Source organism: Homo sapiens, chromosome 18 (genome assembly GCF_000001405.40).
Source record: "Homo sapiens chromosome 18, GRCh38.p14 Primary Assembly".
Classification (NCBI taxonomy): Eukaryota; Metazoa; Chordata; class Mammalia; order Primates; family Hominidae; genus Homo; species Homo sapiens.
In genome coordinates this window covers 11,619,207-12,090,501 of record NC_000018.10, presented here as the reverse complement: position 1 = coordinate 12,090,501, position 471,295 = coordinate 11,619,207, and the positions used below count along the sequence as shown (strand labels likewise).

The window sequence follows — 471,295 nt, the reverse complement described above, 5'->3', positions numbered from 1 at the left end:
TGGAACAGAAAGGAGGACTCACAAGTACACCCACACACCAAAAACCACCTGATCTTTGATAACATCCAGGAAGATAAGCCATGCAGAAAGGACTCTCTATCGAATCAATGGTGCTGGGAAAGTGCACAGCCACGTGCAAAGGAATATCCCTGGGCCCTTACCTTCACCCTATACAAAAATCAACTCAAGGCAAATGAAGGATGCCAATGGAAGGCCTTGAGCTATAAAAATCCTACAAGAAAACCTGAGAAATACCCTTCTTGACATGGGCTTGGGCAAAGAATTGATACGGCTGAGTTTCCCAACAGCAACGCCAAAACAACAGGGCTTAACAAGTGGAATCTAATAAACTTCTGGAAGAGCTGACTCAGAGCAAAAGCCATCACCAAACAACTGAACAGACAAGCTACAGAATGGAAGAAAGTGTGTGCAAACTGTGTATCTGACCAATGTTTTATAACCAGAATCCTATAAGGAACGTAAACAAATCAATCACCTATTTTTGTGCATTTTTAGTAGAGACAGGGTTTCACAATGTTGCCCAGGCTGGTCCCGAACTCCTGAGCTCAAGAGATGCGACAGCCTTGGCCTCCCAAAGTGCTGGGATTACAGGTGTGAGCCACTGCGCCAGGCCAAGTATTTAACCTCTTTATGACTGTTTCTTACATTTGGAAGTGGGGATGCTGTAAGTACCCAGCCTATAGAGTTATTGTGAGAATTAATGCCTCACATATATACAAATTTATACAGCTATACTCTTAGAACAGTACCAGGAGCAAAGAAAGTACTGGTTAAAATTTTAGCGATTATTAACTACTACAAATACTATTACTATTATAAATAGCATATGATGTATTATTACTACTATAGTTATCTTAAAAATCTAAAATAAAAATTTTAAATAATATTCTAATGTAATCTGTCAGGGTTAGGGTAGAACCAGTTCAGGGCCAGGGCCAGGGCCATGGCAGGACCAAGGTCAGGAACAGGGGTCAATGCCAGGCCAAGGCCAGGGCTAGGGCCAGGTCTGTGCTAGGGCCAGTGTGAGGGCCAAGGCAAGGTCAGGGCAGGGCCAAACTCAGGGCAGAGGAGGGTACAGCAGGCCTAGAGTAGCACAGGGCGAAGGCAGGGCAGGGCCAACCAGGGCAGGTCTATGGCTGGGGCAGGGCCAGGGCCAGAAGCAGGGTAGATGTAGGGCCAGGGCAGGGCCAAGACAGTGGCAGCTCCAGGGCAGGGCCAGGGTTAGGACCACGGTCATGTCCAAGGCCAGTGCCAGGAAAAGGGGAAGGGCAAGGGCGGGGCCAGGACAGGTACCTGGCAGGGCCAGGGTCTGGGACAGGGCCATGGTAGGGCCAGGGCCACAGCCAGGTCTGTGCTATGTCCAGGCCCAAGACAAGACTAGGGTGAGGGCTAAGGTAGGGCCAGGGCAGGGTCAAAGCCAGAGTAGGGCAAGGACAGGGCCAGGGCAGGGTGATGACACAGCCAGAGCACGGCAGGGCATGTGGTGCCAAAACCAGGGGCCGACCAGTGCCAGCTCAGGGCCAGGAAAAGGCCAGGGCCAGGACAGAGCCAAGAAAGGGTCTGGGTCAGGGCCAGAACCACAGCAGAGCAGGGCCAGGGCCAGGGCCATGGCAGAGTCAGGGCAGGTACTTGACAGGGCCAGAACCAGGCCATAGTGAGGGCAGGGCAAAAGCCAAGGCAGGGTCAGGGCAGGTCCAGGGAGGGGCCAGCGCCAGGCAGGGCCAGGGCACAACCAGGGCAGGGTAAGGCAGGGCAACAGTACCAATGGGCCATGGCAGGGTGAGGTCAGCGCCAGGAGAGGACAGAACAGGCAGGGCCATGGTGTGGCCAGGGCAGGAAAGAGCCAAAGCAGGGCCAGGACAAATCAGGGCGAGGACATGTCCAAGGCCAGCTCAGGGCCAGAACAGGACCAGGACCGTGACCATTGGCAGGACCAGGGTCACGACAAGAGACAGGGCCAGAGCCAAGGCAGGGCCAGTGCAGGTTCAGGGAAGGTCCTGGCCAGGGCAGGGCAGGACCGGGACAGGCCAGGTAATGGTAGGGCAGGTCCAGGGCAGGGCCAGGCTGAAGGCCAAGGCCTTGCCCAGAGCAGAGCCAAGGCAGAGGCAGGGCCACGGCATGGCAGAGCCAAGGTAGCACAGGGCCAAGAAAAAGCCAGGGCAGTTAGGAGCCAGGGCAGGGCCAGGACATTGCCAATACCAGGGCAGGGCCAGGGAATGGCCAGGGCAGAGCCAGGACCATCACCATGGCAGGGGCAGGACCAGGTTTGGGGCAGGAGCAAAACACGGGCAAGGACAGTGCAGGTTCATGGTACAACCAGGGTCCAGAACAGGGGCAGGGCAGGGCCAAGGAAGGGTCTGGGCCACGGCAAGACCAGTGACAGGGCTGGGGCTAGGACGGTGACAGGGCCAGAATCAGGGGAAGGGCCAAGCAGTGCAAGGCCAGGGTGGGGCCAGGCATTTCAGGGTCAGGGCCAGGGCAGAACCAGGGTAAGGTTTCAAGCAGGGAAGGGCCAGGGCCAGGACAGGAGCAGGGTCTGGGGTAGGGCAAGGGTAGGGCCAGAACAAGGGCAGGGCCAGAGCAGGGTAAGGGTCAGGGCCAAGGCCAGGGTAGGGACAGGATGAGAAATATGGCAGGACCAGGGGTAAGGCCAAGGCCAGGGCTGAGTCAGGGCAGGGAAGGGCGTGGTATGGCCAGTGCAGGACAGGACCAGAGCTGGTCCATAGACAGGGCAGGGCCCATGATGCCAAGGCAGGGCCAGGCTAGTGCCAGGGCTGAGGCAGTGTCCGAGGATGTCCAGGGCACAGCCAGGTCCAGAGCCAAGCCAGGGAACAGCCAAGTCAGGGTAGGGCAGGGCAATGGCAAGGCTGGGTCACTGCCGGGACAGGGCAGAACAGGGCAAGGTGATGGTAGGGGCAGGGCAGGGATAGGCCAAGGCAGGGCCAGGTCACTTCAGGGCCAGGACATCTCCAAGTCCAGTTCAGGGCCAGGGCCAGGGCTATGGCAGGACAAAGGCCAGGGCAAGGGCCAGGGCCAGAACCAGGTCTGGGCTACGGCCAGGTCCAGAGCACGGCCTAGCCAAGGCTAGCGTGAGGGCCAAGGTAGGTCCATGGCAGGGTCAAACCAGAGTAGGACAAGGGCAGGTCCAGGGCAGGGTGATGACACAGCCAGAGCACGGCAGAGCGTGTGGTGCCAAGACCAGGGACCGACCAGTGCCAGCTCAGGACCAGGACATTTCGACCATGGCCAGGGCAGAGCCAGGAAAGGGTCTAGGTCGGGACCAGGACTAAGGCGGAGTAGGGCCAGAGCCATGGCAGAGTCAGGGCACGTCCCTGGCAGGGCCAGGTCCCAGGCCAGGGATATGGCAGCAGCAGGGACAGGGCCTGGATAACGGTCAGGGCCAGGGATATGGAAGGACCAGGGTCAGGGCCAGGGCCTGGGCGGGGCCAGGACAGGGCCAGAACCAGGCCATAGTGAGGGCCGGGCAAAAGCCACGGCAGAGTCAGGGCAGGCCCATGGAGCGGCCAGTGCCAGGAGGGGCCAGGGGACAACCAGGGCAGGGTAAGGCAGGGCAATGGCACAACTGGGCCATGGCAGGGCGAGGTCATTGCCGGCAGAGGGCAGAACAGGCAGGGACATGGTGGGGCCAGGGCAGGGACGGGCCAAGGCAGGGCTGGGACAAATCAGGGCCAGGACATGTCCAAGTCCAGGTCAGGGCCAGAACAGGACCAGGACCATGACCTTTGGCAGGGCCAGGGCCATGGCAGGCCCAGGGTCAGCACAAGGAGCAGATCAGAGCCAAGGCCGGGCCAGCACAGATTCAGGGAAGGTCCAGGGCAGACGCAGGGCCACAGCCTGAGCCAGGGAAGGGCCAGTGCAAGGGCAGGGCCAGGGCAGGGACACAATAACACAGGGCTAAGACAGGGCCAGGGTGGGGCCAGGGCAGGGTAGGGCAGGGCCAAGACAGCCAGGTAACAGTAGGGCAGTCCAGGACAGGGCGGGGCCAGGCTGAATGCCAATGCACCGGCCCTCCCTACAAGGCTCCTGCCACCTGGCCACTGCCGCAGCTCCACCACTGCCATAGGCCTGCCCCCACCCTGGCTGCTGCCACCTGCCTTCCTAGTGTTGCCACCCTCCTACCTCTCTGGCATGCTTCAGTGAGGCGAGCTGCAGTGTTGCAACCTTCAGTGTATGGCAGGTGTCTCCTCCTCCTCCTGGCATGGAGCAGCTGGGCAGACAAAGCCAGAAGAGCCTAGAGGAAGATGCAAAGGGTGGTAGCGTCAGAGCCTCACCTTGTCATGTGAGCCACTGGGTGGCAGAGGCCAGTTTCAGCAAAGGCACTCACACCCAGCCTCCAAAGTCCAGCCTCTCCTTTTGGCCCAAGCTAGCCAGGAACTGGGGCCTAAGGTGGGTGCTGGAGACACCACAGATCCCAGCTCCCCACTCCACAGGAGCCGCTGGGCCCACCGGGGCTGCACTCCTTGTTGAGCAGGAGCAGCAGAAACTCAGAGATCAAGCCAACCCTCTGCATCCAGGTGCCAATTCCCATTCTGGACGCCTCCACGCACAGGGCCCTGTTCCCTGTGGTGTCCACTACTCCATACCCAGAGGTGCCAGGCAGGCTCTGTGGCACAGACCCAGAATGCACAGGCCCAGTAACCATGGCAGGTGTGGGCTCTGCCATGCTTAGGATTCCCACGGAAACACTGTGCACCTGCCACACTCCAGTATGAGCAACAGGAGGTCGCCCTCTGGAGTGTGGAGTCCAGGGAGAGGAGAATTGCTCCTTCCTTGGATGCCACCACTGTCGCTGCCACCTCTACCAACCACCGCCAGCAGTGCAGCCCCCAACAGCACCCAACTAGCCCCCCTCCATGGCTAGTCCTGCCTCAATAGCGCCCCCCACTTCCACCCCCAACAAAGCCGCCAGCAGCATAGTACCTGATTAGTGCCCCTAACCTGTCCTCCTCCACGGGCACTGCAGCCCCAGAGAGCACCCATAACCCACTCCCCGCCATGGGCAGCACAGCCCCATATAGTGCTACCAACAGGTACACCCAACGCAGGCAGTGACACCTCTGAGAGTACCCCCAACGCACCCCCCACTGTGAGAAGTCCAGCCCCAGATAGCCCCTGTCGTACCACTCTGGTAGTGCTGCAGTCTCTGTCGCCGCCACCACCAACCACAGTGAGGCGAGCCGCTGCGCCACAGGCTCTAGCCTCCAGCTGCCAGGCACAGAGCAGCTCTTGCTGACGGCCGCCTCCTACCACTTCAACCACGCTGCTGTCTCCATGGCCATCTTCTTTGACTACAAAGGAATAAAACTAGATATAAGTAAGAGAGTGATTTTGGAAACCATACAATCACATGGAAGTTAAACAATCCATTCGTGAATGAATGACTAGTGGGTCAATGAAGATACTAAGATGGCAATTGAAAAATTTCTTGAAACAAATGGTAATGAAAACACAATATACCAAAACTTATGACACACAAAAAGCAGTAGAAAGGCAGAAATGTATAGCTATAAGTGCCTACCATCCAAACAGAAGAAAAACTTCAAATAAACAATACACCTTAAACAACTAGTAAAGAACAAACTAAACCCAACATAAATAATAAAGATTGTAGCAAAAATAAAATTGAAATAAAAAAACACAAGACTAAACAAAAAGTTGGCTTTCTGGAAAGTTAAACAAAATTGACAAACTTTTAGTCAGGCTAACTAAGAAAAAGAGAAGATTCAAATAAATAAAATCAAGAGATAAAAAAAGGAGACATTACAACTGATGCTTCAGAAATGCAAAGGATCATAACTGCCTATTTAATAGGCCAATTAATTAAAAAGCCTAGTAGAAACTGACAAATTCCTAGACGCATACAATCTACCTAGGTTGAACCATGAAAACATCGAAGACCTGAACAGATCGGTAACAAATAATGAGATTGAAGCCATCAGAAAAAGTCTCCCAGTAAAGAAAAGCCCAGGAACCGATGGCTTCACTGCTGATGGCTTCACACCACACATTCACAGACCTAGTACCGATCCTACTCAAAGCTATTTTGAAAAACAGGAGGGCAGACCTAGTACCAATACTACTCAAAACTATTTTGAAAAACAGGAGGGAATACTTCCAAACTTATTCTATGAGGCCATTATTACCATAATACCAAAATCAGACAAAGACATCAAACAAGGAAACTACAGGCCAGTATCTCTAATATTGATACAAAAATCCTCAACAAAATGCCAGCAAATCAAATTCAACAATACATTAAAAAGATAATTCATCATGACCAAGTGGGATGTATCCCTGAGATGCAAGGGCCATTCAACACAAAATCAGAGGGATACACCATATCAACCGAATAAAGGACAAAAACGGTACAATCGTGTCAATTGAAACTGAAAAAGCATCTGATGAAATTCAGCATCCCTTCATGCTATAAATAAATCATCAAAAATCTGGATACAGAAGAAACATACCTCACCATAATAAAAACCACACGAGAGAGACCCACAGCTAGAATCACATGGGATGGGGATATATGGAAAGCTCTTCCTCTAAGATCTGGAACATGATAAGGATGCCCACTGTCACCACTGTTACTTAACATAGTACTGGAAATCCTAGCTGAAGCAAAATCCTAGCTAAAGCACACACCAAACCGTCCCCCTCCCCGCACCCCATAGCGCCCTCAACCCGAAACATCCCACCCGCCCCCGTGGGCAGTGCAGCCCTGGATAGTACCCTTAACCCTCCTCACTGCTGCCGGCAATACAGTCTGGGATAGTGCCCCCAACCCGCTCCCCGCCGAGGGAAGTGCAGCCCCAGATAGGGCCCCCAATTAACCAATAGTGACATTTTACTTTGCCAATATTAAGATGATCTTCTGTTGAAATTTAGCTGAAATCTGTTTAACCCCAGAAATGGCTGAACTAAAACTGTAGAATTGATTATGACATATGAGGTGATGAAGCTGACCTACGTAGGGATGAAATGACATAGTATCTGAGATCTTCTTTAAAATGTTTCAGCCAAAATAAATACATAAAGTAAGTGTGGCAAAGATTTATTGGAGCTGGGGAGTGGATGAGTGACCTTTTTCTGCTATTATCTCTATTTTTGTGTATGTTTGAGATGTTTGATAATATGAAAGAAGGATCAAGGGAAAGATGCTTTAGAAAAAGATTTCACACGGAACTGAAGCTGTGCATGACTTTCCATTCTTTAAGTTGGCCTGTGGGATTTGACCATCCCAAATCAACTTCCCGCAATACCTTAAGAATGATGAGCACTTACTGAGACAGCAAACAGCGATGGTGCTGATGTGACTGGAAGTGTAGGTAGAGGAATAAATCATCCTTGAATCATGTAACAAATGGCAAAGAAAGTGCTACCACAGTGGGTCTGGTGATGTGCTATTCTCTATTGCTACAATAGAAATAATGCATTTTCAAGTATTTTATTATTTCCTTTATATCCTTTAAGTGCTCTGTCAGCTTGATCAATACAGAGAAAAACACATTTTCACTATGATAAAAAGAACTAGTCAAAACCTACTGTGAGAGTAAAATAAAATTAAAATGACTTTTTTTCTTTCAATAGCCTTATTTCCATTGAAAGTTTGAGATAAGATGCTAAATGTCACAGGTAGAAAGCTGTGCAAAATTCTGCGCTTCAATTCCAAGGGTAGGTGGTTTAGAAACTGCATTGACCGGCCAGGTGCAGTGGCTCACGCCCGTAATCCCAACACTTTGTGAGGCCGAGGTGGGCAGATCATCTGAGGTCAGGAGTACAAGACCAGTCTGGCCAACATAGTGAAACCCCATCTCTACTAAAAATACAAAAATTAGCGGGGTGTGGTGACGGGTGCCTGAGATCCCAGCTACTTGGGAGGCTGAGGCAAGAGAATCACTTGAACCCAGGAGGCAGAGGTTGCAGTGAGCCGAGATCATGCCAGTGCACTCCAGCCTGGGTGACAGAGCAAGTCCCTGTCTCAAAAAAAGAAAAGAAAAGAAAGAAGGAAGGAAGGAGAAAAGAGAAAGAAAGAAAAGGAAAGGAAAGGAAAGAGAGAAAAAAGAAAAGAAACTGCATGGACCTACCAGCACATTTTCTGATGTTATAATGAGTCTATTTTTGTTTCTTTTGGGGAGATGCTGGTGTGGAGATGCTTTTAGCTAAGAAAAACATCATCTTAGATTTTCACTTAAAGCTAAAAAGATCTAACAATTTTAATAATTGGGAAGACATCAATACAAATATAAACTTTTCTGTACTAAAACTGTAGAATTGATTATGACATAGGAGGTGATGAAGCTAGGGGAGAGTCAACCATTTCCTGGGATTCTCTAATTCTGTAACTTACTTTGTGTACTGTTTTACAGTTCAAGAGGTGTTTTCACATCAATTGCCCCATTCCATCTTTATTTCCACTCTGTGTGCAGGCAAGGCTTTATGAAGTAATGCTCTACAAAGAAACTGAGGCTCGGAGGGGCAAAATGATGACTTGATCAAGGTCATACAGTTACCAAAATGGTGGTGACAGGACTATTGATTTATAATCAATAAATTACTTAGAAGAAATTACTTAAAAGACAAGAGTAACTAAAATGGAGACATGCCAACCCTTGCTTACCTTTCAAAGCCGATCTGCCGGAATGTCTTTTCCCATGTTGAGCCTGTAATGGAAGGGAGAGACATAATCAGGGCACATCAAGGACTCAGATAGTTTTGTTCGGCTTTTCCACACACGCTAGATATTTGGTTTTATGTTTAGGTAGGATGACTGGTTTTTCTTCAAATGCATTACTCCCCACCTCCAGTCCCAGATGGCCTTTGTAGAGTACAGAAAATTTAATAAAAAGTCCGCATATACAGAAGTCGAGTCCACATAGGGATTTAAGTGCATATAACCTGCAATGTGGCCAGCCGCAATGGCTAACGTCTGTAATCCCAGCACTCCGGGAGGCCAAGGCAGGCAGATCACCTGAGGTCAGGAGTTCGAGACCAGCCTGGCCAACATGGCGAAACCCTTTCTCAACTAAAAATACAAAAATTAGCCGGGCATGGTGGTGGGCACCTGTAATCCCAGCTACTCAGAAGACTGAGGCAGGAGAATCACTTGAACACGGAGGCAGAGGTTGCAGTGAGTCAAGATCGCGCCATTGCACTCCAGCCTGGGCGACAAGAGCAAAACTCCATCTTGAAAAAACAAAACAAAACAAAACAACAACAACAACAACAAAATCTGCATGTGACAGAACTCTCCATGCCAACCCCTCTGGTAAAGCATTAGGCCACGCCAATAATTCTCTAAAAATCTAAGTGTGTCCTGCTCAGCAAAATATGGTGGAACTCTCCTGTTAAACATAATCAAACAGCTGTACGTTCTAAAATTCAACTTGTAATTTTGTGGAGCAATCTGGAAAGCCAGGTGACACTGAAGTTCCAACACATCACCCACCATGCCTTTATCTTACCAGTGTTGACCACAGAATTCACATTTCCTTTTTTTTTAAGCTAAACATGTTAAATCAGAAGAACACAAAAATGCTGTTCCAACTGATATCAAGAACAGTATATCCAAATCCATAAGAGAAGGACAGCTGGGTATAAAAAAGATGTTATACAATTTTTCTATGTAATATTTCTTCCCTACGTCACAGGCATATAATAATTTTCTGAGTACCTGATATAAGGAAAAGTGCTAAATTTTAGGAAAACCTTTTTAATAAAAATTCGGCATTTACCAAAAGTAAGGATTTGTGCTAACCCGTGCCATTTGTTTACATTTTCCTGATGCTTAGTCAATGGTAAACATATTTTGATTTCAGTAACTATTGCAGGTAAATACCCATCTACCCCTAAATTCATAAATTGTGTTGTGCACTAGTTGCTTGATAATCACAGCAGGTAGTTATTGATAATTACTGCCTTTCTGATAGAGTTACTTCTGTCAATAGGAAACGGTGGGTTCAGCACTGAGTCCCCAGCTAAAAGGCAGCTGAAAAGCTACCTGGCTTCTTTTCCTAAAGTCAAATTAAACTCGTACGGTGCTTAGGTTTATTTCTTGAGAACTCTGCCTCAAAGGCTTCATCTTCGGATGGCCAGTGTCTCCTAGACATTAGGCTTCCTCAAGAGGAGTAGGAGGCCCCAGGGCCAACTCTCTGGCCTTCTCTAAGGACTGAACTAGTCCCAGGAGATCATGATCATGGGGTTTTGCCAGGGGACCTGGGTTCATACTAGTTGGTCATGATGGAGTGTTTTAAATAATTTTGATAAATAATAAAGGACTAAATTTCGGATGTGGATTAGACACACAAACACATTTAAAGCAGATTCAGGCTTATATTCTCACATGAAGTCACTCTTCTCCGGCTGAATTCCAATGTGTTTTGCTGAGTAGGAGTAAAAAAAAAAAACACAGAGTTTGAGCTAACCAGCCCAGGAATTTCTCTTGGCCCCTGGCCCAGGGGAGTGGGTCCCATGTGAATGTCTTCTGACCTGTGAGTCACATGCAAAACAATTAAGAATCCCTTTTTCAGGAATTCTTTTTAAAAATATTGTTATTTTTAATTGACACATAATAATTGCACATATTTATGGGAACAGTGTGATATTTTGATACATGTGTACGATGTGTAATTCTCAGACAATTATTCTGCCCCTGAGATCCTAGCAATTAAGAGACTGGCAGAGAATACATAACCTGCGGAAGCCACAATGTGTTCAAGGCCAATGACAACTGCCTGCCTAGACTACAAGGTGGGAGAGATGAGAGTCTCCTGCCAAAATGAGAACCAGATGGCCAAGCACAGGCCAAGTGTGGAGGGTCCCCAGAGGGAAGGATTGGACGGTGAGGAGGTTGAGATGCTGCTCGCCTTGACTTCTCTTGCTTCATGGAAGAAACAAAGCACCTTTTACATTTTTCTGCATTTCCATTGTTTTCTAAGATATTTTCAGTATTATTCCTATTTTTTGTTTTTAATAGGTTCAATTTTTTTCTTAATAGGTTCCATTTATTATTCAGGTAAATTTTTTAATTTAAATGATTTTGCTATACTACATTGTCAGGCTTTTTTAACAGGGAGTTTTAATTTAAAAATAAGCCCCACCTTCCTATTTCTGTGAAATGTAAACTTATTTAAACAGGCAGGACAAGTCAAAAGGTTTCGATGCAAGACACTCAGTACTCCTGAGAATAAACATTAGGCCACTCAACCAGGCACAACAGCAGTGGCAGAACGACTTCTTTCTATTCACCAGAAATCAACTTAATAATTTCAGTGTCTGACATACCACAGGCTCATCATTTTTTGCCATTGATACTTTCCTAACCATCTTAACATGCTAGGTATGAGACTAGATATATTAAAATATGGTTTCTGCCCTCAAACTCCACATACCCTAGAGGTTTGGATTTTTATGCCTTTTGTGAGCACTTAATCATGATGAAACAAGAAACACACAATAAATGGAACAGACATGTCCAGATCCTTTGGCACCACGAATATTTCTGGCAGCCCATTATTCAGTTGCCAGGGAATTCTTTTAAAGCCATTAACCATGCTTTACATGGTAAGGTAATACTATTCACTTTCGCCAAAGCAGTCCAACAAGGGGAAAGAAGTAGCTGGCAGACTTCATTGATTCAACACTTTTTAAATGAGATTTATAATATAGAGAAGTTTAAAACATGTTGTATTTTTCAGGGAAACCGAAACAGCAATAATAATTAAAAGGAAAATATATAGCATGCAGAATGGATGTCCAGTCATCTCTCAGTATCCACAGGGAATTAATTCCAGGACCCCTGTGGACCCCAAAATCTGCAAGTGTTCACATCCCTGATCTAAAACAGTGTAGAATTTGTATATAACCTAGCATCCCCTGCATACTTCAAATCATCTGTAGATTAATTATAATACATAGTAATATATATAAATGTTATGTAAATAGTTGTTATATTGTACTTTTTTTACATTTGTAGTGTTTTTATTGTTGTATTTTTTTCAAATACGCTTTTTCAAATAATTTTGATCTGAGGTCAGTTGAATTTGTGGGTGCAGAACTCATGGATACGGAGGGCCAACTGTAATTCATAGAAGGGATTTTTTCCTTTCAAATCTTAGATGAAATAGTTAGAAATAATGAACTGTGATTCTTCACTTTCAGAAACTGTCCTTTGCAGATCCAGTATCCAGTCAACAGAATTGAAATGCAGAGTGGAAGATGGCAGAGTCCAGACACGGTAAACAAACCTTGGACTAAATTGCATTCAGCTGCAGAGCAGGTCCCAGTGTCTACCACGTGTGTCCAGGGTGACAAACCAGCCTTTAAGCTCCTTTCAGGTAGGATGTTTCCTCCTGAATAAGTAAACCAGCCATCGCTCCTTTACGAATGAATCCAGCTCTGCCTGTCCATTCTCCTCTCACCCTCCCTCTTCCACCCTATCTACCTATCAACCTCTGTGGCTTCCATTTTCCCTCCTCTCTAATAACATTGCTGCACCACAATTAGCTACATGGGGTCAAGATGGAACCTCTGCCAGTTTCTGCACCTATCTGGTAGGAAGCTCTCTCTCCTCAGCTGCCAGAAAGCCAGGCTCACCCATGACCAAGTTTGCTGCCACATGCAACAGCCTGTGTGTAAGAGGGAAGAATGGGTCACGTGTGCAGAGGGAAGCAGGGATGGAGAGAGGAGGCTGACCCCTCATGGCATCCCCATCTGCCTCTGTGCACTCCATCAGGATGCCCTCGCCTTCCCTCACTTCCCAGTTACAGGGAAGAAAAAATAACCTGGGTCACCTATTCTCATTTTAAGTCGGGGCTCTGATACCTGTATCTCAAAGAGCACTCAAGATAGACAATGAAAATAAGAACAATTCCTTGAGCATCCAAATTTTAGGTTGTGAGGAAAGCATGTTTAACAATTTCTAGGCCGGGCGCGGTGGCTCACGCCTGTGCTCCCAGCACTTTGGGAGGCCGAGGCGGGCGGATCACAAGGTCAGGAGATTGAGACCATCCTGGCTAACAAGGTGAAACCCCGTCTCTACTAAAAATACAAAAAATTATTCAGGCGTGGTGGCGGGCGCCTGTAGTCCCAGCTACTCGGGAGGCTGAGGCAGGAGAATGGTGTGAACCCGGGAGGCGGAGCTTGCAGTGAGCCGAGATTGCGCCACTGTGCTCCAGCCTGGGCGACAGAGTGAGACTCCGTCTCAAAACAAACAAACAAACAAACAAACAAACAATTTCTAGCCATCTTTAGTCCTATTTTAAATCAAGAGTGGCATTTCCCCCAAATTAACATAGCAATGAAATAGTTTACGGTTATTAATCCCTTACCAAGTAGGTGCTAGCTTCCTATATATTAGCTAACTTAAGCTTCTCAAATACTCTGTGAAATTAGTACTATTACTACATCCCCTTTTCAGGTGAGGAAACCAAGAGTTAGAGATTAGGGACCCCAGAGCCAATGTTCTTATTTATTCATTGTATTGTCTTATCTTGGGGACTGTGTTCTAGTCTCCCCTTCCTTCTCCATATTCCTGTTTTTATTCTCCTCCCTATCATGCGTCTTCTTCCTTCTACCATCTGGTTATAATTAAAAAAAAAAAAAAAAACTGGACCCCTGGCTCCCTCCAGGCCCAGAGCAGCCGCAGAGGACAAAGGAGCACGTCGGCGCCGGGGAGGGCCGGTCCTCCGGCCGCCATGAGGCTCCGGGCGCCACTGGGCCCGATCCGCGCTCCTGCTCGCCCGGGCTCTGGGGCGGCCCGCTAGGCCAGTGCGCCGCCGCTCGCCCAGCAGGCCCCGGCCGGCAGCATGGAGCCGCCCGGACGCCGGCGGGGCCGCGCGCAGCCGCCGCTGCTGCTGCCGCTCTCGCTGTTAGCGCTGCTCGCGCTGCTGGGAGGCTGCGGCGGCGGCGGCGGCGGCGCCGCGGCACTGCCCGCCTGCTGCAAGCACGATGGGCGTCCCCGAGGGGCTGGCAGGGCGGCGGGCGCCGCCGAGGGCAAGGTGGTGTGCAGCATCCTGGAGCTCGCGCAGGTCCTGCCCCCAGATACTCTGCCCAACCGCACGGTCACCCTGATTCTGAGTAACAATAAGATATCCGAGCTGCAGAATGGCTCATTTTCTGGGTTAACTCTCCTTGAAAGATTGGACCTCCGAAACAATCTTATTAGTCGTATAGATCCAGGTGCCTTTTGGGGACTGTCATCTCTAAAAAGGTTGGATCTGACAAACAATCGAATAGGATGTCTGAATGCAAACATATTTCGAGGACTCACCAATCTGGCTCGGCTAAACCTTTCGGGGAATTTGTTTTCTTCATTACCTCAAGGAACTTTTGATTATCTTTCCTCATTACGGTCTTTGGAATTCCAGACTGAGTATCTTTTGTGTGACTGTAACCTACTGTGGATGCATCGCTGGGTAAAGGAGAGGAACATCACGGTACAGGATACCAGGTGTGTTTATCCTAAGTCACTGCAGGCCCAACCAGTCACAGGCGTGAAGCAGGAGCTGTTGACATGCGACCCTCCGCTTGAATTGCCGTCTTTCTACATGACTCCATCTCATCGCCAAGTTGTGTTTGAAGGAGACAGCCTTCCTTTCCAGTGCATGGCTTCATATATTGATCAGGACATGCAAGTGTTGTGGTATCAGGATGGGAGAATAGTTGAAACCGATGAATCGCAAGGTATTTTTGTTGAAAAGAACGTGATTCACAACTGCTCCTTGATTGCAAGTGCCCTAACCGTTTCTAATAATCAGGCTGGATCTACTGGAAATTAGGGCTGTCATGTCCAGACCAAACGTGGGAATAATACGAGGACTGTGGATATTGTGGTATTAGAGAGTTCTGCACAGTACTGTCCTCCAGAGAGGGTGGTAAACAACAAAGGTGATTTCAGATGGCCCAGAACATTGGCGGGCATTACTGCGTATCTGCAGTGTACGCAGAACACCCATGGCAGTGGGATATATCCCGGAAACCCACAGGATGAGAGAAAAGCTTGGCGCAGATGTGATAGAGGCGGCTTTTGGGCAGATGATGATTATTCTCGCTGTCAGTATGCAAATGATGTCACTAGAGTTCTTTATATGTTTAATCAGATGCCCCTCAATCTTACCAATGCCGTGGCAACAGCTCTACAGTTACTGGCTTACACTGTGGAAGCAGCCAACTTTTCTGACAAAATGGATGTTATATTTGTGGCGGAAATGATTGAAAAACTTGGAAGATTTACCAAAGAGGAAAAATCAAAAGAGGTACTTTTCTAAATTCAGATTTGTAGCATACAGTGTCAACAAATGGTAGTGTGACAGAGTTCAATCTGTATATTTTAAGGCCTGTTTATGTTTATCATATTTGAACTAAAAGCACGCTTTTAAATTTCCAGAATTTTGTGGAGATACTTCTGCCTCTTCTCTTATAATGACCTGTTTGTTACTGGGACTGGGAGAGATGAACTCTCAGTTCCTGGACATTAAGGTCCAGAGATATAGCAGAGGTTGCTGGTGAGAAAGTAGTGCTCTGCCTCCACACTGTGGCTTAGGCAGGGCTGCTTAGCTCAGCCTGCTGGATTTCTCTTCTCCACACACCCCTGAGCTCATCTTTTGTAACGGGAGTTTTAGTCACCCAGATCTTGTAGTAAATTCCTTTTAATTGTCCTTGTAATGTCCTAGAGAAATGAGAGGCTGTTTAGGCGCTTTTTTGAAATTCAAAATGATTGGACTATATAAGTTTTAAAAATGCAGTGAATTCTACAAGTGGTGTATTTTACCTTAACGGGACCACATTGAAACCATGATATGCTTGTCCACATGATATCTTCTAGGGGAAAGAAATTGACAAGCACAGTTTACAGAATGAATGAGCAGCAAATTAATGCTTTGAATAATTTTTAAGGGGCAGAATTATTGTGTTCTTAAGCTTTATGTTTAAAGCTTTGTGAGAACTTTATATGTACAATTTCTTTTGTGATATAATCACTTATAAAGAAATGAATTATAGAGGTAGAGGGAACCTCAAGCAAGTTGTAAACTGAAGCCCACGCTTAGGTTAGGGCAGGCCTGAAAACAGAACCCAAGATCCCTGACTCATCCATAAGAGTTTTCTGTAGCATCACATTCACCTTCTCATACAATGTGGCCCTGACTTGCAATTCTAAAAGTGCTTTGTATACAACTGTGGGGAAAACACTGGGCTGAACAAAACCTGCATATTTCTTTATGTAGAACTTCTCAGATCCATTAATATTGCTAAAATGTAAATAATAAGCCTTGTTTTCCTAAATCATTCTAATATATTTTTATATATCAATTATATATACACACACTTATATATCACATATATATTCTAATATATAATATATATTTAGATATATCTAATATGTATATCACATATTTATATAACTAATATAGATATATTCTTATATATAATATATATATAAGAATTAGTATCTTGCATTCTGGTAATAAGTTTTTGGAACTGTGGCCCTAGTGCATTAGGCACTTTACTTGATAGGATGTAGTTATTAAAGGAAGGAAAATAGATATATGTATATAAACGAGACTTAGGCAGATGGGCCACCTCACTTGTCAGCGGGATAATATTTCATTGGTTTTCTGAACTTCAGGGGCCATGATTTTCTAATAACTGCTCCTGATACTTGTGTCTCCAGGGCACAGCCCACTTTCCTGCAGTGAATGTTCCTTGCACTGGGAGAGGCCGTTTGGATTCTGGCTCTGTGATTAATATTGTGCTCCATTGTTGCTTAAGATGATGGGTTAGCTGCCCACAGGATTAGCAGTCATTTCTGGGAGTGGGATGTTTCTAGTTACTAGAATAATTGTAATGACATTTGGAATGTGGACATGGAAGAACATTCGCCATCGAAGAATACATATTTATGATGTGACCCTGTTTTGCTCACCTCTCAACTTGAGCAACATGGTGTCCAGAGGTGTATGTTGAACTGTTTGCCAGCGTGTGGAAGAATGGTTGACTGCGTTGACGGGTTTCTTAGGTGGAAGCATCGTATTGAACTGGAAGTAGACGTGATTTCATTAGTTATTAATTAACCATGGGCTTATTCTTCATTTATCAAATGGGGATGCTATTTTCTCTGTATAATTTGAAAAGTGTATGTGCACAAATACAGGTGAACAATTTTGCAAAATAGTTGCAAAGCTTGGTTATCATTTTATTAGGTTATGAAATAAAACATTTTTATGACCTCAGATGCTAAGAAGGAAGTCCTTTTAAACAATCACGAGTGCATCAGTTACTTCTGTAAAAATTTACTGTGAAGAAGATTGCTGTCACTTTTACTGGTTAACATAGGACAGAAAAGTTATGGTTATCTTTGGAAGCAAGTGATGGCAACTTATTAACTGTCAGCACAAGAAACAGGAAAATATTCAGGATTGAATAATTGAGATATAAATGTAATAATATTGTGTGTGATGCAGTGACTGACATACAGTTCTTTGGCAATTTGAACCACAGGCCATAGGTTTCACCATTTATTAGTGTAGTGAAAAAAAAATTAGGAGGCTTAAGGGCTTCATTTTAAGTTAATTACCACAGCATAAAATTATGCCAAGTTATCCTAAAATGCACCTAGCTTAGATAGAGAAATAATTAATTAAATTGATTTTTGTATTATGTCTGAAAGTTATTCTTTTATGGGTGATTTCATAACTAAAGTACTGTGGGGAAATAGCTTTTTAATCTGTGATTGAGCCTGGCCAACACAAGCTGGCACTCTGTTGTCTCAGGATAGGCATTAAAAGCTCTCAAACTGCCAGATCTAAGTGATATATTTAGTGGATCCTTTTAAAAACAGTTAAAGGTTGTCTGTCAGGCATCAGAAGTGTCTGTTATGTATTTACTAAAGTGATTTTTCTTATGAAAATAGTATGTGTATTTTATAAGATGGGAAAATTAAATATAAAGATTAGATCTGAAAAAAACCCACCTTTTTTATTCCACAAAGTTTTAGTGTCTGATGATGAATTCTGGAAGCCTGTGAATGCCTATAGAAGTTCTCTGTCATCAAACCTCCTTGCACACGACCTTCCATCCAGGCCCTGAGAATTCTCCTGTGTTAATTTTGTTTAACACTCCACAAGCACAGGGAGAGTTCGTTCTGTACAAATATACATAGCCAAAGGTCATTCACTAATATACTCTCAACAGCTGATGGAAAAAGGGCAATTATTTTTTATTTCCTCTAATTTTTCTGCAATAGTGGTTTAAAACCATAGGGCTTTGTTATTACTTGAAATCAGACATCTGAATTCTAGTAACAGCTCTGCCTCTGGTTATCTTTATTTCTTTAGACAAGTTACTCTTCGGTCTTTCTCCTCCCTTAATATAACACAAAAGGGTTTTTTTGTTTTGTTTTGTTTTGTTTTGAGACGGAGTCTCGCTCTGTCACCCAGGCTGGAGTGCGGTGGCACGGTCCCAGCTCACTGCAACCTCTGCCTTCCAGGTTCAAGCGATTCTCCTGCCTCAGCCTCCCGAATAGCTGGGACTACAGGCACGTGCCACCATGCCCAGCTAATTTTTGTATTTTTAGTAGAGACGGGGTTTCACCATGTTGGCCAGGATGGTCTCGATCTCATGACCTCTTGATCTGCCCACCTCGGCCTCCCAAAGTGCTGGAATTACAGGTGTGAGCCACCGTGCCTGGCCACAAAAGGGTTTTTAACAGGCTCCTTTCATTTTGCAGTTTTATATTTTCATGAACATCATCACTGGAAAAGCAGACATCTCTGTCTTCATATTGTAAATTCATTATTCACTTGGTCATCATGTTTCTTCATTGATTACTTTTACCAATCATTCTTTCAATTGATTCATTACTCAATTTTTACCACAGAAAAAAGTAACTTCGTTTTCCCTCTAGGTTACTTAATGTAGTGGTAAAACTGGTGGTCAAAGGAGGCACAGTTTTCATCTAATTCAACAGTTTTTCATGAAGCATGTCTCAGCCGCTGAGAGCCACCTGAATGTGGACCTGCCCCTCTGCTTCTTCAAAATAATTAGCAGAAAAGGATTAATAATTCATGGAAGTGGTGGTTTTTTGCCAGCATATTCCTATAAAAAGGGAAATATTTTCACATACTGTAGGGGCTGCCAGGCAGCTGAACATGTGGCCTGGCACGGAAATTGGTGATAAAACTAAAATATCAGGAAATTGTACCACTCATAACTTTTCTGCCAGAAGCTTCATTTACATTATTTTTAACTCTTGAGAGAAAAAGATTTTCATATCTAATCAAAGGAGCCAAGACTTTTTACCATGCATTGAACATTGAATTTTAATGTGAAATTCTAGGAGAAAAATAGATTTTTCTTCTCAATTAACCAATAGTGACATTTTACTTTGCCAATATTAAGATGATCTTCTGTTAAAATTTAGCTGAAATCTGTTTAACCCCAGAAATGGCTGCTCTAGTGGATGATATGTACTCGAGTAACACAATTTTCTCAGCAAATTAGTAATTTCAGCCTTTTGGGTTAAATGGTGAGATCTATAAAATTTTCCAAGTCCTATTTCCCACACGAGATTTATCATTAATAGATTAAAAGTAATTGTAAAAGATAGAGGTAAGACAAAACATTATTTATCATCCCTTAATTAATAGTTTTCATATTTAATGACATTATTTTTTAAAATATCATTTTCACATCTACCTAATTCCCTTGCAATGTCTATTTTCCCCTGATCTGATCATAAATATCTAGATGGCACCCCCTTAAGTATATGACAATTGCTGTTGTTTATATTTTGCTTTTTATCAACCATGTATCCTTTGTCAGTTTTCATAATGTCTTAATATTTTATCATTGTATATGAAGGGTAGGTGATCCCTTCATAAAAGACAAAAGTCAGAATTCATCAGTCTCACTATCAACATGTGTTCAACAGTGCGCTTTTCAAAATAAATAGCTTTATATTTTTCCTTATTTGTAAAATATCATGATTTACAAAACATGAAAATACTAAAAATCTTTTATTTTTGCATAGACACTCCCACACACTAAGACCAGCACATATAAAATACGACCACTCTATTGTGAATCCTGCTTTAATTACATATTAATATATAATTAACTGTATGTCTATAAATATAGTCATGTAATCACTTTACTGCTTATATAGTGTTCCATAATTTAACAAAATTTAATTTCTGATTAATATGTAAATTTATATCTACAGTTTTGCTATTATACATAAGAATGCGATCAGCAACTTTACCTATATCTTTGAACATTCATTCAATTATTCCTTTAGGGCAAATTCCTAGAAGTATGATTACATGTATATGTAAAATTTTGATTAACACTATCAAAATTCTAACCCTCAAATTTATTCAAATATATGTGCTCAATTGAATTGAGTTTTTATAAAGCTGTTTTATCTTTTACAAAACATTTTATCTTAGCTTATATTTTTATAATTAGTAATAAATTTTCTTAGATTTGTCAGCAATTTTAACATTTTATTGGTGTGTTGTATGAATTGTCTCTTCTATTAGATGTTTGTCTTTAATCCTTTAATCCCAAATATGGCATATCTGCAGCCAAGACATTTGCCCTTTAGGTTAAAAATTTCATATACTAACTTTCCTGAACAGAAATGATGAATGTTTATCATTATTAATTTTTACCATTTTAGCTTTTGAATTTTTCAATTTTCTTTTGTTGTCCCAGTAAGTGCAAACAAATATAATATTTGTTTTTTGGCCCTTAGCAATTTTTTAATATCCAAATAGCTGAACTCCAGAAGGTATTGAATGAGCTCAACACATGTGTTATGCCCTCATTTTGGGTTGGCCAGTCAGGCTGAAAAGACCCTGCCACACCTACTCACTCTTTGTAGAGACTAGGGCAGGTCTGTTCACAAACATCCATGCTTCAACACTCTCATCTATGCACGGAAGGTGCTGCAACACCTTAACATTGTTTCTTTCCAAAACTTACTTCCATATTACTCTCAAAAGAAACATGAATCCTAAATAATTAACTCCATCATCAAATAATGAATTTTCCAAGATAATCCTTGACTACAGGATTTCTGGTTTAAGATTGGTTCTGATTGGCAGTCTATAACGCTTCCTCTACCAATTCCCACTAAAGTAGATGTAGACACACTGGAAAGTAGACACACACACACACACACACACAGAGTAAGTTGAGCTACTAGTAAAAATCCCTTTAGGAATCTTAAATAGAATCGTAAAGGAATTTTCACTAGTAGGTCAATTTAACTGAATTGCAAAACTCAAATGATAGTGTTGTATGTATATGTCTCCCATGGAAACCAAGCAAACAAGCCAGCCTTAAAAAAGATACAAGTATATTTCATTCTTTTCCCACAGCGTTCCCCCTAATTCAGAAACACAAGATTCGCACTAAATAGAAACTGGGCAACTGTGTCCTTCCTGAATAGAAGCCTCCTTCTGAGAAAGCCAGACTCTTGCTCTTATCATTATTATGATCACCCCACCTTCCCCTGACTTCTATTATCTTTCTACATCTAGTCCCACTCTCAGAAACAACGGGGCAATTGGGCGGTAAGAGAGTGTGTGCATAGCGTGTTTGTTGGGAATCATAGAAAGAAAGAAGCCAACCCCCACAGCCCAGTGTCTTTTAGGAGATACGGCACTCGTCAGCAAAAAGTTATCGGAACAGTTAGGGACTGAAAATTCCTGGCAATATCCAACATGAACACCGGAAATAGCCTAACTATGCAGTAATTATAAAATGTTTATATATGCTATTTAAATATAGTGGGTAGTATGTGACATTAAAATTAGATTTTTGATAAAATGTGATGAGAAGAAAAAAAGCCACCCTGCGGCCGGGGCCGGAGCTGGAGCCGCCGTCTGGAGCTCCCCCGCGCGGACGATGCCCGCGGTGCCCGCCCGGGGCTCTGGGCTGTGAGGCCTGGGGCCCGGGGTAGCTATGGCGTCGGCGAGCGCGGCCCGCGGCGCCGCCTGACAGGTGTGGGCCCCGGCGGCGGCGGCGGCGCGGAGCAGCACGTACGCCAAGAGGGGCAAGGGTTCGGCCGTGCCCTCCGACAGCCAGGCCCGCGAGAAGCTGACTTGGGATGCCCCACCCCTCCACAAAGATGACTGTCCCCTCTGCCCAGCCTCTGGGTCATTTTGGAGAAGAGGCTCTTCTGGCCGCAAGGTGGTTGGCGCTGTACGTCTATGAGTACCTGCTGCACATCGGTGCCCAGAAGTCAGCCCAGACCTTCCTGTCTGAGATCCGATGGGAGAAGAACATCACGCTGGGGGAGCCCCCCGGGTTCCTGCACTCCTGGTGGTGCGTCTTCTGGGACCTGTACTGCGCAGCGCCTGACCGAAGAGAGGCCTGCGAGCACTCCGGCGAGGCCAAGGCCTTCCAGGACTATAGCGCTGCAGCCGCCCCCAGCCCTGTGATGGGGAGTATGGCCCCAGGTGACGCAATGGCCGCAGGCCCCACGGCAGCTGGCTTCTTCCAGGGCCCCCCCGGCTCCCAGCCATCCCCCCACAACCCCAATGCCCCCGTGATGGGGCCTCACGGTCAGCCCTTCATGTCACCGCGCTTCCCAGGGGGTCCCCGGCCCACCCTGCGGATGCTAAGTCAGCCTCCCGCAGGCCTCCCCGGCTCCCATCCCCTCCTCCCTGGCGCCATGAAGCCCTCCCCACGAGCCCAGGGGCATCCGAGCATGGGCGGCCCAATGCGGAGGGTGACGCCTCCTCGCGGCATGGCCAGCGTGGGGCCCCAGAGCTATGGAGGCGGCATGCGACCCCCACCCAACTCCCTTGCCGGCCCAGGCCTGCCTGCCATGAACATGGGCCCAGGAGTTCGTGGCCCGTGGGCCAGCCCCAGTGGAAACTCGATCCCCTACTCCTCCTCATCCCCTGGCAGCTACACGGGACCCCCAGGAGGAGGTGGGCCCCCTGGAACACCTCATCATGCCTAGCCCTGGAGATTCTACCAACTCCAGTGAAAACATGTACACTATCATGAACCCCATCGGGCCGGGTGCCGGCAGGGCTAATTTCCCGCTCGGCCCTGGCCCGGAGGGCCCCATGGCCGCCATGAGCGCGATGGAGCCTCACCACGTAAGCGGATCCCTGGGCTCGGGCGACATGGACGGGTTGCCGAAGAGCTCCCCCGGCGCCGTGGCCGGCCTGAGCAACGCCCCGGGCACCCCGCGGGACGACGGCGAGATGGCGGCCGCCGGGACCTTCCTGCACCTGTTTCCAAGCGAAAGCGTAAGCGACTGCTTCGACTCTCCCCCCTCCAGGGCGGTGTCAGGCGGGAGGGGCCTGGCGGGCAGGCCCCGGCGGGGCGGCCGGGGGGCCAGAGCAAGACCGTGACAGCGGCGGGCCAGTACTCGCCAGGGATGACCATGAGTGTGTGATGGGGCGGCAGCCCCGGGCCTCTGCGGGCCTAGGCTTCTGCCCAGCCTCCCTGCTCAGGGTGAGGGGCTGAGGTCACACCTTGGGCACCTGGACTCCTGGCCAGTCAAGGCTTGCCCAGCTGGGAGGCCCCACACGAAAGATTCTTACCATTTTATTAGAAACGCAAGGACCTCAGAGACGTTCTTTTCTGTATGGACCCTTTCTGCCATTTGTATTTTGTCCCAGAGAGAAAGGCTCTTTGGGGGGCCCCTCTCCCCAGGACGTCAGGGGGTGGGGCCCATCGATAAATGGAAGCTGGTTTTGGTTTTTTGGTAAAAAAAAAAAAAAAAAAAAAAAAGTGATGAGAAAACTCAGACACAGCCTTCATGCAATTTTGCTGAAAATATAGTGAACATGCTCTTACAACTCATTCATACCCAGGTTTCCATGACTTCAAGTTTTGTGTTCTTTTTCTGCTACTTCAGTAAGAGTATTTAGAGACACAAGATGGCCAATCATAGAATCTGGGGGAAATTAACAATATTTAAAGAGCAGATCAAGAAAGAGGAACTACTTAAGACAACAAAAGGAGGTATGAGAATGTGCAGGCCAGGCACGGTGGCTCAGGCCTGAAATCCCAGCAGTCTGGGAGGCCGAGGGGGAGCGGAGCACCTGAGGTCAGGAATTCGAGACCAGCCTGGCCAACATGATGAAACCCTGTCTCTACTAAAAATACAAAAATTAGCCTGACGTGGTGGTGGGCACCTGTAATTCTAGCTGCTCGGGAGACCGAGGCAGGAGAATTGCTTGAACCTGGGAGGCAGAGGTTGCAGTGAGCCAAGATCCTGCCATTGCACTCCAGCCTGGACAACAAGAGTGAAACTCCATCTCAACAAACAAACAAAGAAGCAAACAAAAGATGTGCATGGAGGAGTTTTAAGAAAGAGGGAGTCAAATCTAGTAGAGGCCAGCTTTGATTAGAGGTGATCATTCATCACAGGACTTTTGGAGAAAATTGGTGACGTGTATCAAAAAAGTTTCAGTGGAATTGTGGAAAAGATAAGTGTGATGGAGCAGTGAGTTGTGAACTAAATGAAAGGTAGAGAAGGGGAGACAATGAGGACAGACTTCTCTTTTAAAAAGCCAGAAAAAAAACGGAGATGGAAAGGGATGAGAATGCAGGTGGAGGTGAGACAGACAAAGAGATGAGGTGAGGCCAAAGGACAAGGTGGCCCTTTAGCGCAAGACTCATGGGAGTCCTTATAAACTAAAGGGTAGGAACCAGGGGCTGAGCAGAGGCTGACAACACAGAGGAAAGGACGTTTCAAGATTCCTTAGTAGCTGAGTGAGAAGACCCTGAGCACTGGTGGAGGAGCATGGCATGAACAGACAGAGGACTCTGAGAGCAGACGAAACAGAAGACGACTATCCTGGGGCCAGATGTGCAGCAGGGGATGGGCAGGAAGGCGGGGAGTTCAGACAGGACTCATAAGCTGTGAGTGCATGGAGAGGCAAGCTGGCTGACTGCGTATTTGCATAAATGCAGTTATTATAAAATCCATATATAGATTTTACTTTTCAAAGAACTATAACACACAGAACACCAAAACTATACAAAATAAAGCCATCTGTTTTAGACAATTTAGAAAATACTTAAGCATATGGCCGTGTTCTTCATTAAGAATAATAGACCTTTACTGTGTAAGTCTGAAATTCTGAGCTGCCTTTGAACGGGCTCCATGATACGCTCTGAAAGCTACTTTAAAAACAAACCTCTGATACCCATTGGTTTATTTGTCTTCTGTCTCTTTCTCATAAAAGTTGACTATAGAAGACATTTCCAGTAACTGTGATTTCAGTGATTTCAAAGCTAAATGAATAGGAGTTTCCTGCACCATCTCATAAGCATTGCATTTGCCCAGAAAACTGCTTAAACTTGACTTCAGACTTTTACTACACTCTGCTTCTGTAATGGATCAGTTCTCTGGTTTATATGAAATTCTAACAGGCTTGCATAAGCTTTCATCCTACTCATTCTTACATGAACTTCATGATATAATGAAATAAAAATGTAATGAGATAAAAATCTCTAAGCAAATTACTTCCTAAGTGGCAAATCACTAGAAAGTGAGAATTGTTATAATTCCGTCCGTACTCCACCTCCAGGGATGTGCTTTCAGGAACAAAGACAGATCTCAGTGTTCCAGTGAAGCAAGAGTGGCTGTGACCGTGGTCCAGTGCAGCAGAGGAAAGACCTATGTCTGAGCATGAGGCCATGTTAGAGAGGCTCCTGGGGTTTGGCTCCTCTTCCTGCCTCACCCCTTCTACTTTGAACCCCTGCCCCAGTTCACACCCCCTCCACTGCCCTTCAGGAGTAAGGCACACTGCACACACACACACACTACACACTCATACACTGTACACACACACTGTACACACATTGCACACTCACACTGTACACACACTGCACAGACATGCACACATTGCATACACATGCACACTGCACACACATGTACACACACTGCACACATGTACACACACTGCACACACGTACACACTGCACACACACAGTGCATTCACACATGCACACTCCTTCTGTGTGTTTCAGATGCTGCCAATGCTGTGGGTGCCCTGGGGGAGACAGGGTCCCACAGGGTCAGCAGGGAGGACTGGCGCTGGTGGTCTGAAGGGCTCCCGGGCTAAGTGTGAATCATAGCAGGGCAGGGCTGGGGTTGGGGAGAGGGAGAGGGGCCATGAGAGGGGTGTGGCGTGGGGACGCTCCTCCTCCTCACCCCTGTGGTCCCCTCAGATCTTCAGGGTCAGCAATGCCAAGCTGGAGCCACAGGCCAGGCCTTCCAGTCCTGTGACTGGTGAGTGACTCGGATAGGGCTGGTGAGGGATGAGGGCCTGTGTCCTAGGGCAGTGAGCTGAGGCCCTGGAGGAAGTGGGAGGCGATGGGGAGAACTTGGTCTCACCTCTGCCTGGAGAGAGGGACTTCCCACAGGACCCCCAGGGCTTCCTGGCCTCAGGGGCGATCCTGGAGCCAAGAGAGAGAAGGTGAGTGACACACACACAGCCAGGTGTCACTCCATCACCCTCAGCCCTGAAGCCTATGGGACCCTGAGGCCCCTGCTCTGCTCCAGGCCCCCAGCACCAGGCCATGGGGTCCCTGCTCAGGGAGGGCCACTCAGAGACCCTGTGCCCTGTCCCTCTCTGTAACTTGGCCGTTCTCCCCCATGTGTGTGACTCCTCCTGCATCCCCCGGCCACCTGCTCCCTTCTCTAGGGGTACCCAGGTCTCGTTGGACTGATCAGGTCCCCAAGGAGGCAGGGAAAGAAGGGAGATGGGGCCTTCCTGGCCCTCAGGGCTGCCCTTGGCAGAGAGTGAGTGGTGAGTAGAGGGCCTGGTGGGATTCAGATTGGGGGTGGGGAGGGGTGGGGTTGAGACTCAGCTGTCAGGGAGGGAGCAGAGGCTGGGGAGGAGGTGGGAGGAGGATCCAGTTGAGCCAGCCCCCTACCTTCCCTAGGGTATTCCGGGAGCATCCAGCCCCACTGGTCCTGGAGGGATCCTGGTGTCTCCGTGAGCACCGCCCTCTGTTCCTCCAATAAATCCCGAGTCCTACTGTTTTCTCCCATGACCTCCAGCATAACACGCTGAGACCTCAGGGTCCCCATTTGTCCTCACACCTCCAATGCTTCCTCCCCATACTTCCTGGGCTCCAAAGTCCCCAAATACTCCAATGCCTGCCCCTGCTGTGGTAACCCAAGGCTCCTGTGGACTCAGGACCTGGCCTCTGCACTCCTCCGAGTCCCGTCCTTCCCCTGCAGTGACCGTTCCTCATCTCACAGGGACCTTTGGGCCCAAGAAAAGCCAAAGGAGCCACAGTGGGTGACCCCATGAGCTCTGACCTTTGCCCCCTCCCACTGGGCTTGAAACTGTCTCTCCAGGGCAAAGAGACCCCCCAGGGAGACCCTGATCCCCAGCCAGGAAGCTGACTGAACGCTTCTGTGACCTTGATCCCATGTGTGACCTCTTGACCTCTCTATGACCTCATTTACTCCTTTGTCAGGGCCCAGCTGGACCCAAGGGACAAAAGGATGTCCAGGGCCCTTCAGGACACACAGTGAGTTAGGAGTCAGGGCTCCCAGGACACCCAGTGAGTGAGGAGTCAGGACACATTAACAGGATCATGAAAGCATAGCTACTCAAGTAACTAAATAATTATGCAACTAATTTTTTCCTCATCACTAAAACATAGTTATGGACAGATTATTTTTAAAATACAACACACTAACAAGTAGTTTATCCTTAAAACTCAGTTATGGTTTGTTGTTTGTTAAGGCCATTGCTTGGGAAAAAGAAAACAGGAGAAGGAACAAGATGATGATACCGAGAAGAAAACACAGACTGGAAGGAAGGAAAAAGAACAGGGGAGGGAATTAGAAGGCCTATTATGACACCTTTTTCCACTCCCTGATTCGTGAAATTTGAATAAGTCCAATATCAACAACAAAAAAAAAAGCAAAAAGATATACAAGTAGTCACATCCTAAATTTTGTTAATAGTGAGATAATACCGAGGGGGGCGGATCACCTGAGGTCAGGAGTTTGAGACCAGCCTGACCAACATGGCGAAACCCCGTCTCTATTAAAAATACAAAAATTAGTGCCCATAGTCCCAGCTACTCTACTTGGGGGGGGGGGCTGAGGCAGGAGAATAGTTTGAACCTGGGAGGCGGAGGTTGCAGTGAGCTGAGATCACACCACTGCACTCCAGCCTAGGTGACAGAGTGAGACTCCATCTCAGAAAAAAAAAAAAAAAGAGTGAGATAATATGCTGACACTCACACCTGGCTCATGCAGAGGAGGGCTCCCTCCAGAGACTGCAGGAGAAGGGGGAGGACTCTTCCTTGCCCTGGCTGTTCCTCCCTCGCTTCCACTGAGGCACCCGAAGCTTCCTACCCACCCAAGTCCTGGCCGGGCAGGCCCTGCAGTGCTCTTACTGCCCCTTCCCGGCCCCTAGACTTGCTGCTGCTGTCCCCACCAGCACTAATGTCAGTACAACCATCGCTACTGTTGTCCTCAATGCACTGGCCCGAGCTACAAAGCTCCTACCACCTGGCCACCGCCGCAGCCCCAACCCTGCCACGGCTGCAGCCAGCAGTCCTCCTACCACTCTGGCGCACTGCAGTCTCCGTAGCCACCACCAACCATTGCGAGGTGAGCAGCAGCCCCAGGCCATCAGAACCACAGCGGGTATGGAGGCCCTGCCATGTTCAGGATTCCCATGGAAACGCTATGCACTCCCTGTGCTCGAGCAGGAGCAGGAGGAGGTCACCCTCGAGAGTCTGGAGTCCGGGGAGAGGAGGAAGGCTCCTTCCTTGGAGGCCACTGCTGTTGCTGCAACCTCTGCCACCACCAGCAGGGCAGCCCCTGATAGTACCCCTAACCCGCCACCCCACTGTTGGCCCCAGGATAGCACCCCTGACACCCGGCCTTCACCACTGCAGTTTAGCACCCAACAGTGCCTCCAACCCATCCCCGCCTCGGACGTTGCAGCACCAGATAACTCCCCCAACCTGCCCCCTCCCATGGGCCATGCAGCCACGGATAGGACCCCCAGACAACACCACCCCCCACCGCTGCAGGTAGTGACGCCCCTGCTCCCCGCCATGAACAGTGCAGCCACAGATCCTTAAGGCCCCCAACCCACTCCCTGCGATAGGCAGTGCAGCCCCAGATAGTGGATGGCACCACCAACCATCCCCCAGCCACGGGGAATGACGCCCTGGATAGCACACCCAACCCGCACCCCACCACAGGCAACGTAGCCCCTGATAGCGCCCCTATCCCATATGCCGCTGCCGGCAGTGTAGTCCCCAACTGCCGGCAGTGTAGTCCCCAACTGCGCACCAAATTCAACCCCCACCACAGGCAGTGCAACGCTGATAGTGCCCCTAATTCACCCCCACTGACTGCAGTGCAGTCCCCCTCCAGTGCCCACAACCCACCTCACCACCCCGCCTGCCACTGGCAGGATACCCCCAAACTACCCCTTGCCATGGGCAGTGAATCGCCCAATAGTGCAGCCAACCCACCCTCTATCATGGGCAGTCTGGCCCTGATAGCGCTGGAAAACCCCCCACCAAGCACCTCCCTGCACCCCCCAACCTCTCCATCCCCACCCCCGCCACCAGCCATGTAGCATGCGATACTGCCCCTAACCTATGCCCTGCCATTGGCCTTGCAGCCCCAGATAGCGCCCCCAATAAGCCCCCCACCATGGACAGTGCAGCCCCAGATAGCATCCCCACCCCGCTGTGGGCAAAGAAGCCGGATCAGTCAGAGCCCCGACCGACCAGTCCCCACACCCCTACACCGCTGCCAGTGTAACCACAATAGTGGCCCCAACCTGCTCCCTGTTGCAGGAAGTGTAGCACCCATAGTGCCCCCAACCAGCTCTACTGCTGCCGGCAATACAGCCCAGGATAGTGCTGACAACCACCCCCCCACCGCCCCCCGCAGTGGGCAGTGCAGCCCCAGATAGCACACCTAAAGTAGTGACGCCCAGGATAACACCCTAATACACCTAAAGTGGTGCTGCCTGGAATAACACCCCAACCAGATCCCGGCCGTGGGCAGTGTAGCCCCGGATAGTGCACTTACCCCATTGCCTTTCTATACTCTGGCCGGCTGCAGTGTGCATTGCTGCCACCAACCCCAGCTAGGCGAGCCAGTGAGGTGAGTCAGTGAGGCCACCCGCAGTCCCGTAGGCTCTAGCCTCCAGCCTGCAGTAGGTGCCTCCTTCCTCTCTTCCTTTAGCCAGGCATGGAAGTAGCTCTCGCTGCCAGCTGCCTCCTACCACTCCATACGCTCTGCAATCTCCATCACCGTCACACACCATGCAGATGCAAGCCCTGGTGCCACAGGCTCCAGCCTCCAGAGTGTGGCAGGGGAGTCCACTTCCACCTTCTCTAAGCTGCAAACTGAGTGGCTGGACAGGTTGACAAAGAACAGCCTGCTACGGCGGGACTCCCCCTTAGCATGCATTATATACTGAGGTTATGCAAGTGAGGTTCCTGGATTGGATGAGAGAAAACTGCTAGACCTATTCTAATTGAACTTTATTTTCATGTTCTGATTGGATGAGAGCAAGTCTTAGAATAACCAATCAGAACGAGAAGATAAAGTCCAATCAGAGTTGGCCTAGCTGTTTTCCTTTCATTACAATCAGAACATGTAGTTTATAAACTTGGTATATAAAGCATGTTAAGGGGTCACGCCATAGCTGCTGCATTCCCAGCTTGGAGTAGGAGATGCCCTCTGCTGCATGCTGGAGGCTGGAGCTTGCGGGACTATGGCTGGCCTCGCTGGCTTGCCTTGCTGGCTCGCCTTGCTGCGGTTGGTGACAGGGACAGACACTGCAGTCTGCCAGAACAGAGAAAGGCAAAGGGGTAGGTGCGCTATCCAGGGCCGCACTGCCCGCAGCCTGGGGTGGGTTGGGGCCCTATCTCAGGCATCACTGCCTGCCTTGGGTGGCTGGTTGGGTGCGCTATCTGGGGCTGTGCTGCCTGCACCAGGGGGTGGGTTGGGGGCCCTATCCAGGGTTGCACTGCCCTTTGCAGGGAGCAGGTTGGGGGTGCTATCCCAGACTGTATTGCCGGCAGCAGTGAGGTGGGTTAAGGGTACTATCCAGGGCTGCACTGCCCGCGGGGGCAGGTGGGGGGTTTTGGGTTGAGCGGGCTATGGGGTGCTGCAATGCCCACGGTGCAGGGAAGGGGAAGGTTTGGGTGTGCTTTAGCTACGATTTTGCATTAGCTAGGATTTCCAGTACTATGTTAAATAACAGTGGTGACAGTGGGCATCCTTATCATGTTCCAGATCTTAGAGGAAAGGCTTTCCATATATCCCCATTCCATGTGATTCTAGCTGTGGGTCTCTCTCATGTGGTTTTTATTATAGTGAGGTATGTTTCTTCTGTACCTGGTTTTTTGATGATTTATAGCATGAAGCAATGTTGAATTTTATCAAATGCTTTTTCAGTTTCAATTGACATGATCATATGGTTTTTGTCCTTTATTTGGTTGATATGGTGTATCACACTGATTGTGTGTTGAATGACCCTTGCATCCCAGGGATACATCCCACTTAATCATGATGAATTATCTTTTTAATGTATTGCTGAATTTGATTTGCTGGTATTTTGTTGAGGATTTTTGTGTCAATATTAGAGATACTGGCCTGTAGTTTCCTTTTTTCATGTCTTTGTCTGATTTTGGTATCGGGGTAATAATGGCCTCATAGAGTAAGTTTGGAAGTATTCTGTCCTGTTTTTTAAAGTAGTGTGAGTAGGATTGGTACTAGGTCTGTGAATGTGTGGTGTGAAGCCATCAGCAGTGAAGCCATCGGTTCCTGGGTTTTTCTTTACTGGGAGACTTTTCCTGATGGCTTCAATCTGATTACTTGTTACCACCGATCTGTTCAGGTCTTGGATGTTTTCATGGTTCAACCTAGGTAGATTGCATGAATCTAGGAATTTGTCAATTTCTACTAGGCTTTCCAATTTATTGGCCTATGAAATAGCCAGTTATGATCCTTTGAATTTCTGAAGTATCAGTTGTAATGTCTCCTTTTTTTGTCTCTTGATTTTATTTATTTGAATCTTCTCTCTTTTTTCTTAGTTAGCCTGACTAAAAGTTTGTCAATTTTGTTTAACTTTCCAGAAAACCAACTTTTTGTTTAATCTTGTGTATTTTTTTCATTTCAATTTTATTCCTGCTACAATCTTTATTATTTATGTTGGGTTTAGTTTGTTCTTACTTTACTAGTTATTTAAGATGTATTGTTTATGTGAAGTTTTTCTTCTGTTTGGATGGTAGGCACTTACAGCTAAAAATTTCTGCCTTTCTACTGCTTTCTGTGTATCATAAGTTTTGGTATATTATGTTTTCATTACCATTTGTTTCAAGAAATTTTTCAATTGCCATCTTAGTATCTTCTTCAATGACCCACTAGTCATTCATTCAGGAGTGTATTGTTTAACTTCCATGTGATTGTATGGTTTCCAAAATTACTCTTCTTATTGATATCTAGTTTTATTCCCTTGTAGTCAAAGAAGATGGCCACAGAGACCGCAGTATGGTTAGAGTGGTAGGAGGCAGCCATCAGCAAGAGCTCCTCCTTGGCTAGCTGCTGGAGGCTAGAGCCTGCGGCCCAGCGGCTCGCCTCACTGTGGTTGGTGGTGGTAAGCGCAGCGCCCCTTGCAGAGTTTATCAGATCCCCCATTGACGAAGGCTGCAAGGCAAAGACCCCCGCTGGGCCACCATGCCTGACCTGAAGATGCAGGAGGTGAAGAAGATCTGCTATGAGTTGGCCCTGGCTTACTTCCACCACGGGCAGGCTGAGATTGAGGCCCTGGCCACCCTCAAGGTGTGGGAGTTGTGTCACACCTATGGCAAGCCAGAGGGCCCCAGAGATGCCTGGAGGGCTGTGGCCCGGGATTTCTGGGACACCGTGGGCGAGGAGGAAGGAGGTGGAGCTGGCAGTGGTGGTGGCAGCGAGGAGGGAACCCGAGGGGTGGAGGTGGAGGACCTCCAGGCCCACATCTGCAAGCTCATGGGGATTCTGCAGCAGGTGAAGCTGCAGAACAGCAGCAAGGACTGGGAGCTGCAGGCGCTGCAGGACCGCATGGTCTGCATGGAGAGGATCATCCCCCTGGCCCAGGATCATGAGGATGAGAATGAAGAAGGTGGTGAGTTCCACTGGGCCCCACCTGAAGGATGAGAGGAGGCAGCCCCCAGTGACCACATGCCCTCAGCCTGGTCCCCCTCACCACCACTGTCAAGCTGGGAGTGGGTGTCGCGGCTCATAGAGGAGGACCCTGCCTTCCATCGAGGTCACCTTTGCTGGCTTAAGCAGGAGCAGCTACAGCTGCAGGGACTGCAGCGCTGTGAGGGCTGGAGCGGGGGTGCTGCACAGGCCCCCAACCCGCTTTGTAACCCCTCACGATGCAAGCTGCGCTTCCCCTTCAAGAGCAATGCCCAGCACTGGAGTCCTGGCCAGGGATGGGGAGCGGGGAGGCTCCAGCTCCACCCCTTCCCCCTGAGGAGGTCACTCCCCCTCCAGCCACCCCTGCCCGCAGGCCTCCAAGTCCCCGAAGGTCCCACCATCTCCGCAGGAACTCCCTGGAGGAAGGGGGCCAATCCTGGGGAGCGGGTTCTGCACAGCCTGAACCCCAGCACTTCTAGGCCAAAAAGCACAACTTACATTCAGCAGCCCCAACTGTACCCAGCCCAGCGGCCCCCAAGACCCCGCTACTCCCCATACACTACTCCCCCACAAATGAGATGGCAGCGCTCTGCCCCTGACCTCAAGGAGAGTGGGGCGGCTGTGTGAGTCCCACATCCTGGGCAGAGGGCCTGGTGGAGTCCCTTGCTAGGAGAAGGGAAGACACCTGAGATGCTGCTTCCCCCAGAAGCACTGGGGCAGGGAGGCTCAGGAGATGAGAGAGAAGGTCCGAGCAGGTGATAGAAGACATGGGGGAGACCGAGGCGGAGGCTGAGGAAGAGGGCGCGGAGTTGCCAGGAGCAAACCAAAGTGAAGGGAGAGGTAGGAAGCTGCCTCGGGGCCACCCCTTGCAAGGGAGCGGGTCCCACAAATGCTGCTATGGGTGAGGTGGGGGCTAGGGTGCTGCATAGCCAGTGTTTGAGTTTCTTTTCAAGTAGGGGAAAGGGTAAGAGGACTGAGAGTGAGACAAGCTCTCCCCAGCCTCTGTCCGTCTGGCTGTCTGTGGTGGTTTCTGTTTCTAAGGAGGCATGGTGGGATCATAAGTCATTCCCCTCCCCTTCCAGGCCTCCTGCTATATTTGGGGACCTGACTGGTTTGGCTGGAGTCCCAAGAGGATGTGGGCCCTTTAATAAAGGATAGCAAACGGGGAAAAAATATAACTTATTCTTCCATTTTCCTCTTGACAGGCATTTTATAAATTTTAATTTTATGTCTAGTAGTTTCTTCATTTACCATTTTATATTTTTGTAGTGTTCACTCTGGTTATTACAGTATTCATTTTCAACTTTTTTTCTCTACCTTAAACTAGGATGTAGGAAACAGGACTTTTCTACATCACAGGCAGTGTAAGACTCTCAAAACAGTTTAACTTTGTTTACCCTTATCCTGCCTTTTTTGCCATTGTTCTGATATACTTGGTTTTTACGATTGTCAGATTCTAATAGACATTACTGTAGTTGCGTTGAATTTCCTTTTCAGGTTTCTTCATTCCATCCTGCAGTTCTGTTCTTCCATCAAATATTATTTTTCTCCAACATGAAGAACTGTAGTATTTCTTGTTGTGCGTTGTTTACTGTTGTCACTTTTTTTTTTTCAGTCTTTATTTGGAAAATATATTTATTTTAGAAGAGTGTCCTTGAAAGGTTTAGAATTTTCTGGTTGCCTTTTTGACTTTTTAAAATGTCATTACATTTTGATTTTCTCATTTACAAGTTACCTGTTCAAAATTTGTGCACTGTCTTCTGACTTTCATAGTTTCTCTTGAAATGTTTGCTGTCAGTTTGGCTGTTGAGACGGCCTACTTCTATCATTAGTTTATACAATTTATTTCTCTGCTAGGTAAGAGTGGGATAATTTCATACTGTGTTAAGGATAAATTTCTTTCTATGCTCGGAATAGGAATTCTTTGATATGTGTTTTCTGAACATCTTCTCCCACTCTGGGTTGCATTTTTATTCTGTTTATCTTTTGATAAAATGAGTTCTTAATTTTCATAGAGTATGGTTGATGTAATTTGTGCCCTGTTTAAGAAGTCTTTGCCTATTCTGAAGTCATGAAGAAAAACTTTTTATGGCATTTTCTAAAACTTTTTGCTTTAATTTCCAAATTTAGATATGTACACTGTCTAAGATGGATTTTGCTTACACTTAAGATGGCAATAAATCTCATTATAATGAACCTAGAACAATTTATTGAAATTATTATTTTTCTGAAACCTTGTCATGAATCAAGTGTCCATATCCATGTGGATCTATTTCTGAACTCTCTCTTTCCTGTTCTGTTGATGCATTTGAAAATCCTTACACCTATGTCACACTACCTTAACTAGAAATACCAAACATTTGTTGTATTGAATTCATAATCTGTTTCTAAAACTATATTTTTATTTGTATCTTTCTGTGTACATAATTGTTTTACTTTATTATTGTAAGAACTTTTAATAATATTGAATAAAATTGGAGATAGCAGGCATCCTTATCTCGGTCTTAGTTTTTTAGTTAAACACTTTCCATATTTCACCACTAAGTACTGATGTTTGCTGTAGACATTTGTAGACATCGTTTTACCATTTAGAAAATTCCTTTCTATTTCTAGTTAGCCAAGAGTTTTTTCTCATGCTTTTCTGCATCTACTGATATGATCCTATGATCATCTCTTGGTTTTTAAAACTATTTATTGTTACCTATATTTCCACATTTCAGAAAATTCCATCATGGTTTCCATGGCCTATTCTTTTTTTAAGCCTGTTAAAAGCCAATTTACCCTCAGATTCTATTCCTGATTATTTTCTTTTCTCAGTTCCCTCACAACCTTCTGATTCACTCTTGATGGGCTTGAACACCACTAAATTATCAATGTCTCTCAAATCCTTATTTTCATTCTTGATCTCCATATTATGCTTCGAATTTAGTATATTTAAGACCCATCTTGCTGGAATACTGTGTTTAATCTATTTTTCCCTGATTTTCCTGGCTTACTTTGTGACTCTAGTATCTGAGCCACTGTTCATGGGGATCACCTGAGGAAACATTTTTTCCTCTCCATGAATTGGTTCCCACGTTTTGCTGCTCTCTGTCTTCTATTATCAGTGCCCTATTTTCATCCCAGTTTCAACTACAGTAGTTTATGTAAAGGGTCTTGTTTTATACTTTATCTATTCCCTCCTCTCTCAAGAGAATTGCTTCTATAGAGGAAACCTGGCAATGTGATTTCATTCTATGCTTACGTCTCACCTTCTGCTCTCCATTTTCCATAGCAGTGATCCCTAGAAGAGGCGTACACTTAGAGGATCTTCAGAAAGATCCAACTGGTCATCTCCTATATACTCTGCAGAAATTTCAAGTATAACAGTTCAAAAATCTTTCCATTTTCTACACATCCTTATTGTCTCTGAATTAAAGGATTAGAACCCAGAATACATATTGCAATAAAATAAATAAAATATTAGGCTGTTTTCTTCATTTTAAAATCCAAATAAGAATTATTTATAATAAATGAATTTATTATTTATTTTTATAATTTTTAAATATAAATCTGTAATGCTGAATAATATTCTAGAAAATAGTAAATGATCAAATGCTTTGGAGTCTGTTGCTCTGTAGCCCATTCCCTGAATACTTCCCTGGCCATTTTTCTCATGAAGGCACCAGGCCATATTCTCATCTCCTGTGCTGTTTGCCCTTTTGCTAATTTTTTACGTGCTGGAGGCCCCCACCTTTGCCTGTGCCATGGCTCTGTGCTTATGAAGGACACAGCATACTAATACTTCAACCAACAGCTGTGCTTCCTCAGTGAAGCTCAAAACAGAACCAACTTACTTCCTTATTTATAGAATTAGCCAATCTTCTGTGTATTTTCACCATTGTAACATATTTTCTTACCAGACTTTATGCTCCATGAATACAAGAAGGTTTTTAGTAATCTTAGTATTTCCAGAAATTATAATCGTTTCAGGTATGTTGTGCAGACTTGATAATTTTTTGCCTCTAAATGAATTCACAGAAGTAGCACTAAACACATAAACAGATGTTCATGTATATTAAATGTTCTGTGGTTTTAAAGACTATTAAAAAAAATAAAGCAAGATTAGACTGAGTGGGCTTCTTGAAGGAATAGTCATGGGAAACTTTACTGAGATCAACAGAAGAGCAGAAATTTGACTGAAATGACTGTGAGACATGAGGATTCTGCCTCTTTTTAGCAGGGGTAACAGCAGCTGCTAGCCATGGGCAGGAATGTGCTTGGTGGTTTTGAGGAATAACAAAAAAAGTCGCAGTGGCTGAAGGGAGAAGGCAGGAGGTGATGTCAGGAGGCAGTAGACTCCAAAGGTGAGCCTATCGTAAGCTTTATTCAGTAAATTCATTTTATTCTTAATTTAGTGGTAGATTTTCAACAAATGAGCAACGTCTGGTTTATGTTTGTATGGGAGTTTTCTCTATATTTCTGTATATTTTCTCTATAGAGAAAATACTAGGCAGGGCATAACATATAGAGCTCATTAAGGAGCTGTGGTCGTTTCCCTCCTGAGTGATTGTGGTGGCTTGGACAAAACCGAAAGGCCTAAAGGGAATGAGACGAGATTTGATTCTCTCAATATTTAGAAAGTGGGGTGATAACCATATAACGAATATTTGTAACATCAGAGTACCAGAAGGAAAGGAGAGAGGTATTTAAAGTATTTTAAAAAATAATGGCTGAAAATGTCCCAAATTTAGCAAAAGTTATGAAACTACACATTCAAGAATCTGAGATAACATCAAATAAGATAATTTTAAATAAATCCATGGTGAAGGCAAATCATAATTAAATTTTTGAAAACTAAAGACAAAATCTTCAGAGTAACCAGAGATAAATAACACATTCCCTACATAAAAGAATGGCAGATTTCTCATCTGAATCCATGGTGGCCAGAAGGAAGTGTAGGACATTTTCTCAGATACTGAAAGAAAAGAACCATAACAAAATTCTCTATCTTTTGAAACTATATTCATGAACAAAGGGAAATAAAAAGCTTACCAGACAGGAAAACTAAGAGAAAATGTTGCTAGCAAACCTACCTTTAAAAAGATGACTAGAGGAGGTTCTCTAAATAGAAAGTATATAACGCAGGAAGGCTGGGAACACAGGAAAGAAAGAACATTGGAGGTTGGCAGAAATAGGGGGAAATGTAATAGAATCTGTTTCTCATGAGTTTCTGACATCATATTTGATGTTTGGAGAAAAATGCTCTGTATGTAGAGGAAATACTTAATTCTATTTAAAAGGGGGGAGGGTAAAGGGATCTAAGTAGAATGAAGCTTTCTACATTTCACTTGAAGTGGTAAAATGCTGACTAATAGACTGTGATAAGTTACATATGCACACTTTAATATCTAGAACTGCTAAGAAAACGATAAAGAGTATTGTGCTTAGAAACACTGCAAATAAACAAGATGGAATCTAAAAAATGTTGATATAACCAACAGGAAAATAAGAAAATGGTAATAGATGAATGAAAAACCGAGAAAACAAAACAAATAAAATAGCAGCCTAACATAGCAATATTTATCTTAAATGTAAATAATCAATGTGTATCAAAATACAAATTGACAGAGTGGAAAGAACAAGAAACATAATTCTAAAATATTTATAGGAAATTCATAACATAGTTAACAACATGAGTTGATAAAGAATAGAAAAAGATATACCATACAAACATTATTCAAATCAAAGTAAGAGTGGCCCCATTGATATCACATAAAGTCGACTCTAGAGCAAAGAAAACTCGTGGGCAAAAAGATCACTATATAACGATAAAAGTATCAATCCAACAAAAATGCAGTTATCCTAAATATGTCCCCACCAAACAAAAGAACCTCAAAGTACACAAAATAAAACTGACTGAGCTGAAAGGAGAAATAGGCACATTTTAAATTCTAGTTGTAAGTCTGACCACCTCACTCTCAGCAGTTGGTAGAATCACTAGGCGTTAAATTACTAGCAGACATAGAACAGGAGAGCACCATCAACCAATAGGGTAGAAGCAACATTTACGGAACAGTGCCCAACAGCAAAATATACACTTTTTCTCAAGTGCTCATGGACTATTCAGGAAGATAAACCATATCCTGGGCCATAAACCAACCTCAGCAGGTATAAAAGAACTGAAATCATTCCGAGTGTGTTTTCTGGCCATAATGAAATGAATCAAACTATGAATTAATTCATAGTAGAAAGACAACAGCAAAATATCCAACCACTTGGAAATGAAACAACAGACTTCTAAATAATATTTGGATCAAAGAAAAAGCCTCAAAATAAATTTTAGAAATTCATGGAATTGAATAAAGCCCTGCTGATAGGGAAATTAACAGCACTAAATGTTAACCTCAGAAAAGAGGAAAGGCCTCAAAACGATAATTAACTTTCTACTTCAAGAAACTAGAAAAACAAGGAGGGACGGGACAAGGTTGTGGCTGATCCCAGAGAGGTAGTGGCAGCCACCGAGGCAGAAAGTGGGACTGGCGCACACCCTGAGCACATCGCAACCCCTGTGCACCCAGCTGTGAACCGGGGGAGCCAGATCAGAGGCCGGTGCCAGCTGGGCCAACTCCAACAAGGACACATCCCTAGCTGTGGGTAGTAAGTCCAGTTATAAATTTTTCTCCCTTCTTCTGTGGATAAGCTGGAACAGATCCCTGAATTGCACTGATACCGAAGATGCGTGCATTATAGAAAATTGTTGTCAAGCACCTTAGTGGCCATTTTGAACCTCAAAGCTCAGAGGAAGCTAAAGGTTTGCCACTTGAAAAAGGGAACTGAGATCTGCAACTACAGCTACTCCAATAAGATAGTGGCTGTGGAGCTCCAAAGGCAAAGGCTAATAGCGTGCCTGGGAGATCCTTTGCACTTCCACAACATTTGGGACTTGAAGGTACTGCCTGGGATCAGGAGATCCTCCAAGCCCTGCAGGCTTGTGAGCACTACCAATAGTTACTTGGCCTAGGCAGGGAGTGCTGTGACTTTTCTATTTTAAATTTATACAATTTATTCAGCAAAGTAATGAGATATTGTGGTTGCAAGTTTCAGTATTTGCCTAGCTTCCCTTTTCATTTTGCAGAATTAGAACAACCTCAAATACTTCAAACTGCATTCCAAACCAACGCATATAGCAGCTAAAGTTCTGAGGGCATTTAAGTGGAGTTATTCTATGAAAGATCATTTTAGATTTTTTGGAGTGGTGAAAGTTTAGGATGGAAATGAAAAGGTAAAAATATTGTATCTGCTCTGCCTTTTCAGGATTTCAGGTTTTTTAACAGAGGAAGGGTGAGAGATGCCTGTTTCCAGGTCATTGTGCCATGGTCACACCTGTTGAATAGCTTCCAAAGGGGGTTGGTCAACTGACCATCTGCAGTGAAATGCCCTGATATTCCTGGGTTGGCTTTACAGCAAGTCTCTAAATGCTGGGAGCACATAGTCAGTTCTCACTGTGCAGACTTTTCTAGAGGAGCTAGTGTGTAGATTGTATTGTTACTAGGCAGAGGGAAAAGGTGAGGAGGATAAACTTTTCTTTAAAATCTCTTATATGTCCATCCTGGACCCTCAGTCATGTGGGATCCCAGTCATGCCATATTGGGTGTGCTCCCAAGTGGAGCAGGCTGCTGTTTACCAAAGAGAGAGAAGGGCCATGGCAAGAGGCAGTCTTGACCTGCCCCACAGGCTTATGACACGGGACCAGAGGGGTCTCTCTCTGTCTCCTTCCAGAAACCAGCTTTGGACTCCATCTCTGAGGGGGCATATTTGGATAAAGTGAGTGTTAATGGAGGAAAAAAAATGTCAAAGGGTACATGATAGATTTAGAACCCTGAGCTGGGGTTTCCTGGTAATCAAAGAGAGAGTTGCATTTCAAGTTCTGTGTGAAGATATTATTAGTTTTGGTGCCTGCCTGTTGACTTTTACACTTGTGGTGATTTGGGAACTCTAATTTACTTTGCCAGGTTTCTTTCATCTTTCTCTGGGATTGGTAGCTCTAGAAGATGTTGGCAATTTGCTTCCTTCTTTCAGCCTCAGTTTTCTGTTTAAAATGAGGCAGTTTGGAAGGGTGGCCTCTGAAGTCCTGGAGCCATCAACCCCTGCTCCCCTTTGGGTGACCCTGGCAAGGCTTGGCACTTTCACTTCCAGACACAGAAAGCTCTGTGCTTACCTGGGTAGAATCTGATGTGAGCACCCCATAGAGGGAGGACTAAGGATTCGTGGTTGAGAAAAATGAAAAGAGTTTATGTGGGTTTGCTGAGTAATCATCATGGGAAAATTACTCATGTCTATTTTTCCTTTGCTTATTTCATTGCTATAAGCATCTCTTTCTCTTCCCTTACACTTTAACCCCCCTGAGTCCCATCAAGTCCCAGTGTCACTGGCAGGCCTCAGGCATGTGCAGGTCCGGCAGGGAGGCAGGGAGAGCTAGAAGTACTGAGTTGGCCATTAGTAGAACTCTTACTGCCATGCCAGGAACCTAGATGGAGACTGCAGAGTGGATGGAACGGTAGGAGGCAGCTGGCAGTGAGAGCTGCTCCATGCCTGGCTACAGGAAGGGAAGAAGGAGGAGTCACTTGCCACAGGCTGGAGGCTGGAAGCTGGAGGCTGGAGCCTGCGGCACCACTGCTCACCTCGCTGTGGTTGGTGGCAAAGACTGAGACTGCAGCCAGCCAGAGCGTAGAAGGGCAACAGGGTATGTGCGCTATCCGGGGCTGCTGGTTGGGGGTGTTATTCTGGGCGTCACTACTTTAGGTGTGCTATCTGGGGCTGCGCTGCCTGCATGCTACGGGGAGTGGGGGTGGTTGGGGGCACTATTACCCTCTATACAGCTGGGGGCTGCGGGGCTGGCCGCTTGAGGGCGCTATCCGGGGTTGCACGGCCCTTGGCAGGGAGCAGATTGAGGAAGCTCTCCTGGGCTGCACTGCCTTCATTGGAGGTCGGGTTGGGGGTGCTATCCTAGGCTGTATTGCTGGCAGCAGTGGGGCAGGTTGAAAGTGCTACTGAGCAGGTTGGGGGCACTATTGGGGTTACACTGCCGGTGGTGTGGGGGTTGGGGGGACTGGTGGGGCACTGACTGGTCTGGCTGCATTGCCCATGGTGGGGAGCGAGGTGGGGGTGCTATCTGGGGCTGCACTGCCCACGACGGGGGGCTTGTTGGGTGCACTATCCATGGCTGCACTGCCCATGGTGGGGGGTGGCTTGGCAGCACTACTAGGACTGCAATGCCCGTGGCAGGGGATAGGTTAGGGGCAGTATCTTATGGTGCTACACTGCCAGTGGGGGACGGGGGGGGTGCAGAGATGTGTAGGGGGGTTTTCGGGTGCTACTGGGGGCCAAACTGCCCATGATAGAGGGTGGATTGGGTGCCCTATAGGGGGCTACACAGCCCATGGCAAGGGGCAGTTTAGGGGCAATACCCACAGCCGGTGGCAGGCAGGGTGGTGGGGTGGGTTGTGGGCACCATCAGTGACTGCATGGAAGTCAGTGTGGGCAAGTGAGGGGTGCTATCAGCTGCTGCACTGCCTGTGGCGGGGATCGGGTTTGGTGCACTATCAAGGACTACACTGCTGGCAGCAGCATATGGGTTAGAGGCACTTTTGGGAGCTACACTGCCCATGGTGGGGTGTGGGTTGGGTGCGCTATCCAGGGTGTCATTCCCCAAGGCTGGGGGATGGTTGGGGGTGCTATCCACTATCTGGGGCTGCACTGCCCATGGTGGGGTGTGGGTTGGGTGCGCTATCCAGGGTGTCGTTCCCCAAGGCTGGGGGATGGTTGGGGGTGCTATCCACTATCTGGGGCTGCACTGCCCATCATGGGGAGTGGGTTGGGGGCCTTAAGGATCTGTGACTGCACTATTCATGGTGGGGAGCAGGTTACAACACTTTCTGGGGCATCACTGCCCATAGTGGGGGGTTGGTTGGGGGTCCTATCCATGGTTGCATGGCCCACAGCAACGAGCGGGTTGGGGGCACTATCGGGCTGCATTGCCCATGGCAGGGGGCAGGTTGGTGGCACTATCTGGTGCTGCAGTGTCCGAGGTTGGGGGCTCTATCAGGTGCTACACTGTGGCAGCGAGTAGGGAGCGGGGGCGTTAGGGGCAATATCCCGGGGCTATACTGTTGGCAGCAGGCAGCAGGTTAGAGGCACTATCAGGGGCTGCCCTGCTGGTGGCAGCAAAGGTTGCAGCAACAGCAGTAGCCTCCAAGGAAGGAGTCTTCCTCCTCTCCCCGGACTCCAGACTCTGGAAGGTGACCTCCTCCTGCTCCTGCTCGAGCAGGGCAAATGCACACTGTTTCTTCAGGAATCCTGAGCATGGCAGGGCCCCCACACCCGTGGTGGTTCCTGGGCCTGCACCCTCTTACTCTGTGTTATGGAGACTGCCTGGGACCCCTGGGCCTGCAGGACAGGGAGTAGCAGACACCACAGGGGGATGGGGCTCTGTGGGTGGAGGCACCAGGATCGGGAACCAGCACTTGGGTGGGAGGGCTGGCTGGGTCTGAGTTGCTGCTGGTTCTCCTCCCCAAGGACAATAGCTCTGGGGAGCCCAGCAGTTCCAGTGGAGTGGGGAGTTGGGCAATGCGTTGTTTCCAGTCCCCAGTTCCTGGCCAGCTTGGGCCAAAAGGAGAGGCTGGACTTTGGAGGGTGGGTATGAGTGCCTTCAATGAAACCGGCCCCTGCCACCCAGTGGCCAGCATGATAAGGTGAGGCTCTAACGCTACCACTCCCTGCATCCTCCTCTAGGCTTTTCTGGCTTTGCCTGCCTAGCTGCTCTGTGCCAGGAAAAGGAGGGTCACCTGTCGCACACTGGAGGCTGGAGCCTGCAGATGGCCTACGGCTGCCGCTTGCCTTGCTGCATTTGGTGGCTGCTATGGAGACTGCAGCATGCGGTAGGAAGACAGCTGGCTGTGGCCATGGCAGGGGCAGTGCTGCGGCAGTGGTCAAGATGGTAGGAGCCTTGTAGGGTGGGCCAGTGCATTGAGGGTGACAGCAGCAGTCGTATTGCCATTGGCACTAGCGGCGGCAGCAACAGCAAGTCCGGGGGCTGGGAAGGGGAGGAGTAGGAGCACTGCGGTGCCTGCCCAGCCAGGCCTTGGGTGGGTAGGAAGCTTCAGGTGCCATACTGCCTCAGTGGAAGTGGTGGAGGAACAGCCAGGGCAAGGAGAAGTCCTCCCCGTTCTCCTGCAGTCTCTGGAGGGTGCCCAATTCCTGCTGGCGCATGAGCCAGGTGTGAGTGACAGCATTATCTCACTGTTTTGGTTTTCCCCCTGAGATGGAGTCTTGCTTTGTCACCCAGGCTGGAGTGCAGTGGTGCGATGTCAGCTCACCACAACCTCCACCTCCTGGGTTCAAGCAATTCTCCTGCCTCAGCCTCCCAAGTAGCTGGGATTACAGGCATGAGCCACCATGTCCGGCTAATTTTCTATTTTTAGTAGAGATGGGGTTTCTCCATGTTGGTCAGTCTGGTTTTGAATTCCTGGCCTCAGGTGATCTGCCCACCTCAGCCTCCCAAAGTGCTGGGATTACAGGCAGGAGGTACTGTGCCCAGCCAAATTCTTTCTTGCATGAGGTCCAAGAACTCGCTCTTGAGGTCTGGATCAGGACCCCTTTCTGATAATACCTGTATTGTATTTTGGAATTACATAACTTGCTTGGTTTCACAGGATCACAGCTGGAGAAGAATTTTGCCTGGGAATGACTCATACCTTGAGTCTCAACCATATGTGATTTAGATTATATTTATTTTTTATTTTTATTTTTTTGAGACAGGGTCTCACTCTGTTGCTCAGGCTGGAGTGCAGTGGCACAATCTCTGCTTACTGTAGCCTTGACCTCCTGGCTCAAGTGATCTGCTCACTTCAGCTGGGACTGCAGGCCTGCACCACCACTCCTGGCTAATTTTTAAAATTTTTTGTAGAGATGGAGTTTTGCCATGTTGCCCAGGCTCATCTTGAACTCCTGAGATCAAGTGATTCTCCCAGGATCACTTGTGGGGGGCTCCCTAAGTGCTGAAATTACAAGTGTAAGCCACCGCACCCAGCCTGAATGATATTTAGATGAGACTTTGGACTTTAGGTTTTAGAGTTGATGCTGAAAGGAGTTAAGATTTTTCAGGTTGTAGGGATGGACTGAACGTATTTTGTATGAGAGAAGCACATGAATTTTGAGGGGTCAGGGATGGAATGTTGTTAAAAACTGAATGTGTCCTTCAACATTCATTTGTTGAAAGCCTGATCCCCATGTGATGGTATTTGGAGGTGGGGCTTGTGGTGGGCAATTAGGGTTAGATTAGGTGGGGCCTTCATGATGGGATTAATGTCCTTATAAAAAGAGAGACACACAAAGTTTCCTCCCCTGCATCTGTATCTCTCTCCATGCATGCACCAAGGGAAGGCCAGATGAGGACAGGGCCAGGAAGAGTGCCCTCACCAAGAATCTGACCATGCGGGCCCCTGCAACTTTCCAGAACAGTGATAAATCAGTGTTTGTGGTTTACATCACCATCTACGGTAATTTGTTAGAGCAGGCCAAAGTGACTAAGACGCTTCCCCTAGGTCCCAATAGTTACTTGTTTAGGATGAAAGTTCTCTAAAAATCCTTTCAAATGCGAAAGTTTTTCCAAACCAAAGGATAGCCCCAGAAATATACCTTTTGTATACGTGACTTAAAACCAATAGGCCTTTTTATGGCTGAACCATGGATAGCCCAGGTGTCCCCATGAAGGGTGCAGAAGCTGCAGCTTCCTTAATCCAGAGTCAACTCCCAAAGATGGCCAGAGAGAAAGAAAGCACAAGCCCTCGTTGTCACAGGCATTAAGAACAGTGTTTCTGCAAACTTGTCTCTGGTCTCCCACAATCCTGAGCTGCCTCCAGTCACACAAACCTGCTAATCCGTGACACCAGACTGGTGATACTGAGATGAGACTTTCTTGGTCAATAAGGCAACGAGGGGACAGATGACAGAGGTCCCTTATGGGCTGAGAGACCTTATTGAGACAAAGTCCCCTGAGAGCTGGAACAGTCGGACAGAAAATGTTCCTCGTGCAGCCCTTTCCTGACAGCCAGTCACATCCACATGCAGGCCAGGGATCCGTGCTCCAGCCAGCAGAAAGCCAGGGAGAGAACTCTCTCACCAGATCCATGCCATGCTGTCAGGACACACAATAAAACAGAAGGAGAATTTCACTGGACTTTTCAGAAATTGGTGACCCACAGCAAAATGGGTCCAAACAGATGCTGGTCCAGTGAGAACCGTAAGATCACCAGTGTGTGAGGCCGGGTGGAGCAGAGGCTGCTGGGAGAACCGTAAGCTCACCCGCTGCTGGGACCTGTGCCTGTGCTCTCCCCTGTGACCAATGACAGAAAAGACAGAGGAAAACAATGGCTGTCCCTGGGAGGAAAGGACCCAACACATGAGTGCTGAAAACCGAGTTCACAAGGGTCACCCAAAGAACGAGCTCTTCCAAAGATGTTCTTCTACTAACTCGAATTTGGAAAGGGAAATACAAAGATAGACTTTTTACCACTCTCGCTCGACCAGATTCTGAGCAGAATTGTGGGGGGCTGGTGTGGTAAGAATTCCTCCTTTCGTCAGCGTGGTCAGTGTCGAGAGATCTTGGTTGCACCCTCAGGAGTGAGCCCCAGTCATTCCTTTGCGGCTGCCAAAACTCTCTAACTGGAAGAACTTTTCCTCTATCCTCTTATGTTCACTGCCTGGGGCCCTGTGAATTAAACTTTTTTAAAAAACAAATTAACAGGGAAAAAGGCAAATATTTTTAAAAAAATCACTGGGCACGGTGGCTCATGCCTGTAATCCTAGCACTTTGGGAGGCTGAGGCAGGTGGATCACCTGAGGTCAGGAGTTCAAGACCAGCCTGGCCAACATGGTGAAACCATATCTCTACTAAAAATATAAAAAAATTAGCCAGGCATGGTGGCAGGCGCCTGTAATCCCAGCTACTCGGGAGGTTGAGGTAGGAGAATCGCTAGAATCCTGGGGATGGAGGTTGCAGTGTGCCGAGATCTGCTATTGCACTCCAGCCTGGGCGACAGAGTGAGACTCTGTCTCAAAAAAAAAAAAAAAAAAATTACGTGGCTGAGTGCAGTGGCTCACATCTGAAATCCCAGCACTTTGGGAGGCTGAGGCAGGGGATTGCTTGAGACAAGGAGTTTGAGACCAGCCTGGGCAACATAGCAATACCCCATTTCTACAAAAATAAACAAATTAATAACAAAAATGTTTAAATAAATGTTTTATGTGCATGAGAATTTACAGAAAAGAAGTGAAACTCAAAAAAGTGGTTAGACTCGGGCTTACCTGCCATTTTAACAGAGAATAGGAGGTTTGGGCTTCATGGATGGGAAATCATGAAGAAGTGGCTAGGAACATATGGGGGATGCTAACAGAAGGTGACGGTGAGTTTAGCAAGGTTTGTTCATGCTCACTCCCTCTCCAGTGAGAAGAGCCACTCTCCCCTCCTGGCATGGAGAGAGGGGGCACCTTCACAGGGGAATTTATGCCCTGCTTTCACACAGAAAAGGGGAGGGCAGACAGCTCGTCCTGCATGTGCCCATTCTCAGTTTCCTCAGCTCAAAATAATCCTTATGCCAAAGTGGCATATTTGGGGGTGTATATTCAGTATATAAAGCACTTAGCACAATTCCTGGCCATATTGAGTGCCTATATTAAACGTTTCTTATTACTTTTTTGTTTACCATAGTTAGGTTCTGAGCTGGGTGCTGGAGTTACAGTATTATAATGACATCATTCCTGTCCTGAAGAAGTTGACAATTTGAAGCAAAGGGAGACAAACATGAACACAAACAGGTACACAAGGTCATCAGTGTTCCATGCTGTAGAAACACAGCCGAGTGCTGGGTGCACAGAAGGAGCAGTGCATTATGTTGGGGTGGGGACTCTCAACATAGCTGCAGTGAGTTTTGATCACCACTATATTGTTGCCTGAGTGACACAGCGAGACTCATCTCAAAAGAAAAAAAAAAACACAAAGATCGCCTCAACCTCCCAAGTCTCAATCTTCCCATCTCAGCCTCCTGAGTAGCTGGAACTGCAGGCACATGCCACCACACCTGGCTAGATTTTCTATTTTTTTGTAGATATGGGGTCTCGCTATGTTGCCCAGGCTGGTCTCAAACTACTGGGCTCAAGCAATCCTCCTGCCTCAGCCTCCCAAAGTGCTGGGATTATAGGTATGAGCCATCATGCCTGTCTTGATTATCTTTGATAAAAATGGAGGTGATTCTAGAGAGAAATTTTGTTTCAGTGGAAAACTACAACCCATCCTGGTGGGTTATCAAATACTTGTCATGTTTACTGTCTTTGAGTTATTTTCACCTCTTTGTAAACTGGATCTGGCCGTCTTGTGCATGTTGTCAGTAATGAGTGTTTCCAGTATTCTCCCCTGTCCTAATTTGGCATCACTGAGAACTAAAACTGCCCTTTTCCAGAAACCCTGAAACCTGAAGCTGAATCACTCAGTGTAACTTTAACAGAATCATCACCACAGCAGTTTGGGTGACTCAGAAAGTTCACCAGAGCACAATCCTCCAAGCGCCAGGAAATAACAGGACTGCGATGCTGTAACTGCCATCCTCATTCCGCTATGTAAGGATCCTTGGAGACCAATATCTAGAAATCTGAACTAATGGCCCTCTGAACTTAGAAACAGGATCTATAGTCAGCACCGATGGTTAATCTTTGTATTTCTTTTGTATCCATAGAAATGCCCTCATTCAATGCCTGATTGCTTGCACACATAAAGACCCACCTTTGGGGGTGCCCCACCCCCACCTGCACCACCACCTCCTGAAATGAGACACAGCTGTTTAACTGGACTGAGATATTCCCAGGGCAGAGAGACTGGTTTAATGGGAACAATCAAATAACTTCGCTTCTGGAATGTGACACATCATAGAGAAGTTTCAGACAGGGAAATGAAGGGCCTAAATGATGCCACTCCACAATATGCCATTGTGGCATAAGGATTATTTTGAGCTGAAGGTAATGGAGGATCCACAGGTGCTGAAAGAGTTCTCTGTCTTCTCCTTTTCTGCCTGAAATCAGATCATAAATGCCTTCTTGTGAAGGTGGCATAAAGTACCCTGTGAAGGTGTCCCCCTCGCCCCCACCAAGAATAGAGTGGCTCTTATCACCGGAGTTAGCACCAAGATGAGTCCACATAAACAAGCCTTTCTGAAATAGCCTTGTCTTCCATCACCTTCCCCAAATACTCCCCAGTCACTTCCCAGTGCCTTGTCCTCCCTCAAGGTCAAATCCTCTTTTCTTTGTTAAAGTTATCAGCCCCTGAGTCTCGCTGCTTCTTTGAGTTCCACTTCTTTTCTGTGAATTCCTATGCACATAAACATTAACAAAAATTGTATACTTTTTCTCTTATTAATCTTTATTTTCAGTGTAATTTGCAGGTCCCCATTAACTGAACCTAAGAGGGTGGAGGAAACATTTTTCCTCACCAGCAATATATCTCTCACTTAATCCTTAACCTATGAATAGGTACCATGATTATCTTTATTTCACTGATGATGCCACTGAGGCACAGATAATGTAAAAATCCTGTCCAAGGTCTCTCTCATAGCTAGTAACTGATGTAGTTGGGACATATTAAATAAATGATGATTGGCATGTTCAGTCGAGTTAAATAAGATTTTTCTGAGTGTTCTGGGAAGATTTTGAAAATAAAGCCATGGCTCCGTTCTTCAAATATTTATTTAATTGGCAATACTTGTTACCAACACAAAATTGCACACGTCAGTGTCCGGAAGCATAACTCAGATTCCATCTTATACTTAGCCAAACCTGATTAAATGGTTTCCCAAAGTTACTGTTGTAGCCATACAAAGACAAAAACAACCTCTTGTCAAATCAGAAGAGCCACAGAAAACAAGAGAGTACCTCAAAGTCAACCAGTGACTGCTGAAAAACATCTATCCAGAAAAAAAAAAAAGAAAAAAAAAAACAGGCATGGCTTTGGGAAGAAGACATGAATTTGAGATCTAGCATGAGGAAGTATGGAGAGGGAAACTGGTCTAAAATACTGTTACATTATAAATTCACCACTGGCCAAGTGTCATGTGAAAAGACAGATGAAGGACTATGAAGAAATTAAAACTGATTTGCTCAGACAGTGAAGACTGAATGTGTTTGTAAAAGCTTCATACATGGACAGTTAAATATGTTGATCACTGCATTTTGTTTGTAACTTGCTGGTCATTGATGTTTCTTAAAACTGTTGTTTAAGGCATTACAGGTATTTTTCTGCAACAGTCAATATGAGGATTTGTACTACAAGAGATAAAATATATGCTATCATTGTTTTTTGTGTGTTTGTTTTTTGAGATGGAGTTTTGCTCTTGTCACCCAGGCTGGAGTCCAATGGCGCAATCTCAGCTCCTGCAGCCTTGGCCTCCTGGGTTCAAGAGGCTCTCCTGACTCATGCTCCTGAGTAGCTGGGACTACAGGCGTCTGCCACCACACCTGGCTAATTTTTGTATTTGCAGTAGAGATGGGGTTTCACTATGTTGGCCAGCCTGGTCTTGAACTCCTGACCTCAGGTGATTCGCCTGCCTCGGCCTCCCAAAGTGTTGGGATTACAAGTGTGAGCCAACGTGCCGGCCTATCAATGTATTCTTTAAGCATCTTTTTATTTTGATAAAATGTAAATTTGTTTAACCCTGCTGCATGCAATAACTCAGCCCCCAAATCCTGTTTCAATTTAAAAAACAAAAACAACACCCTCTTGTCAAAAACTTGATTAAACTCTGGGTGAACTAGTTTTCTCACTTTTTTTCTCATCAGGCTTAAATTTTTATTGCATATCCTTACTTTAGCCATGGACTGAGTTGGTATTTTTTGGTTATGCACTCACAGCACGGCACAACGCATGGAATAACGGCATGTGTTCCGTCACAGTCCCCGCTGTCCTGTGCCCCTGCCATTCGCGGATACAGCCGAGCCCCACGGTTAAGCTCCTCCCGACCCAGGGACAAATGGCCTCGCCCAAGGGCGCAGGACGAGTCCCAAGCCCAAGCCATTCTGCAGGGCCCTGACCAGAGGGCGTCTGCGGCCTCGCGTGCTGCGCAGTTCTTCCGCTCGGACAGCAGGGGGCGCGCTGCCCTTGGCAAAGAAAGCCTCCGCGCCCAGCGACCAGCACCCAGCGCCCGCCTATACCGCCGCGCGGGCCGGTACCGGGTCAGGGCGGCGCGGAGCGTGGGTTGCAGAGACAACCCCAAGTGGTGGCTGGTCCCGGCGAGTCTGTTCCCGTTGTGCTGTCGCCTCGCAGCCCAGGGCTCCCTGAGAGTGAGGAGAAAGCTCAGGCTCCCAGGGCGGGCCCGCTTGGTCCCGGGAACTCGGGAGTCACCGCCGTCAGTGTGACCGGGTCCGAGAGCGCGGGTCGTTGGAGCGCAGTGTGGCCGCCGCGTGGGGACGTCTTGGGGGAGGTGATGGCGACGCTGGGGGCCGACCCGGGGCACCGCGTGGTCCCAGACAGCTGCGCCCATCAGGGCAGACGGGCGCCCCAGCCCCTCAGTCCAGCCCGGGCCCATCCTGCTCCGGGCTGCGGGGACTGGGGGCGGGCCGCCCGGGGGCGGCCTGGGGCCTTGGAGATGTGACCCAGGTGACACGGACTCTGGGACCACCTGCCTCTCACACCGGGGTGCCCGAGTGCCCTCATGATTTGAAGAAGAGGGAGACAGAGTCGGAGCCCAAAGCATCTAAAGGCCGCGCTGGCAGCACGCACCCACCGGGAGGAGATGACGAAGCCGCCCTCGCGTCTGAAAGCGCCTTCCTTCTACGCGTGCAGGGACGCGCCTGGCAGCGGCCCACCCTGAGGCTGCAGGACAGGAACCGGTCCCCCGGATTCCTCTTCCTCAGGAGCCCTTACAGAGTCCACACAGCCGGCTGCGAGGGAGGACAGAGCCCACTCACATCTCCACGTGTGGAGGCCGCCTGGCCTGGAAGCTCATTCCCTGCAGAAACCAGTCTCTCCAGGAGCCCCAGGGTGCCCCTAGCAGGAATCACCACACCCATAGCATAGCTCTCTTCCATTACTTAGTGATGGCGCCTCCCAAATCAGCTTCCCCCTGCCAGCCAGGAGCTGTTTTCGCCATAGGCACTATTGCCTAGTAGGCAGCTGGGACATTCCACCTTCGCCTTCTGCCAGGAGAACAGGTAGAAGGCCAACTGCATTTAGTTCAAATAATGCAAAAAGGGAAACATTGTTAAACTTTTGCATACGAATATTGATTTTATTAAAATCTGGAGATATCTTTTTTGAGACGGAGTTTCACTCTTGTTGCCCAGGCTGGAGTGCAGTGGTGTGATCTCGACTCACTGCAACCTGCGCCTCCCAGGTTCAAGCGATTCTCCTGCCTCAGCCTCCCAAGCAGTTGGTATTACACGCGTGGGCCACCATGCCCGGCTAATATTTTTGCATTTTTAGTAGAGACGGGGCTTCACCATGTTGGTCAGGCTGGTCTCAAACTCCTGACCTCAGGTGATCCACCTGCCTTGGCCTCCCAAAGTGCTGGGATTACAAGCATGAGCCACCTCACCCGGCCTAAAATCTGGAGATATCAAACCTAAATATATATTCCCTTCTTTTACAAAGTGAAAAAAAAAAACACAAAAACTAACTCTATAGAATGTGAAAACAGAGACATATCTTAATAGTAACACATGTTAAGTGCTTTGATTCAATTCCTGTTGTTGAAACCCAAAAGCAAAAAAACCCCAAAACCTTTGAGAAAGCTGCTGGTACCAAAATGGAGTCACTTACATTAAACTCCAGCAAAATGGAGTGGTGGGAGGCCATCAAGAAGCCCTCACGCCCACATGCCTGAAACAGGACTTATCCCAAGACTTTCCTGCACCCAGACCAGCATCACGACTTAGTGCAAGGACTTCTTGAGGCCGCAGTATTCCAGATCTGCCACCAGCACGCAACACTGACCTGGCAACAGCCGCCTCCCCCAATCAACAGAGCCAACTCCTGCAGTGAGCTTCTGTCACCTACGAGCCTTGTTTCAAAGCCGCTCATGTGTACATCTGTTTGTCTTTAAAAGATTCCTCTTTGGCTAGGTGCAGTGGCTCATGCCTGTAATCCCAGCACTTTGGGAGGCCAAGGCAGGCAGATCGCTTGAGGTCAGGAGTTCGAAACCAGCCTGACCAACGTGGCGAAACCCCATCTCTACTAAAAATACAAAAATTAGCCGGGTATGGTGGCGAGTGCCTGCAATCCCAGCTACTCGGGAGGCCGAGGCAGAAGACCCACTTTAACCCAGAAGGCAGAGGTTGTATTGAGCCAAGAGCAGAGCGAGACTCCATCTCAAAAAAAAATAAAAATAAAAATTTATCTTTGCCACGACATCCCTGGATATGCCCTGATCCATCATTATAGCACACACATCCTGAACTATAATCCCTTGCCTAGTCCCAAGTGAGCCCATTTGTTCTGGGTCCTATCTGAGCTTCTTTTTAGCCTGACACCTGCACAACTGCTGCGTGTGGTGACTCACAGTTACTAATATCTCAGTGAAACTCTTCTCCAAGCCAAGGGGCCCAACAGACTTGGCCCTCCGTGCACAGGCAGGCCTGATGCATGGGAGTGGCTGGGAGCCACCACCCTGTCAAAGGCGGAGACCTTGGAACCACCTGATGGCATTCCAGACTTATAGGTGGATAATTAATGACTTCACAGCATGGAAACTTCCAGTTGGCAGCAGTTGCAGGCCATTCTGACCCTTACTGAGATGGTTTTTGGGGAACGTGGTCCAGATGGTGGATGTGACACTCTCAGCCGGCACAGGTATGAGGACTGAGGCCATCCTCGGGCAGGGGCAGGAAATGGAGGATTGCCAGCTGTCTGGATCTGGGCAAGGGCTATGAGGTGGCACACCATCCAACCTGAGCAACTCTTGGCCCTACACGCCAGCTCCTTCCCCCAAGGTTGGCAGGGGATTCCCTGTCCAATGCCGTGACTTTTCTAGTGTTGGACGCACCAGACATGCCTGCAATCTACCACAAAACTAGTGACTGGTGAGACCTGGAGGTCAGAAGGTTGGAACAGGTGATTGCTAAGGGACATCCCCTTCTGAGATTCCATTATTCAGTCCGAGAAGCCCACAGGAGACACTGTCAAAACCCTCCAAATTACTTTCTGCATAGACATATCAGATCATTCTACTGGAGGGCAACCCTATAGCATGACTGACAACCATGACATTCTCACCGAATAGAGATACACCTGCCACCTGAGGGCTTCCTCTCCTCTCACTTGATGATGGTTAGAACCAGCTCTCCAGTAGAAGGACTGACACACGCAGTATCACAAGTATCCTCCCCGTGTTTCCAGCACAAAGTTTGGACTGCTCCACATGGTGCCCAAGGCCCCGAGTTGGCCTATGTGTTTAAGCATCACCTCCCCAACCCTCCAAGCAACAAGATGCCTCCTGCAGCCAAGCAGAACCACGTGTTTATCCCACTGCAGCCCTAGCCATTTCTCTCTGCCTCTACCTGAACATCCTGCTCCAGATCCTTTTCCCCACCCCCCTCACATCTCCAGCTGGCCTGCTCGGTGCTGTCACGCGGGCACTGTGAGCCTGCAGAGTCCAGGGGGTTCCTGGAGGTCAGGGCTCCTGTTTACCTATGCATCTGGTAAGACGGGACATGTGACTAGTGACAAACTGAAACCTCTGCTCCTTGTGAGATGCCACACTCTGGGAAGTTGTGTGGCTACTTCTTGCATAGGAACTTGGGCACTGGAGTCACCCCTTAGGATCTTCCCATTCCCAGAGGCCAGCGGTGTTGTTCCCCTCTTCTTCCAACTTCAGGTTCAGATTTTGGCCTCTCCATTCCAGTTTAGTGATGGTGGCCCTGCCCCACGGGCTCTGCACTCCTGGCTTTGAAGCTGCAGTTCCAGATCCTTTGCAATAGCCCCTTGCTTTTGTCCCCTACGTCTTCATCTTCCATCTGCGTCACCCATCCCACACTCACTGCTTTTGTGGGGTTTTTTGTTGTTTTTTTCTGAGACAGGGTCTCACTCTATCACCCAGGCTGGAGGGCAGTGATGCAATCTTGGTTCAGTGCAACCCCTGCCTCCTGGGTTCAAACGAGTCTCCCACCTCAGCCATGTAACTAGCTGGGATTACAGGTGCACGACACCATGCCTGGCTAGTTTTTGTATTTTTAGTAGAGACAGGGTTTCACCATGTTGGCCAGGCTGGTCTTGAACTCCAGACCTGAGGTGATCTGCTCGCCTCAGCCTCCCAATATGCTGAGATTACAGGTGCTTTTGTTTTAGATCTGCTGTGGGCTGTAGCTGACTGCAGTGACTAAATGGTAGAGAGGCCTGCCCAGGCGACCCCCAGGATGCGACATGGCTTGTGGTGTTTGGGGCATCCAGTCCTGGCACTCGGTGATGCCATCTACATGGACTTCTCATCTTCATCTTCCTCTACAGGGGCCTCTACAAGTGACTAGCTTCACTCCACCCTGAAGCCTTCACTCACACAAAGAGGAAGCAATTTGTGGGGCTGAAACTGGGAAAGGAAGTCCAGGGCAGAGAAAGAGGCAAGAAGCAGTTGGGGTGAGAAGCCCTTGACTCTGGGTCCTCTGTCCTGGCTCCTGCAGTCTTTCTGCTCTTCTTGTCCATCTGTTTGATGTGGTCACGTGCATGCACTATTTCATTTGATCCACACAGTCCTGGGAGGAGTGCAGTTTAATTCATTTTACAGAGGGGCACAGAGAGGCTAGGCCAGTACCTCAAGTTTACCCGGCTGCTGAGTGGCCCCCTGTGCTGACATGCATAGCCCCTGCATGTCCCAACATCTGCTGGGGACAAAGCGCTGGTTCAGATGGCCTGGTGCCTCCCCAGATCATCCAAGTTTTAGGCCACTGATTTGGGCCTCTGCTTATGTTTTCAAAAAGCTGCTCTATTTATACATTGCCTCCACAGAAAAAAGCAATGATGAATGTGGTTCCTACTGGGAAAGCTATAGGATGTATTTTTCCAGCCCGGAAGTCCTGGGTATGGATGATAGAACTGATTGTAAATGGCTTAATAAATCAGGCAAAGCCTGTCTAAGCTGTGGTATAATCTAAATATTTCTAGTTTTCTTGAATAACATTTGGTTATTGGAGACATCATGATCTTTTCATGCTTTAATAATATATTTAACTGTAAAAAACAAAAACAACAAAAAACCAACCACAGTTGATGTGTATGGAAAGTAAAATCTGGAGACCCCCAAACTCACTATGCCCAAGGGAAAAGGTAAGCTTGGAAGCTGAGTCAGGAGGAACACCGACCTTCCTTTTGTTCCTCAACAGAATGGCTAGAGATAGAAGGCAGTGTCTTCCCAGGTGGCCTCTCTCACCCAGACGATGTAAATTAACAGCATATCTTCCCGGTGAGGGATGAGAGGAGAGGAAAAATACCGTCTCCCCCATGTAACCCACTGTTCCGCTTCCCCCTCCTTGCCTGCAGTATGTGGATTAACGAGCTCTAATCAAGGATGAGACCATACCCTCTTTTGTTTTCTTTCCTCTTTAAATACTGAAGCGCCCAAAATCCTTTTTGGAAAAAAGTGCAGACCACAGATCCTACAGTGGCTTGTGTCCTTTTCCCAGGCACATCCTCAATCTTGGCAAAATAAATCTCAACGCTGACTGAGACTGCCTCCGTCATTCTCTGGTTTCATGGTACTCTCCTAGGTGTCGTCCTGGGACATGCTCCCAACCCTGTGAGGGAGGCAGCCAGACCCCCAGTACAGACTTCACCTGGCACCAAAAGAGAGCTGACATGGCCCTCTCAAGGCCACACAGCTACCTGAACATCAATCCGCGTCCTGACTCCTGGTCTGAGTGGTGACAGTGATGCACTAGGACAAATGTTTTACTTTTTATTTGGGATTGGATCATAAAGGCAGCAAAACATTTGATGACTCATGTCCACAAGACACTCAGTGAAAACTGTTGAAATGAAGGGAAAAAAAAATGAGGGCAAGTATCCTGAAGCCTATGAGTGGAATTCAGAATGAATGTCATCACCAGTGATAGATGAATATCATTTTGTAAGAGGTCTAAATGACATAGCAAGCAGTTTTGCTAACTCTGAGGATCACAGAGGTGAGCAGCCCATTTCGTTTCTGGGAGGCTTGTCCAGGGATGAATGAGGCAAGCCCGCAGGTCCCCACCTTGGGTGCCTCTCTTTTCTCCAAGGTTCACTCTGCTTCTCCTGAAGCCGCAGGGATGACGCTCATGCGGAATACTTGCTAAAGGCAGCCTGAGACTCCGGACAGAGCAGAAGCAGAAGCAGAAGCAGGAGTCAGCTCAAGCTCCCTCAGGGCCTCCTGCTGTCCTGACCCAAGGGCTGGGAGGGCCTTTCCTGAGGTTGGGGAGGGGAGCAGTTCTTTCTTTTTGTTTTTTTGTTTGTTTTGTTTGTTGAGACAGGGTCTCGCTCTGTCACCCAGGCTGGAGTGCAGTGGAACAATAATGGCTCACTGCAGCCTCGACCTCCTGGGTTCCAGCCATCCTCCTGCCTGAGCCTCCCAAGCAGCTAGGACTACAGGCACGCACCACCACACCTGGCTAATTAAAAACTTTTATTATAGAGACAGGGTCTCATTCTGTGGCTTAGGCTGGAAATGCAGTGGTGCAATCATAGCTCACTGTAACCTCAAACTCCTGGGCTCAAAGGATCCTCCCACTTCAACCTTCCAAGTAGCTGTGCACCACATCCATCTAGTTTTGGGTTTTTTTTTGTAGAGATGGGGTCTTGCTATGCTGCCCAGGCTGATCTGGAATGCCTGGCCTCAATCCTGCCTCAGCCTCTCAACGTGCTGCGAGAGTTATTTTGTTGAAGAAAACTTCCAGATATTATTTGACTAATAAGCACTACATCTCAAAATCCATGAGAATGTAAGAAATTTCTTGCACATCTGTATAAATACTCAGATCTGTTTTGAGTAGATTCTGAGAAAATTAAGATGGGCTAACGAAGGCCTAAAGGAATAATCAGCAATTTGGAGAAACATGAGCATATTTTAAACTCATTTAAAAAATCCAAACTATTTATTGAAAAGCTCTACTAAACAAAATTAGTTCAGACAAAGCAATAAGATGACGAATCAAGCTCTCTCCAGAGATGAAAGAAAAGCCAGTCTCAAAGATGACTATAACTAACGCTGTTGCTGGAAAGACAAGGGCACCGAGCCAGCCCTGGGAGAGGCTCCACTTCTTCAAAGACAAAACGATTCCAAACGTGGCAGGACACAGTGCTCACCCTACAGTGAACCTCTGGGAATATGTTATTTTTTAAATTCAGTTAATCTTTCTTCTTTTTTTTTTTGAGACAGAGTCTCCTGTCGCCCAGGCTGGAGTGCAGGGGTGCGATCTCAGCTCACTGCAACCTCCACCTCCCGGGTTCAAATGATTCTCGGGCCTCAGCCTCACAAGTAGCTGGAATTACAGGCATGCGCCACCATACCCAGCTAATTTTTGTATTTTTAGTAGAGATAGGGTTTCATTATGTTGTCCAGGCTGGTCTCAAACTCCTGGCCTCAAGTGATCCACCTGCCTCGGCTCCCCAAAGTGCTGGAATTACAGGCATGAGCCACCGCACCCAGCCAAGACTTTCTCATTCTTAAACTTCAGGAAAGATGTCTGGCCAGCCAGTTAATAGCCTCATTAGAATTATTCTTACATACCATTCCGCCTCCTAAAGAGAAACAAGTAAGGCCCAGTTTCTCCTCTTTAAACTGATCACAGATTGGCCAGGTGTGGTGATTCAATCCCAGCACTTTGGAAGGCTGAGGTGAGAGGATCACTTGAGTCCAGGAGTTTGAGACCAGCCTGGGCAACACAGTGAGACCCCATCTCTACCAAAAAATTTTTAAAAATTAGCCTGGCATGCTAGTGCATGCCTGTGGTCCCAACTCAGAAGGCTAAGGCAGGAAGATCACTTGAGTCCTGAGGTCAAGGCTACAGTGAGCTGTGATCACACCACTGCACTCCAGGCTGGGAGACAGAGCAAGACCCCAACTCAAACAAAAACAAAAAAGCTGATCACAGAAACAACAGCTTTCAGAGATTAGTTTCCTTCTGTCTGTCCCATGTCTTGGCTTCTGAACACTCACATGATATTACTGGGGTCGCCTTCAGGGTATTCATCAGAGGCAGCAGCTGGCACACACTGGACTTTGGGTTTCATTCGCATGGACTTTGGGTTTCATTCGCATGGACTTTGGGTTTCATTCGCAAAGCTTCCTGAGAGCATAGATCCACAGCAGTGGATGAGAGCCACAGAGTTGTTTGGGAATCAGGCGACATGCTTATAGAGGAAACAGATACACACAGGGCCATTATTTTGATTTATTGCATTCTGAAGTACTCCGGGGGGAGGGCCTGAGAACGATCCGCTTTATCAGCAGTTCTAAAGCCTTATTACCTGAGATTTATATTCTGGGGGGAAAAATCAAGATTGGATTATCAATACGTATTTCACAGGAGATTTGAGTTTTGGCCCTGACAGAAGAACACGTACTAACCTGAAAAAGGCTACGTGAGATTAAAGAGAGAAACAGCTAAACACCAAATCCTGGTGAGAGAGACGTCGATTTAAAAGGCCAGCCACTCACTGTAGCGTGACAACTCCCTCTGGGGTAGCCAGGAGCAGAGCGTGAGCCACTGGCATGGAGCGTGGGCCACGAGGGCCACCTCCCCAGGAGCCCACAGCAGCCCAGGGAGGCCTTGGGAGCAGCTTTGCCTCAGCCGCAGTCACTTCTCATCATCCCGCCCATAGTTAATCGTCTGTAAGGCCTGAGCTATGAGCATCGCCATCTCCCGGGTGCTGGCCGCAACCACTCTGCAAGCCATGAGGTCGAGGGGTCCACCTGGGGACAGACAGAGAGAGCCAGGCATCCGGGTTACCAGAGAGGGCTGAACAATGTTGTGTAACAACTTATCCCACATGCACACAGCACAGGAAATGGCACATGGAACCGTGCCCAAGCCCCAACACTCGTATTAAACAGGTGGTCTAGGAGTGAATTCGGCAAAGAATAGAGGGATGGAGCCTCTCCCGCCCCACCCCAGTGTGAATGCAGTCAAGGGCTGCACAGAACAGAGTGCGGCTCTGAAGCTGCCACTGCCTTAAGAGATGGAGAACATAAAAGTCCTAAGAAATGCAAGCAATGGGCTAGACCCGAACAGGGGAGCTGCCCTTCTCAAGCTTGACTGTGCACAGGGGTCAGCCAGGGGCTTGTGAAACCAAGGCTCTGCCTCAACAGGTCTGGGTGGGGCTGAGGCTACCTGCCCACAAGCTCCTGGGGGTGCACCGCTGCTGCGGGACCCACACTCGAAGAAGCTCGGGCAAGATGATAAAGCCTTGCATCTTCCTGAGGGATATGAAACAGCTCTGGATGCATGGGCTGGAGACCTGCTTGCACATACGTGAGCCTTCAGGTGCTCTAGTGGTAAAATCAGAGTGATGGGGGCTTTAAAATATGGAATGGAGGCCGGGCATGGTGGCTCAGGCCTGTAATCCCAGCACTTTGGGAGGCCGAGGCGAGTGGATCACCTGAGGTCAGGAGTTCGAGACCAGCCTGACCAACATGGCAAAACCCCATCTCTACTAAAAATACAAAATTAGCTGGGCATGGTGGTGAGTGCCTTTAGTCCCAGCTATTCGGGAGGCCAAGGCAGGAGAATTGCTTGAACCTGGAAGGCGGAGGTTGCAGTGAGCCGAGATCATGCCATTGCACTCCAGCCTGGGTGACGAGTGAAACTCCGTGTCAAAAAAAAAAGAAAAAATGTGGAATGGGGTCGGGCATAGTGGCTCATGCCTGTAATTCCAGCACTTTGGGAGACCGAGGCAGGCGGATCACGAGGTCAGGAGATCAAGAGCATCCTGGCTGACACCATGAAACCCCGTCTCTAATAAAAATACAAAAAATTAGCCAGGCATGGTAGCACGCACCTGTAATCACAGCTACTCAGGAGGCTGAGGCAGGAGAATTGCTTGAACCCGTGAGTAGGATGGTTGCAGTGAGCCGAGATTGTACCACTGCACTCCATCCTGTGTGACACCAAGACCCCGTCTCAAAAAAAAAAAAAAAAAAAAAAAAACAGAAACTCTGGGGAAGGTGGGAAATTCAGTTGGTGGGGACTTCAGGAAGTGCCCCACCCACAGTGTCTCTCAGTCTAGTTTCTGCCGCTGCATTTCAGGGACAGGAGAGCTCACCCGAAGTGTCTATCACGATGCCGCCTGCTTCTCTGATGATGACTGTGGCAGCCGCCAGATCCCAGCAGTGCAGGCCAAACTGGTAATAGGCATCCGCGGCCCCTGAGGCCAGGTGGCAGAGTGCCAATGTGGAGCTTCCAATCACTCGGACCCTGGGGAGAGGGAAGGGAGGACAGATGCAGGCGGGAGTGGAGCCTTTTCTGTGGTGTGCAAGCCGACTTCAGCCAGGTACCCCGGCTGGGCATTTTCCCTAGTGAAAAATGAAGCACAGCACTTCTGCCAAAGCTCTGGAGGCTGAATATAGGGCCTGGAGCCACCAACCAACAGGCCTCCGCCAGACGCAAATGCCTTGTGCCATGACAGCTCCCAGCTGACCTAGCTACTGAGCACCTGAGATGCAGCAACCAGAGAATTGAATCCTCCTCTACTGAACGTGACATTAAGTGTCAGTGGTCTCACATGGCTAGGGCTCACAGCACAGCCCTACTGGGAAGGCAAGAGACAAAGAGGATTCACTGGGCTTTGATAAACCTGTCTGACGCCAGGCCCCCTCGGGAAGGACTGTAAGTATTTGCACCATTCGCTGGTTGAGCAGCATGAGGTCAGTTCCATGGATTCTGATCAGAAGCAACACAGGTGCCCACGCATCTCCAGAGGCCTGGCTATAGGAGTATCTACTGCAGGCGGGCCCCTCACAGGGCTTCCCTGAGTCTGATGTTCATGTGCCCCTCCCACTCTTTCCACGTCAGGCTTCCTCCTCAAATCCCAGGGGAGTTTTAGCAAGTCCGTGTTCCGTTCTTCCTCCTCGGGCTGCAGGGTGTTCCCCGAACTGAACCTCCTACCCATGCGCCTTGGCATGCAGCAGCCGCTCCATGTTACTCAGGAACAGCTTCAGGGTCGCAGGGTCACGTTTGGGGCCAATTTCTGTCAGAACCAAGGCCTTTGAGAGATCTGCAATAAAAAGAATTTCCTGTCACCAGAAAAATCAAGTCTTGGTTCTAACTAAGGAGTACAGGCTTCCAACGTGAGCCTTTCTTTCTCAGAGTAAGGATCATCTTTCGACTGGTTCATGCTGAATGCTTTTTTGATATCTATGTTGAAAACTAAGGATGGACCGGGCACAGTGGATCGTGCCTGTAATGCCAGCACTTTGGGAGGCTAGGGAACAAGGATCACCTGAGGCCATGAGTTCCAGACCAGCCTGGGCAAGATGGTGAGACTCCATCTCTGCAAAAAAAAAAAAAATTAAAAGTAGCTGGGCATGGTGGCACAGGCCTGTAGTTGCAGCTACTCAGGAGGCTGAGGTGGGAGGATTGGTTGAGCCCAGGGGTTCAAGGCTGCTGTCAGCCATGATTGCGCCACCACATTCCAGCCTGGAGGACAGAGCAAGTCCCTGTTTCTTTAAAAAAAAAAAAAAAAAAAAAAATCACCATCATTCAACCAAAAAGAAAAGCAAAATGACTCCAAACTGGGAACACTCAATGTTTGGAGGGAAAAAATGCTTCATTAATCGTCTAACTGCTGCAATCGCAACGATAGAAATACCATTTTCTTGGAGAAAGCAACTTTTAAATAATGCTGCTTTGGAAAGGGAAGCTGCAGGAGTGAGCCCTCTGGATGCAGGGGGGTGCCGACACCTGGAATTCATGGCCTGCCGTTTATGTAACAGCAGGCGAGGCTGCCAGGGCTGGCAAGCCTGGCTCAGGGCAGGACGTGACCGGGATTCTGCTCCTGTCCCTGACTCACTGCTGGGGATCAGAGCAGTTTGTCCTTGTTGTGCCACACACCCAAACACAGCCAAACTTCGGTCATGTCCCGTCAGGCCTCACTGCCCGGGCAGGACAGTGCCAAACCAGGTGTGCTCCATGACAAAATAAAGCCACTCCCAAAGTCGGGGGAAACAAATCCTATCACATTACTGCACTCAATGGACCCAGTTCTGTGTCACCACTTTCAAATTCTCCGCTCACCCAGGAAATCTCTCAGCCAGAATCCAGGTCCAAGTGTCCCTTTTCTTCCATGGAAACTCTCATTTTACACCTTAAAGCACTTTCTGCAAAACACCTGGCTCCACACCAAAGCAACCTGCCTGCCCTCAGGAGGTCCAGATCATTCACCGCCGGCCATGCCCAGCACTGAAGCTGAGCTATGAGGGCACTCCTGCCCTGGGACTGGCAGCAGGCCCTCCACAGATACCACCTGAGCCCTGCAGCTGCCACCCACAGCTGGGACAAAAGGCGGCTGTTCCAGGTGCTCCCTAATCCACACAGGATCTGCAGACAGGCTCCAGCAACCCTTCCATTCCTTACCCTCCAAACCCCACCCTCACCTGGCCACAAACAGATGGTATTTTTTCCGGGGTGGGGGTGGGGAAGGCTTCCATTAAAGAAAGAGACATCAGCAGACCCAGGCTGAGTGGGCACTCGATAAACAGTTACTGAATGAATGAGTGCTTTCCCTCAAATGCCAGCGCTCAAGAAGGTAGGATTGGAGTCTTTGTTTTGATTTGGTTCATTAAATTACTAGTATTTTAATTTATGGGAGAAATGTTTGAGGCAGAATTTTGTTGGCTAATCTAAGAATCTAAATACTATATACAATACTGATTTTGGGGGTAAACTAATTCTGAATTACGAATATTTTAGTTAGAAATGCTCTTTTGGTCGGGCGCGATGGCTCACGCCTGTAATCCCAACATTTTGGGAGGCTGAGGCGGGCAGATCACCTGAGGCTGGGAGTTCAAGACCAGCCTGACCAACATGGAGAAACCCCATCTCTATTAAAAATGCAAAATTAGCCAGGCATGGTGGTGCATGCCTGTAATCCAAGCTAGCAGGAGGCTGAGGCAGGAGAATCGCTTGAACCCGGGAGGCGGAGGTTGCAGTGAGCCAAGATCACACCATTGCATTCCAGCCTGGGCAAGAAGAGCAAAACTCCATCTCAAAAAAAAAAAAAAAAATGCTCTTTTGAAATATAATAATATGGTAATCTGGGGAATGCGTGTTAAATTAAAATTAAAAAATAGAAATTGGACTCACAAGAAGAGATACAGATGGCAAATAAGCATATAGAAAGATGCTCCACATCATATGTCCTCAGGGAAATGCAGATTAACAACGAGACAAAGCCAGGAGCATGGCTTACGCCTGTAATCCCAGCACTTTGGGAGGCTGAGGCGGGAGGATCAGGAGTTTGAGACCAGCCTGGCCAACATGGTGAAACCCCGTCTCTATTAAAAATACAAAAATTAGCCGGGTATGGCAGCACGTGCCTGTAATCCCAGCTACTCAAGAGGCTGAGGCAGGAGAATCGCTTGAACCTGGGAGACAGACGTTGCGGTTAGCCAAGATCACACCACTGCACTTTAGCCTGGGTGACAGAGTGAGCCTCCGTCTCAAAACAACAATAACGAGACACCTCTACACATCTGTTAGAATGGAGAAACAACACTAACTACAACAAGTGCCAGCCAGGATGTGGAGCAACAGGAACTCGCATGCATGGCTGGTGGAAATGCAAAATGGTGCATCTGCTTTGGAGGATAGCTTGGCAGTTTCCTACAAATCTAAACATACTCTTACCATACCGTCCAGCAATCGTGCCCCTTGGTGTTCACCCAAGGAGTTGAAAACTTGTTTTCACATAAAACTTTCACACCAGTGTTAAGAGCAGATTTATTCATAACTGCCAACACTTAGAAGCAACCAAGATGTCCTTTAGTAGGTGAATAAATAAACTGTGGTACATCCAGACAGTGGAATATTATCCAGCACTTAAAGGAAATGAGAAAGCATGACAAGATACGGATGAACCTTAAATGCATATTGCTGGGTGAAAGAAGCCAATCTCAAAAGCTACACACCGTATGATTCCAACTCCATGACATTCTGGAAAAGGCAAAACTATGGAGACAGTAAAAAGATCAGTGGTTGCCAGAGGCTCAGGGGAGGGAAGAATAGGCGGAGCATGGGGGGTTTTTAGGGCAGCGAAAATATTCTATATGATACTGTAATGGTGGATGCCTTACAACACCAACAGTGAAGCCTAATGAAAACTATGAACCTTGGGTGATAATAATGTGTCTCATTTTAACAAATGCACCATTCTGTACGCGATGCTGATGGATGGGGAGGCTGTACGTGTGTGGGGACAGGAGGTGTATAGGAACTCTGTCTCTCTGCACCTTCTGCTCAATTTTGCTGTGAACCTAAAACCGTTACTCTAAAAAACAAAGTGAAAGAAAGAGGGAGGAAGGGCAGGGAGGGAGGAGGGAGGGGGAGAAAAGCAAGGGAGGAAAAGGAAAGAAGGGAAGGAGAAAAGAAAAAAATGGGATGGCTTGCATGATACTTTGGCCAGGAAAATCAAGGAAGAATGAATTGTCCCAGAGGAGGCCATGGGGGACAAGAAAGTGAAGTGGCAGTGACATCTTGTCTAATCCCACCCTATTTCTAATGTACTCATCTAACAACTTCAAGTCATACAAGTGCATACAATGCTTTTGTGTTTTTTTGAGATGGAGTCTTGCTCTGTCACTCAGCCTGCAGTGCAATGGTGCGATCTCAGCTCACTGCAACCTCTGCCTCCCAGGTTCACGCAGTTCTCTTGTCTCAGCCTCCCAAGTAGCGGGGATTACAGGTGCGCACCACCATGCCCAGCTAATTTTTGTATTTTTAGTAGAGACAGAGTTTCACCATATTGGTCAGGCTGGTCTCAAACTGCTGATCTCAGGTGATCAACCCATCTCACACAGTGCTTTTTAAAAATGATTTTATAGCTTATTCTGTTGCTCACTCTTTCAATATAAAAACATCTCATATACATCTTTTGCCATCAGTATCTTACTCTTAACAGCCGCACTCTATTCCATCTGGTGCAATAACTGCAATTTATGTCACCATTCCCCTGAAGATGAACAATTTTCATTTTTATTGTAAACAATGCTTCATAAACATCTTTTCTATAGAGGTTTATACAGTCATACTGATTTTTTTCGAGATAGATGAACACAAGTGGGATTTCTGAATCAAACGGTGTGCATATTTTAGGTTTTGATATAATTTTCCAAATTGCCCTCTGGGAAAGCTGAATCAATTATACATACGCCCCCTCAACCCTACTGGGCTATGAGGGATCCTGTACTATTTCCAAGTCCCTAACAGGCAGGCTCACCCTGGAGGTACACTCTAAGAGTGATTTTCTCTGAGCAGTAAAATCAGGACAGTGAAATCCTAACACACAGGGCACTTGCTGGCACCAGTGTTAATGACCCTGGGAAGAGATGAAGGAAGACACTGAAGATTTCTCCCCAGGAACTAGGAAGCTGAGCAATCAATTTCCATTGGGAGATAAGCACCTACTCTTAAAGGCCTCACCCAGTCTCCCCACACCTGAGGGCAGAGATGAGCACAGGGCGGGTGGGTGGAGGAAAGTCCGCCAGTGCCAGCCTAGACAGGCAGGTACTCCCCATGCCAGGGCTGGTGTAGGAAGCACAGAGATCTTCCAACCAAGTGCCCTGGGGTATTTCACAAAGGGAAGTTAATTTGTGTGCAAGAAACAGCAATTTTTCACTTGCTGACAGTGACCAGGTCCTCACTCTTCCTGACAGGCCTGTGCGAGCACTTCCCAGCCTACGTGCCACTGCCCCGTGCAACAGATGAGAAACCCAAGCTTGGAGAAGCGACATGAGCTGCTCAGGCCATGGAGCCATTACATGGTGGGGCCAGACTTACACCCAAGCTTGTCTGGTGATTGTGTGAAGGCAGGGGTTTCTTCCATAGTTTTCCTGTTTGTGAAAAGCTTGCTCTGAATCCAGCACCTTCTTCTTCTGGCCACCCTGAATTAATTCCTTCTCATTCTTGCCAACATACGTTTTCCCACATGAAATCAAGAACAGAGTATAGGCTGGGTGCAGTGGCTCATGCCTGTAATCCCAGCACTTTAGGAGGCCAAAGCAGGTAGATCATTTGAGGCCAGGAGTTCGAGACCAGCCTGGCCAACACAGGGAAACCCTGTCACTACTAAAAGTACAAAAAAAAAAAAAAAAAAAAAAAAATTAGGCAGGCGTGGTGGCACACATTTGTAATCCCAGCTACTGGAGAGGCTAAAGCACAAGAATTGCTTGAACCTGGGAGGCAGAGGTTGCAGTGAGCCAAGATCGTGCCACTGCACTCTAGCCTGGGCAACTGAGACTGGCTGTCTCAAAAAAAAAAAAGAACAGAGTATAAAGGAGGTCTGAATGTTGCCACCTAAAAGCAAAATGCTTTCTACTGTTTGATTTTGCTCCAGATAAGGGGGAAAAAACTTATGACAACCCCTACTTAATATTATCTTATGATTATTTCTGACTAGTTATCCACAATTACTATGATTTTTGTATTTTATTACCCTTTGTCCTATATTTACCATATCTTAGGTCTTAAACGCACACACACACACAAATATATATATATATATATATATATATATTCTTTTTGAGATGGAGCCCCATTCTGTCAGCAGGCTGGAGTGCAGTGGTGCGATCTTGGCTCACTGCAACCTCTGCCTCCCAGGTTCAAGCAATTCTCCTGCCTCAGCCTCCCGAATAGCTGGGATTACAGGCATGCGGCTAATTTTTTTTGTATTTTTAATAGAGACGGGGTTTCTCCATGTTGGCCAGGCTGATCTCGAACTCCTGACCTCAACTGATCCACCCACCTCGGCCTCCCAAAGTGCTAGGATTACAGGCGTGAGCCACCGGGCCCGGCCTAATGTATATCTTTTTAATTTCAAATATTCTGTGATTTCATGGGAAGCAGGGAACAGGGAGTTCTTGCTTAATAGGTGGAGTTCTTATTTGTAGGAACAAACATTTTGGAGATTATATAGTGCTGATGATTGTACAACATTGTGACTATAATTAATGTCATTGAATGGTATGCTGAAGAGTAATTAGAATGGAAAATCATATTTACATACATTTTACTACAATAAAAATATCTCATACATTTTGAAATAGGACATCTCTGTTTATTCTTTCAATAAACAGATTTTAGGATGAAAATGAATAGCCAGTGACTTCCGACAGTTTGGAAACCCTTGCTCTGGTTGAGCAATGCTAAGAGTATGCTGTCTTAGGGGAAACTTTACAACTCAAATAATGAGAGAAGTCATTTGAGTACACTGAAATACGTACTCATGAGCTGGGCGTGGTGGTTCATGCCTGTAATCCCAGCACTTTGCAAGGCTGAGGTGCGCCGATCGCTTTGAGGTCAGGACTTCAAGACCAGCCTGGGCAGCATGGCGAAGCCCCATCTCTACCAAACATACAAAAGTTAGCCAGGCATGGTGGTGTGTGCCTGTAGTTCCAGCTAGTCGGAAGGCTGGCTTTGGAGAATCACTTGAGCCCAGGAGCAGAGGGTGCCGTGAGCCGAGATCAGCCACTGCACTCCAGGCTGGGTGACGGAGTCTCAAAAAAAAGAAAAAGAAAAAAGAAATACGTACTCACAGAGTAAGAGGCAGTTGTGCTTTAAAGCCTATAAAACATGCCTGTGGCACAAGCTGGTTTTGTTGGATATATAACTTCTGTGACTACACTTTCATCAGTGTGTTGTTTTGGAGGTTTTTTCTGAGACAGGGTCTTGCTCTGTTTCCCAGGCTAGAGTGCAGTGGTGCAATCATAGCTTCTGTTACCTTGAACTTCTGTTACCTTGAACTCCCATGTCAGCCCTCTGAGTAGCTGGAACTACAGGCATGCACCACCACACCCAGCTAATTTTTAAATTTTTTGTACAGATTGGGGTCTTGCTATGTGGCCCAGGCTGGTCTCAAACTTCTGCTCTCAAGTGAACCTCCTGCCTCAGCCTCCCAAAGTGCTGGGATTACAGGTGTGAGCCATCGTGCCTCGCCTAACAAGGCCAATATTTTAATACTTCACAAAAACAATGAAGAGGGAGCTCTAGAACCATGAAACTACAAATGCTGTCTGGAGCCCCCACCCCCGCCCTCCAAGCCCCCAAAGCCCAGGAATCCAATGTCAAGTAACAGTAGGTAACCAAAAAGAACTATGGTTGAATCCCACACACAATTATCCTAAGAAAAAAAGAGTGAGGAGCAGAGTAACATGTATATGCCAATAAAAGAATTTTGCCAAAAAAAAGAAATCTAACCACAAAATAGGAGTAATAAAGAATATCAGGAAAAAAGAGCATAATCCAAATCACAGGTCACAGAACTTAGGAAAAATTACATAAAGGAAATATTTCAGAAAAGAAGACAAACTAAAAGGAACATAATGAATAAACACAAGAGATTATGCTTTGCAGGAAATTGAGGGTGAAAAAGAGGAAACTTTTTTAAATAAGATAATTGGTGGAAAAGATAAAAAGAGTACAAGAGGAAATGATAGTGAAAGCCCAACATACATTCAAGTCCCAGAAGACAAAAAACAAAGCAACACAATTGGGAAATAAAAAAAATATTAAAAACTGTAATTCAAGAAAACTCTTCTACAATTTAAAAAAAGAGGCCAGTCACAGTGGCTCATGCCTATAATCCCAGCACTTTGGGAGGCCGAGGCGGGCAGATCACCTGAGATCGGGAGTTCGAGACCAGCCTGACCAACATAGAGAAACACCATCTCTACTAAAAATACCAAATTAGCCAGACATGGTGGTGCATGCCTGTAATTCCAGCTACTTGGGAGGCTGAAGCAGGAGAATCACTTAAACCCAGGAGGTGGAGGTTGCAGTGAGCTGAAATCTCACCACTGCACTCCAGCCTGGGCAACAAGAGCGAAACTCCATTTCAATCAATCAATCAATCAATCAATCAATCAATAAATAAAGGCCGAGTGTGGTGGCTCATACCTGTAATCCCAGCACTTGAGGCCGAAGCGTGTGGATCACCTGAGGTCAGGAGTTTGAGACAAGCCTGGCCAACATGGTGAAATCCTGTCTTTACTAAAAGTACAAAAACTAGCTGGGCATGGTGGTGCATGCCTGTAATCCTAGCTACTCAGGAGACTGAGGCAGGAGAATTGCTTAAACCTGGAAGGTGGAGTTTGCAGTAAACCGAGATTGTGCCACTACACTCCGGACTGGGCAACAGAGCAAGACTGTCTCAAAAATATATATATTTTTTTATTTTTTTGAAAAATCGTATCTAACACTGTAAGCCTGACAACTTTCCAACACTTCAAGAGCTCTCCTGAGGAGTGGTGATATTAATATGACATTTTTAGTATTTTATTAAAAACTACATCAGCACTTAGAAGCGCTGAAAATCTCAGTGAAACCATTTCCCAAACGACCAATACATGATGTTATAAAATCAACAATGAACAAAAGATCCATTCAAAGTACAAGATAGCCCAATGGATTTCAATGTAACTGAGTACCAACAAATCCACTAGATTTCACACTGCAACTAACCTTTAAGAAATCTCTACTTGGCCAGGCGCGGTGGCTCACACCTGTAATTACAGAACTTTGGGAGGCTGAGGTGGGTGGATCACTTCAGGTCAGGAGTTTGAGACCAGCCTGGCCAACACGGTGAAACCTGATCTCTACTAAAAATACAAAAAAAAAAAAAAAAAAATTAGCCGGACATGGGGTGCGTGCCTATAATTCCAGCTACTCCGGAAGCTGAGGTGGGAGAATCACTGGAACCTGGGAGGCAGGGGTTGCAGTGAGCCAGGATCACACCATTGCACCCCAGCCTGGGCAACAGAGTGAGACTCCATCTCAAAAACAAAAAAAATTGCTACTTTTTGAGTTTTGGTTTGATATCAAACAAAAATGCCCTCAGTTATCTGAAAAGAGATTTAAAACACTTCTCCTTTTTTAAACTACGTATCTATGTGAGGTTAGACATTTTTTAAGACATCAAAAACAGGCTGGGTTGGTGGCTCACACCTGTAATTCCAGCACTTTGAGACGCTGAGGTGGGAGGATGGCTTGAGGCCAGGAATTCGAGACCAGCCTGGGAAACCTATCGAGACCCTGTCTCTACAAAAATATTTTTTAAATTATCCGGGCATGGTGGTGAGCACCTGTAGTCCTAGCTACTTGGGAGGCTGAGGTGGGAGGATCATTCGGGCCCTGGAGTTGGGGCTGCATTGAGCTACGATCACACCATTGCACTCCAGTGTGGTCAACAGAACAAGACTGTCTCTAAAAAATAATAATAATAATAAAAGACACCAAAACAACTTATTATAACAGATTGAATGCAGAAGCAGATATGAGAATCTAGTTGTCTTACATTAAGCCAGACATAAAGAAATTTGGAAAAAATGTAAAACTATCCCACTCTCCTCACTAAAGCTTTCTTATTTTGGAAAATATGATTAGTTCCCATAAAAATATATTATTCACGTTAAAATGTAATGAATTTTTAATCTTAAAATGAATTAATAAATGTTTTAAAGGCCTTCAGTAATTTTTTTAGGAGTATGAATGGGTTTGTCCTAAGATCAAAAAGCTTTAAAAATGCTATACTAGAGAATGTACTTCACACAACCAGAATGACTGGAGAAGCATCAGCACACAGGACAGTGGTGGCGTTAAATCTGTACCCACCTGTGGAACCATGACTGAATGATGGCTTTGAGGTGAGAGCGTGGCACACAGTGGCTGGGTGCTATCCCAATGAGGATGCAGCACAACCATCCAGAGGTGGACAGGTGACAGAGAGAGGACATGACCCATAGAACAAGCTTGTCAACTGTTACTGAGAGCAAAGGTTATCTTTTTATTTTTTTAAGAGATGGGGTTGAGGCCGGGTGTGGTGGCTCATGCCTGTAATCCCAATACTTTGGGAGGCCCGGGCGGGTGGATCACCTGAGGTCAGGAGTTCAAGACCAGCCTGGCCAACATGACAAAACCCTGTCTCCACTAAAAATACAAAAATTAGCTGGGCATGGTGGCATGCGCCTGTAATCCCAGCTACTTGGGAGGCTTAGGAGGAAAATCACTTGAACCAGGGAGGCGGAGGTTGCAGTGAGCCGAGATCGCCCCATTGCACTCCAGCCTGGGCAACAAGAGTGAAACTCCATCTCAGAAAAAAAAAAACAGAAAAAAAAAAACCCAGTATAACTCATTATCGACTCTATATTTTAAAAATATGGTCAGGTGCAGTGGCTCACAACTGTAACCCCAGCACTTTCGGAGGCCGAGGCAAAAGGCTCACTTGAGGTCAGCAGTTTGAGACCAGCCTGGCCAACATGGTGAAACCCCGTCTCTACTAAAAAATACAAAAAAATTAGCCAGATGTGGTGGCGCATGCCTGTAGTCCCAGCTACTCAGGAGGATGAGGCAGGAGAATTGCTTGAACCTAGGATGTGGAGGCTGCAGTGAGCCAAGACTGCACCACCGCACTCCAGCCTGGGTGACAGAGTGAGATCCTGTTTCAAAAAACAAAACAAAACAAATAAAAAATACGTACTTCCTAGCACAGTCCAGTGAAAAGGCAACAAAGACTGACCCAGGAACAGGAAGTCCCCCCAGAACGCAGACTATGACCTTAGGAGGCCACTTTCCATAAAAACGAGACAATTGGAAATTTGAACACTGATGGGATTATTTGCTGATTTTAGGGATGCATTTTGGGTAGAGAGTGATATTGATGATGTGATTGTATTTGTAAGAGAGCAGTCTGTTTTTGGAGACACGCTGAAGTACTGACTAGGAAGTGACCTGATGCCTGGGATTGGCTCCAGGCAGCTGGGGGTGGCGGGAGCTGGTGGACACACACGAAGCAGGCGTGCTGCCATGTGAGGGGTCATGGGGCATCATTTTGCTTTTTCTGTGTACTTTGTGTATGTCTGAAATTTGCATGGTAGAATTTGAAGAAGCAGCTAATAAAATTCTTGCCTTCTTCTAATCCTTTACCTCTATCCAGTGCTGTTTTTTAACTTGTGAGTTGAAGATATTCCAGCAAGGCATAATAGAAATAAGAAAGGGGAAGCCAAGGGAAGCAGAAAGAGAGAGGGAGAAAGAGAGAGAGATTAGTGGTGCTTGTTTTAATGACTGTGTCCTCCAGAAACAAGTCCTAATTTTAACAACGGGGCATGACTTGATTGGTTTTGTGCAAAGATTCAAGTTTCTTCTTTGATAATGGTTCTCATTTTAGGATACTGTGCCCCAGGCACTATGCTGGGTGCTTTATATGCGTAACTTATTTAATCCTCTCGGTTATTTTTATTATCATCAGCATCCCCGTTTTCAATATGAGGACTGAGATTCAGAGAGGTTAAGGAACTTGCTCGAGTTCTAGTCACCTTAGAAAGTGGCAGAATCGGCCAGGTGTGGTGGCTCACACCTGTAAGCCCAACACTCTGGGAGGCCGAGGCGGGTGGATCACTTGAGGTCAGGAGTTTGAGACCAGCCTGGCCAACATGGTGAAACCCCGTCTCTACTAAAAATACAAAATTAGTCAGGTGTGGTGGTGCGCACCTGTAATCCCAGCTGCTTGGGAGGCAGAAGAATCACTTGAACCCAGGAGGTGGAGGTTGCAGTGAGCCAAGATTGTGCCACTGCACTCCAGCCTGGGTGACAGAGCAAGACTCCATCTCAGAAAAAAAAAAAAAAAAGCGGCAGAATCAGGATCTGAAATTGGGTCTGCATGGTGCCAAGAGACCGTGCTGCTGAAGAGCATGCACTGTCACCTCCTGAAGTCCATCTACCCATAGGAAAGAAAACAACCATGGTAGAAAACACGTGGAACCGCCTGTCCTGAATGGGCCAGTTTAGGTTTTCACTGATTCTTTTTGGCCTTTCTCCCATATGGAGGAATTTGGTGATATTTTATAGCATTGTGAGACAGGTACTGTAGGGAACAGAAGAATACCAGACAAATGAGAGAAGCCTCAGACTAGCAGCAGCTATCTGCTATGCATTTTATCCATCAGAATTTTTCTAAAGTCACAAATGAGTTTCAGAACATGAGCACTTCATGTTTCCTTCATTCTACGAAATTACCAGGCCTACTGGGGGCCACATAAAGGGGCCCTGGACAAAGCCCTTGCCCTAGTGGAGTTGGTGCTTGAGCTAGCAGCCTGCAGGCTGGGAGGACGCAGAGTTGCAGCCTGACTGAGCTACACGGGCGGGCAGCCAGGATGCCAAGAGCATGTTAATAGAGTTCAGTGTTATAATCCAGTGAAATATAGAGCAAAGTTCACCCGAGCATGCTTAGTAGCATGCTTCCTCACCACCAGTTACACAATGAGGCTGGAGTGGGCACCTCCTGGCACGCACAGCTGTAATTAAAGCTACTTTTTTCACTGCCAAACAAAACACTTCTGGAGAGGGAAGGTGAGGCAGGGCCAGAGGCCATTCCAAGGCCTCTCTGGGATCAGAAGCTCTAACTGGTGAGTCCAACTGCTGGTTGCCCCTCAGAGGCCCCCATGACTTCTCCCTTCCCCTGCTCTGGGCTCTCCTGCAGCCACCTCCTCTCCTTTGCACAATCTTGCCCTTCGTGTCCCTCACACAGTGGCGGGCCCTCTCCTGACACCTCATCCATCCTGGCCCGCCACTTTCCTGGCCGCACGGGCTCACAGCAGCAGAGATGGGCCATGGCCATAGCTCCTCTCGCTGCCTCGAAGGCCATCTGGGCACACAGGCATCAGCCAGGGAGGAAAGAAGTAGGAATAAATAGAGACAATGAAGAAAGGTTGCCAGGAAAGGAATTTTTAAGAGAGGCTGGAAGTGGGTCAAGAGGGGAGGCGGCAGGGAGGCTGATGGGAGAGCAGAAGAAAGAGTGTAACTGGCAGGGAATGAGATGGGGGGCCCTGCATGATGTCCACGCCAGAGACACACAAGGCAGAAACAAGCAGCAGTGCACTTCCGCCTTTTCAAACCCAGACATGCAGGTATTATGGAGCTTGTAAAATCTCCCATGCAGCTGCTGCTAGTCTGAGGCTTCTCTCATTTGTCTGGCATTCTTCTGTTCCCTACAGTACCTGTCTCACAATGCAGTTAAAATATCACCAGATTCATCCATGTGGGAGAAAGGCCGAAAAGAATCAGTGAAAACCTAAACTGGCCCATTCAGGACAGGCGGTTCCAGGCAGTATGCAGGGAATGGGAACCCCTCTCTCAGAGCCACTGGATGACCCTGAGATTCTGGGCTAAGGAAATCACGGCAGGCCATAACTGCAGAGGGGCTAAGGTGCCTCTTCACATGACTCATTCCCCAGGATGGCTCTTCTCACAGAAGCTGAAGCCAGTTACTGTTGTGCACACTCAGGGGCCACAGACTGCACCTGGGCAGCAGTGCCTGGGCAAAATCGGGACCACCGAGGTGTGCCGGGTGCTCTGAGGGGAACAAGCACCTGGCCTCGGGCTGCTCACCCAATCCCACTACAACCAAATCGTGACTGCGACTGGAGTACTTTTAGCCTGAAAGATGAGGGATGTGAGCGCAAAGCAGAATGAGGTTATTTAAAGCTCCTGGCCACGTGAACAAAAACACTAACATACAGAACTGGCTCCATTTCCAGTTCATCAGGGACACGATGTCCCTAAAAAGAGATGACACCATCAGCAAGGGACCTCCACCACCGTCCCACATCATGGTGGCTTTGGCATTCTCCTTTCACACTTTTATTTCAGAAGTAAACTGAGACGAGCGTTGTGAAGCCCACCTGTCTCCCCGGAGACCCGGAGCCGCTGGCCATTGCAGAAGGCGCCCCGACCCCGCCGGCCCGTGTACAGCCGCTCCTCTGTGCAGTGGTAAATCACTCCGAATTCAAGCTGTGGGCGGCAGAGGCAGGACAGAAAACAAAGATGGTTCACTCGTTTGATGTGGGAAAAAACATTGTTATTCAAAGATGAAGGCTGCGCTAGGCGTTAGGATAACACATTACACTGTGACAGAAATTACCTTTCCAAAAGGAACTGAGAAAAAGCAGTGCCTGCATTTAAAATGAGACCTGGACATAAAAGCAAGCTTGCTTTTGCTAAATAAGTACAATTTTAAAATATATTCAGACAAACAAAACTTTAAAAATTAACATCATAATCAAGTATTAGTAACCAGAAGTTATTGAAAAAGCTTAATTTTTTAGAAAGGCCCCTTTTGTTGCTGAAAAAAAGAATGTTACTTGTGACTCTAACCAAACCCCACAAGAAATCCTCAAAATTGCTGATGTGTGAAGAATGGAGAATGCATCTGTAAAGCCAGCGGAATCTCAGAAGCCCAAGGACAGCCCCAGCGAGGAAGAGGCACCGCCGCAGACTGGGGACTGATCCGTGAGCAGGCAGTGCGCTGAACAGTGGCCCGACTGCCCCACATCAGGGAACAAAGCATCAGACCACAGCCTCCCAGGATGAAGCAGCAAAAGGAAGAGGTCAGCGTGGAAAAGGACGGCAGCCCACGGCCGCGTGCCTCTGTGATCTTTCCTCTACCGACTTTTCACCACTCAGGGTTAACAAGGGCCAGCATGCTTGCTTAGCAAGTTAGCCAAGTGTTCACCTCTCTGGAAAATTAAAAAAACACCCTGGCCAAATGCCTTAGGAAAGCCTTGGCTGGCCCTGGGGTGAGCACAAACACCCTAGAGTGGACACCCCAAGCTACAGAGAAAGGGTTTATTTCTGGCGGTTGGAGGCGTCATTCAGTCAACGCTTTTTCAGAGCCTGCAGGTGTCTGGCAGCATTTCATCATCCTTCCCCTTCCGGTACCCTGGCTTTAAAGGAATCCTCATGACCAGGTCAGTCCTAGAATTCGGCTGGTTCCTGAGGCCTGTGAAGAGCTCCCAGAGTGCAGAGGAATGTCCCCCACTCCCATGGGGAGGAGCCCACCACGAAAAGCCAGGAGCTCCCGTATTCAGTGTAGTAACATAGGACAGACCCTAGCCAACCCACAGAAGGGCCAAGGACCTAGCCAGCTGTTCCAGCAGCCCCTTCACACAGTCACAGAACATCAATCAACCCCTGAAGTACTGCTCAGCCTCCCACCCACTCTGGGCACCACAATATTATTTAACAGAGAAAGACGTCAATCATTGCATCCTTAGACAAATTACAGTATTACAATTCTTACTTATCTTCAGCTTAAGTACTTTGAGATACTTTAGTACTTAACTTTAAATACTTCAACTTAAGTACTTCTCTCAGCTCCCCTGCCAGGGAGTCTGTGCTGAGACTAAGGTGAAGCTGCACAAATGCTGCTCTGAAGCAGGGCTGCTTTTGAGAAACATGCAGCCCTCGGCCCTATTTAAATAAAACTGTTTCAATTAGAAAGAAATTAAGGCTCTTCTCAGTGCTGCTGCTTGAATTATTTAATAAGCTTTAAACCTCAGCCCCACGCCTTCCATGCAGGTCGCACAACACTGTGTAGTTCAGAAGGTCTATGGGAACCATGAAAGAGCTATGTTCTCATGCTAATAACCAGAGGAAGATAAGAAAGAATTATTAGAATATTGGGATTGAGGATGCTCTCCAAAACTAAGTGCTCCTTTTAGTTTGTGAGATCACACGCTCTAGGGGTCAGCTGGAGATGCACTTGGACCGTTCACTTAAGACTTCCGCTTCCACAGCAGTGTCACAAATAGACCACGGTTGACACGAGGCCAGCCCTCCACGGGGGACAAGGGCCAGCCACGGAGCCCCACCCCGCACACCCCAAAGCCAGTCTGGACTTGTTTATTTTCTCGGATTTGAAACCCACAGGCTTGGATTTGCCAGTCATGATTAAGGCACAGGGCAAACAGCAAACCAGGCGCACAGAGGCTGAAGCCAGAAAGGAAGGATGGCCAGAGGGAGCCCAGGGAGGGGCCCTGGGGACCTGGGCCACACCCGCACCTCTTGTCGAACAGCAAATCCAATGCTAACCGCCACAGTCGGGAATCTGCAAAGGAAAATAGAAAGGTTTACTCTCTGGAACAAGAGCGGCAGCTCTCGGGAGCCTGTGTGCTGTGCGGCTCCCCGCAGGCTCAGAAGGACCTTCCTACACTCTGGGTGGGTTGGTTGTTTAAAAACTACTTCCCACAGTTTCACTAACTGCTTCCAAGACAAACAGAATAAACTGACCATGTCGTAAGACAGTTAACCTTGAAAGAAAACAGCACTGTGAAAGTCACATAAGACTGATGTAACTCAACAACCCTCTGAAGCCCAATTAGGAAGGATCTCAATCATCTGTTTTCTGGTTCTCCAGACCTAAAGGGACAGCAGAGCCCTCCCCAAAGGCCAGACCCAGTCCCAGGTGGGGCGCCAGGCAGGTGGTCCCAGAAGGCACCACAGCCTCCCCATGGGGGCCAGTTCTGAGCCACAGCTCACCCTGTGGCACTGCTAGCATCCCTGCCTGAGTGCCCAGTAGCCAGCTGCAGGGACAGCCACGGCTGCAGACAGTTTTCATGATCAGTTTGCCTGCAGTTTTGTGATTCTGCTATTGCCGCTCAATATCTTCAAAATAATCCTTCCTTTATAGGGAGATCACTGGAGCTTAAAAACAGGCAGGAAAGGCTGGGTACTGCAAACTGACAGGAAAAATGCAAAACCAATTGTACACAAATGCAACTCTGACTGCCAGGGTGTGTGGGACCTTGGGATGAGCCGCTGGCTTCCAGAGCAAATGCACCATGTGCCAGGCCTCACGCTTGTTCCAGTGCCCAGGAGAGCTTTCTCCCACTGCTGTGGCCCAGCACTGGTGGGCACAGGGGTGAACAGGCGCCATCTGAGTGGCAGATGCTGGTGGCTTTCGGATGTCTTCAGACCACAACAATCACCACAGCTATAGCGTGGGGTTCAGGAACTGTCAGGATCAGCTCTGGAGACTGTTCTGAAATTGCTGCTCTTTTCCCAGTCACCTCCCCAGTACCAGGATCCCCCCAGGGGTGCAGACAGGAAAGCACTGGAAACTATGTCTCTGGAGCCACTGAAGACCCTCGAATGGACGTGTGGCCTTCACCATGTGACGGGGCTTCACCTGCCATGTCACCATTATGAGCACCCTGGAACCACGAGCAGGCAGAAGTAATGAGGCTCCACTCAGTGACATACTCTGGGGAGGAGAGCCCTGGGAAGGATCATGCTTTAGTTGAAATGAGAGGAGAGATTGGTGACACATTTGCTGGCACCAGATGGCACGACTCCACTGCCTCGAAAGGGTCACCTTATGTAGGCACAACTGAATTCTCGAGGCAACTCACCTAGAAAAAGGCTGTGCTTAGCATGGAATAACTTCATGTTTTACATATAAACATGCCATCAGAGGCAGATCATAAAGGAGCCCACACCCGGGCTCTGCTCACCCTTCCTGCTTAGCGCGTGCAGCCTAGTGTGCTGGCGTGCACTGTGAGCGCAGGAGCTGCAAGCCACCCGCCCATGGAATGGGAATCTCTCCAGGGTTCTCCAGAGCTGGAGAACCACGCTCCGTTTAAGCCACATCATGCTCTGTGCCCCAGGCCCCCAGCCACCTGTGCGTGTAGACAGGCAGCGCAGCACCATCACCTGCCACTGCCAGAGAACACCTGTGGTCGTGTCCCTGTCACCTTTGCATCCTGTCACTTCACCATCCCCGAAGCTCCATTCCCTTCACCTCCCCACACGGGCCCTTCTGACCTCCCCAAACCTCCTGCTTTTTGTAACCACAAGGTTTGCTCTCATACAGGAAGCTGGCTCTCAAGTCTCACCTGTCACAGGCCACTCTCTACACCTTGGGCTCCGGGCCACTGTGGGGCAGCACAGGCTTTGTATCCCAACCTCACCTTTTTCTCCAGTGGGGGTGGGGTGTGAGGGGAGTCAGACTCCTTCAAGGGGTCCTTGTTAAATGCAACCCAACATTTTTAACATAACAAACTGGTTTTTAAACAAGTGCAGATTTCCTAACATACTCCAAGAGCCTCTCACAAACGGAAAACCTTATTTTAAAAATATCAAGATCTGATCATCTTTCTGATGAGACTATGAGTGTACTATAGGTTTGTTTATATATTCCTGCCTTAAAAAATGCTGCTTTTGAAAAGACAAAACCTCACAGAAGAGGACATGTTAAGCCCTGCAATGGAGGCGATCCCTGCTCAGCTCACCTGTGCACAAAATTGCAGGTGCCGTCGATGGGGTCGATGATCCACGTCGGGCTGTGGGTGAGCACACACTTGGCCCCAGAAGCCGCGGCCTCTTCTGCAATGAACCTGCAGTGGAAGAACCCAGCCTGAGAAAATGCACCAAGGACACAGAATAACGTGCCTGAAATTGCTTCCAGTCCCATTAAAGAAAAAGGTGGCACAGCAAACAGATGTCATCATGGTTTCTCTGGGTCAAACAGAGGCAGAGTCTTTAAACAACCATGTGCTTTTTGACCTGCCTGCCAGCGGACCTACTCAGCAGGATTTAGAAAACAGAGTGACACCTCAGTGCCAGCGTTCAGAAAGAGCACCAGGGAATTCCAGCAGGCCAGGCAGAGAAATGCAAGCGTGAAGAACACTGGAAAACAGATCTTCTGAAGCAAAACTAAACTCGATTTTAACTTCAGTCTGTAGGGGAGGAGGCTGATGAGATATGACCAAGCAAGGTGGCCCAGGACTCTGACTTTGATTCTCCCAGTCAATGCTGATACCTGGGCACCGAGGGGTTAAATGTCACTTGCAGCTGAGATCTCCCACGTCTGTACCCAGCCTGGCTCACCTGAACTGCAGACACAGGTGACAAACAGAGCCCCCCCGCAGCTGGTTCATTTCCCAAAGGTGCCCTTCCTGCCCTGGTATCTGACTTCCCTGGTTTTTTTGTTGTTGTTTTTTAAGAGATAGGGTCTTGATCTGTTGCCCAGCTGGAGTGCAGTGGTATCATCATAGCTCATGCAGCCTCAAACTCCTGGATCCAAGCAATCCTCCTGCTTTGTTCTCCCAAGTAGCTGGGACTACAGATGCATACCACCACATTCAGCTAGTATTTTTATTTTTGTAGAGGTGGGGTCTTGCTACATTGGCCAGTCACAAATCCAGCTTCCCTCTGGGAGCAAGCAAGGGTGGGGCTGCAGGAAGGAGAGAGGCTGGGACGCTCCCTGCCCCATGTGCCCTGTGCAGGCTCCACTCCTCCATGTGGCCTGCTTGACACATTCCTGCTAGAGGGACATGGGCGGCCTGCTCCTGCACTCTGCAGCAGGCCCTGGGCTGGCCCCTCCTTTGTAATGAGTCCCTCTGCAAACAAGGCCCCCTACAATCCTCACTTGAGTGTGCGTCTGTCCTGCTAGGAACCTGACCGAGACAATGTTCTCTCAAGATTCACCTGCACAGAAGGGAACTCCTGGTTTTCTCTACTTGCCTCTACCTCCACGAATGGCAACTCCCAGCACCCCCTGCTCAGGCCAAAAACAAGGGAAAGCACTCTCGCCCCATGCACTGTCACCCTTCCTCCTGCACCCCACCCACACGCAGGCCCACACACACAGGGAAGATGCTGTGGTCAGGTGTATTCGCAGCCCACCTTCTGCAGGCTGGTCCCTGTGGAGCTGGCCGCTGTTTACACCTTCCAAAGGCATTCTCAGGATCAAAGAAAAGACTAGATCTAAAGCATTCAGGGCAGTGCTTTTGACACTCTTGGACTGTCCCAAGTTCACTAAGGGTGAGGCCTTGGGCAGGCGCTAAGCAAACATCTGTTCTGTGCATGACTATGTGGCCTTGCCGAGAGGTTTTCTATCCAGTTCCTGTGCCGGGTTCACATGTGTACTAGAGAAAAAGGAGACCTGCAGAGAGTAAGAAAAAGAAAATAAGTGAAAAACAAGCAAGGCGCGGTGGCTCACGCCTGTAATCCCAGCACTGTGGGAGGCCAAGGCGGGCAGATCACCTGAGGTCAGGAGTTCGAGATCAGCCTGGCCAGCATGGTGAAACCCTGTCTCTACTAAAAATACAAAAATTAGCTGGGCGTGGTGGTGGGCGCCTGTACTCCCAGCTACTTGAGAGACTGAGAGAGGAGAATTGCTTGAACCCAGGAGGTGGAGGTTGCAGTGAGCCGGAGGTTGCAGTGATCCTAACGTTGCAGTGAGCTGAGATCACACCGCTGCACTCCAGCCTGGGAGAGTGAGACTCCATCTCAAAAAGAAAAAAAAAGAAAAAGAAATAAAAATACAAAAATTAGCTGGGGGTGGTGGCGCACGCCTATAATCCCAGCTGCTTGGGAGTCTGAGGCAGGAGAATCGCTTGAACCCAGGACGGGAGGGATGCAGTGAGCCGAGATCATGCCATTGCACTCCAGCCGGGGTGACAAGAGTGAGATTCCATCTCAAAAAAAAGAAAAGAAAGAAAAGAAAAAGAAAAGAAAGAAGGAAGGGAAGGAAGGAAGGAGAGAGAGAGAAATAAAGAAGGGAAGGAGGGAAGAAAGGAAAGAAAGGAAAGAAAGGAAAGAAAGAAAGAAAGAAAGAAAGAAAGAAAGAAAGAAAGAAAGAAAGAAGAAAGAAAAAGAAAGAAAGAAAGAGAAAGAAAGAAAGAAAAGAAAAGAAAGAAAAGAAGGAAAGAAAGAAAGAAGCGTCCCATGTTCTGGTGTTTGGTGTATTATCCACTGTGGTCATCAGCCTCCTGGAAGCCACTTTCCCCGCACGAACCATGTGGTCTAAGATTTGGCATCAATGAACTTTTGGATAAGGCTGGAGACTTGAGTGTGAATGGAAAGACTGAAATGAAAACCTCTGTGACCGCTCAGCGCCTTACAGTAGCCAGTCACCGCATATGGCTGCTTACATTTGAATTAAATAAAGACTTCAGTTCTTCAGTCTCATGAGCCACCTTTCAAGTGCTTGGCAGTCACGTGGGTGAGCGGCTACCACTGTGGACACAGCAGATGTGGGCCACCCCTGCAGCAACAGACAGAGCCGCTGGCAGTGCTGTCCTCCCACCGAGATGCTGAGAGGCAACAGCAGGCATCTCATGGTATTCGATGTCACTTTTTTTTGGAGACAGAGTCTCGCCCTGTCGCCCAGGCTGGAGTGCAATGGCGCGATCTCAGCTCACTGCAACCTCTGCCTCCCGGGTTCAAGCAATTCTCCTGCCTCAGCCTCATGAGTAGCTGGGATTACAGGCGTGCGCCACACGCCTGGCTAATTTTTTTTATCTTTAGTAGAGATGGGGTTTCACCATGCTGGCCGGGCTGGTCTTGAACTCCTGATCTCGTGATACGCCCACCTCAGGCTCCCAAAGTGCTGGGATTGCAGGCGTGAGCCACCACGCCTGGCCCGATGTCACTTTTCTATGCACGGGAGCTGCCATACACACTGTAACCACCCTGGTCCCCATCCACTCTGGGACCATCCTTCCACTGCTGGGTTATGAAGTTCATGCCTGGGATGCAGAGTCATCCAGCCCCTCCATTTTGCTGATAAATTATCTAGAAATACAACCCTGGGATACGACAAGTGCACGCATACATCATCTCAGGCTGTGCGACCTCCTCCCCGGCCCCCTGGAGAAACCCACGAATAAGCAGGGGCTTCTGAGCCAAGAAGACCAGGTCAAGTCAAGCCAGGAGCACTAAGCAAGACACCCAAGGAATCATCAGCTGTTCCTGGAGAGCCTGGGCAGGCTCAGTCTGCCCCTGGAGCTTTCAGCCTAGCCAGGCAAGGCAGATGAGATGCAGTGAACCCAGGCTTCTGGTTCTTCATCTACACTGCACGCCTTGCTCCTTGCAGGAACTGCCTCTCCACTCTCAGTTGTCCACATGCTTCTAGGTCAGGTGATGCACAGGCCCACCAGCCAGAGCCCCTGCTCAGGAACTGGTGCTCCCCAAACAGATCTAGGAGGAAAAATGGTGGGTAGAAGCCACAATGGCAGCCGGGGCAGGGGGTGGAGAGGCTGCCTCCTGACAACAGCAGCCTGCAGGAGACACACAGGTGATGATTCCACTTAGGGCGTGATCATAAGTGCTGTCAGCACTGCCAGTTTTCCTAGAAACTTCAGGCACTAAATCTGTTTTTCCATGTCTTCTGTAGCTATGTGACTTTCCTCTTCTGTAATGGCTTGCAATGACGTTTTTAAAGAAAACGCTCCACACCCTGAAAACACACATACAAGGAGCAACTACGAAAGCTTAAACTGGGCACAAGGTTGACAAAGCAGCGAACAGATATGACTCAGGTCCAGAGGGACTAGAAATGACTCAGGCACAAAGGTAAGTTTCTAAGAAACTGAGGAGGAATGTGCAATTCTTCTCCTTTTTAAACCTGACTTCAAGTAGGAAACTGAAGCGGTGGAAAGAAAACTGCCAGTGAGCCCTGAAGGAGGAGGCAGTGTGGGTCTGCAGGCACTGACACTCCACACCCAGGACAACTCACGCTGCAGCACCCAGACCACCCACGCGGCATGCCCACGTGCCTCCCAGGACACTCGGGAGCAGGAGCTCTGTCTGTTCATTCGCCAGATGCGTGGGACACCCTTTAGGGAAGTCACCAAGCAGCTTGTTTTCCCAGCAGCAACTATTAATATAAGTTAATTTGTTAACAAAGCTTCTGCTGTGTGTAACCTTTATTATTTATCTATTTGTTTTTTAGGTTTCATTTAGTGTAACCCAGCAAGTACTTTTAGAAATTTTTTTTTTTTTTCTTGGAGACATGGTCTCGCTTTGTCAGCCAGGCTGGAGTGCAGTGGCACAATCATGGCTCACTGAAGCCACAAACCACTGGGCTCAAGCAATCCTCCTGCCTCAGCCTCCTGAGTAGCTGGGACCACAGGCATGCATCACCACACCTGACTAACTCTGCCTCACATTTTTTATGAGAATAACTCTAAGTACCCACACTGAGCACTGGATGTTTTTCAGCAGCTGATCATTCATACCCTAGAGCTGTCTTCCTCATCACCCACCTTGTGTACACCTCTGCCCATGAGACTGCCTGCCCGCCTACAAGGTGGCACGAGCATCCCCCTTCCCACCTGCCTCATGCTTGTGGGCAGCAGGGAGCAGGCTTCTGCACTGTGTGGCTGCAGCGGTGTGAAGGCCAGCAGAGGCGTGAACCGTGCTCGGTCTTTGGAGGCACCAAAAATACTTCCCTGGTACATGGGAAGAGATGCACAATTTTTATTCACTTAAACCTGATTTTACTCATGTAGGAAGCTAATACCTGTGAGATGAAAGACAATGTTTTACAGCTGTCTGCAGAGGGAGTGGGGAGAGTCTGCTCTGCAGACATGACTGTAGACAGATGTGTGAAATCATAAAGACCTTCCTAAAAGCCACTGGAACATCTACATAGAATCCACAATATAGGCAGGGCACGGTGGCTCACGCCTGTAATCCCAGCACTTTGGGAGGCTGAGGTGGGTGGATCACTTGAGGTCAGGAGTTCAAGACCAGACTGGCCAACATGGTGAAACCCCGTCTCTACTAAAAATATGAAAATTACCCAGACATAGTGGTGCATGCCTGTAATCCCAGATACTTGGAAGGCAGGAGAATCGCTTGAACCCGGGAGGCGGAGGTTGCAGTGAGCAGAGATTGCACCACTGCACTCCAGTCTGGGCTACAGAGCAAGACTCCATCTCAAAAAAAAAAAAAACCCACAATATAAATAGGAAAAAAAATGCACATGACTAAATTTAGGGAAAAAAAGAACATTCCATACGTCTATCCAATAGACAAGAGGAAAATAGCAACTGGATTAAGGCTAAAAGTTTGGTAATAAGTTATTATAGAATATTATATCCTACTGCATAACTTAACCACTTTTCTTTTTTAAAAAATAGTTTTAACAAACCCTCCTTATAATTTTGACAGCTGAGTGCCTTTAAGCCCCTTTTTTCTTTCTTTCTTTTTTTTTCTTCTGGCTACTTAGTCTGTTTAGTCTGTGACAAGAAGGTCAGGATCATCCCTGCTGTCCACAAAGGAGATGATTTATGATACTCTGTCCCCATCTTCACAAGCCACTGCCCAGTGGGAAAGCAGCTGGATGTCAATGTTCAGCTGGTGGTGGCTGGGAGCATGTTTTTCCCATGTCAAGGATTCTGTTTGATGTTTTGCTTGACTCACGCATTCAACAGACACTGCTCTGTGCTGGGCACTGCAGGGCAGCAGGTTACATGGGGGCTCTGGAGCAGGGCTGGGAAGACAGCTAAAAACACTAGACCCTTGAGCTGCTGACCTCATCTCTGGGCCTAGGCCAACCCAGAGAAGCTCCAACAGGCTGCTCCACAGAAGGGACAAGGACGGGGTTTCTATCACTATAGCTCAGGGATGCTACTGAATCTTTTCCAAGTAGCTACACTTGTATCTCACTCAAAATCATCATCTGAAAACAGGTTTAGGCGCCCCACAAAGCCAGGGCATGGCAGGAGACAGCTATGTGGCCAAGGCCAACAGCACACTCCAAAGACCCAATCTATAAAAACCCGGCCTTACCATGCTGCCTTTTTTTTTTTTTTTCCTTTTCTTTTTTTTTTTTTTAAGATGGAGTCTCACTGAGATGCCCAGGCTGGAGTGCAATGGTGCAATCTCAGCTCACTGCAACCTCCACTTCCCAGGTTCAAGCGATTCTCCTGTCTCAACCTTCCAAGTAGCTGGGACTACAGGCATGCGCCACCATGGCCCAGCTAATTTGTTTTCCTATTTTTAGTAGAGACGGGGTTTCATCATATTGGCCAAGCTGGTCTCGAACTCCTGATCTCAAGCTATCCACCCACCTCGGCCTCTGAAAGTGCTGGGATTACAGGTGTGAGCCTCTGTGCCCAGCCCTGGTTTGCTTTTTGTCATGTTACGAGTTAAATGCTGGGACTTCAGGGATGACCATGGTCAGGTCCCTCATTCACAGGTGAGGAGTTCGAGGCCCTAAGTGGTGAGATTTGCCAAAGCTGCTAGGGCCAGTGACAGAAGCAATTTTATTTATTTATTTTTTATTTTTTGAGACAGAGTTTTGCTCTTGTTCCCCAGGCTGGAGTGCAGTGGCGTGATCTCAGCTCACTGTAACCTCCACCTCCCAGGTTCAAGCGATTCTCCTGCCTCAGCCTCCTGAGTAGCTGGGATTACAGGCACGCACTACCATGCCCAGCTAATTTTTTGTATTTTTAGTAGAGATGGGGGTTTCACCATGTTGGCCAGGCTGGTCTCGAACTCCTGACCTCAGGTGATCCACCCGCCTCGGCCTCCCAAAGTGCAGGGATTACAGGTGTAAACCACCGCGCCCAGCCTATTTATTTTTTTGTTTTGAGGCAGGGTCTCACTCTGTTGCCCAGGCTGCAGTGCAGTGGGGTTTTTCATAGCGGCTGCATCAATTTACATTCTCACCAACAGTCTGCAAGGGTTCCTTTTAATCTACATTTTTTTTTTTTTTTTTTGAGACAAGGTCTTGCTCTGTCACCCAGGCTAGACTGCAGTGGCAGCATCACAACTCGACCTCCAGGACTCAAGCGAGCCTCTCACCTCAGCCTTCCAAGTAGCTGGGAGCATAAGCGTGCACCAGCATGCCCAGCTGATTTTTTAATTTTTTTGTAGAGATGGGGATTCACCATGTTGCCCAGGCTGGTCTCAAACTCCTGGGCTCAAGCAATCCTCTGACCTTGGGCTCCTGAAGTGCTAGTATTACAGACATGAGCCACTGCACCCCACCAGAAGGAAGTTTAAACCTTATCATTCTTTGATTCAGTCTACACCTGTCTTCCAGGTCAAGGAGCAAACCTTTGGATTTCATGGATGAGTGAAATAAAATAATAAAACTGGGGAGCCTGTATCAGGTTTTTAAAAAAATGTTATTAAGTCTATTTTTAATATCATTTCATGAAAGACTAAAATCAAGGAAAGAGAAAAGCTCAGAATAAAAGTCTTTCCTAAAGGAGGATGAGAGGCAACTTCAAATTAAATATATTGTTTAAGGGATATATTTAAATACTTAGAAAGCAGAAAAAAATCACAATGTCCTATTTTACAATATGTATACAATTTTCTCTCATCACAAATTTATCAACTTTTCTATGATCTAAAATACAATTAAATCCCCAAAATTTACTTTCTTTTTAATCTTAGTCATTGGCAAAAAAAACTCACTTCACATAAATATGTTGAAAAACAACTGCATTTGATGTCAATTTTTGAGGCACACTGAGCAGAGAAGAGAACAGCTGCTTTCACCGTGTCCACACATTCACCCTCAGAGCTAGGGAAGATGGGGGTGACACACAGACTGGGGCTGTCCGTGGTGCAGCCACAGTCCACTGACTTGTGGGCTAGAGCTTGGGAACCCCAGATTTCAATCACTGATTCCTGGACAGGTGTGTGGGTCTGACCCTACCAGGGGGCCTTTTCAGAGATGGAGGCTGGTGTTCAGCCCGGGCACGCTCCCAGGTAAGCCTGTCTCACCCTACCTATAATCCCCTGCTCTGCATCATGGTTTTCCCAAGGAACTCTGGAGTCTGGCGGTCCCTGGCAACCCTAAGGCCTCAAGGGTGGAGGGAGGTACCTGTGCTCACCCCATAATACATTAACTTTTACCTTGTGTACACAACAGCGAGTATCTAAATTTACCTTTTACAAATGGAACCAACTGCACACATTAACCCAACAGTGGGTTGCGTGCAATCTCAGAGTGCAGTTTGTCCAAGTGACCTGACTGAAACACATCACAGCCCCAATAACTTCACTGTGCCTGATCCTGCATCTCCTCCAAGCCTTTACCAGACCCCACGCAGATGAGCCAGCCCTCCCATGCCACGGCCACACGGATCATCACCGCAGAAACCTCTAGGCCAATATGGTTAATAAAGGACCTGGAAACAGCCGGCTCGTTACTGCAGCATGCTTCCTCTCAAAGAATCCATATGATAAATTCTTTTGCTATTGCCCTTTGATTAAAATTAGGTTTATTTATTTATTTTTCGAGACAGAGTCTTGCTCTGTCACACAGGCTGGAGTGCAGTGGTGTGACCTCGGCTCACTGCAACCTCCGCCTCCCAGGTTCAAGCAATTCTCCTGCCTCAGCCTCCCGAGTAGCTGGAATTACAGGCCCACGCCACCACACCCGGCTAATGTTTGCATTCTTAGTAGGGACGAGGTTTCACCATGTTGTTCAGGCTGGTCTTGAACTCCTCACTCGTGATCCGCCCGCCTCAGCCTCCCAAAGTGCTGGGATTACAGGTGTGAGCCACCCTAAAATTAGGTTTTAAAAGGCTTTTTAAAAATCACAAACACTGGGGCCGGGCGTAGTGGATCACACCTGTAATCCCAGCACTTTGGGAGGCCGAGGCGGGCGGATCATGAGGTCAGGAGATCGAGACCATCCTGACTAACAAGGTGAAACTCCGTCTCTACTAAAAATACAAAAAATTAGCTGGGCGTGGTGGCGGGCACCTGTAGTCCCAGCTACTCAGGAGGCTGAGGCAGGAGAATGGCGTGAACCCGGGAGGTGGAGCTTGCAGTGAGCCAAGATCACGCCACTGCACTCCAGCCTGGACGCCAGAGCAAGACTCCATCTCAAAAAAAAAAAAAAAAAATCACAAACACTTTACACCCTATAACTACTGTAACCAATTCTTGGGATCCTGACCTCAAGCAGAGTAGGGAAATAGGAAGTTAGAGAAGCTTAAACTCAAAGGTTGTCAACAAAACAAACATGAGCGACTGGCAAACAGAAATTCAGAGGGAGAGCTGGTAACCTTGAGATAACCTAACAAGTTAGAAGGAAACGACGGGAAAAAAAAAGAAGGTAAGTGTTTAACACTCGCTTGTTCTTTCATTTATATAATCATTCACAGAAAAAAAAAAAAAAAAAAAAGAGCCAGGTGGAGTGGCTCCTGTAATCCCAGCTACTCAGGAGGCTGAAGCAGGAGGATCACTGGAACCCAGGAGTTCAAGGCTGCAGTGAGCTATGATCATGCCACTGCACTCCAACCTGGGCAACTGAGCAAGACCCTATCTCTTAAAAAATATATAAAAATAAATGTAAAGAAAAGTATTTTAAGCCTACCATGTGCTGAATGGACACTGAGGGAGAGTACCATCTATATTTCTGCCACCTAAGTCCATCTAAACCTGGAACCTGACAGTTATAATACCCTACAGCCAGAAATCCAATAACTGGTATTCCAGTTTTAAGAATCCAACATCTTTAAAAGATTCTATGTAACGAAGAAAAAAGATCCCTTGCATGGTCTTCAGCATTTATACTGCAGAACTCTAGAGGTGAGAGAGGGGCCTTAGAGCCCCCCAGAGTTAAAGAAGATGTCTCAATCTGGGGTTCATGGCTCCCTTAAAATGCTATGCAAAATGCTGTGTAAATATTTTAATTTTTCTGAACAAAAGATTAATAGCTAGCATCAAATACTCAAAGGGTGACCCCAAAAAGGTTAAGAGGTGCTCATACAGGCCTCTTGCAGGGACAGCTCTGGGGCCCGGCTGTGGCAGCCATTCCCACTGCGCCCTCTGGCCTGGGCGAGGGGGCGTGCATCACTAAGCACTAGTGGTGGGCCGGGGGCCCCACGCGGCTGCCAGTGCCACTTGGCATCCCATCCTCCTGGGAAAGTTGCCCAGGCAGCTGAACAGGCATAGGCCACCAGGGGACATCACCACTCCAGGCTTCTTAGGGTGGGTCACACTTCTAGTGGGTCCTTCCAGAAATAACAAATGGTTGAGTACAGGGGTGCAAGGAGCTTTTCCTGAGCATGTGTTGTAAAAAGAGCTGCTTCAATATTCACAAGAGGATGCATTGACGTGATGGTTGTTAAGATGACAGTAAAAAGAATGAAAACAGGGCTGAGTTTGCTTACTAAGTAACTGACAAATCGCAGGTTAGGCTGCGTGGCTTAGGGCTTCACGTCTGGCCACATCAACAAACAGCAGAGCCCCCTGACCCCGGCAGACCCTGCATTCTCTATGAGTGTGGCCAGGGTTACTGGGGGTGTTTCCCAGAGGAGTACACCTACCTGTGTGAAGGAAACCTCTCTCGCAACTCAGAAATAATTAAATCTTCCACAAGGTGATCTGTTTCTGTCACAAGATCTGCAGCTGATGTTTTTGTTGAGACACGTTTTTCCTCAGTAAGGGCTTTTCTGATGATCTGAAATAAAAGTACGGGATTTGGGTTAAACATGCAAACATCCTCCTCCCAGGCAAAGGAATTATCCACTCCTTCGAGTCCCCTCTGTATTCAGCCTGCCATTGGGTGGGGGGGGGGGGGGGGGGCGGCGGGGGCAGCAGGTGTGGCTCTGTGGGTCACTGACTTCTTGCATCATTGACCTCAGAGCTAATATCACAGCCTAGGCTCTCTGGGTTTCTAGTGAGCCTTAATGACTCCACCATTATTCTTTTACAAGAAAAATTATTTCTCCATTACTTGAAATTATTTCAAAATTATTTTGTTGCACCTGTGAAACAACTTCTCTTCGAGTAAAAGAAAAACACAGGGGTTTTGAAAAGAGCATGAAACTTCCTCTGTAAGAACGGCCCAAAACAAGATCATGTTACACACCTGTGCCCTGTATAATCCCATGAATTCAAATTTAGGAGATTTCAGTGTAAAGTAAAAGCTTATTTTCCCTAATTCACTTTATCCCATGAAATGGGATATGCCCTCGAATCTGATTGTAAATGTTCCCACTGAGAAACCCGGGAGAGCTAAACTGTGTTTCAGGAACCATGGCCAGCTCTCACTGCGCTCTGGGCTGGAGCAGCATCAGCTGTCTCAGAGTTCATGCAAGGATCCACAGGGCTGAGCTCCGACACAGGCTCCGCAGCTGTGCAAGCTGCCAACACACTGGTCTAAACCCATCACAGCTATACATAGGAGCAAGGACTGGGATGGTCCCAAGAACCCCAGGAAAACCCAAACAGGAAGGGATAAAGAGTGGCTAATCAGTCCCTGGACAACTCCAGAGGGACCAGTTCTGGTCCAGCCCAGGCCTTTCTTCTCCTTTTTGTTTTGTTTTGTTTTGCTTTGTTTTGTTTTACAGACTGGGTCTCTCTGTCACCCAGGCCGAAGTGTGGTGTCACAATCACAGCTCACAGTAACCTCTAACCCCAGGGCTCAAGTGATCCTCCCACCTCAGCCTCCCCAATAGCTAGGACTACAGGCACATGGTACTGCACCCAGCTCATTTTTTATTTTTTGAAGAGACAGGGTCTTGCTATGCTAGCCAGGCAGATCTCAAACTCCTGGGCTCAAGCGATCCTCCCACTGCTGCCTCCAAAAGTGCTGGGATAACAGGCGTAAGCCACCGCGCCCAGCTCTTGCCCATTTCTGTCTGTCTTAACAACTTGGTGTCTCCCTCATCATGATGACAAAGTCAGGGCACCTAAAAACGAACTCAGAGCCTTCTTCCTAAACTAGCTACATCCCAGAATCCTGTATTTCTCTCAAAAGGACCATCAATTGGCCAGGTGCCCGGACGTGACATCCATCACGTCTTCTGATAAGCACACACCAAGGACCCGCTCATGCCAGGCCCTGTGCTGCCAGAAGAAGCACACGGGGAATTCTACAGAACAGGCAGGAGCCCCCGAAACTCAGCCTCCCATGTGCTCCTCCCCATACGGGGCTGCCTGCTCTTCTCACTGCCTACATCCCAGAGCTGGCCCACGCTGTACTGAGCCAAGGCAGTTTTTGTTTTAATCTTGGTTGCAAAAAAAACAGATATATGTTATAGAAAATTCAGAATGTGATAGGTCATACCAAAAAAAGCATACAGCGTCCACATAGCCATGTCCACTGGGTAGCCATAACTCCAGGACTTCATATTCCTATGACAGCCTCCAGCTCCCACTGCCCAGGCCCTGCCTCTGGCCAGGGTTTCCTAGTTCCTGCTCATTGCCACCAGGTCAATTTTCTCAAATCACCAATTTGCACACAGGACTCTCAACAAATCAAGCTCCACAGGCCTTGTCTGTGAATCTCACACTCCTCACATGTGGCTCCCGTAGCATCTGCCCATGGTCCAGGACCCTCAACCCTGAGCTGGCCAGACAGGCCTTCGGCACAAAGCTTGTCTCATGTATGGCCACGGTGATTCCTGATGTGTGTGTGTCTCTGTTGTGTACCTGTAAGTGTGTGTTCATGTGGTATGGGGGGAGTCAGGGTGTGTGTCTCTGTGTGTATCTCTGTGTGTGTGTGTGTGTTGCTGTGGTGTGAGAGGATGCAGGGTGTGTCTGTATGTCTATCTCTGGGTGTGTGTGTATCGGTGTGGTGTGGGAAGATGCAGGGTATGTGTGTCTCTGTGTGTATCTCTGGGTGTGTATGGATTTCTGGGTGTGTGTGTGTGTTGGTGTGGTGTGGGGTTGTGGGGAGTGTGTGCATAGAGCTGGGGTGAGAAAGGCAGCCTAACCAGGGGACACAGCCCCAGAGAGGATATGGCAGCAGAGCCTCTGGGATCATCAAGGAAGGGCAGACTGTGCTGCACAGGTCTGACTGGGGTCTGAGAGCTGCATTTCTGGTAAGCTCTATGGTGACCCTGATGCAGGGGTGCTCACTTCAGTAGCATGGAGCTAGAGCAGAGTCTCAAACTCCCACGTGAAGAGAGCCACTAGGAGACCAGGATGTTCCACCTCAGCGGGCGGGGTGGGCAGGTGGTGGTGGGTTCTGAACCCAGGACCACCATCTGAGAAGACAGTGGCTTTACTTCATGCTTGTGGCATCCCCACATGGGGAGCAGCCATAAAGCTACCTGCAAGGGTGGCTGGTATTCCACTCGTCCACACTTGCAGCCTCTACGCAGCAGCTGGATGGGGAATTTTCAGACACCAATTACATCACATCACTGTACTGCAGAAAATGATCCAACGGCTTCCCGCTGCTCACAGAACACATCCCAAACCCCAGGGCCCTTGGGAAACTCCAAATCCCAAATCCCAGGGCGAGCCCTTCACAGCTCACCTCCGACAGGTCAGCCCCAAGTTGCTCTCCTGCTGTGCTCTGGGGTTTTCTCACTGATCCTAACCAAATCTGTTTCTGCCCCCAAGGACTTCCTGTTTTCTGATCCTTCTACAACTTACCATATCCCATCTGAAACCATCCTTCCTGTCGGTTTTGTTTTTGACTGTCTCTCCCAGGCAGGAGCTCAGAGGGCAGAGCTCTTTCTACTTCCCTTCGTCCTTCCTGTCTGTTTTGTTGTTGACTGTTTGTCTCTCCTAGGCAGAGGCTTCTGAGGGCAGAGCTCTTTCTGCTTCCCTTCTGTACCCCTAGCATCAGGAATGCTCCCTGGCATTCAGCAGATACACATACAGCAGGTACACAGAGTTCTTTGAAAGAATGAATAAAACACACATTGGGCTGCTTGAATAGACTGTAACATTTTTCCAAACGGGAACACTAGTGTCTGTGTGAGTGCTGACCACCCAGGTCCTTCTGTCTGGCTGTTTTTCTGGTTGCCCTGTTGAAAAGATCCAGTGCTTCCATCCACAAGTCCCACCTCCTGGAGCTAGACCAGATCTGCTTCCTGCACTCAGACCCACTCTCCCGGCACAGCCAGACGCACTTCCTAAAACATGGTCACGGTGACCATGCGTCTCCCCAGCAGAGCACTTGGTGGCGCCCTGTCACTATGTGGATAAAGTCAAAACCCCTGAAGGGAGCATAAAATAGCTTCCAGATTTGCCCTTGTAGCAGAGACCATTTGACCCCAAACGTCCAGTCTCCCCTTCTTCCTTTTAGGAACAGAACCTCCAAGTTGGAGCAAGCACAGAGCTGCCTTGCAATCTGCACACCACGCGGATACGTGTGGCCTCAGCACCAAGTTCTGCCCCAGAGGATGGGACTGAAAGCAAGACCTGCAACTTCCGAGTCACATCCTCAAAAGGATACTGCCTTGCACTTCCTCGTGTCCCATTCCCCCTCACCACAGGCTACAAAGTAGGTGTGGTGCTGCCCATGCAGGAAGAAACACCTCGGAGCAATGAGGGAGGACAAAGCTGGATCCCTGGATGACTTTGTGGAGCAGACCACCCCACCCCATACCTCTTACTAACTAGACTTCCCCTGCTCCTCTTACTGGCCTCTGTGAAGAAACCAAACAAACCATCCACTCAGCAGCTGCGGGCCTTTCCCGACCCCTTTCTCAGCTCCCCTCCCCTCCCCTCCGAGCTCTGAGAATGCCATGGCCCTGTCACATGGAATCATTAACCCTGGAGTCTCCTGATGGAACCGCCTCAGCCAGCCCACTGTCCTCCTCCTTCATGACTCAGTTCAAACATCACCTTCCACATGAGGAGCCTCCAGCTTCTGCGGGCAGAGGGGCACTCACCCAACTGTGACTACAGCACTTACACAAGCCACCAACTGGCACCCACAGCACTTATCACTCCATGTGTCTGCTCAACCAGCCTGGGTAAGGAACCCTACCCTCTCTGTCTCTGTCCACCTCCAACAGGCCATGGTGCACCCTGCATGGGGGCTGCCTCATGGGGGTCTCCAGGAACACCTGCTGAGTGAATGCATAAAGAGTCCTTGGCTGCTGCACACTGAGCTCACAGTTAACTAAATGCTAGAAGATTTTGTAATATGTCCTTTTGTGTCACCTTATCGAAGCTCACTGGTATTTATACACTCAGTTTTCCACATTCAAAACATACACAGCTGTGTGTGTGGAGGAGGCGGGTGCTGGGGGCCCTTGGGGCAGCTTGGAGAATGCTGCAATCTGGGTGTGTCCGCCAGGAAAACAGGGCCGAGTCATGGGTTACAGAGTGGGAAGAGTGGATTCAGAGGCAGGATGCTGTGTTGTGTTATGCTCTGTTGTTATTTTTCTCTTGAGACAGGGTCTCTCTCTGTTGCCCCAGATGGAGTGCAGTAGCGCAATCTTGGCTCACTGTAGTCTTGACCTCCTGAACTCAAGCAATCCTCCCGCCTCAGCCTCCCCAGTAGCTGCAACTACAAGCACGCACCACCACACCCGGATCATTTTTATTTTTATTTTGTAGAGCTGAGGTCTCACAATATTGCCAAGGCTGGTCTCAAACTCCAGGCCTCAAGTGATCCTCCCGCCTCGGCCTCCCAAAGTGCTGGGATTAAGACGTGAGCCACTACACCTAGCCTTCATAATCTTTTAAAATATTAACTGTTTTCTGCTTTTATTAATATTTATTATTGCAGTTTCTCTGATGACTTTCTTTGTGAGTGTGTCATAAGGAAGGCCATGGGGCTCGAACATGCCTGTACCTCCTACCAGCAGGGCAGGTGACCCTGTGGCCAGCCTCTTCCACTAGACCTGGCCTCACAATCGGGCTGCTGTCTTGCATCAGGTGTGCAAGGCCCTTCACACCCAGCCAGGGCAGCATGCCCCATGCCAGGCTCAAGCCCCCTCGAGTGTCCTCCCTCCTGTACCTCCATGTCTTTGGACACGATCCCTTGTGCCTGCAATGACATCCCTGGCCACCTTCTGCCTGTCTGTGCTCTCAGCCTCCATCTACTCCAGCACAGCTGCTCCAGGAGGTCGCCCGTGTGGCCGTCCGCCCACTGCCCTGGCTGAGGCCCCTCTTCCTGGGTCAGCTACTGCACAGTCCACTGTACTTGGTCACTGCCCTGTCTCCTCCACTGGGCCATGCACTCCTCCAGGTTGGGAGCTCTGCATTTCATCCCAGTAGCTCCAGGAACTACCCTCACCCCGGCAGGGTGCTGATGCCAGCGACATGCACCCATATACACCAGATAGGGCTCTATCAGGTGTACTCGGGGGCCTTGCACACATGGGGGCTGCGCCAGCTAGCTTCCTTCAGTCACCAACAGACAATGACACTAAGCTAACCTAAAAAAAGTCAGAAGCCTTGTCCTGTAGCTCTTCATGAAGATGGGTATGAAAAATTCCCTTCCAGGATGTAATTCTTGTTTTCAGCAGTTTCATAACATCAGTGGGAGTAGAGAGGGATAAAGTACACTCCAGAATCAGACAGCTCTAAATTCAAATTCTATATGGGTTCTCATGGCCTTCATTTCCTCTTCTGTAATAACAGTGTATCTAACACATTGGGTTGTTTTAGGAATCACATGAGGTATTGTATGAAAAGGTCTTGGTCCACAAACTTATTTACACACAGAACCTCACCAGTATCAGTTGTGAGAACATGTATCTGAGAAAATCTAATGACTTTTTCAGCTAATTTTTGTATTGTTACAAAAAATAAGAACCTACCGTACATACAATGTACACGTTGCAAATAGGATGCTAAAATACTAGGTTAAGAAAAGTTTAATTCACGAATTGTCCTATGCTAAGAGAAAAAGTGAGGAAAAGTGCTGTATTTCTAAAATCAGTAAGCGAGACTCAAACAGCCCTGCCCTTTAGCCAGGATCACGTCCACAGGGCGAGGGAGCACATGGGGTTGCCAGGTAAGGTCCCGCTGAACCCCTTTACCACGGCTATTTTCCCTCAGTCTTAGAGATTTTAAACACTCTCACTCCACCAGCAATGAGTTAGGTATCCTGGTTTTTAATTAATGTTTTTCAGCTACTCGCTAACTAAGCATGCACTTCACAGACCCCCCTGGCTCGGGTCTCTCCTTCCAGTAGCATTCTGTTAATGTATAACATATAAAATATGGGCCTGAAGTCACTGAAGCCTGAATTTCAAATCTAAAAGGAAAGGTCACCATCAACCAGCTTCAGAGACATCCTAGGCTAACATATTCATGGAGACGTCCAACTATCTTTCCTGTCTCACCCCATCTTGTTCTTGTGCTCCTGTCCCCATCCGACCTTTATGCCAGTCACTGCAGGGCAGCTGGCATGTGCTCTGGAACCCAGGCCCTGTGCATCATCCACAGAGCAGCACGCCGGAGCCTTGCCAGAGTGCAGTTTCAATAGGAGATGTGTCTTTCCCTCTGTCAGGTCAGGAAGATGTGGCCACTGGAGGTGTGCACCTGACGACACGCCCCATGTTTATGCTTCCAGATTTACTGCAACACAAGTGAATGTGTTGTGATGGTTAATTTTATGTGTCAACTTGACTGAGCTACGTGGAGCGCAGATACTTGGTCAGACATTGTTCTGGGCTAGGCGTGGTGGCTCATGCCTGTAATCCCAGCACTGGGAGGCCGAGGCAGGCAGATCACCTGAAGTCAGGAGTTCGAGACCAGCCTGGCCAACATGGGGAAACCCTGTCTCTACTAAAAATACAAAAATTAGGTGGGTGTGCTGGCACACGCCTATAATCCCAGCTACTCAGGGGGCTGAGGTAGGAGAAACGCGTGAGCCCAGGAGGTGGAGGTTGCGGTGAGCCAAGATTACGCCACTGCACTCCATCCTGGGAGACAGAGCAAGGCTCCATCTCAAAAAAAAAAAAAAATTGTTCTGGGTGTTTCTGCGAGGGCATCAGCATCTTAATCAGGAAAGTAGATCCCTCTCCTTCCTGTGGGCAGGCCTTGTCCAACAGCTGAGGGCCCAAACAGAATGAAAAGGCTGACCCTCCCCCAAGTAAGAGGGGGTTCTCCGCAAATGGCCTTGGGACTCTGTCCACATGAACAACTCTTCCTGCCCTATGGCCTTCAAACTGGAACATCAGCTGTCTCTCCGCGTCTCCAGCTGCCAGCCCACCCTGCAGACTGGACCCACCCACCTCCTGCCGGTCCTGTTTCTCTGAAGAACCTGATACGTGTGACAATCAATAAAACCTAACAGTTCATCGGGTACCCAGGTAATAACACGCCTATCACATGGTGTCATGTGGCACATGTGGTCAGCAGTTCACAGCTGTTGATGCGTCACAAATCTCTGTACAACCTCAACCCTGGGAGGAAGAGGAGGAGCTGGTCCAAGCAGACGTGGCTCCCAGGCCAGCCCACCTCAGGCTCTCGAATCCTCAACGCCTCCTTTAGTCTCGTGGCTATTTTTCCCCTCACCTTGATCTCTAGTCGCCCTCCGCCCTGACAAGGCACTGGCACCTTCCATACCAATGCCAGCAGCCACCCGTCACCCACATCCCAGCTGCATTCCCTGTGTTCCAGGGCCCGTGGCCTGTGGCCCCTGCCTCCCCTCGTGGCTTTCCTCCTATCTCCCCACCATTCTGCGGCTCATCTCCCTCCCACTATTCCTTGAAAGTGGGTGTTTGCAAGCCCTCGGACCTGCCTTCAGCAGCTGAGCTTCCTGGAGATGGCCTCCACCTCACACCCTGCCCAGCTCCACGGCCTGAGCTCAAGCTTACAGAGCGCTTCTTCTGCCCCGTGCTGTTCTGAGCAGTTCACATGTACATTTATTCCACACAGTAACTCTGAGGACAGCAAAAATTATTCTCCACGTTAAAGATGAGGAAACGGAGGCAAAAAGAAATGGAGAAAGTTGCCCAAGGCCCTGCAGCTGTAAGGTATAGGGAAGGGGTTCCCAGCACCACAGTCCAAGTCCACCATCGCTAAACAGAGCCGACCCCACGGCTGGAGCCGTCACAATTGATTACTTCCTAATCCCTCTCCAGCTCACATTTCTCTCAAAAGCAATGAGAGCCAGCCAGCTGCATGAGCCAGAAACCCAGAAGTCCTTTATTCCTATGTCTCCTTCAATGTACGACTCATCAAGTCCACCCCAACTCACAGCCCCCAAGGGCCACACCCCATCAGTTCGAGCAGGACACCCACCTGCAATTCTGCCCTCCACACGGGGCCCCCAAGTCCTGACCTCTCCCACCTCAAACTTTAGCCAAAGTGCATTTCTTGGAGGTCCTTGGTGCTATGTTCTCTTTTGCCCCTTCTGCTTTCATCTTCTCTATTGGCCCCGACCCCTCCTCTTCTCTCTCCCCTCCCCAAGCCCATCACCTAACCTTCCTAGCTGACTCCTGCTTTTTTTCTAAAGACACACTCAGCTGTGACTTCTTCCAGGAAGCTGTCCACATCCCAGGTGCTGGGATGGCCTCCCAGTCCGCCTGCACACTGCAGTGACTGGCCAGGTCTGCACCTCCTCCATCTCTCACATGAAAGGTGAGCCCAGGGGCAGGGCGCCAGCCTGCAGAAGGCCTCCTGCAGCGCTCATGGCAGGCTAGGGCAGAGCTGGGACAACGGACACAGGATCCTGAGACTGGCTCAGCCTAGAGACCAAAGCCTTCCCTCACTCCCACAGAAGAGAGAAGACGCAAACCAGGCTCCAGGCTCCTGTCTCCACTGGGCCCAGGAGGAGGCCAGGAGAGAGGGAGGGGCCTAGACTCCGGAACTCCCCTCTCCTTCTCAATGTCTCAGCTCCCCATGCCTTTGAGCTCCTGCCTTCCTCCACCCCTAAAGCTCGAGGAGGGGGCCTGTATCTCACTAGCAGCCTCTCCATCCTCTGGCTGAGTGATTTCACCCACCCTCCTGCCCCAAACTCCAAAGACAGTAATCTCCCCTGGGCAGCGCTTCATTGGGGTGAGCAAGTGACAAGCTCAGGGCCACAGAGTCCAGGACTCACTCTCCCCGTGGGGATGAGCCATCTACCAGCCTCTCCTTAAGGGGGCACAGGTGGGACCTCACTGGCACCCTGGAGTGCCAAGGGCTGGGATGAGGCTGCCCAGAGGCAAGGGCAGTGCCTTCTGCCCTCCCCCTTCTTCTGAGACAGCTTTTGTTAGCAAAATGGGTAGGAAATGATAGGGACCTCTCAGATAGGGTCAGGAGCAGTGGGCCTCGGACCCTTGGAGACCATGTACCGACCCCCACCCCACCAAAGGGACAGCTGCTACTCTGTGCCTGCCAGCTGCTGTCTCACAGGAATTCTGTCTCTGCTGATGTTTGAAATGTTGTTGAGTTTTCGAATTTCTCACGTAGGCTGACCCCACCCTGCAGAGCTAAGCAAACACTGCAGGTGTGGACCAGGCGAGGCAGGAGCTGGAGGCCATCACCACCGCCTCCTCTCCCCCTCCTGCCTCCTCTTCCTCCAGCGACAGGTGCGCTCAGCCCAGGCAGGAAGAGCAGGGAAGCCTTTTCTGGAGAAATGAACCACTTCAGAAATGACCTCCACAAACTGGCATTTGTGAGGCTCCCAAGGAGGAAAATGGGAGCCTGACCTGAGCTCATCCGACGGCAAAGCCCATCAGTGGCCAAGCCTGCTCTCCTCCTGTCCGGGACATGGCCCTAAATACCATCTCCAGGAATATGACTTCCACACTGCATCTCTGCCGTCAGCTTGGGTGCAAATCCAACATCTCCACTTAGTGAAACCCCGTCTGTACAAAAAATTAAAAAATACATATTATCCAGGCATGGTGACACATGCCTGTAGTCCCAGCTACTCAGGAGGCTGAGGTGGGAGAATCACTTGAGCCCAGGAGGTAGAAGCTGTGATTGCACCACTGCACTCCAGCCAGGGAAACAAAGCGATACCCTGTCTCAAAAAAATAAAATAAGAAATCTACTGGCAATTCGAGCTTAACCTGCACAGAAGAGAACACTCGACTCTCAGCTCCAAACCTGTTCCTCCTGCAGTTTTGCCATCTCGGAAAGTGGCAAATCCATTCAACCAGCTTTTCAGGCCTAAACCCCTGAAGTCACCCTTGGCTCCTCTCTTTCTCTCACACCCCACATCCAACTCAGAGGCTGTCATCTCAGCCTCCAAAGTAAATCTTCTTCACCACCTTCTTCATGCACCCCAGTCAAATCCACCCTCATTTCTCACGTGGCTTCCTATCAGATACCTGATTCTGGTCTCCCTAGTGTCCCACAAAGGACCTCATGCAGCAGCCAGGGTGGTCCCCTATATAGAGTCCTATAAAGCCCCACACAAGACTCTGCCCCAAACCTCCCCTCACATTCAGAGTAAAAAGGCTAAAGTCCTTTCCTGAGTTGTTAATGATTCTTTGTTGGATGAATAAATTTATAATCAATGTGTTATTACCATCATTTTAAAAGCAAATAATATCAAAGAAGCCAATAAACAGCTGGGCACAGTGGCTCACGCCTGTAATCCCAGCACTTTGGGAGGCCAAGGTGGGTGGATCACATGAGGTCAGGAGTTTGAGACTGGCCTGGCCAACATGGTGAAACCCCATCTCTACTAAAAATACAAAAATTAGCCAGGCGTGGTGGCACATGCCTGTAATCCCAGCTACTCGGGAGGCTGAGGCAGGAGAATTGCTTGAGCCCGGGAAGCGGAGGTTGCAGTGAGCTGAGATCGCACCACTGCACTCCAGCCTGGGCGACAGAGCAAGACTGTGTCTCAAAAAAAAAAAAAAAAAAAAAAGCCAATAAACATGTGCATTTAACTTCATTAATTATCTAAGAAACGCAAATTAAAACTACAATAAAATACCAACTCAAGCCCATCAGAATGGCTACAATATAAAAGACAGACCATACCACATGTTGTGGAAGACGTGGGGAAAAGGGAACCCTCACACACTGCAGGGTGGAGTGTAACTTGGTACATCCTCTTTAGAGAACTACTTGGCAGAATTTACATTCCCAATGACACAGCGATTCTACTCCTACTATTAATAAATCCCCAACAGAAATGCACACATAATCAAAAGACATGTGCAAGAAAGTTCACAGCAACGTTACCCGTATTAACTTCAAACTGGACATTATCCAGTTTGCTCAAGAGTTGAATGAGGCCAGGCGCAGTGGCTCGTGCCTGTAATCCCAGCACTTTGGGAGGCCAAGGCGGGTGGACCACTTGAGGTCAGGAGTTCTAGATCAGCCTGGCCAATATGGTGAAACGCCGTCTCTACTAAAAATACAAAAATTAGCCAGGCATGGTGGCGCATGCCTGTAGACCCAGCTGTTCAGGAGGCTGAGGCAGGAGAATCACTTGAACTCGGGAGGCAGAGGTTTTGATGAGCCAAGATCACGCCACTGCACTCCAGCCTGAGCGAGAGAGCTAGACGTCGTCTCAAAAAATAAAAATAAATAATAAATAAAACAGTTGAATGAATAGTGATGTACTCACATAATAAAATACCATGCAGCGGAAGTTCCCATTGTGCCACTCCAGACTAGCAGCATCTATGTCAGCTGGGAATGTTAGAAATGCGTATTCTGGTGCCCACTCCAGACCTAGTGAATGAGAAACCCTGCGGTGGGACCCCATTTGCCTTAATAAGCCCTCTTGGGCTTCCAACACAGCCAAAGCTGGAGAAGCACTGCTCCACAGCAGCGACCCAAGGAGTGTGACCACACCAAGGAGATCATGAAAAATCCTGCTGGGAAGATGGATGGCTCACAATAGGTATACAGAAAACTAGACAAATGCAAAGCAAAACAAAACAAAACATTCTTTAACGAAAATACAAGTTGCATTAGAAAGAAAGGAATACACTGCCGGGCTGAACCATGAGTTACATCTGCATGGCCATCCGAACATGGACATGGACACCCACAGAACCACACGGGCAGGGCCACTACACGGCGTAACACAGAATAATTCTGTCAACAATGAACAACTCAAGAAAGCACGACAGAAGCATATTACTTAGAAATGGGTGTAACTCTCAGAAAATTGAGAACAGGGACTCCGGACACAGGACAAGGGGTGAGGAGTGTGGGCCAGGTGCTGCTGTTCTTCATCATGTGCTTTCAGTGTTACGTCACTCATTAAATTCCCGGTGTGAATAACCAGCAAAAAGGAAAATCACAAATCAAAACAATACTGTGTTGGTAAAGCCAGATGGACAAGTGGGGACACGGGTCCAGAGCCCACCAATGTGCCTTCTGCCCTGAAGAGCCAGAGGTAGACAAAAGAGTATTCATATTCCAAGGACCCACTGTGTGGAGGGCACACCACCAGGCAAGGATAAATAAAGTCATGAGGAGTGCCAGCTCAGCAGGACCAGGTGGGGCACTGGAAAGACAGGGAAGGCCACCTGAGAAGCGGTCCATGAAGGAAGGGGCTCAGGAGCCGGGCTCTGGAGACAGGCAATGGTTTGCATACTCCATAGGCCAGAAGAAAGGCAAGAAAATACAACATGTGTTTTGCAAACACCAAGCAGAGCGACCAGATCTGGCCGGACAAGGGGACGACAGGCTCACTTCGCAAGGCCGGGCCTCGGGAAGCATAACCTGCAAGGGTGTGCAAGGCCAACTAGAGAAGGGGGAAGTCTGCGGTCCTGAGGTCAGTGCTGGGTTTTTCTTTTTCTGCTTTGTCCTGAGATTTTGTTACAAGTAAACAGAGATGAATTTCCTGTGAAGCTAATGACGCTTAAGCATCAAGGCCCCCACTTGCCTGCAAGGGACCCTAACAAAGTGTTCACAAAGCCGTACACAAACCCCTTTTGTAATGGGCAAAAGTCAGCTGTTTTGACTGTAGATCTAACCTTGTGCCTTTCCACTTAAACTGTCCTTCCATCAGACTTTGCATCAGGTGGCACTGGCGTGGATACAGCCAGTGTGGGCTAAAGATAAGCTGAGTAGATGAACTAACTTTGCTTCAATAGGGTTTGCAGTCACATTTCTCTGTAAGTTACTGAGAGCCATCCAGTGTAGAAAGGGCTTCCAGGCATACTCCCCTGTCCATCACGCCGACCCACCTGGCATGGTGACAAAAACATACAGGACCAGAGGAGCACATGAGGTGGACACAGACACTGGCACTGAAAATGTGTGGATCACAAAAATAAACCAGATTTCAACTGCACAGAGCCAGGAGCAAGTCTGTGAAAAACAGACTCACTTACAACTAATGTATAAAAAAATTCATAGAAGGTTCTCAATTTGATGACATCCTAAAAATTTATAAGCCAATTGTTACCAGTAACAAGTTTGAAGCCTAAATTTTCTAAATTATCAGTAATAAATTTCAATAAGCCAAGCAACAGGAAATGCTGAATTTATCTTTCTATTCTCCCCATATAAAGTATTACAAAATCATTATCATTCAAAAGATGCAAACAGTATGAAACCAGAAAAAGGGCAAAAAGTATTACGGAAGTATGAGAAGCAGTGAAAGAATTGTTATTTTTGTGTATTTCGTGATATTTGCAGTATTTCTTAGCACCTTAGAAATTTATAGATGTGATTGTTCTTATTCTAAATAACTTTTATATCTAAGTTTGAATTTGTAATTTTGTATTTTCTCTTTTTTTTTTTTTTTTTTTTTTGAGACAGAGTTTCGCTCTTATCACCCAGGCTGGAGTGCAGTGGTGCAACCTAGGCTCACCACTGCATCCTCCACATCCCAGGTTCTAGGGATTCTCCTGCCTCAGCCTCCTTAGTAGCAGGGATTACAGGCGTGTGCCACCACGCTCGACTGATTTTTGTTGTTTTTTTTTTTTTTTTTTGAGACGGAGTCTTGCTCTGTCGCTCAGGCTGGAGTGCAGTGGCACGATCTCTACTCACTGCAAACTCCGCCTCCCGGGTTCACGCCATTCTCCTGCCTCAGCCTCCTGAGTAGCTGGGACTACAGGCGCCCGCCACCACGCCCGGCTAATTTTTTGTATTTTTTAGTAGAGACGAGGTTTCACCGTGTTAGCCAGGATGGTCTTGATCTCCTGACCTTGTGATCTGCCCACCTCGGCCTCCCAAAGTGCTGGGATTACAGGCGTGAGCCACCGCGCCCGGCCACAGTTTTTGTATTTTTAGTAGAGATGGGGTTTCACTATATTGGTCTCAAATTCCCGACCTCAGGTGATCCACAAGCCTCAGCCTCCCAAAGTGCTGGGATTACAGGCTTCAGCCACCACATCTGGCAAAGTTTGTATTTTCTTAAAGAGGGCCCCCTAAATTGTCTAAGTTTCTGGCCCAACAGAAGCTGGTTCAGCTCCGCGGGGGGATTTGAAAGGCAGAGCTGTCTACAATACTTCTGTTCACACATCACACAAAAGATGACAACCATCCACATCAGTGAATACTGTCATCTGTACTTGGGGTGGGGCTGTGGTCACTCCCTCCCCAAAAGCCCAACAGCCAGGGAGGAGGCTCCCGTCACAGTGTGGGTGGCTGGAACTAGGAGGGCAGGGATGATCCCCACGGTCACGGAAGGAAGAGTGGCACAGAAGCATGGAGGGGGCAGGTGAGGGAATTGGGAGCCTGGGACAGGGAAGCCTGCCAGAACTGGGGCAGAGGGGAAATGGAAGCAGTTTCTCCAGGGCCACCTTGAGCGGAACCAGTCTAAGAGAGAAAGGACAGTGCACCTTTATCTCTTGGAAGGTCTCTCCTTCGGCTCCCTCACCTTTCCGCATCTAGAACACAGACTCCATCTCAGGGGCAGCTGAGAGCAGCGAACAACAGAGTGGTAGAATGCTGGGTGCTAGTGAAGGGTGAGCATCTGGGGGCCCTGCGACTTTGCCAACATGCTCTTCACTAAGGAGAACTCCAAAAGGATCACCACTCACGACCTTTACACCCCGAACCAGGTCATCTGGCTAAAGGATATGTTTTCTCCAGTCAGCCCCCGATTGCATTAGAAGACAATCTGTCCCTCTTTACACAGGTTCCGATGACCTCGTGTGGCTTCTGTTTGTCCCAGCAGCAGACCTTCAGGCCATTCCCTCAGCACTGCCCGGCAGGCAGGAAGCATCAGCATAATGCCTGAGGGGGAGCCCCGGGCGGCCCGGGCTTCCTGACCGGACTCCTAATGGCAGCATCTTTATTGCAACCCTCTCCAGCGTTTAAAAAAAGCTTTTTTTGTTGCTGGCAAGTTGCAAAAACATAAAATATCTCTTAAGTTAAAAGTCATAGGAGCCTTAGAACTGTTCCTGCTCTATTGCAAGCTCTTTATGCACATTTGTTAAATAATAACATAAAATTTTAAAATCTTCTGTTTCTTCAAGGATCTAAATTTGAAAACCACAGAAACTCCTAACTTAGCTCGCCAGGGTTTACACAGCAATGTCTGAATCCTAAGCTGGCTTTTCACTGCCTCAAGGAAGAAAAGTTTTACAGTAGAACCTAAAAGTTCCTAAATATCTGGCTGATGCTTGCTCTGGAAGGAAAGCTGGGAGGCAGGGAAGGATGGAAGGAGAACCCGTGTTCCATGCACACAGCAGCTCTGCTTTCCAGGAAGAACGCTTGCACTGAAGCTACAAGCTTCATCTGCCTTGCAGGAAGGTTTAGGGTCCTCCTTTTCCTACAGGAGGGAAAGGTCAAAGGGTGGAGTTTCGCAACACTCTTAAATTCATTCATTCTTTACGGTCTGAGGCTTGGGTTCTTCAAACTACAAAGGGAAGGAAGGCCCTTCAACAAAAAATGAGTCTACTTAGTATTGCAGATTAATTTTTAAACAGGATTAGAGGATTTGCACCAAGGTAAAGCACTATCCACTTTATGACGACTCACTTCAAATTTAAGATTGATAACAGTCCGATTTCAACATCTAGGGAAACTGGTAGAGCATTTTCGGACTGTCAGACCTCAAAAAAGAAAACAAATGTTTGAATATAAAAGGCCAATCTGCTCTCAGCACACCTCCTGTCTCTAAAATCCCCGAAAACAATCACTTTTTTTTTTTTTTTTTGAGACGGAGTTTTGTTCTTGTTGCCCAGGCTGGTGTGCAATGGCGCGATCTCAGCTCACTGCAACCTTCGCCTCCCAGGTTCAAGTGATTCTCCTGCCTCAGCCTCCCAAATAGCTGGAACTAAGGCACGCGCCACCATGCCCAGCTAATTTTGTATTTTCAGTAGAGACGGGGTTTCACCATGTTGGTCAGGCTGGTCTCGAACTCCTGACCTCAAGTGGTCCACCCGCCTCGGCCTCCCAAAGTGCTGGGATTACAGGCGTGAGCCACTGCGCCCGGCCCACAATCACATCCTAAGAGACAAACATGGAGTAAGCCATCTTACAGTCCTGGGAGAACCAACACTCGCTTGCCTACCACTACCGTCGGTGTGTCAGGCACTGCTAAAGGTACTGAGGAAAGTGGAAGGAACAATCACAAAAATGAAAAAGAGAAGAGAGGAACTGCACTCCATTTTAAACTCTGCTCGCTGGTTTTCGGTAGCTCTGCGGCTCGGTTTTCATCCTTCCGGGCAGTGTAACAAGTTCCTCCTGAACTCTGAGTCCGTGGCCGTCGCGGAGCTGAGCCACTTTCAGGGTGTGGGTCAGAGTAAGTTTGGGTTGAGGATGCTGCAGCCAGGACAATCAAACGGCAGCCCAGCCAGATCCCCACGCGGCTGGGGCTTAGCCCCGGGCTTCCTACCGCGAGCTGAATCCGTTCATAGGTCCTTAAAAATCAACAGCCCCGTACGCTACCCCTGGAGAGATTTCTACATTCTGACCACTCACTCAAACGCAAAGGTCACGTTAGCCGCTGAACTCCAAAGCAGAGGGGCTCGCCGCCAGGGCTCCGGGAGTTGGAGAAGGGCGCGGGAGGTGTGTCCAGGACACCAGCACAAAGGCTCCTTTCACCGCTCCGCGCCCCGCGCCCTCGGGTGCGGACCCTGGGCGCCCGCCGGCTGCGCGCCAGGACCCCGCCACTCCAGGCGGCTCCCAAGGCCCACGCGCTTCTGCTCCGCCCGGACTTCCGAGCCCAGCCGTGGCGCTCACCTGTCCTGCCCGCAGCGCCAGCTGCACGGCCGCCTGGAAGCACTCCTCCCAGGGGCCGGCCGCCAGCGCCGCCTGGTCCTCGCCGCTCGGCTTCATCGCGGCCTCGCCGGGCCCCTCCACCTCCAGCCCCCCTCGGCGGGACTCCGGCTCCCACCGGATCCCGCCGTCCCGCCGCCAGGCTCCACACTCCCTGTGCCTGCTCCCGCAGCTCTGTGCCTAGTCCGCCGCCCGTCCCACACCTGCGCTGGCGGGAAGGGCAGCCAGCGGGCCGCGGGAGCCGTGCGTCCTGCTTTCCGCTCCCCACCCTCCGCCCCGCCCCGTGCCGAGCCCAGCCCAGCTCCCCGCCCCGCTCCCCGCCCAGCTCCCTGCTCCCGCGTCCGGCCCCGCTCTGCATTCCCCACCTCGCCCCTCGCAGAGCTCGGCCCCGCCCATTCCCCCCTCTTCCCCGCCCCTTGACGCTCCCGGCCCCGCCCCGCACCCGTTGCTGCTCCTGGCCTCTTCCCGCGCCGTGCCCGGCCCCGTCCTGCACCGCCCCTCCCGCTCCCGGCTGCGCCCCGTACCTGGCCCCGCCCCTCTGGGCTAGCCCTGAACACAAATCAGTGCCGAGCCTGGTCCCTCTCCGCTCCGCGCTTTACCTCCAGCCCCGCCCCTGTGGTGCAGCATCACCCTCCCCGCTCGAGGCGGACCCAACCCTGCTCCGCCGTGCCCCGTCCCGCAGCGCGCAGAGCGGGCTCCAACTCCTCTGAGCCTCGAGCCCCGCCTCCCTCAAGTTGAGCCGGGCCCGTGTCCAAGCCCCGCCCCACCGCCGCGCGCTGAGACAGGCCCCACCCCCGGCTCGTGCAGAACTCCGTACTGTTCTGGGTCAAGCGCGCGGAGGGCGGCTTGGGCCACCGCAGAGCTGGGAGGGAGGAGCTAGGAGCGGCTGTTTTGGGGGCCCGGGGCAGCTACTGTCTGGGTGGGACCGTGCGGTGCCGGCCCAGCCCCGGAGGTGCCGGGGAGCGTCCCGTCCGCGGATCCCCGCGCACGTGGTGCCGGGCGTCCCTTCATGGTCTGTGGCCGGATTCGGGCTCGAGCGCCAGGGGCGGCTGGGCCAGCACCTTCCGACCGGTCGCTTTTTGTTCGCGGAGGCCGCTGGGCGCTAGGCGTCGTTCTCGGCCTCGCAGGAGCTCAGACCGCCGAGCGCACAAGGCCGCAGTGTTCCTGCAAGCGGCCGCCCCGCGCGGCAAGTTTGGTCGCAAACAAGCTCTCCCTCCGCTAACCCCAAACACTGCGAGGACAGCGGCTGGACTTTATAAACTCTTCACACCCAAAACTCGAATTTGGAGACGGAACTGTGATTGCGATGAGCCTCTGTAGTGAGGAATGACCTTTCCAACCTTGGATTCTCTTGCTGGCCCATGTAAACATAAATAGGAGGCATTTCCCGAAAGAGTGGCCGCGTGGTTTCCAAGGTTAATTTCATAAGCCGCTCTGCCTGCCCGTTTTATAAAAGATGCTAACCCACGTAAAATTATTCTGGAGTGCCACTTCGGAGTCTGGGAGAATAATGGGAGTTTGTACAAGAACCTTGATGGGGCATTTTTTACACACTTAACCTAATAATGAAATTAAACGTTTTTAGTTTTTGAGTACTTTATGCTGAAACACCTTGTGGAGAAACTTTAAGTGTACCGTATAAGAGACAAAAAGTACAAACAGGAGGAATTACAAACAGGAAATACAAACACGCAGATATGGGTACAACTTTAGGGACTCTGGCCTCACCCAGAGCCCTAATCCTACGGCTCAGAAAACTAGACCAATTGCCCTGCCTCCCACCACGCCAGTTTGGGGCAGCTAAGGGCGCACTCCCCTCCATCTTTTTTGGGTTCTTATGTTTTTATGATGTTTAAGACAGAGGCCGGGTGCGGTGGCTCACGCCTGTAATCCCAGCACTTTGGGATGCCGAGGCGGGCGGATCACGAGGTCAAGAGATCGAGACCAGCCTGACCAACAAGGTGAAACCCCGTCTCTACTAAAAATACAAAAATTAGTTGGGCGTGATGGCAGGTGTCTGTAATCCCAGCTACTCGGGAGGCTGAGACAGGAGAATCCCTTGAACCTGGGAGGCTGAGGTTGCAGTGAGCCGAGATGGCGCCACTGCGCTCCAGCCTGGCGACAGAGTGAGACTCCGTCGCAAAAAAAAAAAAAAAAAAAAAAAGACAGCAGGACTTCAGAATGCACTTAAGATTGTGCTGTGAATGCGTTACTTTAAAAGAAATGCATTCTCTTGTTGATTTTCATGACAGGTTTTCATTAGCGGTCACTTCCAACACCAAGCAAACAAAGAAGTGGCAAAATGTCTCTTCCGCCTCTTCCCAGTTCTCCTTTCTGAACACCTCTGCCTGTGCTCCTGGTACTGTCACCCCATCTGGAAGCTCAGTTATATCTTTAGATAAACTTTCATGATAGATCCCAGCTTATCTAAACAACTGGAAAAAGAGTTAACTTTCTTTCCCAAATGACATATCTTAAGGCAGCGTAGTGTGGTTTTTAACAGCATGAGGCTTTGAAGCAGCCAGGTTTCCTAAATTAAAATATTGGCCTCTCTTCTTCCTTACTGTGTGGATTTGAGCAAGTTAAAAATAACCGGTTTTGCCTGTTTCTTCAACTGTAAAGTGGTCTTTGTAACCATTGTATGGGTTAATGTACTTGTGCTTGGAACGTATGTGTTTGCTATTATTATTAAAGACTGGTCATTTATGCACCAGTGTGGGTAGCCTCAAGCAATCAGCATACCGCTTGGCACCCAATAGGTGTTTAATAAATATCTGTTCGGCCAGGTGTGGTGGCTCACGCCTGTAATCCCAGAACTTTGGGAGGCCGAGGTAGGAGGATCATCTGAGGTCAGGAGTTCAAGACCAGCCTGGGCAACATGGTGAAACCTATCCTCTACCAAAAATAAACAAAATTAGGCAGGCATCGTGGCATGTGCCTGTAGTCCCAGCTGCTCAGGAGTCTGAGGCAGGAGAATTGCTTGAACCCTGGAGGCCAAGGTAGCAGTGAGCCAAGATTGCACCACTGCACTCCAGCCTGGGTGACACGAGCAAGACTCTATCTCAAAAAATAAAAATAGGCCAAGCGCGGTGGCTCACGCCTGTAATCCCAACACTTTAGGAGACAAAGGTAGGCGGATCACGACGTCAGGAGATGGAGACCATCCTGGCTAACATGGTGAAACCCTGTCTGTACTAAAAATACAAAAAAATGGCCGGGCGCGGTGGTTCACGCCTGTAATCCCAGCACTTTGGGAGGCCGAGGTGGGCGGATCACAAGGTCAGGAGATCGAGACCATCCTGGCTAACACTGTGAAACCCCGTCTCTACTAAAAATACAAAAATTAGCCGGGCGTGGCAGCGTGTGCCTGTAGTCCCCAGCTGTGGGGAGGCTGACTCAGGAGAATGGCGTGAACCCGGGAGGCAGAGCTTGCAGTGAGCCGAGATTGCGCCACTGCACTCCAGCCTGGGCTACAGAGCGAGACTACGTATCAAAAAAAAAAAAAAAAAAAAAAAAAAGAAAGAAAGAAAGAAAAGAAAATGTAGAGGAAAGTGGCCGGGCGCGGTGGCTCAAGCCTGTAATCCCCGCACTTTGGGAGGCCGAGGCGGGCGGATCCCGAGGTCAGGAGATCAGGACCATCCTGGCTAACACAGTGAAACCCCGTCTCTACTAAAAATACAAAAAATTAGCTGGGCGTGGTGGAGGGCGCCTGTAGTCCCAGCTACTCGGGAGGCTGAGGCAGGAGAATGGCGTGAACCCCGGAGGCTGAGCTTGCAGTGAGCCGAGATTGCGCCACTGCACTGCAGCCTGGGTGACTGAGCGAGACTCCTTCTCGGAAAAAAAAAAAGAAGAAAGAAAAGAAAATTTAGAGGAAAGAGTGCATTATTTTTGCAATTAAAAGTTGATTTCAAACATTAAGCAAAAATTGTTACGATTTTACTGTAACGGGCCCAAATCCTGGTCAAAGAATCGTGTATCTACAAATGTGATCAATATCACCTGCATCTCAGTAGAAATGCCCCCAGTCAAATGGCAAAGAGCATCAACGCTTTTCCCATTCTAAAATATTCCTTGAAGGGCCCTCAATCTGTATCATTGACCACCCAGATTGTCTACTCAGAGACCCAAAATATTAGACAATTATTTGTACAATTCAATCCACATAAATAATGTTTTGTTACATAGATAATGGAGAAGCTATTTTGGCTTGGATAATTTGATAATTTTCCAGAGCCGCCCATTTTCCTTTGTGTGTATAAAAATCCAGATTTAGTTTATTAAGTTCTGTCTTATATTTATTATAAGCCCCCTTACTACAATTTTTTTTCTTCATGTTTGGTCATCAGTAATAAGAGAACAGCTGGCCACCATCTGCTGCCTAAGAAAAAAGACATATATTTATTATATCCTTAGGAAGACTCCTAAATTACCCAGCTAATTTTCATTTTTTTTTTGGAAGAGATGGGGTGTCATCCTTGTTACTCAGGCTGGTCTCGAACTCCTGGGCTCAAAAGATCCCCACCCCCTCCCCACCCCGCCTTGGCCTCCGAGAGTGCTAGGATTACAGAAGTCAGCCACCACACCCGGCAGAAATCAGCTTTTTCTAATGAATAATGCGTATCACTCATGCGTCAATGATGACTCTCTGTGGAGATGTAAAATATTCTTCCCCAGCTGGCCTCCACCACAGTCTGCACACTGTCTCCTTCAGAGGCCCTGGAAGCCACATGAACTTTCCTTAAGCCCCTAGCGTACTGCACTCTGCCTTGAAAAACTGTATCTTAACTACCCCTCCCCACCCCCCACCCTAGGGCACAGTCCTTCTGGTGAGGCTCTGGTCACCAGAAGGCCACATGCACAGTGCCTGGGTCAGGGCCCAAGAAGCCAGGGCAGTGGCAGTGAGAAGGTGAAAGGACAGTCAGGACAGACTTTATGTCCTTATTAATCTGGGAGTTCCCTCCCCTCATGTTCTTTATGGAAGAAAGCAGAGTCTAAATAAACAAAATGTCAGGTAGTGTTCTTTTCTTCCATCCACTTCTCCAGCTTCCCCAGGTTACCTTGAAATCTGATCTTATCTCGGCCGGTGAGGTGGCTCATGCCTGTTATCCCAGCACTTTGGGAGACTGAGCCTTGTGGATCACGAGGTCAGCAGTTCGAGACCAGCCTGGCCAACATGGTGAAATCCTGTGTCTATAAAAATGCAAAACTTAGCCAGGCATGGTGGCAGGCGCCTGTAACCCCAGGTACTCCAGAGGCTGAGTCAGGAGCATCGCTTGAACCCGGGAGGCGGAGGTTGCAGTGAACTGAGACTGTGCCATTGTACTCCAGCCTGGGCAACAGAGCAAGACTCCGTCTCAAAAAAAAAAAAAAGTCTAATCTTATTCTCCAGGGCCAAGACATGCTGACTTGGACATTTGAGGAGCTTTTTTGTTTTAGCTCATCTAAATCCCTAGAAGTTGGTTGAGAATAATGTCTGACCATCCTTAAACCGAAGTGTGGAATATTGACATTAGAAGCTGAATTGTACCACCCCACTCCCTGCTCCCAAATTTATATACTGAATTTTGAATCTCAGAATGTGCCTATATTTGGAGATAGAGCCTTTAAAGAGGTAGTTAAGTTAAATTGGGTTCATCAGGGTTGGCCCTAATCTGACTGGTGTTCTTATGAAAAGAGGGAATTTGGACACAGAAAAACACACCAGGAGTGCATGCACACAGTGGGAAGGCCACGTGAGGACCAGTGAGAAGGTGGCCATTGCAAGCCAAGGAGAAAGGCCTCAGAAGACACCAACCCTGCTGACTAATCATTTTTTTTTAATTTTAGATGCAAAGGGTACATGTGCAGGTTTGTTAAAAGGGTATACTGTGTGATGCTGATGTTTGGGCTTCTAATGATCCTGTAACGCAAGCAGCAAACATAATACCTAATAGGTAGTTTTTCAACACTTGACCCCCTCCACCCTCCTTCCTTTTGGAATCCCCAGTGTCTGTTGTTCCTATCTTTGTGTCCGTGAGTACCCAATATTTAGCTCCCACTTATAAGTGAGAACATGCAGCATTTGTTTTTCTGTTCCTGCGTTAATTTACTTAGGATAATGGCCTCCAGCTGCATCCATGTTGCTGCAAAGGACATGATTTCCTTCTTTTTATGGCTGTTTAGTATTCCATGGTATATATGTACCACATTTTCTTTTCCTTTTTTTTTTTTTTTTTTTTGAGACAAGGTCTCCTGCGTCACCCAGGCTAGAGTGCTGCAGCAAGACGATGGCTCAATGAAGCCTCAACCTACCACCTCCCAGATTCAAGTGGTCCTCCTGCCTCAGCTTCCCAAGTGGCTGAGACTACATGTCATCACACCTGGCTAATTTTTTTCATTTTTTTCTAGAGACAAGGTCTTGCTATGTTGCCCAGGCTGGTTTTGAACTCCTGGGCTCAAGTAATCCTCCTGCCTTGGCCTTCCAAAGTGCTGGGAGACATGAGCTACCACGCCTGTGAACCACCCTGCCTGGCCTCCCACATTATCTTTATCCAGCCTGCTGACACCTTGATGTTGGACTTTCAGCCTCCAGAATTGCAAGAAAGTGCATTTCTGTTTTTAAGCTGCTTAGTCTGTGGTGTTTTGTTACACAGCCACAGCAAACTGATACAGCTGGACCCAAGGAGATTTGTCTTGGGCATCAGCACATTAGGGGTTACGAGGCACTCTTCTCAGCCTAGAGGCCTTGAAGAAGGCAGCAAGGAGTGCAGAGCACTCTAGGAACCGAAAATCAGTGCCAACCCTCCTACTCCCCAACCCAGCCAAACTGCTCAGAGTCACTTATGCAATAACTGGAGTCAGCCAGCGCCACAACTTTTCACTAAACTAAGTCAGATAGATGATTACAAGAAATGCTCTGCATTTAAATATCCCCCAACACTGTGCACAGCCCCATAACCACGAACAATTCTGGGAGTCTTTGCTAAGCAATAGATATAAAAAAAAATCTGCAGGGTTATTTCTACTTATTTATTTCCACTATATAACCAGAGATGCCCTTTATTCTACTCTGGAAAATCCTCCCAAGTCATTATTTTCCACTGAGGAAGGGGTTAATGTGCTGGTCATTCCTCCTCCTTCTGAGTGTAACACAGTACCAGATACTCCCTGAGAATTCACATGGTATACTCTGGCTTTCAAAACTTTGCAAACTTTTTTGGGATTCACATTTCTTCTTTGCTCTGCACTTCAGCCACTCCTTATGGGGATTCTATGCCTGTGGATCCCACATTCATAGATCCTGGAGACTACGAAATTGTACTTCAACAATTGGTGATACCTTCCATCTGTTAAAAACCCTATCCTGCAAGGCCTTGGTCCTAAAAGAGAATTTCCAGTATTTTTCTTTCTTTTTTTTTTTTTTTGAGATGGAGTCTTGCTCTGTCGCTCAGGCTGGAGTGCAGTGGCTTGATCTCGGCTCACTGCAAGCTCTGCCTTCTGGGTTCACGCCACTCTCCTGCCTCAGCCTCCCGAGTAGCTGGGACTACAGGCGCCCGCCACCGTGCCCCGCTAATTTTTTATTTTTTGTATTTTCAGTAGAGACAGGGTTTCACCGTGGTCTCGATCTCCTGACCTCGTGATCCGCCTGCCTCGGCCTCCCAAAGTGCTGGGATTACAAGCATGAGCCACCGCGCCCAGCCTTTTTTTTTTTTTTTTTTTTTGAGACGGAGTCTTGCTGTGTCACCAGGCTGGAGTGCAGTGGCATGATCTCGGCTCACTACAACCTCCACCTCCCAGGTTCAAGCGATTCTCCTGCCTCAGCCTCCTGAGTAGCTGAGACTACAGGTGTGCGTCACCACACCCAGCTAATCTTTTGTATGTTTAGTAGAGGTGGGGTTTCACCATGTTGGCCAGGTTGGTCTTGATCTCTTGACCTCCTGATTGGCCACCTCAGCCTCCCAAAGTGCTGGGATTACAGGTGTGAGCCACCATGCCTAGCCGAATTTCCAGTATCTCTAATCCCATGCACCTGAAATTCTCCACAACACTTGAGTTGAAATTAACGATGCTAGCCTAGCAGATGGTATTTTGTAATCCACACTCAGTTGTACAACCTGTAACTGTCTTCATTTACCCACAACCAAACTTCCTTTTCTCAGCTCCCTTCCTGCCTGATAGCAGAAAACTCAACCTACTTACTTCCAGACAACTCAAGATGTGTTAGTGATTTTTTAGACATTTCAGGTTTAAAATTCACTCAATGCAGGCCTGCAAGATGGTTTACGCCTGTGATCCCAGCACTTTGGGAGGCTGAGGTGGGTGGATCGCTTGAGGCCAGGAGTTCGAAACCAGTCTGGCAAACACAGTGAAACCTCATCTCTACTAAAAATACAAAAATTAGGTCAGGCACAGTGGTTCACGCCTGTAATCCCAGCACTTTGGGAGGCCGAGGTGGGAGGATCACCTGAGGTCAAGAGTTCAAGACCAGCTTGACCAACATGGTGAAACCCCATCTCTACTAAAAATACAAAATTAGCCGGGTGTGGTGGCACATGCCTGTAATCCCGGGTATTTTTGTGGCTAAGGCAGGAGAATTGCTTGAACCTGGGAGGCGGAGGTGCAGTGAGCTGAGATCACGCCATTGCACTCCAGCCTGAGCAACAAAAGGGAAACTCCGTCTACAAAAAAAAAAAAAAAAAAAAGATTAGCCGGGCACGCCTGTAATCGCAGCTACTCTGGAGGCTGAGGTATGAGAATCACTTGAAACCGGGAGGTGGAGGTTGCATGAGCAGAGATAGAGCCAATGCACTCTGCACTCCAGCCTGGGCGACAGGGCGAGACTCTGCCTCAACAAATAAAATAAAATGCAGTCAATTCCTCTTTTTCCTCGCAGGTCCCTGCACCTCAGTCCCTGCTGTGTCCTGCCCCTGCGGATGCTGAGACTGGACGTTCCTGTTTTGGCCCAGTTCTGCTGGCCTCTCCTGAGTGGCCCCTGACACACTGGTCCGCGATCGTGCTAGTCTCTTCTGTCCAGGGGGCCCCTGGGCTTGCCACACTCCCTGGGGCGCCGCAGCCGTAGGTCCGGGGAGGCTGCGCACCGCTGGGCCTGGACATTCTCTCTTCGGCTGCCGCGCCACTCCCCCGATGCAGGTGTCCTGAGGAAGGAAACCAGGAGCTTGCCTGTACCCAAGACCCGCAGGAATGCGGCCCGGGCCCTAAACGTTTCCAGGAAAAGTCACCTTCTGGCACAACCCTCACCCTCACCTTTGCCTCTGCAGGAGGGGAGTGCGCGTGGGCCTGGATGTTCACCTGGACTGGGATCTAGTTCTCCCGCCTGCTTTGCCGCGCTCTAGCCTCGTCCCTCCAGCCCCTCTGCACTTCCGTCTACGGGGCGGAGGAGAGACACAGGCTGTGCTGCAGCGTGTCTATTTTTTTTCTATACTTTTAAGTTCGCGGCAAAATTAAGGGGAAAGTACATATACCCCCTGCCGTATCCGTATTATTTCTTTTTCTTTTTTTTTTTTTTTTTTTTTTTTTTTGAGACGGAGTCTCGCTCTGTCGCCCAGGCTGGAGTGCAGTGGCGCGATCTCGGCTCACTGCAAGCTCCGCCTCCCGGATTCACGCCATTCTCCTGCCTCAGCCTCCCAAGTAGCTGGGACTACAGGCGCCCGCCACTACGCCCGGCTAATTTTTTGTATTTTTAGTAGAGACGGGGTTTCACCGTTTTAGCCGGGATGGTCTCGATCTCCTGACCTTGTGATCCGCCCGCCTCGGCCTCCCAAAGTGCTGGGATTACAGGCGTGAGCCACCGCGCCTGGCCTTATTTCTTTTTCAATTGCATTATTTCGTTTGTCAGCATTAACCCAAGGAGAAATGCTTTGTTCCCAGTTCTTAAGAAAAATGCCAACCCCACTCCCACTTTCAGGGTAATTTACGCCTCAAATCTCACTGCCTGCATGAGGAAGGTTCCTGGGATTGAATATAAATGGAGGTGGAAATATACTGACAAATTCTCCTGCCTGCCTGTTTTGTTTTGTTTGTTTTGTTTTGGTTGATTTTGGGTTTTTGGAGACAGAGTCGCCATATGTTTCCCAGGCTGGTCTTGAACTGCTAGGCTCAAAGGATCCTCTTACCTCAGCCTCCACAGTATTTGGGATCACAGGAATGCACCACAGTCCCCGGCTCTGCCCGCTCGTATTTTAAAACTGGATTCTTTGTCCTGGCACGGTGGCTCATACCTGTAATCCCAGCACTTTGGGAGGCCGAGGCTGGCAGATCACTTGAGGTCAGGAGTTCGAGATCAGCCTGGCCAACACGGTGAAACCCCGTCTCTATTAAACATCAAAAAGTAGGCCGGGCACGGTGGGTCACACCTGTAATCCCAGTACTTTGGGAGGCCGAGGCAGGTGGATCAGTTTAGATCAGGAGTTCGAGACTAGCCTGGCCAACATGGCAAAACCCCCATCTCTACTAAAAATACAAAAATTAGCCGGGCATGGTGGCGGGCGCCTGTAGTCCCAGCTACTCAGGAGGCTGAGGCAGGAGAATCGCTTGAACCCGGGAGGCGAAGGCTACAGTGAGCCGAGATTGCGCCACTGCACCCCAGCCTGGGAGACAGAGCAAGACTCCACTTCAAAAAAAGAAAAAAATAATATTAATACAAAAAGTAGCCAAACATGACGGCATGTGCCTGTAATCCCAGCTATTCAGGAGGCTGAGGCAGGAGAATCGCTTGAACCCAGGAGACAGAGTTTGCAGTGAGCAGAGAGATTGCACCATTGCACGCCATCCTGGGTGGCTCTGTCTCAAAATAAAAAAATCTTTTAAAATGACTGTTTTCAGGCAAATATTTACCTGCTTTTTTTTTGTTTAATCAAAAGCTTATGTTCCATTTGCAAAGGTTTTTGTTGTTGTTGTTGTTTTCAGACCTAAAAAGGTTTGTTATGTTATTGCGTCCAGTTTTGGTATGTTTTACTACAGATAAAAAAGGAGAAAATTGCCCCTGGGACAAATGTGTATGATGATGCATACAAAAATGCTACGAAGTTACTAGATAACATTTGAGAAGAAAACACAGTGAGACTGTGCTGCATTTGATCCACTTATCAACACGCTTGACATTATGAAGTGAGTGGAACAAAGACCAACATGACTCAAGGAGATTTATCTCAAAACTTTGTGTCTTCATTACACAAACACCCTTTTTTGGAAGTGTTAATGCCTGCACTTTCTTTTCCAGGTCATTTTGGCAACTGCAGAAAGGGGGCAGTTAATGCGCTCAGCCCTCCCAGGCTTCCTTCACCATTTTTAATTTATCCTTCTTTGTTTAGAATACTTCTTCTTGGCTGGGCATCGTGGCTCATGCCTGTAATCTCAGCACTTTGGGAGGCCGAGGCAGGAGCGTTGCTTGAACCCAGGAGTTTGAGAACAGCTAGGGCAACAAACTGAGACCCTGTCTCTACAAAAATTCAAAAATATTAGCCGGGCATGGTACACGCCTGTAGTCCCAGTTACACTGGAGGCTGAGGCAGGAGGATTGCTTGAGCCCAGGAGGTTGAGGCTGCAGTGAGTTGTGATCACACCACTGCACTCCAGCCTGGGCAACAGAGTGAGACCCTGTCTCAAAAAATTAAATAAATAAATTAAATAAATAAATAAATAAATAAATAAAATGGAATTCATGGCAGCTATCAAAAACACTCATATTTTCATCAAGGCAACATAACTTTTAAAAATCTGATCTGAACTTAAAAATAGAAAATGCTGTGTGTGTGTGTCTGTGTGGAGGACAGGAGAGAGAGAGCAGAAATTTGCCACATATCTTTCAGAAATATATAGCTGATTGAAGAAAGCTGGTGAATACAGAATCTCATTACGAATTTCCGTTGCTGTGAGGCCGGGCGTGGTGGCTCACACCTGTAATCCCAGCACTTTGGGAGGCCGAGGTGGGCGGATCACCTGAGGTTGGGAGTTCAAGACCAGCCTGACCAATATGGAGAAACCCCGTCTCTACTAAAAATACAAAATTAGCCAGGCATGATGGCGCATGCCTGTAATCCGAGCTACTCAGGAGGCTGATGCAGGAGAATTGCTTGAACCCGGGAGGCAAGGTTGCAGTGAGCCGAGATCGCGCCATTGCACTCCAGCCTGGGCAACAAGAGTGAAAGAAACTCCATCTCAAAAAAAAAAAAAAAAAAAAAAGGATTTCCATTTCTGTGCCGGGTGAGGTGGCTCATGTCTCATGTCTGTAATCCCAGCACTTTGGAAGGCCATGGCAGGAGGATCACATGAGCCCAGGAGTTCAAGACCAGCCTGGGCAATACAATGAGAACAATGAGACCCTATCTCTACCAAATTTTTTTTTTGTTTTTTTTGAGATGGAGTCTCGCTCTTGTTGCCCAGGCTGGAGTGCAGTGGTGCAGTCTTGGCTTACTGCAACCTCTGCCTCCTGAGTTCAAGTGATTCTCCTGCCTCAGCCTCCTGAGTAGCTAGGATTACAGCTGCCTGCCACCATGCCTGGCTAATTTTTGTATTTTTTAGTAGAGGTGGGGTTTCACCATGTTGGCCAGGCTAGTCTCAAACTCCTGACCTCAGGTGATCCTCCCACCTTGGCCTCCCAAAGTGTTGGGATTACAGGCGTGAGCCACTGCGCCCGGCCAAATTTTTTTTTAATTAGCCTGGCGTTGTACTGTGTGCCTGTAATCCCAGCTACTGGGGAGGCTGAGGTGGGATGATCACTTGCGTGTGGGAGGTTGAGGCTGCAGTGAGCCAAGATCCCATCACTGGACTCCAGCCTGGGTGACAGAGGGAGAACTTGTCTAATTTAAAAAAAAGAAAAAAGAAAAAGAGAATTTCCATTTCTAAGGCAGCCGCCACTACTAAGCACATTTTTTTTTTTTACCTTGAAGACGAATATGAGACTCAAATGAGATACGCACATTCTACTTGTCTGTGTCTTAAAAAGAAAATATTATAGTCAGCACCAAAATTCGAGTCTTTTCTGCCAGGAAAGGGACCCAATTTAAGGGGGAAAATAAATATAAATTTCAGATTTCTGCATGGATACATCCTCATGTATATCATTTGTTCATGTAGTCACTCATTCATGTACTAATTCAACTAATTCACTCATTCATGAACTAATTCAATCCAAAGTGCTAGGATTACAGGCATAAGCCACCACCTCTGGCCCAGAAATGGAAATTCTTAATGAGATTCTGTGTTTACCAGCTTTCTTCTATCAGCTATATATTCATGAAAGATGTATGGCAAATTTCTTCTCTCTCCCTCTCTCCTGTCCTCTACACACACACACACACACACACACACATACGCACACACACACACACAGAGTATTTTCTATTCTTCTATTTATTCAATGCACATTGGTCTTTGGTGGTTAGGGAAACAAGAAGGGAAAGTGAGATGTAGGATTCTATATTATCATCACTCATTTCATTGGTAGCCCTGCACACTAAGGCAGGCACCATCTAGGGTCCCAAATTGAGTTAGAAGTGTAACTGGACAGAAAAAAATACTATGTAGGATACAAGAGATGACAAGGCTGCTGGGTGGGCCTAGCAACAGATTGTCATTAGAATGGGCTTGGAAATTAGTTTGCAGAATCTGGGGAAAAAAACAGATGAGAGATGCAGAATTTAATCAGGTAACATTGTCAGATCAGTCATTGTCGTATCAGTGAGAGTAGGAAGAAAGTGAAAATAATGCCGAAGTCTATTAGGTTCCGAGGTCTTGGGCAGAAACCTCACCTTCTGTGAATTGAGATCCACTGTTCCCTGAGGGGATGAGCCTCTTATCCCTGGGAGGATGTAGCATTAAGCAAAGAAATACTAAAGGGACTCAAACTCACATGCTTAATATCTCCATGTTAAAGAACTATCGGTATACAGTTGGTAGGTTCTAAGGGGTTCTTACAGGTAAGTTTTGCAATTCAAGTTAAAATATGTAATTGAGGGCTGGGCGCGGTGGCTCACACCTGTAATCCCAACACTTTGGGAGGCCGAGGCGGGTGGATCACAAGGTCAGGAGATCGAGACCATCCTGGCTAACACGGTGAAACCCCGTCTCTACTAAAAATACAAAAAATTAGCCGGACGTGGTGGCAGGCACCTGTAGTCTCACCTACTCGGGAGGCTGAGGCAGGAGAATGGCGTGAACCTGGGAGGTGGAGCTTGCAGTGAGCCGAGATAGCACCAATGCACTCCAGCCTGGGCAATAGAGCGAGACTCCATCTCAAAAAGAAAAAAAAATATATATATATACACACACACATATATATATACATACATACATATATATACACATATATATACATATATACATATATATATACATATATATGTAATTGAATGTGTGTGGTTTGTTCCTTTTGTTGTTTTTTTTGTTTTTGTTTTTGTTTTTTTTGAGTCGGAGTCTCGCTCTGTCACCTAGGCTGGAGTGCAGTGGCACGATCTTGGCTCACTGCAACCTCTGCCTCTTGGGTTCAAGCAATTCTCTGCCTCAGCCTCCCGAGTAGCTGGGATTATAGGTGCCCACCACCATGCCCAGCTAATTTTTGTATTTTTACTAGAGACGGGGTTTCACTGTCTTGGCCAGGCTGGTCTTGAACTCCTGACCTCGTGATCCACCCGCCTCAGCCTCCCAAAGTGCTGGGATTACAGGCGTGAGCCAACGCACCCGGCCATTCCTTTTGTTATTTTAGAGACAAGGTCTCATTCCATCCCTAAGGCTGGAGTGTAGAGGCTGCAGCTCACTGCAGCATCCAACTCCTTGGCCCAAGCGATCCACTCACTTCAGCCCTCCGAGTAGCTGGCACTACAGGTGTGCACCACCACCTCCAACTAATTTTTAAATTATTTGTAGAGACAGGGTCACCAATTGCTGGACTCAAGTGACCCTCCCACCTCACCTCCCAAAGTGCTGGGATTACAGGCCTGAGCCACCACACCCGACCAAATTTGTGATTTTAAGATGAGATTTTACTAAAACATTTAAATTAAATTAAATGTTAAAACATTTAAGTGAGGCCAGACGTGGTGGTTCATGTTTGTAATCCCAGCACTTTGGGAGCTCGAAGCGGGCAGATCACCTGAGGTCAGGAGTTCAAGATCAAACTGACCAACATGGCAAAACCTCGTCTCTACTAAAAATAAAAAAATAAAATAAAAATAAATTAGCCAGGCATGGTGGTGCACGCCTGTAATCCCAGCTACTTGGGAGGCTGAGGCAGGAGAATCACTTGAGCCCTAGAAGTGGAGGTTGCAGTAAGCCGAGATTGTGCCACTGCACTCCAGCCTGGGCAACAGAGTGAGACTCTGTCTCAAAAAAAGAAACTAGCATTTAAATGACCTTAAGTTCACCATATTAATGCATTTAATTTGTAATTATCAATGTTATTTAAAAATTTTTGGCCAGGTGCAGTGGCTCACACCTGTAATCTCAGCACTTTGGGAAGCCAAGGCCAGAGAATTGCTTGAGCTCAGGAGTTAGAAACCAGCGTGGGCGACATGTCTCTATTTATTAAAAAAAATTAATAATTTAAAACTTGGAAACATTTTGTCTAAGTGAGACGATTGAAGTGCTTAAAAGTAAATTATTAAATATATAAAAGCATTTAATATGTTAAAGCACATGTAACAATATTTGCAAATAATCAAATTATAAAAATCACTATTAAAAGTGATTGTTGGCCGGGTGCGGTGGCACACGCCTGTAATCCCAGCACTTTGGGAGGGCGAGGCAGGTGGATCACCTGAGGTCAGGAGTTCTAGACCAGCCTGGCCAACATAGTGAAACCCTGTCTCTACTAAAAATACAAAAATTAGCTGGGGGTGGTGGCAGGCGCCTGTAATCCCAGCTACTCGGGGGGCCAAGGTATTAGAATCACTTGAACCCGGGAGGCAGAAGTTGCAGTGAGCTGGGATGGTGCCATTGCACTCCAGCCTGGGGGACAAGAGCAAGACTTCATCTCAAAAAAATAAAAAAAAAAGTGATTGTTGGCCGGGCGTTGTGGCTCACACCTGTAATCTCAGCACTTTGGGAGGCCGGGACGGGTGGAACATCTGAGGTCAGGAGTTTTAGACCAGCCTGACCAACATGGTGAAACCCCGTCTCTACTAAAGATGCAAAACTTAGCCGGGCGTGGTGGTGCACGCCTGTAATCCCAGCTACTCAGGAGGCTAAGGCAGAAGAATCACCTGAACCCAGGAGGCGGAGGGTGCAGTGAGCCGAGATCGCGCCATTGTACTCCAGCTTGGGCAACAAGAGCGAAACTCCGTCTCAGAAAAAAAAAAAAAAGTGATTAAAAAAAAAAATTTTTTTTTGGCCGTGCGTGGTAACTGACGCCTGTAATCACAGCACTTTGGGAGGCTGAGGCAGGCGGATCACTAGGTCAGGAGATCGAGACCATCCTGGCTAACAAGGTGAAACCCCGTCTCTACTAAAAATACAAAAAATTAGCCAGGCGTGGTGGCATGTGCCTGTAGTCCCAGCTACTCAGGAGGCTGAGGCAGGAGAATGGCGTGAACCCCGGAGGCGGAGCTTGCGGTGAGCCGAGATTGCACACTGCACTCCAGCCTCGGAGACAGAGCAAGACTCTGTCTCAAAAAAAAAAAAAAAAAAAAAATTTGAGACAAGGTCTCACTCTGCCACACAGACTGGAGGGCAGTGGGTTCACTGCAGCCTTGAACTTCCTGGGCTTAGGTGATCCTCCCACCCCAGCCTCCCAAGTAGCTGGGACTACAGGTGGATGCCACCACACCCAGCTAATTTTTGTATTTTTTTTGTAAGGACACGGTTTCACTATGTTGCCCAGGCTGGTCTTGAACTCCTGGGCTCAAGCAAAATGCCTGTCTTGGCCTCCCAAAGTGCTGGGATTATAGGCATGAGCCACCATGCCTAGCCAATTGTTAAAATTTGCTAGAAGGAATGTGAATGAAGTGGAACTAAAAACTCTTTTAAAATCAAATATTAATTTTTAAGACCAAGGCATCTCCGAATAATTTTTCCTCTGCACAGAAAAACATCCTCAAGGGTACTGAAAAATGTACTGACTCCTAAAACTCTCCCAAATGTATTTCTCTGGGAGTGGTGGTAGTAGGGGAACCATCCCTGAGGCAGAGAACTGAGTATATTTTATTTCTATTTATAGGAGAGTTCTACTGAAGTTGTTAATAAAGTTAACTTCTAAAGTCAATTCTACTGCTTCCATATTTGGAAAAAAAACCCTCCGTGTGTTCATGAGCATCATTCTCAAGTCATCTGTATTCCAGAGCTGAATTCACCTTTTGTTTGGCTATTTGCAAAGATTTCTAACATTTCTAACAAATGACATACATAAACCCTAAGATTGCTCACATTTTAGGCTTCTTATTTCACACGTGTGCAGTTTTATACTAATATTAACTTTGTGTTCCTATAAAAATGTTTTGCTTACAACAAGGGCCTGTTTCCTAGCATTCTGAATAGTTTTGTGATGAAGGGTGAAGACTTTTGGAAAAAGCTCAAAAAGAGAAAGAGAGAGCAGTCCCTATATCTCAGGAGAATGAGCAAGGAGATGCATTCTGAGGCAACAGTGTTAAGGTTAAGCCAGAGTATGAACACTGAGGTGTCAGCATCCTCCCAGCAGGAGGTGCATTACCAGAGCTAGCCAGGGGCCTCTTGTCTTGGCTACTGGAGAGCGTGAGGAGTGAGAGCACCAAACCATGCTAATTCCACAGGCTACCGACCTGAAGGGCCTCCCAGACTACCCTGGGGAAAGCTGTAAATGTGCTGCTAGGCTTCAGATTTAGGTAGGGCCAAAGAGAACACGTTCCTTATTTTGCAAAGGCAAGCACATAGAAAGTAACCATCTAGGCCAGGTGCGGTGGCTCACACCTGTAATCCCAGCATTTTGGGAGGCCGAGGCAGGCGGATTGTGAGGTCAGGATATCGAGACCATCCTGGTTAACACGGTGAAACCCTGTCTCTACTAAAAATACAAAAAAAAAAAAAAAGAAAGAAAAAGAAAAAATTAGTTGGGCGTGGTGGCATACGCCTGTAGTCCCAGCTACTCAGGAGGCTGAGGCAGGAGAATTGCTTGAACCCAGGAGGTGGAGGTTGCAGTGAGCAGAGATCGTGCTACTGCACTCCAGCCTGGGCGACAGAGCAAGACTTTGTCTTAAAAAAAAAAAAAAGAATAAAGAAAAAAAAGAAAGTAACCAAAGTAACCATGCACTCACTAGGCATGGTGGCTCACACCCAGTACTTTGGGAGGCCAAGGTGGGAGGTCCCCTTGAATCCAGGAGTTTGAAACCAGCCTGGTCAACATAGCGAGATCCATCTCTACAACAAAAAAAAATAAAGAAAGAAAGTAAGTAACCTGGAAGGATTCTGAAACTCCCCTAGCAGGATGGTCAAGGAGTTTATATCTCTTTATGCTTCACTTTGCTGGAGAAGCAACTCAGTACCACTGGTATTTGTGCCACAATTACTTTAAAGGTATCTAAAATTAGTATCCACCCCCCACACCATACATATAAATTATGCAAACATAAGTAGGTGATTGGAAACATTTATTTTTAGCCAATTTTGCAAAATTAAAAGACCAAAGACATTGTCAAACTAGTAGAGTGAGCCTAATATGCCTTAAATGAATAAAGAGGATTCAAATGAGAAATACAAGAAAATACAAATAGTAGATGATGCATTTAGTTAGCAATGATTTGTTGTTTAAACAAAAATATTGTTTTGGATCAACTTGTTCTCAACCAAATTATTTTGGATCCAGTGATCTGACACACAAAATGCAAATGAGGAAGGGATGCAAGCCAATGATCCAGAATAGGATCAGATTTTCCAACGGCATAATGTAAACTTTGTCCAAAGGCTCATGGGACTTTCAGTGGGTGGATTTAATGTTGTGGGGGGAGGGGGGGCAGTGCAAGAGGAGGGATAAAGGGTCAGTGCTGCCAGGACTTGTCTAGTCCTTCCACACCCTCTAATCATGATCTGCAGGCTCTTTGCAGCCTGAAAGATCCTCTGACTGATAATATTGTGGCTCTGATAATCCTATGACATTACTAACTCCTGGTTGCTCCAAGAAACTTTCCTTCTTTATCAAATTCCAAGCTTCTCCATAAGGAAGGCTGTAGCAGGAACAGAGAGATGTATGCAGTACTGAAAACAGCAGTGGCAGAAATGATTCAAAGCTTTCTTGCCTTCTAAGAACACCAAAAATTAAATTTATTTAAGAATAAATATCCTGAGACTGCTGGGAGGGAGAAAAGGGCATAGAGACTTGTTTTAGAAACATGATTTATCAGGCAAACTGCGCACTGTCCCCTTTTTAATGGCTCAGGATGTTGCAGAAGAATGGAACATTAGTATATTATGCTGAAATTTTGGTTGGGCGCGGTGGCCCACGCCTGTAATCCTAGCACTTTGGGAGGTCGAGGCAGTCAGATCCCCTGAGGTCAGGAGTTTGAGATCAGCCTGGCCAACATGGTGAAACCCCGTCTCTACTAAAAATACAAAAATTAGCTGGGTGTGGTGGTACGTGCCTGTAATCCCAGCTACTTAGGAGGCTGAGGCAGGAAAATCACTTAAACCTGGGAAGCGGAGGTTGCGGTGAGCCGAGATCATGCATTTACACTCCAGCCTGGGCAACAGAGCGGGACTCAGTCTCAAAAAAAAAATATATATATATATATATATTATAATATATTATAATATATTAATATGTAATATACATTAATATATTATAATATATTAATATGTAATATATTAATATATAATACATAATATACATTATACATAATATAATACATATATACTATATATTTTTATACATATTATATTTTTATATAAGTTTATATATTATATATTACATATAAATGTTTTGTATATTTTTATAATTTTTAATATATAATATATAAATATACATAATGTATATATAATCCTAAAATTTTAATTTATTGAAATGTCTTTTTTTTTTTTGAGATGGAGACTCACTTTGTCGCCCAGGTTGGAGTTCAGTGGCACAACCTCGGCTCACTGCAACCTCCGCCTCCCGGGTTCAAGCAATCTTCCTGCCTCACCCTCCCGAGTAGCTGGGACTACAGGCGCCTGCCACCACGCCCAGCTAATTTTTGTATGTGTATATATATATATATATATTTTAGTAGAGATTGGGTTTCAGCATGTTGGCCAGGCTGCTCTCGAACTTTTGACCTCAAGTTATCTGCCCACCTCGGCCTCCCAAAGTGCTGGGACTACAGGTGTGAGCCACTGTGCCCAGCCAATTTATTGAAATGTCTTTACTTCTCTTAGTACATTTATTCTTCTTAGGTGGTGCAAAGAGTGATATAAATGAAATATAGATCCAGCTTAAATCAATTCGGAAAGCAAAATGCTAGAAGGCTCTTCTTTTTCCAGGCTCTGAGCCCCATCCCCAATTCTCATCCAGCGGCACCCCCATTGCTGAGAAGCTTCCCAGGCTCTGTCGCTGGGCCCTCTGATAATAACCCCCTGGACACACACCCACTTCAGGGCGTGTAGGTGCGTCTGCACGCGTGCGCGCGCACACACGCACACACACACACACACACAAACACACACTCATCCTCTTCATGGAAAGCTCTTTCTCTTCTGGCTTGGAATGAAACCTAGCTCTCTCCATAAGAGTCTCTGGAAACTCATAAGCATCCCCAGGGCCAGGGATGCGTGAGGATGGAGCAGGGTGGCGAGCAGAGGGAAGTGATGGCCCCTCCTCTCTCCACCCTCACAGGCTCCATCTTCATGCCAGAGCCCTAACTCCTCTAAGGCCCCTGCCATTCAGCAATTTCGCTGCCAGTGGTGTTAACGTCAAGGCCACCAGTCCTGCTTCTCAGCGAGATAGTATGGGAATGGGACGTGGCTTCTACTTCATGTTGTTTTTGTTTTCTTTTTGTTTTGTTTTGTTTGTTTGTTTTTTTTGAAAGACTTCACCTGCTTTTTATTGTGTTCTCTCTCTCCAAAACTAAGATATTTTACGTATTTTCTAATTGGTTCTAGATTTCTTTTTCTTTTTTTTTTTTTCTCTTTTTTTTCTTTTTCTTTTTTTTTTTTTTTATTGATCATTCTTGGGTGTTTCTCGCAGAGGGGATTTGGCAGGGTCATAGGACAATAGTGGAGGGAAGGTCAGCAGACAAACAAGTGACCAAAGGTCTCCGGTTTTCCTAGGCAGAGTGTTTGTGTCCCTGGGTACTTGAGATTAGGGAGTGGTGATGACTCTTAACGAGCATGCTGCCTTCAAGCATCTGTTTAACAAAGCACATCTTGCACCGCCCTTAATCCATTTAACCCTGAGTGGACACAGCACATGTTTCAGAGAGCACAGGGTTGGGGGTAAGGTCATAGATCAATAGGATCCCAAGGCAGAAGAATTTTTCTTAGTACAGAACAAAATGAAAAGTCTCCCATGTCTACTACTTTCTACACAGACACAGCAACCGTCCGATTTCTCAATCTTTTCCCCACCTTGCCCCCTTTTCTATTCCACAAAACCGCCATTGTCATCATGGCCCGTTCTCAATGAGCTGTTGGGTACACCTCCCAGACGGGGTGGTGGCCAGGCAGAGGGGCTCCTCACTTCCCAGTAGGGGCGGCCGGGCAGAGGCGCCCCTCACCTCCCGGATGGGGCGGCTGGCCGGGCGGGGGGCTGACCCCCTCACCTCCCTCCCGGACGGGGCGGCTGGCCTGGCGGGGGCTGACCCCGACCTCCCTCCCGGGCGGGGTGGCTGCCGGGCGGAGACGCTCCTCACTTCCCAGATGGGGTGGCAGCCGGGCGGAGGGGCTCCTCACTTCTCAGACGGGGCGGTTGCGAGGCGGAGGGTCTCCTCACTTCTCAGACGGGGCTGCCAGGCAGAGACGCTCCTCACCTCCCAGATGGGGTCGCGGCCGGGCCGAGGCGCTCCTCACATCCCAGACGGGGTGGCAGGGCAGAGGCGCTCCCCACATCTCAGACGATGGGCGGCCGGGCAGAGACGCTCTTCACTTCCTAGATGGGATGGCGGCCGGGAAGAGACGCTCCTCACTTCCCAGGTGGGATGGCGGCCAGGCAGAGACGCTCCTCACTTCCCAGACTGGGCAGCCAGGCAGAGGGGCTCCTCACATCCCAGACGATGGGCGGCCAGGCAGAGACGCTCCTCACTTCCCAGACTGGGCAGCCAGGCAGAGGGGCTCCTCACATCCCAGACGATGGGCGGCCAGGCAGAGACGCTCCTCACTTCCCAGACGGGGTGGCAGCCGGGCAGAGGCTGCAATCTCGGCACTTTGGGAGGCCAAGGCAGGCGGCTGGGAGGTGGAGGTTGTAGTGAGCCGAGATCACGCCACTGCACTCCAGCCTGGGCACCATTGAGCACTGAGTTAACGAGACTCCATCTGCAATCCCGGCACATCGGGAGGCCGAGGCTGGCAGATCACTCGCGGTTAGGAGCTGGAGACCAGCCCGGCCAACACAGCGAAACCCCGTTTCCACCAAAAAAATACGAAAACCAGTCAGGCGTGGCGGCGCGCGCCTGCAATCGCAGGCACTCTGCAGGCTGAGGCAGGACAATCAGGCAGGGAGGTTGCAGTGAGCCGAGATGGCAGCAGGACAGTCCAGCTTTGGCTCGGCATGAGAGGGAGACCGTGGAAAGGGGAGAGGAGAGAGGAGAGGTGAGAGGTGAGAGAGAGGAGAGGGGAGAGGGGAGAGAGGAGAGGGGAGAGGGGAGAGAGGAGAGGGGAGAGGAGAGAGCTTTGTTTTGTTTTTGAGATGGAGTTTCACTCTTGTTGCCCAGGCTGGAGTACAATGGTGCAATCTGGGCTTACTGCAACATTCACCTCCCGGGTTCAAGCGATTCCCTTCCTCAGCCTCCCAAGTGGCATGCGCCACCACACTTGGCTAATTTTGTGTTTTTAGTAGAGATGGGGTTTTACCATGTTGGTCAGGCTGGTCTTGAATTCCTGACCTCGGGTGATCCACCTACCTCAGCCTCCCAAAGTGCTGGGATTACAGGTGTGAGCCATCGTGCCTGGCCCCTACTTCATGTTTAAGATGCCTTTTACTTGAAAAATTCTAGGAAATTACCTTACGAAACCTAAATATCAAACCAGGGTGTCCAGTGTGCCACCTCAGGAAGGAATGCTGAACAATTGATTTACATCTTGTTGCTGCTGGCCAGGCCACAAGGGGACCCTTGACACAAGAGAATCATGGCAGCCAGATATGCTGACCTGCATCCTGTCCCCTCAGTGCTCCGCCCTACTCCTGATATCAGTTCCCACACTTTGCCTAATAAAAAAGCTTTATTTGGCTAGGATTACAGGTGTGAGCTACCGCACCCAATCCTTACTGCATTTTCTTTTCTTTTTTTGAGACTGAGTCTAGCTCTGTCGCCCAGCCTGGAGTGCAGTGGCACAATCTCAGCTCACCACAACCTTCGCCTCCCAGGTTCAAGCAGTTCTTCTGCCTCAGCCTCCCAAGTAGTTGGGATTACAGGCACACACCAGCACTACTGGCTAATTTTTATATTTTTAGTAGAGATGGGGTTTCACTGTGTTGGCCAGGCTGGTCTTGAACTCCTGACCTCGTGATCTGCCCGCCTCGGTCTCCCAAAGTGCTGGGATTACAAGCGTGAGCCACTGTACCTGGCCCCTACTTGCATTTTCAATAGCACTTCACCTGGAGGATTATTTCTCCCTGAAATTCTCTTGTTTGTTTTGGGACATCAGTCTCTGCTGGTACTCTTTGCACTTCTCTGACTACTGCTTTTCCAGTCTTCTGGGAAGTGCTTGGTTCTTTGTCCTCGCCCCTTTTTGGTCTAGACCCACTCTATTTACCATGTACTATGTACTGACCAAGTGCTGTGTGTTCACAGATGTGCTCCAGACAGACTTAAAGCACAGTCCCTGTCCTCAGGGAAATTTCAGGGAACTTGCAGTGTGGAGAGAAGTAGAATGTAAGGGAATCATTGACATACAGTATGACATATGAAACAACAGAAGCCTTTGTTTAGTCCAGAAGTTGTGCAAAAGACAGGGTGGACTCTCCCTGGAGCAAGGTCTGGGAAGGCTTCACGAGGGAAATGAGGGTAAGAATGGCCTTCACAAATAGACAAGGATAGAAAAATTATTTCAGGCAGAGAAAACATTCCCAGGGCAATGCAAAAAGGTAGGCGGAAGTAGATTCACACAAATAGAATTCTGAGCAATTTGCAAATAGCATATTCCTCTATTTCCATGATTTTCAACCAGGGCAATTTTGTCCTGCCCAGCAATATTTGGCTATGTCTGGAGACATTTTTCATTGTCACAACTTGGGGGGAGTGAACATCTAGTAGTTTAGTCGTTGGAGGCCAGAGAGGCATCTAAACACCCCACAATTCACAGGACAGGCTCTCACACAAAGAATTATCTGACCTAAATGTTAATAATGCTGCCATTGAGAAGTCATGTTCTATTTTCACTCCAGTGTGAGGAGTCCAGCTCCAGGCCAAATTCTATGTGTGATTTTTCAGACCTGACCGTAGGTGGTTATGTTAGAAACAAAATGCTTGTTCCTCAGTGCCGCAAAGAAATAGCACTCAAACATAAATTTAATTTTCTCAGCAAGGCAATTTTTACTCCTACAGAAGAGTGTGACTTGTGAATCAAGCAATGGTGAGGGCACACCTGGACAAGGGAGGGGAAGGGGTTCTTATTCCTGATGTAGGTAGCCCCTACTGCTGTGTCATTCCCCTGTTGGCGAGGGTGGGATAGCACAGTCTAAGCTAATTCTGATTGGCTATTTTAAAGAGAGCAGGGGTAACAGCCAGAGTGGCCGGGTGGGTAGTTTAGCAAGAAGGGTGGTTACTCCGGATGATTCAGGTGAGAGCAGGTGACCGGGGTGACTCATGTCAAAGCAGGTGACCAGGGGAACAGATGTGAACTACTGATTAGAACTGGCGGGAAAGTTGTTTACTGAAACTAGAGGCAAGGGGGCGAAGAGAACCAGGAAGTTAAACTTTAAAATGAAGAATCAAAGAATAAGAGAGCTGAACATACTGACATACTGATTCTTTGAAGAGAAACTTGGAGTTCACTATATCTAACAGTTACAAAGGTATTTACCTGGCAGGTCTCTGAGGGCTGGGGAGCTGCACCTTCCGTCCTAGCCTTGCTGCATAGCTGGTGCATTGCAGTTGTACAAGGGAGTTGCAGTCAAAGACTCAGAAGCGACCTCCCACCACCACCCCCAAGCTGGGTTCTTAGACACATCTGCAGGCTTAGCCTAGGTACCTCCATTTTGAGGTGAGGGGAGGTGCCTCAGGTGAGACCACCTTTTTCCTTTTATAGATATATAAAGTATATTTTATATATATATATATATATTTTTTTTTTTTTTGAGACAAAGTCTCACTCTGTCACCCAGATTGGAGTGTAATGTCATGATCTTGGCTCATTGCAACCTCTGCCTCCTGGGTTCAAGCGATTCTCCTGCCTCAGACTCCTGAGTAGCTGGGATTACAGGCGCCCACCACCATGCCCGGCTAAGTTTTGTATCTTTAGTAGAGACAGGGTTACACCACGTTGGCCAGGCTGGTCTTGAACTCCTGACCTCAGGCAATCCGCCCCCCTCAGCCTCCCAAAGTGCTGGGATTACAGGCATAAACCACTGTGCCCAGTCATTTATTTTATTTTTTAAAATAAAAAATAGAGACGGGGTTATACCATGTTAGACAGGCTGGTCTCGAACCCCTGACCTAATCAACCCACCTCAGCCTCCCAAAGTGCTGGGATTACAGGCTTGAGCCACGGCCCCCCTTCTCTGGGGCGCTTTGAAGACGTTTTCCCCTCTGGGACACAGTGTTTGGTACTTTTCCACTCCTAGCCCTTCCCCTCTCCCTCCCCAGGCCCCCAGATCCTGGCAGCTGAACCGGCTCTGACTCAGCTCTAGACATAGTCACATTACGCAATTATTTGGTTTTCTTTGTCTTTGAATCTAGCAGGCACTTAATGATTTTAGAATTGAATGAATGAGAACATGTTTTCATTTTCCAGATGACAAACCTAAAAGAAGTCATTAACAGGATGATAGAATAAGGCTTTAAGAAATTTTGTGGACAGCTTGGCAAAGGAAAATGAAATTTGGGCAAACATAAAATCCTCCATTTAGGCCTACTAAAACAGTAACCGTAGAAGTGTGGAATGCAGCTGTTCTAGGAATCAGCATATGGAAGTGCTAGGACTCCCTGATATTTAGGAGCATGTGTGAGGCAGGAAAACAGGGTCTGGAGGCAGGGAACATAAGGCAGGGGACACTTCGGCTATCACAGGAAATATCCTCTCCACAGTAAATTATTTTACAACTTTACTTCATGCTCTTCATTTACATAGGGCACACCCCTTTCCAAAAATTCTGTAATGGGGCCCTTGAGCCCCTTTGCTTGGGCCTGCTGCCACACTGTGGAGTGTACTTTCAATTTCATTTTTTTTTCTTTTTTCTTTTTTGAGATGGAGTTTCGCTCTTGTTGCCCAGGCTGGAGTGCAATGACAAGTTCTCAGATCACTGCAACCTCCACCTCCTGGGTTCAAGCGATTCTCATACCTCAGCCTCCCAAGTAGCTGGAATTACAGGTGTGAGCCACCATACCCGGCTCTATTCACCATTCTTTAGAAGGGCCACTGACCACAGGGAACATGTGTAAGGAATCAAATGAGTGAATTAGGATGCTTATCTTGGAGAAGGCAAGAAACAGCAGCAAAGAGCAAGATGATATGAAGAGTTCTCAGGAGGAAGGGCCTGAACAAAGCTACATTTGCTACAACTCTCATGGAACAGAAGCTTCCAGGCCACACACTGACATGGGCCTCTTGTGAGCCTTCAACCTAATTTTGTGTTCATAATTGTTATTCTTCTTCCTGAAAAAGGGCTTCCCAAATTGAATACGGTTAGCCCACTAACCAGTTCTGGGTCCACCCTAGAGCTAGAATGAGTCTGCCTGACTCCGTAACTCCTTAGGACAAAACAAAGGCTAATAATTGAAAATTACACTGAGGCAGCTGGGCGTGGTGACTTACGCCTGTAATCCCAGCTGCTCAGGAGGCTGAGGCAGGAGAATGGCATGAACCCGGGAGGCAGAGCTTGCAGTGAGCCAAGTAAGCCACTGCACTCCAGCCTGGGCGACAGAGCGAGACTCCGTCTAAAAACAAAATTACACTGAGGCAGAACATTGCTCAAGATCTGGAAATTCTCCCAGTCAGCTCTATTAAAAATTGGGATGGGCTGCGGAAAACCCGTGAGCATGTCACTGGAAGTCTTCAAGTAGGGGCAGAGTGATCGCCTGCAGGATGTTGTAAGAGGAGCTGATGATTTCTTCCAACTCCAGGAATCTGAATCTCTAAAATAAGCTGTAGAGCATTTAGAAATCATATTTTAGCTGGGCATTATAGTGGGCACCCCAAGTTCAGACATGTTGTTAGCATTGTTTAAATTGCTGTAGTACTATAAAGTAATGCAAATACATATTCAAACGTATTCAATATTTCAGAATGACCTTTTCTCAAACATTCACCATTAGGAAGTTACTGAATTTAATTGGCAATACACTCCTAATCTCCCACTCTTCTAGCCATGCTCTTGGATACTGGATTCCTTGCTCAAAAATAGCCTAGGTTGGCCGGGCGCGGTGGCTCACGTCTGTAATCCCAGCACTTTGGGAGGCCAAGGCGGGCAGATTACGAGGTCAGGAGATCGAGAGCATCCTGGCTAACACGGTGAAACCCCATCTCTACTAAAAAATACAAAAAAAAAAAAAAAATTAACCAGGTGTGGTGGCGGGCACCTGTAGTCCCAGCTACTCGGGAGGCTGGGGCAGGAGAATGGCATGAACCCGGGAGGCGGAGCTTGCAATGAGCCGAGATCACGCCACTGCACTCCAGCCTGGGTGACAGAGCGAGACTCTGTCTCAAAAAAAAAAAAAAAAAAAGCCTAGGCTGGGTGTGGCGACTCATCCCAGCACTTTGGGAAGCTAAGGCAGGTGGATCGCTTGAGCCCAGGAGTTCGAGATCAGCCTGGGGAACATGACGAAACCCCATCTCTACTAAAAATACAACAACAACAACAACAAATAGCAGGACATGATGGCACGCACCTGTAGTTCCAGCTACTCAGGAGGCTGAGGTGGGAGGATCACCTGAGCCCAGGAGGTGGAGGCTGCAGTGAGCTGTGATCATGCCACTGCACTCCAGCCTAGGTGACAGAGTGAGACCGAGACTCTGTCTTAAAAAAAAGAAAGAAAAAGCCCAGAAGCCCCATCCCAACAGCTCTGTCATCATCATTGCTGCCATGACAGTCAAGTGCAGCAGGTCCTTGGTCTTTCAATGCACGTCAGATGTATCATCACAGTGAACCGCTGGTGACAGTTTGACTGATAGTGATGACGCCATGTGCTGTAGATTACTAATGTTCAGTTTCCTAGTAGAAAGGAAGTCAGCACTGTGATCAAGCCAAAGACACCTCCATACAAATCCCGTGATCTAATCTATGAGAGTCTGTTTTCTTGGACCTCATACCCATGACATCAGTCATGGTCCAGTCAAGAAAACAGAAACAATCTTAGCATTTCAATAGAGAAAATTTAATATAAGAAATTGAGGCCGGGCGCAGTGGCTCACGCCTGTAATCCCAGCACTTTGGGAGGCTGAGGCGGGCAGATCACCTGAGGTCGGGAGTTTGAGACCAGCCTGACCAACATGAAGAAACCCCATCTCTACTGAAAATACAAAATTAGCATTGCGTGACGGTGCATGCCTGTAATCCCAGCTACTCTGGAGGCTGATGCAGGAGAATTGCTTGAACCCGGGAGGTGGAGGTTGTGGTGAGCTGAGATCATGCCACTGCACTCCAGCCTAGGCAACAAGAGTGAAATTCCATCTAAAAAAAAAAAAAAAAGAAAGAAAAAAGAAAGAAATTGGTGAAGCAGGCAGGGCGCGGTGGCTCATACCTGTAATCCCAGCACTTTGGGAGGCTGAGGCAGGTGGATCACCTGAGGTCAGGAGTTTGAGACCAGCCTGGCCAACATCGCGAAACCCCATCTCTACTAAAAATACAAAAATTAGGCCGGGCGCGGTGGTGGGTGCCTGTAATACCAGCTGCTCAGGAGGCTGAGGCAGGAGAATTGCTTGAACTTGGGAGACAGAGGTTGCAGTGAGCCAAGATCATGCCACTGCACTCTAGCCTGGGCGACAAAAAAAAGAAAAAAAAGAAAAAAAAATTGAGAAAGCAAGTAAAAGGGCAAAAACAGAAAACTGAGACAGCAAGGACCTTAAAGGCAGGAGGCAGTGTGGAGGCCAAAGCAGCTCCACCACAGACGCTGATCCACCATGTTGGCTTGTGATTAACTCCTATTCCCAGAAGCCTCTAAGAGTTCCAGTCTATGTGTTGTTCCTTGTGTAAGAGCAGGTACTTTACCATAAATCCTGCCCTTAGGTCAAACAACCGTGATATCATATTTCAATTGTCCTACACATCTCTTCTGAAGCATCTACACCCTTTCCCGATGGTGTGTAAACCCTGGGTCTGGGGATGATGGCGCAGGGTCTACCATCTCAACTCGCAGTGACCAGAGACACAAACCTGGCTTCTGTTTGTAAGTCCCTATTAAATGTTTCTTTCTAAGAAACTGGATTTGTCAGCCTCCTTTTTGGGCCTCTCAGCTTCCTTGGATTTGGGAGGCAGGTTTGCATAGACCTGCTCACCACAAAACAGGTAGCTACCAACCTTAGGGTTGGGGAAACAGGGGCAGAGGTTGAGGTTATCAGAACCTGGAAGCTGGGAGGAGGAGTGTCACAGAGCTGGGAGCTGGACCTCTGTGCAGGACACTGCTGCAGCTGCCATGGCAGGCTCAGAGGGGGACTTTAAGGAATGGCTGGTGCTATGACCCCTGCAGGGCACAGAGAGTCTGGCTCAGAGTGTGGGGAGAGCTGGAGGGAGGCCGACAAGGACAGCAGGTGAGCAGGTCCCTTCTCCCTCTTCCAGCCCCTTCCCCCACCATCTCCTTCCCGCACTCCTCCTGCTAGATTTTAACAGGAGTCAGCTGCCAAAGGGAGATAAACGTGTCTGCAGAGTCTTAGCCTCAGCATCAAATTGCAGAGCAGGGGTGGGTTGTTTTGAGCTGAGAGACAAACGCTTAATAACCAGCACAACAAGGCTGGGCACGGTGGCTCAAGCCTGTAATCCCAGCACTCTGGGAGGCGGAGGCAAGCTGGATCATGAGGTCAGAAGATCGAGACCATCCTGGCTAACACAGTGAAACCCCGTCTCTACTAAAAATATAAAAAAATTAGCCGGACATGGTGGCACGTGCCTGTAATCCCAGCTACTTGGGAGGTTGAAGCAGGAGAATTGCTTGAACCCGGGAGGCAGAGTTGTAGTGAGCTGAGATTGCGCCACTGCACTCCAGCCTGGGCAACAAAGCGAGACTGTGTCTCAAAAAAATAATAATAAATAAATAAATAAAATAACCAGCACACGACCCCTGCCCACACACATAGGACAATGTCTGGACTCCTTGGGGTGGCTGATGCAGCCCCTCCTGACCTGGCCTGCTCCCCAGCCCTCCCGCCTCCCTCTCTGAAGGAAGCCTCTTTCCTGTCTCTCTAGATCTGGCAGTATTCACCTCCCTTGGGTTCTGCTGCACCTGCTCAGGTAACTATGAAAGCACCGGAAACGCTTCTCATTTATTGACTAACACATCTGTTTCCCCTACTAAAATTCCCAAGCCCTGGCCAGGCACAGTGGCTCATGCCTATAATCCCAGCACTTTGGAAGGCCGAGACAAGAGAATCACTTGGGCCTAGGAGTTCAAGACCAGACCTGGCAACATAGCAAGACCCTGTCTGTACAAAAAATTAAAAAATAAAAAACTTAGCTTGGTGTGATAGCACGCGCCTGTGGTCTCAGCTACTTGCGAGGCCGAGATGGAAGGATCGCTTGAGCCCAGGAATTTGAGGCTACATGCCATTGCACTCCAGTCTGGGCCACAGAGCAAGATCCTGTGCCTTAAAAAAAAGAGTATTCATTTAGCCCAGGGGATAGATTGCACACCTCAGCCCTTCTAGTCTGGGGTACCAGGCATAAGATAGAGACCAGGTCTAAGTCTTGGATCTTATAATTGGAAGAGAAGTGACCTGCTTCTTTGCCTTAGATTTTTTTTTTTTTTAAACAAGGTCTCACTCTGTTGTCCAGGCTGGAGCTGGAGTTTGGTGGAATGACCTTGGCTCACTGCAGCCTCAACCTCCCCAGCTCAGAGATCCTTCCAGGTCAGCCTTCTGAGTAGCTGGGACTACAGGTGCACACCACCACGCCCAGGTAATTATTTAATTTTTGCAGTGACGGGGGTCTAGCTATGTTGCCCAGGCTGGTCTCAAACTCCTGGGCTCAAGTGATCCTCCCACCTTGGCTTCCAAAGTGCTGGGATTACAGGCATGAGCCACCCTGCTGGCGGGGCCTTTTTTTCAGAATGATTATTTTCTATTGTTGAGATGTAGCTGATGTGAGCTGGCTTCTTGGTAGTCTTGAAATAGCCTGTATTTTTTACTACAAGCAAGTTATGTCACACCAATTTTAATTTTTCCTCTCCCAAGAAACACAAGCAGTCCATGAGTGAAAGCAGCCAAGGGGCCCTGAAGAGGTAATACAGATTGTAGACCACTTTAGTAAATACCATGAGTTTGTTTTCATGTATCTAATTTACCTTCATCTTTACCAAGAACTTTTTTGTTTAAAACACTCTTGTCCTGCACTAAGATTTTCAATATATTTCCCTCCCTTTTCTGAGCTATTAGCCTCTCTCTTCTCTGAGACGGAGTCTCGCTGTTACCCAGGCTGGAGTGCGGTGGCGCGATCTCGGCTCACTGCAACCTCTGCCTCCTGGGTTCAAGCTCTCCTGCCTTAGCCTCCTGAGTAGCTGGGATTACAGGTATGCGCCACCAAGCCTGGCTAATTTTTGTATTTTTAGTATAGACGGGGTTTTACCATGTTGGTCAGGCTGGTCTCAAACTCCTGACCTTGTGATCCACCCACCTCGGCCTCCCAAAGTGCTGGAATTACAGGCATTAGCCACCATGCCCAGCCCTATCTTCTTACCAATTTTAATGTGCCGTACTGTATGTGATTATCCCCAACCAATTGTTTAAATCATATAGTCTAGCCTATTATGTGAATGGGCACCTACCTAAATCTTGAAACTCTTCACCTAGGTTGCAATTATATTCCCCTCTCCTTTAAAAATCCTTATATGTCTCATTGATTGTTCTTCCAGATTCATTTACCAACCACCACACTCTATTAGAAGCCAGAGTTTATGGGGTTAGAGCTGGAAAACTGACAAAGTAAATTTCCTTTAGTACCTCTCATAACATCCCAAGTCAATATGATGCTTCATGTTAAGCAGTGCAATCACAGCAAGTAATAAGATTCTACATACCAAACCACATTTAGCTTGTTGTCTTCGAGTTTTTGGTAGAGCCTTGTGCTGGGGGTGGCAGGAAGAGAGAGGGGACACAGCATGGCCAGTGCTATATAGCATGGAATGCTTTTAACAGAGAACAAAGTGTTTGTACTAAAAGGCAGGAATCTGGGGCTCAGTAGGTGTTGAGTAACTGAATTGCTATGAATGATTTTCCGTCAAAATCTAAATAACATTCCAGCCTTTGCCAGCTTCATAGGGGAATTAGATAGTAGGAATGCACTGAGTTTGTGCTCCTGGGAAGACTCCACGATTGGGGGAAGGAAGGCAACAGAAATGAGGGCAGGGATGTTGTTTATCTCCGTCCAAGCACAGGAGGCCCCGGGTGGGATGACAGGTGGGATGACCTCCGTTTACTGGTGGCCCAAAAGCACACCTATGCCTTCAGGATGAAGTGCGCTCTGCTCCTCACCCAAAGGTTTATTTCTGGAAACCTTTAACTGAAGTACATGCACATTCAGAAGAATACATGTATCCTGAACATACAACTCACTGGACTGTCACAAACTGACCATACCTATGCAACCAGCACCAGGTCAAAAAGATATTATTTTATTTTAATTAATTTATTATTATTATTTTGGAGACAGGGTCTGGCTCTGTCTCCCAGGCCGAAATGCTGTGTCATGATCTTGGCTCACCGCAACCTCCACCTCCCGGGTTCAAATGATTCTCCTGCCTCAGCCTCCGGAGTAGCTGGGATTATAGGCGTCCGCCACTATGCCTGGGCTAATTTTTGTATTTTTAGTAGAGACAGGGTTTCGCCACATTGCTCAGGCTGGTCTCGAACTCCTGACCTCAAGTGATCCACCTGCCTCGGCATCCCAAAATGCTGGGATTATAGATGTGAGCCACCGCGCCCAGCTAAAAAGATATTTTAATAATATGAATGCAACTCTGCATGTGCATGAAATGCAAAGGTGACAGGGTGTTATGAAAATGTCTCCCTTCCCTCTATTTTCTAGTCACCCAGATTTCCTATTAAGAAAAAAAAATTGTCATTAGTTTCTTAACCAATGGGTTTTAAACCAGACTTCCTGACATCTGTAAGATCTTGGCTTGGGCTCGCGGCCTCGGTGAGGCTGGAAGGGTCTTTGTGTGAGCTCAGGACGGCGCTGGACAGGTGGGCCCTGGCTCCAGCTCCGGCTGCAGCGTCTTCCCCGCGCTCCCGAGCCTATCCCTCGGGCGCCGGCCTGGGCTGTCCAGCGAGAGGGGCGGAGGGGCAGGGCCCCGGGCTAGGTCCAGGCCCGCAGCTGGCATCAGGGGGGGCCTGGGTGGGAAGACCGGTTGGGGTGGGGGTGCACAGACCCGGGGAATCTGAGACGCAAGGTTTCCGGCTCTTGGCCGCTAGTGAGGAAGGCTCGAGGCCGATCCTGGCCCAAAGCAGGGCGCCGGGCCATTGTCAGTCCTGGGAAGGGGGATTGGGAGGAGCCCCAGAGGGGCGGCCATTCCCTGGGGCGGCGTGGAAGGGAGGCAGCACCTCCAGGCGACAAGTAGAGCTGGGCCCTGGCGGGCTGCCACGGGGGTGTCTGGCAGTCTCTCCTGGGTCTAGGGCTGTTCCTCTGAGGTCACGAGGTGGTCCTTCGGGTGTGTCTGGGGTAAGCCCCTCTAGAATCTGGGGGCGGCCTCCCGGGGGCCATACTGCATCACGTAGTGGAGGTAAGCAGAAGCCCGTTGGGGAGGGCCCGCGGTGCTTCTGGTTTGAAGATCTCCAGGAAGAGTGATTTTAAAAAATAGCCTGACTGACGTGTAAAGAACCCTATCAAGTACCGTTTGCTGAGTCATGAGTGCCTGTTCAAGTTCAAGCCTGAGAACGGAGGGAAGGGGTGGGTGAAAAAGGACTCGCCAACGCCGCGGCGCCTCTAAGCTGGTAAATACGGCCGGCCTGAAGTGGGCCAAAGGTCGCCGCCTGAGGGACACACAGGCCCAGGCCCAGCGGCTGGCCTGAGTCTACGCGGTTTGTGGTTCCTCCTTAGGAAGCCAGATATGGCACTTTCACTTTAAAGATAAAGAAAACGATTTTAAATGAAAATAATTTTTTTTTCCCTTAAGGGGTGTACACTTTTACTTGGGTCACCTTTTGGTCTTCTTTCTTTTAATAAAGAAACCCAAAAGTATGATCTCTCTCAAGTTTTCTTATGTAAAAAAAATGTATAATTTTATTTTGTATAGAGACGAGGTCTTGCTCTGTTGCTCACACTAGAGTGCAGTGGCTCAATCATAGCTCACTATGGGCTCCTGGGCTCAAGCCATCCTCCCTCCTAGACCTCCCGAAGTGCTGAGGTTACAAGCATGAGCCACTGCACTGGCTTCTCATGTTTATCTATTATCTGGTGCCAACAAAAGGAGCTATTTTAACTCATCAGCATTGCAGTTAGTTTTGAAGCTGACCATCCGATAGATGTTTATGGACAGTTCAATCCTGGGCTATGTAATTTTGGAAATAAAATGATAAAATTGTTTTTCTGATTCTATGGTTTATCTTCTAGTTGGGAAGATAAAACCAGCACGTGTAATGTAATACATGACAATGGAAGATTCTACGTAATTAAGGGTTAACTCTGAAATCAGAAGACAAGTTTTCCAAGACTTGGGAAGGTGGAGAGATCAGAGATCAGTGAGAGAACAAAGAATCGGGTAAGTATTTCAAGAAGAGGCGCGTCTTACAGTGTGGATCACATTTCTGTATGGGTGAGGTGGCTCACGCCTGTAATCCTAACATTTTTTTTTTTTTTTTTTTTGTGACTGAGTCTCGCTCTGTAGCCCAGGCTGGAGTGCAGTGGTGCAATCTTGGTTCACTGCAACCTCCGCCTCTAACACTTTGGGAGGCCGAGGTGGGCGGATGGCTTGAGTCCAGGAATTCAAGACCAGCCTAGGCAACATGGCGAAACCCCTTCTCTACAAAAAATACAAAATTTAGCCGGGCGTGGTGGCACATGCCTGTGGTCCCAGCTACTCAGAAGGCTGAAGTGGGAGCATTGCTTGAGCCCAGGAGGTTGAGGTTCCATTGAGCCATGATTGCGCCACTGCATTCCAGTCTTGGTGACAGAGTGAGACTGTGTCTCAAAAAAAAAAAATTCTGTGAGTACTTGCTGGGTTACACTAAATGAAACCTCCTGGTTGATAGCTGAATGCTACGCACGCGTGCGCGTGCACACACACACACACACACACACACACACACGGTACAGATGGGGTCTCTCTATGTTGCCCAGGCTGGTCTCAAACTCCTGGGCTCAAGCAATCCTTCCTCCTCAGCCTCCCAAGGTGTTGGGATTACAGGCATGAGCCACTGTGCCCGTCAATAATAATTTTTTTTTTTTTTTTAGACGGAGTCTCGCTCTATTGCCCAGGCTGGAGTGCAGTGGTGCGATCTCTGCTCACTGCAAGCTCCACCTCCCGGGTTCACACCATTCTCCTGCCTCAGCCTCCCGAGCAGCAGGCGCCTGCCACCACGCCCAGCTAATTTTTGTATTTTTAGTAGAGTCAGGGTTTCACCGTGTTAGCCAGGATGGTGTCAATCTCCTGACCTCGTGATCTGCCCGCCTCTGCCTCTCAAAGTGTTGGGATTACAGGTGTGAGCCACCACGCCCGGCCCAGTAATTCTTTATATTACTCACTCTTTTGGAATAACTGGTGTAGCTTCTCTCTCTTTATTGGACCCTGATAAGAGAATCACTTAGTATTAATTCTTTTGTGTTTGGCTAACATCATCATCATTTTGTTGGTGAGACTCAATCAAATTGTTACAGGTGATGCAGGATTTTTTGCCCCTTAGCTCAGATAGGTCTGGGTTCTTGTCTCATGACCAGAAAGAAGTACGCATGTGGACACTGAAAGAGTAAGGTGGAAAGTTTTATTGAGTGATTAAACAGCTTTTAGCGGGGAAGGGACATGGGGGTGGTCCCCCTACCTCAAGGCAGGAAAGTTCTCAATATGGCTAAGCCCGGGGCTTTTTGTGGGCTCAGAATAAGGAGTGTGTGATAATTGGTTTGTGAGTATGCAAAATGGGTCAAAGCAAAGACACCACTCAAAGGTGGGCATGACAGTGTAGAAAGCCAATTAGGAAAGGGTAGGTATATGTAAAATAGGTGAAGGATGGAGATCAATCAGAGGAAAGTGCGCCAAATGGGAAGGCAGGCTGTCCTTCTGGCCTGAGCATTTAACTTGCAGCTTGGCTTTCGGGCTTTAAACTGCCTTCGGCTTGGAGGTGAGGTTTCACCAGGGACTTGCCCCTATCTACCTAGGCATTTGGCTGCTTCCTGTCTCTGTCACGGGTAGCTATAGTTCATGAATGTTCACAGCTGTGTAGCACTGTACTGTGTGAACACACCACCATTTATTCACCTACTCTTGGTAGACAGGTTAGTTTCAGGTTTGGGCTATTATATACAACGCTGCTGTGAGTATTCTTGCACATGAGCTTTGTATACAATGCATATTGTATGTATTTCTGTAGGTGTATCCTAAAATGGAATTCTTGTAGCATAGGGTATGTGTACCGTCCTTTAGCAGATCATGCCACATGGCTTTCCAGAATGGCTATACCAATTACACATTCACCAGCAGTGTAATGAGAGTGCCCATTCTCCACAGCCTAACCAGTTCCTGACATGTCAGACTATAAATTTTAGCTATTCTGGTGCACGTGTGGGTGTGTCTCATTTTATAAGTTATCTATTTCTGCATAATAAATTATCCCAACATTTTTTGGCTTAAAAACTTGTTACCTCAGTCTCTTTGGGAGTGACTTAGCAGGGTGGTTCTGCTCAGAGTCTTTCATGAGGTTGCCGTCAGCATTGATATGGACAGCAGATGGAAATACTGGGTAGAAGAGAGCAGTTTCCTGGCAAAAGCCCCACCCTTGAGCCTGGAAACCCGCAGCCCTAAATGAGAACGGGCACTCCTGTTTTCATGCCCACAAGTTGTCTTTTGGCCCACCATGCTGCCCATCCTATATCTATATAAACCCCAAACCCAGGGCTTTACAAGGAGATAAACAGAAGTGAAGAAGAATGGCAGAACAGCACAGCAAAGAGAAGAGAAGTAGCATCTGAACGCCAAGAGGAGTTCGGTTGGGGACAGTCAGAGAGGAGGTGGGCCACTAGATGGCCAAACTCCAGGGGAAGATCATCTTCCCACTCCATCTCCCTTCCAGCTCCCCATCCATCCCACTGAGAGATAAAACCCCCACATTTATCCTTCAAGTCTGTGTGCCACCTAATTCTTTCTGGACACCAGACAAGGATCTGGGTACTAAGAGGGCACTGAGCTGGTTAACAGTTAAGTTGACTGCGGACAGCAAAGCTGAAAGAGCACACTGTAACACATGTGTGCTTTGGGAATCTCAGACACCCACCCCTGGACACTGCCGTGGGGCTGGAGCCCAGGGCCACTTGCCCCATCTCCTGTACTTGCTCATCTGCGTGCTCCCCACCCCATAAGGGGTTTGAGTGCACACAGTGGCCGAACAGATGAGCCACGCCCCTGTCACACATCCTGTGAGGGTGTCCGGGAACTCTCCCTTTTCAGCATGTTGTCTGGGGCTGAAGACTTGTCCAGGGCTGAGGGGCTCCCTCATGCAGCACTTGCCAGGGGGCCCCTGTTCCTTGCCACATGGCCTCTCCATAGGTCTGTTCAACCAGATCACTGAAGGCTGACAGTGTCTGTTTGCTTTATTCTAACTGTTAGAAGAGCGTCTAAGGTTAGCCACTCTCAAGGGGAGGGGAATTGGGCTACATCTCTTGGTGGGAGAAGTATCAAAGAATCTGTGGGCATATTTTAAAGCCATCACACTCATTATGGTTTTATTTAATTAATTAATTTATTTTTTTGTAGAGTCAGGGTTTCGCTATGTTGCCCAGGCTGGTCTTGAACTGCTGAGCTCAAGCAGTCCACCCGCCTTGGCCTCCCAAAGTGCTGGGATCACAGGCATGAGCCACCATGCCCGGCTCTCATTATGGTCTTAGTTTATTTTTTTAATTTGAGACGGAGTTTCATTCTTGTCCCCCATGCTGAAGTGCAATGGTGCCATCTCAGCTCATTGCAACCTCCACTTCCCGGGTTTAAGCGATTCTCATGCCTCAGCCTCCCGAGTAGCTGGGATTACAGCCGCATACCATGCCTGGCTAGTTTTTGTATTTTTAGTAGAGACAGGGTTTCACCATGTTCGCCAGGCTGGTCTCGAACTCCTGACCTCAAGTGATCCGCCTGCCTCGCCCTCCCAAAGTGCTAGGAGTACAAGCATGAGCCACCATGCCCAGCCTTGGTTTTAGTTTATAATTGGTTACTAATGGCCAGGTGCAGTGACTCATGCATGAGTCATAAAAAAATTTAGCAGGGTGTGGTGGTGGGTACCTGTAATCCTAGCTATTTAGGAGGCTGAGGCAGAAGCATCGCTTGAACCCAGGAGGTGGAGGTTGCAGCGAGCCCAACCACGCCATTGCACTCGAGCCTGGGCAACAACAGCAAAACTCCGTCTCAAAAAAAAAAAAAAAAATATTGGTTACTAATGAAATAGAGATTGTCCATGCATATATTCTCTTTGGTTAAGTGTCTGTTCAAATCTCTCACCAATTTTTCTGTTTAGTCTTTTAAGAAAATTGATGTGTATGAGTTCTTTCTATATTCTGGGCACAAGCTCTTTGTCAGAAGTATGTGTTGCCCAGGCTAAGCATGGTGGTGTTACAGGAAAGGGAACTCGATCCAGACGCCAAGAGAGGGTTCTTGTTTCTTGTGAAAGAAAGAATTGAGGGCGAGTCCACAGTGGAAAGCAAAAGCAAGTTTATTAGAAAGTAAAGGAATTGGCTGGGCGTGGTGGCTCATGCCTGTAATCCTAGCACTTTGGGAGGCTGAGGCGGGCGGATCACGAGGTCAGGAGATCAAGACCATCCTGGCTAACACGGTGAAACCCCGTCTCTACTAAAAATACAAAAAATTAGCCGGGAGTGGTGGTGGGCGCCTGTAGTCCCAGCTACTCGGGAGCCTGAGGCAGGAGAATGGCCTGAACCCGGGAGGCGGAGCTTGCAGTGAGCCGAGATTGCGCCACTGCACTCCAGCCTGGGCGAAAAAGCGAGACTCCGTCTCAAAAAAAAAAAAAAAAAAAAAGAAAGAAAGTAAAGGAATAAAATAATGGCAACTCCGTAGGCAGAGCAGCCCCGAGGGCTGGTGGTTGCCCATTTTTATGGTTATTCCTTGATGAAATGCTAAACAAGGGGTGGATTATTCATGCCTCCCCTTTTTAGACCCTACAGGGTAATTTCCTGATGTTGCCATGGCATCTGTAAACTGTCATGGCGCTGGTGGGAAGGTAGCAGTGAGGACAATCAGAGGTCACTCTTGTGGCCATCTTGGTTTTGGTGGGTTTGGGCTGGCTTCTTTACTGCAACCTGTTTTATCAGCAAGGTCTTTATGACCTGTATCTTATGCTGACCCCCTATCTCATCCTGTGATTTAGGATGCCTTAACCGTCTGAGAATGCAGCCCAGTAGGTCTCAGCCTCATTTTACCCAGCTCCTATTCAAGATGGAGTTGCTTTGGTCCACACACCTCTGACAGTGGGGTTACATGACTGTAATCCCAGCACTTCGGAAGGCCAAGGCAGGAGGATTGCTTGAGCCCAGGGGTTCAAGACCAGTCTGGGCAAGATGGTGAGACCCTGTCCCAACAAAAAAATTTTTTTAAATGTATATTTAGCTGGGTGTAATGGCATGTGCCTGTAGTCCCAGCTCCTGGGGAGGCTGACTGGGGAGGATTGCTTGAGCCTGGTAGGTCAAGGATGAAGTGAGCCATGGTCACACTACTACACTCCAGCCTGGGCAACAGAGTGAGACCCTGTCTCCAAAAAATATATAATAATAATAATAATAATAATAATGAAGTATGTGTTGCCCATATCTACTCATTCATGGGTAATCTTGAAACTGCCTTTGCAAAAGTTATATCCATGAGAAAATTATAACGGTAAACTAAGCTAGCCTAACCTCCATCTTGCCTTTCCCTTAATTATTCCCAGATTATTGGACTAAGCTAACTTTGGAAGACCTTTCAGCTGCAGTTTAAATAATAACAGGCCTTGCCCAAAACTCAGCTGCTTTTGTAAAGCTAATTGGAGGCCATCACGCTGAGAGAGGAGAGGAGGCTGGGTCCTGCTAAGTTATTCAGAATGTTATAAAATATGATACATCCCCAGTTACTCCTCCAAATAACACCATTCTTGAAGATTGGCCTTTTGAGATATCTTTCCAGGTTTTTTGCATGTCTGACACCCATGGCTCCACCTGGATGACAACCCTTGCTCCTGTGGCTGCACCTAGAGTCGACCAGCCCACAGGAGGACCGCTTCAACCCACTATGATTTCATCTCTGCCCCCAACCAATCAGCAGCAAGCACCTGTTACCTAGCACCCCCCCTCCCCAACACTGCTTCCCCCAAACTGCCTTTGAAAAACCCCTAATCTGATGGGGCGTGGTGGCTCATGCCTGCAATCCCAGCACTTTGGGAGATTGAGGCGGGCAGATCGCGAGGTCAGGAGTTCGAGACCAGCCTGACCAACATGGTGAAACCCCGTATCTACTAAAAACTACAAAAATTAGCTACTAAAAACTACAAAAAAGCTACAAAAATTAGCTGGATGTGGTGGCACGTGCCTCTAATCCCAGCTACTCAGGAGGCTGAGGCAGGAGAATCGCTTGAACCCAGGAGGTGGAGGTTGCAGTGAGCCCAGTGGGTGACAGAGTAAGACTTTGTCTCAAAAAAAAAAAAAAGAAAGAAAAAGAAAAAAACCCCTAATCTACGAGCTTTGAATGAGATGATTTGAGTACCAATTCCATCTCCCAGTGTTATGGCCAGCCTTGTGTCTATTAAACTCTACTACAATGCTGTGGTCCTTTCTTTCTTTCTTTCTTTCTTTCTTTCTTTCTTTCTTTCTTTCTTTCTTTCTTTCTTTCTTTCTTTCTTTTTCTGAGACAGAGTCTTGGTCTGTCACCTAGGCTGGAGTGCAGTGGTGCAAACTGGGCTCACTGCAACCTCCACCTCTTGAGTTCAAGCAATTCCCATGCCTCAGCCTCCCGAGTAGTTGGGATTACAGGCATGCGCCACCACCCAGCTAACTTTTGTATTTTTAGCAGAGATGGGGTTTCACCATGTTGGCCACCTGGTCTCGAACTCCTGACCTCATGATCCACCTGCCTCAGCCTCAGCCTCCCAAAGTGCTGGGATTACAGGCGTGAGCCACTGCACCCAGCCTGTGGTCTTTCTTTATGCAGCGAAGAACACCTCAGGTAGCTACAAATTTTTCTCTTTATACTTTTCAGTGTTTTCAAATTCCTTGCAATTAACATATATTAATTTATATTTTTAAATATATTTAAAAAGTAAAGTTTTGCTAGGTGCAGTGGCTCACACTTGTAATCCCAGCACTCTGGGAGGCCTAGGCAGGTGGAACACTTGAGGCCAGGAGTTGGAGACCAGACTGGCCAACATGGTGAAACCCCATGTCTACTAAAAATACAAAAATTAGCCAGGCATAGTGGCACACGCCTGTAATTCCAGCTACTCAGACTGAGGCACAGGAATCATTTGAACCTGGGAGGCAGAGGTTGCAGTGAGCCAACATCGTGCTACTGCACTCTGGCCTGGGTGACAGAGGGAGACTCAGTCTCAAAAAAAAAAAAAAAAGTAAAGTTTTGCCAGGGTGGTGGCTCATGTCTGTAATCCCAGCACTTTGGGAGGCCGAGGTGGGCAGATCACGAGGTCAAGAGATGAAGACCATCCTGGCCAACATGGTGAAACCCTGTCTCTACTAAAAATACAAAAATTAGCTGGGCATGGTGGCATGCACCTGTAGTCCCAGCTACTTGGGAGGCTGAAGCAGGAGAATCAGTTGAACCCCGGAGGCAGAGGTTGCCGTGAGCCGAGATCATGCCATTGCACTCCAGCCTGGTAACAGAGACAGTCAAAAAAAAAAAAAAATAGGGGCTGGGTGCGGTGGCTCACTCCTGTAATCCCAGCACTTTGGGAGGCCGAGGCGGGCGGATCACGAGGTCAGGAGTTCAAGACCAGCCTGACCAACATGGTGAAACCCCGTCTCTACTAAAAATACAAAAATTAGCTGGGCCTGGTGGCGCACGCCTGTAATCCCAGCTACTCAGGAGGCTGAGGCAGGAGAATCACATGAACCCGGGAGGCGGAGGTTGCAGTGAGCTGAGATCGCGCCATTGCACTCCAGCCTGGGCAACAGAGTGAGACTCTGTCTCAAAAATAAATAAATAAATAAATAAATAAATAAATAAATAAATAAAATAAAGTTTTAGTGGCAGTTGGATATAAGAAGCAGACTACAGAGGGTTAAAACATTGATGGGTGTTTGGGATGGAAGGCAGTAGGTATTGGCAGGACAGCTATTGCACAAAATTATTCATTGACCTGAACATTCTCAATTCTTGTTTCTTTGGAAGTTATAAAGGCAGATATTTAACATGCTTTAATTAATAAAGTTCTTTTGCACTTTCGAAGACTATTCGATGGATAACACATTCCGTCCCCTGCCTTCCCAGCGTGGGCTGCCTCTGGCCTAGAAATGCAAATGTTTGCTTGTTCGTAAAAAATGCGTAGCCGAGAGCTTCAAAATGTGAGCAAGAACATCATATTTGTTTGCAAGTAACTAGCAAAGCAGCAGAAACATTGGCTGACTCCAATAATCTTTAATCATTATCCCCTTCCCTGCAGTTTCCTTCAGAAACCGTTTACCTGTAATTTGTTAGGAGACAGCTCTGAGCTTCTCATTATGAGCCCTTCACTAATTCCACCAGCTCATCAAAACATTTCAGATATTCTAATTGTTGGTACTTTGTCATCCTTTGGGACTTAATCTAAAACTCTGTCATGAGAGAATTTTCTTTTTCAGAGCTAAAAATATTGTGAATGGAACCATATTACTGGTGAGGTCAATACATGCTCCTAGACTGTTTAACATGAGAAGTAAATTAAAAAGCCTCCAGATTTTGTCTTTCCTAGTTAGCCTCTCTTGGAATCCCATGAATGATTTCTTTCCTAACTAAACACCTTACCTGGTTAGGATCTACTGTTCAATTGTCATATGAAGAGGAAACAGATTGGCTTCCCATCACAGCAGAGGGGCCACTTGCGCCATCTGCTGGGGACATTGCTAATCATTTTATAATTTCATGAGGTAATAGGCTCGATTCAAGTGAGTTCACAACCTGATCACTTTCAATATCTCCGACTAACAGCTATTTGCTCTGAGACCCTCCGTCATTAGATTATGTTTCAGAGTATAATTTAGTTTTCCTTTCAGTAGATAAAAATAATTTTAAGCCAAAATATGCAGAGTTATCCCAGTCACTGTCTGCTGTCACTCCAAAGGATGCCCTAAGGAGGGTTTAAATAATAGAGTTGAAAAATAGCTAATTTCTTTCTTTCTTTTTTTTTTTTTTTGAGACGGAGTTTCACTCTTGTTGCTCAGGCTGGAGTGCACTGGTGCCATCTTGGCTCACTGCAACCTCTGCCCCCAGGGTTCAAGCGATTCTCCTGCCTCAGCCTCCCAAGTAGCTGGGATTACAGGTGCCCGCCACCACGCCCAGCTAATTTTTTGTATTTTTAGTAGAGATGAGGTTTCACCATGTTGGCCAGGCTGTTCTCGAACTCCAGACCTCAGGTGATCCACCCGCCTCGGCCTCCCAAAGTGCTGGGATTACAGGTGTGAGCCACCTCGCCTGGCCAAAAAGTAGCTAATTTCTTTAGGGCAATCACAGTGGTGTGCGTGTGTGTGTGTGCGTGTGCGTGTGTGCGCTTTTCCCTCAAACTGATGTCACTGACTTCTTTCCTTCTTCCCCTTTTGTTTCTTCTTCTTCTTTCTTTGTTTTGCTCTTTCCATTCTCCCTCCTCTTCTTCTCCTCTTTCCCCCTCCTTCTTCTTCTCCTCTTCCTCTCCCTTTTCTTTTTTTTTTCTTTTTTTTCTTTTTTTTTTAGGGATGGGAATGTGCTCTGTTGCCCAGGCTTGAGTGTAGTGGCTAGTCACAGGTGCAATCATAGCTCACTGCAGCCTTGAACTCCTGGCCTCCAATGATCCTCCTACTTCAGCCTCCTGAGCAGCTGGGACTACAGACATCTGCCACTGAGCCTGACTTTCTCTGTTTTCTAATTATCAAAAAACATCTACTGGGAATCTTGTCTCCAGGTTACACTATGATCTCCCAGGCATCTAGAACAAGACCCATGAGTGAAATACCTCTGTGTATATTCTGTTAGCAAGCTTTGCAAGCTCCAAAATTGTGGCAGAAGACAGTGACATGCCCTGGGGGAGGGAGGTTGGCCAGATAGCTCAGAGGTCTTAGGGTGCTTGGGTGCCGGGCTCAGAACTGGCCAGACTGTTGGGGCCTCTGCTCTCTGGAGAGCTGGAAAGGGTAGAATCAGGACCTGGGCTTAGAGTGTGCACACTTGGTCTAGGATTTGTCTTCAGGATCAATTATTTTCTTGACAACCATCTGGTTGCTTTCTGCTGAGCCCTGCATTGGCACCGGCATTCCTGCTCCTCCCCAGCCATGGTCCCACACCTGCACTCTAGGCCCCTCCACCCCTCCCCTGGGAAGCGCCCTCACTGTGTGGTAGTCTGGACTGTTCGACTTCTTGGCCTGGTAATCCCTGGCTTTCAATCCCTGGGCCCAAGCCTGCTCTGCCCATGGCTGAACTTCGCCAGCTCTGCCTGCTCAGGGGAGGAATTTTTTTTTTTTTTTTTTTTTTTTGAGATGGAGTCTCGCTCTCTCAGACTGGAGTGCAGTGGCACAATCTCGGCTCACTGCAACCTCCACCTCTTGGGTTCAAGCAGTTCTTCTGCCTCAGCCTCCCGAGTAGGTGGGACTACAGGTGCACACCACCATGCCCTGCTAATAATTCAGGAGAGGATTTGACAGTAAGTTGATTCAGGGCACATTACTTTCTTTGCTTGGTTACAGCTGGAGCCAGTTTGTTCCAACAGTTAGTAACTTTACATCTTTGATTTTCCTTGGGATGTGACTGCAGTGTTTCCACAGTTATGGCTCCAGTTCAGGAATTTAAGAAAATTGCTTTGTGTAACATGAACTGGAAACTAGCGAACTAATTTCTTTTCTTTTTTTTCTGTTTTTTTTTTTTTTTTTTTTTTTTGAGACGGAGTCTTGCTCTGTCGCCCAGGCTGGAGTGCAGTGGCGCGATCTCGGCTCACTGCAACCTCCGCTTCCTGGGGTCAAGCCATTCTCCTGCCTCAGCCTCCCTAGTAGCTGGGATTACAAGCGCCCACCACCACACCTGGCTAATTTTTGTATTTTTGGTAGAGACCAGGTTTCACCATGTTGGCCAGGATGGTCTCAATCTCTTGACCTCGTAATCTGCCCACCTCGGCCTCCCAAAGTGCTGTGATTACCGGCATGAGCCACTGCGCCCAGCCTAGTGAACTACTTTCATAAACTACAGACCTGCTTCTTTGTAGAGTGAGTTCAAATGATGTCTGGGAAGTGATCAGCACTTGGATCACAGAGGAGTCAGGACTCTCTGTGCTTACTTCCTGCTCACGGAGTTGGGAAGTTTTAGCACTTTCAGTTGTTGCTACATAGACGGAATGTGATTACACCTCTACTCTTGACAGTTTTTAGAGATAATATTGGAGCATCTCTGTGCTAAAATCAAAAGCAATCTTTTTGTCTTATATTTATTTTGTAAAGTTATAAAAATAATTTTAAATACTATCAACTGAGACTATTCGCTCTTCAGAGGAAATTGTTCCAGTTTTTCTTGAAGGTCCTTACTTTATTCTTCTATTTTTCTTTTCCTTTTTTATTTTATTTAATTTTTATTTATTTATTTATTTATTTATTTATTTATTTGAGACGTAGTCTTGCTCTGTCACCCAGGTGGAGTGCAGTGGCGCCATCTCAGCTCACTGCAACCTCTGCCTCTCAGGTTCAAGCGATTCTCCTGCCTCAGCCTCCTGAGTAGCTGGGGCTACAGGCACCTGCCACCACACCCGGCTAATTTTTTGTATTTTTAGTAGAGATGGGGTTTCACCGTGTTAGCCAGGATGGTCTCAATCTCCTGACCTTGTGATTCGCCTGCCTCAGCCTCCCAAACTGCTGGGATTACAGGCATGAGCCACTGCTGGTCTCTCTTCCTTCCTTCCTTTCCTTCCTTCCTTCCTTCCTTCCTTCCTTCCTTCCTTCCTCCCTCTCTCCCTCCATCCCTCCCTCCTTCCCTCCTTCCCTCCTTCCTAGACAGAGTTTTGGTCTTGTTGCCCAGGCTGGAGTGCAGTGGCCCAATCTCAGCTCACTGCAACTTCTGCCTCCCAGGTTCAAGCAATTCTCCTGCCTCAGCCTCCTGAGTAGCCGAGATTACAGGCACTGCCACCACGCCCGGCTAATTTTTGGTATTTTTAGTACAGACAGGGTTTCACCATGTTGGCCAGGCTGGTTTCGAACTCCTGACCTTAGGAGATCCACCCGCCTCGGCCTCCCAAAGTGCTGGGATTGCAGGCATGAGCCACCGCGCCCGGCCCCTTCTGTCTATTTTTCAAAATGATACCTACTATTGTTTGAGCAAGTGTTTTGGCAGCCAGCTATGCTCATATTTTTTGCATTTATTTTGCTAAGGTACAGTCAGTCCATTACACTAGATATTTTTATAATTATACATAATTACTACAACAAATTAAATAAACTAAAACTTTAAAGGCATTAAAACACAAGAGAGTACTTTCTCTGAATTAGTGGTGATGGCAATAGTAAAGAAACAGGCTGGCCGGGAGTGGTGGCTCACGCCTGTAATCCCCGCACTTTGGGAGACAGAGGCAGGCGGATCACGAGATCAGGAGATCAAGACCATCCTGGCTAACACGGTGAAACCCCGTCTCTACTAAAAATACAAAAAATTAGCCAGGCTTGGTGGCGGGCGCCTGTAGTCCCAGCTACTCAGGAGGCTGAGGCAGGAGAATGGCGTGAATCCGGGAGGCGGAGCTTGCAGTGAGCCGAGATCGCACCACTGCACTCCAGCCTGGGCGACAGAGCGAGACTCCGTCTCAAAAAAGATAGAAAGAAAGAAACAGGCTGGGTGCGGTGGCTCTCACCAGCACTTTGGGAGGCTGAGGTGGGTGGATGGCTTGAACCCAGGAGTTTGAGACCAGCTGGGGCAACATGGTGAAACCCTGTGTCTACAGGGGACACAAAAAAATTAGCCAGGCATGATGGTGTGCACCTGTAGTCCCGGCTACTCAGGATGCTGAGGTGGGGGGGGATTGCTTGAGCCTGAGAGGTTGAGGCTACAGTGAGCTGAGATCATGCCACTGCACTCCAGCCTGAGTGATGGAGTGAGACCCTGTCACACACACACACACACACACACACACACACACACACACACAATTGTAGAGAAATATAAAGAATCTTGGAGGTTTTCAAATTTTTCTTCTGAAATTTGAGTGGTTGGCCAGGCGTGGTGGCTTATGCCTGTAATTGCAACACTGTGGGAGGGCAAGCCGGGTGGATCACCTGAGGTCAGGAGTTCAAGACCAGCCTGGCCAACATGGCGAAACCCTGTCTCTACTAAAAATACAAAAAAAGTAGCCAGGCATGGTGGCACATATCTGTATTTCTAGCTACTCAGAAGGCTGAGGCAGGAGAATCACTTGAACCCGGGAGGCGGAGGTTGCAGTGAGCCGAGATCGCACCACTGCCCTCCAGCCTGGGCAACAGAGTGAGACTCTGTCTCAAAAAAAAAAAAAAAAAAGAAAAGAAAATTTCAGTGGTTGACATGTTATAATAATATACATTGACACAAAGGCTGGGTAGTGTATTAGTCAAAAGTCACAAGTACCAGTTCTCACCCTTACTAGCTGTTGTGACCTTGGATAGTTTACTTAACCCTTCTAAGCTTTAGTAAGTGCTCAATAAATGTTAACCTAAACTGGAAGCAGGCTGGGCACAGTGGCTCATGCCTGTAACTCCAGCACTTTGGGAGGCCAGTTCAGGAGGAAGGCTTGAACCCAGGAGTTCAAGACCAGCCTGGGCAACATAGTGAGACTCTGTGTCTACAAAAAATTCTAAAAAATTAGCTAAATGTGGTGACGCATTTCTGTAATCACAGTGCTTTGAGAGGCAGAGGTAGGAGGATCACTTGAGCCCAGGAGGTTGAGGCTGCAGTGAGCTATGATCGTGCCACTGCCTTCCAGCCCAAGTGCCAGAGGAAGACACTGTCTCAAAACAAACAAACAAACAAACAAAAAACAAATTAGCTTCAGGTTCCCTTCCCCTCTTGTAATATGTATTGCAGTAACCAGCCTCTCCATAGCATAACCGATGATCCCAGCCTCCTGATATTCATGCCCTGTGTAGCTCCCTCCCATACTTTATCAGAGTTGGTCTGTGTGGCCAGTAGAATATTGTAGAAGTAATGTGTGTCACTTCTGAGATGGGGCTATAAAAGCCTGTGGCTTCTGCCAGCTTGGGGAGACGTTCATGCTGCCAATGGAGAGGCCCACTTGGCAAGAAGTCCGTTCCGGAGCAGCAAGGTACCCAGCCAGCAGCTGGGGGGAACTGCGACATCCCAACAACCATGCGGATGAGCACGGCGGCAGGGCCTCCAGACAACCATGAGGCTGAGCACGGCGGCGTGGCCTCCCGACAACCATGTGGATGAGCGTGGCGGCAGGGCCTCCAGGCCCAGGTGGCTGCAGCCTGGCTGACAGCTTAGCTGCGACCTCAGGAAAGACCTGCACCAGGTGCCCCAGCTAAGCCACTTCTGAATTCCAAACACTCAGAAGCTGTGAGATAACAGAGGTTTGCTAATACATGTGCCAATAATTCACATATCAACGCATCTGTGATCCTTACTCTCCTCTGGAGAAAATAGCCCTTTTTTTTTTTTTTTTTTTTTTTGAGACAGAGTCCTGCACTGTTGCCCGGGCTGGAGTGCAGTGGCACAATCTCAGCCCACTGCAAACTCCACTTACCAGGTTCAAGCGATTCTCCTGCCTCAGCCTCCCAAGTAGCTGGGATTACAGGTGCCCGCCACCACGCCCAGCTAATTTTTTATATTTTTAGTAGAGACAGTGTTTCACTATGTTAGCCAGGCTGGTCTCTAACTCCTGACCTCGTGATCCACCCACCTCGGCCTCCCAAAGTGCTGGGATTACAGGCATGAGCCACCACGCCTGGCCGCCCTTCTTTATTTAAAGCTGGGTTATTTCATCTAAGACATGCATTGCAGTGAGTCTGACCCTAGGCGATGTGCATCCTTTTTTTTCTTTCTTAATGTGCCTTAAATAGTGGTTCATCTTACAGTTCATGATGTCTTAGATTTGAGGAAATAGTAAATCATATCATAGTTACATGATCAAACTTTTTTTCCTTCTGAACCATATTTCCTCACGCTGTCAAAATTTTTGTATTTGGAATGAATGACTGGGTATCTGTAACAAAGATGCATAGGCACATTTGACACTTAGAGGGATTTCAGCGTTTACTGACCGATTGTGAAACGACATTATCATTGTGCAGTTTTTCTACATTGAAGAAACCTACATATTTATAGGTTTTCATTCACCATTCCTGACTCTCCCTTATAATATCCTTTATTACAGTCTTTTGTTATAATGTTGAGTTTTTGTTTGTTTGTTTGTTTGTTTTTGAGACAGAGTCTTGCTCTGTCACCTGGGCTGGAGTGTAGTGGTGCCATCTTGGCTCACTGCAACCTCCGCCTCTCAGGTTCAAGCGATTCTCCTGCCTCAGCCTTTGGAGTAGCTGGGATTACAGGCATGAGCCACCATACCTGGCTAATTTTTGTATTTTTTGTAGAGATGGGGTTTCACCATATTGGCCAGGCTAGTCTCAAACTCTTGACCTCAAGTGATCTGCCCGCCTCGGCTTCCCAAAATGCTGAGATTACAGGCATGAGCCACCATGCCTGGCCTTATAATGTTGAGTCTTTAGGCCTCAGAAGCAGGCCTCGGGAAACAGAATCTCTCTGAATTTCTCCTGCCCAAGGCGGGACTCGATTCTGATTGTGGGTCATAAGACCCTCATTGCAGACAGGGTCCTGTCCCACACCCTAGAGGAAGGAATGCTCCGCGGAGAGGGCAAGAAAGACCTGAACAGCTGAGCCTTGCTGGGTTTCTCAGTCTGTTACTATTAGATCATTCCCCTTTTGTCCAATCGCATTTCTGCACAGTTGTCCTCAATCACACCTATTCAATAATGTCTCCATAAAAGGCTCAAGAGGACTGGGTTCTGAGAGTTTCCAGATCGCTGAACATGTGGTGGTTCCTGAAGGGTGGTGGCCCTGGGGAGGGCATGGAAGCTCCACGTCCCTTCCCACATGCCTTGCCCTATGCAGCTCTTCATCTGTATCCTTTGCAATATCCTTTACTATAAACCAGTGAACATAAGGAAAGTGTTTCCTTGAGTTTTGTGAGCCCTCCTAACAAATCAATTAAACCCACGGAGGGGGTTGTGGGAACCCCAATTCATATCTGGTCTGCCAGAAGCACAGGTTACAGCCTGGGGCTTTTGATTGACATCAGAAGTGGGACAGTCCTGGGGACCGAGGCCTCAACCTGTGGGATCTGATGCTGTCTCCAGGTACAGAGTGTCAGAACTGAGTTGAATTGGAGGACACCCAGGGGGTGTCCATGCAGAACTACTTGCTTGCTTGGTGTGTGGGGAATCCGCCTCCCCACATTTGCTCACAGAAGACTTCTGTGATGATTGTTCTTGAGCAAGAGAATCGGAAAAGCACTTGGAACAAATGTGTTTTTTCCACCCAGAGACTGTTTACAAATCACCTGAGCGTGCAGTGACTTTATGCTCATGGCTTATAAATTCCATCCACCAATCACTGATAGGCTGGTCATTTAAATCACAGGACTGAATGCAGCTTGGGGGAGGATGTCTCCATCTGTGCCCCTCTCCCACATCCCAAATAGCTGTCAGTGTCAGGAGTGGTACAAGGTGAGAGGGGGAAGGGGGAGGAGGACAGGAGTAGAAATGAGGTGCTTCAGAATTTCCCCATCGTAACCAGAGGGCAGTTTGGTAGCAGGGGAAGTGTGGGTATCTAGAATCAGACTCCTTTATCAGGGCATGGTGGCACACGCCTGTAGTCCCAGCTACTTGGGAGGCTGAGGTGGGAGGATTGCTTGAGCCTAGGAAATAGAGGCTACAGTGACTGTGATCACACCACTGCACTCCAGCCTGGAAGACAGAGTGAGACCCTGTCTCAAAAACAACAACAAATTAAAAAAAAAACAGAATTAGACTCTTGCATGTTTATGTAAAACTAATGCAGATCATGATTATTTTCATAATGCATTTACTGGGTCTTGGAATTATGGCATCTATTAATTACAGAGCATGATCTAACAGAACAATCACAGCTCCATTTTCTCTCCCCTCCCTCCCTCCCTTCCTTCCTTGACAAAGTCTTGCTCTGTTGCCCAGGCTGGAGTGCAGTGGCGTGATCTTGGCTCACTGCAATCTCTGCCTCCCGGGTTCAAGCAATTCTCCTGCCTCAGCTTCCCGAGTAGCTGGGAATAATCACGTGCCACCATGCCCGGCTAATTTTTTTGTATTTTCAGTAGAGATGGGGTATCACCATGTTGGCCAGGTTGGTCTCAAACTCCTGACCTCAAGTGATCCGCCTGCCTCAGCCTCCCAAAGTGCTAGGATTACAGGTGTGAGCCACCATGCCTGGCCTATATCATTATTATTTCTGCTTTGTGAATGCCTCACAGATTCCTCCCAATATTCATGGAAGTAAATTCCTTAACGGTCTCAGAAGGGCCGTGCAAGTCAATGAGTCACTTGCAGATTATCATCTGGAAATGATCCGGTGTCTTAGAACTTTCACTACTGGCCGGGCGCAGTGGCTCACGCCTGTAATCCCAGCACTTTGGGAGGCTGAGGCGTGTGGATCACCTAAGGTTAGGAGTTCGAGACCAGCTTGACCAACATGGTGAAACTCCATCTCTACTAAAAATACAAAAAATTAGCCAGGCATGGTGGCGCATGTCTGTAATCCCAGCTACTCAGGAGGCTGAGACAGGAGAATTGCTTGAACCCAGGAGTCGGAGTTTGCAGTGAGCCAAGCTCATGCCACTGCACTCCAGCCTGGGCAACAGGCGAGACTCTGTCTCAAAATAAAAAAAAAACTTTCACCACAGGGAGTTTTTCTTTTAGTGATTCTTGGTAGGCATTTGAACTGGTCCTTTCACTTTGAGATTCTTTTCCTTTGCCCCTCTGATCAAGTCAGCACACACCTTCTCCAGGGATTTTACCTTGCTGCTCCTTAGAGTGATTCTAATTGGTGAATTGGCACCTCTGGCTCCATGGGTGTGTTTTAGTATCTTTAAAATCCGTGGCTGCCAGGCACGGTGGTTCACACCTGTAATCCCAGCACTTTGGGAGGCCGAGGTGGGCAGATCACCTGAGGTCGGGAGTTTGAGACCAGCCTGGCCAACATGGAGAAACCCCGTCTCTACTAAAAATACAAAATTAGCCAGATGTGGTGGCGGGCGTCTGTAATCCCAGCTACTCGGGAGGCTAAGGCAGGAGAATTGCTTGAACCCGGGAGGCGGAGCTTGCAGTGAGCCGAGATCGCGCCATTGCACTCCAGCCTGGGCAACATAGTGAGACTCCGTCTCAAAAAAAGAAAAAAGAAATCTGTGGCTGCTGCGCGGTTTCCTGGCCGACTTGTTTCTGTGCGAGAGCGAACAGTGGTGAGTGAGGAGCAGGAGAGGGCAGACCACAGCCCACACTGCCCTAAACGGCATCTTCCTCCAAGAGCTCCCTTTCTATTTTGTCTCCATTGCCCTGAGAAGGTAACTTTGGTTACGGTCTTTTGTTTGTTTTTTTGTTTTTAGATGGAGTTTGGCTCTTGTCGCCCAGGCTGGAGTGCAATGGTGCGATCTCAGCTCACCGCAACCTCCACCTTCCGGGTTCACGTGATTCTCCTGCTTCAGCCTCCCAAGTAGCTGGGATTACAGGTGCCCACCATCTCGCCCGGCTAATTTTTTATTTTTAGTAGAAACGGCAGTTTCACTATGTTGGTCAGGCTGGTCTCGAACTCCCAACCTCAGGTGATCCGCCTGCCTCGGCCTCCCAAAGTGCTGGGATTACAGGCGTGAGCCACGGCGCCCAGCCTGATTATGGTCGTTTAATCAGCCCTGCAATCCCCACTCCATAATGCCACCCTGCCAAGCTTCCTGAGCTGCTATCTTTAATGTTAGATGCTGGGGCAGGCAGAATAGTGCCCCTCAGATAGTCATGTCCAACTCCCCAGGCCCTGCCAATGTGTTACCTTTCATGGCAAAGGGGAATCAGGGTTGTAGATGGAACTGATATTGCTGTGGAATAACAAGAAAGATATTTGGTCGTTGTCCCTGGTTTCTGGCACAAAGCTCTAAACCCTTGGAATTTTGAGCAATAGAGTGTTAAGAGCCTCTTTTGTTTTAGTGAGGCAACTCTTGTACTTAGCTTCAGGGTGGGAGCTGGCTGCCAGAAAGACCAAGCTTGATTAGAAGATCAGCATTTCCTGCACCCCCTCCCCCAACCTCCAGGGAAGGGAGAGTGGCTGGAGATTGAGCTGATCACCAGTGGCCACAGTCAAACCTATGGACTGAAGCCTCCATAGAAGCCCCTAAATGATGGGGTTCAGGGAGCTTCCAAGTTGGCAAACACATCCTCATCCCAGAGGGTGGTGCACCCCATCTTGACTGAGACAGTGGCTTCTGCACTCGGGACTTACCTTGTCCTGGGTACTTCTTCATCTGGTTGTTCATTTGTACTCTATAATAAACGGTAAGAGTAAGCACAGCTTTTCCTGAGTTCTGTGAGTCATTCTAGCAAATTATTTAACCTTGGGGTAATGAGGTAGTTGAAACCTCTTTGTAGGAACTTTCCTTTGTAGGTCAATCAGCAGAAGTTAGGCTAACCTGGGAACCCAGTCCTTTCTTTGGTGTCTAAGGACAGTCTTGTGTGACTGTGGAGTCACACAATAACTCCAGGTAGTGTCAGAAAGGAATTGAATTGTAGGACACCAAGCTGGCATCAGAGAGTTGGAGAAGTGGTGTTGGAAAAGACACGGTTGATGTCAAGAGGAAGAAAAAACCCTCAGTTGTTTTTTTTTTCTTTTTGAGATGGAGTTTCACTCTTGTTTCCCAGGCTGGAGTGCAATGGCACGATTTCAGCTCTCTGCAACCTCTGTCCCCCAAGTTCAAGCAATTCTCCTGCCTCAGCCTCCCGAGTAGCTGGGATTACAGGTGCCCACCACCACGCCTGGCTAATTTTTTGTATTTTTAGTAGAGATGGGGTTACACCATGTTGGCCAGGCTGGTCTCAAACTCCAGACCTCAGGTGATCCACCCGCCTTGGCCTCCCAAAGTGCTGGGATTACAGGCGTGAGCCACCATGCCCAGCCAAAAAAAACCCTCAGTTGCTAATTAGCTGATCTTAAAAGTGGGACATGATCCAGATGGACACAGTGTAATCACATAAATCCTTAAACGTGGAAGAGGGAGGCAGAAGAGGATATCAGAGTGGTGCCATCTGGAAAGAACTCAACCACTGTTGCTGTGTTCGAACATGAAGGAAGGGACCAAGAACCAAGGAATGTGGGCAGCCTCTAGATGCTGAGAAAGGTGAGGAAATGGAGTCTCTCCTAGGGCTTCCAGAAAGAACACGGTCCTGTCGACCTCTTTATTTTAGTCCAGTAAGACCTGTGTTGGGCTTCCAATCTTCAGCATTAATAAATTTGTGCTTTTTCAATAATAAATTGGTGCTTTTTCAAACGACTATGTTTATTTTGTATTATTATCATTTTTTGAGACAGGGTCTCACTCTGTTGTGCAGGCTAGAGTGCGGCAGCACGATCATAGCTCACTCCAGCCTCCACCCGCTGGGCTAAAACCATCCTCCTGCCTCAGCCTGCCGGGGCCATCATGCCCTGCCCAAAGCTACTGTGTTTACCAATAGTTTCTTAGAGCAGCAATAGGGAACGAATACAGGTTCAGATTCAATTTACATCTTTTTCTTTGTGGTGGGGGAGATGGTGACAGGGCAGGAGGATCGCCGTCTTGGACAAGCACTGTCCTTCTAAAGTCCCCCTTGATCAAAAACCACCTAAATCCAAAGGGCATCAGCCTAATGGCTAAGGTCAGCATGGCCATAAACCACAAATGACAACTCTGGCCAGAAACATTCCAACCACAAGATAAACACCTCCCCGACCAGAGACATGCCATCCCCGAGATAACCTCCCCACAGGCCAGAGAGATGTCAGCCTCAAGATAACCTCCCGTCCAACTAGAGACGTTCCAACCCCAAAATAAACTTCTCCCTCATGCAGAAACATTCTGAGCCTGTGATAAGCTCCCTCACCCTAAAACCAATAAATACTCTTAGTCTATAAGAGAAAGCGCTCCTGACCAAAAATGGCCAGAAGCCCCTCTCAAGTTTATTTTCCAAAATAAACCTGTCTTTGACTGTTGAGCTGCTTTTCATGTTTCTTTCCTCTTTAATTCTTACAGATGGAGTCTCGCTCTGTTGCCCCGTCTGGAGTGCAGTGGCGTGATCTCAGCTCATGGCAACTTCCACCTCCCGGGTTCAAGTGATTCTCCTGCCTCAGCCTCCCAAGTAGCTGGGATTACAGGCGTGTGCCACCATGCCTGGCTAATTTTTGTATTTTTAGTAGAGACAAGGTTTCGCCATGTTGGTCAGGCTGGTCTCGAACTCCTGCCCTCAAGTGATCCACCCGCCTCACCTCCCAAAGTGCTGGGATTACAGGAGTGAGCCACTGCCCCCAGCCACCATTTACATCTTGATCTTATTCATGTTTCATTTATAGTCATGCATTGCTTAACCATGGGGATAAGTTCTGGGAAGTGCCTCATTAGGCAAACATCACAGAGTGTACTTACACAACCTAGATGGTACAGCTGACTATACACCCAGGCTATACGATATAGCCTATTACTCCTCGGCTACAAACCTGCCCAGCACGTGGCTGTCCTGAATACTGCAGGCTGTTGAAACACAATGGTCAGTACTTGTGTATCTAAACAGAAAAGGTTCAATAAAAATACAGTATAAAAGAGAAGCCGGGCTCGGTGGCTCACAACTGTAATCCCAGCACTTTGGGAGGCTGAGGTGGGTGGATCACCTGAGGTTGGGAGTTCAAGACCAGCCTGACCAACATGGAGAAACCCCGTCTCTACTAAAAATACAAAATTAGCTGGGTGTGGTGGCACATGCCTGTAATCCCAGCTATTCAGGAGGCTGAGGCAGGAGAATCGCTTGAACCCGGGAGGCGGAGGTTGCGGTGAGCGAGATTGCGCCATTGCACTCCGGCCTGGGCAACAAGAGCAAAACTCTGTCTCAAAAATAAATAAATAAATAAATAAAGGAGAAAATATGCTACCCCCTGTATAGGCATTTACCATAAATGGAGCTTGCAGGACTGGAAGTTGCTCTTGAGTCAGTGAGTGAGTGGTGGGTGAAGGTGAAGGCCTAGAACATCACTATACACTACTGTAGACTTTATAAACACTGTACACTTAAGCTATACTAAATTTCCTAAGTCTTTTAAAAGAATAAATTAAACTTAGCTTACAATAACTTTAACTTAGAAGACTTTTTAATTTTTAAAAGCTTTTTGAGTAATTTGTAATAACACAGCTTAAACCACAAACACATTGTACAGCTGAACCAAACATATCTTTTTCTTTCTCTTTCTTTCTTTCTTTCTTTCCTTCTTTCTTTCTTTCTTTCTTTTTTTTTTTTTTGAGACAGTCTTGTTTTATTCCCCAGGCTAGAGTGCATTGGTGTGATCATAGCTCATGACAACCTCAAAATCCCGGGCTCAGGTGATCCTCCTGCCTCAGTCTCCAGAGTAGCTGGGACTACAGGTATATAACATCATGCCTGGCTAATCAAAAATATTTTCTTTCTTGGCCAGGCGTGGTGGCTCAAGCCTGTAATCCCAGCACTTTGGGAGGCCTAGGCGGGCAGATCACAAGGTTGGGAGATCGAGAGCATCCTGGCTAACACGGTGAAACCCCGTCTCTACTAAAAATACAAAAAAAAACAAAACAAAACAATTAGCTGGGCGTGGTGGCGGGTACTTGTGGTCCCAGCTACTCGGGAGGCTGAGGCAGGAGAATGGCACAAACTCAGGAGGTGGAGCTTGTAGTGAGTGGAGATTGCGCCACTGCACTCCAGCCTGGGTGACTGAGCAAGACTCTGTCTCAAAAAATAAATAAATAAATAAATAAATAAATAAATAAATAAATATATATATATATATATATATAACTTCTTTATATTCTTATTCTATAAGCTTTTTTTTCTATTTAAATTTTTTTTTCTTTTTACCTTTCAGATGTTTTATTTAAAAATAAGACACAAACATCTACCTTAGCCTAGGCCTACACAGGCTCAGGATCATCAATATCACTGATTTTCATCTCCACATCTTGTCTCACTATAGGGTCTTCAGGGACAGTAACACACATGGAGCTGTCACCTCCTGTGACAACAAGATAACAATGCTTTCTGAAGCACCTCCTGCAGGAACCTGTCTGAGGCTGTTCACTTTTGTTTATAAGCAGAATGAGTATATACTCTAATGTAATGATAAGGAAAATAGCATGGTAAATACATAAACCAGCGAAAGTCATTCGCTGTCATTATCAAGTATGATGTACCGCACATAATTGCATGTACTGGACTTTTACATGACTGGCCGTGAAGCAGGTGTGTTTATACCAGCACCGCCACAAACACATGAGCAATGCGTTGCTATACAACTTTACTATGGCACTGACATCACTAGACAATAGGGATTTTTCATTTCCATTATAATCTTATGGGACTGCTTGTTTGTATGTGCAATCCATCATTGACCAAATCGTTATTTGATGCATGACTGTATTTTGTGTCTTGCTTTCCTGCTAGAGTAATGCTTCTTAAGCATGCATTTACAGTTGACTCTCATGATTCATAAATTTGGACTTGACAAATCTGCCTACTCGCCAAAATTCACATGTAACCCCAAAGTCAATACTCACAGTGCTTTTGAGGTAATTCACAGGCATGCATGAGTGACACAAGATTTGAGTTGCCCAAATGCACGTTCCCAGCTGAGGTGGAACAAGGCGATGCTCGGCCTTCTTGTTTCGGCTAACGCTGTGAACAAGCTTCCTTAGCATGGTCTAGTTAGTGTCATTTTGCCACATTTTTGTGCTTCCTGTTGATTTTGCTGTTGAAAAGGCCCCAAGCACAGTGTCTTCGTGCTGGCTAGTGTTCCTAAGAGCAAGAAGGCTGTGATGTGCCTTACAGAGAAAATATGTGTGTTAGATAAGCTTGGTTTAGGCATGAGTTTTAGGGCTGTTGGCTGTTATTAATGTAAATATAAGATGTCTTTAGGCCGGGAGCAGTGGCTTACGCCTGTAATCCCAGCACTCTGGGAGGCCAAGGCGAGCGGATCACGAGGTCAGGAGATCGAGACCATCCTGGCTAACACGGTGAAACCCCATCTCTACTAAAAATACAAAAAACTAGCCAGGCGTGGTGGCAGGCACCTTTAGTCCCAGCTACTCGGGAGGCTGAGGCAGGAGAGTGGCGGGAACCCGGGAGGCGGAGCTTGCAGTGAGCCGAGATCGCACCACTGCACTCCAGCCTGAGAGACAGAGCGAGACTCCACCTCAAAAAAAAAAAAAAAAAAAAAAAAAAGATGTCTTTAAACAGAAACACAAATAAAACAAGGTTATGGGCTGGGCGTGGTGGCTCACACCTGTAATCCCAGTACTTTGGGAGGCTGAGGCGGGCAGATCACCTGGGGTCAGGAGTTTGCGACCAGCCTGGCCAACATGGTGAGACTCTGTCTCTACTAAAAATACAAAAATTAGCCGGGCATGGTGGTGGGCGCCTGTAGTCCCAGCTACTTGGGAGGCTGAGGCAGGAGAATCACTTGAACCCGGGAGGTGGAGGTTGCAGTGAGCCAAGATCGCACCACTACACTCCAGCCTGGGTAACAGAGCAAGACTCCGTCTCAAAACAAAACAGAAACCCAAGGTTATGCATTGATTGGTTGATGAAAACGTCATGGTCAGAGGCTTGCAGGAACCTAACCCTATAATTCCTCCAGGGTCAAAGGTTTTAGTATTTGCTAATTCAGTGTTTGCAGCAACTTTCAGAACAAAACTACCATGAGAAATGATTGTATTTTGTATTCCCCAGTACAAGCTAACACAATGTTAGCACATAGAAAATGCTTAATAACTGCCTGCTGATTCATTGTGAAAAAGACAGAGCTGAGAATGTAACTTTTCTTCCAGTGAAGTTACATGATATGTGTGGGGTTTTTTTTCTTTTTCTTTTCTTTTTTTTTTTGAGATGGAGTCTCATTCTGTTGCCCAGGTTGGAGTGGAGTGGCGTGATCTCGGCTCACTGCAACCTTCACCTCCCAGGTTCAAGCGATTCTCCTGCCTCAGCCTCCCGAGTAGCTGGAATTACAGGGCATGTGCCACCACGCCCTGCTAATTTTGTGACATGTGTTTTGTAGTTTGCATAGTGTGTAATGGTTTTTACTTGGTCTGTGTAAATATCTTCCCAAATCTGATTCAACTAAGATTGAGAATAAAATACTCCCTTATATGTTGTTCCCTAATAATTGTATAGCTTATACAAGCTGAATTTGTATGAATAAAATTAGAACCTGTCGGCCAGGCGCGGTGGCTCATGCCTGTAATCCCAGCACTTTGGGAGGCTGAGGAGGGTGGATCACGAGGTCAGGAAATCAAGACCATCTTGGCTAACACAGTGAAACCCCGTCTCTACTAAAAATACAAAAATTAGCTGGGCGTGATGGCGGCGCCTATAGTCCCAGCTACTCAGGAGGCTGAGGCAGGAGAACGGCGTGAACCTGGGAGGCGGAGCTTGCAGTGAGCCGAGATCGCACCACTGCACTCCAGCCTGGGTGACAGAGCGAGACTCTGTCTCAAGAAAAACAAAAAAAAGAAGAAATTAGAACCCGTCTACATTAAAAGATCAAGGGCGCTCAACTTTCTCATTTTGGGTTTGGAGAATGTCTCCTGTCATCTAGCTCAGTAATTTTCAAATTTTTCTTTTATATAACACTAAAGGAATGCTGAAAAACTATGTACTGCCCCACCCATTCTAAGTTGTCCACTAACATTTATTTTCTTTCTTTTTCTTTTTTTTTTTGAGACAGGGTCTCACTCTGTCGCCCCAGCTGTAGTGCAGTAATGCAATCTCAGCATCTCAGCTCACTGTAGCCTCACCCTCCGGGGCTCAAGCAACCCCCCCACCTCAGCCTCTCAAGTAGCTAGGGTTACAGGAGCACTCCACCACACCTGGCTAATTAAAACAATTTTTTTTTGTAGAGATGGGGTCTCACTTTGTTGCCCAGGCTGGTCTGGATGTATGGAATTCTTAGGATGGCAGTGATTGACCCAGCATACTGAGGAATATAATTTTGGGTTTTATTATTTGATGGGCGTATTTCTGGTGGTGTGGATGTATAATAATTGGGAAATCTGCAAAATCCTTAGTGAATTGTGGGCACTTATGTTTTCTTATTTAGAAATTTATTCTTTTTGTCATTTCCAGAATGTATTAATGGTATGATCTTCCGTGAGTGACAAAGGAACTGGAAGCCAGGGACCCCCGCATAGGATGTACACGCTGCTCACACAGGAGTAAGCACAGTGCCTGGCTTACTTACAGCATCACTGTCTTTGTGATCTCACGATTCATCTCAGAGCAGGGCGGATCATCTCAGATGGGGTGGTGCAAATCTGCAGGCAGCTAGGCAGACTAGCCCTCAGATGAGACATGGCACAGGCAGGATTCGAAGAGGGGACTCTCTACCTGCCAGAACTGAGGCTGACAATTTGTAAAAAGATAGTATATCTTGGCAGGATTGACATATTACAGTGTGGTGGCCTGTTCTGTGGCAGCTGGGAGGAAGAGCAGCTTCTTTTTTGTTTTTTAATTTGGGAAGTTAAAGTATTTCCTAGTTGACCTTAAATCCTGAAACAGGCCGGCTGCGGTGGCTCACACCTGTAATCCTAGCACTTTGGGAGGCTGAGGCAGGTGGATCACCTGATGTCGGGAGTTCGAGACCAGCCTGGCCAACATGATGAAACCCCATCTCTACTAAAAATACAAAAATTGACTGGGCATGGTGGCACATGCCTGCAATCCCAGCTACTCAGTTGGCTGAGGCAGGAGAATCGCTTGAACCTGGGAGGCGGAGGTTGCGGTGAGACAAGATTGCGCCATTGCACTCCAGCCTGGGAGACAGAGTGAGACTCCATCTCAAAAAACAGACAAACAAAAATCCTGAAACAGGTCAGCCCTTCTTAGATTCTGTCCATCTCAAGCCTGTAGGGCACACCCTGGTGTGATGAGTAGTTCTATCTTCTCTCTTTCTGTACTACACGCCTTCCCTCTATAGTACATGGAAATGCTACTCTTCTGGCTGGGTGAGAACTGAATCATTCCTCTGCTCTTGCCTAGAGCCCGGGGAGAAGTCCTGGCAGCAGGTCCCTGGCTAGGATATTGATATAGAGTCACAGAAACACTGGTGAGAAAAAGAAACACAAGTCATTCTTTTTCTGCTGCTGGCAGAAAAAAAAAAAAGAACATGCATTAAAATTCACAGGACTTGGGCTAGGTGCAATGGCTCATAACTGCAATCCTAGGAATTTGGGAGGCTGAGGCAGGAGGATTGCTTGATGCCAGGAGTTTGAGACCAGCCTGGACAACATAGCAAGATCCCAACTCTGCCAAAAAAAAAAAAAAAAAAAAAGGAGAGAAAGAAAAAAGAAAATTCACAGGACTTCTAAGATAGTCATACAAATGTCAAATTTAAGTAAAAATAATGAAGTAGGGATTGTGTTTCTACATTGTGAGTTGGGCAAAATGTGTGGAATTTTTATTGTTTTGTGTAACATTTAGCACATGTAAGTCATATATGTATATATAGGATGTGCCCACTGTGGGGTGTGTGTTGAGTCTAGGTGTTGGGGGACATTTGTGCTTGACATTTGCTAAAAGTCAAGTGACTGGTGGGGTGGAGAGGCCAGGGCCACAGTAGTTAGTATGCTGTGACAAAGAGTGGTGGAGTGGTCATCTCAAGTCTTCACTGCCATAGCTCACCCGCTCCCCAAACCCTACTGCTGCAGGAGGTCACACGCCACCTGCGGATGGAGGAGACACACGCAGACAAGACAGGCCCCCCGCCACTGTTGGCACACAGGACACCCACCCAGCCTATGGTCCTGTCTGTGGTTGGACAACATAATCAGAATAACAGGTAATCCTTACTGAGCACTAACTATGTGGCAGGTACACGTCCAACAGTTTATATGTAGTAAAGTGTTTAATTCTTACAGCAATATTGTGAAGTAGGTACTGCTATTTCGTTTATATTTCTTACTTTTTTCCTTTTATTTTTTTTATTTTTTATTTATTTATTTTTTTGAGAGGGAGTCTTGCTCTGTCACCCAGGCTGGAGTGCAGTGGCGTAATCTCGGCTCACTGCAAGCTCCGCCTCCTGGGTTCACGCGATTCTCCTGCCTCAGCCTCCAGAGTAGCTGGGACTACAGGCGCCCACCACTGCGCCCTACTAATTTTTTGTAATTTTAGTAGAGGCGGGTTTTCACCGTGTTAGCCAGGATGGGCTCGATCTCCTGACCTCGTGATCCACCCGCCTCAGCCTCCCAAAGTGCTGGGATTACAGGCGTGAGCCACCGTGCCCGGCCTACTTTTTTCCTTTTATTTTTAATTATTTTCTGAAGTGTTACTTAATTTCTAAGTTTTCCTAACTTAGATTTATGTTATTACTTCATATGTTCTATTTACTCCCTTCAGGTCTTGAGCTTGTTCTGAAACTGTAGGCTACAGCTTTTATCTGTTTCGTGGTCATGTCTCTGTGGTATGCTTTCATTGTGTGTGCAAATGTCTTCTTCCTCCCTTCCTCCCCTCTTCCCTTCCTCCCTTCCTCTCTCTCTCTCTCTTTCTCTCTCTCTTTCTCTCTTTCTCTTTCTTTCGGTCTCGCTCTGTTGCCCAGGCTGGAAGTGCAGTGGCGCAATCATAGCTCATAGCACCCTCAACCTCCCAGGCTCAAAGTATCCTCCCACCTCAGCCTCCTGAGTAGCTGGAACTACAGGCACATGCCACCATACCTGGCTGATTTTTGATTTTTTATTTTTTGTAGAGATGAGATTGCTGGGATTACAGGCGTGAGCCACCGCACCTGGCCTTCATTGTTTTTCTGATGATAACTTTGTACATCTTTGATGTCATTTCTTCTCAAGTGCTCCTCCTTAGGCAGGTTACTTCTCCTTAACACCTAGAAGGAGGCAGAGTTCCGGAGAGCTTTTGCAACTTCACCTAGTGTCTTAGTTCTTTTGGGCTCCTTTAACAAAATGCCATAAACCGGGTGGCTTATACACCACAGAAATATATTTTTCACAGTTCTGGAGGCTGGGGAGTCCAAGATCAAGACTGGACTTGACAAATACAGACATTGGTAGATTCAGTGTCTCGTGAGGTCCTGCTTCCTGGTCCACACAGTGCCGTCCTGCTGTGTCCTCAGGTGGCGGTGGTAGAAAGGTTAGGGAGCTCTCTGGGGCCTCTTTCATAAGGGCACTAATCCCATTTGTAAGGGCTCCACCACCATCACATAATCACCTCCCAAAAGCCCTTCTTCCTAATACCATCACATTGGTGATGAGATATCCACACGTGAATCGGGAGGAGTGAACACAAACATCAGACCATAGCACCTCACAAACTTTTCTGTTGTTTTAATTAGTGTGCTAAAATAGGGAAGCTTGCCTTAGGAAATTTCCCTTTTCTCACCTTTTTCTGCACTTTCTCTTTCTTACATTTCTCTAGTCTACATCATGCAAAATTCTCATTCCATCTTAAGAGTCTCCCCTCTGTGAGGGGTCTTAATCCCGGAAGGAAGGATTGCTCTAGGCTTTCAGGTCTCACCATGGGCCCCTTGCACTCACTCACTACTGCATGGGGCGAAATCCTTCCTGTTTTCAGCCGCTGTTCTTGCCACACTTTCCTGGGGGAACCTGATGCTATTTTTGGATTCTCCTCTCTTCATGTCCACCACATGCTTTGTCATGCCCTTGTTTTTATCTGTGCATTTGCTGACTTCACTCAGGTCTTGCAGCTGTCTGTGGTTCCTCCTCACGCCTCTTACATTTGGGGTTTGTGGGGATACCTTGTCAACTAGTTTTGTTCTAAACCTTGTTTAGGGATTTTTACTTTTGCCATTCAGTTGCTCGATCCATAGCACCTAATAGATAAATGGCTCTTCTTCCATGTTTATTAGAAAAAAAAAAGGAAAATTTTAATGGGTCATTTTCAATGATTTGAACTATGGACTCTGTCTTGAACTAAGCACATGAGCGCAAAATAAACACAGTAACTCTCCCAAGGAAGTTCTAATAACCAAGCTGCTTAAAAGGAATTACCCTGAAAAGTAACTAAATCAAGGCTCCCTAAACCAGAATCTCTGACAACCACGTAGCACATCTTACTGTTTTCCACTCATTCCATACATTTTGATTGGGAATCAGTGATGTGTTGGATTCTACTAAATGCTATCGTGGTTATAAATAAGTATGAAGCTTGGCCCTTCCCTCAAAGAGCTTCAAATCTGTCTGGGATTGTATTAGACACAGGAGGTAGGAAGATAATTTGTAAATTATAATGATATAAAATGTATCAATCATTTAACATCTCAGTGCAGATTGACTATAATGTATCATGTGATAACCATCCCATCCCCCATAGTTCTCTGTAATTTATTTATTTATTTGAGACAGGGTCTCACTCTGTTGCCCAGGCTGTAGTGCAGTGGCAAGATCTCAGCTCACTGAAGCCTTGACCTCCTGGGCTCAAGCAATCCTCCCACCTCAGCCTCTCAGGTAGCTGGACTACAGGAGCATGCCACAAACCCCGGCTAATTTTTTTTTTTTTTTTTGTATTTTTTGTAGAGACAGGTTTTTTTCCATGTTTTCCAGGCTGGTCTTGAACTCCTGGGCTTAAAGGATCCTCCCACCTCAGCCTCCCAAAGTGCTGGGATTACAGGTGTGAGTCACTGTGGCCAGCCTTCTGTGATCTGTAAGATCACAGTGCAAGCACTACTCAAAGGGAAAGAAAATAGATGGAATAGGTAATACTTTTTTTTTTTTTTTTTTTGAGATGGAGTCTCACACTATCACTCGGGTTGGAGTGCAGTGGTGTGATCTCGGCTCACTGCAACCTCTGCCTCCCGAGTTCAAGCGATTCTCTTGCCTCAGCCTCCCGAGTAGCTGGGATTATAGGCTCCCGCCAACATGCCCAACTAATTTTTTGTATTTTTAATAGAGATGGGGGTTTCACCATGTTGGCCAGGCTGGTCTCAAACTCCTGACCTCATGATTCACCCGCCTTGGCCTCCCAAAGTGCTGGGATTACAGGTGTAAGCCACCACGCCCAGCCTGGAGTAGTTTATACTTTAAACCTCAGGCATCATAATCTAAAACAGGGTCAGAAGGCCAGGCTTGGTGGCTCACGCCTGTAATCCCAGTACTTTTGGAGGCCGAGGTGGGTGGATCACCTGAGGTCAGGGGTTCAAGACCAGCCTGGCCAACATGGTGAAACCCCATGTCTCCTAAAAATACAGAAATTAGCATGGTGGTGCACGACTGTAGTACCAGTTACTTGGGAGGCTGAGGCAGGATAATCACTTGAACCTGGGAGGCAGAGGTTGCAGTGAGCTGAGATTGCGCCACTGCACTCCAGCCTGGGTGACAGAGCAAGACTCTGTCTCAAAACAAACAAACAAACAAACAGGATACAGAAAATACAGAAAACATTTATCTTTTTTTTTTTTTTTTTTTTTTGAGATGGAGTCTTGCTCTGTCGCCCATGCTAGAGTGCAATGGCGCGATCTCGGCTCACTGCAACCTCCGCCTCCCAGGTTCACGTGATTCTCCTCCATCAGCCTCCCGAGTAGCTGGGATTACAGGCATGTGCCACCACGCCCAGCTAATATTTTTAGTAGAGATGGGGTTTCACCATGTTGGCCAGTGTGGTCTAGAACTGCTGACCTCAAGTGATCCACCTGCCTCAGCCTCCCAAAGTGTTGGGATTACAGGCGTGAGCCACAGGGCCTGGCCAGAAAACATTTATCTTAAGAAAAATATTGCAGCTGGGCATGGTGGCTCATGCCTGTAATCCCAGTACTTTGGGAGGCCGAGGTGGGAGGATCACCTGAGGTCAGGAATTCGTGGGCCAGTCTGGCCAACATGGCAAAACCCCGTCTCTACTAAAAAATACAAAAATTTGCCAGGCATGGTGGCACATGCCTGTAGTCCCAGGTACTCGGGAGACTGAGGCAGGAGAATTGCTTGAACCCAGGAGGCAGACGTTGCAGTGAGCTGAGATTGGGCTACTGCACCCCAGCCTGGGTGACGGAGGGAGACTCAGTCTCAAAAAATAAAATAAAAGCAGAAGGAGAGCTCACTATCAAAAGGAAACTTCTAATAAACAATTTTATAAATAAAAGAATTCTTTTTTTTTTGACACAGTGTCTCACTCTATAGCCTAAGCTGGCAAAAAGTGAAGGGATATCACAGATGTAATGAAGGCCCCTAATGAGTTGGTATTAAGCCATTCAAAAGAGAGATGATCTTGGGTGAGTCTGATCTAATCACCTGCATCTGTTAACAGGGTCCAGATGTCAGGGATGGAAGTTGGAGAAAGATGAGGCAGCAGCAGACACTTTCTCCTGTTGGCCTTAAAGAAGCAACCGCCTGTGCTGGGAGAGGGTCACTGGGCTGAGATTGGTAGGTGGCTCTGGGAGCTGAGGGCCTAAACCTATGACCACAAGGAACTGAATTCATCCCAAAGCCAGAGAGGTGGAAGACGACTCAGAAGATGCAGATGCCAATGCCACATCCTGGTGAGCAGCTGGATTGCAGCTGGACCCGCTAAACCAAGCCCCAGACTCCTGACCAGTGGGAGCTGCAAGATAATGAATATAGTTTTCTTGTTGTTTTTTGTTTTCTTTTTAATAAGCAATATGACTTTATTTAGTTACTTTGGAAACAAAAACCCCCAAATAATGCCTGAACCCAAAGGTACATAAAAATGGCCCAAAATAGTTTAAAATAGATTTGAACATCATTTGTAGTTTCTTCCTCATAACATGAGCGCTTTCAGCTGGACAGTAGATTACAAAGCATCTCCGATCATGTTAAGGCAGATCATCAATCTGTGGCTGCATCTGTAACTCCTGCTGGGAAAATAATCCTGTTGGAGTTGGGGGCTCTTCCCAGTTGTTTGGCCAGTTGGCCCAGGAAGGGGCAGTCCTGGAGCTGACGGGTGGGTGAGGAGCCAGGCCCCACCTGTTTTTTGTTTTCTTACGACAGAGTCTTCCTCTGTTGCTCAGGCTGGAGTGCAGTGGCGCTATCTCGGCTCACTGTAACCTCCACCTCCTGGGTTCAAGCGATTCTCCTGCCTCAGCTTCCAGGAGAGCTGAGACTACAGGTGTGTGTCATTACACTGGGCTAATTTTTTATTACTTTTTTTAAGCAGTGATGGTGTTTTGCCATGTTGGGTTTTGAGCTCCTGACCTTAGGTGACCCATCTACCTCGGCCTCCCAAAGTATTGGGAGTTTCCAAGGCTCCCTTAGTGTAAGCCAGGATTTTTTAAATACAAGGCGGCAAAGATACCACAATGTTACCACAACACAACAATGTATATCACAACCATGTATACCACTATGTATACCACAATGTTATTCACTGTAGCTGCTCCCACAGAAAAGTAGTTTACAAGACAGTGAAGTACAATATGAAACTGAAGATGTTTAGAGAGGAAACAGTGATTTAAAGAGTGCTCTGTAGAATTAAAACCAGTTAGCCCGGCACATTGGGGAACACCTCTGGTCCCAGTTACTTAGGAGGCTAAGATGGGAGGATCACTTAAACCTCGGAGTTTGAGGCCACCCCGGGAACACAATGAAACCTTGTCTCAAGAAACAAAACCAAATACCCCAAGTAGGCCGGGTGTGGTGGCTCAAGCCTGTAATCCTAGCACTTTACGAGGCTGAGGCAGACAGATCACTTGAGGTCAGGAGTTTGTGAACAGCCTTGCCAACATGGGTAAACCCTGTCTCTAAAAAAAAAAAAAAAAAAAAAAGCCAGGTATGGTGACACACACTTGTAATCCCAGCTACCCCGGATGCTGAGGCATGAGAATCCCTTAAACCCAGGAGGTGGAGGTTGCAGTGAGCTGAGATCATGCCACTGCATTCCAGCCTGGGAGACAGAACCAGATTTGGTCTCAAAAAAAAAAAAATTGGTTAATGGCATTAAAAGTCAACTAATAAAATTAGTTAAAACTATGGACTTTAATAAATGTTATCTGTTTTAGCAATTTTTTTTTTTGAGACGGAATTTCACTCTTGTTGCCCAGGCTGGAGTGCAATGGCGCGATATCAGCTCACTGCAACCTCTGCCTCCAGAGTTCAAGTGATTCTCCTGCCTCTTCCTCTGGCTCCGGAGCAGCTAGGATTACAGGCGCCCACCACTACGCCTGGCTAATTTTTTTGTATTCTTTGTAGAGATGGGGTTTCACCATGTTGGCCAGGCTGGCCTCAAACTCCTGACCTCCAGTGATCTGCCCGCCTTGGCCTCCCAAAGTGCTAGGATTACAGGTGTGCACCACCGCGCCCGGACTGTTTTAGCAAATTTGACAAAATGTGGGTAATTTATCCATATAATAGAAAATGCCTAATATTCATTAATTGAAAATTAGAAATTACATTAAAATATTCGGTACTGTTTTTTAAACTATTCTACTTTTACATATTTGGGAAGATTATTTTCTTTAACGATTCTGTTTTATATATTTTATTAATTGTGTTATCTGTTTCCTGAAATTAATATATGCTAGAAGGAAAATTACCTTTATAAATGTCAGCATCTTAAAAGTCATGTCAATATGCAGATTTTGATAACAATCGGTATAGATAAACTAATTCTAAAGTTAGGAATGGGGCCAGGCGCGGTGGCTCAGACCTGTAATCCCAGCACTTTGGGAGGCCGAGGTGGGCGGATCACTTGAGGTTAGGAGTTCGAGACCAGCCTGGCCAACATGGCAAAACCCTGTCTCTATTAAAAATGCAAAAATTAGCTGGGTGCGGTGGCGGGTGCCTGTAATCCCGGCCACTCAGGAAGCTGAGGCAGGAGCATGGCTTGAACCCGGGAAGCAGAGGTTGCAGTGAGCCAAGATGAGCCACTGCACTCTAGTCTGGGTGACAAAGTAAGACTCTGTCTCAAAAATAAATAAATAAATAAAGTCAGGAATAGGTCATGCCATGCTTTATTATATCCGTGATGCTTTATTATATCTGTGACTTTGAAAATTAACATTATTTTACTAACCATACTCAACAATGCTTTTTAAAAAGGGATTTATGACATATAATTCTTTTGGAAATTAAAATGCATGGTATAATTCTATGGTTGGTCAGATTACACTTCAGGTGTAAATGAATTACCTTAAAAATGTATTTCTTAGGTTTATGTTTTATGGACTTAATAAATATTTTATTACAATTTTTTTTTTTTTTAGACAGAATCTCACTCCGTCACCCAGGCTGGAGTGCAGTGGCACGATCTCGGCTCACTGCAACCTCCACCTCCTGGGTTCAAGTGATTCTCCTGCCTCAGCCTCCCGAGTAGCCGGGAATACAGACGCATGCCACCGCTCCTGGCTAATTTCTGTATTTTTAGTAGAGCCGTGGTTTCACCATATTGGCCAGGCTGATCTCGAACTCCTGACATTGTGATCTGCCCTCCTTGGCCTCCCAAAGTGCTGGGATTACAGGCGTAAGCCACCGCACCCAGCAGAAAAAAATCTTAAACTTACAAAAACATAGAGAGAAATATAGCAAATGCTTGTATTAGTTTTCTATGGCTGCTGTAACAAATTACTACCACTTTGGTGACCTAAAACAACCCAAATTTACTACCGTACAAGTCCTGTAGGTCAGGAGCCCACACGGGGCTCACTGGGCTAAAACTCAGGTGATGGCAGGACACCTGAGCATCTGCAGGATCATTCATTCCTTGCCTTTTCCACCTTGAGAGGCCACCTGTGGCATTCCTGGGCTTGTGGCCCCTTCCTCCATCTCCGGAGTCAGCACCAGCGGCCACATCCTTGTCAGGTTGAATCTCTCTGAACTTCCTTCCAGTGTTACGTCTCTTTCCAATTCTCATTTGCAGGTAAAGGTTCTCGGAAGGACCCAATGAGACTGGGCTCACTGGGATAATCCAGGATCATCTCCCATCTCAAGGTTCTTCATCGCATACTTGCAAAGCCCCTTTTGCCATGTCAGGTAACTTGTTCACAGGTTTGAAGATTAGAATGTGGGCATGTTTGGGGGGCATAATTAGGCCTAGCACAATGCCCATGTACCCATCTCCTTGCTTAAACATTAAACACTTTGCCAATATTGTTTCTCCTATCTCTCACTTTGTTCTCTAAAAAACTCCAGGAATTTGTTATTAAATTTTATTAAAGCAAATCCCAGAAATAATATAATTTGCCTGTAAATATGTTAATATGTTTCTCTGAGGCCTTTAAAAATCATAGCCACTATGGTATTATCGTAATAAAATTACCTGAAGTTATTTAATGTCACCTAACATTCAGTCCATGTTTAAGTTTCCCAATTTTTTTTTTTTTTTTTGAGATGGAGTCTCACTCTGTCGCCCAGGCTGGAGTGCAGTGGCGTGATCTGGGCTCACTGCAAGCTCTGCCTCCCGGGTTCACACCATTCTCCTGCCTCAACCTCCCGAGTAGCTGGGACTACAGGCACCTGCCACTACACCCGGCTAATTTTTTTTTTTTTTTTTTTTTTTTTAGTAGAGACGGGGTTTCACCGTGTTAGCCAGGATGGTCTTGATCTCCTGACCTCCTGATCTGCCCGCCTCGGCCTCCCAAAGTGCTGGCATTACAGGCAAGAACCACCGCGCCTGGCCGCCAATGTTTTTAAAAATGCCATTTATTTATGTAAAAGTTTGTTTGTCTTAATCATGACCCAAACAAGGTCCACAAATTGCATTTGGCTAATGTGTCTCTCAAGGTCCCCCCACCCTCTTTTTTTTAAAGACATGGGGGGTCTAGCTGTGTTGCCCAGCCTGGAGTGCAGTGGCTATTCACAGCTGTGATCATAGCTCACTACAGCCTTGAACTCTGGCCTTAAGCAATCCTCCCACTTCAGCCTCTGAACATTTATTTTTGAAAAAAGAAATTGGGTCATTTGGTTTGTAGAATTTCCCACATTCTGGATTTGGCAGATTACTTCCTGGTGGTGTAATCTAATGGGTTCATTTGGCCCCTGTATTTCCTTTAGCCTGTGATTAGTGTTATAAGCTTAACTGGTTCTAGTTTCCCTTTCTTTGTTAGTCAGAGAGAATACTTTAGAGGTGAGGCTGCAAACAATCCACGGTGCCATATTAGTGTGTTTATGGAATCAGGCTGTCCCAGTTTCGATTATGTCAAAGTTGTTCACCTGATCATATCTGAAGATATTACAATATTCTTAATAATAATAACCATTTACCGCATACTTATTGTATACCAGGCATTTTGCTGGCTGTGTCCTATATAATTCCTCAAACCACATCTCCGTGTATTAACCACACTCATAGATTTGTGAAAATGTACCAGAATTGACTGGTTGGAAGGCTCTATGTGGATTATTACTCTGAGCATGTTTACTTCTTGAAATATGAAATAATGGCTCCTGCTTTTAATATACAGGCTTATTTTGAGGATTTTTTGAACGGATGTGAGAGCACTTAGAAAACTGGAACGCGCCGCGCTACACCATTAAAATTAGTAACATCAGTGAGAAAAAAGCAAGTGCATAATAAATATTATAGTTATCCTGATTGTCTCCTTTATTCATCACACACTTCCTAAGCACATCTCTGGAGGGCACTTTCCAAGGCTCCGGGGGAGGAGAGGAAAGAGGCGCAGCCAGGCCTGGTGGGTCCCGGAGGGGCAGCGCGGCGCGGGAGGGGAACGGGGAGGCACGGCCTGGCTGCCACCGCGCGCGGAACCCGGGAGCGGCTCCGGGGCTGTCAGCTGCCCGCCTGGCTCCTCCAAGGCCTGGAGCTCGGACGCGGGCTCTGGGGGCTTCTGGGGCGCGGAAGCGGGCTCGCGGGGAGCAGTGGCCGCCCCCGGCCGCCGCGGTGGCTGTGCTCAGAAGCCGGCCCTGGCGTCAGGAGGCCGGGCGCGCGGCGCGGGGCGCGAGTTCCCCTGCCCGCCTGTGCGCCCCGCAACGGGCCTTTCCTGGGCCCTAACGACAGCTCGCCCGTGCTTCGCCCTCGCAGCTCTCCTGTGTCCCCAAAATGCCTTTCCCGCGTCCCCCGCCCTTCAGCGGTGACTGCCCAGGGGACTCTGTAACGCGACACTCAGACTGCCGAGCCTGCCAGGCACTTCGCGGAGGGCGCTAGGGGCCGGGACGCGGCCGCCGAGCGTAGGTTCCGGCCTTTACTCCGAGTTGCGCACGGAGCCCCAGCTGCGGTTGTCCGCTCTGGGGATCACAGGCCGCGGAGACCCGGGAGCCACCCGCCGGGCCCCTTCAGACGACCCGCTTCCGCAAACCGGCCGTGGGACTCCGGCGCCGGGCGGACGAAGCGGCTCCGGGAAGACTCGGTCTTCCCCGCCCGCCTGAGGTCGCCGGGGCGGGGCTTCAGTGACAGGCCCGCGCGCTACCGCGGAAACAGGAAGTTGGCTGGGTGCGCGCCGGCTCCGGCTGCAGTTCCCGGGTCCCTCGGCCACCGAAGCCACCCTGCCCTGGTGAAAGGGCTCCCGCACCGCCCGGTGCTCCCCATCTGCCTGGCGTTGTGCGCAGAGCTGGAAAGCATGGCTGTTGTATGTATTCTTGCGCCCGTGTGACAACATTTAAACTTCTAAAAACGGAACCTCCTTCCGTGTTAGGATTGCAAGTTAACCTAGGAAAAACAGCATTCTGCAAATTATTTGCTGGAAAATCTCGGTGACTTAAGGCCCATGTATTACTTTGCAGGGGTCTCTCACTCTAGTTTGCTGGTGTAGATTTTTTAAAAAATCCATCTTATCAAAAAATACCGTTTAAGGTGGAAAATTTCAAATGCAAGTCGCAGTTGATGAGATTGCAATTAATATATTTAAGATAGTGAATTAGAGAAAAACTACAGGTCAGTGCATATTAAGTATTTTTTTCATATTTTGGGGGGATTAGATTTTTAACGATAACTTTGAAGTTAAAAATTAAAAGATAGGCTGGGTGCCGTTGCTTAGGCCTGTAATTCCAGCACTCTGGGACGCTGAAGTGGGAGGATGGCTTGATCCCAGAGATGCGAGACCAGCCTGGGCAACATAGCAAGTCCCCCGCCCCCACCATAACAACAAAAGTACCAAAAAAAAAAAAAAAAAAAGCCAGGTGTAGTGGCACGCACCTGAAGTCCCTGCTACTCGAGAAGTTGTGGGGGAAAGGATCGCTTCAGCGCAGGAGTTTGGGGCTGCAGCGAGCTGTGACGCAGCCTGCGGTTGACAAAAAGTCAAAACTCTATAAAATATTTGAAGGGATTAATTCTGAGCCAAATATGAGTGACCATGGCTGGTGACACAGCCATTTGGAGACCCTGAGAACGCGTACGCAAGGTGGTCGGGGCCCAGTGTGGTTTTATGCATTTTAGGGGAGCCATGAGTCATCAGTCAAATACATGTAAGATTAAGATGTACATTGGTTCGGTCCATAAAGGTATGACAGCTGAGGAGGTGGGTGGGTCGGGGGTTTCCGGGTTATAGGTAGATTGAAAATTTTCTGATTGGCATTTGGTTGAAAGATTTATTATCAATGGAAAGGAATGTTTGGGTTACAATAAGAGGCTGTGGAGACTGAAGTTTTATCATGCAGATGAAGCCTCCAGGTAAGTTAAGTGTCCAGCATGTTAAATGCTGGTCTGCTTTTCCTGAATTCTAAAAGGGAGGAGGATGAAATGTGTCAAGTTCCACCCCCACTTCCCATCATGGCCTAAACAAGTTTTGCTTAAAACAACCTAAAACAAGGTTAACTCTGGAATGCCCTTGGTGGGGTCCATGCAGATGGTTGAGGGGTCTTAGGATTTCATTTTTGATTTACAATGGGCGGTGGAGTGAGACCCTATCTCTAAAAATAAATAAATAAATAAATACAAATTGAAAAGTTCAAAGATAAATTTTTTTTTTTTTTTTTTGAGACGGAGTTTCGCTCTTGTTGCCCAGGCTGGAGTGCAATGGCGCGATCTCGGCTCACTACAACCTCCGCCTCCCGCATTCAAGCGATTCTCCTGCCTCAGCCTCCCGAGTAGCTGGGATTACAGGCATGTGCCACTACCCTGGCTGATTTTGTATTTTTAGTAGAGACGGGGTTTCTCCATGTTGGTCAGGCTGGTCTTGAACTCCCGACCTCAGGTGATCACCCACCTCGGCCTCTCAAAGTGCTGGGATTACAGGCATGAGCCACTGCGCCCAGCCTAAAGATAAAATATTTGGCTCCCAATTATGGCTTGCAGTGATTATTCACACATGTTGGGCAGAAATGTTTTATATAATTTATATATAAATACAGGTATTTTATATTGTAATTCAAGATAGGTATTCTTGGCCACTAACCCAATGTCTTGTTTCTTTAGCTTCTCAGCTTCTTTTTTACTTTCAAAGTTGGTCAGGTTTCCTGTTAATAGTTAACTAAATGAAAGCTCACTCACTGACAAAACACACATTTTTGGTTTCATTTCAGATAAATGAATTCTGATTTTGGGGAGCAGATGCCAACTTAGAGCCTCGTACCAATCTCTCTGTCTTTAAAAGATGAGGTGACTTGGTGATTTTCCTGGAAAATTATAGGTAATATATAATCTAGCTTCCATATTTTACGGATATGTCTGGAGGTACCAGAGAGGTGCATCTCTGCCTTTCCATCCTAGGCCAGCCTGAACTGTCTTGTGGAAGCTGTACACTGTTCCTGCTGGGTTATCGTTTGATGATCTTAATAAGACTGATAAATTGAACTTGGGAGTGAAAACAGTAACACTTTAAGAAATTTTGAATTTTAAGGCTGAGGACTAGGCTCTGATTTTTTTTCTATCCTCACAGAAGCACTGAGGTGGACACTGCGGGTTGTGAGGTTCAGGAGGGGTAAGTGGCTGGCACAAGGTCACAGAGCAGCGCTGCCATTTGGCTACTTTCCAATTCAGCATAGCTGCCCTCTCTGCTGGTGGTATTCACAGCATGCAAGATAAAATACTCACCAAGGAACAAGTGGCTAACTCCTCACAGAGCTCTCACGGTTTCCTCTTTCCTGACAAAAAGGTAGGGCTCACCGGGGTGGGGGTGTCTGCAGAGCTCCCAGGTGCTGGTGGTCAGCAGGTTTCCTTCAGCTGAGTCAGAAAATGGGGAGGCAGAAAATGAGGAGGCTGGGGTAAGGTTTGGCCCAGCAAGTGAGTGAAACAAGTCAATTTATACCCTTGGGAAGCAAGCCGTCCGGTAGGAGTGAAGCCTCATTACCTAATGCTGGTGCCATTTCTGGGGAGAGAAGGAATCTCTTCCCCCACCCTATCAGGCCTACAAGTTATTCTGTCTTCATTTCAGGTAGGAAAAGAGGGCATGTTTTGGCCATAACATTGAAGACAACCTTGGGAATGCTAATTCAATGAGTCTTTGGTAGAGGAAGAAAAGGAATTTCCCAAGATTTGAGCAAAAGGTGTTTTTTGTTGTTTTTTTTTGTTTTGTTTTGTTTTGTTTTGAGACAGTCTCCCTCTGTCGCCCAGACTGGAGTGCAGTGGCCCAATCTCTGCTCATTGCAAGCTCTGCCTCCCAGGTTCAACTGATTTTCCTGCCTCAGCCTCCTGAGTAGCTGGGATTACAGGTGTGCACTACTACACTAGGCTAATTTTTGTATTTTTAGTAGAGACGGGGTTTTGCCATGTTGGCCAGGATGGTCTTGAACTCCTGGCCTCAAGTGATCTCCCTGCCTCCACCTCCCAAAGTGCTGGGATTACAGGGTGTGAGCCACCTGCCCAGAAGGTGTTCTGTTTAAGGATCTGCTGTCAAAAGTTTTCTAAATAGGTTTTTGTTCTGTTATCTTTTTTTTTCTTCTTTTTTTTTGAGATGGAGTCTCGCTCTGTCGCCTAGGCTGGAGTGCTATGGTGAAATCTCGGCTCACTGCAACCTCCGCCTCCTGGGTTCAAGTGATTCTTGTGCCTCAACCTCCCAAGTAGCTGAGATTACACGCTCACTCAACCACACCCGGCTAATTTTTGTATTAAATATATTTAGTAGAGATGGGGTTTCACCATGTTGGCTAGGCTGGTCTTGAACTCCTGGCCTCAAATGGTCCACCTGCCTTTGTCTCCCAAAGTGCTGGGATTACAGGCATGAGCCACCATGCCCCGCACAGCCACTCTTATCTTTTAAAAAATGATCATGTTGGGCTGGGCGCAGTGGCTCATGTCTGTAATCCCAGTATTTTGGGAGGCCGAGGCCAGTGGATCACTTGAGCCTAGGAGTTTGCCACCAGCCTAAGCGACATGGTGAAACCCTGTCTCTACAAAAAATGCAAAAATTGGTGGGGCGTGGTGGCACACACTCACCTGTAATCCCAGCTGCTCCAGAGGCTGAAGTGGGAGGATAGCTTGAGTCCAGGAGGCGGAGGTTGCACTGAGCTGGGATCACACTACTGTACTCCAGCGTGGGTGACAGGGCGAGACCTTGTCTCAAAAAAAAATAAATAAATAAATAAAAAAGATTATGTTATACCAGATAGCTGCTTCACATGGTTATTAGGGTCTTCTCAGGAAAATATGTAACAGTGCCAGCCAGCTTGCTTGCTCTCTTTCTCTGTCCTGTTTGCTCCCCCATCCCCTTCTGCTCTTCTCTCCTTTTCTACTGTCCTCCTTCCTTCTTTCCTTCCAAGTCTTCCTCTGGTTGAATGGCTCTGTGTAGGATATTTTAAATTCATTTTTGGAAAAAAGAATGTTAGGGGTAGAAGGTATTTGATTTACAAGTGGCAAATCCATACAGATCTGCAGCAACCTCAATTCTTGCCTGCTCAGAAAAAAATAATTCCACTGAGGGGCATAAGGCAGAAAAAGAGACTGAGGCAAGTTTCTGAGCAGGAGTGAAAGTTATTAAAAAGCTTTAGAGCAGGAAAGAAAGAAAAGTACATTTGGAAGAGACCCAAGAGGGCAATGTGAAGGTCAAGTGCAGTGTTTTTTGTTTTTGTTTTTGTTTTTTTGTTTTTTTGAGACGGAGTCTCGCTCTGTCCCCCAGGCTGGAGTGCAATGGCGCGATCTCGGTTCACTGCAAGCTCCGCCTCCTGGGTTCACGCCATTCTCCTGCCTCAGCCTCCTGAGTAGCTGGGACTATAGGCACCTGCAACCACGCCCGGCTAATTTTTTGTATTTTTAGTAGAGATGGGGTTTCACTGTGTTAGCCAGGATGGTCTCGATCTCCTAACCTTGTGATCCGCCCGCCTCGGCCTCCCAAAGTGCTGGGATTACAGGCGTGAGCCACCGTGCCCAGCCAAGTGCAGTGTTTAACCGTAATCCTAGGACTTTATAGGCTGACCCACTTCTGGCGTCTTGCACCCCTCCCTTCTCCATGATTCATCCCTTAGGGTGGGCTGCCTGCATGCACAGTGCCCTTCTTAAGCTTGGGAGGTGAGCATGAGCAGTGTGTTTAGGAAGTTGTACGCATGCCCATCTGTGGCTTTCTTTTTCCTGTGGAGTGCCCCCAGAAGGTCATACTCTGCCATTTTGTCTCCTGATGTGTATGCCCAGGAAGTTGCCCCTCTCTGGCATCTGCATTTAATTAACACTTTAATGTGGCAGCTGTGGACCCTCAGGAGATTGTCTCTCCTTGGCGCTGGCTGCTAAATGATCGTTTTTAGAGAGGCAATATGTTAACTGTTGAATGGGCACCTGGTGATCACCTGACATTCCTGGTAGGTGGGAAGAGCCCTCACCTGCCCCGCTCATGCCTGCCTATCTGTAACAAGAACACAGAAGTTTGAGGGAAGCGCCAGAACTCCCCTCTAACCCGGTTTGTTTGCAGTAAGGTCGCTTATCTGCAAGGAGTAAGAGGCCATGCTGAGTGAGCTCAGTGGGGAGTTGGGGCAGGGAGAGCCCAGGTTGCCTGGAAGTGCAAACCCACAGGCTGTCTCTATGTCCTCTGTCCTGCTCTCTTCATCCAGGGAAGCTGGAGGACTGCAGTTTTGCATCCTATCCTGCCCTGAGCCTCACTTTGGGCTGTCAGCCAGCCTTGTCTCCAGCCTGCTCACCACTCACTGATGCTTTTTGCGCCTCTTAGTCATAACTGCTCAAACAAGGCTCACTCTGATGAAGAGAAGGGGGTGTAGAAGAGGAATTATCAAGGTGTCATTCTGGTATTTCATCTTGGGAAACCAGAAACCTACCAAACAGCAAGGGTTTGCATACTGGAAGACTCCTCAGCCTGCCCCAGAAGGTCAGCATTCCTTCCCTCTCAACTAGTTCTGTACAGCTGGAGGAAACATAAGGTGTTAGAAAGTTTCAGCTATGGTTTTGGGTTTAGCTTTTAGGATTTTAGGAGATTCTAGGCCTTTTGAAAGAAAAATGAGATAGTAAGATCGAATGGCTGCCTTTGACATATTTGATTTAATCACAACAAAGGAAATTGCCTGGCGTTAAGGAACCTGTTATTTATCCCTCAGAGGCTCTCCAGCAGAGAACCCAGGCCCTTCACCATACTGGTGCATGGTTCCTGCCACTTGTGCAGTCCATTCCGAAGTTTCTTACAGATGAGGTGGGTGACTGCAAACAGGCACTGCTGCTTCTCCTCTATGTCAGAGTAAGCACAGGCAGCACAGGGTGGCTGCACATCCTGAGTTGTCTGGGACAGTCCTGGTTTACACCATTGCCCTGTTTTAATTTTTATTAGTGATATTTTTCACTCAAAGCTGTCCCCAGTTGGAAGATAAAGGTATGTTGTGACTGCGATTATGCGGCATGTGTGGTTTGCCTTAGAGAAAAGAGAGGTGACAAAAGTTCTAAGTGAAGAAGATAAAGTACAGCTTGACCAGCTGATAAAGATGTTGTGGGGTTTTGGAGGAGAATTTCAGCAAGAGCAGTTGACTCCAGATGATATGCAAGGCTGCTTTTGACCTCTCTGTCTGAAAGGACATAGTTAAAATCCAGTATTTGTTTGCCGTTCCCCCTTTATTTATTTATTTTGAGATGGAGTCTCACTCTGTTGCCCAGGGTGGAGTGCAGTGGCACGATCTCGGCTCACTGCAACCTCCACCTCCTGGATTCAAGCGATTCTCCTGCCTCAGCCTCCCTAGTAGCTGGGATTACAGGCATGCACCACCACACCTGCCTAATTTTTGTATTTAGTGGAGATGAGGTTTCACCACATTGGCCAGGTTGGTCTTGAACTCCTGACCTCAGGTGATCCACCTGCCTTGGCCTCCCAAAGTGCTGGGATTACGGCTGTGAGCCACTGTGCCAGGCCAGCTGTTCCCTTTTAAATTAAGTACTTAGTCTGGGCACAGTGGCTCACGCCTGTAATCCTAGTACTTTGGGAGGCCGAGGCGGGTGGATCACCTGAGGCCAGGAGTTCGATACCAGTCTGGCCAATGTGGTGAAACTCCATCTCTACTAATAATATGAAAATTAACTGGGTGTGGTGGTACACATCTGTAGTCTCAGCTACTTGGGAGGCTCAGGTAGGAGGATTGCTTGAGCCCAGGAGGTGGAGGTTGTAGTGAGCTGAGAGCACACCACTGCACTCCAGCCTGGGTGATGGGAGAGAAACTCTGTCTCAAAAAAATAAAAATAAATAAATAAATAAATCAAGAGTTAATATAGGTAATGCCATTCTAATGAAACAGAGGAATGACAGTCCCCAATGGAAGGGCCGTCCATTTCACCATTGCCTACCCTTTCATCTTCTGAAAAGCCAGAAATAGTAATGAATACTTAATAGTACCACATACCCATTGCCAATGCTCCATTAGAATACTTATGAGAAGATTTCTTCATTTATCAGTTTCTGAAGGTATTGCCAATTTTTCCGTTAGGTTTTAAACTTTTGATAATGGCTCAAAGTACATTTTCACACCTATTTATTTTTCTTTTTCTCTTACTTTTTTTTTTTTTTTAATGAGACGGAGTCTTGCTCTGTCGCCCAGGCTGGAGTGCAGTGGCGCAATCTCGGCTCACTGCAGGCTTTGCCTCCTGGGTTCACGCCATTCTCCTGCCTCATCCTCCCGAGTAGCTGGGACTACAGGCGTCTGCCACCACGCCTGGCTAATTTTTTGTATTTTTAGTAGAGATGGGGTTTCACCGTGTTAGCCAGGATGGTCTCGATCTCCTGACCTCGTGATCTGCCCACCTTGGCCTCCCAAAGTGCTGGGATTACAGGTGTGAGCCACTGTGCCTGGCTTATTTTTCTTTAGGTAAGGTTTAAAGGTTTTCCACATCTTAATGGTTGCTTATAGACACCAGTGTAAAACAAGCTAGGGACTCTTATAGGGAATGGGGGTTATTTTATTTTATTTTTTTGAGATGGAGTTTTGCTCTTGTTACCCAGTCTGGAGTGCAATGGCATGATCTCAGCTCACTGCAACCTCCAGGTCCTGGGTTTAAGTGATTCTTCTGCCTCAGCCTCCCGCGTAGATGGGACTACAGACGCCCACCACCACGCCCAGCTAATTTTTTTTTTGAGACGGAGTCTTTCTCTGTCACCGAGGCTGCAGTGCAATGGCGTGATCTTGGCCCACTGCAACCTCCGCCTCCCAGGTTCAAGAGATTCTCTTGCCCTCAGCCTCCTGAGTAGCTAGGATTACAGGTGCACACCATCACCCTGGCTAATTTTTGTACTTTTAGTAGAGATGGGGTTTTGCCAGGTTGGCCAGGCTAGTCTCGAACTCCTGACCTCAGGTGATCCGCCCACCTTGGCCTCCCAAAGTGCTGGATTACAGGCTTGAGCCACTGTGCCCAGCCTAATTTTTGTATTTTTAGTAGAGACAGGGTTTCACCATGTGGGCCAGGCTGGTCTCGAACTCCTGATGTCAGGTGATCCACCCGCCTCGGCCTCCCAAACTGCTGGGATTACAGGGGTGAGCCACTGCACCCAGCCAGGAATGGGGGTTATTCTTAATTTCCCTATGCAAATGTAGAGTTCTGAGGATGCATTTCACAGAGGTGATTTTAGACCCTGGGGAAATGAGGTGGTTCTTGACTCCATGCCTACGTGTGACATGAAGTTCCTAGATTCATGTTAGAAAATCATCTTCCTAGAAAGGGACTTTATTTTTTTATTGGTTCAGTTAGGGTCTCTGGTCAGTGTCTCCCAAAGCTCCCACCCCGTAAGACTTCTGGGGCTTCTCTGACATCTGAACTCCCTATACCCTCCCTGGGAAGGTCACCGCCCTTCTCAGATGCTCATCTTGAGCGCAGTTGAAGAACCTGGAAGTAGAATGCCACCATTTATAGCCTATCTCAGGGCAGCCTTTTACCAACTTTTCTCTTCAGAGGTCTCCAAAATAGATGCTTTCTTTACAGGATGCAAAGCTCATCCAAGATTTGGGATGAATCCATAAAAATTTTGAAGGTTCCCTTACAGAAGCCACTATACATAAATAGCTTATAAAAGAAGGCCATCCAGAGTTTTAAGGCACATTTGCAGGGGGAAACCCATTTTTGTGAAAACATATAATCTGGTTGCAGTACTCAATATTCATATTCACAGATGGTGGCTCTGTTGCAATCACCCACAGGTTCTTCCTGCCCACTGCACAGACAAAACCATTCACTGAGACTATGGTACTGCAGTAAATAAGTAGTTTGGGCTGGGCTGGGCACGGTGGCTCATGCCTGTAATCCTAGCACTTTGGGAAGCTGAGGCGGGTGAATCACTTGAGCTCAGGAGTTCAAGACTAGCCTGGGCAGCATGGCAACACCCCATCTCTACTAAAAATACAAAAAAACAAAATTAGCTGGGCGTGGTGGCACACACCTGTAATCCCAGCTACTCGGGAGGCTGAGGCATGAGAATCACTTGAACCTGGGAGGCAGAGGTTGCAGTGAGCTGACATTGTGCCATTGCACTCCAGCCTGGGTGACAGAGTGAGATTCTGTCTCAGAAAAAAAAAAAAAGTTTAATTAATGAAGGCTGGCCACTGAGAGATGGAATTATTACTCAAATCAGTTTCTCTGAATCTCAGAAGTTAGGGTTTTTATGGACAATTTTGTGGGCAGGGAGCTGGGGAATAGGAGTTGTTGATTGGTTGGGAATGAAATCATAGGGATGTGGAAAACAGTCCTTGTGTGCTGAGTCCACTTCTGGGTGGGGTCATAGGATCAGTTGAGCCATGAAATATGGGTCCCAGCAGGGTCAGTCAGGTAGGGTAAATCAGTTGCCCGAAAGTCTGAAAAATATGTCAAAAGACCAATCTTAGGATCTACAATAGTGATGTTATTTATAGGAGAAATTGAAGGAAGTCACAAATCTTTGTTACCTCTGGCCTCATGACTCCTGAGCATTTAGGGATTATAGAAACTACATTCAGCAGAATTCAAGCCCCTCCCCTAATCCTAATCTCGATACCTTTCATTAGTTTTCAAAGGTGGTTTCAGCCTCAGAACAGGGAGTAGACTATTATCATCATCCTTGCTTCAAAGTTAAACTATAAACTGGCCTGGCAAAGTGGCTCACGCCTGTAATCCCAGCACTTTGGGAGGTTGAGGCAGGTGGTTCATTTGAGGTCAGGAGTTTGAGACTAGCCTGGCCAACATGGCGAAAAACCGTCTCTGCTAAAAAAAATACAAAAATTAGCTGGACGTGGTGACGAGTGCCTGCAATCCCAGCTACTTGGGAGGCCGAGGCATGAGAATCACTTGAACCCAGGAGGCGGAGGTTGCAGTGAGCCCAGATCACACCACTGCACTCCAGCCTGGGTGACAGGGGAGACCCCATTTCAAAAACAAAACAAAACAAAACAAAACAAACAAACAAAAACCTATAAACCAAATTTCTCCCAAAGTTAGCTTGGCCTATATCCAGGAATGACCAAGGACATCTTGGCAGTCAGAAACAAGATGGAGTCAACTATGTCAGATTTCTGTTACTGTTATAATTTTGCAAAGGTGGTTTCACTGTCAGATCCTGGCCTCTGGGTCCAATGTGGAATGAATTCCTTGGATCTTTGAAGCACATTGTCCATGAATATTCACTTATTTTGTGGAAAAGCAGAGTAGAAAAGTGATGAATTAACACCAAAAGCAACACATTACAGGCGGCTTGTGACCTGTTGATTTTTAAGGTCAAGGAGGGGTGGTGGGGAATCCTGGGAGTCAAAATTACACTTAAATAATACTGAATTTTCCCATTATGTCTCCTACCTTGACACACATCATTCTCATGGATTCCCATTTGATGATTTCTAGAATATTAATGAAACTTTATCATCTTGGTGAGAAAAGCATTCTAATAGCTTTATTCTGACATACGGAGGTATGGAGAGCTTGAAGGAGTCAGAGAGGTCAGTTGTTTTCCTTATTAGTAATCTGGCATATTATTATTGTAAAAGTATAAGACGATTAATTTGGAAATGTAGATAGGATTATGTAACTCATTAGTTCTTAATAGAGGGAGGTCGTGATACCTGTATTATTAGGGAACATAACTGAATTCTTTTCCTTTTCCCGTAGGTGCCCAGCTAAGACCTGAATGCCATCACCCTCCCCAGGGCTCTGCAGTTTTCTCGTGGTGAACCCTTGATGGATTTGTTGTTGCTTGAGAAATGGCGATGATCGAATTGGGGTTTGGAAGACAGAATTTTCATCCATTAAAGAGGAAGAGTTCATTGCTGTTGAAACTCATAGCTGTTGTCTTTGCTGTGCTTCTATTTTGTGAATTTTTAATCTATTACTTAGCGATCTTTCAGTGTAATTGGCCTGAAGTGAAAACCACAGCCTCTGATGGTGAACAGACCACACGTGAGCCTGTGCTCAAAGCCATGTTTTTGGCTGACACCCATTTGCTTGGGGAATTCCTAGGCCACTGGCTGGACAAATTACGAAGGTAAGAGGTAAAATCAGGAATCTTTCTAAAATTCTGTAGGCAAAACGGTATAGCCCTCTCCTCATAGGCAAGGCTTATGGCTTTAGGTTACTCTTAGTTATTTTCCTCTCAAAGGAGGACATTTAGGGACATTTGACTTTTCCTTGAATTTACCATTTACTGAGGATATATACAGGGCCCCATAATTTGGGAGTCAGATCTGGGCCACATCGCTTTGTGACTTTGGACAAGTTGTTAGGGCCCCTCTGAGCCCCTGCCTCCTTGTTTGTAACTGGATTAAGACAAGAAACATCACAAGATGTGCCACGCAATGACAACAAGATGCTACACAATGCCTGGTGCCTGGGACTGGTCCCCTGGGCAGGGGAGGACACAGATGTGGGTTGGTGGTCCCATCTCACCTTCATTGCTGTGTAACTTTGAGCCTATTGGGTTTCAGCCTCCTCTAGGCAGCAGAGGAGCAGAGCAGATTTGTGGCTGTCACCCTGGGGAAGGATCAGGTCCTATCTTTCCAACTCACACCTGCCCCTGCATGGTCCATTGTTTTTTTCACCAGGAAGCTTTTTAAACAAATTATTTTTAGGCCAGGTGCACTGGCTCACGCCTGTAATCCCAGCACTTTGGGAGGCCAAGGCAGGTGGATCACCTGAGGTCAGGAGTTCAAGACCAGCCTGGCCAACATGGTGCAACTCCATCTCTACTAAAAATAGAAAAATTAGCTGAGCATGATGGCGGGCGCCTGTAATCTCAGCTACTCCGGAGGCAGAGGCAGGAGAATCGCTTAAACCTGGGAGGCAGAGGTTGCAGTGAGCTGAGATTGCACCACTGCACTCCAGCCTGGGCAACAGAGCAAGATTCCATCTCAAAAAAAAAAAAAAAAAAAAAAAAGAATAAAGAATAAGAATAATGAAAGAGCAGCTATACCTTTTTACTAAGAGTTTTAACCAAAGGAGGCATGAGCTCAAGAAGGGCCGGTGGGGGGCCTGCAGTGTCTTGGTCTTACAAATTGATCCTGATTGATGTCTGGTCTCGCCAAGTAGCCTTCTGTACCTTCTTCCTGCTGCTGTTTCTAGATTTTTACTTCCCATGGTGAATAACATTAAATCAAGAGAGACTGAGAAGCTGGGTGCAGTGCTTCACGCCTGTAATCCCAGCACTTTAGGAGGTGGAGGTGAAGAACTGCTTGAGGCCAGGAATTTGAGACCAGCCTGGGCAACGTGGCAAGACCTCATTTCTACAAAAAAACAATAAACAAAAACCAAAAATAGCTAATTTTTGCTCTTTATGCCCGCTTGTAGTCCTAGTGACTCAGCAGGCTGAGGCAGGAGGATCGCTTGAGCTACTTTGAGCACCAGAGTTTGAGCCTCCAGTGAGCTATGACCATGGCACTGCAGTCCAGCCTGGGCGACAGAGCAAGAGCCTGTCTCTAAAAAAAAAAAAGTAAAATAAAATAAGAAAAACGGAGAAATGTATTTTGAGAGAGATCTTGGGTAAAAAGCCTTTCAGGGGTGATGTGTACCATTCAGTTCACTTGGGATCTAAAAATCTTCCTCTGACCAGAAATTACATTGACTGATTAAAATGGGGTCTAGCTCTGTTGCCCAGGCTGGAGGGCAGTAGTAGGATCATAGCTCACTGCAGTCTCCCAAGTAGCTAGGACAACAGGCTTGTGCCACTACGCCCAGCTAATTTTTACTTTTTTGTAGAGATGGAGTTTTGCTGTGTTGCCCATGCTGGTTTTGAACTCCTGGCCTCAAGTGATCCTCCCTCCTTGGCCTCCCAAAGCATTGAAATTACAGGTGTGAGTCACTGCACCCAGCCTACTTTCCCCTATTTATATATCCCAGGACATAGCATTTCCCTTTTGTAGAGGAGGAGCAGCCAGGAAAATGCCTTAAAAAGGAGGAAAGGTTTGGATTCCTTAGAAAAATGACATAGGCTGGATTTGGTTAGGTTGAAGACGGGGAGGGCTGAGCAAACACTGACATTTTTGAGCACCTGCTGTGTGCCTGTGCCATGCTTTACAAATGCTGTCTTATTTAACCCTGTAACTATCCTGTGCAAGTAGGGTTTAAAATCCCCATTTACCGGCCGGCCGGGTGTGGTGGCTCATGCCTGTAATCCCAGCACTTTTGGGAGGCTGAGGCGGGTGGATCACCAGAGGTCAGGAGTTCGAGACCAGCCTGACCAACATGGAGAAACCCCGTCTCTACTAAATATACAAAATTAGCTGGGTGTGGTGGCACATGCCTGTAATCCCAGCTACTTGGGAGGCTGAGGCGGAAGAATCATTTGAAACGGGGAGGCAGAGGTCGCATTGAGCCGAGATCACACCATTGTACTCCAGCCTGGGCAACAAGAGCGAAACTGCATCTCAAAAAATAAATAAATAAAATAAAATAAAATCGCCATTTACCAATGAAGACACTGGGCATCAGAATAGGCAATTTTTTCAAAGCCTCACAGCTTTTCAATGGATTGAGCTGGGATGTTAAGCCATCATCTGTCAGATTGCAGATCCCAGGCTGTTTTTTTTTTTTTTTTTTTTTTTTGAGATGGAGTCTCGCTCTGTCACCCAGGCTGGAGTGAGTGCAGTGTCATGATCTCAGCTTACTGCAACCTCCGCCTCCTGGGTTCAAGCAATTCTCCTGCCTCAGCCTCCCAAGTAGCTGGTACCACAGGCGCATGCCACCATGCATGGCTGGTTTTTTGTATTTTTAGTAGAGACAGGGTTTCATGATATTGGCCAGGCTGCTCTTGAACTCCTAACTTTATGATCTGCCCACCTCGGCCTCCCAAAGTGCTGGGATTACAGGCATGAGCCACCATACCCAGCCTCCAGGCTCTTTTCATTTGCTTGTCTTACCTCTGGGAGGATTACTCGCATGTCTGAAATCTCCAGGATTTCCTGTTTTGATATTGGTTCCTGTTTTGATATTAGCTAGCCTATTTCTCTTGTCATCTCCCCTCCAACTTGGAAGCAAAGAAGGAAGTTGAAGTCCCTTTAATAAGAAGCTAAAATTAAGCTAGATACAATAATCTCCTCTGTGTGGTACAAAATCAGTCTACATTGAGCATCTTTGGAAGCTGCATTAGGCTCTCTCAGATCCCAGTTGCTGTCTTGACCGAGTGATGGCTGCAGGGTGCAGAGTGGGGCCTGTTCCTGCACACCACAGTGTCTGGGGTGTGTGGAAGGGATGGCCGGACTCTTCTCTGATACTTAATTCCCCACCTTTAATCAGATATGGACTCTTTGGCCCTTCAAGCCAGGGATGGGAATGCAAGAGTGGGGCTCTGGAAGAAGGAGAGTGGAACCATTTAGTTTGCTGTTTAAATGGTGCATAATACAGAAGTAGCCTCCACCTAGGAAAGAGACTGATGCCTTACTTTTTCCTATTGGCATCAAGGGAATGGCAGATGGAGAGAGCGTTCCAGACAGCTCTGTGGTTGCTGCAGCCGGAAGTCGTCTTCATCCTGGGGGATATCTTTGATGAAGGGAAGTGGAGCACCCCTGAGGTAGGACTCTGTGTTCCAGGTGCCCTCATCCTGCTGTGAGGTCCAGCACAAGTATCCCAGAGAATCCACGAATCAGTGTCAGCTTGAGCTGGAGATTTTATGGAAGTTGTACTTACTACTGATATTAAAAATGCGTAGGCTATTTGGAAGATGATTAGAATTCATAGGCTATCTAAGATTATTAGAACAACTCAATCTTGAGTTAGGTTGGCTAATTGTAAACATTTGTCTATGTAGGAAATATGTCGATTAGCCAGATATCATTTAGTTGGAATACACTGTTTTGTGAACCTCTTGGGAAAGGGAGAAACGGGCAAGATAGATGTTATTTCAGTTGTCACCGAAATTGCAAAATACATATTGAAATGTACATTTAATTTCACACTCTTATTGAACCATGACATTATGAGAATCGTGCTGCAAAAGAGACTTGCTATTCTCCTCTGATTTTCTTTTTTCTGAATGAGAGATGCAGAAGGAGCGCTGGGGACTTGATGTGAGGATCCTCTGCTTTCAGAGGGGGCTGAGACCCCTGCCTGGGTATTGGGGTAATATAAGACTTTCCACAAACCAAAGAGAAAAGCTGTTCTCACCTTAGTTGTCACAGTGTTTTGCTTATTATATCCTTGGAACAAAACGAATGAAGACATGAGCTGTTCTTGCTGCTTAAAAATGTTCAGTCACTAATGGTTTTTGGAAAATCTTCAATTTGGGGTATAGTATAAAAAACTTCATCACATGCCCGTAGTACCAGCACTTTGGAAGGCCAAGGCAGGAGGATTTTTTTTTTTTTTTTGAGATGGAGTTTCACTCGTTGCCCAGGCTGGAGTGCAATGGCGCAATCTCAGCTCACTGCAACCTCTGCCTCCCAGGTTCAAGCGATTGTCCTGCCTCAGCCTCCTGTGTGCTAGGATTACAGGCATTTCCTGTGTCACCACGCCCGGCTAATTTTGTATTTTTAGTAGGGACAGGGTTTCTCCATGTTGGTCAGGCTGGTCTCAAACTCCTGACCTCAGGTGATCTGCCCACCTCGGCCTCCCAATGTGCTGGGATTACGGGCATGAGCCACCGTGCCTGCCCTTTCTTTTTCTTTTTCTTTTTTTTTTTTTTTTCTTTTTGGTGCTATGGGGGATGGAGTCTCACTCTGTCACCCAGGCTGCAGTGCAGTGGTGTGATTTTGGCTCACTGCAACCTCCGCCTTCTGGGTTCAAGCGATTCTCCCTCCTCAACCTCTCGAGTAGCTGAGATTACAGGCACACACCACCATGCCCTGATAATTTTTTGTATTTTAGTAGAGATGGGGTTTCACTGTGTTGCCCAGGCTGGTCTCGAACTCCTGAGCTCAGGCAATCTGCCCACCTTGGCCTCCCAAAGTGCTGGGATTATAGGCGTGAGCCGCTGCGCCAGACCTAGTCCAAGGCAGGAGGATCGTTTGAGCCCAGGAATTCAAAACCAGCCTGGGCAACTTAGTGCTGTTTCTACAAAAAATACAAAAATCAGCCAGGCGTGATGGTGCACGCCGCTACTCAGGAGGCTGAAGTGGGAGGATCGCTTGAGCCTGGGAGGTCAAGGCCACAGTCAGCTGTGCACCACTGCATTCCATCCTGGGTGACAGAGTGAGACGCTGTCTCAAAAAATCAAGATAAAAATCAAGGAAGACAAACAACCCAAACAAAAACAAAACAAAACAAAAAAAACCCCACAACAAAAATCCAAAAAACCTTACTGGCATTTCCTAGGACAATTCAATAGCTGCACAAGAGAAGTCTTGTTTCAGAGTTGATAGGAACCAGTTTACAGAGTTGCAATGTTTGTTATTATCTAGGCTATAATTAAATGTGAGATAGTGGAAATGTTATATGTAAAAACAACTAGTTACAAAATGAGGTTGGATAGATATGTTGCTTTTCCAAATTAAGGGCAACATTTTATGTTTTTCTATGTCTGTTATTCTGATTTTATGTTACTCTAACTTTATATTTTTTTATTTTTTTCAGCTGGTGTCTTGCTCTGTCACCAAGTCTGGAGTGCAGTGGCGTGATCTCAGCTTACTACAACCTCTGCCTCCCTGGTTCAAGTGATTCTCCTGCCTCAGCCTCCTCGAGTAGTTGGGATTACAGGCACCCGCCACCACACCCAGCTAATTTTTGTATTTTTAGTAGAGACAGGTTTCATCATGTTGGCCAGGCTGGTCTCAAACTCCTGACTTCAAGTGATCCGCCTGCTTCAGCCTCCCAAAGTGCTGGGATTATAGGCGTGAGGCACCGCACCTAGCCATCTAACTTTAAATGTTATTTGTTAAAGTGGAATCTTTGTAAATGTATTCAAGGACTCTATCCAGCATATTTCCTTAAGTTTTGCCAGATTTACAACATTTAGGATAAAGTTGGTTACTATCTAGAATAGAGGTTTTTTTTGTTTTTTTTCCCTACCCTAGGGTGTTTGTACAATTGATATTTTTAGCTTTATAAAATAAGAACTACACTAACATAACTCTGAAGTTTTAATAGTTAAAGCAAGTATCAGAATAATTTTGAAAAATTTTTTACAATAAGTATTTTTTGTCTTTCTTTCTCCCACATCTCATTAGTTCTGGTTTCCACAGTTGTAGCCATAGGGGAATGCCACCTTTAAAGATGTTCTCATCCTTGTCTTAGTTGAGACACATGAAGAACTTACTGGACATTTTGTCAGAGCCTGTTCTTATAGCATGCCCAGATCTGAAGCATTTCTCCACCAGGGTCTATGAATGGTCTTCAGGGGATCTTGAAATAATAGGTGTATGAACCAAATATTTTTTGGGATTGCCAGTTATTGTTTTAAGATGGGAGAGGATACCATTTAAAAATTTGGCATTAGGCTGAGCTTGGTGGCTTATGCCTGTAATCCTAGCACTTTGGGAGGCTGAGGCAGGTGGATCACTTGAGGTGAGGAGTTCGAGACCAGCCTGGCCAACATGGCGAAACCCTGTGTCTACTAAAAATACAAAAATTAGCTGGGCATGGTGGTACACGCCTGTAATCCCAGCTACTCAGGTGACTGAGGCATAAGAATCACTTGAACACTGGAGGCAGAGGTTCCAGTGAGCCAAGATCATGGCCACTGCACTCCATCCTGGGTGACATAGTGAGACCCTGTCTCAAAAAAACAACAAAATAAAACAAAAACTTGGCATCAAATTAAATAACAGTAAGTATTAATTGTAATTTTAAAAAAGACATATTATGGCCAAGTGTGGTGGCTCACGCCTGTAATCCCAGCACTTTGGGAGGCCGAGGCGGGCGGATCATGAGGTCAGGAGATCGCGACCATCCTGGCTAACACAGTGAAACCCCGTCTCTACTAAAAATACAAAAAATTAGTCGGGCGTGGTGGCGGGCGCCTGTAGTTCCAGCTACTCAGGAGGCTGAGGCAGGAGAATGGCGTGAACCCCGGAGGCAGAGCTTGCAGTGAGCCGAGATCGTGCCACTGCACTCCAGCCTGGGCAACAGAGCGAGACTCCATCTCAAAAAAAAAAAAAGTTCTACATCATCTTTATGGGCATCTGATTTGAACAGGGGAATTCATTCACTTCTCACATCAAAATAGGGATCATTGGCTGGGTGCGTTGGCTCATACCTGTAATCCCAGCACTTTGGGAGGCTGAGGCGGGCGGATCACGAGGTCAGGAGATCGAGACAATCCTGGCTAACATGGTGAAACCCTGTCTCTACTAAAAATACACACACACAAAATAAGTTAGCCGGGCATGGTGGCATGTGCCTGTAATCCCAGCTACTCCAGAGGCTGAGGCAGGAGAATCGCTTGAATGTGGGAGATGGAGGTTGCAGTGAGCAGAGATCGCACCACTGCACTTCAGCCTGGAGACAGAGCCAGACTCGTCTCAAAAAAAAGCAAAACAAAATAGGGATCCTGTTTTTTTAGCCACAGGGCAGAGATGGTTCTCTGGCTCTCAGCAGTGATTCTTTTTCCCTCAGGCCTGGGCGGATGATGTGGAGCGGTTTCAGAAAATGTTCAGACACCCAAGTCATGTACAGCTGAAGGTAGTTGCTGGAAACCATGACATTGGCTTCCATTATGAGTAAGTAGTTCACAAAAGCCCTGCACCCTGAGAGCTCTTGTTAACTGTAATTCTAAATCTGTTGGAATTCAGGTGAAAGCCCTATTTGTGCTGTCTTGAAATTTGTTTTCTTCAAAAGATGTGAGCTCTGGGATATTAAACTCTTTAAGGGGTTTTTACTTGGTGCATAGTACACCCTCAACAAATATCTGTGGAATGAATGAATTGTATGTGCCCTTGGGAAACATCTAACTTGAAATGTACATTTAATGGCCAATTATTGTCTTTGGGAACGAAAAACCAAGATCATTTAGACTTTAATAGCTAACATTTATATAGTGCTCTAGTGCTTATAATGTGCCATCTGTTTCAAGTACTTTACTTCCATATATTAACACATTAATCTTTACCATGGTCCTGTTGTTTTACCTACGGTACCAATGTGGAATCTGAGGCCCTGGGCAGCTGAGTAACTTGCCCCAGGCTTCATAGTAAGTAGTGGAACTAAAATTTGAGCTTTGCTATCCTGGGGCCAGGTAGAGCCCTTAACTAATAATGCTAGTCTGAAACTCAAGTGTTGAAAGTTATTTTGTGTTCATGATGACTCTAGGAGTTTCTAAAATGGCTTGTCCTGAAAAATGTTTCTTCTCACAATTGAATATAGGATGAACACATACAAAGTAGAACGCTTTGAGAAAGTGTTCAGCTCTGAAAGACTGTTTTCTTGGAAAGGCATTAAGTGAGTATTATTTGTAAATTCTTCCAAGACCTTTAGTCCTTGGAAACTTCATTTTTTAAAGGTGCCTGCCATACTGGGATCTATCATCTACCTGCGTTCTGTTTAGCCTGGTTTATGATCTTTAAACAGCAGTGCCTTAGGCTGTCCTTGCTGGTGCTCACCATGGGAGCCGATAGATGGGAAACCTCAAACCACCCTGGTTTTCCTTGACAACCCCATAATGAATCGGTCAGTTTATGACTCTGCCCAGCCACTGTGGGAATGATAGTCTTTCTGTCTGCACTGTCTCTGGGTAGCACAAATTTCATCAGCCCACTTTGTAAAAGAGTCTTTATTTGATCAAAATATACTAATTTCACGTTACAAAGACTGTTCTCGTAGTTATGGTGTCATAACTACTATGGGATTTGGTGGCAAGTGTGTCACAGTTCCTCTGTAGCTCTGTGCCACCCATCTCCATTGGCCTGGGCTTTTAGACCAGAGCATCCTGACCCTTAGCCTGACCATGAGCAGCTCCCGCTCTGCGAGGCCACCTCAGTGCCCATCTCTACATCCTTTCTGGGCTGTGTATGTGGCTGCAGCACAGTGGACAGGACTCTATACTCTATACTGATTATAGACGCGGTGGAGAAAACAGGTGGGAGTGGAAGCCTTTTCTCTTTTAATCTTGTCCTTCCTGTGGGTGCCCAGCACTCTGTTGACCTTGGACACAGCAGGTCTGCAGGTGAGGTCATTTCTGTCCAGTGGCTTCACCACCAATGCTCACCTTTCCCTCTGCCAGGAAGGCAGAGTCTCTAGTAGGTGGCTTTCTCTGCTGACTCATAATAGAAGCATGATACAGTTTGAATTATTTCCCTCTAAGTGTGTGTTTAAGACACTTCAAACAGCTTATCATACTGCTGATCACTTGATAACTCCACTCCTTATCTCTAAAACGAGTTAAATTTCAAGCAGTCTTTACTGACAGGTACTTTCGTCATTCCAAGATGGTATGCATGTAGGAGATAAAACCGTATTTAGTGGGAGTCTTTAAAAAAATGTGGCTGCTGAGTCTAACCACAATGGACTTTGTTATTACCCTAGTTTGGGATTATCCATACCCAGTTAGCTCTAACCGGCACCCTACCCTCTGCCTTACTTGCTGTGTGTGTCTGTATGTCACTGATGCACTCTGTGGTTCCCTCTACCTGTTAGTCACAATATCTGACACGTACTGAGTACTTTCTAGTGGCAGGCTGTGTTCTAAACACCTGCCATGTCATTTCATTGAATCCTCACAACCAGCTGATGGGGTGGGCATAGGGTTCTTAGCCCTGCATGGAAGAGGCGCTGTAACAGATGAGGTTCTGGTTGGAGGATGAGCTTAGACATAGTCTAACTGCAGAGCTTCTGTAATCTGGGATTTCTCACAAGTTTAGGGTCAAAAACCCTTCGATCGTGTCTTAGACAGAACTCCCAGTAATGCTATTTTTGTTAATATTGACTCATATTTAAAAATACACCAAATTATTCTGGGTGGGATTGAAAGCTGCTCTGGGCTTGTTTCTTTGCACTGGATGCTTAGCTTTCTTTTCATGGGAACAGTAGGGAAAAGAAAGCACTGATACCCCCAGCGGCCTCACCTGCGTTTCCCTCCGCTTCAGCTTTGTGATGGTCAACAGCGTGGCGCTGAACGGGGATGGCTGTGGCATCTGCTCTGAAACAGAAGCAGAGCTCATTGAAGTTTCTCACAGACTGAACTGCTCCCGAGAGGTAGGAGAGCATCTGAATGCCACAGGTGCCTTCTGTCCCGTGTTGCTCCGCTTCGGTTGCTCACTCAGCCCCCTAGCGCTTCTTGCCCTTTGATGAGGGTCAGGTGTGCGGATTAATGGCCTGACTTGTACCCAGCAGGCACGTGGCTCCAGCCGGTGTGGACCTGGGCCTCTGCTGCCCACGTCTGCCCCTGTCCTCCTGCAGGTGAGCTGGGGGAGGAAAGGGCTCATGGCAGACAGCAGGCAGCCTGTGGTTTCACGATAGCCGCCTGAACTCCTCTCTCCACCCCGGACAGCATTATCCTCTGTATCGGAGAAGTGATGCTAACTGTTCTGGGGAAGACGCTGCTCCTGCAGAGGAAAGGGACATCCCATTTAAGGAGAACTATGACGTGCTTTCACGGGAGGCATCACAAAAGGTTTGCCAGGGTGTCGTGATGCTAATTCATGTCACAGTGTGACTCTCATCACCTTGCATGTCAACAAGCAGAGTGCCCAGGCTAGAGCAGGTGTTTGCTGAAACGTTCATGACTTAGTTATCACCTGGGGGGACAGGGGTGGAGGCCTGGCTTTCACAGTATCTCAGATTTTCATTTAATCGCTTTTTTTTTTTCCAGTAAACCTACTTCTGTTTCCTACCCTCAAGTCAGTAATAGTCTCAGCTATTCTTTGTATTCAGAGTTTTTCACCAACTTAAATGTATTTAGAAATGTGAATGGAACTGAAAAGTCAATTTTTTAGGGACTTAATTAAAATTAAAATGCATTTTCTTATATAGATTTATATAATACATATTACATTATACATAATATATAAATATAAGAAATATTTATAAGATAAATGTATAAAATATTTATAAAGATAAAATACCGTAAAAAGTATATAAAATCTGGGATGAGAACAAAGGGCTGACCTTACCTTTGATTTAGTGTAAATAAACCAAAGGATTTTTAAGGAAAAAAATAAACCAGTCCTTCAAAATAAGGATTTAGTATGTAATTTAAGGAAAGAAGCGATGGCCAGCGGCCGTCTGCTGAGCGGTGAGAGCCTGGTTGAGGATGAGCTAACAGCCTGCTTTGCTGTCTTCTCGGCCACTGTCAGCTGCTGTGGTGGCTCCAGCCGCGCCTGGTTCTCAGTGGCCACACGCACAGCGCCTGCGAGGTGCACCACGGGGGCCGAGTCCCCGAGCTCAGCGTCCCATCTTTCAGTTGGAGGAACAGAAACAACCCCAGTTTCATCATGGTAACGTGAAAGTTTATTTTTGTCTGAAAGCTTTCATAAGTATTTAAATCAACACAGTAATCAACTATTTAATTGCTGCAATCGGTCAAAATTTACAAAAGCCACACACAAATTTCTCTCCTTCTACACGTAGCTCCATACACTGCCCCTTGCCAAACACCCTTCCGGGAACCAATCAGCATGACATTCCTGGGCAGTTAATGTGAGAAGCGAGGGCAGGGCACCGTCCAGGTGGACTTTATCCTTCAGGGAGGGCCGTATCCTCTCCTCTTACACTCTGTGTGTGTTTAATTTTCTAAAGAAACAACCATTTATTCATTAGCTATACTCAGCCATCTTCTCTTATTTTCTAAACATGCCCATTTGACCTGGCAGAGAACGCTGCAGCTTTTGCAGGTTGATAAAAGATGTTTCACTTAATGACCACTGGGCGTTTTAACTCCTTTCAGCCATGGGCTCCTGCATCCAGCTCATGATGCTGGTACGACAGGTTCTTTTACTTCATAAAAAGGTGGAGGAAACCCTAACATTTTCAAATTCAAAGTAAATGAAAACATTTGCCACTGTTGTTCCACATAAAAGTATCTGCAAAGAAAAGCCCATGGAGACGACCTGGACACATGTATTTCTAGGGAACAGATGCTTAGTTGAGCATCAAGGGGCAGGAAGACACCTTTCCCTCCTTGTTCCTCGCTGACCGATGACCCTGGAACTCCACGGTGCCTCTCTGAATCTCTGTTATGGATCCCCCACTATATTTGATGGGAACCCAGTGAGCCAGGGGCCAGTTTTGACAGGTCAGTGTCCCAGACATTTTCCACTCAGGCACACTTGGGCCTTACTTGTCTCTCCTGCTGGAGCCTGGGCTGGTCGGGGGTGAGCTGTGCAGGGAGAAGGCTGGGCCCCCTTGGTCTCAGGTGAGGAGGGCCCGTTCCCTGCCTCACCTGAGGGGGACCTGAGAAGGCAGTCTTCCCTCTGCTGTTTCTAAGACTGCGGTGTTCAACGTGTGCCTGGTGCTCTCAGCATAACTTTCCCTTCTCCTTTCCAGGGTAGCATCACGCCCACAGACTACACCCTCTCCAAGTGCTACCTCCCACGTGAGGATGTGGTTTTGATCATCTACTGTGGAGTGGTGGGCTTCCTTGTGGTCCTCACACTCACTCACTTTGGGCTTCTAGCCTCACCTTTTCTTTCTGGTTTGAACTTGCTCGGAAAGCGTAAGACAAGATGAAGAGCAGGCGCCATTATAAATATCAAAGCCCAAGAAATGGAACTTTGGGCAGAGATCATGTTAGAATCAAGTGGATGATGAGACCAATTACAGGCCGTCTCTCTGCACAGCACAGAAATTCTCAATCACTGAAATGAGTAACTGCAAAATAAATAGTTGATTGTACTGTTCTCATGCTATAAAAGTGGACAGGTACTCTACAACAAATCTGTTTTCTCATTTTTATCAAATATATGTATCATCAAAGGTTGCATCTGTACAGTATGTAAATGCTATTAATGTCGTCACTCACATGCACGACAGTCCTTGTTCCCCCAGGAAGGGCCTGGTGGCCCCAGCACACACTTGGGATTATGTGTATACATAAATAAATATTGGGCTGTTTCCCTCTTCCTGTGAAGTGGTTCTCAAATTCCTATGTACTGTAAAGCTGTACCCTTAAAAGTACAGATGTGGCCGGGCACAGTGGCTCACACCTGTAATCCCAGCACTTTGGGAGGCTGAGGCGGGTGGATCACTTGAGGTCAGGAGTTCAAGACCAGCCTGGCCAACATGGTGAAACCTCGTCTCCGCTAGAAATACAAAAATTAGCCAAGCATGGTAGCAAGTGCCTATAATACCAGCTGAGGCTGAGGCAGGAGAATCCCTTGAGCCCGGGAGGCGGAGGTTGCAGTGAGCCAAGATCATGCCACTGCACTCCAGCCTGGGCAACAGAGTGAGACTCCGTCTCAAAAAATATATTTAAAAAAAAAAAAGTACAGATGTGATGTGCAGAACATATTGTTTTCGTAGATTTTTATACTTGATCAATTAATGGAATCAGATTTTTAGATAAGTGTAATTTTCTCTATAGGAGACCACGTTGCTACATCTGTTAATGCCTGTCAGTGATCAAAAGAAACTTAAAAAGTGGAATGGGATATGGCTTTTGGTACCTGAAAATAAATGCTTTAATAATTGTAAGCCAGATAAAAGTTATTCTTTTTGTTTTTTTTCTTAACAGTCTGGCTGTTGTTTGAATTAAACTCTTAAACAGGATGTTTAGTTAGAGGGTAATTGTTGAGTAATGATGCATACAACAGCATACTTCCCTTTCTTGCTGGGGGTGCAGCTTTTCAGTTTTCTTGTTTTACTTTGACAGTGCAAGGGGAACTGAAAATAATTTCCATTGTATTATTTATCTTAGTTCAGCTGAGGGCTTTATGAGACAGTGGATGGGGAGGCAGTAAGACGGTGATGAGATAAAATGTGTGTGTTGCACTGACTGTCTATAAAGTTATCCTTTCTTCATGAAAAAGTAGCATTTAAATCTGGATGAGTTTATAAAGGATTACAAAATGCTGATTTATAGAGTAAACTTTAAAATATTAAAGACTAAAGACTAAAAGAAGAGTAATAATGAAGTAATGTAGGCTGTCACTTCTCTAGATTTGTATTGTTGAAAATTTAACTTTGGACATCTTTATAGATTATTATTTTAGACCTACAAAAACTACCCTCAACTCTGTGGCTACAGCTAGAATATGAAGCATCATTGCTACACCAGTTCTTACTTTCTAGATATTGTTGGTGTGTCATAATGTTTGAGGCTGTATTTGTAAGTCTTGCAAGTGTGAGAAAGAGCCGTATCTTTTGACTTTATACTTCAGATTAAGGTTTTGTAATGTTTCTTCTTCAAAAGGCAAGTGAAGCTGTCATCCTCATTCTCCTAGGCCAGACACAAACATTGACACGTCAAGGTTTTTTTTTTTTTTTTTTTTGGCCTGAGTCTCACTTTGATGTCCAGGCTGGAGTGCGATGGCACGACCTCGGCTCACTGCAATCTCCACCTCCCAGGTTCAAGAGATTCTCCTGCCTCAGCCTCTCGAGTAGCTGAGATTACAGGTGCCCGCCACCACGCCTGGCTAATTTTTGTATTTTTGGTAGAGACAGGGTTTCGCCATGTTAGCCAGGATGGTCTTGATCTCCTGGCCTCGTGATCCGCCTGCCTCGGCCTCCCAAAGTGCTGGGATTACAGGCGTGAGCCACCGCGCCTGGCCACATTTTGTTTTTCTCTTACTGTTTGCTTACTTGTATGACGTAGCCTGTGTCCAAAGTTTTGACTAAGGGAATGATGGACCTGTTCCCACTTGGGGAACTTGAAGAAGTGTTTCATTAGCAGACTAATGAGGAAACATATTGTCTAGAGAGAGAGAAAAAAATCCCTGGTTCCCTGAAAAGATTAGATTGCAATTTGTACCCCTGAATTGAGTTCAGGTTTTTACAGCTCAGAGAAGTAACAGCAGGTGGTTGCAACAGCTTGTGATGTTGGTACATTGTCGATAGAATGTGGATGATTAACGTGTATAACTTACAATTTTTTAAATCAGGGAGTATTTTATAAAGTGCCAACCTGATAAAATATCCTAAATTCTACAGCTACCATTCATTCCTTTTTTCAGAGTAAGCAGCAGGTAATGTTGACATTAAGCTCTTCAGCACAATACAAACACATTTCATGTACAGGTATAGATAGCCATGGTGAAGGCACAAAGATCTACAAGGATTTTTCTTTAGTAGTTATACAAAAGAATATTACATTTTGTGGTCTGTACAGTGTAATAAACCAGCAATAGGGACAACAACAAAGAGAATCTAAGAAAGAAGACTATGCCTAAGTATAGGGAAAGTTTAGAGAATCATTTTTAGACAGGACACATTTTGCAGTAGTGAATGTGGTAGGTTTTCTGCCTAAGAGGCTCAAAGTAGCTCTAATTCAAATGCCTGAGGCCAGCAGCGACTCTGAATGTGACTGTAAAAGGGTTTCTGGTCACTCTGTCGCTTGGGGTCGACTCCAAGTCTTGGGCTAAGGCCAATGGGAAGGGACCATCTCTCGTCAGCCTGCAGCTTCATAAAGGGAGAATCAGAGACGGCCGTGGCTCAGGGCACTGCACGAACGCTCTTGCAGTCACGGTTGATAACGTGGAAAAAAAAACCAACTGTGTTTTCTCCCCATCTACCAAGTTCTCCTCGATGAATCAATAAAGGGAGAATGAATAATGGGGCTCCCACCCGGAGAGATTCTGCTGCAGTGTCGGCAATGAGAGTCGGTGGTTTGGGGGTGGGATGCTGCGGGAGGCCGTATTCAATGACAACAGAAGCTACACAACCAAACCTGAGGGGACAGAGGTAGCCAGAGGCTTGGTGGTCGACACAGAACGGGACAGACGGCAGCGAGATGGAACTAGAGACTCTGCCTCCTACCATGGCATGGGGCTGGCAGTCAGGCAGTCCGGGGCGCCGCTCCGTCGCAGGGTGGCGGCAGCATCCTCACAAGAGCTCATACTGCTTGAGGTGCATCCGCTGGATGATGTCGCGGCAGTCGTTGAACACCCTGCGGATGTTCTCTGTGTCCACGGCGCAGGTGAAGTGCGGGTAGCAGTAATGTTTGCCGTCACCGGTGGCCGTGCTGATCCTCTGCAAGAGAGAGCGTGTGCACTAGCCCTGCGCGGCCCCAGCATGTACTCTGGGGAAGGACTAGGCCACGCTGAGCAGGTGCTGGAGGCTTTGGTGACAGTGGCCTGCTTGTTTTGCATGGGAGCACTTAGAGGCAGGAATGGTCTCAATGCAAGCATCGGCCGAGGACCCAGATAACCTCACCCTTATCATTGCCCCCAGGAGGCTGAAGCAGCACGGATAGGTCAGAGAAAGCCCCGGCAGGCAAGTCAAGGGAGGAGCTTCCAAAAAGGAAGGTCTGAACAGAGTTTTCTGTGACAATGGGAATGTCCACTATCTGCCCTGCCAATATGATAGTCGCTATCTAGCTGATACCACCAAGGGGCTGATTTCTAATTAGCTAATTTTATTTTGTTTGTTTATTTATATATTTTTGAGACTGAGTCTAGCTCTGTTGCCCAGGCTGGAGTGCAGTGGTGCAGTCTTGGCTCACTGCAACCTCCACCTCCCAGGTTCAAGGGATTCTCCTGCCTCAGCCTCTCAAGTGGCTGAGATTACAGGCGTCCATCACCGTGCCCACGCCTGGCTAATTTTTGTATTTTTAGTAGAGACGGGGTGTCACCATGTTGGCCAGGCTGGTCTCAAACTCCTGACCTCAAGTGATCCGCCCACCTCGGCCTCCCAAAGTGCTGGGATTATAGGCATGAGCCACTGTGCCCCACCTAATTAGCTTGTTTGTTTTTTTGTTTGTTTGAGATGGAGTCTCGCTGTGTCCCCCAGGCTGGAGTGCAGTGGTGCCATCTCGGCTCACTGCAACCTCTGCCTCCCGGGTTCAAGCAATTCTCCTGCCTCAGCCTCCTGAGTAGCTGGGATTACAGGCGTGCGCCACCACGCCTGGCTACTTTTTGTATTTTTAGTAGAGACGGGGTTTCACCATGTTGGTCAGGCTGGTCTTGAACTCCTGACCTCATGATCCGCCTGCCTCGGCCTCCCAAAGTGCTGGGATTACAGGCGTGAGCCACCGCGCCCGGCCAGCTAGTTTTAATTAAATGTCCATATGTGCCCAGTGGTTCTGTACTGGACGGTGCAGCGGCCCGGTGGCGGCCTCCACACAGGGGCAGTTTAGCATCTGCTAAGCAGGGTGTCCCCTGGTTATCGGGGGAACGTTTGCTGCCTTCTGGGAGAAAAGTGATCTGTTATCAAGTACCTGAGAAACAGGGTTAGACATTACGAATCATGGTTTGTGGGGACCACCTCAGTGATGTGCTAATGTGCACTATGAAGCTAAGTGCAGTGGGTGTGGGGACAGGCTGTTAGGGCCAAATTGTGTTCCCTGAAGTTGTGTGGAATCCCTGACGACTGGCACCTCAGATGTGACTATATTTGGAGATAAGGCCTTTACAGAGGCAATTACGGTAAAATGAGGTCATTAGGGTGGGCCCTAATGCAATATGACTGGTGTCCTAGAGAGAAGAGGAAACCAGGAGGATGCAGCCATGTGCGAGGGAAGACCCCGCACCTTGATTTCAGACTTCCAGCCTCCAGAGCTGTGAGAAATACATTTCTGCTGTTTAAGACACTCAGCCTCTGCGGCACTTTGTTATGGCAGCCCGGGCAGACTTAGACAGAGGTCCTGTGGAAGCTCACCTTCTTCCTTGGTGCCACGAGAATCCCTGGGCCTCCTCCTCATCCCCTCCACTCCTTTTTCGATCCTGGGAAACAGCCTTTAGAGAGCTGCTTGGACCACAGAAAGGGTATCCTAAAGATGTCATGAGGTATGAAACTCCTCACGGGGATAGACCTATTTTAGCAATAGTCAGGCTTCTCTTGAGCATTAAAAAAAAAACTTATGGACACTAAAATGAGTAGGTTATATATATATATTTTTAATATATATATATTTTATTATACTGTAAGTTCTAGGATACATGTGCACAACGTGCAGGTTTGTTACATATGTATACATGTGCCATGTTGGTGTGCTGCACCCATTAACTCGTCATTTACATTAGGTGTATCTCCTAATGCTATCCCTCCCCACTCCTCCAACCAGTTATATATCTTTTTAATCCCAAAGCACCAGGTGAGGTATTTGGCACATACACAGTAAGTGTGTAGTGAATGGATGAAAAATAGGCTTTTGGCTGGGTGCAGTGGCTCACACCTGTAATCCCAGCACTTTGGGAGGTGGAGGCAGGAGGATCACTTGAGGCGAGGAGTTCGAGACCAGCCTGGCCAACATAGCAAGGCTGTATCTCTATAAAATTTAAAAATTAGCCGGGTGCGGTGGTGTGTGCCTGTAGTCCCAGCTACTCAGGAGGCTGAGGCAGGAGGGTTGCTTGAGCCCAGGAGTTGGAGGCTGCAGTGAGCTACGATCTTGCCACTGCACTCCAGGCAGCCTGGGTGACAGTGTGAAGCAATGTCCCAAATAAACAAACTAAAAAAGGCTTTCTTCTGTAATAGTGTGACTATTTGTCCCTGTCTAGAGCTTTAAAATTAAGGGAATGGAGTCATTACAAAGGTCGTTGCTTCAAATAGTTTTGTTTTTGTTTTTATTTTGAGATGGAGTGTTGCTCTGTCACCCAGGTTGGGGTGCAGTGGCACAATCATAGCTCACTGCCACCTCAAATTCCTAGGCTCAAGGGATCCTCCCACCTCAGCCTCCTGAGTAGCTGGGACTACACGCCTGTGCCACCATACCCAGGTACGTTTTAAAATTTTTTGTAGAGATGAGGTCTCGATATGTTGTCTAGCTGATCTCGAACTTCTGGCCTCAGGTGATCCACCTGCCTTGGCCTCCCAAAGTGTTGGGATTACATCCATGAGCAACTGCATCCGGCCTGGATGTTTCTAATCTTCATTTAAATGCCCAACATATGCATGCTTAATTAACATTTAGTTCTCATTAGAACAGCATTTTCTTGTGTCTTTATGTGCTATGGTCTTACAAAATGCTCCTTAAAAAAGGGATCCCTTGAGCTATTACAAACTAAATTCCCTTATTGAAGAGATTTGCAATGCACATTAATTGGCTTAAGTAAAGGCTCTCTTGCTGTATTTAACATAGCATGTCCCAGATTTATTCAGCTGCAGAAGCTCTCTGGGTATTGCCATGCACTTACGGCCATGCACTTCTGGGGGAACTCTTGTCCTCTGAACTCACCCTGGGGCCTTGATTTCTCCTCATTGTTACTTTCTAACTCACTGTAGGATTCAAGAGTCATCCCACAGGGGTGTGCCGGGAAAAGGGTGGTGAAAGGCCAGGCTGGAGTGCCGGTCCCCGTGGAAAGGCCCCACAGCCGAGGATCAGCCCTACTGCTACCTGGACTAAGATCTTGTCCACACGTGTTAAGTGCACTTGGAGTACTACCGGGAACATCGCCCTTGGGAATGCCTTGGCATGTAATAGTTTGAAGCGAGTAAAAACTCACAGCTAGCTATACGCTGTAGGTTATTTCAAAGAAAATCATATAGACAGATAAAGCATATGTGGCAAATTTTTGCCAATTGGTCAATTTGGGTAAAGACTATATGGGAGTTTTGTTTGTTTTGTTTGAGACAGAGTCTCGCTCTGTCGGCCAGGCTGGAGTGCAGTGGTGTGGTCTCGGCTCACCGCAACCTCCGCCTCCTGGGTTTCAGCAATTCTCCTGCCTCAGCCTCCAGAGTAGCTGGGATTACAGGCGCATGCCACCACACCCAGCTAATTTTTTGTATTTTTAGTAGAGATGGGGTTTCACCATGTTGGCCAGGCTAGTCTCGAACTCCTGACCTCAGGTGATCCATCTGCCTCAGCCTCCCAAAGTGCTGGGATGACAGGCATGAGCCACCGCACCCGGCCTGAGTATATGGGAGTTATTTGTACAAATCTTCTGCCTCATATGTAAGTTTGAAATAATCTCAAAAAGCTGAAGAAAAAAAAGTAAATATCTGAATTTGAGCACATCCATTTTTACATAAACCATCAGCCTGTTAGTGCTTTTGGATGGAGGAAGAGTATGGGTGCTTAGACTCTGCTGAAGGACGCTGTCCTTTTTGGAAAATACAACAAGTGAATGAAGTCTAGCCCATCCAAGTGCCATTCCCTGGAACGCTGTGTTCTCACCCAGGCTCTGCTGGTTGGAAGCTGTGTGACCTTGGGTGAGAAATCTAACCTCTCTGAACCTCGGTGTGCTCAGCTGTGAAATTAAAGTAACATACCCTTTGTCATCGCTCGTAATGTTAAGGAAGATTAAATGAGATCATCAAGGAGTAATTTGCATATTGTAAGAAACAAAAGATTAAGAAGGGAGGTAGAAAAACAAAGGTTAACAAAATTGCTTACCAAAAACAGGTCCCGGATAAAGAACTTGGCTCTTGTAACTTTGGGATCTTCTCCTGCATCTGGTGTTGCTGTAGAAATGACAAATGGAACTTTATTTAAGCAACATGAAACAAAGATACAACTCTACGAAAACACAGAAGGAATTTCAACGTTAGACTGCTGTATATTCCCAGCATTAAAATACATGTACAGCAAGGCAAAAACAAACATGTACTTTTTTTTTTAAGAGACGGAGTCTCACTCTCTTGCCCAGGCTGGAGTGCAGTGGCATGATCTCGGCTCACTGCAACCTCCACCTCCCCGGTTCAAGTGATTCTCCCACCTCAGCCTCCCTACTAGCTGGAATTACGGGCACCCGCCATCACAACTGGCTAATTTTTGTAGAGACAGGGTTTCACCATGTTGGCCAGTCTGGTCTCAGACTCCTGACTTCAGGGCCACCTTGGCCTCCCAAAGTGCTGGGATTACAAGCGTGAGTCACTGCGCCCAGCCAAACATGTAATTTTCATTGCCCTCTTCTCCTACATCATTTTAATAGTTATTGCTCTGATAAAACTTTTCTCTGGGGGTGCTATGGTCTCAATGTTTTTGTCTCCTCCAAATTCATATGTTGACTGCTAATCTCCAATGCAACAATATCAAGAGGGGCAGCCTTTGAGAGGTGATGAGGTCACGAGGGCTCCGCCTTCATGGATGGGATTATATCCTTGTAAGAGGCCTGAGAGAGACCCCTCACCCTCTCCACCATGTGAGGAGGAAATGAGACAGTGCCATCTATGAAGCAGAGAAACCCTTACCAGACACTGAATCGGCCGGTGTCTTAATCTTTGACATTTCAGCCTCCAGTACTGTGACTAATACATTTCTGTTGTTCATAAATTATCCAGCTGTGTTAGTCCATTCTTGCATTGCTATAAAGACATACCTGAGACTGGGTAATTTATAAAGAACAGAGGTTTAATTGGCTCATGGTTCTGCAGGCTGTACGGGAAGCACGATGCTGGTATCTGCTAGGCTTCTGGGGAGGCCTCAGGAAGCTTCCAATCATGGCAGAAGATGCACAGGGAGTGAGACATCTCACGTGGCCAGGGCAGGAGCGAGAGAGAGATGGGGGAGGTGCTACACCCTGTTAAATGACCTGCTGTTGCAGAACCCATTCACTATCTTGAAAACAGTGTCAAGAGGATGGTGCTAAACCATTCAAAAATGATCCATCCCCAAGATCCAGTCACCTCCCACCAGGCCCCACCTCAAACACTGGGGATTACAATTCCACAAAAGATTTGGTTAGGGACACAGATCTAAATCCTATCACCAGCCTAAGGTATTTTGTTACAGCAGCGCAAGCAAGACAGGCTGGGGTGGGGGAGAAATCCTACTGACCTGCCTGAGCCCCAGAGCTGCCCTCCCTGCAGAGCTGTTGGGAGAGGAAAGCTCGGAGCCTCCAGGCACAGGAGCTGGGCCCTGGCCTCCCTGGGGGCAGCACTGGCAGGGCCTCCATGGACTGCCTCTCAGCTTCCATCAGCCTCCTCTTCTGAGACTCCCCTTCCCTGTTCCTGCTCCCCACTCAGGCATGCGGAGCACCCAGATCACTATGGCCGACCCTCTAGCTCTAGGCCTTTCTGAGGCATTCTCCCCCGGAAGAGTCCACATTCATGTGGTCCTATCATTATTTTCTGTAACCCCACGAAATCTGAGATCTAGGCGACACAGCTGAGTGTTCTTACCACTCTCTGCCTTCTCTGTTGCAGGGTGTGTGAGGCTGTGAGGACACTTACTCACAGATTCATAGAAGGGAGGGTGCAGCACCCAGTGATGGGCAGGGGAGGGCGCAGCACCTGCTGTGGGGGGTGGGTGGGTGCAGCATCCAGTGAGGGAGGGAAGGGTGCAGCAACCGCTGTGGGTCTCTGCCTGGGCTGTGTTCTGGAGTGGCTGGGGAGCGCCCATGTCATTTATCTTGGCGGGGGTGGGGGTCACTGACATACTCTGGAATGCCCAGAGTGTCCGTGTACCATCTGAGGAGTTCTTTTTTTTTTTCTTGAGACTAAGTCTCACTCCGTCACCCAGGCTGGAGTGCTTTTTTTTTGTTTTTTTGAGACGGAGCCTTGTTCTGTCGCCCAGGCTGGAGTGCAGTGGCACGATCTTGGCTCACTGCAACCTCCGCCTCCTGGGTTCAAGTGATTCTCCTGCCTCAGCCTCCCGAGTAGCTGGGACTACAGGCGCACACCACCACGCCCAGCTAATTTACTTTTTAGACATTTACACAAATGCATTCACATGGTGTGTAGTTTTTGCTTTGATTCTTTCTGTCAGCACAATTACTGTGAGTTTAACCCATGCCGTCACATGGACCAACTGTTAGTTCCTTTTAATTGCTAAGTGAGAGTTGACGTTGGAGTTGATGGTGGTCCCAGGCTTCCAGCAGGTGCTGCAGATGCTCAGGGATGGGTGAGTCTCTTGGGAGAGGCAGGGCACAGATGGAGATGACGCATGCTGCTGGGTGAAGAGCAGTCACTGGGCCTGGCACCGAGGCAGCAAGCCAGGGTCCCCTCAGCCCCTGGACGGAAGCCCTTCAGCACCCGCGGCTGGGCAGGTGGCCTTGGCTGTCAGCCAGTGGTGGTGCTTCTCCTTGGTGCTCCTAAGCAGGTAAGGTTGTGTCTCAGAAGGGTGACTTTGGTAGTTCACAGAATGTTCTGGAAAGGTGAGTGACCAGCTACAGGAGGTCAGGCAGGAAGCTGTGGCAGCTGCTGAGACGAGAGGAGTGAGGGCCTGGACCACAGCCATGAGGAGGGAAAGAGGGAAGGGCCTGGGGAGGCAGACCCTGTTGGAAGGACCCCCCGGCCGCCGAGCCACTGCCTGAGCTGAGTGACAGGAGGTGGCAAGAGGCGGTTAGCGGGAGAATTAAAGACCCAGCTTGCTGGGAAACTGGCAATGCCAGCCACAGAAAGCGCAGCAGAAGCCATGCTCTGATGATGTGCCATGGGCAAGCGGCACCCGGCCTCAGTCCTGGAAAGCACATCATCAGGCTGCGGGTAGAGCAAGGCAGTGATGAACTGCAATGAGATTTCCACTTGATTTGGTCTCAGGAAGAGCCTGGACCTTGACCTCACGCTGAGTGACCCTCTGGCGGGTGCGGAGACTGCTGGTGGCTCATGAAAGCAGCTGGGTCTGGTGAGACCACAGGCAGAGCTGGTGCTCAGGCCCATTTCCAATGTCTATTATTTATTCCTATAAGGAAATATGTAGCAGTAGGAATTTTTTTCGGGTCTTTATGACACAGGTGATAGCAGTAGGATTTTGTTGGAAGGCCCCACAAGGGTCAGGATTTTACTATGAATATACTTATATAATGCCTCTCCCATGAGGGAGAAAAGAACATTGAACATAAGGAGCAAAAAAGTTTAATGACAAATGCAAGTTTTCTTTTCCCTCTTCATTGAGGATAAAAAATAAATTTTCCAAATCTTAACTATATTTTCCAGGAAAGTGTCTTTTATTCTGCGTTTTCTAGTTTGGAATTCAAGATGTAAGAAGCGGTGTTATTTCACCTTAAATCACTCCTATGAGCCTCTGGTAGACCTGGTGTTCACTGGAAACTGAAGTGTAAGCGACTGGAAACGGAGTGACCAACTCTTCCTGGTCTACCTTCCCAGCTTTAGCACTGACGGTCCCGTGCCCCGGAAACCCCTCAGTCTCAGGTGGCCTGGGATGGCTGCTGGCCCTGCTGGAAATCCCCAAGGCTGCAGCCACAGCAAGGCTAGAGACAGGAGCAGATAAGCGCGGCTGCTGCCAGCATGGGCTTGGGGACAAAGGGTGCAAGGACTGCCTTGCCTGCATGACTCTACCCGTGTGGCTTTGAACACGCTATCTCTCCTCTCTCAGACTCTCTTTCCACGGGAAAAAATAATAGAAACTACCATGCAGGGTCATCTGAGGGTGAAGTGAGAAGGTCTGTATCAAGGACTAACAAGGCACCTGTCATGTCACACCCAGCCAAAGGCACTAGAGGGAGAGCTCATACCAGCATGACACAGTCACATCCCAAAATGGCTCTTTCTTCTGCTGCACGGTTTCAATGGAAAGTCAAACTCGGAAACATTTACAAATGGGATCCGATTACAAATAGGACCTTGTAACACTCTAATACTTTAGGATATGGGCAGTAGAAAGAAAATTGATTTAAATAAAGTGAATTTCTTTGATTCATCAGAGGTATGTGAATTAGAGTTACAGGACTATTAATAAAACAATTCTATTCCTCAATCATAAGAATGTGTTTTGAAATCTTACCGTCTTCAGGAACAGTATAATTTGCATATTCTGGGAAATAGTCTTCAATTTTTGATTTCCCTGCCAAGACTTTTTCTGCCAGCATATCTTGTTTGTTCAAGAACAAGATGATAGAAATGGTCCGTAACCACCTAAAAAAGGAAAAATAAACATACAAATTTCACATACACTAGTACATGAAAGTGCCTCTAACATAGAAGTTGCTAAATTAAAAGAATACCATCGTCTTCCTAAAAATGTATAGGATTCAAGAAAGTTCAGTACACCAGTATCCTCATTCCATCTGTAAAGAATGATAAACAAATATAGGTACAGGTTGAGCATCCCTAATCCAAAAACACAAAATCCAAAATGCTTCAAAATCCAAAACTTTTTCAGCACTGACATGATGCTCGAAGGAAATGCTTGTCGGAGCATTTGACACTTTGCATTTTCATATTAGGGATGCTGGACTAGTAAGTATAATGCAACTATTCCAAAAAACAACAACAACAAGAAATCTTAAACACTTTTGGTCCCAAGCATTTCGGATAAGGGATACTCAATCTGTAGTTAAGCACTTTCTAATTCAGTCCCATGGGGGATATAGATTTATTGGAACCAAAGCTAAGATTTACTTATGTAATGAGTTCACTTGAATTTCTGTGGTGTAATTTACCAATAAAAGGTCGGAAAACTCACATTAGAAGTGAAAGTGTTAACAACAACAAAGTAATATATGACTCATTAGCTAATAACACAGAGCTTAACATGCAGCTGGCTTGGTTCTTCTTCCGCCTCCATCACTTCAAAGGAATCAAGCTAACTGATTAGTCTACAGGAATCTTACTATCAATTAATAACACAATTTGGCCACGTGTGGTGGCTCACGCCTGTAATCCCAGCACTTTGTGGGGCAGAGGTGGGCAGATCACGAGGTCAGGAGTTCGAGACCAGCCTGACCAACACTGTGAAACCCTGTCTCTACTAAAAATACAAAAAGTAGCTGGGCGTGGTGGCACGTGCCTGCAGTCCCAGCTACTCGGGAGGCTGAGGCAGGAGAATCGCTTGAACTGGGGAGGTGGAGGTTGTGGTGAGCTGAGATTGCACCACTGCACTCCAGCCTGGGGGACAGAGCGAGACTCTGTCTCAAAAAAAAAAAAAAAGAAAGAAAAACCCACACACACAATCCACTTTCCCGTCAAATGGAAATAGCTTACCTGCTTCTTCTAGTAATAAAATATATAACCTTTGTAAAAACAAATCTTATAGAAAAACATACAGAAAAAAATCAAATGTAATTATACCCAGAAACAATTACTACAGAAATTTTATGTTTTCATGCCCAAGTTTTTTTCTGTCCTCACACATACTTAAAAACGAGATCATAGTGTTTTAAAATCAGCTTTTTCCTATAAGAAGATTGTGGTCATTTTCCCACTTACACATATAGTGTTTATAAATAAATTCATAATAACTCTATAGTATCCTTCTGTATACCTGGTATTTCCTGACCCTGTTTCTTTCCTATTAACAGTCTTATTACCACAAATTTGAGGATGGTTGTTGAACATTTCATACAAAAACACTTTTCTGATAATCCAAAACTTTTATAAGGTAAACTTATGTTTCCTCTCCTCCTTGGTAATATTTCTTCCAAAATATTTCAGAAGAAACTTTGATTTCTAACTATATATGTATGTATTGTGTGTGTGCGCGCTAAATATTCCTTTCTGAAATAATCACTTCTGCCAATCTGCAATGCTAGTAGTTTCAAACATGATTATGTGGTGATTGTGAGCTGTAAGGGATCTTAGAGATCATCTAGTTATTAGTGGATGTCCTAAACTGGTACTTTATTTATTTTCAAAATTAAAAAAATTTTTTTTTTTACTTTTTGAGACAGAGTCTCACTCTGTTGCCCAGGCTGGAGTTCAGTGGTGCGATCTCAGCTCGCTGCAACCTCCACCTCCCGGGTTCAAGCGATTCTCCTGCCTCAGCCTCCCGAGTAGCTGGGATTACAGGCGCCCACCACCACTCCTGGCTAATTTTTGTAGTTTTAGTAGAGACGGGGTTTCGCCATATTGGCCAGGTTGGTCTCGAACTCCTGATCTCAGGTGATCTTCCTGCCTTGGCCTCCCAAAGTGCTGGGATTACAGGCATGAGCCACTGTTCCCGGCCCCTAAACTGGTACTTCCTAAAATTTAAAAACCAAACAAAACCTATTTTGAACCCTAGATATAGAGTCATCCCTTGATACCCGTGGGGGATTGGTCTAGGACTCCCTGTGAAAACCAAAATTTGAGGAGGCTCCCTTATATGAAATGGTGTAGTATTTGCATATAAACCATGCACATCCTCCCGTATGCTTAAATCATCTCCAATTACCTAAAATACCTAACACGATGTAAAAGCTAGGTAAGTAGTTGTTATACTGTATTGTTTATTTGTATTATTTTTAGTCAATTTTTTTATTTGCTCAATTTTTTATTTTAATTAATTACGTTTTTTGAGACACAGTCTCCCTCTGTCGCCCAGACTGACGTGCAGTGATGCAATCGCAGCTTACTGTAACCTCCGCCTCCTGGGCTCAAGTGATCCTCCTGCCTCAGCTTCCCAAGTAGCTGGGACTACAAGCGCGCCCCACCATGCCTAATTTTTGTATTTTTTGTAGAGACAGGGTTTCAACATGTTGCCCAGACTGGTCTCCAATTCCTGAGCTCAAGCAATTCCCCCGTCTCAGCCTCCCAAAGTGCTGGGATTATAGGCGTATGCCACTGTAATCTTGTATTATTTTTTGTTGTTGTACTGCTATCTTAAATTTATTTTTGAATATTTTCAATCTGTGGTTGGTTGAATCCGCAGATGTGGAACCTGAAGATATGGAAGGCCGAATATAATCTTAGCCTTTCAAAACAGAGACTTAAATTTTCTTGACAAAGAACTATCAGAACTTCATCAAAGAATACTCCACATTGGCCGGGTGCGGTGGCTCACGCCTGTAATCCCAGCACTTTGGGAGGCCGAGGTGGGTGGATCACGAGGTCAGGAGATCAAGACCATCCTGGCTAACATGGTGAAACCCGGTCTCTACTAAAAATACAAAATATTAGCTGGGTGTGGTGGAGGGCGCCTGTAGTCCCAGCTACTCAGGAGGCTGAGGAAGGAGAATGGCATGAACCCGGGAGGTGGAGCTTGCAGTGGGCCGAGATGGCGCCACTGCACTCCAGCCTGGGTGACACAGCGAGACTCTATCTCAAAATAAAAAAAAAATAATAAAAAAAAATATTCCACATTTTAAGTATATCTATACAATAGATGAACTAAAAGAGATACTTCGTACGGTTCTGGATTTATCAGTAAAGAGAGTGTGTGGGTGTGTGGGTGTGGGTGTAGGTATGTGTGTGTGTTTTGAGACAAGGTCTTGCTCTGTTGCCCAGGCAGGAGTGCAGTAGTGTGATCTCAGCTCATTGCAACCCTTACCTCCTGGGCTCAAGTGATCCCCCTACCTCAAGCTCCTGAGTCACTGGGCAGGTGTGCACCACCACACCTGGCTAATTTTTGTATTTTTTGTAGAGACAGGGTTTCTCCATGTTGCCCAGGCTAGTCTCCAACTGCTGAGCTCAAGTGACACACCTGCCTCGGCCTCCCAGTGTTGAGATTACAGGTGTGAGCCACAACGCCTGGCCTGAGCGTATTTTTAACAAAAGAAAATTTGCAATCCAATGGTAAGACTGAATTTGCTATTTTTGTCACCTGTTGTTCCAGATGCTTTCAAAAAGATCCAGGGACTCTCTCAGCCTGTTGGTGTTGTTATCTTCTCGAATCACCATGTTGTAGCTACTGCAGGCTGCGACGTAAATGATAGCTGTGACATCTTGGTGGGGAGAAAAAGGAAAGCACCTCAGTTAGACATCCTCACTGTGGAGTTACAAGAAAGTACACACCCAGCAGCTACTCAGTTCCACAAAAACATTCATTCAGTGATAGGACTATTCAGTCACAGAACAGCCTGCAGGTGCGCCGCGCACCACTGGTTGCTTCAGTAACGCACTTGATGAAGAGCCCACCCCAAAAGACACATGTAAATTTGGGATGCTTAAGTGCTTTTTTTTTTTTGAGATGGAGTTTCACTCTTGTCTCCCAGGCTGGAGTGCAATGGCATGATCTTGGCTCACTGCAACTTCCGCCTCCCAGGTTCAAGTGATTCTCCTGCCTCAGCCTCCCTAGTAGCTAGGATTATAGGCATGTGTCACCACACCTGGCTAATTTTTGTATTTTTGTATTTTCTTCCGAGACAGAGTTTCACTCTTGTTGCCCAGGCTGGAGTGCAATGGCGCAATCTTGGCTCACTGCAACCTCTGCCTCCCGGGTTCAGGTGATTCTCCTGCCTCAGCCTCCCGAGTAGCTGGGATTAAAGGTGTGCGCCATAACACCCGGCTAATTTTTGCATTTTTAGTAGAGACGGGGTTTCACTATGTTGGTCAGGCTGATCTTGAACTCCTGACCTCAGGTGATCCACCCACCCCAGCCTCCCAAAGTGCTGGGATTACAGGCATGAGCCACCACACCCGGCTAATTTTTTTATTATTATTATTTTTTTTTGACAGAGTCTCGCTCTTTTGCCCAGGCCGGACTGCTGCAGTGGTGCGATCTCAGCTCACTGCAAGCTCTGCCTCCCAGGTTCACGCCATTCTCCTGCCTCAGCCTCCTGAGTAGCTGGGACTACAGGCACCCACCACCGCACCCGGCTAATTTTTTGTATTTTTAGTACAGACGGGGTTTCACCTCGTTAGCCAGGATGGTCTCGATCTCCTGACCTCGTGATCTGCCCGCCTCGGCCTCCCAAAGTGCTGGGATTACAGGTATGAGCCACCACGCCCGGCCTAATTTTTGTATTTTTAACAGAGCCCCAGTTTCGACATGTTGGCCAGGCTGGTCTCGAACTCCTGACTTCAGGTTATCCGCCCTCCTTGGCCTCCCAAGGTGCTGGGATTACGGGCGTGAGCCACCGTGTCAGGCCCTTAAATGCTTTTTTTAATGAGATTAGTATCTAAGGAAGGAGCATCATAATCTATAAATGCTATACTTTACATATTAGTTAGAGATTATCTAATTCAAGAATAGTTAAGCACAGCAGTGCTGAGTGTTAGAATTCACTCCTATTTTCTTGAGAGAGCATAAAAAAATCACCGTTAAAGCACTGGATCCATTTTCTCCTCTCATCCCTCTGGCCACCAACATCAAACATGCTGTGGAAGAGCAAGAGGAACACAATTATTTGGGGGAAGCAGGGGACAATGGCAAACGTGCTTGCTTTCCTCTTTTGCTATCAGCAGGTTCCAGCGTTCACACATGGGTCTTGAGTCAAGCTCGGGTCACTGGCCTGCACCATCACTCCCTGTGTGATCCTGGACTGCAAGTGGCTCCACCTCTCTCAGCCGCAGTCCCTCCTCAGTCACCCCACAGTGGGGCTACAGGGGTGACAGATCAAGCAGACAGCAGCCGGCAGTGTCTGAGGTCCCACAGTAGGTCCTTAATAAATCCAGTGGTTACTAGCTCAGTAATGCTAGAGGTTACCTGCTCAGACACTCAGGCCTCTCTGAGTACAGGCTAAGTCACTGCCCAGGGCAGATCCTTCCTGTGATTTGTTCCAGCTCTCAGGACACTGTGTCTTCCCTCCCATGGAGAATTGAGAAAGGCTCCTTGCTGATCTGTCTACACTACATGCATCTTATCTCTAGCCACCTCTGCCTGGTGACCTGCACTGGGTCTTGATCACGCCTGGATTCAGTGCAGGCTGCTCTGCCCAGCCCGAGCTGCTTCCCGGTCTCGCTCAGCCAAGGCGACCTCAGCCAGTTCTCTCAGAGTTTCTCAGCTGCACCCTGCACTTCATCAGGCCGGCCCAGGCCCCTCTTCTCACAGCCCCTGCTCAGCGCATAAGGCGTTTCTCCCTGGGAGAGTTTCTACCTACCCAGATTCTGCTGGATGTTTCCAACCTTCGCAGGCTTCCCTGCCTCTGAGATTTCTCCCCTCCCTAAACATAATGCATGTGCCTTAGGACCACACGGGCTAGATTTTTTTGTCCTGGGCGGGTATGTTGCTGATCCTATTAGAATTTAATCCGTACGCTTTACATTAGCACACGTGGGGCACGCTGAGATACTTGATGAAAATGGATGAGCTGATGAGCAGAATCCTTTCAAACAAAATCACAGATGTGAGATACAGCTTCATTGTTAGTAATTCCACTATGCCAGGGACTTGGTTATGATGTGGGCAAAACCACAAGTCACGCCAACTCCATACTGCACTGTGCGCCTCCCAGCAGAGAGATGTAGCTGGCTTTTATCCAGCCTGACAGTGGCCATGTGAAGGGTTCTTGGGAAATCTGGAAGTAGGTGTCTGTCACCTGTGCACTGAGGAGGGCGCTGGGCACTGCAGGAGTCTCAGAACACACTGGAGATCATGAAACTCTTGCTTTAAGGGACCTCACCCTTGAGGTCCCTTAGAGTCGAGTCAGACATGCTGAGGGTGACTGGGCAAGGTAAAGGGCAGTATACCATCAATGGCTGCATAGTAGATATGCAATGGGAATTCTAAGGGGTCACCATGGGCTGAGATTTGAGGGATGCTTGGATGCTTTTTTTTTTTTTTTTTTTTTAGAGACAGGGTCTTACTCTGTCACCCAGGCTGGAGTGAAATGGCCTAATCATGGCCCACTGCAGCCTTGAATTCCTGGGCTTAAGAGATCCTCCCACCTCAGCCTCCTGAGTAGCTAGGACCACAGGTGTATGCCATCAAGCTTGGCTAATTTTTTTTTTTTTTTTTTGGTAGAGACAGGGTCTTGCTATGTTGCCCAGGCTGGTCTTGAACACCCGGTCTCAAGCAATCCTACTGCCTTTGCCTCCCAAAGTGCTGAGATTACAGGCGTGAATCACTATGCCTGGCCTGAAGGAAGCTTTGATAGATTTGTGGGGTTTGCTTAGCACAGGTGGCATCTGAGGCTCAGAGGACAAGATGAACAGAAGCGCTACGGCAGGAAAAGCTGGGAGAACTGGAAGGGTCCTGACAACAGCCCAGCCTGGTGAGGCAGGTGGCAGGGGACAAAGCAGGCCTGGGGACGGGGCTGGTCATAGGCAGAGGGCTTGGGTCATACGGTGCACAAGCAGTAGTGAGCCCCGAACCTTCTTCAGCAGAGGAACAGCACGATCCAGGCCGTGCCGTAGGAAGATTCATTTCGTGGCACTGAGAAGGGCGACTGAAATGGGTAAGCCAGGGGACAGGAGACAAGCCAGGGCTGTGCCGAGAGAGTCTAGGGGCGGGGGAAGTGATGGAGCAGGACTAGGGTGATAGCTATGAGGATGGAAAAGAGCTTTGTGGAGGGAGAATTAATGTCTTATCATGAGGGAGCAAAATGAAGAAAGTAAGCTCATTTGGCTGAGTTTGCAGTTGGGCAACCCAAGAGATGGGCTGGAGACACACATAAACTGCTCATTTCAGTTCTCAACCTGTGACTGTGCATCTGAAAGATCAAAATTTCATGAGTCTCCTGATCTAAAAAAAAGGGCCAATCAAATCAACAACTCAGATGCAAACACTGCCTTCCTTTCAGGTGTCCTCATTTCTACTTTAAAGTAGGCAGTAAAATCAACACTTCAACTCTTGCTAGAGTTCAAATTTCACCCCAGCTGCTCTTACCTGAAAGGGCTGCCATGCACATTCAGGAATGAAGCCCCCTTAAACCTCACAGCCCTTCGGCTCTGGGACATCATGTGGCCCTGGGCCATGCAGCTCTTAACAACATACTCACTGGAAGTTTACTTTGTCCACTTGGAATCGTGTCTCAAAAATCCCAGATGTCAGAACTCTGCATCTGAGGAGGTCCTGGGAACAAGAAGAGGGAAACAAGCTGAGTTACATTACTGTTCTTCTTCAAGGTAAAGCCCGGGTATAACTATACCTCATCAATATTTTTCAAATAATTTGTTCCACTGTAAAGGAAACAACAATTAAGAACCAACATTGGCCGAGCATGGTGACTCACGCCTGTAATCCCAGCACTTTGGGAGGCTGAGGTGGGCAGATCACCTGAGGTCAGGAGTTGAGACCAGCCTGGCCAACACGGTGAAACCCTATCTCTACTAAAAATACAAAAAAACCAAATTAGCCAGGTGTGGTCACAGGCAGCTGTAATCCCAGCTACTTGGGAAGCTGAGGCAGGAGAATCGCTTGAACCCAAGAGGCAGAAGTTGCAGGGAGCTGAGATCGCGCCATTGCATTCCAGCCTGGGTGACGAGTGAGACTCCGTCTCAAAAAAAAAAAAAAAAAAAGAACTCAGACGAATGTTCTCTGTTTTATCCTCCAGAGAAAGCCACAGTTAATGTGTTGGTTTGGCCCCAAGAGACCTGATAACTGTGCTTTTGTTTTAAGACTTAAAATCATGTCTGCAAGAATCTTACTAACATATACCTGACAACCACAGTCAGGGCATCAGCATTCCAGAGGGACATCCCTGCTGGTGCTCTGTTGGCTTGGGTGAAACTCACGATGGCTTGGGTGAGAAACCAAAGGAAGTGTAACTCTGCACTCACAAGTCTTCAGCCTTATGAACTGGATGCTAGTTGATTTCATTTATTCTCTCTTCCCTGCACATTTCTGTTTCCTCCAAGATAAAAGATGTGGTACCCCGAGGGGACGAGAAAGCCACGCAGCCTCACAAAGCTGGCATCCCTGGTACATTTGGCAGATGTCAGAGTTTTTTTTTTTCCTGACCCCCAAATCCATGTGATTTTAAGGAAGCAGCCATTCTGTAATAATTCTGGAACATGGGAGGTGGTCCTCCCATTTTAGTATAACGAGAACTGTTTAGGACAGGTAAGTTAGTTGAGGGACTGACTCAAGACGAGGAAGCCTCCATTGCTTTGTCAGATAATTTCAAACTCTCAGGATCAGCCTTAGAGAGGATAAACTTCATGGGAGAGAGAGAAGCTCAGGCCTCAGACCTCCCACCTTGGGGGCCCAGGGCCAAGGCCTTGCAGGGAATACAGACTCTGGGGGAAGTTTGGAGAGTGTGGTTTGAACAGAGACATCCCTCTAACTTCCTTGGGGTTCACTGGCTCTAGAAGCACCTGAAGTCTCCTGAATTGAGCAATCCGGGGGCTCTCCAAGTCTCTGCAGCTGCCCGAGGGTCGAAGGGGCACAAAGATTCCCTCTCTGCTATTTAAGAATTGGTGGAGTGGGCTGGGCACGGTGGCTCACGCCTGTAATCCCAGCATTTTGGGAGGCCAAGGCAGGTGTATCACTTGAGGTCAGGAGTTTGAGACCAGTCTGGCCAACATGGCAAAACCCTGTCTCCACTAAAAATACAAAAATTAGCTGGGCGAGGTGGCAAGCACCTGTAATCCCAGCTACTTGGAAGGCTGAGGCAGGAGAATCGCTTGAACTTGGGAGGCAGAGGTTGCAGTGAGCAGAGATTGCAACATAGCACTCCAGTCTGGGCGACAGAGCAAGACTCCATTTCAAAAAAAAAAAAAAAATGGTGGAGTGCTTTTTTTTTGACTCAACCCAAAGGGGATGCTCTGGGTCACACCTGGAAAGTTCACTGTGATATGGGACCCCCCAGGCCCAGGGCCACAAACAGAATGGGCATAGTTTATGAAGCCAGGAAGTAAAGACTTCGCTTTCCTGAGGACAGCTCCAGGAGGAAAAGGAACGGCATATTCCTTATCTGCAGATAAACTCATTTGCATGCTGGCAATTTTGATAATCACTAAGTGCTAGAGTCAGGGGAGCAAGGCACAAGGTTTGATGACCAATCCACGCACACACACAGGGCAGTACAAACAATTTGCAAAAAGTAGGTATCTTAAGGATTTTTCCTTAATTCATTCTGAAATAATCATTAAATCATATTGGAAATGAATCTCAAAGTTTCTGGTGTGTGGTGGGGGACCCTAATTCCACATACCTGGTCTGTGGGTGTGTAGTCAACCAAGCTGACGCTGTCGATTCTTTCCAGGAAGCTGCAAAGAAAGCCAGCAAGGGTTGAGGCCTGTTCTCTGCCCACTTTCCCCTGGGGTTGGGGAGAAATTAATGGGACATCACCCAAGTACAGCAAGGATGGGGGCAGGCCAAGAAGCTGAAGTGAGTTCTTACTTTGTTTCCTGAATTTGTATCTGTCTAGATAATGCAACATTCTTGACCCAGGGAGGGAGAACTGCATTCTTTTTTTTTCTTTTTTTTAATGTTGCCTTCTCTCCCCTCTCTTCTCCACTGCCACAGCGCTGGGGGTGGGAGCTACTCAGAAACTGGGAGAGAGCATGGAGCCTCCCGTCCAAGGCTAAGCGAGTACAAGAATGTGTTGCAATGTAAACAAAACATGGAAGGTGACAGATGTCCCTTTAGTTTCCTAATCAAATCCAGATGTTGTGTGTGTGTGTGTGTGTGTGTGTGTATGACTGCGTGAATATGTGTAAGAGCGACTGAGTGTGGAGAGCGAGTATGTGGTGTGCAAGAGTAAATGTGTAAAAGTGTAAGGGTGAGTGTGAGAGTATGTGCGGAAAGTGTGCGAGAGCGAGAACGTGAGTGTGCATATTTGAGTGTGTGTGCTGGCAAACCTGGCGACGCCTGTTGGTGTCAGATCTGCCTGGCGCCCACTGTGTCCCACACAAGGCAGGATGGGAGCCAAGGAAGGCTGTGCGCCGCTCTTGGGTGATGACCCTTCCGAGAGGGAGCTGGGAGGCCGCCGAGCTCCCTCTCCTGAGTGACCACGGCCCCTGCACAGGCCTCCCCCGCCCTCTCTGTGCCAGCCTGGCTTTACCAAGGCATCTATCCAGGCTGCACGTTTCCCACTGACTCTTGGTTGATCTGTTGTTATTTATCTTCTCCACTAACATGTTAGGCCCTCAGGGCAGGTCTCTGTCTTGTCCACCTGGGAGTCCCCAGCACCTAGTGCAGGCCTGGCCCCAGTAAATATGGTGGAATGAACCAGTGTCCTCTGTCCCCTTCTCCTTCCGCGGCTGGGACAGGTGACCATTGAGGGCTGAGAGGCTGGGTCCCTCGGGGACCAACAAGCACTGGGAATGGGTTAAATGGCAAGCAGGGGACAATTCTGGAGACAGAGGGGCAGCAGGGACCCTAGAAGGAAGAAGGAGAGCCAGCAGGAGGGAGGGGTCGGGGGGGCCCAGGCTCTCTGTTGGTGCTGGCGTTGACGGGAGGCCCTGGTACTGAGGAGAGAGGATGGACGGCCTGGAGGCTGCGCTGGCTCCCTGCCTGCCATGCCAGTTGGCTGGTTCTGTCCTTTGGTAGGTAGAGGCAGCAGACATGTGCCCATGAGCATTTCATGCAGAGGAGGCGATGTTGCCTCCCAATCTCCCCATCCTCCCACACCAGCTCCTCTGCAGGCGCCTGTGAACCTCAGTGTGGGCAAGAGGGAGACGAAACGGTTCAGAACACAAAACGCCACCCCACAATGAGCCCTTCAGCATGTTGACTAATTGTAGCTGAAGGCACTTGAGAAGCCTCAGCTGCAAGGCTGGCTGGCTGGCTGACCTCCCGCTCTGTCCCAAAAAGCAGGTCATGAAATCTTCCCTAAGAAACGTGCCTGCCCTGTACCAGGAAGAGGAGAATGTTCTTATCACCAGGGGTTCGGAGTCCACCCTGAAACTGATCTGTACAAACCCACCAAAATAACCCTTGTCTTTCATTAGTCACTGCCCCACAATGACTGCCCCTAGAAACTTGAACCTTTCTCCTGTGTCACTTCTCCATAAATTTATCATCTTTTGTTAAAAGGGTATATTAGCTCTCGGTCCTAACAGCTTCTTTGGGTCTTCATTTTTCTTATGAAAGTTCCCGTGTGCATGTAAAAATATTAAATAAAATGTGTATGCTTTCCTCCTGTTAATCCGTCTTTGTTAGTTCACTCAGCTACAGAACCTAATGGGAAAGAGGGAAGTTCTTTTTCCTTCCCTACAGAGGTCAAAAGGGGTCCATTTTAGGAACCACTTGGCCAAAGACAGTAAGACTACATAATTTCCTTGGACATCTTAACTCCTTCCTTTTGGAAAGCTAGAGACAGTCCCTAGTGGCCAAAACTGAGGCATGGCCATGGGATGACATTTTGGCAGCCTTCACCCATGAACTTGGGTTTGGCACCCCCAGGGCAAGTAACCCAGAAGCAGAATACACAAAGGGGCAGGAGTGGATCTGCTGGTGTTTGGGATGGCCTTTCATAGCGATAGGAAACAGTGGGGGCAACTGTGACCTCAACTGTCATGAATGAGTCATTTCCCTGGAAGCCAAGGGAAACAGGCTATGGGAGTGGTGTCTGTGACTGCATTGTCTGGTGTGCAGTCATTAAAGAATGTTAGCCAGGTGCAGTGGTGCACGCCTTTAATCCCAGCACTTTGGGAGGTGGAGGTGGGTGGATCGCCTGAGGTCAGGAGTTTGAGACCAACCTAGCCAACATTGTGAAACCCTGTCTCTACGAAAACTACAAAAATTAGCCAGGTGTGGTGGCACGCATGCCTGTAATCCCAGCTACTTGGGAGGCTGAGGCAGGAGAATCGCTTGAACCCGGGAGGCAGAGGTTGTAGTGAGCCGAGATCACACCACTGCACTCCAGCCTGGGCGATAGAGTGAGACTCCGTCTCAAAAAAAAAAAAAAGAATGTCAACTGCTCCTGGCTCTGCAGAGGTATGGCCCAGGTGACAGGGCTATTGAGAGGCCAAAGGGACCCTGATCAGCCAGTGGTGTCTTTGGAATAGGTGCTGCAAGCTCTGGGAGGTGCTACTGCGCACCAGAAGGTTGGTGAGTTGGCCAAGGGTGTGGAGCTGGCTCCAGAGGGGAAGGAACAAAGGGAAGGGACCCTCTGGGAGCTGGAGAGACTTGGGAGCCTGGAGGCAGGAATTCCCTGCCATTGCCTGAGGCCTGGTTTGGAAAGTACAATGCAGTTTTGGCATGGTGGTTGCTGGCCTGGAATGTGGTGGGGTGAAGAGCGTGGTGGAAGGACACACTGAGTTCCTGACCATCCAGCAACAAAGGAGCAAAAAGACCTTGGAATCCATGAGAAGGTAGGAGAAGTTTCTGCCGGGGTGGGACGGGAGCTCTGAACTGGGGCTGGACAGTCAGATGGGTTTCTGGGTGAGAAGGCTGCTTCCCTCACAGGCTACAACAGTTGTAATCAGAAATGGTCGCAACTTTTGACAGGGTCCAGAGCAAAGGATACAGAAATGAATTCGCTCTGATGAAAAGAGCTGGAAGGAACTGAAAATTAAATATGAAGCCTGTGGCTATAGTTAGAGTTTAGGAAGTAACCTATTTAAAATGGGATGCACATAGGTTGGAGGTAGGTGGTGAATGTATTCAGATGATAATAACTAGTCTAAGTAGAAAGAATGAAGTATGGTTAACCAAAAAATGCCTCTGGAGTGCTAGAGAGATGTGATGAGAGGACGTGTGAGTGCATCTTCCTGTGCACTATGAAAGACCAGTGACTTTGAGATGCTGACAGTGATGAGGCTGGTGGGTCTTCTCCTGTCGCCAACCTCCAAAATGGATATTCAGAGTCCTTCCAGCTCTGATTCTCAGAGATCTAAGTGAGACGTGGGAGGTCTCATTGAACATTTCCAAGAGCTGCTTCTGATTTGTTGCTGATGCTGAATGGTACCGAGTTCATGCATTTCAAGTTTGTGCAATGAAAATAAAATGTGAATATTCACCCCAAAATGTGAATATGCCCCCAATTCTTTGAAAGACTTTCTAAGGAATAAATAATAGAGTGGTAGATTTCTGCCAGCCTTCTGCCTTGATCCTTGTTTCAACTGGCATATTTCCAAGCATGTTGCAGGAGTACTTTTTCAAATTGGGGCTTCTGTGATTACATACATAGAGAGAATTTTAAAGGGGTCTCCCAAATCATACATAGAATTTTGCATATGATTACATTTTAAAGGGTTATAACATTGCCTCCTTAAATATGCCACTGCATGCTGACCAGAAGAATTAAGCAGATCTAAAAATCCCTTGCAGACTATTCACTCCAACTATTAGATGCAGAGGTGCAAAACTATACCAAATTAGCATTGTAAAAAATCACTTGCATTGTAGACACTATAAGGAAGTAGTTAAAAAGAAATTTACTCTGATTTTTTTTTCATTATTTCCTGTGACAGCTGAGGACACTCATGTTTGCAGAAATGTTTTCATTTTCATTTAGATCCCCCTTCTGTTTGATATTAGCAAAAGTAACAATGCACTGTTTATATCCCATCTGTTGTTGGCGTCAAAGAATTCTTATGGCCATGGAATTGATCATGAAGAGGAACAAGGAGAGTCATGAAAAGATGAAAACTATTCTGTTAAATGCCTTTGTAATCAAACTACTGGATCTGAGAAAAAAAGTACCAACTGAATTTCCATGTATTTAAAATTTTTTGTGTGTGAAAACATATAGCAATTGGAAATCTGTCAAGGCAAGTAAAAAACTTTTCCCAATGTTAATGAAATTTGACTCATGATATTTATCTACAAGACATAAAAATATAGATGGATCCCAGATACTCAGGAGGCTGAGGCAGCAGGATCACTGGAGCCCAGGAGTTCGTACTGGTGGAGAAAAACATTACTCACGTGGTGACAAAGTACCAGGCAGTTGTAATGCACAGCCAGAGTTAAGATTCCCTGCTCCTTAAAAGGGGTTCCCAGACTCGCAGCATATCGGCGTCACTGGCAGACCCACTGCGTCAGCATGTGCAGCTGAACCATGTCCCAGGTGATCAGTGATTCATGGTGACTCGTCATCCAAGAGCGTGTTCCTCTTGGCTTTCCCCACCTCCCTGCTTTATGCTCTAATCTCTGCCTGAACCATCATTTCTCATGACTCCTGCGCTTCCTCCTTCCCATGGGGTAAAGTCCACACTTTTAATGTGGCCTCCAGCCCTTTGCAGTCTGTCCAGTCTCCCCTTCAGTCTCTTTTAACATCACGTGAACCCTCCACTCCAGTCAAAACTCCCTGTAGTTTTTGGCCTCTCAGATCCTGTGTCATTCCTGCTTTTTTTCCCCCTTTGAAACCTGAGATTAAACCCTGCTGGCTCTGGGAAGCCACTTCTAACTGCCATGACACAGCACAATATCCCTTTCCTCCGGCACTTACTGTTTCACAATTTGGTGAGCATGGCATGCTGCCTTATACTGTGATTTAATCCTTTTTAAAGGTTGAGGTATAAAATAACATAAACTGTGTAAACAGTCCTGATCTTAAGTGTTCTTGATTTTTTTTTTTAACATCTGGGTACGCCTTGTCCATTTTTCTTTTTCTTTGTATGTTTTATCTACCTATCTGTACTGAATATCATTTAAGGGCAGAAGCATGTTCTCATCTCTAGAAAGAAGCCCCACATGGCATGCATGTTTTGGACTAAATCTTTCCCTGGATTGTCATTTAAAACGTTTTTAAATTTAAAAAACTATTTATTTTTATTTTTTTGAGACAGTCTCACTCTGTCACCCAGGCTGGAGTGCAGTGGCACAATCATGGCTCACAGCAACTTCCCCCTCCTGGGTTCAAGGGAGTCTCCTGTCTCAGCCTCCCGAAGTAGCTGGGATTACAGGTGTGCACCATCATGCCTGGCTAATTATTTTTTTGCATTTTTAGTAGAGACGGGGTTTCACCCTGTTGGCCAGGCTGGTCTCGAACTCCTGACCTCAGGTGATCTGCCCACCTCGGCCTCCCAAAGTGCTGGGATTACAGGTGTGAGCCACCACGCCCCACCTGTATTGTCATTTTGAGTAAACACTGCTGAATTGTTTGTCCTGGCATTTCTCAGCAGGGAGAGGATGTACAAACCCTGAAGAACAGAGGCAAACATTTCATTGTGGACAAATGCTGTGAAGGAAGAGGACACAGCTCTTGAGTGTCCATACTTGGGACTCTGTGCGCTTAGGGTGCCTGCTTTACCTGCCTGTCTGCTGTCATCAGAAAGCTCGAGGCACTATCAGGAGTGACCACCCAGGCCAGGCACACGTTTGCTATGCAGTGCAAGGAGCCCACTGTGGGAGGCACCACACCAGGCCCAGAGACTGACACTATGACAGACATTGCCTGGCCCGGGCTCCCTATGGAATTTGCAATCTAATGTAGAAAAACAAACCTAGGTAAACCAGACAGCATTTTGCTAATTCCAGTCAGTTGATTCAACACAAAAACAAAAACAGGGGTCTGCTCATCAGTTTCCTTAGTGTCCACTGGCTTGCAGCTTTTTGCTATAAAGATCTTGAGCTTTGGACTTTGGCTACAGAATTGCCAAGAGGATGTTGTGTTTTTGCAGAGGAAGTCCCTCCCTTCTGCTTTATAGTGTGCTTGGCCAGCTGATGCTGATACTATGCTCAGTTAATAAGGTTCTCTTATCAGACTGGTGCTTATTTTCAGCACTTTTTTTTTTTTGAGATGGAGTTTCGCTCTTGTTGCCCAGGCTGGAGTGCAATGGCGCGATCTCGGCTCACCGCAACCTCCACCTCCCGGGTTTAAGCAATTCTCCTGCCTCAGCCTCCCAAGTAGCTGGGATTACAGGCATGTGCCACCATGCCCGGCTAATTTTGTATTTTTAGTAGAGACGGGGTTTCTTCATGTTGGTCAGGCTGGTCTCGAACTTCCAACCTCAGATGATCTGCCTGCCTCGGCCTCCCAAAGTGTTGGGATTACAGGCGTGAGCCACTGCACCTGGCCCAGCAGTCTTTTCCAAATCAAAGACAGCAGGGCGGGCACACAGTGTCCAAACCTCATGGTCTGCCTGTATTTAAAAGGCATCTAGATACATTGGCATTCCTTCAGCAAGAAACAGCTTTAGTAAGAAAATTCCCCAGCAGCACACACAGTATCATCTGGGTTCCTGAACTGAAATAAACTAAAAGTAGAGGAAAGTATTTTGTGAATTAATCCAGTCTACCTTTTTTCTTTCAATCCTAAATCCATGTTAGAAATTGTGCACTTGAAGGCGGAAAAATGAAAGGAAGAAATATAACTAGTAGTTAAATGGAAGATTAACTAGTTAACTAGTTCCCTGATGTGTTTCAGTTGGATACTTTTGTAAATTATATCCATCTTTGGTGTAGGGAAGTTTCAATGTGAAAAAAAATCTTGTAGTTATGAAGAAACAATTACAGTGAAGAAGCCAGGGGACCGGGCGCGGTGGCTCACGCCTGTAATCCCAGCACTTTGGGAGGCCGAGGCAGGCGGATCACTTGAGGGTCAGGAGTCCGAGACAAGCCTGGCCAACATGGTGAAACCCCGACTCTACTAAAACAACAACAACAACAACAAAAACAAAAATTAGCCAGGTGTGTTGGTGCGCATCTGTAGTCCCAGCTACTCAGGGGGCTGAGGCAGGAGGATCGCTAGAACCTGGGAGGTGGAGGCAGCAGTGAGCCGAGATCGTGGTGGCACTTCAGCCTGGGCGACAGTGAGACTCCGTCTCAAAACAGCAACAACAAAAATAAGCCAGGGATCCTAGAAATATGCAAGAAAAAGCCATACTAACCAAACAAAAATTTAAGTGCTAAGACTGAGGGTGAATTTGGAAAAATATCATGCTTTCTGACCCAAATCTACCTCAGAATTTTTTTTTTTCCTTTTTTTGAGACTGAGTTTCATCCTTGTTGCGCAGGCTAGAGTGCAATGGCGCAATCTTGGCTCACCTCAACCTCCGCCTCCCAGGTTCAAGCAATTCTCCTGCCTCAGCCTCCTGAGTAGCTGAGATTACAGGTGTGCAGCACCACGCCCAGCTAATTTCATATTTTTAGTAGAGGCGGGGTTTCTCCATGTTGGTCAGGCTAGTCTCAAACTCCTGACCTCAGGTGATCTGCCCACCTCAGCCTCCCAAAGTGCTGGGATTACAGGCGTGAGCCACTGTGCCCCGCAATTCTTTTTTCTTAAGTGTTTTTTAAAACAGGATGCACACTCACATCCAATAACATGCAGTTTAAAATGATTTAATTGACAAATTCTTGTGATTTACATTTCAGTAATCAACTGCAAAAGTGAGGAAGTAATTCATGGGCCTGTAGTGCTTTTGAAAATAATATTTATGACTCATAAAAATGTACATTCATAATAGTATGACATGGACATATTTTAAGAAAGTTCAAGCATATACAAGCATTGTTTAATCTCACAAAATATATTAATTTTGTTGGGAATATGTGCATTATAAAAGGGTCTTTAGTTTACCAAAGGGTTCAACACTAAGCTATTTTTAAAGTTGTAATTATTTTTTCCAATCTAAAGAGGGGTTAAGGCCAGGTGCAGTGGCTCATGCCTGTAATCCCAGCACTTTGGGAGGCTGAGGTGGGCGGATCACCTGAGGTCAGGAGTTCAAGACCAGCCTGGCCAACATAGTGAAACCCTGTCTCTACTAAAAATACAAAAAAACTAGCTGGGCATGGTGGTGCACACCTGTAATTCCAGCTACTCGGCAGGCTGAGGCAGGAGAATCACTTGAACCCGGGAGGTGGAGGTTGCAGTGAGCAGAGATCGCGCCACAGCACTCCAGCCTGGGCAACAGAGCGAGACTCTGTCTCAAAAATAAAATAAAAGAGGGGTTAAGACTCATGCTGTCTTCACACATGGCCCTGCACAACCATGTGGAGGACAGGAGGGATATTCTTGAGAGATGCTGGGCAGACAACTAACAAGTGTCCCTTAAAGCACACTTCTGAACAATGTCCAGTCAAATATAAAATAACTTAAATATGAGGGTCACTCCTCATCTGCACGCACCTGTTACACTTTTTTTTTCCTTACTCATTTACACTGGGAAACATGTTATAATAGTGAATAGTTGGTTATGAATCTTTCAAAGAACTTGGAAGGGCCCCTATAATTATTTTCTGAAACAATGGAATTCTCTTATGGAAAAATCTTCCAGTGAAGGAAAGGGTAAGTTAAAAAAAACTTGAATTAACTTAGGTTAGCATGCTTGCCAAGGCAAAAGCAAGTTGCTTTTCTCCATGTTTCGAGGCTATGAGAAAGCGGTGGATACATGCTTTACTTTTCAGCCAGAAAATACGCACTGCCATTCCTGAGAAGATGGCAGGCAGCACAGCTGGGCTCTAGCCTTAAAGACTCAAGCTTTCTCCTTCCTTCCAGTCCTACCTCTTTACTTCTCAGATTTCCAGCTGGCTGGATGTATACATAAATGACTTGCATGGCTAAGTAAAACATTCCAGCTTATATTTTCAAGGATTTCCAAGAGTTCTTGCTTTTGGACAAATTAATAAATGCAAATTAGAACTTAAAACGCAGTTCTAATTTTATTTCTATTTTTGGTTGTTAAAATCAAAACAAAACCTACACACACACAGTCCTAGGGTTTTCTCAAACGAAATCAACAGTTCTTTGGCAATGTTAAGAGTGTGTAACATGACTGCCATGCTAATTAGCATAATTTATAAGACTTCTAATAGTGTTGAAACAGGAAAATAACTATAAACTTGTTAGAGAAGTTCGTTTGAAAGACACTGTCAAATGTCACACTAAGTCTTTTTAAAAACTCAATTTAGTAAGTAGAAAATATAAATGAACAAATTTAATTTTTCCAGATAATAAAGGAAGTTATTCGGCATTTTTCCCAGTTACGCAAAGACAATTATCACGTGAAAAATTTATAGAATGTAAGCAGTAAGAGAGTATTATGCAAAAATATCCTAAGGTAATTTCAGTATAAATTATAGGACCACATTTATTAATAATATACGTTATGAGAACAATCATTTGCAGTCTCACTGTGAAGGCAAAAAAAAAAAAAACAAAAACCAAAACCCAAAGGATAAACAGAAATAGCACAGTCCACCGAATACACTGCATGGTGTTTATAACTGTATAACCAAACTAAGTAATCTTTCCCCTCTCTTTAACTTTTATGCACCACCTGCCATTCTAGATACTATCAATCACACTAAATAATAATAAAAACCAACCACCTTCAATCTGATCATTCTGGGCAGGAAACTGAATACAGTTTTGACCAGATCTTCGAGAAAGATTCATATACACGAAATTAACTAGTTCTGTTAAAAGGCTGCTATAAAAATACCATCATTACGAGCTATACAGAACTTTAGAATCCAGCTAAGAGTGCAGAAATACTGAATTTCTTAATTTATGTGGAGGGGGCTGTAAACCCAAAGGTAGAAGGGCATTTCAGCATTCTGGCGTGTTCAGAGTTTCTAGGGTATAGTATCTCTCTAACACACAGAGAGCATTTCAAAGGGTGGCTATGGCCAGGAAACCTCAGAGCGGGTTCTGCCGTCACACTTGATCCCGAAGGCGGGCCAGTCTCTGAGACAGTTCATCCTGCTCCGCCGAAGCCACGCTCGTGCCCACGGAGCCGGTCTGGCCCTGCGGCAGCTCCATGTTGAGGTCGAGGCCCGCCTCATCTGCCATTTCCTGGAGCAGCATATCCACTTGGTTCTGGGGAGTGGTGAGCGTCGTCGTGCTGCTCATCGTGTCTTCCATTTGCTGCGTCTGGACGTCCAGAGTCTCAAACTGGTGCTCGAATTTGTCCATCAAAGCAGAAATCTTCTCCAGATTCATGGTCTTCAATGTCGCATCCATCGACTTAACCACACCAGCCATCGACTTGGTCACCTTGCCCATCGTCACCGCCGTCTGGACCCTGGCAGCCACTGCATCGACTCGCGCACTCATTCTCAAGAAATTCACCGCCTGGTTCTTCTGGCGGATGGCATTTTCGGCGTGTATCCTCGCAACTTCCATGTTGCCCTTCTGAATGGCCTTTTTAATTTTGGCCTTTTCGGCCTTTTCCTCCTTATCGCATTTTTTGGCACTCCTACTCAGTTCTTTGGCCGCGAACTTCAGGTTGAACAGGTGTTTCTCCATGTTAGACATAGTCGGACGGCTCCTTTGGGTCGGCGGCCCGGCTGAGAAGCGCGCCGAAGGCAGAGAAGGTAAGGTAAGTCCGCTCCCGGCCGCCGCTCCTTTGTTTTGGTCCCACTTCCTGTTTCTACTGTGAGCGGCGCAGGTGGTGACGTCAGAGCCCAGCGCCAAAGGCGGAGCCTGCGGGACGGAAGGCGCCGGGGTGGGGCCTGTGGGACGTAAGACGCCAGGGGCTGCGCATGCAGGGGGATTCTGGCTGGACGCTCCGGCGCTGCGGCGGGGAACGCTCGCTTCCTGCGCTGCGTTCTACCCGGTTTTTAAAATTCTAACGCATTAGTCAATTCACAAAAATTAGTGCCCCCACGCACTTTCCTAGTAATAAATCTACCGAAGTAGACAGGATCTGTGGAGACCCGCGTGTAAAATTACCCACGCTCCAAACTTGGCAGGCTTTATAAAGGGTGACTGGCTAGCGGGCTAAAAACCAGCCAAACATCAGCTAGGTCTTCGCACTAACGCTTGCTTTATTAGCATGGGTAATTTCCACTTTCTCAGGGGAACTGGAAACCATGGATACATTAAAAACAAAAACATTAAAACACATTAAAAACAAACGGGTCATTGACGCGTCTCCATCTTTGACTACAATTTGTGCTAGAGTTCTGTAATATCCTTTTATTGCATTGAGTGAAAATAATCTTCAAAACTGTGGCACCACCAAATTTATACTTTGTCTGGAAGTTCAGCTTCTAGGTGAGTTGCCAGCAATTATCCAAAAATCGTCCCGTGGTTTAGTAATAAAAAGACCCATCTTTTGCTGACACCATTCTGTCTTTTTGATGTTTTATAAATATCCAAGGAACTTCACTCACATTTAAGTTTGACAGGCTAAACTGTCATTTTAAATTATGCAGGCAGAGTATGTTGAGATATCAGGACCCACACCCACGGGCATACATCAAAACTGTCACTATGTATTACGCCCTTTAAAAATGCTGGCTTTCAAATGGCAGCAATGTGTGCTGTCACTTTTCTCTTTAGAAAGATTCCTCCGATACAGCAATAACAATGTGAGAAGACCAAATCTGCCCTAATGAGGTAGGCTGAAAATGAACTCTGAGAGCGAATTCTGTTTAGAGATCATTTTAATCTAGCAGCCTGCCACCTCGCTTAGCTTCCTGTGATAGCTTGCCAGTCAGTTTCACAACACAAGACCTTCTGAAGACATAGCTCTGATGTTTTCACTCTCTTGCTCCAAACCCCGGGCATGGAGGCTAAACCTGCTGTGCAGCATGCTGGCTCGTCTTTCGCGCCCCTCCACCTCCGCCAGTCAAAGCAAACCGCAGCATGGAATTTGAGCATTATTTGCGTCATTCGGCCAGCGGGGAGAATGTGACTGACGCCCGGTCCTGTGGCTATGCTGTTCCTGTTGCCTGGATTTTAGTGTCCATGCATCTCTGCCTATTGACACCCTGCCAGTCCTTCAAAAGCCACCTTCACCATGGAGCCTCCCCAGGACTCCTCCTCTGTGTGGCCATACTACAGGGCACATTGCCTGGCAAGGGGTCTGTGTGTATAGGTCACCTGTTACAGTGTGAACTACTTGGATGCAGACACTGATTCCTTCCCCTCTCCATGGAGCCCAGCAGGCGCTCTGCACACAGCAGCCACTGAATCCAGATGGCGTTGCTGAATTTAATTGTATTTCAGAGGGGATAGGATGTTACCCTAGTTAGCAGCTTAGCTATGGTTCCTTTTTGCCCCGCAAAGCAGTAGAACCCTTTTTCCAAATGAAACTTTTCTAGAAATGGAATATAAACAACCAAAAAAAAGGGGAAGAAATCTGTTCAAAGTGGATATAGAGAGCTTAGGCCCCCTACTCTGCTCACCCTCCATTCCACTCTTCCCTTCTTTTAGGTCCTGGTTTTTCTTGGAGTTTGCAAACAAGTTTCTTATCCAGCTTCCATGTCATGCTCCATAGTTTTCTTTTTTCTTTTCTTTCTTTTTTTTTTTTTTTTTTTTGAGATGAAATCTTGCTTTGTCACTCAGGCTGGAGTGCAGTAGTGTGATCTTGGCTCACTGCAGCCTCCCCCTTCTGGGTTCACGCGATTCTCCTGCCTCAGTCTCCCGAGTAGCTGAGATTACAGGCACACGCCAGCACTACCGGCTAATTTTTGTATTTTCAGTACAGCTGGGGTTTCGCCATGTTGGTCAGGCTGGCCTCGAACTCCTGACCTCAGTTGATCTGCCCACCTTGGCATTCCAAAGTGCTGGGATTATAGGCGTGGGCCACCGTGCCCAGCCCATAGTTTTCTTAATGACAAATTCTGACTAGGTGAGATGGTTTGGAATATAATCATGAGAGACTCCGATAGATGATGATGATAATGACAACTAACATTAATAAAGTACTTATGCACCAGACATTGTTCTGGGCACTTTACATAAATTAACTCATTTCAGCTTCGCAAACCCTATGAAGTAGATACTATAAATGTCTCCAGTTCACAGGTAATGAAAAGGAAGCACAGAGAGCTAAGAAACTTGCCTGAACCCACACATTAGGTAAGTGTTAGAAACCGGATTCCATGGATGTATTGGGACCAGTAATAAGGCAATGGGGAATCCAATGAACATGAATTAATAAGAATAAAATAATGATCATCATGTAGCCTAAAGAAAGAAGTTGACTTTCCAGCTGTTTTTTTGAGAAGACAGAGTTGCATTGACTGCAAAGTTAATATGAACTTTATAAAGTGTGGTTGTTGACTGGGCATGGTGGCTCAGGAATGTAATCCTAGCACTTTGGGGGGCTGAGGTGGGTGGATCGCTTGAGGCCAGGGGTTCAAGACCAGCCTGGCCAACATGGGGAAAGCCCGTCTCTACTAAAAATACAAAAATTAGCTGGGTGTGGTGGTGCATGCCTGTAATCCCAGCCACTTGGAAGGCTGAGACAGGAGAATCGCTTGAACTGGAAAGGTGGAGGTTGCAGTGAGCTGAGATCACGCCAGTGCACTACAGCCTGGGTGACAGAGAGAGACTCCTTCTCAAAAAAAAAAAAAGAAAAGAAAAAAAAAGAAAAAGTATGGTTGCTAAAAGAAGTTGCCATCACCTGAAGCTACATTCCTTGGATGATGACACCTCTACTTTCTGTGCTGGAGAGAAGGTATAGGTGGAGTTCCAGAAGCCATCTTCCCAGAGAGACCAGGGCTGACTAGAATTCTGAAGAGAAGGCTGTTCTCCTCCTCTCCCTGACAGTTCCCCAGCCCTGCCCTCTTCTTTCTCTTATCAACACCCCAGCCATTTCCACGGTGTTCAATAGGATCCATAGCTAACTGCTCTCATGTTCACATTTCCACGGAGAGATTTGCTTCTGAGCTCCAAACCCATATGCCCAGCTGTCTCCTTGGTGCTGGGCGCTCTGTGGCCCAAGACTGATTGGCAACTCCTCAAAGTGACTGAACTCAGTCCTTTCCCCCAAATCTGCTCATTCCCATTTACTACTGGCACCTCCATCTACCTTGTCATTCGAGTTGGATTTGGAAGAATTATCTCTGACCACCGTGGTATCTGAATCTGCATCTACCCTGGCTCTAAGTTTTTTCCATTCTTTATATTCCATTGAGGTTGACAACCTTCAGGGTCTGTTTCAGCTTGGTATGCTTTCTCTTTTTGTGTATCTAGCAAAAGGAAGATTATTTTGGGATTATTATTAAAGGAGGTTTTGGTCCTACAACCATGCTAATTGTACGTGAAAATGTTTTGGACCCAATACAGATGTGAAAACAGAACATACAGTTTATAATGACTGGAATTGTTTAGCAACTACCACGTTAACATTGAAACCTTGCAAGTCCCATAGCCAAATTTTCTTAGTGAAAAAAAAAGAAATTTTTGATTAAAGTGCAGACATTTCTAGAAAGCTGCGGGTCAAACCAGTTAATTATTTTTATCATGAAATGGGGAAGAAAAATATGCTATCATTTGGCACATCTGGCTGATTTCTTTCCTTACTTTGAAATAATACAAGTGGTTAAAATGAAAATATTTAAGCAGGACATTCAGTTTTACTTCACTGGAAAAGAATCATTTGCTAAGTCTGAAGTCACTCAAAAAAAAAAAAAAGAAAATAAAAGATGTGAAAAATAACTTTCTCTTGTGAGTTAAACTATTTCTGGATTCTCATCAGTATGTTTCTGGTGATTTTGAAATGTTATATCTCAAACTAAGGGCTCCTCCTACTTATCACAGTTTGCATTTTTTGCATATATTTGTGTTTGCTGAGCAGCAGGCTTTCCTATTAGGTGTGGCATGGTGACCTCTGGTTGACTACCTATACCTGGTACTATTCAACCTCTGGAAAACAGATACCCAATAAATTTCTGTTGAATGTAGGAATATATGAATGTAGCCAAAGGAAATGGCATTGGATACATATTCACTTGGTGACCATTTTGAGGAATACATTACATATATGTATATATATATTATACATTACATACATATATAATATTAATTTATTACACATGTATTAAATGTATGTATATATATATTTTCCTCTGCATCACCTTTTTATTTGGGAACACAGCTAGAATTAAAAACGCTGAGACTCCTCAAGCCTTGGGAAATTTCAAAGTCACTGTCCAGGGCTGGGTGTGATGGCCGATGCCTGTAATCACAACACTTTGGGAGGATGAGGCGGCCCAGGAGTTTGAGGTTGCAGTGGGCTATGATGGCCCCACTGCACTCCATTCGGGGTGACAGAACAAGATCCTGTCTCAAAAACAACAACAACAAAACAAAACCAAAGTCACTGTCCCTCAAAATATGTTAACAACAGCCTGGACAAGATGGCAAGACCCGGTCTCTACAAAAAATAAAAAATAAAAATTAGCTGGGCATGGTAGCATGTGCCTGTAGTCCCAGCTACTTGGGATGCTGAGGTGGGAGGATCTCTGTGTCCAGGAGTTCGAGACTACAATGAGCTATAATCATGCCACTGTATTCCAGCCTGGCTGACAGAGTGAGTCTGTGTGTGTGTGTGTGTGTGTGTGTGTGTATATTTATATATATATTTATATTTATATATTTATATATGTATTTATATATTTATATATAAAAAAATGATGTCGATTTAAAAATAAAAATAAGAAAGAGAAAGAAATAGAACAGCAGCATGTAAACAGAATTCTGCATTCCTCCATCTGCAGTTTAAATGCACGGTTTATTATTCCTCTTGGTGATGTGGTGAGTTAATACTGTTATGAGAAACCTAACTTCCATGTTAGTCGAAGTTGGCATTCACTCATTTAGCAACACAGTGATTCTCCTCCTCCTTCTTTACACTGAACAACTTACCACTTTGAGAAGCTGAAAATGAAATCTCAACACACCTGTCCCTCTAAGGCTGGTACGGGATGCCTCTCTTTTCTGGCCTCAATTTCCTCATTTATAAAGCTGGAAAAAATAAGGCCTATGATCTAACAGTGGGTAATAATCCCTCATCAGGTCAGATCACCAGAGAGGGCCACTCAAAACCGCTTAACTTAAAAAATCCCTGAAACAAGACTTACTAAGAGAAAAAAATGTATTATTTAAGTGGCGTTTTCCTGGCAGTTTGTATTGGATATTTGCAAATATTGTGAAGACCATATAGAGCTGACACAGCAAAACTGAGAAGGCTGACTGGGCCCCTTCTCTCTCTGTCTCTCTCCCCCTCTCCCTCCCTCTCTCTTTCTCTCTCTCTCTCTCTCTTTTCTCTTCCTTCCTTCCCTCTCTCCCTCCCTCCCTTCCTTCCTTTATTTCTTTCCTTCAGGGTGTCACTCTGTTACCCGGAGTGGCGCAAGCTACCTCTGCCTCAACTGGGCCCATTTCTCTCTGACTCCTCTAGTTGGAGAGCATTTTGTAGGAGGAAAATCTACTCCTTTGGTCAGGTTCCTACAAACTAACGTACAAACTCAAGCAATATGGCAGGGAACCAAACACGTGAAATATTGTTAGGTCTATGAAACACACGATATATTCCTCTTTCCAATCTGTGTTCTTATTATTTGTTAGCAGTCTTTATTATGCTACTTTTTTTTTTATTTTCAAGAAAAGTGCACTCTCCTGCACACAGCATTTTGCCATATCTCACAGCTGTCTGGTTGACTACTGGGAAACATAGTTTATTCTGAAAACATGCTTCTGGATGGAAAATGATTTTACTATTACAAACCTGAAGATAGAAGGACAGGATTGCGTCTGGCGTAATACGGTACAAATCCCACCTCTGAAGGAATATGGAAGCCAGTTGTTCTTACGTAATTTTTATGTTTAACCTGAACATTAAGCTTACAATCTATAAGTTAAAAATAGCGAGGCTGGGCGTGGTGGCTCACATCTGTAATCCCAGCACTTTGGGAGGCTGAGGTGGGCGGATCACAAGGTCAGGAGATTGAGACCAGCCTGGCTAACATGGTGAAACCCTGTCTTTACTAAAAATACAAAAATCAGCCGGGTGTGGTGGCACATGCCTGTAGTCCCAGCTACTTGGGAGGCTGAGGCAGGAGAACCGCTTGAACCCAGGAGGCGGAGGTTGCAGTGAGCCAAGATCACATCATTGCACTCCAGCCTGGGCAACAAGAGTGAAACTCCATCTCAAATAAAATAAAATAAAATAAATCAAAAAATAAATAAATAAAAAATAAAAATGGCGAATGTACAAATTGGCCAGTTAATTTTGTTGCACATTAAAATCTTCTCTCGTCCTCCTCGGGGAGCACCTTCTGTTCATGATGGGAACAGATTGTGAGAAGTCAGGAGCTCTTCCCAGGGCTAGTCTGCATTGAGTATTGGTAGATGGTGGTGGAGGGAAAAAGCATTTTTCTTCTTCACTGCTGTTCCCGGGGACATGTGTGTGCAGCTGACTCACTCGTACCCTTAATTGATGCTGTGATTGATCTGCCTTAGACCCAGCTTTTACTTAGCATCATGTCTCAATTAGATTAAGTTTAAGGCACAAGTGATTTAAAACGGCCATGGCCACAGAATGGAGAGCACTGGTTCCAGGAACCATGTATCCTGAGAACCTATTTATTTATTTATTTTGAGATAGAGTTTCGCTCTTGTCACCCAGGTTGGAGTGCAGTGGTGTGATCTCGGCTCACTGCAACCTCTGCTTCCCGGGTTCAAGCGATTCTCCTGCCTCAGCCTCCTGAGTAGCTGGGACTACAGGCGCCCGCCACCACGCCCAGCTAATTTTTGCATTTTTAGTAGAGACAGGGTTTCACTGTGTTGGCCAGGCTGGCCTCAAACTCCTGACCTCAGGTGATCTGCCTGCCTCGGCCTCTCAAAGTGCTGGGATTACAGGCGTGAGCCACTGTGCCCGGCCCTGAGAACCTTTCAATTTAAAATCCCTTCAATTCTAGTCTAACCCACACACTTCATGTAAAGTAAGGAGTCATTAGCCATTAGTGTCCATGGAAGGCTAATCTTGGCCATTTCTTTTCGTCAAGGAATAACTGTAATTAAACTTTTCGGCCAAAACATAAAGTTTTTTGTTTTTTTTTGAGATGGAGTTTCACTCCCGTTGCCCAGGCTGGAGTGCAATGGCACAATCTCGGCTCACTGAAACCTCTGCCTCCCAGGTTCAAGCGATTCTCCTGCCTCAGCCTCCCAAGTAGCTGGGATTACAGGCATGCACCACCATGCCCTGCTAATTTTGTATTTTTAGTAGAGATGGGGTTTATCCATGTTAGTCAGGCTGGTCTCAAACTCCCGACCTCAGGTGATCTGCCCACCTCGGCCTCCCAAAGTGCTGGGATTACAGGTGTGAGCCACTGTGCCTGGTGACATAACGATTTTGTTAGTTTAAGCTACTGTCTTTCGTTAGGAAGCAAAATGGTATTAGAAATCAAATATAACTTAACTTGGTGAGTCCTACTAGAAATAATTTATTTTTAACATCTCTTTATTTCTTTCCTTTTTTTCTTTTCTTCTTATCTATTTATTTATTTTTGAGACAGAGTCTTGCTCTGTCGCCCAGGCTGGAGTGCAGTGGTGCGATCTCAGCTCACTGCAACCTCCACCTCCCTGCTTCAAGTGATTATCCTGCCTCAGCCTCCTGAGTAGCTGGGATTACAGGTGTGCACCACCACTCTCCGCTAATTTTTGTATTTTTAGTAGTAAAAAATTTTACATATTTTCTATTTTTAGTAGGTGAAACCATATTGGTCAGGCTGGTCTTGAATTCCTGACCTCAGGTGATCCACCCACCTTGGCCTCCCAAAGTGCTAGGATTACAGGCGTGAGCCACCACACCCAGCCCCTTTTTTCTTTTTTTTTTTAGCGACAGGGTCTTGCTTTGTTGTTCAGCTGCAGTACAGTGGCACAATCATAGTCCAATGTAGCCTCAAACTCCTGGGCTCAAGGGATCTTTTCACCTTGGCCTCCCAACATGTTGAGATTACAGGCATGAGCCACTGTGCCTGGCCTTAACATCTCTTTAGAATGTGAAAAATCCTCTAACAAAGCAGAATACTTATCACTTTTGTACCTTTATAATGTACCATAATAGCATTCAGTTTCTTCTGAAACAGTCAACACCCTAAAGTCACTCAACAGTGAAACAGTCAACAATCAAATAGTCAACAGTTGAAAGAAGGCCAAAGATGAATGTTTTTAAAAGAAGTGCTAACTTTACAATGAGTATGAACTAAGTCAGGGGTCTCCAAACCCTAGGCCACATTCTCATGCTGTGTGAACCAGGCCACACAGCAGGAGGTGAGTGCCAGCCAGCAAGCAAAACGTCATCTGTATTTACAGCTGTTCCCCATCAATCGCATTACCACTTGAGCTCCACCTCCTGTCATATCAGCGATGGCATTAGATTCTCATAGGAGCACGAACCCTATTGTAAACTTTGCATGTGAGGGATCTAGGTTGCATGCTCCTTATGAGAATCGAATGCCTGATGATCTGTCACTGTCTCCCATCACCCCCAGATGGGACCATCTAGTTGCAGGAAAACAAGCTCAGGGGTCCCACTGATTCTACATTATGGTGAGTTATATAATTATTTCATTATATATTACAACGTAATCGTAATAGAAGAGCACAGTAAACGTAATGCACTGGATTCATCTTGAAACCATCCACCCCACCACGGTCCATGGAAAAATAGTTTTCCACGAAACCAGTCCCTGGTGCCAAAAAGGCTGGGGGCCGCTACACCAAGTCATTAGATATAAGATATCTGAACTAGGCCGAGCGCGGTGGCTCATGCCTGTAATCCCAGCAATTTGGGAGGCCAAGGCAGGTGTATCACCTGAGGTCGGGAATTCGAGACCAGCCTGACCAACATGGAGAAACCCTGTCTCTACTAAAAAAAAAACATATACAAAATTAACTGGGCATGATAGCACATGCCTGTAATCCCAGCTACTCGGGAGGCTGAGGCAGGAGAATTGCTTGAACCCGGGAGGCGAAGGTTGAGGTGAGTCGAGATTGCACCATTGCACTTCAGCCTGGGCAACAACAGCGAAACTCCGTCTCAAAAAAAAAAAAAATCTGAACTAAAATATAACATATGTTTTCTTTCGTTATTTGATGGAGTTGGGCTACAATCTTCCAGTTCATACGTATATTCCACAAACATTTACTGAGTTTCAGGCTAGAGAATGAACAGTATGGGGGATAGGTAAGTAATTCCCTATGCAAACCTGATGCATTTGTAACATTCCATAAAGCAGAGGTTTTTATCTTCCCCAGAATTTCTTCTCATGGAAGGATCCCCGCAGTTGGGAAGCAGAGGTGCTCACAGAGCTTCCTCCATAAATCTGATGAATGAGGAATTCTAGCAGGTATTTCTTTCTTTCTTTCTTTTTTTTTTTTTTTTTTGAGACAGACCCTTACTCTGTTGCCCAGGCTGAAGTGCAGTGGCAGGATATTGGCTCACTGCAACCTCTGCCTCCCAGGTTCAAGCGATTCTCCTGCCTTAGCCTCCAGAGTAGCTGGGATTACAGCATGCGTCACCATGCCCGACTAATTTTTGTATTTTTAGTAAAGGCAGGGTTTCACCATTTTGGCCAGGCTGGTCTTGAACTCCTGACCCCAGGTGATCTGCCCAACTTGGCCTCCGAAAGTGCTGGGATTATAGGCCACCGTGCCCGGCCCTAGCAGGTATATCTTTTCCGGGAACCACAAAGCTGTCTTCAAATAATCATGATTAACCTTGCCCTAAATATAATAAATTGTAGCTGTGACTGCCATCTGAAAAACAATACTTCATAGTAAATCTTAACATATTTGTAGGAGACAGTGTATTTTAAGATTAGTTTAGGGGTTAAAAGAGAATTGAAAGCTGATGAAGGCTGGGTGCGGTGGTTCATGCCTGTAATCCTAACACTTTGGGAGGCCGAGGTGGGCAGGTTGCTTGAGCCCAGGAGTTCAAGACCAGCCTGGGCAACACGGCGAAACCTCGTCTCTACTAAAAATACAAAAAATTAGCTGGGCATCGTGGTGCACATCTGTGATCTTGGCTATTCAGGTGGCTGAGGTGGGAGGTCACTTGAGCCTGGGAGGTCCAGGCCGCAGTGAGCTGTGATCGTAGCACTGACTCCAGTCTGGGCGACAGAGTGAGACTGTGTCTCAAAAAAAAAAAAAAAAAGAAAAGAAAAAGCAAATTCCTCAATGTCATTTACGTGAACTAAATCAAAGAAAGAAGGACAAAGTGCATTCAACATGGCTCTTGCTCACTGGAGGCCTCCGGGTGCTTCCTCTTCTCTGCAGCTATGACTGTGTACATTGACTGAATCTGTCACAGCATTCCCGAATACGTCCACCAGGTCTCCTGTAGATCATTCCAGGGAAGAACGCTAACTATGAGAAGCACGTGGTCAACAAAGGGTAACAAAGGGAAGTCTGAGGACTCCTAGATAAAGAGCTTTCTCAGAGGGGGTGCCCCAGATACCAAACACACAGATTTGCTCAGGTCACACTATGTTTCAAAGGAAGAGCTGGAATGAGAAACTGACCTTTGCATCAGTGTTCACCTCTGCTGAGTCTCCTATTTTAAAAGAGATCTGGGATGTCATTAAACATGTTCAATTGAGGTTAATAAAAAATTTCCTTTTTTGGCAAAACGATCTGTTAAGTCTTGTCTATCTTAGAAGATATATTTAGTCACTGCATGTATCCTGGCAGAAAGTCATGGCAAAGCAGTTTCTTTCTTAGCAATGACTACCTGCCTCAGTAGCTGGATAAGGAATCTTTCATTCTTTCTTCACAGAAATAATGCAGAGCACTGCATTTTCACAAATATCGAATAGAATGAGAAATACGAGCATCCCATGCACTTAATTGTTGTCACATGAATAAAATTGTAAGTAAATGGAAATTCTATTTGTGTGGAGAGTTCCTTAAGTCAGTTAATAGAATAATGCCATAGTTCAAAGGTAGCTTTTGTTGATATCATGGATCCTAGTTATTATGTGATCAAGGGAGTTTGGTGAAATAAAGATATTTAATTCTAACCGCTAATGCATGCACTACCCTAAGAAAGGTTTTACTTTCTTCCTTTTTTGAATGCTTTCTTTGATATGAAATTATCAAAGAGCAGCTTCCTTATACCTTAAGTTCTATTTGAAAAGCTTTCATTACATTCCTTGATATTGTGAACACATTATTATTGTTCACTGGGACGAAGGAAGTGCTCACACAATGCACGATTACAGCTTTCGCTTTTCTCTGAGCTAGAACGCTTGTGCTCTAAAGGAGGCTGTGCTGTAGCACAGTTCAGCTCCTCATTCCTTTTTGCGGTGGAATCATATTCCATTGTAGGGATACACCACATTTTGTTTATCCATTTGTCAGCTGATGACACTTGGGTTGTTTCCACTTTTTGCCCAATTGTGAATAATGCTGCTATGAAGAGATATTATGCTTACGTCTATCTGAGCTTTAAAGAAAAAAAATTTTTTTTTTTTTTTTTGAGGCAAGGTCTTGCTCTGCCACCCAGGCTGGAGTGCAGTGACTTGATCATGGCTTACTGCAGCCTCAAACTCTAGACTCAAGCAATCCTCCCGCTTTCACCATATCAAGGAGCTGGGACCACAGGTGCACACCACCATGGCCCAGCTAATTTTTTTTTTTTTTTACTTTTAGTAGAGATGAGGTCTCGCCAAGATGCCCAGGCTGCTCTCAAACTCCTAGGCTCAAGTGATCCTCCTGCCTTGGCCTCCCAAAGTGTTGAGATTACAGGCGTGAGCCACTGTACCCAGCCAAAAATTAATTTTGTATACATAGGAATACTGGGCTATGAATGGTAGAGAGAGCAGAAAAAGAACAGTGATAACACAAAAATCTATTCATGTAACAAGTTTATTAAACACCTATTATATGCCAGGCATTGTTCTAGGCACAGTGGTACACAATAATTTCATGTCAGTTAGCCCATCATAATGAACAGTTTACAAAATTTGGTTAGATTTAGTTGTTCATTCATGTGGTTCAACTATTGAAAGGAATGAAGTAGTGATATATGCTATAACATCTCATATTTATATGTTACTGTGTCACGCACTGCATGGAGAAGAACAACTCCAAATCCTATGGAAACAACTTAGAAATTACCTGCCAATTTCCACAAAGATAGTCTTTTAGAAGAGATTTTTAAGACATATTTTCAGTATGGGTACTGTATTTTGAATCAGTATTTTTTGCTTTTCTATTTCATTTCTTCCGCCTTTCTCTCTTAAACTGATTTTTAAAAAGACAAAGTAAGTACATGAACAATCTGAAATGCTATGGATCTCATACCGCATCCTCTCAGAAGCATCCCCACACTGTCACCATGCGTGGCACATGGATGAAACATAATGCATCTTACCCACTTGGTATTAAATCAGAAGGCCCTGAAATTAGGCAGACTCGAATGATCAGGAGTCTCCAAATTAATTTTACTGAAGTGTCCAAGTAAAGCTCTCACAAGCCAGTTGCAACAGGGAGTCTTGATTAAGATGCACAATTCAATGACTTTTTTGTTGTATATTCAAAGTTGTGCAACCATCAATCACTTTTAGAACATTTTCATCACTCCAAGAGGAAACTCTGTACACATTAAAGCGATTCCTCATCCCCCAAGTCCACCTGGCTCCATGCAACATTCGTCTACTCTGTCTCTGTAGATACACCTATTCTGGACATTTCATATAAATGAAATGATACCATATGTGGTCTTTTGTGTCTGGTGGCTTTGACTTAGCATAATGTTTTCAAGGATCATCCATGTTGTAGCATGCATCAGGACTTCATTTCTTTTTGTAACTGAATAACATTCTATCGTGTGGATGCGTCACATTTTGTTTATCCACTCATCGGCTGATGGGCATTTGGGTCGTTAACGCTTTTTTTTGAGACTGGGTCTCATTTTGTCACCTAGGCTGGAGTGCAGTGATGCAATCTTGGCTCACTGAAGCCTCGACCTCCTGGGCTCAAGCAATCCTCCCGCCTCGGCCCCCCAAGTAGCTGGGACTACCAGTGCGCATCACCATGCCTGGATAATTTTTCGTAAGAAGGGATTTCACCATGTTGCCAAGGCTGGTCTCAAACTCCTGAGCTCAAGTGATCCACTCACCTTGGCCTCCAAAGTGCTGGGATTACAGGTGTGAGCCACCATGCCCAGCCTGTTTACACATTTTGATTATTATGAATAATGCTGCTATGAGTATTTGCCTAGAAGTTTTTGCATGGATGTATATTTTCAATTCTCTTGGACATACACTTGGGAGTGGAATTGGTGGGCCATATGGCAACTGTGTTTAACGTTTTTTAGAACTACCAGTTTGTTTTCCAAAGTGGCTGGACTATTTTACATTCCCACCAGCAGTATATGAGGATCCCAATTTCTTCACATCCTCAGCAACACTTGTTTTATCTGACTTTTTAGGCACAGCCACCCTAGGGTTATGAAGTGGAATGTCACTGTGGTTTTGCTTTGCATTTTCCTAACAGCTAAAGATGTTTAGCATCTTTTCGTGGCTGATTAGCCATTCATCTATCTTACTTGGGAGATGTCTATTTAGATCCTTTGCTGATTTAAAAATCGGTTTACTTATGTTATTATTGATTTGTAAGAGTTCTTTATGATTCTAGATACAAGTCCTTTATCAGATGCATGATTTATAAACATTTTCCCCCTTCTATGAGCTTGTTTTTTCACTTTCTTGAATCATAAGGACCTCTATATGTACATCAAAAGCTATCCTGGGCTGAGTGTGGTGGTTCACGCCTGTAATCCCAGCACTTTGGGAGGCCGAGGTGGGCCAGGAGTTCGAGACCAGCCTGCCCAACATGGTGAAACGCCAGCACTACTAAAAATACAAAAATTAACTGGGCGTGGTGGCATGTCTAAAAATACAAAAATTAACTGGGCGTGGTGGCATGTGCCTGTAATCCCAGTTACTCAGCAGGCTGAGGCAGGAGAATAGCTTGAACCCAGGAGGTGGAGGTTTCAGTGAGCCAAAACTGTGCCACTGCACTCCAGCCTGGGTGACAGAGCGAGACTCCATCTCAAGAAAAAGCTATCCTGGCTTTCATTGGAAAACTAGGTTCAAGATATGAAGTGGATGGAGATGTGAAGTTGATGACAGTTCCTTCAGAATCTGAGAAAAAGGATGTCCCTGAGGCAATCTCCTTCAAATGCATAGGTCCATGCCTCATTCATCTTTGTCATTCAGTGGCTGGCAGTGTCTAGCATGCATCTGATGCTCACAGAATGCTTGGTGAACTTTTAATCTAAAGTAGTCTCTCATAATCTTTAGGTTTAAAATTTGAAATCCTGGATCAATCAAGTAATAGTTGGTATTGTGTAGTCTTATGTAATCTTATGTGCCTTTATATCCTCATCTGCAAAATAAAGATAATGAACTCATTGGGTTAGTGTGAGGATTACTATGTTAGTTCATCTAATGTGCATAAAATGTGCCTCCACAGGGCAAGTTTCAATAAATATGAGCTATCTTACAGCTACACTTGGGTACTAAGCAATACAGAGCACACACCTCTTTATTATTATTATTTATTATTATTATTTTTTGAGATAAGAGTTTTGCTCTTGTTGCCCAGGCTGGAGTGCAATGGTGTGATCTCGGCTCACCACAACCTCCGCCTCCCAGGTCCAAGTGATTCTCCTGTCTCAGCCTCCTGAGTAGCTGGGATTACAGACATGCGCCACCATGCCCAGCTAATTTTGTATTTTTAATAGAGACAGGGTTTCTCTATGTTGGTCAGGCTGGTCGCGACCTCCCAACCTCAGGGGATCCGCCCACCTCGGCCTCCCAAAGTGCTGGGATTTTACAGGCATAAGCCACTACAGCCGGCCTATTAGTATTATTTTTTGCGACAGGGCCTCACCCTGTCACTTAAGCTGGAGTGCAGTGGCATGATCATTACTCACTGCAGCCTTGACTCCTGGGCTAAAGTAATCCTCCCAACTCAGCCTCTGGAGTAGCTGGGACTACAGGTGTGTGGCACTATGCCCAGCTAATTTTTAAAAATTATTTGTAGAGACGAGGTCTCAACATGTTACCCAGGCTGGTCTCAAACTTTTGGACTCAAGCAGTACTCCTGCCTTGGCCTCCCAAAGTGCTGGGATTACAGATGTGAGCCACCTCGCCTGGTGGGACGCACGTCTTAAATAATTCTGAAACTGTACCTTTATTAATAGTAGTACAGTACTTAGTTGTTTTCCCTGAGTTCCCTGGATTCCTTGGAAGTGTTTCAAAGAATTCAGCAAACAAAAGTATTGTGATAAAACCTGACACACACGTCTTACATTTCACACTGTAATTTGTAGGGTACTGTCAATTTATTAACCTGTGCTACTATGTAATTTATTTTTCTGTAAGCTTCTGATCACAGCTTTACATATACATATTTTTCTTTATTCCCCCTACATTTTATTATAAAAATTTCAAACATAAAATAAATTAGAAATAATTTTGTAGTGAACACTTGAATACCTACTATTTAGATTCTGACATTTTCGTTTTACTGTACTTTTAGGCTTTTTTTTTTCTTTTTAGAGACAGGTTCTTGCTACATTGCCTAGGCTGGCCTTGAACTCCTAGGCTCGAGTGAACCTCCTGCCTCAGTCTCCTGAGTAGCTGAAATTACAGGCAAACACCACTGTGCCCAGCTTCATTTTATTGTACTTAAAAAAAAAATCACAGATCTATCCATGTATCCATTCCTCAACCCATCTTATTTTTGATGTATTTCAAAAAAAGGGAAGACAGCAGTACACTCCCTCTGAAATACTGCAGCTCACAGAATGTTATCTAAGAATCAATATTTCTTCATGGCTTTTTCTTTCAATGTAAAATGCATGTCCAATGAAACAGAAATCTTAAGTGTATATCTGCTGAGTTTTGAAAAATGCATCTATCTGTGTAGCTCAAATTCCCATAAAAATATTATGCACATATTTTCAACTTCTTTCAAATGTGTTGTTTGGAAGGAGGTTCTGGTCATTTTTGTAGACAATGCAGCACCTGTTGAATAGTCTTACGGTAGAAGCGAGTCCCTAAGAGGCACAGAGGATGCACACCCTGCTTTGCCCAAGGCCACTTGAGCTGGGGCTCACCTGCAGGGCCCAAGCTCTCCTCACAGAGCAACTGCCATGTTCTCACAGGGGACAACGTAACCCATAACCCAACGCTATAAATATAACGTTTATCAGATGTCACATTTGTGTTAAAGAATGTGAAGAGCTGTTAGAGACTGTTAAGAATTCAACTTGGAACAAAATTTCTTTCTTTGTTTTTTGAGACAGAGTCTCACTCTGTTGTCCTGGCTGGAATGCAGTGGCACAGTCTTGGCTCACTGTAGCCTCAAACTCCAAGGCTCCAGCAATCCTCCTGTCTCAGCCACCCAAGTAGCTGGGACTACAGGTACACACCACCCCACTTAGCTAATTTTTGGGGGTATTTTTTTTTTTGTAGACACTAGAGACCCAGGCTGGTCTTGAACTCCTGGGCTCAAGCAATCCTCCCACCTTGGCCTCCCAAAGTGCTGGAATTACAGGCGTGAGCCACTGTGCCCAGCCAGAAGAAAATTTCTTATGATTCTCCTTTTCACATTTCTACATCATTTAACTTAAAATGTTTCTTGTAATTACAAGGCAACCTTAACAAAAGACCCCATTTTTGCTACCATTTGCAACAACTCATCTGCATATGTCAGGATGTTCCCACACGCCCCTCCCTAGCAGGAATAAGCTGGATGTTGAGTCCAGCGAAAAACTCAACCGTCATCTAAGACCACTGAATTCCAATTTTGTTCTTATCAATATAGCCATAGAGATCTTTAGGTTTGTTTATAATAAGTAAATGTTACAAATGTGAATATGTAAACTAAATTTTACTTTATTAAATTTTCACTTTGGTTTCATATATTTATTTTAATAAAATACCACTTTGCTTTGGCATTGGCTATAAATTGCATTTGGTTCTGCTGGTATGAATTTTGAAAACGGGCACTAGTTTTTAAACCGCACCCCGGGGAGCCTCACATTTGGAGGCAACAGAGGGGCCACACAGCAGCAGGCAGAAGCGAATACAAGGGCTCCGGCTCCTCACCAGGGGACTTGTCTTCTCCCTCTTTGCTAGTGGCATTCCATACAGTTCCGTGTGACGAAGCGTTCCATTTCTAAGAAATACTGAAAAATCCAGCTCTAAGGCATCAAAAATGTGATTTTTGTTTTATAGTTTGAAGGTCCTGATTTTCACGCCATGATTGGAGATTCCTGTGATGTATGTGCTGGGCAGAGAGGCCAGGCCCTGAAGGCCATCCTGTTCCAGGCATCCTTTCTGTATAGGAAGTCTGAGGGTTACGTTAGATAAGGAATGGGAAGCCACTGCAGTTCTCCACCCAAGTAAGTAGATTTTCTGAGATATTTTAAAAACAGGTTTTACACACAAAAACATTTGTGGTAATCCCACTAAAAATTTTCTTCTGGATGTCTCAGGGCAAGGGTTTCTAGAGGAGAATAAAAGAAACATGTAACAGGGGCTGATGGCCACACACAGAGACATCTGGTCTACCTACCTAGTCCCTGCTGCTACATTTATTTTTCATAGCTAAAGTAAATGTTATTGTAGTGCTCATAAACAGGAACATTTCCAATTTTGCAGCTCTAGAAAACAAATCTGAGAGGCGGGGCACAGTGGTTCATGCCTGTAATCCCAGCACTTTGGGAGCCAAGGTGGGGAGAACACTTGGGTCAGGAGTTCGAGACCAGCCTGGCCAATATTGTGAAACCTCATCTCTACTAAAAATACAAAAATTAGCCAGGAGTGGTGGCGGGCCCCTGTAATTCCAGCTACTAGGGAGGCTGAGGTGGGAGAATCTCTTGAACCTGGGAGGCTGAGGTTGCAGTGAGTGGAGATCGCGCCACTGCACTCCAGCCTGGGTGACAGAATGACTCGAAAAAAAAAAAATCTGAAAATAAATTTGGCTAGAGATAGAGATCAAAATGAGAGGTAAGAAGAATATGTACATGCATCTAGGTGGCTGCTATATATTTAATAAGTTCAACAGTATATACAGTAATATGCATAATTTAAAATTATAGTTCCTTTCATCTCATTTTTTAAAATTTTTATTTATTTATTTATTTATTTTGAGATGGAGTTTCACTCTTGTCACCCAGACTGGAGTGCAATGGCGTGGTCTCGGCTCACTGAAACCTCTGCCTCCCGGGTTCAAGCAATTCTCCTGCCTCAGCCTCCCGAGTAGCTGGGATTAAAGGCGCGTGCACCACCATGCCCGGCTAATTTCTGCAATTTTAGTAGAGATGGGGTTTCACCACGTTGGCCAGGCTGGTCTCAAACTCCTGACCTCAGGTGATTAGCCCACCTCGGCCTCCCAAAGTGCTGGGATTACGGGTGTGAGCCACCGCGCCAGGTCAATTCCTTTCATTTTAAAATGACCTTCAAAAAATTAACTTTGAAGTTGAAATTTCATTTGTGCTAATAATTTCCAGATTGTCCTGAAAGCTGAGTATTCCAGGACTTGACAGCCATAGGATCAAATCAGTGCCAAAGAGGGCCAATGGGGTCAAGAAAACTCCTGAAAGATGACAGAAAACAGATCTGGGACTGCAGCAGAAAAATCACTTGACTTTTTTCGCTGCTCTTTTCTTTTTTTCTGGGATAGTGTCTCTCCTTAGAGAATTCAAAAACCAATTATTGAAATGGATGTACCCTAAAGGAGCTTATCATGTGTCGTACTGAGCATAAGAACCTACACTCTGTGAGCTGTGGAGTTTAAAGTTCCATTAAGCAAAGTCCGATTTTATAAAGCTATGCTAAAGATCCAATTCTCTCTGATTTTCTTTCTCCCAAAATAACCGTTTCCATGGTTACATAATCACTTAGTATTAGGACTTAGAGGAAATGCATTTTGGGGGATAATTCAGTAGAGGTTGTTTTTAAATTTTCACAGTAGGAACTGGGAAATTCAATATAAAATATAATCTCTGGTAATTTGCACAGCTTGCTCAATGCTTCAAGGACACTCACTTTTACAGAAAACACAGTATTTAAGGCTCAGTGATAATAATTATTCTCACAGTCCTGCAATCACATCAGTCCTGCAGCTGCTCAGTGCCACCTGGCTGGCCCTGCCTCACCACAGCACCTGCTCAGGGACACACAAATGGCCACCGACTGGGTCAAGTGAGCCCCAGCAACTGGCCAGTGGGCCTGTTTGACGGGACAAGGCTAGGTAAGAATTGGCCTGGCCTTAGCAAAGCCCATCTCCCCTGCTCCCTCTGGAATTGGGCTGCAGATTACGGAGTGGACAAGGTACGAGTGGAGTAAACAGGGATGGCAAAGTTGAAACGCCTGAAGGCAAGAACAGAATACTTTTCCCCATAGGGCCTTTGGCTCAATACCAGCTTCCAGATCCTCAGGAGAAAACCCCCCTTTTCTTGAAGTCACTTGGTAAGTTTCCATTCCTTGCATGCCAAGCAGCACAACACAGATCTTCACAGCCTTAGACTTTTTTCATGGGTGCTTTACAGTTTTGGAGGTCCCTATCCGCACACATATTTGCAGGCTTGGAGAGAGTGTGTGGGGGCATGTACTTTCGGTGGGTCAAGTATGAAGAAGCAGGCCTTATAAACACATATTCTGACCTTAACCTGTACTTCAGAAGAGGACCGCTGACTCACCAAGGAGGCCTGAAGGACAAGGCAGCATCTCTGTCTTCACATGAGTCCTCCCCTAGACCGTGCCCATGGCCAGGCCTGACCACAGAGCTCCCATTGCCTTTCCTGCCCTGGATTCTTCCCTCTCCTGTCATTTTTTTTTTAAATCAAGATATAATTTACATAACTTATAATTTCAAATAAGACAAAACTCACCATTTTGATGTATGCAATTCCATGGTTTCAGTATATTCACAAAATTGTGCAACTATCACCACTATCCAATTCCAGAACTTGCTCATTATCCCAAAGAGAAACCCTCCATCATCCATTAGCAGTCACTCTTAAGTTCCCCCTCTCCCCATTCCCTAGAAACCACTACTTGACTTCTGTCTCTGTAGATTTACCTATTCTGGTCATTTCATATACATGTAATCATATAATATGTGTCTTTTTTGTGTCTTATTTCTTTCACTTAGTGTGATGTTTTCAAGGTTCATCCATGTTGTAGTATGTGTCAGCACTTTATTCCTTTTCATTGCCGAGTAATATTCCATTGTGTGGATGTATCACGTTTTGTCTATACATTCTTCATTTGATGAACATTTCGGTTGTTTTCACCTTTTAGTTATGATGACAAATATTGCTATGAACATCCATCTACCAGTTTTTGTATGGAGGTATGTTTTTAATTCTCTTGGGTTTACACCTAGGAGTGGAATTGCTGGGTAATTCGATGTTGAACCTTTTGAGGAACTACTGGATTCTCTTAATTGGCAGCCTGGCCTCCTGAGGCCCTAACAATTTCAGCATCACTGAGAAGCCCAAAAGACTCCCATGACTCCTGCCATGGAATAAATGACTTTAAGAGGTCTTAGAATTATTACCTTCTTCATAAGCACTAGGGTTCAAGATGCAATTCTGAGGCTGAGGCAGGAGAATCGCTTGAACCCGGGAGGTGGAGGTTGTGGTGAGCCAAGATCGTGCCATTGCACTCCAGCCTGGGCAACAAGAGCGAAACTCCGCCTCAAAAAAAAAAAAAAAAAAAAAGATGCAATTCTGTTGAGCAAGGTGACACAGTGACTTACTGTCACACCAAGATTTAAGTCAGAGCTTTTCCAAGAGCAATTTAGATGTAAAGAAAATGGAAAACACGCAGGAATAGTGGGAATCAGCATGGGGAAAGGCGAGTGAGTACGGACCCGTCAAGGAGATGAGGGTTGGCTGTTTCCGTTAATACCACATCAAATACTGGCTCTTTTTTGGTCAGTTCACATATTTCAGATAGCACCGACTGAGCACTGACTTTATTTACTTATTTATTTTTTGAGATGGAGTCTTGCTCTCTTGCCCAGGCTGGAGTACACGGATTTCAGCTCACTGAAACCTCTGCCTCCCAGGTTCAAGCAATTCTCCTGCCTCAGCTTCCTGAGTAGCTGGAATTACAGGTGTGTGCCACCATGCCCAGCAAATTTTTGTATTTTTAGTAGAGACGGGGTTTCACCATGTTTGTCAGGTTGGTCTCGAACTCCTGACCTCAAGTGATCTACCCGCCTCGGCCTCCCAAAGTGCTGGGATTACAGGCGTGAGCTACTGCGCCCGTTGACTGAGCGCTGACTTTATACAAGAACACCCACCTAGGAGCTGGGCATTTAAATATGAATGAGACACATTCCCTGGGGAATTCAAAACCTAGTAGGCTGAACAAGACACACGAGTCTCGTGGTCTGAGGACTGCACTCAGACTGTGGTCTGAGACATGTCCTGTTACTGGCCTGATTTTGAAATGTCCTTTCTTTTATGAAGTGACGGTGGTGGGAGATGGGAGCAGCTTTTATTTTTTCTAACATCTTATTTGGCAAAGTAAAAGAATTTGGCAGCTCTATGTTGGTCTAACAGATTTATTGAAATGTTAGTTGTTTTTGAAATCCCTCATCCCTCAATTCCAGAATCTGACCCTATAGGAAAAACAAGATAGTTATTAGGATGCAAAGGTTATTGCTCCACATGATTCCTGTATGTATTAAAATGGGTGAAACGAGCTAAACGGGAGAAGTTACAATTAGCCTAGGATAGTGAGGCCTCAAGGGGGAACCAGTTTCTGTAATTCTGTCAGGCCCAGGGTTCAGAAAGCTGAAACAGAGGCTTTGGCTAAAGGTGTTTTATTCCTGACAAGCCTAGAAGGGAGTCTTGGCCTGAGGCCCTGGGGCCTCGCTCACAAGGCAGTTTTTATCTGTGGCTTTCTGTAATTTGAAGGAATAAATCTAAAAGAAATAGCAGATTTTGGCTGTGGTCTCATCTGTTCCTGGGTAACTGTGATCGTAGGCACCTCTCTAGGTGTCAGTTTCTGTATCAGTCACATTCTAGCAAGAGATAACACTTACCTAGTGCTTACTAAGTGCCAGGCACTATTTTGAGGACTTTGGATATCTACTTATTTAATCCCACAACCATATGAGAATAGATCCTGTTAATTTTCCCATAAAAGTAATTTGCCCAAAGTCTCACACAGTGGTCGGGGGTGGGGCCAGAATCTGAATTCCGATCTGCCTATTGCCAAGCTCACACCATTTCTTTTTCCATGATTTATTTTCACATATTCTATTTTAAATCAAATTATTAATTCTATTACTACGGTGATGCAGGAATAACTTGTCCATTTTTTTTTTTTACAACAGAAAAATTTCTAATGTGGCATTGAGCAGAACTGTGGTGTTCTCCAAGGCCAGTCTTTGTCCAATAAATACTGAAATACTGAAAAAGGATGATAGAACGCATATTCCACAACAGCTTCAAATGCAGAGGTGTATGAATTTTAATATTATTAAGAACTGCTTTAGAAATTCCAGTTGCTAGCATTTTCCTGGTATATTCTTCCCACCTCTAAAGCACGTGAGTTTAACATAATTCTATTGTGTCTTTTTATTTTTGAGACAGGGTCTCACTCTGTCGCCCAGGCTGGAGTGTGTGGCACAATGATAGCTCACGGCAGCCTCCAACTCCTGGGCTCAAGGGATCCTCCCACCTCAGCCTCCTGAGTAGCTGGGACCACAGGCATGTGCCACCATGCCCAGCTTCTATTGTGCCTTAAATGACTGCTTAACGATTGAAGTATTGCAGAAAGAGTGAGTGAGAGTAAGAGGAAAAGATAAAAGGCCTTTTCAGCACCTGCAAGCCTCCCAAGGCTGCTCAGACTGCATTGGAGTTCCCCTGAGAGCCTTTCCAAACTCCCACATCCAAACCGAAAGCAACCAAATAACATGAGAGCAACCACAGAACTGTATTCACAAATGTAAACTCAAGGGCAGGGCCAATTTACAAACATTATTTAAGGAAAATCTTTTTTTTTTTTTTTTTTCCTTGAGACGGAGTCTCGCTCTGTCGCCCAGGCTGGAGTGCAGTGGCGCGATCTCGGCTCACTGCAAGCTCCGCCTCCCGGGTTCACGCCATTCCCCTGCCTCAGCCTCCAGAGTAGCTGGGACTACAGGTGCCGGCCACCACGCCCGGCTAATTTTTTGTATTTTTAGTAGAGACGGGGTTTCACTGTGTTAGCCAGGATGGTCTCGATCTCCTGACCTCGTGATCTGCCCATCTCGGCCTCCCAAAGTGCTGGGATTACAGGTGTGAGCCACCACACCCAGCTATTTAAAGAAAATCTTGAAGGACTTGTCGTGCATGGCAGGAAACAGGACATTTTTAATTTTTTAATTTTCATTTTTTTGAGACGAGCCTTGCTCTGTCACTCAGGCTGGAGTGCAGGTGTACAATCTCGGCTCACTGCCACCTCCGCCTCCCAAGTTCGAGCGATTCTCCTGCCTCAACCTCCGAGTAGCTGGGATTACAGGTGTCCAGCACCATGCCTGGCTAATTTTTGTATTTTTAGTAGAGATGAGGTTTTCACCATGTTGGCCAGGCTGGTCTTGAACTCCTGACCTCAGGTGATCCACCCTCCTCGGCCTACCAAAGTGCTGGGATTACAGGCATGAGCCATCATGCCCGGCCAGGACATTTTAAATACTTTTTTCATTAATTAAAAATTTTCATGAGTAAATACTTTCTTTAGTGTATAATGGAGGTGGCTAACCCTTTCTACGGTCCTCTGAGGGTGTTTGCAGCAGGTGTGCGCTCCATTCTCGATGCTTTACTATACTTTGCCTTGCCAAGCGCGCTCACCACATGCCTGCGGACTGAGCATGGGACATCCTGTCCTTGGACAAGGTAAGAAGGAGGTTAAGTACAATCTTACTAGGACCATCAGCCCTCCTCCTTCCGGGTCTCTCCAGCATCTGGCCCGGACGACCTGTGCCCTCTGCTGGGCACTCCCTCTCTCCCAGATGTGCTGTGAGGCTCTTCCTTGTCTGAAGCTGAACTTTCTCAGGCCCAGAGCCCTTGCCTCTCTGCGGGCACTCCTCGTGTGCTCTGGATTCCCAGGCTCTGCATACCATCAGTAGCTGATGACCGGTACACTGGGGCCATCTGCCTCTCTTCCGAGCTCCAGGCTCTGACAACAGACTGACTGCTCGATGCCTCCACATGGCTCTCCATTTGGCATCTCAAACTCAACTTCTCCAAATCAGAGCTGGATCTCTTCCCTAAGTCTCCTAGATGTCCCCTTTGCAGTAAATGGCACCGTGGTTCACCCTGTACCCTCCTGGATCCCTTTCCTCATTAAGTCCACCAGCTAGTTCTGCCCTTCAGTTTCCAGCACTCACCTGCATGGCTACCCCAGCCCAACCCAAGGCACCCCACAGGGTCTCTGCCTTCTGCAATCTACTTTCCCTGACAACCACATGCTTGGAGCCTATGGCTGGGATGGCTGGTTGCTGTAGCTGAAAGAAAACCCAAGTTCCTTGCTGTGGTCTTCAGCCCTGGGGGTGTCTGGCCCCACTGACCTCCCTCACTTCTTTATGAGCACTCTTTCTTTCCCCAGCCATGCTTAGTGTCTCCTCCTCCTCCTCCTCCTCCTCTTCCTTCCCCCTCCCCGCTCCTCCTCCTCCTCTTCCTTCCCGCTCCCCGCTCCTCCTCCTCCTCTTCCTTCCCCCTCCCCGCTCCTCCTCCTCCTCTTCCTTCCCCCTCCCCGCTCCTCCTCCTCCTCTGGCCCTTGCCATGGGCCCCTTGGAGCCTGGCTCTCTGGGCTTCGCTGGGTGCTTCAGGCCCATCCCATGGGGGATGGTGAGTGGAAGTAGAACCTAGTAAGCAGGAGCTTGGGCCAACACAACCACTCCCTCCTGGAAATCAACATTCACAATGCAGCTCCACTGATTGGTTCCAAATACTATGAATTCCCAGATTTTATGCTATGGAATCTCTTCTATGTATATGAATTTTTAGAGTTTAGAGATTTAAAATGTAAAATTTTTCATTTCTTGCTATCCACAGCTTTACATAAAACAACTAGTCAACTACAATTTTTAATTATCAAAACAGCAAACATATCTAGAACTTCTTAATAATTTAACATTGTTCTAAGGACCATTATTTTCTAATAGCAATAGAATATATCTAACATAGCAAAACAAAATGGAAAAGTAAGTGTTTCAGGGAAAAACAATGAGCCAGCCCTGGCACCAAGTGTCCTTTTCCTTTTTTTTTTTTTTTTTTTTGAGACAGAGTCTCATCTGTCGCCCAGGCCAGAGTGCAAGGGCGCAATCTCAGCTCACTGCAACCTCCGCCTCCCAGGTTCAAGTGATTCTCCTGCCTCAGCCTCCCGAGTAGCTGGGATTACAGGCACCCACCACCACGCCTAGCTAATTTTTGTATTTTTAGTAGAGACGGGGTTTCACCATGTTGGCCAGGCTGGTCTCGAACTCCTGACCTCAGGTGATCCGCCTGCCTTGGCCTCCCAAAGTGCTGGAATTACAGGTGTGAGCCATCGGGCCCAGCCTTCTGGTATACTTCTAATGTGTACAGAATGATCACATTACTTTAAGAGCCTGACCTTGATCACAAGGTTCGTATTATTTTAAAATATAATTTGAGGCCCCTGCTCCAAAATCAAAACATAACAATAACCATGGAAGTTCACTTTAACTTACCAATATGCATATAGCTCTATGTAAAAGTCAAAAAATGAAGAGAACTGAAAACAATCAGGACAAAATGAACGAAACTTTCTGGTTCTCAGAAACATTGATTCTTACTGGATTTTCAATTTTCCATCTACTAAACATGTCTCATTTTAAAAGTTGATTTCTGTCATAAAAGGTTAATTATTCATTCCTTGCACTCAAGAAACTTCAGTACTGAGAAGGCAGCATAATCATGCATGCAATCATATTCTTCAAAGGGCCCTGTAACTTGTACAGGACACAACTTACTATTGTGCACAGTCAATCAGCTGGTATTCGTTGGATCTCTCAAAGCATGCCTTCACGCCTTCATCGTCCCAAAGTTTTTTCACATGGTCAAAGAATTCCTAAAGTTTGAAAGAGTTACAAATTAAAAAAAAAAAAGTGTAATAACCTTTTAAAAAGTTAAAAGGAAAAAGAAACTGCAAAAACTGTTTTTTGCAAGTAGCATTCAGATTTTCTTTGTGGAAGTCTGCATAGTAAAATGCACCGACTCTATGTTTAGTGTGATAAAAAATGTATGCATGCATGTTATCATTACTCAAGTCAAATTGCAAAAGTTTTTTGTTTTTTTTTTGAGACACAGTCTCGCTCTGTCACCCAGGCTGGAGTGCAGTGGTGCCATCTTGGTTCACCGCAACCTCCGCCTCCCAGGTTCAAGCGATTCTCCTGCCTCAGCCTCCCGAGAAACTGGGATTACAGGCACATGCCACTGTGCCTGGCTAATTTTTGTATCTTTAGTAGAGACGGGGTTTCACCATGTTGACCAGGCTGGTCTCGAACTCCTGACCTCAAGTGATCCTCCCACCTCGGCCTCCCAAAGTGTTTGGATTACAAGCGTGAGCCACCGTGCCTGGCCCAAAATCGTTTTATCATTCTGGAAAGTCCCCCAAAATGCAAATTACATCAAAGTTAATACCATATGTTAGCTATAAATACAATTAACAGCATAATTCTAAAGTATTTAGAATTCAGTAACTTAACTCATTGAACCCCCCCCCCATCTCAGCCATGAAAAAAACATGCATATTATAAGGACAAGTTTTGTCTTAGCTTCTGTCTTTTACGTTTTCTATGTGAGTTATGATTAGGAATGGACATGGTTGAGTAGATGGATTAAATTTGGCCCAGACATATTAGGTACATAAAAAAGGAACTTTAAAAATTACACTTTGAGGATGATAATTTATTTCTTTTTTCGTTTAAAAAAAACTAGGAGTTAAGTGTGAATTGTGATTTTTCGTTCATTCCAGAGCCATGAGGTCACTGTGCTCAACTTCACCTATTATTATGGCAAGCAAGATGCTCTGAAAGAAGAACATTTTTCATCTCAAAAGTAAATGAACGGCTTATGAGTTCATATTGGTAATATTACCCAAAACGGCTATGGAAGCAAATGACTACATTAGTAGCAAAACACAAAAGAAGTTACGTAAATGTTCACAAAACACTTTGTGGGAAATTCACGCCCTTCCCACAGCAGTTATTTGCCTGCCTTTGATCTTCAGGGTTCTCAGGCTCCATGGCCTGTCCCAGCGACTCCTCCTTCATGCTTATCAGCTGCCACATTTCTAGGAATCAACACAGATTCTTTGGAGAAAAAAAGAAGGACTGGCACTTTTTCTTAAGGACTCACAATTCCATACAAAGGTGGATCCAAGCACTGTGAGGGGTTTAATGCTCACAATTTGGAAGGCTCTCTTTGAAAAAACAGAGGCTAAATGATGAATACAAAATTAGGTATAAATCCTTGGAAGGGGAGTAGAAGTGAGGTACCCAGAGTGTAGGCTTTATTAGCGTTTAGAAAATCCAATTCTGATTTCACAGTATCAGAGACAATCTTGTAAGTTATGGCATAGTCTATATCTGCATCTGTCTGTCACCATTATCAGCAAACCCAAATGGTTCCCAGTTGACAAAAAAAGAGACATTCTCCCCCTGAAGGGGGTGGCTAAAGCTCTCAGTTTTCATCTTGTCTCCCTAGGTTTATGTTTCCTTCTGGAATCTTCCTCTGATGCTCCCATTAACCCAGTAAAGGAGTTTGTAGGTTTCCTTAAAAAGATTTCCTTCGAAGAGCCATCCAAGTCCATACACACGCACACGTCACACACACACACGTGTAAAGATCAATCCTGCATTATGCCGTTATCAAGTTGGCCATGAAGAGAGTGACATCGCTGCCTCATGGTGATGGGTCTTCCAGTTGCCAGCTCTGGGCACCTGATTTCTCTGGACACGACAGACGTATGATATATAAAAACTATAGACTCATGCTACATTGAAACAAATTTAACTGGATTTATCCAAACACAGGAACCACAGACACCAGATTTTATAAAAGTTCACATAAGAGTTATTCACTATAATAGGTTTCCAAATGGAATTAAAAACGACCAAGACTGGAGTAATTAATCTAAATTTGGTCAAAAAAAAAAAAAAAAAAAGAAAAAAAAAAAGAAAAACAATATTGCTCCAGGCCCTGCAGGGCAGAAAGGGCTCCAAACCGTGTGGGGTACGGTCGTGTGGTCACCCTACTACCCAACCAGCCATGGAAGTGAGCCCACACGGTGCTGACCCCAGAGCTAACAGGCATGTGGCTAGAGGTCAGTGAGAGGGTTGAGAAATTGATCTTTTTAATTTTTAACTTTAATTTTTTGAGACGTGGTCTCACTCTGCCCCTTCTCACAGGCTGGAGTGCAGTGGTGCAATCTGGGTTCATTGCAGCCTTGACCTCCCGAGCTCAAGCAATCCTCCTGCCTCAGCCTCCCAAGTAGCTGGGACTACAGCCGCGTGCCACCACGCCTGGCTAATTTTTGTATTTTCCTAGAGACGGGGTTTTACCATGTTGCCCAAGCTGGTCTCCAACTCTTAGGCTCAAGCGATCCTCTGCCCTCAGGCTCCCGAGCAGCGGGGACGACAGGTGTGTACCACAATATCCAGCTAATTTGTTTGTTCGTTTGTTTGTTTTGAGATTTGGCGGTGGGGGGGATGGGAAGGGAGGTCTCATAATGTTGCCCAGGCTGGTCTCGAACTCCAGGCTCAAGTGATTCCACAGGCGCGCCCACCACGCCCCGCCCGAGAAACCCCATCTTGAGTAGGCCCGAAGCCGGGCTGTGGAAAGCCAGGCGCGCTAAGCCCCTGGGCCTCTCCGGAGCCGCCCTCGCCCCGCGCCTGCGGTGCCACACGCATCCGCCGCTCTGCACGCACAAGACCTCCTGGCAGGCGGAGGAGAAACTGAGGCTCCTATCAGATGCCCTTGCTTTTCGACTTACTTAGCACCCGTGAAACGGAGGCCTACGGAGCGGCGGCCATGGCCTGGGCGCGTTCTGGCCACCGGGCCACACTGGATGCCGGCCTGGCCTCGCCAGAGGGCGGATGTGCGCTGCAGGGAGGCGGGAGGCCCTTGTGCTTCAGCCCTTGGTGAGCTGGAAAGGGAGGACATTCTAGCTCTGAAGCATTTACTGGGGCCCCTGCTCAAGGACCTCCCGGCTCCCTCCTGCAGAAATATCAGTATCACCGCCCCACCTGCCTCTGCAAACAGTGCACCCCCGCAGCTCCCCAGCTTGGAGGCCCTGCCCAGCGGGGCTGGGATCCTCAGCGCCCCCAGGCCTCAGCTCATTCCTTCAGGCTTCGGCTTCTGCTGTTTTCTCACTTCCTTCGCAATACCCTTTCTCATTTTGCGTTAATTTCCTGCATGTCACAGTAAGGGCCTTACTCACATGATAATCCCTATTTAAAATAGTTCTTACGTAGTTCTTATTTTGTCGAGGGTACTGTGCACAGTACTTTAACACATGATCGCATTTAACTCTCACAAAACTGGAAGAGGTCGCTGTTGTCATTGTGCTCAGATCAGTTAAGTAATCCACCCAAGGGCACACAGCAGGTAATAGCAGAATATCTTATTCCACTGCCTGTGTTTTTAACCACTATGCATACTACCACCTTTTATTATGTATATATTAAATCATCTTCTATTCTTTAGTTTTCTACTGGGTTTCTTTAAAACCACTATTTTAGAAAAACCACTCTTCGCTGGATAAAGTACAGGGGATCTCATACAAGGGTACCTTGTTAAAGCAACACAAGACACTCATGAGGATTCCCACAGGTCTGTAAAGCTCAGTAACTTCTGTGGTCCTTCCACGATTCACAAATACATTGCAAAGATGCCAAGTGTAAATTCAGTTCATGGGATAAGGCTTAATGTCCTGTTGTTGGGTAAGATTCACTGGTGAGGACTGGAACTGCTTTATAGGAGACGAAACTCTAGGTTTGAGCTGAAGCCTGAGAGAATTACAGAGAAGTGCTTGAACCAAGAATGAAGATACAGAATTTCTGGAGCATGTGTTGATAGCAAGAGTAAAACAGGGATTGTAGGCACTGTGATTTTTAAGTAGGTGATTTAGATAACACTGAAGAAACACAAAAGCGACAACAATCTCTCTTCACTTCAACTTCCTCATGGGTAAACATGTTGGACTAGCATACAGCTAAGTCCCCATGATTCCACATATTTACTTTTTAAAGGGTTCTAAAAACTTCATGGTGAATTCCAGGGCTGCTGTTGTGATTGTTACTTCAATGTTTTACATGGAAAAGTTTCAAACTTATAAAAATAGAGAGAATGAATCTCCAGGTACCCATTACTCAGGTTCCACATTTATCAACACATGGCCAATTTCTTTTCATCCATATCTCATCCACTTTTACACTGCTTTTATTATTTTGAAACAAATATTTTATTTATAAGGCAGCATATCATGTTATTTCAACATTATTTCTAAAACATAAAGACTTTTAAAAAATAGCCGTAATACCATTATCTCAACTAAAAAATACATAAACACATAGAAAAGGATTCTGCGAAGTCATTAAATATTTAGCCAGCCAGTGAAGCTTCTTAAGGTATAATTAAACATTTGTTCAGAGCTAGGCTAGGATTCTGATAGGGATCAAAATACGCCACCCCCAATTATGTGACACTGGCATATTGATTATTTTGAGCTGAAGGCAACTGAGAAACAACAGATATAAGAAGAGCTGTCTGCTCTCCCCCTTTCTGCCTAAAAAAGAGCATAAATATCCCCCACCCTGTACTAGGATAAGAGTGACCTTTATCGCAGAGACAGAGAGCTGTCACCAAGATGAGTCTGCATAAGCAAACCTTACTAAAATAGCCCTTTCTCACAATTATATCAACCCTAGGAGCCCAAATCCCCTTTCATTTGTAGTCACTTCTTCCACAATTTCTCACCCTTTGTTAAAATGGTATATAAGCTCCCAACTCTAACTTTTTTTTTTATAAGTTCCACTTCTTTTCTGTGACGCCCCTGTGCATATAAAATTAAAAACATTAATAAAATTTGTATGTCTTTTCTCTTGTTGTCTGTTGTCATTTTAATTCACAGGCTCTAGTTTTTTTCCTTCCCTATAGATCTCATACATTTTAAAAAACAACGGAGAAATTAATATGAAGAATAATTTTAGTATGTCTACATTAGCAACTAAGATAAATAATACTAAATAAAAATAATTTCAGGGTTTTTTTTGTGTGTATGTGTCTGAAAAGAGTAATTCACAGTAAAATGTAACCTGTTTTTGACATCTGAGGGTATATAAAAACTGAAAGCATAAAAAGAAAATTACTAAGTTAAATTTCTTAATTTTTTCTGTATTACTGAATATGAGAATTGCCATGTGATCTTCATTATGTTCAGCAACTGATATATGTGAATATTTGTTATTTATATTCAAAGGGATTTCAGTTATATAAAATAAAAATAATGATACCAAGTTTAAACCTATTTTTTAAAAGCAAGGCTTTAAAATTTTGAAGTACAATTTTGATTTTTAAATCAACATTTAAACTAAAGTTTAAAAAATTAAAGTATGTAATGACTCTATTTCATATTGACAACATTTTCCTTCTGATACTGCTATCTACGACTACCTTTATATTGAAAGTATACTCAAAGATAACATGAAATTCTCAGATGAGTAAAAGAAAGTTTTTTGCTTTTAAATTCTTCTTAATTACTTTAAAATGCAAACAAACAGATGACAATAAGAAGTGTAAGAATAACATTTCTTGCATAATTTCTGTGCTAATATAACACAGTCAAATGACTTTTTGGTTACACTGACATTTGGGATACATTTTTCATTTTGAAATAAAAATCAAAGAGCTATTTCCCATCACTTGACGTGAGTGTGGTGCCGTCTGTCTGGCGGCTGTGGGGTCAGGCCGCCCTGCTCCCACTCGCCATGCTGGGGGTGGCCGGTGGTCCACACTGAGCCCTGCCCTGTGGGCTGGTGGACCACATCCCTGGGTTGAGTGTGAAAATGTTCCCAACATTCGCACAATATTCTTTCTAGGGTGACTTATGAAAAATACTTCTAATTTTAGTGTCGGGAATACTCTTGCATTTCTCAAGCAACTGCTTTTTACATTTTATTATTCATTTTTAATCTGTGGATCCTGTGACTTTCCTACTGCTTTCATTTACGTCACTGAGTTCACTGTGTGAAAGCTTAGAAACCAAGTTTCAGGGTGCGTCCCGGCACGTGTGAAAGCCTCGGTCAGACACACTGAGCAGTAACTTCACTGCGGTTCCACAAAACTCACTCTCCCCGTTCCTGCCTTCATCCTCCCACATTTTCAGTTGCTTTATTAACTTGTATTGTAACTTTGTGAGCAGCACTAAATCCTTTCTGGACCAAGTGGAAGCACACACAGTCGTTTAAGTTGTTTAATGTAACCTTTTACGGGAACCTAGTGAATAATGTCCACCACTGTAATCACATGAGCCTTAGAAACAGGCAGTTTCAGGACAGTAACCACTTAAATTGAATTTTTTAAAACTCGAGTTTAGGTCTGATACATTTAAAATACACCTACTCAATTTTATCCCTTGGATAACAGAATGAGCTAGTAGGTATCCGTTGTTTCTTTTTTCAGGTATCTGGTGAATATCAAGTTAAAAGTCTGGATCTGTTATTTTGTTATTTTACAGTGTTATAACACTATGATTTTGTTATGTATAATTTCTGTCCATCCTGAAATTTAATGTTACACAGTTTATCTAAAATTCTCCTCTGCCTCCTGGGTTCAAGCCATTCTCGTGCCTCAGCCTCCTGACTAGCTGAGACTACAGGCAGGAGCCACCACACCCGGCTAATTTTTTTTTTTTTTTTTAATTTTTAGTACAGATGGGGTTTTGCCACATTGGCCAGGCTGGCCTCAAGTGATCCGCCCGTCTCAGCCTCCCAAAGTGCTGGGATTACAGGCATGAGGCATAGTGCCTGGCCAGTATATCTAAAATTCTATTGAGGAACAGTTTTCAGAAACCACGTTAAAAAAAACTTCACAAATGGGTTGTGCGCGGTGGCTCACGCCTGTAATACCGACACTTTGGGAGGCTGAGGCGGGCGGATCACCAGAGCCCAGGAGTTCGAGACCAGCCTGGCCAACATGGTGGAAGCCCGTCTCTACTAAAAATACAAAAATTAGCCCGGTGTTGTGGCACGCACCTGCAATCCCAGCTACTCAAGAGGCTGAGACAGGAGATCACTGGAACCTGGGAGGTGGAGGTTGCAGTGAGCAGAGAACTCCAGCCTGGGCGACAGAGCAAGAAATCTGTCTCAAAAAACACAACCAAACAAAAAGAAAACTACACGAAAACAAGCCAATTAAAAGCCTTTGCAGTTCCTGAGGGGAAAGCATCTTTCCTAGCAAGAAGCGTGATCGCCACAGGCAACAAGTTCAACAACTAAGCAACTGCATGAGGTTAACGTTTACCTTAGCATTTACCGAGTGCCCAGGCAATGTTCTGAGAGCCTAGGTATAAGGTCTATCTGTCTCAAACAATCCTGCTGTGCAGGTAATTCAATGACAACATGAGAACCATCGAGAATACTTCATAAAACTGCTTAAGTTCACTTAACTAGGAAGTGGTCAAACCTGGATTCAAAAGCATGCTCTGAGGCTGGCTAGCTTCCCTGTTCTCTGCTCAATAGCAGTTCCTTGGGTATAAGAGACCAGTGAGGACAAGTACAAATTTGCAATATACCCCACACATCTATTTTTCCCTTAGGACTTAGCCTACTTCAATTATTATTAGTGTCATGTTTAAACAACTTTTTGAGTATACTATATATGCCATAAATTCATCCATTTATAAAGTCATGCAACCACCAACACCCAGGTTTTAGAATTCCTCTATCACACGAAAGGTGCCTCATCCTCCTTTGGAGCCAAGCCGTGCCACCACCCCAGGCCCCAACCACCACTCAGTTCCTTCTGTCTCTATAGTTTTGCCTTTTCTAGAAACTTCATGTAAATAAAACCATAGTCTTTTCTGACTGGCTTCTTTCACTTAGCACATTTTTGAAATTCATCCATTTTGTTACGTACATTAACAGTTTGTTCCTTTTTTTTTTTTTTCTTTCGAGACAGCGTCTCACTCTGTCGCCCAGGTTGGAGTGCAGTGGCACGATCTTGGCTCACTGCAACCTCCGCCTCCCAGGTTCAAGAGATTCTCCTGCCTCAGCCTCCCCAGTAGCTGGGATTACAGGTGCCCACCATCAGATCCAGCTAATTTTTGTATTTTTAGTAGAGACAGGGTTTCACCGTGTTGGCCAGGCTGGCCTTTTTAAAAAAAATTAGAGTGGCCGGGTACGGTGGCTCATGCCTATAATCCCAGCACTTTGGGAGCCCGAGGCAGGTGGATCATGAAAGGAGATCGAGACCATCCTGACTAAAATGGTGAAACCCCGTCTCTAATAAAAATACAAAAAAATTAGCTGGGTGTGGTGGCGGGCGCCTGTAGTCCCAGCTACTTAGGAGGCTGAGGCAGGAGAATCGCTTGAACCCGGGAGGCAGAGGCTGCAGTGAGCTGAGATTGTGCTACTGCACTCCAGCCTGGGTGACAGAGCAAGACTCGGTCTCAAAAAAATTAAATAAATAAAAAATAAAAAAATTGCTGAGTTCTATTCCATTTTATGGATATATCATGTTTTATTTATCCATTCACCAGCTGGTGGGCACTTGGGTTATTTCCAGTTTTTGACTATTGTGAATAGTGCTACTAGGACTATTTGTGTAAAAGTCTTAGTATGGACATTTATTTTTATTTCTTTTGGGCAGGATGGGAATTGCAGGGTTTTATGGTAAGTGAACGTTTAAGTTTTAAAAATTGTCAAATTGTTTTCCATGGTGGTTGCACCATTTTGCATTGTCAAGGGCAATGTTTAGGGGTTCTAGTATTGCACATCCTCACCAGTGCTTGGCTTCATTTTCTTAATTTTAATTATTCTAGTGGGCATGTAGTGGTATCTCGTTGTGGTTTTAATTTGCATTTCCCTAATGATGAATTACGTTGGCTATCTTTTATGAAACTGTTGGCTCAACAATTGTTTTCTTATTATTGAGTTTTTTAAAAATAAAAGTAAGAGATTACAACAAATAATCTGGATTAAAATCCTTTATCAGCTATAGGTTTTGCAAATATTTTTTCCCAAATTCGCATTTTATTTTTCTTAAGTATTTTTTGATGAGCAAAGTTTATTTTTTTATTTAAAACATTTAAAAATATATAATCTGCTATGGTTTGGAACTGTATCTTAGCCTAAATCTCATGTTGAATTGTAATCCCCAATGTTGGAGGTGGGGCCTGGTGGGAGGTGACTGGATCATGGAGGCAGACTTCCCCCTCGGTGACTTAGTGCTCGTGAGAGCTGCTTGTTTAAAAGTGTGTAGCATCTCCCCGCTTCTCTCTTTCTCCTGCTGTGGCCAGGTAAGACATGTCTGCTTCTCCTTTGCCTTCTGCCATGATTCTAAGTTTCCTGAGGCCTCCCCAGAAGCAGAAGCCGCTTTGCTTCCTGTACAGCCTGCAGAACTATGAGTCAATTAAACCTCTTTTCTTCATAAATTACACAGTCTCAGCTATTTCTTTATAGCAGTGACTATAAAGAAATATATAGAGAATGGACTAATACATAATTGACACATAATAACTTCATATTTATGGGGTATAATGTGGTGCTTCAATGAGTATATACATAGTATAATGATCAAATCTGGGTAACTACTATATCTATCACTTTAAATATTTATCATTTCTCTGGGGTGATAATATTCCAAGTCTGCTCTTCTGGCTAACTTGAAATATACACTACATTATTATTTGCTATAGTCACTCTACTGTGTAATAGAATGCCCAAACTTATTCTTCATGTCTAACTGTAACTCTGTACCCATTGATCAGCTTCTTCCAATTCCCTCTCCTCTACTTTCCCCTCTCCAACCTCTGGTAACCACTTCTACTCTCTACTTCTATGAAATCAACTTTTTTTTTTTTTTTTTGAGATGGAGTTTCACTCTTATTGCCCAGGATGGAGTGCAGTGGCGTGATCTCGGTTCACTGAAACCTCTGTTTCCCGAATTCAAGTGATTCTCCTGCCTTAGCCTCCCAAGTAGCTGGTATTACAGGCATGTGCCACCCCATGCCCAGTTAATTTTGTATTTTTAGTATAGACAGCGTTTCGCCATGTTGGTCAGGCTGGTCCCCAACTCCTGACCTCAAGTGATCCACCTGCTTTGGCCTTCCAAAGTGCTGGGATTACAGGTGTGAGCCACTAGTGGCACCTGGCCAAGAGCAACTTTTTAAGACTCCATATATGATGAGACCATATGGTGTTTTGTTTTTCATTTTTTTTCTTTTTCTTTTCTTTTCTGAGACAGAGTCTTGCTCTGTCGCCCAGGCTGGAGTGCAATGGAATGATCTCTGGTCACTGCAACATCTGTCTCCCAGGTTCAAGCAATTCCCCTGCCTCAGCCTCCCAAGTAGCTGGGATTACAGGCACCTGCCACAATGCCTGGCTAATATTTTTTGTATTTTTGATAGAGACGGGGTTTCACCACGTTGGTCAGACTGGTCTCGAACTCCTGTTCTCAGATGATCCACCCACCTCAGCCTCCCAAAGTGTTGGGATTCCAGGCATGAGCCACCGTGCCCGGCCCAGTGTTTTTCTGTGCCTGATGAACAAAGTTTTAAATTCTGATGTCCAATTAATCCATTTTTTTCTTTTAGAGTTTATCCTTTTTTTGTGTTCTATCAAAGAAATATTTGCCTACCACTTAGTAAAAAATATTTCTTCCATTTTTTTTCTTAAAGTTTATAGTTTTCAGCTCTTACATTTAGGCCTATGATCCATGCAAATTAGTTTTTGGGTATGGTGTAAGGAAAGGGTCAATATTCACTTTTTTTCCATAGGGATATCCAGCTTCTCCTGAACATTTAGAGAAAAGACTATCCTTTCTCCTTGAATCCTTAGTATCTCTGGCTCTCTGTTAAAATTTTTTTTTAATTTTTAAATTTGTTTTAGACACAGGGTCTTGCTCTGTTCCCCAGGCTGGAGTGCAGTGGTGCAATCACAGCTCACTGCAGCCTCGACCTCCTGGGCTCAAGCCACCCTCCCATGTCAGCCTCCTGAGTAGCTGGGACCACAGGCACATGCCACTGCGCTTGACATCTCTCTTAAAATGGACCATATGAAGGTGGATCTATTTCTGAATTCTCAATTCTGTTCCACTGATCTCTAGCTCTCTCCTCATGCTAGCACTATACTGTCTTGATTATTGTGGCTTTCTAGTAAGTCTTCAAATTAGGCAGTTCTAACTTCTCCAACTTTGTTCTCCTTTTCTAACATTGTTTCGGCTATTCTAATAAAATAATTAGGTATTTTTATCAGGGAAAAAAGATTCGAAGAATCACGACTTTAGTCTTTGCTTCCAGACAAGCCTCTAAGTCTTTTGAATTTTTGCATAAATTTTAGCATTAGCTTGTCAATTTTTATAAAAAAGCCTGTTGGTATTTTGATTGGGATTACATTGAATCTATGGGTCACTTGAGAAGAACTGCCACCTTAATGGCAGTTAATGGTTGTGTAATCCATGAACATAATTGAACATGTTATTTCTCTACTTATGTCTTTTTTTCTTTTTTTTAAGATGGAGTCTCACCCTGTCGCCAGAGCTGGAGTGCAATAGAGCGATCTCGGCTCACTGCAACCTCCACCTCCCGGGTTCCACCAATTCTCCTGCCTCAGCCTCCTGAGTAGCTGGGATTACAGGTGTGTGCCACCATGCTCGACTAATTTGTTGTATCGTTAATAGAGATGGGGTTTCAGCATGTTGGCCAGGCTGGTCTCGAACTCCTGACCTCGTGATCTGCCTGCCTTGGCCTCCCAAAGTGCTGGGATTACAGGTATGAGCCACCACACCTGGCCTACTTACATCTTATTTAAATTATCTCAATAATGTTTTGTAGTTTTCAGCATATAGATTTTTTACATCTGCTGTTAAATTTTTTTCCAAGTAAACTTTTTTGGATGTTATTTATTTCTTAATTTTTTTTTTTGAGACGGAGTCTCACTCTGTCACCCAGGCTGGAGTGCAGTGGTGCGAGCTCGGCTCACTACACCTCCGCCTCCCAGGTTCAAGTGATTCTCTTGCCTCAGCCTCCCGAGTAGCTGGGATTACAGGCATGCGCCACCACACCCAGCTAATTTTTGTATTTTTAGTAGAGACAGGGTTTCACCATGTTGGCTGGGCTGGTCTTGAACTCCTGACCTCAGGTGATCCACCCACCTTGGCCTCCCAAAGTGCTGGGATTACAGGCGTGAGCCACCGTGCCCAGCCTGAATGTCATTTTTAATGTTCATGTTTTATAAATTTCATTTTTCAGATTTTTTTCATTTCTAGTGCCCAGAAATACAATTGATCTCTGTATTTGTTCCTGTGTCCTGCAAGCTTGCTAATTTCACATATTAATTCTCTCAAGATCCTTGAGGCCTGGGGCAGAAACGGAATTCCCTGCAGGTTCCCAAGTACAGGAAGATGAAGCCAAGGGACCTTCATAGCCCCCCAGGGCCAGTTGCAGGATTTCTACTGCTTTTACTCATTTTTTCAAAGATACTTGAAGATTTGTCTAGGGATGCTATCTTTTATTTCCAAATTATAATCTCACAAAACAACTGTGGAAAGTATAAACTTTTACTAATCAGTTCCCACAGTACAGAATTAAATAAATCGAGTCTCCAGTGATGGAACATAGAATTTTCCTCAAGTATTTTTTTTCCCACAAAATTAATTTTTTAGCTTTTGACTTTTCACAATACTCCCACTCATAGACCTAAGATTCTCTCTGTAAAATCCTAATTCTCTAAGAAAGCTGTGCACTTGCAGCATGCCAAAGAGACTCACAAGAGAAACTTATTTGTGTGGGAACAGAAATAAAATAATTAGGTATTTTCATCAGGGAAAAAAGATTCAAAGAATCACGACTTTAGTCTTTGCTTCCAGACAAGCCTCTAAGTTATCTGACAAAAATTCTCCTTGGAACATCAAGCTTGAATTATGTAACATTTTAGGGTATTACTCTTATTCTTGGTCTTTTTAGTCACTCCGTATCCTTTCTGTTTTACCTGTTGAGAAGCAAAATGGAGAAAGGAGATTCCTTTTTTGGGGGAACAAGGTTAAATTTAAAGCAAATATCTGTAAAGGTGGGCTTGCTATATTCTTGCTGACAGTGACTATAGAATTAAATATATTTTTCTGTTGGCAAATTTTAGTGTAAAACACACCGTTTCTAATGAGAAGGCATGAAATAATGTTTATGGCAATTTGAGCATAGATTTTGGTATCTGAGTGCTGGGGTTCGAATCCCGGCTGGGGTGGGTGGGTTCTTAGCTCCGACTGCTGACAGTTAACAGTTTTAACAGTTTCCTCGCCTGGTCCAAGGGATAATCCAGTATTCCTGGGCAGAGGCTGGTGCTAAGGCCAGGACTGACCAGTTCACAGCTCACAGGGGAAGGTGGGTGGGGCAGAAAGGAGGAGAGTCTGTGAGGGGCAAGGGGCAGGAGGACATGGTGAAAGAGGCTGGAAAGACAAAGGAGAAGCGAGTGGGGGTGCGGGGATGTGGTGTCAGGGAGGACAAGCACAGCCGTGGGGCAGTCAAGAGTGTGGCGATCAGCCGTGGGGAGGGCTGCGCTGGGGCCGTGGGACGGTCCAGGAGGCTCCTTTGGCGGCTTTGGGTGCAAGGAAGGCACCCAGGAATGTGGCGTTGTGGCTTTTGGGAAATGTGGCAAGGCCCGGATTTCAATGGTGGGGCAGGGGAGCAACACATGGTAAGTAAAGGAAATTCTAGAAACATCTACAGAACACCTGCATGTGGAGAGCACCACATTAAGTCCTGGTGCAGAAGAGAGAAGGGGGCACAGGTTCTGAGCTGCAGGAGGGGCTGTGCTCAGATCATAAGCACGGCGGGGTGTGGGGGGCGGCCCAAGGGCACTGCATTCAGAACTGAGCTTCAACCACACCCACAGATTCCTGGATTTGCTCTCAGCCTTCAGACCCTTCAGGAACGGCCCAAGAAAATGTGACTTGTCCAGGCCAATGCACTTATAGCCAGCGTGGATGGAACAGAAGGGCAACAGATGACTAGGAAAAATATGCCACAGGGAAGAAAAGGGGTAGCAGAATACTGCCATAAACAACGTGAGATGCAGCTCTGAAATGTACCTGAGGGGCTGCATGCTGTAAACCAAGCCTCAATCCTCTGTGGGGTAAGGGGATGCTAGTGACCCACCACTGGACAGCCCCTCCCTGCAGGCTCCGGGCTGAGTTTTCCAGGTGACGAGCTGGGACTGGTCCAGCCATATTCAGCCCCACTGGGACCAACAGCTCACACCTGCCAGGCAATGTGCAGGCCTGTGATCTCTGTGTTATCAATGGGCAGATGTACTTGCACCCAACACCATAAAATTAGCTGATAGTGTCCTAATTGGGAACCAACAAGGGTTTTTTTGAGACAGGATCTCACTCTGTCACTCAGGCTGGAGCGCAGTGATGCGATCTCGGCTTACTGCAACCTCCGCCCCTTTGGGCTCAAGAGATCCTCCCACCTCAGCCTCCTGAGTAGCTGGGACCACAGGCGCACACCACCACGCCTGGCTATTTTTTTGTATTTTTAGTAGAGACAGGTTCTCGCTATGTTGTCCAGCCTGGTTCTGACAACTCCTGAGCTCAAGCAATGCATCTGTCTCGGCCTCCCAAAGTGCTGACATTATAGGCGTGAGCCGCCCTGCCCAGCCAAGGGTTTTTGTTCTATTGAGCTTTTGTTCTGAGAAGGTGCAGCCCCTAGCTCTGGGGAACCTCAGTGGCTACAGGAAGCTCAACACCTGCACTAGCTTAAAGGTATGAGGGGATTACAATTTCCACATACATACAAAAGGAAAGATTTCAAAGGCAGCCACTGAGCCCCTCTGTAATTCTGCAGTAGCTGTAAGTCTGTCAACAAATAACTGACATAAAAGGGAAAGAATATTGTCCAAAGAAATTCAAACACCTTGTAATTCTATACTTGTGGTTTGCACTAGATAATCTTAAATACTTCTTCCAGTTCTTGGACTCAAATATTTCAAGTTTTACATTTTCCCTCTTTCTATTTTTTGTCTGTTTGTCTTTTTTGAGACAGAATCTTACTCTGTTGCCCAGACTGGAGTGCAGTGGCTTGATCTTGGTTCACTGCAACCTTTGCCTTGTGGGGCCCAGTGAGTTTCATGTCTCAGCCTCTCAAGTAGCTGGGATTACAGATGTATGCCACCATGCCTTGCTAATTTTTGTAGTTTTAGTAGAGACGGGGTTTTGCCATGTTGGCCAGGCTGGTATCCAACTCCTGGCCTCAAGTGATCCACCCACCTCAGCCTCTTTCTATTTTTTCATGTCACAGCTTTATTGAGATATAATTTATATACCATACAATTCAACAATCTTAAGTGTAGAATTCAATGGTCTCTCTAGAATATTTGTAGAGTTGTGCCTTCATCACCACCATCAATTTTGGAACATTTTTATCACCAAGAAAAGCAATTCTGCATGACCCATTAGCAGACACTCCTCATTTCTCCTCCCCCAGCCTCCTGCTTTCTTCCTTTTTTTTTTTGAGATAGAGTCTCGCTCTGTCGCCCAGGCTGGAGGGCAGTGGCACGATCTCAGCTCACTGCAACTTCCGCTTCCCAGGTTTAAGTGATTCTCCTGCCTCAGACTCCTTAGCAGCTGGAATTGCAGGTGCATGCCACAACACCTAGCTAATTTTTGTTTTTTAGGTAGAGACAGGGTTTTGCCATGTTGGCCAGGCTGGTCTTGAACCCCTGACCTCAGGTGATCTGCCCGCCTTGGCCTCCCAAAGTGCTGGGATTTATAGGCACGAGCCACCATGCCTGGTCCCTCCTTTCTGTCTCTACAAATTTGCCTATGCTGGACGTTTCCTATAAATGGAGTCACACAATATGTGGCCTTTTGTGACTGGCTTCTCTGACTTAGCATGATGTTTCTAAGGGTCATCTCTGATATGGCATGTGTCAGCACTTCAGTCCTTGTTATTGCCGAACGGCATTCCATTACATGGATCGGACACATTTGTTGATCCATCTGTCATTTGATGAACATTTAGGCTGTTTCTACTTTTTGGCTATTATTGAGTAATGCTGCTATAAACATTCGTGTGCAAGTTTTAGTCTTGATGTATGTTTTCATTCCGTTTGGATACATGCCTGGGAATGGGACTCCTTTCTTTCCCAAGAGAAACATCTGGATCTATATATATTACAAGAGTTTCTAGTTGGAATTAGTCACTCAACATGATTAATTCCTCTCTGAACATTTAATAACTTCATTAAAAACTCTACTATTTATCCTATCCAGGTGGGTAGCATGGCAGATGTTACATGAGGGTAACACTTATCTAACTTTCTAATGCGTTTCAGATTTAAATTCGCACAGAGATAGTCCCAACATTCTTGGAATTCCTGACAATTCCAAATAATCAAATAAGAAAGCCCCAAAGCCTGGCTTAGTACCTCTTCCTGGCCTTCTGCTCCAGCCACAGCCACTTTCTGAGCTTCCTGGGCCACACTGTGAGGGAAGAGGGACAGCAGTAAAACGGGCAGAGGCGCTCTTTTGCTTTGGAGCTTGGAGTGCAGGGTGAGTGATTGGAGGAGAGTAGAGTCTGGGGAGAGTGGCGATTCCTTCCACTCCCTGCAGAGTGACTCAACCAAAGTAAGGCCTGTCATTCACCGATTCACTCAGCAAATATTTATCATGGTCCTGGAATGGGTAAGAAGACCTGTGAGGGTAGAGTAGGGACAAACAAAGTCTTTAAAAAAAAAAAAAAAAGAAGGCTGGGCTGGACAAGGAAGTGTGGTTTCTCCTGTGTGATGAGGGTCACCAATGACATTCAGGCTGCTTTCAGGGGACCTTGGTCCTCATCTGACCTGGCTCATCATTAGCACCTGACAGGGCTGACTACACCCTCCCCGTGAAACACTGTCTTGGCCTTCAAGACATCATGGCCACTTTTGCTCAGGGTTCACTGCTGGCTCCCTCTCTTCCCACAGCCTCCTAATCCTAGAGGGATCCAGGGTTGGTGCTGGGCCCCCCTCTCTATGTAAGCTCACTGCCTTGGCGATCTCCACTTTGTGGCATGCACACCATGAATATACTAGTGACTCCAAATGGACATCTCCAGCTTAGGCCTCTCCTCTGAATTCTGGACTTGCACATCCAATTGCCTGCCTGACATCACTGCTTGAATTCAACAGGCAACTACAACTCAGCAAGTGCCAAACAGAACTCTTAATCTTCCTCCCCAAACCTGCTCCACCTGCGGTTTCCCCCCACGGCCCGGCTTAGGCCAAACTCCTTGGAGACATCCCTGTGATCTTTAAGGAAATACTCTTGGCTGTACCTTGAGAATCTATCCAGATTCTGATTCTCGCACTGCTAAATTCCTGACTGAAGCCATCATCATCTAGTCCACGCAGTTATGGCCACAGCCTCCTATCTGGTCTGTTCCCACCCTTCTCACCACAGTCCATTCCACTCAGCAGCCAGTGAATCGTTGAAACCATAAGTCAAATCGCATTACAGGTGGGCTCAAAACAATCCAATGATTACTATGCAGCTGTAAAAAGAATGAGACCATGTCCTTTGCGAGGATGTAGAGCTGGAGGTTGTTCTTTTCTTTCTTTCTTTTTTTTTTTTGAGACAGAGTCTCGCTCTATCACCCAGGCTGGAGTGTATTGGCACAATCTCCACTCACTGCAACCTCTGCCTCCCAGGTTTAAGCAATTCTCCTGCCTCAGCCTCCCCAGTAGCTGGAACTACAGGCGTGCGCCACCATGCCCGGCTAATTTTTGTATTTTTAGTAGAGACGGGGTTTCACCATGTTGGCCAGGCCAGTTGTGATGACTCACGCCTGTAATACCAGCACTGTGGGAGGCCGAGGCGGGCGGATCACTTGAGGTCAGGAGCTCGAGCTGCAGGTTATTTTTAGCAAACTAACACAAGAACAGAATACCAAATAACACATGTTCTCACCTATAAGTGTGAGCTAAATGATGAGAACAAATCATTTCTGTGTAACAAATTATCCCTGAACTTAAGATAAAAGTTAAAAAAAAAAAAAAAAGAGTACTTCACAATATTGAGAAGGCCCTTGGTATTCTTCAGCCCTGCTTCCCTTTCACCAGCCTCCCTCAACAGGAGGACGTCTATGTGAATATCAAAGTGGAAGGACAGTTAATGGGCCGCAATGCTGGGCACACAGTTTCTTTCTTCCTTCGAATTCTTTTTCCTCTAATACTCACTGTTCCTGAGAGGGGTAACCTATCTCTCACTATATACAAAAATCGACTGAAGATGGATTACAGGCTTAATTGTAAGACTTGAAACTATAAAAATACTAAAAGGAAACCTAGGGAAAACTCTTCTGGACATTGGTCTAGGCAAAGAATTCATGACTAAGACCTCAACAGCAAATGCAACGAAAACACAAATAGACAAATGGGACTTAATTAAACTAAAAAGCTGCTGCACAGCAAAAGAAATAATCAGCAGAGTGAACAGACAACCTGCAGAATGAGTGAAAATATCTGCAAACTCTGCATCTGACAGGGGACTATGTCCAGAATTTATAAAAATCTCAACTCTACAAAAACCCCCAAATAATCCCATTAAAAAGTGGGCAAATGACATGAATAGACACTTTTAAAAAGAAGACATACAAATGGCCAACAAGCATATGAAAAAATGCTCAACATAACTAATCATCAGATAAATGCAAATTAAAACCACAGTGAGATATCATCTTATAGCAGTCAGAATGGCTATTACTAAAAAGACAAAAAAATAACATGCTGGGGAGGATGGAGAGAAAAGGGACACTTATACATTGTTCTTAAGAATGTAAATTAGCACAACTTCTATGGAAAACAGTATGGAGATTCCTCAAATAATCAAAAATAGAACTACCATTCTATCCTGCAATCTCACTACTAGGTATATATCCAAAGGAAAAGAAATCATTATGTCAAAAAGATACCTACACTCATATGTGTATCACAGTGATATTCACAATTGCAAAGATATGGAATCAACCAAAGTGCTCACCCATGGATGACTGGATGTGGTATATATACACGCAATAGAATACTTTTTGGCCATAAAAAAGTGAAATCATGTCTTTTGCAGATACATGGAGGGAACTGGAGGTCACTATCTTAAGGAAAACAATTCAGAAACAGAAAAACAAACACCACATGTTCTCACTTACAAGTGGGAGCTAAATAATCAGTATACAGGACATAGACTGTAGAATGATGGACACAGGAGACTCAAAAGGGTGAGGGGGTTGGTGGGGGGTAGATGATGAAAAATTACTTAATGGGTACAACGTACATTATTTGGGTGATGGATATACTAAAAACTCAGACTTCACCACTACACAATATCTCCATGTTCCACCCAAGCTGCACCTGTACTTTACCAGTACAGAATACCTCCATGTTCCATCCAAATTGCACGTGTACCTCACCACTACACAGTATCTCCATGTTCCATTCAAATTGCACCTGTACTTCACCACTACACAATATCTCCATGTTCCACTCAAACTGCACCTGTACTTCACCACTACACAGTATCTCCATGTTCCACTCAAATTGCACCTGTACTTCACCACTACACAGTATCTCCATGTTCCACTCAAATTGCACCTGTACTTCACCACTACACAATATCTCCATGTTCCACTCAAATTGCACCTGTACTTCACTACACAGTATCTCCATGTTCCACTCAAATTGCACCTGTACTTCACCACTACACAGTATCTCCATGTTCCATTCAAACTGCATCTGTACTTCACCACTACACAGTATCTCCATGTTCCACTCAAACTGCACCTGTACTTCACCACTACACAGTATCTCCGTGTTCCACCCAAACTGCACCTGTACTGCACCACTACACAGTATCTCCGTGTTCCACCCAAACTGCACCTGTACTTCACCACTACACAGTATCTCCGTGTTCCACTCAAACTGCACCTGTACTTCACCACTACACAGTATCTCCGTGTTCCACTCAAACTGCACCTGTACTTCACCACTACACAGTATCTCCGTGTCCCACTCAAACCGCTCCTGTACTTCACCACTACACAGTATCTCCGTGTTCCATCCAAACCGCACCTGTACTTCACCACTACACAGTATCTCCGTGTTCCATCCAAACCGCACCTGTACTTCACCACTACACAGTATCTCCGTGTTCCATCCAAACCGCACCTGTACTTCACCACTACACAGTATCTCCGTGTTCCATCCAAACCGCACCTGTACTTCACCACTACACAGTATCTCCGTGTTCCATCCAAACCGCACCTGTACTTCACCACTACACAGTATCTCCGTGTTCCATCCAAACCGCACCTGTACTTCACCACTACACAGTATCTCCGTGTTCCATCCAAACCGCACCTGTACTTCACCACTACACAGTATCTCCGTGTTCCATCCAAACCGCACCTGTACTTCACCACTACACAGTATCTCCGTGTTCCATCCAAACCGCACCTGTACTTCACCACTACACAGTATCTCCGTGTTCCATCCAAACCGCACCTGTACTTCACCACTACACAGTATCTCCGTGTTCCATCCAAACCGCACCTGTACTTCACCACTACACAGTATCTCCGTGTTCCATCCAAACTGCACCTGTACTTCACCACTACACAGTATCTCCGTGTTCCACTCAAACTGCTCCTGTACTTCACCACTACACAGTATCTCCGTGTTCCAAACTTCACCTGTACTTCACCACTACACAGTATCTCCGTGTTCCACTCAAACTGCTCCTGTACTTCACCACTACACAGTATCTCCGTGTTCCATCCAAACTGCACCTGTACTTCACCACTACATAGTATCTCCGTGTTCCATCCAAACTGCACCTGTACTTCACCACTACACAGAATCTCCATGTTCCACTCAAACTGCACCTGTACTTCACCACTACACAGTATCTCCGTGTTCCATCCAAACTGCACCTGTACTTCACCACTACACAGTATCTCCGTGTTCCATCCAAACTGCACCTGTACTTCACCACTACACAGTATCTCCGTGTTCCATCCAAACTGCACCTGTATTTCACCGCTACACAATATCTCCGTGTTCCATCCAAACTGCACCTGTACTTCACCACTACACAGTATCTCCGTGTTCCATCCAAACTGCACCTGCACTTCACCACTACACAATATCTCCATGTTCCATTCAAATTGCACTTGTCCTCTTTAAATATACACAAATAATAATAAAGATAATATATAAAAACTGGTAACAAAAAACCCCAAGCAACCCAATGCTACAATCCAAGTGTCCATGGGCAGAAGAATGGATAATGGAAATGCAGTCTAGACACACAATGGAGTATCATTCATCCTTACAAAGGAAGGCAGTTCTGACACATGCTACAACATTGATAAAGCTTGAGGACTTTGTGCTAAGTGACATGAGCCTGTCACAGAAGGACGAATACTGGATGATTCCACTTACATAAGTCAAAATCATAGAGACAGAAAGTAGAAGCATCGTTGCCAGGGGCTGTGGGGAGGAAGGAGTTGGGAGTTGTCTCATGAGCACAAAGTTTCATTTTGGGAAGATGAGAAAGTTCTGGAGATGGATCTTGGTGATGGTTGCACAACAGTGTGAATGTTCTATGCCACAGAAGGTGCACTGAATAATGACTAAGATGGTAAAATTTATGTTATATGTATTTTATCACAATAAAAGAATATATTATGAAAACAAAACAAAAACAATCCAGTACTTTCCATCTCCAAGTGAAACCTAAAGCCTCTCGTCATCTGACCTCCCCATTCCCTGGCTCCCTGATTCCCCTCCCCACCCAGCCTGGCTCACTCTTCTCCAGACACACAGCCCGGGTACCTCTCGAACTCGAGAGCCTGCCTCCTTGGGCCACTGCCGTGCCCTTCCCTTCTACCAGCTTCTGCTCAGATGCCACATCCTCCGCAGCCCCGGAGAAAATGGCAACTCCCTGCCACCCGGCAGTCCCTACCCCGCTTTATTCTTCTTTCCCACCCACGCATCAGCCATCAACACACTGTGTGCTGATTTTCTTATTGGTTTGTTTCTCCTAACAGAGACTCAGCTTCATAAGAAGCTTTTAATTCATAGTAGCTAGAATTACGCCTGATATAGAAATATGCAGTGACCAGTTTTGGAATCTGTGGATGGATGGGAAGTCACTGGGGGTTTGGATGAAGAGAATCCCAGAGCTCTGCTTCAGGACCATGAGTGCAGAGGTCAGGGATGTGGACTAGAGGGTGAGCCACTGCCTGCAACAAGACTGGTCTCAAGAGTATGGTGATGAGTGTGTTTCGAAATCAAGAAGTACGCCTGGGTGTAGGGTGGCAGTGGGGAATTCAACCACATCACCAAGGCAAAAGCAAGAAACCATGAGGAGCAAGCACTGGTGGACAGCTCCCTTCCAACCAGTTCAGGTAATCCAGTAAGGACTTGACATTTCCCAGGACTGTCCATGACTTGAGGAACTCCGTAAACAGAATGGTTTCAGTTCTTACCCTGTCATCAGTCTTTTAGGGCCAAACAACAAAATAAGTGGCCAGCAAAAGGATTTTCGGGCGAAGTTCGTAAGGAGCATACTCTTTATTTTATCGCTTTTTGCTAACTTGACTCTAAATATAAAGAAAATGAAATTTTCTTGGCAAGTAGTCTTCCTACCAGAAAAAAAATGTCCCTAAACTTTCAGGGAAACAGGTAACCAAGTTTATATTTGAAAAAGTTAAAACTGTAAATATGACAGCTATGTATTGCAGTGATTTTTGCCATGATTATGCTTGATTATTATACTGATTATTGCTATTACCAGTTCCTTACAGATGGTGAAGGAGGTCCCTACTCAGGTGTCTAATGCACATCTTAAACTCAGCATGGCCAGGCTCGAACTCCTGACCCCCGGGACCTGCTCCACCTGCAGCCTTCAGACCACAGGGGAAGGCAGGTTTGTCTTCCCAATGGCTCAGAATAAACCATGACATCATCCCTGATGCTTCTCTTGCTATCACGAGCCACATCCATCACATCAGCAAGGCTCTACTTTCAAACTGGATCCAAATTGAATCTCACTACTTCCATGATTCCAACCATCCGCACCTCTCACCCAGATTATAGCAGCAGCCTGGTCTCCTTGCCTCTCTATGGCATCTTCTGAAACAGTGGCCAGGGTGATGTTTTCACAGTGTAGGTCAGCTAGGGCCCCTCCTCCACTCAAAATCCTCCAACGGGACCTTATTCACTAAGAGTTCCTACAATGACCTGTAAGGTCCGCCTCCCGGGTTCAAGCGATTCTCCTGTCTCAGCCTCCCTAGTTGCTAGGACTGCAGATGTGCACCACCACGCCTGATTAATTTTTATATTTTTAGTAGAAACATGGGGTTTCACCATGCTGGCGAGGCTGGTCTTTAACTCCTGACCTCAGGTGATCCACCTGCCTTGGCCTCCCAAAGTGCTGTTATTTCAGGCGTGAGCCACTGCGCCCAGCCCACACTGTGGTTTATTGATTTATTATGTTTCATTCATTCTCTGTATCACCCCCTATACTATAAGCTCCCCCAGGGCAGATATCTTTTTGTTTTGTTCCTGATGTATATCAAGCACTTAGCATTGCCCTTGACACATGCTAAGAGTTCAGTAAATATTTGTTTCATGAGCAGTGGATGAATAAACTTTTCCAGGAAGTGTCTTCTCTCACTCTGTCTTCTACCTACTTTGTTGTACAGTTTCACCTCCATGCCAAAAGCCTATGTGAATTAGGTTGAAAATTCATATCAATTATTTGTTAGCAACTTTGAGGTGATGGGAATTGGGTTTGTGTCTGCAAGTGGGAGTTGTATTTTGGTGTTTAGACCATGTTTGTCCTGGTTCTACTTCATAAGTAATTTAGAAAGCAACTTTTCTGGCATCCAAGAACACAATTATCCTCAGAAAGTCATACATAATTCATGTAATTGATAATGAATGGACTAGGAAATGTTAAGTGGCTTTCCTTCCTATGACAGAGAAGCCTGCGGAAGAGAAAGCACCTTCCACATGACAGCCCCACGAGTCTCCCAGAGGCCGCCTGGCCCCTTCCTGATTTCTGCTGTACCTGAGTATAACCCACCACCATATAAATTGGCAAAGAACAAATTCAACCTGGGCCATGGCCTCAGGGACATCCTACCAAAGGCAGTGGCCTCTTTCATTCCGTGGGCTTCTGGCAGGACATATACCTCCTTTTCCCAGCAAATGCTGCTCCCACACAACAATAAACTGCTTCTTGGCACTTACAGGCCACCCCAGAGTATCCATCACGAGCCCATCCTTTCATGCCTGTAGAATTCTTAATTATGACCAGTGAGAGGATAATAAGCAATGTACATGTTCAGCAATTCTCCCAATTCGCAGTTTGCAATGTTACCCCCACAAGACCCTTAAATATCTGCCCTCACTGCAGGGGTGGATTGGACACCTGCTGCTCGTCATCTTATCTTATTTAATCAATCCTATCTATCTATCTATCTATGTTCCATCTATCATCACTTGTATTATCCATCCATCCACTCACCCATCCACCAATCTGACTGCCTATCATCTATCTATCACGTATACTATGTGTGAAAGAAATGTATGAAGACATGAATATACATCATTGTTCATTGTTGAAGGTTGTTGACCTAATGGGAAAAAACAGCACGTGCCATAGGATTCAATTTAATAAATAAAGCAAATAATAATAATGACAGTGACATTTTAGTTTCATGGCCAGTAAAGGGTAGAGATATATGACAAAAAATAGGGAAAAGGAATGGAGAGGGAAAAAGGGACACGTACAGGGGGAGGGAAAGACAGTGAAGAGTGAGGGGCGAGAGAGAGGGAGAGAGAAGGCCTCAGGGAGCACCAGACAGACAGGTGCACACTTGCCTGAGGACAAGGAAAAGTGGGGCATTTTGTAAACTGTGCCATTGTCAGTCCACTGCTGAAAATTTAAAAGCACCACTTAAAAAAAAACTATATGCAAAAGTAGTACAGGCTGAATATCCCTTATCTGAAATGGCTGGGGCCAAAAGTATTTCATATATTGGATTTTTTTTATACGTAGGTTGAGCATCCCTAATCCAGAAATCTGAAATTTGAAATACTCCAGTGAGTATTTCCTTTGAGTGTCATGTAAGCGCTCAGAACATTTAGGATTTTGGAGCCTTTTGAATGTTGGATTTCTGGATTACACATGGTCAAGCTGTAATAACTATGGGTGTGTCAGCTGATAGCAAACTGAAGGCTAGAACTTGCTGAGGGCTGGACAGTGACCCTATTATACCCCTGTGCTATTGTAGAAAGCTAGTAAAATATTTGAATAATTTCTCATTGTAGAAATAAGAGAACATTTATGTTTAAGACAGAGCAATGAACAGATATCATGGAAGGCGTTCAAAAATGGCTTTACACTTTCCCTAAGACAACAGAGTGGTGAAGTACTCACAGTGCTTCTGGGCTGGAGACATGATACTTTCTTTCAAAAGCAGCCTCAGAGGGACAGACTGTCCCTGTGGCTGGGGACACATGGGGATATGGGCTTGGGATCCTGGGGTTCATTAGTTTGAGGCTTAATTTCCAAAGATGTTAAAAGGTGTGTTCATTTAACTTTTTTTTTTTTTTTGAGACAGACTCTCGCTCTGTTGCCCAGGCTGGAGTGCAGTGGCTTGATCTCGACTCATTGCAACCTCCGCCTCCCAGGTTCAAGCAATTCTCCTGCCTCAGCTTCCCAAGTTGCTGGGATTACAGGCGTGCGTCACCGTGCACAGCTAATTTTTCATATTTTTAGTAGAGATGGGGTTTCACTATGTTGGCCAGGCTGGTCTCAAATTCCTGATCTGCCTGCCTCGGCCTCCCAAAGTGCTTGGATTACAGGCATGAGCCACCCACCGTGCCCAGCCCCATTTAACGTATGTTAAACTACTTAACTGCTTTTAGCTTGTGATTGAGCACCCATATTTTATTGTAAACATCCTACTTTATAATATAAATATTGCTGAACAAGAGAAAATATCCTTAAATCCATGAAGGCATTTAACATCTTTCAAAATTATATTCAAAGTATATAATTTTGAACATGACAAATGTCAGCAAGCCACTACATTTATGTTGCAAATATAAACATAATTCATACATATTTGAGGAACTGGCTCAGCATTTGCTTTTTTTAAATAAAGGTAAGAGAAGACTGGAGAACAGTTAAATACTGATTACTGTGAAGGCACAAAGAATTCAGAGAATGAGCTGGGTGGGGTGAAGGTCAGGTTCAGGTGAACTCTATGCTACTCTGTGTCTTGTCACTGCAGAATTGAACTTCTGTCTAGTTTGTTCGATAGGAAAAGAGGCACTCTGGTGACATACTGCCATTAACTACAAAGGTTTCACAGTTATGTCTTGGAGAATGTAACACTAACCCAAGAATATGAATATAATGAACATGTTTTACAAATTAACTTTTTAAAATTAAAAAGAATTTAATAGCGCATAATGAGCTGCTAAAGAGAACCTAAGATGTTATTACTTAATTTAATTTTAGAGATGGTGTCTCACTGTGTTGTAAAGTCTAGATTCAAACTCCTGGGCTCAAGTGATCCTCCTGCCTCAGCCTCCAGAGTAACTGGGACTATAGGAGACAGCCACCGTGCCTGGCTTTGCATGTTAACTTTAGAAGATTGTATTTGATCATTATATCTTTGCTATCAGAAAGTGTCTGCTGGAATATGTTGTTGAAGGAAACCTAATTTATTCATTTAAGTTATAATGTTCATAACAGCACTGTCTGGTTAATTCACTAACCCTCTCTCTCTCCAACTGTATGTAACTACACTAGCTCACTGGCTGATCCCAAAACACTGAATCAATGTTTGACTTTTTAGTAGTGATCTTTTAGTTTTGCCTTTTTCCATGTGGGCCTGTTTTGAAAAAAAAGAATGCATATCAGATTCATTTCTTTCTTTCTTTTTTTTTTTCTGTGAGACAAGGTCTCACCTCTCTCTGTCACCCAAAGGGGAGTGCAATGGCATGATCTTGGCTCACTGCAGCCTCCACTTCCTGGCTCCAGCAATCTTCCCACCTCAGCAAACCAGCCCCCCCACCACCCAAGTAGCTGGGACTACAGGTACACACCACCATGCCCAGCTAATTTGTGTATTTTTTGTAGAGGTGGGGCTTTGACATGTTGCCCAGGCTTGTCTTGAAGTCCTGGGTTCAAGCAATCCACCTGCCTCTCAGCCTCCCAAAGTGCTGGGATTACAGGTGTGAGCCATCACGCCTGGTGGACAGATTGTTTTCTAAATTCACTCAGAAGCTTGTTTCTTTGATAACACTGTGCAAAAAGAGTTATGGAAAAAATACTAATAAGAAATTAAAGAGACAAAAATTGGTATCCTATAAACAAAACTTTTTTCTCTGATCATAAAAAAGATTTAAAATTAAGTCAGTCCAAAGAAACAATATAGCAACATAAATCAAAAGCCTTAAAGATGCTGTCTTTTTAAGAAGTTCTGGCCGGGTGCGGTGGCTCACGCCTGTAATCCCAGCACTTTGGGAGGCCAAGGGGGGTGGATCACCTGAGGTCAGGAGTTTGAGACCAGCCTGGCCAACATGGCGAAAACCCGTCTTTACTAAAAAAATTACAAAATTAGCCAGGCCTAGTGGGATAATCCCTTGAGTCTGGGAGGCTTGAGCCCGCGTGGCAGAGGCTGCAATGAGCCAAGATCACACCACTGCACTCCAGCCTGGGTGGCACAGTGAGACCCTGTCTCAAAAATAAGTTCTGATAGGGACTTATCCTCAGATGAAAAGAAAACCAGAGAGCTGTAAAAAGCTACATGTATATGCAGTATTATTTATAATAGCAAAAAAATTAAATGACTACATTAGGAAATTTGGAAATGAGTAATGGGATACTTATATGATGAATGCTACATAGCCATTAAAAATCAGGTTGTAGAAGCATTATTAACTGAAATGAAAAATGTTTCTAATAAGTTTAAAAAGCAGGTTTGAAATCAGTAGCTATACTGAGATCCTAATTTAATTAAAATGGTTATACCTGTTTCTATGACACTGGCAGGATATCACCGAATGTTTGCAGTGCTTATCTCTGGGGGATGGGACAATGGAAAGGTTGCGTGTTTTGTTTTTTTTTTTTTTTTTTTTGTGAGAAGGAGTCTCGCTCTGTCACCCAGGCTGGAGTGCAGTGGCTCGATCTTGGCTCACTGCAAGCTCCGCCTCCCGGGTTCATACCATTCTCCTGCCTCCCCAGTAGCTGGGACTACAGGCGCCCGCCACCACGCCTGGCTAATTTTGTTTTGTATTTTTAGTAGAGACGGGGTTTCACCGTGTTAGCCAGGATGGTCCCGATCTCCCGACCTCGTGATCCGCCCGCCTCAGCCTCCCAAAGTGCTGGGATTACAGGCGTGAGCCACTGCGCCCGGCCCAGTGGAAAGGTTTTATCTTCCTTTGTTGCACTTTTCAGTCTTAAAAATGAAAAAATCTTATAACAAGCATGTCCAACTGTCATATTAAACCACACATTGTTGGTGGTGTTGGTGGCCTGGGATCACCTTTCACTGGCTTCCTGCTTACTATGCCATTCTGTAAATTTGTGGTTTGTGTATATAAAGTTAATGAATGGGTTAAGGAGGGATGGTTACTTTCCTCCAGTGCCATAGCATTCTCCTTCCGGGCGAATACTTGGTGTCCGTTAGCTGACCCCAGCTTTGATGAACCTCATAACTGGGTCCTCCATTCCTGGGAGGGATCAGCTATTACTGTCTAGGAACGCTCTATCCCCAATCACCTGGAGCTGGTGAGATGGGAATTTTTTACTCTTAACCCATGGCAAGGCCATTTCTCCTTGGAGAAGGTTGTTTTCATTCTTAGTGGAGTCTGATGAGACCTGCAGAACCCAGGCGACATCCAGACCTTCAACACAGGGAGCTCTTCTCAGCCAAGGGACCTCTGGAGGAACCAGAGGCCTGGATGGCAGCAGAGTCCTGCTGTCCTGCAGCTTGGTGACACAGCCACATGGCCAGACACACAGACTGACGCCTCACACAGAATCATGCTCAGTATCTAAGCAAGTGACTATTTAAAACAGGTCTCAGCTGAACTTCTCTCATAATGGCATTTACACTAAGTACAAAGCCTTTCACTACATCTGCTCTTCTGTCGCCATCCTTAAATCTGTAGTTTATCAATGAAGGATATTTGGTGACACTGCAATATTTATAAATTATTTCAATCTATTTTTCAATAAGCAGGAATTTAAGAAAGCTATTTTTTCCTAATGATAGTACAAATGTTGTTAAATGCCTGTTCATTTTTTTTTTTTTTTTTTTTGAGACAGGGTCTCACTCTGTTACCCAGGCTGGTGTGTAGTGAGCTCACTGCGTCCTCAACCTCCCTGGCTCAGGTGATCCTCCTGCCTCAGCCTCCTGAGTAGCTGGGACTACAGGTGCATGCTATCATGCCTGGTTAATTTATTGTAATTTTTGTAGAGGTGGGGTTTTGCCATGTTGGCCAGGTTGGTCTTGAACTCCTGGACTCAAGTGATCCAGCTGCCTCCAGCTCCCAAAGTGCTGGGATTAGGCTGGGCAGGGTAGCTCACACCTGTAATCCCAGCACTTTGGGAGGTTGAGATGGGCAGATCACCTGAGGTCAGCAGTTCAAGACCAGCCTGGTCAACATGGAAAAACGCTGTCTCTACTAAAAATACAAAAATTAGGCAGGCATGATGGCAGGCGCCGGTAATCCCAGCTACTCAGGAGGCTGAGGCAGGAGAATCGCTTGAACCTCGGAGGCAGAGGTTGCAGTGAGCTAAGATCGCGCCACTGCACTCCAGCCTGGGTGACAGAACGAGACTCTGTCTCAAAAACAACAAACAAACAAACAAACAAAAAACAAAGTGCTGGGATTACAGGCGTGAGCCACTGGGCTGGCCTGTCCTTTTTTTTTTTTTTTTTTTTTTTTTAACCTGTGTGTTTTTAATTGAAGTGAAATTCACATAACATAAAAGTAACCATTTAAAAGTGTGCAACTCAGTGGTGTTAGTGTATTTACAGCGTTGTGTAACTGCCCCTCTAGTTGAAAGGCATTTTCATCAGTCCAAAAGGAAATCCTGTGCCCACCAGGTGGTCACTCCTCATTCCCTCTTCCCTCCAACACCTGGCAACTACCAATTTGCTTTCTGTCTCTATACATTTGCCTATTCTGGACATTTCATATGCTTGGAATTACAATATGTGGCCTTTCACATCTAGCTTCTGTCACTTAGCATACTGTTTTCAAGGTTCATCCATGCTGTGGCAAGTATCAGAACTTCGTTCCTTTTGATGGCTGAGTAATATTCCCTTGCACGGATAGAAGACATTTTGTTTATCCATTCATCTGTTGATGAACATTGGGTTGTTTCCACCCTTTGGCTATTGTGAATAGTGCTGCTATCAACATTAATGTGAGATACGTTTGATCCTCTGCTTTCAGTGATTTTGGGATTGCTGGTTCATTTGGTAGTACTATGTTTCAGCTTTTGAGAAACAACCAAACTGTTTTCCACAGTGGCTACACCATTCTGCACTTCCAGCAGCAATGCATGAGGGTTCCAATTTCTTGACATCCTTTCCAACACTTGTTATTTTCTGTGTGTGTGTTAATTATAGAATTCTAGTGGGTGTGAAGTGGCACCCCATTGTGGTTTTGATTTGTGTTGCCCTAATGACAACAGATGTTGAACATCTTTTCATGTGCTTATTGGCCATTTGCATATATTCTCTGGATAAATGCTAAGCAAGTCCTTTGTCCTTTTTTTTTTTTTTTTTTCCCGAGATGGAGTCTCACTGTCGCCAGGCTGGAGTGCAGTGGCGTGCAATCTCGGCTCACTGCAACCTCTGACTCCCGCTCCAGCCTCAGCCTCCCAAGTAGCTGGGATCACAGGCACGTGCCACCACGCCCAGCTAATTTTTTATTTTTAGTAGAGGCACAGTTTCGCCATGTTGGCCAGGATGGTCTCGATCTCCTGACCTTGTGATCTGCCTGACTCAGCCTCCCAAAGTGTTGGGATTACAGGCGTGAGCCACTGCGCCTGGCCCCTTTGTCCATTTTTAAATTATTTGTCTTTTTGTCGTTGAGTTGTAGATTTTTATTTTTTTAGAGACAGGATCTTGCTCTATTGTTCAGGCTGCAATGTGGTGGCACAATCATAGCTCACTGCAGCCTTGAATTTGTGGACTCAAGTGATCCTCCTGCCTCAGCCCCCCAAGTAGCTGGAACTACAGGTGCATGCCACCAGGCCTGGATAATTAAAAAATAAATTGTCTTGTAAGAGATGGGAGTCTCAATTGTTGTCAAGGCTGGTCTCAAACTCCTGGGCTCAAGAGATCCTCCCACCTCAGCCTCCCAAAATGCTGAGATTAAAGGCATGAGCCACTGCACCCAAGCAAAAATTCTTTATATATTCTGGTTACTAGACCCTTATCAGATACACAGTTTACAAATATTTATCTCATTCTGTGGATTGTCTTTTTGCTTTCTTATGTCCTTTGATGCACAAATTTTAAAATTTTGATGAAGTCCAATTTACCTATTTTTTTCCTTTGTTGCTCAAGCTTTTGATGTCATATCCAAGAAATCACTGCCAAATCCAAGATCATGAAGATTTACCCCTACATATAGTCTTAGCTCCTATATTTAGGTGATTGATCTACTTTGATTTAATTTTTGCATATGGAGTAAAGTTATATATGTCTCTTAGAATTAGTTCAATCTAGATTATTTCTCAAATTTCCACAACTTTTTATTGGAAAATGACACTATTCAATAATATAACAAGTCCAACTATATAAACATACCTAAAGTTACTAAGGGATTTGGTAGTGTCCTCTGTCATATGGAAGTTGCATCACCATGTCACCAGGTTGGTAGTTTGCCAAAGACACTTTAAGACAAGAATTACCCTCTCCTTCAAATCTTATAATCAATGCCCAAGTATTCCCTCAGTGCCAACAATTGATCAATCATTCAACAAATATTTATTGAGCTCTAACTCTGTGCTAGGCACCATGCTAGGAGCTAGGATACTGCAATGAATGAGAAAGAGGTGCCCTTGTCCTCAAAGAGTTTGTAATTTTGCAGATTATGTGTCTAGGACAAGGCGAGATGGCCAATACTCCTGTTCTCAAGAAGTCAACACTTCAGTAGGGAGACTATGGCTAAGACATACCAAGTAATTAGAAAACAATACAAGACAAGCTGGGTGCAGTGGCTTATGCCTGTAATCCTAGCACTTTGGGAGGCCAAGGCGGGCAGATCACCTGAGGTCAGGAGTTTGGGACCAGCCTGGCCAACATGGTGAAACCCCATCTCTACTAAAAATGCAAAAATTAGCCAGGTGCGGTGGTGTGCGCCTGTAGTCCCAGCTACTCGGGAGGCTGAGGCATGAGAATTGCTTGAACTCGGGAGGTAGAAGTTGCAGTAAGCTGAGATTGCACGCCACTGCACTCCAGCCTGGGAAACAGGGTAAGACGGAAGGAAGGAAGGGAGGGAAGGAAGGAGGGAGGGAGGAAGGAAACAATACAAGGCAGTAAGTACTGGATATAATTTCGTGACCAAAGCTATGGTGCCAATTAGGAAAGCCACAGGAAGTGGCCAAAAAGGGAGAGGTTGCTCAGTTTCAGGACAGGTTGGAAAGGTCTCCAAAAGAGGTGGGTCTGAACTCAAAAAATTAGCAGGAAATTAAAATCGGAAATGACAATAGTCATAATCAAAATGATTAACAGTCTTTAACAGACTGGCTTAACTGTGCAGGAGACACCTGTACCAGGGGAGACACCTGTGAGAGGTGAGGCTGACAGTGCTGCACTATGGATGTGGTGCAGACCCTCGGGAGTTCTCGGCACACCTGGATCACTGCAGAGGTAGACATGGGAAGCTACTTGAGTCCGAAGTCCTTTGTGTCCTACTTCGAGTCCTTGCAATGAAACCCAATGAAGCAGAAAACTTGATAGATATCTGTCTACAGCAGCTAACCAGTCTAGATGATTGCACCTATAAGCTAACTCTGTTATTCTCTAATATAAAGTCTTTCCTAAATAGATCACATGCAGTAGCTTAATTTTTTGTGTGTGTTTACTATCTGAGCTTAGTATCTTATTAAGATAGTGTGGAGTTGGTTGTAGTTCCTCCCCCACTTTAAAAGCTTTTAAAATGTTTTACCAAGAGAAACACCCAGGGGAGAAATCAGTTCATTTATTTCAAACAAACAAGCATGATCTCTTGATAATCAACCTTCTGTTTAGAAGGCAAAAAGCATCCCTTATGGCTTCTCTGGTTTCACCCCCTAACCCAGGCGTCTTCACTGCTCAACAGGGGAGCCTGTTCTGCTATGGCTATGGAAAAACACCTAGCGGTTCCCATTCCTGTGGCTGGCAACAAAGAAACAAACAGGCAGGAAATTTAAAAATAACTGTGGCTAGTTGCTTCCTTCAGAGTTTCAACATTACTTTCATGGAAACCTTCACTAGGATCCTAGCCATGGCTTAAGAACCCACACAAACCATTTAGCCATGGCCACCACCATGCCGAAAGGACATGCTTAACCAAATTGTTTGGCCTTCCCTTCACAGCTTTAAAGTGACAGTTTAATTTGAAAACAACTCTGGGAATTAGTCACCTCTCATTCCTGAAATCTGGATATCTTGCTCTGTAAATCCTAAATAGTAGTTTCTGGTTTTTCTTAAATTAAGTATTGGAATAGTTTTGATTGAAAAACCATCAGCTGGCTGGACGCGGTGGCTCACGCCTGTAATCCCAGAACTTAGGGAAGCTGAGGCAGGCGGATTACGAGGTCAGGAGATCAAGACCATCCTGGCTAACACGGTGAAACTCCGTCTCTACTAAATATACAAAAAAATTAGCTGGGCGTGGTGGCGGGCACCTGTAGTTCCAGCTACTCAGGAGGCTGAGGCAGGAGAATGGTGTGAACCCGGGAGGCAGAGCTTGCAGTGAGACGAGATCGTGCCACTGCACTCCAGCCTGGGCAACAGAGCAAGACTGTCTCAAAAAAAAAAAAAAAGAAAAAAAAAGAAAAGAAAAGAAAAGAAAAACCATCAGCCAGGCTGGAAGCCAGAGAATTTTACATAAGTGTCAAAGGGGCCTCAGAGGCAAAAATCAAACATGTTAACACTGATTTCCACCTTGGCACTGACCTCCTTTGCAGTTAAGAATTGCTGAATTAAAATAAGTGGTTAAAAATGCTTTATGAGTCTGTATTAAAAATGAAGTCCATCTTAGTGTGAATGTTACATTATTGTAAACAACACATCCCCAAGGACACATTGATGTCAGAGTGTTGGAAGCTGGGGGAATCGTGAGGAGCTGACAAACGCCCTGGAGAATTTCTTCCTCAGAGTGTCGGAAGCTGGGGGAATCATGAGGAGCTGACAGACGCCCTGGAGAATTTCTTTTGTCCCAACAATGGTGTGCAGAGACCCCAGGGGCAGGGCTCTGAACACCCCCTGCCCACTTGCACAAAAGATAGCTCTCAACCCCTCATCCAACAACTGGCTTGAGGAGGTAAACTTCAAATTATTAAAACCATTCTCCCACTTTAATTTTTACTTTGAATACATTTGACATCTCATTGTTCTAAGAACAACAGCACCCTTCCTGGGCCACTGGAGCGTTCTAGAAAGCTTAAGCCTTTACTTCCTGGAACTTTCTTCTCATTTGCATCATCAGTGATCTGAGTCTGACCTTCTTCAACTATTCCTGTGTTTACAAGGAATCCGGTTTGTGATGTTTTACTTCAAACAAAATCCTTTTATCTGAGGCTTTTCCTCTGCAACACAGCAGCATCAATGAGCTAGAAGCTGCATCTTATTACACTGACACTAACAACAAGGCCCTTTCCCAGCTTCTGGGTCTAAGCTTTTCACGTCCTTCCTCTGCAAGCCACATGAGCAGTATATGTATCAATGGCATGTAAGACTCTGTGTCCACCTAAGAGCATCTCCAGATTCTGGTAGCAAATGCTAAGACAGAGGTGATGATAAAATATAAGGAGGAAAAAGAAGACATGGTACTTTATTAGAACAATCCACTTAAAGTACATTTTGTTTATGCTTATAATCTATACAATGATAACTGGATTGTTGGATCCGTGGGGAATCTGCCTATCTATATATAGTCTTCCCCACCATATGGTGCCATAACCTTAAGTTATATGCACATGGAGTTACCCAAATGAGCTAAGAAGTTGTGAGAAAATGCTTAATTAAAGTAGGTTTGCAAATCATCCTCAATCAATGCCAACTACGTGGGAATCCATCATCACAGTCCGTAATGTTAGAGGACAGTTGCTGGGGCTAGAATTTTCAAAACCACTTTACACTTCTTGTATCACTTATTGCTTACCCAGATTTAAATACCTGAGTATCTGGCAGCAACATGTGATAGGAAAGGGATGTTTTCAACAGACTCCACAATTTTGCCTGAGGCTAGCTAAGGTCTTGGCAAGTAAGAGCAATGCCCTGTTACTTAGGACAGTGATTGAGGGCCTCAACTGCTCCTCTGTGTTGTGGCAGGGTTGGCAGAGGTGTGACCTGAAATGAAGGAGGCCCAAGAAAACAGGTTGTGTGGCATCGAGAAAGACTAGTTAGAGGTGGGAGCAGGTGCTGAAACTGAGATAGGCCTAGAGATGGAACTTGTGGTATCAAGTCCTCTTTATAACTAATACTCTACATTTAACTTATCTTACACATTCTATTTTTAAGAAAAAACACTTTTGATATATATGTGTATATATATATATATATATATATTTTTTTTTTTTTTTTTTCGAGACGGAGTCTTGCTCTGTCTCCTAGGCTGGAGTGCAGTGGTGTGATCTCTGCTCACTGCAACCTCTGCCTCCCAGATTCAAGCGATTCTCCTGCCTCAGCCTCCCTAGTAGCTGGCATTACAGGCGTGTGCCACCACACCCAGCTAATTTAGTATTTTTAGTAGAGACGGGGTTTCACCATGTTGGTCTTGAACTTCTGACCAGCCTGACCACCAGGCTGGTCTCGAACTCCTGACCTCAGGTGATCCGCCTGCCTCCGTCTTCCAAAGTGCTGGTATTACAGGCATGAGCCACCATGCCCGGCCAACACTGTCAATATTTTTAATAACTGTTAATAAGTTTTAATGAATCAAGATTTGTTCTGAATTGTAAACATAAAAAGGACTATAGGACAGTACGATTCTTGGCATGATTGTGGAGTGTAAGTACAGAGAAAATGGGGTGGGGGCACACTTATAAATGAGGCCATCTGCATGGGGAACCACTCCTCACAGAACAAGGGCATTGCTGCAAGTTCGCTGTCAGTTTCTGACCACCTCTTAACTCTGGTTATGCCTTGAGAGCCACACTAGGTGTTGCGTTGTGACTGCCACACCTCCTGGTGCCTTAGAAGCCTTTGGGGAGCTATTAAAATAGATTCCTCAAGGCTTCACCCAAGAATTCCTGAATCAAAATCTCTGAGGACAGGCTTAGGGATCTTGTTTGAAAGCTCCCCAGGTGGTTCTGAAGCACAGCACAACTTGGGAATAACACGTTTATTCCACAGCTGAGGAGAAATTCTCAGGGGTGTGTAAGATATCTAAGGCCCGATTACGGTTAATGGCTCCAGGTATGGTCAAGGATAAATTTACTGGGGACAGCAGGAAATAAAAAAGGGAAGTTTGCAGAAGGAAATGGGAAGTTGGCAATGTCAATGAAACTGGGTGCTAAGACACACTTTTTTCCTTTTCTCTGGGATTGGCCAAACCAGTGCCGGCTGCCCATGATCCTATTAAGCAGATATTTCCTTTTTTTTTTTTTTGAGATGGAGTCTGGCTCTGTCTCCCAGGCTGGAGTGCAGTGGTGCAATCTTGGCTCACTGCAAGCTCCACCTCTCGGGTTCATGCCATTATCCTGCCTCAGCCTCCTGAGTAGCTGGGACTACAGGCACCCGCCACCATGCCTGGCTAATTTTTTGTATTTTTAGTAGAGATGGGGTTTCACTGTGTTAGCCAGGATGGTCTCGATCTCCTGACCTCGTGATCCGCCCACCTCGGCCTCCCAAAGTGCTAGGATTACACAGGCGTGGGCCACCGCGCCCGGCCAAATATTTCCTAAATACACATGAAAATAGCTCTCAGGTAATCATGCTATCAGTTTAACTTTTATTACATGATGGCTGCCAAACAACACTTGAAATGTTCTGTATCTGTATCTTATATGAGTTCCGCAACATGTCATTATGACCAAATTATGATAGTACTGTAAATGCTGAGAACTGTTTCGGCCCACCTCACTGGTGATCATATTGTCACTTCCAGCACCATAGCTGTTGCCAAAAAAGTGATGTATTGGCAGAGACTTTAGTTCTAATATTTATACATCCTAAGGAGATGTAAAATGCATTGTCTTGAAGTGGATACAGAACAGACTTCTGCCATTGCCAGGTTCTTGCTTTCCTTTTCCTTTTCTTTATATTTGTCTGGGGAAGTAGAGACATTTTAAAACTGAGATTTAATTAAATTCTATGATCTCTTGACTTTAGCTTTTCATGACTGTTGGTCTAATCCTCCTAATTAAACCATAAGCCCTAGAACAGAGATTATTATTATTATTGTAGAAATGAGGTCTCGCTGTGTTGTTGCCCAGGCTGGTCTCAAACTCCTGGCCTCAAGCGATCCTCCTACCTCAGTCTCCCAAACTGCTGGGATTACAGGCCCAGCCAGAGATTATTTTAAAAACCTTTCCAATAGCCCTCTTAGCTCACTCACCCTCCACCTCCCAGGGCCAGACCCATGCTCTGGACAGGGCTGGGGTAAAGCAGACATAGTTTGAATCAGTAGTTTGATTAGATTGGGAAGTATAAAGGTGAGCTGGATTAACAGAGAAATTATGAAGTGATGTTTATAAAATATAAAAAGATTCAAATGAAAATGTGTGAAGATCGCCGGGCACGGTGGCTCACGTCTGTAATCCCAGCACTTTGGGAGGCCGAGGTGGGCAGATCACGAGGTCAGGAGATGGAGACCATCCTGGCTAACGTGGTGAAAGCCCGTCTCCACTAAAAAAAAAAAAAAAAATTAGCCAGGTGTGGTGGTGGGTGCCTGCAGTCCCAGCTACTTGGGAGGCTGTGGCAGGAGAATGGCATAAACCCAGGAGGCAGAGCTTGCAGTGAGCTGAGACAGCGCCACTGCACTCCAGCCTGGGCGACAGAGCAAGACTCCATCTCAAAAAAAAAAAAAAAAAAAAAAAAAAAAAAGAAAACGTATGAAGATCTATCCCACCACGCTTCTTCAGCCACGTGTAAAAGAACCATTACTAAAATCTCTCATTCAGATCTGACCCTCTAAAATGAATTGATTTTCAGTGGAAGTTGTAGTGCTCAAAGGCACAGGAAAAATAAACCGGGTTTCTACTCCTCTTTCATATTCTTCTCTATAATTTAGTTACTTGGGGTCTTTGAGTAATACTGCCCTGTGAGGATATAACCCTATTAATCATGGTTATCTCCTCCAGGGTTAGCAGGTCCTCCATATTCTAATGTGCACGGAATTCCAGGGCACTGAATTATAAGCTGAAATAAGCACACAAAAGGCCGACAGGATAAACTTCCCCTTCTCCTGATTTCTGGGAGTCAGAATGCTTCACCCTGTTTCTGATAATCTCCTTCTCAGGTAAGAAATAATGAAGGAGGGGCAGCCCCACTTTTCTTTTCTCTCCTTTTTAGAACAGGGAACAGTCATTTTCTTTCACTTTAATAATTTTCTGCCTTGCAAGAGGAATTCAAATGTCTTTCACTTGCCAGGGGAGTGGGAGGAAGGTGGGCGGAAGCCTTTAAAGACCTTCAATAACAGCTCAACACGGGGCTGAGCAGAGGAGCTGCTGCTTAACCCATTCATGGCCGAGGCCATCGCTGACGTTCGCAGGAGAGGGGGCGTCAGACTGGGTCTCTGGGCAGAAGGGTTCCTTCTGGTCTCTCATACACCGGCCTGAACCCAATTTAGAAAAGACTCATTGAAAAAAAAAGCAAGGCAATTCACTGGCACTGATTTCTTTTCCCTAAGATAATTAATTGTAAGCTAAAGAGAAGAAAACAAAACTCTGAAAGGCTGGATGGAGTGCTGTCCAGGGACCATGGTTCTAAGGAGGCAGGGGCCTGCAGCCTCCAGGCCTGGGCGGGGGCCAGAGAAGCTGTCTTCCTGGAACCCCAGCATTGGTAAATCCCAGCATCATCCAGTGTCCTCCTTTCTTCTCCTTGTTCCAGATTTCTGCAATTTGCATTTCCCATTGTTCTACTTATTGGGGGCTTGGAGGCATACAGGCTTACCACGGAGCATCCCATACTTCCATCTGCCTTGTGGACACCCATTCCACATTTCCAGGGATTCCCTAAAGGATGATATCATGGGAAAGAGTGCAGAATCCAGGAGCAATGACCTCATCTTTATCCCAACTTTCAGGTACCCTCTCATTTTCAGCTTTCTAGACTAATTTCCAAATTCCACTGGGATGAAATCTTATATAAAACCATCTAAAAGACTTGACTGGATTGAGGTAGGGGAAAGACAGGTGCACATTTCCAATGGCTGAGAGGGGACGAAAACTGAGCGTGGGACTGGGAAAAAGTATGAATCACAGCAATTCCAGACTTTGCAGAAACTAAAAATGTTACACTATCTGAAACTTTCTTCCAACAACATTGTGCTAATTGTCTTCTGATTCTCAGTTTTAAATAGTAGTGACTGAGTAATTCCTCTTGTTTATTCCCCTTTTCTAAACTCAATTCTTTGTACACCATGAATCATATATTTCCTCCCACTTTTCTGACTCCCATACATACGGACAGCCAGGCTCATGCAGCTTTCTCATAATCCAACAGAGCACGCACAGTCAGTTTCTTCCACGCTCAGAGACCAGGTACTGGCTTTTGGTTTTTTTCAATTCCACTGAGGCCGAAAAAATCTTTCTCCATTTCTTTTACTCAGATTCATAATACATTCCTTTTAAACACACACAGACCACAGCCAACTTCTTGACTTAGAAATAAAATGCTAATTTGTATGTTTTCAGTGAATTACTAAATGCCCTAAAAATTTCATGCAGAAAATAAAATGAAAAGAACAAAATTATACAATCTGCTTCTGCTCAAGCAATACATAATCATGTGGCTCTTTTTGGGCAAAGGCATCAAGAATAGGCTTCAAAAGCACAGCATTAGGCTTGTGGCAGCTTTGGTAAGTGCAGGGGTGTCATCATGAAGGTGTGGCAAGGTAAGGCCTCACCATTCCATCTCCTGCACACACAGAGAACACAGTTGGCTGCCGCAACACCTGTGGCCACGTGGTTGGTTTCATTCCCCATGCTGAGGCCATGGTGGATGACAAGGGAGACTTAGAAGCAGTCAGATTAGGGGTAAGGCCCATTAGGGCGGACACCTCGCCTGCTGACCTGAAGACAGAAACACAATGCAGTGAAGTCTCCAGAAGAGCAACAGGCTCTTGTCAGCACTGGGAGACCAAAGACAAGTACGCTGGTCCCCACCATGAGGAAGCATAGCTGCTAAGCACCAGGCAGTGTCCGGTACTCAGGCAACGCTACTCTCTGCCCTGCATGGGCTTGCTGGGCCACGTGGACATGAGGGACACTCACCCTGAGAGCAGGTACCAGGGGGCCTGGAGTAGCTGGCTACCCTCCTGCCTCACAGGACAATGAACATGCACAGATGGAGCTTCTCACCTGGCCTGTGCCTTTCCTCCCCACTAACACTGATGCTGGGAAGGAAGAAGTCATTATTTCCTTTCTCCATATTCTCTGCAGTAGCCACTAACAGCAGGTGGCCACTGAGCTTGAAATGCGGCTTGCTCAAACTGAGATGTGCCAGACATGCCAAATACACACTAGATTTTGAAGACATTTTTAATGAAAAAAAGAGCATAGAAATTGGAAATTTCTAAACACTACATGCTGAAATAATATTTTTGGATATTTGTATAGCGTTAAAATATATTATTAAGCTTTGCTGATTTCTTTTTACTTTTTAAAAATGTGGCTGCTAGAAAATGCAAAATTACATAGGTGGATTGCATTGGTGGCTCACATTTTATTTCTATTTTCTATGTTTGGTCAGTGCTGGAGTGAGGATGTATTCATTAAAAGAAGTCTCACCACAGTTAAGTGTAGTGATGCCATCACGGTGAGATTAGTAGAGTTTCTTGGCTTTGCAGGCACAATATAAAAGTCTGATTTAATAATTTTTTTCTTCCGATTAGCTAATATAGAGTATTTATGATGTTGAAACTTTGAGCCTAGTCTTTTATGTATTAAATATATTAACTTGTTTAACCCTCACAGCAACTCTGAGGTAAGTACCATTATCATGCCCATTTGAGAAAGGAACAAGCTGACGCACACAGAGGCACTGCCTCTTGGAAGAGGGGAGCTGGGCTCTAAAAGCAGGTGGCCTGGTTCTAGGGAGCAGCCTTGTTTCACACTCACTTCTGTTGAATGTGAGGTGGTCAACAAATTAAACCTGGAATATATACAGAACGAAAAAGTAATGGGAATGACCCACCTCTGGAATTAGTCTAATTAACAAAAGAACAACTGCCAGAATGCGATGTGAAATTTACAGAATGACAGAGTTAGTTACTTTTACAAATGTTGGTTGATATTCTACCATGTCTTTTGCGTAGTCAGAGTCTGGCTTATGGGGATATAACCTCAGTGACTTTGTGGCTGCAAATCTTGAAGCATTGTCACCTATCATAATAAATACAAATCTCAAAATTCTTAAGATTTATGATTCTCTTTATCATGCATTATGCTCACATAGCCCTTTCAGTAGCATCTATGTACATTTTTCCTTTAAAAGACAACACAGCACGAAGAAAGATACATGTTTCTAAACTAGAAAACGAATTTTCTTTTTAATGTGGACCACAGGTGAATAGATCTGGTTAATGACACACAGTCATCATTGACTCTTACATGGCCCTTTTTCATTTTCTTATTTTTTTGTTTAATCATAAAAGGAACACCCATGAGCCCCTCCCATCTCCTTAATAAGACAGGATCAATAACCAATATTTTACTATGATCTCTTCCATACCCCATCTCTCTTCCACCCTTGCCTTCTCTCCTACTATCCTGAATGTTACGACTATCATTCTGTCTCCTTTCAAAAATTTTTATCACAAATACATGCATGCTTAAACAATATAGTACTTAGTTATGCTTGTTTTTTGAACCTTACAAACAAAAGAGGATTATATGTAATCTTTTAACACTTGAGTTCTTCATTCAACATTATGATACTGAGATCCATCCATGTCATTGCATGTGGCTGTAATTCATTCTTTTTCTTTTTCTTTTTTTCTTTTGAGACGGAGTCTAGCTCTGTCACCCAGGCTGGAGTGCAATGGTGCCATCTTGGCTCACTGCAAGCTCCGCCTCCCTGGATCAAGTGATTCTCCTGCCTCAGCCTCCCAAGCAGCTGGGATTACATGCACCTGCCACTACGCCCAGCTAATTTTTGTATTTTTAGTAGAGACAGGGTTTTACCGTGTTGGCCAGGCTGGTCTTGAACTCCTGGCCTCAAGTGATCCGCCCATGTCGACTTCCCAAATTGCTAGGATTACAGGCATGAGCCACTGCGCCTGGCCAACCTTTTCACTGATGAATATTTTATTGTGTGGATATTCCACATATTATGTATCCATTGTCTTGTTAGTGGCCATTTGGGTTGTTTCCAGTTTCTTGTTATAAACAGTGCCACTATGAATATTCTTGAACATGTTTCCTGTTATATATTGCTAATTATAACACCTATTTTGTTTATTTAAACAAATTTGATTTTAAAATACAGTGTGACCCCTCCCCTTTTGGCAATAGCATCTCCTAAGTTTTCCTCAAAAGAGGATTAAACAGAGATCCAGTAGCTTGGCAGTTCAGTTGTATACTATTCAGAATTTCCTTTCCATATTACTTATCAAATACAGCTCCTCAGTATATAAAATGATTAAATGCACAAAGTAGCTTATAATTCTCACAAAGTTTATCTTCAAAGAGCTCAGTAATTTGTTAATTTGTTCCTTATATAAAATGATGTTTTTAAAGATTTATGCAATTAACTAAGGAAATGTCTACAACTGCTCTTTTCTTTTTTGGAAGCAATATGATGTTTAATTCTACAAAATGCTGCTTTTTCTCTATTCTTGATGTAGCAGTGTTTAATAATAGATTTTTGAGGCTGTGGGGGTGTATGGGAGGAGAAATGCTATCACATTAAATGTGCATATCTATTATAAGATACAGAAATTCTATATTTTCAAAGGTGTATATTAAGGCTCTCTCAATCCAAGGTTGGGCTTTCTGGTTTGGGTAATACAAAGGAAATTTAAGAGTTGTTCAGAGCTGTAGTTTAATGGTTAGGTGTTTCTAAGTCCAATTTTTATTTACGAATTGGGGAATGCTTTATTTGCAGTTACCACAGATAATGCATGTTGAAAAGAATGCCTGTAAGTGTAAATGTAGATTTAAAACAACCAAATTTTCCCTATATTTAAAGTCTTAATTTGAAATAGCCGTAAGAAACACTGGTAGTTCTGGTCAGCACTATCATCATTCACTGGTTGATATTTAAAATTTATCTTGCAGAATTTCAATCCTGTAGTCAAGGCTCTCAGTCAGTTAAATGCAAAGGCATTTGATAGAGTAACAGATTAGTAGCCTGTTATCAGTCATTTATACTTCAGTGTGACTTAAGTCTTGCCTACGAATGGACTCCTAGGGTTGGAGTGATCAGAAATGTGTAAGTCAAAGTCTTCTGTGTTTCTGGCTAATTTTCATTGTAATTCAAGTCCTTTTCTGGTTCTAGTATTTGAACTTGGTCAACAGTAATAACAATAATAATTCACATTTACTGAGTTATTCACCTTACCGCGCTTTTTCATGCCTGTGATCTAATTCATTCCTCAGTGTAACTCCATGAGTTTGGTATTAATATAATCATTTTACAGACGTGAAAACCCAAAGGCAGATTGGCTAAGACTGTGTCTGGTTGAGAATGGACTCCAGTCTTTTTCATTTTGGGTTCAGTCCATTGTACCACACTTTACTGGAGCTGACTGGAACAGGTTTGAAAAACTGCTTGGACAGAGGACTTATCTTCCAATTTACAGCTGAAATATTTTTATTTTAAAGAGCCAGAGAGGTTCTGGCAACAAAACTGTAAACATTCATTTTTTGAAGACCTTAAAATATTTAAAACCGAGAGTTGGCATGTCTTAACATTTGACCAAAAAATTATCTTTTTTTTTTTAAATATAAGAGCCATAATAAAAACAAACTTGGATATTTGCTCCGAAAAAGGTCTTACGTGTTAGGAATCAAATATATAAACACAGCACACAGGAAAAGTCCCTGGACAAGACAGCAGGAACGTGACTATGCAAAAATGCCTCTACTTCAGGGATTGGAGTCAAGTCCCTACAGAATAATTTTAGGTAACTGCACATAAAAAGAGGTTAAAAAAATTAAAAATAGAAACTTGTCACAGAGATATACTTGTATTACATCTGAGAAATGTAACGCAAACCATCTGAGACCCTAAGACACAGTAAGAATATAAAGCCAAAAGCTGTAACAAGGTACTAACTGCGCTAATGATGCATGTTGCAATGGTATATATGCCACAATCAACAGCAAATGATGACAGACATCTTTTACTGGCTCAGTAAGCTGAAGAAGCCTTCTCCATATGAGTGGAAAAAACAACCCCAGGTTGATATTTTCCATCCTAATTTTTGTTAATGACTGCACAATTAAATTTTTGTAGTATGAGGCAAGGAAATGAATAAAACTGCAAGAGTATTCAAGTGAAAATGATGGACTCTCAGCAAAAGTTTGGTGGATAAATTGTGTTCTTCAGGTCAGGGACTGCATCTTGTTCACTGTGATCCCCCAGTTTCCAGACTACCCCCAGCCTAGGGGAGGTGTTCAGGAAATTCTACTTGAATGAGTGCATGAGCCAATAACTCCCATCTTTCCATTCCCATTGACCCGCATTTTCACTCCCCAAAGAACTGAGGGACTATTAGATCTGATTGTTTGTAGGATGGTCAAGCTTATCTTGGAGCTAGGTCAGAGTGAACTGAAAGGACACCCCATTATTCCAGATAATTCTCCTTTTCAGGCTGCTCCAGGAAGTTTAACCCCCGCCACACAAGCTTTAGTCAGCAGGTTCTTCTTGTCTGTAAGAAAGTCTATCCATCAGTCTCAATACAGGCCATCAAATGACTGCTATTCCATCCTGCCTTCACAATCTGCATTACCACATATATGTAATGTGCAGTTAGTAGCACAGATAATGCCTATTTGCCACTGGTGGGAAGAAATCTAATAATGGACATTCTGGGTGCAATGACAAACTATCAGCAAGGTATAGATTTGGTATACGAGAATGCTGCTTCCATGCTAACTACCCCTTGCAGTCTCCTGCTTTCCATTTCGCAGTAGCACGAGGCCCATTCTTCACACTGCAGTGTATTTTTCTCCACTCTATGAATGCCACTGTTGCTGGGCCAGGAAGAGTTGCCCCTTCCTCACCTCTACGTGCTGTCTCTGGCTCTTTTCACAGTTTCCACAATCCCCTTTCTCAAGAACCTATTTTTATCAGTTCCCATCATGGATTGGGAGATACATTCTTCTTGAAATGTATCTGAACAGTGACTGTTGAAGCAGGGTGGGAGAACAGTTGTTTGTTTTCCTGTCTTCAGAGTTGAAACGTTTTTCATTTGACCACTAGTAATTTTCACCCTTGAAACAGACAACCATTGCTGAAGATCAGAGAAGGGTTAAATTCTCTGGAACATCTGAACCATGACCCACTCATGGTTTTATAGATAAGGTTACTATCTATAAAATTCTTCCTGGAATGTATCTCCCAATCCATGATGGGAACTGATAAAAATGGGTTCTTAAGAAAGGGGATTTTTGTTTTCTATGCACCCACCACACTGACCCCATAACACCTTTGTCATAATTCTGTTGGTTCTCAGAGCCTGCATGGGCCTTCAGAGATCACCTTGCCTAGCTTTCATTTATACAAGAGGATGCAACTAAAGCTCCAGATACTGAGTCACATTTCCCAAGGTTTCGTCACTAATACCTGTGAGAGGAGGAGAAGCTAAGACTGTTTTTGTGGTGTTTCTCTGTAACATCATGCGGCCTTTACAGAGGTTACTCCAGGCTCTGGAAACTTGAATAGGGACCTAGGGGATGCTCGCTCAGCCTGCAGCTGACACCATTTTTGAAGAAATAACTAAAAATAGCAGGAGTAAATGGGACTTAACCTAGCACACAAGTAACCTTACCTATAAAACCATGAATGGGTGGGTCATAGTTCAGATGTTCCTGAGGATTTAACCCTTCTCTGATCTTCAACTATGGTTGTCTGTTCTGAGGGTGAAAACTACTAGTGGTCAAATGAAAAACTTTTCAACTCTTAAGGCAGGAAATCGAACAACAGCTCTCCCTCCCTTCCTCAACAGTCACTATTCACCATACATATGTATGGGTAAGTATGAGAGTCCCTCTCCGAAGAGCACATGTCTGGAGGCGACATGGTAACTTGCAGGGGAAAGCGAGTGATGCCATGGAATCTCAGGCACAACACAAGCTGGTGGGGAGGTGCTGATTCTGTACCCAGAGGCAGCCCAGTGAGGGGCGAAGGGCATAGACTCTGGAACCAGACTCTGGGACTCCAAACCTCAACCCATCACTGACTAGTTGTGTGACCTTCACCTCTGCACTGCCTTTTTCTAGTCTGTAAGACAGGGATGCTGGTAGTCTCCTCCTGATGGGGGTGTCATGAAGATCCCAGGAGCTCGTATGTCTCCAGCTCTTAGGATGTAACGAGTGCTAGGCGAGGGTCTGCTCTTCCGGGTAGGTTGAAATTCCAAACAACTTTTAACATATGTATATACCCATCTAGTTTACCTACTTGATTTTGACTAAACAACTTGCTAAGAAGAGCATGAAGAAAGGCATCCAGCAAAATACTTCAAGAGTGCTAATTACATTACAGGCAAAAGGAAAAGTTATTTGTAACTGTTAAGATTTGAAGCCTCTTTTCATCAACATGCCAACTGTCCTGCTCAAATGAAGATATTGCTTAGAAGATCAATGTATCTCTGTTTACATGCCTTGAATTATATTCTCATGTCAAGTAGCATGTATTGCTGTATTCTGGACACACAGCACTCTAAAGCTTAACGAGTCATCTGAATACCTGTTAGGAGGCCTTCAAAGAGAGTGCAGATCCAGCACTGGCAGAGTTCCTAAAGCAGGTCAGCTAGAGTAACACAGGGAGCTGACTGTGATTTTTTTGTATGGTTCATTATCCCTTAGAAGTGAGAAATTCTCACCAAATTCAGTGTCGTCTGACACATGAGCAGTAATGATACCGGTCCTGGAAGAAAGAGATGTAGCTTCCAGTCTTGGTTCTACCAATGATGTGCTGAAAACTTGGCCAAAGCCCACCATCTCCCATCTCTCTGCCACCATCTACAAAATCACACTAACAGTCTCTGCATTTATTCATACATATCATATATTAATTTTTTTAAAGAGGACCGAGGGATAGAAAAGTGGAAAGAAATGTATTTGTCCTTCCAATTCTGATGTTGAGGAAAGTTAAAATGGCTTTTACATTGATACTACAACCTTCATGCTTTTATGATGTATTGATTTTTTTCGTTGCATTCTTGGGATGACCTCTTGGAAAGCACAAATGACTATCAGCTCGAAGGGTAGAGAAGCTTGTCAGTTGGAAAGGGACCCGCAGCACACAATCCAGTAACAAGTCTTAGTCGTGAAGAGAAGCATGTTTCCAAAAACACAATTTTAAAGTTTTTGACAAAGTACAAGGATGAAGAGAAGACTGTTGCATTTGCAAGGTGTAAATTCTTTTTTTTTTTTTTTTTTTTTTGAGGCAGGATCTGGCTCTGTTGCCCAGGCTGGAGTGCAATGGTGCAATCACGGCTCACTGCAGCCTCAAACTCCTGGGCTCAAGCAATCCTCCCACCTCAGCCTCCCAGGTAGCTGGGACTCCAGGTGTGCACCAGCATGGGTAGTTAATTTTAAAATTTTTTTGTAGAGATGGGGTCTTGCTATGTTGCCTGGGATGGTCTTGAACTGCTGGGCTTAAGCAATCCTCTCACCTTGGCTTCCCAAAATGCTGGGATTACAGGCATAAGCCACTTTGCCTGGCATAAATTCTTATTATGGAAGTTATTTCTTATTCTACACACCACAGAGTGTGACGCTCTTACAAGTGTGAACCCTCTTTTTGTTAACATATTCTTTATATATTAAAAAAACTTCTGAAGAGTATGTAACTCTTTTTTCTAATAAGCAAGTTGAAATCTTGTTGTTATCTACAAAGACATTTTGTATCGTCAGAGCCAAAGTGGCTAGAGAAACCCAAAGAATAGCATGGGCAACTGAATTAAAAAAGAGAAAGTGGCATAGAAGCCAGCAGAGTCAGATTTGCACTGGAAACTCGCAAGGTCATATTGAGCAAAGAGGCGCTCTGGAGGCGGATGCTGTTGATTTTTTAGCTATCAGTTGGGCAACCATGGATGACAATGGAGGGGCGAATTATAAATCACTCCCATCCGGAGACACCTTTTCTCTAGGCTTGAACTATGACAGTTAAACGCTAGGTGAGCAAACATCCCAGTTAATGACATTCTGGCGAGCCTAGCCATCCAAATCAGAAATGTCTGGATACTTAGGGACATCATTCTTTCAGCAATAAAACTTTTTTCCCACATAAACTCTTGAATGGAAATCTTCCTGAAGCATTCCATACATCTCTGCCTTCTTACGAAATGAAAACACTGGAATTTCACCTCCTCTCTCTCCTTGAGGACATAGGATCTTGCGTCAGTCACTGTATTTGTGTTGTAGACACCGGGAACCCCTGGGAATTTGCCCCCACACAGAATGCCTCTTGAGGGACTTGCTTTATGAGTTCTGATGTGCATCTTCCTCTTTTCTTGCTGTCCGTGGTACTTCTCTTTGTCCCCTCTTCATTTCTAATCTGACACAGACTTAGAGGAATCTTTTTGGGTGAGGTAGGGCTTAGACATTGTGGCTCAGAGTGTAGGCCCTGGCGCCAAGTCCCAGCCCTGCTGCACATGCTGTGTGACACGGGCCACGTATCTACCCCGTCAGGGGACCGCCATGGTGGCTACTACACGGGGGCGTGCATGTGTGTGGATTAAGTGAGATCATCTGCGTAAAATCTCAGAGGAGTAAGTACTACAAAGCTAACTATTCAATGGTTAAACCAATGGTTGAAAAATATTTCCTCCCAGTGTGTGCATATGGGTGAGGTGTGGACTCTGCAGAGAAACCCTCCTGGCCACCCCTGGCCCTCAAACAAAGCAAGGGTCCACAGTTGGTTCTCAGTTCGCCAGAACACAGTGCTTTCATCAGGGCCCCCCAGAACCACTTGCTAAGACTGGGAAATGCCACAGAGTAATTCCTTCAAGACAGAAAGGCTGTCTTCAGTAAATCAGGAATTAGAAAGAAGCCATTAGTCAAGGGGAGATTCAGCAGGACTCTCTGCCTCGCACTGGGCTGAGCCGAGCGATGGCCACTCAGGCTCTGCCGCAGGAAGAGGTGCTGTCCATCAGGTGCAGAACTGAAAGATGGCCTGTGCTGTGTGAGCCCTGCCCATCTCCAGATAGATGGCTCATGTAGTGAGCTACAGGCACTCATGGACTGATTATTTCCTCAATAAGACTTAGAAATATACCCGCAATGTCTATCGACCTAAACTCTGCAAACAAAAATCAAAATGAGGGATGGTGAAGTGACCACACCAAGCTTGTAGCTGCAACAAGGCTGATACAGTGTATAACCTGGACCCGTGATTCTTAAACCCAGAAAGGTCACCTCACAGTACACAGGGGGACAGGCTCTGGGGTCAGGCTGCCTGGGCTCAAATTCTGAACCATTCTCTACCCAGCTCTATGACTCGGGGCAAGTCAATTATGTTCTCTGGGCTTCTGTTTTCTCACATATGAAATGAGCCACCATTCTCCACCCATAAGATTGCTGCAGTTATACAGCTTAGGGCAGTTCTTGGCATGAAGTGCTGTTCAAGCAGTGGTCGCCATTTTCATTGGTATCAAGCCAATTTATCAACTTCACCAAAAAAGAGGAAAACCAAGGCGTAGGTGGCTCTTTTAGATGGGCGCTCATGCATTTTAAAATCCCAATTTGGTTTTTCTTTATATTTTAGTCTACACTATTTCAGACCACAATACTTTCTGCAGAATATAGTATTTGTTGACTCTTCCCATGCAATGCCAAGCCTTGAAAACTGACAGAAGGCAGAGAAAGTTCCCTGAAAACACCACAGCCTGACTCTTAATTCAGAGCCAGGCTTGTTCTTCGGCCACACCAAGACGTGCCGAGTCAAACTGGGCCCCGTGCGTGGCTTCAGCACTCGGCAACGTCTGAAAAGGCAGCACACACACATAACATTACGCATGGTGAAGGGTGACCAGGATGACATCTCACATTTACTGAATGTTTAAGGTGTGTCAGGCACAGGGCCCAGCACTTCAGATGTATTATTGTATTTAATTCCCCCAAAAAGCTTCATGTGCTAGGCATTATTATTATTATCCCCATTTTACAGATGAGGAAACTGAGCATAGAGATACTAATTAACTCAACCAAGGTTACATAGACAGGAAGAGGCAGAGGTGAGACCAATTGCAAAGTCTGCACTCTTAACCATAATGTTAAGGAACTTTTACTCTAGTCACCGAAATTACTCAGATGCGATTGTTTTTATATAATCATATGCGTAAAACTATTGTGAGATTTTTCTTTTGAGACAAGGTCTTCCTCTGTCATCAGGCTAGAGCACAGTGCTGCAATCATAGGTCATTACAGTCTTGACTGCCTGGGCTCAGGTGATCCTCCTGCCTTGGCCTCCCGAAAAGCTGGGACCACAGGCATACAACACCATGCCCGGCTATTTTTTTTATTTTTATACAAGATTTTTTGTAGAGATGGGGTCTCATAATTTTGCCCAGGCTGGTCTGGTCTTGAACTCCTGCACTCAAGCGTTCCTCCAACCTCGGACTCCCCAAGTGCTGGGATTAAAGGGATGAGCCACTGCATCTGGCCTATTATGAGATTTTTGGTACTATTTTGTTTCCTCTCTTTTCAAAAAAGAGCCTTAAGAAACAATATCAAGCCTACCGTGGGGACCATTTCAGAGACTGGTTATGTAGTGTGTCATCCCGTTTATCTCCTGCTCCAACACATACCAGGAATCTTTCAGGGTGATTTACACAAAGCCTTTTAAACAGACTGCTCTAACTTCTAGTTGTTGCAATTGTAGGTAAGTGAGCATGTTATGTGCTTAGCCACAAAAAATGGGTAACTATGGGTGGGCAGTGGACATGAGACGTGCAAGCCCTGGTAAGGGGACACCTTGGTGCCAGACAACCCAGGGGCTGTGTGTCTTTGGGAGAACTGGCTGCCTCTCATCTCAGAGGTCAGGGAAGGCTCCCAGTAGAGATGATGGTGGCAAGTGAGGGATGCAGCAGATGTCACTGCTGAGAGTGAAGCACAAAGGCAGGTGCAGACCTGAGCCTGTAGCATAGAAGGGCAGGGCTGGGCCCACTGTGACGGGGCCTCTGTCCGCAGGGAGGATACCTACCACTCGATGGCAATGCTGTCTTCGCAGGACAGGGATGTAAGGGACTGTAATGAGAGACTGACAGGTGACATTTAATCTAACGGGTTGAACCGTAAGAAACTGCCATATCAGAGCTCAAAATTGGCCAAATATTGGCAATTTTTAATAGTTCAACCTAATAGATAATGAAACTCCGCTGTATAAATGCAGACCCGCACCCTGCATGAATGGAAGCGACAAGAAGAGAACTGGATGAGGAATCGGGAGACTCGGTTCTAGTCCTGGCTTTGCCTCCAGGTCAGCACATCTGGATGACCCTGGACAAGTCTCGTAGAGAGTTGCGCTAATGCCCTGCTCATCTGTAGAGGAAGTCTTGGATCAGACACACCTAAGTGCGCTTCCAGCTGAAATGCTAAGATTAGAGGCAAAGCCACCAAAAGAGCACAGATGGGGAAGCTTGGTCAAAACACAATGGAGACATCAACTCTATTTGGCCCTATGATCACCTGGAACAGGACGGCACTGGGGGCAAACTGATGGGCATGGAATTGAAGTGAGAAACCTGCAAAGATGCAGTCTCCTGAATTTCTCAGTAAAGAGAACCACAAGAGAAGCATGAGTGGTAATTTGACTTAAATACTAAGTATGGAATTTCAAATTTACCTTCAATAAAATCAACTAGGACAATTTAAAGCATTCTTTTTATTGAAGCACATACATTTCCTGAATTTCTTACAACTCTTTTCTATTATCTGTCCTGGTATTTTTATTTATTTCTGCTATAATAGTCATACTGTATTCATACCATAAAATTTTACACTGGAGCAAGTGTAATAAAAAAGTCCAAGAATGTCTCTCCATGATCTTCCTGTAGGGCTAGATGCTCTTGAAATGATTTGTATGATGTGGGGGACTTCTGAGAAGGAGCACCTCTGCGGTGTCCAAATTTGCACACAGGGGCGGGGCACCAGTAATCCCAGCACTTTGGGAGGCTGAGGCAGGTAGATCACCTGAGGTCAGGAGTTCGAGACCAGGCTGGCCAACATGGCGAAACCTGATCTCTACTACTAAAAAAAACAAAAAAATTAGCCAGGCATGGTGTCACACACCTGTAATTCCAGCTACTGGGGTGGCTGAGGCAGGAGAATCGCTTGAACCCAGAAGGAGGAGGTTGCAGTGAGCTGAGATCGCACCACTATACTCCAGCCTGGGTGACAGAGTGCGACTCCATCTCAAAACAAACAAACAACAAAAAAATTTGCACACAGGGCTGTGCTGGCCATACTGCACTTGCCACTGTCCCTGGTCTACCTGCTGAATTCACCCATTCTTCAAAGGCCAGGCCACCCCTCACCTTCCCTGGGATAGCACCACTATTTCTCCCAAAGGGCTGTGTCCACCTTCCCCTTGCCAACATGACAGTGTGTCCTAGGGGTTTAAGCTCTGTGAGCCCTGTGAGAATTCCCGTGGGTGTACACAATTCAGCTTAGTATTTCCAATGCTGAACATAGTTCCTGACACATATCAGGTCATCATTTAGAAAAAAAAATGAAATGCCTGTTCATATAAAACTGATAATGATTAATTTCATTATCATTAACTTCCAATTAGTTAATGTTAACATTAACATTAACTTCCAATAAGTTATGAAAATTCACATGATGATATAACACACTACTCACTATAACATTTTAACCAAAGAAATAAGAAACACTAATGATAATCTCTTTTTTTCTTTTTTTTTTTTTTTTACAGAGTTTCACTCTTGTTGCCCAGGCTGGAGAGCAGTGGCACGACTTCGGCTCACTGTAACCTCTGCCTCCCAGGTTCAAGCAATTCTCCTGCCTCAGCCTCCTGAGTAGCTGGGATTACAGAGGCCTGCCACCACGCCTGGCTAATTTTTTGTATTTTTTTAGTAGAGACAGGGTTTGATCATGTTGGCCAGGCTGGTCTCAAACTCCCGACCTCAGGTGATTCACCTGCCTTGGCCTCCCTAAGTGCTGGGATTACAGGCTTGAGCCACCGCACCTGGCCATGATAATATTTATTGGCTTAATTCTTTCAAGCAGTTAAAGATGTCAGCTGATGCCACGTGATTTAAGAAAAAAAGTAAACATATAACACCTTAAGAACTATTTTTAAAAAACTTAAATTTAAAACTAAATACCTTAAAATGATATATCTTCATTCAATATGTAAAGTATTAGAACACTTACATAATATCTAAAATTTAGATTATTTAAGGAGATTATTTAAGCTTGAGAAAATGGAGATAGGAACCTCCCAATAATTTAAAAGGTATTCTTTAGGGTAATGGTACACTCCTGTGGATTAAAAAAAATGCAACCTGATAATAATGCCATAAAATCTTTAACATTATTTTTAATAAAAATGAAAACTCAAATAACTGTTATTTTTCTACAAATACTCTGGTTAAAAATTACTCGTTTGACTGAGATTGCATAGACAGCTCTAGAAACAATCAAGAATAATGGGTGGTCAAACTCATATGATTCTCACATGGGTGGTGGCAGTAGGGAGGAAAATTAAGAGAAAATATGTTTTCCCTTTTTTCTTTTTTCAGAGATGATTCTAAAGGTTTTGCTATGAAAATATCATTCTTTTCAGATGTTTCTGAAGAATAATCATTGAGGTAAGTTTAATATTTGGTAATATTTTTATTTTTGTTTTTAAATTATTAATTTATTTTCAAATCATACTCAGTTTGAATTCAAATAGTTCAAAAATTAATATAATGCTTCAGGATGCTTCCAGCTATTGAAACAACTCAATTAAAAATGTACAACTCACTTTATTTTAGTTAAATTCATAATGCAGGTAATATTAAAAATTATTATGAATATTTAATAATGCTTTATAATTTGCTTTTATAGTACACCACTACAGACACATAAAAAGTTGAATTATCTAATTAAAACATTTTCCCTTCCTATGATTCTAATTCTGAAAACTATAAAAATATTAAAGTCATGTTACATATTTTTCAAAAACAACACTGCCATATCCCATCAATATTTGGTAATATTTTTAAAAAAATGTTCATCATTTACGTATTTTGTGCATGATTCAGCCTCTGCATGTGCCAGTGTGTGTGCATGTGTGTGTGTATATTTTAGACATGTGTGTAAATAGGTAGGATAAGCAAGATTGTAGTAAGGATCATTTTACCTCCACTTGGGATGAGAAAATGGAAATGGAAATGACTGAAGCAACCAACATTTGTTTATCTTTTTGCCATAAACTTACGTGCTTCATGAAATAAAAAATATATACTTCAATTTGTTTGAACATATTCTTTACCAACGTTTCTTTAAACACTAAGTAATTACGTGCATGTGTAATAAACTAACTCCCACAACTGTGGATTCACTTTAAGCTAAAAGATGATGCTCTTCATTTTTCTGAACATCATGGAACAAGTTTGTAGACCAAGGGCTCATTCTTGAGCTCTAGCCAAAGCTTACTGTCCCCCAGACCTGAGAAACTGATGCTGCTATGCTAGGAGTGGCCTTGATTTTGTGATGGGGATATGGCTTCCTGACTAGGCTCTGCTGATGACAATTTTACCTTCCCAGGAAGCCCTACTGTACGAAGTGCAACAATGAAGACTTTTGTCTGAGCACAATAGTCCTTATTAATCTTCTTTTCTGAATGGCTACAGAATGTCTAGTCTATACCACATGAGTTAGCATTAAACTACATGCCTTATTTTTCATTAATTTTATATTACACATTATATATATTATATATAATTTATATAATCTATATTATAATATATATTACATATAATTTATATAATCTATATTATAATATATATTACATATAATTTATATAATCTATATTATAATATATATTACATATAATTTATATAATCTATATTATAATATATATTATATATATTATATATTATATATAATATATTATAATATAGAATATATATATTCTATATTATAATATAGAATATATAATATATATAATATATTATATATAACATATAGTAATATATATAATATATATAATAATATGTTATATATATATTTTTTTTTTTTTTTGAGACAGAGTCTTGCTCCGTCGCCCAGGTTGGAGTGCAGTGGCGTGATCTCGGCTCACTGCAAGCTCCGCCTCCCGGGTTCACACCATTCTCCTGCCTCAGCCTCCCGAGTAGCTGGGACTACAGGCGCCTGCCACCAGGCCTGGCTAATTTTTTGTATTTTTAGTAGAGACGGGGTTTCACCATGTTAGCCAGGATGTTCTTGATCTCCTGACCTCGTGATCCGCCCGCCTCGGCCTCCCAAAGTGTTGGGATTACAGGCGTGAGCCACTGCGCCTGGCCTTTTTTTTTTCGAGATGGAGTTTCGCTCTTGTTGCCCAGGCTGGAGTGCAGTGGCGTGATCTCAGCTCACCGCAACCTCTGCCTCCTGGGTTCAAGCGATTCTCCTGCCTCAGCTGCCTGAGTAGCTGGGATTACAGGCATGTGCCACCACGCCCAGCTAATTTTGTATTTTTAGTAGAGACGGGGTTTCTCCATGTTGGTCAGGCTGGTCTCGAACTCCTGACCCTCAGGTGATCCTCCTGCCTCAGCCTCTGAAAGTGCTGGAATTACAGGTGTGAGCCACGGTGCCCGGCCTATACATTATATATTACAGACATCCTTTCCTTCACTAAGTGGTAAGGCTTTTGAGGCCAGAGGTCATAACTAACACTTCCTTTGTGTAACTCATGGTCCTGAGTACGGTGTTGATAAATACGTGGCTTTATGTACATTTACTGAGCATAACTATATGCCAAATGCCATGTCAAGTTCCTGTCCTCAGTAAAGGCATGTTTAGTGGAAAAACTACATGACTCATCATACTATGAGCTTTAAGAATCAAAGGTCAGGCATAAAAAATGTCAAATATGACACATAAATGTGCTTTCTAAATAAGTCTAGCCTTGTTAATTGGAGGGACTTAAAAGGGGGCAAATAACTAGTTTCTATAGTTATTTGGGTCTTACTAAGAACTTACTAAGTACTCAAGACTAACCTTTGGCAAATCAATATTTAAATAAGGACATCTACACAGCATGCAAACTGTGTTCTTGGAAATCTTAGTGTTTCAGGTAGAGGAAGAAAAAAAAGCAGGCAAGGCAGGGTTTTGAAGATGGTAAGAGCAAGACCTGGTGGGATGGAGCACGCAAAAATAAGGGTACACAGAGAGCAAGCATGGAAGTGTAAGCGTGCACAGACAGCAAGCGTGCAAGTGCAAGGATGCACAGAGCGCAATTGTGCAAACTAAGGGAACAGAGAGAGCAAGTGTGCAAGTGCAAGAGCACACAGAATGTAAGTGTATGAGCTAAGGGTGCACAGAGAACAAGCGTGCAAGGCCAAGGGCGTGGAGAGTGCAAGTGTGCAAGCACAAGGGCTCACAGAGTACAGCATGCAAGTGTAAGGATGCACACAGTGCAGGCATGCAAGCAGCAAGAGCAAGCATGCAAGCATAAGGTGCACAGAGAGCAACTGTGCAAGCAAAAGGGTGCACAGCGGCAGGGGTACAAGTATAAGGGTGCTCAGAGGCAAGTGTGCAAGTGTAAGTGTGCACAGAGCAGGTTTGTAAGCATAAGGGTGCACACAGAGTAAGCATGCAAGTGTAAAGGCACAGAGAGCAAATGTGCAAGCATAAGGGTGCCTAGAGTGCAAGTGTGCAAGCATAAGGGGGCACAGAGAACAGGTGTGTAAGCATAAGGGTGCACAGAGAGGAAGCATGCAAATGTAAAGGCACACAGAGAGCAAGTGTGCAAGCATAAGGGTGCACAGAATGCAAGTGTGCAAGCATGGCATATGGGAGGGAAGTCAGGGATTTCTTCCTGGGCAGAAATATCAAACTGGGTCTGTAAAATACAAATGGGTATGGGAGGGACAAAATGTCTTAAAGCCAAAAGGAAGAATACAGGTTGGGTACAGATTGAACAGGAAACTCTTGTGAGAAAGATGACATGTAGCAAGGACCTGTAAAGTTAAAGAAATGTCCCGAAGAACTACCAAATGCCATCCCAGGTTATTAGCCACGCTGAACCTACATCAAATGCCCTCCAAACGTCCTGCCTGGCTTAACTGTTCAATTTATGATCTCCCTCAGTGAGGAAGTCTGCAGCTTCTACGCTTTAAAACACCAGTATTTCATGGTTGTCTAATAAAATCGTTCTATATTTTTGCAATTAAGTACTCCGGCATTTGGTCTCAGCACCCAAGCAGTTTCCAGCTAATTTACTCTATTGTTAAATTTCACTTGGAAAACATTTACTTGGCAATTCAGGTTAGATATTTGCCCCATACTAACAAGATTAACTACGGTAACATTTTATAACAGATTCTCTTCACTACAAGATAAAAGTAGGTTGAGAAGATCGCCCTTTGGGGACTCGAAGTCAGTTTAAGGCCAACCATTCTGTTGAAACACCACACTGGCTGTCTCTGGGGACTCTGGGGGTGCTGGGCAGGAGCAGCCTCTTCCCTCCCTGCTCCTTTATATCTTTTGGATTTTATGCCATCCACAAATATTTCCTATCCAAACAAATACAAACACAAATTAAAAATGGAATTGCTTTGTGTAGTGAGAATGTTATGCATACAGTTGATTTAATTCCATTTATGCCATGAAGATGACAGGATAAAAAAAGTATGAGATTATTTTAAAGGTGAAAAAACCCCCACACCTTCATGGATGACATTCTCATGCAAAACTAAAAAATAAGAAAGCCAGTGTTTCAAAGGAACCTTCCTCAAGAACAACTTCATTATTCTGCCTCTTAAAACCTAGTGTGCTTTTCTCACAAACCACACGTGTTGACTCATTTAAGTCTTAATTTGGCATAAGAATAGCCTCCTCGCTCTGCTCCTTCTACTGATTCCTGAGAGAGTGCTAAGACGTTCAAAATATTTTCTCTCAGTTACATAAAACTAGCAACGATAAGAACAAAATGCTCTAATACTTAAGGTATGTTTAACGCCATATTCTTCTGAAAAGAGCAAGGGTCCTTAGAGATGAACAACAAACTTCCAATACATTCAAACTGGAGGCGAACTTTGGAAACAAAAATCTTTTTTGTTCAGCCTCACATTTTCAAAGGATTTGAAGTTTCAAAGACATCCTATCCAAGAAATAATAATAAAAAAAATGGTACACAAATACACAATGGAATATTATTCAGCAGTGGAAAAAAATGAAGTCCTGTCATTTGCAGCAACATGGATAGAACGAACATTGTGTTAGGGGAAACAAGCCAAGCACAGGAAGACAAATATCACATGTTCTCACTCCTATGTGGGAGCTAAAAAGTGGACCTCATGGAAGTAGAGAACAGAATGATGCTTACTAGAGGCTGGGAAGAATAGTGGGGAGGTGGGTGAAGAGAGAATGATCAACGGGCACAAAAGTACAGATGCACAGAAGGAATAAGATACAGTATTGAGGAGCACCATGGGGCAACTGTAACTTAATAATTTATTGTATATTTCAAAATACCTAGAGGACTGGAATTAGAATAGTCCTAACACAAAGGAATGATAAATGTTTGAGGTGACGGATATTCCAATTACTCTAATTTGATAACTTACTGTATGCTTGCATCAAAATATCACACGTACCCTATAAACATGTACAACTATTATATATCCATCAAAAAATTTAAAAACCAAAAAAAGTTGCCTTAATTACTTTGTGGCCTTTTAATTCATTTTCTGTAAGAAAAAACACTTTAGATAAAAATGGTCATGTGGCTCAAGCCCCGATTTCTTGGTGTGCTGGTGAGTTTGAGAGGTCGCTGTTGTGGCTGGTCCTCCATGTGCTTTTATTATCAAGAGCATGAAATGATGCATTTTTTATGATGACAAAGCAGCCTCACCATCTCCATTTTCTTTTTCTAATTGTTTTTTCATCAGGTATTTTTATGGGGCAGCCTGTGCTGTTAACCATAAGGAACATCAACTGATTTTATAGATATTTGAAGAATAGATGTAAAACAACTTTTAACCATTTGCTTTTATTAACAAAAATAAAGTCTTCAGTATGTACAGTCTATTATATTCAGCTTTCATAGATATGCCTGCTTCTTTTGACTCCAGCCCACCCCACCTAGCTACACAGAACTTACATCCATTTTCTTTTTTTTGTTGTTTGTTTGTTTGTTTTGAGACAGGGTCTCACTCTGCCGCCCAGGCAGGAGTGCAGTGGCTGGATCATGGCTCACTGTGACCTCTGCCTCCCAGGCTCAGGGAGTTGCTATTTCAGGTGGCAGCCACCACACCCAGTGTATTTTTTGTAGAGACAGGGTTTCACCATGTTGCCTAGGCTTGTCTCTCAAACTCCTGGACTCAAGTGATCCACCCGCCTGGGCCTCCCAAAGTGCTGGGATTACAGGCATAGGCCACCTATTTTATTTTAATCATGGTATTTAGAAAGTCAAAAGATTGAGCAGTTTTCTCCCTTACATATTTATTGCTCAAGCCTACTGGTGTGTGAAAACTAGAGTGTGAGTTTTGATAAGAACAGGATATTTGGGCCAGGCATGGTGGCTCACGCCTGTAATCCCAACACCTTGGGAGGTCAAGGTGGGCGGATTACTTAAGGTTGGGAGTTTGAGACCAGCCTGGCCAACATAGTGAAACCCCGTCTCTACTAAAAATACAAAAAAATTAGCTGGGCATGGTGGCAGGTGCCTGTAATTCCAGCTACTCAGGAGGCTGAGGCAGGAGAACTGCTTGAACTTGAAGGGAGGAGGTTGCAGTGAGCCGAGCTTGTGCCACTGCACTGTAGCCTGGGCGACAGAGCAAGACTCTGTCTCAAAAAAACAAAAAAACAAAAAAACAGGATATTTGTACAGTTTCAAAAAACATTCCTGGAATTTACTTATAAATTACCAAGGGAAAAAGGGCATCTATATAGAAGCAGACCCCACCTTAACTAGTGACCAGAGTTAACATCACAGATGCACTGAGAAGGAAGGATTCATGATCACTTCTCTGCTGTTGCTCCAAATACAAAACCTCAAAGGAACTCTGAGTGTGGGTGTTCTACAAAGTCAATGTCAGGCCAAGGTCATGACAAAAAAGGTCGGCTGAGCAACTGTTCTAGCATAGAGAGAAATGGAAGTTAAATGTCATGGCTGATCCTGGATTAGATTACTGACCAGAGTTACCAATATCATTATTTATTATTATTGTTACTGCTATTATTTCATTAAATTATTGAGACTCTTGGTAAAATCTGAGTAAGGTTTGTTGATTACAAAATGATGGTCAGATGTGGTGGCTCACACCTGTAATCTCGGCACTTTGGGAGGGAGGTGGATCACTTGAAGCTGGGAGTTTGAGACCAGCCTGGCCAACATGGTGAAATCCCATCTCTACTAAAAATACAAAAATTAGCCAGGCATGGTGGTGGGCTATGCCTGTAGTCCCAGCTACTTGGGAGGCTGCAGTGAGCCGAGATCGCACCACTGCACTCCAGCCTGGGAGACAGAGCGAGACTCTGTTCAAAAAAGAAAAAAAAAAAGATATCGTATTAATGTTAAATCTCCTAATTTTGATACCTGTGCTGTGGTTACAGAAGTGAAGTGGATGTCCTCATTCTAAGGAAATACACACTGATGTAGTTAGAGGCAAGGGGGCATGATGTCTGCAACCAACTCTCAAATCGTTCACAAAAATGTGTGTTAGTGTAGAGAGAGTGAGAGCATGAATGTGGCCACACATTAGCTATCGATGAATCTGGGTGAAGGACACATGGCAGTATTCGGTACTTCTTTTGTATTGTTCAGGTAAAGATTAAAATCACTTCAAAATAAAAAGCTAACATTGATTAGGAGTACCTCTTATGATAATATTGCAAAGAAAAAAATGGAATTTAAGAAAAGTATCTTTATTGAAGCTCTAATACGGTTAATCTATCTAACTGAAATGTTTTACTATAATAATAAAAATTCCTTTTATTAGCATCTCAGATGTGCAGAATAATACAATACTTATTCTCAGTGGGGGTTTCCCTCCTCCTTAATATCATGACATAAGCCATGTGAGACCTGGAAGCAGGTTTCTGGTACAGGAAATGCCCTTTGTCCAATGACAGACAAATTCCCAGAGCACCATCCCCACAGCAGATACAAAGCCTGGTCTCTTTATGAATTCGGAAGTGATCCTTCCAAAAAAACCTTGCATTTTTGTCACTCCCCCAAAGAAAACCGTGGAATGGTTCTCCCCAGCCTTGAGGAGGAAGCCCAGGCCCCTTGGCCAGGCTCGCAGGACTCTCCCTAACCCGCCGTGGCCTGACTGGGCTTTTGGTCTGCAGGGAAGGTGCCACCCACCCTGAAGCACTGTCCTCTCTATGTCCACCTGCCCTCTAAGCCCGTCCCATTCAAGGAAGATTCAGCTCAGTGTGACGCCAGCTGCATGGGTGTCCCCAGGTGGCCCCAAGAACTTCCTTAAATGTAGCCTTACACACCTGTATTTCTTAAGCCTGTATCCCTGCCAGAGGTAGAAAAGTGCTGTTCCTTATTCATCTTGGTGTCCACAAGATGGATAATATGTGTACTGAATAATTACTGAAGCAAGGGCAGTCCACGTGACCTCTTCCATGTCACCCGCTTCCCCTCCACAGTGCTGGCAGAAGAGCTTCGGGACCTCCATGTGGCCCCACTGAAAACTGTTGCTTATGGACTACTCTGTGATGTCAACCTTTCACGGGAAAGACAGGCAGCTCAGGAAGCCACGTTCCATCTTCGCCAACTACTGGGAAGCTCCATGGACAGCTGGCAAATGAAATCAACTTCCATGTTGCCTCTCCCTCTCCACCTCCTGTGCCTCCCTGTCCTCAGCTGGGGCTGTCAGGCCAAATGGTCCCTGAGGCCTCACGCACCATCTATTTTCAACACACATCACTGTTTTCCTCTGCAAAGTGGGACTTCTGTTAGGCCCTATAGAATCAATACGGCAGCCCTGAGCCTAAGACACAGGCGTTCACTGCTTCCAGCAACCAGGTGTGCAAATTAGAACAAGAAAGATTATTGTGCATTTTAAAAAAAGGTCTTTCCTAGGACTTTTTTAAAAACCAGAGAACATGCCTTAGGACATCTAACTATTTGTGAAGTATTTATTTTAGCATGATCTCCCTGTGAGGGGTGCAGTCAGGGTGCATTTCACCTTTCTACCACTAGACAGCACGAAGCAAAGGTGCACTGCGGTGAGCACAAAAGAATGAGGCTGCAGCTTATTGGAACTTGCAGCAAAACTGGGCAGAAACTGCAGGCCTAGGGAGAGAGGCAAAAAATCCCATAGAAATCTGCAAAATCCAGGGGAGTTCCAGGCACCCTCAAAGAACCTGAGACTAGGCCAGCCACAGGATCAGAAGGCCAGGACACAGGCCAAGCCGAAATGGTGGGAAAGAGCAAGGCCAATGTTAGCAAAGAAAATCCAACTGAAAATAAGGTAGAGAAAGAGAAGGAGAGCCGAGCTCTGGGGCCTGCTGGTAACAGAGAACAGGCAGGAAGGGAGGTCCATGGTAACCTGCCAGAGAGCCTGGGGGACTCCCACATGAGAACCTGTGCTCTGAGAGGGCATGGGGATGAGGATTCCTGAGCAGTCAGGGGCCTCACTTCCTTTGGGGAAAACTAGGGGTGCCTTCTCCCAGGAGGGCTGTGAAGTGTTAGGCATGTCAGCTCTTGGCATGGGACAGAAGGGACTGCCTATAAATGCTGGCTTGAGGTGGAGGTGCAGGCGGTGACAGCTAAGGGGTGCGACTGACTCCCCGTGGATCCAGAGGGGAGTGGACAGTAAGCCATGTCAGACCACGGGACCTGGGGGCCGTGTGGACTGAGGTGGGGCCACCAACCAGCCCCAGCAACTGAGGCGAGGCCAAGAATGGCGCTAGCTCTGCTCCACTTCCTCCAGCAGAGCAGGATTGCTCATTTTAAAGCTGTACCGCCCATGTCCCAGCCACTGTTTTAGATATTAACATGTTTAATCCTCACATCAGCCACAGGAAGTAGGTGTTGCCATCATCTCTACTGTACCATTGAGAAAAGGCAGATAGCAATGAGGTCATGTGCTCAAGGTCACATACAAAGGGTCTGGCAGGGCTAGAATTTGAACACAGTTTGGGCTGGCCCCACACCTCCCCTTAAGACCCCCTTTCAAGATACAAACACCATGCTGTCCACAGAATCCCAGGCCTGGGGGTGTCTGCACCCTGTCCACCCTTGTGTCCCCCTGCAGGGGCTCCTTACCAGCCCTGCCTCAGCCCCTATGAAGACCCAGGGGAAGCGCCAAGCCCAAAGACCCTTCTCCCAGTGACTCCCATTCAAGACAGACCCAGCAGAGGGGCAGTGAGACCTTAAGTGGGCCCCTATAATAAATTTCCATTTATTAATTACATCTGAAAATACTGGAAGGAAAACATGGTACTTTTTCCTTCCATGCCAGACACAAGCGTCTTTAAGAGGTTCAGTGTACTGCAGAAGGCGAAAGTTTACTGTGCCCTTTTTACACCAGCTCAAATGTTGCCTTTCTCCCATAAAACATGCACCAGACCTCACTAGCTCAAAAGGCAAAGAACAGGATGGCTGTGGGGCAATCAATTTCAGTACCATTTTGAATTAGGTGGTTGCTGTTTTGCTGTATGTGTGGGGACCTCATGTTCTTTCACACTGTGTGACATCCCAATTGGCCTGTCCCCTGACTTCTTGTGCCCACAGGTCCTTACTGAAGTGGATTCAGAGGATTCTATCATAACCTAAGTTAGCAGGCACATGGAGATTGTTTGTAGCGCACCCAGCAGGAGATGCACTCCAAGAGCGAGCTGCGGGGAGAGGAGGCGGTGGAGAAAGAGGCCTGGTCCTCAGGGAGCGAACACAGCCAGCCCCATCATTTTCTGATGGCACTGGGAGGTGGGTTTGATGAGGTACTGGGCAGGAATGGTCACCCAGGGTGCAGGGAACCCAAGTAGAGGCTGCCGTGGAGGAACTCATGCTGACCTGATTTACACGGTGGGCTTCAGCTTGGTTGGTTAAAAAAAAGACACACACACGAAAACCCACAGCACAAAGCCTTCTAGCAGGAGATAGACACAGGCTTGGAGAGGGAACACAGATATTGTGCGGAAGAATCTGACCGCATTCTGGAGATTCTGCACACATCTCCCAAGGAGAGGCGGCAGCACACGGCAGCAGCCGCTGGAGCTCTGCATGGCACTCCCTGGGCTGGGCACCGCACTTGGCTCTCTATGCAGGGCCCAAGCTGCAGTGGGTGTAGGCCACTTGCTCAGAGTCACACCAGGCCGTCTGGCTCTCGGGGCCTTGGCCCAGGCCACTGTGGCCTCCTTTGCCTGCACACTGACCGAACACTCAGACGTTAGCCACACAGGGTGCCTCCTGACTTGGGGCTGCTGTTGGAAAGTGACAGAGTAGCTCTCACCTGGGAGGAAGGCAAAACACTGACCTCTGCTCTCTGGGTAATAATTTAGGAAACACCAGGTGGTAATGGCAAAGTACTGACCAACAGATCAGACTGCTTTTCTGTTTCTTGTTTAGCCTGATTTATCCTCTTCCCCTTAGAAAAAACTAGCAAAATACAATTTGAAAAGAGCTAATAAAGTATCCACATTTTAAGAATAAAAATGAAACAAATGAATAACTCAATTGAATTCAACAGTGATTTTGCTTGGTATAGTGCTAAAGGATTTTTGGAGGAGGCAACCACAACATTTTTCTTCTTTTTTCTTTTCTTCCTTTTTGTTTTTTTTTGAGACGGAGTCTCGCTCTGTTGCCCAGGCTGGAGTGGAATATCACGATCTTGGCTCACTGCAACCTCCGCCTCCTGGGTTCAAGTTATTCTCCTGCCTCAGCCTCCCTAGTAGCTGGGATTACAGGCGCCCGCCACCATGCCCGGCTAATTTTTCTAATTTTAGTAGAGACGGGGTTTCACCACGTTGGCCAGGCTGGTCTCAAACTCCTGACCTCAGGTGATTGACCTGCCTTGGCCTCCCAAAGTACTGGGATTACAGGTGTGAGCCACCATGCCCGGCCTATTTTTCCTATTTCATAAATGATCAGCTAATCTATGTTTTGGCATAATCACTTAAGACTATTTATTTTGCATCATTGCATCTGCTGGCTGCTATGCAAAATTTGGCTGCTAAGACATAGTGCCAACTAGTGAGGGGCTTACGGAGTGGGGAGTCAAGCCTTGAACAAAGATAACCTGAAGCTTTGGGTGTATTCATGAGAAAAACTCTAATCAGGCAACTGTCAATTCATTATTTGTAGCTAATCCCAGTACTTTTCTATGGTGATTTATGTGTTGTAAAATATGTTTGTGTTATTTCATTTGAAATTAAAATTTAACATATGCTGACCTTGTCTCCAAAGATTTCACATTATTCTGCAGCAAATATCCTGCCGGTTTGCTGTGAAGATAACTGGAGTTTTTTTATTTTTTGCTTTGACCTGGTATGAAACTCCCCTTTACAGTTCTGGCTTGTGAAGGGAATAACTGTATCACGTGAGCTCGAGGTCACAAGAATTTTATCATCCATCACTGTTCATTATAACCTGAACAATACCAGTTTATGGATAATTGCAAAACTAGACGATCATCCCCATGTAAGCTACCAATTTGCTTTCACAATTTGCTTGAAAAGCCTTTGCTAACAAGCCCTCCCTCACCTCTCTGCCACCAAATCTGAAAACATACCTGCGTCTGCACCTGTTCTCTGCCTTCTCAAGTGGGGAGTTGGTCTGGTCCTTTTTTGTTCCGGACCCCATTCTTCTCGAGGACTGGACTCCTGCCATACACAGCCTCTTTCTTCTGTATTGTCATTTTCTCCTGCTTTACCAAGTGATTCCAGCCCTTTTCATTCAGACAGGGTTTTGTATCTTTCATCTTGACCTTGCCTACCTTCCCAGCTGCTGCCTGGCTCCTCAGCCTTCCTCCACAGCAAAACCTCCAGAAAGCCTAATCTGCCGCCGCCACCTGCACCCACTCACATCACATTCTCTCCTCAATACCCTCCACCTGGGTCCTTATCAAGGTCACCGGTGACCTTGAAGCCGCCAAAGCCATTTTAACCTTAATGTCCATCTTGACTCCCCGGTCAGCACTGCCCACCGCTGACATCCCTTCCTTCTGCAATGGCTCCTCCTGGGGCCTCACGCATCCAGCTGTCCACCTGGTGTCTCCACTTAGATGTCGTAATAGTCATCTCCAACTCACCAGGAAAACAAAACCTCCTCATACCTGCCTCCTCCCAACCTGTTTCTACCTTCTATGCAGAAATTCAGACCCAAACGCTCAGAGTCATTCTTGATTGATCTATTTCCCCTCAGTACTCATATCCACATGCCGACAAGTCTAAATGGTTGTTTCCAAAATAAATCCCAACTCAGGCCACTTTTCTCCACCCCCATGATCCCCTCCCACTGCAAGCTCTCCCATTACCTTTCCACTGTATTATTAGACTAGTCTCCGAAGTGGTTGCCCTCCTTCAACTCCTGCCTCCCCACAATCCGTTCTCCATCCACAGCCAGAGTGATCTTGATGAAACACAATGAGATCTCATGGCTCCACTGCTTAGAACCCTCCAAAGCTTCGTGTGTCTGGACACACCTGGCCTGTAAGGCTGATGATAAGATCCAGCCTCTGAGTCTCTCTGACCTCCCCACAGCAGCCCTTGGCTGATAGGTACTAACCACATTTGCCTGCTTTCTGTTACAACTTCAGATTCATGGAATTCAACTGAAATTCAAATGAAAGACACCACAGAGAGCAAAAGACCCAAAGAGCAACCCACCCGTATTTCCCCCATGTGCAATATTCTCAGAGAAAATTCTCAAGATGTTTGTTTCTAAGATAAGTTATTCTTCTCCTTTTCCTTCTTAAATTGAAGAACCCTAAAATTAATTTTTAACTTTAATATAATGTATTTGTTTCAAAAGTTATCTTACCCCTACAGGAAAATTAACTTAAGACCCTCAAATAATTGAACCATGACACTGACAGGCTTTCTCAAGGATTCAATCTCAAAAAAGTACTGGACTGAGTAAAACAGTGTTTTGTTTACTATTAAAATACTTGATTTAGCTCTACTTGTATGTTTATAAAAAACATACATTCTTTTAAATAAAAGTTAATTTTCCAATGGAGCATATAAGTCAGATTTGTCTTGATATCATTCTGAATGAGGATCATCAAAATATGAAACCAAGAACTACATAATTTAATAAGTAATATAAATATTTCCAAGCACTATGAAATAAATGTCACTAAAATTCTGTGCATACTAAAATTAAAAATAGCATTTTCAGAAGGAATGTTGCATATTTAACATTAATTTCCTGATTTATATAAGTCATAAGTCGGGGCTATGTTAAAAATATATAAATATACATAAATATATATATAAAATATACTCTCATTTGACATGTGCATAGACATTTAAGACAACAGAATGTTAGGCTTAAAAAACACCAGTAAAACTAACCCCCACAAAAGTATTACCTCTGAAAGAGCACTGTAATTACATTTGCATCTGCTGGTGCTAAATTCTCCTTTACTGTAATGATAATTAATTATGCTTTCTGAAAATAACTTTTAAGTAACCTTAATTTATCTATCTGAAAATACATGCATTCAAAGCAAATGGTTTCTCAAGTTTTTAATTAAAAATGTTCATGATTTAGCTCCAAAAACACTTTCACAAATTAGATGTTTTGGATTCCTTAGATAATATAGGTGGGAGTTACCAATTGTTTCTGGATTTGGGGTTGAATATGGGATGCCTCATCAACCGTGAGACTGTTATGAACAGGAGAAAGAAGACATGGGACCGATTAATAAATCTTAATTTTAATTTCTCACTAGATGTTAAGAATAGCATTTCCCCCCAAATATATAAGATGTTTTACGATTACTTCTAGGCAAACATGATAGGATAAATCCAAGAACTCAGATGCTTTTCTATAAATGTCTAAATCTGAAGTTGAAAGGGAACACCACTCCTGATTTCAACCAGGACCATGTAGTTCTGGGTGATTTTGCCAGTGTACATAGCATCAGTGAGAACCGGGAGGACATCTGCACCTCCAGTTAGCAGAGGATCCTGGTGTGGCTGGAGCATCTTCTGCCGACCCCTTCCCCTGCCACGTCAACCCCTTGCCCTCTCCAAGCCATCCAGTTAAAGACATGGGGCCAGATGCCCAGCCCCTTCTTCCAGCCAGTGTGCCACTCCTCACTCCTCCATTTTAGAAATTCTACAGATATCACTGGCTCTACACTGGCATGCTTATCAGAAGCAAAAATCATATTAAAGGATGAAAATAAAAGCTTTTTAAAAAAGTTATTCTTGGCTGGGCACGGTGGCTCATGCCTGTAATCCCAGCACTTTGGGAGGCCGAGGCGGGTGGATCATGAGGTCAGGAGATCGAGACCATCCTGGCTAACACGGTGAAACCCCATCTCTACTAAAAATACAAAAAACATTAGCCGGGTGAGGTGGCGGGCGCCTGTAGTCCCAGCTACTAGGGAGGCTGAGGCAGGAGAATGGCGTGAACCCGGGAGGCGGAGCTTTCAGTGAGCCGCGCCACTGCACTCCAGCCTGGACGACAGAGAGAGACTCCATCTCAAAACAAACAAACAAACAAACGAAGAAACAAAGTCATTCTTATTAGCCATCCCAATACAGAGCCCACAGGACAATGGTGCTCTGTAGAGAAGGGGTGGGGTGAGCCAGGGGCCACAGCCCTTGCAGGCAGGGCGGGGTCTCTCTGTTTTACATATTGGTTTCTCCACATGCTTCCCTTCAAAGAGAGGATTCTAAGAATGAAAAATGTCTCCAAACCACCATGCCAGGCAATACAAATTTTGAAAGACTGTTATTGATGAATACACATACACACACACACACACACACACACACACACATACACACTCACTTCTGGTGCACTGTAACAAAAATGAAAATGACTTTCTGAGAAGCTTAACAAATACTTTTCCTTTGAAACATGCTTTATGAAATGACCAAATATTTTAAAGAAATGTATATTCTGAAAAATGAGAGAAAACTAAGATTGATGTCACTCTTTTGCATAAGCAATACTGCCATCCAAGTGATTAGGAAAAGCAGCCCTAAATAATGCAAATGTGAACCAAACTGCATTTTAATATGATAAACATTCAGAAGTGATCCATGCTATCATTTTTTATACAATGCATTCTTTTCTCAATTGATCTGAAGGCTGTGCATCTTCAAAGTAAACTGAATTCTGCTCTTTCTGTAATTCCCATGGAAGCAATTACCTACCATAAGTATTTTTCTCTACTCATGTAATTTCTACTGTTTTTATCTGGGAAACTGCTTAATTGTTAGTTTAAGAATACAGACAGGAAAAAAAGCACCATCAGTATTTCTTAAAGGTATGCTGCCTTCCCGATTATCAGCCTTCCCCATACACTCATAAAAGCATTTCTTGCAATCCCATTGTAGTTAATTTTTTTTTTTTTTTGAGATGGGAGTCTCGCTCTGTCGCCCAGGCTGGAGTGCAGTGGCGTGATCTCGGCTCATGGCAACCTCCACCTCCCTCGATCAAGCAATTCCCCTGCCTCAGCCTCTTGAGTAGCTGGGATTACAGGCGCACACCACCATGCCCAGCTAATTTTTTTGTATTTTTCGTAGAGATGGGGTTTTACCATGTTGGACAGACTGGGCTTGAACTCCTGACCTCAGGCAATCTGCCCGCCTCGGCCTCCCAAAGCGCTGGGATTACAGGTGTGAGCCACCGCCCCTGGCCGTAGTTAATATTTTTAACAAACACAAATATTTTGGTACAGAATAAGTATTCCTCTTATGCATTTAGAGAGCTGGATTTCGAAGAAAGTTAATAATGAATTAGTATCAATATTGATTCTCAATAAGAAACCTTATTAAAAATGGTTCCATCTTTCACTAGTTAGAATATTTCAGTAAGCATTTCTTACCTGGGAATATTCAAAGTCAGTGATAGGGGCTATGCTCTTGATGTAGTCTGATCGAAATTGGTTTTCAGGGTTGGCCAGCGGAACTGGAGGTATTATAGTACTCATTGCTGAAACAATTGTCTAAAATGGAATAAGAAAAAAAATATGGATAAACATTTAGGCTCCATGTATGATAATCTACAATATGTAATTTCTGTCTACACAGTTTTAGAATGAAGAGCACTTGACCTTTCTAGTAAACAATCATTTAAAAAAGTCCTTACCACGATAGCATCTTTAACATTTTTCCGGATGTCCAGAATTTTCTGTTTCTTTTCCCTGTATTGAAAGAGAGTTGTTATTAGCTTAATTTACTCTTAGCACTGATTCCAATCAATTGAGTGGGATTTTAAATTTCCAGCTACAGCACTGACCTAGACTGGTTTCACTAGAGGTCAGTATCAACCCCCAAGACATCCGCAAAGGTTTTATCTGGGAAAGGAAAGCACCCTTCTTTTCTAATTTGTACTCTAAACAAACTTGAATGCACACATTTTTTTAAAAATCTATAGCTTTAAACAACTATGCAGGTTACAGAAAAACTAGGCAAAATCGCTATGGATATTGCATATAAATATAACATGCAGTTACACCTGTAAATGTATTTTACCTAGATCTATCCCATGGATAATATGTTGACAGTTATAAACTGAAATAGATGCAAACAAATAATATTATATTGAAAAAAATATATCGAGATATTGGTTAAGTGTGCTCAGAGCAATACCAGTAATACAGATCAACACTCCAAGAATACCTATAAATCATATTTTGTTAAGCAAGTTTTTTTTTCATTAGACACTAGCAGAAGAAGGATTTGCCTAAATATACCAAATCCAACAGCAAATATCTAATTTTTTCCCCCTTGAATGTCTACTCCATTATCAAATAAATTAAAATTGTTTAGAGAAAGCACTTTTGGGACGTCTGGGAGAGAGACGAAGTTTGCATGCAGTTTGGAAGCAAACTGAACATTCTTACTCGGGATTAAACCCATTGACGTGCAGGATCCTCATCTGTTTGACGATAGTGCTTTTCCCAGACTCACCAGCCCCTGCAAACAAACAGAAAGAACGCTGTGATCTGTGTCCGGATATCGCTGCCATCTCTCACCACTAGCCGGGTCTGAGCAATCCTCCTCCCCCAGCACGGGGATTTCCTACACGCGGGTTCCTGGCTGGAGGAGCTCGCCCCGGCCGCCGTCTGGGCTCCGCGGCCCAGAGGTGCGCGCGACCCTCGCCCGGCCCTGCCCGCCCAGCCTGGCGCTCGCCGCTCCTGGCTGTGCGCTCCGCTGGGGCCGGGAGCCGCCGCGCGCCCCTCGGCCTTACCCAGGAGCAGCAGGCGGTGGGTAGCCTTGTAAGCCAGGCGCTCTTTCTGCAACTGCTTCTCGATCTTTTTGTTGGCCTCGCGTCGTTCTTTTTCATCGACGCCCTGGTCTTCCGTCGTCTTGCTGTTGCCGCCCAAACACCCCATGCCTGCCCGCTGGGATGGACGTCAGGAAGTTAGGAATGTGCGCAAAAAGCAATAGAGAGTTGGAGACGTGTGCGGCTCCTGCGACGGCTCCTCTCTTTCCTGCTGCTGAAAGAGATGGTCTGGTCTCTTCGGTGTTTTCCGATTCAGAGCAGGCGTTTCTTCTCCCTCCCCCTGCCCACCGCAAACTCCCAACTAAATGGCTGTAAGGAAGACGCGCGGAGTAAAATGCCTTTTTACACGAGAATTGTTTCAAAATCTGCTGGATGAATACAGCACAATGAACGGAGACGGGGGGCGAGGGCGCCGGTCTCCGCTGGAGACAGCCGAGGTGGCGCAGCGCCCCGGGTTCGCCCCACGTCCCTTCGCCCGCACTCCAAGCCTCGCTCAGCCCCGCCCAGCGGGTCCCCGAGGGGGCGGCGCGCTCGGCTGGGTGCCGGGTCCCAAACAGCCGGGGTGGTGGCTGAGCGTGGCGCGGAGGACAGAGCGCGCCACCGGGGTCCCAGAGGGCGACGATGGGCACCTGCCGGGCCGGCTCGCGCCCTGCTATTCCTCAGCCGTCGGACGTGCGCCCCCTCCCTGGTCTGGGATCCCGGTGCGGGGAAGGGAGAGGGAGGCTGGCTTTGGGGGCGGCCGGGCCGCTGGTCCCGGAGCTCTCGGAGAGGCGCTACCGCGCTGTAGGGGTCAGGGAGCTGACCCCCCACGGAGCCCGGCCGGCTGGGGCGCTTACACGCTGACCGGCCTGGGTTCCGGGCCCGCAGCCCCTCCGCTGCGCCGCGGCCGCCTGGCTCTCTTGCACCCCGAGCCGGGAAAGTGCGTCTGGGCGCGCGCCCCGTGTTGGCTCGGACGCGTCCCTGCTCCTGGCGGGCGAAGACTCGCGGAGGATCATGCATATTCTAGCAGGGAGGAGGATCCCTCCGAGGCTCACCAGTCACACCGCCTTTGTTCTGCTCAGCTTCTAGACTATTCCAGCTCGCCCACGTCGCCGCCTCCCGAGCCTCCTGTCTTTACCTCCAGCCCCCGTTTCTCCTGTGCAGTGCTCCCAAGCAGCACAACAACTCTTCCAGAAGGCACTGTGGCCTCGAACTTGGCGTTGTAGCAGAGGAACGAACTAGGGCGCGAGACTGGCACCTGCCCTCCGTTACTGAGACCCCTCCAATAGGGCCAGAGCCGGCAGCTTGGCGTTTGCAGTGTTGTACTTGGGGGAAGGAGGTCAGAAGAGGGGGCCGGGCCGAAGTCGTGGACACCAGCCGTGGGCGTGGAGAAATCACTGTTCCTTGTGTGTGGCGGCTCCCAGTTGACCGTCTCGGGCTTGGCGCTGCGCTGTCTAACTTGCCTTTGCTCAGCTCTGTCGTCGAGTGCCTCCACCTTCCAAGAAACCTACACGGTCTTCTTCACTGCGGAGCTGGCCTTCTTCAGGAGAACAGACCCCAGCCCGCCCCGGCTCCCCAGGCGGCGCTTCCCCTACCCTCAGGCCCGCCGCTGCCCTGTGGACCTTCGCCCCTCACCCAGCGCACCTTCCCCTCTCCACTCTTGCTTCAACCTCTCCTGCTACCGGCTGGTTTCCCTCAAGCAAGCGAACACATTCAACTCTGTCCCACCTGAACCACACAACACCTTTCATCTCACGCCCCTTGTTAGTTCCACCAGTTTTCCTCCTGCCCACCGCAGCCAAGAGTTAGAAAGGTCGTCTGACTCCGCCTGTATTCCCCTCCTGCTGCTCCCACCTCAGTACCTGGCAGCCTGGCTTCCACATTCACCCCATAGGGAAAATACTCTCATCAAGGTCATCTAGGGCCCCCCAGGGGCCAAGTCTCATCCATGAATTTTGGTCTTTATTTTCTTTCCGTCTCTGTGGCTCCTGCTTTGATCCCTCCTAGAGACTGCATTGGGTTTCAGGCTGTCCCTCTGGCCGGTGCATCCGGGCTCCTCCACCCAGGGGTCCGAGGAGCCGTCCCCACAGCACAGCCTCTCAACCCACACACGTTCCTGACGGGCTGACTGCATCCTCCATACTCTGCCCACTCAGCTCTCACCGTGCCCACCGCGGATCCCTAGCCCAGCCCATCCTGCTGACCACCACCGTCCCCAGACACACCGCCCCCACGGTGCCGCAGGTGTCTGGAATTCACCTTGCCAAGGATTGAGCTCATGCCCCGTGCCACCCTCACGCCTTCTACCTGCTCCTTTCTCAGTTCTTTCTCTGGAATAAGGGCCCCTAATTTTCCAAACCAGAACGGTGGGAGTTATGCCAGATTCCATTTTCTTACAAACCCCAACAGTTACCGCATCCCGTTGGGTCCGTTTCCTGAGTATCTGTCCTGTTCTTTCCGTGGCGTCTGCCACTGCTGTGGTCTTAGATTACTAACAGAGAGCTGGATTTCAGAGGCCTCCGGACGGTTTCCACTGCCTGCTGTCTCATTTCAGTGCACCTTGCACAATGCTCCCACTGCGATAATACAAATCCAGCCACATCACTGTCCCCATCATCTAAGGACCTGGGCCTGGTCCTTCTGGTGGGGTTAGTATAAACTCTCCCCTTCTTAGGGCTTACCCCATCCCTCCTAACACTCTCAGTTCCTGAACAGGCTGGTCGGGTGCATGTGCTGCTTGTGTCTTGGGAATACCTGGGGACTCTCTTTTCTGGGTCAACCCCCCTAGTTATCCTTCCAGCCTCAAGCTGGGCCTCACTGCCTCCCTCACATTGGGGGTTAGGCCACACCTTCTCAAGCCCTAAGGGAGCACCAGATTCTCCGCTGGTCTCACCCATCACCTTGCATTGTTATGGTTTAACTGTGTCCTCAAAACTCCACTAGACTGTGGACTCCTTGAGGGCGGAGGCTGAGCCTATCCTTGTACCTGCGGCACCGGTACCTGGTTCAGTGCCTGACCCAGAGGAGATGCGCTGGGAATATTTGTCAAGGGAATGAATGACGTCATGAAAGCGAAAGATAACTCCAGCTCAAAGTGTGAATTCTCATCAAAGGAATTTCATGACCACACGTAAAAAATATTTGTTCAATATAGTACTTTTCAATAAATATTCTTACTGAAAATAAAAATACATTTAAAAAATGCAATGAATTACTTTTCTAGACAGGCAGAAGCAAACATACACTGTCAGACTCCATTCTGAGCTAGGCTAAAAGTTGAAGTTCTGTGGAAGGAGACTGTTTAGCACAGTTTCCACAGCTCACATCTTATGAGTGTGTAAAGACATATATTCACACGTGGCAATATCAACCCAGCATGCGCTATGACTAGTGGGGCAGTCAGAAGGTGAGGTTTTTTTTTTTTTTTTTTTTTTTTTTGAGATGGAGTCTGGCTCTGTTGCCCAGGCTGGAGTGCCATGGCATGATCTCAGCTCACTGCAACCTCTGCCTCCCAGCTTCAGGGGCTTCTCATGCCTCAGCCTCCCGAGTAGCTGGGATTATAGGCACCCGCCATCACACCCAGCTAATTTTTTGTATTTTTAGTAGAGACGGGGTTTCACCATGTTGGCCAGACTGGTCTCAAACTCCTGACCTCAAGTGATCCAACCGCCTCGGCCTCCCAAAGAGCTGGGATTATAGACCTGAGCTACTGCGCCTGGCCAGAAAATGTATGTGTCTGTGCTTTTTTTTGAAAAAAGCATAGAGTAGTGGGATTTTTATAAGGATTTGCCAACTTTTTTTTAATGTCAAGATTTCTATAAAATGTTGGACAGCAGGGGACAAAATAAATCCCTTGAAAACTTATAAAGGGAGAATTATGTTAGAACCTAGAAGTCACATTTTTAAGGAAGTCTGATATTTAGTTTCCCTAAAAATATAGCAAAAGATTTCCACTTGTTCAGATTTAGCAATCAGTGTTAAAGATAAATTCTATATTTGAAATTTAAGAAGGATTAGGTAAACAGATGTGATGAAAAAGTACCAAAATATACCCAGGAAGTTAATATATTAATAATATAATGATAATGTGTGTGCTATAAAACTGCTTCTAGTTATGGAGTGATTGCTGGCACTGGGTTAAATCCTTTCCATGGAACAATTTACTTGGTATTTGCCCTAAAAGGTGGGAACTATTGTCATCATCATTTTACAGAGACTGAGAGGCTGAGTAAGAAGAGTATCTGGGACACAGACCCTTGCAGCCTGGCTGCAACATTCGCACTATTACCTGCATTGTGTGCCACAACACATTGCCAACACTCTAAAACATAAAAGCACTTTCCTTACACAGTGACGAGACATTTCTCATGAAAAATGCAAAGCCAATCTTAGCCTATTTTCAGGTAGGAATTCAACACACCTTAAAAAAATTTTTAACCCAATCACCTGACCTTTTTCTAGTTTGGTCTGGGAAACCGATTCTCATTTGTGTTTAGAACCATTGGATCAGCATCAGGTGTACCAGCTGGCCACCTGGAGCAGTGGGAGCAGGGCTGGTGGGGAGGGTACCAAGAGCAGAGTGGCGCCCGCTGCCAGTGTGAGCGTCTGTTGCTAGGCAACCGCAGCAGCAGCATTGCGCTCCCCGGCAACACACCCACCTGCGGGGACCCAGGGCTGCCCTGGGAGCCACCGGCAGAGGGTCCAGGCTGACTGCGCCAGAGCCAGGAAGAGAAGGTCCTGGTCACCTCGTGGAGAATTTGAAAGGCACAAAAGTAAAACAGTTGTTTCCTCACTCTTGTTGAAGTTTAAGACATACAGGATGTCTCAGAAGTCTTTTTCTTTCTTTTTTTTTTTTAATTTAAGACTTTTATTTTTTTCACACCCCAGTAGGCCTGGGTGATTTTCCTTGCCCCCCTATCCATCCCCAGTACCCCTATCCATCCCCAGTACCCCTATCCTTCACAACAAGAACATTTGCTGTTGCTCTTTGGCTCAGAGAGCACCTAGGCTTAGGTAGCTGACTTGCAGTGGGTCAGTGAGCGGGCATCGATCCATGTGGGCATGCGGTACTGGGTCAGCCACTGCACCCTGCCTGGGTAGTGGCATTCAAGCCTCAAGGGCATGAACAGACTTCTTTGGCTTTAGGATATTGAAGGGAAATTTCTGGCCCACATTTGCTGTCATTGCGTCTTCAACCTGATGTTCAACATATTCCTGTAACACCTTAAACCAGGCATTCTTATTCCATCCCTGAAGGCTTCTTTTGTTCCCCAGAGAATCTCTTCAGGGTCTCAGACTGGAGTCCTCAAATGTCTCTTTCAGGAGCTGTTTCTCCACCTCATCTTTGGAGTTCTCATTTCTGGTGGCAGAGACATGTAACAGGAAGAAAATCGATGATGCAGAAACCAGACTCTCAGTTCAAGGCTGTGGGCAGCGTGGGCAGTTCGATCTGCGCTGAGAACACCAAACAAATAGAGCTCCTTCAGAGGCCTCTCTCTCCTCGGCCTCATGAAAATATACATAACCCTGCATAAGTTCATCTGATCTCTGTCCAGAGAAGATCACCATGCTATCTGTGTTCTTCCAAATCTACTCGGAAATTAAATACTCACCTACTGAAGTGCAAACTGTTGTAATGTCCTAAGTTTCCAAGGAAAATATGACTTCATCCAGAGCCTGAGTGCCTTCCTCAGAGTTCAAGAGGGTTTCATGATGTTCACTTCCAATACGATCTGCCACTCGTCCAGCAACCAATAAATCAGGGCTGCCCTCCATGCCAGTCACAAATGTCTGGGGAGTGTATTTTGCACTGCGTCTCTTTCAGCTGCTTCACCTGGGTGGCAGCAACCAAGCCAGAGTCCAAGCCCCTAATAAAATGGAGCCTATCCTTCTGTCTGTCGTCAAAATTGTCCTTCTCCTTTTTCTCCCTCTCCTTCTTCTTCTTTCTTTTTTTTAGACACAGGGTCTCACTCTGCTGCCAGGCTTGAGTGCAGTGGCACAATCACAGCTCACTGTAGCCTCAACCTCCTGGGCTGGAGGGATCCTCTCCCCTTGGCCTCCCAAGTAGCTGGGACTACAGGCATGTGCCACCACTCCTGGGTAATTTTTAAATTTTCTGTAGAGATGGGGTCTTGCTATGTTGCCCAAGCTGGTCTTAAACTCCTGGACTCAAGTGATCCTTCCACCTTGGCCTCCCAAAGTGCTGGGATTACAGGTGTGAGCCACTGCACCTGGCATTAAATTCTTCTTAATATCATTGTTAAAAAGGAACCAAAGCTTGCTCTTCAAAGTTTCTGTCTCTAAACCTGAGAAGAGCTTCTCCACATTGTTACAGAAGGCATGCAGAGGTTGTACCTACAGTGATGATATTTAACCATTTCCACAGATGCAACTTTGCCATTTGCCTTTAAATCCAAAACTTCATAGTGTCCCAGAACAAAAGGCTCCACTTTTAAAAGGGGAGTCGTGGAGTGCTCCAATGGAACAAGAACTTCAGCTTCTGAAGACACAACCAAAATCCATCTTCTGTTACGGCTTTAAACAAAACCCGACTCCCTAGGTATCTCTGCCCAAGAACACTTTCTTATTGGCAGTATCTAGCAAAGTAATTGCAAATACATCATCCAACATACAAACTGTTTGCTCAATCCCTCTTTTGTCGTAAAGATGACGATTATCTCACTATTCACGTTGGTCTGGTGTTCAAATTCAAAATGGTGTTGCATCTTTTTTTTGTGGTTGTAGCTTTCACTATTGTAACAGGGCTACAAATATGGATATTTCTTCACTCAAATCGGCTGCATTCCAAATAGCTGATCAACCACTGCCAACTGGTGAAATCCAAAGAAGCAGTTGGTGTGTCCATTGGCATTCTCAAAACGAAATGCGTGTGAACAGAAAGGCAGTCGTTGCTGCCAAAGAGGGCCCAAATGCCATATACGGTCCTGTGAAGCCATGGGCTCTGATTTATTCAAATAAATCAAATGTGATGGAAAAGACTAGGCACCAGCGGGTCAGGTTGGAGGGGACAGCCAGGGCCAGGGCTGCAGAAGGCATCTCAGAAGTCTTAGTGCATTTGAAAGTTTAATTATTTAAATTTCTTTTATACTTAGTTTTGTAAATTTTGAATAATAATTTAAAAACTTGGTCTCTTTCAGTCTTTCGGATTGAAGATGGCAAATGTTGAAAAAAAAGTCACCTGTTCTCTGGTTAGCTGAGCTTAAGTCCCCAATAGCAGTAAGAAGGAAATTTGTTTCCCATTATAAGGAGCCTCCCACCCCTGCAGAAATTTAATTAACAACTGGATGAAAGGATGAAAAAATTCAAGGCAGCTGTTTCAGTTCACGACAGGCCAAGATCCAGGAGATGCTGATCAAGTTTGAAAACTGACTAGATGTATGTATAGCACAAGACGGTGGATACATTAAATTTTAATAAAAAAACAATAGATAGAAAATGTAATAACTGGTCTTCTGTAGTCTTTATACTTTAAAGGTTATTAAAGATGAAAACTGCACTAAGACTTCTGGAACAGGTACATCAACAGTTTTAGCGCCCATCACAGTGGCTCACACCTGTAGTCCCAGCACTTTGGGAGACCAAGGAGGGGCAGATTGCCTGAGCTCCGGAGTTTGAAACCAGCCTGGGCAACATGGCGAAACCCCAATTCTACAAAAATTACAAAAGTTAACCGGGCATGGTGGGATGCACCTGTAGTCCCAGCTACTTGGAAGGCTGAGGCAGGAGGATTGCTGGAGCCCAGGAGGTCGAGGCTGCAGTGAGTCATGTTTGCATCAGTGCACTCCAGCCTGGGTGAGAGAGCGAGACTCTGTCTCTGAGGAACAAAACAGTTTACGAAAGGTGAATGGTCACTAAATTCTATGCACTAACAATGCTCCAAGAAGCCGAAAGCTATAGCCCGAGAGTTGCAAACAACTGGGTGGTGCTGGAGTTGTGGCCACTGAGTGACCAGTGTGCACACAGCCCTCAGATGGGGGTCCCTTCGGGACATTTTAAACAACTTCCTGTTGTTTTATCTCTCTTTTTTTTCTTAGTATCTTGGTGGAAATAACCTGAGTAGATGATCATTCATTTTTAGCAGCAGAGATCATTCTGTGACCTAATTATAGTACACTTAAAAAACATCATGATAAAAATTTTAACGATTTTTAGAGAAAAGCAGGGAAATATTTTTCCATTTTCCTTTTCTGTACATAATAATCTGTGATCAAATATTTTAGAATGTATTGAAATAATTTATCTTCTATTTTTCTTACCCCTATAACCAAAGTAATATTAAGGAGCTTTTAGAAGTGTCATCTGTAAAGGAGAATAACACATTCTTCTTTAACTCACAGCTTTAAAAACCAAAATAACACTGAATCAGTAGGAAAAGTAGGTTACATGTCTCTGACTTCACCCCTTGTCCAAAAATCCAGGACTGAAATATCCAGTGCCACTAAAGCACTGGACTCAGTGGCACAGATAGGAGTTTAATTACTGTGTTAGAAGGTGGAAAGGCCATTGAATATGTCAAAACAAAACCAAACAAAAGCGTATCCCACAAAGCATAACAAGAGGAACCTGCAAATAGAATGAACTATCAAGGTCTTACAATTCAAAAATATCCCCGAAGACCACCAAACTAGGTCAGGCTGTGAGGCAAGGGTAGGTGTGGGGACCACTGGTGTATTTTAAGAGAAACCACACACCTCAAAGTTGCATTTAAAACACATTTTACAAACCAGAAATCAAATAAAGTGCCCAATAATTTGCATTTGAACAGTGAAAATCAGCAACCCCATCTGTTTCAATCTGCTGTTTAACCTCAAATAGCCTAGCAGCATTTTGGACTACAGCAGATATTCAAACACATGTTGTTTAGCCAATGTGTTTTAATACCAAAGTGAAGTTTCAAAACCAGTCTAAAAAGCTTTAAAGATGGTGCTCTCTTTACCAATTAACAAACATCAGATGAAGTAAAATGTAAAAATTTTTCAAGCAAATCTACCATATATGAACAAAGTTTCTTTCTGAGGGAATATTTTATGATAAAAAATAATTTTAGCACTTAGAGGACGGTTCTAGATACCCTGACTTTTCTACTCTTCAAATGATTATATTCACAAACATATTTTAGTATAAAGTGAGTCGGACTCCACAAAGTCCCTTGATTTGGAGCAAAAAGACAGAGGAACAATGTGGTCTGCATTGTAAATGCCTAACAGTGGTGGTTTTTTTTTTTTTTTTGTATTAGTGAGTGCTCCTGTGGAAAATCAAAGGTGTGGTGACATCCACGTGTTAATCCCAGTGTTAACACCTGATTCTGTGTAAATCCTAGCGCCAACACCTCATCTCATGTGGCCCCTAGGCTAACACCTGATTCCACATGAATCCTAGAACTAGCACTGATCCCATGTTGGAATTCAGTAATGTCTGTCTGTCTGCCTCACACTGTTCTCATATTTTAAGCAAATCAAGTGGGGATATACCATAAGGGAAGATGGTTCGTAGAGTCCAATTTCGTGTCCACACAAAAAGGAAAGGAGGATTCAAGTAGTTGAACACATGGATATTGCTACCTACAGGCTGTCACCCAAAGAGATGTATTCCAGAAAGGATAAGAACACTCTAAGACCAATTTCTTAAGTTTCTGTGCAGTTGAGCAAATAGGACTAGCACAGCCCACTCACTCAGAGGGCAGTGTGCCAGGATGGGTATGAGCCGAGGGCTAGGTGGCGTGGGAGGGACACTGAGGGGTGTGTGAGGGTCCTTGGAATCCCGCAAAGCTTCATCATGGGAGCGGCATCCGAGGCCGGTGTTGAGGAGTGGTGGGGTCGGACCACATGGAGGGAAGGCGCACATTTAAGGTGAGAAGGCACTGCAGAAGGATAGGCAGAGGGAAGGGAACTGCTATCGCCCAGGAGGCAGGTTGGCAGACAATGAAACTCAGTCTCAGAGGTCGGGTGAGCATATGAGCCCCAGAATGCGTGTTCTTGGCACGGAAACTTTTCTTAAGAGGCAGCCCCTCCGCTGGGTGCAGCATAGCGGATGCCGAACAAGAATGCCAGCAGAGGTCCCTTTCTTTGTTATTCTCTGTCCTTCTCAGTGCATGGGTGAGGGTAACAGTACTCCCCTCATGGGGCTGTGGTGAGGATTAGATGAACTGATTCACTGCATCAAGCTCCCAGTAAGTGGACTGTGGTAATTATGACGATCATTCAATAGGAATAGAACTAATATATATCCATCTTATCCCTCTCCATGAGGCAGCATGTGGACATCCTTGAGGATTTCCTAGCTTTTTCTGCTGAGCAGACACATGAACAACGAACTATAGTACGGTCAACAAAGACTCACTGAGGGCCTGTGACACTCAGCTGAGCACAGTGTAAGCTGCTGGCTGGGAACACACAGGTAACAAAGCATACTAGGAACTGTACAAAAATGCACATGTGATGGGCGAATGGGTAAGCAAAATGTGGTAGAGACAGAAAGTAGAATGGTGGTATCCAGGGGCTGGGAAGAGAGGAGAAATGAGGAGTTAGTGTTTAACGGGTACAGAGATTCAGTTTGGGAGGATGAAAAATTTCTGGAGATGGATGGTGGTGAAGATTGCACAATGATGCGAATGTACTTAATGCTACTGCGCTGTACTCTTAAAAATGATTTAAATGGTACATTTTATATTGCATATATTTTACCAAAATAAAAAAGAACAAAATGCACATGTAGAATTTTCAGCACAGCAATTGTGGGAGAGAGTCTCCTGATGACAGCTGAGTGACTTCAATTCCTTGTTCTTAGACACATTTACTGCAATTATACTTTTACACCAGCAGGTGACAACATGGAGCCTGGGGGACAGATGGAGGCTCTGAGGTGCTTTTAAAGCAACGCATGTTCATTCATTCATTCATTCATCATAAAGCATTCTTTGAACACCTACTATACATCTAGCACACTTCCATGCCTTGACATTATAAGGATAAATAAGACATTGTCCCTGATCTCATTAATTTAATAGTCTAGTTGAGAGGGATGGACCTGCAGTCAAGTTCTCTGAATTCTGTAACGATTACAGCGGGAGCACAGAGGAGTTTGTGTGGTTAATTCTACAAGTGCATAAAAAACATCATTTCATTTTTTTTAGAGAAATTTATGCTAATATTTGTAAGTCACTCTTCATTTTTAAAAGACACTGAAAGGTGCTTTATTTTCAGCATCTCATTTGATGATTATAGAATGCACCATATTGCCCACAATTTGGTCCATAGCTTTCACAGGGGTCTGTTCTGTTGGATTCCAAAGCCTCCACCCTTTCCCGGATGAACTCTGAGGCCTCTTACAGATTTTAAAAAACTACACCCTTCTCTCTTCTACTAATTCCAAAAGGAAAAATCAAAGAAGCCTACCTCCTTTCCCACTCAGTTAGGCAGATTAATCTGCATATAATGACTGATGAATTAATTATCTCTTTGCCCAGTTGCCTTAGCAACTGGTTTCTTTTAGACTTTGGTTTAGTTACAGAGTTTAAAGCAACAGTATTCCTTGTAATAGAATATCGAATTGTCTATGCAATTAAACATAACATAAACTTTTCTTATCCCAGGTAGGAACTATGAGCCTTTCTCAGAGAAGCTGGAGTGGCTCATCCTAAAACTTGCAGGGCTGTTGACAAAGAGGAAGGGGCACAGAGCTTCATATTTGTCTATGTTTGCATTGCATGGTTTGCTTTTATTTGTCATCACATAGCAACATTTGATGAATTTAAACTATGGGTAAGTTGAGACTGACATTCAAAAGGGATTCCCTCATTGCACACGAATCCGAAACAAATTTAGATGTATTGTATGGTTGAGCAAATGAAGAAATGTGTTATGTTGTGAATGAGAGCCAGGATTTTCAGAAAGGAAGAGGCAACACACACATATGGAATGAAGAGAAGCAAGAGGCCTGTGGGGATGGACTGGAATTGCAAGAATTGGTATGAGCTCATGATTTTTAAAATATACATAGACACACTCATGATTCTGTCCACAAATGGGTGTGTGCAAGTGTATTTGTGAGCCTGTGTATGTTTGTCCCTGTGTATCTACATGCATGTATTTCCTATTTCTGTCTGCTGAAATGCCAAGAAGTGAAGACTCTCCAGTAGCAGCGAGCAGGGACGGTACCCAGATCTTGGTCATCCTTAGAGAAATAGCTAACTGGGGGTGTGGGGTGTGGAGTGGGCAGGGCAGGGTAGCTATGAGCTAAACCTGGAACACTGTTATGTCGGAAAGTAAGGAAGTGCCCCAAAATGCTGGGGGTACACCACTAGCACACAAGAGCTGGATTGAAGGGGCTCTCATTTGGCCAAATGTGGGATGATGTGAGCACCAAAACAGTTAAGTACTGTAACGAATTCTAAGCCACTGAAAATTACAGGCCTGTCAGGTGTCCCTGCCAACAACAGACAGATAAATAAATAAATAAATAAATAAATACATAAATAGAAAAGGGAGGACTCTAGCCAAAGGCAGCTAGTGAATGCGGAAGGAGGGCTGGGACAGGGGACACATCCTTTTCGACCACTGTGGGGAAGCATGGGTCGGGTGGAATTGGCAGCAGATGCTGAACGCAGGGGGAGGTTTTAACGAGGAGCAGGAGGGCTGTATGGTCTTAAAGTGTCTCCCCATAGGGTGCTTATTAGTGGCAACATAAAAAAAAAAAAAAGTAACCACACAGTGGAGAAACTGGACACCAAATTGGGTCATCACAATTGACCCCACCAGTGTGGGAGGTGTGGGCATCACAGGTTTCCACAGGTGAGACCCCGGGAAGGACACCACAGAGTGTATGCAGTGCTCTAGCCAGAAAGGTATTTCCTGAATTTAAGTCAGGAGGAAACATCGGGCAAACCTAAAATTAAAAAAAAAAAAAGGAAAGGGACCTGTATTCTTCACTAATGCCAATGTCATAAAGAGCTAAGGAGCGATGCAATACCTCCAATCCTGGAGGGGAAAATGCTGGAGAACACATAGAGGGGCCGACCGATGAAACTGCTGTGCAGATGATGACGGGTCAGACACACTTATTGTCTCAATATCCAATCGAGTGATTTTGAGAACCGTACCATGGTCACCTAAGGGAATACCCTGCCCCTAGAAACACACACGGACGTCCTTTGGGAGTCAACGGCCATGATGGCCACAGCAAGCTCTCAGAAGATGGAGAAAGATTCACCTGTCTACACCTCCACCTGCACATCTACAGAATGTATGCAAATGAGAAGGCACACAGGGAAATGTGAACAAGAGGCGAACCTGGGTGAGGGGCATTTAGGAAACCTTTGAAGTCTTATTCTTGCAACTTTTTTCTAAGTTTGAGATTGTTTCCAAATGAAAAGTTGAATAATGAGAACAGCCTCAGATGCTCTGCTCTGTAAGAATTTCCCTGAATCTGAGCACCAAGTGCCCCCAGGGATCTAGGCTGCGCAGGGCACTCTCTGGGCCCTCACCTGCCCTCGTTCAGTGGGCAGCGGACACCATCATGGTGTTTCTGCTCGTGTACTTCGGTGATGCACTGATCGCATGAAATAAGGCAGTAAGATGTTATGACGTCGGGCGGCAAAGAGCAGTGGGCTCCTCCGCAGCACTGAGGTTCTGTGGGTATTGAGTCCCCCAGGTCACTGCCGTCCTGCCTGGCAACCTGCACATCCTCCTCATCCTCACCCGCTCTGCACGGACTCATACTACACAATTTTCCAATTCTGCCTGGAAGGAGTGCCTCCTCCTTTACCCTGGGGAATAACTGCTTCAAGAGGAAAGGCTTGGCTGGGCGTGGTGGCTCATGCTTGTAATCCCAGCACTCTGGGAGGCCGAGGCAGGCGGATCACTTGAGGCCAGGAGTTCGAGACCAGCCTGGCCAACACGGTGAAACCCTATTTCCAGTGAAAATACAAAAAATTAGCTAGGTGTGGTGGTGGGCGCCTGTAATCCCAGCTACTCAGCAGGCTGAGGCAGGAGAATTGCTTGAATCCGGGAAGTGGAGGTTGCAGTGAGCTGAGATAGGGGAAGCTGGGGCATGTCTGCCTCGGCAGTGAGCTGGTCATGAAGGTGCCATGCTGGGCTCTGCTCACAGAGGTCAGGCCATCCTAGATGACAGCCCTCCCCTCAGGGAGCTTGGTGTCCCAGCCAGAGACATTGCTGCCCACAGCAGACCTGGCCTGGCCAATGCATGCTACAAGAAGTTAAGACACAGAAGCCAAGGGCCAGGGGTCCAGTGGCCCAGGCTGTGCTTGGGCAGGAGCCTAAACGCTGGAGGAGGCCTTTGGGGCCTGCTTGGAACAGTGGGACTTTTGGGGTGGGTGGTGCAGGCTAAGCTCATGTTGGGAGCCCGGCAGCCAGAGGAGCTAGAAGAGAGAAAGCCTGGAAGCAGGGTCTGTGGGAGGCTTTGATATTAAAAGAGGAAATGCAAGTCAGCCCTTCATCTGCTGAGTGATGAGCTACCAGCAGGTCTGTCAGCCCCAAGTCACTGCCTTCTGTGAAGCAGAGCCTGGACGCTGGGGGTTCTGCCGGCCTGCAGACCCACCCTCTCCGGCCCAGGGGGCTGGCTCTGCAGACAGCCTCCACTGGGTTCCCTGGCCCAGCTCCTGTGGGTGCAGGGGGAATGGCAGGGTGAGGGGAGGAGGTCAGGGTCCTTCCCCCGTTCCCCCATGTCAGGCTGAATGCTGTCATCAAGCTCTCTTCAGTAACCTGTTTTGAGGGGATTGTTTGTTTTCTGCCAGATTTCTCACCCAAATGGTTCCCTTCCTCTGGGCTGATATGTCCCTGTGCCCAGCACAGGGCTTGGAGAGCAGAGGCATCCGGATTTCAGTCCCCATGGCTACTCTGGTCAGATGACCCTGTGCGGATGGAAACCTGCACTGCTATGTGGGGTGGCCCTGGCACACTGGCAGGTCTGGGCAGCTTTGATCTGACAAGGGCTGTGCTTTCAGAAGGAAGGTGAACCAGTGGACTGGAGAGATGGGGAGAGTGGGCAGGAGGGCAGTGAAACCCACTGCAGAGACCCCGAGGTGCAGCCAGGGAGGTGAGTGCAACAGACATTCAGAAGAGTGGAAGAGAGAAACATTCAGAGAGACTTGGAAGACCTTGGGGGCTGATCAGACTTGAAGGTCAGGGAGAGGGAGATGAGAAAATGCCTTAGGATTCTTAGAATTTGACTAGAAAACAATATACACAATTTAAAGCATTGGTAGGCATTATTGTAATGAAGCAAGCTATTTTCTCTTCTACAAAGATGATTAAAACATGCACAGTAAGCTCATTGTATATATAGTAGTCCTCAGATGAATATTTAACAAAATGTATTTTTTAAAGTTTGAAATACTCCACTTACCCGCATGTGATTGTTACACATTGGATGCTTGTATCAAAATATCTCATGCAACCCATAAATAGATACACCAACTATGCATCCACAAAATTTAAAAAAATTGAAATAATTCCAAGCTCACAGAAAGAATAGTATAAAAATGTTCCACATGCTCTTCACCCAGTTACTTCAATTGTTAGCATTTTGCTACATTTGCTTTATCATATACTTTCCCTATCTGTATGTTTTCATATTCGTATTTACACATTTTTTTCCCCTGAACCATTTGAAAGTAAGCTGGAACCAGTATGCCCTTGTCCATAGGTATTTCCTAAGGCTGAGATTCTCTTACATAACTACAAATGTTGCTACAGTCCTACTGACTAATCAACCATCCATATACAAAGTCTGCTAACAGAACCAAGTGTCCTTTGTAGCAATCTCCCCATCCTTCTTCCAGGGGCTGGCCCAGGATCACACAGCATTTAGCTGTCCTGTTTCTCTTCTAACACAACTGGGGAATTTACACCCTGCAGTTGACATGGGAAAATGATTGTGAAGGTTGTTCTTCATGAGCTAGAGGAGGTTATCATCACCACCAGCAGCTTCTAAACAGCAAGGCTCAATCTCTCAGACACACCAAGCACCTTCTGCAAACAGGGGTTGCAGAAGTCAAGTACAAATCTTTCAGAACAACTGCTGTACAAATGCAGTTTAAAGGTATGTGATACTTTAAATCTTATTTAAAATAAAACTAATACTTCTACATACAAAAAAATAAAACCACAAAGAAGTATCTTTAAAAAATAATAGAGATAGGGTCTTGCTCTGTTGCCCAGGCTGGAACGCAGTGGTGTGATCATAGCTTATTGCAGCCTCTAACACGTGGGTTCAAGTGATCCTCCCGCCTTGGCCTCCTGAGTAGCTAAGACTATAGGTGTGTGCCACCATGCATGGCTAATTTTTAAATTTTTTGTAGACACGAAGTCTCACTATGTTGCTCAGGCTGGTCTGGAACTCCTGGCCTCAAGCAATCTTCCCGCCTCAGCCTCTCGAAGTGTTGGAATTACATGTGAACCACCATGCCCAGCCAGAAGTATCTTTAATAAAAGAAGTCTCTCCCTCTGTGGGAAGAAAATAGACTAGATTTGGAGATGTACTGGCATGTTAAGTCCCAGAGTAAGTTGCGGGACAAGACAGAGAGTAGTAAACTCTGCATATCAAATCACTATGTTAATAGATTCTTGTATATGAACAGGGGGAGGGCTCGAAGGCATCCGATAAACAATTGGGACCCAGGAAGGGAGGTTTCCAGTGTTGCTCTCTGTCCTTTTCCATTCTCTGAACTTTTTACTGTGACCTTGCATTTTTTTCTCCCTTCCTTCCTTCCTTCCTTCCTTTCCTTCCTTCCCTCCCTCCCTCCTTTCTTTCTCTCTTTCTTTTTTTTTTTTTGAGACAGGTTCTCACTCTGTGGCTCAGGCTGGAATGCAGTGGCACAATCTCGGCTCACTGCAAACTCCTCCACCTCTAGGGCTCAGGCAATCCTCTCAACTCAGCCTCCCAAGTAGCTGTTACTACAGGTGCATGCCACCACACCTGGCCAACTTTTTATAGTTTTAGTAGAGGCAAGGTTTTGCCATGTTGCCCAGGCTGATCTCGAACTCCTGGGCTCAAGTGATTCTCCTGCCTCAGCCTCCTAAAGTGCTAGGATTACAGGTGTGAGCTTCACACCTGGTCACATTCTTTTTAATTAAAGAGACCAGTGAGCTACTCTTATTTAAATGATCCATTCCTTATCATCACTCTCTTCATTGAGCTCAACTCACTTATTAATACCACTTATCAATACCTTATCAGGTCGGGCACAGTGGCTCACACCAGTAATCCCAGCACTTTGGAAGGGCAAGGCGGGTGGATCACTTGAGGTCAGGAGTTCAAGACCAGCCTGGTCAACATGGTGAAACCCCGTCTCTACCAAAAACACAAAAATTAGACGGGTGTGGTGGTGCGAGCCTGTAGTTCCAGCTACTTGGGAGGTTGAGGCAGGAGAATCACTTGAACCTGGGAGGTGGAGGTTGCAGTGAGCCAAGATCGTGCCATTGCACTATAACCTGGGTGATAAGGGCGAAACTCCATCTCAAAAAAAACCCCCACAAAAACAATAAACAAAACCTTATCAAATGCCCACCAATCCTCACGTCGGCCTGGCGTTTTCCCTGTGCCCACCTGAGTCCAGCCTTTCTCTTTATCTAGGATGCTCTCTTCCCACTTCTCTGCAAGTCCATCAAACCGGTTCTATACTTGGTTCAAGCACTCCTGCATCAGATAGGGGACGCTGGTCTAAATGCCATTTGCCCTTTAGCTTCCTGCCTGGTTGCTGTGGTTCTCTGAGAATGCCAAGTTTCTCCAGTAGAATAAATCCCCCCAAAGGCTATTTCCTACATGCTCATCAGATCATTGATGCTTACTGAGTGAACTACAGAATGACCCCAGCAGTGGTCCTGCTTAGGATCTGGTAGTATTCCCTTTGCAACCTAAAACCTCACCTGTTGAACGATGCCATGAGATCTTTAGAGTCCTAGGCGAGCCTATGAAACTCCCATGCTATCTAGAATGCAAGCTATTGCTAATCTCTCAGAAATTGCTGCTCTCCAAGGACATATCATTTAAGCCACACAGCCATGCTCCAGCCCTCAGAGCCCAGACATGATTGCCTCCACTGAATCCATTCTATGTGATTTGATCCTGTCCTGTAAAGAAAATCTACACCCGGCGCGGTGGGTCACGCCTGTAATCCCAGAACTCTGGAAGGCCAAGGCGGGTGGATCACGAGGTCAAGGGATCGAAACCATCCTGGCCAACATGATGAAACCCCGTCTCTACTAAAAATACAAAAATTAGCTGGGCGTGGTGGTGCACGCCTGTAGTCCTGGCTACTCAGGAGGCTGAGGCAGGAGAATCGCTTGAACTGGGAGGCGGAGGTTGCAGTGAGCTGAGATCGCGCCACTGCACTCCAGTCTGGTGACAGAGCGAGGCTGTCTCAAAAAAAAAAAAAAAAGAAAAAGAAAAAGAAAAGCTTATTGCTCTTCCCTAACCCCCAGTTCCATCGAGAAACCACCGAGCCTCTGGAAAGATGGTTTCATCTGAACTAAGAGCTGTTTCAAAAAGGATGAGGCCACCCCACATCTTCATCCCTTCTGGTGAGGCTGGGGGCCTCCTCCAGGAGAGAAATGATGGCGCAGTTCTACAGAACGGACACAGGACCTGTCCAGGAATGTGCAGAATGACACGCACACACAAGTTCTGGGCTTGGACTTTTTTTTTTTTTTTTTTTCAGTGATAGACATAGGGGATACAAGTGCAGTTTTGTTGCATGGCTATAGAGCATAGTGTAGGCATCACTTGAAGAGCGTACACTGTACCCAGTAAGTAATCGTCCCTCCCTCCCTCACATCCTGCCTCTCTAATGTCTGTTCTTCCACTCCTGTGTCCGCGTGCACACATTGTTTCACTCTCACTTATGAGAACATGTGGCATTTGACTTCTATTTCTGAGTTATTTCACTTAGAGAATTACCCTCAAGAAGACATGATTTTACTCTTTTTACAGCTGAATAGTATTCCATAGTGTATAAGTACCACATTTGCTTTATCCAGTCATCCGTTGATGGACTTGGAATGTTTTTTAAGACAGAAAAAACATCTCCAAAAGATGAAAATGAGAACACACCAGTGAGAGGCTGGGACCTTGCTGCCGTTTAGCTCCAGCTCTGGAGAACTGGCTGTGTCCAGCAAGCCCCCCAGCCTCACTGGCCTCACTCCCCAGTTTCGCTTCTGCTCTCCGCCACCTGGGTACAGCATTCAGCAGGCAGAGCAGTTTAAAGGGTGAGCAGAGGGAAACAGCTCACCCTTTTATATAGCAGGAGCTTCACACATGACAGCTGTCCCTCAGACACAGCACGAGAGGCCCACACCTCCAAGTCCCCAGTCGACGGCTCCCCGCGCCCGGGCGCAGCTTGGTGCATTGCAGGAGCCTTTCCCTCGCCAGCGCCCCTGTGCCACAGCGCCACCAGGCGGCCGTTCGAGAAACAACCCGACTCTGAGCACAGATCAGAGTCTTCTCTTCACATGTCCAGGTGTCCACAGCGGACCAGACAACACTACTTCCTTCCAAGCAAGTTTTATTTCTTCTTTCCTTGCTGTCTGCAATTTCTGACAAATCAGTTAATCACTGCCCAGAAAGCTCTTACTTCATGAATACATAACTGTAGGCATCCCTATACCCACTCCTGTGTTCCCGCCTTTCTATTTTTGCTGTTTCCCTCTTCGTGAATTTCCCTGTGCTTCTGCTTATGTGATTGCTGTAGCTAACTTACTGTGCTTCTCATCAGTTACTGGGTTCTGCTGATTTAACATTTACATTGACAAAACAATGTTTCAAAGCATATTAACATTTTCTTTTGAACACTCCGTCTATCCCTCCTCCATTTGTAAATGTTGGGAAGATCCATATTTAGAACCATGTAGTTAAAACTTGTTAGCACTGAATATTGCTAACATACAACACAATTGAAATGATAAAATCGGGGCAAAACTTGACACTATTCCTTTTTGAACAGATACCCATGGGTGAGGACAGACTAAATGTAGAGTTACGTGTGCTTGAGAACAAATGAGAAAAAATGACAAATAACCCAATTAAAATAGGAACAAAGGATTTGAACAGACATTTCTCTAAAGAAGATATACAAATAACCAATTTGCATAAGAAATGATACTCAACATTATTAATTAAGGAACTGCAAATCAAAAGCACAGTGAATAACATCTCACATCCACTAGGATGGCTACAATAAAAAAGACAGTAACGAGTGTCGGTGAGATGTGGAAAAATTAGAACCCTTCATACACTGCTGGTGGGAAAGTAAAATGATGCAGCCACATTGGAAAACTGTTTACGTTTTTCTTAAAAAGTTGAACATACAGTTACCACATGACCCAGCAATTCCAATTCTTGGTAATACCCAAGAGAAATAAGCATATATTTAGACAAAAACCTGTACACAAATGTCCATAGCAGCATTATTCATGAAAGCACAGAAGCAGAAACACGCAAATGTCCACCAATGATAAATAGACAAAATATGGTATACCTATATGATGGAATATTGTTCAACCACAAAAAGGAATGAAGTAGAGATGTATGTTACACATAGATAAAAACATTATGCTAAGAAAAAGAAGCTAGTCACAAAAGACCACATATTATAAGATTATTTATGTCAAATGTCCAGAATAGGCAAATCTGCAAAGAGAGAAAATAGACTAATGGTTGTTGGGAGGAAGAGCAGGAGGGGAAACGGGGAGTGACTGCTAGTGGGTCCAGGGCTTCTTTGCAGAATGATGAAAACATTCGGGAATTAGATATTCCAGTCCTTCAGCAGTGGGCTCCCAAGGACGGTGGTGATGGTTCCACGGCCTTGTGAATATGCTAAACACACTGAATTGTACAATTTTAAGAGGTGTGAATTCATGATATGTGAGTTATTTCTGCACTAGGGGAAATAAAAAAACAAATGGCAATCTTTCTGGATTGGAATTCAATTGCGCAGTGGGATTTCTACGTTCTTTCTTCTGTTTTGTCAAGGACTATATTCGACCTATCGTAAACTAAAAATAAAATCCTAAGGCCCCCCACTGACTGAATGAAGCTTCTTGGCCAAGGGTAACCTCAGAAAAACCTTAAAAACTGAATTCCCAGTCGGGCACGGTGGCTCACGCCTGTAATCCCAGCACTTTGGGAGGCCAAGGCGGGTGGATCACCTGAGGTCAGGAGTTGGAGAACCAGCCTGGCCAACATGGAGAAACCCCGTCTCTACTAAAAATACAAAAATTAGCTGGGCATAGTGGCGTGGGCCTGTAATCCCAGCTACTCCGGAGGCTGAGACACGATAATCGCTTGAACCCAGGAGGCGGAGGTTTCAGTGAGCTGAGATCACAGCACTGCACTCCAGCTTGGGCAACAGAGTGAGACTCCGTCTCAAAAACAACAACAACAACAAAAACTGAATTCCTGGCCATGATGGTAAGGGAAGTCAGACACACCTCATACCCCATTCTTTTTGGAGTTTAGGCACAAATGACTGGAATTAACATTAAAACAGAGATCATCAGTCTAATGCAATAGATTCTGTGTGGCAATAAGACACCAGATTATAAACAGGACCCAAGGCCATGCTAGGCAAGGGTTAAGTCACATGCTGCAAACTATGAAAGCTTGCTAAAGGTTTTTGTTTGTTTGTTTTTAATTAACTCGATATGACATGGCTTACTTTCCAATTTGACTCTGGTATAGTATCACATGACAGATAGCCGACCCCCTTAACTTAAGCATCCTTTGTACTGACTTCAAGTCTTTATTTTATTTTATTTTTTTTCCTTTTTGAGATGGAGTCTCACTCTGTTACCCAGGCTGGGGTGCAGTGACGCGATCTCAGGTCACTGTAACCTCCACCTCCTGTGTTTGAGAGATTTTCCTGCTTCAGCCTCCTTAGTAGCTGGGACTACAGGTGCATGCCACCATGCCTGGCTAATTTTTGTATTTTTAGTAGAGATGGGGTTTCACCATGTTGGCCAGGCTGGTCTCGAACTCCTGACCTCAGGTGATCCACCTGCGTTGGCCTCCCAAAGTGCTGGGATTACAGGCGTGAGCCACTGTGCCCAGCAAGTCTTTAGAAAAACTTAACTTGGCCAGGTATGGTGGCTCACACCTGTGATCCCGGCATTTTGGGAGGCCGAGGCAGGCAGATTACCTGAGATCAGGAGTTCGAGACCAGCGTGGCCAACGTGGGGAAACCCCCATCTCTACTAAAACTACAAAAATTAGCTGGGCGTGGTGCCGGCACCTGTAATCCCAGCTACTCAGGAGGCTGAGGCAGAAGAATCGCTTGAACCTGGGAGGTGGAGGCTGCAGTGAGCTGAGATCGTGCCACTGCACTCCAGCTTGGGTGACAGAGGGATACTCTGCCTCAAAAAAAAAAAAAAAAAGTGGGAGGCTGAGGCAGGAGAATGTTGTGAACCTGGGAGGCAGAGCTTGCAGTGAGCCGAGATAGCGCCACTGCAGTTCGGCCTGGGCGAAAGAGCGAGACTCTGTCTCAAAAAAAAAAGAAAAGAAAAGAAAAGAAAAACTTAACTCTTTCAACCCATTGCCAACTAAATAAAGAATCCCTAAAACCCACCTATGACTTGTAAGCCTCTGCTTCCAGATGTCTCGCCTTTTTGGGCCAAATTAATGTAGAATTTCCATGTGTTGCTTTATGATTTTACCTGCAACTCCAGTCTCCCTAATGTGTAAAATCAAGCTGTAACCCAACTGCCTCGGGGCGACTTAATCAAGGCTTCCTGGGTTTGTGTTTTCTGCCAGCCGCGAGCAGCCACATTGGCTCAGAATAAACCTCTTTATTAATAAAATATTTTACAAGGTTTGGTTTTCCTGTTTACAGCATTTTATGCCAGATTCTGCTGGGTGGTGTGGAGGATACAGAAATGAATCAGAATGGATATGGCTCGCACAGAATATATAATCTGCTAATGCATTTAAGTGAAACTTACAAATATCTACAATAAAAGGTAATGAGTATTATGAAGGAAGTACATAATAAAACGAGTGGAAACTTAAGGAAGAGCACTTCCAACACAGAGGGTCAGAAAATGTTTCAAAGAGGAGGTAACACTTGTAATCGACCGTTAAATCTGGAGAGGATCTGGCTACTTAGGAGTGTGGGAGAGGGATTCCAAGGGCAGAGGAAGCCGGGGAAGCTCTGGAATTGGTGAGCAGAGAGCATCCTCCAGCTGGTTCACTGTGCTTAGGGAAGGCAGAGTGGGCAAAAGAGTGAAAACCCACACAGGTGGGGCAAGAGGAGCGCTAAGACCACTGCTCCATAGGCAGGAAGCATGTTTTCCTTCTAACCGCTCAGGAAAAAAATGTCCCCTTTCTCTTTGATGGAAGATGTTGTACCCAACACATCTATGAACCTATGATCTCACAGTCTTCATATTCTAAATGTTCAGTTCCAGGATTTTAGAAATCTGGGTTAACTATCTCGTTTGCGGCCAAATACCAAATCATCAATAAAAACACCAAAGAGCAAATCAAAAATATGATGCTGGAGATCCCTTCCCCACCCAAATGGCTCTGATGTTTCTTGGAGACTTTATCTACTAACCAGTACTAACTCGTCCATCCCATCCCAGTGTGTTTAAACTCTCAGAGCTTTGAGTGATTTCTCCCAAGAGGAGTCAGCCTTTCATCAGCAGGCTCCCAAGGAAACAATTTGTTTTCAAAATGTATAAATGTCTTTTGCTTGCAATATTGATTTGTATTACACAATATAAAACTCATCGTCTAAGACAGGAATCCAGGAATATTACATTTTCTTACAGAGATGTAGCAAATATCTGTATTTCTGTCTGTATCATCACTGTAAGAAAATAAAAGAACAATGTGAAGGAATCAATGTCTGTGCAAAGACTGAGGGTGAAATGAAGTTCAGAAATAATTGTAGAAACTATTAAGCAGATTTATCTTAAAAAGAAACTTTGAGGTTTGGGACAAGAACAAACACCTGTTAGAAACAATTCTAAGCTCCCGCCTGAGTTGTCCAACTCAGAATTGCAATGAGCCCCCAGAGCCTCTCTCCACTGTGCTGCTGAGACTTGATGAAGGTGGAGCTCCTGGAAGCAAGTGTAAAAATGCAGCCAGAAGAGGGCAGAATCAAGACAGGGGAGAGAGCTTACATGACACTGGCTGTGAGAGCAGGTGGACTTCCAAAAGTAAATAACTTTTGCCTGAAGAATGTGAGTCCTTTTAAATCATCAGGCTCAGAGAGACATTAAAATGAGACAACAATCATGCCTTACTCCCCCCACCCCACCCCCTGCTTGCACTACCATTTTGAGCTATGTATTCATCTTTTGTTGCTGTTGTTAATTAAAGACATAGGGTCTTACTCTGTTACCCAGGCTGGAGTGGAGTGGTGTGATCACAGCGCACTGTGGCCTCAATCTCCTGGGCTCAAGGGATCCTCCTGAGTAGCTGGGACCACAGGCACAGATCACCACACCCAGCTAATTTTTTGATTTTTTATAGAGACAAACTCTGCCTATGTTGCCCAGGCTGGTCTCGAACTCCTGGCCTCAAGTGATCTTCCTGCCTCAGCATCCCAGATTGTTGGGGTTATAGGCACGAGCCATCATGCCAGCCTGTATTCATCTCTTAAAACTGCCTTCTGTTGCCACAAATAGCTATAAATTAACTTAACAATGCCACACTGGACACCATAGCCCACACTCCATAGGTTAAAATGTATAGCCAGTTACTAATCAATGTTACTTCTGTAAACGAATGAAAATTCCTGACAAATAATTTTGTATCAGACTACTCTCTTTCCCCACTTTTTGCCTTTAAAACCCTGATTACCTGAGTCAAAAAAACTCCTCCTCTCTACCTTACACTTGTTTGAGTTAGAATTCTACCATTTACAATGGAAAAGGGTCTGGATTAAAACAAGAGATGTACAATATCCTTATACAATTGGCTCAATAAATGCCTCCACATCCGACATTCTGCCTTTGAGTTTCAGGCTTATCATTTCCGTTTGGGGTCCCGGTTTAGGCAGAAGATGAGGGGAGCAGAAGCTGCAGCCCATCCGTTACTGGAACAGCTAGGACCACAGGTGGGCACCACCATGCCCAGGAAATTTTTTATTTTTTGTAGAGAGGGGTCTCTTGCCCAGGTTGGTCTCAAACTCCAGGGCTCACATTTATTTGAAAAGGTAGCTGGTAGATAAAGAAATAAAAAGACGGCCCAGGGACAGGGTCTGGGGCTGCTACCCCACAAGGCAGGTGGGAAAGTGTGGGGACTCCCAGGCTTGGGATGCCTGACACCCTGCGGCTCCGCCCAGATGGAGAGCAGCAGAGAAGCTGGCAGAGAGGGTGCGCAGGGAAGCTGCTGAGCCTAGGGAAGGGCCTTGCAGGGCTGGGCAGGGTGGTAGTGGGGACCCAGTGAGAGCAGAGGGCACAGGGTGTAAGCAGGGAAGGGCCCACACTGAACAGCAAGGAGGGAGGGGCACCCAGCGCGGACTAGGGCTGGGGGTGTGGAGGACGCACACAGAGGCTGCTACTGAGGACCCCAAGCAGCCTGGTTCCTGGTGTCACTAAAGAAAGCTTTGCTGGCTGATCTCAAATGTTTTCTAACCTTAAGAAAAAAAAAAAAGACTACTTTTCCTTACAACCTGTCCCATTCTGTCCAACCAGCACAGGCTTGATTTTATGTCTTAAACACTGGGGTTTTGGCTAGGATTCATTTTGATTATTTTAAAACAAACAATGAAGGCAGTGTGATTTTGTTGTGGAACTTAACACTACCTGTCTGTTTTTGATGGTGAATCTCATGCTTTGACTCATGGTTACGTAATTCTATTAGGACATGGTTGATTCAGGCATGGGAGGGTATTAACAGAGCAACAGCAGCTCCATGCTGAAAGCCTACCCCAGAGACAGAAAGGGAAAGAAGGACCCACCGTCCAGGAAGGAAGTGCCCACTGGCACAGTGGATCAGAAGATCCCAGGATAAACATGGAGAAGAAACCCCAGGGCGCGAGGAGGTGCCCCAGAGAGGGGCAGAGGCCTGGGAGCTCAGAGACAGCTTCTCCTGCTCACTGAATTCTGCGGTCCACTTCGATTTACTTATATTCATCAGTGTTCACAGCACAGAGATTTGCACAAATGGTTATTAATAAGCAGTGGCATTTGCTGTTTAAATCAGAAATGACAATAGAGAATCCAAGAAATCTAGGTTCCTAAGAATCCTAAAAGAGGAAGAAGATAAAGTGGAAATGGTGAATTATTGTTCACCAAGGCCTATTAAATTCTTAACAGAGGCCAACTCTGGCTAATTTAGTCAGAAAAGGAATGTGCTAAAGGGAAAGTCAACAGCCAACACAATATTGAAGAAGAATGAAGTCAGAGGACTGACACTACATGATTTCAAGACTCACTATAACATAAAGCTACAGTGATCTGGTGCAACAACAGACATGCAGATCAATGGAAGAGACAGCCCAGAAATAGACTCACAGAAATACAGTCAACTGATCTTTGACAAAGGAGGAAACACAAGTCAGTGGAGAAAGGATAGTCTTTTCAAAAGATGGTGCTGGGACCGAACGGTCACAGGCAAGGTGGCTAAGACTGAAAACACCAACACCACCAAATGCTGGTGAGGATGTGGAGGAACAGGAACTCTCATTCATTGCTGGTGGGAATGCAAAATGTTACAGCTGCTTTAAAAGACAATTTGGTAGTTTCCTGCAAAGCTAAATATACTCTTACCACATGATCCAGCAATCACACTCCTTGGTATTTACCCAAATGAGTTGAGAACTTACATCCACACAAAAACCTGCACACGAATGCTCACAGCAGCTTTACTCACGATTGCCAAAACTTGGAGGCAACCAAGATGTCCAACAGGTGAATGAATAAACAAACTACTATTTGATGATGAAAAGAAATGAACTATCACACCATGAAAAGACATGGAGCCACCTTAAATGCATTTTACTAAGTGAAAGAAGTCTGAAAAGGCTACATACTATATGATTCCAACAATACAACATTCTGGAAAAGCCAAAAGGATGATATATTCGTTTACTAGAGCTGCCATAATAAAGCATCACAGACTGGGTGGCTTAAACAACAGAAATTTATTTTCTCACAATTTTGGAGCTTAGAAGTTCAAGGCCAGGGTGTCAGCAGAGTTAGTCTCTTCTGAGGTCTCTTTCCCTGGCTTGCGGATGGCGTCCTCTCCCTGGGTCTTCACATGGTCTTACCTCCGTGCCTGTCTGTGTCCTAATCTCCTCTTCTTATAAGGACAACAGGCATACTGGATTAGGGTCCATCCTAATCTCATTTTATCCTAATTACCCTTTAAATCCCCAATCTCCAAATGCAGTCACATTCTGAGAGGCTGCGGGTTAGGACTTCAATATATGATTTTGTGGGAGGCAGCCCCTAACATTTGGGTGTGTGACTCCGGCTCATTAATTTAGTGATCCAAAAAGCTGCTAGTTTTGAGTGGTGCCCAGAACAAGGGAAGGCTCTGCAACAGGTCCAGGCTGCTGTGCAAGCTGCTCTCCCCTTCGGGCCATATGACCCAGCAGACCCCATGGTGCTCGAGGTGTCAGAGGCAGATGGAGATGCTGTTTGGAGCCTTTGGCAGGCCCCGACAAGCAAACTGCAGCACAAGTCTCTAGGATTTTGGAGCAAGGCACTACCATTCTCTGGGGATAAGGACTTTCCTTTTAAGAAACAACCCTTGGCCTGCTCCTGGGCCTTGGTAGATGCTGAATGCTTGACTACAGGCCACTGAGTTACCACAGGACCTGTGCTGGGGGTTGACACTATAACATCAGGCGTGCACAGCAGCACTCCATCATCAAATGGAAGTGGCTAGTCGTGACTGGGCCTGAGCAGGCCCCGAAGGCACCAGGAAGTTATATGCAGAAGTGGCCCAAATTCCTGTGGTCCCCACTCCTGCTATCATACCTTTGGTCCCCTGCCTGCACCTACAGCCTCACTGGAAGTTCCCTACGATCGGTCGACAGAGGAAAAGAAGACTCAGGTCGTGTGTGTGGATGGTTCTGCATGATTTGCAAGCACCCCCAATAAGAGAACAGCTACAGCACTGCACCGTCTTTCTGGGACGTTGCTGAAGAGCAGTGGGGAAGGGACATCCTTTTAGCCGGCAGAACTATGAGAAAGTCCACTTCTGTTGTATAAGCCACGCAGCCTGTGGTGCTCTATCAGGGCAGTCCTAGGAAGTGAATACATATTATACTAACACACATTGCTCAGTGAAAGAAGCCAGCCTGAAAACGCTGCCCCCGTAAGTTTCCTGAGGTCCCCCCCAGAGGCTGAGCAGATGCCAGCATCATGCTTTCTGTACAGCTTGTGGAACTGTGAGCCAATTAAACCTCTTTTCTTTATAAGTTTCCCAGTCTCAGGCATTTCTTTCCAGCAATGCAAGAACAGACTAATGCAGGCTTCTAACCTAAGGACGGGTAAGATAATAAATTTGGTTGCTGTTTCAAGCCACTAAGTTTGCTGTAATTCAAGACAGCAGCAAGAGGAAATGACTATAATAGGCTCTCAGCTGTTTTCCACTCTCTCCTAGAGGGTACGACCCCCTTTCAAAGACCAGTTCCTTCTCATCCCAAGCCAAGCCTGCCTTTCATGCTCAGAAGAGAAGGGAATTCTTTTTGTGTACAAAAGGGTCTGTGCAGAGTGGGGGAGAGGTGCCACACTCCCATTAGGTCCACTCCTGTACTGTGCCACCCACTAGGAGGGACAGGCTGTGTCAGGAAAGAGGGGAGTGACTCCCAGGGCCCGAGGACAGAAGAAAGGGGAGTGGGACCTCCAAGGACACTCAGATATCACGGGAGGGGGCTGGGCTTCCTGCAGGGCCCCACCTCCCTTTCTGGGGTATTAATGCAAAGGGCTGGAGCACTTCAGGGTGCCTGGATGACACCACCTTTGTGTGTGAAGGACCTGCTGAGGTTCCTGTATGTATTTGATAAGTATCTGAATAGCACTATGTGCCTCTTTCATAGTAATAAATGGGGGTAGTTATCGTTCTTGATAAAATGACCTTTTAGAATGAATATCTTGTTCATATGCTTGGGGTTGTCTATAGAGTCTAGACCAGGGATTAGCAAACCAAGGCCTGTGGGCTAAATCTGTCTTGCTGCCTGTTTTTGTATGAGCTAAGAATGATTTTTACATTTTTTAAATGGTTGCAAAATAACAAAAAGAGGATGATTTCATGACATGTGAGAACTATACGAAATTCAAATGTGTTTGTAAAGTTTTATTGGAACACAGCCACACTCCTCCATTTATGTATTGTGGCCTTGGCCTGTTTTCATGTTGTACAGACTACAACGTTTTATTTTTTTATTTTTTTCAAGACAGAGTCTCACTCTGTCACCCAGGCTGGAGTGCAGTGGCACGATCTTGGCTCACTGCAACCTCTGCCTCCTAGGTTCAAGTGATTCTCCTGCCTTAGCCTCTGGAGTAGCTGGGATTACAGGCATGTGCCACCACGCCAGGCTAATTTTTTTTTTTTTTTTTTTTTTTGAGATGAAGTTTCGCTCTTGTTGCCCAGGCTGGAGTGCAATAGCGCGATCTTGGCTCACTGCAACCTCCGCCTCCCAGGTTCAAGTGATTCTCCTGCCTCAGCCTCTCGAGTAGCTGGGATTATAGGCATGCGCCACCACGCCCAGCTAATTTTGTATTTTTAATAGAGACAGGGTTTCTCCATGTTGGTCAGGCTGGTCTCAAACTCCTGACCTCAGGTGATCCACCTGCCTCGGCCTCCCAAAGTGCTGGGATTACAGGCCTGAGCCACCATGCCCTGCCCAATTTTTGTATTTTCAGTTAGAGATGGGGTTTCATCATGTTGGGTAGGCTGGTCTCGAACTCACTCCTGACATCAGGTGATCTGCCCACCTTGGCCTCCCAAATTGCTGGGATTACAGGTGTCAGCCACCGCACCCAGCCAACATTTTATTTATTATCAGTAAATGCCTACTTTGTCAAAGCAAGAAACAACAAGTGGACTTAGAGCCTCCCATCTTTATGGTACAGTGAAGGGTGCTTTATTTGCTAACAAATTACATGGCAAAGCACTGTTGTACTATGCAATGATGCTATATCTATGCTAGAAGAATATATAATACATATCACTGTTAGCAGACCTACCACTCACAATATCCCCAACTCACAGAAAAGCAATGGTCAGAAAAATCAGAAAACTTAAAATGGAATGCCTCATCACAGCAGAATTTTCTTTACCCCAGTTAAGTTTCTGAGTGGCTCATTTGTTAGCCAAGCAGGAAAAATCATTTGCTGGTGGTAAGTTAATTAAATCATGTTTGATTGCAACTGCTGAAGAAATGTGTCCAGAGAAAATAAACTGTTAGTCTTTTGGTAAGAACAGTTGTTTGGAGAGTTGAGAATGTTGGGAACAACATTATTTGTCAATTCAAAACCAAGGTGAATGATTCTGAGTGGCTTTCCTTGGCTAGTGATGTTAACACCGATGATGCTCAGTTGTTACTGTTTATTCAAGGAGTCAATGCTGAGTTCAAAGGAACTGAAAATTTAGCCTCTGTGAACTGTCTTAGTGAATCAGCTATGGTGAGACTATTTTATTATTTATTTATTTATTTATTTATTTATTTATTTATTTATTTATTTTTTGAGACAGAGTTTCACTCTTGTCTCCCAGGCTGGAGTGCAATGGCATGATCTTGGCTCGCCACAACCTGCACCTCCAGGGTTCAAGGCCAAGGTGGGCAGATCACCTGATGTCGGGAGTTTGAGACCAGCCTAGCCAACATGGTGAAAACCTGACTCTAACTAGCCAGGCATGTTAGACTCTAATTAGCCAGGCATGATGGCTGGCTACCAGAGACAGATTCTCCTGTCTCAGCCTCCAGAGTAGCTGGGATTACAAGTACCTGCCACCATGCCTGGCTAACTTTTGTATTTTTAATAGAGACGGGGTTTCACCATGTTGGCGAGTCTGGTCTGGAACTGCTGACCTCAGGTGATCTGCCCACCTCGACCTCCCAAAGTGCTAGGATTACAGGCGTTTGAGTCACCGTGTCCAGCCGGTGAGACTATTTTCAAAGGCATTAAGGAAACATTAATTCAGTGAACTTGAATAAGTGGAATCCACTAAGATGAGTGACCACTGATGGTGGTAAAAATATCTGTGGAGCAGAAAAAGGTTTAGTTGGACAAATTTACAAAGCTTGTTAAATGTAAGGTTTTAAAATCCCATTGTTATTTATCTTACTAATCGCTAGCAAGTGCTCTGCGGACAATGTTTGAATCTGTCATGAGTTTTTGAACCCTTAGCATCAGGAGTGAAATTTACTTCTGTGAACATCGTCAGTTTCATTAATGTTTGTTAAAAACAGAAGCTGAGTATCCTGACTTAGCTTACAGCAGTACGGTGGCTTAGCAGTGGTAAAGTTTTATTGTGAATTTTTGAACTTAGAGCTGAGATGAACACTTTTCTGGAAGAGAAGAACCTTTGACAATCTCCATTATTGAACACTGAATTGCTTTGAAAATTGGCTTTTGCTGAAGACCTGTTTCTTAAGTAATTCAACCTAAAATTATAAGGTAAAATTGCATCTGTATGCAAATCTTATATTGCAATAAAGTTATTTAGGGACATTAATGTTGCTTGAATCATAAACAATGTCAAGGTGCTTTGCATACTTCCTGTGCTGTCAAAAGGTAAAACAGGAAGTGAGCTCTCCATTTCCACACAAATTTGCAGCAGAAATATTTTCCAAGCTCAAATGACAATTCCAGGAGCCTTTTCACAACTTGACAAAAGTACGAAGGAAATTTCCAAATTTCGACATCCATTTAACTGTGCAATTGAGAAGCTTCCACTTCAACTTCAATTGGAAGTGGTTAGTTTGCAATGTTATGCAATGCCAGAAGGCAGATATCAAGAGAAGAATCAAACACAATTTATAGATGTCTTCCAAATGATGAATATGCTCAATTAAAAATCACAAGCTTGTGGACTGACATCCATATTTGGCAGTATCTGTCTGAGTGAAAAGACATTTGCAAAGATGAAACACATAACGTCGCACTACAAGTCAGCATTGACAGATGACATCTGCTATTGATTTTGATAATGGGAGCACTTACTTTGAACATTAATTTAGTGAAATGTTATCCCTCCCCCAAAACAGTTGCATTCTTTTTATTAGTAGACCTATCTTACAAAAAATTGTACACAATTATTTTTGTTTTATGTTTTAGATTTCATTAATAAAAATTTGGTGGAAATTTGTTTTCTCTCCTCTTATGTAAGTATCTACATAATAATCCTTGATTTTACCATTTAGTCTATAAAACCTAAACTATTCATCCTACAGAAACAGTCTGCTAACTCTTGGTCTAGACTCACCTTGCTATTCAAAATACAGTTCACAGTCTAGCCTGATAAGCATCATGTGGTGCTTGCTAGGAAAACAGAATTGTGGGCCCCACCTGAGACCTACTAAATCAGAATCTGCATTTTATCAAAATCCCTGGGGATTCAAATGTTCATTAAAGGTTGAGGAGCCCTGCTGTGGAACATAAGCCAAAACAGCAAGTAGGTATGCTGTGTGGTCCACCAACCTCCCAGGGACATCTGTCTCTTGCACTCTATTGCTGGCACACACACATGCTGCTATAAATGTCTTGATGTTGCCACTGCAGCATGGTGCGAGCGCAGCTCTGCACCGTCCACGGCCGCTGCAGCATGGTGTGAGCGCAGCTCTGCACTGTCCATGGCTGCTGCAGCATGGTGTGAGTGCAGCTCTGCACTGTCCATGACAGCCTGCTTCCGTTCTTCCAGGGTGAGGCATCAGCCACTCAAATGCTTCAAGGAATAGTAGGTGTGCTGGATTTGTCTCCAAAAGCTACAACCCAACTACACATCCAGGGCGCAAGCAATTTAGTATCAACAGATTGCATGACTTAGATAAGAGGAACCCAGATTTTCGTGGATTTCTTCTTCCACTTGTATTTAAGGCAGGCTCAGCTGTCAGCTGCCTGATGGTCTCAGTTTCCCTCTGTTTGAATAAAATGCCAGTGTCATCAAAGGAAGAAACCGAGGCCTTGGATTTTATCCACCTAAACTCAGGCTGAAATACAGCAATACTAGGTACCTTTTATAATAACATGACTCTCTGGTAACCCTGACTGTTTTGCAATACATCTTTGCTGCTGTCAGTCTTCCTGTCATTTGTAAAGAAGATAAATTAAAAAAAAAATCCACATCAAACACCTCCACTCCTTCAATCCTCAACCATCACGTGACTGGTGTCTTCATTTAAATTGTGAGGATACATTTTTTTTTAATGATAGAATTCAGACACAACAGTTTCAACTATTTATGTAGTTATAATGTTTTTAAATAGTTGTGATGTTTGGAGAATATATAGTACACATATGAGGTCCTCAATACATTTTAGCTCTATCCGTCCCCACCAAATGACAATCAGCCTTGACTCCTCACCTTCTCTCCTATTTACATCCAATTCATCAGCAAATTTTTTATTTTCTTTTTGTTAGTTTGTGTACCATTTAATTCATGGTACACAAAATTCATATTAAATTTGCTTTATAAAGTCAGGGCTTTAAAAATGGAAACAACTTGACAAAATATTCATCATGACATTTTGAGACCATTAAGACAAACTATAATGAAAAAAAGCCAGAAAAGAACACATTAACCATTCTTCACTACATATAGTTACTAGGAGGAATAAAACAAGTCACAGATCATCATCTTAGTACAGTGCAGTTCTCTCATTTAGAACTGGTTTATTAGGGCAATTGTTAATGCTGCTCAGAGAAACACTGAGAACAAATATCCACTGGAGGTAAAGTGATTGAAACCTTAGCTAGAAGATGCTTGTGATCTAATCATTATTTCAAAGTAGATAGAGCAGGGGAAAATCCATTTTCATGTACAGCTTTGATTTTTTGGCTATAAGAGATCAATCTGTGAATGATTTTATAAAGGATGTTGAGAGGTCTTTCATAAACATTATTCCATTTAAATAACTTATAGTCATATTTAGAAAAATAAACGGTGCATTATATTACCAAAACTTTGAAACAAAGACAGAATGTAAAATCCCTGACCCTATTGACTCTGCCGTATTGATTATATAGCACACTTGCATTATGGCTGATTGTCTCTGAATGACTTAAATCAAATGTCAATATCTAACCTTAAAGATAACGATAAATGCCGGTCATTTTTCAGATTCTTGAAAAATGAATGACAATTTGCACTAAAAATTTAAGAAAATGTAAGAATAAATGATTATGTCACATAAGATTCTTTTCATTTTTCTTCTTTATCCTTACTTTTCAAATTTTCCCCTGTGAACATGTATTACCTTGGTAATCTGATAAAGAATGCAACTTTTTTTTTAAACTGCTAGGTATTTTGTCTGGAACATTATTTATTTAATAATTGATTGTATTTCTTAGTAGTAAATTAGATTATCTTCTAACACTGTCATGTAATATGAAGATACAAGCAATCCATATGCCTATTTCTAGTAGACTTGTTTAGCATGTTTGCTTAAGACTGATTTCTTTTTTTTCTTAACATTTTAGGTTCAGAGGTACATGTGCAGGTTTATTATATAGGCAAACTTGTGTCTTGAGGTTTTATTGTACAGATTATTTCATTACCCAGGTATTAAGCCTAGTACCCATTAGTTGTTTTTCCTGATCCTCCTCCCAACCTCCACCCTCTGAAAGGTTCCAGTGTGTATTGTTCCCCTCTATGGGTCCATGTGTTCTCATCATTTATCTCCCACTTATAAGTGAGAACATGCAGTATTTGGTTTTCTGTTCCTACGTTAGTTTGCTAAGGATAATGGATTCCAGCTCCACCCATGTTCCTGCAAAGGACATGACCTCGTTCTTTTTTTTATGGCTGCATAATATTCCATGGTGTATATGTACCATATTTTTCTTATCCAGTCTACCACAACAGACATTTAGTTTGATTCCATGTCTTTGCTATTTTGAACAGTGCTGCAATGAACATTCGTGTGCATATGTCTTTATGGTAGTGAGAGGTGACAGCGTGCTGGCAGCCCTCACAGCCCTCACTCGCTCTCGGGGCCTCCTCTGCCTGGGCTCCCACTTTGGCGGCACTTGAGGAGCCCTTCAACCCGCCACTGCACTGTGGGAGCCCCCTTCTGGGCTGGCCAAGGCCAGAGCCGGCTCCCTCAGCTTGCGGGGAGGTGTGGAGGGAGAGGCGGGGAGGGAGAGGTGCCGGGGGAACAGGGCCAGTGTGACTTCCGGGTGGGCGTGGGCTCCGCGGACCCCGCACTGGGAGCGGCCGGCTGGCTCCACTGGCCCCACCGGCCCCAGACAGTGAGGGGCTTAGCACCTGGGCCAGCAGCTGCTGTGCTCAATTTCTCCCTGGGCCTTAGCTGCCTTCCCGCGTGGCAGGGCTGGGGACCTGCAGCCCGCCATGCGTGAGCCTCCCCCACCCTCCATGGGCTCCTGCAAAGCTGAGCCTCCCTGACCAGCGCCGCCCCCTGCTCCAGGCACCCAGTCCCATCGACCACCTAAGGGCTGAGGAGTGTGGGCACAACCGTGCGGGACTGGCAGGCAGCTCCACCTGCAGCCCCCGTGCGGGATCCACTGGGTGAAGCCAGCTGGGCTCCTGAGTCTGGTGGGGACGTGGAGAACTTTCATGTCTAGCTCAGGGATTGTAAATACACCAATCGGCACTCTGTATCTAGCTCAAAGTTTGTAAATACACCAATCAGCATCCTGTGTCTAGCTCAGGGTTTGTGAATGCACCAATCGACACTCTGTATCTAGCTACTCTGGTGGGTACTTGGAGAACCTTCGTGTGGACACTCTATATCTAGCTAATCTGGTGGGGAGGTGGAGAACCTTTGTGTCTAGCTCAGGGATTGTAAATGCACCAATCAGCACCCAGTCAAAACAGACCACTCAGCTCTACCAATCAGCAGGATGTGGGTGGGGCCAGATAAGAGAATAAAAGCAGGCTGCCAGAGCCAGCCGTGGCAACCTGCTCCCGTCCCCTTCCACACCATGGAAGCTGTGTTCCTTCACTCTTTGCAATAAATCTTGCTGCTGCTCACTCTTTGGGTCCACACTGCCTTTATTAGCTGTAACACTCACCGCGAAGGTCTGCAGCTTCACTCCTGAAGCCAGTGAGACCACGAACCCACCAGAAGGAAGAAACTCTGAACACATCCGAACGTCAGAAGGAACAAACTCTGGACATGCCGCCTTTAAGAACTGTAACACTCACCGCGAGGGTCCGCGGCTTCATTCTTGAAGTCAGTGAGACCAAGAACCCACCAATTCCGGACACAGTAGGATTATCAATATTCTTTTGGGTATATACCCAGTAATGAGATTGCTGCGTCGAATGGTAGTTCTGTTTTTAGGTCTTTGAGGAATCACCACACTGTTTTCTACAATGGTTAAACTAATTTACACTCCCACCAACAGTGTATAAGCGTTCCTTTTTCTCCACAACCTTACCAGCATCTGTTTTTTAATAGTAGTCTTTTTAATAATAGCCATTCTGATTGGTGTGAGATGGTATCTCATGGTAGTTTTGATTTGCACTTCTCTAATGATCAGTGATGTTGAGCTTTTTTTTTTTCATATGTTCATTAGCAAATTGTTAATTTGCCTTCAAAATCTATCTAGAACTTGACCACTTCTCATCAGTCCATTACTACCACCCTGCTCCCAGCTTCTACTGGCTGCTTGGATTATTATAAATAGCCAAAGTAAAACCCAAGGTCCTTTTACTGCCTTATATGTTCCTACTTGGTTGACCATGGGCCTGTGGCTTATTCCTTGAACACATCAGTTCATGCAAACCTCAGGGCATCTGCACCTGGCTCTCCATATCCCAATGCTCTTCTCCAGAGAATGACCTGGTCCCCTCTTTTGTTTCCTCCACACCCTGGCTAAAATGTCCACTTTCTCAACAAAGCCTTCCTGACCACTTTATTTAAACTTGCAACCCGCTTAGCAATCCCTGTGCTCATTTGTTTTCTTTTCTTTTTTTTTTTTTTTTTTGAGATGGAGTCTTGCTCTGTCACCCAGGCTGGAGTGCAGTGGCGCGATCTCGGCTCACTGCAAGCTCTGCCTCCCGGGTTCATGCCATTCTCCTGCCTCAGCCTCCCGAGTAGCTGGGACTACAGGTGCCCACCACCACGCCTGGCTAATTTTTTGTATTTTTTTAGTAGAGACAGGGTTTCACCGTGTTAGCCAGGATGGTCTCGATCTCCTGACCTTGTGATCCGCCCACCTCGGCCTCCCAAAGTGCTGGGATTACAGGCGTGAGCCACCGCGCCCGGCCTTGTTATCTTTTCTTTTCTTTCTTTTTTTTTTTGAGACAGGATCTCACTCTGTTGCTCAGGCCAGAGTGCAGTGGCACCATCATGGCTCACTGCAGCCTTGACCTGCTGGGCTCAAGCAATCCTCCCACCTCAGCCTCCTGAGTAGTTGGGACTACAGGTGTGCACCACCATGCCTGGTTATTTTTTTTGGTATTTTTCTGTAGACACAGGGTTTCACCATGTTGCCCAGGCTGGCCTTGAACTCTGAGTTCAAGTGATCCACCTGCTTTGGCCTCCCAAAGTGCTGGTGTGAACCGCCACACCCAGCATTAGCTATCCTTAATGTGAAAGGAAAATAAAATCTCGGGACCCTAAACTCACTATGCCAAAGGGAAAGTTACACTTGGGAACTGAATCATACAAAAACTGCCTTCCTTTTGTTCCTAAACAGATGGCTACAAAGACAGAAGATAGGTCACCTATCTCCCCAGGTGGCCTCCCTCACTAACTGCTCACAAGGAAATTCTTTGTGAGCCCTAAAACGGAGTTTTGTTTTGTTTCACCCTGACAATATAAATTAACAGTGTATCTTCACAGGTACAGGACAAAGACAAGACTAGAAATCATCCCTCTGAGAGAAATGTGTATTTGACCTCTTCCTCTACTCTACATTTACTTTATCTCATATAAAATGCAGATTTACTGAGCGTGAGACAAACGCATAATTAACATACCTCTACCCCTCCTTTCACATGTGGATTCAGCGAGCGCTCAGCAAAGCCTCACAAGACTGTGACCACTCACCTCAGCACCTACTGTCCCTTTTTTTCTTCCCTCCTTCCCCTCCTGTCTGCTCTTTCCTTTTTAAAGTTCTTAAAATCCTCTTTTGGAAAAAGCACAGTCCACAAATCCTACTGTGACTTGTGTCTTTTTTCCTTGGGCTGTCCTCAACCTTGGCAAAATGAAACTAAACCGACTGAGATCTGTCTCAAATACTTTTTGGTTCATGCGTTTCACTGATGGAATATGGCAGGGGTACCTAGTGGGCAGGCCCCAGGAAGAGAAGTATTTATAGGAAGGGTGGGAGAGACTACAATCCAAGCTTCCCTGACTTTTGTGATGCAGTTTAGTTGCTGGCATCGGAGATGCCCCTTGAGAATCCCACGACTCTGAAGCTGTTCCCTTTTTTCAAACCTGGGCCTTATCCCTGATAAAATGCAAATGTGTCAAGGACAGAGAAGGTGTTAGGCCTCGCCCTTTAGACCTCAGTGTGAACTTGGCAGTGACAGGAAAAGGGCAGGAGACCCCAATCACCAGACCATGCTTTGTGCATGGGTCTCACCTTGCAGATTTTCATAACAATTTTTCTGGACGACATTCCCATCTTCATTTTATGCTCCAGGAAAGGGAGCTCGGAGGTGCTCAGTGACCGGCCAGAGGTAGCAGAGCCAGAAATCAAGTCAGGTCCTGGCTCTACAGCCTGTTCTTTCCTTGTATAGCAGAGGTTTTCTGCTTATTTTTAAATGATTGTTTTCGCTCTAGATATGTGTTGAGGGACTGAATATATAAACAGGCAATGGCCAGGCTATATATAAAAATATATATAGTCTGACCCACAACCTGCAGCAACTGGCCTAGGATGGCAACCTATTATTGACAGTATCCAGTACAACAGCAACCACTCCAGGAAGCCAAACAATAACCTTTGTAACAGTTGGCTCCAAATGGCCACAACTTGACTAATAATTATCAACTTGCTTAATTTTTGCTCCTACTTAGGACCAACTGGAGAAACCCAAAGATGCTCTGCTAACCAATTGCATGGGATGTCCCCTTTGCACTTAGCCAGCCTACAGCTTCCCCACGCCAACAGCCTCCAATCAGGGAATATCTGAAGCCTTTCCTTTTTCCACTAAAAAGCTTTCCCACTCATCTGCCTGTCTTTGAGTCTGCCGAACACAAGTGATGGTCACTGACTCTTTTGCTATAGCAAGTTCTAAATAAATAGCCTCTGCTTGTTCTCATTTGGGTGGCCTTCATTTGTTTTCTCCCTGTGCTCACAGAAGTCACTTCGTGTTGTACACACATGTCTTGTGGACACAGTTTTCATTGATAAAATTGTTCTTAGCATGAAGGAATTAAACATATCAGCATTTCACAGTGTTCTGCAAACAGCGCAGTTGCCCCATATGGTGTTCATGGGCTGGGGACATCAGAGACTGGTCATTCCCAGTTGACTTGGGAGGGGGTCCTTCTCTCTCCTTCTTTTTCTCACCTCTCTCATCCCTTGCCCACGAGGGAGTTTCAGGTAGGATGAAGGAAACATAGGCTAGTGAATGACACAGGGAATGTAGTCTGTGAAAGGCAGCTACTACGAGCAAGGAAAAAATCTGTTCACCTTGTAGATATGTTTTTCTGAGAGACCTGACCAGGTCTAATCACGTCCTCTGCTCCTGTAGAGGGAGAACTGAATAACTAAGAATCCGTGCTTGCTAGGGAGGATTAAGGAGTAAATGGGACAGGGAGAGAAATCAGAGATTTTCAACTGGACTGGTAACTCTATAGAAAAAAATTATAAATGTTCACACACCATCCTTTGGTCTCTATTTGAGTTTAAATTATGTAATAATACAATTTTATTTTTGAGAGTGATGTCAGCAAGATGGCAAAATAGAAAGTCCCAGCCCCGCTGAAAAATTTATTGCCCTGCTGAAAAATTGATGTAACAAAATATATGGGCCAAAACACCTTTATGAGAGCTCTAGAATCCAGTTAAGAAGTCACAGTACTCCAGATAAGTAAAAAGCCAAAGCAGTTGCATTAAAAGAGGTAAAAAGGGCAATTCAATTTTATGCACGTCGGGCCTGCCCCCAAGCTGGCACAGCACAGTGCCCAGAAAGACCACCCTGGCCTCACTCTCCCCGAGAGAGTGGAATTAATATCCAACTCTGAATTTTTTATGTGTTGCCCAAGGGACCAATTTATATCTTGCTTCACCCAGCGTGCTGAGGGACAAAGAATAGTTTAAATGCCTGAGGAAAGCTAAGAACAAAGAAAAGGGGCAGTTGGTTTGCTGTGGCCAGCACAGCTCTGGCTGATTGGGAAAAGGTGCAAAACTCATGACTTCTCCCCACGGAGGGAGGGAGAAGAGTGGGGCACCCTGGCCTATGGTATAGTAGTGAGACACCAGAAGGAGCAAGAGATTATGGGCTCCTGAAAAAAGAAACCAGTAAATCCCTATAATTAAAATGCACAAGTCCAGGGAAGACACATCCACAGAAAAAGTTTGAGAGCTTCCCAGAATCTATAGCTAGGCTGATTGGTGAAGATCTTTCCCTGCTAAAGCCATAAGGACTGGGAGAGGTGGCTGTTTCTTCAAATGGACAGATACCAACATAAAGCTATAAGGAACATGAAGAAAGAGGGAAATGGGACACAACTAAATGAACAAAACAAATCACCAGTAACCTACCCTAAAGAAATGGAGATCTATAGACAGAGATCAGACAAAGAATTAAAAATAATCATCTTATGAAGCTCAGAGAGTTACCAGAGAACACAGGCAACTGAGGGAAATCAGAAAACTATGTATGCATAAAATTAGAATATCAACAAAGAAATAGAAACTATAAAACAGAGAACAAAACACAAATTGTAAAGCTGAAGAATATTAACTGAACTGAAAATAATCACTACAGGGCTCAAGAGCAGACCTGAGTTAGTAGAGGAAAGAATCAACAAACTCAAAGACAGGTCATTTGAAATTATCTAGTCAGAAGAGTAAAAAGGAAAAAAAAAAGAATGAAAAATTGAAGATAGCCTAAGGAAGTTATAGGACACCATTAAGCTAATCAATGTATACATTTTGAGAATCCTAGAAGGTGAAGAAAGAAACTGAGGAAGAAAGCTTATTAAAAGAAATAATGGTCAAAACATCCCAAATCTGGAGAGGGAAATGGATATCCGGATTCATGAAGCTCAATGAATCACGAACAGGATAAAGCCAAAGTAGTTCAAACTGAGGACCAGGCATGGTGGCTCACGCCTGTAATCCCAGCACTTTGGGAGGCTGAGGTGGGTGGATCACGAGGTCAGGAGATCGAGACCATCCTGGCTAACACGGTGAAACCTCGTCTCTACTAAAAATACAAAAAATTAGCCGGGCGCGGTGGCAGGCGCCTGTAGACACAGCTACTCGGGAGGCTGAGGCAGGAGAATGGTGTGAACCCGGGAGGTGGGGCTTGCAGTGAGCCGAGATCACACCACTGCACTCCAGCCTGGATAACAGAGCGAGACTCCATCTCAAACAAAACAAAACAAAACAAAACAGTTCATACTGAGACATTGTAATCAAATTGTCAAAAGTCAAAGACAATTTTTTGAGCAGCAAGAGAAAAGGAACTTGTCACATAAAAGGAAGCCCTCATAAGACTATTGGCAGATTTCTTAGCAAAAATCTTTCAGGTCAGAAAGGAGTGGGATGATATATTCAACGTTCTAAAAGAAAAAAGTGCCAACCAAAGAACACTATACCTGGCAAAACTATCCTCCAAAAAAAAAAAGGAGAGAGAAAAAATTTCCCAAACAAAAGTTGAGGGTATTCATCACCACCATATATGACATACAAGAAATGCTAAGGAGAGTTTTTCAAGTTGAAATGAAAGCATACTAAACAGCAACAAGAAAGCATATGAAAGTATAAAGTTCATTCGTAAAGGTAAATATGTAGACAAACATAGAATACTGTAATGTTGATATGTAAATAATTTTAATTCTAACTTAAAAGTTAAAAGACAAAGTATTAACACTAACTATATAAAAATGTGTTAATGGATACACAACATAAAAAGATGTAAACTGCGTCATCAATAACATAAAGGGAACACTTCCAAACTCATTTTATGAAGCCAGTGTATGCCGATACCAAAGTCAGATGAAGGCACTACAAGAAAAGAAACTATAGGCTAATATTCCTGAGGTCCACAGAAGCAAAAATCCTTAATAAAGTATTAGGAAACTGAACTCAACAGCACTATGACCAAGTGGGATTTATCCCTGAAACGCAAGGATGATTCAACACGTGTAAATCAATTAATGTGATATACCACATTAACAGTGTGAAGGACAAAAATAACATAGTGATCTCAATAGATACAAAAAAAGCATTTAACAAAATTCAACACCATTTCATGATTAAACACTCTCAATAAACTAGGTATAGAAGAAATTTAACTGACTATAATTAAAGCTGTATGTGAAAAGCCCACAGCTAATATTATACTTAATGGTGAAAAAGCAAAAGCTTTTTCCTCTAGGATTAGGAAGAAGGCAAAGATGCCCACTCTCATCACTTCTATTCAGCACACCACAGGAAGTCCCAGCCAAAGCATATAGGCAAGAAAAAGAAATAAAAAGCATCAAAATTCAAAAGGAAGAAGTAAAATTATCTGCTTGCAGATGGCATGATCTTATACATACAAAAATATAAAAATTTCACCAAAAAACTATTAGAACTAATAAATGAATTCAGCAAAGTTGCAGGATACAAAATTGATGTATAAAATCAGTTGCAGTTTTACATACAAACAATGAACTATCTGAAAATGAAATTAAAAAACAATCTCATTTACAACAACATCAAAAATAACAAAACACTTAGGAATTAACCAAGGAGGAGAAAGACCTTTATACTGAAAACTACAAAACAGTGATATAAGAAATGAAAGAAGATACAAATAAATGGAAAAAAATCCCATGTTCACAAATTGGAAGATTTATATTGTTAAAATGTCTGTACTACCCAAAGCTACCTACTGAGTCAATGCAATCCCCAGGGAAATCCTAATGACTTTTTTTTTTTTTTTTTTACAAAAATAGAGAAAACAGTCCTAAAACTCAGAAGGAACCACAAAGGACCCCAAGTAGACAAAGTAATCTTGAGAAAGAAGAACAAAGCTAGAAGCATCACATTTCCTAATTTCAAAACATACTACACAGTTACAGTAATTAAAACAGTATGGTACTGGCATATAGATACATAAACCAATGGAAGAGAATAGAGAGTCCAGAAATAAATCCACAAATATAGTCAATTGATCTTTGACAAGAGTGCCAAGAATATAAAATGGGGAAAGGATAGTTTCTGCAACAAATGGTGTTGGGAAAATTGTATATGCAGATGCAAAAGAATGAAATTGGAACTTTATCTTACACTACACACAAAAAGTAAATCGAAATGGATTAAAGACGTAATTGTAAGACCTGAAACTGTAAAACTACTGAACGAAAATATAGGAAAAAAGTTTCCTGACATTAATTGGTCTTGGCAATGATTTCTTGGATATGACACCAACAGCACAGGCAACAATGACAAAATTGGCAAGTGAGATGACATCAAACTGAGGGGCTTCTGCACAGCAAAGGAAACAATCAACAGAATGAAGAGGCAACCTACTGAAAGGGAGAAAATATGTGTAAACCACATAAAGGTGTACCTTGTTTTATTGTGTTTCACCTTACTGTGTTTTGCAGATATTGCATTTATACAAATTTACAAATTTTTAATAAATTTCAGGTCTGTGGTAACCTTGTGTTGAGCAAGTCTATTGGCACCATTTTTCCAACAGCATGTGCTCACTTTGTGTCTCTGTATTACGTTTTGGTAATCTTTGCAATATTCCAAATATTTGCATTATTATTATATCTGTTAAAATGACCTGTGATAAGGGATCTTGGATGTTACTATTGTAGTTGTTTTGAGGTGTCACGTATAGCACCCATATAAGATGGCAAACTCAATCGATAAATGGTGTGTGTGTTCTGACTGCTGTACTGACCAGCCATTCCCCCATCTCTCTCCCTTTCCTGGGCCCTCCCTATGCCCTGAGACATAACAGTATTGAAATTAGGGCCATTTAATAATCCTACAATAGCCTCTAAGTGTTCAAATGAAGACTGTCTCACTTTAAATCCAAAGCTAGAAATGATTAAGCTTACTGAGGAAGGCATGTCAAAAGCCAAGACAGGCCAAAAGTTGGGTCTCTTGTGCCAAACAGCCAAGTTGTGAATGCCAAGAGAGACTTCTTGAAGGAAATTAAAAGTGCTACTCCAGTGAACACACTAACGAGAAAGTGAAATAGCCACATTGCTGAAATGAAAAAAGTTTGAGTGGTCTGGATAGAAGATTAAAACAGCCACAGCATTCCCCGAAGCCAAAGCCTAAGTTGGAACAAGGCCCTAACTTTTCAATTCTAGGAAGGTTGAGAGAGGCGAGGAAGCTGCAGAAGAAAAGCTGGAAGCTAGCAGAGGTTGATTCATGAGGTCTAAGGAAAACAGTTGTCTCCATAACATACAAGTACAAGGTAAGGCAGCAAATGCTAATATAGAAAGTTAACCAGAAGATCTAGCTAAGATCACTGATGAGAAGTGGCTACACTAAACAACAGCCTTCAATGGAGGTGGAACAGCCTTCTGTGGGAAGAAAATGCCACCTAGGACTTTCATAAGTAAAGAGGAAAAGTCAATCCCTGGCTCCACAGCTTCAAAGGACAGGCTGACTTCTTGTTAGGTGCTAATGCAACTGGTAACTTTAAGTTGAAATCAATGCTCATTTACCATTCTGAAAATCCTAGGGCCCTCCAGAATTAGGCTAAATTTGCTTTGCTTGTGCTCTATCAGTGGAAAAACAGAGCCTGGATGACAGTACATCTGTTTACATCATGGTTTACTGAATATTTTAAGCCATCTGTTGGGACGTATTGCTCGGAAAAAAAGATTGCTTTCAAATTATTACTGCTCATTTACTGTGCACCCGGTAACCCAAGAGCTCTGATGGAGATGTACAAGGAGATTAATATTGTTTTCATGCCTGTTAACATAACATCCATTCTTCAGCCCATGGATCAAGCAGTAATTTTTACTTTGCAGTCTTATTATTTCAGAAATATGTTTCATAGCGCTATAAGTGCCATAGACAGCGATTGCTCTAATGGACCTAAGCAAAGTAAATTAGAAGCCTTCTGGATTAGCCAAGCATGGTGGCACATGCCTGTAGTCTCAGTTACTTGGGAGGCTGAGGCAGGATAATCACTTGAGCCTGGGAGGTTGAGGCTGCAGTGAGTCATGATCATGCCACCACACTCCAGCCTGGGTGACAGAGTGAGACCCTGTCTCAAAACAACAATGTCAACAAACCTGGCAACAATTCACAATTCTAGATGCCATTATGAGCACCCATGATTCATTGGAGGAGGTCAAAATAGCAACATGAACAGGAATTTGGAAGAAGTTGATTGCAACCCTCATGGATTGCTTTGAGGGATTCAAGACTTTAGTAAAGGAAGTAACTGGAGATGTGGTAGAAATAGCAAGAGAACTAGAATTAAAAGTGGAGCCCGAAGATGTGACTAAATGGCTGCAATCTCAGGATACAATGTTAATGGGTGAGGAGTTGCTTCTTATGAATGAGCAAAGAAAGAGGTTTCTTTAGATGCAATGTTCTCCTGGTGAAGATGCTGTGAACATTGTTGAAACTATTACAAAGGATTTAGAATATTCCATAAATGTAGCTGATAAAGCAGCATGTTTGAGAGGACTGACCCCAATTTTGAAAGTTCTACGATGAGTAGAATGCTATCAAAAGCATCACATGCTGCAGATAAATCTTTCATGAAAGAAAGAGTTAACCGATGTGATCAACTTCATTGCTGTCTTACTCTAAGAAACTGTCTTCAGCAACAACCGCCCTGATCAGTCAGCAGCCACAGATATCGAGGCAAGACCTTCCACCAGCAAAGAGATCCGGACTCACTGAAGGCTCAGATGATCGTTAGCACTTTTTATCAATATTTTTAAATTAAGGTGTGCTTTTTTTTAAGACATGATGTGATTGCACATTTAATAGATATAGTATAGTATAAACACAACTTTTATATGCACCGAGAAAAAAATTCATGTGACTTTCTTTCTATATTAACTTTATTGGGGTGGTTTGGAACTGAACCTGCAATATCTCTGAGATATGCTTATATCTGATAAGGGGTTAATCTCTGAAATATATAAAGAGCTCCTACAACTCAACAGCAAAAAAACAAAACAAAACAAAAAATAGCAAATATCCGGATTAAAAAATGGGCTAATGACATGTCTTCTTAAAGAAGACATACACTGTAATCCCAGCACTTTGAAAGGCCGAGGTGGGCAGATCACTTGAAGTCAGGAGTTCAAGACCAGCCTGGCCAACATAGTGAAACCCTGCTTCTACTAAAATACAAAATTTTCCCAGGCATGCTGGCAGGAGCCTGTAATCCCAGCCACTCAGGAGGCTAAGGCAGGGGAATCGCCTGGACCTGGGAGGCGAAGGTTGCAGTGAGCCGAAATCGTGCCACTGCAATCCAGCCTGGGTGACAGAGCGAGGCTCTGTCTCAGAAAAAAAAAAAAAAAAAAAAAGACATAGAAATGTCCAGCAGGTATATGAAAAGCTCAATGTTATTAATCATGAGGAAAATGGCAAATCAAAACCATAATGACATATCACCTCACACCTGTTAGGATGGCCATTATCAAAAAGACAAAAGTTAGCAAGTGTCGGCAAAGATGCAGAGAAACTGAAACCCTTGTACGCTGCTGGTGGGAATTAAAATGGTACAGCTGCTATGGAAAACAGTAGGAAATTCCTTTAAAAAATCAAAATATAGAATTACCATAAAATCCAGCCATCCCACTTCTGGGTATATATTCAAAAGAACTGAAATCAGAATCTCCAGGAGATAGCTGCACTCTTACGTTTGCTGCAGCAATTTTTGCAATAGCCAAGATACTGAAGCAGCCTAAATGTCCACTGGAAGATGAATGAAGAAAGAAAATGTGGAACATACATACAATGGAATATTATTCAACCTTAAAAAAGAAAAGAAGGGAATGCAGCCAGATGCAACAACATGGATGAACCTGGAGGGAATGCTGAGTTAAGCCAGTCACAGAAGGAGAAATACTGCATGATTCCATTTATATGAGGACTTGTAATAGTCAAACTCACAGAAGCAAAGAGTAGCACGGTTGTTTCTAGGGTTTGGGGGAGAGGGAAGTGGAGAGTTGCTATTCAAGGAGTAAAACATTTCAGACATGCAAGATGATTAAGTTGTAGAGCTCTGCTGTACAACGTTGTCCCCATATAGAAGAGTACGGTATTGTACACTTAAAAACTTTTTAATAGGGTAGATCTCGTGTGAAGTGTTCTTACCATGATAAAATAAGGAAATCAACTCAAAGATGCAGGAGGAAACTTTCAGAGGTGATGGATATGCTCTCAGGTGTATACACATGTCAAAACTAACCAAACTGCACACTTTAAATATGTGCTGTTTTCTGTATGCATTTCAACTATATCTCAAAAAAAGCTGTTAAATTAAAAAAAAATTGATAATGGACTTAACTTTCACCTCCATTAATAATTTCACAGGAACGAGTAAAATGTTCTGGGTATGAGCAAGCTTTGATAAGGAGAAACTAAAAGAAAATACTGATATTAAGGAAGAAAGGAGACAAAAATGTAAGAGACGGAGTCCAAAGACCCCAGAGTAGGCTGCGTGGCTGGGTCTGGAAACTGGGGAGGGAGCCCAGAAGTGGGCCAGATAGCTGAGCTCCTCTCCCTCTGTACCTGTGGGTTAGCAGGAGTTGAGGCACATATTACAGATGGGGGTACTTATCATTACTGCTCACTGATCACCCTAGGCCCATTCCTCACTATTCCCACTTTCAGCCGGAAGACCCTGGGCCATTAGTTGTGCCTTGGACTGCTCAGGGCATAGTGAAGCCACAGCAAAGGGTTCAGTGGAAGGCCTGCTCTGGAGGCCAGGGTGACTGTGTGGCTGTTTCTGGCATTCCAATCTCTAATTCCAAATACACTGTGTGATCCAGGCTGTGTCCTAGGGTATAATCCATATGTGGGATCCACGATGTGTTCCGTGGTATGACCCACGGGTCTAGGGTGTGACCCACTGTGTGATCAGGGAGTGCAGAAGGCTGTGACTCACTGTGGGACCCATGATGTTCAGGCTCCACGGAAGAACACCAATGCTGCTTCCTTTGTATTGTGGGTTGAATAACAGGATTTTGAGATTACTCTAGAAATCCATCCTCTGTGTTCCTAAACGAACATTCTGTATACATAATTAAAATTAATTTATCCTATTTGAAGTTAGGATAACCTGTAGGAATTTAGGTGAAGGGAAAGGCTGAGGCTGAACACCACCAGCAGAACTAAGATGCTTTTCTTCTGAGGCCACAGACTAGGGTGCAGCCTGCCTCCATCTGTCCCCAGTCAGCAAGGGTTGACATGGCCACAGAGCTTCCTGCACTTCACTGTGTGTGTGTGTGTGTGTGTGTGTGTGTGTGTGTGTGTGCCCATCAACACTGGGCCTCCTATCCCCTGTTCCAAGCTCATTATTGTACCCAAGCCCAAGGGTGGAGAGCATTACTTCTGAGAAAATGTCATTAGAGCAAAAAACGGAAATGGATCTGAAAGTTAAGTATCGTCCTCCATGAGGCACAGCGAAGTCCACTGGATCAACCACAGCTCGGCATGCTTTTTAGTTCCACGCAGCGCTTATCAAATAGCTGATGTTCAGAAGGCTGTTACATTAAAAAGCAATTCTAAAACAAAGTACCAGTTAAAACAATTTCAGAGATAAAGAGTCACATAACTGTTTCTTAATTGGCACTACTTTATCCGTATTTTATTGGTTCTTTTCAGCACATTGAATTTCTTTGTACAATGAAAACCTATAACAAATAACACGTTTCTATATTTTCTTAAAAAAGAGGGACACTTCCTTATAGGTCACATATATCAATTAGAGCATATTCTAAATGGATTTTCAACTAAACAGACTTAAAGCAGATGCAGGAGTTTCGATAAAACTATGCACAACGTGCGGAGCGTTCTGTTTTTCATTTGCTCTGCGTGGCATCTGCTGCTTTCCAATGAGCCTCTCAAAACGAGGGGTTTCTCAAACTTGTCGATTTTAAGAACAGAAATATACTCTACAAATATGGTTTTTTTGTTTGTTTGTTTTGTTTTTGAGACGGAGTCTTGCTCTGTCGCCCAGGCTGGAGTGCAGTGGCGCAATCTCTGCTCACTGCAACCTCTGGCTCCCAGGTTCAAGTCATTCTCCTGCCTCAGCTTCCCGACTAGCTGGGATTACAGGCTCGTGCCACCATGCCCATCTAATTTTTGTAATTTTAGCAGAGATGGGGTTTTGCCATGCTGACCAGGCTGGTCTGGAACTCCTGACCTCATGTGATCTACCCGCCTCAGCCTCCCAAAGTGTTGGGATTGCAGGAGTGAGCCATCGCACCGGGCTATTTTTTTTTTTTTTTAAGTGGGAAGGTTCTTGGAAGCTGCTGCCCTCCTCCTCAGTCCTGCCTCCCTTCTCACTGGGGCAAGAGCTGCTCCCACTGTCTTCTGTACCTGCATGGATGTATTTTATGCTGTGCTGCAATGGCTGGTTGATACCTTTGTCTCCCGCACAGGGTCATAAGCTCCTGAGCACACAGAACAGCTCCTGAGACAGCTCCAGTTTGTAGACTGAAGCCTGACAGAACCTGGGACGTGGTAGACGTGCTACTGAATGTCAGTAATTGCTACTGAATAAACAAATAGTAGCCTGTAACACAGCACTGACGTCCTTCTCAATAGACAAGCTGCTCTACAAATCAAACAGCTGATTGATCTGTGGCTCAGTCTAACTCTCTGGGGTATGCTGGCTTGGGCCTTGTTCTGCGCTTCCTCACCAGGACAGCTGTGGGCTTGTGGTTCATTTACACCACCCTCTGAGGGTGACAGGGAAGAAGGAGGCCGGCTCTGGGATCAGCACTCGCCTCTTGCTCGGTCCTGATTCCTCCCTGGTGCCACTCTTGCGTTCTGAGTCTTGCTCTGCTAGCGAGCTTTGTATCTACAGATTCCTGTGTCTGGCCTAATTCCAGGGGCTGATATTTTCCCAGAAAAGAAAATACAGCTGGGGTCGAGGCAAATGTGTGCTCCATGATTCTGGGGCTGACCTGTGTTTCTCCTGTGGCCTCCTGGCTAGCAGACTCCAAATCACGCCCTCTAGATGCTCCCGAAGTACCTGTAAAACACAAATGCTGCTCTGCAGCCAAGTCAAAGGTTCCCTTTTGTGGCTTTTTATCCACCTTCCTTTCAGTGATTCTCTAATGAGTGGATTTCTTGGGTAAAAAAAGGATAAACGTTTCATTTTTTTTTTCTTTATGCCGATTTACAGACAATCTCCACCTTCCCATCATGGTGCAATCTACAAAATGCAGCTCCTAATATTGACTTGTGGAGCACTTTGATGGCTGGAGATAAAAGGAGCAGTCTCCTTCCCGTTTGATAACACTGCACACTGTTGCTCAAACTTTCTTCATCTTCTTGAAGCATCAGTTCTATTAGGTAAACACTCCAGGTTGCTGCTACATTCTGGGAGCTGTGGGTGCTTCTGGGTTCTTTCAGCAGCTCCTTGATGAACAGGAAACCAGCTGCCAGGTGCAAACTTGGAGCAGATTTCACAGCTGCTTCTGCTCATAGTTTGCACCCAGGATCAATAACAGCATTATGCTTTTTTTTTTTTTTTTTTTTGAGATTCTTGCTCTGTCACCCAGGCTGGAGTGGAACGACGCACTCTTGGCTCATTGCAACTTCCTGCCTCAGCCTCCCGAGTAGCTGGGATTATAGGTACCCGCCACAACGTCTGGCTAATTTTTGTATTTTTAGTAGAGATGGGGTTTCACCATGTTGGCCAGGCTGGTCTCGAACTCATGACCTCAAGCAATCCACCCGCCTCGGCCTCTCAAAGTGTTAGGATTACAGGTGTGAGCCACCGCGCCTGGCCAGCATTATGCATTTGTGTACAAACATTGACATTAAACAATCAAGTTCCTACCTCCCCTGTACCTCCCCACTCATAAAATATCCTAAGGAAGGGGGATGCCCATCATGTTACTGAGAGGTTCCACGTGAATCCCTGGAATCATGTTCTTGACCCACACTGTTGCCATTTATCTCCGAGCACGTGCAGGCTCGGACTGGTATTTTTCTCTTAGGTTCTTGTCCTTTCTCTTCAACAACACAGTGAACTTTTCCAGGGCTGAGGCTGTGCTCTCTGCCTTGTGGAATCTCCACATCACCCAGAGAAGCACCTGGCACAGAGCGGGCTCCTGAGAGATGCAAATGTTTGCAGTTGGTGAGTAATATAAGGGATTCAATGAATAAAATGGCCTTTTCCCTTGTGACTCAAAGAATGGGTATCATTGCGCCTTATTTTTCTGTTTATGTCAAAATATTGTCTTCTTATGCTTTTTCTGGGAGAAGTTCACTTATTCAGAAAGAAAATTCACTTTTCAACTACAGAAGAACACACCAAGTGAGCATTAATCCAAAGCACAGTGATGCAACCTACATCTTCTCCAAGGCTCTTCTGCTAGGATTAGAGAAAGCAGATGCCACAGTGTGTTTGCTGTCTTCCTCGATCCTCCATCAGTCGGCAGGTTGACCTGCCTCTCACTAAATAACATTTTCCCAGATCGGCAAATGAAATAACAGCAGGAAGGGTTGAAGAGAGCTGTCTAACCCTTGAAGATTTTGATGGGTGGCTTCCCTAACTCGTGCCTTCAGTGGCATTTGGTGTAACACCTAATAACAGCTGGGCAACAATCCTGTGATTCCTCCTGATGAGGCAGAGCTAGGGCAGCCTTACAGGATGGGACACATGGCCTGGCCAAGCCAAGCCAAACGGCCTGCAGGAGCAGTGTGTGTGTGCCCCTCCCGTCAGGTGCTAACACTTCAATGCATGTCTAGAGGGCTTTATTTGCTGAGAATAATTTAACCCCAGAACTGCAGTTGGAAAAGTCTTTAAATGATGCTTTTTTATTCATAAACCACAGCTTTCAATAATGGGCCGCTATCTTTCCTGCTGCGGTTAACTGACCTGGGCTTTTTAAGAGTAGGGCCATCAGCTTATGGCCCCTAAACGGGCTCATTAGAAGAACCCTCGACCCTTCTGCTATGGCCACTGTGGTGTCTGTCCTCTTCTTCTCCACCAGCTCCTCCTCTTGGGATCCTAATTCAAGGACAAAATCTTTCACTGACTTCTTTTCTTAGTAAGTGACTAAAACAAGAAGCCTATTATTTAGAGCAGTTTTAGGTTCACAGCAAAATTGAGAGGATGGTACAGAATACAGCTGCCATGTACTCCCTGCCCCGACAGGCACAGCCTCCCCACCAGCAACATCCCTCATAGAGTACGGCAATCCATGAAGCTACCCTGACGCATGACTGTCACCCAGAGTCCACAGCGCTGGAAGGGCTACACTAGGGTTCCCTCTTGGCGTTGTATATTCTGTGGGTTGGACAAGTATGTGGTGACATTGTCCACTCATATGGTATCATAGGGAGCGGTTTCCCTGCCCTAAAAGTCCTCTGTGCGCTGTCTGTCCATCCCTAGCGAGGGAATTCTGAAACAACAGGGAACAGTTTTCACTTGACCCCGAAACACACTTAAGAGTCACTGCTTTAGCTGATAGAAGGTAATTTTCTGTTTTTCAGTAAAAGGGTTGGTTTCAGCTTAAAGCCAACCCCCCCCCTCAAAAAAAAAACCCAACAACTAAGTATTAATAAATTTAGACCCAGCTGGGCACGGTGGCTCACGCCTGTAATCCCAGAACTTTAGGAGGCTGAGGCAGGTGGATCCCCAGAGGTCAGGACTTTGAGACCAGCCTGTCCAACATGGTAAAACCCTGTCTCTACTAAAAATACAAAAATAAAAAAAAAACCCCAAAAATTAGCCAGGTGTGGTGGTGGGTGCCTGTGGTCCTAGCTACTTGGGAGGCTGAGGCAAGAGAATCGCTTGAACCTAGGAGGTGGAAGTTGCAGTGAGCCAAGATGGTACTACTGCTCCAGCCTAGGCAACAGAGAGAGACTCTGTCTCTAAGTAAATAAATAAATAAATAAAATTAAAAATAAATAGATAAATGTAGACTCAAAGTAAATTATCCTGGGTGCTGTCAGGTGAGAAATAATCATCTAGGGCTCCTTATTCGGATTTATGCAGTGAGGTTTTGGAGATCTTCTGATTATCACTTTCAATATCATGAAGTGATTTTGGGCCCTTGGAGTTAGGTCTTACCTTTGAAAATGTTAATCTTTGGAAACTTTTCATAGACAAATTAAATTAGCTAGATACCCGAAAATTAGCTAGGTCTCTTGGTCTCAACTCAACTGAAAAACCTGCTTGCCATTAAAGAATTTCCCTCTAAATGACACATTAGTCTGACACTGTCAACAGGGAAAGTCACTTGTGCTGGAGGAGCTGAGGTTGAGTCCAGGCACCTGAATGTTTAGAAAGCGGATGCACAGCAAGGGTCAAACAAAGATTGACAATTCCTCTCCTGCCCTCTTCTCTTCATCCCCAGGAGCACCCACCATTCCAGTCTCATCCGTCATCACCCCAGCTGTTTCCTGGATGGCACAAGGTGCAGGAGTGGGCACACCTGTTCTGTCCTCCAGCAGCAAAGTCCTCCCAAGAGCAGCCACCGTCACTGCTTCAGTGTCTTCCTGTCCCTTCCAATCTGAAGCCTCCTGCACCCACCAGGCCATGAACCTGCACACCCAGTGGGTTCCTTCTCAGCCCTCTATTTTTTTTTTTTTTTTTTGAGACAGAGTCTTGTTCTGTCTCCCAGGATGGAGTGTAGTGGTGCAATCTTGGCTCACTGCAACCTCTGCCTCCTGGGTTCAAGCGATTCTCCTGCCTCAGCCTCCCAAGTAGCTGGGATCACAGGCGTGCACCACCACGCCCAGTTAATTTTTGCATTTTTAGTAGAGGCGAGGTTTTACCGTGTTGGCCAGGATGATCTTGATCTCTTGACCTCATGATCCACCCGCCTCGGCCTCCCAAAGTGCTGGAATTACAGGCATGAGCCACCGCGCCCAGCCTCAGCCCTCTTTATCCCTGAGCTCCCAAGTGACACTGCTGGCCACTGCCTTCCTCCAGAAACCTCTTCCTTTCTTGGCTGCTCCCAGCCCTCTGTCATTCTTCACGCTCTTCTTCCTCCAGCCCTTTTTGAAAGGCTGGAGTCCCACGGCCTCCTATCCTGGGCCCTCCTCCCTTCCTTTCTCACTCTGCACGTCCTCCCTAGGTGGCATGTCCTCTCCGGGTGGCATGTGGTCCCCAGGTGGCATGTCCAACCTGGCCAGTGCACTAATGACTCTGGGTGACACATCCATCTCTGGCTCTGCAGCCTCTCTGAGACCCAAGGCAAATGCCCAGCTGCTCTCCAGCCACTGCCCGCTGGACATCCAAGGCCCTTCAGTCTCAACACATCTAGACCGGAGCTCACTGTTCTCTTCTCCCTCCAACTGCCTCTTCTTCTTAAATTCCTTACTCGGAGAATGTCCTTGCCATTTTACTGAAGGGTTCAGTGACATTTCTTCACCCAGATGCTCTTCTTTCCCTCCATCTCATCAGTCACCAGGTTCCCGGGATTCCGTTTTGCCCACACCCACAGACACGTCTGCCCCTTCCTGTCATTGTCACCGCATCTGAATGAGGTCGCCTCCTCACATCTCTCTCTCTCTTTTTTTTTTCTGAGACTGAGTCTTGCTCTCTCCCCCATGCTGGAGTGCAATGGCACGATCTCAACCCACTACAAACTCCGCCTCCCAGGTTCAAGTGATACTCCCACCTTAGCCTCCTGAGAAGCTGGGATTACAGGCACCCACCACCAGCTAATTAAAAGTTAGCTGGTAACCAGCTAATTTTTGTATTTTTAGTAGAGATGGGGTTTCACCATGTTGGCCAGGCTGGTCTCGAACTCCTGACCTCAGGTGACCTGCCCACCTCAGCCTCCCAAAGCGCTGGGATTACAGGCGTGCACCACCGTGCCCGGCCTCCTCACATCTCTTGACTGGGCTGTTGCAGCTGCCTCCAGCTGGCCTCACAGTCACTGGCTAATGTTTGGCGAAGCCAGCCTGCCTGGGCTTGATCCTGGCTCAGTCACAGAGGGCTGTGTTCACCTGGGGCTGGCTGCCCTTTGCTAGGATGTGCGATCTCATTATGTGAATTTACATACATTATTTCAATTAATTTCATTTACTCCTGTCAATAAGCCAGTGGGATTAGGATTATCATTGAGATGGAAACTGAAGCACTGGGGGGTGTACTTAAGTTTGTGCAACTGGAGGATGGCGGTGCTAAGGGCCTCGGACAAGGTCTGACTCCAGTGCTGTGCTCTAACCATCACATACGCCCCTCTGCATCTTTTAGTGGGTCACAGGATACCCCCAAATTTTGAAGGAAGTGTTCATAAAATGGTCATATATTCCAGTGACAAAACTACCTGTTTTCAGGGCCAGTATTAATCATGTGAATAAACACGAGAGGGTTGACAAGTCCAAGAGAGCATTTTTGACAGAGTGTTCTGAACTTCTGGTCTTTTGCCAAGTGAAAGAACAAGATAAATCCCTGGGATGAAATTAGGCTTCATGTAAACAACGGCAGTTTCCAGCCTATAAAATTTTAGTATCATTGCTGTAACGGTCTATAACAAGTTATACCACATAAAAGTTTTGACTTAAATGCAACATCACTGCATTCTCTTTAAGGCTGTAAGGATGTGTTATGCGTGCTTTTTTTTTTTTTTGAGGCGGAGTCTTGCTCAGTCGCCCAAGCTTAAGTGCAGTGGCATGATCTCGGCTCACTGCAAGCTCTGCCTTCCGGGTTCACGCCATTCTCCTGCCTCAGCCTCCCGAGTAGCTGGGACTACAGGTGCCCGCCACCATGCCTGGCTAATTTTTTTTTGTATTTTTAGTAGAGACGGGGTTTCACCATGTTAGCCAGGATGGTCTCGAGCTCCTGACCTCATGATCCACCCGCCTCGGCCTCCCAAAGTGCTGGGATTACAGAGGTGAGCCACCGCGCTCGGCCAGGATGTGTTATGCTTTTGTGAGTTCAGAAACATAAGGAATAGCCAGAGTACTGGGATTTCTTCTGACTTTGAAAGCCACGGTGCCACAGGAGGCTGTGGCAAAAAACGAAGACAGCAAGTTAATAAGGATATGCCCAAGGCCACTGCACAACTCCAAAACTATTGTCTTTCCTTGGTCACTTCTGCCTTCATTAAGAAAGACATTTACTTGGGAAAAAAGTCATCAAAATCCCAGAGTGGAGAACATTCCTTCTGTTTTTTTTCCTTTGTGTGTGTGTGTGTGTGTGTGTGTGTGTGCATGCGTGCATGCATGTCTGAGCATGTGTGCACCAGGCACTTCCTCTGACAGTAACTAAAGACACAGATTAAAATCATGCCAGCATTTTGATACAAAAGAAAGCCAGCAAATGTCCCAAAGAGATTGCTTCCTTCTTGAAAGATGTATTCCAGACAGAGAAATAGCAAATACATAAACTATAACAAGAAATAATTGAAAAAAGGAAAAAAGACAAATCCTATCTACAGCTGAGGATTTAAAATTCGAATAACAATCCAGGAAAAGAATCATATTAAAAGAGTAGTTGAGTGGAACATGATAACCCTTCCCCAGCAGGAAGGTAGTGAACACAGTCAATGAAAGATGAAGAAAAATCAATGGCATTGACTCTGTTACAACTCCATGGACTCAATAGCAGAAAAATTCACCTGAAGAATGGTGAACACAGCTTTGTTTGCTATATGTGTTCATTTGGCAGATTAAATATTTTGATTCACACCAATTCACATCAAGTATGCTTTTAATTGGTGTAGACCCAGGGCCTCTGCCAATGGTCTCTCATGTGCGTGAGCCCCGAAAGCCTAGTGCACAGCCTGCAGAAAAGTCTGTGTGACCCAGGTTAGATCAGCGGTAAGAGCCAGCAGCCCGTGATTGTATTAGCCATGTAGATTACATTTTATTAATTTGAGCAAATGCTTAAAAATAGGTAGGTTTCAGAAATTCCGAAGACCTGGCAACTTTGGGCCTGTGTTCTCACAAAGCAACAGTGGGATGAAGCTAGGATGCAGCTGTCCCTTTTAGACAGGGCACGCACTCCCCGCCTTAGCCCTTGTTATGGACTGAATTGTGCTTCCCATCCCCCTGAATTCATATGTTGAAGCCCTAACCCCCCACATGACTGTATTTGGACATAGGGCCCTTAAGTAGGTAATTAAGGTAAGATGAGGCCGTAAGGTGGGGCCCTAATCCCGCAGTGTCCTCGTAAGAAGAGGAAGAGACACCGGAGATCTCTCCCTCTTTTTGTGTGCACACAGAGGAAAGGCCATGTGAGGATACTGTGAGAACGTGGCCGTTTGCAAGCCAGGAAGGGAGCCCTCACCAGAAACCAACCCTGCTGGCACCTTGATCTTAGACTTCCAACCTCCAGAATTGTGAGAAAATAAACGTCTGTTTTTGGTCATTCAGCCTGTTGTGTTTTGGTAGGTAAGCAAGCTGACTAACACATACCTCATGCTCAAGACCATGGGAGTTATCTGAGAATTCCTCTCATTACCTACCCTCCGCACCCAGTCATCTGACCTGCTCCCCAAGCCCGTGAGCTCCCCACTCCTACTATACCACACTGCCCTAGTTTGGACCCCATGATTCCTTGTCTTGACCACTGCCTTCTAACTGGAAAGTTCCATCCCACCTCTGCACCTGCTTAAAATCCAGCCACGGCATGCTTCAACCATGCTCCATCTAAAAATTAAAACGGGAGCATATCTCCTCATAGTCACAGTGGCTCCCAGATTCTTGTGTTGTTGCCAGAGGATTGTGTGGGGTGCTACGTCCTGTGCAGGAAAGAAAGCTGAGTCATCAGGATCGACCCCATGGGGGAGAAAGAGCACCAAGACACCTATGGAGCAATGTACCCCAGTGCTCCATGAGAGGAGCACAAAGAATTCACAGGACACAGGGAGTTAAACCTTTATTTCCACTAGAGGACTATGGGAAGGTCTTCTTGAGGACTCATCATGATGGGAGACGGGACTAACCTCACACTAGCAGGCATGGAGTGATAAAGGGCACTTGACTGGACACAATGGCTCACACCTGTAATCCCAGCACTGTGGGCCAAGACAGGTGGATCACTTGATCTCAGAAGTCCAAGACCAGCCGGGGTAACATGGTGAAACCCCATCTCTATATAAAATACAAAAGTTAGTCAGCCATGGTAGCATGTACCTGTAGTCCCAGCTACTTGTGGGGCTGAGGCAGGAAGATTGCTTGAGCTGGGGAGGTCCAGGCTGCAGTGAGCCATGATCACACCACTGCACTCCTGACTGAGTGACAAAGTGAGATCCTGTCTAAAAAAAAAAAAAAAAAAATAGCGACATAGTCTTACTATGTTGCCCAGGCTGGTCTTCAACTTCTGGCCTCAAGTGATCTGCCCACCTCAGCATCCTAAAGTGTTGGGATTAAAAAAAAAAAAAAAAAAAGACACTGCTGGAGCAAGTGCACCTTCCCTGGGTCTGAGGTCTCTGAACCCAATGCCCAGCTTTCGGTGCACATTTCCAGAATAAACAAATGAATGTGGTCAGTGAGCAAGAATAAATGGCTGTTAAACACAATGGCAGCATAAGTAATTATCTGAGGATATTAATGGTCAATAAGTCATATTTCTGACTCAAAAATTTCCAGCTAAATCCATTTTAAAGCCTAATAAAATCAAGAACCTTTGTGTGTTTAACTCAAATCTATATAAAATTGATAAACAATGTCAACCTCATGTAACAGTATGCGTTTTAGTGTAGATATCACTGGGTGGAGGATACATACAATACACTCCCCCTGAAAAGTGAGTCATTTGATTTTACGTCATTTTAGATATGATGCTGATATATAAACTCTATGAGGCTATGAGATGATGTCTTCAAAGAGTACTTTCAAATGTGTTACAAGAAGCTGACTCTTTAGAGCTCACCATTCTATTCTTCAGACCATATCTCATCACATTTGTTTTTCACAGATTCATAGTCTAATAACTTTTATTATATATAAAGCATTTTCTGCTTCTCATATCCTTTATTTTAAAATTATGTTCAACTGTATAATCACATCAAAACAACACTATATTGTCACAACTCCTGATCCTATTTGTCTTATTTTTTTTTGTCAGTTTCTTGAGATGACAACTCTCCCCCCTTTAAAAAAATTCTCCCCTTTTTGAATTATTTTAATTTGATGCATTTTAAAAATTTTGGCTGAAGTAATTTCCAATTAATGTCTTTCCAGGTAGAGCATGGTGGCTCATGCCTGTAATCCCAGCACTTTAGGATGCTGACGTGGGTGGGTCAGTTGAGGCCAGGAGTTTGAGATCAGCCTGGCCAGCGTAGTGAGACTTGTCTCTATTCTTTTATTTGTTTATTTATTCATTTTTGAGACAGGGTCTCCAGCGCACCACCCAGCTAATTTTCGTATTTTTTTGTAGAGATGGGGTTTTACTATGCTACCCAGGCTGGTCTTGAACTCCTGAGATCAAGTGATCCACCAGCCCCAGCTTCTCAAAGTGCTGGGATTACAGGCGTGAGCCACCGCTGTGTCTCTATTTTTTTTTTAAGTTTCCTTCCAGAAAAATATGTGGATGAGGGTATACTTTGAGTACTTGCATATCCGAAGATTTATTTTACCCTCACACACCAACAATGGTTTAACGAGGTATGAAATTCTAAAGTTACACTTCTGTATCCTCAGACCTCTGGAAACGTGTGCTCTGCGATATTCTGGAGGTGAGCACTGGAGGGGAGAGCTCTGCTACCGCTCAGCCCGCGTCCCTGTTGAGATAACCTGAGTGTTTACTGTTTTTTGTTGTTGTTGTTGTTTCTTCAAAAATATTTCCCTTTGCTTTAGAAATTAGATATTTCAACAGGATACAACAGCTAGGTTTATGTTGTTTTAAATTATTCATTCTTGCAGTGGACAAGTCCTCTCAAACTCAATATTTATTGTATTCTAGATCTTAAATGAAAGTTGCATTCATTTATAAGCGGGCATCTTGCTAAAGTCATGGAATAGCTCCTTCTCCCATGCATAGCAGAGAGCACAGACCTGAACAACTATTCTTCCTTACACCTCACAAAATTGCGATCAAAAGCCCAATTATTATTATTTTGTCTTAAAATTTAAAAGGCAACAAGTAGTATCAGGAAATCGTGATTTTTTTTTCATTCTACGGTAGAGTGCATAGAACCATGTTTTCTAATTGTTGTAGGAGCACACGTATTTGCTATAGCTAAGCTCTGAAAAATACTACTAGGAGAGCAAGCATTTGGTTCCTTGAAAACGCTGGGATTCTGCACCCACCCTCCTGCACGCAGTTACACAGCGAGCACACTGCGGCCCGCCACCCTTTCGTGCAGCTGGTTCTCAAGCGGAGCAAATCTCCCAGAGCTGGGGTTGAGCTTCCAAAGTAAAATGCAAGTGCTTTGAGAAACCTGAGAAAAACAAGCAATGGGGAAAGGATTCCCTATTTAATAAATGATGCTGGGAAAACTGGCTAGCCATATGTAGAAAGCTGAAACTGGATCCCTTCCTTACACCTTATACAAAAATTAATTCAAGATGGATTAAAGACTTAAACGTTAGACCTAAAACCATAAAAACCCTAGAAGAAAACCTAGGCATTACCATTCAGGACATAGGCATGGGCAAGGACTTCATGTCCAAAACACCAAAAGCAATGGCAACAAAAGCCAAAATTGACAAATGGGATCTAATTAAACTAAAGAGCTTCTGCACAGCAAAAGAAACTACCATCAGAGTAAACAGGCAACCTACAAAATGGGAGAAAATTTTCGCAACCTACTCATCTGACAAAGGGCTAATATCCAGAATGTACAATGAACTCAAACAAATTTACAAGAAAAAAACAAACAACCCCATCAAAAAGTGGGCAAAGGACATGAACAGACACTTCTCAAAAGAAGACATTTATGCAGCCAAAACACACATGAAAAAATGCTCACCATCACTGGCCATCAGAGAAATGCAAATCAAAACCACAATGAGATACCATCTCACACCAGTTAGAATGGCAATCATTAAAAAGTCAGAAAACAACAGGTGCTGGAGAGGATGTGGAGAAATAGGAACACTTTTACACTGTTGGTGGGACTGTAAACTAGTTCAATCATTGTGGAAGTCAGTGTGGCGATTCCTCAGGGATCTAGAACTAGAAATACCATTTGACCCAGCCATCCCATTACTGGGTATATACCCAAAGGACTATAAATCATGCTGCTATAAAGACACATGCACACGTACGTTTATTGCAGCACTATTCACATTAGCAAAGACTTGGAACCAACCCAAATGTCCAACAATGATAGACTGGATTAAGAAAATGTGGCACATATACACCATGGAATACTATGCAGCCATAAAAAATCATGAGTTCATGTCCTTTGTAGGGACATGGATGAAATTGGAAATCATCATTCTCAGTAAACTATCGGAAGAACAAAAAACCAAACACCGCATATTCTCACTCATAGGTGGGAATTGAACAATGAGAACACATGGACACAGGAAGGGGAACATCACACTCTGGGGACTGTTGTGGGGTGGGGGGAGGGGGGAGGGATAGCTTTAGGAGATATACCTAATGCTAAATGACGAGTTAATGGGTGCAGCACACCAGCATGGCACATGTATACATATGTAACTAACCTGCACATTGTGCACATGTACCCTAAAACTTAAAGTATAATAAAAAAAAAATGCAAGTGCAGCTCAAGTTCTTTCTCAAAAGGCAGCAGGCCACACCCACCCACAACACTGTGATTGGAATAAAAGCTTTGCGGTCAAGCTAAAAGGCCTTATAAATCTCCTTTCATCTGTGTTCTTAAAACAAACTGCCAGCCTCCTCGTGTAGCAGGAAGTGAGAGGCTAGGGTAGACATCCCCGGGGATTCGACCCTGTGGAAGGTGATCAATCGAGGGGGAGACTTCCCAGAGAGGCTCATTAATTAGAGAGAGCGAGCGGCAGTAAGCTCAAGGCACTGGGAGGGGCAGAATCAGCCCGTAGTGTCCTCCCGGCTAGGTCAGGGGAACCATTCCACCCACAGTTTAAACGCTCTGTAGCCCGTCCGCGCCCGCCGCCCGTCCGGGTCCAGTCCCGGGATTCAGGAGCCCCTCCCGCCGCCGCTCCCCGGTGCCCGCCACCGCTCCCCGGTGCCCGCCGCCCCCGCGGGCCCGGCGCGCTGTCCCCGGGGCGTCAGCCGACCTCGCGGCCGGGACCTACCGAGCAGCAGGAGCCGGTGCGTCTGCTGCAGGTCGCGCTTCTGGTCGCGCAGCATGCGGTCGATGCCCCGGCTCACTTTCCTCGCCTCCTTGACCGCCTCGCGCTCCTTGGCCGCCTCGCGCTCCTCGGCACTCAGCTGCTCGGTGCGCTGCCGCTTCTCCTTCGGCTTGTCTGCTTTGGGCCGAGCGCATGCCGGGCTCCCTTCGCCGCCCCGAGGGAGCAGGGTCCGGGCCGTGTCCCTTGCGGCCGCCCGGACTGGGGCCAGGGCCGGGGCCGGGGCGGGCTGCGCGTCCTCCACCGGCGGCTCCGAGGCCGCGCAGGGGTCGTCCCCTGGGCCCCCGAAAAGCAGCGGCCGCAGACTGTAGCACAGACCCATGTGGGCGCGGCACAGCGGGGGCGGCGCGCGGGACTAGGGCAGGCTGGGCGCCGAGGGCGGCCTGGTTCCCGCGCCCAGTTCAGGCCGGCGCCTCAGCGGAGGGGCGGGAGGGGGCTGCACCCGGACCCTGTTCGGCGCTGCCGGCCGCCAGCTGCGGGAAGGGGGTGCGGCAGGCCGGGGCCGAGGGCCACAGCCCCTCACTGCCCCAGAGGGTCATTTTGCATTTTCTGCTGTGTGCAAGGGGTGGCGGCCGCCTTGGCTGGAGATCACTTGCTAACGCCCAGAGCGGACCGAACCGACGGGCCTCCGCGAGCCCGGCCCCCGTTACCGTAAATGCCGCCGCCGGTCCAGCCCTCGCTACCGTAAATACAGCTGGCTTTCGTTACCGTAAATACTGCCGCCCAGGCTGGTCCCCGTTACCGTAAATACCGTCGCGCGGGCGAGTATTCTGTACCGTAAATAATGCCGTCTGAGCCCGGCGCGCAGCTGCGGACAGTGCCGCAGTGGCTGTGCACTCAGCACCTGGAGCCGCAGTTGCGGCAATCAGAAAACCAGGGTGGCTTTGATCTTGGGCGATAGTAACCGAGGACGGAAAGCTGGGTGTAGGAATAGAGACCGTGGCTTTAAAGCCTTCAATTTCCCCAATCCATTTCTTGCAGAGATCTCTGCACCTTGCCACTCCCTTTTCTGTTCATTATCTTACACCCACGTCTGCACACTCTTTATCCCTACTTTAATAGTACTATACCTTTGATCTCTACAAAATCTCCAATTCTGGAGTCTGGTCCACGACACCATTTTCAACAATCTCCACCCTTAAAAATGAAAACCGAGCACATATAATTGCCATGTACTATTTATATTTGCTGAAATGAGAATATGAGATTATACACTGTATTTTCTTAATCCACAATATAGGGCAGAGAGGAGCAGATGCGCCTTCAGACTGGGTGCGCTCTCTCCATGACGCTGAGAAACAAGCCTGCCAGAGGTGCTATGTCTTCGGTTATTTCCCGCTGAATGCATAGCATCTTATAGAGCTTCTGCAACAGGTGAACATTTCAATATAGCTTGTGAAAAACCTGCTGTAAGATGTGTTCCTTGGAAAATGACATGGAATATTATAGCTGATAGTTAAATACATCTCTCATTAACACACCAGATTAGGCTGCTTAATGAAACACAGCATGCAGCACAGTGTGCACTGTACCCGTTGGCACTAGATGTAAATACTACATTGGATTACATTTTTTCTTTTTGAAACAGTCTGGCTCTGTTGCCCAGGCTAGAGTGCAGTGGTGCAATCACGGCTCACTGCAACCTCCGCCTCCCCGGTTCCAGTGGTTCTACTGCCTCAGCCTCCCGAGTAGCTGGGACTGCAGGCACCCACCACCACTCCCAGCTAATTTTTCTTTTTTTCTTTTTTTTTTTGAATTTTTAGTAGAGACGGTTTCACCATGTTGGCCAGGCTGCTGGTCTCGAACTCCTGACCTCGAGGGATCCACCCACCTTGCCTCCCAAAGTGCTGGGATTACAGGCGTGAGCCAGCGCGCCGGGCCTGGATTACATTTTTAAATCAAGAAGTTGGAGATCCGGCATTCACATTTCTTTTGGGGGTCCTACTGATAACAAATGTGCATACATGTACTACTTTTGACCTAACATTGTTCCCCAAATTTTGCTAAAATTATGGCATACTTTTAGATATTTGAGCAAAAGAAAGGAGGACTATAGAAAATCTAACTTGGGAAAATAGAAAAAGTTACTAAATATCACTGTCATTTTCGCTATTCATTCACTCATCCATCTATCCATTTATCCATTCATCCATTTAATTAAGTGCCTACAGTACCCTAGGCATTCTTGTTGGTGCTGGGTGAGGCAAAGACAGGGGTCCTCATGGAATTTATAGACTAATGAGGTAGAAATATACTCAATCATAAAAACACAGGTAAATATATTAATTGTAAATTACGCTAATGCCATGAAGGGAAAAAACAGGATTCTCAGAGTATAAAGGAAGGTCCTGTTTAAATCGAGATGGGGAAGAGTAGTGTGTGAGGCAGGAAAGGCTTTTGAAGAAACTGAGACCCAAGAGACTTACAGCAATTGCTTTTCTATTATAACTTATTAGCTAAACTTTATCAATATCATACAAGAAGGATAATATTTTGTATACTAAAGTCAGCTGAAAATGAAAACAAATATTTTATGGATTTTTTTTTTTAAGACAGGATCTCTCTCTGTCACCCAGGCTGGAATGCAGTGGCATGATCATAGCTCACTGCAATATAGAACTCCTGGGCTCAAGTAATCCTCCTGCCTCAGCTTCCAGAATAGCCAGGATTACAGGTGTGCACCATCAGGCCTGGCTAATTTTTTTAATTTTTATTTTGAGTAAAGACGAGTTTTCACTATGTTGTCTAGGCTGATCTGAAACGCCTAGGCTCAAGGGATCCTCCCACCTTGGCCTCCCAAAGTGTTGGGATTATAGGCGTGAGCCACCACACCAGGCCTAGAGTGGATTTTTATACTTAAGTACGTCAGTTAAAATGTGGCCCCTCATTGAATAATAATTTCAAGACAGTGATAGCAGAACATTAAACCATGTGTGTGGCCCTTGTATGAATTTGCAGGTCACAGGCCCATGAAGCTGGCTGTACTTTCTGACTTGAAATGTCACAGAATACAATTTGGAGCTGGGAGAAAAACCAGACCATTAGCAGTGAAATCCTAGAAGGAAAGAAACTTCAGAGGTGTGACCCCCTCACATTTGTATATCAAATCTACTCAAATCTTTGGCAGATCACTGAACAACAATGGATGGGGGAGACCTCAGTGGCCTGACAAAATACTAGAAAAGCTAAAAGAACAAAGATTTCAGGTGCTTCTCACTTTAGGGGAGACAGAGTTTGGAGTCTGAGTCAAGCCAAGTGAACTTTTTATAATAAGAAAACAAAAATCATTCATTAGAGAAATAAAACAGAACTCCAAGTCTCTACAACATATCATTCATAATGTCCAGTGTCAAACAAAAAGCACACTAGACATGCACAGAAACAGGAAAATATGACCCACAAAATTTGATGTAAATTGATGCCTAGATGACTCAACCGTAACAATCAGCAGACAAGGATTTTAAAGCAGCTATTATAAATATGTTCACATATTTAAAAGAAGAGATACACATAATAAATGAGCAAATGGAGAATCTCAGCAAGAAATTGAAGCATAACAAGAAATAAATGGAAATACTGAAATTGAAAATTACTATAACTGAAGGAAAAATTCACTGGAGGTGCCTAACAGCAGACTGAAGACAGAATAAATTGAGGAACTACAAAATAGATCAATAGAAATGATCCTATCTGAAAAAAGATGGAAGAAAAGCAGTGGAAGAAAAACATACAGATCTTCAGAGACCTGTTGGTCAATATAATCTCGTCTAATATAAGTGCAGAGTCTTAGGAAGTGAGGAAAAAGAAAATTTTGGAAGAAATAGTGGCTTCAAATTTCTGATACTTGGTAAAAGACAATTTATAAATCCAAGAAACCCAATGAACCACAGGCAGGACCAATACATAGAAAATCAGACCTATGTACATATAGTAACATTGCTGAACTCCAAATATGAAGAGAAAATTATAAAAGCAGCTGAAGAAAAAAGAGACATTATGTGTGATAAACAACATATGAATAATGTTAGCTTTTTACTGGAAACAATAAAGGCCAAAAGGCACTAGAACGACACAGTTGAACTGCTGAAAAACAACGATTAACCTAGAATTTTACATGCTGCAAAGTTATATTTCAATAATAAAGGTAAAAAATAAGATAAAAATCTGAGAGAATTTGTCTTCAGTTGACCCACACTATGAAAAATGATAAATGGAGCTCTTTAGGGGATATATGTCAAAAGATGGTATCAGATTAGGGGAAAAATAAAGATCAGCAGAAATGGTAAATATGTGGGTAAATATAAAAACTATATGTATTCTTTCCTTTTTTTTTTTTTTTTTTTTTGAGACGGAATCTCGCTCTGTCATCCAGGCTGGAGTGCAGTGGTGAGATCTTGGCTCACTGCAAGCTCCGCCTCCCGGGTTCACGCCATTCTCCTGCCTCAGCCTACCGAGTAGCTGGGACTACAGGCGCCCGCCACCACGCCCGGCTAATTTTTTGTATTTTTTAGTAGAGACGGGTTTCACCATGTTAGCCAGGATGGTCTCGATCTCCTGAGCTTGTGATCCACCCGCCTCGGCCTCCCAAAGTGCTGGGATTACAGGCCTGAGCCACCGCACCTAGCCATATTCTTTCCTTTTAAACTTAAAAAATCATATTTCTCTTCAAGAAAAAATATTAGTATTGTGGGCTTATGATGTATATAGATGAAATATATGCGAAATATATGAAAGCATTGCAAAAGATGGGGGTAAAGGAATTATATGCTCACAAAATCCCAATATTTTGTGTTAAATAGTATATTAACTGTAAGTAGATTGTGATAAATCACCAATACAACTTTTTGCAGTGTTAGAAATAGTCTATAACTGCTTTGTCATATATAAGATAGCCGCTAGTCACACATATTCATTGAACACTTGCAATGTGGGTTTTGTGACTAAGGAACTAAATTTTAATTTTGTATAATTTTAATTAGCTTAAATTTTAAATTTAAATAGCCACATTAGTTAGTAGCTATCATTTGGTAAAATGCAGCCTTACAGCAACCACTAAAAAATAATGCAAAGTAGTGTGTCTTAAAAGCCAATGGGGAAATAAAACTGAAATACCAAAAAGCTTCAATTACACCCAAAGAAAGGAGGAGCAGAGGGAAACAAACAAATGAACTCAATAGGAAACAAATATCAAAGTGGCAGATTTAAATTCAACTATAATTAAATATAAGTGGACTAACTGCTGCCGCCCCCAAAATAAAGGACCAGAGAATGTCAGAGTGCATTAAAAAGAAAAGACCCAACTCAGTGCTGTTTATAAGGAACACACCTTAAATACAGACACAAGTAGGTTAGTAGTAAAAAGAATGAAAATATATACCATGGTATTATGGACTGAATGTGTCTCTTTCAAATTCATATGTTGAAGTCCTAGCCCCCAGTGTGATGGTTTGTGGAGATGGAGCCTTTGGGAGGTAATTAGGTTTAGGTGAAGTCCTGCGGGTGGGGCCCTGTGATAGGATAAGTGCCCTTATAAGAAGAGACACCAGAGAGCTTGCTTACACTGTTCCTGCCATGTGAGGGCACAGTGAGGTGGCCATCTACTCACCAGGAAGAGGACCCCACCAGAGGACAGCCACCTGGCATTCTGATCTTGGACTGGCAGCTTCTAGAACTGAGGTAAAATAAATTGTTAAGTCACTCAGTCCGTGATATTATGTTGTAGCATAAACTTACTAAGGTATATGCTGTATTAATTTCCTAGGGCTGTGGTCAGAAATTAAAAGCTGAGAAGGTTAAAACAACAGAAATTCATTATCTCACAGTTCTAGACACCAGAAGGCAAAGTCAAGGTGTTGGCAAGGCCACATCCCTCTGAAACCTCTAGAGGAGGATACTTCTTGGCCTCTTTCAGCCTCTGGTGGCTCCTAGCCCTTCTTGGCTTGTGGCAGCATCACTCCAATCTCTGCTTTGTCTTTTCATGGCCTTCTTTCTTCTGTCCCTGTGTGTCCTTATAAGTTCAGTCTTATTGGATGTGGAGCTCATCCTAATCCAATGTGATCTCATTTTGATCCTTACTTTAATTACAATCTACAAATATGATTTACAAATAAGGTCACATTCTGAGGTTCCAGGTGGAAGTGAATTATGGAGGAGCACTATTTAACCCACTACACATGGAACCATCAACCGTTAGAAACCTAGAGTGTCTATATTAACATCAAGCAAAATAGGCTGCAAGATAAGAGGTTTATTGAGAACAGAGAGGACTAGTTCATCATGTCGAAAAGGGTCAGAACATCAGGAAGACATAACAAATATAAATGTGTATACAGCAATTCAAAATATAATATCTGAAAGAACAAAAGGGAGAAGCAAACAAATCCACAGTCCTAGCTGGATCTTTTAACATGCTTAAAAAACCAGAAGGTCTGAAGTATAAGCCACCTCTAATGAACTGATATCTATAGAAACCTACACCTAACAAGGACAAAATGCTCTTCCCAAGTTGATGTGGAATTTTCACCAAGATAGAGCAGACCTCGGGCCAAAAGTAAGTCTCAACAAATTATAAAATACTGAGCATCTTCGAGCATGCTTTCTGGCCACAATGGGATTAAATGAGAATAACAGCAAAGTATGTAGAAAGTCCCCAGATATTTGGAAATTAAACAATAAACTTCTAAATAAACTGTGATTCTAGGAAGAAATAACAAGGAAATGAGAAGTATTTCAAACTTAATGACAGCGAAAATAACACATATCAAAATTTGTGAGATGTAGCTAAAGCAGTTCTTAGATGTAGCATTCATAGCTTTAATTGCTTACATTCAAAAGGAAGAAAGCCTTAAAATAATTGATTTTCATTTCCACCCTAAGAGTCTAGAAAAAGACAAGAAATTAAACCCAAAATAAGAAGAAAGGAAATAATGAAGAGCAAAAATCAAAGAAATTGAAAACAAACCAGGAGGAAATGAGGAAAGCAAAATATTATTCTTTGAAAAGTTTAACAAAATGAATAAATCTCTAACAAGAAAGAAACACGAATTACCAGTATTAGGTTTAAAAGAGGGTATAGTGTTATAGAGTCTCTCTGTATCAAAATCATAACCTGGGAAGATTATAAACAACTTTATGTCAACACATTTGACAACTTAGATGGAATGAACAAATGAAAAAATACAGCTTACCAAAACTAGTACAAGAAAAAAACAGAAAACCTGAATAGTGGTATATATAGTAAAGAAATTAGAGTTGCTTTAAAAGTGCCCTCACAAAGAAAACTCCAGGTATAGATTATTTCACTGATGAATTCTATACAACAGTTAAGGAAGAAATATTACCTATCTTATGCAAACTCTTTCAGAATACACAGGAAGAAAAAAAAATACTCTGTGACTTAAGGCCAACACAATATTAACACAAAAACTTGACATAAAATACAAAATCAGAAAATTTTAGGCCAAGATGGTTCATTAACATAGATGCAAAAAAAAATCTTTAAAATATGATTCAATCCAACAATGTAGAAAAATAATATGTTATAACCAAGTGGGATTTATCCCCATAATGCCAGGTTGATTTCATATTTAATAGTTAATCAGTGCAATTCGCCACATTACTATGCTAACAAGAAATGACATAGTTACTTCAATAGATGTGGAAAAGGCATTTGAAAAAAGTCCATATCAAGTTGTGAAAAAACTCCAACTCTTAGAAAAAACTATAAACAGAAATAAACTTCTGATATTGGGACAGTCACTAAAATCCTGCAGCTAACTTCATTAATTAATAGTGAAATGCTGAAAACTTCCTAACATTGGTAGCAAGGATGTTTGTTCTCATCACTTTTCTTTTTTTTAGAGACAAGGTCTCTCTTCTGTGTCACTCGGGCTGGAGTGCAGTGGTATGAGCATAGCCCACTATAACCTCTAATGTCAAGGCTCAAGTGACCCTCTTGCCTCAGCCTCCTGGGTAGCTAGGACTACGGGCGCACGCCACCATGCTGGCTAATTCAAACAAATTTCTTTTTTCTTTTTTTGTAGAGACAGGATCTCACTATGTTGCCCAGGCTGGTCTCAAACTCCTGGCCTCAAGCGATCCTCCTGCCTCGGCCTCCCAAAGCACTGGGATACAGATGTGAGCCACCACACCTGGCCCCTCAACCTTTTAATTTAACATTACACTTGAGGTCTTAGTTGTTTCAATAAGGCAAGAGAATGAATTTGTAAGTGTAAAGATTGGAAATGAAAAAGTAAAATTGTCTGTATTCCCAAAAGACATATTGTTTATATAGGAAATACTAAGGAATAATCTCAAAGGCATTCTAGAGCTAATATGTGAGTCTAGCTAGGTCTCAGGATACAAGGTACACAAAAATAAATTATATTGCTATATACTAAAAGACAACAACAACACAATTGGAACATGAAATTTTAAAATCTTCATCACAATAGAATCCCAAACCGTGAAATACTTGGGAATAAATTTGATGAAAGATGTGCAAAACCTCTATATTGAAAACTACAAAACATTGCTGAGAGAAATTAAAGACCTAAACAAATGGAGGGGTATGAGCTGTGATGGATTGAAGGCTCAATGTGTTAGGGTGCTTACTTTCTCATTTAACCTATGGGTTCAATGCAATCTCAATTGTTATCCCAGAAGGCTTTTTCATAGTAATTGAAAAGTGGATTTTAAAATTTATGTGGAAATGCAAACGACCTAAAATATCCAAAGGAATTTTGATGAAGACCAAAGCTGGAGGACTTCCATTACCTTCCTTTAAAGTTCACTATAATGCCACAGTAATCAAGATAGTGTGATATATAAGAATTGGCAAACAGATCAATGAAACACAACTGAATGCAGAAATAGACCCACACTAGCATGGTCTGTTGGATGTCAACAAAGGTGCCAAAATAACTTAATGGAAGTTTTCTCAACAAACAATGATGGAACAACTGGATATACACATTAGAAAAAAGCAAACCTTGTCTCCCACCTCATATCACACACAAATAATAATTGAATACAGACCTAACGATAAAATCTAAAACTATGAAGCTTTTTTTAGAAGAAAACATAGGTGAATATTTTTTGTGACATTAAGAGAGGCAAAGATTTCTTTGATGGGACAGAAAAATTAACCATTCAAGGAAAGCTGATAAAGTTGACTTCATAAAATTCAAAATGGCATGTTAAAATATGCTACTAATATGAATAGATAGAAAGTATTTGCAATACCTATACCCACAATGAACTCCTATAAACCAATGAAAATAAGAGAACTCAAACACGAATAAGGAATTTGGACAGACACTCCACAAAGGAAGGTATATGATTGACCAATGAGCAAATGATGTGATCAACATCTTTAGTCATCAGCAAAATGCAAGTGAATAAGAAGAAACGACTAATACATTTCACAATGTAAATAAATCTCAGATGTTATATACTCAGTATAACGAATGTTATACTGAGTAAAATAACCAACACAAAAGAGTGCATACTCCACTTATATGTAGTTCTGGAACAGAATTAATTCAAGTTGAAAAGAAATTATAACAATGGTTACCTCTGGTGCATGGTACTGAATGAAAAGTGCTATGAATGAACTTTAGGGGAGGTGAAAAATGTTCACTATTTGATACAGATGTGGGTTACTCTGATTTATCTATTTTCCCAAACTGTACAACTAAGATGTGTGCATTGCAGTATATGTAAATTTTACCTAAAACAACTAAACTTTAGTGGGGTGTGGGAAGTGGGTAGAGTTAGGGATAAATATAGCAGAACATTTAAAATTGTTGAAGGTGAGTGATGAATGCATTTGGGTTCATTAAACTATCCTATTTATGTTTGAAAATGTCCACAATAGAACATTTAAAAACCATAAAGTATAAAAAATTAAGTAAATTATGCAACATTATGGTAACAAAGAATGTTGAAAATTTAGTGGCATGGAAAATATTTGTGATAAATGAAAAAAGGAATTTTATTAATTAATTAATTATTTTGAGACGGAGTTTTGCTCTTGTTGCCCAGGCTGGAGGGCAGTGGTGCAGTCTCTGCACACTGCAACCTCTGCCTCCCAGGTTCAAGCGATTCTCCTGCCTCAGCCTCCCAAATAGCTAGGATTACAGGCGCCTGCCACCACGCCTGGCTAATTTTGTATTTTTGGTAGAGATGACGAGGTGTCTCCATATTGGTCAGGCTGGTCTCGAACTCCCGACCTCAGGTGATCCACCCACCTCAGCCTCCCAAAGTGCTGGGATTACAGGCATGAGCCACCACGCCCAGCCATTGTTTTGTTTTGTTTTTAGAGATAGGGTTTTGCTCTGCTGTCCAGGCTGGAATGTAGTGGCTCAATCGTAGCTCACTGCAGCCTTGAACTCCTGGCCTCAAGCTATCCTTCCCCCTCGGCCTCCCAAAGCACTGGGATTACAGGCATAAGCCATCATGCCCAGCTCTCCAAAAGGAACTTTAAAACAGAACATTTTGAAAAGAAACATATTGATGTGTAGAAAGTCACTGAAAAACTGCATTCTAAAGTATAAGCAGAGTTGTGTCTTAGCAGTGGGATTATAGGTAATTCTTGCATACAGAGATATCTCGTTCAAGCCACAGACAGTGTAGGCATTGGCTTATTCCATGTCTCCATCAGTGCAGAGGAAGGCACTGAGGTGAACCCAAGACCCAGGAGGGATATATTTACTTCTTCCCATGGTTCAGGTAGCTGAGGGATTCTGAGGCGTGAGTAAATACTCTCAGGGAGTGTGCACCGTGGTTTCCTGAGATTTCAGACAAAAAAACAAGTACATCTCTCTCTAAAAAGTACATATTTTATCTAGATTCATTTCCTACGTCCTGTGTGTATGTTTCATAATGATAATGATATGTTAATTAGTACAGTTGATAAGGAAAGATACACACATGAAGTTTTGGGACTGAAATATTTTCTCTCTGATTGAGCGAACAGAACAATCTGAGGACACTGATTTGGAGAATAGTTGAGCTGAGCTGTGCTTGAAGAGTTCCCTGGGAAGGCACTTTGAGAGGGCATTTCCATCTGGGAAGTGAGTGAGGCCCTGCTGGACCCCTGCAGGGAGTCTTTGGTGAGTTGAGAATGCATCTGGTTCCCATTGTGGGTCAATGGACAGAGACTGACTGACCTGACCCAGAATGCTTCTCACAGCCATGGCCAGATTGCTGTCATGAGGGCTGTCCCCAACCTGACCCAGGTGCACGTGGACATGGAGGAGCTTTCCATCTTGAAGGCAGTTTTTATGCACCCTTAAAAATTTGAATATACACATAGTACTACATTGTGTATACACACCACATTTTCTCTATCCACTCATCCGTTGATGGACACTGGTTTCCATAACCTGGCTACTGTGAGTAGTGCTGCAGTGAACATGGGAGTGTAGACAGCTCTTCAACATACTGATTGCAATTCCTTTGCGTACATGCCCAGTAGAGGGATTGCTGGAACATATGGCAATTCTATTTTTAGTTTTTTGAGGAAACTCCATACTGTATTTTATATTTAAAAATTGCTAAGAGTAGATTCTTTTTTCTTTTATGACTTACATGGACCACAACATCAAGAATAGCAAAGGTGATGACTCACGACATCCCTTGTCCCAACACCAGAACAAGAGACAATACCAGAACATCAGGGGCAGGTGACAATGTAACACGAGTGGTGCAGCGCCCGTGGCCAAGGAGTTAATTTCATGCTGTCACTAACAGTGTCATAGTCTACGGCTAGACCGTGCGGGAGAAGGCAAGCCCAAAATCGTCAGACTGCATCAGGACTCAGGAGGAAGAGATGCAAACTGTCTCAGAGATAGTTTCTGTGAGATAGAAGGTAGGTGAGAAATGGCCTGAGAGCAACTCCTCATAACACTCCAGGAGAGTCACAGGGCATCCTACATCAGCATAAGAGCAGCTGTGGCTAAGCCTTCCTTATGTGGCATGAAAGTAGATTCTCAAATGTTTTCACCACAAAAAAAACTAGTAAGTATAGGAGGTGATGTATATGTTAATTAGCTTGACTTAATCATTCTACAATGTAAACAAAAATCAAAACATCACATTGTACCCTATACATACATAAATTCGTGCCAGTTAAAAATTTAAAAAATGGAATGTAATCTATTTAATTCTAATTGTAAAGCCGCTAATATTTCTTGCGCAAAATAGCTTTATGTTCTAGTGTAGTACCCCACATAGTTCGCTTGTGGACGTGGACTTAGATTCTGGATTTTTTTTTTCTACTCGGACTCTGCCAGAAAAACACCAATAAGAAAACTAAAAACAACCACCCAAATGCTACACCTCCAGTAAGAAGGAACTCAGGAAGTAAAGGGAGAGCTTAATAACTATGTGCTCCTTTAACGATTGATAAAATATTGCAAAAAATGAAATTTACACGAGACATTTTCTGGTAATTTCATTTATCTAATCCAAGATCATCATGGTGAATTGCTCAGGGAGATACTTTAGCACAGTACTCAGAAAATGAGGTATTAAATGAATTACTGGGCATAAAGTTTAACTGTGTAAACAGTGAACTGTGAATATATTTTTAAATATCATGGTTGTGATGAAAATAATTATTTAACAACTGAAACAGAGCAGCAGCATTTGGACAAGCTGATGAAGCCTGACGCGTCTCACAATTTTCAGATCTCTTGGCTCCCATTCTGGTCACTTCGCATCACACACCAGCCTCCTGCTGTGAGCACCCAATGTCATGACTCACGCTACACGTGGTGGGCTGCTGGATAACCTATGGGCATGTACGTGTTTGGAAGGGTGTGTGTGTGTGTCTGACCACTCACTGGTGTATTTCTAGTGCCTGGAACATTGCCCAGCACACACTAGGCACTCAGTAGATACCAGTGCTTGTCAGTAGATACCAGTGCTTGTCAGCTATAGTGCTGTGTATGACACATCATCTCTCAGAAACTTCTCTTTTTGTTCAGTTTTATTTTTCTTAAAGTTATATACATATCATTTAGAGGCAAATTATTCTCTAATGTGTATGAGAAACTAGCTTTCCTCTGCCAGTCTTCCCACCCATTTCTTACTCTCAGGAAGCAACCAATTTCAACTTTCTTAGCTCTTCTTTTTAAAAAAATTATTTTATTCTTCCGATTTCCATGTTGACATTCCTACATCTCGATTATTCCGTTTCAGGCATAATCTTTGGGCCTCCCATTAGGGAAGATGGGAATTCAGCTCCCGTTATCACCTCTTGCTCACCCTCCACGCCAAACCCGACCCTTCACGTCACACTCCCTTGTCATGCCCTCTCAGAAATCCCAAGAGAGTGTCACTGAAACTTACATCACCATTTGGTATTTATTATGACTAGGTAAATCACATTTACCGGTCAGCCAGTTAGTAAAACAGAATCGCTTTTCCACTTCTACATACTGTTACGTTTCCTCTGAGTAAGTAATCCCTTTTGTCTATACTGGTTTTCTATGTTCTTATTACTAATTCCACTCCACATTCTGCCCCGCTCCCTCCACCAGCGTAAGTATCTCCTCTGATCACATTCAAATCCATTTGCATGATCAATTTTGTCTTCTTTCAGAAGTGGCTCTCGGTTTCCATCTGCTCCCACCTGGATGGGTGGTGCCCTCCGTCTGTTAATGAAAATTGTTGGGGCTCTCTCTTCACAAGGAAATGGCCTCAGCCTAGATATTTTCACTCCTTTTCCATCTTTTTTTCCTATTTTATTACATGGTTGAAAACACAAAAATTAATTATTACATAACACTTCATCATTAGACATACGTTATTTTTGTTATTCATTCTGATGTTTTCCTTAGCAAATGTTGCTAGAAGCAGTATTATTGGCTTAAATGAATTAATTTAAAAAAACAGACTTTGTTTTTTAGGGCAGTTTTAGGTCCATAGTGAAACTGAGCAGAAGGTACAGAGAGTTCGCACACACCCCACCCCACACATACACAGCCTCCCTCCCTGCCAACATCCCCAGCTAAGTGGTTCATTTCTTACCACTGATGAGCCTACATTGATACACCATTGTCACCTAGATTCCATGGTTTATATTAGGGTTCACTCTTGGCATTGTACATTCTATGGGCTTGAACAAAAAATTTTTTTTTTTTTCAGACTGAGTCTCGGTCAGTCGCCCAGGTTGGAGTGCAGTGATATGATCTCAGCTCACTGCAACCTCCACCTCCCAGGTTCAAGTGATTCTCCTGCCTCAGCCTCCCTAGTAACTGGGATTGCAGGCGCCTGACATCACGCTCAGCTAATTTTTGTATTTTTAGTAGAGATGGGGTTTCACCATGTTGGCCAGGCTGGTTTCGAACTCCTGACCTCAGGTAATCCACCTGCCTGGGCCTCCCAAAATGCTGGGATTATAGCATGAGCCACACTTGGTCCTGGGCTTGAACAAATTTATAATGACACACATCCATCATTAAAGTATCATACAGAATAGTTTCACTGCCCTAAAAGTCCTCCTTGCCTTGCCTATCACCTCCTCCCCCAACCCCTGGCAACTACTGATCCTTTACTGTCTCCACAGGTTTGCCTTTTCCAGAAGGTCGTAGAATTGGTTTCATACAGTGTGTGGCCTTTTCAGAGTGACTTCTTTCACTCAGCAATATGCATTTAAAGTTCTTCCATGTCTTTTCTTGGTTTGATACCTCATTTCTTTTAGAGCTGAGTAATATTCCATTATTTGGATGTACCACAGTTTGCCATTCACGTATGGAAGGGCATCTTGATTGCTTCCATATTTTGGCGATTATGAATAAAGTTGCTGTAAACACTGTGTGAGAGCTTTTGTGTAGACATGGCTTTCCAACTCATTTTGGTAAATACCAAGAAGAGCCATTGCTGAGTGTGGTGTCATTCCTGTGTTAGAGAGGATCCCGTATATTCTGCTGCTGTGGATTTCTCTTTCTTGCTTTACTCCTTCTGCTTTGTAAAAGACACTCTGCCCACACATTGGTGACCCCATGTTTCCATCTGTAGTCCTCATGTCTTCCCCTGGGTTCCACGCTCCTATACTTCATTAATTGACATCTCCTTTTGGGTGTTTAATGGGCGTCTTGTTTTAACCTGTGCAAAGTGGATTCATACTGCCCCCAGCAACTCGATTCCATTTCCTCTCTTCCCTAACTCAGAGAAGGACGCCACGGCCCATCCAGGGCTCCAGCCAAACAACTGGGAGGCTTCCTTTCTCTTTCTCTTGCTCCACATCAACTCAGTGATCAAGTCCTGTCACTTCCACCTTCAGTCTGCATTTCAGATACTCCCAGTGCTGTCACCATTCCCTCAACCCTCGTTCAAATGGCTACCTCGTTGCACTTGATTTTCTGTAGGAACTTAATCCAAATGATTTCCCTGCTTCCAGTACAAAGTGGCTTCAGTAATCTTTTAAAAATATAAATACAATGATGTCACTCTACATCTTCTAAACCTTTGTTTCCTTTTGCAGTTGGAATGACAACCCTGCCTCCTCTCCCCAGACTGCGCACCCTGAAGCTCTGGTTCTGCCCGTCTCTGATTCATGCCACTCTGCCACTCCCCTTGCAAAATGTCTCCATCACTCTCTCAGACTTTCTTTCTTTTCCTTAAATACCAGGTCGGTTTCTGCCTCTGTGCCTTTGCAATTGCCATTTTCTCTGCCTGGAAAGCTTTCCCAAGCAGTAAGTGGCTTTTAGCATGGCTGAAACTCTTGAACAGGGAACAGGAACTAAACCCAAGCTCCTTGGAAGTAGGAAGCTTTTTTTCTAATTCACTGTAAACCTGAGTGTCTAGCAGTGAATGAATGAAAGTTATTTTAATTATGGTCTCCCAAAGGAAGAAGTGACTGGGCAAAGTGCTGAGAAGAGAGCTGAGAAGCATTCACAAGGAGAGTGGGGCATCCCCCACCCTATCTGGCCACCCATCCCCAGAGCAGATTCTTCAAGTGTGGGGAAGGAGAGGAAGAAGGTGACGTGCCCTGCTTCCTGGGTGCAACACCAGCACTGCAGGAAGACCTAGAGGGAAAAGACTACGAGCTCTTGCTGCGATTTGAAAACAGAGTCACTGACAGCCCACGTGTCATGGAAGTAGCAGACAGCACCATCAGACCTGAGGGGCCATGTGGCCACGCATGAGGAAAGACCCTGTGGGCAGGGGACTCGAAATGGACGGTCATCACAGCCAGCATCATGGCTCACAGCAGCTTAGACAAATCCCCAGGGAGGGGCTGGCGAGGGAAGGTGCTGTGCTATGGCAGGCTCCCCGGGCTTGCAAGGGCCTGGCATTTGCAACTTTTTCTATGCCACCCTGCCCCAGTGCAGGGACATCATATTTGTAGCTTGGGATTGGCCACAGGTGGGAGTATTTACATCATGGAAATTAGGAAATATTAGAAATAAGGGTTTTTTCTTTTCTCCTCTTTTCCTCCCTGGAGATCCTGGCTTGCCAGCATACCGTTGGGAACAGACCTGTAATTGGCTGAACAGTTCATTCAGTGTGGGGGAGATGAGGTCTCTAAACCTAAATTTGGTGGAGTTATAGGAAAGTACATTTTATTCTTTGCATGCATGAGGTTGGTGATAGCAATTTTAGTTTTTTTTCATCCTGGAAATAGTTTTAGGTGGCTTTCCTCAGAAGCACACCAGAGACAGAGTCTTAGGTGCAAATGATATGTTAAGGAAGTTCCCCCAGGAGAAATCGGAGAGTAGGTGACACCAGCTGGGAAGGAGCCAAGTCAGGAGGTTGATACAAGTGCAGTGTCAGCTGCCGCGGGTCCGCAGGGAGCCCTGGGGCCCAAGTTCCTCTGCAGTCCTGGTGCGGGGCTTTTGCACACCTGCACACCTGCACACCTTGGTCATCACCACTGGCTGCGGGCTGCTTATGGGGCCAAACGCTCCCAGGTACTGCCAGCTCTCAGCACAAAGGGCTCCTTAGCTGAAGGGGCTTCTTAGCATAGTCTCAGAAGGTTGCAGAAGCTGGGGACAGACCTATGTAGGATATGGTCAGAGCAGAGACAACAACTCTGCTGGGGTAGCCCCAGGAAGATGAGGCTGAATTATTCATACTCTTTGGTTCTTGGCCCATTATCATCCCTGGTCTGTGCAAGACCCCTACACCTCATTTCTCATCTTTCTTGCTTTATCCCCAGCCCCTACTACCATTTATCCCTTGGGCACCCACTCTAATGTGTTGGGGGTCAGTACCCATTACATGTGGCATGAGTAAAGCCTACAGTTTTACCTGGAGTACCTACGTGTCAGGGGTGTTGTGGGAATTCAGATAGGCTTCAGTTTTAGGAATGCACCCTGCCATGCATGGGGAAAGGAGCAAGGTGGAGCCCACTCCCTAAAAGTATTGGAAAAGCAGCTGCACAGCTTGGTCCCGCGTGACTCCAGGACAGAGACAGGGTCGTCTGCATCAGAAACACAGTGGGTCCACTGGGCGTGGCAGGCTTTGGCAACATCCTGGCAGCTGTCCAGTTCACAGCACCCATCCAGTGTTGGAAATGGTTGAGGGAGATTCCCGGCAGTGCTGTCTGCGGAAGCCCGGCACTGCTTTGGTCAGCATGGGCGCCTCTGTTCATGGCAGCAGCTCCCTCTATGGAGGTGGTGTTAGGAAGAGTTTGGGAGGGCTCCCAGTCCTAGGAACAACAGCACCACCAAATGAGTGACTGACCATTGAAGAAAGTCAAAATATTTTGCCCCAAAATATATTTCTTTGACTTCTTTTGAAATGGCTGCCGTAGGACCAGCAGACTGAAATGGCCCTGCAAAGCTGTCTTGTGGGAGAAATTTGCGTCTGTAGAGAATCTCCATTGTTGCAGCCAGGCCTTCCCTTTCTAGGCCTTTCCTCAATCTAAGAGAGACTGAGACTCTGACACTTCCAAAGGTCTGAAAGGGAACATTTACCATCTATTTCCTCTGGGGCTGTATTATGAGGGGCTTCATCTAGACCGCCTTTGCTGGCCATAACCTGTCCTGCCTCTAAAACCTGGTTTTGGTCATGCGCTGAGCCTGTGTTCTTTCTATAACCTCAAGATGGTCTAGAAACTTCTATACCTTACTGGGGGGTTGGGACTTCATTCTGAAGGCTCCTGTGGGTACGCGTTAAGTACATTTGTATGCATTTTCTCCTGTTAATCAATCTGCCTCATGTCCGTTATTTTTCAGAGAACCTTCAGGGGCTAAGGCCAAAGCTGTCCCTTGCCCCCCACATCTGGACCCAGGCATCAAACCAGACACCCAGGAGGCAGGCAGGGAGGGCCGAGCCTCCGGATCTGTACAGATACACAGCTCATTCTTACTTTAGTGGTTCCCAGAGAGCCTAGTGGCAAAGACCCAAGCGCAAGAGGGAGTTTGTTTCTCCCGGTTCAGAGATAGCTTATTATAGGAGCAAAGACTTAAAATCAAAACCTGCTCTGTGGTAGCTCCAGTCTATTATCCATCTCTGATGGGTGGGCTCAGCCCACTGCCTGCCTCACTTGGAGGCCACAATACCCCTCTACCAGTGTGGGCCCGGCTGGCGTGTTCATGCTGACTCCATCCCCTTAGCCATACTTAATCGGGTCAGGGTGGAACCTTGACTGTAGATGAATCATTCTTGGTACAAGAATTAGTATCAAGAAAGCCATTCCTCCTCTGTTTTGGCACGTGATGTGCAGACTCAGGAGCTGTGGGGCAGCCCAGGGGCATCAGGGGACGCCCCGGTCATGGAGAGAAAAGAAGGAAATGCATGCTCAAAGAGGAGCAGAGGCAAGACCTGGACAGTGCTGGGGGTTTCCAGGTGGCGGCTGCAGGCCCTTCTGAAGCCAGCCGTGATCTCGGCCTTGCTGTCTGATAGACACTCCACTGTCTTCACAGTGAGAGCCATCATTGTTGTCTTTCCCAGTTTCTTTCTTGGGGACTTCCTCTTCATGCTTCCCAATTTAACTCAAGCCCCTTTTCTTTAGACGACCCTCCAGACCTTTCTAGGCTGCTGGTTGCTTCCTTCTGTGTTTTCACAGAGCACTTTGCCTAGGTCCCTCGGAATTCCTTAAAGGTGTTGTGTCTAAATTTGTCTTTGTAGCACCATTGTGTATTACAGAGCTTGACAATACAAAGAGCGCCAACAGAGTCTTAGAATGAGCTGCTCAGAGCTACGTCCCAAAGTGATAAAATATATTAATAGCGCCTAACAATTAGCAAACTTTTCAAGAAATTTGGCTATGAAGAGGAGAGAGTGTGGTATCTGGGGGGAGGATGAAATGATATAGGACCCAGGCCAGCAGGAAGCCCAGTGAGCTCGGCAGGGAGAGGGCAGCCATCCAGGGCAGAGCTGGCTTCAGAGCACCTTTACGTGACAATGTGTGATATTTGATGTGAGAATTTGATTTTCTGCTTCCGTAGCAAAATATTCTTTTTAAGAGATTGTCGTGTGGTCCTGAGCTGTTTTTGACAGCGTATTTCGGTGGGTATTCAAAAGGCTTGGGTGTTGAGAAAGCTCAAGATCCGCACGTGAAGATGACTGCCAGCCCTCAGCCCCAGTTAGAAACCTTGAGAGAACCAGCGAGGTCTGGGCAGAGACCAGAGAGCTCAAGGAGAGTAAGAAGAAAAAGACGGGTGGAGGGGCTGAGCTCAGCTTGGATCGCAGCAAGAACCCTGAGAAGGTTCTGAGTCAGTGGCAGTTGGAAGTGCAGGCAGTTAGAGGCTGGTTCCGCAGCAGTTGGAGGGGAGGACAGTAACCAGGGAAGGTTAGCGCCAGCAGGGCTGCACGCCACAGGCTGGGGCTGGGGGAGAGGGAAGGTACAGAGAGCGGCAAACTGTCGAACTCCTTCCTCTTCATGCTTCACGGTTCCCCAGCCACGTGTTTGGTGTAAATGAGGAGGGCCGGAGGGGCCAGCCTGCAGGGTGGGTTCCAGTTGCCCTGAAAGGCAGGGAGCAGGCAGAGATAGAGTGCAGGGCATGGCATTGGAGGCCCAGTCCACCCTGTTCACCCTCCTCTCCCACATCAGGCTGGCACTCTGCACATTTAGGGTGTGGCCAAGCCTCAGCCAGCAGAAGCAAGTCTGGTCTTGCTGACCAGCCTGGCCGGCTGGCGGAGAAAAGGAGAAGACGGTGTCTCTAGGGAGATCCCGGGCCTGAGCGGCAGCGTCTGTCAAATGTGTTTGGCTTCTGTCTCTTGAGTAGCCCATCTGAAATGAGGAAAGGGCCAAGGGGCCCCGGGGCTCAGGTCCACCACCCACACTCCCATTCTCACAGCCCTGCTGGACCAAGGCATCTCTCAAGTGGGCCGCACTGGCCGTTTTTCTTGGTTGCTTGCCTGACTCCAATCTACTCTCCACAAAGCAGTTAGAATTAGAAAACAGACGAAAGCCATGTCTGCCGCCAGCCCTGCTGTGCTGCCTGTGGCCAGCCACCCGCCCCAGACCCCACAGCCATGGCTGGTCACCTGCCTTAGGCTCCACAGCCCTGCTGGCTGGTCACCTGCCTCAGAACCCACAGTCAGTTCCTGCCTCCTGCAGATGTCGTCTAGGGCTCAGCAAAAAGACCTCTCATTTTCCTATCTCACAGTGCCTCCCTGCCACGCTCTGGCTCTGTATCCTCTTAATTTATTTCTAGTCCTTATCATAAAGTATGAGCCTTTGTCTGTTCACAATCTGTTAGAGGCTCTGTGTTTTTCATCCACACTTAGCGTACATGTGTTGCAGAAGGTGCAAATTAGTCTTGTAGAAGAAAATAAAATCTTGGGACCCCGAAACTCAGTATGCCAAAGGGAAAGTTAAGCTTGTGAAGTGAGTCACACAATACCACCTTTCTTTTGTTCCCAGACAGACAGCTACAACTTCACGACCCTGTGTCATAGCCTCATCCATCAGCCAGGTTCTCACATGGCCTCTGTCACGAATTGCTCACAAGGAAGTGTAGCCATTTGTCTTAGTGCCTCCACTCCCTCCCTCCCTTCCTTCCTGCTGTTTTTTTTTCCCCTTTAAATACTGAGTCTCCACAACCTTCTTTGGAAAGCTCGGATTACAGATACTCCTCTAACTCATGTTTTTCCTGGGCATATCCCCAAACTCTGGTTAAATAAACCTCTATCGATTGAGACTCCTGCCTCAGTCACATTTGGTTAGCAGACTCTGGCTTAAAAGTTTTGGCGACTTTGACTTTTATATGCTGAAACTACAGTGGCCAGTCAGATTTTGGGGGCTCCTGGCATTTCTGGCTCTTTAGCCTAATCTTTTCCATACTGACAGCTCTCTCTCTCTCTCTCTCTCTCTCAGACCCCGCTGACAAACTTGTTGCTACCAAACACAGCACTCTAGTTTCTCTTTCTCTAAATTATTTTCAGGATTCATTTCGCCACTGAACTTTATTTTTACTGAATCACATGTCTTTTGTCGACAACTGATGTCTACCGAAGGCACAGGTGCTCCCTGGTTCAGGCATGGATGTCTAATATCTCATGGACCCTGATGTTGTGCTCCACATTGGTTTCTGATTTTGTTCTGTCACTCCCCAAAGTGTGTTTGCTGAGATGCAGTAACCCATTCAACAAAATATTCTTTGCAACAGGAATTGTTGCATTTTCTTATAAATGTTTAGGTTTGGTGCTGGCCCTCGCACCCAAAGACCATCAAGGGAAGGTGAAAGAGCCACGGTTCCTGAGCCACAGGCCCTGAGCTGGTATTTAGCTCTCTGTTTGCACAGCTTTGATGACAGTGGCTTAGACAGGCCACCTCACTATCTTGACTGGCAAAACAGGAGCAGGGGGAGCCCAGCACTGTCTTCTCTCTTGGAGGGTTTTGCAGGGATCAAATGAGATAATGTCTGGGACAGTACTTTTGTAAAAGGCAAATAGTTAACACTAAGACAGGTCCAGTCTTTTATAATTTAAAGTAGTGTGTAAATGGTATGTCCTCAGACGTTTGCCTGAGTGAACAAATCTAAGTGTTTTCTTTTGCGCACTTAATAAAGCTCACCTTTATGTCAGTCGTGATATAACTGCCTATTTTTTTTCTGCCAGGGTATGTTACAACATCACACTTCCAAGCAAGGCCCAGGCTGGCCCAGATGGGACACGAAGCCCCCAGTAAAGATCAGGAGCACTTCTGGGGGTCCCACCTGAGGGATCTGGTGCATAAAGTCAGGCTTGGTTGTAGGCCCCCAACAAGACATAAAACCTGTACAGGTCAAGAAGTGACGCATCTCTGGCCTGTGAGCCCCTCACGTGCTGGGTGGCACTGAGGTGATGATGACACTATTTCTAAAAGACAGACATAATGCCAGTGACTTCAGTCATTTTCCTCATTTTATGTGGCTATTTTTAAAAGCTGTCCTCCAGAAACAAAAGAATCCCTGAGATAAAATTTCCCAAAGCAAAATGCTCCACCTGACTGGGGTCCGACCTAGGGGTGGGAGAGCTGGATAGTCCTGGGACACAGAGTTAGGTCTGTGCTGTTAAAGGCAGAATTAATATTCCTTGTACTGAACTGAAAAGGACAGATTTAAAAATCGTATCTTTTGTACTTCCATCTAAGCTACTTTAGGGAGTTTTCTGGCTATGAAGCACCTGAATCTTGAGCTGTAATTCAGAAATAAAGCGTATCTGCCCTTCTGTCCACCTTTCTTTCCATCCTTCTGGAAAAAAGCAAAAGGAAAATTCTTAACTTACTAAAGAGAGCATTAATGCAAACGTGAGTCTGAATGACAATCAGATCAATAGCCAATTTCAGAAAAAGCCTTCAGCATTTCTCAAAAGAGAGGCAGAGGCAAGGCACGGTGGTGCTGTGACTGCTTTGGTGGATAGGTGCTGGCACTATTTTCACTCCAGGAAAGCTGTGCCTCCCCTTTGGGTGGGGACGCATGAGGGGCCCTTGTGCTAAGCCACAAAATATGCCAGCCCCTCGCAGGCAGACCCCAGGCAGCACAGATGTGGGATTTGTTTCCCACAGCATTTTAAGACAGTTTGAATTGGTTAGAGGCATTTTAAAATGGGAAACTTTCATACAAAAAAATTGTTTCTGGCTTCTCTGGAAAAGACTAGAAGGCCTTGGGCGTGTGTGTCCCTGTGGTGAGAAGAGGCTGGTTCTGAGGAACGGGCCCCAGAGTGCCCTGAGGCCGTGTCCTCTTTTCCTTAGAGAGGCTGACGGTGACAGCTTGGGCCATTTTATGTCTCCTGCCTGGTCCCTGTCGTTATTTGAATTTGTGACCCTTGCTGCTGAGATCCTCCCCAAGAGAAGGGTGGATGCAACGAGGTTATTGCAGATTTTAAAAGTTGAACTTTCTCGGTGGAGAGCCCAGACAACACCCTTGGTAGCTGGGAAGCCACATGCTGGATGAGCTACAAGGGGCTCAAAACCTAGACTTTATAAAACTGACTTTTCTTTGTCACTTTTCGGTGTTTAATCAGATGATTAAAGTCCTTGAAACATGTCAGCTTTTTCAGGTGTGCTGAGGTTAAGGAAAGACGGAGAGGGCTGGGGGAGGGTCAGTGAGTGCTCTCCATTCTGGAGCTGTCCAGGCGCAGGAGGGATTCAGGGCTGAGCTGGGGCTCCACGCAGGACCTCCCTGGTCTTTCTGCCTGGAAGACAAGGATCTTCTTTGGTTGTTTTTGGACAGTTTAGCTTTATTCATGTTTGTCAGAGAGAAAATTTGGTTGGCTGAAGTGTGAGCTCTGAGAAAGGACTAAAAATAAGAAAACCCTGAGATGGACATGAAGACTCAGAAGACAAGAGACAATAATTTTTCTTTTTTCTAAATCCTGGGAGAACTTTTCTGTTTTGTTTTGTTTTTTAATGGCAGGGGGAGCTAAAGCTTATAAAACCCTTATAGAAGGAAAGGGATCCACAGTATGATTTGGAGACTGACTTCTTACCTATTTAGAATGTAACCTCTCTGTTCAGGAAGAAGCTTGAATTCATTTCATGGGTGACAAGTAGGCTGGCCCTGGAGGGACATTTAGTGTGTGCTCTTAGGTTATGATTTACTGCCTAAGCCAGTTAATTGCAACTGACCACAACCTATAGGCAAACATCGCAGTCAGGTGCCAGCAGAGTCCCTCACTCAGGGACAGTGCCACTGGAGAAGCCCAGCTGGCTTCCTCAGTGGCCTGGAGGCTCTGTCTGTCACCCACCCTTGGGGCAGGTGCACCTTTGCTTCTGACAAACACACACACACTGAGCTCTGAAGTGAGGAGTGATATGGCCACACCAAGACCCATGAAGGCGATCCTGTCGCCCAGCGTTTCTTGCTCTTTCTCAAATCCCCATCACATCTCTTTATTCCCCAGATGCTTTCTGGGAATGTCCTTCGAGCCCATTCTCTTTACTTTCCATCTCACTCCTCAAAATATCCTCAGCTTGCATTCTTGTCAGGGGGAAAACTATTAGAAGTTTTGATCAAACCCTGATGACCTGTCCTCTGAAGTAAGACCCCTTGGGTTTGGAGCTGGGAAGGGCATAATTCCTCAGAGTGAGAGCCAGTCAGGATTAACCCGCTTTGGAAGCCATGGCTGGCTGGTGGTCTTCACACATCTCCTGCAACATGGACCCTCGTAGAAGACACTTATCTTTGAGCAAAAATGAAGCCCAACGCCGGACTGATGTGTTGAACCAGAAGAAAAATGAGTAATAAAATGTAAAGATCCTTGTTTATAAGGTATGGCTACCCCTGTCTTCTGCATAGGGCTGAGATGGAGTGTTCCTTTCTTGAAGGACTGCCAGGTTTGGGGAGGTGATGCCAGGTGAGGAATGGGAAGGCTGAATCGCTTTGCGTTTGGGATGGAGCCTGCCAGGATGGATGCTGTGCAGAGGGTGGCAGGGGATGAGAGGAGACAGAGGCCATGCTGCCCCCTCACCCAAGAGTCAAGCAGATGAGAAGGGACATAGAAGAAAGGGCGTGTCCAATGTGGACATTGAGGTTTCCCGCTAGGATCGGAGTAGACACACCGATTTGAAAAGTCCACGTTGCTCACCAGTGCTTTTGTGTAAGTTGGTTCTTTTGGGAAAACTTGAAGAGAATGTTAAACTTCATGACTCAAGGGGCATGAGGGTATGTTAAAAAAATAGGATGCATGGAGAGCAGCCATGAAGTGTCCTCAAGAGTGTGCAACAATGTTGAGGAGGCATCGGTTTCCCACAGCCTGGCAGAAAGCGAGGGGCAGGGTGGTGAGGTTCAAGAGCCTTCCTTGCGATCGGGGTTTCAGAGCCTAGGGAGGGCTCTGCAGGCAGAAAAAGGCACTTTTTGTTAATACCTCTCTCTCTTGCTCTTGCTCTTCAGGGTTGGAAAATAAGAAAGTTGAGGAGGTTGTCAGTGAGGAATTTGGACAGGAAGGGAGTTAAGGGGAGCCAGGGAAGGCTCAGGCTGAGGGTGCCAGGACCTGGCCATGGATGTCTGATGTCTGAAACCCGGTGGCAACCCCAGCATTCTTTTAAAGGCTGCTTCCCCCAACTCCCCTGTTAACAGGGCTAGGAGTCCACTGAGATGCCGCTTGCCTTCTTCTTTGTTGAAGGGGTCCCAATGTGCCCACGCTCTGAGCACAGTGGGGACCACCCAGCCACCTCAGCCAGGCTCTGACAGCCACGGCTGTGCTTCCTGGGTCTCCTTCCTGACATAGTCTCTATCTACTGTCAGGACTGCTGTGAGCCTCAAATAAAGACAATAGGTGGAAAGTGTCTAGCATCTGGTTATGTTGGAAGTGCTCCGTGTTACGTGTTAAATCATCATCCACAAAGTAAGGCCCTGAGCATCTGGCTATTTTACTTTTAACAGTTTCTTATCTGGCCCACGTGAAGAGAGCAGTGTGACATTCTGGATGCCACTCTGAGGTTTGGTGAATGACCTCTCGTCCATCCTAGCTGGGGGCTCCTTGATTCTCACCTGAATCACTGTTCCATCCCCCAGACAGCCTCACCCATTCCATTCTGTCTCATATTCAGCCTCGTCCCCATACCACAGCCTGAATGACACTTAACAGGCACACCCGGTCCCTCACTCTTAGGCATTGATTTCTGTGGAAACCCACTATACTCTCAGGATAAAGCGGCACCCTGAGCTGGACTGCTGAGGGCCAGGAGTCCACCCCTGGTGGCCTCCCCAGCCACCCACTCTGCTCTGTGCCTGGTGGGAAACTTCAGGTCATGCATTTTGCCTCTTGGGGTTCATCCCCCCAGCTTTGCATGAAGCCTCTTGTCCAGGTGTCTCTGCATGCTTTTCCTACTTCTTGGAAAGGTTTTCCTCCTTCTTGGAAAGCTTTTCCTCTTCTTCCCAAATTAGTAACATCTTCCATATGCTCCCACAACCAACAGGAATGTTAAGGAAATTATTCGGCCTGTATATTTCAGCACTGGAGAGGGAAACACAGAGGTAACTGGGATCACAAAAAAGCTGCCATTCCCTCCAAGACCGGAAATAAGCAAATGTGTGCTCAGACACCGAAACAGCCAAACAGATGCCTTCCTTGTGATGCTTCTGTGGTGACCTTGTCCCCCTTCTCATGTCTGCCACCCTCAGCCAGCCTCCCAGCTACCTCTCAGCTGTCCCTCTGTGGTGGCAGCACACTCATTTGTCACAGTCTACATGTGGACTTCTGTTTTAGCTTTGGGATGATGGTCAGATGATGTCTGTCCTGTGCATAAAGCCCTCTGGCCCCTTAGAAAAAAATCCAAACTCCTCACCTGGGCTAAATGAACCCTGCCTGTCCTGGTTTTGTGCCTGACTCTCTGAGGGTCAACTCGCACCCTCCTCCTCCTTGGTTACCTGCTCCTCTGGCCTGTGCCTCCTTGTCCCTTGTCCCAGGAAATCTCTTCTCCCAGGTTTTTGCAGACTGTCTATTTCTTCTCCAAGCATACCGGCTCAAATATCACACCTCTGAGAAGAGCTGGCCTCCAGCCTCCCCATCTTTGTAAGTGGTCAGACATTCTCCCTCACACTGCCCCTGATGGGCTCCATCTGAACTCTTCTTGTCTGTTTATTTGCCTCGCTTTCACGTTGTCCGTGTCCCGCACCAAGTCTGCTTAGCTCATGCCTTGTCAGTATCTCCAGCAGTGCCTGGCGTGTGGTCACTTGCCAGAACTATTGGATGAATGTCTCACTTCTCCAACTAGATCATGAGCTCTTGAGCCATGGAATGGAATGGCTTCATCTTACTCTCCTGTTTTCCCCAAAGTAGGGACTTTGGGGAAAAGTGCATAGAAAGTGCTGGGTGAACATTGATTTTTACATTGTCAAATGTGATTGGCTGTCATTTGGTGGACATGAGCTGGAGAGGAAGATATCTGGAGTAACCAGTTTCCAAGTGGTGCCATGAGTTTTCCCTTATCTGTTCTGTAAAAATTGGGAGTATGTGAGATGGGGAAAACTTTCATTTGGATTCTAGTTCCATTGCTGCCACTAGCTGGCAGCTAGCTGTGGGTCCTTGGGCAAATCCAAAGGAGCAAGTCACTTAGTCCCTTTAATTCTTAATCCTCACATTTATGAATACAGGAATTAAACTAAGGACTTTCAGGGCTCTCTTCCACTTATAAATTCTAGACCTAGATCATTTTAGGCCAGACCATCACCGTTATCAGGCTGCTTCCATCTGGTTTTTTGAATAGATGTACGTGGATACTGGTAGCGTAATCCCAGTATGATGCTATAAGAAGCATCATTGTTTCCACGAGGGAGGAAAGGTATAAAGGTGAGGGAAGTAGTGCCTTCAGTGAGAACTTAAGAGATGGATGTAGGAGAGACCCGAGGGCTCTGGAGCTGGAGAACCGATGTTCACAGAATTCTCGTTCACTGCTTGTTCTCACATGAATGCTCAAAATGCGGCACATTACTCATTTTGGAGAACTGGGCTGAAAATGAAACCTGGTTGATCGAAGAGAAGAGGGCAATGAGGAGGACAACTGTTGAATTCTGCAGTGACTCTGGTCCCTGTTACAAGCTCAACCTGAAGGAAAAGTAGTTCCATGAAATGGTTCCAATGAGAGTGTTACAGGACCAACAGGTTCACATGCTTGCTGTGCAGTCACAGATCAATGACATGGAGACAGCAGGGTTTGCAGCAGAGATGGGAGTTTCGTGATCACAGGGTGTTGAGCAAAGAGATGGGAGGAGACCCTCAAATCCATCTCCCAGAGAAGTTCTGGGCTGGGACCCTTAAGGGGATCGTGGAAGATGAGGGACTGGAAAATTAGAGTCATTGATTGGTTGGGGAAAAGGGGAGGAACTCATTAGGATGTGGAAACTGCCATCCTTGGTGAGTCAGCTTCTCCTAGGTTCCTTCAGACCAGCTGAGTCAGCAGTTTCACTGATATGCAGGACCTGAAAGAATATCTCAAAGGGAAATTTGACGTTTTGTAATGTTGAAGTTGTTATCGATAGGGCAGTCAAGGGGAACTATAATCTTGTAACAGGGTCCACGGGATTCTGAGGCAACTGGCACCAAACAGCTATGAGAAAGTGGATCAGAGAGCTGCTGACCTAATGATGAATGCTGAGTGTGCCGCCAGCTGGGTTTATTTTCATTTCTCGCCTTCCTTTATTCCTTGATTAATTTTGTAAAGTTTACAGGGATGCTTTCATGAGCTCCAGCAGATGCCAAAAAGTGCATGCAGTGGGAAAAATGATGCACTTCAGAGAGGCTTGGGAGCCGGGGCTTCTAGGTGGACTTAGGACATAGGCCCTGGGAATGGCAAATGGGCACTCGAATAAAAACAAGGTCCAGGCACATGCCAGTCATGCCTCAAGAAGTGTCAAGGGGTGTCCTGCTTAGCTGCTTCCATTGACATTTCTGTGGGTTCCCGCCTGGGTATTTTTCTTCCCTTCGTTCTTGGGCTAATCTTATCTGGTGAGGTCTGACCTGGTTCTTGTCATCATTCTCCCCGGTGCGCTGGAGTGCCTGTGTGCCCGCTGAAGGCACTGAGGTGTGCATCTGCCTGTGTCTTCTTTTCCTCTGCCAAGTTGTTCCAGTTTGTGTGGGTGGGTCTCTGCCTCAGTTTCCCTGTCTAGCACCCCAGACCCTTGCTGGTGCTGGAACACTGCCCTGAAAACCCAGCTTGTGTGCTGGAGACACTACCCACCTGGTGGACTGCTTTGCCTGCTGGGCAGGAGGAATACACCCCCCTTCCCTCCCTCCTGGTTTCTGGACCCGTGGCGCCGCCACCCACACAGTGTCCTGGAGCTGTGTCCTTGATGCCTTAACCTAATCACCGTACCAAACCGCTTCTAACATTTACAGGCCTGAATTTGCTGGAGTCTTGGGGTTTTTTTAATAGACTTAGATGGAAACATCTTCTCTCCAGTGTCCACAGGGCTGGTTTCCGTAGCCACCGATGTACTCCGAGCCAGTCTTCTTTCCCTCCTGAGAATCAAGTTGTTGCAGTGGCATTATTCGGTTTTGTGGCTGAGCCCACACTGCATTTAACTTCTCCGAGACACTCCCAGGCCAGTTCCTTGAGAAGGAAAGTGACTTCGTATTTGAAAACAATACCAAACTCTATCTTGCCAGTATGGGAGGGTGATGCGAACTTTATCTTTGAACATTCAGACAGACCTTTAAAAAAATTAACTTAAAAATAATATTAACCTATTACTTCAGAAATGATACATTCAAAGGAAAATAAATCATCTGATTCCAGAGAAATGGGTTACTAGTATCAGCCAATGGGGCTTTCAGGTTTGCTGTACTTTTTAGATGGGGTGTGCATATTTATGTCAGCTGGAAATGTTTGGGGATAATTGTACCTTTTTTCAATGTTAAGTCAGGATCTTCTGGCCATTTTGCCCTTCTCTGAGCACATGGTGAGCCAGACTATTCATGGGAAACAATACTTTGGATAAGGTTTGCCAATTAAATCTCTCTCCACATTTCAATTACTTTCTCTAAGCAAGGTAGACATATGAAATAACTTTTCATTAAATATTGCATCTTGGAATCCTCAATAGGAAGGCAATGAAAAGCTAACCCAGCCCCATCGGATACTGAGCTCTTCCTTGCAATAGTCCTGTCTGTGACTGTCTAGCTTCTGTCTGAACACCTATGAATGACAGAGAACTCTTCCCCCAGGAAGATAATTCCATATGTGTGCTTCTGTCAGGTTGGCTGCATATTGAACCAAAATGTATCTTCTCGTGTTCCTGCTCTCCTACTCTTCAGTTCTAATTCTTTCCTTTAGGGCCACATGGAAGTAAATCCTCATTTTAATCTGGGTTCTCCAGAAATCAAAGCCTGATGCAGAAGGAAGGAGGGGTGGGGATAAAGAAGAGAGATAGGGAGAGAGCTCATATCAGGGAGCTTGGGACTGTGGCTCTGAGAAGCCACACCAACCTCGTTCCGGGGATGCCTCCTCTGCCATGGAAAAAGGGGGATTCCTGGACTGGCTCTCCTCTCCAGTTGGGATGCTAACTCCCCTACCCTTGGACTCATGCACCCCAGGGGTGAGATCACCTGTGGTGTCAACCAGTGACCTCTCCAGCATTGGGGGCAAGAGGCATGTGGCCTCTTTCACACTGTGCCTGCATCAGGCCCATCAGAGCATGCGTTGAGCCTATTTTTTATAGTTCAAACCAGGGCACTTTGAGAGTGAACCGGGGTGGGGGGGCGTCGCAATAATTATGCCAGGGCAACAAGGGTGACTGGGAGTGCTTCCTGGGCAGACTGGGACTTGCAACCATCCTCCTGAGCCCATGAAGAGCTGGACTAAGGATTCATGAGGCCTTGAGGCTCTGAAGAGGTGCATGAGAAGGTGTGATGCAACTCTTGCTCACACAATAGCTGGAGCTGAGGGTTCATTAACTCATTCGGCAAATATTTACTGGCTTGAGAGTGTTAGGACCTGCTCTAGGGTGGAGGGAAGCAATGGTGAGCCCAGCCATGTACAGGCCCAGCCATGTACAAATCACGGAGCTGGTCATTTAGAAAGGCAGATGTCACTTTAAACAAGTAATTACTTAATTACAATTGGGTAGTTGCAATCACACAGTTGGAGAAATGTTATGAATACATAAGAGGATACAAACTTTTCTAAAGATGTTGGCCATCAGAAAAATGTCCCTAAGAGAGAAACATTCAAGTTAAGACTCTAAGGTACGAAAAGAATTGGTCTGGTTGGATTGGATAGAGGAGGAGGGAAGGAGAGATGGAGAAGGGAATTAGGAGGGCAGGAAAGAAGAGGGTTAGAGATACAGCAAACCCATGAAAGAAACCTCCCAGGTCAAAGAAAGCTTGGCACCCAAGAATAAAAAATACAGCCCTGTGTCTGGGGCATGTGTCCCAGAGGAGGACTGGCTGGAGGTGAGACTGCATGGGGCCTGACACCACGCTGAAGATCACGGTTTCAGTGACTTAAAAGTTTGTGGAAGTAATGTTCTCCCAACTAGCTGCTGTTTGGAGCACGGATGGGGGAAAGAAAGCCTGTAGGATGCTCTTGGGAGTGTCAGGCCATGGAAATGATAGTTGCTTTGGTTAGGTTACAGGGAGTAGAGACGGAGAAAAGTGGATGAGGTTGAAATATATTTAGGACACAGAATGGGTAGGACTCAATGCCATGTTGGATGCAAGTGCGGAGGGACAAAGGGATCAAGGATGAGTTTGTCCTCAGCACAAATGACTTTCCCATGGAAGAACCATTTTGTGAAGTGGGATGAGCTTGTGTTGGGGGGAGGCTGACTCTGCACTGGTTTTGGGACCTTCTGAGGTTGAGGCAATGTGAGACCTTCACACGGGGATGTGCAGTTGGGAGTTGATCTGGAGGGCTGGAATTCAGAGCAGAGATTGGGTCGAGAGACGGAAATTTGGCATTGTGAACATGTTTGAAGCCATGGGAGTGGGTGAGACCTTTGAAGAGAGATCACAGAGTGAGAACTGAAGTGAGTTGAAAGCAGGATTTTGATAAATTCCAATGTTCAAACTAGGCTTGGAGAAGGAGCAGGAGCTCTGAAAGGAAACTCAGAAAATGTGGCCAGAGGGTCAGAGGGTAAACAGAGAGTGGTTCCTCAGGAAGCCGGGGAGTGGGTGTTTCAAGAAGCTTAGCGGTGTGCAAGGCTTCCAAGAGCCATGAAGAAACTGAGCAAGATGGCAGGCTTATCATCACGCAAGCCTCTGCTGGCCTAAAGGAGAGTGTTTTAGTGGCTGGATGTCCGACTGGGGGGTGCTGAGGAGTGGGGCTGAGGAAGAGTGGACGGACGGATGGCCAGATGAATCAAAACAAAGCTCCGGTGGGAAGAGAGAGCAAGGAGCTGGAGGGGACCAAATCCTGGGGGGGGGGCTCCCAGGGGCAAAGGAGAGCAGGCACGGATGCCAATGGAGAGGCATTTTGTGAGAAAAGGCTGAGGTTTTATGAGAAAGAGGGAAAAAGGGAGTGGAGTGCCTGAGGAGGCTGGGTGGGCCAGGGCTACTCGGAAGCATCTAGAGAAGTGCTGCCTTTTGATAGGAAGAAAGGGCTCTCGTTTTAGTTTTAAAAAAAAAAAGATGCAGTGAGTGGCATTGCTGCGCACAGGCTCTGGTGAAATGGCGTCAGGATGCGTCAGAATTCCTCACCGGCGTCTTCAGATTTTCTCTGAAGTATTTGAGATAAGATCATCTTCCATAGGGTGGCAGCAACAGTGGGAGGTTTGAGGGAAATGGAAACTGCAAGAAATTGTTACTGTGTGGAGGTGCTGGGGAAGCAGGCATTCGGAGACCTTTATTAGGTTTCATGATATGAAGATGACACAGGAGAGCTCATCAGCTCCAAAGTATTTACAATCGAATTTCCTAAAGAAGTGGACTGGCTGCACAGATTGTGGTCGCTGTCCTTCATGCTTGTGCTGGTATTTAGAGCACAGTGTCTCTGTCTTACCCCCCAAAGCAGCTCTGGACTCAATGTCTAATGAGCATCTGAGATGGCACCCCACCTTTTTAGTTTTGCTGTTTAAAAATAGTTTCACAAATGACTTTCCTCTGCTAGGGAGCAAATGTCAAAACACTTTCTGAGAACTCCCATGACCTGACTGTTGAAGTGACAAAGCCTATATCCCTTAGAACAAAGTAAATTCTGGTGCTTCTTTTTTGGTGTCTGTTTTGTATTGTATCTATTTTTTAGAGATGGGGTCTTTCCATGTTGCCCAGGCTAGAGTGCAGGGGGGGCATGATCATAGCTCATTTTAGCCTCCAACTCCTGCACTCAAGTGATCCTCGCACCTCAGCCTCCCGAGTAGTTGGGCCTACAGGTGGTGCCACCACACCAAGCTCTGTCTGTTGATTGGGATGCAGCTAGGGTGGGGTGAGTGGTAGAGGTAGATTCATTGGCACAGGAAGGCCCCCACACACATGAGACCAGAGGAACTGGCTCCATCCCTGTGTCTGACTTGCCTTTGTTGTAGAAGCAATGGTCCAGCTCCCAGGTCTAGAGGCTTGAGTTTGTTAAAATGTGCTGGACATCCAGACAAATCAGACACTTTTTATGGAAAGCTATATAAAGGACACCATCCTTCCTAACAATACCACAGAGATTCAAGGGATTCAAAAATCGAGAATGAAATCCGTTCCAAAGCACGATACTGATGGCCTAATTTTGGCTTATGTCCTGCTGAGTTACCCCCAGTAGTGGGCCTGAGCCCCTTGGGGGAGGGACAAAGTAAAAGGTGGGTTGGTTGGGGAGAAGTGTTGACCTGGAAGTTGTAGCTGAACTTCAGTAAACTCTTTTATGAGGGGTATAAGCTTTGCACCCTGATTACGTACTAGAAAGATAATTGCTATTCAAACTTAAAAATGGCTACATGTACTATCTTGGTTTCCAGTGCTCCACAATCTGGTTGGAGTCCCATCTATTCTTTCATGCTTAGTTGGAATCTTCTTCCCTAGCTATATTGATTAAATAGGGATGAATCACGCCCTTAACCACGCTCAGAGCACTCCTGAGATAGTATCTTCTTTCCCCTTTGTTATCAGTTCCTCAAAGACAGGAGGATGTCTCTTATGTGTTTATATTCCCAGGGTTTCATACTTAGTACTTTTTTGATGTGCTTACCTCTTTGAAGTTTTAGGGAACTTGCTCAATAATAAAGACTAGACATTGAATTTGCTGTCGAGATGTTCAAAGCTGAGGCTTTTTTTTTTCTTTTGCTGTGATTCCAGAAAATCCTGTCTTCCATCTGTGTTTGGGAGGCAACTGAGCGGTCTCGCCTGGCAGTTTCCTGTTGGGCTTGTTTCTTCAGCGGACCCAGGTCTGGTGTTCCTTCTCTGTCCCTCACCACGACCTCTCTACTATTGAACTTATAAAAGGGGAGATAAGGAGTGTAAACCATTTAGAAAACATATGTTTGATATTTATAGCTACAGAAGATATTTAAGGTGTGATTGATCACACGTGAATTTCCTTCCAAACAACAAACCGAGCTGGGAAAACACTCAGTGGTGTAGACCGCCCCCTGCTGGCCTCGTTCCGAACCCCAGAGCGCGCCGGTGCCATCCCGTCGCGTTGCCGCAGGGAGGGGAGGAGTACCGTGCCCACACCTAGGAATGTATCTTCGTGGAAACCCCATGGCACAGGGTGTTGTGTCCTTTGGAGCCCCTCCTCGCAGCTGTGAGCTATTTACTAATAGCTATCACGTGGGGAGGTTGTGTTGCTTTAAAAATGGAATGATATTTCTGCTTTACAGTTTTCCTAAATCTGGGCATCTAGTGAAGCTGTCCTTCGGGAATTCACGCTCCAGCTGGAAGCCAAAGGGGGAGGGCTGTGTTCTCTGAGGGAGTTGGAGGTCACCCCGTGCTGGCGAAAGGTCTGGGAGTGGAGCTCAGGAGGTCTGCCTTTGACTCCGGCCTCCTTCTCCAAACTGGGGGTTTCCTTGTCAATGGAGTGGTTTGACTAGGTGATTTCTAAGGACCCTTCAGCTGTGTCATGGTGGGCAGCACCGTCCTGCCTTCCTGGAGCTTACATTCCAGCTAGCGTGTTTACTCGAGCTCCTGTGCTCGGTGTGGTGAGAACTGACAAATGTGGTAGGTGGTCGAAGTCATCCACACCATGGACGGTTTACCACTTCTGTGACCGGACCCTGAAGTCGGGATTTGCTGGGAAGCACACAGGTGCACCCATCTCCTTCCAGGTCACTGCCCCAGTCAATTCGTGCTGGCTGAGGCCGTCTGCGCATCCAGCACTCCTTGGTAATTCTTGTATGTCTTCATTCCGCTTTTCCTGCATTAAGCATGGAAGCTCTTTCCAAACTTCTTGGTACCCGGGTCCTTTGATCCTCCTGCCCCTGCTGCTTACTCTCTTAGCAGAAAACCCTACCTCCCTCCTGCAGAAAAGACGCTGTCTGAATTGCTAGCCTTCCCCTCACTACTGGCTGGCTCTCATCAGTGTTGAATTTACCTTTGCCCCAACCAAAAAGCCAAAATACTGGATGCTGCATTTGCCACCTGCATTCCATATCTCATATCTTTCCTTCCCTTCACAGTCAAATTTCTTGAAAGCAGTGTCTACATCCACTGTCTTCCTTTCTTGCCTCGACTTGTTCCCGAAGCCACTGCAGGCTGGCTGACTTCCTCATCTCCACTCCACCGAAACGGCATCATTTCAAGGTCCCCCAGTACCTGCATGTTGCTGAAGCCAGTGGGCACCTAACACTTTTTGTTTGGGGCACTAGACCATTCCCCATGCTCTCGATCAATGCTCCTGGTTTCCCCCTTCATTTCAGCTGCTTATTTCCTGTGGTAAGGGTCCTGCTTGCTTTTTGTCTTCCTTTGCGTTCTTTCCCAGATGTTTTTCGGTTTTGCTCCCCATCCTGCCACCACGGGAGCAGAAGAGGCAGGTGCAGGGATGCAGAAGCACAGCAGGGAGGTGCTTTAGACGGGTTGGCTAGAAGGCCTGTGGAAGAGGGCATTTGGCCTTGCTCATTTCAGAATTCCTGCGAAGAGAGCACAGGGGCAAGGGCCTTCCCTAGATTACAAATGGAAATGAAGCACAAGCTTGAGTGCCAGAGCAGCATCAGCTGCTGTGTGGCGTGGGAAGGGACCCCGACGTCCTAGGGATGCAGGGTAGATCTGAGCTACTTGCTGGGGAGCTTGCCCTAGAAGTCTGCCAAGGTGGGGTTGGAGGGGCCCTGCAGATGAGAGCGGCCAGGTGAGCTGCCTGGACTGGGGGCAGGTGGGATTGCAATGTAACAAGTGGACGCCAAGAGGCCCCACCGCACAGCAGGAGCTGAGGTGGGGTTCGCCAGCAGTGGGAGACAGCCAGGCTCTTTGGGAGGGATGCCCGTACTAAAGGGAAAGTCACATTTCTCAGCTGGATTCCATTTCACTCTCACTTAAGTGGAACCAGCCAATGTGCACCCAGGACAGGATCCAAGGTGGGGACCCATGGAAGGAGCACAGGCCTCCAGCGCTGCGAAGGCATGGGCACCACTCCAGGCCCACATCCTCTTGGAGAAGAGCAAGAGAGTGGAAGAAGCAGGAAACGTTATTTACCCGCCTCAGAAGTCACCCAAGAGCTCGTGAAATTGGGCAGGGACTGTGGTAACATAAAGTTTCAAGTTCAAAGTTTATGTGTCCTTCCTTACTCCCGGTGGAGTGGGCTCATGAGAATATCCAAGTGTTTATAAAGGATAAAGAACCCACATTTTCTTTGCACATCTGGCTGGAAAGTGAGAAATGTATAAATTTTTGAAGAAACTGAAGGGACTGTCATACATCTGTAATAATGATACACGTAAAGTCTGTGGAATAACATGAAAAATCTGTAAGATGTACCATTAAGCGAGCAAAGAATAAAACTTGTGTGTTTGATTTTAACCGTGTAAAATCAAATACTTTTGAGTAAAACCTGGAAAAAACGTGAGGAAAATAAAACCAACTATCACTGTGGTAGGAGTGTAGGTGGATTTTTAAAAAATCCTCTCGTCTTATTTATTAAGAATAAAATAAGGTTGTTAATTCATTTTTTTGATTGTGGTATACTTTAAATTTCTTTCCTGGTGGTGCAGTGTACCCCACTTTTTTTTTCTTTCACTGGAACTAATGTTTCTGTTTGGAAAAGCACACATAGGCCAGGTGCACTTTGGGAGGCTGAGGCGGGTGGATCAGCTGAGGTCAGGAGTTCAAGGGGCCCTCCAGCCTGGCCAACATGTTGAAACCCCAACTGTAGTAAAAATACAAAAAGTTAGCTGGACGTGGTGGTGTGCACCTGTAATTCCAGCTACTTGGGAGACTGAGGCAGGAGAATCACTCGAACCTGGGGGGCGGTGGTTGCAGTGAGCCGACATTGCGTCACTGCATACCAGCCTGGGTGACAGAGCAAGACTCTGTCAAAAAAAAAAAAAAAAAAAAAAAAAGAAAAAAAAGGAAAACCACACACAATAAAATTTTAATAACTATTCCTTTCTTAAAAATCATGAAAATGCCATGTCATTTCCTTTTACTGAAAAAAATTACATAAAATTTAAGTATAAAATATGTCATAGAATAGTAAATAAAATATGATCCCATTTATGTAAAACAATGGGTTGTTTTAAATCCCATGTGCTACCTCTGCTTTCATTCCTCAATATTCTCCAATTTCCCTTTGCTTCCCTATACTTTTGTATTGGGAAACATTATCTATTCCTGCATAAAAAAATTACCTAACACTCAGTGGTCTTAAGCAGCAATATCTATTACCTTGCACTGATTCAGTGGACCAGGAATTTGGGAGTGGCTTAACTAGAAACTTCTTATGAAGCTGTAGCCAGGACCCCACCAGCACCACAGTGGCTGAGAGCTTTGTACAGGGGGTGGACACTCCAGCTTTTGCATACCACCAAATCCACAGCTTCTCCCAAATGTTAAGTTTTTGTTACTGAGGTACCTTTCTTCTGCATTCCAAAATCTACTAGTTGTCTATCACTGCATTAACAAATCACCCCACGAGTTGGATGCTTAAAGCAATGATTTCAGGATGTCCCACTCACATGACTGGCAGGCTGGAATGGGGCTGGCGTCGGCAGGTGCCCTTAGCTCCTTGCTGCATGGGCCTCTCCACAGGGCTGCTGACGTGTCCTCATGGCATGGTCATTGGTTACCCCACTAATGAGTGATCCCAGAGAACTTAAGGGTAGGCCAAAATATCTTTTGTTACCTAGCCTGCGAAGTCATACTCCATGATTTCTGCAATATCCTATTGGTTACACCCTTAAGCCATGCTCATTTTGGAAGAGAATACATGAGGGTATGAATACCAGGAGGTCGGGGGCATTGGGTTTCTCTTGGAAACTGGCTACCATAGTCTGCCCTCTCACCCCCAGTGACTCATGTCCTTCCTGCATGCAAACTACAGTCATCTCAATGCCCCCCAAAGTCTCATCCTGTAAAAGCATCACCTTGAAAAATCCAGGATCTCAAGATCTGAATCAGGCCCAAGTGTGGTTGAGGCTACTCCGATCCAGTTTCTCTTGATCTGAGGATCTATGAATGAAAGAGACAAATTATTTGCCTGTCACACATCCAACATATGATGATGTGACAGGCACAAGATAGCTGCTAAGACGTTCCTGTCTAAAAAGAGGGGAAATGGGAGCCGTACAGGAATCACTGGTCCATACCAATTCTGAAATCCATCTGGGCACAGTTTGAAAGTTACGTGAATAGGACTCAGTCCTACTCCTGTCTGGGAATGAGTCTCCCTGCTTCTTGGCTCTGCCCTGCCGGCCTTATTTCCATGTTTCCGTCATTCCTCCTTTGTAGACTACGTTTGAAACTGAGTAGTCTTTCAGTCTTCCTGCCTGCAAATGTTTGAGGGTTCAAAGCCACTTTTCATTTGTACCTCTGTCCCTTTCAGTCCAAGCTGGTGTTTCTGCCAAAGCAATTCTTTTCCAGTAGCTGGGAGCCTCCTTGATGGGCTCATTCCATTTGACAGAAGTCACGCCCGTAAATCTCTTTAAAATAAATCTTTCTCTTTACCTTTAGGCTGCTACTGAGACTGCTAAATGGCAACACCTTTAACATATGCAGAAGTCCTGCTGTTTGACTGAACAGTTCTTTGGGATTTTGCAGTCACACACTGGATGTCATCTTTCGATCTTCTTTTCTTGAGAGGGCCCTGGATATGTATGATCTTTGATAAGAAGCCAGTTCTTACCTTTAGCATCTTTGCCATCTGAAGATGGAGAGGCTGGGAATGTCCAACAGTTCCTGCTAGTATAAATAGCAGGAAAAAAAATCAGGGGCACCTTTAAAACTCAGTTCACAGGATACATTTTCTATTTTCCACATTCTGTAGACGACAGCGTTGCTATACGTTTTGCCACTGCATAACCACCTGTTTCCAATGAGTCGCCTCAGTTTCCTTTAAGCCCTCACAGACAACCTTCTCAAATGTCACCATGCTTTTGCTAACAGTCCCTTGAAAGTCCTTTAGGCTTTCATTAACATTCCTTAAAGTCCTGCCAGCTTCCTCCCACTGCCAAATCCACAGCATCTCCCACATTTTAGGTTTTTGTTACAGTAACATCCCGCCTCCACCTTCCAAAATATATTAGTTATTTACTGCTGCATAACAAGTTACCCTAAAACCTAGATGCTTAAAACACTAAAAAACATTTATTATGTCACCCATGTTCTGTGGGTCAGGAATTAAGGCATGACTATTTAGTTGGGTGGTCCTGCCTTAGGGTCTCTTATTAAATGGCAGTTAAAATGTCAGCTGGAATACAGTCATTTGAAGACTTATCTGGAATCAGCAAACCCAATTTCAGGATGCCTCACTCGCATGGCTGGCTGTTGTTGCTGGCTGCTGGAAGCAAGCCTTGTTTCCTTGACACACGGATCTCTCCACAGGGCTGCTTGAGTTTCCTCACAGCATGGCAGCTGGTTTCTTCCAGAATGAGTGAGAACTTGCTTTTTATGCCCTTGATGTGGACATCACACACTCATTTATTTCTGCAGTGACAGCCTATCCCACTTACTGTCGGGGGAGGAGAGTACACAGGATATGAATGTCAGAAAACAAGACCACTGAAGTGATCTTGGAGCCTGGTTGCCACATGAAATATATAAACAAGCGAATTTATGGTCATACATAAATGGTTTCACACAAAACAAAAGCAAAAGACCCCTAAAAACCAGAAGAGCACACACAGATATACACATGCCATGCACATGTGAGCACATAGAGTAAAAGAATAATAAAATAAAAAATACCAAGTATGAGAAATAGAAGATAACCAACAGCTTTAATTTTTAAGTCTTTGTTTCCTACATCTCATTACTTTCCTGATATGGGAAGAAATGGAATTTTGTGGTCCTATTTTCTCAGCCTTCTTTATAGTTTTTTTTTGAGGGACAATATTCAAAATATTTAACAACCAGTATGCCACGGGCACTGGACAATCAGATGGAATGAGGCCATAAACAACCAGCACAGCTACTCTGTGTGCGTTGGTGACCATCATGCTTGGTTTTACCACCTGTGTTTGTATCTCTAAATGATATACTCAGTTTGGAGTGTTTTTACATTTTTCTTTTTTCATTTAATATTATAGTTTTGAGACTTATTTATGCTGAGGGATGTAGCTACAGTTCATTTTCACTGCTGTATAGTATTCCACCATGGGACCACAACTTATTTTCTTTATACTTTCTCCTATGGCCATTTCATAGCCAAAAAAAACAAAAAACAAAACAAAACAAAAACCCCACAAAAAACAAAAACACCCCAAACTGGAAAGCCTTTTTTCCTGGAACTGTTAAAATAATGTTGCTGAGAAATCATCTGTGCATTTATTCTGGTATACTTGTATCAGAATTGCTCTAGATACATACCTAGTGAAGATATTCCTATCTTACATAGAAGCGATCCTTCAGGACTGTGTGTAGGATGTTCTTTCTCTTTGGTTTTTGTCACCTCTGAAGATGGATGGAAAATGTGTAGGCATTGGAACAGGGACCCCATTTTTTTCTGAAGGAAAAAACATGTTGTTTGAATGTGATCTCACGTGATTGAGAAAATAATTTATGATGTCCACACACCTAGTTACAATGACTTGTACCAGGAGGGGAGCCCAAATATTTTTTTTTTTTGCTCATTTTCTCCAGTTTGAATGGGGAGTAATTATGAAAAATAAACAGTACCTGCTTAAAGTATATAATTTGATGAGTTTTAATGTTTATTGTATACCCATGATACCATCACCACAATCGAAATGATGAACATTATCACCACCGAAGATTCTCCATGTGTCTGCAATCCATCTCAGGCAACGGCAAACCTGTTTTCTTTCACAATAGATTACTTTGTATCATCCAGAACCTTATATAAATGGAATCATGGAGCAGGACTCTATTTTTGTCTGGCCTCTTCCGTTCAGCATCATTTCGAGATTCATCATTATTGCACGAATCAATAGCCCGCTCCCTTTTTTTTTTTTTTTTTTTTGCCTTCAAGCATCTGTTTAACAAAGCACATCTTGCACTGCCCTTAATCCATTTAACCCTGAGTGGACACAGCACATGTTTCAGAGAGCACGGGGTTGGGGGTAAGGTTATAGATCAACAGCATCCCAAGGCAGAAGAATTTTTCTTAGTACAGAACAAAATGGAGTCCCCTATGTCTACTTCTTTCTACACAGACACAGTAACAATCTGTTCTCTCTTTCTTTTCTCCACATTTCCTCCTTTTCTTTTCTACAAAACCGCCATCGTCATCATGGCCCGTTCTTGATGGTCGCTGTCTCTTCAGAGCTGTTGGGTACACCTCCCAGACGGGGTGGCCGGGCAGAGGCGCTCCTCACCTCCCAGACGGGGTGGCCGGGCAGAGGTGCTCCTCACCTCCCAGACGGGGTGGCCGGGCAGAGGTGCTCCTCACCTCCCAGACGGGGCAGCCAGGCCGAGGCGCTCCTCACTTCCCACACGAGGTGGTGGCCGGGCCGAGGCGCTCCTCACATCCCAGATGGGGCGGCCGGGCAGAGGCGCTTCTCATCTCCCAGACGATGGGCGGCCAGGCAGAGGCGCTCCTCACCTCCAAGATGGGGTGGTGGCTGGGCAGAGGCGCTCCTCACCTCCCAGACAGGGTGGCGGCAGGGCAGAGGCGCGCCTCACCTCCCAGACGGGGTGGTGGCTGGGCAGAGGCGCTCCTCACCTCCCAGACAGGGTGGCGGCAGGGCAGAGGCGCTCCTCACCTCCCAGACGGGGTGGCGGCCGGGCAGAGGCGCTCCTCACCTACCAGATGATGGGCGGCTGGGCAGAGGCACTCCTCACCTCCCAGACGGGGTGGCGGCCGGGCAGAGGCGCTCCTCACCTCCCAGACGGGGTGGCGGCCGGGCAGAGGCGCTCCTCACCTACCAGATGATGGGCGGCCGGGCAGAGGCACTCCTCACCTCCCAGAGGGGGTGGCGGCCGGGCAGAGGCACTCCTCACCTCCCAGACGGGGTGGGCGGCTGGGCAGAGGCGCTCCTCACCTCCCAGACAATGGGCGGCCGGGCAGAGGCGCTCTTCACATCCCAGACGGGGTGGCCAGGCAGAGGCACTCCTCACCTCCCAGATGATGGGCGGCCGGGCAGAGGCGCTCCTCACCTCCCAGATGGGGTGGCCGGGCAGAGGCATTGGCTGGTCTTTTCATTTTCTTTCTTTTTTTTTTTTTAAAGCCAGCTTCCACTTTTTGCTTTAATCTTTTCAAAGCAATAGCTATTACATAAATCAGTGAATACAATATTTCAGCAATATTTGAAATGGTGTTCACACCCAGCAATTCCACTTCTAGACATAAATCCAAGAGAATTGAAAACATAGGTGCACACAGGCACTTGTACATGAATATTCATGGAAGCATTATCCACAACAGCCAAAAAGTGGAAACAGTCTAAATGTCTATCAAGATGAATGAATAAATAAAATGTAGTGTATGCATGCAGTGGAATATTATTTGGCCATGAAAAGAAATGAAGCACTGATGCAGGCTGCAACATGGATGAACTTGAAAACTTTATGTTACATGAAAGAAGCCAGTCATAAAAGGTCACATGCTGTTATTCCTATTATAGGAAATATCCAGATAGGCATGTCCATAGAGACAGAGAGGAGAGACAATGTATTTTGCAGATGAAAAGATCTTAACTGTAATGAAGTCTATAATTCTGTTTCTGTAGTAGTTCCAACTTTTGATACTCTGTTTAGGAAACCCATGCTATTTACAGGTTACTAAGAATTTATTTTCTTCCAGAAGTTCTACAGTTTTTAGTTTTACCTTTAGATCCTTTATCCATTCTAAGTTAATTTTTGTGTATGGTGTGAAGTGTAAGGGTTGAGAATTATTCATTTATTTATTTTTGCATACGGCTTTTCTATCAATCCAGCATTGGTTGGAAAGATTATTCTTTTCCACATTACTTTGCCTCCAATTTTCTATTTCCAGAGTCTTTTTTACATTTCATTGATCTATAGATTTACCTTCATGCCAATATGGCATTGTGTTTTCATTGAAAAGATCTATAGGGGTGTGAGGCATCATTGAGCTTCTTAGATCTCTGGGTTAATAGTTTTCATGAAATTTAGAAAATTTTTGGCCATTACTTGCTAACGTATTTTTTACGTCCCGTCAGAGAGCTCCACTTTTTTTTTGTGAATTAAATGGTATGTTTACTAGATGGCTTGATGTAGACCTACAGTTAACTGGTACTTTGTTCTTTTTTTTTTTTTTTTTTAAGACACGGTCTCACTCTGGCGCCCAGGCTGGAGTGCAGTGGCGCAATCTCTGCTCACTGCAAGCTCCGCCTCCCGGGTTCACACCATTCTCCTGCCTCAGCCTCCAGAGTAGCTGGGACTACAGGCGCCCACCACCACACCCGGCTAATTTTTTGTATTTTTAGTAGAGACAGGGTTTCACCATGTCAGCAAGGATGGGGGTCTCAATCTCCTGATCTCATGATCTGCCCGCCTCGGCCTCCCAAAGTGCTGGGATTACAGGTGTGAGCCACCACGCCCGGCCCTAGATTCATATGTTATTGTTAGAGATAATACAGATCATTTGTATGCTTTGCCCAGTTTTCATCAATGGTAACATTTTGCTAAGTTGTACTATAGGGACATCCCTCAGTATCCAAGCAGGATTAGTTCCAGGACCCTCGCAGATACCAAAATCCATGGATGCTCAAGTCCCTGATATAAAATGGCATAGTATTTGCATATAACCTACCCACATCCTCCTGTATACTTTAAATCATCTCTAGATTACTTTTAATACCTAATGTAATGTCAAGGCTATGTATGGCAGCTGTTATGCTGTATTGGTTTTTGATTATATTATTTTTTATTGCTTTATTCTTCACATATTTTCCATCTGTAGTTGTTTGAATCAGTAGATGCAGAACCTCAGGCTACAGGGGGTTGACTGTAATATCACAACCAGGATACTGACATTGATACAATGTACCAATGTTATCCAGAGATTCCTGGTGTTACTTGTACTCTTTGTATAGGTGTCTCTATCTGTGTCTATTACGTTGCATACAATTTGATCACCTGTGCATGTTCATGTATTCACCACCATAGTTGTAATACTGAACAGTTCTAACACTACAAGTCCCCTTTGTACTGTCCTCTTATAATTGCAGCCACCTCTCTCTTGCCCCTCTACCACCTCTTTCATCTCTAAGTCCTGACAACCACTGATCTGTTCTCCATTCCTGAAATTTTGCCATTTCAAAATGTTTTGTCAATAGAATTATACCGTAAAGTTTTGGGACTGTTTCTCCCCGCAAGCATAATTCCCTGGAGATTCATCCAAGTTGTTATTTGCTATCCAGTGTATTTTAATCTTAGACATTGTCTTTTTCATCTCTAGAAATTTGAGTTGAGTCATTTTTATATCTCTTATATTTCTAATTTTGTGGATGCTTTACTATTTTGAACATGTGGTGCATATTTATACTAACTGTTTTAATCTCCTTTTCTAGTCACTAATACATCATTTCTATGTCTGCTTCTGTTGATTGATTTTTATTTTCATGACAGGTCATTTTTTTCCTCTGAATGGTTAGGTCCTTAATTTTTTTTTTTTTTTTTTTTTGTCTTCAGTCTTTGCCTTTATTTATCCCTGTCCCTCCCAACCCCCAGGCTCCCAAGTTCTATCTCACTCCTCCACCTTCCCTGTCCTCTCACAGATGAGGTTCCGGGCTGTAATGATGGCAATGCTGCCCAGCACAACCCCTGCCCCCATGATGTCAGAAGGTGCCACAGTCTCATGGAGCATATAATACTGCAGTATAAGGGCCATCACCACCTCGGAATGCAGGACAGCACACACCAGGGCAGGGTGGGCCTTGGTGACCGCATAGCCCACACATGTGAAGGAGACCAAGGTGAGGATCCCCACTGCCCCCACACAACTCCAACTCAGGAGGTCACTGGGCAACACGGGGGTCTGCAGCACAAAGAGGCCTGGCACAGAGCCCAGCAGCCCCACCAAGCCAGATAGGAAGGCCACTGTTGGGAGGCAGGAGGGAAAGTGCAGAGAACGATAGACCAGAAGCCCCAGGGACAGCGCCAGTCCTCCCAGGAAAGCCTGCACATAGCCCAGGGCGGTGTAGACACCCGTGGTCCCCTCCTGTAGTGTCCAGAGTCCTTGCAAGCCCGGGGAGCCTGCCATAGCACAGCACCTTCCCTCGCCAGCCCCTCCCTCCCTGCCCACAGGGTCTTTCCTCGTGCGTGGCCACATGGCCCCTCAGGTGTGATGGTGCTGTCTGAGGGTGCTATGTGTGGAATGAGGTCATTGTGCCCGCAGGTTGTTTGTGATTAGCTGTCTGCTACTTCCATGACACGTGGGCTGTCAGTGACTCTGTTTTCAAATCGCAGCAAGAGCTCGTAGTCTTTTCCCTCTAGGTCTTCCTGCAGTGTGGACTGTTGGGCAGCATCCTAGGACTAATAATCATTGTGGGACCTGGACTCTGTTAGCTGTCTCTAACAATTGTTCATACAACAATTGTTCATTATTGTTCTCAAGTTGGGGCTCTCCCCAACCTCAGTCACATTTGGTTAGCAGACTCTGGCTTAAAAGTTTTGGTGACTTTGACTTTGACTTTGACTTTTGGGAGGCCGAGGTGGGTGGTGCCCAGGCTGGTCTCAGACTCCTTGCCTTAAGCAGTCCTCCCACCTCAGCCTCCTAAAGTGCTGGGAAGCATTACAAGCGTGAAGCATTACATCCAAGTGAAACTTCTTGAGATAGTTACATAATGTCTAAATCTGCTGGTGTAGAAGTTAATAAAGTGTAGAACTGAATAAATATTAAATATTAGATCAAGTTTCTCATGTTTACCTTAACGCATAAAGATTTATCTTAAAGCACTGATTTTCACAAAATAACATCAGTGTGAAATTGGAAAAGAAGCCAAATATTTTATTTCATGTATCTGGGAAATGAGGTGCTTTAGTCAACTGAATCTGCCCAAAACTAAAAAGCATTAATTAAAAAGTACTTAACTCAGAAATTATAAAAATAGGAGACATCAATAAAATACATTCTACACAGAATACGCCAACCATACACTACTCTTTTTTGATAATAAAAAATGTATTTACTGAGCCAGTTGTGGTGGCTCACGCCTATAATCCCAGCACCTTGGAAGGCCAATGAGAGTGGATCAGTTGAGGCCAGGAGTTTGAGACCAGCCTGGTCAACATGGCGAAATGCCGTCTCTACTAAGAATACAAAAATGAGCCGGGCACGGTGGCACGCACCTGTAATCCCAGGTACTCCGAAGGATGAGGCAGGATAATTGTTTGAACTCAGGAGGTGGAGGTTGCAGTGAGCCGAAATCATGCCACTGGACTCCAGCCTGGGTGACAGAGTGAGTCTCTGTCTCAGAAAAAAAAAAAAAAAAAAAAAAAAAAGGAAAAGAAAAAAAGTCAGTTGCAGTGGCTCACGCTTGTAATCCCAGCACTTTGGGAGGCCGAGGCAGGCGGATTACAAGGTCAGGAGATCGAGACCATCCTGGCCAACATGGTGAAACCTCCTCTCTACTAAAAATGCAAAAATTAGGCTGGGCACAGTGGCTCACACCTGTAATCCCAGCACTTTGGGAGGCCGAGGCGCGGAGATCACGAGATCAGGAGATTGAGACCATCCTGGCTAACACAGTGAAACCCTGTCTCTACTAAAAATACAAAAAATTAGCTGGACGTGGTGGCAGGCACCTGTAGTCCCAGCTACTTGGGAGGCTGAGGCAGGAGAATGGCGTGAACCCGGGAGGTGGAGTTTGCAGTGAGCCGAGATCCCACCACTGCACTCCAGCTTAGGCGACAGAGCCAGACTGTGTCTCAAAAATAGGAAAGAAAACAAAAGAAAATTTGGACTATTGCCAATTACAAATATTTTTAGAGAAGAATTCAAAACAGTAACTGTGGATGATGGAAACAATAGTTATGATAAAAGTCTGATGAAACTTCCCAGTTCACAAGGAAATTTAATTACTTATGTGCAGCATTTTAAGACAGTAATCAGAATCATGACTGACAGCATCATATCAGGGCCACCAGACTTTTATAAATTTCATACAATCTTCAGAAATAATTAATAACTTTTTTTTTTTTTAGATAGATTCTACCTCTGTCACGCAGGTGGGAGTGCAGTGGCATGATCTCGGCTCACTGCAACCTCCGCCTCCTGGGTTCAAGCAATTCTCCTGTCTCAGCCTCCCGAGTAGCTGAGACTACAGGCATGTGCCACCAGGCATGGCTAATTTTTGTATTTTTAGTGGAGACAGGGTTTCACTCTATTAGGCTGGTCTGGAACTCCCGACCTCAGGTGATCCACCTGCCTTTGTCTCCCAAAGTGCTGGGATTACAGGCATGAGTGACGGTGCCCAGCCATTCATGACATGTTTATACAAATATAACTTTAGCAAATATTTAGCATAACTATCAAAATTACAAATCATATTAAATTTGTATAAATCTATGCAATTTTTGGAACACGTGTATCAACAACATACCCATAAATATAACTGAGATGAGATCTAATGTCACCTCACTTGACAGTGCCCTCCCATGCAGTATCGCCACATTTGACAACGCCTGCCCATTTAATCTACCAAATAAATCGAATCACTTAATACCTCTGCAAGATGAGAGATACATTCTTTAGACTCCCCAAGGGATGCAGCTGAAAAAATCCCAAAGTTAGTTTTAAGCCAAAAAGACTTGATTTAGGATTTTGACACTGGAGAAACCCATCAAAGACGTCAAGTTTGAAAACACTTGATCAAAACAGAATCACAGGTCCCTATTAAAAGAGTATTAATTTAACCAGAGACTTCCAAAGCAATACAAAAACTTACATGGATATAAAAACCTCAACCCTTTTAAAGGTCACATTTGCTAAGTGATCAAAAGGGGTACTTGAATTGAATCGACACAGGAAGAGTGTGTACAGGGTTATGAGTGTAGACAGATGGTTACTTCGGTCATATCTCCATTTGCCACCTGATTACACAGGAGAATGGCATCTTTACTCACCAGAAAGCCAGTATTATAGGAGGTGTAGGAGGCATTCTTGGACTTGAGACAAGAACATTGTTGTGTAGAAATTTCATTGACTGTGTTAAAATTATTCTCCATGGGCTGGAGAACACATAACATGGCCTTTAGAATGAGACGGGCATTGATTGGATGCAAGGTCTCCACACTTACTAGCTGTGTGACATTGGACAGAGTGCTTCATCATTCCGAGACTCAGTTTTTAAAGGAAAAACAACTAACTACCTTGCAAGCTTGCTAGCAGGTTTAAGTGTAATAATGTGTGGGAATGACTGCACCGTGACTAACACGTAGTGACAGCTTAATTAATGTTAACCCTTATCATTATCATATAAGAATGTGAGTTACATAAGAGAGGAATCCTGTCAGTTCATTCCCTGCTGTGTCCCCAAGACCATGAATCATGGCTGGCATGTAGTAGGCATTTAATAATATATGTTCAACAAGTATTTGGCAGTCTTGGAGGGCAGAAAAGGAGGTAGGGAAGATTTTTAAATAACATTTTTTAAAAAGTCACATTGTCCTACAATACCGATTTTTCTTGCATATTTAGGAAATTGAGGGTTTTTTCCTAAAACATGCGGACATATGAGAAATAGGATGCAACATTTGCACTAATGTTTCAGACACAGTTAGAGGTTTCCAAGAGATTTTGCGCTGGGGAGGCTGCTTGCTACAAGCTCCCAAAGCTCTGGGAGGACATAGTATTCATTCCTCCCTCAGCAGAAGCGGTGAGGCAAGAAGCTCTGGGGAGCACCCAGCCTTGGACTTTTAGCATAGTGTGTCAGGTCTTCATAGTTTGGGCCCAGGGCACAGAGAAGTCACAGCTCTCCGGCATCCTGTGACCTTTACCCTCTTTGCCAAGGGAAAATGTGGCCCACCAAAGCAAGAAACTTGAGGGCATGGGTCACCCCAGCCCTGGCATCTGCCCAGAGCCCGAGAAGGAAGGAACAATGATCCTCCAGCTACCTCACGGGGCTGGCACAGGTGACCACTGCCCTGGCATCACCCAGCTGTGTCCGGCAGCCTGAACCCCATCTGTGGGGATGTGAGGAGGAAAATACAAAAGTCCTTAGGTGAACACTGAGAAGGCAGATGCAGCAGAAACCTCCAGGCCAGAACTACCCAGTCTTGGACCTATGGTGGAGATAGAGCATAGCTGGCGATCATGTATACTTACACTCTAAGGTCACCTGGTTGCACTGTGGCCTCATCTGTGGCTCTGAAAATGAAGATTTGGAAGGAGATCATCACAGCTAATGTTAACAAGCCCCTCCTGAGTGCCAAATCATTCACCCCTCACCACAACCGAATGAGCTAAGGATTCTCATTATATATAGTTTATGGAGAGGGAAGCGCAGACATAAAGAGGTGAATTATCTTACCCAGATCACACAGCTGATAAGTGGTGGAGGCAGAATAGAATCTAAACAGTGTGGCTCCGGAGCCCACATGCATTGATTCGACAAGTGTTTATTGAGCACCTGCCACGGACAAGGCCTTGTGTGATTAAATAGGGTTATAATTAGTAACATAAAAATGAGAAATCACTAATGCTTTTTAGACTTTACATTTTCTTTTTTTGTAGGTTTCAGGCACAGAACTGTATATCCAATAATAGTGAAATGGATCCCACTAATTATGACAGAAATGATGATACATTTAAATGACTTGGATGTTTTATAGGTATGATCTCATGAAACCTTGAGAGAAACTGAATGACGAATGAAACTATTGTTCCTGTTTCACACAGAAGAAAACTGAGGTTAAAAGGGGTAAAGTAATTTTGCATGGCATGAAGTAGAAATTCAAAGTACAGGAATTTGAACTTGGTTCTGTCCTTTTCTGAAGCCCTTGACCACTATAGACTCAAACATCACCTTGTTTTTCCACTCATTCAACACCTTTTTTTTAAATTATCTAATAGATAGGCACTCATCATGAGCTCCTGTTCTCATTCTGCAAATGGTGAAGCTCTCTATTGTCCTGACCCCACAGTTCCTGTCCCATGACCAGGGCCAGCTCACCAAGGAGCTGCAGCAGCACATAAAGTCAGTGACATGCCCATGCGAGTACCTGAGGAAGGTGAGTGCAGACAGATGGGGCCTGGTGCCCTTGAGCAGTTCCCGGGTCTCAGCTGCCACACATCTCATAGCGGGTGATGCTGGGGGAAGCTTACACAGTCACAGTACTGGCTTCTTCCTCTTTTTCTTTCCATACAAGTGGCTTAGGGATGGGGTAGAGTAGTTGACTTATTTGGATGAAAACCACTATCTTCTGTAAGAAACTCAAAAGGAATCATTGCTGGCATGGTAACCTAAAGAAAAACAACCAGACAAGTGCCCAACGACACTTAAAAAGGTTATTTATTATCTTGCCAAGTTTAGGCTGGGCATGGTGACTCATGCCTGTAATCCCAGCATTTTGGGAGGCTGAGGCTGGTGGATCACCTGAGGCCAGGACTTTGAGACCAGCCTGACCAATATGGCAAAACCTCATCCCTACTAAAAATACAAAAATTAGCCGGGCATGGTGGTGTGAGCCTGTAGTCCCAGCTACTCAGGAGGCTGAGACAGGAGAATTGCTTAGATTCAGGAGGTGGAGGTTTTAGTGGGCCGAAATCACACCATTGCACTCCAGACTGTGCGACAGAGCGAGACTCTGTCAAAAAAAAAAAAAAATTATCCTGCAAAATTTGAAAAGGAAATTCAAATCAACAGCTTCTAAACAACTTTTTAACATGACTCATAATAAGAAATACATTCTATAGTACATATATATGTTCTATAATTTTGAATAAAAGAATTAACCACATCACATTTATTTTACAACATGTAATACATATTTTTTATTCTCCTTCATTTGTTTTGAATGCTCTGTGCAGTCTACAAAAAGTCCAATAGTAATAATTAAATTAGTCATTAAGTTGAACATTATCTTGTCTTTTAAAATGATAATCTCAAAAATGATCTTTTATTTTTGAGATTTATATAGATACACACACACACACACACACACACACACACACACACACACACACACACACACACATATATATATATAGAGAGAGAGACAGAATTTCACTCTGTCGCCCAGGCTGGAGTGCAATGGCACAATCTTGGCTCACTGCAACCTCCGTCTCCCGGGTTCAAGCAATTCCTCTGCCTCAGCCTCTGAGTAGCTGGGACTACAGGTGTGCACCATCATGCCCAGCTAATTTTTGTATTCTTAGTAGAGATGGGGTTTCACCATATTGGCCAGGCTCGTGTCAACTCCTGACCTCGGAATCTGCCCACCGTGGCCTCCCAAAGTGCTGGGACTATAGGTGTGAGCCGCTGCACCCGGTCCAAGATAAAATTATTTTAACAATATACTATGAAGAGAAAAACACTGGCTATGAAAGAATATGCATAGTTTTACCCTGTTTAAAAATAAAGATTGAAAGAATACATATGCAAATAAGTTTACTTTTATTTTTGATAATACTTTACTGCATTGTCTGAATATTGACAATCAGTATGCATTATGAAGCTACATGGCTAACATTGAGTACTCACTGTGTGTGCCAGGCCCTGGGTTCAATGCTCTACATGCACTTATATTTCATTTAATTCCCTCTGCAACCTGAGATGGTATAGCCACCTCATTTTACAGAGTTGAAACTGAGGCTCAGAGACTGAAAGTTAAGCCTGAGGTTACAGTCAATAAGAGGCAGAGCTGGAACTGAAACCTACGTGTGTCTGACCACCAGTTCATGTTCTGACGGCAGGCTAGTCTGCATCACAGAGTGTGGGGTAGATGGTGCATGCCTGCTAGGATGGGCTAGGTATCACTGTAGGTAACAAACAGCCCCAAATGATGGAAATGTACACCACTGAAGGCTCTTTTCCTGCCCATGCTGCACATCCTCCATGGCTCTCCTGTGCCCTGTGCCCCACATGCCCTCATCCTGCCACAAGAATAAAGGAGCAGCCTCCATATGGGAGCTGTCAGCTGCCCTAAGAGATGAAGGAGAGGGTGGCCAGTCTCAATGGCTCCCAACTCTTTTGCCTCGAGGTGACACGCTTCACTTCCACTCACATCTCCTGGGTCAAAGCAAATCCCATGGGTACATCCACTTTCAAGTGGCCCAGGAGAGAAACTGAAATACCCGGTGGACTCCATTACGGCCGTCATATAGTGTCAGCCTGCATGGGAGACTGTGGAGGGGCAGAGGAGGAGAGTGGGGAACTGATGGGAAATGACAGGAGGACTAAGTCACCGCAGATTTGCTTTATCTTCAGCCAGGTGGAGTTTGTCCCAGAGCTGCACAAAATCATCACCAGCATGATTAAACAGAGTAGACTTCAGAAAAAGCAGTTTGGTCGGATGTAATCAGCAGTGAACTCAGAATCAATTGAGTGACATTGAGTCAGTAAACCTCTGACTGCCTCAGTTACCCCATATGATAGTTTTGAGGATGGGAACATTGAGAGAGTTGATTTGGAAGGATATCAAGAGTAAAAATTCCAACATTTTAGTTCCTTTAAGTGAAATCCAGGCACTGTCTTTCCTACAAGTCTCCTGTTCCTTTCAGATTGCACAGGTGAGAGTGCTCAGATTAGGGCTGGAGGTTGTAAACCATTGCTCCCACACTGACAGTGCCCCCGTGTCGTGCATGTATTCTGTGCATTTTCCTGTGCTAAACACTCTCCCAAAACATCGTGGGGCCTGATTCTTCCTCTTTGTTCCAATGGCCCTGGGTGACTCAAGTGCCCATTCAATGACCAGGACACAGAGGTCTTAGAGAGATGCTCCATGAGGCCCCAGGTGCGAGCCTGTACCCTGCCGGAGCATGAGGCAAGGGACAGGGCATCGTCTGTGGGGATAGTGGGGGTAGTGGGGGTAGTGGTCAGCCAGACTTGGTGACTCTACTTGCTCACCAGACGATCCTACACCTGCCACCTCCGATGGATCCACTGCCTCTGTGCCTGCCTGTACTGCTGATGCTCCAGTGGATAACTCAGCATCCCAGCCTAGGCCCAATGCCACTGAAGATGGACCTGCCCTCTGGGGACCCAGGAGTCCTACCACTCAGCTGTCCCCAGGAGTGCCCAGACCCTCATTCTTATCCAGGACCTAGGAGCCCTACCCCTGGCCTTCCCTCATCAGCCATAAATGATGATTTACTGCTGTTACCATCATCACTGCCTTCAGTGACCAAGGGCCTTCCAAGGTGCCAGCTCTGGAACGAAGGATGCCCTTGGGAGGTGATGACACTCAGGTACACGGGTGCTCAACAGATTGCTTCCTCCTATCCTCAGACGGTCTTTGCATGCATGCAGCCATTGGCACTCCCATTGTATGGAAGGAAACCAGCCCAGGGTCACACAGCTGCTCAGCAGCAACATAGCTGGTCTCAAATCTAAGGTGCCTGGCCATGCCTCCATGAGGGACCGCCTGCAAGGGAGGTTGATCCTGGCTTTGGGGAGCCTTTCCTGGGCTGCACGAATAACCTCCATTGTTCGAGACCCCAAACTCCGCTCACATCTTCCTTTCCCTGTCTCTGCTTGGGCTATGATCACGGTGACTCTAGCAGGCCTTCATGGACATTATAGTACTCTCTGCCATTCACTTTTGCTCTAATCTGACTTCAACCCCCACTTACTTGGTCTCTCCTTTTACAACCAACACAACCGAAATCTAGGGCTTCTTTTTTTTTTTTTTTTTTTTTTTTTTTGAGACAGTCTCATTCCATTCTGTCACCCAGGCTGGAGTGCAATGGTACGATCTCGGCTCACTGCAACCTCCGCCTCCCGGGTCCAAGGGATTGTCCTGCCTCAGCCTCCTGAGTAGCTGGGATTACAGGTCTGTGCCACCATGCCTGGCTAATTTTTGTATTTTTAGTAGAGACGGGGTTTCACCATGTTGGTCAGGCTGGTCTCGAACTCCTAACCTCGTGATCTGCCTGCCTCAGCCTCCCAAAGTGCTGGGATTACAGGCGTGAACCACCATGCCCAGCCAAATCTAGGGCCGGAACATGGCTGCAGCATATAAAAAGAATTGAATTCCATACTTTTGTTAACCCTGTTTTTTGTTTGTTTGTAGTTGTTGCTGTTTTTGAGACAGAGTCTCGCTCTGTCGCCTAGGCTGGAGTGCAGTGGTGCAATCTCGGCTCACTGCAGACTCTGCCTCCCGGGTTCAAACTATTCTCCTGCCTCAGCCTCCCAAGTAGGTGGGACTACAGGCGCCCACCACCACACCCGGCTAATTTTTGTATTTTATTAGAGACAGGGTTTCACCATATTGGCCAGGCTGGTCTGGAACTCCTGACCTTGTGATCCGCCCACCTCGGCCTCCCAAAGTGCTGGGATTACAGGCATGAGCCACCACACCCAGCCCCTGTTTTGTTTTTGTTTTGCTTGCTTCTTAGGGTTGTTTTTCTATTTATGGTAAAGGCATTGGCTTTCCATTTGTAGCATCAATAGAATATTTCCTGTTTACAATAACCTTATGTCATAGTAAATGGCAAAGGGATTTAAAGCAGTGGTTTTCAGCTGCCAGAGGCCTGAGAGAGTTTGGGCATACTCTGTGTGATCAGGCAGAAGGCCTGCGGGAAGTTTAGCAGAGGACAGGGCCAGGAAAGGTGATGGACAGTGGGGGTCTGTCCTGGTCACCAGGCCCCTGGGTCCTGCCCACCTGCTTGGAGCTCCCCACCCATCACACATGATGCTGCCAAGCCCTCTGGGTATTGTGGGCAAATACCTTAGGAGAGAAGCTGATGAACTTTGTTTCTTGAAATGCACAGATTCCTTGGACATCCCTGAGAGGTCAATCATGAAGGTCAACTTGGTTTTCTCCCCCTCATTTGGGTTCAGAATTTAAAGTCCACACACACAGGCAGTAAGATGATATAGATAAGGACATCATCACTCGGTTTCGGATGTTAAAATGTCTAGGTGGGTTGGGGTGATTTGAGATCACACAATCTTGTGCCACAAAGAGGAATTCCCAGGACAGAGGGAGACATTTTATTGCCATGTTATGATCTTATCATTGAGTTGAAAGGCAATCTTGTTTCATTTTGGATTCTTTCTTGTGTTTATGTCTTATAAGGGCACTTTGAATTTCCGAGCAAATAATAATTTTGAATTAGCTTTTAATCATTGACTTCTAGCACAGTTATATGATCAGAAACATGCTGTGTGATTTGATTGCTCTCAAATATATTGAGATTTGCTGGAACAAAATAAGTCAGGTTAATTTTTGTAAATGTACCATGCATGCTTAAAATGAATGTATCTACATTTGTTCCTGAGATACAGGTTGATGGACGGATGGCTACATGGATGTGATGGAGATGGTTTACTATCGGGACCTTCCGCATCCTGCTGATGTTTTGTTGCTTAGGATATGAATGGCTGAGCGGAGGCTGTAAAACCTGGCACTCTGCTTGGGTATGAGGTTCTTCCTGCCATCCTGCCATCATTTGTTTTTTATGTTTTGTCACCAAATTGACTTTGAGGAACCCTGGGAGCTCAGGAAGGAAGGAGCGCCCAGAAGCAGGGACAGGGAGCTGGTTGGGGAGGACCAGAAATCAGGTTTGTGAAGGTTCCGGAGAGGACCTGTCTTCGGGAGGAGTGTGGGAGACTGAGATGGGGGAGGGGTCATTGGAATGATGCGGGCGCTACTTGGCATTGTCCATTGTGAGGCACCACCGGAGTCATCAGGGACTGGTGGAGAGGGAGTCTAAAGCCCCAGGGTAGCTAAGGGAGGGCCCAGACCGAAGAAGGTTTGGTGGATAGCAGAACCTTTTTGTCTCCCTCTAATTGCTCCTAAGCCTCACGCTCCCTTGCCCCGCGTGTCCTGTTGCTTCCCTGATCTCCGTGACCTGTAGCTAAACCTTCCACCAGCGCTTGAGAACTTAATTTGAACTGGATCCTTTCCCAGACCCCTTTCTTCTTCTCCTCCTCCTCCACCTCCTCCAGGTGCCCAACAGCCCCCTTCTCCTCCTTTCCCTTCCCTTACTTCCCCCCTGCCCTAAGCCACCTCCACCTCTGTCCTGGCCGCCTCAGGGCGCCCTGAGAGGACCAGGACATGCGGGTGCGGTGGATGCTCTTTTGGCTCCTCTTTGGGCTCCTGCTGGAATTTATCAGCCATCAGTGCATCTGTGTAAGTAGACGCTGGACCCGCGGGGTTTCTTCCTTTTTACTGGGCTGTGTCACGCGGCATGAAATTACACAGCTCAGGCCTGTAATCCCAGCACTTTAGGGGGCCGAGGTGGGCAGATCACTTGAGTCCAGGAGTTGAAGACTAGCCAGGGCATCATAGCGAAACCCCATCTCTACAAAAAATTCCAAAAAAGATTAGTTGGGCCTGGTGGTGCGTACCTGTTACCCCAGTTACTGGAGAGGCTGAGGTGGGAGGATCGCTTGGGCCCAGGAGCTGGACGTTGCAGTGAGCCGAGATGGCCCCGCTGCACTCTTGTCTCTAACAAACAAAATGGACCAAAACAAAGTGAAATGTCATTTGATTTGTGTCATCTGGTTTGATGACTTTTCTTTTTTTTTTTTTTAGACAAGAGTCTCACTCTGTCGCCCAGGCTGGAGTGCAGTGGCAAGATCTCGGCTCACTGCAACCTCCGCTTCTGGGGTTCAAGCAATTGTCCTGCCTCAGCCTCCTGAGTAGCTCAGATTACAACGCCTGGCTAAGTTTTGTATTTTTAGTAGACCACCACGCCTGGCTAATTTTTGTGTTTTTAGTAGAGACGGGGTTTCACCATGTTCGCCAGGATAGTCTCCATCTCTTGACCTCGTGATCCGCCTGCCTCAGCCTCCCAGTGCTGGGATTACAGGCGTGAGCCACCGCGCCTGGCCAAAATATATAACCTTAAGTGTAAGTTTACTAACTTTGGAAAGTACATACACCAGCATAAACCGACCCCCTTTCAAGATCTACATTATTTTATTTATTTATTTATTTTTTTGAGACAGTTTCTCCCTTGTTGTCCAGGCTGGAGTGCAATGGGGCCAATATCAGCTCACCGCAACCTCTGCTTCCCAGGTTCGAGCGATTCTCCTGCCTCAGCCTCCCGAGTGGCTGGGATTACAGACATGTGCCACCACTCCCAGCTAATTTTGTATTTTTAGTAGAGATAGGGTTTCTCCATGTTGGCCAGGCTGGTTTTGAACTCCCGACCTCGGGTGATCCGCCCGCCTCGGCCTCCCAAAGCGTTGGGATTACAGGCGTGAACCACCGTGCCCAGCCAAGATCTACACTATTATGTCACCCCAGAAAGTGAACTCTCACTCTTCCCAGCCAGTCTCTTTCTTATCATAGGTTAGCTTGCTTATTCTGGAATTTCGCGTATACAGATGCATGCCATGCCATAGATACTCTTTTGTGTCTGCTTTGTTCTGCTCAACACCATGTTTCTGAAATCATTACCATTGTTGTATGGTTCTCTAACTCCATCATTTCCATTTCAGACTCAGCATATGCTGAGTTCAACCTGTTGAAGGGCTATCTCTGTTTAATTCACCATCTTGAAAGAAACATTTAAAATTGAGATGTTTTCAAGAATATATAGTTAAATCCTGAGGAATCAACGTAGAAATGTTATCACAAGCTGTCTGAACTTACTCAGGGGAAGTCTTCGTCTTCACTCACATAAGAGTCTAATGGAATTAATATCAACAATCTTAGAGAAATCCCACACTATTCATGCCATTTTCATGATCTCCACCTTGATAATTTTTTTTTTTTTTTTGAGACAGAGTCTCGCTCTGTCACCCAGGCTGAAGTGCAGTGGTGCGATCTCGGCTCACTGCAACCTCTGCCTCCCGGGTTCAAGTGATTCTTCTGCCTCAGCCTCCCAAGTAGCTGGAACTATAGGCGCGTGCCACCATGCCCTGCTAATTTTTTGTATTTTTAGTAGAGATGGGTTTCACCGTGTTAGCAAGGATGGTCTCAATCTCCTGATCTCGTGGTCCACCCACCTTGGCCTCCCAAAGTGCTGGGATTGCAGGCGTGAACCACCACGCCCGGCCCACCTTGTTAATTTTTAAGCACTAAAATTTGATACTTATTTGTGAATGAAGTAATCTCTTCATTGTATTGTTTTTTTTACTTATGCTGAGATTTAAATGACAAAGATTCATATAATCTGAGAAAGAAGTATTATTTAGAGGGATTCTTTTACCATGTGATATATAATAAATGCATCCAATGTTATACATCAATTTAAAAAACAAGTAAATAACTTTAAAGAAAAGATAACTACTGGCCAGGTGCAGTGGCTCACACCTGTATTCCCAGCACTTTGGGAGGCCGAGGCAGGTGGATCATGAGGTCAGGAGTTGGAGACCAGCCTGGCCAAGATGGTGAAACCCTGTTTCTACTAAAAATACAAAAATTAGCCGAGGGTGGTGGCAGGCGCCTGTAATCCCAGTTACTCAGTAGCTGAGGCAGGAGAATCGCTTGAACCTGGGAGGCGGAGGTTGCAGTGAGCTGAGATCATGCCACTGCAATCTAGCCTGGGTGACAGAGCAAAACTTTGTCTCAAAACAAAAAGAAAAGAAAAGATAAGATAATTACTTTATACTTAGCTTGTCTTACCCATGAGTGACGGGCTGCATGGCCCAGGACAGTTTTGAATGCAGTTCAACACAAATTTGTAAACTTTCTTAAAACATTAGGAGATTTTGGCCAGGTACAGTGGCTCATGCCTGTAATCCCAGCACTTTGGGAGGCTGAGGCGGGCAGATTACCTGAGGTCAGGAGTTCGAGACCACCCTGACCAACATGGCAAAACCCCATCTCCACAAAAAATACAAAAATTTGCTGAGTGCACTGTCAGGCACCTGTACTCCCAGCTACTCAGGAGGTGAGGCAGGAGAATCACTTGAACCTGAGAGGCAGAGGTTGCAGTGAGCCGAGAGCACACCACTGTACTCCAGCCTGGGTGACAGAGTGAGACCCCATCTCAAAAACAACAAACAAAAACAAAAACAAAAACAAAAAAATGGCTGGGCACGGTGGCTCACACCTGTAATCCCAGCACTTTGGGAGGCCGAGGCAGGCAGATCGCCTGTCAGGAGTTCAAGGCCAGACTGGCCAACATGGTGAAACCTCATCTCTACTAAAAATACAAAAATTAGTCGGGCATGGTGGCAGAGACCTGTAATCTCAGCTACTCGGGAGGCTGAGGCAGGAGAATGGCTTAAGCCCAGGAGCTGGAGGTTGCAGTGAGCCGAGATTGCACCACTGCACTCCAGCCTGAGCGACTGAGTGGAGCGGAACTCTGTCTCAAAAAAAAAAAAGAGGTTTTTTTTAGATCCTCAGCTATTGTTAGTGTTAGTGTATGTTATGTGTGGCTCAAGACAACTTTGCTTCTTTTAATATAGGCAGGGAAGTCAAAAGATTGGATATCCCTGCTTTATACCAAGAAAGACAACACCCCACATTGGCAATGCCTACAAACACTACTAGCCATCTGAAAAACATGTGACTTCTAACTTCTGTTCTTTTTTGTAGCAGTGGAATCCCACGGTGATATCTGAGGGATGTGGTTACCTTTTGGAGGAGGTTGACGGTTTCTAAGGATGATTCTTTCTGAGTGAAATATTGTCAGTGTCATTGACCTTTTCATTATTTCAACTATTATTATTCCAGGTTATCAATACTCTGGCTGACCATCATCATTGTGGGACTGGCTTTCGTGGAAGTCCTTGGTTACATTTCATTATTGCGTTTCCGAGAAGTTATAAAGTTTTCATTATCCTCTGGACAGTTTACCTTTGGGTGAGTATACTAACTTTCTGTAGAGGTATACTTGTAATCACAAATAAGAATAAATTATATAAAACAATTCACGTTTCTGGACTTCATTATGAATATGTGGTTTTACCCAAAAAATCAGGGAAATGATTTATTAGCATAAGAATTATGAAAATATCTGCCATTTGCATTACAAAAATTAAATAGGTCGGTGTTTGTTTAATAGAATGTCAACAGAGCTTTTGGTGAAAAATAAGCTTTTTTAACCTTTGTGCTATTTATTACAAATGGAGTATGAGGTTTCGTCACTTAAAAAGGAAATTCTTTCTAAACTCTTCTGCTTTATAGTTCTATCGTATGGGTGGAAGGAAAGCTTCCAATCTCCTCTCTGAAGATTCACTGCAGAAATGAGCTGACAACAGACAGCTTAACAGGAAAAGAAAAACATAGAACAGGCATAAACATGGGAACAAGCTGAAAAATGAGACTGCTAGAAGGGCCGGATGGTTGATGCTTAAAGAGCACCCTCTTCTGAGGGGAGAGGGAGATAGATGGAGATGTAGGCCATTTAGAGGGGCAGCAAATGATTTTTAGGGGAAATGAAAGAGGCCAAGGAACAAACAATTGGCCTGAGACAAAGTTCCTCTGAGGTCATAGGGACGAGGTGACAAACTGCCGGAAGGTGAAGGGCAGAACTGCACTGCGTCTCATGATGCAGAGAAAGCCCCAGAGAATCTCTTAGAACTGCCCTCCAAGAGAATCAATGAAAAGTGTGTCTGGGCAGGGTAATTTTGAATGACATCATTCAAAGTGCATTTTCCCACTTGCAACTGGAGAGAGATCAATATGGCAAAAGTCTGTACTTGGTAAGAATTTGGCTGCTAAGTTGTGCCATAATTTGTCTTTTGAGCCTTTTTTCCTTTGGGTAAGTTGAGCTCTACATTTTGTCTTGCCATTCATGACAGTAAAAATGTGGTTGTCTGAGGGCTGAACCTCCTTCTGAACAATGATCCAAGATAAAAGTACTAATACCACAATGCTTTTTTATATTCAAGGGAATATAAAGTATGTTTCAGTTTTACCACCTAGATAATTACACGTCATTTGGCACTGCCTTTCAAGATATGTAGAAAACAGAAAATATATGAGTTATGAAGATATCTAGGCACATTTAACATTCTCTATGCCACTTAGTCCTGAACAGAGAATTTTCGGTATAAATTGGAGGAAGCTTTTTTTTTTTTTCCTTCCTTTTCTCACCCCCGAGACAAGTCTCCCTCTGTTGCCCAGGCTGGAGTATAATGGTGTGATCTCGGCTCACTGCAACCTCCACCTCCTGGCTTCAAGCGATTCCCCTGCCTCAGCCTCTCAAGTAGCTGGGATTACAGGTGCCCACCACATGCCCAGCAAATTTTTGTATTTTTAGTAGAGTCGGGGTTTTACCATGTTGGCCAGGCTAGTCTCAAAACCCGACCTCAAATGATCCACCCGCCTCAGCCTCCCAAAGTGCTGGGATTACAAGCGTGAGCCACCACGTGAGCCAGGGGAAGTTTTTAAATTTACCACTTTTTAACAATTCCATTTAGGAAAGTTCAGTTGAGCTGTTGGACTTGGACAACTTCACACCTCTCATCTTTGTCCTTGTCATCTAGTCATCTATACCATTACCTCCTAAGCAGGGACATCATGGGTGCCATGAAGCATTCATGCGTGATGGCATTTCTTTGCTTATCATTTCTTCATGTGTTTGACATTTCTCCTAGCTCCAAACTGGGCCAGCTACCTTTCCTATGAAATCTAGCAGTAGTTGTGGGATTGACGTGGTTGCTCTTTTCATCTTTTTAGATTACCCATTGCTTCTCTCGAAATCCTAGTACATGATTTTTTTTTTTTATCCTATGTGCAGAAATCAGGAAAAAACAAATTCTACAAAGAATTTGAAAGATATTATTTCAGGCCAGGTGTGGTGGCTCATGCCTGTAATCCCAGCACTTTGGGAGGCTGAGGCAGGTGGATCACTTGAGGTCAGGAGTTCAAGACCAGATGGGCCAACATGGTGAAACCCCATCTCTACTAAAAAGACAAAAATTAGCCAGGCATGGTAGCAGGCACCTGTAATCCCAGCTACTTGGGAGGCCGAGGCACAAGAATCGCTTGAATCTGGGAGGTGGAGGTTGCCGTGAGCCAAGGTAGCGCCACTGCACTTCAGCATGGTTGAGAGTGACACTCCATCTCAAGAAAAAAGTCATTTCAATGACTACCTCAGGAGATTCATAGGTATCTGACCCACATCTGAGATGGGATTTGCATTGCATTTTAGCTATGATGAGAACAAATATTTAATATCTTAGAAGATTAAAAGCACACTGTGATAATATGGAAATCTTGGTGGGAATTCAGTCATTAGTGAGAATGTTTTGCGTTAAGTTCAAACCAGCCTCAATGAAGCTGATGTGAGGGAAGGGAAAGTGAACTCTGAGTAGAGCAGGGACAGAAGGAAGATGCTCCAGTGCAGATCAGGAAGGAGCAGGGGGTGAAATGTTACAAAATTCTAGAACTCAGAGAGCTGAAGGTAATTACTTCCTTTTCAAGTTGTGAAACATGTTAACCTGTGGTAAAATACTTATAAGATGATAATAACCATCTAACCGTGTTGAAGTGTACAGTTTAGTTGTGTGAAGTATATTCATGTCATTTTTTTTTTTTGAGACGGAGTCTCACTCTGTCACCAGGCTGGAGTGCAGTGGTGGGATCTTGGCTCACTGCAACCTCTGCCTCCTGGGTTCAAGCAGTTCTCCTGCAACCTCTGCCTCCTGGGTTCAAGCAGTTCTCCTGCCTCAGCCTCCCGAGTAGCTGGGACTACAGGCGTGCATCACCATGCTCAGCTAATTTTTGTATTTTTAGTAGAGATGGGGTTTCACCATGTTGCCCAGGATGGTCTCCATCTCTTGACCTTGTGATTCACCCGCCTCGGCCTCCCAAAGTGCTGGGATTACAGATGTGAGCTACCGCACCTGGCCTATTTTTTTTTTTTTTTTTTTGAGACAGAGTTTCAATTTTGTTGCCCAGGTTGGAGTGCAATGGCACAATCTCAGCTCACCACAATCTTTTCCTGCTGGGTTCAAGTGATTCTCCTGCCTCAGCCTCCCGACTAGCTGGGATTACAGGCATGCACCACCATGCCTGGCTAATTTTGTATTTTTAGCAGAGACAGCTTTTCTCCATGTTGGTGAGGCTGGTCTCAAACTCCCGACCTCAGGTGATCCGCCTGCCTCGGCCTCCCAAAGTGCTGGGATTACAGGAGTGAGCCACCGTGCCAGCCTCATGTCATTCTTGTGTGTGTGTGTGTGTGTGTGTGTGTGTGTGTGTGTGTGTGTGTGTGTGACAGAGTCTCATTTTGTCGCTCAGGCTGGAGTGCAGTGGTGTGATCTCGGCTCACTGCAACCTCTGCCTCCCAGCTTCAAATGGTTCTCTGCCTCAGCCTCCCGAGTAGCTCGGATTACAGGTGCCCGCTGCCATGCCCAGCTAATTTTTGTATTTTTAGTAGAGACGGGGTTTCACCATCTTGGCCAGGCTGGTCTTGAACTCCTGACCCCGTGATCCACCTTCCTTGGCCTCCCAAAGTACTAGGATTATACGCATGAGCCACCGTGCCCAGCCGTCATTCTTATATTATTATTTCCTAGATGTCTCTCCTGAAGACTATCTTGTGGTCTCGAAATGGACATGATGGATCCACGGATGTACAGCAGAGAGCCTGGAGGTCCAACCGCTGTAGACAGAAAGGTATGGCTCTGTTGGAGTCCCCATAGTGTGGAAATGAGTTTGCCCTGGAAAGGGAAAGAACAGCTTCTTGCCCTCAGGTTTCTCACCTTCTCCTCTCCTCACTCTCACCAAGGGCTGAGGTCCATTTGTATGCACACAAAGAAAAGAGTTTCTTCCTTTCCAGGAAATAAAATTGGCCTGAAAGACGTCATTACTCTATGGAGACATGTGGAAACAAAAGTTAGAGCTAAAATCCGTAAGAGGAAGGTGACAACGAAAATCAACCATCATGACAAAATCAATGGAAAGAGGAAGACCGCCAAAAACCAGTAAGATGTGCCTTGACACAAATACTGTTGTATGAACCATGTGCCAATCAAAGTAGACAACTGTAAAGTCCTTGAGAATATTTTCTACAATATTTGTGGCAAATTCAGTGGGTTCAAAATTGAGTTTGTCCTTTCTGCTTCATTAGTTTAAGCTGTATAATTCCTTTCCCTTCCTACATTCTTGTTTGTCATTTTTCGGGGGAAGAGGAGTTGCTAGTACTGGCATTGGTTTTCCTTTCTCTCTCTCTCTCTCTTTTTTTTTTTCTTCCTGAGATGGAGCTTTGCTGTTGTTGCCCAGGCTGTAGTGCAATGGCACAATCTCAGCTCACTGCCTTTTGGGTTCAAGCAATTCTCCTGCCTCAGTCTCCCAAGTAGCTGGGATTACAGGTGCCCACCACCACGCCCAGCTAATTTTTGTATTTTTACTAGAGATGGGGTTTCACCATGTTGTCCAGGCTGGTCTCGAACTTCTGACCTCAGGTAATCCACCTGCCTCAGCCTCCCAAAGTGCTGGGATTAGAGGCGTGAGCCACCACAGCCAGCCTTTTTTTTTTTTTTTTTTTTTTTAATTTTGAGATAGAGTCTCGCTCTGTCACCCAGGCTGGAGTGCTATGGTGCAATCTTGGCTCACTGCAACCTCTGCCTCCCAGTTTGAAGCAATTCTGCCTCAGCTTCCCGAGTAGCTTGGATTACAGGAGTGTGCCACCACATTTGGCCAATTTTTTTTTTTTTTTTTTTTTTTGAGACAGAGTCTCACTCTGTCACCCAGGCTAGAGTGCAGTGGCATGATCTTGGCTCACTGCAACCTCCACCTCCCAGGTTCAAGCGATTCTTATCCCTCAGCCTCTTGAGTAGCTGGGACTATAGTCATATGCCACCATGCCCGGATAATTTTTGTATTTTTAGTAGAGGCGGGGTTTCACCATATTGGCCAAGCTGGTCTAGAACTCCTGACATCATGATCCGCACACCTCCGGCCTCCCAATGTGCTGGGATTACAGGCGTGAGCCACGGTGCCCGGCCCAATTTTTGTATTTTTAGTAGAGACAGGGGTTCACCATGTTGGCCAGGCTAGTCTTGAACTCCTGACCTCAGGTGATCTGCCTACCTCAGCCTCCCAGTGTGAGCCACCACACCCAGCCTGGATTGTTGAATTCAATGCTTGGGTCACCTCCAGATTCATTTTCACAGTCTTTCATGTTTTGGTCATATTACATTGTATTTTGCTGCCATATGACTGATCTTTTTTTGTTAAATGTGAGATACTTGTTACAAAATATTTAGCAATGAATTGAGGCCTAGCAGCATGTTATCTTGCTGCAGAAGAGATGGGAGTCTACTTCTGGGGGATGGTCAGGGGTCCTCCATACAGGCTGCAATTGAGGTCGTCGGTGCAGGCTCAGTCCCTACAAAGGCCAGGGTATTTCCTGTCCACCTTTATTCTGATGCATGACTCTTCTGGGTCTCAACCAGAGCCAGTGGACTTCAGTATGGGTAGCTTTCATTGGCAGACCCTCAATCCACTTGTTTTCCATCTAATCCCACGCATGTGTGCAAAAGCTGCTGTGCTTCTTTGCATCTCAGTAGTTCCTTCTGGAATTCAGCAATGAAACTCAGGGAAATGGGTTCCAAATGCGAGGCTGACTTTCGTCCTGGGTTTCCTTCTTCTCCATCTTCACCTCATGTCTGTTTACTGCCATGTTAGCAATTTGATGTATTCAATCATGGGTTTTATATTCTGTTTGGTGTCCCCCATTGTTCTCATCGGAGATCAGAAGCTTCAGATGCACTTATGTCAACTCAAGAGTAGAATGCTTCCTTAGCTTCCCTCCAGAGTCAGGTTTTGTGTTTCTAGTTCCCAAGTGCACAGCAGGAGTAGTGATGTCCTCACTGGCTTCTCATTTGCATTAAACTGTGAGCTTCTTTAGCGTGGGGACAGGACCCTGCTCCCATTGCATTCTCAGCACCTCACCACACACTCCTTGTTTGAGGCCACTCCAGACAGCATGTGCTGAAGGATGCCCTGTGGTCAGAAACAAGTTCATTAACTTTCTCTTTGAAGTGTTTTAGTCCCTGTTTCCTAGCGTTCTGGGAATTTTACACATCCTTCCTATAAAACCAAGTATCAGGTGAGATCCTTAGGATCAGGACCATGAATCAAGTGGTGTGAGGGCAACACAGCAAACTTACCCTCTTTAGGCCATTTCCTTTTTCTGCCCTCAATCTCTGTGAACTGAACCTTGTTAAAGTCAGTCAACACCAGGGTGGATGGTTTGCCGTTGTCACCTATTTTCAGGACATAACACCCTGACTTAGGAGCCATTCCAATCATTTGTAATTCAATAGATGTGCCCAGCATTCAGATTGCCTTTTCTCTCAACCAGGATCTTTAAAGTCGATCACAAGAGTTCCAGTCCTGAATCATGGCAAAGTGCAGTAGTGAACTGCGGGGTTAATGACACCATATTCTGGAAGGATCTCTCTATGGCTGATGGTCTCAGTTCCGGCATCAGCCTCTGACTGAGAATCAGGTCTCACACAGGAGGAGTCAGATGAGGAGCAATCCTCTGCTTCCGATGGAGTTAGTTGTGATGAATTGGTGAGGTCTGGTTTTTCACACTGAACTAAAATGAGCTTTCGCTGTGTCAAGCACAAGACTGACCCCAGAGACACACATAGTGCACCTCATAGAAGCTTTTAATAGTCTTTATATTTACTAAAGAATAGGACTAACTATGGAACTATGAAGATGAGCTGGAAATGACAGGTGACTTGCCAGCAGGCCAGAGTGTGACTTTTTTTTTGTCCCTCAATGGGAGGTGTCAATTCTCCCTTCGGTTGTGAGAATCAGTTGGTTCATTTGTGGGAAGGTTGCAGGGGGGATCTTTGAATCACAGCCTTCAGATGCCAGAAGGGCAGAGGGAATCCCACACGGGCTGGTGGATCATGTGTGTGCATTTCTCTCCCTTCTAATCTGAGGAAACTAAGCATGAAAGAATGTGAGCATGCAGAAAAGGAGAGGCAGGTATCAGAGGCAGAGGAAAATGGGAAATTGGATATGAAAGAAATACACACCTACAAGTGAGTTCAGAAACTGAACCCCACCCTCTTGGGAAACGCCCATTGGAGTGTTGTTTTTAACCTCTGTACAGTGTTTAGACCCAGTAAATGCAGAAATAGAAACAAATGGTCAGAAGACATATCGAGAGAGAGAGAGAGAGAGTTCACAAAACAGAAAACAAAGTACCTTAATATTTACCAGTGACCAAAAGATGTGAAGTAGCAAAACGTCTCCTGACCCCATTGCCAGCTAGACTGTGTGGAAACTCGGTTCATACCAGCCATTCTAGGGGTGGGGTGAGTTGTTGTCATCCTTAGGAAAGTGTGTTGTTGTAGGATCAACCACATCCTTCAAAAGGACTATGCCTGTTTATAAGCCCAGCTGTTTCTGCCCTGTGAAACACGGTAAGGATATTAATACAAAGAGAATACAGCTTTATGATAAAAGATGCTCAATGAAGGATGAATTAGGGATATACTGAGAATGGGGAAGGAAACTATCATCTCAGAAGTCAGCAGGCAGTAAGCAAGAGGAGGAATCAATATAACAACAGTTTGGATCAGACTGTACTGTTTTTTTGTTTTTGTTTTGTTTTTGTTTTTCTGAGATGGAGTCTCGCTGTGTCACCCAGGCTGGAGTGCAATGACGTGATCTTGGCTCACTGCAACCTCCGCCTCCCAGGTTCAAGTGATTCCCCTGCCTCAGCCTCCCGAGTAGCTGGGATTACAGGTGCCTGCCACCACGCCTGGCTAATTTTTTGTCTTTTTAGTAGAGAAGGGGTTTCACCATATTAGCCACAATGGTCTCAATCTCCTGACCTCGTGATCCATCCGCCTCGCCCTCCCAGACTGCTGGGATTACAGGCGTCAGCCACCGTGACCGGCTCAGACTGTACTCTTATAGCCATCTGAAATACGTTTTCTAGGTATAGATAGATTGTGTAAGGGTACAGTTGTGAGGATAACAGAAACATGGCAGATTATTTAAAATCATCCTGAAAGTGGTGCTTTATCTGATGAAAGTGATTGTAATCCATAGGAAAATGTTTCAACGTGTGCAAGAGTTGTGGCGGCGGGCAGAGGACTACCACAAACGCAAAGTAAGGAGCCTCCTCCCCGCAGTTGCAGGATAGTTCAGTGCTGATGCAGATGATGCCACGGCCCTTAGACTCTCTCAACATTCAATTTCTCATGTATTGGCTTTTTCAGATCCCCCCTTCTGCAAGAAAGCCTCTTTGCAACTGGGTAAGTTTGCTTGTTTTCCTTGCTTTTGGACATAGTCTGCCAGGTCAGGACATGGATACATTTTTCTCCCTACAGCTCTGTGCTCAAGCCCTGCAGAGGGAGATGGCAGAGAGAAGGGCTGCCTACAAGCCTCACAGTCCCATCCCTGTTGGTAACCGTGTTGCGCAAAAACACCTTCATCCCCACCCAGTGGGGCCCCTGATCTAATATTCTAAGTGTCAGAGGTTCCGTATTTGTAATAACAAATGGGCCCTGACTGTAAATTAGTGAAGAGTGAATGTAACTTATTACCCACAGGGACAATTCCAAATGAAGGCCTTAAATGATGCTCAGCTAAGCTGGTTCTTGTGTGGCCTCTGTACCTTCAAAAGCTGCCGAGTCCTATGATTACACGTGATGGGACTTGTACACTTGAAGTGAAACACAGTTTTAAAACTTGCTTTGTTTAGAATTCCCACCTCATTTTTCCATGGACAAAAGTATTCTTTATGTCCTAGTGCACTTACAATTTGGTATTACCTGGGAGTGAAAAGAAATATTACAGCCATGCCCAACTGACTTCTTGAGGTAAGATTGTTCTGTCAGAAAACCCTCTCCCAGTTCCCCTGCAGCTCTTCAGGAATCCACATCTCTCCAGAGCTCTTTGTTCTCATGGGTGGCACCTCCAGAGTGAAGAAGATCCTTTGTCAAGAAGGGAAACAGAGGGGAAATGAGAGGGTCCTGCAGGCAGAGCTGGAATCAACTTCCACTCTGCCTCTTGCAAGCTGTGTGACCCTGGGCACAATTTCTCCTTCCTCTGGAAACCTCTGTTTTCTTAGATTTGGAGCAGGGTGGTCACACTGACCTTGCAGAGTTCTGAGAATCAGAGACAGAACATAAAAGGCCTGGAAAACATTCTCCAAAAAGAAGCTGCAACATGTGTGGACAATGGGCTTTTCATGCCTCTCTTACTGTCTGTTGACCTGGTGCAAGAAACATGCTCTGGTGATGGCTGTGAGGGAGGAATGAGGATAGACATAGACACTCCTGTGTCTCAAACATGCTTCTTTATTACTCTGCTATGACTCTGTCTTCCCTGGGGCAGGACCCCAGCCTGCCTACATTTGCAGACAGACACAGTGGCATGTGGAGACAACAGTGTGTCCCAATGACTTTTCTTTACCCCCCAGCTGTCGGCAGTACTCAGTGGAAGGGTGATATTATGACACTGATACTGCTATTTTGAAACCTGGAGGATGGAAAGGTGCAAAAATCTATCACCAAGCAACAGAAGGTGCAGACCGTGTTGGTGGCGGTAATTTTGTCCATCAAATGAATATGTGTGAAAACATTCCCTTCTTCGGCCCTACAGGTCAGAATGGTGGCAGCGGAGCATCGTCATTCTTCAGGATTGCCCTACTGGCCCTACCTCACAGCTGAAACTTTAAAAAACAGGATGGGCCGCCAGCCACCTCCTCCAACTCAACAACATTCTATAACTGATAACTCCCTGAGCCTCAAGACACCTCCCGAATGTCTCCTTCGTCCCCTTCCACCCTCAGTGGATGATAATATCAAGGAGTGTCCTCTTGCTCCTCTTCCACCCTCTCCTCTTCCACCCTCAGTGGATGATAATCTCAAGGAGTGTCTCCTTGCCCCTCTTCCACCCTCTCCTCTTCCACCCTCAGTGGATGATAATCTCAAGACTCCTCCCTTAGCTACTCAGGAGGCCGAGGCAGAAAAACCACCCAAACCCAAGAGGTGGAGGGCGGATGAGGTGTAACAACCACCCAAGCCCAAGAGGCAGAGGGAGGCCGAGGCACAACAATTACCCAAACCCAAGAGGCGGAGGTTGAGTAAGCTGAGAACACGCCATTGCACTCAAGCCTGGGCAACAAGAATAAATCCATGGGTCGAAAAAAAGAAAAAAATCAAAAAATAAAACAAAACCCACACTCTAAAAACAAACTAACAAAGAATAAATAAATAATATAAAAATAAAATAAATACTGCAGTCCTTATGTTATTGCTTTGTTTCAATATCTGGTATGATTGCCTGAGGGACCTGAGGTTTTTAATTGTAGG

The 471,295-nt window shown here is 45.7% G+C and overlaps 4 protein-coding genes, 3 long non-coding RNA genes, 1 other non-coding gene and 5 pseudogenes across 57 annotated transcripts, besides 41 other annotated features; 9 read left to right on the top strand and 4 right to left on the bottom strand.

Moving 5' to 3' along the window:
- Positions 954-1,454: an enhancer, noted in NCBI's record as "H3K27ac hESC enhancer chr18:12089047-12089547 (GRCh37/hg19 assembly coordinates)". NCBI's record gives its function as "activates a minimal SCP1, AML or CMV promoter by ChIP-STARR-seq in naive H9 embryonic stem cells {active_cell/tissue: H9 hESC(naive)}" and the evidence as "EXISTENCE:reporter gene assay evidence [ECO:0000049][PMID:30033119]".
- Positions 3,602-4,334: an enhancer, noted in NCBI's record as "H3K27ac-H3K4me1 hESC enhancer chr18:12086167-12086899 (GRCh37/hg19 assembly coordinates)". NCBI's record gives its function as "activates a minimal SCP1, AML or CMV promoter by ChIP-STARR-seq in primed H9 embryonic stem cells {active_cell/tissue: H9 hESC(primed)}" and the evidence as "EXISTENCE:reporter gene assay evidence [ECO:0000049][PMID:30033119]".
- ADGRA3P1 (ADGRA3 pseudogene 1) lies at positions 13,652-15,299 on the top strand (annotated as a pseudogene).
- Positions 13,794-13,963: a silencer, noted in NCBI's record as "silent region_9305". NCBI's record gives its function as "represses an Ori minimal core promoter by ATAC-STARR-seq in GM12878 lymphoblastoid cells {active_cell/tissue: GM12878}" and the evidence as "EXISTENCE:reporter gene assay evidence [ECO:0000049][PMID:35858748]".
- Positions 21,882-23,773, top strand: LOC646044 (single stranded DNA binding protein 4 pseudogene; annotated as a pseudogene).
- On the top strand, positions 28,696-34,039 carry LOC107985122 (kinesin-like protein KIF1C; annotated as a pseudogene).
- Positions 29,347-29,886: an enhancer, noted in NCBI's record as "H3K4me1 hESC enhancer chr18:12060615-12061154 (GRCh37/hg19 assembly coordinates)". NCBI's record gives its function as "activates a minimal SCP1, AML or CMV promoter by ChIP-STARR-seq in naive H9 embryonic stem cells {active_cell/tissue: H9 hESC(naive)}" and the evidence as "EXISTENCE:reporter gene assay evidence [ECO:0000049][PMID:30033119]".
- Positions 30,429-30,968: an enhancer, noted in NCBI's record as "H3K4me1 hESC enhancer chr18:12059533-12060072 (GRCh37/hg19 assembly coordinates)". NCBI's record gives its function as "activates a minimal SCP1, AML or CMV promoter by ChIP-STARR-seq in primed H9 embryonic stem cells {active_cell/tissue: H9 hESC(primed)}" and the evidence as "EXISTENCE:reporter gene assay evidence [ECO:0000049][PMID:30033119]".
- Positions 30,969-31,510: an enhancer, noted in NCBI's record as "H3K4me1 hESC enhancer chr18:12058991-12059532 (GRCh37/hg19 assembly coordinates)". NCBI's record gives its function as "activates a minimal SCP1, AML or CMV promoter by ChIP-STARR-seq in primed H9 embryonic stem cells {active_cell/tissue: H9 hESC(primed)}" and the evidence as "EXISTENCE:reporter gene assay evidence [ECO:0000049][PMID:30033119]".
- Positions 39,752-39,941: an enhancer, noted in NCBI's record as "active region_13099". NCBI's record gives its function as "activates an Ori minimal core promoter by ATAC-STARR-seq in GM12878 lymphoblastoid cells {active_cell/tissue: GM12878}" and the evidence as "EXISTENCE:reporter gene assay evidence [ECO:0000049][PMID:35858748]".
- Positions 51,336-51,405: a silencer, noted in NCBI's record as "silent region_9304". NCBI's record gives its function as "represses an Ori minimal core promoter by ATAC-STARR-seq in GM12878 lymphoblastoid cells {active_cell/tissue: GM12878}" and the evidence as "EXISTENCE:reporter gene assay evidence [ECO:0000049][PMID:35858748]".
- Positions 51,786-51,855: a silencer, noted in NCBI's record as "silent region_9303". NCBI's record gives its function as "represses an Ori minimal core promoter by ATAC-STARR-seq in GM12878 lymphoblastoid cells {active_cell/tissue: GM12878}" and the evidence as "EXISTENCE:reporter gene assay evidence [ECO:0000049][PMID:35858748]".
- Positions 51,786-52,304: a biological region, named in NCBI's record as "H3K4me1 hESC enhancer GRCh37_chr18:12038197-12038698".
- Positions 51,803-52,304: an enhancer, noted in NCBI's record as "H3K4me1 hESC enhancer chr18:12038197-12038698 (GRCh37/hg19 assembly coordinates)". NCBI's record gives its function as "activates a minimal SCP1, AML or CMV promoter by ChIP-STARR-seq in primed H9 embryonic stem cells {active_cell/tissue: H9 hESC(primed)}" and the evidence as "EXISTENCE:reporter gene assay evidence [ECO:0000049][PMID:30033119]".
- IMPA2 (inositol monophosphatase 2) lies at positions 59,625-108,995 on the bottom strand. 2 transcript variants are annotated; one of them, NM_014214.3, is made up of 8 exons: positions 108,737-108,995; positions 91,315-91,448; positions 80,515-80,619; positions 78,287-78,332; positions 76,129-76,237; positions 62,351-62,459; positions 61,509-61,660; positions 59,625-60,159 (listed from the first exon to the last, which is right to left on the bottom strand). In NM_014214.3, exons 1-8 carry the CDS (start codon positions 108,830-108,832, stop codon positions 60,044-60,046), a joined length of 867 nt encoding a protein of 288 aa, NP_055029.1. In that variant the 5' UTR covers positions 108,833-108,995; the 3' UTR covers positions 59,625-60,043. The 2 variants fall into 2 exon arrangements, with proteins under 2 accessions (NP_055029.1, XP_011523961.1); XM_011525659.4 differs by lacking the exons at positions 91,315-91,448; positions 108,737-108,995 and adding an exon at positions 81,911-82,164.
- Positions 94,643-94,692: an enhancer, noted in NCBI's record as "active region_13098". NCBI's record gives its function as "activates an Ori minimal core promoter by ATAC-STARR-seq in GM12878 lymphoblastoid cells {active_cell/tissue: GM12878}" and the evidence as "EXISTENCE:reporter gene assay evidence [ECO:0000049][PMID:35858748]".
- Positions 108,458-109,937: a silencer, noted in NCBI's record as "silent region_9302". NCBI's record gives its function as "represses an Ori minimal core promoter by ATAC-STARR-seq in GM12878 lymphoblastoid cells {active_cell/tissue: GM12878}" and the evidence as "EXISTENCE:reporter gene assay evidence [ECO:0000049][PMID:35858748]".
- Positions 108,458-110,072: a biological region, named in NCBI's record as "Sharpr-MPRA regulatory region 7933".
- Positions 109,778-110,072: a silencer, noted in NCBI's record as "tiled region #7933; K562 Repressive DNase unmatched - State 1:Tss". NCBI's record gives its function as "represses a minimal TATA promoter and a strong SV40 promoter by Sharpr-MPRA in K562 cells {active_cell/tissue: K562}" and the evidence as "EXISTENCE:reporter gene assay evidence [ECO:0000049][PMID:27701403]".
- Positions 138,171-138,860: an enhancer, noted in NCBI's record as "H3K27ac-H3K4me1 hESC enhancer chr18:11951641-11952330 (GRCh37/hg19 assembly coordinates)". NCBI's record gives its function as "activates a minimal SCP1, AML or CMV promoter by ChIP-STARR-seq in primed H9 embryonic stem cells {active_cell/tissue: H9 hESC(primed)}" and the evidence as "EXISTENCE:reporter gene assay evidence [ECO:0000049][PMID:30033119]".
- Positions 141,900-142,647: an enhancer, noted in NCBI's record as "H3K27ac-H3K4me1 hESC enhancer chr18:11947834-11948601 (GRCh37/hg19 assembly coordinates)". NCBI's record gives its function as "activates a minimal SCP1, AML or CMV promoter by ChIP-STARR-seq in naive H9 embryonic stem cells {active_cell/tissue: H9 hESC(naive)}" and the evidence as "EXISTENCE:reporter gene assay evidence [ECO:0000049][PMID:30033119]".
- Positions 141,900-143,436: a biological region, named in NCBI's record as "CRISPRi-validated cis-regulatory element chr18.397". NCBI's record gives its function as "regulatory_interactions: IMPA2".
- On the top strand, positions 142,319-179,953 carry LOC101927511 (uncharacterized). Of its 6 annotated transcripts, XR_243835.5 has the most exons (5): positions 142,588-142,938; positions 143,769-143,916; positions 171,521-171,651; positions 176,076-176,307; positions 179,640-179,953. It is a non-coding gene; the product is annotated as an uncharacterized LOC101927511 (long non-coding RNA). The 6 variants fall into 6 exon arrangements; XR_007066296.1 differs by lacking the exons at positions 142,588-142,938; positions 171,521-171,651 and adding an exon at positions 142,319-142,402; XR_007066293.1 differs by lacking the exon at positions 171,521-171,651 and having other exon boundaries at positions 142,588-142,877.
- Positions 142,556-143,343: a transcriptional cis regulatory region, noted in NCBI's record as "candidate enhancer chr18.397 targeted for multiplex CRISPR interference". NCBI's record gives its function as "positively regulates IMPA2 gene expression in K562 cells {active_cell/tissue: K562}" and the evidence as "EXISTENCE:mutant phenotype evidence [ECO:0000015][PMID:30612741]".
- Positions 142,668-143,436: an enhancer, noted in NCBI's record as "NANOG-H3K27ac-H3K4me1 hESC enhancer chr18:11947065-11947833 (GRCh37/hg19 assembly coordinates)". NCBI's record gives its function as "activates a minimal SCP1, AML or CMV promoter by ChIP-STARR-seq in naive H9 embryonic stem cells {active_cell/tissue: H9 hESC(naive)}" and the evidence as "EXISTENCE:reporter gene assay evidence [ECO:0000049][PMID:30033119]".
- Positions 142,971-143,100: an enhancer, noted in NCBI's record as "active region_13097". NCBI's record gives its function as "activates an Ori minimal core promoter by ATAC-STARR-seq in GM12878 lymphoblastoid cells {active_cell/tissue: GM12878}" and the evidence as "EXISTENCE:reporter gene assay evidence [ECO:0000049][PMID:35858748]".
- Positions 181,393-181,792: a silencer, noted in NCBI's record as "silent region_9301". NCBI's record gives its function as "represses an Ori minimal core promoter by ATAC-STARR-seq in GM12878 lymphoblastoid cells {active_cell/tissue: GM12878}" and the evidence as "EXISTENCE:reporter gene assay evidence [ECO:0000049][PMID:35858748]".
- On the top strand, positions 182,185-207,880 carry MPPE1 (metallophosphoesterase 1). 39 transcript variants are annotated; one of them, XM_047437746.1, is made up of 14 exons: positions 182,185-182,301; positions 184,193-184,299; positions 184,549-184,764; positions 188,144-188,235; positions 192,882-192,976; positions 193,146-193,518; positions 196,926-197,034; positions 201,012-201,115; positions 201,759-201,833; positions 203,477-203,585; positions 203,724-203,789; positions 203,881-204,003; positions 204,686-204,826; positions 205,875-207,880. In XM_047437746.1, exons 6-14 carry the CDS (start codon positions 193,238-193,240, stop codon positions 206,055-206,057), a joined length of 1,191 nt encoding a protein of 396 aa, XP_047293702.1. In that variant the 5' UTR covers positions 182,185-182,301; positions 184,193-184,299; positions 184,549-184,764; positions 188,144-188,235; positions 192,882-192,976; positions 193,146-193,237; the 3' UTR covers positions 206,058-207,880. The 39 variants fall into 39 exon arrangements, 36 of the variants coding, with proteins under 36 accessions (XP_047293702.1, XP_047293701.1, XP_016881412.1 ...); XM_047437745.1 differs by having other exon boundaries at positions 203,721-203,789; XM_017025923.3 differs by lacking the exon at positions 188,144-188,235 and adding an exon at positions 187,646-187,917.
- GNAL (G protein subunit alpha L) lies at positions 204,817-401,238 on the bottom strand. 6 transcript variants are annotated; one of them, NM_001261443.2, is made up of 13 exons: positions 338,994-339,030; positions 337,924-338,170; positions 337,577-337,649; positions 336,820-336,874; positions 336,557-336,676; positions 265,487-265,584; positions 228,053-228,107; positions 225,896-225,969; positions 223,276-223,334; positions 221,839-221,959; positions 218,104-218,234; positions 213,814-213,881; positions 204,817-209,513 (listed from the first exon to the last, which is right to left on the bottom strand). In NM_001261443.2, exons 2-13 carry the CDS (start codon positions 338,066-338,068, stop codon positions 209,367-209,369), a joined length of 1,146 nt encoding a protein of 381 aa, NP_001248372.1. In that variant the 5' UTR covers positions 338,069-338,170; positions 338,994-339,030; the 3' UTR covers positions 204,817-209,366. The 6 variants fall into 6 exon arrangements, with proteins under 6 accessions (NP_001248372.1, NP_001135811.1, NP_892023.1 ...); NM_001142339.3 differs by lacking the exon at positions 338,994-339,030 and adding an exon at positions 338,796-338,909; NM_182978.4 differs by lacking the exons at positions 337,924-338,170; positions 338,994-339,030 and adding an exon at positions 400,563-401,238.
- Positions 211,868-214,016, top strand: LOC124904252 (uncharacterized). The gene is made up of 2 exons (XR_007066298.1): positions 211,868-212,196; positions 212,703-214,016. It is a non-coding gene; the product is annotated as an uncharacterized LOC124904252 (long non-coding RNA).
- Positions 214,700-214,911: a silencer, noted in NCBI's record as "fragment chr18:11875590-11875801 (GRCh37/hg19 assembly coordinates)". NCBI's record gives its function as "represses an EF-1alpha promoter that drives an FKBP-Casp9 reporter gene in an ReSE screen in HepG2 liver carcinoma cells {active_cell/tissue: HepG2}" and the evidence as "EXISTENCE:reporter gene assay evidence [ECO:0000049][PMID:32094911]".
- Positions 228,251-229,157: an enhancer, noted in NCBI's record as "H3K27ac-H3K4me1 hESC enhancer chr18:11861344-11862250 (GRCh37/hg19 assembly coordinates)". NCBI's record gives its function as "activates a minimal SCP1, AML or CMV promoter by ChIP-STARR-seq in naive H9 embryonic stem cells {active_cell/tissue: H9 hESC(naive)}" and the evidence as "EXISTENCE:reporter gene assay evidence [ECO:0000049][PMID:30033119]".
- On the top strand, positions 229,991-233,341 carry LOC124904251 (uncharacterized). Its single transcript, XR_007066297.1, has 2 exons — positions 229,991-231,158; positions 232,376-233,341. It is a non-coding gene; the product is annotated as an uncharacterized LOC124904251 (long non-coding RNA).
- Positions 232,440-233,639: an enhancer, noted in NCBI's record as "P300/CBP strongly-dependent group 1 enhancer chr18:11856862-11858061 (GRCh37/hg19 assembly coordinates)". NCBI's record gives its function as "activates an origin of replication core promoter dependent on BRD2, BRD4, P300/CBP, MED14 and CDK7 cofactors, with strong dependence on P300/CBP, by STARR-seq in HCT116 cells {active_cell/tissue: HCT116}" and the evidence as "EXISTENCE:reporter gene assay evidence [ECO:0000049][PMID:35650434]".
- Positions 232,875-233,432: an enhancer, noted in NCBI's record as "H3K27ac hESC enhancer chr18:11857069-11857626 (GRCh37/hg19 assembly coordinates)". NCBI's record gives its function as "activates a minimal SCP1, AML or CMV promoter by ChIP-STARR-seq in primed H9 embryonic stem cells {active_cell/tissue: H9 hESC(primed)}" and the evidence as "EXISTENCE:reporter gene assay evidence [ECO:0000049][PMID:30033119]".
- CHMP1B (charged multivesicular body protein 1B) lies at positions 236,058-239,089 on the bottom strand. Its single transcript, NM_020412.5, has one exon. The coding sequence runs from the start codon at positions 238,988-238,990 to the stop codon at positions 238,391-238,393; it is 600 nt and encodes a 199-aa protein (NP_065145.2). The 5' UTR covers positions 238,991-239,089; the 3' UTR covers positions 236,058-238,390.
- Positions 238,378-238,672: a silencer, noted in NCBI's record as "tiled region #95; K562 Repressive DNase unmatched - State 1:Tss". NCBI's record gives its function as "represses a minimal TATA promoter and a strong SV40 promoter by Sharpr-MPRA in K562 cells {active_cell/tissue: K562}" and the evidence as "EXISTENCE:reporter gene assay evidence [ECO:0000049][PMID:27701403]".
- Positions 238,679-238,728: an enhancer, noted in NCBI's record as "active region_13096". NCBI's record gives its function as "activates an Ori minimal core promoter by ATAC-STARR-seq in GM12878 lymphoblastoid cells {active_cell/tissue: GM12878}" and the evidence as "EXISTENCE:reporter gene assay evidence [ECO:0000049][PMID:35858748]".
- Positions 238,997-239,236: an enhancer, noted in NCBI's record as "active region_13095". NCBI's record gives its function as "activates an Ori minimal core promoter by ATAC-STARR-seq in GM12878 lymphoblastoid cells {active_cell/tissue: GM12878}" and the evidence as "EXISTENCE:reporter gene assay evidence [ECO:0000049][PMID:35858748]".
- Positions 294,102-294,238: a silencer, noted in NCBI's record as "fragment chr18:11796263-11796399 (GRCh37/hg19 assembly coordinates)". NCBI's record gives its function as "represses an EF-1alpha promoter that drives an FKBP-Casp9 reporter gene in an ReSE screen in K562 erythroleukemia cells {active_cell/tissue: K562}" and the evidence as "EXISTENCE:reporter gene assay evidence [ECO:0000049][PMID:32094911]".
- Positions 314,849-315,348: an enhancer, noted in NCBI's record as "H3K27ac hESC enhancer chr18:11775153-11775652 (GRCh37/hg19 assembly coordinates)". NCBI's record gives its function as "activates a minimal SCP1, AML or CMV promoter by ChIP-STARR-seq in naive H9 embryonic stem cells {active_cell/tissue: H9 hESC(naive)}" and the evidence as "EXISTENCE:reporter gene assay evidence [ECO:0000049][PMID:30033119]".
- ASNSP6 (ASNS pseudogene 6) lies at positions 342,795-343,852 on the bottom strand (annotated as a pseudogene).
- Positions 352,225-352,994: an enhancer, noted in NCBI's record as "H3K4me1 hESC enhancer chr18:11737507-11738276 (GRCh37/hg19 assembly coordinates)". NCBI's record gives its function as "activates a minimal SCP1, AML or CMV promoter by ChIP-STARR-seq in primed H9 embryonic stem cells {active_cell/tissue: H9 hESC(primed)}" and the evidence as "EXISTENCE:reporter gene assay evidence [ECO:0000049][PMID:30033119]".
- Positions 352,397-352,585: a silencer, noted in NCBI's record as "fragment chr18:11737916-11738104 (GRCh37/hg19 assembly coordinates)". NCBI's record gives its function as "represses an EF-1alpha promoter that drives an FKBP-Casp9 reporter gene in an ReSE screen in K562 erythroleukemia cells {active_cell/tissue: K562}" and the evidence as "EXISTENCE:reporter gene assay evidence [ECO:0000049][PMID:32094911]".
- Positions 357,221-357,829: an enhancer, noted in NCBI's record as "H3K4me1 hESC enhancer chr18:11732672-11733280 (GRCh37/hg19 assembly coordinates)". NCBI's record gives its function as "activates a minimal SCP1, AML or CMV promoter by ChIP-STARR-seq in primed H9 embryonic stem cells {active_cell/tissue: H9 hESC(primed)}" and the evidence as "EXISTENCE:reporter gene assay evidence [ECO:0000049][PMID:30033119]".
- Positions 375,883-376,442: an enhancer, noted in NCBI's record as "OCT4-NANOG-H3K27ac hESC enhancer chr18:11714059-11714618 (GRCh37/hg19 assembly coordinates)". NCBI's record gives its function as "activates a minimal SCP1, AML or CMV promoter by ChIP-STARR-seq in naive H9 embryonic stem cells {active_cell/tissue: H9 hESC(naive)}" and the evidence as "EXISTENCE:reporter gene assay evidence [ECO:0000049][PMID:30033119]".
- Positions 393,255-393,756: an enhancer, noted in NCBI's record as "H3K4me1 hESC enhancer chr18:11696745-11697246 (GRCh37/hg19 assembly coordinates)". NCBI's record gives its function as "activates a minimal SCP1, AML or CMV promoter by ChIP-STARR-seq in naive H9 embryonic stem cells {active_cell/tissue: H9 hESC(naive)}" and the evidence as "EXISTENCE:reporter gene assay evidence [ECO:0000049][PMID:30033119]".
- Positions 400,847-401,347: an enhancer, noted in NCBI's record as "H3K27ac hESC enhancer chr18:11689154-11689654 (GRCh37/hg19 assembly coordinates)". NCBI's record gives its function as "activates a minimal SCP1, AML or CMV promoter by ChIP-STARR-seq in primed H9 embryonic stem cells {active_cell/tissue: H9 hESC(primed)}" and the evidence as "EXISTENCE:reporter gene assay evidence [ECO:0000049][PMID:30033119]".
- Positions 400,847-401,435: a biological region, named in NCBI's record as "H3K27ac hESC enhancer GRCh37_chr18:11689154-11689654".
- Positions 401,286-401,435: a silencer, noted in NCBI's record as "silent region_9300". NCBI's record gives its function as "represses an Ori minimal core promoter by ATAC-STARR-seq in GM12878 lymphoblastoid cells {active_cell/tissue: GM12878}" and the evidence as "EXISTENCE:reporter gene assay evidence [ECO:0000049][PMID:35858748]".
- Positions 432,582-432,751: an enhancer, noted in NCBI's record as "experimental_47746 CRE fragment used in MPRA reporter constructs". NCBI's record gives its function as "activates a minimal promoter by MPRAs in K562 erythroleukemia cells, with activity observed for the non-introgressed 18:11657835 or rs17514586 variant allele {active_cell/tissue: K562}" and the evidence as "EXISTENCE:reporter gene assay evidence [ECO:0000049][PMID:34662402]".
- Position 432,666: a transcriptional cis regulatory region, noted in NCBI's record as "Neanderthal adaptively introgressed variant 18:11657835 (GRCh37/hg19 assembly coordinates) or rs17514586 in the experimental_47746 CRE". NCBI's record gives its function as "modulates activity of the experimental_47746 enhancer by MPRAs in K562 erythroleukemia cells {active_cell/tissue: K562}" and the evidence as "EXISTENCE:reporter gene assay evidence [ECO:0000049][PMID:34662402]".
- MIR7153 (microRNA 7153) lies at positions 435,561-435,617 on the top strand. Its single transcript, NR_106975.1, has one exon. It is a non-coding gene; the product is annotated as a microRNA 7153 (primary transcript).
- Positions 456,449-470,924, top strand: NPIPB1P (nuclear pore complex interacting protein family member B1, pseudogene; annotated as a pseudogene).

Excerpts from the sequence above, each read along its gene's own strand:
- IMPA2 (NM_014214.3), bottom strand. The coding sequence starts at position 108,832 with ATGAAGCCGAGCGGCGAGGACCAGGCGGCGCTGGCGGCCGGCCCCTGG. Across the intron at positions 78,333-80,514 it reads ACCTGCAATTTTGTGCACAG|ATTCCCGACTGTGGCGGTTA; the intron begins GTGAGCTGAGCA and ends TTTCCTTTGCAG. Across the intron at positions 61,661-62,350 it reads CTGCATGCCAAGGCGCATGG|GGTCCGAGTGATTGGAAGCT; the intron begins GTAGGAGGTTCA and ends CCCTCTCCCCAG.
- GNAL (NM_182978.4), bottom strand. The coding sequence starts at position 400,938 with ATGGGTCTGTGCTACAGTCTGCGGCCGCTGCTTTTCGGGGGCCCAGGG. Across the intron at positions 337,650-400,562 it reads GCACCGGCTCCTGCTGCTCG|GGGCTGGTGAGTCTGGGAAA; the intron begins GTAGGTCCCGGC and ends GTTTGTTTGCAG. Across the intron at positions 209,514-213,813 it reads TTATCCGGGACCTGTTTTTG|AGGATCAGCACGGCCACCGG; the intron begins GTAAGCAATTTT and ends TCTCTCTTGCAG.
- MPPE1 (XM_006722345.5), top strand. The coding sequence starts at position 193,238 with ATGGCGATGATCGAATTGGGGTTTGGAAGACAGAATTTTCATCCATTA. Across the intron at positions 197,035-201,011 it reads GGAAGTGGAGCACCCCTGAG|GCCTGGGCGGATGATGTGGA; the intron begins GTAGGACTCTGT and ends TTTTTCCCTCAG. Across the intron at positions 201,116-201,758 it reads GACATTGGCTTCCATTATGA|GATGAACACATACAAAGTAG; the intron begins GTAAGTAGTTCA and ends AATTGAATATAG.
- CHMP1B (NM_020412.5), bottom strand. The coding sequence starts at position 238,990 with ATGTCTAACATGGAGAAACACCTGTTCAACCTGAAGTTCGCGGCCAAA.